This window comes from Drosophila montana, unplaced genomic scaffold (assembly GCF_035044405.1).
Source record: "Drosophila montana isolate Dmon_TW-CO22-7 unplaced genomic scaffold, ASM3504440v1 contig_1853_1, whole genome shotgun sequence".
In the NCBI taxonomy this organism is placed as follows: domain Eukaryota; kingdom Metazoa; phylum Arthropoda; class Insecta; order Diptera; family Drosophilidae; genus Drosophila; species Drosophila montana.
Window position 1 is genome coordinate 133,647 of NW_026996772.1, and position 519,709 is coordinate 653,355.

The 519,709-nt window shown below is 40.6% G+C and overlaps 42 protein-coding genes, 2 long non-coding RNA genes and 3 other non-coding genes across 72 annotated transcripts; 20 read left to right on the plus strand and 27 right to left on the minus strand.

Annotated features, from left to right (window-relative positions):
* The first annotated feature begins 15,456 nt into the window (after positions 1–15,456).
* On the plus strand, positions 15,457–129,978 carry sdk (sidekick cell adhesion molecule). Of its 5 annotated transcripts, none has more exons than XM_064700560.1 (16): positions 15,457–15,600; positions 16,408–16,837; positions 84,978–85,157; positions 98,704–98,880; positions 103,262–104,015; positions 104,558–104,694; positions 105,033–105,221; positions 116,653–116,772; positions 117,063–117,218; positions 120,010–120,438; positions 121,441–121,638; positions 122,504–125,743; positions 125,820–126,098; positions 126,740–127,060; positions 127,132–127,466; positions 127,530–129,978. In XM_064700560.1, the coding sequence occupies exons 2-16, from the start codon at positions 16,621–16,623 to the stop codon at positions 127,770–127,772; spliced, it is 6,975 nt and encodes a 2,324-aa protein (XP_064556630.1). In that variant the 5' UTR covers positions 15,457–15,600; positions 16,408–16,620; the 3' UTR covers positions 127,773–129,978. The 5 variants fall into 5 exon arrangements, with proteins under 5 accessions (XP_064556630.1, XP_064556626.1, XP_064556629.1 ...); XM_064700556.1 differs by lacking the exon at positions 105,033–105,221 and adding an exon at positions 126,269–126,292 and having other exon boundaries at positions 104,558–104,685; XM_064700559.1 differs by lacking the exon at positions 105,033–105,221 and adding an exon at positions 126,269–126,292 and having other exon boundaries at positions 104,558–104,685; positions 127,132–127,442.
* A 2,764-nt stretch (positions 129,979–132,742) lies between these two features.
* LOC135441108 (splicing factor, suppressor of white-apricot homolog) lies at positions 132,743–136,137 on the minus strand. Its single transcript, XM_064700581.1, has 3 exons — positions 136,090–136,137; positions 133,706–133,770; positions 132,743–133,643 (listed from the first exon to the last, which is right to left on the minus strand). Exons 1-3 carry the CDS (start codon positions 136,135–136,137, stop codon positions 132,743–132,745), a joined length of 1,014 nt encoding a protein of 337 aa, XP_064556651.1.
* Positions 136,138–136,996: 859 nt separating this feature from the next.
* LOC135441109 (uncharacterized) lies at positions 136,997–138,604 on the minus strand. The gene is made up of 2 exons (XM_064700582.1): positions 137,154–138,604; positions 136,997–137,090 (listed from the first exon to the last, which is right to left on the minus strand). The coding sequence occupies exons 1-2, from the start codon at positions 138,602–138,604 to the stop codon at positions 136,997–136,999; spliced, it is 1,545 nt and encodes a 514-aa protein (XP_064556652.1).
* A 3,947-nt stretch (positions 138,605–142,551) lies between these two features.
* On the plus strand, positions 142,552–146,185 carry LOC135441093 (mitochondrial 2-oxodicarboxylate carrier). The gene is made up of 3 exons (XM_064700561.1): positions 142,552–142,706; positions 142,837–143,068; positions 145,270–146,185. The coding sequence occupies exons 2-3, from the start codon at positions 142,883–142,885 to the stop codon at positions 146,020–146,022; spliced, it is 939 nt and encodes a 312-aa protein (XP_064556631.1). The 5' UTR covers positions 142,552–142,706; positions 142,837–142,882; the 3' UTR covers positions 146,023–146,185.
* Positions 146,186–148,467: 2,282 nt separating this feature from the next.
* Usp16-45 (ubiquitin specific protease 16/45) lies at positions 148,468–154,816 on the minus strand. 2 transcript variants are annotated; one of them, XM_064700563.1, is made up of 5 exons: positions 154,658–154,816; positions 152,732–153,132; positions 152,077–152,657; positions 150,885–152,008; positions 148,468–150,366 (listed from the first exon to the last, which is right to left on the minus strand). In XM_064700563.1, the coding sequence occupies exons 2-5, from the start codon at positions 153,062–153,064 to the stop codon at positions 149,165–149,167; spliced, it is 3,240 nt and encodes a 1,079-aa protein (XP_064556633.1). In that variant the 5' UTR covers positions 153,065–153,132; positions 154,658–154,816; the 3' UTR covers positions 148,468–149,164. The 2 variants fall into 2 exon arrangements, with proteins under 2 accessions (XP_064556633.1, XP_064556632.1); XM_064700562.1 differs by lacking the exon at positions 154,658–154,816 and having other exon boundaries at positions 152,732–153,426.
* A 14,443-nt stretch (positions 154,817–169,259) lies between these two features.
* Positions 169,260–190,297, plus strand: fz3 (frizzled 3). The gene is made up of 2 exons (XM_064700683.1): positions 169,260–169,863; positions 188,589–190,297. Exons 1-2 carry the CDS (start codon positions 169,651–169,653, stop codon positions 190,227–190,229), a joined length of 1,854 nt encoding a protein of 617 aa, XP_064556753.1. The 5' UTR covers positions 169,260–169,650; the 3' UTR covers positions 190,230–190,297.
* Positions 190,298–193,243: 2,946 nt separating this feature from the next.
* twisted (Protein O-mannosyl-transferase 2) lies at positions 193,244–197,315 on the plus strand. Its single transcript, XM_064700645.1, has 10 exons — positions 193,244–193,313; positions 193,372–193,456; positions 193,864–193,968; positions 194,032–194,140; positions 194,203–194,777; positions 194,828–195,034; positions 195,100–195,340; positions 195,455–195,603; positions 195,675–196,077; positions 197,049–197,315. The coding sequence occupies exons 1-10, from the start codon at positions 193,246–193,248 to the stop codon at positions 197,240–197,242; spliced, it is 2,136 nt and encodes a 711-aa protein (XP_064556715.1). The 5' UTR covers positions 193,244–193,245; the 3' UTR covers positions 197,243–197,315.
* A 64-nt stretch (positions 197,316–197,379) lies between these two features.
* LOC135441152 (uncharacterized) lies at positions 197,380–199,078 on the minus strand. Its single transcript, XM_064700644.1, has 3 exons — positions 198,334–199,078; positions 197,950–198,261; positions 197,380–197,884 (listed from the first exon to the last, which is right to left on the minus strand). Exons 1-3 carry the CDS (start codon positions 198,868–198,870, stop codon positions 197,474–197,476), a joined length of 1,260 nt encoding a protein of 419 aa, XP_064556714.1. The 5' UTR covers positions 198,871–199,078; the 3' UTR covers positions 197,380–197,473.
* Positions 199,079–205,002: 5,924 nt separating this feature from the next.
* On the minus strand, positions 205,003–205,715 carry LOC135441160 (uncharacterized). The gene is made up of 2 exons (XR_010438416.1): positions 205,415–205,715; positions 205,003–205,360 (listed from the first exon to the last, which is right to left on the minus strand). It is a non-coding gene; the product is annotated as an uncharacterized LOC135441160 (long non-coding RNA).
* Positions 205,716–206,669: 954 nt separating this feature from the next.
* On the plus strand, positions 206,670–256,294 carry prage. 4 transcript variants are annotated; one of them, XM_064700639.1, is made up of 4 exons: positions 240,553–240,709; positions 241,161–241,446; positions 241,573–241,962; positions 253,868–256,294. In XM_064700639.1, the coding sequence occupies exons 2-4, from the start codon at positions 241,398–241,400 to the stop codon at positions 256,045–256,047; spliced, it is 2,619 nt and encodes an 872-aa protein (XP_064556709.1). In that variant the 5' UTR covers positions 240,553–240,709; positions 241,161–241,397; the 3' UTR covers positions 256,048–256,294. The 4 variants fall into 4 exon arrangements, with proteins under 4 accessions (XP_064556710.1, XP_064556711.1, XP_064556708.1 ...); XM_064700640.1 differs by lacking the exons at positions 240,553–240,709; positions 241,161–241,446 and adding an exon at positions 206,670–206,688; XM_064700641.1 differs by lacking the exons at positions 240,553–240,709; positions 241,161–241,446 and adding an exon at positions 207,485–207,691.
* A 10,791-nt stretch (positions 256,295–267,085) lies between these two features.
* On the minus strand, positions 267,086–267,835 carry Lamtor5 (Late endosomal/lysosomal adaptor, MAPK and MTOR activator 5). Its single transcript, XM_064700622.1, has 4 exons — positions 267,694–267,835; positions 267,582–267,643; positions 267,393–267,510; positions 267,086–267,331 (listed from the first exon to the last, which is right to left on the minus strand). Exons 1-4 carry the CDS (start codon positions 267,726–267,728, stop codon positions 267,247–267,249), a joined length of 300 nt encoding a protein of 99 aa, XP_064556692.1. The 5' UTR covers positions 267,729–267,835; the 3' UTR covers positions 267,086–267,246.
* A 332-nt stretch (positions 267,836–268,167) lies between these two features.
* On the minus strand, positions 268,168–271,262 carry deltaCOP (coatomer subunit delta). The gene is made up of 8 exons (XM_064700672.1): positions 270,922–271,262; positions 270,785–270,824; positions 270,484–270,707; positions 269,951–270,372; positions 269,691–269,885; positions 269,323–269,636; positions 269,109–269,220; positions 268,168–269,049 (listed from the first exon to the last, which is right to left on the minus strand). The coding sequence occupies exons 1-8, from the start codon at positions 270,922–270,924 to the stop codon at positions 268,755–268,757; spliced, it is 1,605 nt and encodes a 534-aa protein (XP_064556742.1). The 5' UTR covers positions 270,925–271,262; the 3' UTR covers positions 268,168–268,754.
* A 184-nt stretch (positions 271,263–271,446) lies between these two features.
* Gcna (Germ cell nuclear acidic peptidase) lies at positions 271,447–274,922 on the minus strand. Its single transcript, XM_064700671.1, has 5 exons — positions 273,462–274,922; positions 273,121–273,405; positions 272,315–272,954; positions 272,002–272,259; positions 271,447–271,943 (listed from the first exon to the last, which is right to left on the minus strand). Exons 1-5 carry the CDS (start codon positions 274,777–274,779, stop codon positions 271,607–271,609), a joined length of 2,838 nt encoding a protein of 945 aa, XP_064556741.1. The 5' UTR covers positions 274,780–274,922; the 3' UTR covers positions 271,447–271,606.
* A 586-nt stretch (positions 274,923–275,508) lies between these two features.
* Positions 275,509–276,429, plus strand: LOC135441174 (uncharacterized). Its single transcript, XM_064700673.1, has one exon. It carries the CDS (start codon positions 275,604–275,606, stop codon positions 276,261–276,263), a length of 660 nt encoding a protein of 219 aa, XP_064556743.1. The 5' UTR covers positions 275,509–275,603; the 3' UTR covers positions 276,264–276,429.
* A 218-nt stretch (positions 276,430–276,647) lies between these two features.
* On the minus strand, positions 276,648–281,013 carry SMC3 (structural maintenance of chromosomes 3). The gene is made up of 5 exons (XM_064700674.1): positions 280,875–281,013; positions 280,698–280,812; positions 280,494–280,633; positions 277,311–280,430; positions 276,648–277,244 (listed from the first exon to the last, which is right to left on the minus strand). The coding sequence occupies exons 1-5, from the start codon at positions 280,887–280,889 to the stop codon at positions 277,032–277,034; spliced, it is 3,603 nt and encodes a 1,200-aa protein (XP_064556744.1). The 5' UTR covers positions 280,890–281,013; the 3' UTR covers positions 276,648–277,031.
* Positions 281,014–281,578: 565 nt separating this feature from the next.
* On the plus strand, positions 281,579–296,276 carry Fim (plastin-2 Fim). 2 transcript variants are annotated; one of them, XM_064700675.1, is made up of 6 exons: positions 289,974–290,120; positions 290,575–290,749; positions 292,993–294,103; positions 294,188–294,466; positions 294,728–294,981; positions 295,054–296,276. In XM_064700675.1, exons 2-6 carry the CDS (start codon positions 290,672–290,674, stop codon positions 295,252–295,254), a joined length of 1,923 nt encoding a protein of 640 aa, XP_064556745.1. In that variant the 5' UTR covers positions 289,974–290,120; positions 290,575–290,671; the 3' UTR covers positions 295,255–296,276. The 2 variants fall into 2 exon arrangements, with proteins under 2 accessions (XP_064556746.1, XP_064556745.1); XM_064700676.1 differs by lacking the exons at positions 289,974–290,120; positions 290,575–290,749 and adding an exon at positions 281,579–282,346.
* Positions 296,277–297,429: 1,153 nt separating this feature from the next.
* On the minus strand, positions 297,430–298,785 carry LOC135441168 (uncharacterized). Its single transcript, XM_064700664.1, has 2 exons — positions 298,496–298,785; positions 297,430–298,417 (listed from the first exon to the last, which is right to left on the minus strand). Exons 1-2 carry the CDS (start codon positions 298,704–298,706, stop codon positions 297,546–297,548), a joined length of 1,083 nt encoding a protein of 360 aa, XP_064556734.1. The 5' UTR covers positions 298,707–298,785; the 3' UTR covers positions 297,430–297,545.
* A 137-nt stretch (positions 298,786–298,922) lies between these two features.
* On the minus strand, positions 298,923–299,965 carry LOC135441167 (receptor-binding cancer antigen expressed on SiSo cells). Its single transcript, XM_064700663.1, has 3 exons — positions 299,559–299,965; positions 299,372–299,494; positions 298,923–299,309 (listed from the first exon to the last, which is right to left on the minus strand). Exons 1-3 carry the CDS (start codon positions 299,871–299,873, stop codon positions 299,127–299,129), a joined length of 621 nt encoding a protein of 206 aa, XP_064556733.1. The 5' UTR covers positions 299,874–299,965; the 3' UTR covers positions 298,923–299,126.
* A 509-nt stretch (positions 299,966–300,474) lies between these two features.
* LOC135441181 (monocarboxylate transporter 9) lies at positions 300,475–306,263 on the minus strand. The gene is made up of 5 exons (XM_064700682.1): positions 305,269–306,263; positions 304,113–305,201; positions 301,107–301,251; positions 300,914–301,034; positions 300,475–300,841 (listed from the first exon to the last, which is right to left on the minus strand). The coding sequence occupies exons 1-5, from the start codon at positions 305,428–305,430 to the stop codon at positions 300,589–300,591; spliced, it is 1,770 nt and encodes a 589-aa protein (XP_064556752.1). The 5' UTR covers positions 305,431–306,263; the 3' UTR covers positions 300,475–300,588.
* Positions 306,264–308,368: 2,105 nt separating this feature from the next.
* Positions 308,369–330,913, minus strand: LOC135441134 (uncharacterized). Its single transcript, XM_064700615.1, has 4 exons — positions 330,479–330,913; positions 309,756–311,202; positions 309,494–309,685; positions 308,369–309,423 (listed from the first exon to the last, which is right to left on the minus strand). The coding sequence occupies exons 1-4, from the start codon at positions 330,557–330,559 to the stop codon at positions 309,191–309,193; spliced, it is 1,953 nt and encodes a 650-aa protein (XP_064556685.1). The 5' UTR covers positions 330,560–330,913; the 3' UTR covers positions 308,369–309,190.
* Positions 330,914–338,928: 8,015 nt separating this feature from the next.
* On the minus strand, positions 338,929–339,001 carry TRNAM-CAU (transfer RNA methionine (anticodon CAU)). The gene has a single exon. It is a non-coding gene; the product is annotated as a tRNA-Met (tRNA).
* Positions 339,002–339,472: 471 nt separating this feature from the next.
* On the plus strand, positions 339,473–339,545 carry TRNAM-CAU (transfer RNA methionine (anticodon CAU)). The gene has a single exon. It is a non-coding gene; the product is annotated as a tRNA-Met (tRNA).
* Positions 339,546–340,440: 895 nt separating this feature from the next.
* Positions 340,441–341,602, plus strand: LOC135441189 (uncharacterized). The gene is made up of 3 exons (XR_010438419.1): positions 340,441–340,575; positions 340,638–340,717; positions 341,392–341,602. It is a non-coding gene; the product is annotated as an uncharacterized LOC135441189 (long non-coding RNA).
* On the plus strand, positions 341,439–341,511 carry TRNAM-CAU (transfer RNA methionine (anticodon CAU)). The gene has a single exon. It is a non-coding gene; the product is annotated as a tRNA-Met (tRNA).
* Positions 341,603–345,021: 3,419 nt separating the features above from the next.
* Positions 345,022–354,159, plus strand: LOC135441155 (uncharacterized). Of its 4 annotated transcripts, none has more exons than XM_064700650.1 (5): positions 345,022–345,104; positions 349,269–349,664; positions 349,750–349,876; positions 350,722–352,059; positions 352,160–354,159. In XM_064700650.1, the coding sequence occupies exons 2-5, from the start codon at positions 349,338–349,340 to the stop codon at positions 352,306–352,308; spliced, it is 1,941 nt and encodes a 646-aa protein (XP_064556720.1). In that variant the 5' UTR covers positions 345,022–345,104; positions 349,269–349,337; the 3' UTR covers positions 352,309–354,159. The 4 variants fall into 4 exon arrangements, with proteins under 4 accessions (XP_064556720.1, XP_064556721.1, XP_064556722.1 ...); XM_064700651.1 differs by lacking the exon at positions 345,022–345,104 and adding an exon at positions 345,126–345,199; XM_064700652.1 differs by lacking the exon at positions 345,022–345,104 and adding an exon at positions 347,506–347,620.
* Positions 354,160–357,071: 2,912 nt separating this feature from the next.
* Positions 357,072–367,550, plus strand: out (outsiders). Of its 2 annotated transcripts, none has more exons than XM_064700607.1 (5): positions 357,072–357,491; positions 364,998–365,225; positions 365,291–365,417; positions 365,499–367,040; positions 367,115–367,550. In XM_064700607.1, the coding sequence occupies exons 2-5, from the start codon at positions 365,061–365,063 to the stop codon at positions 367,252–367,254; spliced, it is 1,974 nt and encodes a 657-aa protein (XP_064556677.1). In that variant the 5' UTR covers positions 357,072–357,491; positions 364,998–365,060; the 3' UTR covers positions 367,255–367,550. The 2 variants fall into 2 exon arrangements, with proteins under 2 accessions (XP_064556677.1, XP_064556678.1); XM_064700608.1 differs by having other exon boundaries at positions 357,089–357,129.
* Positions 367,551–368,643: 1,093 nt separating this feature from the next.
* LOC135441131 (uncharacterized) lies at positions 368,644–372,867 on the plus strand. Of its 3 annotated transcripts, none has more exons than XM_064700610.1 (5): positions 368,644–368,782; positions 370,793–370,976; positions 371,033–371,303; positions 371,374–372,628; positions 372,687–372,867. In XM_064700610.1, exons 2-5 carry the CDS (start codon positions 370,812–370,814, stop codon positions 372,820–372,822), a joined length of 1,827 nt encoding a protein of 608 aa, XP_064556680.1. In that variant the 5' UTR covers positions 368,644–368,782; positions 370,793–370,811; the 3' UTR covers positions 372,823–372,867. The 3 variants fall into 3 exon arrangements, with proteins under 3 accessions (XP_064556680.1, XP_064556679.1, XP_064556681.1); XM_064700609.1 differs by having other exon boundaries at positions 368,696–368,933; XM_064700611.1 differs by having other exon boundaries at positions 368,701–368,933; positions 371,374–372,624.
* An 878-nt stretch (positions 372,868–373,745) lies between these two features.
* Positions 373,746–377,631, minus strand: LOC135441146 (mucin-2). Its single transcript, XM_064700635.1, has 3 exons — positions 375,039–377,631; positions 374,230–374,369; positions 373,746–374,042 (listed from the first exon to the last, which is right to left on the minus strand). The coding sequence occupies exons 1-3, from the start codon at positions 377,548–377,550 to the stop codon at positions 373,956–373,958; spliced, it is 2,739 nt and encodes a 912-aa protein (XP_064556705.1). The 5' UTR covers positions 377,551–377,631; the 3' UTR covers positions 373,746–373,955.
* An 18,626-nt stretch (positions 377,632–396,257) lies between these two features.
* Muc18B (Mucin 18B) lies at positions 396,258–397,316 on the minus strand. The gene has a single exon (XM_064700583.1). It carries the CDS (start codon positions 397,314–397,316, stop codon positions 396,258–396,260), a length of 1,059 nt encoding a protein of 352 aa, XP_064556653.1.
* A 216-nt stretch (positions 397,317–397,532) lies between these two features.
* Positions 397,533–399,084, minus strand: Mur18B (Mucin related 18B). Its single transcript, XM_064700636.1, has 2 exons — positions 398,920–399,084; positions 397,533–398,860 (listed from the first exon to the last, which is right to left on the minus strand). The coding sequence occupies exons 1-2, from the start codon at positions 399,043–399,045 to the stop codon at positions 397,697–397,699; spliced, it is 1,290 nt and encodes a 429-aa protein (XP_064556706.1). The 5' UTR covers positions 399,046–399,084; the 3' UTR covers positions 397,533–397,696.
* A 1,718-nt stretch (positions 399,085–400,802) lies between these two features.
* On the plus strand, positions 400,803–403,146 carry LOC135441180 (uncharacterized). Its single transcript, XM_064700681.1, has 5 exons — positions 400,803–401,087; positions 401,219–401,528; positions 401,591–402,297; positions 402,354–402,702; positions 402,771–403,146. Exons 1-5 carry the CDS (start codon positions 400,932–400,934, stop codon positions 403,076–403,078), a joined length of 1,830 nt encoding a protein of 609 aa, XP_064556751.1. The 5' UTR covers positions 400,803–400,931; the 3' UTR covers positions 403,079–403,146.
* Positions 403,147–403,461: 315 nt separating this feature from the next.
* On the plus strand, positions 403,462–408,270 carry Ulp1. The gene is made up of 7 exons (XM_064700619.1): positions 403,462–403,601; positions 403,983–404,691; positions 404,771–404,862; positions 405,488–406,346; positions 406,480–406,650; positions 406,829–407,027; positions 407,091–408,270. Exons 2-7 carry the CDS (start codon positions 404,573–404,575, stop codon positions 407,703–407,705), a joined length of 2,055 nt encoding a protein of 684 aa, XP_064556689.1. The 5' UTR covers positions 403,462–403,601; positions 403,983–404,572; the 3' UTR covers positions 407,706–408,270.
* Positions 408,271–410,006: 1,736 nt separating this feature from the next.
* Dsp1 (Dorsal switch protein 1) lies at positions 410,007–416,780 on the minus strand. 3 transcript variants are annotated; one of them, XM_064700546.1, is made up of 6 exons: positions 416,196–416,780; positions 413,369–413,842; positions 413,127–413,285; positions 412,838–413,001; positions 412,537–412,711; positions 410,007–412,472 (listed from the first exon to the last, which is right to left on the minus strand). In XM_064700546.1, the coding sequence occupies exons 1-6, from the start codon at positions 416,217–416,219 to the stop codon at positions 412,281–412,283; spliced, it is 1,188 nt and encodes a 395-aa protein (XP_064556616.1). In that variant the 5' UTR covers positions 416,220–416,780; the 3' UTR covers positions 410,007–412,280. The 3 variants fall into 3 exon arrangements, with proteins under 3 accessions (XP_064556616.1, XP_064556614.1, XP_064556615.1); XM_064700544.1 differs by having other exon boundaries at positions 413,369–413,866; XM_064700545.1 differs by having other exon boundaries at positions 413,369–413,845; positions 416,196–416,779.
* Positions 416,781–427,080: 10,300 nt separating this feature from the next.
* LOC135441088 (HIG1 domain family member 2A, mitochondrial) lies at positions 427,081–427,753 on the plus strand. 2 transcript variants are annotated; one of them, XM_064700550.1, is made up of 3 exons: positions 427,081–427,193; positions 427,257–427,426; positions 427,513–427,753. In XM_064700550.1, exons 2-3 carry the CDS (start codon positions 427,282–427,284, stop codon positions 427,674–427,676), a joined length of 309 nt encoding a protein of 102 aa, XP_064556620.1. In that variant the 5' UTR covers positions 427,081–427,193; positions 427,257–427,281; the 3' UTR covers positions 427,677–427,753. The 2 variants fall into 2 exon arrangements, with proteins under 2 accessions (XP_064556620.1, XP_064556619.1); XM_064700549.1 differs by lacking the exon at positions 427,081–427,193 and having other exon boundaries at positions 427,202–427,426.
* Positions 427,754–428,089: 336 nt separating this feature from the next.
* Positions 428,090–430,518, plus strand: LOC135441087 (uncharacterized). Of its 2 annotated transcripts, none has more exons than XM_064700548.1 (4): positions 428,090–428,165; positions 429,331–429,670; positions 429,753–430,065; positions 430,127–430,518. In XM_064700548.1, exons 2-4 carry the CDS (start codon positions 429,336–429,338, stop codon positions 430,448–430,450), a joined length of 972 nt encoding a protein of 323 aa, XP_064556618.1. In that variant the 5' UTR covers positions 428,090–428,165; positions 429,331–429,335; the 3' UTR covers positions 430,451–430,518. The 2 variants fall into 2 exon arrangements, with proteins under 2 accessions (XP_064556618.1, XP_064556617.1); XM_064700547.1 differs by lacking the exon at positions 428,090–428,165 and adding an exon at positions 428,670–428,724.
* A 591-nt stretch (positions 430,519–431,109) lies between these two features.
* On the minus strand, positions 431,110–433,418 carry CalpC (calpain-C). Its single transcript, XM_064700551.1, has 2 exons — positions 432,524–433,418; positions 431,110–432,465 (listed from the first exon to the last, which is right to left on the minus strand). Exons 1-2 carry the CDS (start codon positions 433,222–433,224, stop codon positions 431,166–431,168), a joined length of 2,001 nt encoding a protein of 666 aa, XP_064556621.1. The 5' UTR covers positions 433,225–433,418; the 3' UTR covers positions 431,110–431,165.
* Positions 433,419–433,583: 165 nt separating this feature from the next.
* LOC135441120 (XK-related protein 6) lies at positions 433,584–435,161 on the minus strand. Its single transcript, XM_064700593.1, has 5 exons — positions 434,695–435,161; positions 434,473–434,628; positions 434,274–434,404; positions 434,043–434,195; positions 433,584–433,988 (listed from the first exon to the last, which is right to left on the minus strand). Exons 1-5 carry the CDS (start codon positions 434,907–434,909, stop codon positions 433,600–433,602), a joined length of 1,044 nt encoding a protein of 347 aa, XP_064556663.1. The 5' UTR covers positions 434,910–435,161; the 3' UTR covers positions 433,584–433,599.
* A 145-nt stretch (positions 435,162–435,306) lies between these two features.
* Positions 435,307–437,005, minus strand: LOC135441122 (27 kDa hemolymph protein). 2 transcript variants are annotated; one of them, XM_064700595.1, is made up of 2 exons: positions 436,863–437,005; positions 435,307–436,794 (listed from the first exon to the last, which is right to left on the minus strand). In XM_064700595.1, exon 2 carries the CDS (start codon positions 436,686–436,688, stop codon positions 435,786–435,788), a length of 903 nt encoding a protein of 300 aa, XP_064556665.1. In that variant the 5' UTR covers positions 436,689–436,794; positions 436,863–437,005; the 3' UTR covers positions 435,307–435,785. The 2 variants fall into 2 exon arrangements, with proteins under 2 accessions (XP_064556665.1, XP_064556666.1); XM_064700596.1 differs by having other exon boundaries at positions 436,869–436,934.
* Positions 437,006–437,330: 325 nt separating this feature from the next.
* LOC135441119 (uncharacterized) lies at positions 437,331–439,751 on the plus strand. The gene is made up of 3 exons (XM_064700592.1): positions 437,331–437,550; positions 437,616–438,383; positions 438,445–439,751. Exons 1-3 carry the CDS (start codon positions 437,401–437,403, stop codon positions 439,477–439,479), a joined length of 1,953 nt encoding a protein of 650 aa, XP_064556662.1. The 5' UTR covers positions 437,331–437,400; the 3' UTR covers positions 439,480–439,751.
* On the minus strand, positions 439,730–441,149 carry Had1 (beta Hydroxy acid dehydrogenase 1). Its single transcript, XM_064700594.1, has 3 exons — positions 440,946–441,149; positions 440,509–440,887; positions 439,730–440,312 (listed from the first exon to the last, which is right to left on the minus strand). The coding sequence occupies exons 1-3, from the start codon at positions 440,987–440,989 to the stop codon at positions 439,779–439,781; spliced, it is 957 nt and encodes a 318-aa protein (XP_064556664.1). The 5' UTR covers positions 440,990–441,149; the 3' UTR covers positions 439,730–439,778.
* Positions 441,150–442,079: 930 nt separating this feature from the next.
* Positions 442,080–445,553, minus strand: LOC135441199 (IWS1-like protein). 2 transcript variants are annotated; one of them, XM_064700721.1, is made up of 7 exons: positions 445,374–445,553; positions 444,143–445,306; positions 443,897–444,065; positions 443,462–443,825; positions 442,942–443,346; positions 442,607–442,875; positions 442,080–442,546 (listed from the first exon to the last, which is right to left on the minus strand). In XM_064700721.1, exons 1-6 carry the CDS (start codon positions 445,393–445,395, stop codon positions 442,753–442,755), a joined length of 2,247 nt encoding a protein of 748 aa, XP_064556791.1. In that variant the 5' UTR covers positions 445,396–445,553; the 3' UTR covers positions 442,080–442,546; positions 442,607–442,752. The 2 variants fall into 2 exon arrangements, with proteins under 2 accessions (XP_064556791.1, XP_064556792.1); XM_064700722.1 differs by having other exon boundaries at positions 442,603–442,875.
* A 301-nt stretch (positions 445,554–445,854) lies between these two features.
* Positions 445,855–446,868, minus strand: SelG (Selenoprotein G). Its single transcript, XM_064700723.1, has 3 exons — positions 446,714–446,868; positions 446,566–446,650; positions 445,855–446,503 (listed from the first exon to the last, which is right to left on the minus strand). The coding sequence occupies exons 1-3, from the start codon at positions 446,730–446,732 to the stop codon at positions 446,284–446,286; spliced, it is 324 nt and encodes a 107-aa protein (XP_064556793.1). The 5' UTR covers positions 446,733–446,868; the 3' UTR covers positions 445,855–446,283.
* A 241-nt stretch (positions 446,869–447,109) lies between these two features.
* Positions 447,110–456,232, plus strand: LOC135441198 (anoctamin-1). Of its 4 annotated transcripts, none has more exons than XM_064700717.1 (9): positions 447,110–447,331; positions 449,967–450,493; positions 452,008–452,577; positions 452,653–452,708; positions 452,780–453,335; positions 453,404–454,028; positions 454,092–454,297; positions 454,362–454,643; positions 454,703–456,232. In XM_064700717.1, the coding sequence occupies exons 2-9, from the start codon at positions 450,002–450,004 to the stop codon at positions 454,967–454,969; spliced, it is 3,054 nt and encodes a 1,017-aa protein (XP_064556787.1). In that variant the 5' UTR covers positions 447,110–447,331; positions 449,967–450,001; the 3' UTR covers positions 454,970–456,232. The 4 variants fall into 4 exon arrangements, with proteins under 4 accessions (XP_064556787.1, XP_064556790.1, XP_064556786.1 ...); XM_064700716.1 differs by lacking the exon at positions 447,110–447,331 and adding an exon at positions 448,700–448,824; XM_064700719.1 differs by lacking the exon at positions 447,110–447,331 and adding an exon at positions 448,702–448,824 and having other exon boundaries at positions 449,967–450,406.
* A 510-nt stretch (positions 456,233–456,742) lies between these two features.
* Positions 456,743–458,699, plus strand: LOC135441166 (uncharacterized). The gene is made up of 6 exons (XM_064700662.1): positions 456,743–456,951; positions 457,065–457,146; positions 457,613–457,779; positions 457,841–457,975; positions 458,032–458,239; positions 458,297–458,699. Exons 1-6 carry the CDS (start codon positions 456,937–456,939, stop codon positions 458,611–458,613), a joined length of 924 nt encoding a protein of 307 aa, XP_064556732.1. The 5' UTR covers positions 456,743–456,936; the 3' UTR covers positions 458,614–458,699.
* LOC135441165 (glycerol-3-phosphate phosphatase) lies at positions 458,632–460,577 on the minus strand. Its single transcript, XM_064700661.1, has 3 exons — positions 460,365–460,577; positions 459,921–460,298; positions 458,632–459,860 (listed from the first exon to the last, which is right to left on the minus strand). Exons 1-3 carry the CDS (start codon positions 460,377–460,379, stop codon positions 459,318–459,320), a joined length of 936 nt encoding a protein of 311 aa, XP_064556731.1. The 5' UTR covers positions 460,380–460,577; the 3' UTR covers positions 458,632–459,317.
* Positions 460,578–462,009: 1,432 nt separating this feature from the next.
* On the minus strand, positions 462,010–466,443 carry crm (cramped chromatin regulator). Its single transcript, XM_064700656.1, has 7 exons — positions 466,305–466,443; positions 465,473–466,080; positions 465,205–465,408; positions 463,738–465,143; positions 463,285–463,666; positions 462,581–462,732; positions 462,010–462,511 (listed from the first exon to the last, which is right to left on the minus strand). The coding sequence occupies exons 2-7, from the start codon at positions 466,032–466,034 to the stop codon at positions 462,410–462,412; spliced, it is 2,808 nt and encodes a 935-aa protein (XP_064556726.1). The 5' UTR covers positions 466,035–466,080; positions 466,305–466,443; the 3' UTR covers positions 462,010–462,409.
* Positions 466,444–467,226: 783 nt separating this feature from the next.
* Syx4 (Syntaxin 4) lies at positions 467,227–471,673 on the minus strand. Of its 2 annotated transcripts, XM_064700678.1 has the most exons (7): positions 470,749–471,673; positions 469,552–469,761; positions 468,196–468,289; positions 467,872–468,114; positions 467,731–467,804; positions 467,423–467,671; positions 467,227–467,359 (listed from the first exon to the last, which is right to left on the minus strand). In XM_064700678.1, the coding sequence occupies exons 1-7, from the start codon at positions 470,779–470,781 to the stop codon at positions 467,288–467,290; spliced, it is 975 nt and encodes a 324-aa protein (XP_064556748.1). In that variant the 5' UTR covers positions 470,782–471,673; the 3' UTR covers positions 467,227–467,287. The 2 variants fall into 2 exon arrangements, with proteins under 2 accessions (XP_064556748.1, XP_064556750.1); XM_064700680.1 differs by lacking the exons at positions 469,552–469,761; positions 470,749–471,673 and having other exon boundaries at positions 468,192–468,289.
* Positions 471,674–519,709: the final 48,036 nt, after the last annotated feature.

The following is a 519,709-nucleotide window of genomic DNA, read 5'->3' on the forward strand; positions in this document are numbered from 1 at the left end:
GCCCAGAGCTCAGGGTCTGTTCAAGCGTTTGCTATGCAAACAATTGGTCTTTGATATACGCTTACTTAAATCTGGGGATTTGTGATTTGGTCAAAAAGCTGGCGTCCATACGGCCATAAGGCCATAAGGCCATCAGGCTGTTATCCGTTTGAATAGTCATGAATCATATCATATTTACGCATTTTCATAGCGACAGCGCGTTCTGTTTATTCAGCTGGAAATCACATTTTGTCTGCAGCCTTAGTGTAATATTAAATGCATTCATTTATATTATATTTATTCAATTTTTTATATAAAGCTGTGCTGAATACACAGATTTCATGACTATATTTTGATATTTTGAGACATGCTTTAGGGGAATGAAAGAAAGTGGGAACTCTTTAAGGCAGAAGCCAAAACTCATTTTCTTGCCATTTTATTTCTTTACATTGTCGCCTTTGCTCTCTTGTTCCCTGCTTTGTGCGACATTCGTAAACGTTTGGCTGGCTATTAAATCAGAGTAAAAGAAAATCCCTTTAAGAGAAAACATTACTTCCATATTTTCTTTTTGATTAATTATTATATTTAAAAAAATTTTTTGGATATATTTTTCAAAAATAATATTTTCTCGAAAGAAAATACGTTTTTATATTTTCAAAAAATATTTTTAGTAGAGTAAATTTAAAATTTTTTTTTGGTTCATTTTTCGAAAAATAATATTCTTGGTATTTTTTCGAAAAATATTGTTTTTGAAATTTTTCCTGAAAGTAATATATTTGGTATTTTTCAAATAATAATATTTTTGGTATTTTCGAAAAAAATTTGAAAAATTGTTTCTTAAAGTAGATAAAGATGATGCTTCAGCTAAAAATAATTTATTTATGTAATTATCATTTAATTATATTTCGCATGAAAGATAAATTTATACATAGTATATATTTTATATATAAAATTGATAAAGTAAAATAATATTCAGACATAAATTTCTGATGGAAGAGCATTAAGAAATCGATGAGTTTTGGACATGATACGTGAACATTTTACATATATAGCTTTTTTTGTTGGTATTACTGTATTCAAATTGGTTGCCAAGCAAAGATATGCAAACTCAAAGAAGAAGTCGTCTCCGCACTCGATGTACATTTTTGATGCCAACCAAGGCGGATTGGCACTGGGATTGGGATTGGGATTGGGGATGTTAATGGATGTGTAAGACTCCAGAGCCGAACACTTTGTGGTGCCTGGTCCTTCGATTCTGCTGAACGCCCGCCCGCCGGATTGCCGTTAGAGATGCAGAGAAAAAAGCGAAAGGAAAAATGGAAAATGTTAAGAAAAAGCAAGAAAGAAAACAAATATTAGTTCTTTGGTATGCATAAAAAAAAAGAATCTGCCAACAAAGCGTAAGAAAAATCGTTTAATGCACAATTTGTCATAGAGGGCAGCACTTAAACCAAAGCCTGCAGCCAGCCTCCACGCTCCTCCACACCTCCGAAGGTGCGTGCATTTAGCAAAAAAAAATAACAAAAGAGAACCCACAGTATAAGGCAATGTTTAACTAACGCCCAAGCGTCAACTCGAGCAGATTGCAAATGAAATCAAATGGCTGACTGGCCATATCCATCGCACTTAATGGCCAGCAAATTTTTTGGCAGCAACTGCACCAACTGATCCACGCTGTCTGCATCTCTCCCCCCCCCCCTCCACCCCCCACATTTGGCTGGTTATTGATACTTAGCGCCAGCAGGCAACTCATGCCAAGCCAATCATCCAATCACCCAATCAGCCCAGCTCCCAGTTCGCAGTTCCATAGTTCTATAGCTCGCAGTCCACTCAGCGACGACGTTCAAGTGAATGGCAAAAGTGGAAATGTTTGCAATTTATTGTTACTACACAATGATGCTGGACATGAACATGGACAAGGACTTGTGAGCTGGCCATCGCGTTGGCATACTGGCTTGGCCATGGAGCTGGGGCTGCCATTGTTTGGCTGCCGACTAGAGATGGACACGTCTTCAATATATTCAGCACGACTTATCGTCAGATAGATTTGACAAATGCATACAGCTTCAATCAAAATGGATGTAAAAGTCATGTCCGTCTGTCAAAGTTGAAGTATTGCTATGATATCTTTATCATTTTATAAAACATGTTTGACTTGTGTGTGTAAGGGGTCACACTCTTTTCTATTTAAATGCGTAAGGCCGTTTATCAAAATAATTTATATTAATGTTTTAATATATGCTTGGCTCATAAGCTTTTAATCTATGCATTTGCCTTCACTCGCACTCTCGCTCATGTTTTCTTTACCCTGCTTTCACACGAATAACGCCCTTCTCTGCGATTTTCACGCCGTCAAGTGAGGCCTTTTAGGCTTTGTCGTTTCTTTGCCAGCTGGCCTTCGCCCTTTTGTTTATTTATTATTATTATTTATCATATTTTCGTGTCACGTTAGAAATCACGAAGCACGCTCAGCACTAGCCTAGGTGGAGTCCATTGATTCTAATGTAGTGTGCAGCACTCATTGATTGCCAATTGATTGGCGAGTGTTTGTGGGGCGGTGCCTCGGGGTGGCTGCGCTTGTCCAACAACTGCTGTAGAAGTTTAACTAACTGTTTAACTTAAAGCTAAAGTCATCCTTAAGTTGTTCACAGCTTGCAACCAGTCGCAGAACTGCCCTGTCTAATGTGGCCGTAGTGGGGGGGAGGGTATAAAATTTAAGCAATTCCGCAGTTAACTTATGACTATTACCGAAGCTGCAACCGGGTGCAATCGTCTTCGACGTTGTCTACACACATATTACGTGTGGGTGGGAATTGACTGCCTGCTTGGGCGACAGTCAGCCAGAAGTCGGGCTTATGCAGACGAGAGCGGATGCCTGGCTAACCAAGTGGCTAGAGGAATGGGAATGGGAATGGGAACGGGCTTGGGATTGGGCATGGTCGACGCTACCAGGCGGTAGTCGTCAGACAAAAGCACGCAAAAACTTTGTTGCAAAACACTTAACATCCAACACAGACAGACACACGCACACACACACACACACACACACACAGACACCGACACGTGCCTTGGTCCAGGCTACAAAACTAACTAAATTGATTTCATTTTATGTGTCAGTTAGTGATGGATCAGTTGCTTGTGCTCTTGCTTTTTTAAATTGTGCAGTTTTCAGTCTCATTGACAAGCTGTTGGACAACCAAATTTAATAGTATCCTCAAGCCGAGAATATTTTTGCTGTGCTTTCAAAGCAGTTCCGTTTAAACGTTTCATAATAAAAAAAACTTAATGTTCGTTTATTTTATATTCAATTTTATATGATTTTAATACGCTGGTTAGTAATTCCCAGCCTTCCCACCCGATTTCCACCTGGTTCCGTGAAATAAGCTTAAAGCTGCTCGTATTAAATTGAAATTACCTCCCCATTATCAACCCAAGGCTGATTTTTAATCGCCGCACAAAGTGTCATCAAGTTGTCCATACCTTAACTAACATTGTTTGTGAAATTTTGGGTAGAGGTGGATTTTTCGAAAAGTGTGAAACGCGTCTGAAAGACAATTTACACAAAGATCTTTAAAAATTAGTTTGAAGTTGATGGAATAATAAGCCAATAAGCTGCAAGCAATAGTTTTTGCCAATGTTCAACAGAAAAGCAATCGATTGTTAATCATTTATGTACCATACCACAGTTTTCCGCCTATTTTCCACAGTTTTAGGTGGAACTGCTTACAAGCTAGCTAGACCAATAATTTACACAGAATAAGAATCGGATGGTAAACAAAAAAGTACCGTACATCGGTTATTCGCCCATTTTCAGCAGAATAAGAATCGAATCGTGAATGAATAAGTTTCTTACAACAGTTTTTCGCCTATTTTCCACAGTTACAAGCGAAATTAGCATGCGCCTTTGGTGCATAAGCCAAGTAGAGCACAATTTTCAGTTGTTTAGCTTATATGGTTTGGGCTGTGATCTGGTCATCAATCAGTCAGTCAATCAATCAGTCAGTCAATCAGTCAGTCAGTTGTATATAGAGATTGAAGCAGGTTCGTTTGCATAAAAGATGTGGACATTTTTGTCGCCAGTCTAGAATGTCGATTGAGCGCCGCAACGATTCGCACTGGCAGGCTGTGTGTGTGTGTGTGTGTATGTGTGTGTGTGTGTGTATGTGTGTGTGTGTGCGCGCGTGTTGTGCATTGTCTGGTTAGTCCTTTCCGCATATATTTGAAATAAAGTTACGACAAGTTGCACTCAATTTTCAGCATTTACTGTCAGCGCGCTGGCACGCCAAGGCAGTTCCAGCAAAGTCCTAAGGTGGTGGTGAGGGGGGGATGGCAGGGGCACAGCAGGGCCATGTTGTCGTGATGGCCACGAGGCGAGTGTTACATAGAAATAAACATGCATATAAATATATATTATACATACATATAGACGGGAGTATATGCATATGCATATGTGTGTGTGTGTGTAGGTGAGCAGGAGAATGGCCAACAAAAAACTGTGTCAGACCGTGCGGACATGTGAGAGGACGCAGTAAAAACAAAAGCGAGCAGCGCATAAAACGCTTGAAATGAATACGTGCAACTATTGTGTGCACCTCAATGCAGCAAGTGTATCCCCCTTCCGCAACGCCGCCGCCGCCGCCGCAGCCGCCTCCCGCCAAATGCAACCCCTTGCCCAGTTTGTGAATATCTCGGCGCGGCCATCTCCGGCTGCCGCAGCTTAGCCTCTCTGCGTTGAAGCGTCAGCTCGTCGTCGTCGGCTTGCCTTTTGATTTGCAAACATTTTCATTTTCATTGCAACTGCCACACACCTGTTCAGTATGAGTGTGTGTGCGTGTGTGTGGTTGCGCCATTGTTTGTGCCGTAGATAAGCTGCAGCAGTAGCCGGGGCACAGCTCCATTTGCATATGGAATTACATGCGTGTGAAATAGCCAGCCCATGTTCGCAATTCCACGCACAAGCCACACACAGCCCACACAGCCACCCACACGCACACACACACACACACACACACACTCGCACATCTGCCGCATATCCATTAAAAACATCACAACACAAGTTGCAGCAGCAGCAGCAGCAGCACGCATCAAGTTGTCGCATCTGCCACGTGGCAGGTGGCAGCAACAACAGCAACTTATTTAAGTTTCCAACAAATTAGGTTTTCTGAATTAGCTGCTCATAAATCTGTGGCCATCCAAACAGGCGTCGTTCCAATTGTTGCGAGAGATTCATATAATTAACTTACAGCTGCCACCCAACAGCAGCCCCACCAGCCCCGCCCCCAACTCCTATCAGCCGCTCCTCCTGCCGCCCGCATCTGTCACTGCATTGTACTGAATTCCATTTCCGGATGTTGATTACGTTGCCTTCAGATTTTAGTTGCGAAATTCGATTTGAATTGCAGATTCTGAATTCGCTGAAAATCTGAAAAACAAATTTATTCCAGCAGATCGAAAAGTTTTCATATTGCCAAGATATTTCGTAGGAAATTTTTAAAGATGAACATTTATTTATAACGAATCAATATTAGAAATAAATAAATAAATATACATATATAACTCTAAGGAAGGAAAAGTCCAAAAATAAGCATTTTCTTCGGGCTGCAAAATATGACAAGCCCTTCGAGCGATCTTTTCCATAGGTTCTATATAATTAAGCTGTTCGATAAGGCTAACATGAAGCTGTTGATTAGGATAATTTAAACAAGTAAGAGATTCTAGTCGGGAGCTCCCGACTAGGGGATACCCTGAACCCTCTTCTATATATACTGTTCTAGCAGCTAAATGTCAAGTTTGGTGACTCTAGCTCATATTATTTATCGATTTTTATCGATTACTTGGAAACGGGGCAAGTTATCGACTATCGGAAACAAACTCGATCTGCGCGGGGGGCTAGGAGAACCTACATCTAAAATTTCAAGTCTCTAGCTCTTATATGTTTTGAGATCCTTGCGTTCATACATACGGACGGACGGGCAGACAGATGGACATGTTTAGATCGACTCGGCTATTGATGCTGATCAAGAATATATATACTTTCTGGGGTCGGAGATGCTTCCTTCTGCCTGTTACATACATTTGCACAAATACATAAAACCCCTTTTACCCATTTTCAATGGGTTCAGGGTATAAAAATAAATAACCCAGTTACGTAGCGAAGACGACGTTTCCATTAAGCATACATATTCTTGATCGGCAGCACGATCTGCTGTTGTTCTGATCTAGCTATATAGACTTGGATATAGCCATATCTGTTCGTCTGCCTGTTTCTATGCAAACACGTCTTTCAGTTGTATACCGGATCGAAGCACTATATCATATAGCTGCCATAGGCTGGATCGGTCGAATATAAAGTTGTTGTATAAACATTTTTATTGTTTACTCTCACATATAAACCGCATCTTATCAACTTGGGAAGAAGAATTGGATTACGATTTTGTACGGGGAACTTTTCTGATTTCTGACAAGATCTTCTCAACAAACGCTCTCAATTCTTCTCGCTTATCTGGAAAAACCTGACATCACATTTCTACAAGTATGCAAACTTTGGTTGGCCGAAGCTTAACTCTTTCTTAAACTTGTCGAGGTTGTTTTAATTGAAATGTGAAATGTGTAGCGCATGGAAGAAAACATATCCGACCCCATAAAATCTATATATATTCTAGATCAGTATGAACAGCCGAGTTGATATACATATGTTCGTCCATCTCTCGGTGATTCTCACATATCCGCAAAGTGAAAGTCTGCAAGTGTATTAAATCTTCGACGAGCCTTAATTTTTTGGTTTAAATTTACTTTATTGTGGTTTATAATGAAATAGTTTGTTAAGCATTTAAAGAGGTCACAATTTGTTGTCAAGCTTATTGATAAATATCGAAAATCTTTCGCCCATTTGTTGGCTTGATTAAAGCTAAGCTCGAGTCTTAAACATTGCGAATTGGCTTAACTGGACGCAAAGCTCGTCCTGGTTAGCCTTGTGCATAATGAGGCAGCTGCAAGTTGTCATATTTGTTGGTTGTTTTTTTCTTCGAGTTGAACTTTGTTTTAAGACCTTTTTTGGGCGTAGGGAGGCGGGGGCACAAAAAAATTGACATTGTTACTGAGTGCGAATTCGACCAGAAGTGGATTTCTAGCACGAGATGGAGGATGGGGGATGGGGGGTGTGGGATAGGCGGGTGGAGGGTTTGGGCAGTGACTGGCGCCGGCTTAGCACTTGGTCCACGTGAAGCAAGAAGAGTTGGCCAAAAAAGAAGAACAATAAACAAGTTGTAAAGTGCAAAAGTGCAGCAGACTCGGCCCATGCGGCACAAGTTTTATGGGGAGGAGGGGGTGGGGAGGGGACGGGAATGGGAATGGGAATGGGGCTGTTGTTGTTGTCGTGCAATTCCCAAGCAGTTAAAATAATTGCAACAAATTTTCAAGTTGCCTCCATTTTATATACCCCTTTCTCTGCACACAATCCATGCACACAACAAGAGAGGCGGGAGGGGGGCTGCGCCCAGCGTAGGCGTGGCCGTAAGCAGCAGCCACATAAATGTTTTAAGCTGTTGTGAATTATGGTAATGAATGTCAGCGCAAACTTCCGGCCAGGCAAATGTCTGCCAGCTAGCCAGTCGGCTGCGGCCGGGGATGGGGGATGGGAATGGGGGATGGGCCCGGGTCCGACAGCCACAAAGCCCGACCCCAACCCCAACACCAAGGCAGCCCGACAGGCGACAGCTTATGCTTTTGTTTTGCGACGGCTTTGTTCTTCGGGCGCGTCGCGTCGCGTCGCCCAGCGGCATGGACGGAAATGCAACGTTTTAACTGCATGCGAAACATAATTGACAAACGGTTACAATGGGGCATACAATGCCCCAGCGTCGTGGAGCCGGGGTAACCGGGTAACATCTCTGCGGCGGCACTCCAGGGTATCCAGTTGCGTCTCCGGCCATGGGCCACTGTGATTTATGTTGCCGTGCATCGCCATTTTTACCTGTCCATAACAAATTGGACACCAGTTGATGGAGCGTGCGGCAGGCAACTTGTCGCAATGCAGCTGCTGCTCCTGCTGCTCCTGCTGCTGCTGCTGTTGCCCCTTCCGAAAGTCTTCACTTGTTGTGGTCAGCAGCTAGCCAGAGAGGAAGAGCGCAACAGCTTGGCTTATCCATGTCTGTCATCAAGCTTAGCCAAGTTCCAGCGTCTACTAAAACACATGTGTGCGCCCTAACAGGAGGTCCTGGCATTTTGTCAGCAGATATGCAGCACATTTAAGATGATGTAGCGTAGCAATAATACGCATATATCATTGTAAAGTAGATGCATGCATATATATAGCAAGATATTTGAGTCCAAATCGCACGCAAAGTGTCAACATAACCTCACATATGTTGGTATTTTAATATGGGGCAAGGTTTATAAACTGTTAGAATTAGTTATATAGTTATAAGTTGATGCTCATTTTTAACTATATACATTCATGTATTTAGCTATATATTCTAGTAAATTGTATCCAAATAATCAACATAACCTCAAATGCTGGTATTTTATTTCGGGGTTGTGTTTCTAAAATAATACTAATACTGATAATATGCTTATGCTCAATTTAATGCATATATATACATAAAATTACGTATGCATCCTGGTCTAAAATATTTCCAAATTAATCAACATAACCTCAAATGTTGGTATTTTATTTTGGGATTAGGCTCCAACTTAAGTACCCTGCGTATACTAATATTTATAACAAGTTTAGACTCATTACAAAGTGCAAATTTTAGCCAACAAATGAGCATAACCTCAAATGTTGGTACTTTATTTTGAGGTTAGGTTTTTAAGCTAATTCTTATACTTATAATAAGTTTTTGTTCATTATAAAGCATATACATATATGCATATATTCAGCGAGATATTTGAGTCTGAATTGCAGCCGATAAATTAACCTAACCTCAAATGTTGGTATTTTAATTTGGGGTTATGTTTGTTAACTAATACTAATACCTATAATATGTTTATGCCAATTATAAAGCATATAAATACACATATTTGGCATAATATCTGAGTCCAATTCGAAGCCAATAAGAAATCATAACCTCTAACGTTGGTATTTTGTTGTGAGGTTATGTTAATCACCTTCTACTTACACTTTTAATACATTTATGCCTACGTATATAAATGAAAGCAATTGTATTCTACGCACTTGATAATTCGTTGAATCCAAAGCAAAACATAACCTCAAAACGAAGCATCTTTCGCTAACCTCAAAAGTCTTTCATTGTTGTAATTACACAACATAACCGCAAATCCATAGAACTTTCTGTAAGCAGTTGGTAAAAAGCCTTTAAATACGCTCGGTTCGTGCAATTGTTTGCTTTTTATTAATTTCATAATTTCCACCCTTTTGTCTGAGTTTATTGAGTCCAAAAAAGCGCAACTTTACCAAAATGTTATGACCACCAATTAAAACAGGCTACAGCAGCATAACCTCAAAATTGTGAAATGTACATAAACATAACCTCAAAAGTTACACAGCTTTGAGGTTATGCTACTAAATTACAGTACAGTCTGAGAGACTTTTAAGGTTAGGTTGCTGAAACGAGACTGAAAAATGAAAGTTCGAGTTAAAACAAACTGTAACTCGGAAGACAAAATTAATGAAAAAACTAAAAGATACACTGATATAGATACTAATTAACAATGGAAGACAACTGTAAGTGCAAATTAAAAGTGCGAAAGTTGCAAGCTTAACTTGTTTGCAAGTTTAACTTGACTTGAATCAGAGCCCGTTGCATGCTTCAGTCAATTATAAATCAATATTGCGAGCATGTCAATCAATCCAACACATGAATTTCGCCCTAATCAATTGAATGTAATACAGCTAAGAAGGGCCAACCGCACTCTGGGGTCGTATTGGGGGCTAATAATTGCCGGTCTTGACAACTGCTGCAAAGCGATTTAATAGCTCGATAAGTGTCGTATCCAGCACAGGTGTTAATTGCCAGAGCTAGGCCGCCTTCTAATCTTCTCCTTCCATTGATGTGCGGTTTTCTAGCCAATCGACACCTACTCGCATATGCACGTGAGACCCAGGGACAGCTGGACAGCTGGACAGTTGGACACATGCCTCTTGTCGGGCTGAAGGGTTTGAAGGGTCGTGCAACAGGCTTCGGTTGCATATATGCGATTGTTATGGCCTGGTCAAATGTGAGCTGGGAAATTGCATTTGTGTGCTGCGCTTCATTTGGCTGCAGTTCATATTCGATTAGCCAAACGTGTCATGGTGCGTGTTTGCCCGTTTCCTGCAACAGATGGCGCCAGCTACACAAATCCAATGCGACGACGGGCTCAGCCAACTGAAGCCGAGTGCGAATGCATGCGAATTTCATGACTGCCAGTAAGGAGGCGGGGGTAGTGTGGCTGTGTGCGTGTGCTGAGATGTGTCCCAGCACTGGACAAACACACACACATAAGGCAGAGAAAAAGGGCGCCATGTCAATTGTATGAGCATGTCTAGCGACTATCGCGATGTCAAGCTGTCTGCACACTTGTTGCTCCTCAACTCAAGTGGCCAGAACACAGGACAAATGGCCAACTGGACAGTGGACAGTTCCACAGTTGCACAGTTGAACAGTCAGGCAGTTGCACAGTTGAACAGTTGCACAGTTGCACAGTTGAGGAGTTTGCGGAGTTTGCGGAGTCGAGCAGCGCACATGCTGCAATTGGATTTTCATGCGCAAATAAATTTGACAGCTGCCGCCTTTTCAATGAGCTCTGTTTTGCAATGTTTGCTTTCTCGCTCTCCCTCGCTCGCTCTCCCTCGCTCGCTCTCCCACTCTCGCTCTTTATATGCCCTACTCAATGGTTATTAGCAATTTGTCAGCTCGTTTAGAACGTTTTCCTATTGCTCAAACTGACACCTGAAGCTGTCCTTTGAAGTGCCGTCAGAAAGCTCGAAATCCCGGCAGCTCATAATTTTAGATTTTGGATGAGATTCCCCGAGAAACTAAATATATATTTACATGTGGGATAGTTTAGCTAAAGCTGAAGCTGAACTTAGAAAATATTGCGATTCTTTGATCTCGAGCCAGCTAATTAAATATCTGTGAAAAATATTTTTCAAAATGTTTTTTTTACAATATTTTCAACGATATTTAAATAACCAATTAAATGATATATTTTATGGCCTTCTTTTAACATTATTAGGTTCTTAAGTTTTAGTAAATAAATCAATGCTTTTTTCAAATAAATAAATAGGTATTTCTTTTTCGATTTTTCCTTGTGCATTTTTATTGAACTAATTATAAAATACAATATAGTCTATTAATAATATTTATAAATTGTTTTTACGATAAGAAAAATACATGCTTTATACTAAATATATTTAAACAACATTTATTTATGATTGATTTTATGATAAAAAAATTTTAAATGATAAAAGATTTATTTGTTTTCCTGTCTAATAATTTTGAAGGAACTTTTAATTAAACTTCTAAAAGATATATATATTAACAAACATTTTGTTAATATATATTAAGATAAATATTAATATATATTAAGATAAATATTAATATATATTTCGAAAAATATTTTTATATATTTAGAAAAATAAAAAAAAAGAAAACCCCTATTTATTTATTTTTCATATATTAACAAATTTTTTGTCTATATATTGTATTTATTGTTTTATCTTTTCGATATATTCCATCTGATAGATAAATTTGTACATAACTAATACATTTAAATATTTGTATCTATTTCATTATTGTTATTATTATCAATATTATTAGAATTAATTATTATTATTTTTATCACTCTTATAATTATTTTCTTTTATTTATATTATTATTATTCATGTTATAATTACTATTTTTTTTACAATTCTAATGCATTAGCTACATATAGAAGAGAAGCTCTATTATTGTTTTTAATTTTATTGCTATTAATAAATATTTCTTAAATTTGTACACCTAACTTGTATATATATTTATCTTATTGTACTTTATTAATATAAAGCAGAACAAAAGTTTTCCATAACTTGAAACGCCTTCCCAGTTGTTTGCTCTGAAAATCTGTTATTTAGAATTGGTGAAATTTGTTTTTTAAGTCTTTGGACACTCGGTTGCATATTGATTGGTCAAAAATTGGCAACCATTTAACGCAAATAGATTATATGAAATGGGGGTAAATGTATTAACGATTCGTTCTGCTGCTCAATCGGGATTTGTTTTGCTGTATTTTTGCTTTGGTTCTGTGATTTGTGTCAACAAACTAGTCAGCAACGAGTGTCGGATAACACCTTCAGTTCTGTGTGGCGTATCCACGGTCACGTACGGACACAAATAGATAACCCCGCCCCGATGCTCGATTGCCATGGAACGGCTGGGATGTCCGGGATACTAGGGCGTATCGATACTGTAGCCGTAGTTGTAGTTGCAGCAGCTGCTGTGCTGGAGCATAAGTTTTAAAGCACATTTCAAATCAATTCGACTGCCAAGTTATGTGTGACTGGGCAAGCAGTCGCCCATGTGGAAACGCATGGCCACAGGTCACCATAATGGGTGGCAACCACCTGAATGCATCCACCTAAGTCCGCCCAATCAACCGACCAACCAACCAATAGCCGAGCTCCTGTGACCCATGCCCATTGACGATGAACAGCACATTTTCATTAGTGTATTGTAGAAACTACCAGGCCAGCGCTTCCGAATTGCATCGGCCCGACGACTCTTGATCCGTCAGAGCCGACTCGTCTCCACTGTGGTTGCCGGCCACAGGTTGGGTATTATAGCTGCAGGTATTCAAGGTATCAATGCCCATTCGGCCAAATGAGCGGCTTAACATAAATGTTGCAAATCGGTTTTCAATAGAAATTTCACAGCACGCTCATATAGATTGTAATTCCGGTATAAATGGCGCTATCAAGTGCAGAGGAAACATCAAAATAGGATCAGAAATTCCATCTTTCGATACATATGGTAATATCACTCTATCCAGCCAGAATGTATCGCCTGAAAGAGACTTTTGCGATAGTAGCCAATATATTTAGTTAATGTTTGGGAAATAGTTTCGACTGAGTTGAATTGGTAAAGCTGGAAATAGAGTTGGTGTCGCCTGGAAGATACATTTGCGATATTAAGAAATTTGTTTAGTTCATGCTGGAAGGAAATAGGTGTCGCCTGGAAGATATATTTGCGATAGTTTTTGACTGATGATTAGAAAAAAGTTTCGATTTTTAAACATACTGCAATTTACGATCTGATCAATGTGAAAAGTTGAAGAAAAGAAAATCGTTTAAAAAGAATATTGAATAAATAATTATAATATTGTAACTCTCGCTTATTCAGGTAGTGCTATTAAAAAAAGTTTGATTAAGAATTTTTAAAATTTTAAAATTGATTGTAACAATAAAAATAAGATCATAATACTATATTAATATGACGATTTTAAGGTATTTGAGAGTCAGCTCTGCTGGTTTACTGTCTCGCCCAATTTTGCTGTATCTGATACCCAGTGTGCCGAGCCTGGTCAACAGAAGATAATCATTTCCTTTTTTTTTTTTTTTCGTTTTTGTTTTGTTTGTTTTTTTTGTTTTTTTTTGTTTGTTCGAGTTTCCTGTGCTTTGAAAGAGCCAATGCAATATAGTCTCGTTTATGCTTTGCGTGCACGTATGTATGCCCGTAACAGATTGCCGTCATTCAAACTCTTCGCTCAGACTCGAACTGTTTCTGTCTGTTTCTTCCAGAAATATAGATAAGACGACCGTTTCAGTGTGCGCTTTGAGCGAAACTCGTTAATTTTGCAACGCTCCCAAAGGTAGGCAACACTTTGTGCGCCAACTTTTCATGCCTGTATTTTTGATATTGCTCGTCTAAGCACACACGCACAAACACACACACACACACAGACACACACAGACGCTCTCGCTGCCAACTTGTTGCGCGAGGACAAAAAACGAACTCAAAACAAAAGCGATGCGTGGGAACCGTTAGGCGGCCGAGTGGTTGGTGTTGCTGTGTTGCCGTTTGCTATGCTCTGTTATGATTGGAGTGGGCCACGCATTGAGTGCGAACTCAAGCCGGATCCTAACGTATGTTTATGTGAATGCCAAATACATCAATGTTATCTACTTGCGCTTGTGCTTGTGTTGCTGCAAGTGTGAACGTATTTTTGACAGAAAATGCATTTTGTGATCAGCCCTAAAAAGTGTCACCAATTCTTTTTTGCACCAACACGTCGCCAGCTCGCTCTCTCTTACCCCCGTCGCCCTCTATCTTATTTGCAGTTGTTTTTTTTTTTAAGGCAGCGAGTGCGTGTGTGTGTGAGTAATTGTTGTTGTTAATTAACTGAAATCGCATTAATAAAGTTACTTGGAGCGCGCCACAAAATACACATCCATACACACACTCACACACAGGCACACGCACAGTTTTTTTTTATATGAATATGTGTGCGGTGTCTGTGTGTAGCCGCCGCAGCGCATAAAAAGTTTTAATTGGCAGGCGACGAAGTTGACCTGACCTCTAGCAAAAGCCGCGGGCACACACACACACACACACACATGTGACAGCAATTTTTAAGTGCATTTTGAAATGAATGCACACACACACACACGCGCTAACAAAGAGCTCATATTGTTGTATATGTTTTTACATACAGCAATTGCGATGAAAAATTTTGTAGAAGCATCCAAAAAATAAAAAAAAATAAAATATTAAAATGTCCTTTAATTTTAGAACTCGAAGAAAGCAATAAAACGGCAAATGCAAATGCAATTAATTAATACATACTTATTTAGTACCAGCTAATTGGCTCAAACATCGCATTGCAATCAAAAAATCCTATATTTTTTATTCATAAATGTGCCAGAAAGAGTTCCAAAACACGCAAATTTAATTTATTATTTGCGTTTAATTTCATTTTCGGTTTTACAAGCATTTCGCATTTGCACTTAGCACGCCTTTTGAATTTAACCGCGATTGACTTGAGCGCTTTCCGCGAGTTAAGTTGCTTTGAGTGGCATTTTGAGTTAAATGCACTACGCAGGCAGCATCTGTTGCGCGACAGTGGTGAGAGAATTGTTGTCTGTGATACGCTTAGCTTAACTTTGATTGTACAATATTTAAGTTCTCCTAAAAATATTCCCGAGAATTATGACAGAATTGAGGGTTAAGAGAGATTTATATGGTTTAGTTTATGCTCAATTAATTATAACTTTAAAATCTGTAATGTTTCAACAACTATGAGCATGTTCAATTGAGTAACTATTGCTATTATTTGCTATAAGATTGTGAGCCACTGTGCCTTTGCACGCTAACAGTGCCATTTTGAGTTAGCATTAACATTGAGTGCTGCCTGACAGAGACAGAGCAGTTAATTTGAGCATAAACATTGGGCAAGTGAAGTTAACATAGCAATCGTAACAGTTTTCTGTTAACGAACCCCACTCAACAGCTCTTGGCGTTGCTGCATTTGTTATGTTTCTGGCAGCGTTTTCAGTTTGTTTTGTGCGCGCGTTCCGGACGGTAGTGATTGCCGTGTGTGTCTCGTCGTCGTCGTCGCTGTTATAGCCGTCGCCGTCGTCGTCGTCGCTCGCGTAGTCGTAGTTCGTGAGAAAGCAGAGCCAAAGCGTAGCTGGTAAAAAACGTTGTATGTCTTATGTGTGTATCTTTGCTGCTGGCGCGTCGATCGGCAGCGCGCAATGATCTTTCAATATTTTTGTTGGTTTTTTTTCTGTTTCTCGAGTGTTTGTGTGTGCGTGCCTGAATATTTGTATGAAATGGAAATGCATGTGCAATAAACGCAATATAAAACGTGCCGATAAGAAAACAAATGTTTATAATTTTATTAACAACTGATATACATACAAACATATATTTACATTTAGATATGCATTTTGCATAAGTGTGCATAGTTGTTGTGTGTTTTAATGTGTGTGTGTGCCTGTGTGTGGGAGCGAGCAAGCTTGAAACGAAAGAATTGCATGTAAAAACGGGTTCTTGCAGCCAACCAGTCGACAGCCGAGCCAAAAGAAAAGGGTTCAACAAAAAGCCACAACACAACAGCAGTAGCAACATATAAAGAAGAAGAAGAAGAAGCAGAATTCCCATTAAACAAACGCTGACTGCGCTGCTGGCTTTGGCTTTGGCTTGGCGCGCTGATCGTGCCCTGGCCTCTCACATGCGCTCGCTCTCTTTTGCTCGCGTTTCTACCTGCGGCAGGTGTGCATGTGTGTAAGCGAGTGAGTGGATTTTGGTGCGAATGGACAGCACAAAGCGCAGTGGTAGATTAAAGTGACGTTAGCATTTGTTTTAGTTTGCGTTCTGTTGCTCATCATCTTCTACCGCTTCTGCTTGTGTGTGTGTGTGTGTGTGTGTGTGTGTGCGTGTGTTTGTGTGTAGTTGTGTGTGCCCGCCTCTTTAACTCACACGCCCTGCTTGCTGTTGTCTATTGTAGATACGAAAAAAATGTTAGCGAAAATGGTCAATAAATAGAAATTGAAACAATTGAAAAAGAGCAAAACTTTTGCATAGCTTAACGAAAAAAAGACGAAAAACAAACTGAATAAAAATTAAAATAAAAACACTGTTAATTGAACAAGCACAAGAAACGCCGCAGCTTAAAGTAAAAGACAGGCTACAAATACAACAACAACAACAACTGGCGCAAATGCAGCAACGATCGTTGGCGTCGTCGCTGCGGCGCGTCAACAAAAAACCAGCAGCAGCCGCAGCAAAAGGAAGAATCAAAAAACCAACAACAACGTCGGCAGCAGCTTGGCTCAAAATGCTGCCGCTATCGACGTCGCCGCCTCTGCTATTGCCGCTGCTGCTGCTACTGCTCGGCATAGCCGCATTTAGCTTGGACAGCTGCTCATGTTACGCGGGTAAGTTCTGTCTTCTGCACGTTGCCCCTACCCCGCCCCTTGCCCATTGCATGCATACATTTCTTCTTCCACTTATATTCTGCCTCTCTTGTTGTTGTTATATTTTATTTCATGTTTTTTTCTCATTCGTTTTTGGTATTTTGTGTGTGTCTCGAAAACATGTACAAAACAAACAGCCCGTGGGAATTTGTTGGTGGTTCAAAGCGTAGCAGGAAATTAGGCAAAACAGGGCGACATTCTGTAGGCGAAAGAGGAGCACAAATAGTAGCAGGAGTGGGAGTAGCGCGAGTTTTAGTAGTAGCTCAACGCATTTCGATCAGCAATACTGATTTCTCATTTTGGTCGTCTTGTTGTTGTTGATGTTGTTATCAAATTAAGTCAAAGTGACCCCAAAAACTCAAACCGCACTCAATTTGGATTTACAACTGTCCAAGTCAGCTTTAAATACAGTGAACTATCGATAAAGGAGTTAACTATATTGTATAGATCAATATTGAAGCTTGAAAGGGTAGAAAAGTATCAAACTCTTAAAAATTCAATAAATTGGTAGTAAATAGTTGTCTTTGATAGAAATGTGTAATATTTCCAGATAAGATCCATTAAGGAGAACATTCCTGTTATTGGGAATAATTTAGAAATAATGTTAAAGTGCCATAAAAACTTTTGGCAAAATTGATTTACACTATATTTCATTTGCTTCGAGTTAGACTCTCAATATAAGGTTCACTCCAGTCAGCATCCACTGTAGCACTCGGTGGCAAAGAGTTTGATGACAAAAATGTATATTTAACACCTTGTCGCTGATATTTTCACAGAATCCAGAAACAGAGAACGACAATTCAAAGTGTCTTTGTGTGTGTATGTGTGTGCATGAGCGTGTGTGTGTGTGTGTGTGTGTGTGTATTGACTGTGTAAATAACTGCAATGACAGCACAAAAGTTAGACGAGTCCACATCAAACATACGATTTTCCAAGATGAAATGCGCAACCGAATAAACAGCCAAACTGGCAAATGGAGCAGAATAAGAGGAAGAAGCTAAGAAGCAGAAGAATAGAATAAAGTTTAGCTTTCATTCAATTGTACTTAGATTACTCGGATAATGTTCAACAAAAATGAGCGAGTCCCCAAATATCGAAAAAAAAAAAAAGAAACGACGGAACATGCAAGTTTTTTCTTATTAGGGTTGATTGGAATTTCATTCTTTAAATAAAGTACAATTGAATTAAAATAAGAAATAAATAACTCAAAATTATGTATCGTATTTGAAACTTGAAAAAGTTCGGGATATATAAATTAAAACAGGGTTGTAAAGTCAAGAAAGTTGAACTAACTCCCTGCCTTAAAATTCGGATCGTGACGCTAGCTTTTCACGACTTTGCACCAAGTTTGAGGTTGAAACCTTCATTTTCGTCAGGTTCGGGTTTCAAGATTGTTTGCTTTCTTGACTCATGGCTTAAGGTTAAATATTTAGGAATTCCAGATTCGAATAGGTTAGGTTCAAAATCTGTCTTTAATTCTATAAAATCATTTAAGTTTAAGGCTAATCTGGATATTTACATACTAGTTAAATAATCCTGATCAGCAAAATCCATATAAGAACATACATATCAAGAAATGGGAGGAAGAAAGAAAGAGAACTTTGCTCTATTTATAACATTACTTCCAAGAGCTAGTTTGAACTTGAATATATGTATATCCTTTGCAGGATTTGGGATGTTTCCTTCACCCATTGTGCATGCTCGTTTATGCCTCATAGGCTTACAGGGTATACAAAGTAATTCTACTTGGAAATTCCTTTCGAATGTCTCATTACATATTATTGAGCTTTCTGTCAGCTGCTGAACAATAGTTGCATTTAAAATAAATGCCTAAACCGAGTGGAAATAAGTTTTGTGTGAGAACTTTTAATTAGTAACTTTTGAAATTGGGAATTGTTGAACAAGTTGCAGCTGTTCAATTACTTGCGGGCCTAACTGTAATTCTTGGGGCTTACGGCTGGCTAATTAAGTGCTGTCAACTGAGTTTTCCACTAATTTGTTTACTTCGATTATAGAATAATTAATCCCACGGGCTGTGTTGTTGGATTTAATCACACACACTTTTTTGCATTTCGTGCACAATACTAGAATAATTATTAATAATTGTCAATGATTAGTGTACAATAAATTGTTGGATTCATTTATTTTCATCGCAATGTATTTGTTGTTCCCGCTGAGCTATTTTCATTTTAAGTGTTAAGTCTCGAGTTAAATTTAATTACAAAAATTGTTTCACCTGATAAAGCAAACATTCCACATTCGTTTATTATTGTTGCAACTCGGAAGCACCGAATTGATAAACATGCATTAAACAATTTATCATGAATTAATCAAAGTTCACGTTGTCATTCGCTATTTTGTGTTCCATTTTATTAATTGACATATCATTGCATTTACTGTAATTTTCTTTTATTATTCTTCTTCGGTTCATTCCGTTTATTCCATGCACGGAATGCCAACTGAAAGAATTTTGTTGCGCATTTTAAACATATGCAAATAATTCTTTATTATTTCACGTCCGTTTTATTCCATGTCTTGCCTTGTCCTTTCTTTTCTCTCTTTGCTCCCTTCCGTTTGTTTCATTCCATGTCGTTTCAATCTATCTTATATCGTTTCACTTTATGGCTGTTGTTCCATTCAATCATTCACAAATTGACCGTTCCATTCCATGGTATTCCTTTTGTCTTCCAAAATGCTTTCTTCCATGTTAATAGGAATAATAATTTTATGCTCTTTATATATGTGCTCTATTCCACGGCATTCCACACTTTGCTTTAGAGTAGTTTACATTTTACCATTCACTAATTGGTAGTTCCATTCCATAGCATTCCTGTTCTATTCCAAAACGTTTCCTTCTATGTTAATAGCTATTATGCATTCAATACATAATGTGTTCTATTCCGCGATATTCCACTCTGTGTTTCATTCATTCCATAGCATTCCTGTTCTATTCCAAAACTTTTCCTTCCATGTTAAAAGCTTTTATGCATTCGATGTTCTATTCCACGATATTCCACTCTTTGTTTTAAAGTATTTTGCATTTTATATGCAATTGTCGTTCCATTCCATAGTTCTATTCCTGTTCTATTCCATAAAGTTTCCTTCCATATTAATAACTTTCATGCATTCAATATATAATGTGTTCTATTCCACGAGATTCCATGCTTTTGTTGTACAGTTTATATGTATTAACCCGTTTTATATTTTCCAGCGCAACCAATTGAAATGAAGCAGGTTCTCATTGCCAAAGTCTCGATTAATAGATTCCATCTTATTGTATTTTAATGTTCTATTCAATTTCATTGCAATTTCAAAGTGTTTGTGCTAATTGAACTACTTACGGCTTGAATATGTTTTAAATCATTTCTGATTCACTTGAAAGCCCGCCAAAGTGCCAAAAACATATAATTGCGAATAAATGGTCTGTAATTGCCTCATGTAATAATATAGTATAATCAGCAGTTAAATAACTGAATTTAGTCAGATTTCCATTGAAATATGAATATGTATGTGACACGGAGTTGGAGCAAATAACAAATACCGAAACATCAAATATTGCAAACAAGTTAATTAACAGGGCAAGTGTGTACATAATTTGAATATGAAATGCACACTCAACTGTCCACAAAATCTAACCGGGGGAATGCAAATATGTTCGCAACGTTCAACGGCCAAACAGAAGCTCTATAAAATTATTCTTGAAGCAAGTTGGTTGTATTTGAATGAATGAATAGTGCTCGACTAGGCGATGACCTGTAAGTGGCTCCACAGAAGCTCAAACTCCAACTTCTTAAATACTTGAAGCATCTATTGACTTCAATTCATTGCATTCCATTTAAATATAGACTTTCATGTATGTATGTACTTTAAATCAGTTTTAGGTAGAGTTCATTTTTGTGGACAAGTACTGTGCGTCGGCAGTGCGCTGGTTCAAACTCAGCAGCAATTGTCAGTTTGACTAGTTTTTAGATAACTTAAAACAAGTTTATTTCTATTGAATGAAGGTTGGATTGATAAGCGGCAGCTCGCTGGTTCAAACTCAGCACTACAATTTTCAATTCTTTTAGTTTTCAGATAAATGAAAACAGAAATGTTTTTCATTTGAGCAAGTGGAATGGGGCAATGAAAATGAAGGAACATTTTTATGAGCCTCATCAGGAATGTTGGACTGATAAACGGTAGTTCGCTGGTTCAAACTCAGCAATAATTGTCAATTTTAAAAGTTATTGTTAAATTTGTGTTTAGAAAATGTTTTTTTCTTTTAACCAATTGAGGAACATTTATGTTAGCTTCATCAGGTATGTTGGACTATAAGGCGGCTGTTCGCTGGTTCAAACTCAGCAGCAATTTTTTACATAAATTAATACAGAAGTGTTTTTCTTCTGATCAATTGAGGTGGGGAAATCAAAATGATGAAACATTTACATATACGAACATCATCAGGAATGTTAGGATTGAATGATTGAATGTCAGGAACACACCATGTGAATAGCCGGAATAAGATCTGAGTGGACCTGATGGTTTCTGAAGTTTTTATAGCTTCGGGCGGCAATTTTTATTTCTGTCTGAAGTTTTTTATTTGTCTGAAGTTTGCGCGAATTGCTCAAACAATTTTGAGACCACATCATTCATTTGACGCGGGCAAAGCCGGGTTATATTTGTTAAATTTATACATATGTAGATTTGTCTTATTATACCCTTATTTAGAGAGCTCGTTAGGTATTCAGTTTGTTTATACCTAAAGTTGATTTTATATTTATTTATTGTTTATATTAATATTTGTCACAATATGAATACCCTGTAATTGCGTTTAATATAGGCTCTGCGTATTAACACACAATATGAATACCCTGTAGTTGCATTTAATGTAGGCTTTGCATATTGTTAAAACAATATGAATACCCTGTAATTGCATTAGATGCTGGCTTTGAATATTATTAAAAGACATTATGAACACCCTGTAATTGCATTAAACGCTGTCTTTGCATATTATTAAAAGACAATATGAATACTCTGTAGTTGCATTTAATATAGGCTATGCATATTATTAAAATACCCTATAAATACCCTGTAATTGCATTTAATGCTGTCTTTGCATATTATTAAAAGACAATGTGAATACCCTGTAATTGCATTAAATGTAGGCTCTGCATTTTACACATATTTTTTTTCTTAACTTTTCGATCACCTTGAAAACTCGAAAAGTGCCAGAGAAGCCGACGCAGCGTCAACATTTCTAGTAAAATGTTTATTTTTATATTTAAAATATATATTTATTTTTTTTTCAACAGCCATGTGGTTGAATGCGAGTATGTGATTTATTTAAGAATTTCGCAATAATTATTTACATAGTGCAATTGACGCTTCGCTGGCCTTGCAATTGTTTTGTTTTCTTTTCTCGTTTTGAGCTCCATGAAAACTGCTGATGGGGCCGAGACAGGCCGAAAAGTCTCCCGTTTCCCCGTCTAGTCTGTAACACTAGTTGGCCGGAGTCGGCCCAAGTAGAGTTCTGCAAGGGCTGCGGGCCCCACCTGTTTGGGGACTCTCTTGGACTCTTGTTCCCCATTTTTGGTAACTGACCCGGCACAAAGCGCACAAAAGGCGCCACAGCGCAAATTTGTTTGTTGCCACTTTCTTTGCCATATTTTGTGTTTTCAGTTTTCTGTTCCCTTTTCTTGTTTTGATTTCTTATTGTTTTGTGTTTTGTGCTGCATGTGAATTTTTCTGTCGCAAAATGTCTTTTCTCTCACAGGTATTACCAACTTCTCAAATTACACAGAATACAGGGGGGGGGGGGGGGGGGTGGACATAAGCTAACGGCATAATTATTTTGCTCAAAATATTTTGCAAACCGTGCACAAATTCAACAACTTTATTTCGCGCTTTTCAAATTGAAAACAAAGTACTCCTGCCAGCGAAGACTCTTTGTGGGAAAACAATAGCAAGCGATTTACTCTCTTCATATACCCTGTAAATAAAATAAATTGGCTTTAAGGCAGCAAAGCAGAAAAGGTATAAGAACTAACAATAACTGTTTTTTGTTCAGAAAGTATACATATATGTATATTCTTGATCAGCATCAACAGCCGAGTCATATTGCCGTGTCCGTCTGTCTGTCGTCTGAACTAGTCTCTCAGAACTTTGCATAGGTCCGTCTCTGTACTCATATGTCGGAACGGACGGATCGGACCACTATATCATATAGCTGCCATAGGAACGATTGGTCGAAAAGTAGGTGCTTGTATGGATAACTTGTTTGCCTTTCAAGATATCCTGAGCACTTCGGCATTTATCAGTTAAACTACGCTGCTTGCATATAAGCCAAATCCGGTCGAAATCGCACTACTATATTATACAGCAATATAGTATGAAGAATTCGTTACAGAATGGCTTTTTGTATGGCAAAATATTGTGTTATCCAAGAGATTTGCGTCAAACTCAGCATTTATGAGCTTCGCTTTTCTCACATATCTGCAAAAGGGAAATGCTTACAAGGGTATTAAATCGGTTGTTGAAAATATAACAACTAAATTGTTTCAATTTATATTTATTTAAAATGTTTTCAAGCCTATCTTTCAATTGAAAGCGTGTTTCTTTAAAAAATAACTGCTCGTAATTCGAATTTCCTGAATTTAATTTGCGAGCGACCTGTATTTTCGATCATTATTTTTTATTATTATTTTAATAATAATATGCTTTTCATTTAAGCGTGAAGTATTTAGTATTTAGTAAATATTTTCTATGAAATTGTCAAAATTCAAAGTAAATGCTGTTTTTCTCAACTCTCCCAACGACAAACTTAAACTGAATGCAAAATGTTTTTGAATTTTGAAATCCCGTAAAACGCGTCTATCTCAGATTTGATTTCGTACAATTACATTTTCGAGCAAAATGCAAAATGCGAAAGTAAATTGAATCGTGCCTGGCTGCTTGTAAACTCCTGTAGTCCTCGGCAAAAAGTGAACAACCGGAATTGATCCATAGGAGTCGATGTGTGTGGCTCAACTAAAAATTTAATTATCTTTGCACCTTAATTGGTATAGCTTTTCAGCTCTGCTTTTTTGGGCATACCCTACTCTGCAACTTTTCAACTTTTGTGCACAATTTATTTAGTTATTTGTGTTCATTTTATAAAATTACGTGCAATTTATCTGTGGCCATATCTATTTAGTTTAGATCCGATACTCTCACTTCTTTCTGGGCAACCTTGGATATTGCATTAAATTTCAGCTTAAACCATTTGGGAATTATAAGAAAAACCTCTTTATCTTTCATTTTTAAGCCTCATTTGTATGTACACCATTCTTGCTTTCTTTTGATGTCAGCTTATTGTTAGCATTTTGTAGTGTATATACAGCTTCGGTCTATGCGATATCTGAATTTTGCCAGACTTGTGCGGCTGAGGTTCGGTGCATCAAGAGTTTGTGACATGATTTGAAAACTTTTCCTTGTCTTTTGACTGACAGACAATTCACAAAACATAGCCCCATTTTCCACCCACAACAACTGTGTGCGTGCGTGTGTGTGTGTGTGTGTGTGTGTGTGTGTGTGTGTGTGCCACAACATCTTTGTTCAAGTGGCTTTCAAACTGTGTCGCATTTGTTAGTTTTGAATGCATTGGCTTTTAAGCCCATAAGCGCATTTGTTGTGGCTTGCATATTCTGTGCTAAACTTGTGCAAATATTGCATTGGTTTATCGGGCGGCATGTTTATAAAGGGGCAGCTTGTCGTACTCCTAATGCTCACGGCACATGGCGTATGGCAAATGCATGTTTAACGCCCCAGTCGCGTTTGCTGCGCTTTCGTTTAGCGTTCGTCGTGTTGTTTGTTTATTTGGCTCATTAGATAAATCAAATTTCGGTTTCGGCCATTGTTGAGCGGATTGTTTTAATGCGCACCAAATTGATTGACCCACAAAATGCGACAACACAGTGTACGAAATTTGGCTGTGCAGCGAATGCAGTATACTGTTTTGGGTTATCGATTGCTGTTATCGATAAATTTGATTGATACAAACCTGACCGCAAATGGATCAGTCGATCAACCGCCGTGCTCAGTGCCAATCTACTATTGATTGCTGTTATCGACAAGTTTTTAGAATATAAAACTGTTTTCAGTACAAACTTATCGATTGCTGTTATCGATAAATTTGGTTGATATAAGCTGGCCTCAAATATGTTGTAAATTATTTCCTCATTGCCAAGCTATCGACTGCTGTTGTCGCCAAGTTCTTATAATAGAAAACTGATTTTAGTACAAACTTATCGATTCGTGCTATCGATAAATTTGATTGATGCATAATTGACCTCAAATATGTTGTTAAGTATTCTCTCAATCGCAGTGCTAATTGCCAAGCTATTGACTGCTGTTATCGCCAAGTTTTTAAGAGAGAAAACAGTTTATCGATTGCTACTATCTATAAATTTGATCAGTCGATCAACTGCCGTAAAAAGTATACAACTGGACGCAAACAAAACCCAGTTTCGAGTTCTGTTTAAGTCGATCGATTGCATCAATCGATATATCGATTATGGTTATCTATATATTGCTGCTCGCTAGCCGTCATTTATGTTGCATTATTCTAATGCGTTTCTATTGACAATATAATCGCATTGCACATTTCATGCAGCATCAGTAGCCTCATCAGCAGCAATAGCAGCAGCAGCAGCAGCGGCAGCAGCAGCAGCAACAGCGGGCAGCATAAATAACAACAATAACAATAACAGTAACAATTATACGATTTGATCCCCAGTTCCCCGATGTTCCGGGCCCCGAAAAATATGCAAAGTGCTTTCGCACAAAACAATGCGCCAATAGCCAAAAATCAGCAGGCGGTCAACAATTCGAATTACAGCGGGGCTTTTGTGGCGCTGTGTAAAATGTTGCGGCACGAGGCATGCAAATTGCCGGAGTGGCCATTGCTCATTTAAATGGCCTCGCATCAGAAAGTTGCTCAATAATATATGTTTTTTTTTTCCATGCGGATGATTTTTGTTCGAGCCGCAAACGTTATTCCGTCTCATTGCCACCGTCTCACGGTTTCATTTCCACATCGTTTCCCATGAAAAGCATGTTGGGAAAAATTAATCAACCGTGGCAACTCTATCAATATGCAATTGATACGATATCGGAGCACATATCCCAAGTTTACGCATATTTTATGATGGAATTGAACATCTTTTCATTGCCTAAATATTTGATTGATATAAACAGGATTTTAATGCATTTCTATAACAACAAAATTCATTCCCAGTCTCAAAATATTAAAAAAAAGCGTTTCATTCCACATGTTTCAGCTACCTAAACTGATATAAGATGCCAACATTTAATGAATCTATTATTGGTAACCACACGTCTTGCATATTTTTCATTCCAAGGTTCTGCATAACTAGAATAAATATAATTTTAGAATATACATATGTGTTTCATTCCAGATGTTTTAACCGTTAAATCATTATGCCTACTCTTCCTTTGAGATAAACATGTATTCAAAACAAATGTGTTTCATTCCACATGTTTCAGCTGCCTTAATTAGTGTTAGTTGCTAAATTGATTATCAACTCACATACAGTTGATTCACATGTTCCCTGCCAGAGGTTCGCATAATTGTGATGAAATGTATTTAAAAGAAATGTGTTTCACTCCACTTGTTTCAGCTGCCTAGAGTTAAATGTTGACAACCTCGTTACCAAGCTATTAACCAACCCAGACACATACTTGAAACATCTGTTCCAATTCGCTGTTCCGCAATTGCTAGCAAACTGTTAACTAACCCACACACCTATCGAAGCATATGGTTCATCGCTTAACAATTAGCGCTTATATACCTCATACTCACTCACACAAATGCATTACAAATTCTAATGTTCCATTCCGCTGTTCCGAAACTATTACCAAACTCTTGAACAACCCACACACTTATTGAGGAATATGTGCCATTCCGCTATTTCCGTTCAACTAAGCGCTAATATTACATGAATTCAAACAAATGCATTACAAATTCTAATGTTCCATTCCGCAGTTTAGCAACTGTTACCAAACTCTTGAACAACCAACACACATAATCAAAGCATATGTGCCATTCCGCTGTTCCCCACAACTATGCGCTCACATAACACAAACTCACTCACACAAATGCCCAACAAAAGTGTTGTGTGTTTCTTGCCAGTCGTTCCACACAATTAAGTTCAACTTTGGCTAAAACAGTCCACAAATCTTCCAGCTTAGTCGCCGCGAGACAAGGCTTAAAATATGCGAGAAATTAAAAGCACGAGGACGGCGGCTAATTCTCGCGAATAAGAAAGAATAAGAATAGAAGGGATATATAAACAATGGCAATGGGAACTAAATGAAAATATATTGTAGCATATGTCCAGGCGTCATAAAACACAATAACAAAACCAAGTGGGCGTAAGGCGCAGGGCGTAGGGCGTAGGGCGGGGCAACAGTTAAAATGCTGCCCGGACTAAAAAAAAGTGGCCACAATGATAGGCTACATGCCGCATGGGGCAGGCGGCAAGCGGCAGATGACGTTGCAGCCAAAGCAGCAAAACACGAGATGAGACAATGCCGTCAACGTTGCGCTTGTTGTTGTTGCCTTTGTTGTTGTTGTTGTTGTTGCTGTGGGTCTCTGGCGGCGACTCGAGCTGCAGTTGAAGCTCAAGTGATGGTCGCTGAGCACACGGCGACGGCATGTTGCCAGAAAGCCGCAAGACTTGCAACGTCTACGAAATGCAGGCAGGTGGGCGCGGGGCAGCCGTGGCAAGCGAGCTAGAGAGGGAGAAAGGAGAAGAGAGAGAGAGCGAGAGACAGAGAGAGAGAGAGAGAGAGAGAGCGCTGGCGAGACAGAATGGGTCAGAATGCGCACACAAAACGACTAAGTGAGCAACTTCAAATGCTAACTGGCTGCCCCAAGGTGTTGAAGAGGGGGCTGCAACACAGACTGGGCAGGTGAATGTGCACCTGTGTGTGTATGTGTGTGTGTGCGAAGGTGTGTGCGAGCTTGCAACGTGCACAAGCACTGAAACTGTCGTTGCTTTTGTTGCGCCTGTTGTTGTTTTTGTAAGGGGCTTATTTAATATTTAAAAGCATCAACTAAAATATGCAAGCCGCCCGAGTAGCTGCGGGTGAATTGCAACAAAATGAACAAAAAACAACAACAGCTTGTGTCTGTGTGTGTGTGTGTGTCTTTGTGCGCGCCTTCGGGTAATAGAAGGCGCGTACTCAGATTTCAGTCTATGTAAAGTTGATAAGGCGTGTAAAAGAATATTAAATATGTGCATAATAAAATTAGCCGTGCGCTGCAAATGATTGCCCAACTGGCCAGCCCCGAGCCAAGCTTACCCATCCACCAAGAAAGAGAAGCAAATACCCCCCCCCCCCCCCCCCCCTCCATTCCCATCCCCCCACTGCAGACACCTTGAAGGACTTTGCATTGACGCTGCAATCTAAATAACAGCAAAGGGCTGCCAGCCAGAAGGCGTGTCAATGGCCATAAATAAAGCCCATGTCGCCAGGCATAACAAACTGCAATATGGCAACGTTTCCAGATAACTCAATTTTAAGCTTTGCACTTACAAAAGGCATGACAAAAGCTGTGCTTTTGCCATGACAACTAGAAATTTTCCCTTACAATGTGCTGCTCACAGTATGCGCCAAGCACAAGAAAAAGATGCAGAAGAAGAAGATGAACAAACATCAATTTATTTTCATTTATTTATTTATTTTATTTTTTTCTTTTTAAAGAAATTTTAAATCAAATGTCAAACAAATTCTACAGGTATTTGTATCAAATATGCTTTGCAATCAAAATATTGAATATTTTCAGCAAAGAACGAAAAAACAAATAAGAGTGCGGAAGTGCCCGACTAGGGGATACCCTGAACCTTCCGCTGCCAACACCAAATGCAGCACGTGCTATAGCTAGAAAATGAAAGATACTTGAGCTGTATATATTTTTCTAGAAGCATGTCAAGTTTGGTGAGTCTAGCTCTTAAAACCTAAGATATTTGCTCAAGTAACAGAATTTCGATTTCGATTTGTATCGATTACTTGGGACAAGTTATCGATTATCGGAAAGAAACTCGTACTGCGCGGGCAAGGGGAGAACCTGCTTTCTATAGTTCTTATAGGCTCAGAGATCCTTGCGTTCATACTTACGGGCAGACAGACAGCTGATCATGAATATAATATATACTTTATAAGTTCGGAGATGCTTTCTTCTCATTCTCAATGGGTTGAGGGTATAAAAATGGTGTTACCTCAACTTTGCTAGATTTTGTTTCGGAAATAGTTTGGTTTTGTTGCAATTAAACATTGACTTGTTTTAATTTGGGCTGTCAGAAACTGATGCATACAAACTAACGAAGCTGCTGTTAAAATAACACGCAGTTTAACATGTCAAATTCAATTATGTACGCACTTTGTGTGGCAGTTAAACTGTCAAATGATTGTTCGATTTTTAACAGGCAGATTAAATTAAGTGTGGCCAAAGTGCAAGAGATTTGACACAGGGCTGCACATAACAATTGCATTTCCTGAGGCAGAGTTGAAAATAGTCACAAACAAAAAGTGCTGCCCATTTCTCTAAAAAATAGTGTTGCCGAGAAAATTGTTGGAGGTTCAGTTCGCTGCCTTCAAGCTCTTTCAGCAAGCTCTTTTCACAGGCCCGTTTCAAACTTTACTTTCAGGGCTTCGAAACCCCAACTTGGTGCTACAAAATTATCTAATGTGTTGAAATACTGTGCTTATTGGGCTTAGTCTTCCTTGAATGTTTCTGACATTGAGCTAGACTATGTTTGGAACTGGTTCGGTTGAGCATTAAACAACATTCTAGGCATCTATTGGCCAAACGATGTCTGGAATTAAGGCAATCTGTTTGCCAGTCAAAATTGAACTTGTTTTTTATCCCCACTGACAAGCACTTTGACAGGCACATGATAAGAAAAAAAAGGGAGGGGGGGGAACCTAATTGCGCGAATGCGAGTGCCAAACAGTTAGCCAAGTTGGCGCATTGCATGCTCGTTTATCTAACGAATATGACCATAACGCCACATGCAGCCGATAAAGCAGCAGCAGCAGCAGCAGCAGCAGAAGCATGGCCAGACGCAGACAAACAAAAGCAATGTGAGTGACCGAACGAGCGGCGGTCAGTTGTCAGTGGTCAGAGGTAACAGCAGAGCCATTCCGTTGAGGCAAGGTACGCTGTTTGGGGCACTCGACTGTGCCTATGTACCTGCAGGCAACAGAGTATTTGCCGCAGCCCGGAACAGAGCGGCAGAGCCAGAGGAGCAGAGCCAGAGGAGCAGAGCCAGAGGAGCAGCTGGCAGTTAGAATGGCAAATGCCGATAGGGCATGATGCGCCGCCCAGTTGCAGCGGCATGCATGCTAAGAGTACTGCCAAAAGCATGCCTTTGGCATGCATATGCAGAATTTTATGTTGCTTTTCTATTTAGCTATTAAACTAGCCATAATTGGTTAACTACTTAGCTTTTTATGGCCAGCTTGAGCTGGAATCGAATCATATTTAGGCGATATGTGCATTTCCGCCTTACCTAATGCTGCCCAAAGCAGCGCTTTATGGGAAAACAAGACTTTTGATTACGGTTTAATTGCTTAGCTGTTGATATTTTTTTTATTGGTTTCTTTTTTCATTTGGTTTTTGTTTTGGTTTTTTTTTGAAACGATTATGCAAAATCGAATGAAACGTGATTTTCAGCTAATAGCAATATTCTATGCATTTGTTTGGCAATCGCGTTTCCACTGGGCAGTCAATGGCCGGAAATGTCTAATGACCGTAGCTGCAGCGGAGGCCGTGGAAATGTCGCTGCACCAACACACACAAACACACGCACATACACACACAAACACACGCACATACAAACACACACACACACGTACCAACATGGCAGTTAGGGCTTGGACTCTGACTGCGTCAATTTGCACCTGGAATACGAAGCACACAATGTACACACACGCACAGCACACACACACACACACACACATATCATACACATACATAACACACACACACACACTCACACATGTGCACACACATGCACACAATATGCCTTGCTTTATACCCTGTAACATTTGGATATAGGTAAAAGAAGGCTTACAATTATGCTTCTACACCCCCCTTAAGTATATATGTATATATATTCTCGATCAGTATCTAAAGCTGGCTAAATCCATCTGTCTGCCTGTTTGTTTGTCTTCTTCTATATAAACTGACTGGCCTTTCAGTCTTGGAGCTCTTATTGTTGCAGGCAGCACATCTGTCGAAGTCGGCCGAATCGAATCACTATATTATATAGCTGACATAGGAATGATCGGTCGCAAATTGAATTCTTGTACAAACAACCGGCTTGTTCATCAAAATATCTCAAGCAAACTTTACTTTTACTATTTTCACTATGCTGCTTACAAATGAGCAATCGTACTTCTATATTATATAGCTGCCATAGGAACAATCGTTGGGCAGTTCAGTGCATGGAAGGTAAACAGCGAAGCTCAGGTACGCAGCTGTGACCAGCCAGTGCGAATGTGGCATGCCGCGGCGGCGTTTGCTGCATTCTTGTTTGGCCTTGATCGCTGCCAGTGGCCGTTGGTCAGCGGCTTGTAGCCAGTCAGTCAGTCAGCTAGTCAGTCAGCTAGTCAGTCACTCAGTCAGTCAGCCCGTCAGTCAGCCCGTCAATCAGTCCGTCACCCATTTAATCAGTTTGCTTGGCCATGCAGCAGCAGCAGCGACGACGACGGCGGCGCCGTCCGTGTCGAGTTGTGAGTCCGTCTTTCGAATATTAATTGCAACAGAAACAAAACTCTTGCCACAGCAGCGGCAAAAGCGCAGCACATAAATCTTTTACGTATTGTGAATGTACATACAAATGTTTAACAACAAATTTGTATTCTCTTAATCTTTATATACTCTGTTCACAAAGTGAAAATGGGTATATTGGTTTAGTGAGTTCACTTAAAAGTCAGTAAACAATTGCAGATAGTGTATACATACATGTATATACCCTGTAAGGTACATATATTATTGATCAGCAGCAACAGCCGAGTCGTTATAGACATGTCTGTCTGTTCTATGCACACGAGCCGCTCACTTTAAAGCTTATGTCAGGAAAGTTTGTATAGGTCAGGCAGTATGTATGTATGTTGGATCGGATTGCATCACTATATCATATAATTTACTTTACATGTCTAACATGTTACTCACATATCAGCTAAATCTTATCAACATCGGTCTAATATATCATTCAGCTTCATATATTGGAAGCATCGTGCAATGAGGTTTTTTTAAAAGGGTATTATACCCTACATTTGTGCAAATGTATGTTACACGCAGAAGGAAGCACCTCCGATCTTATAAAGTATATATATTATATAGAGATATATATATATATATATTCTATAGAGACTTGAAATTTGGCATATAGGTCCTCCTAGTGATCGTGCAGTACAAGCTAGTTTCCGATAATCGATAACTTGCCCCGTTTGCAAACAATCGATAAAAATCGATATCGAAATACTGTTTTTTGAGCAAATCTCTTAGGTTTTCAGAGCTAGACTCACCAAACTTGACATGCTTCTAGAAAACTATATGCATATCAAGTATCTTACATTTGATAGCAAGAAGGTTCGGAGTGTCCCCTAGTCGTGCACTCCCGACTAGTGAACCTTTTACTTGTTTGGCATGGAAATTGATTTGGATTCTTAAGTTATTTTGACCAAACTCAAACGAGCTAAACAATTCTGCAATTGTCTAGAAGGGTAGTTGAATTACAGCCGCTTATAGCCTCTCGTAGTGGTTTAATGTATATACATACATATATGTATGTATATTTATTTTTATTTGGCTTCATAGACAAATCCAAATAAAAGTGGTTAAGCTGCAATTTGTTGTTGCTGCTGTTGCTGTACGTGCCTCGGTGGAATGTGTTGTAAGCTCATTAGCTGCTTAATAAATGCTAAATACTAGCAACGAGCCATGCTTAAGCGCAGCAACAGAAATAAATATTGTACAAATATTTATATATATATATATATGTATATATATTTATGAGTGCTCAAAATGCAGCGCAGGCCACGCAGCGGCAGCAACAACTTTTGCTATTGTCTATAAAAATTGAGTTGATTGCATTTTTATTCGTGAGTTTCCATTTAATTGTTTTTTTCCCCTCTATTTTTTGTTGCTGGTTTTTTTTTTTTTTTTGTTGCAAGTGGCACAATGCTAATTGAAATGCGGCCCGAGTAAAAAAAACAAGAATTAAAAAAAAAAAATACTACAAAAAGCGAGGCATTCAAAAACTAACAAATTATTGAGTGTGCCATAGCAATGGGCCCTCTCTCTCTATCTCTCTCTCTCTCTCTCTCTCTGTGTGTCGCGATTTGCCACTGGAGAAATCCTGAGCACACTTTCGAGCCACACTTGGCCCCAGGTCAACCGTTAGTTGTACAAGAAATCCGTTTTCTAAAGCAATTTAATAGATATTTTTGGCATTGTTTTAAATCCTGTTGCATCAAATTGTTGCCCCTTGCTGCAGTTTGTTAGTATATTAACTTAATTATAAATAAATGTACAAAATATATAAATATAATATATAAATATTATTACTAAATATAAATATAAATGTTTTTTATATATATATTAAATATAAATCTAAATATTAAATAAAAATGTTAATATTACAAATATAATTAAAATTATGCAATATAATGCAAATTATGCAATTATTTAATTAATTTAATTCTGCTCAGCCAAGGCCAAGACTTTGATCAAGAAAACCAAAATTAAATTCACATTTTCTTTTCTTAATATTTTTTTTCTGCTTAACATTTTTCTATGAAAATAATTTTTTTTCGATTCTTAAGTTCCGGCTTTGCCATATTTATGACTCCAGGAATCGAAATTCATAAAAATGTGTAAAAAGTTGATAACAAATGTGGAAAACACTTTTAAAGTTTTATACAATAAACAAAATGCACTCACATTCATTCTCCGACCCCCCCCCGCCCCCGCCCCCCAATCAAGCGATGTGTTCCACTTTTTTGTTAAGCTCTTAGCAAACAAGCAGACAAACAAGAAAGAATAGCTAACCAAGGCACGCCGAACATTAAATACCCTTACAAGAGTTTCTTCTAACAAAAACATTATTTCTTATTGTTTATAGAGCCAAGTGATGGAGTAGAAGAGAAAAACTGAGTTTGAATATCTTGCTAAATTAATTGTTTGTCTTTAGCTAGACGATATAGTAGTCCGATATTGATCAGATTTTGCTTATATGAGCATATTTATATACCTCATATATATAGTACATAATGTCTTTCCCTTTGTATTACAAATTCGAATTACCTCTGCCAGGGTATAAACAAAAAATCGCGATTGCTAACAATTGCTGTTGCTGTTGTTGTAGTTGTTGTAGATTGTGGTATGTCGTTTGTTGCTTTGGTACTCAGGGTTTGTTGTCTCTGGTTTATTATTATTGCGATTAGTAGTCGGCGGTTGCTTTATCAGTTGGCCAGCGCCAGCGTTGGGCTCCACTCTGTGTCAAATACGCGCCCAAAGGCCGCCAATGCCAACCTGTTTGGCAGCCAAATCACACACACACACACACACACACACACACAAACTCGCGCGGAGCCATAATAATAGCCCAGGCACATGCATAATCATAATGGCCCAAACAGACAAAAATAACAAAAACAATTGCAGCTTATCGCTGGGCCAGCGACTTAGAACTCTTTGCATGAGGGGGAGCAGTGCCTTTTTTTTTTTTCGTATACCCTAGGTGTGAGAGGGTTATAAAAAGTGCTTGAAGTAGGTGGGATGAGGCCATAAATTATATAGATATATTCTTCATCAGCACAAAGAGCCAAGTACAGCTGGCAAATCTTGAGATTTAAAGCAACATCAACAAGAGGCAATCCATAAAACTAAAAGTTTTTAATGCTAAACCCGCAGTTGGTAGGCTTGAAACAACTTCAAGCTGATATGCATCGATAAAAACAGGAGTTGTTCAAGATATTGCGAACAGATTTTCTCTACTTTTGATAAATACTTTAGTTATCGATTATTCTCTGTAAATTTCATAGTTATCGGACTTTAAACACAAAAGTTATTAAAGAATTCCCTTTTCCAAAGTATTTCGTATACATACAAACATAGATGCACACATTATATAGGGTATATTGATAACATATATATTTATATATAAATCTGTGTTTTTTTTTTTGGGGGGGGAGAAGCTAATGAGCGTCATGTGCGAGCCAGTGTTGAGCATTGCTTTTGCTGCTGCTTATCGTTTATCGGCTATCAAAGGCTGTGCGCGTTGGCCTAGCCCCATCAACGGCTCTTCATACCGATTACCACCCCCCCCCCCCCCTCCCCCTCACCCCTTCTTCGACCAATTGGCAGTCAGGTGTCCAATGTGGTATCGATGATGGATGTTGCCCGGCGATTAGTTAATGAAAGGTGTTTCTGTGCCATTGTCGCTGTTGCGCTTTTGTCGTTGTCGTAGTCGTTGTCGTTGATGTTGTTGTTAGCCATAATGTGGGCCAGAACGAGCGGCCATTTGCTTTTGGGCCCTCTCAATGTTGGGCCATACCATTGGCATGAATCATGCATATTGATCTCTGGCCCCCACCTCAACTGACTCGACTCACTGACTCATTGGCTCGACTGTTGCCAAGTGCAAGCGTCGTTGCTTTAAGCCAGCTTTTGCTTTCGCTCCGTTGGCCGTAAACAAGAAACGGAAATGTAAACGAACAGCAGAGAGGACAAAAAAATCCCAAAAAAAAAAAAAAAAAAAAAAATCAGAAAACAAAAAACCAATTCGATTGGTTTTGGAATTATTAATGATTTGTTAGACGGTTGTCAACGGGTTCGTTCTCTGCCCATTTTCCAGCTAAATGCGCATCTTATTATGCAAAGCGACACCCGACTGTCCATAGCTGGCATATTAATCACATTAGTTTCATATTTATTAAAGGCATTTTGATCATTCAAGTATTTTGTCATAAACATATCGAATGGCATTCGATAACATTTGATTTAGACGTTGCGTGCTGCTTGTGTCTAAATTGATGCCATGCTTAGATATGTCAGCAAGGTCATTGGCCAATTACATTGGTTGCCAGTGTTTGTTAAGGGTTTTTATTGGGTTTTGTTAGTGCTGCAAAATTATCCATATTGCGGTCGTAACTATCGATATTTGTGCATATTTAACAAATTTGAACATTCAATTATTTCGTCATAAACATATCGAATGGCATTCGATTACATTTGATTTAGACGTTGCGTGCTGCTTGTGTCTAAATTGATGCCATGCTTAGATATGTCAGCAAGGTCATTGGCCAATTACATTAGTTGCCAGTGTTTGTTAAGGGTTTATATTTTGTTTTGGTTAGTGCTGAAAAACACAATATCAATCGTGTAAATTATCGATAATTATGCATGTTTTTCAAATTATCTCTAAATTCTGTTTGTAACTTGTTAAATTTTAATAATTTTGGTAAAAATTTTCAAAATTCCAATCTTTTAAATTCAATTCTCTCTCTTCAGTTCCGGCAGCTAGTAAAATGTATGCTTGCTTTACGATAAACCTGAATTTAAATTAAGAATTGAAGCTGAACTTTTGCAAAATGAAAATTCTTGAAAAAAAAAGTTTATTACGCCTAAAAGTTAATTGTTTTTACAATTGATTCGCACAGCTAATCTTTTTGGTTTGTTGCAAGTGTGTTCACAGCAAGTGTTTCAGCCTCTTGGTTATTTCCATTTGTCGCCCGGTTTTTGATATGAAATTGTGGCGCATGCAAAACAAGTTCTTTGCGAACGAACGGAAATACTCGGAAAAAAGGCTTACGCATATGGCACTGCGTCATATTTTCGCCAATAATAATTATTGTAAATAAACGCGACGGCAAGTTCGTAATTGAGTTGTCCAGAGTTTTGTTTTTGCATAAAATTCAATTTAATTTGATTAGAATCAAAAGCAATGGACTTTTCATAATTTTCACCATTGTAAATTTATGCACACACTATAGTATGTGGCATGTGACGAAAATTAATTGCAGCTCGGCTTCCATTTACTTAGTGCATATGTCAGAAAGCATTATGCCAAACGCCAAATGTAAAACAATAGACGTAATCAATGTACATATGTATATATATAAATACATATTTATTATATATATTTATATATATATATATATATAAGTACGTGTAGAAATATAATGTTTATGGTTATGGAAAATTGAAATGCAATTACACTTGTCGCATTCATTAATGCCACATCGTAAATTTTGGATTTTGCCAATTTTTGATATTTAATGGTACATGCTTGAAAATAGTGAAAACTCAGTGTGTTTGTGTCTAGTGTGGTTAATGTGCGGCCTTTATGGCACTGCTTGTTTAAGACACTTGACAACACTGGCTGCCTAATCCATTGGCTCTGTCTCTCTCTCTCAAGCTGCTGCTCTCGTTTACTTGCTGTCTAACTTTGTCTCTCTAAGATATCTCTCTATCTCACTCTGTCCTCTCTGGCTATCTTACTCTTTCTTTATCTCTCTCTCTCTCACTCTCTCTCTATCTATCTGTATTTCTCTCTCCCTCTCCCTCTAGTTACCTCTTTGTTTTCTTTAACTATCATACGCCCTCGCTACAAAGCTCTCTTTCGCTTTGTCAATATTTCTGTCTGTTTCACACTAACTATCTTTCTGTCTTGCTCTTTCTGGGGCTTCTCTAGCCACGAGCATTCCTTTAGGGGTGCTTGGCTGATCCTTGATAGGTTGTATAGTAGGGTGTATGTGTAGCTTGTGTGTGCCTTTTCGTGTGCTTCGGACAGCTGACAATTCAACTGCCCTCTCTTATGCTGGCATTTCCCAGTTTCCGATTAACTGACCCAAGCTGACAGCTATGACACACTGCATTTTGGGCTTGTTCCACAGCCTGACAAGCACCCACAGTGGCTATTTATCTCTCAGATCCTGCCTCTCCCTCTCTGTGACTCCCCACCTCCCCGTTAACCCGTTAACGCAATCTGTGCTGTTGGCGACCCTATCATTGTTGAGATATTTGTAGTTTGCGTGCGCCGCCGGAACGCTTGGCATTTGTGAGGAATGCACGTGGGCAACCCTTGCGCCGCAGCAATGCTTCGGCATGTTCCACATTTCTTAATCTTTCACATTTTTTGTTGGCTTGTTTCGGTTTCTGTTTCGTTCCATGCCTCGTTGCACTGCTGCATGTGTGCGACTTATGTCAATGTTCCTCTTCTTCTTCTTCCTTCTCTTCGTCTTCTTCTGCTTGTTATTTTCATTGTTCGACTGGCTGAGATTTTGCCTGAATTTTGGAGACGCAACTTTGCAGCGCCCCAACCCATCGCCGTCGTCCACGCTTATTACAAACTTTCGTTACACGAGGCTTTAATCTTTTGTTTGTGATTTTGTTCATACCCTTGCAGAGGGTATTAAACTTTTGTCATTCTGTGTGTAACAAATAGATGGGGAGATCTCCGGCTATCAGAACACTATATCATAAAGGAACAATTGCTCAAATTTTAGGTTGAATAATTTTTTTTTCGATTAAAAGTTTTATTATGCTGCTTACAGATGAGGACTGCTGCATAATATATTTATATATATACATATATAAACATATATATGTATAATATATGGAAATAGATATTTATATATAATATATAGAAAGAATTGGTCGAAAAATGAGTTTTTGTACACAGCTATTAAGAGCATTATTGTGCTCTTAACATATCTAGAAACTCTTATCAAATTGGTTTACTATCTCATATGGTCGATAGTTAAGGGTATTTCATATTCGGCCTGCAGTTATTTTTTATGTTGACTGCACTTACATAATTATTTAGCTAAGTATGTGATCGTATGCATGCGTATGTATGTGTGTGTGGTATAATTATTATGTTGTTCAACTCGTTTGTGACATTTTGTTTACGCACCGTTACAACAACAACAACAACAACAACAAGTAGAACAGCAGCTCCATATGACAAATGCTTTTCATGCTTTGTTCCACACACTCACACATGCAGACACACATGCAGACACACATGTAGACACACATGCAGACACACATGCAGAAACACATGTAGACACACATGCCAACACACACACACACATGCAGACACACAGTTAACTGCTAAATCGAAGTTTAAGTGCCCGCGTTCCTGTTGTTTCTTAACTTCTTCCTTCCTCTCTCTCTCCCCCAACAAACTATAAAAAGTTGTATTCCGTTGTGCTGTTTTCTGTGTATTGTATTCAAGTTTTGTCGTTTGTCTGTCTGCACATCTTCTTAATTAATTTGACATAAATTGCAAGCATGACACACTCCCCCCCGCACACACACACACACACGCACACTCTCCCAACACTCACTCACACACACAGCAAAAACAGTGGCATTCTTCTGACTTTTGTCCGCTTTGGCCAAAGACTTTGCCAATTTCTGTCTGGCACACAGTCAATGCTAAAAGTTTGCATACTGCCATTCACTGCATTTCTTGTGCATTGTGTGTGCATGTGTTTGTGCGTGTGTGTGCGTGTGTTCACAGTTACCTTTCAAGTTAGCAGCCGGGCAATTGCTTGAACTTTGAATCCGGGGGCAAGACAATGAAATGGATGCATGTTTGATGTGTCGCCATCTAGTGGGCAATTCACAAACTAAGCTATTACTTTTTTGCTATATATTCTGATTAGCATAATGAGATCTTATTTAATATATGTATATATTATTACGCTTGACGAGTACTTTTTAATAGTGAATAATTTTAATTAAATAAATATACCCAAGATAAATAAATACGAAAAGTTAACTGTTTCAATTTCGATCGTATCAGTATCTTTGAAGCAGGTTTTGAGTGGAAGAAAATTGGTAAAATTTTGTTATTGTTCAACAATGTTTAATTTAGACACTGTTCCAAATTGGATGCTAAACTTTGGCAAAATCTTTAAATATACATTTTTATTCGGTTTTAATTCAGTGAAGTTGTTCCGAAAATATTACTTGTTAGTTTATTTAACAACTTTATTTTTATAGCTGAGAAATAAATAAAAATATTATAACAAAACAAAAATTAATTTCAATATATTAAGTAACATGAACCGAACCTTAGACTGGACTCAAATCAAAAAAAAAATTAATAAATATATTCAACTGTGTTGTAATAATAAGAAAAAAAAAATAAATAAATAAATATATTTGAATATAATTTATTTAATTTATAATGTGACGAATCTATGTGCATACCGAAATCTACATTGACAAATGTGGAAAGTCGGGCAAACTAACGAAGTGATTTGATGGTCTTCAAGTGGCGATAGAATTCAAATAAAAATCTAATAAATATAATAGAAACTTTTTATGTAAAATTCCCCTTGTTAAAGGTCCATTAACTGCTCAAACGCACTGTAGTCTCATCAACTTTTATATGCCTGGTTGGCAGTCTTTTGTTTTGTTTTAGAAAGTCGGCAATGAGCATAAGGAAATTTTCAAACTTACAACACAATTTGCGCGTGTGTTTGTGTGTGTGTGCGTGTGGGTGTATGCGTATGCCAATAATTACCTGCCTAGAATGAAGCCGCCTCATTCTGCAACGCCCCACTGGTTGTGGCACTGTGGGAATTTGTGGCAGCTGCCGCAAGGGAACCAAACCAAACCGAAGCAAACCGAACCGAACAGAACGAAACCAAACCGGACGACAATTTGGCAGCGCTGCTTGGCTGCTTTGGCCCATGTCTGGGGCAGAGTCAACATTCTGCTGGTATATTAATTATTATGTGACCCGCCTTCAATTGTGTCTGGACTTTTGTCAATGCCGCTCGTTTTTACTCGCTTGCTGTGCACTGATATCGTTTTTACCCAATTTTTCGCTTGGTCCAAAAGGTGGCCTCTGCCATTGTCTGCCTTGTACACTTAAGCAGCCCCCGTGCATGTGGGCGTGTCAGCTCATCATCAACAACATTGTCATCATCATTATCATCATCAACATTATCAACGTTGATTTTGTTGTGTGAAAGCTTTCGGCAGCTTCTCAGGTATTGAAGTGGGCTCTCTTTTTTCTTTTCTACTTATTTTTTTTTTTTGCACTTTTTTTGAATGCGGCAATTTTTGTTTCGCTTTCTATTGGTCACAACCAAAAGCTGTTGGTTCATTTCTTTACCCATATAAATATTACTTAATGTTTATTTATATATGTATATATATTTTTTCGGTTTTCTCTGTTAATTGAACGGCAGCCAGGCGTACATCTCTGATAAGCGCAATTGTAAATATTTGCCTATTTAACTCAATTGAAAATTGCTTTATGTTGCCTCTATACATCCATGCCCCTCCTCCCCTCCCCTCCTCCCGCCCTTCTGTGGCATGCAGCGAAACGTCGACTGTTAATGAAATGTAACTAACGATTTACGAGTGCCCGAGTTGGGGGCGGTTTTGGCGGTTTAACTTGACTCTGAGCAGGTGAAAATTACGTAGTTACATAAGCATTTAACAGGCAGTTAAAAGGTATTTTATTTTATATATATATATTTTTTTTTATCGAGGCACATTTAAATTTTAATGGCATTTTGTTAATTGTGAGCTTTCTCAGTTGCAGCGAGTGCTGGGTGATTTCTTTATAATATCTTCAAGAAGACACGAGTCAAGTTTTGTAATACGTAAAAGTAAAATTCTTCTATAAAAAGTTTTTGTTGCCCAAAAATTCGCCATGATTTTTTAAAGATATTTTAAGAAGTTTTCAGTCAAATTTTGCAATACTTAAGGGCAGAGATTTTCTATAAAAAGTTTGTTTTTGTATTCCAAAAATTCGTCGTAATTTTTCATTTATAATTTCGAGAAGTCGCGATTTTTTTAATGATATTTTCGAGAAGTTTTCAACCGAATTTTGCAATTCTTCAAAGTAAAATTTGTTTATAGTTCGTTTTTGAATTCCAATTTCGTTTGCTTAGTTGATATAAAACCTAACTCAAAAACTTGAACCTAAAAGTTACATATGTTGACATATAGTATGTGTTTTGAAACTAGTTTCATTTTAAATAAGTAGCTCAGTCGAATCTTCTAAGTCTTAGTCTTAGCCTTAAAACCTAATCTTAAAATCAAACCTAGTAGCTTCAAAATCAAAGCTTACGTCAAAGTCAATCCTAACCTTAAAATAAAACCGAACCTCTAAATCAAAACTGATCCCAAAATAAACCTAACCTCAAAATCAAACCTAACCTAATCAAACCCAACTTCAAAATCAAACTTAACCTCACATTCAAACCTAACCTCAATATCTGGCATTTGTGTTTCAAATGATATTTAAAATGTTGACTGCAAATTAACACATATTCTGCTTGTGTCTTTCTGCTGTGTAGGGTATTTGATAGTCCACCTTTTTTACATTACAAGTCCTCCATTCTGTACTTCTTAGTTTCAGAGAGCTTTGTTTATGCAAAAGTTCTCTACAGGATATGCCGCACTTTTGGACACTCGCGCTGAATTCTGAAGTCTCGTCTAGAGTTTTCAAGTTTTTTCCTAGCTGTAACGGAAACTGCAGTTAGTTAAGTTTAGATTTGTCTTTAATTACTTCGGGCTCTTTTGAGTTTGTTGGAATAGAACCCTCGACGCCGAGCACCTGCATCTGAAATACACTTACAGTCCATTTCCCATTTCTGCCAAGCCCATTTGGCAAGAAAGTGTGTGTGGGCTAACTAAATGTGCGCCTTGGGTCGTTTATTATAATTGTTTGTTTGTTTTATTTTTTGTTGTTTTATTTGCCCAGGGTGTTCGCAATCTTCTCGTCAACTTGCTTTATATTTAATTTCAATTTATGTCTCTTATACCCTGTACACATAAGGAATGTGTGAAAGGCGGCATGATGGTTTTGTGCAGATGTCAAATTAAAATAGAAAGAAGCCTATAGGGTATTTATTGCTATTTTGCTAATAACGATAAATATCGATTTAAAACAAGTTTTTTAATGCAATTGCAATTATTTCCATAATATGGAATATTATATATTCTCGTGTATCTTACTCAATAAGAAAACAATTGTTATCCGTTAGTTTTTCCTGTTTTCTTAATATCGATAAATATCGATGATGACTTTAAAAGCTATTGACCCCATAAATCTTATGTGGGGTCTCTTCTAGTATACACATGTTTAAAATTGTGCACTTATTTCTTGGATCTCTTACTGTTCCCTTAAAAATTAAATCTTAAGAAAGATACGTAAGGGATATACCTTTGGATACCGCAGTTTAGTCCTATAAATATTATAAACGTGTTCTAGTATATATTTTATATATTGTGTGGCTTGGGTACAGGGTATTCGCCAGTCGGTTTACTTCTTGCTGGCTTACTTCCTCTTGTTGTATCTTTTTAGTATTTATTCAAAATTTGATTGCGTTTAATTATAATTTTTCATTTTTTTTTTTTTTTTTTTTTGTTATTCCATTTCCATTCCGCCAAAGTTAATTTTCTTCGAGTTGCCTTTTACCTAACGCATTTTATGTGCATTTGTATTTTTGCTCCATTGCGCAAATATTTGCTTCGCATAACGGTTGCCTTTTACAGCGCACACACACACACACACACACACTCTAACACACACTCACACTCACTCACACTCAGTCACTGCGACTTGTTTTTTGTTTGATTGCTCAAAGTTCTCCCGTTCTCTCGCTCTCCTCGCGACCATCTCAATGACCTTTATTCACAATCACAGTAACAACATTTCGTTTTTTTTTTTTTGTTTCCCGCTCAATTTTTATACACTCGCTAAAAAGCGAAATGCATATCAAGATGCTGCGAAAGCTTTACTTTTCTATATAAGTATAAAAAAAAAAAAAAAAAGCTGTACATTTGAAATGAATTCCTTTTCGCTATCGGCATTTGATCGAAATTGCTTTGAACTATGTTCAAATTGACCCTTCATTTGAAAGCTTCAAATTGTTTTGTATGGAATTCGCGGAAAGCGCTGACAAATGGAGATCATAAAATAATTGAGTTGTTAAATGAAATCAAAGTCAAATATAAATAAAAAAAGTAAACAAAATATTGCTGAGAGATATTTTGGTGGAATTCACAAACTCTATATACCCTATGGATTGTCCTCCATGTTCACTTTCTGAGCCTCTTCTAAGCTGGAAGCTCTTATTTCGCAACCAGAGGCCTTAAATAAATATGCTGAAATAATAATAATCCAAATACAAGTTTTTACATGTTTATAATCTTTTTGCAAAATATGTATTTTTTTAACAAAATACATATTAAAAAAAGAATTTAGTTCGATAAATCAATATATCCCTTTTTCTCCCCTTCCTGCCTCTGTATATATATTTTTTTAATTTTTATTTATTTATATGAAAGGAATGTCACCTCATATTTAGTTTATTTTCTATATATTTTTATTTTGTTTAATTTTTCAGCACTCTTATATTCCACTTCATTCTTTCAGTAGTTTTTAAGCTGATTATTTTAAAGTCTATCTATACCCGGCCACGCCCCGAACGTCAGTCGGTGGGCTTCGCTGCGGTCGCACACGCAAAATGCACATTGCTTTTGTAATTTTCTTAAAGCATATTTTTTTTTATTTTTTTTTGTAGGTTGGCATTACATTTTGCTGTTAAAGAAGCGAAGCAAAGTAAGAGCAACCGCCAACAAAGTTGTCGTTGCTGTTGCCTGCTCTTTGGCTGTTGCTTAATTGAGCATCAATTAAAAATGTCTCGGCTCATTTAATGCGCGCCTTAAAAAAAAAATATTCACTTGTTATAAAACATGCTGCACACATTTATCAGTCGCTTACATATTCAGCCAGTCCCTCAGTCAATTAGTGAATTAAAGTTTAAGTTTATGTTCTCGCTCGTTATAAACATGCTGCCTCTATTTATCAGTCGCCTACAGTCAGTCAATCAGTGAGTCTATCAGTCAATCAATCAGTCAGTCAGTCATTGAATTAATGTTTAGGTTATTATTCCTTATAAACATATAGCACCTATTTAATAGTCGCTTAGACAGTCAATCAGTCAGTCACTCACTCAGTCACTCAGTTAGTCGATCAATCAGCCAGTCAGTCACTCAGTCAATCAATCAATTAGTCAGTCAGTGAAATAAAGCTTAAGTTGTTATTCTCGCTCTTTAAAAGACAAGCTGCACACAGTTGACGGTCGCTACGCTTACGCAGCTATTCACTCATCAATCAGTCAGTCAATCAGTCTGTCAGTCAGTGAGTTAAAGCTTAAGTTGGTGCTATTTTCGCTTGTTATTAAAAACGCTGCATATGTTTATCAATCGGTTACGCCGTCACTCAGTCAATCAGTCACTCAGTCAATCAATCAGCCAACTAGTGAATTAAAGTTTATGTTGTTGTTATTCTCGCTCTTTAAGAAGCACGCTGCACACATTTATCAGTCGCTTAAACAGTCAGTCAGTCAGTCAGTCAGTCAGTCATTCAATCAGTCGCTCAGTCAATCAATCAGCCAACTAGTGAATTAATGTTAAAGTTGTTGTTATTCTCGCTATTTGAGAAGCACGCTGCACACATTTATCAGTCGCTTAAACAGTCAGTCATTCAGTCAGTCAGTCAGAGAGTCAGTGAGTAAATTAAAGTTTAAACTGTTGTTATTTTCTTTGCTGCTTCTCCTTTTTGTAGTTCTTGTTTACGTGCATATGAATCGCTCGTAATCGTTGCCCAGCCCATACAGCATATCAACGTACACCCCGAGCCATTACCATCTGTATTTGTATTTTGCATTTCCATGGCTTGACGCGCAAAACAAACCTCGTATCAGTTTACCAGTTTGCCAATCCAATGATACCATATTGTTGCTCTTTAATTGAGTTACACCCGAAGCAGCCAGCAACTGGACGGACTGGCTGGTCCGGATGACTCATTTGCATTGTGCGTGATGCATATGCGATTGATGGTGGGTGGTGCCAAGAAACCAAATAGCGAGAATCATTAACCCTGTTATTATTAAGCATGCATGTTAGTGGTAAACGTGTGTATTGTGCTTTACGCATTGTTTTCGAATGCATTTTACTTTACAGTGCACAACACGGTTTGTGCACTGTGTATTGTCTTTTGTGGAATAAGTCTGCAAAACCGAAGTTCGAATCGAAACGAATTGAACCCGAAATACCTTTTGCCACGAACAGAAACTTAAAGCAAACCGAATCTGGGCTCAAGTTTGTGTAAAGTTTGAGGCAGGCAGTTGGTTCGAACTGTGAATAGAACCAGCGACATTTTGTTGGTTTTTTTTTGGTTTTGCAGCCCTGGTAATGAGCCATATTTCACATACATATACGCATTGCGCTTTGCATATTGTGGACTCAATTTGTCGTTTGTAGTTCACATGCTTAAAGAGCATAAATTAAGTAATTGATTTTAATTAAGGCACGCACAACTCTGCCTGCCGCTCAAATTGAGTTTGACAACATGTTAAAGTGTTGGTTAAATTCTGACAGCAACCATCTGACTGGCATTTCAACTTTTCCAATTGTTAAGCTTAAGCCAGCTCTCCGTTTGTGTGACCAAATGACTTCACCTCCTGCCCAGACCCGAGGCGATCGCTGGGCTGATCTTTAACCCAACCCACTTACATAAATGGTGCATTCATATTGGGCCCAGACAGCGCGGCCTGCATCCATATATTTCACACCATGCGCGTTGTCAGGGGCCCGAGTCCAATGAAAATACGAGTAATTACAAGAGACATAACATAAATGCCAAGAGGCGCATATAAATCAGATTACGGCGCTCAAACCCCAACCCCCCTTTAAAAAAAAGAACTTGGTTCATAATTAAGAGTGCACACAGACGAGATAGTTGACTAAAGGAATGGGAATGGGTGCTAGGGTTGGCGGCTGGGACTGGGACTGAGACTGAGACTGGGAGTGGGACTGGGACAGGGACTGGGGCATATCACACATGTTTGACACACAAAATGCGACAAGAAGCAGAAGAAGCACATAAAACATCGGCTCGTAAAGAGATAGCAGACCAACTATATACATTTATAAACATATATATGTATATCAGCATATCAAAAGGCCAGGGCGGATGTTTGGCGGCAAGTATTAAGAAACTTTTATTCTACCAAACAAACATGTGTCACAGAGTCTGTCTCTGGCTGTGTGTGTTTGTGTGAGCATCTAACTTCAAAAGAAACTCGTGTACTTGTAGCTGGCCAAAGATATTCACAATTTGCACAGTCAAAAGGCGCATAAACAACACAACATCAACAGCCCAAAGTGAAATGCATTTAGTTATGTGCACAGCAGCAAAATAATGAACTCAAGTGAGGAACTGCAACTGGAACTGGCAAAATACAAATGCATAAACTTTTCTGCTTCTCTCTATTAAAATTTTGGCACGCCGAAGAGCAAATACCCTAGCTCAGGCTCCTAAAAGTGAGGTTGGGTCAGGCCAGCTTGAGACACATAAAGGCATTCCATAGTACAGCTACATTTATGACTGAGTCTTACTATAGAGCTATATGATATGGTTATCCGATGTGCGCAAAAGTTTACTCATAATCAAAAAGCATGATGAGAAATTTATCAGACAAGATCTAGCGATCTATATGATATAGTGCCTCGTTCCGGTTAAGTAAACGCAGCTATGCAACATTTTGTGAGAATAGAACTGAAAGACAAGTTTGCATAGAATCACAAAAAGGAACAGATATGGCTATATCTGAGTCTATATAGATAGATCTAAGCAACATCAGATTTTGTTGCTGATCAAGAATATATATGCTTAATGGAGACGTCTCATTCGATCTTAATCAACAGCTTCATGTTATCCATATCGAACTGCGTAATCATATAGAGCCTACAGAAAAGATCGGTCGAAAAGGCCAGATATATGCAAAAATGAAATGAGATATCATAGAAACCGACAGATGAACTGATCAACTTGTCTATATAATCATGTATACCCTTTGATAGGGCATACGAAACGCGTAGGTCAACCAAATGTCGATTGATGTTGCCACTGGTTGTGGCATCTGCCGCCTCCAGCTTTAATGCGTGTCTTCAGTGAGTCTGTGTGTGTGTTTTGTATTTGGTTCTTCTTCCTTTTTTTTTTTTAAAGCTCACCTAACCTCAAATGGTTGGCCACGGTTGCCTCCGAGGCTTCTCGACTTTTTCACTTACCCCGCGACGCTTGTGCCTCGACTTCGCTCCGGGATGTGTGTGCATTGTAGCGTACTTCCTGGTCGTTGGGAGGGGGAGTTACTGCACGCTCCTGTTTGTTAATGAAAAAAAGCAGCATACATATTTACACAAGCATCCATATACATATACAGATACATATAAACCTGCATATACTCTATATATGTACATTTATGAAAAGGGCGAGAAAAAAACAAGAGAAGAAAAAAAAGTGTAGTAGAACCCGACAAAAACGCAGCGAAAAACACGGAAGCGGCGCCCATCGCTCGTTCCCAGCGTCAACATTGAAACTGTTTGTTTGCTTAGATGGTTTTGGTCGGCGGCACGGACGGGACAGACGCGACTGTCAGACACATTGGCTGCCAGACAAACGAAGCTTGTTGCTGTTGTTGCTGTTGCTGTTGCTGTTGTTTTTGTTGCTGGGGACGCACAACTATTTGCTACATATTCGCGGCGCTTGTCGAAATTATTTTGCCATCGCGCATCGAAACGTGTTTTGCCCCATTTGTGGCAAGCAGTTACGTAGCGCTTCTTACGTGAATATGCCACATGACCATAATTGGCAACTGGCAACTGGTCAAGTCAAAGTCCACGTACAGAATGGCAGCCCGAAGTGGCCATAGATGGCACAACGAACCGCAGAACTCCGCTGCGTCGCGTCGAGTGACCACCGATGAACCGTGTGCCAGAAGAATATGCACAGGTTCTCTCAGTCGAGAAAATTGCAGCTAAACGTTCCCAACTATTTAGATAATCCGGAAAAAGGATCAGAGCTACGACTTTATAAATAATGCAAAAGTGGGAGACAGCAGGGAATGAAGAGAAGGAAAAGAGTGTTGTAAAGAAAAAGTAATATGCCTAGACTCGAAGTAACTAGGTTTAGCTATTCGAAATAACCCTTCGTAAGTCATAGAAAACAACTTAAAGCTTCAGTGAAATGAATTTGATTAAAGAATTGTCGATATGCTTCTGCTTAACACTGGACTACAACTATGCCATCGATAACGCCTATCGACTATGAATAGTTTTACAGCACTAAAATTTTGATGTCAATTCAATCAATCGATTTGTATTTCTTTATCGATATCAGCTATCGAAACTATCAATCGATGAAAAGTTTCGCAAAAATAAGATTTTGATGAACTTATAGTAGGTTTTAAAACTATCGATAATATCGTTGCTTACGCGTTGCTGTCGAGCTAATCAATCGATTTGTATTTAAATTTTCCTCTATCGATATCATTAGTTTCACAGCACTCAGATTTTGCTGAGCATATGATCATTGCATAAACTATCGGTAATATTGTTGCTTACGCGTATCGACTATCGAAAGTATGAATAGATGTGTATTAAAATAACAATTTTCCTCTATCGATAGCGACTATCGAGACTATGAAAGGTCTCACATAACTAAGTTTTTCAAAACAATCGACAGTACGATTGTCTTCGCTTATCAACTATCGAAACTGTCAATCGATACACATTTTAACAAGAATTTTCCTTAAGTGTAACTGCAATTAAGAGCTCCTTTTTAATGAGTAAATGCATGCAATAAGCGATACAAAAAGATCTTGAACTGTGGGCCATTTAATTGATATGATGAAGCCTGATTAAAATTCACTGGAAAATAGCCGCTGACCCTACGGCGAACGTCAATTGAATACAGCACAGCACAGCACAGAGTAAAAAATGGAAGAAAAAAAATAAACAAACGATTTCTTCTGTTTGCTGCCCAACTCATGTTGAAATGCAAACAGGAAGTTCATATTTAAAATAAGAACAGGCTGAAGCACGCACACCAAAATAAAAAAACCCACACACACACACGCGCGCACGCACACGCACACGCACAGTTGCTGCCTGCAACGGCAACGGGGCAGCGTGTTGCGGGGCAGGTAATATGAACGAAGACGAGCGCAGAGTTTACAACCAATTAGCATAAAGCCCTTTGACTTTCGGCCGCCAACGTTGACGATGACGTCGCTCTTGCTACTCATCAGTGGCTGTCTGTCCGCCCTATGCGCCACGCCCACAAGCTGGCCCTTTTGGGCAAATGTCTAGCGATTGATTGTTTTTGTGACTGAGCATTTCTATGCCCTAATGCCCATGCATGCGTAGAATAGCCTGCACTTGCCAAGTAACGAGCATATTTGTTTAAGCTACGAGCAAAGGTTCTCTATAATAGAATATGAATATGAAGAAAACTATGCTGACATATTTACTACTGAAGATCGTTAACTTGATCCCTAGAATTATGATAGTAAATTATAATGCGGATAGGAAAAGATTTGTCTATAAAACTCTGCTTTCATATACTCACTTAACTTTATCGATAACCTCAAAGTATCGCTCAGATGTGTTCAAAATCTGTGAAGGGTCTGTTAAAGATCTGTTAAGGATCTGTTAAAAAAATCAAGCAGATATGTTAAGTCTGAAAAAATGTTAAAAAATATTGTCTATATGTAAATATGCTTGACAAGATTTTAAGGTGGGAATAGGACTCTCTTCTTCTTCTCTTCTCTATACTTCTCTTCTGTATCGTGTGTTTATGCTCGTTGAAAAGGTAAAGAAGTCTATTGGGTTAGAGCAATCGGAGTTGGAGAAACTTGGGTTATATATGGGTCAGACTTAGCCCAAAGATTGTATGTCTATGACCACACTGGGCGTGGCACATGTCACAGGAAAACCCATATAGTTTTTTGTTTGGGAGCCAGAGCTCCTTTATAGATCTATTCAAAATTCTATCTACTTGTCGGGTATTCTGTCGTCGTTTGTACTCGATGGAAATATTCTTGCCCTCTCCATTTTGTTTTCCCCTTTTTCCATTCTGTTTTTCTTTGTTTAGTTCTTGTTGGTTGTTTGTCTTTTTTCTGTTTCCAGCTAGGCTCTGCAGTCGCTTAAATGCATTCAAAAGTCATTAGACGCAGGCCCTTGGGTGCAGTCGCAGCAGCTTCTTCGATCAGTTCGGGCCACGCCCTCCGTTGAGCGTGGCCAGCATACACTGTCGTTAATTGTCGCTTAGTTCGACTATGCTTTATATGCATGCACAAAAATACATACATATATAAATTGTGAACGCCCGTCCTTGGACTGTTAAATACCCTTTCGTTTTCTTTATCTCTTTGGTTCTGCATCGTTTCGTCTGGCATAATAATTATGTCCATTAGCGTTGCCCCCAGCTCGGTTGCTGGCTATGTGAATGAATTGTCTTAACACGTCTTTGGCACAACTTTATAATAAATAGGTTACCTGCACGCAACACACACACAGGCATGCACAATACACGTGAGCAATCAATAAGGGTAAAAAATAAATTGTTGAAATGAACATAAACAGCGCACAACAATTTTATTTTGTTTTTGTATAAGAACGACGCGCTGCGAACGGAAGAAGAATCAGCCAAATATATGCACATAATTTAATTTCACATAACATTTTTGCATATTTCACTTTGGATGCGGCCTATTTATATAGCCCAGTCGAGCGCCTGCCAGAAACACCCCGCTATCACCCCGCCCCGCCCGGATGGGGTTTGTAACACTCAACACGCAATACACACACACACACACACACACACACACAAACACAAACACCCACAGCTATTGGGCTAGACTTCAATCAAATGCCCATCGGTGTGTGAGTACTCCATAGTCTTGGGAGAGAGTTTGCCATTTCGGTGCCTTGCCAAAAGGCTCGGGCGAAACTTGAAAGCGACAACAGCAACAGCAAATATCCTTTAAAATTTTGATTTAAATTATGAATTTGGGTTAAAGTGCTCGCAAATAATTTGCAAAATTTGTTCAAATCCATGCATAATTGTCCTATCAATTATAAATCTAAAGTTTGTCTTAAACTATTTAACAGTTCGTGGCAGGGCGAACGCAGGAGTCACGACGAGAAGAAGAGATACTTATAGACAGAGATTTTACATAAAATATTTGGCCTTGGTCTATGGTTGTCTCATATTGTTAACTTCAATGCGATAGATCTAATATTAGACTTCAATTTTTGTAATGCCCAGACTTCTTTCACATAGCTTGTGGCAACTTTAGAATTATGAAGTGCACATCTCAGCCGCTTTAGGTTCTAATCTCGTAGATAATTCCTAGGAGCCAACCTTAAAGAATAATCAACAAACAGTGAGAGCTATAAACACTCAGAATGAGCATGCCATTCCATATTCCAAGAACAACATCACTTTATAAGCACAATTTGCTATAAGCACAATTTGCTATAAGCACAATGCAAATGCCTTAAGCCCCTTTTGAAACCTTAACTTGCTGAGAATTCTAAGCCGCATGCAATGAAAGAAGTCAAAGCAAGCTGGCCAGAGTCCATTTGCTCACACTCACAAAAAAGGAATAAAACCTGAGAAAAGCCAAACAAAACTTAATTAATATTCACATAAGCCCGATTGAGTCACAGCCACAGTCGCAGGGCTCCTTTAAGCTGTTTTTAATATGGACAACTATTTTCTCGGTGTTATTTTCCTTCTCAAAATAGCAAAAATAAAAAAATGTGCTTTGAAGTAGCCTTGCCAAATTAATTTAATTAATTTATGCATAGCACAAGTTGTTATATTAGTTTATTTTATTTTTAGAATTTCCCAGAAATATTTTCTCCTGCTTCTTCAATTGCCTGCGCTGCCACGTTGAAGCATCAAATTCGTGTGCCCCTTTGTGTGTCAATAAAGCTAAAGTAAATAAAAAAAAAAAAAAAAGAAAAAGAAAAAAGTAATGCTTTATTTATTTTCAACATTGATCGGCAAGCACAGAGCTAAAAGTCTTATGCGATGTGTCATGTGCACACACACAAACACACAAAACACACACACACACAATGGGAGGCACAACCCCTTCTAGGTGATGGACAGCATTCCCTCCCTACACACAACTGCGCCCCAATCGCAATCCCAGTCCCAATCAAATCGCAATCCACTTCGAAAGACATTGGCGCAGTCGCGTGTGCCGCTTGTCACAATTTATTTGATTTTTATTTTTATCTAAGGCAGCCGACTTATGGCGGGCAGGGCGACGCGATTTCCACATATTCAGACAATGCGCTCCTCTCTGTCTCTCACCCCTCTCTCCTTGCGTGTGCGTCCGTGTGTGTGTGTTAACTTTTGACAACCGTGATGCATAAAGAATAACAACAGAAGACAAGCAACACGGCGAACAATGAACCAATTTGTTGCGCAACGACTTCTTCAGCTCCTACTTCAAATATACATATGCAGCCTCACTATCTCCCTCCTTCTCTCTAACTGTACCGCTCTTTCTCTCCATACCTCTCTCTCTCTCTCTCTCTCTCTCTCTCTCGCTCTTTCTCTCTCTCTCTCTCTCTCTCTCTCTCTCTCTCTCTCTCTCTCTCTCTCTCTCTCTCTCTCTCTCTCTCTTTCTCTCTCGCTCTCCCTCTCTCTCTCTCTCTCTCGCTCTCTCTCTGTCTCTATCTTCCTTTCTCTTAATACCTCTCTCTTTCTCTCTATACCTCTCTGTGTCTCTTTTTCTCTGTCTATCTCTCTCTCAAAACCTCTATCTCTCTCTCAAAACCTCTATCTCTCTCTCAAAACCTCTATCTCTCGCTCACTCTCTCTCTCTCCCTTCCTCAATCTCTCTCTCTCTCTCCCTTCCTCAGTCTCTCTCTCTCTCTCTCTCTCTCTCTCTCTCTCTCTCTCTCTCCCCCTTCCTCAATCTCTCTCTCTCCCCCTTCCTCAATCTCTCTCTCTCTCTCCCCCCTTCCTCAATCTCTCTCTCTCTCTCTCTCCCCCTTCCTCAATCTCTCTCTCTCTCTCTCTCTCTCTCTCTCTCTCTCTCTCTCTCTCTCTCTCTCTCTCTCTCTCGCCTTCTCTCTGGCTCACTCCCCCTTTTTAAATTCCCTGCACACTTGAAATGCACAACATTTCATTGTTTATTTGTCAGACGAAAAATCTGTTTCGGTTGCCTCAGAGTTGATGGCCAATTTCAGGCGCTAAATGTTTGACAGCTTCCCTCCGACGTTTATATGTACATATATATATAAATGTGTGTGTTTTATCGCTGCCGCCGTTTGTAGGCGCATATTTTGTCGCATTTAATTAGCCAGATAGCACGCGACAGAACAACAACAACAACAACAATATCATATGGGGGAGTTCATCAACATAAACAATCAGGGTATTGTTATTGTTTATGATGACATGGCACAACAAAAAAGTCACAATACGGCAACAACAACAACAACTAGAACAACAGCCAAGAAATATAACACAACAATTGCCGCAGCCATAAATAAAAAGTATATCAAAATATTTTCTTTCTATTTTTATTTGTGCCTTAAATTTGGTATTAGATGGCTAGGGGTCAAGCGGCCATGTCTAGACAAACCCGGCACCTGACGACCGCACAATTGCGTTTTATCTTTCACAAATAAAGAACTTTTCCTTAACATGTATTTATGTTTTGGTTAGATAGACTTTAAATATTGCCAAATGCTGCTACTTTTCGTTGCCATCACACGCAAAATCCCATCTTGGTGCTTTGAGCCAAAATTTCAGCCTCCTAGACCAGCAATAAGTCGAATCCTATTATATTATTAGCTTAAAGTTATTCAATGATATTTAATATGAAAATTAATTTTAATGCTTTGTTTCTGATCTTCTCTTTTTAGGTAAGTGTTGCGATGTCTTGTCTACAAATGGACCAAGTCGTGAGAACAAAATCTGTTAGTAGGTATTACCTCAGGCTAAAACCAAACGGTTCGTACACGGTTTTGTGATATAAACCCAATCTTATAGACAATAAGTAAAGGTTATTTATGGCCTCGAAGGTGATTCCTTCTGCCTGTTAAATACATTTGCACGAAAACATTATGGGTCAAGCTTTGCTTCAAGAATTTGCAACAAACATATTCAATATGCAATAGTTCGATTCGTGAACCGAACCATTGGAATTTTGTTGTCTAGTTTCAGCTAAGCTACACCTACTTTTGATTTCTCTCAAAATTTCATTTACCTTATTCAATTTGTTGATATGCAAAACGTTTAATTTCAAATTAACTTTGCTTTTAGCATTTAGTTCCATGTCAAAAGAATGCCAATATAAATATTTCTCTAGAATATTGGAATACAATTTTGATTTGATTAAATTTAACTTCAATTATTTGCGCTGCTTCCTCCGCTGCCTGCTAACTGCTCATCTTGATTACAGCCGGACAAATTGCTTTATTATTAGCCAGCAGCAGCAGAGAGCCAAATACCTTCATTTTGCAGCGCATTTTGAAAATTATTATTGCCCAAGTGCGCCTGTGTTGATTATATACTTATTTTATAGTGCGCAAGTGTAATTGCGAAAGTCTATGCACTAGAAAATGGCAAATGCATATTTAAATAATGTATATATATATATGTGCTTAAACTTTACCTAGATCCTTATCCCAGGCTAGTTTATGGAGTTCGGCTGCTATTTAAATAGTTAATGTCAATGTAATCACCTGTGGAGTTTGACAAGTCAGTTCAACTCTTTGCCTGTGCTCAGATGCCAACTGCCAAGTTTTGTCACTTTGGAGAAATATTTTTCCTTTCATTTACAATTTTCCTTCCACTGCTGCACAGATTTTGAATTTGAGATCGTATGTTCTCTCTCTCTCTCTCTTTCACTCTCTCTCCTCTCTATAAGTGAAGACATTTCTTTTGCATTACCTTTTAATCTATTACTGGGCAACTGCTAGTCGAACACTCCCAAATGCGTGCAACTCTTTTAGTAGAACTTTCTTAGTTTCTTAGCTCTATTCAGGCCCCTCTTTTGTGTTCCATCTTTCACATTTTGCCATCGCAGACATTTTCGTCATAATTCATTGCAATTTCCTTTTGAGCTTTTGCATGCTGCCACAGCCATAATGCTTAATAAACCTTAATTTGCTTTGCGAGCTACCGTTCGGCTCGAGCCGGAGTAACCCATTCATATTTCCAATTAGGTAATTGATTGTCCTTTAAATGGCTTCACTTTTGCTGGAACGAGTTGCCCAAAGAAAAAAAAAAAAAACCGGATACGGCAAATCGATGAGACTTAATTAATTTGAGTTTCAGTTTTCGCCCGCTCCGAACAGCCCATCAAATTTTATGTATTTACGAACAGCAACAACAACGAAAACAACAACAATGTCCCTGTGTCTTGTTACACCTGTGCTCGACAACGCCAAAAAAAGAAGAAAATATTTATATATATGTATTAGGAAAAGATATATAGCAATATAGTGTATTTATACAGAATTTATGTTTGTGTTGCCAGCTAAGCCCCAAGTCAGAGTCAAAATGTCAGCTGTGGGTCGCGGAGCCGGGAATTCCATGAGGACTGGCGGCCCTTTGCTTTAACTGTCTATGTGTTTAATAATCAAAAATCTAACACACTCACAGACACACACACACACACACACACTCGATATAGAAAATGTGTAGCCTACTTTGCCGCGCTTGAAAGCCGTTTTTCAATGTCAATGCACAGTTAAGTTAAAGGCACGCTAATTGGCAACAGCGCTGCGCAATAATTCACAGCTCCAAAAAGAAATCACCTCTTGCCACAAAAATGCGACAACCGAGGAATTTGTGAATTATAATTATAATACTTTGAATTATTAGATTATCGTGCTGCTTATATGAATGGAAAAAATTTGAGAATTTTTTGTTTTTATTTCTTAATCTTAACCATTTACTTAATCGTGTGTGATTAAAAGAGACCTGGAACAGTTAAGAGTTCAGTTGGTATATATAGCAGAAAAATAAAATTAAAAAATACAGTAATCAAGTAATAAAAAAAAGTAATAATAAAATGGGATTCAATTCCAACCTGTCAGACCGCCAAGCAGCGTGTTTAGTGGCTTATAAATATTAAAACTAATAAAAAAAATGATAGAAATAACATTCACAATAAAAACAACAATAATATATGAAAGACTCAATCATAATCATAATAATGACAATGACAATGACGATGACAGTGGGAATGACAATGATAATGGCAATGATAATGGCAATGATAATGATAATAATAAGGACAATCACAATCACAATCACAATCATATTGATAATGATAATGATAATGATAATGATAATGACAATGATAATGATAATGATAATGATAATGACAATGACAATGACAATGACAATGACAATGACAATGACATTGACAATGACAATGACAATGACAATGACAATGACAATGATAATGATAATGACAATGACAATGACAATGACAATGACAATGACAATGACAATGACAATTACAATGACAATGACAATGACAATGACAATGACAATGACAATGACAATGACAATGACTATGATCATGATCATGATAATGATAATGATAATGATAATGATAATGATAATGATAATGATAATGATAATGATAATGATAATGATAATGATAATGATAATGATAATAACAATGATTATCATATTGATAATGATAATATTATATTTCAATTATAAATATTTAAATAAGACAAAGACAGCTTTCCTTGGGTAAAAATGAATAGTAAATTATTTCTTTTATTTTAAATTATTTTATAAATATATTTAAATAATATACAATATATAAAATAATATTTCTAAAATTCAACATGTCAACTCCAGCCTAATTTTGGCAGCTTATGCTAGTTGTGCAAGCGTCCTTAGGCCAAGTTAGCTTATCCTCAGGTTGGGCATCTTGATACAGTTTTTAATTACGCATCGTAGCAATAGCTTATTATAAATCACTGTTAACACGGGCGTAAATCACAGTTTTCGCTCAGGCATCGCCCGCGACCCTAATTAACAAAACCAATTTGTGAGCAGCGACCTGGGCGGATGAGTTGCTTCAGCGGTATTGCCTGCAGGGGGCGGGGGGCGGGGGTACTTTGGTGGGCAGGCGAAACTAATTTTCAAAGTCAATGTCGCGAAAACGCGAATGTTGGCATTTAGCGGGCGTCTGGCCCAAACCTCCCCTCACACAGGCAGCTGCCGCAGCCAACGCAGCCGTCTTTTTCCAGTGTTGGAGAAGCTGTTGAGTGTGTAAAGTTTTCATTATATATTCATGCCAGAAACACACACACGCACACGCACGCACATTAACACGCAAAAACCCCAATTTACATGCTTACACACACAGTCTGGTGAGGGGAGGGGGGTGTGGTAGAGAGAGGGCGGAAGATGGGTTCGAATTTGATGTTAGAAGCTCGTTGCAAACTTTTCGACTTTTCCGTGTGCACAATTCAATCAGCAACAACAACAACAACAAAAACAACAACAATCAGCTACACACGCCCACACACACACACACACACACACACACATGCATTTACTAAGCTGGTGTGTGGTTACACAGGCACACACACATTTGCACATATCGACGCGTAAGCCAACAAAAACGTGTTGATTTGGTTGAAATGTTTTTTGTTTTTCATTTTTCTCTCTTGTGTTTGTTTTGTATTGTTTGTTTTCCTGCTATGGAAATCATTTTCGTTTCCCTTTGCAGAGCTAAAAAAAAATAAAAATAAAATTGATGAATGAAATTTCCATTGGTAAGTTCTGCATGTGTGTGCCTATGTGTGTGTGTGTGTGTGTTCGTGTATAATTGATATGCATTCATCTTATTTGGAATTGATAAGCGGATCGTTGTTGTTGCCGAGGCTCTGTTTCTGTTGTCATTGCATTTAATTTGCAGCAACAGTCAATACAAAGTTTGCACAGCAGCCATCAATACGTTCTTTATTCAATACGTTCGTCTACCTAGCCTTCAATCAAATGGATTGAAGCCGAATGCCTAATGCTATTCATTAATTTTGATTTTCAAATAAATTAGCCGCCCTTTATGCTGATGTGTCGGTGGTGGGTGAGTGGAGATGCCCCAGCTCTAAAGCTTCAGTCCAAATTAGTTTACGTTAATTAATTATTTTATTTATTTAACTTTTATATTTATATTTTTTGGATTTTGTTCATTTTTTCTCTTTGTCAACTTTTTATTTCATACCTGGCAAACCCTGTAGCCTTTGCTGTGACTGTGGTGTTGATTGTGTGCTCATTATACCCTGAACCCATTAAAAATGGGAGCATCTCCGACCCCATAAAGTATATATATTCTTGATCTGCATCGACAGCCGAGTCGATCTAGTCATGTCCGTCCTTCCGTTTAGCCCGTATGTATGATCGCAAGGATCTCAGAACCTTTAAGAGCTAGAGACTTCAAATTTTAGCTGTAGGTCCTCCTAGTCCCCGCGCAGGTCGAGTTTGTTTCCGATATTCGATAACTTGCCCCGTTTCCAAGTAATCGATAAAAATCGATATCGAAATCCGGTTTTTTGAGCAATTTCGGCAAATAATATGAGCTAGAGCCACCAAACTTGACATGTAGCTTCCAGAATAGTATATGTATATCGCCTGTCGGAAGAAGAGGTTTCAGGGTATCCCTTAGTCGGGAGCTCCCGACTAGAACCTCTTACTTGTTGCCTTTGCATCTGTGTTTGACGTTCGCATATTATGTCTAAATTGTAATCTTCTCCTAAATCTTTGGTTTTTGTATAACACCTATTGAAAACCTATGCGAGCTGAAGGCTTTTAAGCTATTGCAACAGGTTTCTTCTTTATTATTATTTTGAAAATAGTTTAAACTTTGTTTATTTTTGTTTTGAAAAACCCGAGCTGAAAAAAAAAAGACGAGATGAGAATTTGTGCTTTCCAAAAGAAATGTCCTTTCTTCGCGTAAAAATGAAAGTCGCATTAAGACGTATTTAGAGTTGTTTGAGGTTTGTTTAGCCGCATGTATTTTATTTTGAATATAAGGTAAAATATGTTATATTTTATGATATTTCGCACAATTATAGACTCTTAATTGTTTTATAAATAAATGTACACAAAAGTAATTTTCTCGCTCGGCTTAGTTGCGAAAACCGACCTACAATTTTCTGTTGGCCAATAAAACTCTAAAAGAAATGCATTTTCTGTACATCAAAATTAAATTAAATTGACAAAATCTATATTTAATTAAATTGAATAAATCAATATTTAATTTAATTTAAATTTAATAAATATATATTTAATTTAATTTAAATTTAATAAATATATATTCAATTAAATTTTAATTGAATAAATGTATATTTAACTGAATTTCTCTCTCACTTGGGCTCCAAATATCTATTATGTCTATTTATGTATATTTTCTGTTTAATAATATTTATAGCTTGCATTTTAGGGGATTTTTGTACACTTTGCATTGAATAGTATTGGTAAACGGCAATAATAGTTGCCATCTGACTTAGTTCCGGATAATTGATGAATTCTTCTTTTAGATCCCTCTAATATCCGATCGCGTACTGTAGTAAAAAGTAATAATAACATATAATTGATTAATAATAAATAAAATAAACTACATATACATATTTTTCCCAGTCATTTAAATACTTTCAACGTTGCTTTTTTAATCGTTTGACAGGATAGTTAACAGTCTAGCAGCAGCTGCATTTGTGGCCAAGGATTTTTTTGCAACTTTTGCAACTACTCAAAATAAGTTTTCCGGCTATAAATACGAGCATAATTGGCGCATCATTTCAAATGCGGTCAAAAGCTTACTATGCGCTGGGCGGGGGGCGTGGTCAACGATGTATGCCTGTGTATGTGTGCCTGGCTGTGCACTTGTTTTTGTGCAATGATGAGTATTGCAAACGCTTTAAATTCGCATTTAAATAAATGTAGCAAAGCACTTCAAAGGGTTGTTGATCGCACACACAAGCATATATGTTAAACACACTCACACACACACACACACTCACACACACGTATCACTTGCAGCAGCTACTGCCTGCAGCATCATATTTTGTTGTGTGCCTGCAAAATAATTGATTGAAAAAAAAAAAAAAAACACATTACCGGCAATTCAAACGACAATGACAATGTTTAACAGCAATCAATTTTTTTTTTCTCATACTCTCTTTTTTTTTTTTTCGTTTTTGGCAACTGTTCAAAGGTAAACAGCATTCGCAATATCGAGCGCCCCTATATGTGGGCGTGGCTGTTGCATATGCTTGAGAAATTGCTGAAAATAATTGCTGCCAGGCATTCGAGAATGTAATGCAAAGCAATGTCCTTTGGCAGGACCCTCATGCTTCTTCTGCTTCAAAGCATGCGACTAGCTACAGGCACAGTCGGGCTTCCAGGTGGGACGTGTATGTGTGTGTGTGTGTCTGTCTGTGTGTGTGTGTGTGTGTGTGTGTGCGTGCAGCTTCCTTCACTTGCTTTGAGTTACCTGTGCAATGGGCAACTAATTTGCTAGCCTTGCATTTGATTGCAGCTGATCTGAGCCCTGGCAGTTGAATACCTTTAATAGGGCCACCTGAACTTGTTTAGCATATTTTCCCACGTACATGGTAAATATTGTGCATAATATGATTTTCTTTCTGTAGAACTTCTTCTTTGAAAATGGGAAAAACAATTTCTTGATTTAGCTGCTTGATGAACAATTTTCTTACTGATTTAAAAAACTGTATTTATACCTTTGCATACATAAATATAAATACGGGTTAATCTGGTGATCGCTATTGTTGCATATTATCTAAGTGGAGCGCGAACACAGACTTTATTGGGGTAAACAAAAAAAAAAAAAAGGAAAAAGAAAAGAAATGCTGAACAATCAGCTTTGTATAGTTTTGTTTCTTTAATCTTTGCAACAATATGAGGAACAGCCACGCAAATGATTCATTCATGAATGAACCTGAATCGTTGTGGTTGTTAAGTTTCAAAAGATTTTTTGCATTCATGTTTGCGGGCCTTGTTTTTTGCCCATTGAAAATGAAATATATATATATATAAAAAATGGAGGGTATTATGGTTTTGTGCACATGTATGTGACAGGCAAAAGGAGGTCGATCATATAAATTATGTAGGTATACTTTGACTCAGCCTCAACAGGCGAGTCCATCTAGCCAGTTTCGTCGCGTAGATAAAATTTACCTCATACTATCGATAACTCATACAATTTCTACTCAATCGATAATATATCGATGCCAACCAACTCTCCTTTTTGTTAAAGCTGAAACCTTTGCATAAACTTTCGTATCACATATCAAGAATATTTTATTCTTTGGATATCGTTATGCCACAAAAAAAATTAAAAACTTATCACTAAAGCTAAATCTTGCGTGTGTTTTATTTACTTATGGAAAGTAGCTCGAATCTGTGCACAGGGTAACTCCTAGTCGGGCAAGCCCATCTAGAGCTCTTCTACTTTTTTTTTTTTTGTTGGTCTTTTCAGCTCTCAACATTTTGTTGCCGCATTTGCCATTTTTGTTGCTTTCGCTGTCTGTTGTTGTTGGTATTGGAAAAACGAGTTAGTTTTTTTTTTTTTGTATATTTTCTAGACAACATTTTTGGTGCAATTGTTCTTTATCCCAAAAAAACACAAAAAAAAGGAAGCAGCACATTGTGAAGTCAAGTGTGAAAAAAATATGTAGACGCATATTTGTGTGGCAAGTCGAAGCACGTGATGCATGTTTCCCAGTGACTTTGTCTGGCTTTGTTTTTATAATTAGATAACGTGCCTCATAAATGTGGCACACCCTCCCACTACCACCGCTCTCCTCTGCCCGTGCCCGTGCCCTTGTGCTCTGGGGTCTGTGGCTGCTGCACTTGGATGCGTTAATTAAAATAAAAACGCAGCTGCTTATCGCCCAGACCCGAAGAGTTGCCGACATTGCTGCTGCACGAATTGTTGTTGGAGGGCAAATCTTGGTAGTAAGGTCTGGTCGATGATGATAGGAGGGTGTGCGGGGGTGGGGGGGGGGGGGGGGTGTGTGCTGGATGTATAACTTTTGGCTGCCAGCGATAACAACAAAAGTTGACTGCACTCACGATGTGCGCGGCAAGGGCCGGGGGCAACTTATTTTGGAATTATGCGCCAGGGCGCAAATTTTCAACAGCAACAACAACGAGAAGAACAAGAACAATCCAGCGTGCAACTTGTGCGAGTCCGTCTGCAAATTTCGACGTTGTTTTCAACAAATTGTGCTCCTGGCAAAGTTCTCGAGCGGCCCCCCCAAAAGCGCGTCGCCAAAAGACCACAAGTAAATCCCTGTATTCACACACATAACTGCATTCGGCTGTATATGTGCTACATATGTCTGATGCCCAGGAGAAACTAGAGATTTATACACACATATATATGCCCATTTCCAGATGCGTCTACATTATGCCAGCGATAGCGACAGCCAGACGCCGGGCGGTTGGTTTGTCGGTCGGTAGATGAGCCGGCCGCGGGTGAAGCTGCTGCACTTGCTGCCATTTTACCGTCTGTGTTGGCTGATTGAATTGCCTGATTGCTCTGATTGCCGCCGCCAGACGTCCACGTCCGTCGTCTGCATCATTATCAACATCATCGTTGAAATTAAATTAAGACACTTCTGTTGCCCGCCTAGCAGCGAGTCCTTTAAAAATGTGTTTTCAAAGCAGCAGCTAATAGACTTTAGAATGTATTGACAATTTGGTGCAAAAAATGTAGAATTAAGCTACGCTTAACGTTACATTCGTTAGACTATTTCGATTCGATATTTTATCTAGTGAACAGTTCACATGGCTTGATAAAACTACGTATATTTATATGCAACATACATTATGTTTTATTTAAAAATAATGTTATCGATCTATTTTTGCTACATGCAAATCAAATGCCTTGGCATACAACGAAATGTTATCGGTTTGTGTTCGATATGCTATCGATATTTTGTTTATGTCTTCTATTCGATAGGCAATTATCGATATTTGACCGATTAAAGATATTTTTACATACATATTTTCGATATATGTACATTGAAATGCTTTTAATCAAGCAACTGAGTAAACTAATTGAAGCACAATGTTCCACATTTATTCCGTTTTCGATATGTTATCGATATTTTCTGTATTTCGACAACTAACAGAAAATGCATTTAAGTGCTTGTAAATCAAGCAACTGAGTAAACTTAATGTAGCACAATATTCCACATTTATGCTAGACCCTTTGCATTCTGTATTTACGCAAATTTCGTGAATAAAGAAATACAAAATTATCGCCCAGACGTTGCTTCAGTAAGTGTATTTACGCTTGATTCTAATATAGATAATTTCATTACGTGCCACAGCAAGCCAAGGGCCACACTTTGCCGTGCTTGATTACATGCTTTCAATATTATTAGTAGTGATAGTTGCCCCAGTTTGCGGCGCAGCTGCGGGCGATAAATGTCTGAGACAGGCATTTTCACAGCACGGCAACGATTTATTTATGCACAAGTACTTAACGTGAACACACCAACAAGCGCACGTATATTTCAAATGTGCGCCATTAGAAAATTTCGATAGCAGCTCGATTAAATGGACGCATTTCGTCATAAATCGTGTGCGTCGATAACATTTGTCTTAGCATATCACTTGTCAATACGCGTTCCCGTCAGCTGTTTCAACAGACGTTCGTATGTATGTTAATCGAAATTGCTTTTATTTATTACATTTCGATAATTGAGTGCGCATAAGTCGATAAATGAGGCTTCAGTATTAGCTAAACAATATATAGAATATAAAAAATGTTACTGTTCAGAAGAATTGTTTCAATATATGTGCTCATATACAATACATATATACAGAAAGTGTACAAATGTTTGTGTAATATGTAAACAATTATTCACATCAGTTTCACCTTCTGTGTTCATATATTTTTATGTGGCCTTATCGATGTTTTTTTTTTCGACGTGCGTGCTGTTGATCTTAATCATTTATTATCATCAAATTATCAATCAATTTATGCGCGTATTTTTGATCGATATGTTGTTATCGATAACTCTGTTTTAAGTGTACATCTAGACCGATATATTATCGACAACACGATCCATACGTTTTTGTTGTACCGTGGAACACTCAACATCTATTAGCCATAGAATCTTACAAAATTAGGCATGGCCTGGGGTCGGCATAGAAAGCTCAGAAAAAAAATAATCCATTTATATGTGATGTTGATGTTGACGTGTTATCGATAACAACATCGATTTGTGCTTTTCGATAACACCTATTTTTGTGATCGATAACAGCCCGATATTTGTTTTTCGACAAATCATCTATAACGATATTTTAAGGCACATTTTCGATAAATTATCGATAACAGTATCTTTTTTGTTTATGGCAAATTGAATCAAAGTTCATTTAAAAAGAATCGCACAGACGGGAGTGGAAGGATGTGACTCAAGAGCTGTATCTGGTTTTCTCGTAGATTTTTAATGCACTCACAGCATAAATAATCTACTTCATGGATTTTTGGTAGTTTCTGCGTTTTCAGAATGAAACGGCTTTCAAATTTTAAGCTGCCCAAAAGCGCAATTGGTTTTTTTTTTTTTTTTTTTTGCCTTTTCAAATTAACAAAAATGAAACTGTCTCGAGATTTTATGGTGGTTGCTGTAAGCGAAATGTCAAGCGTTGCCAGAAACTATTGCGCTTGTCTAGCGGCAGCTAGCTTCCCCCTCCCCTCGCCATGACATTGTCTAGCTACTAAGCGACACATATTTCATGTGCTAACTGAAAATTGCAATGCAAAATGCAGCAACAGCAGCGGCAACAACAATAACAATTTGGGTTAAAATGATTGTGGCACAAAAAGCGACAGCAGCATCGTGGCAGCAACTGGAGGCAAGCAGCAGCGGCACAAAAGAAAAGTCCAAGCAGAGCTAGACAGAGAGAGAGAGAGAGAGAGGTGGCAACAAAAGAACAAGAGCAAAACAAAAAGGCGAATTGAACCAGATGCAATTGTGTGCGAGTGTGTGTGTGTGTGTGTGGCAGAAACATGGCTCATTTTTTTATTGTTTTACTTGTTTTTTTGTTTTTTTTTTTTTCTTTTTTGTTCTCTGTTGCGCTATCGACACTTGGCGCTTTGTTGCAGCAACAGCAGTCGGGTGGCAAGCGTCCAGCGATCGTTCACTTTGGCTTTGATTTTGTGCCACTTTTCAGCTTTGCTGCCTGCCCTGCCTGCCTGCCTGCCTGCCCCGCCTGGCATATGTTGAAACTGACCCTGGCCAGTGCGCCCCCGGGTGGTGAGCAGGGGGGGGGGGGGGGTGTGCGAGGGGGCTCGCATGCAAAAAGGCGGAAATAAGCCACTTGAGGCGACCTCAAAAAGGGGTGTGTGAGTATGTGTGCGCGCCACTTGCCACAAGCGGCCACAAAAGTCGCCGACGGTTGCAAGCAAAGGCTTGCAGAGCTTGCAGCTGCCACTGCCTGTGGTATGCATGTGCTCACTGCGCCGCTCACTCTGGCAGCTCAGGTAAAACAACGTCTGATTCTACTTGCCTGCACTTTTATTATATGAAATGAAATGTTTGAAATAATTCAGCAGCAGCAGCGGCAGCAGCAGCAGCGGCAGCAGCAGCAGTGGCAGGAAGGGAGCTGCAGCACACAAAGGTTAATACGTTGACGTTGACCAAAACCTGATTTACTTGTTCTGCTGCTTTGGCTCCTTTTGCTGCCTGCTGCCTGTTTGCTGCTGCTGCGGCTCTGATTGCCTTTGTTTAAGCTTGCCTCACTGGCTGACCTGCAACATAAATTTCAGCATTTATTTAAGCCTGACTGCCCCCAATGCCTGCCGCACATGTTGCGCACATGCACAAGACAAGTGCCTGTGTCTGTGTATTTGACTGGAGTGGGAGTGGATGTAGGGGGGGGGGGGGGTGAGAGAGAGAGAGAGAGAGAGAGAGAGAGAGAGAGAGAGAGAGGAGGCGTGCGTGCAATGGACTCCAAAGAACTTTGGCAGCTTCCTCAAAATAAACAATAAATATTTTTAGCCGGTTTCATTCTAATTAACAATAACAACAATCGCAGCAGCAACACATCGAACAGCAGCCGCCTCTCCTTCTCCTTCTCTCTCTCTGTCTCTCCCTCTCTCTCTCTCACACTCTTTCCTTCTCTCTGCCACAAGAATCTGCTTTGAGCACTCATTGCATTTCTGGACATTAGCTAATTTTTTTTTTGCTTTGTTTTCCCTTTGTATACAATATAAGAAGGGTATATTTGTGCAAATGTATGTAATGGGCAGAGGAAGACATAGTATATATAAGACAAACTATATATATGTATATTTCTGAAGAAGACAAAGTAGTAGATATATACTCTTGAAGAAGACAAACTATGTATAAATGTATATTCCACAAGACAAACTTTATATATGCATATTCCTGAAGAAGACAAACTATATATATAGTATATTCCTGAAAAAGACAATGTATCTATGTATATTTCCTTTGTCCGTCTGATATACATATATATTATAGATATATATTGTTTATAGAAAGTCTATCTAAACGCAGCTCAAGATTAGTTTTAGCTTTAGCACAAAACACCCAATCACACCCACATAAAGACTAGAGGGTATCTGCAAGTCGTGCCTTCTCAACTGGGGCACTTAAATCTGCTGTTGCTTCATTTTTCTTTTTCTCTTTTTGCGGCTGTTCAAATTGTTGCGTTTAATAATTAAAATTTGCAAATTGTTTATAAATCGGCACATTGGATTTTGAATATTTTTGGTTTTGCCTGCGGCATAACTTTTCATATTTCTGTCTGCGCAATAAATTGCCTGTTTTATTCATTTTTTAGGCATTAAATCTACAGCTGTCTACTAACTAAAATTGGGTTCTTTTTTTTCCATAATCAATTGAATTAGTTCGAGACTGAAGAGGAGATACCAGATGCTAAATAGTTATGTGTTGTATATATATATGTATATATATCTATTTATACATGAGTCCTAGCAGAATCTAATAACTAATTTTTCTGATCCAAACTTATGAAGTCGCTCTTTAAATTGTGTATGTATTATCTGACAGTCTCTGGTTTAGTTGATCCTATGATATATGCCAGGCAATCGAGTAAATAATACTACATTTTCTGACCTGACTTGAAGTTCAAGTGTTCTTAAGAACGTTCAAACTGATTAAGAGCGAAGTGCTCAACAACTTTCTCAGATTAATGCCAAATAACAAAGCCAAGGGGTTGGCAAACAAAAAGCTGCCCAAGATTTAAGATAGTTGACTTTTTAGCCATTCAACAGATTTTATCGACTTGCTGACAAATAATCGTGCGTAAGTTTACCAAGATTCGCCCAAAACTCCGACAGAGTATCACAAAAGTTGAATGGCTCAACGGATTGTGGCAGAAAGTTGGATATATAGTGCATGGCACATGTGTGCTTTGGGTTGATTCATTTGAAAACACACGCATTTCGAGCCAAAAACAACTTTAAACAGATTCTATTTTTGCACTTTTGTTTGTTTACTTACCAACCAAAAATCACGCCCAACTTCGTGGTTGTGCTGTTCGACAAAAACTTTTTGCTCTAAAAATTGGACACAACAAACAAACAAAAAAGAAACAAGTACAAAGTGCAAATGTGGGTTGGGTGCGACTAGACGATGCTCTAGAGGGATGTCTAGCTTTCTTCTATGGTTACATACACGAGTATATGCTTCGATTAGGAAGTGGCCTGGACAAATATTTGGCTTTCTTCTATACATAGATACTTGAGCTCATGCTTCTTCTTCGGATGTGCCCAACAAGGAGAAGTCTTAGCTTTCTTCTATGCATACATCCATCTACACGCTTCTACTTCGAGTGTGTCCGACTCGGCGATCTGCTAGAAAAGATTCTAGCTTTCTTCTATACACACATCCTTGAACTCAAGGGTTCTTCGTCGCTTTGGGAAATGCATTTTTAATACATTGTTTTATTAATTTAACAAATTGAATATGACATAGACAAGTTTCTAGGTATATAGCAAGGCGCAATGCTCTCTGTCTAGAGGAATGGGGAAAGGTCTCAAAAAAGTATGATAGTTTTTATATTTATATACTAAAGGAAAGCGTACGAATCAAGTCTGATACATTTAGCTCTTATAAGTTTTGGATTATGCTTAAAAAAAAAGAGCTATCGATAAGCTCTTGCTGCTTTCAAGTCTGTAACTCTCATAGCTCATTCCCAGATGCTAGCGGATACGGCTAGATGGACCCAGATTTTATGTGCTCTATGACGTCAGAGATGCCCATACATAAGTATGCCCTGTTTACTTTTTTTGCAATGCGAAAAGCAGCTTAACTTACGATATGTATGTACATATATGCATATATATAGCTGACCTTGGCCCTCTTCCCCTCCTCTCTGCAATATTCAATCAGAAATTGACATGCACTGCATGCTTATAAATATATACATAGACATTGGTTGCCCCACTAACTGCTTCAGTTGGCTGCCTCAACATATATTTTGCTTAAAACAATTTCTTAAATCAATATTGGCCAACATTTTGCGCTAACCAGTATTGGTTCAATAGGGCGGCTGCGGTTGCGGCTGCTGCTGCTGCTGCTGCTGATGCTGGTGGTGCCGTTGGGGGTGGATCGGCAGTTGTGGTGGTTTCTGCAGGAGGCCAGAGTCCAGCCAAGGAAAATAAATTGCTTTGCTCAATTAGCGGTTTTTTTTTTGTTTTTGCTGCATTTCACTTTGCGAACGGCCACTTTTAGCTGCGGGCCAAAAGCGATTCTGGCCAAGCTTGTGGGTGGGCAATGTTCCGGTCTTAGATTGGATTCGACAAGATGAATGTGGCGCTGCTTCTGCCGCTGCCTCTGCTGTTGCAACTAGGTTAGACTCGTGCCTCGTGCCTTTTGGCGCTACACTCGATTAGCATATGGCGGCAATTAATGTCACTGATGTTTGGTAATCTGAGTACCGCGTCAATTGTGACAGTTAATCGAGCTGTAAATTGCACTCAGCTGGAGGGCGACGGAGGGGGGGGGGGCGTGCGGGTTGCCAGCTGCTGAAACAGTGCGCGTGGTTCCGCTTCAGCGGCGGCAACAGAACTTAATTATAATACATAAGCAGAATATGACAGCGTATAAGTTTTACTTCAGGCAGCGAGTAGAGTGCAGCGTGGGGCGTGGGGAGTGTGGCGTGTGGCATGTGGAATGGTGGAGCAGCGAGGAATGGGGGGAAAAGGCGGGCAACTACAACAGCTGGTGGCACGTCTGGCTGCCTGCCCGGGACGGGCCGGGCCGGGCCGGGCCGGGCATTGTTTCAATGTCACGTCGCATCACCCGCCATTGCCAGCAGCAGCAACAGCAGCCGGAAATGCAGTTGCAAGTTGCATGTTGCAAGTTGCGCTCAAGTGCTGCCACTTTCGGGTGGGCGTCTCGCTGTGCAACGCTACTCAGACACGGACAAGCGACACGAACGCTGAAGTTGATGATGACGACGACGAATTTTGTTGCCGCCTGTCGCTGCGAAAATGCGCTAATTATGTTGCCAGCTGCCAGCTGGAAACTTCTGCTGCCTGTGCTGCGACCTTGTTCTGTGTGCAACAACAACAACAACAACAAAAGCAGCAGCGGCAACTGCAATTTGTTGAATTTCGAGTGCATGAAACAGGAAGAACTAGTACATTTATAAGTAGAATGCTTTTCTGCGCATCTGAGTATAAAAATTGAAGGAGTTTGCGTTTTCTTCTTTCTTTTATTTTTTTTTTTTTGTTAAAATAGGATATAGGACATGCATAAGCTAAAATTGTTCAACTGCTTGGAATCTTACGGTTTTAAAGCTTAATTCCACTCTGAACTGCGAATTGCACTTTAATGATTTGAAAAGTTGTCACTGACTAGCTTAATGGGTATATCCAAGCTTTAAGACAAATACGAACGATTTCTTATGCCCTGAATCCATTGAGAATGGGTAAAAAGGGTATAAAAACTATATATGTATATATTCTTGATCAGCATCAATAGCGGAGTCGATCAAGGCATGTCCGTCTGTCCGGCCGTCCGTCCGTCCGTCCGTCTGTATGTATGATCGCGTTGATCTCAGAACCTATAAGAGCTAGAGACTTAAATGCAGGCCCTCTTTCCGGTAATCGATAACTTGCCGCGTTTCCAAGCAATCGATAAAAATCGATATCGAAATTCTGGTTTTTTGCGCAAATCTTTAGCTAGACTCTCGGGCACTTTCGACTAGAGGAATCTTAGCTGTTTAATATTACAAATTATTCAAGCCTAGATCACAATTTAATATGCGGTCTAAACATAATTCTCTTTAATGTGCCGCATTCACAACTCTCTCATAAAGCTTGCACTCAGAATAATTATTGTGGGCGCTATTAGGTGAATCGCAATTTCTTTTCAATAACAAAAAGATTTTATTTTTAACAATCATTTGACTAGCCCTACAAATTAGGCTGAAAATTAATATTACGCCCTCATGGCTGGCAGATTCTTAGAAAATAACAACAGCAGCAGCTTCTTACATGAACAACAACAACCAACAACAACAACGAGTGAACTTCAAATGAGCAATAAAAGCCAAAACCCTATAAACTGGGCATGTTAACAATGGAAATGGCTGGGGCGAAGGGCCAGCGCCAAGAGCAGCAACAATGCCAGTAAAAAGCTGCAACAACAACAGCAACAACACGAGCTCATAAAATAAAAATTATGTATTTGTAGCATATAATTCTAAGAAGATTTAACACAACTTGTTCGAAACTAAGCAACTTCAACTACAAATACGAGAGAATAAAAAAAAAAATAGACGAAAAAGCAAAATAATAAGAGTGGAAACCCCAAAAGGGGAAACTCGCACCCGTTCGCAAGTAAATGCATGTTGCTCATATATGTACACATATTTGTTTGTGTGTCGCATAGAATAACAACAACAACAACAATAACAAGTAACATTGAAAGATTTCCGAGAAGAAAAAAACTACATAAATAAAATAAATGTGACAGCAAAGCAGAAAACATGGAAAACCATCGAATAGCCGGCGGGCAAACAGGCAGCGAACCAACCAACGAGCTAACCAACCAGCCAACCACGCAACAGACAATTGTTGAAAATCATATTAAAATAAAAGCACAATAAACAACATGAAAGGCAATGCATAATAAACCTATCCACCTGACCATACGCACACACACACGCACTACCCCGACTTGCAACATGTAGAGCATAGAATACATGCATATCTAAATGCCCTGCAGCCCATATAAAATTAATTGCTAAACATATTTGTATTTACTTACCATACGTACATATGTACATAAAAATACGCACACAACCACACGCCATTCTTTTAATGCCTCTCATTAAAGCAGAGTGGCAGTGTGTTAAATGCATTAATAGAGCCTTTCTATGCGATTTTCATGAATTCAAGTAATAACGGCTTAATTGTGTTTAATAACAGAGGCAGTGTGAGAGTGCGATTGGGAGATAGAAAGCGGGCCGAGGAGTGAGAGAGAGAGAGAGGCGGGTAAAAGGCGGAGGGAGAGAGAGAGAGAGAGAGATATAGAGAAGAAAAAGGAGAGCGATCTAGCTGGTGTAGAAAGAGAGAGAGAGAGAAAGCTGAGTACTGGGAAAGTCCAAGGCATATCAAGTACAACTAAGGCTACAAACTTAACATATTTGCAAACATTAAAAATAGTTGGCTAGTTCCCAAATATATACTAGCTGGTATAGCCCAAACTTGCGCGTATCAAATCTATCTTAAGCCCCACTTCTATTTGAATTAAAGTCCATCGAAGAAAGAACCATTAGTTGGAAGCTTGAAGCCAAAAAGTAAACTTCTGTTCATTAAATATTTTACCCGCATTTTCCATCCCAGACAAACTTTACCATTCGTTCAACTAAACCGTGTTCGACAAATGGTAAATAATAAATGTAAACTCCGCGCTTAAATCGGTTCATATAAGCACTTAGATTATATGAGCAAAACAGCTTTTTTGTTCGACTTGACAATAAGTAAATGCGATTTTTTTTTTTTTTTGGGATAAAATCAGCTTAACAACAGCTTGTCAAGTTTCGCCGCTTGTGCTCAGCAGCGTCACACAAAGTCTTTAAAAATTAGCTAATTCAGCTCGATTTAATAATAAGCTGGTCATTAAATTTGTCAGCTTTGTATATTTGGCAAACATAAAGCTTTCTTATGGCTAATACAAACAATCGGTTAATAAGATGTGAGTCCATAAAGATTTTCTATGCCGCATTATGGCGCCAAGAACTGGTCAGGTGCATGGGGTTTGCTTTGCTGCTGCTGCTGCTGCTGCTGCTGCCTCGCGTAATGAGCGTGAGAGTGAGAGCCGACTAATAAAAGCTCAGTACGCTGTTACCGCTGAGGCTGCTGATAATGAAGATGTTGCTTAGAGCGGCCATGGAAATAATTGCATGCAATTCCGTGCCACGGAGCAGCAGGAGCAACAGCTGCGTGTGAATTGCGTCTTGAGTTGGGAGGCTATAAGCCGGGTCACTGGCTGGCCAAAAACCGGTTGTCAGCTCCGGCTGCTCGCTGCTCGCTGCTCGATATGCATATTACTACTTATTGTGGTATTTGAGCTGCAAAAGACAGACAGCCAGACAGACAGACGGACGGTCAGAGATGCTGATGGTCTTCAAAGCCGCTCGAGACCACAAGCTGAGCGTCAGATTAAGTTTAAGAAACAGCTGCAGGCATGTTAGCAGAATTAACCAACGCCAAATACCAATAAAATTCAAAGAAATAAACAACAAATAATTTGAACAAAATTAAGAAAAAACAAAGAGAAACGAGAATGCAAAAGACTGGACGACATGGAGATACCCTAAGCCAGGCACAGGCATTCGATCTGCCATGTTATTAGCTGTAGTAGCCAATAGGTTCAATCGAGTCCTCTTACGTGGGCAAGTCAGAGGACGTCAACGATTGGCGCGGCTTTGCAACACCGGGGATCAAAAGAGTGGCCAATCGGGTTGGCGTCCAAATACCGGAGGATACCCATTGCCCATTGCTAAGCACGCGCTTCCTTTTATTTGACACACGTGTTTGCTTCACTCGACCTGTTACATACGTTTGCACAAAATTGATATACCTTTCTATACGCAATTTTCAATGGGTATCATTAAACAATTTACCTGATGGCCAAGGCCAAATGAGCAAGCGCCATTGTTGCCATCGCTGCCGCCTTCGTCAACAACGTGGTCGTTGGTTGTCGTTGGTCGTCGTCGTCGTCGCCTTCTTGACTTTTTAAAATTGTTTTTATTAATTCAATAAACATGAGTCAAGCGCAAAGCGTTTCTTGCCACATTGCGTAGCTGCCGCACAGCGCAGCCAAAGAAATGTGGCCAACGGCGTCCAGACGCGGCCAAAAGCGAGCAGCACAAATCGTTCATTTAGTCATACTTTTTGTTAACATTATATATATATATATATATCGTTTGTGCTGGAACTTAACGTGCTGCAGCTGCCGGCATTCACAAAAAAAAAAAAAAATTACTCTAAGAAATTACTCTACGAAAAAAAGAGATTACACGTGAAAATCAATACCCGACCGTTTTTTTAACTTTGTCGCAAAGTTTGTATACCCTGTACCCATTGCGAATGTGCATGAGAGAGCATAAAGGTTTCGTGCAAGTGTATGTAACAGGTAGCAGTAGATTTCCCCGACGCCTTAAGCTATATTTATCATATATTCCTGAAACCATAAAAGACCAGATCAAGCTATGTAATCGATAAGTATCGATTTTGGGAATTATATTCCGATTATCTTATCGAATACATATTAACTTGAATGGTTTTTGTAAAGCTTAAATAAATAAAATTCAACTGCTTAACACTTAAGTTTTACAAAAAGTTTTCAATTGTGTTTTGATATTGAAACAAGAAATAGATTTTATTAGTGTGTTTACAGAAAACTAATAAATAAAAAAAATTTTAAATTTAAGATCTTGAGAAACATATTTTCCTAATTGAGGAATAATATTTCCCTATATCATGAAATATATAGTATTTTCCCAATATGAAATACGATTTAATTCTCCAATGAAAATAAATCTTAAGTATACATATATATATATATATTTTGTTTTTTTTTTTTTTCATTTTCTTATCAAATCTTTGGCTTCAAAAACAATTGATTGAAATTAATAAATAATTGTTTGTATTTTTCGTTGCAATTATATTTAAGAGCATTTGTGATTCTTAGCTGCATTGCCAAAGTTTTTCTTGTTTTCGTCTTGCACATGAGCACAAGCAGCGGCGGGGGCAAAGGGTGTTTTTGTTGGGCGGAGTCTTGTTGGTGGAGGGAGGGGGGAGGGGGAGCACACTTTCAAGTGCATATGTGTAGCCTTTACGCCTTGAGTTGGCGCTGTGTCCGTGTCCTTTGCCAAGTCGCAAGAATTTCGAATGGCATTTTAATAGTTTTGCTTACTTTTACCAACCCTCAACCCATCCCCGCCCGCCCCCACTTGCCACCCGTCGATATATGTTGCAGCTGCCATTGTTGTTGCTGTTGTTGTTGTTGTGGCTGGTTTTTATTGTGCTTGTGTTTGAGGCCTGCACTGGCCGCCCTCTCCTGCCACCCCTCAGCCGCACAAGCCATGTCCTTGCTGTTCCGCTTCACTTCATTTGTCACAAAATATTTACATATGTAGCATGCACATGTGTGTGTGTGTGTGTGTGTGTGTGTGTGTGTGTGTGTGTGTGTGTGTGCATTGCTTGCCATTTAAGTACCCCTAGCACAGTATTACCCACCCCCGCCATTTGGCCGCAGTCCGTGCTCCCGTCTAGCGCTTCATTTTTGCTGCATTTTCTTTTAGCTGGCTTCACAAATTGAAATTCTGCGGCTATAAAGCAAATCTATTGGGACATTGTAAAGTCATCGATTTGCGCTTGATTTGATTTCTGGATTTGCTTTCGAATTTGTTTTGACTCTTTTTTAATTTGCCTTTGATATTCGCTTGATGGCAAAGGCGACTCGTTTCTTCAGTATATATACTACACATATGCATATTAATTTATTCAGCAAATCAGTTATTGCGCTTTAGTTATTTGCAGTTTTCATATTTCCCATATGCTTTGCTTATTTGTCTTTTCAATATGGTTATCAGATATTGCAATTCTTTCTGAAGGGTCAAAGCTCAGCTTAAATCGAAATACGCTTTCAAAATGTTGTTTCTTTTTAATATTTGATCAGATCATTAAGTTAATACAAATAACTTTAACTTATATTTCTAACTTATATTCGTACTATTCTGGCTAGCTTATTCCAATATCTTATTCCCTCTCTCTCTTTTTCTCTGTTCCTCTCTTTCCCTCTCTCTCTCTCTCTCTCTCTCATTCTGTTGCTCTGACTCTCTCTCTCTCACTTATTCTGTTACTCTGATCTCTCTTTCTCTCTCTCTCTCTCTCTCTCTTTCTTTGTTACCCTGTCTCACTCTCTCTCTAATTCTGTTACTCTTTATCTCACTGTTACTTTGTATCTTTCTCTCTCTCTCTCTCTCTCTCTCTCTCTCTCTCTCTCTCTCTCTCTTTGTTACTTTGTATCTTTCTCTCTCTTTGTTAGCCTGTCTCTCTTTCTCTCTCTCTCTCTCCCTCTCTCTCTCTCTCTCTCTCTCTCTCTCTCTCTCTCTCTCTCCCCCTCCCTCTCTCTCTCTCTGTTACCCTTTCTATCTCTCTTTCTCTCTCTCTCTCTCTCTATCTCTCTCTCTCTCTCTCTCTCTCTCTCTCTCTCTCTCTCTCTCTCTCTCTGTTTCTCTATCTCTCTCTTTCTCCCGCACGCTCTCCCCCCTCTCACTCTTTCTCTCTCTACCCTTCTCTCTCTCTCTCCCTCTAATCTACTTTGAAAAATTATTTGTCTGGTTAGTCGACGTTTAATTACCATTATGCGAAATCCTTGATGCACCCCACAGCCTCCTCCCCTCTAAGCGCTTCACTTCAACAATCAACAGTGAAAAGTGCGCAAAACTGAAATGTGAAAATGTGAAAATCTGGGACTAAGCCAAACCATATTAAGAGCCTTTCGGATGGCACGCGAGAAAAAAAAGAGAAAGGGCGAAACAAAAGTATAAAGAGGGGTCGGGAAACGGAAGGGGGTGAAGGAGGGATGGGGAGGGGGCTTTGAGATGTGATAAGTGCAATTTCTCACGTGGCACCAAAGAGCGCCAGGATTAAGCGACGGACGAGCGACAGCACAGAAATTTATGAGACGTGAGCAGCAGGAGCAGCACCAGCTAAAGAACGGAATTGAAAATGGGGTCGGGTATGGGGCTGGAATTGTGGATTGGCGGGTTGGCTGGCTATTAGGGGTAAGAAGGGGTATACGGAACGTGGTTTCGGTGTGCAGTTCGCCGTGACAAACGACAATGGTGACAGCGTCAGCTGTGCGGTGCGGGGCATGCGGTTCGAAATGGAAATGGGATCGCCGTGCGCCCTGCCTGGTAGGCAGTGGGATGGGGGAGGGGGGCTTAAAACTGCAGACGAGGGGATGCAATTGCCACTTGAGTGGAAGTTTCCAACGTCAGCAACTGCCCTACGGCTGCGCTGCTTTACATACTCCTGACACCCCCTCTGCTTTCTCTCGCTCTCTCTCTCTCTCTCTCTCGCTCTCACTCCCTCTGCCTTGCTTTCTCTGTATTGTTGCACCACAAATTGTGTTATTTTAAGGCGTCACATGTGGTTACTGTCGTTTGGTCGCACGTATAAATAATGCGCTTATTGAGTCTTGACTCTAATTATCCGAAACAAAAAAAATAATAATATCCTATAATATCATTGACTGGACGGAGGGGGGAGCAGCGAGGGTTGCTCAGCTCTGTTGCTATTTTTAAAGCGACTTTAATGAGCTCATTAAATATGTTAATGCCGGCTGCATAGGGGCGTGTCCCCCTTCTACCCCAAACACACACACTTCTAACACCCTCAACGCTGCATTCACTCACTACACTAAAAAAAAAATAATATTTTTTTTCTAAATTTTAGCAAATTGCCATTAAGTGAAGAAAATCGAATTAAATATATTTTTTTAATTTTTCTATTATCTATATTTTTTTTTTCTGAAAATGAAAAGGTAAAAATGGCGATTTTAGAAAATTTGAAATGCACTTTTTGTTTCTTTCTGCATGTGCCTTTCAAAAACTCAACTGTCTGTTAAACTGCAGCAATTCAATCAATCACACACACACACACACACAGACAAGAACTAATCAAATGCGCATTGTAATAGTAAAAAAAACTCTTTAAAAGGGTTTAGTTTTGGAGGGAGAGCAACAAGAAGAAGACTGAAGTGCAAGCAAACAAAATCAAATGATCCCCAAACCAGCAAAAAAACAAAACAAAAAAAGTCATATCTTGCTATGTGTGTGTATAAGTGTAGGTATATATAAATTTGATTGATGTGCCGCAAAACTGCTGGCAGGCACTGTGAAAATTTAGTTTGCCAGCTGTGTGATTGCTGCCACGGCGCTGGGCCGGTGGGTTGGTTGGCTGGTTGGTTGGTTGGTTGGTTGGTTGGCAGCCGCGACTGCGGTTTGCTCTTACCTTGACACCAGGAGTCAAAATGATTGACAGGCGTGAGCAAACGCTTGGCCGACATGCACAAACAAACAGAATCGAATCCATAAGATGATTATTAGATGAATAGATAAGTGGATTACTTATCGCTTCCGATCACTTCAAGTCCAATTGTTCGGCAGATGCTCATGAAGCAAAACAAATAACGACACTTAAAGCCAGGCATTTTGAGGTCTACATAATCGATTTGTGGTTCACTAACTAACATGTGAATGTTGCTCAAAAGGATGCAAATGTCGCATCAGCTGAATTGCTCGGCAAAATATGTTTCTTATATTTACAACCTTTTAAAAGTGTTCAAAAATGTAAAGTCTGCGGTCTCTACACAATTGGATGCCTTGAAAACCAGAAAGTACGTTTAACTTTGGCACCGAAGAATACATTAAATTGCTTTATTGCCGAACGATATTTTGTATAGAATATAGTCGTTCGAGAATATTAATGAATATTGAGAAGTCACATTGAGAAACTAAAACGTTTTCCATAATAAAGTTCATTTACGCCTGATTCTTATAAAGCTATATGATATAGTTGTCCGATATTCATAGTAACATATTCTAAGTAACTTTAAAAGAAGTTATTTTAACAAGATCTTTAAATTTGAACGATAATTCCTATGGCAACTATTTAATATAGTGGCTCGACCCGGCCGCTTCCGATATATGCAGCGTCTGCAAGAGAAACATAGATCGAAAGCTTTAAACTGATAGATATAAAGATACTTTATGGAATCGGAAGATATAAACATATAGACATACATACACTTTATGGAATCGAAAGCTATATGGAAGCCATAAGCATATAGACACATACACTTTATTGAATCGGAAGTTATAAACATTTAAGCATATATATATACTTTATCGGAATCGGAGACGTCTTTCATGTGTTACACACATTTCTTGACAAATTTCTAATATCCTGCTCAAGTGTATTTTGATAATGGTTAAAGCTGTTTGTGTGCTTAGCACAAAATCGCTGCACAGCTGTTTGATTTCAATAGTTCGAAAACTGCTTAAAAATTGTATGAACGCAGGGCTGGGCACTTCTGAGCACTGCTGCGACATAATGGGAATTAATTCTATATAAATATATGTACATATACGCACAGTGGGAACAGAACGTAAAGATAGAAAGCGAGACTAAACGATTGGATGTGGCAAAACTGTGCAACATGTGTGCCAGTGTATGTGTGTGTGTGTGGGAGAGATGACTTTCTTGCCACAAGACAGTCAACGGCAGCCGCAGCAGCAACTGTGACAAACTGTAGCCAACTGCAACGAAATGCATTTACGCCAAAACGTTCCCGTTGCCCATTTTGCTGTAGCCCGAAACCACTTTAAACTAACCCAAAAAATAAAGCAGAAAAAAGAAACAACAGGGAGATGAAGTAAAACGTATCGCATTTCATTGCAGCTGCCACACACATGTGTGTGTGTGTGCGGGTGTGTAAATGTTTTATCATTAACATCAGATGCCGACGAATGCCGCAAGGAAGTTGCAGTCTTGCCCCACTTGAGCCTGCGGCTTGAAATTTTGTGCCACTTGTAAGTGGCAATGCAGATGAGGCAGGCATCGTTTACATTAAACAAACGAATTTCAACAAAAGCTCAACGGCACGACAATCGAGTGTGTGTGTGTGTGTGTGAGTGTGCGGGCGGGTTGATAATGCCCGACACAGTTTCCTGTGGCAGGTCCTTGCTGCTGCGCCTCTTGTATGTGTGGCAAAGTGCTGTAAATTGAGCGCATCACCAAAAATAGCAACATTTTGCATACGGAGACTTGACAACCAGAACAAGCTACAAGCTATATAGATATATGTATATAAAGAGACATATATACATATATATATATATATATTAATATGTGTGCCTGTAGCATGCCACATATCGAATGTCTCTCAGGGCGAGAAGCCATTCAAAGTGTATGTGTGGCCGCTGCGCATGCGCAAAACCGCAAACTCAATGCAAGCCAGGTGGCCAAAGGGTGTGGGCTGGCCTTTGGGTTTGTTGCATGTGTGTGTGTGTGTGTGCGTGTGTGTATGTGTGTGCATGCCACAAGCCGTAGCGTTTGTGAAGAGCGTGCCGGACACATTGGCAATTTAACGCCTGCTTGTGCGTGTGTTAGGCAGGTGGCAAATTGTCCGCCCCTCACCCACAACAGCAACACTTAAGTCCTTGTCGTCATCATCATCATCATCAGCATGGCAACGGCAGTGAACAGCACTCTCTTGTCGGGCAAAGCAAGACCACAGACAGTTAAATTCTATATTGCCAATGGCAATTGGCAAAACAACAGGAGAGGTGCACTTTAATCGGGCCCCAGCTAATCGGCCATGCGTAAAGCCGCCTCCGCCTTTGACTGTTCCAATCGACCAAACATATGTTTGCCATATGTGTGCGTCTCTTTTATTTTTATTTTGCATTTTTTTCGCTGCCCCAATCCGATTTCTAGCACTACTAAATTGTTAATTGCCACAACATTGCACGCTGCAGTTGTTCTTTTGGGGCTTGCAACATGGCCATAAAAATATGTAAATAGCGTGAAATACAATTTTTAATACCCTGTGCCTTATTGAAAATGGTTTCAACAGAGGGTACAATGGGTTTGTGCAAATATTTGTATCAGGCAGAAAGGAGCAGCTCTTCGCCCTCTTGTTTGTCTGTCTTTCGTTCTTGAGCTCTTTTTGCAGATGCAATAATCAATATGAATCGATAACTTGTATTGATTGAAACCGATAACTAGTTTGGCTAAAAGCAGATAAATTATATCGTTAAATATCGATAAAAAACCAATACTCGTATTGATAAAAATCGAAAGCTTATGCCGATAAAAATCGATGGCTCATGTCGATGAAAATCGATAACATATCGAAAACCCGATAAGATCGACTAACATCGATTTTCTGCTTGGCTGGTTTGCTGGGTACAGGGTATCTTTAAGTCGAGCGCTCTTGTTTTCTGCTTGCCTCGCTTAGTCTATGTAAAAACTTAAAACGTTTCAAATCGTTTTAACTATTTATAGTTCATTTATGAACACGTGTATCATGTTTAAGTTTGAAATACATTTGAGGTGTAGTCGGAGCAAGTAATATTCTATAAAACTTTGTTTTGCAACAGGCAAATCTACAAGTTCCTCAGATACTTCTTGTAAATACATATTACCAATAGTCTTGTATCGCCCAGATAATAGATATTTTAGATAGATATTTATATAGATATAGATATATAGATGTTTTGAGTTTTTAAGGACAGGTACTTAACAGGTAATCCTGCATATCATTGTGACCACTTTTTAAAGCTAGATTACTTTTGAAACTCACAGATATCTTTAAGTTTTTGTTATATTACTTTTGTGGACACTTGTATCTCTGAGATGTCTGCACTACACAGCAGATACATTTGCATCTTGAAGATCTTTGCATTGTGCAAGCACTTTTGAATCCTATAGATATGTTTTTTGCAGCAGATACATTTGTATCTTGGAGATCTTCGCATCGTACAGAAAGATGTAGGTTGTATTTTTATTATTTTTACTTATGTGTGCAGCAGATACATGTGTATCTTGGAAATCCCTGCATTGTACAAATACTTTCGAATCCTACAGAGAGATATACATTTTATTTTACTCTTGTGTGCAGCAGATACATTTGTATCTTAGAGGTCTTTGCATTGCCCAAATACTTTTGAACCTAACTGACATCATTTGCTGTAAAATTATCAATTTTAAATTGTGGCGGGTTTTTGCTTGTTGCTTGTCATAATAAAAATATCGTTATCAAATTTGTGCCAAATCAGTTGCTAAAAATGAAATCCATTTTTTTTTCTAGTCATTTTAAGCCATTGCCAATATTTGGTATTTAAATTTTCAATGCATTTTGGAATTTGCCGCTGTGCTTTTTAGCATTTCAAAGGATATACTTTCTATGAATATGATACAACATTCTGTTGCTGTCGCTGTCTGTTGTTGTTGTTGTTGTTGTTGTTGTTGCTGCTCTTGTCGTCGCAGTTGTTTTTGTTGATAGAACGAAAAAATAAACAAATTACTTGCGTGGTTATCAATAACCTTGCGCTGTAGCGGGCGTTTGACTGTGTAGCGTTGTGTGTGTGCCCAAATGTGAAAAATATATTTGCATGTTTTGCGTTGAAAATGAATTTATAATCCCTACAAAATGGGTCAGCCCAACCAGCAAAAATATTTATAAAAGCAGCACAAACCGAAGCCAACCAGCACTTCGGTTAGACTTTTCTGTTTATTGTTGTTGCTGTTGTTGTTGTTGTTGTCGTCGTTGTCACTTGGATTTATTGGATTTATTACGGCACAGCGCAAGTTACTGCCCGGAGTTCTCCTCTTTTTTTTCGGGAGCTGGTGCTGTGAAGGTGATACGAGGGCGGGGACTTGATTCTGAATCCAATAAAATAAAATTGTGTGTGTTGTTTGTTGTTTTTTTGTTTTTTATTTAAGTTTGTCCTGCTGCATTGTTGCAATAAAAGAATATGCGAAGGTTTTTATCATTTATTAAAACGGCAATTTTATATTTCCATAGACATATTGCATTTCGAACAAGTCTCCTTTGTCTATTGGAATGCACAAAAACAACAGCAGAGTGAAACCACAATAGTAACAAATGCAACCAAAAACATGCACATTTCTTTACTCTGCATGTTCGAAATTTGTGTGTGCAAATGAAATTGAGATTGTTGTTTCAACTCACACACACACACACGCACGCACCAAAAAGTAGCAAATATGTAAAAACACTATCAATTTTTTTCTAGCTGTACAGCATTAATTATAATTCATTTTCTGCATATGTCAGTATATATTTAAAAATTCACAAAGATATTTATTTTTATTCCGAATTATGCTTGCTTTGGAATCAAATTATTTTTAATACGATAATCAAAATAATTGTCAAAGCTATCGCATTTGTTAAAAGCAGTTTGTCAAATGTCAAATTTTAGTTTTTCAAATTACCCTTAAAACAATTTTGACGGGACTCGGTATTGTGCTACAAATTTAATATAGTTTGTCACTCAGTTTCAGCCCGTGAAATGGAGAATTCTATCTTGAACTCCACTTTTATCAGGAAATATGTTTAAAATTCATCGATCCAATAACCAAGTTGGCATCAACGGCCTCCGCCCTTGTTCGTCTTGTGGTGAGCATCTGGAAGCCGAAAAATAAACTTCAGTTATTCAGTCAGTCAGTCAATCAGTCAGTCAGTCAGTCAGTCAGTCAATCAATCAGTCAGTCAGTCAATCAGTCAGTCAGTCAGTCAGTCAGTCAGTCAGTCAGTCAGTCAGTCAGTCAGTCAGTCAGTGAGTCATTCAGCCAGTCAGTCAGTCAGTCAGTCAGTCAGTCAGTCAGTCAGTCAGTCAGTCAGTCAGTCAATCAGTCAGTCAGTCAGTCAGTCAGTCAGTCAGTTAATCAGTCAGTCAGTCAGTTAGTCAGTCAATCAGTCAGTCAGTCAGTCAGTCAGTCAGTCAGTCAGTCAGTCAGTCAGTCAATCAGTCAGTCAGTCAGTCAGTCAGTCAGTCAGTCAGTCAGTCAGTCAGTCAGTCAATCAGTCAGTCAATCAGTCAGTCAATCAGTCAGTCAGTCAGTCAGTCAGTCAGTCAGTCAGTCAATCAGTCAGTCAATCAGTCAGTCAGTCAGTCAGTCAGTCAGTCAATCAGTCAGTCAATCAGTAAGTCAGTCAATCAGTCAGTCCGGACAATAAGTTTTATATATAGAGATATGTTAAAGTTCTTTCTTTCCCATCCCTTTAAAAAGTTATCTTTTACTAGCTTTTACGCTATATTTTCAATTGAATCTTGGAATATTTAAATAATAATTTAATATTTCAAAATCTAAGCTTTAAGAATATTCATCAACTCAACAATTTACCATTTGCGCTGAAGCCATCCTCTGAACCTTTTCATCTGTTTGCTGGTACGCTGAACTTCAGCCCATCATTGAAAACTTATAATGCCATTGTTTTTTCCCTTTTAAAGTTGACTTATTGTTTAACGTCTAGCAGATTGTAAATAAAATACTCAAAAAATAAATAACAATTTACAATTGACTTGCAGAGTTGAACAAAACCCGAGCCGAGAAAAATAAGTAAAACTGCTGGGTATTGAGGCGTATTTAAACATTTAATTGCTATTCGCACTTGGAAAAAGAAAAGAATCTCAATATGCACATTTATTTACTTTTGGGTGTGAATTTCAAATATATTTGAGTTTCTCTCAGCTTGCAGCAACAAATATATTCAAAGTGCGAATGACAAACACAAATAAATTGATGGCTAGTGCAATTTTCGGCATTAAATGCGCTTAAAATTCGCAAACGGTTCTGGCGTCAACCTTGCCTTGGCAAAAATATGCAATCAAGTCAGCTGCCTAATTGTTGCCTGGCCAATTTAGTAAAACTAACTCGTCTAATTAAAATGCACTTGCCAGGATCCTTGAACATGGCCAGGGTCGTGCGCGACACTAAATGCCCACGCTCTGGGAATTTGTTTACATTGAGAACTTGAACAAAATGCTCATCATCAACTATTCTCTTGCAGATGCCATTCCCCAACAACAACAACAACAACAACAACAGCAGCAGCAACTACAACAACTCGGAGCTCAAGCAGGACAATCGCACCAACAGCAACAGGCGCCGCGTTTTACAACGCATCCGTCGTCATCGGGATCCATTGTTAGCGAAGGACGCACGAAGATTTTACAGTGTCATGCGCTGGGTAAGTTGAAGCCAACAATAAGTTAGTTCGAAACTTAAGCCTCGGACATGGAGCCGACTCGGGCGTGGAGCGCGTCTAAACATTACACTTGTCCTTCAAAATGCCTGACAGTGTGCAGCTTAAGGATCTCGTGGGCGGGCGAATGGGCATAGCGGCAAGTGTCATGTAAAATAAAACCATAAACGAAAAGACATATTTTTTTTTTTCATTTTTTTCACCCAGCTTTTCCATTGTGTGTCTGGAGGGGGGGGGGGGGGGGGTTGTGTTTTGGATGAGCGGGCGCCTTTTGCTTTTGAAAGATAATGAAGTAGAAAAACAATAACTTTTATGAGGTTTCCAGCGTTTGGGAAGCCCCCGAGAGAGCGGCATAATCCTCTGAGCCGTTTTGCTAGCAAGGCAGGGGGCACTTAAGGGCGTGCACACGCCCACAACCACGCCCACCCACAGCCGCAACCATACACAACCACGCAGACACGCACGTGCACACACAGACACACACAGGTGTTGCTCGACTGTGGGTTAAACCTTCTGCGTCTGACATTTCCAAGTATCGGTTACATATTGTTTCGTCCCAAAAAATTTCGTCGAAATTTTGTTATGAGCCGGCTGCTGGCAGCTCGGACTTGGGACTCGGTTTCGGTCTCGTCCTTGTCATCAGCTTTTGCCGTTTGCTGTTTGTGTTCAGGCCGGAGTCCTGTAAGTGCCCTCAAGACAATTTCGAGCCCTGTTCCTGTGTGTGTGTGTGTGTGCTTGTGCATGAGTGTGATATTGGCTTTGTGCCGTATAGCCACACGATTCGCACAATTAGCCGTGAAATATTTAAAAATTAATGCATATTGGCTCATTGATGATCCAAAAGGCCTTTTGACCCGAACGCATACCTTTGCATCTGTCCGTGTGTGTCTCCCTTGGCAACTTTATTTGCCCAAAAATGCTCTGAAGGTAAACTCGAATTTCGGGCTGCTCACTCGGCCTGTAAGCCTTCGAAATTTTCAATCAAAGTGGAGCAGTTGGATATCCTTTTATTTAACGGCAACCGTTTTTAGCTCAAAGATATTTTTGTATATTAAAAGAATTTTTTGTTTTGTGGATACTTTTGTAGCTTAGTTGATAACATTCCGGATACTTTTGTGTCCTTGTTTTTGACGAATGCGTCTGTATCTCAAAGATACTTTCCTGCTTTTTCGCTTCCTTGATACTTTTGTGTCTTTCTAGATACAATTGTTGCCTTATAGTTCATCAATAACTTTTTATCTCAATATGCTTAGCTCCATTCTGCTTTCGTAGATACTTTTAAATCTTTGTTAATTACATACTAAATACAAATGTTGAATTGTAGTTCATCAATACCTTTGTATCTCAATATACTTAACTATATATTCTGCTTTGTGCTATTCTCTATGTACTTATACTTCAAGAAGACGTTTGTATCTCAAAGATACGTACGTTACTTAAAGATACTTTTGTATGATTTCTTCAGATATCGAATGTATCTACTGCAGCTGAACGATGTTTTCGTATCTCACACATGTAATAGATTCTTTTCGGATCTAAAAGAAACCGCGCTTAAATCTAATACAACGTTTTCAAGTAAAACATGTATTAAGCTGATTGGTTACTGTGTTTTTGACGTGTTGCATTGGGGTTCGTTTTAACGTAACATTCATTCAAAACATTCGAAACACGTCAATGCAAACGTTGATCCAACAATCTGGCGGGTTGCCTGTGGCCCTAAGTGATTGGCCTTTGATAGCCGGGCCATTTGAGCAGTTTCAGCTGTGTATCTGCATAGATAACTACACACACACACACACGCACACACACAGCACACATGCATACATGAATGTAGTCTAGAGGCTCGTTGTGTTTGGGTTGGTGAAGAGCGCTGCACTTTGCGCAAGCTGCAAAATGGCCAAAGGCAAAAATTTGGAAACCGAAAGCGAAAAAAAAAATAAGAAAAAATCGTCACGCCGAAGATTGAACACACTTGTAGAAGGCCAGAAGTTTGCCAGACATGTGGCCAAACTAGTGAAGGTTCCTTTATAGAGAGAGAGAGAGTTGCAGATACATAAACTATGGAGCTGTTTAATATTATGATACAACAGTCTGATATGTGACTCCTATGTGAGGACCTTGGTAGAGCTTGTTTCTTGTGCAAGAATATAAATTTTAAGCGATTGTGCCCAGGACCCAAAGTTATCCGATCCGGCCGATTCCGAACTATATATACAGCTTGGAAGAGAAAGACGAAAGTTTAAATGCATTTGCATAGAAACAGCTTGACTCGGTTATTGATGCTGATCCAGAATATATGTATATGCTCTATAGGGTACGGCGATATTTGCTTCGATGCGTCACAATCAAAATCAACAGATAAACAAAATGCAAAAACAAAGCATGCATATCTTTTTAGCTGCTCTTTGGTGTTGCTCTTGTTGTTGCTCTTGTTGCTCTTGTTGTTGCTGTTGTTGCTGCTGGTGTCACACATGCCGCGACAAGCATTGCCAATGGCTGTGGCGCTTCACGCACTCAGTCACTTTGGCGCTTTCAATTGTCAACACACAGATGCATGAACACACACGCGCCAGCATAGATACAGATACATAGATACTTGTGATACGAGCTTGCGGATGCGAATATGCACGCGTATACTAAGTATATGTGTGTGCGTGTGTGCATAGGCACACTGCAGCTTCTTCCCGCTTCTAAACTTGCTTCTCTCTTTTTTTTATTTTTTATTTTTACTTAACTTCTTTTTTGTATTTTTTACCAGCCAGCTTTTCATTTGGCGCTCTACGAAATGCAAGTTTTGTGGCTTTGTAACGTTTCTGCTCATGACAATAAAAACCAGAGAATACAAAAATAACAATGAACAAAACTAAAACAATGTAATGTGTGTGGCTTATGGCTGACTATGAGATACCCCCTTGCAATTGAATTCAGTTGAGGTTCTCTGAATATTTGCTTAGAAGCTTTTGTTGTTAATTCTCAATTTCAGGTAAGTTCGCAAATATAAAAGGGTTATTTTGGTTTTGCTAGCTTTGCAGGTTTTTCATTGCTTATAATTCTCAAGTGGTTCTATGGACAATCTATAATTTGTAGCAAGCTTTGCTGATGATAGAACAATTTGTCAATAGTTACAAAGTTGATACAATACTTCTGATACAATAGGCAACAGCGGAATTCAGAACTTGGCTGATAAAACATTTAAGTACATGATTGATAAAATGCCTTCTTGAACATCAGGGTTCAAATCCCTATGCTGTAGATGTGGCTATGTATGAGATGTTGATCAAATGAAGTAGTACTTTCTTGTAGAGTTTTTTTTTTTTTTTTTGGCTATATAATCTACAGCACAGCAGAGATTTGATCGCTAATTAGGCATGCTACTCGCCACAGACTCCAGGCCGTGGTCCTATCAAAATTGCAAAAGAAAGGCCTATCAGCTATATAAGAGCTCCTCTTTCCAACTCGACAAACTCTGCTAAAGCGCAATTGGGGAAATCGTAAACTGGAATATGCCGCCAAATGTGTAGCATACTCTCGGGCGCCGGCTTAAGCTGCCCCACAGAATGTTGATGCTGCGGAACTATTATCAAATGAATCCGAAGAGATTTAGAGGGCAGAAACAAGAGGCGATTGTTCTGCTGTTGTTCTAGTTGTTGTTGTTTTGTGGCGCCATCTGGCGGAATGGCGCGATAAACTGCGGTTAGCAGATTTGGTAAACAGGTAAAAACTGTTAATCACGATTATCTACGACAAGCTGAAAGGAGCAAGAGCATGGGGTAAAGAGGGGGGCATGTAACTAATATGCCAGCAAGCTACCAGGGAGCAGCAAGTGCTGCAAGTACTTCCCGGTGGCAGCACTCGTACCTTAGCTGTGTCATAAGCATAAAGCCTGGCAAAATGTGTGTTGAATTGTTTTCTAGCCAACAAAAATGAAGCCGAAAGAGACAGAGACGTGCACACGAGTGGGCCGCGTTGCCGAGCTGCGTTTTAAATGTGGCGCATTCACTTGCAACAAAGACTCTTTTATGGCTACAAAGTCGTTGCCGTTGCCGTTGCCGAGTGCCACTACCTAACGCTGAGAACTTCTAGCATGGCAGCAAATGGGCGGCTCGCTGGGCGTCTTCCAGCAGCCAGGCGTGAGACAAAAGAAGCAGAAGAAAAACACACACTCACACACACACACACACACATGAGCGTGTTGTGAACGTGCGTGGCTTACACCCACTTTTGGTGCTGGCGTTTTTGGGTCTTGAGTCTTGCGACCGCTTGCCCACATCCCTCTCATCTTAAGCGTCAACACGCAAAACTAACAACAACAAGAAAATATATAAATAACAAGAAAAACCAAAAAAAACGAAAGAAAAAAAAAACAAAGCAGCAAGAAGCATTACTAAGCGAAAAAAAATTGTATTGTTTTTGTGTGTTTTGCCGCTATTTGTTCCATAAGGTTTATTTTTTGTTTTTGTTTTTTTTTTCTTCTTAAGCTCACAATGCGGCTTCGCGTTTTTTGTGCCTGCTTTTATTGTTATTCCTGATGTTTTCGCGCTAGTACTATTTCCCGGCTGTTGATAAAGGCCTATATTGTTGCTGTCAAAATACAGGATAAACAAGAAGAAGAAAAAACAGTAGGAACGCATCGAGACGATTGGGCAAAACTCTGTTTAGGGCGTGAAACAAGCTGACGAAAAGTTAAAATCTTCTTTGATCTATCTGCAGAATAAGTACGCAATAACCTAAAAACTGAAGAAGAGTTCGCTTCTCGCGATTTGCCCGCCGTTTCCAAGTAGGCCCACTGCGTATAATTTATGTGACAAAGCATATATATTTATATATATATTATCTCTATATATAAAACTGTTTGTCCTGACTGACTGACTGATTGGTGATCAACGCACAGCCCAAACCGTAACAGCTAGGAAGCTAAAATTTTCACTGTAGTTACTTTATGTGGCGGGTTTTCGGGAAATTCCACCCGCAAGTGTGGAAAAATCGCGAAAAACGTTTGTATGTAACTTTTTTGTTTAACATACGATCGGCCTCGAACTCATTTTCAAAGATCTATGTTCGAATTCATTTGAGGGGTGTTTCTCACTTTTCGCAAAATCTAAACTCCTTCGGTGGAAAATGCATTTCCAAGATTTTTTTTTGGTAAATTTTAAGTTTTGTCCGATTTGCATAAAAGTTGTTTGATTCCCGTCCAATCAGTTTAAAAATCATTTTCAAAGCTTTTCGAAAACATTGATTTTATAGCAGACGTGCCACGGGCAAGGCCGGGTTATACCCGCTAGTATATATACATATATATCTATGCACGAGCTTATATCCGACCCTTGAGCCCTCTATTTTACACAGGCATAAGTAAAACCCATACACTCGCTGGCTAAACGAAAACCCCTATACCCGTTTTCCATCTTTTCAACAGAGCATTTAAAGTGAAAGAAAGTATTTTACACGAATATGTATGGGCAGCAATTGTAGTGGGTGGCTGTGAATCGTCGGACAGGTAATAGGCCAAAGAATATGCTTGCTTAATGGATTGTTACAATATTTATTTGTGTACTTGCTGAGAAAATGCATTTAACAAATCTTATTATAAATTGTCAATGAGTAATGATAATAATTAGAATATTACACAATCCTGAACCCATTGAAAATGGGCTTAAAGAGTATAATGTTTTTGTGCAGATTTATGTAACAGGCAGAAGGAAGTTTCTCCGATCCTATATAGTGTATATATATTCTTGATCAGCATTGAGAGCCGAGTCGATCTAGCCATGTCCGTCATTTCATAGTTCCGTTTGTTTTCGACAATCCATAACTTGTCCCGTTTCCAAGTAATCGATACAAATCGATATCGAAATCCTGTTTCTTCAGCAAATTTGTTAGGTCTCAAAAGCTAGACTGACCAAACTAGACAAGTAGCTTCTGGAATAGTAAATTCAGATCACGTATCTTTCATTTTATAGATATCGAATTTGTTACCGTTTTTTTTAATGGCTGTCGAGCAAAGGCGGTGGCAAATATTCTAATTGAGGAAACTTAATTAATTTGCAATCTATTCAGGGTATCCCCTAGTCGGAAACTTCCCGCCAGAGCATCTTACTTGCTTCCCCCGTAATTATAAATAACCAAACTCAAACGACGAATAACCCCGTAACCAGGCAGTATTAAAAGAAATCACTATTGTTTATAGTTCAGTTCATGGCTCAAAACAACTCCCTCTCTTTGGGTTTGGTACATAAAGCTGATTTTTCACATCCATGAACTTGGCTTTTAGCTCCCATCTTGATTTGCAATTTTTGAAGAAAAAAATGGATTTAGTTCCTTTTGCACTTTGGTTTGATTAGAGATTTTTTTCACAGTTAAAATGAAGACGTTCGCTGAGCCGTATTTTGGTTTACAGTACTGGGAAAAAGTACTCAACTGGTTCGATTCTTATATTCAACTTTTGTTCTTTGAAATTGTTTTTTATTTGTTTGTAATTTCTATTTAATATGTGTGGACCAAAACTTATTATGCAACAGCGTAGTAAGAGGCGAGAGAGAAAGAGAGAGAGGTTCTCTGCGAGAGAGCGAGAAGTGGATGGAAATTGTGCTGGATCGTGGCTCATTTTTAATTTCGCTTATCTACGAATCTGTGCTCCCCCCCCTTTTTTTTTTTTTTGATGTGACATGCAATTTTGTTGCTGTTTGCGCTTTTCTTTATGGCCCTTCTGCAGCAATCGCCACCCTGCCTCCGTCGCCCCTTCTTCCGCCACGTAAGCTGCAAAGTTGACACACTTACAGGTTTTTGCCAAATGGTACTGCCACTGGGCCTGCCCCTGTCTCTGCCCCCCACCTTCAGCAATTGCTGTCTCACGTGTGGCACGCCGTGATGAGGAGCTGCACAGATTTCTTGAGAGCTCTGCCTGCCTGACCAACTGTTGTGGTTAAAGCAGAGGCAAAGAGAGAATGATAGATAAGCGAATAAGAGCACAAAACGAAGATACACGAATGTGTAAACAATGGAAATGCATAAAAGTGAAATGTGCTGCCCGCCTGGCCGGCCCAAAAGTGAGAAAAAGAAAACAACTGCAACATGACGAGGCAAAGGAAAGCAAAGCCAAGCGAAGCGTCGCAAGCAGCACCAGATGAACGTGCTGTGAAAAGCCTTTTAGGCACTTTTTATACCCTGTGCCCATTGACTTAAAGGGGTATTCTAGTTTTGTGCAGCTGTATGCAACAGGCAGAGGCAAACAGCTCCTCCTTTAGCCCAGTTCTTAAGTCGCGTCCATCTCAGAGATTGAAAAAAACAGGAGACTTCATTTTCGATAAAAAGGTTTTTAGAGTTTATAAGAGCTCTCGTATCCTCGTAACTCCTATCAAATCGACAACTGCTTAGATACCTTTTCTAATTTGCCTCCAAATTGACAGCACAAGTAATTTTTAAAGCCATTAAGCCTTGCTTACTTGGGCGTCATATATAAGCCCTGTAAGTTTCATATAGATCGGACCTCAAAGACCGAAGTTATTTAAGAATTCATTTCGCATAGTCTGGGTCTGAGTAAAGAAGAGTATCTACCTAGTCAATCACTCTTGACTTGACTACTCTAGTTTTTTTTAAGTTTACGTAAATTCGAGTGCAAATGCAACAACAACAGCAATAACACACACACACACACACACACACACACTTACACTGACACCTATGTGTATATCTATGCAAACACTTGGCAGATGTCCCCTTGGCGGCTGCTTTTGCCTTTTGCTGCTGCTCCCTCAAAGAGCGACGTTGGCGTCGGCGCATTGCACTGTGCATAATTTAGCAAACATTTGCCACAGAGTTGCAGCAGCACACACAAACACACACACAGGCTAGACTCCTGCGACACTGAGGCCAAATAAAAAGGTGCTACACGAAAGTCCAGGCCCCAAAACCATAAAATAACAAATAAAAATGCTAGAAACAGTTTGTGCGATTCGCATATGCCCTGTAATACAAACGATGCGGTCTATGCAGAAATAATCAGGGCTGCACGACCAGCACATGCCCTGTACATGTGTCTATGATTATGATATAGATTGATAGGCCAAAATGTGGACATTCGGACAATTTGGACTTATTTAAAGGTATAATATTGCCAAAAAAATTTAGTCCGTATATTTAGTATGCATATATGTATATATATATATATTTTAGTAGAGTAAATATATATATATACTATAGTCTGTAGCAAAATTATCTTAATTTTTAGTTATTCTAAGCCTTCCTTCCTTCATTGGTTATGAAGGGAAAAAATAAGAAAGAGATTTCTTCATATAGAAAAGGCAACAGATGTATAAGATGTATAAACGTTAAGTCTTAGAGATATGTCCTGTTTTTGCATGTATTACATGAATTGCATAAATATGCATACTCGTGACTATTGGCTGGCTTTGCTCAGGTTAAGTTATTCGCTTCAAATTTTAAACTGCGCCCTATTCCGCCAATTTTCCACAATTGCACGTGGAATTTGCCAAAAAGCAATCAGTCAGTCAGTTAGAACAAAGATTAATGGAATGTGAGACTTAGATATCTCTGCTGTTTTTTTTTCCCAAATTTTCTTATACAACTTTTATGCATTTGCATAGTAATACAGGGTATTCCCAGATTTCCACGTCAATAAATCCCCAAGTTATAAGTAAGACACACAATAGCCAGAGATCGATGAGGACACATGAATAAAAACCAACAACATTTGCGACAACTCTAACCGCAACAACAACAACAACAACAGCAGCTGCAAGTACAGTAGTGCTTTCTATTGACAAACTGAGACATTAGAGGAAGATTATCGAGCTCGGCTGTATGTCATCAGGGCCCTTGACAATTTGTGACAAAACATTTGATGTCGCTCTGCCGAGGTTATGAATCCGCAGCATCAGCTCTCGTGGCAGAGAGTCGAGCATGTAGACGAGTTGCGAGCCATCATAAGACTGGAACTTGACAACTCTGGAGCTTTTCAAAAAGGCGGCCACAAATCAAACAATTTCCGACATTTGTGCGAGCCAAGTACTGAGTAATAGCAGCAACAGCGGAACAGAATGAGGTGCACACACACACGCACGCACACGCACACGTACACGTACATCATTACATACATTTATTACTACGCACACACACACACACGGAGCACATGCAGTAGATAGAAGCGAGCAAATGCAATTTGTTGCGTTGCGTCGCCAGTTTATTGAATTTATTTATATGCAGTCGCTTGCTTAGACATTGACTGATTGAACGATTGATTGATTGAGCGATTGAGTCACTGAGTGCGAAAACGAATTTCATTTACAGCCTTTGCCAGCCTTCGAGTGAGTGAGAGAGTCACCTAACTGCCCTGCCCCATCAAAACAGCGCTCAAAGTGTGCACAATACGCTTCAACGAATTACTGTGAAAGAGTTGAAATCTATCGTTGCAAGCTTTAATGCTAAAATTATCACGTGCCAGATTTTAAAGCAACGGACTTATATACTTGCATGCCTAGAAAACCATAAGCGCAGGTTCTTTCATTGTAGCCGACTAGTGGATACCTCGTATCCAAATTAAAAATAATCGTATATTTAACTGAGCACCTAATCTCTTATCCATTCCACTTTTAACTAAATAATTATGAAATAAAAAAAACAATATTAATCGATAATAGGCATATGACGCTATCGAAATCGATCGGTTTTCGAACAGTTATCGATTTACGAACAGTTATCGATTTTGAAGAGAGTTAACAAACGGAAATGTATATGGCTACAACGACAAGTATATTTTATCCAAACAATAAGCTCTAAGCTTCTTCTACTGCCCGTCAGCAAAATTTGAAACTAGATTTTTATGGAATGAAATAACCATGAATTATCCTGATAATCGCACGCATTAACGTATGTAGTTCAATTTCCCACTTCTCAAAGGTGCCTGAAAATGAAACGAGTTGCAATGCGTTTCAATCGTTGATTTTGCTCACACTCCGTACTTTGACTTGGGCATGGCTTAGGCTTAAAGGATTTGTCAGTTTAGTTATTAAAAACTCATTTGTGCCACACACACGCACACACACACACACACACACAGACAGACACACACTGGCACACTCCTGTCTGTTTGAGTGGACCCTGCAGCGACAAGGCTTTGATGGCAGCGATACGAACTGGGCTCCGAGGCCACTCACTGGGTGTGCGTGTGTGTGTGTGTGTGTGTGTGTGTGTGTTTGTGTGTGGGTTGGTCGGTTGGCTGCTCTGCTTATTGGGGCTTTCACTTCGATTTAACGCTGACACATATCGCTGGAGAATGCTATTTCTTTTTTTTTTTTGTTTTTTGTCTTTTTGTTTTTCTCAGTGCATTTACTTTTGCGTCTGAGTCCGGCTGCTGCTTCTTTTTCATTGAGCCTTCTGCTGCTCCTGCTGTTGACCAAAGCGAGCACTAAGTGCGCCTGTGTGCGTGCCTGTGTGTGTGTGTGTGTGTGTGCTGCATTTGTGCTGTGTGTATATTTGCCTTAGAATTCCCCAAATTGTAATTTTATAGCAGCGTCATTGCCCAAATGCCCAGCTCTTGCCGGCCAACTTTTTATGCCGGCCAACACTTGAAGGAACTTTTTCCCTTCTGCGTTTTACTTTTCCTTTATTATTATTTCTCGTTTTTTTTTTTTGGCACTGGCTCGACTCTTACGGACTACACTGTTTTTGGCTCTTTCGCGTCTAGCATTTCAGCTTTGGCTGTCTCTGCCCAATTCGATTTAGTCTGCTGCCTGCCAAAGTGCTGCCAAATAAATGCAATTGCATTGCCATTGGCCACGTTTTCTCTATATATCTCTATCGCTCTCGCTCTCTCTCCCTCTCTCTCTCTCTCTCTCTGCTGCTACTGCTTTTATAGTGTATACCCTGTAATATTGTCTTGTCTGAGTATATATTGATTTTTGTGCAATATTAACAGCTGCTTCAATAATTTGCAGACAACAAAAAGTTGACATGTTTGCAAATACTGAACTTGAGCATGCTCTGGGAAATTTTCAATTCTTAGCGAATTATAAAGTAAGTAAATAGCCGATTTGTGTCGCATTTCACGTGCCGATACATTCCTTAAGAAGTAACAATCTGATCCGCAATCGACCTGTCTGTGCCGATATTGCTAACGTGCTTCTGCCCAAAGTTGGGCAATAAAATTGTAAAAAATGCTTCGAGTTTTGTCGAACACTTCTTCACCGATGATCGTTCACCATCTACAAATTTATAAATAAAATAAATTCAGATCGCAAAGTTAGTGCCTTACTGAACAATTCATTCCGACCTTGAAGCAAGCACGCCTACATCCTTCTATAAAATAAGGAAGCATCCACATATCACTTTATCATGAACAAATGAGTCAAGGCCTTATAGTGAAATCTTAGCTTATCAATAAGATCGCTTTTGATTTCCCTTTCAAAAATAGATATCTATATAATATATATTGTATCCAGATGTATCGGAAAAATATAGATTAAAACAAAATTGTTTATTTGTTTTTAATAAACTAAATAAAGCTAAAAGAAAGATTTACAAAATGGAAAGGTCACTAAAATCAGCAATAAATATTTATATAATATATATTATATGTAGATTTCTATTTTTATATCTAGATTGTGAGTTTTTACTATGATCACAAGTAATTAAGAAGTTAAATTTTATTCAAATATATTGGATTATCTATAAATAAAATTTGATAAGACTAGCTGGTTCCTGAAGGAGAACATGTGTATATAAATTTATGTATAGCTGATGTGGAAACTTGCTTTCTTTTAATGTGGCTAAAAATGCATTTTATGATATTCCTTATTTATGCTCTAGTGGCAAAAGTCTATGAGATTGTAAATCTTATCAAATTTAAAATTAAATTGGAACATGAATGTGAAATGACTTTCAAAAATAGATGCTGAATCGAATTTGCCACGAATCAGCCAGCAATTTTGGCTAAAACCTGTCAGATAGGGTATATAGAGGCCTACTAATTATTTGAATTCAATATATATATATCAAGAGTTTGCCAACTTGAAGCGCCACTCGAAATATGCACAAGACAAAATGTTTGTATTTGTGGCCAGGCGAAGGTAAAAGTTGCCGTGGCAAACTTCTTAAAAATGCTTAAAAAGCGATTCAATAAACTGTCAATTTTTAAGAAAATCTTATTGTGAATATAATGATATATTAAAGAAAAGCAAGAAATCAGAGCCATAATTAAAACAACAATATATATGTATATACATATATATACTTTTGTGTGTGTGTGTATATATACATATATTCGAAATCTGTGTGAAATGTGTAGTTAAGCGCCAAATATGTTTGATAAAGTTGAAAAGTTGCTTGAAATGGTTTTTGTGTTGCACTAAGAGCTCAATTAAAAAGTTTTCAATTTATTTTTAATGCACACAGCACGCCTGTTTTGTTTAAAGGGCATTAGCAAGTCGTTGATCGGCGTGTTTTACATAATCTATGGGATTACTTGCTAAAGTTGTGTTCGCTTCGCGCTTGGCTCGCTAAAATGTGCTGCCCTGCGGCCTGTCCGTCTGATTTCGAATCGGAACTAAATGCAGAGGCTGCTGCACAGCCTAACGACTTTTGGCTGTTTTAAGCCGTTGCAGTTGCAGTTGCAGCTGGGAGAGCAACTGGACTCATCCTGTTGCATGCCGTGGGGCAGCCGACATTCTGCGTTTAGATATCAGCCGGGTTGGCTGTGGAATGAGCACATTATAGTTAGGTAAAGCGAATATTTTATTCAAAGCCTCATTTAGCCGGGCAACGGGCAACTGGCAACCGATGTTGGACCAACACACAGCCAACGGCCACATGCAATTTTTGTTTAGAAATTGCAATTGGAATTTCATTCCGTAGCGAGAGCAACAGGAACTGTGCAACACTTTGCCGCATATAAATCAACTTTAAATTAAATGCTTGTCGGCAAATCGGTATCAAAACTGTCGCTGCGACAATACAGTAAAAGTCGTTTATTTAGCTGCCGGCTCCGATCGCATTTGGCTAAATTGTGTGCCAAATCGAGTTGCTGCAAACTGTGCTCCCTACTGACATGTTCCAGCCAGTGGCCGTTGCTCGTTGCCCGTTGCTTGCAGCCTTGCAACATGCTGCGGGTCTCTCGATAGCCAACGGAAGCTCAAACAAATAGTCAACGAGCCGACACACACACACGCACACACACACGCACACACACTGAGCGAAAACTATAAGTAATATCCTCTTTTGCGCCGGGCGTGGCCAGCATAAGATTTAATCGCAAAAAAAGGAAAGAAGAAGCAGCAGCAGAAGTCGAAGAGATATGGGTTTGAAAAACATGTTCATTATGCAACAATACGAGCGCGAATTGCTGCTGTTGCCACATGGCCCCGCCCGCTTGCCGCTGTGGCAACTATCTATGTTGTAGCTGCTCCTGCAGCAGCACTTCTCCTTACACACACACACACACAAACACACACACACACACACATATGTACATGCACTTACATAGATTTACTTATGCGCTTTACTTGAACTTTATTCACAGGTTCGCCGCAGCCCACATATCGATGGCTCAAGGATGGCATACCCGTTGCCGATTATTCATCCAGTCAATTTTATCGCATTCACATCACCAAGCGCGAGGATGCCGGCAGCTATCAGTGCATTGCCAGGAACGAGGCTGGCTCGATTTTCAGTGAGAAAAGCGACGTTGTTGTTGCCTGTAAGTACACACACACACACACACACACACACACACACACACACACACACACACACACATATTTGTATTACATCAGTGGCCTCTTTGGGGCCATATTATGTAGCCAGTTATCGTATGGCTTGGTTTCCCAAATCAAGAGTCCCATCTTCGAAATGGGCGCTAAGCCATTTTAATTAGCCGGCTGGCCACTGTGTGTGTGAAAACTTTTGTAACTAACTGTCTCTGTATTATATATTGGCATATTTTGGACCTAATTCCCATAACAGGTACACCAACACACACACACACACACACAAATTGCGCATTATAAGCCGCTTGGCCAATGGCTTAGTCGCTTTTGATGCCGCCGCTGAATGGGCTCAAACGCGTCAAATGCCGTTCATTGAAAATCATCTTGCCCGCGGCTCAAGGCGTTCATTATATGCATTAATAATAGAACAATCAAATTGGCTGACCAACTGAAGGATACTTAACTTAAATGCGAAACTTCTCCCTTCTTTGCACACATTCACAGTCGCATGCACACTGTGTTTCGTGCTGATTCTTTACTCTGCTTTCACACTGTGATCGATGTTTATAGTCCGATCGTTATGACTACTTTCTGGGCTACAATCTGGCATCCAAATGTGTGTACAAGTTAAAACAATTTTTTTAGGAGGTGTATTATATTTGAATCTAAATTACAATAAAAACAAAATTTCTGAAATATGGGCAAGGAACCTTAACTAGAAACGGACTGAGCTATAGTTGATTTCAAAGACAGACCTTCGTCCCAACTTTCGGTCTCCAGCTATCATAGTCTCTGAGATATAAGGATATATGACAAGTTCAAGCGAATGTTTCATTCCAATGTTTCTTATTGGCTTTAAGATTTTCACGTTTGTTTTATTCCGGCATTTAATGAAGTCTTGATGAAAGTAAAAGTTAGGTAAAATCTCGTCCAAGTAATCTATACTATACTATACATTAACGCGTCTGATCCCAACGTTCTTTATTGGCTTAAACATGTTCATGCATGTTTTATCCCATCTATATATGTAAATGCTTGATGTGGTCTGATATGCCTGTTGCTGTGCAAAGCTCTAGTATCCTTTTTCATTCAATTTCAATGGCTACTGTCATAAAAAGGTCTTTGTGCAATAATTTATAGCTCGAATAAATACATTCATATATTTGTTTAGCTATTCTCTCTGCGAAAAAAAGAGGAGCAAAAACCCGACCTGTGCAGCATTAGGTAAATTAGTTAGATAAGCTGGCATTTAGCGGAGCTCTCATTTCGTTGCGTCCACAATTATGAAACTACACATAACCGCAGCTGAATCAATTGAATATTTATAAATAGCTACAGGCAACGGTTAGCTCAGCTCATAATTATATCATAACAGCTGCATTTGAATGGCATCCTTATACAAAAGGAAAACATCTACCCATTAATTATATGTTGTGGCAAAAAATTATGCCAGCGCGTGCCTGCTTATTAAAAATTTTGACATTTTCATAATTATATATGACAAGTGGGCGTCAAATGACAGACAAAAAAAAAATAACCAAAAATACACACGTTAATTAAGGGCATTCCTGCTTATGTGAGGGGCAAATTATAGCTCTGTCTAAATGATAAACTTTTAACGTATTTACCTAAAAAGCCAAAAGAAAAACTGTCAACTTTTGAGAGGCATCTAAACTGAAGACGAACTTTTCAAGACTTTAACAAAATTGCCAGCACACATTCTCCACACTTTTGAGGTGCACTCAAAATCCCAAGAAGACTAGAAACTTGTACACGAACTTGTGCCGTAGCCCACTTCAATTCTGTAAATATGATCCACATAACTAACCGATTAGTTTCAAAAGTTTTGTTCCACTGTTCCTTACTTACAGAACAGACATGCCAATGTGGCTAATAGGTGATTGGTTTAAGATTTTTACCTATGTTTCATTCCAGCGTATGATTAAGTCTGGACAAACGTTAAGATAATGCTAAGAATATGTTTAAATGTAGGTAATTAAAATTTTGTACTTTCAAGCTTTTGTTCAAGCGAATGTTTCATTCCAGTGTTCCTTAAATATTTTCACCTACATATGTTTCATTCCAGCGTATAATTAAGTCTGGAAAAGAGTTAAGATAAAGCTTAGTACATGTATAACTTTAAAGTTTTATTCAAGCGAATGTTTCATTCCAGTGTTCCCTATTGGCTTAAAGATTTTTACCCATGTTTTATACCAGGGTTCGATTAAGTCTTGATAAAAGTAAAAGTAAGGCCAAGAGCATGTTTAAAATTCTTGTTCAAGCGAATGTTTCATTTCAGTGTTCCTTATTGGTTTAAGGATTTTCACGTTTGTTTCAGTCCAGTTTTAAATGAAGGCAGCAATCGAAGAGCCTTTATTCACGCGAATGTTTCATTCCAGTGTTCCTTATTGGCCTAAGGATTTGCACATACGATGGAGTCCTGGAGCCAGAATCGGAACTGTTTACTTTAACGCTTCTTTTTAGTGAATGTTTCATTCCATTGTTCCTTACTGGTTAAAAGATTTTCACCTTTCAGTGTGCCTTAGTTTCGAAACGCACCTGTCTGGTCGAAGATAAAAACCAACATGATTTTGTACAAACGAAATAGAAACTCCGCGCCTAAAAATATGCTACAATTCTTTAAAGATAATCTGTGAGCTTTTAGCGATAATCGATTTGGGAATGTGCCCAAACAATAATTGTTGTTAAAAGCAACCGCAGCGGAACTATTATTGTAACAATTTATAGTTAATGAAACCTAATTGCTTATTAAGCGCCAACATCATTTAGAAGCTGTTAATTAATTTTAGATACATTTTTGCAATGGTAAAGCACTTAAGAGCAATCAGATTGCGCCGTAATCGGATCCAATCATGGACAAGGGGCAGCTTCAGGACCTTAGCTGACTCCAGTTGAAGAGTCCTCACGTGCAGCAGAAGTGTCAACTTTCAACTTGGGCGGATGGATGGTGAGGGATGGGGGGGGGGGGGGTGGCACTGGGACTTCAAGCTGGCAATTGGGGGCAGGTTTGCTAATCAAAAGCCTGTCACAGCGGCAACAACAATATCGACTCGGCTTGTGTACATATAGCTGCTAATTTTTCTTTAATGCGAACTTAATTACAACAACAGCAACAACAACAACAACAAGAGCCAGCATTGTGGCAATAGGGTCACAGAGCAAGTAACGTACAATTAGAGAGCAGTAAGTGTGACAAGCACACACACACACACGCAGAGAGAGACACGCACACCCAAAGTGGGAGACTGAGGAAGAGTCTGAGCGACACTTGAGCTGTGGCTCACATGTGAGTGTGTGCATGTATGTGTGTGTGTGTGTGTGTGTGTGCACATTACCCAACTGCTTGAACCTAATAAATCGAGCTCTTGACAAGCTGGTGACCTTCTTTTCGGGCACACCAACCAAGAAGCTGACGAGCTACTTGATAATCACGATGCCGTCGCCGTCGCTGATGATGATGATGATGATGATGATGGCGATGGCGATGGCGATGATGGCGACAACTCGTGTGCTCGAAAGGAGTGGCCCAAGACGGCGCTGACTTGACTTGTAGCGGCATCTTGAGCACTTAATTAATTGTAAGAGTGCGCTTAAACTGAACTAATAACCTTTAGAGCTCAGTGCTCGCTCGGCTCGCTCATAGCTGCTATATAGACGCTTTTTGGGGGTGGCACCACCAGCCCAGCTAAATAGAGTCCAGGAGAAGGGCGCCAGGCGGAGGGGAGGCGTGTGTTACTGTGCTGTGCTGTGCTGTGCCCCTTGATAAGAGGTTAAACAAAATTGCCAGCCCGCAGGCCAGGCTGGTTCGCTGCTTGATTCAATTAGCTTGCGTGACACAAGAGCCCATTGGTAAGGGGGGGGGGGGGGGTGGGTTCGGTAGAGGGGGGCTGCTCCGGAGTTGAAGAAGATCTCAGGTCACTGGCGGCTATTAAATTCTAATTGGGCCTGATAAACAAAAAAAAAAACAAGACAAAAAATAGGAATAAAAAGCATTCGAATTTTTTTACATGGTTTGAACCAGCTACCTGCGAATTGTTTACCTGTTTTTCCACACTAATGAACTCAGGTCATATTGAAATCTAAATATGGTTTGGTTCCGGTTTCAGTTCCGCTTTTTGTGGATCTGTTTTATCTTCGAGCTCAGATTCTGGGTCAAACCTTGGTTTCTCCAATACTCCAATAAATATATTATTTAGTTCGGGTTTCAGTTCCACTTTTTTTGTAGACATCTAATGTGGCACAAGGTACAACCAAACTAAAAACAAAAAAATCGGAATATTGAAGCCGAATTGGTTTCTTTTTTCTCGCATATTTCGATCTTCTTGCTCAGCTTTCTGCTATATTTTTCAGACATGGGCATCTTCGAGAACATAACCGAGGGTCGTTTAACGGTTGTCAGCGGTCACCCGGCCATATTTGATATGCCAGCGATTGATTCGGTGCCGAAGCCATCTGTCATTTGGCAAACGGAGGAGGGTCCACTTAACTATGAGATCAAATATGCCGTCACCCAGGCGAATCAGCTGATTGTGTTGAGCGCCGATGAGAGCGATCGGAAGGCGTATCGTGCACGTGCCATGAACACACAGCTGGGCAAGGAGGAGATGAGCGCGTTTGTCCATCTGAATGTCACTGGCGATCCCTATGTGGAGGTGGCGCCCGAGATAATCGTGCCGCCGCAGGATCTCAAACTGAAGCGCGGCGAGGGCGTGGCCGAGCTGCAATGCATCGCCAATGCACGACCACTGCACGAACTGGAAACCATTTGGCTGAAGGATGGCCTGCCCGTGGAGAATGCCGGCGTATCGCACACCCTGAACGATCCATGGAATCGCACCCTGGCCCTGCTGCAAGCCAATAGCTCGCATTCCGGCGAGTACAGCTGCCAGGTGCGTTTGCGCAGCGGTGGCTATCAAACGGTCACGGCTACCGCCCGTGTCCAGATCATAGAGCCGCCCATGTTCTTTACGGCCATGCGCGCCGAGACCTTTGGCGATTTCGGGGGTCAGGTGATGTTGCCCTGCGATGTGGTCGGAGATCCCACGCCCCAGGTTCAATGGTTTCGCAATGCCGAACGCATCGAGGCGCAGTTACAAACTGGCGGGTAAGTGGAAAACTACTCTTAATTAATATCATATTTAGTGGAGGAATGCTCAAGTGTTGTAAGTCGCCTGATCTGCTAATGTCTAGAAAAAAGAGGGTATACAAATCGAGTTATAACTGACATTCAATTGTCGAAAACTAATTGCAAATCTTTGTCAGAATGCGTTTGCTAACGCGCATTTTGAGTGAGAAAGGTGCGTAGCAACACTAAATGAAAGCGTTTTACAACACGCATCAAGTCGCTTTTAAGTGTTGTGCAGCACTGGCAAATGCAAGTCGACTGTTTGAATAATGGAACGATGAAAATTGTTCCTCACACTTTTATCAACTCCTTTCAGCTAGTGTAAATATATAGAAATTAAAATTGTTGAATAAAGTATATTAAATTAGATTTCCGAACAGCTCACAAGCACTTTAATTAACAGAGAAAAAACTGTGCCAATATGCCAGCACAGCTATTTCATAAGCATTTTAATCGTTGAGCTCGTAGTTTTATTTTTTATGTTTTGTACTTCCGACTAATTGATGTTAATCATATTGCAGATACACGCTGAAAGCTGATAATACGTTGATAATTAAAAAACTGACGCTGGAGGATGAGGGCATGTTCCAATGCCTGGCGAGCAATGAGGCCGGCGATAAATCTGCCTACACCTGGCTGCGTGTGAAAAGTAAGTCAAGTGCGTTACCACTCAACCACGTGGAATCGAGCAAATCATACAAATGATTCCGGTCCATATGCATACCAACTAATCGACCCCGCCCCCGCCCCCGCCCCGTTCCTCAACAGTTTTGGAGCGCGCCTAAACCATTTTGATGCTAAAACAGTGCCCTCCCTCTCTCTCTCTCTCTCTCTCTCTCTCTGTTACTCCCTATTCAACTGTCATATATTGTCTATGTCTCTGTCTATTCATACCACACCTAACATATATATATACATATATGTATATTCATATTCATAACTACATCGAACTAATACCAAAAACAACAAAAAAAGCAGCAACAACTGAAGCGGCAGCTTCGCTGCAGCCGCGCGTGAAGCGTTTGGCGCAGCCGCGCATATTGCGGGTGAGAGCTTCGCATGCTGGCATGGGATCGGGTCCGGGATCGGGAACGGGCTCGGGCTCGGGCTCCGGCATGAGCGCTAGAAATCCCAACAGGGGCATGGGCAACGGCACGGGCAATAAACGCAAGGAATTTCGCTTTGGTATGGGCATCAAGAATGCAAAAACAAAAAACAAAAAAAACGCACTGCATCAATTAAAATGCACCTAAAAACAAATTACATAAAATTCGTTTGAACATAAAGAAACACTTTCATTGCGTGTGATTCTTTATTTATTTGTTTTTTGTATTTTATTTATATTTTGTTTTTTGCATTTATCAAATACTGCACGCACACTGCACTTGACTTGCATGAGAGGCATTCAAATCGCACTCATATTTTATACTCGTTTAATAGTCGCACTCGTAGCACTCGCTTATTCATCAGACAAACGAGTGCCCCCGCACACCGCACCGCACCGCACCCCCCTTAGCTGGTTTAAGTGCAACATAACTGTGGCAATTTGTTTGGTGTTTATGGAGAATTTTTAATGCTTCATTATGCGCGCGTATTTATCAACATTATTATCAGCCACATTAATATGATTGTCTCAATTGTTGTTATAGTAGTTAATTTAATAGTTAGCTAGTTAGTTAGTTAGTTAGTTAGTTGCACACACACTTTCTCTAACTGGCAATTAAACAATTGACAGTTAATGTCTAGCTGACAATCTGCACTTACTATTTAGTATATTCCTAGCTATTAACTAATCTGGGACACAATCCAGAGACTATTTTGAATATTTTTATATGTATCCCTTGCAAATGTCATTTAATGTTTGTATATTTGACTGCTCAGGCCAGTTTACCATATTTACTTTGGTTGTTTTCGTTTCCTGACGCTTGTAATTCGCAACAAGTTTAAGATTTTCATAGGTGTGAACAATATGTAATGTGATTCTAGTGTAGTGTATCAGAGGTTTAGACATTTGCTGCTTCGAATCTTATCCGATTATCAAAGCTTCTTATTGGGCTTAAAACTTTTTATTGAACGTCTAACAATGTCTTGCTGTCACGCCTTTGAACTCCTCCAGAGCTAATCGGCAATTGTTTATAAGTAGTTCTTCCTTGCATCACATTGCACTATAATTATTTAAAGTACATTTGCTTTAAATATGAAATGCTCAGCTCAGCTCAGAATTACAGCTGTTTAAGCTTCTTCTACTCCATAAGGATGTTGATGCATCGGGCAATGAGCGTGTCTTAAGGACAATGTAAATATGCATTATTTATGTTTAATATTGGCACAGTTACTAATAATAATAATAACTATTATTATTATTAATATTGTGTGCATTAGTTGAAGGCCTGGCATATTCATGGAAATTCTTGAGAATTGTTTGCCTTCGCCTGTTGCGTTGAGGCACACAAGTACCGTTAAGTGCCAGCTCTTCATCAGCAGCTCGGGCAGCACTTCTATGCAACAGACTTGTGGCTAAATACAAACACACACAGACACACACACACACACACACACACAAGCAGACACACACACGCGCGCACACCTACTTCTTGGTATTTGTGTTTGTATTTGCTGCGGGACAATTTCGCATACTAATGAATTTAATATTGCGAAAATAAAGACAGCTAAAGGACACATGCTAAACGAATACACGCACACAAACACGGATATATACATATAAACATGTATGTGTGTGTATACAAATATGTGCAGTTCAGCAAAGCCCTGCAGGAAATTTTGTCATGTTAATAACTTTTGGCTCATAAGTCCCAAAGTATGGCAATAACTGAAATCGCTTTAGTTCTTTGCACATTACTTTTTCTGAGTTTGTAATACAAAGAATCAGCTGTCTGCGAAATGTTTGCAGCTTAATTCATGCATGCCTGCCTTTTAAACGGGAAATGAAATCCACTTTGGAGTAATGCTGATTAATTAATTATCTAAGTTATATCCATATAAATGCAACTAACTGATTTTTTGAGGACCAAGGCCAAGGCAAAAGCAAAAGCTGGGAAGCTGAACTTTTATACTGGCTGTACATTTTCGATCTGAATTCCACTCGCATGTGTGGAATTAATGAACGGAAAACGATTCAAAGACGGTTTCAAAGATGTGTGTACGAATATAATGCAACGGATTTCGAACTTTACCAAAAGTCCATAACTGCTGAGTGGAAAATGACGCACAAATATTATGTAGCAAATGCTCTAATAAGTGAAAAGCTTCAATTTTCGACCGACTTTACACTCATTTTCAAAGCTCTTTATTATGAAGAAATGAGTGCGTTTCTTTACAATTTTGGAAATCGCATTCCTTGGCCAAAATACTCTTTATTGTAAGAAAGACAATTCTTATTTGAACAATTTTGCCCTTATTTTATAAATTTACCTTTGCAAAATATTTAATCGAAATGTTATTTACGGAATGCAATAGGGACAAGTTGAGGTAGTACGCACAAATATTTTGCCACAGTCAGATGTCAAAAATATGAAGAATATGAAAAACTTGGCCCAAGCAAAGCTGAGAAATCTTCGCCTGCAATGCATATCTAGTTTTCATTCTGAGAATCTATTACGAATACATGGCGCCTATCACGCACAATATCATGCGCAATTCTTTCAGCTGGGTCGGCACCAAAAAAGCATGCTACATTATTTAGCTCAACTGCCACGCTGGCTGCCTGCCGCTGCTCAAGTTGCAAGTTTGCCAGTTGCCAGTGACTGCAGCTAAACAATTATGCATTAGAAAGTGCAACTTTTTCTGCCGTTTAAATATTTGACAAAGTGCAGTCGCTGCCGACGGCGACGTCAGCAGCAGCAGCAGCAGCAGCAGCGGCGGCAGCGGCGTTGTTTGCTTGCGCTCAACGCACACAGACACAGACAAACAGAGCGAAATGCTGTCTCTCAAAACATTTTGCGCATTTTGCGAGAGATGCGGGGCGGATTGCTGGATTGCTGGATTGTGCGGTAGAGTGAAAGGGAGAGCGGAAGCGGAAGCGGGACAGACACACTTCTTGTTCAAGTTGTTGTTTCAATTTGATGGCTCTTTAAAAACTTGAACAACTGTCATTCTGCTTGCGCTGCTACACTTTCTCTCCCTCTCTCTCTCTCTCTCTCTCTCTCGCTCTCGCTCTCTCTCTCTCTCGGTGTGTGCTGCCAAATTTGTAATATTTTTTTGGTATATTTTTTATAGACACTGCCAAGCTCCGTCGACCACTTGCCATGTAAATTGGTAAATTTCGATGCATATTTCGTCGTGTTGAGTTATTCTTCTCCAGGCTGCCCCGCCCCCTCCCCCTTCTCAACTGCCCGCCTCTGTCTGGCTTGTCAATGCCAGAGATTTGTCCTTGCCTAACCGCTGCTGCTGCTGCACTTCATCGAGTTACAACTAGTTAAAAGATTTTGTCCTGGCCACGGCGCGGCGTTGCTTTATTGAAAAACTTTTGCCTTGAGTTAGCTCGACTGACTTTATTTTATAGCCAGACCCAGCGATTCCCTCAACCAAGCTGCCACCCCCCCCCCCCCCCACCCCCCCTCTCGTCCAAACAGTTTAGTTCGTATCATTTCGTTTAATGTGCAGCTTACAATTTCAGTCAATTTGTTTATAATGCGCATATGCCACGCCCATCTGCTGCAAGTCTGTCTTAGGACTTCGAATTGTATAGTCAAACTTCTCCGATTGGGGCGTGGCATAACTGAGCCATAATCTGCTTAGACCCAACCAACCACTCCCCTCGCCCAATTTGGCTTATGTTGGTAATTAAGTAACATGTTCGAACTTGGCCAAAAGTCTTTGTTTGAGCCTCTCTCAGCGGCATCGACTGCCCAATATTAAAGCCAAATTGACTTTGATTTTGTCACTTAACATATAGCAATCACGTTTTATAGGACGATTTGTAAAGGTCTTTAATTTGTATCGTTTAAGGGTCTATTTGTTTGCTTTTAGTGTTCTGTCCAACATCTGTGAACTCAACTCTTCATATTCACACTCAACATATTCCAAACTCTAGACGAACAATGATGGCTTCTAGCATCGCATGAACGGTTTTTCATTAATCTAAATCAAGCTTTGAATTAGGAGCAGAGCGAAAATTATTTAAAACGAGAAAAACTTACCTAGAATAATTTTCGTTACAAACAATTAAAACCTTTGGCCATTCTCGTTTTCTTTCTTTTCAAATAAAAAACACCTTTAAAATTATAACACGGCCGAGTTTTTGGCCAAGTTTTCCAATGAAAATGAAACAAACTCTAAACTAGTCAATTTTGGCTCAACATTCTGAAATATTGCCCAATCTGTTTCTCATCCCATTTTAGGTGCGAATGTACAAAGTTGTAGAGTGAAGTTGTGGATATATATAACTTTGCCATATATCAGCCAGACTGCTAGATATTCAAAAACTGGTCGCCTAAAGATTTCCAAAAAAAATTTGTTCGTTCCATTTTTATACCAGTTATACAGAGAATATCATAATTTCTTTTTCTTTTATGTATACTTGTAATATATAAATGCGTAGCTCCTTAAAGAAACAGTACACATATTTATTATGTTGGAAAATCAATTTTTCCGTCTCGTCAAATTTAAATTCAATTGCCATTTTTCCATTTTCCATTAAAAATGTATATTTTATGCTAAACGAATATTGACTAGAAATACGTATTTTGTTTACATAACTAGCTGTCAGTCTCTCTCTCTCTCTCTCTCTCTCTCTCTCTCTCTCTCTTTATGTACACTTTCGTCGCATTTTCTCTCCATTAATCTATCTCGCTCTTAATACTTTTTGTTCCATTTTTGCCTATCTAATCTACAACATTTCCATATGTAAAAAGATTATTGCTCTTAAATTATTTTGAACTCATACTTTAAGATGTCGCTGCAGCCTTTCTCAGCGCTTCTCAGAAAATGCGCATAGTAGCTCAAGACATTTACGCGTTAACTCTTCGGTGCAGCAGCTTAAGAGAGTGTCTTAGAGAGCAAATTATCGATAACTTACCGAATCAAGAAATGTAACAATTGTCAAAAGAAAGTTGTGTTGCGTGTGGTGGCATCCCAGTGCTGTGTATAGGGTATCTGCAGGTCGGACAACCCCGAGTTAAGCATACTTGTTATTTATGCCGTTCTATTTATATATTTACCAATAAGTTGCTACCCCAAATGTGGCACTTGGCTACAGGGCAACAAGTGGCCAGCTAAGCCAAACGCCCACCACATAATGGGCGGGACACGCGGTCGTGAGATGGCGAGCAGTTGGCTTGAAATAATTTTGCAGGAAAGCGCGTCCTGGGTGAAGTCGACGGCGGCGGCCGGGTTCGGGTCGGGTTCGGGTTCATAAGTTGTTTGCATTTTAATTGCGCCCACCTCTGTTGGCAAAAGTTTTGCATATTTTTGCTCAGCAACGCTTTTTCAGCTTTGTTGTATTTGTTTTTGCTGGCGCTCTTGCTGTTGTTAGCTTGACTGGCATAAGTTTTTTGCTTTTGGATTGCACCTGGCGCAATTAAGCACATTACCTTTGGCCCTTAGCTGCCGTCGTTGCTGTTGTTGCTGTTGTTGCTGCGCATTTTCCGGCTGCTTGAGCTGCTCGAGTAACATAATTTTGTAATTTCCCGAAACGCAAAGTGATTTTAATCGCTGCTTCCTGGCATTTTGCAGACGCTTCACTGTTTGTCTATGCAGCTCCAAAGCTGCCGAATAACAGCAACAACAACAACAACAACGACAACAGCAACACACGTTTTAATGAAAAGGCGGCGGCACAGGCGCTAGGCGTGGCACATTTTCCGGCACTTGACAGGCCGTAACGCGGGCGCACACACACACACACACACACACACACACACGCGCGCACGCACACACACACACTGACTGACTGACTGACATTTCGATGCAGTCATGCAATCAGCTTAAATTTAATTCACACACACGCACACACACACACACACACACACGCAGCTGTAACAACAGAACAGAACACAACATAACACACGCAACGCTCAAAGTTGTTTGCTTACTTTGTGCTTGTTCTTCTTCGTGTTCTTCTATCGTCTGCTTATGCCAACAACAGGTGGCGCCACTTGGCGGGCCCAAGGCGTACGTAATTGTACATTATTTTGAGGTTACTTCAACTTTGATTGGCAGCTTAACATGAGCTTAACACCAACGAAAAACCAAATAAATAAGTAAAATGAAACCCCTCGGAATATGCTGAGCCAAAAACTATATGACATAAAAAGATAAACATTCATTTTCATTATTATTAATTTGTATTCATATTTTTATTAATATTAATATTATTATTATTATCATCATTATTATTGTTACTAATACTTACTAATACTAATATTATTATTAAAATTATTTTTATTATTATTATTATCATCATCATAATTATTATTATTATTAATATTATCATTATTATTGCTACTATTACAGTAATATATTATTAATGTCATTAATTATTGTTATTATTAATATTATTATACATATCATATGCCTTTAGCATTAAAAACTATCAACTATCGATAGTTGTATATTTAATACATGCTTAAATTTCTCTAATTAATACCCATTACGGCTTCTCTTTTTTACTTAACAATACTTGCAATTTGCATTCGCGCTAATTAATCTATCATTTGACCATATATTTGTATATGTTCTCATATATATTATGTATTGAAAGCATTTGACATACAGTCCATGACATGCTTGTTTGACATTCGCAGTTTCTGGACGGGCAAAGTTTAATTTTCAGCCAAGCATATGTTTTTATTTATCTTAGCTGCCTTTGACTTTTCATGCGAAATGCGCAATTTTCAATAAATGCCGTATATGGGAAAATGATTAACTTTCTTACTTTTTATACCCTGAACCCATTGAAAATGGGTTAACAGAGTATAATGTATTTGTGCAAACGTATGTAACAGGCAGAAGGAAGCATCTCCGACCCCATAAAGATAATATATTCTTGATCAGCATCAACAGCCGAGTCGATCTAGCCATGTCCGTCTGTCCGTCCGTCCGTCCGTCCGTCTGTCCGTAAGTATGAACGCAAGGATCTCAGAACCTAGAAGAGCTAGAGACTTGAAATTTTAGCTGTAGGTCTTCCTAGTGCCCGCGCTGATCGAGTTTGTTTCCGATATTCGATAACTTGCCCCGTTTCCAAGTAATCGATAAATCTATATCGAAGTCCTGTTTTTTGAGCAATTTTGGTAAATAATATGAGCTAGAGTCACCAAACTTGACATGTAGCTTCTAGAATAGTATATATATATCAAGTAGCTTTCATTCGATACCTATCGCCTGTTGGAAGAAGAGAGTTCAGGGTATCCCCTAGTCGGGAGTTCTCGACTAGAACCTCTTACTTTTTTTTTTTTGTAATATTTTCATATATTTATAAATAACTTATATATAATTAGGTTTGACTTATAGTCTTTAATAATCTTATAATCGTATATAATAGTTAAAAGAAAGCTACGTCTTTTCATCATCCGAGTCCTTGGGTACGATCCTTGGGTGCATCACTTGGATGCTTATTGCTGTTGGCTCCAGGCTGAGCTGCTTGTTCTTTAGTGCCATCCGTGGGTTGTGTAATGGCTGGCCCAATGGAACTTTCAGTTGGGATCTTGGCCGAATCCCTGTGCACTGTTGCAATGGTGATGGTGTTGCTTAGCTATTGTTGCTGCTGCTCCTCTCCGGTTGGGGCTGTTTTTCGGCGCTAGCGTTTTCTTGGGGGCGGACCTAAAAACGATCTGTTTCTGGCAGCACGGGACGCAGGCGCATTCGTTGAAGTCCGACTTTTTCTACGGACACGGAGTGTGCTTGTAGATGGCAAATCTATCAAAAAAGGCTAAATGGTCTTTAATATAAGCGATATGCTAAGACATTTAAAGCCGTAGCTCGACTTAGTTGCCATACAACAATTTTAAATGCCACTTACGGGGCATTTGCAACCCGGTTGGAGTTTCTATTCCTTGCAACCAAAAGATTTGCCACAGTTTATACAAAAGAGCGCAAAATAAAGCAAGTCGCAATTCCTATGCAAATGTTATGCATAACCACCGCAAACAACCCAACTGCCAACTGGCAACTGGCAACTGCCAAGAGCCAGCAGCTCTCCACCTAACCAAACCAAACCAAGCCCTCGCTCCCTCCTCCCGCCTCCCGCCCATTGTTGGGCCAGGCAGGAAGGCACTTTACAGGCAAGTAATGGCAATTATCGCCGGTGCACGTCATTCCCGGAGAGCGCTTTATTATTACGGCTTTAACTTGAGGCGGCCGCCTTAGTGGGTCAACTTGAAATTAATTACGAATGCCATGCACCAGCAGCAGCAGCAGCAGCAACAACAACGAAAACAACAACAACAATTATAATATCAAACAAGAACAAATTGTGTTGCGCCTTGCACGTGGCATGAATCGCGCTGAAGCATTGTCAAGTTTTGTGGCGCTTCCACATTAGTCGCAATCCGCAATTAGTCCTGCATGCATTTATGTTGCCATATGCAACAACAGATATAATTGGAGTGCGCACTCATCCAGGCCAGCCTCCCCTCTCTCCCCTCCCTCCCCTCTCACCTCACGTCGCCTTAAAGCCGACTCAAACTCGGTCTTCACTATTTCCGGCTTTCAGCAGTTGGTGGCTCCTCAAAAAAAAGTATGCTACAAATATGGTTTTTCTTTTCTACTTTTGCTTTCCTTTTATTGCACACGTTTCTTTAATATGCCCTTTGCGTGCACAGCCGCTGAGAGAGCCTTGTAGGGGAGGGGAGGGCAATGCCCTTTACTACATGCAGGCCCGCTTAAGCACTTTTAACACGTTAACGTGACCTCTATTCGGCTCTGAAACTGGCCAAAAGAATAACCGTATAAGCCACAGTTGCCGCTTTAAGCCAATAACTCAGTAATTTTTGTCAATCAATTAATTTGGCCACGAAATTAGCTCGACGTTTCGCGATTAACCAAGTTGTTGCAACTATTCGGTTGGCTGCCGCCTGCCCACCGCCAAATATTTCCATGGCACGGCATCATTATCATGCCCCTTCGCTATACATCAACATTTCAGGCCAGAAATTGCTCAACATTCTGGCTAACGAGTCTTTCGCACAACACTGACATTAGCCCGCCTTTAAGCTCTTTAAAGTCATTTTCTTTGCCATTTCTTTGCCCACAAGCTCTACGCAAATAAAGCACTTGGGCACTTTATGTACACACTCATATTTTATAGATTGGAATAAAAGCGTATATACGAAAACTTTCTGTTCAGTGTGACCGACTCACTCTGGCAGCCCAGTGTGACCGGCTATTGTCAGTCCTGCGTATTCACTGCAGTTCACCTCGATAGGTGATTCGAAATCACGCTTTTTCCACTTGCTCAACTACAGCGTTAATCTGTGCTTAATCACTGTGAGGTCGCATCTTATTAACTTTTGTATATTGAATACAAATCATTAACTTTTTATTAATAGTTCAAGCTCAATTTGTAGCTTAATTTGGAACTATCAACAACTATGCCACAAAGGCAAACCCAAATTGAGCTATTCAAAATCAGCTAAATAATTCGTAAAAACCAGATTATCGGATTTTGGACATGTCCTAGCTATAGATTTTCTTAGTATATTTATAAATCACATATAGTAGTATAATTATAATAATTACTCTATAAAAATCCACTAATGTGCCCACACACTGACCTATCCCCCCCACCCCCCCCCCCCCCACCACTTCTCCGCACTGCCCCTTCCTAAAAATTGGTTGGTTTCTCTGTTGTTTCACTTAATTATTTGATTGGCCTTCTATTTTTGGACTGGGTTTGCCTTAAAAAGAGCACTTAAGGTTAATTAAGCTGTCGGATATTCAATGCTGCACGTTAATTCCACTTAAAGCTTTGCGTTCCCCCCTCTCCCCTCACACTCTCTCCTCCCGCCCTGCCCTGATCTTTTTTTTCTTTGCTCTGTTTTACGCGTTTTTAAGTTTCGTGGAATAATGTCGCCGTCCTTGGGAAACTTTAAGTTTGAGTCAAGCACTGTGACATAAACTGAATATTGTAAATAATATGTTTCTATTTTTAATCAGCAGCACGGATCTGTCTATAGTCATATCTGTATAATCGTCTATATATTAACTTAGATAAATAGTTTTCTATATTCTACGATCACAAATCTATATATACACTTCTATACATAAACAATTGTTTTCATATATATTTATATAAATAATTTGATAATTTTTTAAATATTATCTTGCTGTATGCTCGTGTCCTTATAATTTAACAATTTTCCCAGTGAATCGCATGACTTCTCTACTTTTCGCCGCAAGCCATAAAATTTCATGTACACACACACACACACACCCGCATATACATACACACACAGAGCACTTAATATCTTAATGTAAAAAACACACAGAAATTTTTATTGTAATTTTATGCACTTATTTGCATAAGCGGAGTTAAAATGAATGCATCATATGAAATAATTACATTATTACTTTTGCTGCGATTCGAGCCGCTTAAGTGGCAACAACAACAATAACAACAACAGCGCAACAACAACAACTTGCAGCAAAAACAACAACTTGCAAGAACAACAACATCCGGCAACCTGACAATCGCCCTTTTCGCAATAAAAGAGTGAAAAAAATTGCCAAATGTGCGACTCAATAAATAATTGGTATTAACTGCTGGCGTTGCCAGAGTTTAAGTTTAATTGTTAGCCTGGCAACACCCACAAAAATCTCGCACTTGGCGAACTTGAAGGCAGCCTTATTTGAAGTTGAATTATTTTGGGATTGAAGTAAAGTGGAACCTTTCGGAATTGAAACGTTGTACTTCTTTCATCTAAGTCTAACAATAAGTTTCAATATTCACATATTCCTTGTGTTATTGAGTTAGTATCATGTTCCATTCCAAATTTGCCACTAAGAAGGCTAGCTTATCACAGCTCTTAAATGGCCTTAAATTCGTATTTTAAATATTTAAAATAGTATTCAATATCTTAGTTGAAATTAAATGTTTTTCATTGACAAACTGCAATCATAAATCAAGGCGCTAAACTTTCGCTTAAATCCCAAAAATGGAAACGTGTGGAATAGGAACAGAAGTTAATATGCGACTCATATGAACAGAATGTTGACTAACTAAGGAGCCAATGCGATTAAGTCGTTGCCAGATAGTTAATGGAATGGGAGCAAACGTTAATAATAGACTTATGTAAATTAACAGTATGTTATCTATGTAGCTAAAGAGCCAATCAGTTTATGGCGTTGCCAGATGATTGCATTGCTAATATTATTTTCCTGGGCGGCTCTAAGTAGATCAACACTTAATAATTTGCTATTTGTGGGCATAGAATCAAATATTGACACACTCATAGCCGCAAAGTAACACATTAACACCCCCACACACACACACACCCAACACACACACACACACACACATAAGCATGTTTGCATGACTGCCACGTATTTACCTTTGACTTGAACACACATACATATGCGGCATCACAAAATTACCCACACCTTTACGCATCGATTGCGGCTCAGTTTGCTAAATACTCAACATTCGATCATCCATCCACAGCCTCGGCCCCGGTTATGGAGCAGCCGCCACAGAATGTGACCGCACTGGATGGCAAGGATGCGACCATTTCATGTCGGGCTGTCGGCGCACCGAATCCGAACATAACCTGGATCTATAATGGTGAGTGCCACGAATTCTCCTACTGCACGCTTTAAATGTAGTTAATGCTACCTTCGTAAATGCTAATATCGATGTCTTTTTGTTCTTTTCGTATGCTAACCAACCAACCAACCAACCAACCAACCAATTAAATTGCTAACCGTAAATGCAACTCTGCAACTGCAACTGCAACTGCAACTGCAACTCTCCCTGCTTAAACTGCTTTGCTGGATGACCAAACAAATCCCGACTGCCCAAAAATAAAACAAAAACAAAAATCAAAAAAAAATTAAACAAACCAACAATAATAGAAACTCAACTGGTCGAGCTATCGAGCCGCGTTCAGATACTCGAATCTGGCGATTTACTCATCTCGAATATGCGCGCCTCCGATGCGGGCCTCTACATATGTGTGCGCGCCAACGAGGCGGGCACCGTGAAGGGCGAGGCTTATCTGGGTGTACTAGGTAAGTTATACGACAGACCCCAATCCGTCCACAGCCCGATTCCCACAATTCACGTTAATTGGTAACGCAAAGCCAGCAGCCAGTTTAATTGCTTGTCTGTATATAGTACGAACAGACTTTTGTGTTAGTTCAGCGAGTTGCTGCTGGTTACGGAGTGAACAGAATTGAATTTGGAACTAATGATTAACACAATAGAATTCATGCATTTTGGCATGCCTAACTCTATATAACTCTTTTCGATGTTCAACTGCACCCACCGACAAACGCATAGAATCTAACAAGAGAGAAGCGAAGCGAGAAGCAATGCGCAAATTGATTAAGGCGCATGTCGAAGGAACAACAACTGTTCAGCTTTGGGCCACGCGACTTTGCGAAAGGCGTTCGATTCCTAGATCACGCTCCTAAATATATAACTAGCTATGTGTTGCTTATCTCTTTTATTGCTAAACGCTTCTCTCGCTCCCCCAGTCGCACGCCATTAAAAATCTGTGAAAATACAGCTAACAAAATTAATAACACATTCTATGCTCGATTGCGTTGCGCAAATTGGGCGTATTTGTTTGCACAAACATATTGTGGAATAGAAAATTAATGATTTATATTACCAATACGTACTAACTATAAATTAGGCTAACTTCATTACAGTCTGCCTGATTAGAGGGTGAAATTCAACTGAATTCATTTAATAATGCTATGCCAAGTTATTGCCATCGAAATTAGATGCAAAACAAAAAAAAAACAAAAATAAACAATTAAACAAATAAACACACGCACACACACACATGCAATCAATGCAACGTAATCTACTTAAAACGGAAAAAAAAAAAAACAAAATATATTTATTATTTCATGCTTCAGTGATAAAAATATAGAAATGAACAATTCTAATTGTTCAGCATTGTTTTATATTACAAACAATATGTTTGGGCCTGAAATCTAATTTCTGTACTCTACTTTGAGGGCATTAGAAATTTGTCAGGAAGTGTGCAACGCATGGAAAATGTCTGTCCAAATGGTATATATGAAGATATATATTCCTGATAATCAAATAGTTATGTCCGTCTGTGGCTGGCGGTATATATGTGGGAATGAGCTGGATTTGCCGTACATTCAAGAAATTTTAGTACTAAATATAGCTGTTTTAATAATATTATTATAGGGTGAGTTAACTCTGGGTTACTCTGTCTGTTTTTTTTTTTTTTTAATATTCTTACTTATTTTATACTTATTTATAAAATAAAAGATTAATATCATTATTATGAAGTCGCCTGAAATTTAATTATTCTGAGATTAGTGTCGACTTTTAGAAACTTTGATCAAAGCTGATTAGTTTTTTTTTTTTAAATACCTGCGCCAACCTATTTAAGTTCTGCTATGCCTCAACCACACACACACACACACACACATATGGCTACTGACAATGACAACAACAATGAGAGCCTTAATACTGTTAATAGCGAGGAGCTGCCACAACTGCCGAGTTGTCAGCGTTGAAACATGCCACAGCGTGGCATGCAACGACCGCCGAGTGCCACATCAAATCAGCTAAAACGTATTGGTCCCATAATAACACATTATATATTGTCATCAAAGCCGCAGGCAGGAAAACAGCAACAACAACAACAACAACAACATTAATAATAATAATTGAGCTTTTTACGCTTTGTCTTATTTTTAATGCATTAAAGCTAGCCACAGACCTGGCTTCCAGCTGCAGCTTGGACGGCTCTCTTAAAGGCCGCATCAATGTCTGCTAATTGGCAAAGCGCTGCAGCTGGCCTGTATGTGTGTGTGTGTGTGTGTGTTGAACTGTACAAAAAATGAGACGAGTATATTGGCTTTGTGACATGTCAGGCTTGGATAGAACTTGGCATACAAATATGCGTATTGCTAGAGTTATACAATTCGGCTTGAAGACTGCCGATGAGTTGCTTGAAGGACAAATGCGAATATGTTTTGAGAGATTCTAGATTTGTCAATTTTAAAGTCGGCAACAAAGTCTTCAACCATGGGTTGAGAAGCACAAAGTCAAGACCGTTTAGGCACTAAAAAGAAAAAGAAAAAAAAAAGACAACAAAAGTGAGAAAAAAAACCTTTACCATATCGAACAAGTCAACAAATATGTTAGCTTGCAACCTTACCCCCAAAAAAGAGTGGCAAGATATGTAACCGATATTGGACTGTGAACGAGTATGACGCAGTCGGTTGCATTTGGACCGCATTATTCGGACTTGTTTTTGAAATTTTGTTTTGCATAAAACATGGCGCATGGGGACGGTAATCAAAAAAAAAAAAAAAAGAAAAAAAAATATTGTATGTGTGTGTGCACTATATGCAAACGAGGCAGCGGCATTCAACAACAACAACAACAACAGCAACAATAAAAGGTCGTCATAGCCAAAAGAAATGGCAGGCAGAAACAGGGCCAAAACCAGAGCCGAACCAGGCTAAAGTCTGGTCGAGCGCGTTGAACTTTTGATGCATGATGCGGCCAAGTGACTGAAAAGGCAGCGAAAATGTGCATATAAAAAAAACATACATGCATATATATATGTGCATATACATATGTATATGTGCATCTGTACATCTGAGAGGCTTTAAAACTTAATTTCCTACACGTCAGCCAACTGAGAGGCGGCACTGAGAGCTGTCCCTACGTTGTCTGGCTGCGAATGTGTTGCAGTTAATCTCTTTTACTATTTAATGTCAAACTCTTGCCCAGTTACTTATACTCCCCCATTCTCTCTCTCTCTCTCCCTCTCTCTCTGTTTCTCTCTGTCTGTCACTGTAGTGCGAACACAAATCATCCAACCGCCGGTGGACACAACCGTGCTGCTTGGCCTGACCGCAACGCTGCAATGCAAGGTGTCCAGTGACCCCAGTGTGCCGTACAATATCGACTGGTACCGGGAGGGACATCCGGCGCCCATAAGCAATTCGCAGCGCATTGGCGTTCAAGCAGATGGCCAGCTGGAGATACAGGCGGTGCGGGCCAGCGATGTGGGCAGCTATGCGTGTGTGGTTACCTCGCCCGGTGGCAATGAGACGCGCGCGGCACGTCTCAGCGTTATTGAGCTGCCATTCCCGCCCAGCAATGTGAAGGTGAAGCGCCTGGCCGAGCCGCGGCAGCGCAGCATCAATGTATCGTGGACGCCGGGCTTCGATGGCAACAGTCCAATATCCAAATTTATTATACAGCGTCGAGAGGTCTCCAAATTGGGTAAGTGTATGCCATATGCCAGCGTCAACATCAATCCACCCCACCCCACCCCACCCCACCCCACCGACCGTCCCCCCTACTATTCCGTCACACACTTTTTGTCCGGGCTGGCTTTACGTGGTCATGGCTATGGTTACGGTTACGGTTTTGCGGTATTGAAATTTGATTTATCGTACACACACACACACACACACCGCGCAGCTTCATGTTGGGCCCTGGGGTCTTGCGTGTAATTAGAAAACATGTAAATCACATCAGTTAAACAACAAGTCCAGCAACAACAACAACAAAAATAAGCCACAAAATATCAACAAAATTTCAATTAACCATTTGTGATTCTGTTTGCATTGGGTGACAATTATACGAGTCCCAACTGGAAACGGAATTATTTGTTTTAAAGATTTTATATTAGTATAGAGTAGATGAAAATCATTTTACACAGAAAAGTTCAATTTTAAATCGATGCATTTTCTAACGTTCTCTCTTTTTTCACCTTCTTCCAATCCGTGTACCGTAACAAACCTTTAATATTAATCCTAAACCTATATACAAATGTATATAATTTATATACACAAACATATTAAAATAATGTATATTACATATTATTTTTCATTTTGTGAACATTTTGTTAATTTACTTATTTTATATAATTGTTTTTATTTACTTATTTCGCACATTTATTCTTCAACACACGAACACCTCAAAAACACACACTGTAAATTGCACACCACACTAAACACACATTATTCACCATGCGCATTACTCACCATTTAACCATATGCGTCACTCACCACACTCCTCACTCACCACACTCAACACTCACCACACTCATCATTCACCTTGCTCATCACTTACCACTCGATCGCTCTCTTTTGCAATGCGCTCTCGCTCTCTTTCGTATCACACAACATACACAACACACACGCACACACTGCCGCTTGCTCGTTTGCTCTCTCGCGTTATCCTCTCGCAACTACGTTTTTCAACACATTAACATCATAGAAAAATCCGATGATCCAGTACCAGAATTGCTGCGCAATTGGATCACCGAATTGAGCAACGTTTCTGCCGATCAGCGTTGGATTCTCCTCGAGCACCTGAAGGCAGCCACCGTCTATCAGTTTCGCGTGAGTGCCGTTAATCGCGTCGGCGAGGGCTCACCATCCGAACCAAGTAACGTCGTCGAGCTGCCCCAAGAAGGTGAGTGCACTGTCGACTATCTACATCCAAATAAATTAAGCAGTAGCTTCTTGTGTTGAACAGCTTTTGTGTTCTTGATTTCTGCTTTTGGTTTACAAGAAATATTTTATGTTGTAAAATATCGTAAATTGACAAATAGTTTAAATACATTCGGAATTGCAATAGACTTTAAATAATTTCTATTTGCTTCAAATAGTAGAAGTATTTAAAAATAAAGTCAAGTAAAGTCATTCATTGGTACCGAATTCTGATTTGCAAAAGTTGCCAGGCACTTTATCTTCATTGTAAACATTTGACAAGCAACTAAAATTCGCAGCTTGAAATGCACTTTACATTAAAAACAAAATCATTTTCAAAAAATCAATCAGATGTTAAAGTTTCGATTGAAAATATGCCAAACATAGGCAGAGAGAAAATTCTCTACAAGTCGATGGAATATATCTAAACCCAATCTCATTAATATTCAGTAAGCTTTTAGTTGTGATTTGATTTGAAAATTATAAAATTATTTTCGTTTAATTTTGTTTATTTTTGGCGAGTGCATGTTGAGCACCTTTTTCTAGGGTTGCCAAGTGCATTCGTTGGTGTAACTTTTGCTTTGAGTAATATCGTAAAAGTATTTAGTGCATAGAACTAATGCTATATAACCATATGTATGTATTGTACTTTTAACTGCTATCGTTGTCGTCAAACCGCAACGTCGTGATCGCCCGCTTTTGATGAACAAATGCGCGTAGCGTTTCCATATTACCGAGGTACATAGCCCAGAGAATTAATCTCTGCATCTCATACACTTGCACAGACCACCTGATAAATTTACAAGGAGCTTCTAATAATATTGTTTACTCTCAAAAAACGTTCTCAGCACCATCGGGCCCGCCAGTTGGTTTTGTCGGTTCGGCCAGATCCATGTCGGAAATCATGACGCAATGGCAGCCGCCGCTGGAGGAGCATCGCAATGGCCATATACAGGGCTATATACTGCGCTATCGACTCTATGGCTACAACAATGTGCCCTGGACCTATCAGAACATTACGAACGAGGTGCAGCGCAGTTTTCTCATCAAAGAGCTGATTACCTGGAAGGATTATGTAGTACAGATCGCCGCCTACAATGAAATGGGTGTTGGCTTATACACTGAGGGCGCCAAGATCAAGACCAAGGAGGGCGTGCCCGAGGCGCCGCCGACAAATTTGCGTGTCGTGGCCCTGAACTCGACGGCCGCCAGGATCAGCTGGAAGCCACCGAATCCGCAACAGATAAATGGCATCAATCAGGGCTATAAGATCCAGGCGTGGCAGCAGCATCAGATCGACGGCGAGCCGCGTGACGTGGAGAAGCGCATGGTGACGGTGCCGCCCAGTCTAATCGATCCGCTGGCCGAGCAGACGGCCATAATCAATGGGTTGGACAAGTACGCCAGCTACAATATCAGCGTATTGTGCTTCACCGATCCCGGCGATGGCACCATCAGCCAAAAGGTGCCCGTCATGACCAAGGAGGATGTGCCCGATGAGATAACTGCCCTGCACTTTGATGATGTCTCCGATCGTGCTGTTACCGTCCTGTGGGCGCCACCGCGCCACGCCAATGGCCTGCTCACGGGCTATACGGTGCGCTATCAGGTGCGCGATCGTCCCGAGACCATGAAGTCCATTAATCTAACCGCCGAGGACACACAGCTGACGGTCAATCAGCTGCAGGCCACCACGCACTACTGGTTCGAGATCTGCGCCTGGACAAGAATTGGCAGCGGTGCACCCAAGACGGCAACCATACAGTCGGGCGTGGAGCCAGTGCTCCCTCATGCACCGACCAATCTGGCGCTGTCCAACATCGAGGCATTCTCCGTTGTGCTGCAGTTTACGCCCGGCTTCGATGGCAACTCGAGCATCACCAAATGGAAGGTGGAAGCGCAAACGGCACGCAACATGACCTGGTTCACCATCTGTGAGATCAGCGATCCCGATGCGGAGACACTTACCGTGACCGGTCTAACGCCCTTCACCCAGTACCGTCTGCGCCTGAGCGCCACCAATGTGGTCGGCAGCTCGCGCCCCTCGGACCCCACCAAGGACTTTCAGACCATACAGGCCCGTCCCATGCACGCTCCCTACAATGTCACCGTACGGGCAATGAGCGCACAGCAGCTACGCGTCCGCTGGATACCGCTGCAGCAGACGGAATGGTTTGGCAATCCCCGTGGCTACAACATCACCTACCGTCAAATGGAGAGTGTTGCGGGCGCCATTAGGCGAACGCCGCGCAGCGTACTCATCGAGGATCACACGGCCAATTCGCATGTGCTGGACGCTCTGGAGGAGTGGACCCTCTATGAGGTGCTAATCAATGCTTGCAACGATGTGGGCTGCTCCCGGGCCAGCAATTCAGATGAGGAGCGCACACGTGAGGCGACGCCAACATATGGGCCATTGGATGTCCAGGCGAATGCCACATCCTCGACAACTGTGGTGGTGCGCTGGGGTGAGGTGCCGCGCCAGCATCGCAATGGTCAAATCGAGGGCTACAAGGTCTTCTATGCGGCCCCAGAGCGCGTCAACATGGTGCCAGTGCTGCACAAGACCATAACGACCAACAGTACCTTTACCACAACCCTGACCGAGCTTAAAAAATATGTCGTCTATCATGTCCAGGTGCTTGCCTACACAAGATTGGGAGATGGTGCGCTAAGCACGCCACCGATGCGCGTCCAGACCTTTGAGGATACGCCCGGTGCACCGTCGAATGTTAGCTTTCCGGATGTGACCTTCTCGATGGCCCGCATTATCTGGGATGTGCCCGATGATCCGAATGGCGAGATACTCGCCTACCAAGTCACCTACACGCTCAACGGCAGCGCCAATCTCAACTATAGTCGCGAGTTCCCACCCTCGGATCGCACCTTCCGTGCCACCCAGCTGCTATCCGAACGCTATTACAGCTTTAGTGTGACCGCCCAGACGCGACTCGGCTGGGGCAAGACGGCCAGCGTGCTCGTGTACACCACCAACAACAGGGATCGGCCGCAGGCGCCGTCATTGCCGCAGATCTCGCGCAGCCAGATCCAGTCTAGTCAGATCACCTTCAGCTGGACACCGGGTCGGGATGGCTTCGCACCGCTGCGCTACTACACGGTCCAGATGCGCGAGAACGAGGGTCCATGGCAGCCGCTTCCGGAGCGCGTAGACCCGTTGCTTAGCTCGTACACAGCCCTGGGATTGAGACCGTATACCACCTACCAGTTTCGCATACAGGCCACCAACGATCTGGGCCCCTCGGCCTTCAGTCGCGAGAGCATTGTGGTGCGCACCCTGCCCGCCGCCCCAGCCATTGGTGTGGGCGGACTGAAGGTGGTGCCCATAACGACGACATCGGTGCGCGTGCACTGGAACGCACTGGAGACGGGCATGTGGAATGGGGATGCAGCAACCGGTGGCTATCGCATCTTGTATCAGCAGCTCTCCGACTTTCCCACGGCCCTGCAGTCGACGCCCAAAACGGATGTCATGGGCATCAATGTGAACAGTGTGGTGCTCTCCGATCTGACTCAGGATCGTAACTATGAAATTGTCGTGCTGCCATTTAATTCCCAGGGACCGGGTCCGGCAACCCCGCCAGCGGCTGTTTATGTCGGCGAGGCGGTGCCCACCGGAGAACCGCGCGCTGTCGATGCTGCGTCCATATCCAGCACCGAGGTGCGCCTACGCTGGAAGCCACCCAAGCAGAGCATGCAGAATGGCGACATTTTGGGCTACAAGATCTTCTACCTGGTCACGTCGTCACCGCAAGCGCTCGAGCCCGGCCGCAAGTGGGAGGAGGAAATCGAGGTCGTCTCCGCCACGGCCACATCGCACAGTCTCGTCTTTCTCGACAAGTACACCGAATATCGCATCCAGCTGCTAGCCTTCAATCCCGCCGGCGATGGACCACGTTCTGCACCCGTTACGGTCAAGACGCTCCAAGGCGTGCCAAGCGCTCCGCTCAATTTGCGCTTTTCGGACATCACAATGCAGAGCCTGGAGGTCGCTTGGGATCCGCCCAAGTTTCTCAATGGCGAAATTCTGGGCTATCTGGTGACCTACGAGACCACCGAGGAGAATGAGAGTAAGCCACAAACCATCCAATCGTGAAGTAATCCCTGTCTGTAACAAATCCTTTGCATCTTCCATTCGTTGCACAGAGTTCAGCAAGCAGGTGAAGCAGAAGGTATCCAATACTACGCTGCGCGTCCAGAATCTTGAGGAGGAGGTCACCTATACATTCACCGTGCGCGCCCAGACCATTGACTATGGACCCGCGCTTAGCGAGAATGTGACCACAGGCCCACAGGACGGCTCGCCCGTGGCACCGCGCGATTTAATACTCAGCAAGACGCTCTCCAGCGTCGAGATGCACTGGATTAATGGACCATCCGGTCGGGGACCCATTCTCGGTTACCTCATCGAGGCCAGGAAGCGCGGTAAGCAATCCGTCTAATACTTAATATTTACTGGTTCTGGTTCTCTTTCGCTTCACTCTAACTTTTGATTTCTATTTTGCAATAATCTTTGGTGAACTGTTTCGAAATTTCTGCAACTTTTCGAAAACCCAAAAAAAAACTAAACAACATTTTTCAATATGCTTGCCTAGAAAAAGGAGAGCCCTCGTTTATATGTAAGTATCGTAGTCGATAAATTCCAAATTCTCACAACAATGCTTCAAACTCTTTTATTTGGTTTTGGGCTTTAAGTTGAATTTCTCGAGCTTTAATTTAATTACTTGAAACTAAAGAAAATACTAAGAAAATGGTTGGATTTAAAAAAATATCTATAAAATATTATACCATAAATAAGAAGAGAGAGTGAAAAAAAACGATTTAATTAGTTTTGAAAACTTTAATTAAATCAAAACAAAAAGGTTTTTCAAAGAAACCCCTCTGCAAGGGTACATAGAATAATTATTCTTAGTGGGAAATTTAGAAAACTATTTCATGGAGTTTTATAACTAAACCTCAGTTCAGGATAAACTCGTGGATCATTCATTTTTAAGTACATTTAACTGCATATTCGCACCACTTGGCTTTGGGCCACTCGCTCATCTGTTATTTGACTCGATTCGCAGATGATTCGCGCTGGACAAAGATTGAGCAGACGAAGAAGGGCACCATGCAGGACTTTACCGTTAGCTACCATATATTGATGCCATCGACTGCGTATACATTCCGCGTGATTGCCTACAATCGTTATGGTATATCGTTTCCGGTATACTCCAAGGACTCCATATTGACCCCATCGAAGCTACATCTGGAATACGGATATTTGCAGCACAAGCCATTCTACAGGCAGACATGGTTCATGGTCTCGCTGGCGGCCACATCGATAGTCATCATTGTGATGGTCATTGCCGTGCTTTGCGTGAAGAGCAAGAGCTACAAGTATAAACGTGAGTGCAGCCTTTAAATTGATCCAATTTCAATGCCTAACTCCCAATTCGCCATCTTTGATGCGACGCAGAGGAGGCACAGAAAACGCTAGAGGAATCCATGGCCATGTCGATTGATGAACGCCAGGAGCTGGCACTGGAGCTGTATCGTTCGCGTCACGGCGTCGGCACAGGCACACTGAACAGCGTGGGCACACTGCGCAGCGGCACGCTTGGCACCCTGGGCCGCAAGTCGACCAATCGACCCCCGACAAGTATGCAGCTAGGCAAGAGTCCTCCAAGGCCGTCGCCCGCTTCGGTAGCCTACCACAGCGATGAGGAGAGTCTTAAGTGCTACGATGAGAATCCGGACGACAGCAGCGTTACAGAGAAGCCATCTGAGGTGAGCAGCTCCGAGGCCTCCCAGGTGAGTCCAAATGAGTTTGAATACATTCATTGAATACCATTCAAATTACATTCCACATTTTAGCACTCGGAGAGCGAGAACGAGAGCGTACGCAGCGATCCGCACTCATTTGTAAATCACTATGCCAATGTCAATGATTCACTGCGTCAATCGTGGAAGAAGACAAAGCCGGTGCGCAACTATTCCAGCTATACTGACTCCGAGCCGGAGGGCAGCGCAGTGATGAGCCTCAATGGTGGCCAGATTATTGTCAATAATATGGCCAGATCGAGGGCGCCACTGCCTGGCTTCTCCTCATTTGTCTGACAATCAACCGAATTCTAAGATCTGAGCAACAGTAGCAGCAGCAACGTCATCAGGGAGACATTCGTCTAAGCAGACGCAACAGGCGCAACAGGCACACATCAACGAATTTCACGCCGGTAAAAGGAAACACAAACCAACGATATCATCCAGTGGCATTCCCCCTTGCTGTGTGTGTGTGTGTGCGTGTGCGAGTGTGCGTGTGTATGTGTCTGGATGCCTGTGACATGTGTTTAGCTGCTGCCGCTGTGCTGCTATATGGACATTTCGTTATCTATATACGTATAATTTATAGTTTCTAGTACGAGAGATCTGAGATTTACAAGCATTTAGTTTTTAAAAAATGTTCCACTGACCCAGCCCCAATAATTATTTCTATAATTATTATTATTTTAATGTAATTTTTATAGATTTTACTTTTTTTTTTTTTTTGTATTTTAATTTGTTAGTTAACTTATTTGTTTGCTGTGCGTCCGTTGTCTGCCACGCCCACAACTAGTTCGTAACTGACATTTATCGAAAGCAAAAACTTGTGATAAGTAAATTTTTGCACGGTTTCGGTAGTGTTTTTTTTTTGTTTTTTTTTCGTATGTAAAATTTTCTGATGTGTTCAGTGGGTGAATGATGTGAATGTGATTGTGAATGATCAACTCTTTTAGCCCTGCGCAATCTCATTATTTTTTAATATTTAACTATTTTACATCTGAAGAAAACAACAAAACAAAAAATGATAAGAAACAAAAAAATGAAAAATGAAAAACGAAAAACTCGCAAAATGCGTAGAAGAAAAAGAAAAAATAATTAAATTATTGTTCATTTTGTTGTTGCCTCTGCCTGAACCGGAAAATACAGGGTATTCGGCAGGGGCAACCGCGACTGATGCAATCAGTTAGACAAATGCAAAAGTGAATAGAAAAATATACTTGAAGAGTAATCGAAAGAAATTGAAAAACAAATAGCATATCCAACAAGCGCAAGAAATGATGAAAAGATGAAATGATGAAATGATGAAAGGATGAAAGGATGAAATGACGATGACGATGATGATTTTTTTTTTTTTTTTTAAATGTGAAGACGCTTTACATGTATTTGAAATATCAGTAGGTATATATGTATGTGGGCACATCTACAAATACTTATAGGCCATATTAATGCGATTTGCAGCACATAAGCGACAAATGCAACAACACAATTGACAAAATGACGAAGTGACGACAAACATGACACGAAAACAAGAAGAATAACACATTTTCAAATATATATACATATGTATTACCCCAAATTTCCTCTCACAATCAACAAGATTGCAATTGCAAAGAGAAAGTCTAGCGCTAGACACCAGATAAATGTTTGCTTATATAAATGTATCTATGTATATTCCAAGCATATATATGTATCGTATGCATTTGTATACGGATGGGGGGTTTTGACAGGGACAACCGTCTCTGAATATCGGCCGAAAACAGGCATTATGTATGCGCGCGCAAAACTATGCATAGTTAATAAAATCTAGAATGTAACGTTTTTAATTGTTTAACTCGAAAGCAGAATTCAAATTGTATATGTCTAAGCAACAATTTATATATACTCTTTTTGTGTATTTGTATATGTATGTATATCTATAACTTAAATGACTGATTATATATTTTTCTCTTGATTATATTCTGCTACTTACATATATATCTTTATAGATATTTATAAAATAATATGTAAAAACAATATTTTTATCATTATTATTATTATTTTAATTTTATGATATAATGTAATCTGTAAATCCCTTTGTGAATGCGCATTGGATTTAATGCTAACAAATATGTTTATTAAGTAATATAAATGCCTGCTCTTTTTTTTTTATGAAATTTACATTTACTTCAAAGACTCGAAGCACAATTTCATCTAGATATGTATGTAATTCTAATTGTTAATTGGTCAGCAACTGAAAAAACATAAAAACAAAAAACAAAAAACAAAACAAAATGAAATGAAATGAAATGTTTAAGTACGAGTACTATATATGTATTAAGGCATAGGAACGATTCAAACAGATCGCATTTGGAACCGCAGTCAGTGCAGTGCGAGAGGCAAGAAGCAAAGGAAGGAAGTTAGTTGAAATCGCGCAGAAAGCGCTAAGTATTAGCCTATATTTATGTGTAAATGTAATTGACGAATCATTTGATCCAATAAAAAAACAAAACATAAGTGTATAAAACGCTAAGGTAGTCATATTTTACATTTAACCCTACCGAATCGATAGTCGTGATTTGTTCGTGATCGAAGCGATATATCGGTCCAAAAGGGGAAATTAACAAATTTTCCACGGATGGGAAATGGGTGGAAAACGCGGTTTAGATTTCTTAGACAATATACGCTAAGATCTTGGTATGTTCTTTTATATCAAACGCAGGTTAAGTTTACTTAACTTTTTTGTAATTATGTATGGATGTGCGTCTGTATGTGCTCATGTATCTATGTGAGTATGCATGTATGTATACATGCATATATATATATACGTTTGTACGTATGCGAGCTATTCTTCTATACCAACTGCAGACAAAATTAAGTTTTCCCTGTGCTGCAATTTAAATTTAACGTTCTTTCACTTAGTGCTCTCCTCCTCGATTCTCAAGAATTCAAGTAAGTCAGGCAGGTTTTCATGCCTTCAGTACAAGTGTTTAGTGCAAGTGTTAGTGTTTTGTGAAAATAAAGTGTGGTGGTACATACATACATACATGTGTCTATGTTTGTATGTATGCATGTGTGTATGCATGTATGCATATTCGCATGTATGCATGTAAGCATGTGTGTATATGCCTTTGCATATATATATATATATATGTTTGCATGTACATATGTATACATGGGTGTGTGCATATTTGTGTATATGTGTATGTATGCATGCATGCATGTATGCATGTAAGCATGCAAACATGTGTGCATGTACATATGTATGTATGTACGAACGCATGTAAGCATGCACGTCTACATGTGTGCGTATGTGTACATGCATGTATGCACGCATATGTACGCATGTATGTATGTATGCATGCATGTATGTAATCACCCATTTATGTACGTGCGTATTCACGCGAACATATACATATTTTTAAGATTTACATGTAAATAAAAAGTATGTTTCAATGGTACCCTATTATGCGATTCTTATGAATTCAGGTAAGGCTTTCCGGTTTGTATGCATTGATTAGTACTATATGAACAAGTTGTTCGCTATTTAACACACTTTACTCTCTGTCTATCTATTTCATTTATTGTGTTAGCGATGCATACATATATACAAGTCTGTCGGCCTCTCACTTATAGACGTACATATACGAATTTTTTGGGTGAGTACATATTTTCATATACATATATTAATTTGAATATATATATTAAATATAATAAGAATATAAATATATATTTGTATGTATATAAATTCTCTCAAAGATCTTTGAAAATGAGTTTGAAACCGATCAGACGGTAAGCCAATTTACCACTGTAGAGGGCGAAGTTTCCCAAATCGCTGAAAAACGTATTCATTAATTTCTTATCTACAGCTTTAATTATATGTTTGTAATGCATTGGACAAAAGCTTAGAACAAGAACAATGTTGCCAGATTTAGATGCCAAATTTGTCTAGAGGCCAAATCTCGTGAAAATCAGATGAGATCTGACCGAGTTAAGGGGGTGGGAAATATTGACCTAAGTCTATATAAGATTTTAGAGGCTTCCATTTTCACATGAATTTTGACCATAAATAATGTTGCCAGATTCAGATGCCAAATTGATCTAGCGGCCAAACCAAGAACAACGAGCCAAACCTAATGAAAATCGGATGAGATTTGACCGAGTTAAGGGAGTGGGAATTACTGACCTACATATGTCTATATAGGATACTAGCGGGTATAACCCGGCCTTGCCCGTGTCACGTATGTTATGAAATCAATGTTCTCAAACAAATTTGAAATGATTTGGAAACTGATCGGACGGTAAACAAAAAACTTTCATACAACCGTTTTCCGCCAATTTACCACTGTTGCGGGTGGAATTTCCCAAATCGCTGAAATACGTATATATTAAGTTCTTATGTAGAGCTTTGAAAATAAGTTTGAAGCAAATCGGACACAACTTAAAACTTCACCCAAAAAATCTTTAAATCGCATTCCCCCCGAAGAAGTTTGAATTCTGCGAAAAGTGTGAAACACGTCTCAAATGATTTTTCTTATAGATCTCTGCAAATGAATTTGAGCGCGAAACGTCACCCACCAAATCTTTGACCTCCATTTCCACCAAGGAGGAACGGATTTTTCGAAAAGTGTGAAACACCCCTCAAATGAATTTGAACAAAGATCTTTGAAAATAAGTTTTCGGATGGTAAACAAAAAAGTTACATACAAACGTTTTTCGCAATGTTTCCACACTTGCGGGTGGAATTTCCCTAAACCCCGTCTTAACGTGCACCTACATCACATAAAGTAGCTACAGTGAAAATTTCAGCTTCCTAGCTCTTACGGTTTGGGCTGTGCGTTGATCGCCAGTCAGTCAGTCAGTCAGTCAGTCAGTCAGTCAGGACAAACAGTTATATATATAGAGATTTGATTGTATAATTTTAACTTGAATTTTGCCAAATTGATTAAGAGGCCTAACCATTATCGAATAGCTAAACCTCGTGAATAATGGCTTTAATACACAGCTCACCAAGGTGAATAATTTGTTTTTAATAATTGATATGATTTTCATGGGCGAGTCGAATTTTTAAACTCCTCAATATCCTTTTGAATTGATTATAAAAAAAAAAAACGTTTGCATTTAAAAGCTTTGCAATTTATTTCGTGGTATTTTATTATGGGCAAAAAAAATAGGGCACATTAAGTTGGGGGAGGAAATGCCAAACTGTCGTTGGAACTGGTCTCCCAAGAGAGTTGCGCAAATCAGTCTAGGCGTTGTTAATACTATAATGGGCGGGACGGTGGGCGTGGCTAGACCAAACTGTTGGACTCAACGGCGGGCGTGGTATGCTGCGGCTCGAGGGCGACTTTAGTGGGAACGGCTACGGCAACATCAGCCTCGTCCGCCTCAGCGGACGCATCTGGCTCCTCCTGCTCCTCATCGTCCCCCTTCTCGAAGTCAGTTTCTGCGCTATCGATGTGGCGCGCCTGCAAAGCGACAATGTCGCGCTCCGCGGACGTAACATCTCCAGAGGCGCTGCTAATGGACACGCCAGCGGGTCGGTCTCGATCAGTGCTGGTGGCGCCGTTCAGTCCAAGCCCGGACAGACCCGACAGACCCGCCAGGCTGGGCATGCTGACGGGACACATGCAGGGCACGAACTGAATGCGCGCGCCGCCCTTCTCCGGCAGCGTGTTCTGCGGCTGATAGTTAAAGTAATCCGGATACGGATATTGCGGCCGCGCATTGTACAAATTGTTCACCCGACGATTGTACGTTGGATATTCCGCATTGTAGGCGGCGTAGCGCAGCGGGGCTGTTGTTTCCGTGCTGCTGCTGGTCGGCGGTGCACTGGTCGTACTGCTGGTCGTCGTTGTTGTTGTGGTTGTAGTTGTTGGCGCCGGGGTCGTTGTCGTGGTCGTCGTTGTGGTCGGCGCTGGCGTCGTGCTCGACACACTGCTGCTGCTGCTCGCCAGAGCAGGTGGCGTTACGTCCGGCTTGAAACCAGCCGCGGCCGCATCGTGGCGCCGGGCTGCCGCATAGCTGGTCACCGCATACGGATCATAGTGGCGGCCCGAGAGCAGCGGCGTCTGTGCCGCGCCAAAGCCAAAGAGCGGCACTCCAAATGCGCCGCCCGTCAGCGGCTGGTACGTGTAGGTGCGGAAGTAGGTGAGCGGAATCTGTTGCAGCACCTGACTGCGCGGCGTCTCGCTGTGGTTGGAGGGCGAAAGGATTAAATCAAGCTGCATTTACCAACACTCTGGCTGACTTACGTTGTCGTCTTGGGCCACCAGAAGCCGCTGCTGGGCAGAGGCAGAGCCGAAAAGCCGGCGATGAGCTGCAAACCGAGAAATTAAGTTTCAGAAAGTTCATTTTGCAGCTGTCCCATCTAGTTGGGTTCTTTCTTAAGTGCAACATTTAGGTATTTATACTGATTACATTAACTACTAACTACTACCAGGCTAGTACACGGTTGTGGTGTTATCTTAGTTAAAACCCGTGGTTGTCAGATATATTGATCATTTGTAACTATAGTCATATACCTACGAGAGCTCCAATTGTCTGTGGTTCGCTTTCTTGAGCCCAGGCTCAAAGCTTCACATATTTTTAAAATTAACAAACAAAAACAATTCCAATGTTAAGTTTAAGTTTATATTTGCCCGTTCTACTGAGAATATTGCGAGACGTAGATATTCTCATATATAAATTGCGGTCTGAATATGTTCTCTACTCAATAATTGGTATTTACCAAATATGCTTGGATAACGCCAATGTTATTTATGCTTTTGGGAATGAGTTTTTCAAGAAAGTTTATTTTGTTGAAAATAAACACTTTTTATAATTCAGCGCTCGTTTCGATTCATTGGAATCCCGGGTTTTTAAATTAGCGCGGTTCAAACCGTCTTAACATAATCTCTACCTATGTATATCCACCCTTTGCCATAATGTTTGGTTTAAATATTATTTGAGCCACGAAACGAGTTATTTTGGTTTTCGGTTGAATATTAAGAAAATATATCTGATACTGGACAATAAGATGTACAGTAATAAAGTCAATTGTATTTCGATTTTAAAATTAAATAAATTAATATCCAAAGTCCTCATAATAGCTCGAAACCAATTTGTGGCTCTACTTACAAAAAAAAATTAAAAAAATTATAAAACAAATATAAAACATATTAATGTTTTGTTTTATAAGAAATAGTCTTATTAATATTATTTGCTATATTATTTTTCGGTATATCTTCAACGTTATTGAATTACGAGCACATATATTTGTTGGAAATAAATAATATAGCATGTTTTCATTTTTTGAAGAATTGGATTTAAAGTTTTCAATAATCTGTGGTCATATGTTTTACTTATTTTATTTTGCATTAACTTGGTTTTTGATCTATGGAAACGCATCCTTCGACCACGTTTGTTGTTTCACATACCACTAAGTATTGCCACATTTTCGATAGGTTTTTAGTTCACTTGACTATCGAATATATGTATATATATAGATATATTTGTATCCTCGGCGTTAATCCTTGAATTGGTCCTTTACGATAACACAAAACACCATAAAAAAAAATAATTAAGTTAAGCGCGAGAGTCCGCACGCGTGCGCAGCTGCATTTGTTCTAAACCCAAAAACAGTTACAGGCCGAGCTTTTATATCGTCGATGCCACTAGCCGGGCCCAGAGGTCGGGGATCAATTGTGTGCGTCGGGTCGCGTCGCTAGCCGAGGTTCGGGCTTGGGTCTGGGTCTGGGTCTGGGTCTGGGCCTGGGCCTACGATTGGGAATCCATTTCCATCTGCCCCAGAGCCATGCGCGTTAGACATGAAAGACGGGCATGGCGTGCGTCTTCTTTCCAATTCCTTTTGTTTCATGGTGCGCTGTTACTGTGCCCTATTGGAGGGGGGTTGCGGCGGCTGCGTCGGCGGGGGGGACTTAGAATAGCGCGAGAAAATTAATTGCAGGCTTGGAAAAAACTGAAAAGTCGTAAGAGCGAAAAAATAAGTTGGGAAATCAATAATAATAATGAACGTGCGTTTAGAATAGAAAGCCACATCATTGACAAAATGATTGAATGAATGACGGCTGCACGGGGGCGGGGCCTATTGGTCCCCACATTTGTTGTTGTTGTTCTTCTTCTTTTTGTTGTTGTTGCTGTTGCTGTTTTGTCTGAAAGGGCCGCAAGCCATTGAATTAGCCATAAATATTTGTAGATGACTATTTCTCGGTTTTATTTGTATTTGGATTTTCTGTTCATTTCAGATTTGTTGTTTTTTTTTTTCGGTTTTTTATTTCTTTATTTTCCAGCTTTTCACACATCGAAATTTGATTTTCTTTTGATTCTGGAATTTGGGTCACACAACATTTTGTTTGCCGTCAAGAATCTTCAGTTTGGGCCACTCGTGATTGTTTTTGCACGCAGCCCCTCCAGCTGCTCCAGCTCCTCTAGGCCCCTCCAGCTCCCATCTCCCATGGCTTTCTTATGTAATGTCAAAGGCCAATATAGCCCAACAATTGGTTGCATCGCCTTCGATTGAGTTGTTCGATCATTAAAACTGCATTTTATGACAACTTTCTAGCCGAACCTTCGAGCAGAGAAGCCTCGTCTTTGTGTCTGCAGGAATTTATTGCCATTTTTTTTATGATTGGTAAACCTTTCCAATCGCATTCAGAGTATTATACGAAGACACTTCCATATGCATAGGTATAGGTATAGGTACGGGCCTATAGAGGTGTTAATGGAGCACAGTTTTAATGATAGTGCAGAGCCATTGGGAGGAGAGGTGTTTAGATGCGTATTTAATAGGTCATTCAGGTGATCATGAAATGATCTGTTAAGAGCAGTTCAGAACAATTTGGTAAAAGGTAATTGCGATGATCGTGTTATGATCTTCAATGAGTACAAAAAAAAGTGCAAGATCAAAAAGAGATCAGTGTCTAAATTTGTTAGAAGATCAAACGATCAAGGTATCATCGTTTATTTCCAATCAAAAAGGATCATCCCATAATCATATATTTTTTTGTATCTCTAAACAAATATTATTATAATTAAGATCATATTTGAAACAAGATCAGCCGATCAAGAAATGATCTTTTATATCTGATCAAAACAATTTTCAATGCAGTCAAAGATGAAGACTCTAATTATGAAGAATATTATTATTTCTTATCAAACACATTGCAAGATCGTTGAGTAAAGTTATTCGAAGATCAGTCGATCCTATCAAAAAAGAAAAGATGAAAGATCAATTAAAAAAGTTTAAAAATATAAAAATGTTCGAAATAAGATCAACAAATGATCATTTATATCTGATGGAACCAATTTGAAATGCAGTAAAAACCCGGTATTAGACTATTATGATCATTAACATCGAAATTTGATACGAGATCAGCCATTCATTTATTTCCTATAAAAAAAAACATGAAAGATCCATTATTATATTTATATTGTAATCATAGATCTCTTATAGCTAAAAAAAAAATATATTATCATATTGAAGATCACAATAGAGACGTTGCCCCAGCTCAGCCAAGAGACAGCAGGTCCAGCACAATGTCCTGCTACCGAGGAGCACGGCTCTGTACATACTTGGATGTATAATACTTGGTGTGTTCCTTGCTCCCCTTCTGGCCATTGCGATGTGGTCCCCTGTAGCTGCAAATGGAAGGGAAATATGTGACAAACGACTGAGTAGGTGAGCTTGTTCAGCGAGCTTACCGTGAATTCAAAATGAACCAAGTATTGTCACCGTGCTCCTTGGAACCGCCCGAGCAATCGATCTCTATGTCGCGTGCTCTGTGGCTTGCCTGGCCAGGCTTGGGACTCTGCAGCAGCTTACCCAGCGTGTAGACCGGAAAGGCGTAGTACTCACGCTTCAAGGCATAGCGAGAGCTCTGGCGCTGCAGCGGTGGAGCTTCTGTGGTGCTGGCGAGCGAATCGTAAGGTGCCTCCATGCTCTCGTCCACATAGATGATCTGAAAGGGAGAAGGAGAACTGCTACTGCTGCTGCTGCTTGTGGTCTGCTCGGGCTGTGCTGGCGGCTGCTGTTCCAGTTGCAGCTCCTGGCTGGGCTCCTCAATCTCAGCTTCTAGCTGCTCCAGCTGCTCCGGCAGTGCACTGTCCGTCCTGTCGGTGGTCGGCACCACGTAGTGGCGATGATTGTCGGGTGGGTCCAGTGCTGGCGAGCTACGCAGCGGCGGCTGCCACTGCACCACTTCCTGGGGCGAATGATAGGCGCTGTACTGCTTCGCCTTCTTGGCCTTCCGCTTGCGCTTGCTGCGCGGCAGCTGCGTTTCATAGAGCGTCGCCATGGGCGTGGTCAGTGCCAGTGGCTCAGCTGCCGTTGCAGTTGCTGGAGCAGTTGCTGGAGCGGTTGCCGGATCTGGAGCAGCATCTGCCATGTATGCTTCCGTTGTTGTCTCAAATGTCGGCCTAACGGTGATAGCCTCGTGGGCGTAGAAGGGAATCAACGTCAGATTGAGCAGCTCCCGCTGACCGGGCAATTTCAAGCGCTCCACAATGGGCTTGGGTCGGAACATGGGCGTCGAGGGCGGATAGAGCACTTGGCCGGGCACCGGCTCCTGCATAGGATAGCGCTGCCCGCTCAGCATCGTGTTGATCAGCAGCTCACCCCTGGTGCCGTTGTACACAAAGATCGGATAGCTGGCGGTGGGCAGCGCATTGTCTCCGGGTGCACTGTCAAAAATGGGCAGCGACTGCGGCTGGCGCCGGCGCTGCGCCAGCCTGGGAAGCTCGGACGGCGTCCCACCCAGCTGCTGGACGTAGTGGCTCGGTAGCTGCAAGCGATGCGGCAGATAAAAGCGTCGCTGTGTAAATGGTGCAGCCAGCGGTGGCGCCACCAGAGGCGCCTCATCGGCCTCCGAGTCCGGACGCACGCGTATTGTTATGGCTGTGGGCAGATGCTGTCGCTCCTGGCGCCTTCGGCGCAGGGTTGGGGCACGCGTGTTTGTGGCATAGTCCGCCTCCTGCCTGTCGGCACGCTGGCGCTTCATCAGCTCGTCCTCGAGTATCCACAGCGGTCTTTGGGCCGCGTTCAAATAGCTGTTGGCCAGCGGGTGCTCCGTGCGCGCTGGCGTCCATGTCCAGGACCAGGGCAGAGCGCTCAGCAGGCGCAACAGCGCCAAAGTCCAACCGCTTAGCGCCTCCATTCGCTCGCGTGCGCGTTGTCCAATTAAATGGCCAAAAAAGCGGCGCCAACGGGCCTCTTTATAAGCCAAATACTGACTGTCCCATTGTCTTGGGCTTGGGTCTTGCCTAACCAACTCGTACTTTCGTTTTTGACATGGCCCGCAAAAATATCGCCCAACTTGTTCTTAACGGGTCGGCACAGTTCAGTGGGCTGTGCCACTTAAAAGCCGTTGGCTCAAGTGGTTCTAGGTCATGTTTATGCCTCGCCCAACATTGTCGCTCGATTCGCCTCAAAGTTGTTAAGGTTTTGAAGGGACTCTCCAGATATAATACGTCTTAACCACGATCGAGTGACAAGCAACAAAGAATTAATTCATCAATTTTTCACCCATTTTCCACTCTTGTCGGTATTCGGAATTTCGCCACAAATCCGTAGGGATTAGTTCTTTGGCTCGATCACAAGCTCATGTTTATCCAGATAGTATAGATTGGTTAACAATTTCGAAGCTCATCTTCGGTTTTTTGTTTTTTTTTTTTTGTATTAGTTACCAATCATTGGCTCGATTCGATTGCTCAGCCGTCTGATCGCTGGCTGCTAATGGAGCCTCCATTGCGGCTATTCCTGGACCTGGCCCAGAGCTGGGGGACTTCACATGGACAGCTGTCAAAACTGACATTAATCAAAACACTCTAACTGATTTGCTTTCTTGTGGTTGCGGTGGCCACGGCGTGTTCTTGGGCCTCCAATTGATACTCCGACATGCTACAATATATTTTGGCTGCAACGCTTGAGTTGGACGATCAAAACATGGCAGATGCCAGATGAGGCAGGCGGCATGCGGCATGCGGCATGCGGCATGCGGCATGCGGCATGCGGCATCAGTTCTGATGGGAATTCTGTGGGCCCGTTGACGGCTGCGAGATGGCGTCCAACAGCTCCGAGCCGAAAAGCAAAGTGTCTGGCTCTTAGTTCTTGGTCTTTTGTTTCACATATGGCTCTGCGCTTCTACATTTTTAGTGCGCGCTGTTTGGAAAAACAATTTGGGCAACTTACAAGTATTTCCTAAGACTGAGAGAGAGAGAGAGAGAGAGAGAGCGAGAGTGAGAGAGTGAGAGGGTGGCCGAGAAAACTGACAAGGCAACATGACCACAGCGGAGTGGAACAAGTGGAACGGCCCCGCCAAAATGGGGTTAATAGCCTTTGACAGACAATTGGACGACCACGGGCGGTGCGGTCGTGAGTTCTCACTTTAGGGGGGGGAAAATGGGAAATGAGAATGGGAAAATGATTTATTAGACTCTGTATCTGCAGCTTTGATCGATCAATCGGCGCTATCTGCTGGTGCCAGCTCTTCTGCTCGTTGTTGTTGTTGCCTGTTCCGCTAGCTAATTACAAAAAACAAAATCATTTTCCTAGATTGCCTTTGCCCGCCGCCTCCGGTATTGACTGACTCAGTCCCGGACTCAAACTCGAGCTCGAACTCGGACGCCGACTCGAACTTTGGCTGTGCGATCCCCAACCCCAGCCAAGAGCAGAAATCGCTGCGTGAAAGAATTGAAAACGATTTTCAGAGCATTTCCATTCATTCATATCGATTATTGAGTGCTATCTTTAGGCGGCAATTTATAGCTACGATATTATTAGTACTATATCATTTAGATTGGGCTCCGTCTCCCCCCCCCACACCAGCCAGCTGCCTGCCTCACATGCGTGACTTTATAACATAATTAGATCAAATTGGAAGGTATGTCCCTTGGCTTTATGAGCTTTTAATGGTCTCTAATGCATTTTAAATTCGCCCAGAACATTGGAGATTATTGAGCTGAGAACCTATCTGAAATTCCACACAATCTTTCTATCTATCTATCTATCTATCTATCTATCTATCTATCTATCTATCTATCTATCTATCACTCACGCTAACTCGTGCCTATAATTAACAGCTCGAAATATTTGGACAGACATAAAACAAATGCACATGCACGCACACTCATAGAAGCATGAAAGGCATGTCATGTAAATCATAGAGCATCTATGAGAGCGGGGAGGAAGAGAGAGAGAGAGAGAGAGGGGGGAGGGGGATTCCAGTCAAGCGCATCGCATTTTTGACACCAACAGTTTGTTCTGTCAATTTGTTATAGAATGCATTTTATGCAAATGAAAGTTGTCCTCAATCTATCTCACAGATACTTCAGATGCCACAGACGGCATTCACTTAGCGACCTGAGCCACTCATATATACATATGTATATGCGTATGTATATGTGTGTGTATATGTATATCTTTCTGTTACCACTCATATGGCTCCGCTCTTCTTCTTGTTCTGCTTCATTGCATCAACTGATTGATGCGCCGCATACAGCGCACTATGAATAATAAACAATAAACAATAAACTAATCAAGAGCCAAAGCAAAGATCACCAGATGCATCTGTCAGATACACTTGCGACCTGACAGATACAGAGACAGATACAGATACAGATACAGATACACACATATACAAATGTCAAATGATTCGATTGTCTTGCTTTCTTGTATCGTAAATGCAGACACCTGTACGATACAGCCCCCCAGTTGACACGGGCACGACTTGTGGACTCCGCCTAATGACATTTGCCCTAGAGATAAGAGTTTCTAATGAATGCGTTAGGCGCATGTCTAAGTCAGGTGTGAAAACTCATGATGCTGCCGATCATTCAAAGGCCGAAGTAGCTCCAAGGAGCTAAACCTAGGCTGTGTAGGACAGAATAATGAGATCTGTTTTTGCTTCAAAGCTTGATTTTCACTTAGCTCTTTGGTATGATTAATATTATTAATATAGCAATTATTATTACTATTATTTTTATTATTATTTTTATTATTATTATTATTATTATTATTATTATTATTATTATTATTATTATTATTATTATTATTATTATTATTATTATTATTATTATTATTATTATTATTATTATTATTACTATTACTATTACTATTATTATTATTATTATTATTATTATTATTATTATTATTATTATTATTATTATTATTATTATTATTATTATTATTATTATTATTATTATTATTATAATTAGTATTATTATTATTATTATTATTATTATTATTACTATTATTATTATTATTAGTATTATTACTATTATTATTATTATTAGTATTATTACTATTATTATTATTACTATTAGTATTATTATTATTATTATAATTATCATTATTTTTATTTTTTCTTAACCTTTACTATTTATATTATTAATTTTATAATTTACCATTATTATTACGTGCGGTTATAATAAGTATAATCCCCTACGTTTACAGTATATCAACCATATATCACAGCTATATTCCCTCTGACGGCCCCACGAGGCTAGCATTACTTAAAAGATAATCGCATATATAGCTTTTTTTTATAGCAGTATGTGAGATAAAGGAAAGATAAGTTGGGCGTTAAGGGGGAGCGATAGAGAGGGGCGAACTGTATATACCAGACATATCTTATCAGTCTATAATCACTTTACGCACATACAAATAATTAACCTAGTCCCCCGCTCACTTTGGCACTTCGAGCAGCAGCTATGCAAACTTAGTCTTATTGGTGGTGGTTAATTACATAGCATTAGCATATATATTGCACACCCCCACGCATCTGGGATTGCAGCTGGAATCTCGCTCTCAGTGTGAGAGCAGCCACCACAGAGCAACAAAATATGTAAGTACAAAGCTTTTTTGAAAGCTTTTTGCGCGATCGGAGCGGGTGCATTGTGTGATACGGTAGTTATGGGCAGCAGCAGCTAGAAGCTCTTCCAGCACGTCGCCAGCTGCGTCATTGAAAGCTCGGCCACCTCCAACGGTTCGTTTCGCGTCTGCGTCCGACTGCGCCGACTGCCCCGACTCCAGCCCTGGGACTGGCCACTTTCGCCGCGGCGGCGTTCAGAATTCAATTTGCTCGCTCGGGTTCAGTGCGAATTGAGTTGTCGTGGCGCGCGGCGGCTAAATTTTGGGTCCATTGATTGCTCTCAAAATCAAATTTGTTGTTTGTTTATTGTTATTGTTCTTGTTGGCTGTTGTCTGTTCGAGAGCGTGGAACTAGTTGTCGTCTGTCGGAGCGATTATCTAGCGACAAAGTGAGCATTGCCTTAGACTTTTCGAATCAAAAATTTGTCGGTGTTGCTCTTGGTTGCCTTTTCTGAGCCAGCACGCATAGAAATTTTTGGCACATTTATGGATGTGTCTGATCATAAAGTTTGGGTTTAGTCTTGGCAGATTTACAAATTAAAAGCAAAACCAAAGAGGAAACAGAATGAGCATCCACGGCGAGGAGCGACCCAGCATATCGCCGGCGCGCAAAGCTGCCTTCCAGGTGATGGCCGGCGGCTCTGCCGGTTTCCTGGAGGTGTGCATCATGCAGCCGCTCGACGTGGTCAAGACACGCATGCAGATCCAGACACGGCCCGCAATTGCCGCCACCGCCTCCTCCACGGCCGAGGTAAGTTATCTGTTATCTGTTATCTTCATCGAGCTTGCCAATCAGCTGGCAGCTGCCAGCTTTCAGAGAGAATGTAAATAAAGGTGGAAGGCGAAAACTCTTAAGCCAACAGAACAGTGGGCGGGAGAGAGGGCGTTAGAGCGAGAGAGAGAGAGCGCTAAAGAGCGGTCGCTTAATGCGAATTGTTCGGCTCAAGTGGTTTGTGCATAACCTTCACAGGCAGATATCGAGAAAACAATGCATGTACTTACAAAATATAGTATGTGTGCATGCGTGTGTGTGAGTGCATGTGTGTGTGTGTATGGGCATAGCATAAACGAAGCAAAGGCACCGATAAGAACCAGACAGCTTTTATGACCAGACCAAAAGAGACCTCAACAACACGCACTAAGCGAACAGCCCGGCTGATAGGGTAGCTGTATTTGAAAAGGTCATGTCAAGGTCAACAAAAACGACAGTCAAATTAATATGGATACATATGTATGTAGATATCCATTGGACAACATGCCCAACAGCTCGCACAGCTGACAATACAATACAAAATGTACATACACATACACACATTTACACACACACACACACACACATGCACGCACACACGCGTACATAATTGGCTTGTCTTATCGACGGCGCGCTTTGTGAGAAATTTTGACTTATCTCTGCTGATTTTCTAGTGTTCGAACTCATTTTTTTTTGTAATCAGCAAAACGCGTGTCACATATTATTGCTATTCGTTTATTAAGTGAAAGTTGTTGTTTTTGTTTTTGTTTTTTGTTTTTAGCCGGTGTGTATTTATTTTGATTTCTATCTTATCTGTTTATGTTTTACAGTTTGTTAAGCTTCAGCTTTTCAGAATGCATTCTGAGAGAGTTCTACAAGCTGTTAGGCAACTTCATAGATAACAGAGCACATTATTCTACTATAATCATAATGAGTATAAAATTATTCCTTGTGCTGGTCGGCATTATAATACGTATACCTATGCAAGAACAAAGAGCACACAGTTCCATCATATATCATTTTTTTATTCTTGGGTAATACGCATAAGGAAACTGTGCTTGCTTCTCTTCACATGTACATATATCTACTATACAATATGTATGACTGACTGACTGACTGATATACTCAGTGACTAACATGGATATGTGGCGACTCTTTGTGTGGTAATAATTATTCAAATTATAAAAATATCAAATAAAAAAATGATAATATTTATTTTGTTTTGCTTTTGTCCATGTCAAAAGCTGGCACGAATTACACAAAAAGTTTCAGTGGCACTTGCGTGTTCAAAATAATTGATTTGACCCGGGCAATGCCGGGTAATGCCTTCTACTATATACGTGTGTATATAGGTTAAGATGCAACGTCTGCGCTTTGCTGTTGGAACGAGAACATTTAACTAATTTTCAGCACATTATTAAAATAGATGCAAAATGTAATTAAATGTACACACACACACACACACACGCACACACGCACGCACACACAAGCAGAGCATCAATGGGATAATTTAGCACAGTGTCCAAATTATTTAGCACATTTATGCATATTTGCATTAAACCGAACCAAAAAAATTCCAGTTTTTCGTGATATTTGTGTGCCATGAGCGATAAATAATGAAAATGCGAGCCAGCCAGTGCTGCCAATTTGGCCATTTTTGCGCCGTTTACCGCTAGAGTTGGCTATTTTTTACATTCAATCAATATTTGACTATGTGCATTATGGCTTCAGGATTTGGCAGTGCTTAGAAATGAAAACTTTGGTGAAAAGGAAAATACGCTATTTATGGAACTGCGGTTATATTATGGATAAAACTGATATTTGATTGTAGAGGATGATGTCTTCGAGAGCGATAAAACTGTAGAACATATTCTGGAGGAGTTCTCAGCTGTAAACCGGCTGAGACATTCACAGCTGTCTTTATACTAGAGGAATCGGGGCTTTAAGGCATTTTTGCAACTGACAGAATTGAACAGAATTGATAAATATTATTCTCCAGTAAAAGATTCAACAAAAGATCCAAGTGATTTTAAGAAATTAAGAAACTACGAGCACTTCGTCTTTTCAATGAACACAAATTGAGTTCGTTTTTGCATAGGATTTTTAGACAAGTTGGCAGCTTTGTGTTGGGGATTAATGTGGAACTGAATTTTAGCCCAATTTATTTAAATTCTCCTAACGACATTGAAAATCGTTCGCAGGTGCACTACAATGGCGTGTTTGACTGCTTTGCGAAGATGTATCGGCAGGAGGGGATCGCGTCGTATTGGAAGGGCCTGATGCCGCCAATTTTGGCCGAAACGCCGAAGAGGGCGATCAAGTTTCTGGTATTCGAGCAGACGAAATCGCTTTTTCAATTTGGATCGCCGACACCGACGCCGCTGACATTCTCGCTGGCTGGCTTGACGGCCGGCACACTGGAGGCAATAGCTGTGAATCCCTTTGAGGTGGTCAAGGTGGCACAGCAGGCGAATAGGCAGAAGAAGATGGTTAGCACCTTTGAGGTGGCACGCGACATTGTCCGGCGCGATGGCCTCGGGCTGCGGGGACTGAACAAGGGCCTGACGGCAACAATGGGTCGCAATGGCGTCTTCAACATGATCTACTTCGGTTTCTACCACAGCGTCAAGAACGTGGTGCCGGAGAGCAAGGATCACACCTGGGAGTTTATGCGCAAGGTGACCATCGGCTTTTTGGCCGGCACGCTAGCCTGCTTCGTCAACATACCCTTCGATGTGGCCAAGTCTCGCATCCAGGGACCGCAGCCAGTGCCCAATCAGATCAAGTATCGCGGCACCCTCAGCTCCATCGCGACCGTGTACCAGGAGGAGGGCTTCCGGGCGCTCTACAAGGGCCTGGTGCCGAAGATTATGCGCCTGGGTCCCGGCGGCGCCATCATGCTGCTCGTTTTCGACTACGCCTATGAATACTTGTTGATGAACCACTCGTCGTAGTCCATCATGAATTTAAATTTAAGAAATTGTTGGTTTTTTTTTTGTACGCAAGCCTGAAAGTCGTTTAGATCTTATGAAGCATACAAATAACTACATATTTTACAAATCATATGTACATTCTGCTTTGTATACATAAGAAAATAATTACTAAATTTTTTTTTTTAATCTTATTTGTGTCTCTTTTAGAACTTTGTATACCCTGAACCCATTGAAAATGGGTAAAGGGGGTAAATGTATGTAACGGGCAGAACGAAGCACTCCACATAGATATATATTCTTGATCAGCATCAATAGCCGAGTCGAAATAACCATGTCCGTCCGTCTTTCCGTCCGTCCGTCCGTCTGTCCGTTTGTATAAACGCGTCGAGCTAGTTTTAATTTAAAAACAAATCGAAATTGGCAAATGGCAAAGCTAGGCAGAAGAGCCCAGAAGTGCCTTTTCCGGACCCATAAAGTGTATTCTTCAGAGATTATAGGATATATAGATTAAAAATATATGTTACTGTTTGGATATCAAATATAACCTAGTTTATTGGTATTTAACACACATTTGACCTTCATATTTGGGCTCTGCTAAGTTGAAAAGCATCTGACTATAAAGACGAACTTTAGATCATATTACCCTTTTTTGATCCATTTTCAATTAATTTAATTGCTGTCAAACCTATCGGGGATCGGCTATCGGCGAATACTACAAGTGAGAAATTTAAATAAACATGCCTAAGCTTTCATTAAGATATATTAGCAAGCTGAACTTTCGCTTTAAAGAGCTTATATATATATATACACATATATATATATATATACATGGTATATAAAAATATATAGTTTCTCGTTGAGATAAAGAGAATCTCTAATAAAGGTCGAAATTTTACCTTGCAGGCAATTTTACCTAGCAAATTTGCATTATATTTCAGTACCTATTTAACAAGAACTCTATTTCGAACCGATTGCTCCTATAGAAACTATATGATAAAGCAGTCTGTTGTTAATAAGACAGATGTTATGTTTAAAGTAGAGTAAAGCGATAGAAAGCCAAATATAGTTAAGATATTTGTGCTAGATATATGCTAGAGTATTCCGATTCCGATATATGCTCTGCTGGCAGCAAAGAGGTGGACTTATATAAAGTTTCTTGATGATTGTCTGCATATATCTACTCGGCTGTTGATACGGATTGTGAATATATATACTCCATGGGGTGGAGTACCCCATGTCGAACGCGATTTCTTCTATGCGTTACACGTTTCATTGCAAATTATGCAAATCTCTGCAAAGGTATAAAAACCATTTAGGTAAAAAAGATTTGTACAGGATAGGTAAACTTGGTTTCTGTTTAATGAAACGCTTTTTTAGTTCTGTTCTCTTGCCCCAACATCGTACTCATACGCGCAAGCAATTCCGAAATTGTATTTCAAAGCTCCAAAAAGTATGCGACAAAATAAGAATATACTTGAACAGATGCCTATAAAGCATACTTCTCGACAACATGCGCTTAAATTAAATACTCGCGATATATGTACATATATATAGTGCATATATGTATGTGCCGATTGGAACAGAATTACTTAAAACACGAGGTCCGTGAACATGTTTTGTTTTATTATCATAATTAAATTGAATTTTATAACCTAATTCATAAGATAAGTGTGTATACATGTGGTTACCTATACTTTTTTGTATATTCGCTCGTTTCTTAGATGTATGTATATTTAGATGATTAGTTGTATAATGCTTGTTGCAATTTCCATTAACTGTTTCGGAACTGACAACAATTTTAGGCAACATTTATATCGAGTTATTGTACATATATATTTATAATGCATTCGTGTATATAGAACCATTTATTTAAATGTATAACTATATATATATACATATATATATATATAGATATATACTTATATTATAGTCAATTTTATTGGATTACAATTACATATATTGGCAGAAGCGAGCAATTGGTTGTTTTTTTTTGTTTTTGTTTTTTCATATTTATAATCCTCCATCATTGTCAGTTTTAATTAAAATAGTTTAATGTAATAATAATTATATAACTGAAACATTTTTTTTTGTTAGCTTTTTACAACACATTTTAGGTAAAAAAAAAAACGCATAATTATAATTATAAATATAATCAGTAAATTGCATTCACAGCAAAAAGTGTCTTCACTTTTTAGCAGCTGTTTTTTCTGTTGCTGTTTTTATGGTTTTTTTTTTTTTTTTTTGTTAAGTAACATTATATCGTCTTTTGAGGCATTGTTGTTAACTTTTTAATATTTTTTGGACCACAGACTAAAATTATATATATATATATGTATGTATGTGCAACTAACTTAAGACTACATAATAAAATGTACAAAAAAAGTGGTAATAATCAAGCGAAATCTCTTGTTGAACTCCTTTAATTGGCGCTATGCTATTGCATTTGTTTATTTAAAACATATTGAATTGCATAGTTTCGCATAGTTATATTAAGAAAATAAATATGATTTATTTTAATTAGTTGTATTTATATGTATGTATGTGTATTTAAGGTATCATATCAAAATAAGATTTGTTTGTTTCGTGGTTGGGCAACATTTTCAATTTTTACGACAAAATCCAAAGATCAAATAATAAAAACTTGCGTCATGTGAATTAATAAACTTATCAATTTTGCTGCATGTCTTTCTCTGTGTGTGTAAGCGTGTGTATTTGTGTCCATCTGTCTGTCTGTGTGTGTGTCTGTCTGCGTGTGTGTGTATATAACACACACTGCCCTGTGAATTTCCACCTCAAAATGCATACGATGTATCTGTGTGTGAGTGCATACATATATATATATATATATATATATGTATCTATCTATATATATAAATACATGTTTGTTTATATATGCATATATATATACATATATAAATATCGCCTGCTGCTCTATTCAATGCAGTCCTGCCACTCTTCAGTCGCAAGAGTCCTTTCTCTGTCATTTCAGTCCATCATCTTCGTTGTTGTTCGCACCGACGCGTTCAAAATGCAATTTAAGGATAATAACAAAAACAATCAGGAACAATATTAAAAAAAAAAAAATAATTAAATTTGAAAAATCTATTCTAATCTAATGGAACGATGGGACGGCCACTTCGCCCCGGTGCAACTGTTCCAGTTCTTAATAGATGCGCTCGTAGAACAGCAGATATGCCTGCGCCTTGAGGGCCGTCTTCTCGCTAACCTCCTGGACACGTGAATCTGACACGTAATACCATTTGCCGGGCGGCGCCTGCACATTGGCCGCCTCATCTTGTTCGCCGTTGGCCATGCCAGCCGGCTGATCGCCGGAGGTAGCAGCAGTTTGTTCGTCGTCGGCAAGGCCATTGTTTAGATCGGAGGAGGCCTCGTCTGAGGTGGATGCATTGCTGCTGGAGCTGGTGAAGTCGTCGCTGTCATCCATGGCGTTCATGCGCATCTCACGGGCCTTCTCCTTGACCAGCAGCTCTTCAAGCTTCTTCAGCTGCTCATCGTCCTGATCTAGTTCGGCCTTGCTGCCATGCGGCAGGAACTTCCAGCGCTTGTCATCAGGTGTCACCTTCGGACGTACCTTTACATAGGCGGTGTAGTGTCCGCCATATAAGCCGCCCGAGTGCTCGACTACGCCATAGAGCGCATAGAGCAGCTTCTTCTGTTTGCGATCAATGTTGGGCAAGTTCTTTACCTTGGAGCCGCAGAAGGCGGCTATGTCCAGCAGAACCGAGTAGCTGACCTGCTGCGTTAATTTACGAAAGATGCAGCGCGGCCCCAGCTGGAATCTCTTTAGATGCAAAATGAGCACTGCCGGCGGACTGGACACCAGCAGCTGCTTTGTCGCATTCGTGTTAACGGACTTGGCCTGCGGATCGGTGCCGTTGATGCGGCGCGTGCAGCTCTCGCAGCCGACCTTGTTCTGGCCAGTCATTAGCTCCACGGCGGTAAAGTTATTGAGGCACGACGGAACCGAGCATTCGCCCACCTCGCACTGATAGCGCGGCGCAATCGTGGTGCTCCAGTCCGAATAGCTTTGCGTGCGCACACGTTTCGAGCGGGCCACAATCTGGGCCTGCTCGCGCAGCTTTAGCTGTTCCATCTGCAGCTGCAGCTGCAGCTGCCCCGAAGAGAATTGGCGCATCTGCGAGGCGCCCTCCTCGCTCAGTCCGGCATTCACTAAGCTGGCAACTGTGCTGCCAACCGCCCCGCCAGCGTTCGTTTCTGCCACATTGCTGGCTCCATTATTATTATTATTATTGTTGTTGTTGTTGTTCTTGCTTTTGTTGCTGGTGGTGCTGGCAGTGCTGTTGGTGGTGGTGGTGGGTGCCGGACTTGTGGCTATGCCTGAGTCTGTAAAGAAAAACATAGGTAGAGTGAGAAGGAATGATAATATGCTGTCCCTTTCACTTGCGCATATCAAGAGCTGAACATATATGGTTCCATCAGAACCATTATCAAATACTAATATAAACCTTTTCCAGTTGTCTATTATAAAATTTTGATTTTACTCACATAAATTCCTCTTTTATACAAATTTGTTCTGTGGAAGTAGTTTCATGTTGTCTTGGAAAAGAAACAGTAACTCAATAGAAGTAGCTGATAATACCCATTGCAGCTCTATGAAATAGTGATACCTTCTGGTCAAATCATCATATTTGTGGACTACCCAAAGTCGGACTAGTTTGCATACAGACAAATGGACGGACATGGGCATTATTTTATGAATTACAAATTGTGTGACAGAAATCTAATATCTATATCCGTAGTGTATGGAAGCTAGACACATTAACAACTCCTGCAACATCGAGGAGGCTTTCTTTAAGTGCTACTAATGAGATTTCTTTTGCAGCTCTGTAACTGTAGCTCACCATTCTCGTCCTCCTCCAGCGAATCCTTGTCCATGTGTTCGGGCGTATCATCGCGTTTCTCGCTCAGCGGCTGCGCATTGCCATTGTTGTCCGTATAGAACTTGGCGCCGCTGCCGGTTGCCGTGTCTTCCACCAGATTGTCCTCCACATCAGCATCCGAATGCTCGGATGTTGTTGCGCTTAAGGATAGTGTATCTGCGCGCGGACCTTCACCCCAGGGCGCTGATCGTGTTTTCTCGCCATCGGTATCGGCAGACGTCGGCTGCACTTGCCCCTGGCCATCGCCACTGCCGGGTTGCTGATCAACATCGGCGTCACCATCACCACCACCACCACCACCGCCACCGCCGCCGTTAGACTCGTCGTTGATGTTCAGCTTGAGGTTAAGCTTTTGGGCTTGTTTGGTGCGCTGGTGTTTGGCAGCCCGTTTGGCCTTGCGCTCGCGCTCCTTCTCCTTCTTCACCTGTGCCTTAGAGGGCCCCAACGGTTCCTGCCCGTCAGCGTGTAGATAGAACGGAGGCGATGTCAAGCCCACATCCGTTTCGCCGTTGCTGAGCTTCGTGGAGGCAGGCGAGTTCTCGGGACTAGTTTTGCGGCGCTGTGGTGGCTGCGGCTTCTCGACTGCCACGGGCAGCGACATGTCAAGAAAGTACTCGTGACGCGAAGAGATGTTAAAGCAATCCTGACAGGTCAGCGTCGAGACAAGAAAACCGCGGAACACTTGTTCGGGGCGCAGTATGCGATCGGCTGCCTGATTGCCATAGATCTTGCACTTCTGGCGCAGCTCCTCGGACACGCTGTTAATATCCTGATCCTTATATCCTAGATTCTGCAAGATGACGCGCTGGTAGCGCTTCAAATCCTCGGAACGTACGCTTTCCAGCAGTTGACGCAGCAGCTCGTGCGCGTCGTGCTGATCGCCGCCAGTAAACTGTGGACATTTGGCGCACAGCTTGTCAAAGAGCTTGCTGGGCGTAAATACACCGCCGCCGGACTGCAGTTCCTCCAGTGCGTTGGCAAGGGCGGCGGTGAGATTGCCCCACGAAGAGAGCGTGCCCTTTATCATGGGCAATTCAATGTCGCCCTTATCCTTAAAGTTGAAAGTGCCGCCAGGCAGCACAAATCTAAAAAATGGCCATAGTAAATAAGAGTGTATGTGTGTGTGTGTGTGTGTTTGCGTGTATGCACTTACTGCTCTCCGGGCTCGGCCAGCTCCTTGAGAACGGCTAGCAGAAACGGTGTCTGCGCCAGACACTGCATGACGGCATTGAAGAAGCACGTGTTGCCCAAATTGGTGAGGCCACGCACGCGTGGCAAACGATCTAGCTCTGGACTGCCCAGCGATGGAGCAGCCTGCGTAGCCGCCGCCACCGACTGGTAAATGGCGCGCTTGTCCAGCACACGCTTGGCCATGCCCGGTACTGAGCCAATGCTGGCTGGCGGGGGCGGCGGTGGTGGCAGCGGTATGGCCCCATTGCCACCGTTGACGTTCGCTGGCAGTGAGATCTGTTTGCCGCCAGTCATGGGCACAATGGGGCTTAGGTGCTCCATACTTGACAATATTTTGTACTGAATGTTGTTAATTGTTGGCTGCGCCTCTGCTTTTGCATTGGCCACAGCTGTGGGCGGTTTCTGGGCCAGACGCTTCACCAGCTCGACGCACTCGAGCAGATTCTTGCGCGAATTGGCGGACACCTCGTTGTCACATTCGTAGCACCAGATCTTAAAAGAGCGTGTGTTCAATGCCAGTGCATGCGAGTCCGAGTGCGGTTTCTGAAAGTTGAAAGGGGGACGAAGGCGAAATTAGCACAGAGCTGAATCAGAATCAGAATTGCGGCTCCTCTTACCTTAAAGTGCTGAAGTGCGTGCTCGTTGCGCTGACGGCCGCACAGCTGTGTGCCGCACTTGAGGCAAAGCCAGAGACTGTTGTCGTATTCACAGTCAGTGGAATCGCCACCCGTGCCATTGGGGAGATTGAGTTTCTGACACTGCTGGCACTCGTAGAGCAGACCCGTGGATTTGAGCTGGCGTCGGAGGCGTGTCGTGTCGACAGCCTTCTTGATGTGCTGGCAAACTGTGGCGACGCTTCCAGGACCGGCATGTCCATTCATCAGCTCCTCCTCGCCGGAGTCTGTCGAGCTGGTGCCCTCTTGCGCGTCAGTTTGACGCTTCTTGACCATGTCGCCGCTGCAGCTGTTGCGGTTCCTCAACTGACCCAGCGGCCGTCTAGTCTCCCTGGTGACACGCACTGAAATTGAATAGGAGTAGACTGTAGCTAGGACACGAGCGACGAGCAGCACCACTGCTCGTATCGTTCGCTCCAAATAGTGGTATATGGAATAGGGGAATCTTGCTCTGGTGCTCTCGCTCTTCTCTATGATTTGGCTATTGTTGTTGTTGTTATTGCTATTATCGCTGGCAGTTGTATTGCTGTTGTTTTTGTTATAACAATTGCGTACTCGGTTCTCCATTGAGCACTTTTCAGAGCACAGCGATTCCCAGTTTATTTAAATGTTGTTTCTGTTTCTGCTTTGTCTACGTTTTACGTTTGCGATGACTGATTACAAATTCTGATATGGATTTTAAACTGATTTGACGTCGATTTGACATCGGCTAGCAATTGGCCCTCTTTGTTGTGTGCGACACCCTAACTCGGGTGCGCTATTATAGCTATAACGAACAGTTTGTAACGCCTGAGAGCTATGCATGTTTATATCAAGTTCATGTACTTATATTAGCTTCATTAGGCAGTGAATGTTTTGGATGTAAATAGAACGATGATACGGAAACACTTTCCAAATGCGAACTGAGTAAACAATTTTGGCTTTGTTTTAGATTAAACAACCGAACCGAACAGATAGACTAGTATTCTAATGAGAGCTAAATGTTATACTGGACCAGTGTTGATAAATGCTTGGCACAAATTTAAGGAGCATTGAAAAGGAGGTCTATACACTTAACTCAATTTTTGACCGACAGTTCGTATGGATAGTTAATATAGGCTACTTATGTTACTTTTATGCTCTTTAGTTCATTTCAATTTCGCGTCAAAGGCCTTTTATTCTCAAATCAACATTTGTTTAATTTGCAGCTGTGCTGCTAGGAGTGCTTCAGCTTAGCTTCAATTAGTTTAGTCTCATGGAAGGGTGTTAAAACTTCGGCAAGCCGAAAACTGTTATGCTTGTTGTGTGTTGTAGTTGTTTGTTTGTACGCGCGAAGGTGCTCTTAATTAGAGCTGACTTTCAGTCTGGCGTGTGAAGGGGGGCTCTAGTATATTATTATTTTTTATTTATTTTTTTTTTTTTATTAATTCTGGGGTCAAATCTTTGACGCACGTCCATTGGCACGCAGCGCCTCCGACAGCAGCTAGCGTTGCTGTTTGAGGTTAAGTTTAAGTTCATGCGCTGCCATATTGGGCAGCAGCAGCAGTCGCAGTTCCCGTCAGAGCATTGTTGTGTTTCGTGTTTGTCTTTGTGTTTGCGTTGTGTCGTGTGGGCCACGCAACAATGCAGCTGCTATAAAACAGCACACAGTGGAATCGCGGGGACACTCAACCGAATTTTTGACAATATATGCAACAAAAACACGCACGCACACGCATACAATCGTGCGCGCAAACGACACACACACACACACATATATACACATACACGCGCGCATGCAGTCGAGACAGGATAGGCAGAATGGTTGCGATTTTTGTTGCCCCCATGTCCAGTTGCCACAGATTTTTGCAAACTCATCGTCAGTCCGATGAGTCGTTGTTGTTGAATTACCTTGAGTTAGATTTTGCAATATGCGTTGAACATCAATTATTCTAGCGTTTTGGTAGATTTGCGCCTAACCACTTCGTAAACACCAGGCAAACAAAAAAAACGTGAGCTTGAACTGCGTTCGCATTCGCATTTAATAAGTAAAAGAAAACATCGGAACAATTAAATCGATTTTGCAACGAAATGCAACCATATACATACCGATGCTACTCACTGCGAAGAGCTGAGGCATCGATATGACGCGGTGACAGCTATGTCATCGACTGTGGAGGTCGGTCGAAAAAGTTCATCGATATCTACATGAGCGCGCATTTCAAAATGTTAAAATAACAAACCATCTGAAAAGCATGCGTGCACACATGATTTTTTGGAATAGACAAAAGTAAGTTTGGAAAAACAAATGTTTTGAAGTTTTTTTTTAAATAGTGTTTCAAAGAGCTTCAGGCAATCTTCGTTGATTTTTTTTCTGTCTTGCACTTTTAGTACACATTGGTATTAATAAATCATTCGAGACCAAATTAATAATTTCTCGTGGGTTGGGTACACTTAGCCAACTAAGTGAGTCAACCCAAAAACCTTGAGTCAGTCAACTTAATTCAGCAATCAAAGGCGAATATGCAACAGCCACAACAACAGCGAAGAACACTAAGAATATAAAAGAAACTTGATATTGAAAACCCTATCATAAAGAAAACTTCCAGACATAAACTCCCTATAATTACCAACACCCTGAATGTTGTAAATGCATCAAAATTGTTCCGCCCTTCAGGGCAATATTTCATGCGGCGGCCGCGACGAAGACCATAAAAACGCTCCCCAAAGCTGAAACAGGTATACGCAAAGCGAAAGAGATGAGAGATGGAGACAAAAAAAAAATAAAAAAAATTAAAAAAAAACGTGCATTCAATTTTGAGTTGGGTCTCGATGTTGCGGATCGGTCCCATTTCGTTCCAATCCCTTTGTCTTCCCGGCTGTCTGTCTGTCGGTCGGTCGGTCGGTCGGTCGGTCGGTCGGTCGGTCGGTCGGTCGGTCGGTCGGTCGGTCGCTCTGTCGGTCTCTGTCTGTCCGTCATTCTGTCCGTTCGCTTAATTTGCTTGAATTGAGTCGTCATCAGTATTATCATCATTATTATCATTATTATCATTGAGATCATTGCAACTGGTAGCTTTAGTTTTTCCTTTGGTGAAAATTCCTCGAGAGGTTTTCTGTCCCCGCGCTCGTAGTAATTGCCCAATAATGCTTTGTGTACAAATACTCCCCGAACACCTGTCCCAGTCCCGGCAACGGCACCTTCTGCCAACATACATCCACATACACACACACAGGCACACACACAAACGTAGCTCAAATTAAATGCCAGAAGACACAGGAACTGTGCACATTAAAGTCCCATAATGCATAATAACATCAAAGATAATTTCGCATAAAAAAGTTAAGAAAATGTTGCCCGCATTGGACACAGCAAGTCATGCCGGGCCAGAGACTGGCAGAGAAAGAGAGACAGAGAGACACAGAGATCGAGAGAGACAGAGAGAGAGGGAAAGAGTTTACATTCATCTTTGCTCTGGCAATCCCAAAGCCATTCCCAGTCCCCAGCTCGAAGCCCCATCCCTTCACGGTTCCCAGTACAAATTTGCTGTAATGAATATTTCGCAGAAGACGTAAATCGATTCCTGGACGGCGGCTGCCGTTTGGCTCTTCCTCCGCCCGTCCGTCCGTCCGGTCGCCCGCTCTCTTCTGGCCGCATCCTCAGCCGCATCATCATCTTCATTATGTGCATGCAATGTGCAGGTTAGTAGAAGTTTTTTCTTATACCCTGTACTAATATATATATTTACATATGCACGCATCTAAATATATGTATTTAAATATATGAATGCATGCGCATATATATAGATTCTTGATCAAGACCAATCATTCTTCGGTATATAGCAAAGGTATGGGATAATGAATGGATTCTTTTCTCTCTCTTTTCTGAACACGAGGTATCTTGCATTGCTTCTTCTTTTTATCGGGCAGCTGCTGAGTTGGCTGAGACTTATGTTTATGTTGTTTGCTTGGAGGCTAGCTCTGATATTTTTTATTAAACGTTCAAAATGTTGTGTCCAGTTGAATATGGTTTTAGTTTATATAAATGTCAAGTATATGTATGTGTTTGACCTATGTAAAGCATGGACCCGGTTTGAACCAACGTTTCGAAAGTTTGAATATAGCATGAACCGAACCTGTAATCGGGTTAGTTGGCATACATTTTTATTACAACACAGGGAGAAATATATGTCCCTAGGCTGAACGTGACTAGCTCTCCACATTTTCCTCAAATAGTTATAGGCAACTGAGCTAGAGGCCTCTCTGGACTGCCCGACTTATTAAACTGTTTTATAGCATTCCCCCCATTACCATTGCAATTAGGCCGTAGTTAGGTTTCCTCCGGCCTGATGTAAAAATTGATTGTCTAGTTAGCTGGCCAATTTGGTGGTTTACGGTTTTTTGTGACTCATTAGAATTTCTCAATTTTATTACTTAAGCACTCGCATGCGATAGCAGTAGAAGAAGCCGGGCCCGAGCCACAGTGCTGTTCATTTGTCTAGGTTCACCAATCGACCATCTGAAGGACCATGTGAGGTGAGTCAGATAATGCATTGGCAATGAGCCACAATCTAGTTCTTGATATCAATTAATGCTTGAGTTAAGTCATAAAGAAACTTATTTAAGGAGTTTGCATACTTGAATCAAGCATGAGGTTACATTTTAAAGCATTTAAGTCTTCTATTTAGCTATTGATATTGATAGCCGATTGATGAGGCCGACCCAATGCTAATGTCCGCTGCCGTATTTAACTGCCTTGAGGCAATGAAATATCTGTTGATCGTTTCGACAATTAAAACCCATTTTCAATTGGCAAAATTCTGTCTGGCCCGATGCTGCATGTATGCAATTTCTCTTCCTTTGTTGCCCTAACTGTGGTTATGTTAGCTATGCCATGAAATATCGTCGCCCAATCAAGTCGAAATCTTGATATTAGTAAGTACTCTCCCGATTTATGGGAAATTTTATAATTAATTGACATTTAAATTTTGTTTTCAATTAAATTAAATCGTAATTGCTGCCTGCTTTTGATTCGGTTCGTAAACCAGATTATTCACATTCCTTAGTTTGTTCAAAATCTAATTAAGTCGTATATTTAAAAAATTCAAATTATTTACTTATAATTGCCCGTTCTACTGAAAATATTGCTAGACCTAGATAATTTCATACAGAAGTTGCGGGCTAGATTTGATCTCTACTCAAAATTGGCACGGATAAAGCCAATGGTCGGGATCAAAATTATTTATGCTTTGGTGCGGAGACTTTCTTAAAAGATTTTTGAAAAACAATATGTTTCGGGTTGGGTTTTGTTTTGTAGAAGGACATAAATTGGCATTCCGGTTTCGAACCAGCACGGTTCAAACCCGACTTGGCTAAGACTTAGAACCGTTAGGATAGGTTGGGTTAGGTTTGGTTGGTTGGGTTAAGTAGGGTTAGGTTAGGTAGGGTTGGGCTTGGTTAGGTTAGGTTGGGTTGGGTTAAGTTGGGTTGGTTTAGGTTTGGTTAGGTTAGGTTAGGTTGGGTTGGGTTGGGTTAGATTGGGTTGGGTTGGGTTAGGTTAGGTAGGGTTGGGTTTGGTTAGGTTTGGTTAGGTTGGGTTGGGTTGGATTGGGTTGGGTTAGGTTGGTTTAGGTTAGGTTGGGTTAAGTTAGGTTAGGTTGGGTTAGGTCGGGTTGGGTTGGGTTGGTTTAGGTTGGGTTAAGTTAGGTAAGGTTAGGTTAGGTTGGGTTGGGTTGGTTTAGGTTAGGTTAGCTTAGCTTAGGTTGGGTTGCATCAATGCATTGCCATCCACATTGAGATGTTAAGTGAAAAGGCTTAAGGGTATTTAATTGTCGGGCTTTCGACGTTTTCTTTGGTCTGCTTTCTGGTTTATTGCTGCTCCGCTGTTGTTCTTGGCCAAATTGCGCAATAAATTACGCTGCATATGCAGCATGGGCTGGCCGGAGTTGTTGGCTGGGAGCCCGGTGTGGCGCCTCGAGGATTGCGTGTATTTAAATCATATTCCATTTACAGCTTCTGTTGGCCACATGCAACCGCTCGTCAGTTTGTTGCAGTTGTTTTCATTTTTCTTTTATTACAACTCGCTTTAGTGGCACCCACATTGGAGACGGCATCGTCTCAGCTCAGCTCAGCTCAGGCCTCAGCTTCAGTTGTGTGGCACACAATTCCTGGAAATGATGCAGCACAAGTTGCTTGCCACAGCGAGCCGAGTCTTCATCTGCAGTTTCATGGGCTCAAATGAATTTAAATTGGACTCGGCGCACAATTTCAATAAATTAGTGCAGCTCCGCGTCGCGTCTACGTCTACCTGTGCGCCGGGCGGCGGCTCAAAGGAGCGCGCCTATCGCTCCGTTTGTGCCACTCTCTTGGCCTTATCACTGTGCGGCAACAATTGCATTTACCGGCTTGTTGCCGCCGCCCGTTGTTATCATTTAATGAACGCCCCGCGAGCCCCGCGAGCCCCGCTCGCTGTCCAGCTGCAGCTCCGACTGCAGCTTAATCTTCAGCCACGTCGATTGCCATTTGATGCCTTCTGGCTGCAGCTGCCACGCTGCCCCGTTGCCCCGCTGCCCCGTTGCCCCGCTGCCACGCTGCCACACGTGCGTTATCTTAAGTAAATGGCCGACTTGCCCCAAGTTGCGGGCCAAGTTTTCTGATGCAGTGCATTGCAATGTTAATATAGCGATAATCATGGCTCCATCTACTAATTAATTGACTCTTTGTGTTCTCCTCTTGATCTGCTGACGCATCCGCCCCTCTCTCCCCTTCTCAGCCCCTCTATCTCCCTGTCGCTCTTGCGACTGCGCGGCGCTTTCGTTTCATTAAAAGCCAGTTTCAATTTTCTGCATTTTACTGCCTGATGCACTTTGGCATCTCGAGGTAAGGCGAGGCAGTCAGCCAGCCGTTCAGCGTTTGTTGTTATACCCTGTACACACAGCAAATGACTAGGCATGGGGTATAATGGGCTTGTGAACATGTATGTAACAGGCAGGCCCTATAAGGTATCTCGCTCAGCTGTGGCTGTCTGATAGTCTCACAAATACGATTGACATCAATTTTAAGTCTATCGACTTTGAAACATGCTTTTTTAGGTTATATAAGCATGAGACACCAAAATTGTCTATAGTATATAGAGTCTGCCGTACAGAGATCCAGAAAAGTCAGCTTTTCTTATAGCTCTCTGCATTGCTCTCAGCTCAAAATGAAAGAAATATATTTCCACTTGTGGTGGTCTAGTCCTAGGCCTTCGCATATACACATTTGTTGGTGCTTCAAGGCCTGAACATTTTCTAATGATCGGACAATAAACACCGAAGTTGTTCAAGAATGCATTTGCCAAAGTGAGGGGCTGGAGGGAGGAGAGCAGGAGAAGCACATCAGCAGCATATGTGCTCCTGTGTGTATCGAAAAGAAGTTCGAATCTATGCGACAACATTTCGGCGCCTAGCCCAGGGTATGCCCTAGTCGCGCACTCCCGACTGCCGCACACTTGTTGTTGTTGTTGTTGTTGACCGTCTGGACGTCTTTTTGCCTACACATATTTGCACTTTGGCTGCCCGCCGCTCATAAGGCTCAAAGCCGCCCATGCCAGTGCCAGCCACAGGCCCATCCTCGAGCCCAACCCCATCCCCAGAGCCCCACAGGCCCAGATAGGGACCCAAGCAGAGCCACATTGACGTTCACGTCCTCCTTTTAATGCGTTCAATTCATGTGTGTAGATAATTTTGACATTTAGTTTCTTATCTGAAGTTTATTTCTTTTGAAAATGCAAATCTTTAGCCAACCCATCGTCGCTGGGCGTCGCCGTCGCCGTTGCCGTCGCTGTCGACGTCGCTGCTTTGAGGGCTTGTGCGGGGGGTCGCTAAATTAGCACCTACACACATCGCTCCCGCAGACAAAAACAACAAAAGCACCAACAGCAACAACAATAGCAGCATTTGATGCGCTGCGCCTCTGCCCCGGCAACTTTATTAGCACCCGAGAACCTTTGATCTTTCGCCGAAGCCGCCGCTGATGATGGGTTACTTGTATACCCTTTACAGCGGGCATAGCCACTTTCTTGAGCAGCATATGCAACATGTTGCATATATATATACATATATATATAGTTTTTTATTTTAATTGTATATATATATATATATATGTTGTATGGTTAGTGGTAAGACCAGCAGATACATATATATAAGAGAGTTGAAGCTGCTTGACTGACTGACTGGCTGATTGACTGATTGACTGATTGATCGTCAACGCACAGCCTGAATGGCAAGAGCTAGAAAGCTATAATTTTCAGTTTAGCCAGCTTATGTGATAGAAAGGCAAGGGTTTTTGAGGATTTTGGAAAATTCTAAATGCTTGCTGGAAAATTGCTGGAAAAAGGTTGCCTGCCACCTTCTTGCTTACAAATTTCCTTGTGAAAATACATTTAAGACGTGTTTCTTGGAAAATTCAACCTGGCGGTTAGAAGTTTTCGGTTCAAAAGCATTTCGAAAGAATTCTTTGAAAGAATTTGAGATTTTTTTATCTTAAATATCTGATGCTAAGCGTGTATATTTTAAGTTTATTTTAGGCAATGTGTTAGGTTTTTGTACAAATCTTTGAACTTGATCTTTTTACTCATTTAAGCCGGGCTCAAGTCGAATACAAGAATCCGTCTTAATTATATTTAAAATTCCCAATTTTTTTCGATGCAACTAGCTTATAGTATATACTATATACTGTATATAAATGTATACTATTTTGATGTATTTGGATGATTTAGCTTTAAAAGCCATGTCAATAGAAGTCACATTTAGCCTTGCTTCTGATTAAAGCTTAAAATATCTCAACTTTGAATGCAATAATCAAATAATGCGATAATATGATATGATATGATATGATATGATGTGACAATGCATTGCAGTGCATTTGGTATTCGTTGCGGGCGTATTTAATCGCTTTTTATTTCATTTTTCTTTGAGTCTCTTAATTTTGTGCGCAGGATATGGCAAATTATTTTTGGCGCGCCAACCAAGACGCTTCTAGACAAATGTCCACGCATGCGATTATTTTTTTTACTTTATTTTCTTTTTTTTTGTGCTGTCATGAGTTTTTTGTTATTTGTGCTTTAGTTTTTTACAGTTTTTTTATTGTTCGAGTTGAGTGGCCTTCGTTGGCGTTGCTGTTGTTGTTGTTGCGCGCATATCCTGTGATATCCTGGCAAGCGCCAGGCTCCGTTACCTGCCTGTCCGTCCGTCCGTCCGTCCGTCCGTCTGGCGTATCAATTTCAATTGGCTCTATTATACGATCCCGGGACAATTGTGTGGCTAATCGCCTGCTAAATTCGTAGCGGAACTCGAGCTCTGAACAAAGGCCCAACTCACAGATTTGTTGAGCAGAGCGCAAACAAGGCAAGCTATTGTAGATATTGGTGCCAGACTGACTATACTTGTTCCGCATAACACTAAAAGACCCTCCTTTGTTAGCCCAATTTGCATTCGAATTGGATTATGCTCGATTGTATAGTATCTTGATCTCAAATTGGGTCGAGGGAGTAAAGAATCGTTATATGAACTAAAAATATCGCATAATCTTATTAAGCTGATCTCAATCTAGATAAATTTTGAAAAAATATATTTTGAAAAAAATGTATATATATATTCTTTGAGCCCTCGATTGTCTTGGGTAAATATCCTGGTTCATGCTAGTAGTTATTTTATTTTCTTATAACAATAACTCAAGTCTTGTTTTTTGTAGCCGAGTTCAGCCAGAACATGCGGCAGGCGTTTGTGTAACTGAAGTAGCAGGCCAGATCTCACATAGACAACTGCGTACAGTGCTCGGCAAAAGTGTTGACACAGTTGGTTTATGTTTTGTCGCAATTCATGATTATGAGACATTCAAATTTTGAAAACTTATCGATCAATAATCATTTGAATAAGTCGAGAAAAGCAGCTCACTAAAGGGTTTTCGTGACATGTAAAATAATAATCAGTAATTATATTTTCAGCTATTAAATTTATTAATACACGTTCACAAAGTAAAAGGGGAGAGTATATAGGTTTTATACAACATCTGTCCGTGTGAACGGAGTTTAAGACTTGGAATAGATATATTTGCATACTTTTGTGTGGCCAAACATGGCAAAGGGTTCAGATTATATGCCTGACAAATTACCAGATATTAACTATTGATACATTTTCTTTTTCAAAAATATTTTTATCATCGTTTTCTTTTATTAATATTTTATTGAGCTTTCCATTTTTTAAATATTTTTTTTTTGGCTGTCTCGAGGTACGGGTTATTGTATTTATTTTAGAGCTGAAAACAATTTTGTTATAAAATGTATTCCTTTTATTCTTATAAATACTTATTATCAATATTTTTATAATAATTTTTTACTCATTCTTATTATTACTTTTATTAATATTATCACTATTTTTGTTACTATTATTATTATTATTATTATAATTATTGTTATTATTATTTTTATTATTATTATTCTTATTATTATTATTATTATTATTATCATTATTATTATTATTATTGTTATTATTTTATTATTATTATTATTTTTGTAACTCTTCGATTTTATGCATTCTTTTGGATGGGTGTGCCAATACTTATGTGTTGTACTGTGTGTGCATATCTGATTGTCACACCGCCAGACACATTGGAATACAACACATTTGTTAAGTACGTGTGGCAACAACAACAACAACACAATGAAGACAACAACAACAACGAAGACACTTTCCATTCCGCTTTGTACTCTGTTCTAATCCCAATCCCTAGACCATGCCCAGTGCACGCAGCGTAACTTTAGATGCCCCAATGTCCATGCCGGGGGGCCAATGTCGTTGTTAATATTGTTGTCGTTGTCTTCGTTGTCGTTGTTGTTGTTGTTGTCGTTGTTGTCTGGCTGTTTGGCTTTGAGTTGCGGTAATTCACACGCTCAACGAACGCTCCTGAGTAGCTGCGAGCCTCGCCTTGGCCACTGTTTGGAATGATTCTTGCATTGTAATTATCGCATTAATTCTATGGCTTCGGCAAACACCCCCGCCAGTCCCCCCACTCCCCCCATTCCCCCCTGACGGCAGACACATATTAAATTGCAAGCGGGCGCCAGTTTGGGGGCAGCCGAGCGACCCGGCCATCCATCCATCCAGCTGTCCAATTGTGGGGTCCGGGATGAGCGAGCCGGAATCGATGCCAGTTGGGCTGTTCGGCGCGAGAGAGCGGAGAGTGGCGAGTGGAGAGTGGAGAGCGGAGAGCATAAGCAAACATCGTGACTTGCAGCGTCGGTAAAACATCAAGCATACTAAAATAAAGTACTCAAAGCATATTTAAAAGCACTAAACACAAGTACCACAGATTAATAAGCGCTTTTGAACTCAGCCGACCAGAAAACTAGTTAATGGCACAACAACAAAAACTGTGCAAAAAACAAAAATAAAAACGAAAAAGCAGCCAGCGGCAAGCGGCAAACGGCAAACGGCGCCGGCGACTACAGAAAGGGAGTGCTTCATCCATGGATTGTCAACATGATCAGACGCTTTATGGAACTGGCGACTGCGACTGGTGAAACGGTGTGGAAAATGCTGGTGGAAATCCATGCCGAATGGCAATTGGAAAAGCGCAAATATGGCCAAGCAAACAAATCAAGAGCTAAACTTGAGAAAATGCCAAAGACCTGCCACAAGCAAAGCATGTTGCGAACGGCTATAACCCAACTGCCCAATACGCGTTCACGGCTCAAGAAGGGGACGATCCACGGAGGAGCTCATCAGGGATTTGCATTCCCATTGGCCTCAATCTAGCTGCAAAGCTGTAGAGGATGTGGATATATGAGCGGGTCGATCTTTAGAGGAGTTTAGCAAAGTGTGGAATCCCTAGCTGTTAAGCTGTGGAAGAATTCGATTTGGAACGAGAGTTTATATTCCAAATCCACAAATCCGACTAGCGGATACCCTGAACCTTCTTCTACCAACACCAAATGTAGCTCTCTCTCTCTCTCTCTCTCTCTCTCTATTGAGAAGGGGAGGTAAGTTATAGAATGAAAGTTACTTACTACAAGTAAGTAAACAGGTTTTCGATATTGATTTGTATCGATTGCTTGGAATCGGGTCAATTTATCGATTATCGAAAAGGAATTCGTATTGCGCAGCAACTTGCAGGACAAGTCTCTTATAGACTCTGAGATCGACGTCTTCATACATACTGACAGACGGACGGACATGGTTGGATCGACTCGACTGACCAAGATTATATATACTTTATGGGATCGGAGCTGGTTACTTCTGCCCGTAACATACATTTGCACAAATACATTATACACTTTTTAGCCATAAACAAAAGGGTGACGGTATGAAAAGCCAAACCCAATCAACTCTTTTCACCATGTGAACGGGTATTAAAGACTTACACACACAAGACCCACAAGACGTTGATGAAGATGAAGATGAAGATGAAGACGAGGGCAAAGACGAGACGTGGACGCTGCCAAGATGCAAAGAGACGTCGCTGTTGACAGCAGCCGAGCAAACATTGTAGCAGTGCCCACTTGAGATTGAAATGTACCTGGATATGGCTTGGAGAGGGGAAGAGGGGCAGAGGGGTCACAGTCGAAGGCAGCCGCAGGGGCGGGGACAGAAGCAGCCTGCAAATGCAGTCGCTTGTTGTTTGTTGTTTGTGGTTTGGCATCTGGTGACAGTGCGGAACTCTTTGAAGATCCAAGCCGTGATTTAATAGTTGGCAACGCGTCTTTGTCACAGTTCTGATCACTGATCGCTGATCGCTGATCGCTGATCACTGATCACTGATCACAAGTAGATCGTGATCAAGTCACGACATATATGCGTCTGCTCTATACAAATACAACAATTACAGACTCATTTATATTGCTTGCGATATGCAAACTTGAAATTGTCCAAGTTCGCATTGATCTACGGCAATTGATCAATGTTATACTTATATATAAATACTTTTTTTGAATATTTATTTCATTTGCTCACAAATTCGAAGCATAATAAGCTAAATTCAGGTCACTTGCTTTTATTTTGGATTTATTATTTTATTACTATTTTTTTTATTATTATATTAAATATTTATTTGTATTATTTATATATCATTTATATATTTTATTTATTTATTTATATATTTTTATATATTTTTTTTTTAATTTTTTATATATATTTTTTTTCCATATTCATATTCATATTCACATACATATATTCATTATGTATGCTCAAAAATGCATCAAACATTTACATTCTCAATTAATAATTGCCCTTTCTACTGAAAATATTGTTAGACGTAGATATTTTCGTATAGAATTTACGGGCTAGATTTGATCTCTATCCAAAATTGGCAGCTAACGAATATGGTTAGTTATATCCAATTGTTGGGTCCAAATATATTCATACTTTGGGCTGGATCTCGCTCAAAAGTTAAGTTATTTTCCGTTTTGATTGCATTTGTGGTAAAATATGTATTGGAATTCCGGGTTTGAGCCAGAACGGGTGCAAAACTGGTTCAAAGTTTCATTAACAAGACTTTGTAAATGATTAAATTGATTTTCAAAAAATGATCAAGCAGATGAATTTGCATAGCATTTGATCCGGAGCTTCAAGATTTGAGTCATACAGAAATTTCAAAAATAAGTGCGACATGTAAACATAATAACTAAATATGCTCGAATTGGAGATACCCTATATGCTGAATTGATGTGAATCTGAAAATGATTATAGGTAGCCGAATTTAACGTAAAGACCTTCTAAAAACCAGTTGCAGAATTCTAGGGTACTTTTATAGTTGTAACTGCATGTAATACCCCTTTAAATGTGAAACACACATTTCGAGACATTACGAGAGAAACCGGTGTCGAGCCCCAGGCTCTGGATGCATAGATACGCAGCCGAAGACAATGCAAAGCGATCGCCCGAACTGAAATGCCTGGCAGCATTTATATAGGGTGCAGCACAGGCACTTAATGAAAAGAGTACAAGCACAGGCAACAGAGGAGAAGCAGAAGGAGATGGAGATAGAGCTAGACAGAGATGGCGAATGAGTTGTAAACAAAAGATGAAGCCGCGGAGGGCAAGTGTAAGTGCTTACATTAGCTATTATAGGGTAGCGCTTGCCGGCACGACCCCGGCCAGATTGATCCCCTTTGATGCCCGATGTTCAAACAGCCGGCAGATTTTTGAGCATCAACAAACAAACAATGGACGAGCCAACGGAGACCCGGAGACAAGAGTAGCTGAGTAGCCGTATTATTGCTGCCTCTTCTGTTAGGGGGGAGGGGGGCTTACATGGGCATTAGCCTTGATGACAATTGAAAGATCTTGCTGAAAGTGGTTTCGGGCTGCAGCTCAGCTCAGCTCAGTTCAGCTCGGCTCAGTTGGGCACTTGTAAGCGCTGCGGAAGTGCGCGCCGATTTGCTGCCAATTGAGCGTGGCAGCAACCAGCGCGGTGCTTGCCACAACAGGTGTTGCACGTTGCCATTGATCAGCGATGGCAGCTTTGCATTTTTTTGTGCAATCTATGCAGCTCTATGCCCGGCCAGACGGGCAGGCTACTCGACATTGGCATTGGCATTGGCATTGGCCGTGCCCCAACCCCCCCGCAGAACCGTTGCTGCCACCAATCGTTGCCAGCCATGTGCAACGCCTCCTTTTGCAGTTGCAGCGATAAAAATCTCGCAACGCTTCGCCCAACTGCGTTTGATGCGCCGTCCCGGGCGCAAAATTTGCTGCAATTCGTTTTGATTTGCGATTTTCTGCTTTGCTCACCGAAAACCCGCCACGCCACGCCCCGCCCCTACACCATAAAAACAAGGAGGTAGGGAAGGGGGGGGGGGGGAGGGGCAGCAACAATACGGTGCACGAGGCGGAGCGAAGAGGGGCAACGGGTAAGAAAAAAAATCTTATCTCGCTGCCGGAAATCAAAGCGCACATCAAAGATTGCCGACGCCGCCGACGTCGTCGTCGTGGCTGTTGCTGCTGCTGCTGCTGCTGCAAGCGGAGGTCGCGGTGCTCAATTGTAAGTGCCCCCCCCAACACCCCTTGGCCATGACGCTCCCACGCGACCAGCGGCATGGCAGACCGCCCTGCACCACCACCACCTTTTGCTGCAGGGGCCACCTTTCAGTTTTGTTTGATGTCGTTCCTGTTCTCCTTGTCGTCGTCGTCGTCGTCGTTGTCTTTGTTGTTGTTGTTGTTGTTGTGGTCGCTGCTCGTCGTGTGTGCGATCAAATTTCCCATTCCCCCCAAGAGCAAGGAGCCAATCAGGCTCACACACACACACTCGGATAAAAGATCCATGTGGCATGGCTCGAAGATCGAATCAAAGGCGCTTTGAGTGCCACGCAGCGCTGTTGCTCACCTGCCACTGTTGCCGCTAGCAGGTGGGTTAGCTTTCCAAAAAAAGCGATCTGTCGATCACTGATCATTGATCACTGATCACTGATCACTAATCAGTGATCTTCATTTGTAAGTGCAGCAAGAAATTGTTGCTCAATGGCTAACGGTGAATTTGTTTTTAAATTATATTTCATTGTCCAACACTAATTGAACAGATAACCGATCATCAACATTGGAAAATCTGAATGCTAATGGCATTATTAGTTAAATTGCCATCCAGTGAGATTAGTTAAAAAATTATAGAAATTATACATAAATTAAATATTTGATGTGTATTTGACGTATCTGAAATGACAATTTTTTCTGTGTCTATAATCATATAATATAATAAGTTGTACATATATTAAATATCTTGAAGAACATTTAATTTATTGGCAATCATTAAAATTTTAAAGTATTTATATGCTATAATTACTACATAAATAACATCATTTATTATTATATATACATTACATATATAACAAAATATGAAATTCAAATATTTATTACAGAGTGGTATATATTATTATCTGTCTATCTAAACGCACTTTTTTGTAACTTTGAAAATAGTAGTATTTATTAATTTGTATATTTATATATATATATATATTTAATATATTAAATGAATATATAAAATTAATATTAAAAAGTATACTTACTACTATTTTCCACTTACAAAATTAATCAATTAACTAAACATTTGTCTTTAATTTAATTAGGTATCTAGTTTTCAGCACCTCCAAGTTTGCGTATATTGTTTAAATCCTACTCATTCTCAATACATTTAAAGAAATGTGAACAAAATATTATGGCTATGCATTAACATTAACATTTTGTGTTCATTATTGTTGTTAATTACACACTTACATGCACATGTGTGTTTGTTACAGTGCAAATATTTAATACACCTGAAACGAAACAAATTCAAATTGTACAGCGCGCTTACTGCAGGCAGCTCTGCTCGTGAATTCACGCTCTCACTCTCTCTCTCTCTCTCTCTCTGTCTGTCTGTACATGCATGTTGTTTTAGTTGTGCGCGCTCAGTTCAGTCGCAGCTGTTCTCAGTCTGTTATGCGCCCGTGTTTGGCGCTCTCAGCCGCTCGCTCTGCTGCCCAACAGTAACAGTTCGTTTTGCGGCTCGTTCAGTCCACGCAAACACATCGAGGAGTGTGGACGCGTTGCAGTCGCACTTGAAATCGACAATTTGAGCGTGTTTTGTGCATTGACAATCGGCTAAAAATTCAAAGAAGATATTTATTAAATTATAATATCGTGTGTTAAATTCTTGATTTACTTTTTTTTCACGTGCTCTGCTGTTATTGACAACAGCAGCAATCGCGAGTGAGAGATTCGCATGTGAACTTTGTGGGCCGCAGAATGAGGCCAAACTGATTGTGAATCTGATCCAAATTCAGATCCAGATCCTGATCCTGATCCTGATCCTGATCCTGAGCACACGGCCCAAGGCATACGGCATAAGGCCTAAACGACTGCCATCATTGACTACGATTTTCAGCTTGATTCCCTCAAATGCTGGGAGCCAATCTTTTGCTGGCGCTGATCGCCGGCTTGACGCAGTGCAGCGGCCAGGCGCAGGCAGCGGGCAGCTCGGCCAACGGCGGCAGCTCCAATGGATTACAATGCCAACGCATCGCAGTGTCCGCCTGCCAGGGCCTCGGCTACAATATGACCGCACTGCCTAATCTGGCCGGTCACACCAATCAGCTGGAGGCTGAATTGCAGGTAAGCCCCCCCCTCCCTGACCATTTGTGCCCGATTCCCGCGTGACGATAAGCGTTACTTTTGTGTGGCCATAAAAACCATTCTTGACGCTTACGTGCGAAAACCAAAAATTGTTTAAAAGTCACAAACCATTGCGAAAGTCAACCGACTGCGACGATTGAAACGAAGACGGAGACTGAGATGGAGATGGAGAGGCGGACATAGACGGATCTGTAACTGTAGATATGGACATGACTGGAGCTGGAGCTCGCGAGCTGGAGCTGGAGCCGTAGTCGAAGCTGACGTTGTGTCAGTTGCTCTGACGTTGACGGGCCGACTGGCGGCAGCTCATCAAAGCGCCTCCACTTTTTTTTTGTGTAGCTCGTTCTTCTTCTTCTGCTTGGCATTTTATGTACACACATATAGTTTTTGTGGCTTTTCGTTTTGGCTTTGTCGTTTCGCGATGTACAAAAGATAAGGCAACAAAACCAACAACAACAACAACAACAACAAAACAAACACCAAACTATAAATTGAAATAAAAGACAACAGAGTCTCCGGACACCAAATCCAATAAGAATTCTATTAAAATCGAACTAAACTCTAATTAAGCTAAGCAACTCGGCAAATTTCTATTATAATAATGTTTTTAGTTATTGTAGGAACTGTAGCAAAATACCTTATAATAATACTTAACTAAAGCTTTTTGAGCATAAAGCTAAATGCAGTTGGGATCAGGTGATAAATATGAAGCATATATCATAAATCTCACATGGGTCCTTGGGTACATTTAGTTTACTCTACTGGGCTCTCGTAATTTGGAACTATCGAAAATAGGAATTATCTAAAAATTATTAAAAACAACAACATATTCCAACTTGAGGACTTGACGACTAAAAACTTATATTATATACATAATTCTATAAACAATTTAAGAATTGAATATTTTGATAAATTGAGTTATTAATTGGTCTACTTTATTAACACGCCCGTAATATATATATTTTGATTTGTATCTTTTGCAAAAATATAACACAATACGCTGGGTACTAATAGGAAACTTATGATATCATGAAAAGTATTAAAGCAATATAGAATTTAGAGCTCTATTGGTCGGTCAGACTAAGCCAAGTTCCATTAAAGCTCAGACTATCCAAATATTTGGCAACAGGCATCTATTCCCTTTCATGCTAGCCCAGGCTTAACCAATTAAAGGCCAAGTTGCGAGACTTCTTCTATCAGAAGTTACAATTTTCCACTGGAGCCCCACTCTGGGCTGACCCTGGTCAGTTACTCAAGGACTTCTGCTAAACCAATCTATACATATATGCAACATATGTATGCCTGGTCCCTTTCAAATGCTAAATGCTCAGGAGTTCCGGAATTTTGGACCCTACTATCTATGGGATGGCTGCCTGTCTGTTGCTTGGCGCGGCCCAACATTGGGGAACTGCTCTACTCTACGCATATCTAGGCAAGAGTGCAAACACACACACACACACGCACACACTCACAGGCACAGGCACAGGCACAGGCACAACAAAGTTATCAGTCAAAAGACTTTGGAGAAGCGACAGCCGCAAACATTTAATTGCTTTTCAATGTAAAATGCTGGCCGCTATCAGCGACGTCGCCGTCGACGTCGACGTCGCTGCCGCCTTTGCATGTTCCAGATAAAATGATAAAAAACAAAAAAATAAGAAGCGGAAAAAACAAGCACAAAAAAAAAAATGACGAAATAAGAAAAAAATTGTTAGCTGGAACCAAAGTTGAGCGTATTTTGTTTTTTTTTTTTTTGCTGTATTTCGGTGCATTTGAGGTCAGCGTCACTCTTGGCCATAATTTACCATGGAAATAGTCGAGGCGAGTGCGTGCCTAAAAAGCTAAAGAAGAAGCAGCAAAAGCAGAAGAAGAAGAAGAGTCTGAGCCGGATAATGCCGCTGGCAATGGGCAAAGCGTTTAGTGGAAATCTAGAGAGCTGTGACGAGGCAAAAGAAAGAAGAGGAGAGAGCAGAAAAGAAGAAGCGAAAGAATGAAGTGAGAAATGTGCGACGCGTAGACGTAGCCAAACGTTGCAGGGGTCGCCAGACGGTAGTCGGGTGTCGGGGTCATGGTCGTCGGGGCCTTTCTTTTGGCCAGAGTCCATTAACACCTTTTTGCCTGGTCTCGAGCGCCGAATGGGCATCGGCCGCTTTTCAGAATATCTTGCATTTCATGCCGCTGCCCCCGCCCCCCGCCCTCCGCCCCTGGCCCTGGCCATGCGCCGCTTCTCAATTTGGGCATTGGTCAATGGATGCTGCGGCGTTAAGTGCAGCGGCCTGGGCCAGGGACGGGGCCGGGGCTGATTGCAGCTGCTGCGACGCCAAAACCCATAAAAACGGTGCCCTATGCCTCGCACCGATGCTCTTTGCATTTGACTTTATCTGCGCGCCAGTTGCCTATGCCGACTGCGCCATACCCTGCAAAAGTACAAAATGTAATTGATAGAACTGACTATAGAGGGCATCTATACTTGGTTAAAAGCGTTAAGTTTGGTAAAAGTAGATCAAAGTATTTAATATATGTAGATAACATTCACAACTATTGAAATATATTTGTGATTAATCAATGTCCGTTTAAAGTCTGGCAATAGATATCTATATAATATATTTATAAGAAATTATTTATGTTCTCAACAAAATAGATAGATTAAAGCACTGTAAAGCATATAAATATTTATTCCAAAATATTTCATGCATTTGCAGGGTAATTGCTAGTCGCTAATTGCAATTGCTTGTCTCTCTTTTTGGAGGCGTTCGGTACCCGTTGCCGCCTACTTTGCCTTTCTTATCGCAGCCTGCGCCTGGCGCTGCTGTAAATGTTCATCTTGTGCCCTAAATGGATTTCTGTCTACCTCTCGCCCTGCCCTTCTCTCCCGCTCTCTCACACACACGCTCTCGCTCTCTCTCTCTCTCTGTCGTTCTCTCTTTGCCTGCTATGATCAACAAAATGTAAAATTTTGCAGCCACAGGGCCGGCTGCCTTTTATATGGTCTGTGTGTGTGTGTGTGCGTGTCTATGCATGCGTATGTGTGCGTGCGTGTGTGTTTAGACGAATCTCAAACAAAAGTCGAACATGTTTCAAGTGGGCAATAAAAACGAAAGCAGCAAGCGAAATAAAATGAAATTAAATCGGAAGCACATAAAGCAGATCAAAGAGTTTTCAAATGCAAACGGATAGAAATAACACAAAAGACATCGAAATCAAAAGAAAAGCCCAACTAAAAACCCACCACCACCACCACCACCACAGCCACAACAACAACAACAACAACAACAACAACAACAACAACAACAATAATAATAACAACAACAACAAGAAAAATCATCAAAAGCTTTGAGGCCAGATGCAAATGCATTTTACAAACTAACTTATCCCAAAACCAAAATATTCCAATTCTATTCCTTCAAAATATTCTAGTACAGAGCATAGCGAGGCACGTTGAATGAGTAAAATGAGTAGAATGAGTACTGATAGGTAATATGCTACCCATTTGAATTGACTCTAAAATGCTTACTCGCAATAAATATGAGTACTCGAATCTGAAAGGGCTCGAATATGGTATATATGTATGGATTAAATGCATATAAGGTATTCAATTTAATTGCTATAATAAATTTCAATTTCAAAGCATTATAGCTGCTTCTAAAAATTGATGTACTGATATTATAATATATTTGGATATCTAAATAGTTTATTTCAGGAATATTTCTTGGTACACCTAGGGGAATACATTGAATGCTAATTTACATTTATTGTATAACAGCAAAAACGTGCTTGGATTAAGATTAACTATTAATCTATGGTATATATTCTGCTATACTACATATTGCCCGATATTCTATGGTATTATATCACTTGGTCTATATTATCTAATATGGAATAATATAAACCATAGACTTCATTGTTGTGGCTGAAAATTAAGTTAAGTTTCTCACTCTCTCCCTCTCTCTCTCTCTCTCTGTCTCTCTCTCTCTCTCTTTGTCGCGTCTCCCTCGTTCTCCCCCCGCCCACTACATTTACCAGCCAGCCCTTTCTCATAGACCACTTCAACAAGTGTCCAACTTCTTCAATTAAATTTCCAGCGTTTCGATTGATGTTTATCTATGAGAGGTTCGCGCCCAAACTAAGGCTAAGGGTACCATAGTGGGGAGGGAGGGGAGACGGGGGGGGGGGCGGATTGTTGTTCGGTTTGTTGCAGCACACGTTGAATTAATTTGCTTGTAATTGTCCGTTGACGAGCACTTTGTCGGCACTTGGTCGTAACGCCCACTGGGTAAACAGGGGACAGAGACAGCAATACGCGTTATGAAAGGGAGCGAGAAATAAGCTGCAGGAATATTGGGGAAGTTTGTTAAAGGGACGGCAGCGGGCAGGGACTGGGGGACAGGGGCTGGCTAGCACTGGCATGCCATGTGGCGAGATCTGGCATTTATTTGACTTGACTTGTTTATGCCACAACGCAGCTACCCTGCCCACCCTCCCCACCTGACCACCTGCCCCCTGCCCCGAACTCCTGCTAGATTTTTATTTGTCCATTATCATTTCACGTGTCTACGGGGCCCAGGCGGCTGCAATGGGTAGGTGGGGCGAGCTGGGGGACAGCCTTACGTGCTGTCATGTTTGTCATATCGCCTCCGATAAAGAAAATAGAGAAAAAAAAAACAAAAAACAAAAAACATGGGCCCGCTCGCAGTCGGAGTCACAGTCGCCGTCACACTCGCAGTCGCAGTCGCAGTCGCAGTCGGATTTGTGCCTTAAATATGACAGATGAGTGCTCAAACAAGGGAGACTGTTTCCCCCCTGCCCCTGCCCCTGCCCCGGCTACGGCTCCCATCCGGGCCAAGCTGTTGCGCTTTTTAGCGTTTATGTAAAGTAATTGTAAATATTTGAACAGCGTTTTGGGCGCTGTGTTTGGACAAGGCATTAGCCCCTGACGCAACGAAGATCTGGGAGCCGAATTGCCGGCAATCCGCCCAAAACAGTTCCCCACTCGCACTCGCGTGGAATGCCAATGGTAACCCAAAGACGGCACAAGCACACATCACATAAGGCCGCAAAGTTTGCACCATAAAGACGAAGACGAAGACGACGACGACGACGACGTGGACGACGAAGGCGAAGGCGATGGCGACAATAAAATTGTTTGATTTTCAAAATCAGAGCCCATTAGGCAGATTGCTCGTTGGAGAGGAGGGTGCAGTGTGGCAATTAGGACCACGAGACAGGGGGAGGGGGAGAGGGGGGGGGGAGAGCTTGCTGCATTGAAAATTTGATAAACAAAAACAGCAACGTTTCAAGTAAGAGCAGAAACTTAGACCCCACGTTCCAAGTGCCATAAACATTTATGGCAATTATGCCGCTTATCATTTGCCCCAAAGACCGCCAGCCTGTATCAGATATACATATCTATATATATATATGTATATATAGCAATACAGCCGTAGCCATATCTGGGCATGATTGGCTCACAATTTGATTAAAGTAAGAGGCGCAAAAAGATTTACGCTTATTTGTTTTTGCGGCCAATATTCGAAATGCAGGCGCAAACGCAGATTATAGATTCGTAAACGTGCCCCAATCCAACCCCGCCCCCCCGCCCCTGCCCCCTGAGATAACAGCCATGCAAACCCAATCAAAGTTTCCACCATGTCGACGTCTGATTAAGGCGCAACGCCGTGATGTCATCAGAGTCCAAATACATAAATAAACAATTGAGCTAATGCAAAACAGGAACGAAATAATACTCCATGCGTATTCCAAATTCAGGCTTATGTCCATATTATCCATGCGCAAATATGTGATTCGCCTAACGGCAGCCTATCCCAATGCAGAATATTTTGAAGCAATTAAAAAGCGTGGACTTTGCTTGGATTATGTCCAAATCGAAGTCCATTGAAGGCAGCTCGGGCTGATAAATTATAGATTAAGTTTTACGCACTGTGAACTTCATAATGCAAACATTAATTTTTTTAATTTGAAGAATATTGATAACAAAAATGAATTATATAAATATTACTTATTATTATCAATTTTTAACATTATCGAAATTATTTAGAAAACAGCAAGGTTTAATTTATAAAATGCTGAGATCTACTTAAGAAAAGGCGATATTGTATATTTATTATTATTTATAATAAAAGCAATATCTGAAATATCCCTTTATTCCTGCACTCCCATCACCAAATCAAAATCTATATATACAGAATCTGGGTAAATTGGATGCGATCCAAAAAGAGCTTCAACCTATTATATTGCATTAATATTATTATTGTTCAATATAAATATCTCTTTATTTTAATGCTATTATTATCATTGATATTAATATACTTTATATTTATGTGTATATTATTAAAATATGTTTATTTTATTAATAAGTATTAATATAAAATGTATTAATATTTATGATAATAATATTAATATTATTATTACTCTTTATTTAGTATTAGTATTGCTATCATTAGCATTATCATTCTCATTATCAATATTATTATTAATGGTATGAGAACCTTTCCTTCAATTTTTAACAGCATAATTTTATTCTATTAGTATCATTATTATTACATTATTATTATGTCTTATCATTATCATTATTATTATTAGTATTCGTGTTACTTATATTGTAATATTTATTATTCTTATTATTTCCTTAAAATTTTCTACTGAATAACTGTCTCAATGCCCGCATTAGGCTTTGTTTTTGTTTTTGTTTTTTTTATTTATTTATTTAATTTTTTTTGTTTGATAAAAACTTAATGTGTTTGCATTGCTATCAGCTATCAGTTTTTTTTTGTTTTTTTTTTTTTCGTACAACAACAGTCAGTCCATAAAAAATGTTTTCAGCTCTGTTGTTGTTGTTGTTTCTTAGCAAAGAAAAACTCATCCAGAGTTAATCCGTGGCGGCGTTTTGATAAGAGCCGCTTATCAGACAGACGCTGAAATGCCAAGCGCCAAGTTGTTGTTGTTAGTAGAAGCTACCAGTTTACGTTTTCAGCTATACGCTATATGTATATACATATGTATATGTATATATGTATGTATGTATATATTTGTATTGTAATTATGTGGGCAACGTTCGTAGAAGAAGCAACAAAGACGCAGAGAATGTCAGGGCGGCATTTGAGGTGACTTAACAATGATAATGTCAAATGTTTGACTGCTGCCGACCAGCAACAACAGCAGCAGCAACAACAATTATGAGGGCCCTGGGCATAATGCATCAGTTACATATAGACAAATGACTTTGAAGTTTGGCGCAGACAGTTCAAATGCTGTGTGTGTGCGTGTGCGGTGTGTGTGTGTGCGATGGTTAACTATGGATCGTTTGTCATTCGATGGCCGGCATAACTCTGCCAACGACTTGATATAATGATGAAGCACAGCGCAATGTTGACGAAAACATTTTTGACAAAAGGTTGCCCCGATCCAGAGACGGAGCCAGAGCCAGTGGCAGATTCAGCACAACTGTTGCCATTGCCATTGCCACTGGCTGTGGCAAACGCAGTCGCAGTCGCTTTCAAGCGGGGCAACAACAATTAGTTGGCCCGGCTCGGACGACAACGACGACGACGACGACGACGACGACGACCCAAGGCACAAGCACGCAAAAAATGCAGCAACGTTTTTCAAATGCCGCACCAGGGAAAAAGGCAGGCAGGAATGTCAGAGTAACGATGCGATGCCGGTGAGCGAAAAAACAAAAAAACGAAACACAAAAATAACAAATATAACGCACAGGCAAACAGAATGCCGACTGACAGATGCCCTGTAAGGCGCTCAAATAAATATGTCGAAAGCTTCAGCAATATCAGATACATATATATTTCAATAGTGACCAAAATATTTATTCATCAGTTAAATAAGATGACAAAAATATCAATCAGAGATATCAGAGATATATTTTTAACTGATATGATCTACATAACCTCAACACAGCTATCAGCTTGTCTCCATGCCCGGCTGCCTTCTGGACTTGCCCAAGTGCAGGGTATGAAAACAATGCAGACAACGGCGACAACAAAAACCGCGTTGGCCTGAAACACAAAAAATAAAGCAAAAACAAAAAAAAAATGCAGGCAAAGTCGCAGCAGCAGCAGCAGCAGCCGTCGCAGCAGGTTTGTGTCTTAAGTCTTTTGTTTTGCAGCAGGATGCTGAATGCCGCCGCGGCAGAAGATGACGTTGAACTGTGCCAGAGTTGTTGTTGTTGTTGCTGTTGCTGTTGCTGTTGTTTATGCTGCGCGTAATTACATGGCAATTAAGTTAATTGAACTGCGCGCCTGCGCTCGCGTGAATTGCTCAGGCTAAAGATAAGTACCCCGCCCAACCCGCTCCCACCGCGCAACGGGGCATGTGGCAAGTGCGCGACACGCTGCCTAAAAACGAAAAACAGCTGCAATGCGCATGATCTTTATTGTTGTTTTACTGCTTTTTTTTTGGCAACATTTTGGCGGCTTATCCATGCGTCTGGAAGCTGACAAAATTGTCAGCCCCAAAACCGAGACAAGCTGCCTGCCAGCCAACGAGCCAGCCAGACGCAAGTGCAGCAGACTCGCATTGAATACATTAAGCAGAGCGCAAAGAGCCCGACCAGCGTACAGTTCTGTGTGTGTGTGTGTGTGTGTGTGTGTGTGGCTGGGTCAGGGCTGCTGCTGCCACTGCTGCGCCGCGTAACCCGTCTTGACAATGCCCGGAGACGTTCAATTGTAACTGTAGCGTGCGCGCAATTGCTTTCATGTACTGCCAGCGGCTGGCAGGCCGCACAGTTGAGGCCCCTTTGAGCTGTCTGTCGGTCGGCCTGGCAGCCGCTTTGGCAGATTTCTGCCAAAGATTAGCCGACGCTGTCGCTGACTGTTTGTCTAACTGCTGCCAATGCCAAGCAACTGCTGCTAAGCTCCGTAGCCAGCATCGAAGTACGAGCTGCAGTTGCTGCTGCTGCCGCCTGCTACACCAGCTGCTCATGTGCTTAGAAACGCTTTATATGTGCCAGACTTATATAGAAGCTTATATATGCACGATCCGCCCAAGCTACCATATATTGTCAAATCTAGTCTTTCAATGTAAGCTAAGGTTGGGGCGATTTGTTTAGCATAGCATGTTCCAATCCAATTCCAAATCCAATTTATATTTCACTTTAAGCCGAAGCAGTTTGCAGTAATGACAAATCAAGGTTTGAACCAGAATATGGGTTCAAAGCTGTAAAAGCCAGCTCTGGCTTAAACGATTATCTATCTATATATCTTCTATGGGAAGGAACGTACGTTTGCCAATTGAGATTTACTTGTATATAATTATAATTATGTGTTATTTAATTTATTTCAATTAAATTCAAGAATGAAAAGTTTTATTTAAGCATGTAAAAGGCGCAAACGAAGTTGTTACCTGAACAAAAATGTTTCGCATATTACAGGGTATTTATAGTGGCTAATATACCTGACTCGCAAATTGAGATTTACTTTTATATAACCATAATTCTGTGTTATTTAATTTATTTCAATTCAATTCAAGTTTTATTTAAGCATTTTAAAGGCCAAAACGAAGTTGTTCGCATATTACAGGGTATTTATTGTGGCTAACATACCTGACTTTGGTTTGAGTTTGTTGCTGCAGCAAGCGCATGTCAAGTGCTTCTATTTGTGTGGCCACACACTGTGCCCGATGCTGGTCGTCGATGAGATTTTGCCTGGCTCTAGCACTGGAGCTGCCATTAAGCCTTCTAGCCTTTTTTTTCTGCTGCGGCCGCAGCTTTGTGGCGGCATTCCAGCCAGTTGCTGGCTGCCTGGCAAGAGCTTAAGAAGAACGTTGGTTCATTTCAATTGGGCTTTGCCATGCTTTGCCTTTTGAATGACAATCGTCGCCAGTCAAAATGTCAATTAATTGTGAGAAGACATTCATATGTCGGCCGCAGCTGACAGTTGCATGCAGCCGCGAGCTGCAACTGCAGCCGCCAACTGCAACTGCAGCCGCGAGCTGCAACTGCAACTGCAACTGCTGCTGCTGCTGCTGCTCGGTCTATCGGCTGCTTAATTACGTATACAAAAGGCCAAGCTGATTGCTTTAGATCTATCAGTTTCGGGATCGCGATATGATGTCATCGCGGCCTTTTTGCCTTTTTAATTGTTTATTTTATTTTCATTCGCTGCGGCGACGGCGGCGGCTTCGATTTATCATCGCATCGTTGTCACGCGGCGGCGTCTTAATTATGCAAATTAACGCTGACGGGCAACACAAAGCTCCAAATTCACGTCTCACGTTGACCTGTTGCCGAAATACAGTCTCTCTCTCTCTCCCTCCCACTCTCTGTCTCACTCACTCTCCAGCAGCTGGCCGGACGCGCACTCGAGCCGTGTATTCATATTCATATTCGTACACTCAAAAAACTAAAATAAACCAATATTTTATATAAATAATAGTTGCGGCAATTTGTTGGAAGCTTTATTAATTATATTCAATTTTTGGGTTTTCTAAGAAGATGTATTATTTGGGCTGGTTTTATGTCCCGTATTTTTTGTGCTTTAATTAAATTAGAATTAATCTTTGTTTTTCCAATGAATCTCGATTATCCGCGAGAATAATTGTTTTTGTGATACGCAAAAGATTTATCATTTTAAACGATTTTCGGGTTTTGTTATATAATTTATTATTTGGACTTTGGTCTATTTTAAGTCCTGGTTTTTAATATAAATCATCTTTTTTTTTCAAAATTTTTTTCGATTCTCCCCAGAAATAATATCTGTTGGGATTTCTTTTAAATCTATATATATTTAAAATATTTTTGTGTTATAACATATTATACAATTTTTGGGCTCTGGCCGGTTTCAGGTCCTGGTTTTGATTGTGCTTAAAATAAAATATAACTTATCTATTTCGATTCTGCTGAAGACTTGAGACTAGAGAGAAAGACAGCATCTCCCTTTTCTTTCAAATTGGAGACACTTAACTTATTAGGAAAACTTTCAAATATGTGACTACATTTTAGTCTTATGTACAACACTTTTTTTTTTAGTGTATTCCATTTGTAGCTGTTCGCTAATTGCAAGCGCTTTCAAAGCAAATTAAATCAATTGGCGCACTTCAAAGCCGCCGATGCCGCCCCAAAGCGGCACCCAAGCGGCAGTTAAGCCCCACCAGCCGTCCGACCGCCCGACCGACCGACCGCCCGTCCGCTACAGCTCGCCTTTCACCCATTCCCCCCCTGGCTGTCGATCCGTGTGCCTGATTTTGACTGCGCACAGGCCGTCAGCTCGTATCAAATGCGAGCGGGCAGCTAAATCAAATAAAGCGCAAACCAAATAATGCACTGACAACAACAACAGCAACAACTACAACAACAACTACAACAACTGACAAGAAGATAAAACACTGCCGTCCTGCTCAAATGAACATCGTGAGCGACGCTTTTGTCGGCTGACCAAACTTGACTTTGAGCCGGCCAAGTTGCTGCCAAGCTTCAAGATTTAGTATCTAAGCCAGCTCTCGCCGTGTGTGTTGGTGCGCGCTTAGTTTGCGGTACTTCGCAACACTTGTCACTTGTGGCAGCTGAGCAATTTGTGGAGGCCACTGCCACAGGCCGCCGCCTAGATGCATCTCCAAGATACCGAAACAAAAAGATACACACACACGCACACACACACACTTGCACAACTCATTCATAGTTCGAGCTGTCGAGCTCATCATCGTAGCTGTATGTGAATGGCGGGCGCTGAAAGCTCAAGTAGCCGCCGAGCGGAGATATTAGAGATCACGCATCATTATAATGCTTATCATTATAATGATCATTAGCATAATTATTATGGAAATCAGTCAGGCAGGCAAACGATGGGAACGTAGCTCCGCCGACCTGTCAACCAAATATATGTTCATACCACAACATTTGGAATGTATATATATACACGAATAAGTGCAGAGCTCGAGTCCCGACTTGTCAGCGACGACCTTATAAAGTATATTTATATCTAGTTCTGATTAGCATAACCATCTGTCGGTCTATCTATAGATACTTTCTAAGAAACTTGGTCCAGATACTCGTCGAGAAGCGGCGCACAAAATAAGTTTTGTGATGTTTGCAAAAAGTTTGTTTGTTTACACAAATTACCCTAACCCACTCGGCAATAGCTGGCTTTATTATGCTTTCAGATCTGAGTACGTTGGCAAATGTATATTCATAATTGTATAGCTATCAAACTGCGGGCACATTGTTTACACAAAGATTTCCAACTAAATGGGCTACTTGTTTTTTATTTTTTGAGTATTTAATAGAAGATCAGTTTACTGAACACAGAAGCTAAGGGATCGAAAAATATATATTATATATCTATACCCTGAACCCATTGAAAATGGGTAAAAAGGGTATTATGTATTTGTGCAAATGTATGTAACAGGCAGAAGGAAGCATCTCTCACCGTCTGTCTGTCCGTGCGTCCGTCCATCCGTCCGTGCGTCCGTCCATCCGTCCGTCCATCCGTCCGTCTGTCCGTATGTATGAACGCAAGGATCTCAGAACCTATAAGAGCTAGAGGCTGTAGATCCTCCTAGTGCCCGCGCAGATCGAGTTTGTTTCCGATATTCGATAACTTGCCCCGTTTCCAAGTAATCAATAAAAATCGATATCGAAATCCTGTTTTTTGAGCAATTTCGGCAAATAATATGAGCTAGAGTCACCAAACTTGACATGTAGCTTCTAGAAAATTATATATATATCAAGTATCTTTCATTTTATACCTATCGCCTTTTGGAAAATAGGTTGATTTCTCGATGCTCAGGACTTTTCTTAAGGTTTTATATTGTTTTGCAGTGCAGCAACAGTTCCACATAGTGCAACATTTCTCCATAGAATTTCAACCTCCAATATCTGCATATTATACTTTGCTAAAGTACGCATCATTTGAGGATTTTTCACATTTGGGAAGGCGATCGCAGCGGTTCCCATTAAAGTGCATCCAACTAATCTCTTAACAAATTTCAGGTGCATAGGGCAGCAGCAGGGGCAGGGGCAGGGGCAGAAACAGAGCCGAGTGGCCAGCTTAAGAGGGCAGCAACTGGTGGCAAGCTTCAGTTTCCAGTCGCCAGTCGCCAGTTGCCAGTTGCCTGGCGCTTAAGCCTATAATTTGTATGCCGGGTTGCCGGGCTGCCAGCAGGTAGAAATGGAAACGCGGAGCGTAGAAAATTATAAATTAATCCATTACTTAAGAGCAGATTATGCAGATGTCTGGCCGCATTAAATGTCGCCGACGCGAGCGCGTAGGATCCTGGATAGTGGCATTAAGCGTTAATGAATGAACATGCCGCCAAGGTAGCCGCAGTTGCGGCAAGTTGCGGCTGTTGCGCTGGGGCAGACGCATAGCTACACAGATACGTTAAAGTAGATACATTTATATATATATGTCTTTATGTATAGCTACATGTGAATGTCGGCTGCTGCTGCTGTTGTTGTTCCTTTCAAATATTCAAAGCCAAAGTGCCGCAGCAACAACAACAGCAACAACAACAACAACAACTGCAACAACAACATGGCTCGATCGATGGGGCAACATTAATGCCTTTTGCCTTTTGGCTCGCTTTGCTTTCATTTGATTCGATTTCGTTGCGGCCAAATCATTAATCAAAATCGAGAAATCATTAAGTTTGCGTTTACGCTAGGTGTCAACTCTGCCTCTTGCTGCTTAATGTTGTTGTTGCTGTTGTAGCTGTTGTTGTTGTAGCTGTTCTTTGGCTTGTAATTGAATTGTGAACATGGCCGGGCAACAAGCCAGCGCCGAGACGGAGAGCTGAAACATTATCAAACTGAAACAAGATTAAATGTTATTTAGCTTTGCTCGCGACGTCGTAAAAGTCAAAAAAAAAAAAAACAAAACAAAAATCAGTAAAAAATGTGTGAAACAGGCTGCGTGTAAAAAAAAACTGAAGGAATGGCCGCGAGTCAAACAAAAAACGGCTAAAAAACAAGAAAGAACAGCTCCGTCAGACCGAAGTTTAAATGCCCTTGTTGCCGTAAAAGTGCTCTCATGCGAATTACAAGAGGTTGTTCCCATGAAAGGCCATTAAATATAACAATTCGACTTAATACATCTTTTGCAGAAATGTTAAAAATTTGTTTTTTTACCTATAGCTTTATGATATAGTAGCTCGATTCGGCCGCCTCCGATATATATTCTGCCTATAATTCAAAAGTAGACCTGTGCCAGGTTACGCGAAGCTGGCTTTAAAACTGAGAGATTGGTTGGCATAGAAAGAAGTGTCCGATCTTGATAGAAAACTCTTTCGTGATCTACTCGGTGTCTGTTGTCCGATCTTCCGTAAATTTGCAATCTTTAAATCTATAACTGATTTTTTTTTGATCATGGAAGTAGATATCATATTTATTAAAATACCCTGTACAAGGGTATAAAGTAAAAAAAAAAGAGTCCCAACCGAAACGAAGCGCAATTTGAAAGACAGAGCGATAGAGACAAAGAGCTCTACAGATGCCTAGAGTCGACAAAAAGTGTTAATTATAGCTGAAACCAAATTAAGCATAACTTTTTCATTTTACACACGCACACACACAAACACACACACATACGCACAGCCCGATGACACAAAAGTTAATTTCATGATCGATTTTTTTAAAATCGCGCCAAACCTAAAAGCCTTTTTTTTTAGATATTAAATTGGCGACAAAAGTTTTTATTTCATTTTGGATCTTGCATCTGATATAATATTGATATAAAATTATTTTTAAGAAATAAATTCCATGAAATTCTATGCCTTACCGTGTATAATATTTTTATTTTTATTATTATTCTTTACAATTAATAGTCATATTTTTGCAGACTCTTTAGGCAGAGCTTTGTACATAAGGTGTTGGGTTTCGTTTGGGCAGCCTCTTTCTACATTCTTCATTGTGGGCTATGGTCAAGCAAAACGAATTTGTTGACTTTTGTCGGGTGTGCGACGTTGTCGCGTCAGCGCGGCGCAGCGAATTGCGGCCTCTTTTTGCGGCGGCTGCGTGGCCAAAAAATGCTCGAAGCGTTGCAGATTGCATTCGATGCGCAGACGCGAACCTCCTCGTTTGAGAATTGGACGGTGGCTAGTGGCAGGAGCAGGGGCAGGCGATATGGCCAAGCCGAGTTGCCCTTTTGCATTTGGCAGCAACAGCACAAAGCGGCATTAATAACACATTTCAGACACTTACTTTTGGCCGGCCGTTTGTTTGTGGCCCAAAAGCGTTACCGACCAGCTTCAGTCGCTTCTTCCCTCTCCCTCTTTTTCTCTCTCTCTCTCTCCCTCTTGCTCGCTCACTGTGCGCCTCTCTCTCTCTTTGTGTGCTTGTCTCTTTCTATGGCTGTAAATGCGGTTGGCCTGTCTATTAGGTTGATTGCCTTTCAGTTTTTGGCCTGCCTTATGACGCTGACCATAACGATGATAGAGACGATGATGATGATAAAGACGATAATGATGATGATGATGAGGCCCAGACACTTGTTGCCATTGTTGAAGCCTGGCTGCAGCATCATTAAATTATTATTGCCTACGGTCATAATAGACAACCGCAGGAAAGAGAGGCAAAGAGAGTGAAAGAGAGTGAAAGAGAGAGGGAGGGAGAAGGAGATTGTAATGCAGGGAGTGCAAGCGAGATAGATACACTCGCTCTGACAATAGTTCACAGGCGGGTGCCTCAAAGGTAGCACACAAAATATGTATCCGACTTTGTAGTACCCCGCAATATACAAATTATTATAAAATAAGAAATATTAAGAAAAAGAATTTAGTTAAAAAATAAAATAAAAACTCGAACTATTAAAAATGCAAAATATAAATTTGTTGTATTCAATAAATTTTTATTTTGTGTCTTTCTTATATCTAATTATATTTGTATTTGTTAATTCATTTTAGTTTTATGTTTGAAATTACAAAATCAAATTCAAAATAAAATAGAAATTGGAATTATGAAAAATGCAAAACATAACATTTATTAAATATAACATAGCCTGTTTGTTATATTTAATACATTTATATTTACCATCCTTCATATTTTTAGCATAATTCTAATGTTAAAAAAATATATATATCTTAAAATTTGCTATATTATGAAAGGAGCTGTATATATATATATATACCTTAATTTTCCATATAGTGGATCAGGCATGTTTGAATCTTTTAAGTTTTTGAAGGGTATACAAATTGGAAATTGCGTGCCTAATTCGCTGTTCCACATGCCCAGCGGCGGTTGAGTGGTTGTGTGGCTCTTCTGTCTGTGTGGCTGTTGACTGCCCTAATGTACCTTAATTATACCTGCAACAACAACAACAACAACTACAAATACAACAACAGCAACAGCAAACACAATAGCAACAACTGAGCAAAGCCAAAGTTGTGGCAGCTGAGTACAAACCGAAGCTGAACTGAAACACGAAAAGTTGGTCGCCCAGTCGAGTCAGGAATCGGTGTCGGCGTCTGAGTCCAAGTCGGAGTTGGAGTTGGAGTCCAAGTCGGAGTTGGAGTCGGTCTTGGGACCGCATGTCAACCCATCAAATGCATGTCAAAGTGCCGCACTGGGAGTCGCAATGCGAGTCGCACACTGCGCGCCCGTTTGGAGGCTGTTTTAAGCCTTTTGGGCTCTTTCCAGAGAAAACGTCTCACTAATTTGATGCAGTCTTTTTTTTTTCGCTGCTGCTCCTTTTTTTTGGTCTCCTTTTTTTTGTTTGTGAGATACGCGCTTAAAACTGAACCGCGTCGGTGCCCAAATCCGAAACCCTTTTGGCCGTCTAGTCGGAAATTCCGCAAACTCATAAATGTTTTATGCCTCGGCCGGACTCAAGGTTCGTCATCGTCATCGTCATCATTTGACGGACATGTCTGGGGACCGTTTGCCTTTTATATTATTATGTATCATAATTTCTTTTCTCTTGGTTTTTTTTTTCGCCTTATTTGCGGATTATTTCGATTGAAGCTGATTCAGAGCCGGCAATTAATAGACGCTGCGGAAACTGTTTTTCCAACCAGTTTCCATTCGCAGCCAGTCGGATTGCATTGCGTGTAATTAGCCAACAATTGCACTCAACACTTGCGCGCCTGGGAATGCCAGACCATATCGATATTGACTCAGCTCCATGGCCAGCCTATCGCATGTGCGAAGTTTGTCGCTAATTTTCACACACAAGCCACACATTTGCCAGCTAATGGAAAATTAAACAATGCCGCCAAATAGTATATGCAGCAATAGCAGACTTCAAAATACCCTACGCTCAATACCCGACTACTGTCGCATAAGCAATATATTAACTCTGTCGTGTGCCTGTCAAAGCTCTTGTCAGCTTAATCTCAAGCTGAGCAGCAGTGTTGGAAAGTTGCTTAGAGATTGCAAATTTAACTGCTTGTCAAATACATTTGGGCAGCTGTTCGGTCTACTGTTCAATGTCAGACCCAGAACAGCAACTGTTAATGTTAATGCCTTCTTGTTTAACATAAAACGCAAATGTTATTCACACGATATCATTCAATGTAAATGATAGCTTAACTATTATCAATTTTGATGAAAGTGAAACACCTCTCTATACATTTCAATATACTATTTCTTTTAGAACAGTCTGCGGTTAAGATTTAGGCCCAAAATGGTAATGTTATGTTGTTTAACATAACACGAACATGTTAGTTATAGGATGTTATTATTGACTTTATTTTATTGTGAATTTATGTCGAAATGAAGCACATGAAAAGCCTGCTGTTAAGCTTTGGGCACAAGACTGCATCTGTTCATGTTAATGCAATGTTGATTAACATAACACGCTTTGTTAAGGTATCGATAAAACTACAAATAGGGTTAAGAAATATTGACAGAGCTAGTAATATCTAATAATGGATGAAAAGAAGATTTAAGAATGCAGCTTTGGTTGCGTTTTGAGACAGAATATGTCTCGCTGTTAGATCAACAGATTCATTCAATAGACTCTAAACAAATGCAATTAGATATTTTTGTTGATGTTGTTGTTGTCAATTTTCAATTGTTTAACAATCGTTGTTGTTGTTGTTGTTCTGACTAGTCGAGGCTGTCGGCAAAAGAACAAAGAGATAAACGCACAAAGCTCGACTACGTGCGACTACAATTTTATTGCATTTTTATTAGATAAAATTATAGACATCAATGAAGAACAACGACAACAACAACAACAATTGCAACAACAATAACAATTAACAAAGCCAACGGCGCCGCACCCCACCCCCCCCCCTCTTCCCCGCCCCCCCCTTCCCTGGCCAGGCTTGAGGTGTGAATGGGAACGCCGACAATTTTATTGTTTAAATTTTTCTGATTTTTTGTTTTTGTTTTCGCCTGCAAAATAGAACAGAGTATTTTGTGCTGTTTGCTGTTTAACTTTTGCACAAATATTTGCCGTCTGTTTGCTTGCTTTTCACGCAATTCGTCTGTTTTTTTTTTAATTTCTTTTTTTACTTATCAAACAGCGCATTTCGATCTAATTATTTGCCGGCAGGCTTTCAAGTTCGCTGCCCACTAAAATGCCATCAAATAAAATTTCTTTAATGAACACTTCCATTAGAATTCTTGTTGGATTTTCCAGCTGGACTTTCCAGTTGGATCTTGTCACATTGCTCGTCATCCACACTTAAAGCAATTATATTTATTTATTTAAGATATACAAACAATTACCTAATCTCGCCTCTCTCTCTCTCTCCCTCTCTCGATCGATCTCGTGTTTTGCACGTATCTCTTGCAGATAGCCAAACTTTTGCCGCTGATCGAGTCGGGCTGTTCGCGGCGAGCGCGTTTTCTGCTCTGCTCCGCGCTCTTTCCGCTCTGCAGTCCGGATGTGCCACGCCCAGTGACCGCCTGCAAGTCGCTATGCGAGACAGTAAAGGGCGAGTGTGCGACAAACGCGGCGCCGGAACTGATGCAGCTGTGGCCGCAGTTCCTCAGCTGCGATTCGCTGCCTCAGCCGGAGAATCACGAGCTCTGCATGCAAATACCGCAGGAGGCGGCGGCCAGCGAGGGCGTACAAGCCGCTGCCACGGACGGAGGTGGTGGCGTCGGCGTCGGCGGCGCAGAGCAATCGGCAGCGTCAGAGCCGCCGCCGCAGCAACAGCAAATGTACTGGTCCTGGATGGCGTGGAAGATGTCCTCGCAGCTGGGCAAGTCGACGGCAGGCAATGGCGTCCTGGGCGCCGCAGCGAGCCTGGGCGGCCTGTGTCCACAGAACTTCAGCCTGAGTCCGCTGAATGCCGAGGAGTGCCTGGCGCAGTGCCAGCGCGACGCGTTCCATACAACGCAGCAGAAGAAGCTGACTGAGAGCCTCATCCTGGGCCTGTCCGCGGTCTGCTTTGTGCTGACGCTCTTCGCGCTGGTCACCTTCTGGGCGGAGCCCACACGCTTTGGCTATCCGGAGCGTCCGGTGCTGTTCCTCTGCCTGTGCTACAATCTGTTCAGCGTGTGCTACCTGGAGCGCATCGTGTTCCATCAGGCGCGCAGCCTGGCCCTGCTGCAGCAGCAACAGGAGCCTGGTCGCGTAGGACGCGCACCCTGCGCCTTGACGCCGCCCTGCCTGGCCTCGTACATCAGCACCTCGTATTTGAGCCTGTGCGCGGCCAGCTGGTGGCTAATCTTTGCGCTCTGCTTCTATCTGTCGTCGCACAAGAAGTGGTCCAGCGAGGCGCTCGAGAAGCGCTCCGGCCTGTTCCATGTGCTCGCCTGGGTGCCACCATTGGCGCCGCCCATTGCCGCCCTGCTGCTCGAGCGTGTGCGTCCCAGCGAGCTGACCGGCATGTGCACAGCGCCCGGATTTGTGGAGTTGCCTGCCCTGGCCCTGCTGCTCCTGGGCCTGTATTTTACGCTGCGCGCCTCCCGCTCCCTGCACACGCTGCAGCAGCAGCTGCAGCCGACGCTGGCGCTGGCGCATCAGCGTTTCGCACAGATACGCAAACGTTTTGTGGTCTTCTCGCTGCTCTTCTTCCTGCCAACGGCGGCGGGGGTCGTGGCCGCCTTTTGTGAGCGTTACGTGGACGCGGTGCCCAGCTGCTCGACGCTGGAGGATTGCGCGACGCCGGCGCAACTGAGCGCCTGGCCAACGCTGGTGCGCATCTTCTTTCAGCTGGTGGGCGGCACGCTAACCGGCATGTGGGTGTGGTCGCGCAAGACATGCGAAAGCTATCGCAGCCGACTGGTGGCCGGCTCGCCCAGCTCCTCGCTGATGACGCCCAACAAGCTGCCGGCGGCGGCTGCCCTGCCCAAGAAGCATCTCTATGCCAGCGGCAAGTCGATGCTATCCGTTGCGCCCCACGCCGCCCACTCCGCGGCGCCGCTCTATGCGGGCATCAGCTTCCACAATGTGCCCGTCTATAATCCCAATCAGTCGCGCGTGTAGAGTAGAGGCTTGGCCGGATCTCAGCCTAGTGCCTAGCTCGGGCAGGGTATTCGCTGGCCTGCCTAACAAATACAAATACACCGGGCGGCTTTCAGCTTGGATCTAAATCTAGCCCGTAAGCCCGTAGGCCTAAATGAAATGTGTTAATAGCTTTAAATCCAATTTGAGTATTTTGTTAAGTGTAATTAGTTTTTTTTTATTATTATTATTATTAATTATTATTTCTATATTTTTAATATGTTCATAAGCATTAAATTAATTGAAAAAAAAAAGTACATTTAAAAGTGTTTCTAAGGAAAAATTAGAAAACTATTTCTCGTTATCTTACAAAAATTAATCCTTTCTTAACTGGAAGATAAATTTTTGAGTAATTGTTAAAATTTCTATACAAAAAATCGTTGCAAGTCATGAAAATTTGTGAGTTTTCACAAAGTTTTGTCACAAATTCTATTCATTATTTAAAATCAGATTTTTTTTCATCAGCTTTTGAAGGGAAAATCAATTTTGATATTTTAAAACATTAAATAAATTTGATTATTAAAATCTAAAAAAAATTTTAATAACAAATTAAAAATATTGTAAAATTTAAAAAAATGTAAATATTTAAAATAAAAAAATAATATATCATTAATTTTTGTAATATATACAACTCAATTGAAAAGGAATATATATATATACATACATACATATAGTTACAATAGAAGAGCTTAAATTATTATGAATTTAATTAAGGTTGAAATTTATTTATCTACATTCCGAAAGATAGACATTTTTATGAAAATATGCTGTGGTTCAAGTTAAGCTTCGGCTGAAGTTAAGCATCGGCTGTTTCTTGGCAAACAAAAACGTGGAAAACTTCAATTTGAGGCCGGTTTGCAGGCTTGGTCAAGAAAAGAGTTGAGGAAAGTGAGCGACAGCAAGAGACTTTGACACAAAATGGAAGCGGAGCTGACATTTAATTGCATTGAGAGCCGCCAGTGTCTGGGCAGATTTAATTGTGGCTACTGTTGCGGCGAGCGGAGCAGGGTTTAACGCCTTGCCAGTTGGCCAATTAGAAATAAGTTTAATGAGCGGCTCTCGAGTTGATGGCAACAATTGGTGGATGGCAACCCTTTGTCCAGCCACCCTGCGAGTGTCACAGGCAGAAACACACACAACGTCAGCAGACGGGGCAGCGTGCAATTAATTTGATTGAAGCTGCCACACGGCGTGCCTTGCAACGTTTCTATCTTACAAATTGCCGTTGCAAGCAGCAGAAGCAGCACGAAAGAAAACAACAACAGCCACTGTGCAGCAAGCGTGCAATTAACTTGTGTGCGCCAAGATCAAAGCGATTAAAGCCGCTGCCCCGACTAAAAACTGAGCCCACGTTCTGTGGCTGTGGCCCCTCTGGCTGCAGCAGACGCCGCTGCCGAACCGTAACCGAAACCGAAGCCCAGTCAAGTCAAGCCAAGATCGGCTGCAACAACAAAAGAACGTGCCCCCCCCCCTCTCCCCCAAAACGGCCACAAAGGCAACAGCACAGTCTGGCCAGGGGGGGGGACAGGGGGCAGGGGAGCTGGCTGGAGTTGGGCAGAAGCTGCCAGCCAGGCTGTCTGCCAGGCGTCCTTTAAGCGGCTCAAATGATTGTTGGCCATTTACAAGTGTTAAATGTGCATTAAAGCCTGGCCGACACTTTGGTTTCGAGTGCGGCAATTTTCATTATAAATGCGGCACATTTTGGCCAGCGGGGGCGATGCGGACTGTGCGGAGACAAATGACCGCACGATGCGTCCCACTTGGCTAATAACTCATTCAACATACTTACCAAAAGCCGCTGCAAAGCGTTTTCGTATACCCTGTAATCGTAACAAAACGCTGTACAGGCTGTACTGGTGAGTGTTAATCGACATCTCCGACTTTTAAGTCAAGTTCCGAATTGACTCAACCAAGTTCCATCTGGATGTCTGTCTGTCACTTTGGCTATAGCGGCAACTGCATATTTGAGCTTTGGATATACTGGGTATATTGGCTAGCTGCAAAACCTAGGTAAGTTACTGTAGAAAACCTCCAACAAGTTGTAATAAGTCGAATCTTTTATTTGCACTGTATAGGGTATCTCTTAGTCGATCACTCTTCTTGGTATCTTGGTCTCGTTTCGCTCTAGGTTTTATTTTGGTATATTTTGTTGAACTTAAATTACATACGCATATATACACATACATATATATTTTTATATATCTATACTTTTATATTGTTTAATTAGTTAGTTACATTTCATTGAGAATTTAGTATACATAGTTGATTTAATTACACAAGTGCTTTAATACAAGTAATATTCGGCCACAAAAGTATGCTACGCCTTTTAACAACACAATTTCCATATACATTTATGCGCGCCCAGAAGTATGCAACACCCTTTACAGCTAGCAGCACAGGGTGTTTCAGTACAGCTGAAACTTATGGAATGCTTCTTAACGTGCTTTGTGCTTGAAAAGCTTCGTTTTAAAGCCGAATTTCGTATCATTAAACAGTTGCTTAGTAATTATAAACTTGAAAAAAATAGTTGCTTTTTATTTAACAAACATCGATAACAGTCGGCCAAGACAGCCCTAAGCTTTGCAGAGCGTTGCAGAGCAGCTGTCTTAAGTTGGCCAAGACCGGTTTTAGCTCAATGGCCCGCAAGTGTTGTGATTGTGGGAGAATGAGGGAATGCCAGAAGAGAAAGCATTCTTGTTGCACGCCAGCCTTGCCTGTCTCTGTTGACGTGTGCAACAGCTAAAATGTAAAAGATCTCGCTGAAATTATACACACATTTATTAATATTTATTTGCATTTGGATATAAAAACATGGCCGCAAGTGTTGTTAAGGCGCCCAAGTGCACAAGGAAGCCAAGAGATTTGCCCAAAACAGAGCCTGCCCAGCTCAGCGATGACAATTGGTAAGCATGCGCTAAAACGAAAGACTGAAACAACGAACTTGATGTGTACAATTTGATTTTCTAACTGTTCGCAAATCAGGCGCTGGTGGGCATTCATGGGCGCAGTGCTACTCATTACCTTTGCCACACGCTTCTACAAGGTAACCGAACCGGATCATATCTGGTAAGTTCCATAGACCACAAAAGTCCCAGACTGTAACCAAGTGTATGCATGCTTTCAGTTGGGACGAGACGCACTTCGGCAAAATGGGCAGCTGGTACATAAACCGCACCTTCTTCTTCGATGTGCATCCGCCGCTGGGAAAAGTATGTATTCGAAAGATATATTTAACCATACACTCAAAGAAATGTTTACCCTTAACATTAACATATTTTATTTAATGAGAAAATATTCTCCTATTTTTGATGTTCTTGATGTCAGAAAGAATTTAATGGCGATTTTCTAAAATGAAGTGTAACAGTTTTTTTTCGAGTGTATAAAATAGCCTCGACAGCTAAAAATATTTAATTTCTGTTGATAAAATTCAAGCGCCGTCTTAAGCAAAGTCTCGCTAAAAATCTTTGGGAATTATAAACCTTTTTCGAAAAGTAAAGTAATTCCTATAGATTTAAAGTAGGAATGACCTTCCTCCCTTCTCTCTCTCCCTCTCCCTTTCTCTCTCTCTCTCTCTCTGTCTCCAACTCTCGCTAAAGCTCACTCGCACTCTTTGCAGATGCTGATTGGTCTTTCCGGCTATTTGACGGGCTACAACGGCACCTTTCCATTCGAGAAGCCGGGCGACAAGTACAACGAGACGCGCTATCAGGGCATGCGCTATGTGAGTATCGAATTGGAATAGTTTTTTGCCCCTTGGCCCCTTGGCTTATCTGTTGCCTTGCAGTTCTGCACAACTCTGGGCGCGCTCATCATGCCGATGGGCTTCGATACCGTCTACGATCTGACGCGCTCCCACGAGGCGGCGCTGCTGTCGGCCGCGTATCTGATCTTTGGCAAGTAGAACAGAGCACCACAGCAAATCAAAGCTTATTGAGTGCCTGCGCTCTTTTTGCAGATGTGGGCATGCTGACGCTCAATCAGTACATACTGCTGGATCCGATACTGTTGTTCTTCATGATGGGCTCGGTGTGGGGCATGGTCAAGGTATCGAAGTGCACCGCAGCGGGCGGCTCGTATACGGCGCGCTGGTGGCTCTGGCTGCTGCTCACTGGGACAATGCTCTCCTGCACGATAAGCGTTAAGTTTGTGGGCCTGTTTGTGGTGCTGCTGGTGGGCCTGCATACGGCCAGCGAGCTCTGGCTGATACTGGGCGATCTGCGCAAGCCCATTGCGGAGACGGTCAGGCAGATCGCGTGCCGCGCTGTGGCGCTCATTATCTGGCCCATTGTACTGTACACGTTCTTCTTCTACATACACCTGAGCGTGCTGAATCGCAGCGGCAACGGGGATGGCTTCTACAGCTCGGCGTTTCAGTCGCGGCTCATTGGCAACTCGCTGTACAATGCGAGCATGCCGCGCGACGTGGCCTACGGCTCGCTGGTGACCATCAAGAATCATAAGACTGGCGGCGGATATCTCCACTCGCACGCCCATCTCTATCCCAAGGGCAGCGGCGCTCGCCAGCAGCAGGTGAGCTACAACACAGACTAGCTGAGAGCCAAGATTTACTTCTCTTTTAGATCACCACCTATACGCACAAGGATGACAACAACATCTGGCTGATCAAGCCGTACAACAAGCCGGCCCTGCCCAAGGACGAGCTGCGTCTGCTGCGACACGGCGATCTGCTGCGCCTGGAGCATCTGGTGACCAAGCGCAATCTGCACTCGCACAGCGAGCCCGCGCCCATGACCAAGAAGCACCTCCAGGTCACCGGCTACGGCGAGGTAAGCAACTAACCCGATCTAACCTAATCTAATCTCTATCTGAAGTTCATCTCTTCTCTGGGCAGCTGGGCGTGGGCGATGCCAACGATGTGTGGCGCGTGCTCGTCGTGGGCGGCAAGCCCAATGAGACCATACACACGGTCACCTCGCGGCTCATGTTCGTCCATTATCTGCAGAACTGTGCGCTCACGTCCAGCGGCAAGCAGCTGCCCAAATGGGGCTTTGAGCAGCAGGAGGTCTCCTGCAATCTGAACGTGCGCGACAAGAACGCCCACTGGAACGTGGAGGACAATCAGCACAAGCTATGTAAGCAGACGCCTCTCTAACTAATCCACAGTGATCTCAATATCTCAATATCTCTCTCTCTCTCTCTCTCCCTCTCTCTCTCTCTCTCTCGCTCTCTCCCTGTTGGTATTGCAGTGCCCAGTGTCAGCTTTAGCATCTATGCGCCGGGATTTTTTGCACGCTTCCTTGAGTCGCATGCGGTCATGCTGCAGGGCAATGCTGGCCTCAAGCCCAAGGAGGGCGAGATCACAAGCCAGCCCTGGCAATGGCCCATTAACTATCGGGTACGTAACCTGAAGCTCCTTCAATCTAGTCCAGTTGAAATCCTTAATCCTTTCTGTTATCTTCATTCAAGGGTCAATTTTTCTCTGGCACCAGCTATCGCATCTATTTGCTTGGCAATCCCGTCATCTGGTGGAGCAATCTCATCTTTCTGCTGCTCTTCGTCGCCGCCTTCCTGTACAACGCCGTTCTCGAGCAGCGACGTGCCGGCCAAGCGGCTCTCCGGGCCACCGGCCAGCCCGAGGAGCTGGCTGCCACAACCGAACTGTGCAGCTGCCTTCCCGCGGACGGCGATTTGCAGAAATCAGCCGGGGACACAGCCACAACTGGACGGAGTGACTCGGCGATGTCCTTGCGGGCAGCTGCCTGGCTGTTCATCGGCTGGCTGCTCCACTATTTGCCCTTCTGGGCAATGGGTCGCGTTCTTTACTTTCATCATTATTTCCCGGCTTTAATTTTCAACTCTTTGCTCACGGGTAAGTGCCTGGCTATGGGGGCTACGCCTAAGCTGAATGGAATGAAGAAAATGTGCTTACGTCCTTTTAAGCCTCGGAGTGCAGGCTTTATCATGGATTGGGCAATGCGATAGGCTAAGTCCTTTTTTTAACCCAATTTCAGTTCTCGTCGACACAGGATTTTTTCGGTTGGCTTCAATCTTTCAGCTTTTTGTCAAGAGTCAAAATCCTTCTCCATTTTCCATATAAAAGGAACTTCGAGCCACAGGGTATCTGGCAGTCGGTCACTATCGATAAGAGCACTCTCCTGAGCTTTGCTCTTATACTAAACTTCAATTATTTCCCCGACGTCCCGTGTTCTCCTTTAGAAAACTCTTCAGACTTTGCTCTAATATTTCAACTCGAATACCCTAAGATCTCTTTTAGAAAACTCATCCTGATTCTTGCTCTTATACTATAACTCGAATGTCCCCTAAACTTTTGTAGAAAACTTTTATATGTAAACTCGAATGTCTGTGTTCTCTTTTAGAAAACTCTTCAGACTTTGCTCTTATACTTTAGCTCGAATGTCCCCTTAACTTTTGTAGAAAACTCTTCAGACTTTTCTCTTATATTCAAGCCCGAATGTCCTGTGTTCTCTTTTAGAAAACTCTTCAGACTTTGCTCTTATACTTTAGCTCGAATGTCCCCTTAACTTTTGTAGAAAACTCTTCAGACTTTTCTCTTATATTCAAGCCCGAATGTCCTGTGTTCTCTCTTAGATCACTCTTCAGACTTTGCTCTTATACTTTAGCTCGAATGTCCCCTTAACTTTTGTAGAAAACTCTTCAGACTTTTTTCTTATATTCAAGCCCGAATGTCCTGTGTTCTCTCTTAGATCACTCTTCAGACTTTGCTCTTATACTATAACTCGAATATCCTGGTTCTCTTTTGGAAAACTACCAGCCTTTACTCCTATATTTTAGCCCGTGTGTCCTGTGCTCTCTTTTCAGGCATTATGTTCAACTACATTTTAAGATCGCTGCCCAGGTGGCTGCAGCATGTGCTGCTGGGCACGTTGCTCTCGGCGCTTGTCTATAGCTTTGTGCTCTTCTCCCCGCTGGCCTATGGGATGAGCGGGCCGCTGGCGAATGAGCCCAACTCGACGATGCACAACCTCAAGTGGCTGGCGACGTGGGAGTTCTAGGCGAACCAATTGAAACATGCGGCTTGCATAGAAAGAAGCATTTTATATATATATATATATATATATATATATGGTATATAAAAATAGACAAATGCGCTTAAATTAAATACATAAAAAAAAAAAAATATTCTTTTTAAATAGAAAAAAAAAACGAACATATATCCTAGCCGTACGACAATAAAAAATATAGATAACCACATGCAAGTTATAAATATAAATTAATCATTCGCATCAGTCGAAGATGCCGAGCTCGTCGAACCGTCGGAGTGCATAGCGCAGGGTATCCGCGGTGCGTGGATTTGATGAGAACATCAGCTGCACCTTCTTCTTGGCGAAATCCTGATCGGTAAGTGCCTCAATGCTTATGTCAAAGGAGTCCTCCTTCCGCATGGTGACCATGGGCAGAAACGCGTACGACGAGAAGAACCCGTACAGCTCCCGTGCATGGATCTCGTGCTGCAAGTCCGCATAGCTGGGCACAAACTGTGAATGCATCCGCTCGAGGCTGTCGCGTAGCGAGGCATAGTATGTCTGTATGAGGAACTCGCGCCTGTGGACCAGCACGTCCAGCTGGACGCTGCTGTTGAGAAAGAAATTGATATCGCAGCCGGGACTGCCAAAGAAGCTGTTCTGAAAGTCCACCTGCAAGCAAACAGATTCTATTTATAAGACTCGCACTGGCCAATGCCAGCTGGCTGGACACTCACGAAGATGGCATCGATGGGCTTTGTGGGCAGCTCGTCGTGATATTTGTACATGAAATTGTTCACCCACAGATCGCCGTGATTGAGCACCGTGATTTCGCCGGGCGTCGGACGGCCCGTCAACACCAGATTCTCCTTGATATTGTCGCAATGGCGATGCAGCTTATCCGACAGCTGCTCGTACCCGGCCCACTTGGCCACCACATTGGCCAGCGTTCTCAGCTGGAGTGTCATAAAGTTGATGAACCGCTCGTTGGTTCGTATATAGTTCTCGTCGAGCATGCCGCTGGTGAAATGCTCCCGCACGCTGGGCTCCTGTCGTATGGGTCGCAAATGCCATCAATGTAGATAGTCAGAGATTGTTGGGGGGCTGTGTGGCGTACTTACCTTCTCGGCCAGCAGCATGGAGCTGGCATGAAATTTACCCAGTTTCCTGAGTATGACCACGCAGTGCTCCTCGTTGAGCCCGTTCTGGCGGCTGGCCAGCTTGTAGCCGTACTGTGTGAGGTCATCGAAGACAATCGTTTGGATGGGCTCACGCGTTGTGTATAAGCACTTGGCGCCAAACTTGGAGCCATCGCCGATGAGCACCTCCAGCTTGCCGAGCACATCGAAATAGAAGATTTTCTCGCGCAGATAAACGGCCAGCTCCTCGAGAAATTGTGTCGCCGGCGTAATGGCAATGCTCTTAACGATCAAAGCCAGCTCCTCGTCTAGCTGGCGTTTGCTGCTCCGATACAGAGCACGGGCTCGATAGATTTTGCTGCAATAGTTTTCGCCGCCGCCGCCGCTGGACTCGGAAAATATGATCTTCTTGATGTCGACACGCATTTCGCGCAGCCCATCCTCGAGGGCGGCCTTGAAGAATTCCTCGTTCAGATATTTGGGCGGCTCGCTGGCGCGCTTCTCGCCTTCCAGCTTCATGCTGCGCGCTCGCCAAATCCTAAATGCGTTTATGCCACGGCCTCAGACTTAAATCCTTAAAGCCTGTCGAGCCGTTGTCGCCTGTCAACGTTAACTGTGCTGTCTAGGGTATATCCTGTATATCCTGTATATCCGCTAAATAGTCGCTTGGTCGTTGAGCCTGCTGCCTTGTGCCTTGCCTGTGTCGCTTGGAAAACTGTGGCCGGGCCAGGCGACTTCTCTAAATATAAGTCTGATTATCGACTTTTTGACGCGGCGCTTATCAAAGTTGGCTCGACATCAACTTCGTGCCGACATCGGGAACGCGAATCGATACGCGCTAAGTCTAATGCACATGATATGGTCGGCCCTATACATATATACGTATACACCTAGGTACGTCTATGTATATACACATCTATATAGAATAGGTAATCGTACTTATGTAGAGATGTTCATGGTATATGATATGCAGTCGCACTGAACTGTTGCGTTACAATCATAATATTTGCGAATTAATCTATCAAATAAATCGTCGAGTGGTCGCGACGCCACGCACATAAGACCCCGTGCTCCTCGACCCGCATCCTCCCGCAGCCCTCAACTGAGATACCCAGAGTTAGGTTATACGAATGCATGCTTCTTATGTCCATTTCGTATTCGAATAACGTCGCACTATATAGCTATAGCTATAGCTGGATCCAATCAAATGATAAACATCTCAGACCTGTGTACCTCATCCTCAACATATACAAGTACATATGTATATAGACAATCGCGAAATTTCACGGGATGCTGTGCTGATGTATTTAATTTTTTATTTTTTGGCTATTGCACATGATTCCGATTGTATAAGTATATATATGTATATATATTTGTAGAAGTAAAGAAATATGTATTAGAAAAGGCAACTAGCCGGAACTCATCAAGACTTTGGCACATGCACGTTGAGACGAAACTAAATTTAAATATATGTATGGAAATACATATAAATAGATAGACATAGACTGATTTATATATATAGATATAGATATAGATATAGATATAAATAAATAGACATAGGCAGATTTATATATATAGATATAGATATAGATATAGATATAGATATAGATATAGATATAGATATAGACATAGATATAGATATAGATATAGATATAGATATAGATGTAGATATAGATATAGATATGGATATAGATATAGATATAGATATAGATATAGATATAGATATAGATATAGATATAGATATAGATATAGATATAGATATAGATATAGATATAGATATAGATATAGATATAGATATAGATATAGATATAGATATAGATATAGATATAGATATAGATATAGATATAGATATAGATATGGATATAGATATAGATATAGATATAGATATAGATATAGATATAGATATAGATATAGATATAGATATAGATATAGATATAGATATAGATATAGATATAGATATAGATATAGATATAGATATAGATATAGATATAGATATAGATATAGATATAGATATAGATATAGATATAGATATAGATATAGATATAGATATAGATATAGATATGGATATAGATATAGATATAGATATAGATATAGATATAGATATAGATATAGATATAGATATAGATATAGATATAGATATAGATATAGATATAGATATAGATATAGATATAGATATAGATATAGATATAGATATAGATATAGATATAGATATAGATATAGATATAGATATAGATATAGATATAGATATAGATATAGATATAGATATAGATATAGATATAGATATAGATATAGATATAGATATAGATATAGATATAGATATAGATATAGATATAGATATAGATATAGACGAAATTTGGACATTTCTATAAGATACTTTCAGTAGATCGGGCAGAAAGTTGTTCCGAAATATGGACTTCTAGATAGAGGTACTTGTATAGTTACAACTTTTGGTGGTGCACGTGTTTTTTTATGACTTCTTAGGGCTTATCAGCTGTTAGCTGAATGCCATTGGTAACTTTTGCAAATACCTTAAACCACACCTGGCCGATAGTTGACAATGTATTTCGAATTTCTTGGTTAGAAAATTGCACGTCGGAACGTGGACTCACACAATCTCAGCAGAGTATTAAAATGCAGTTCGGGATAAAAGTAAAACTATAATAAATTTGATTGCATATATAATAACTTCTTGATCTAAGAGAAAATCCATAAGGGTAAAAAGAAATAGCATTAACATCTGTTTGAAGGGGAAATGCATTTGAATCGATAATTATCGATTCGCATGAAATATTTGTTGATTTTGTTTCACCTTTCAACCGATGAATGCCTCGGGTAGCTGGTCTATAGATAATTAGTTCGATTTCCAGACTACAATTAATGCACTAAGTGCATGCCACGAGATCTAGAATAACCGAATAGCACATTATTTAAGACCCTGAAGCAGATAACCTGTGTCGTGTGTGTGCGTGTGTGCATGTGCATGTGAGATTGCGACATATACTGATGACCTTGATAGCTGCTCTTTTTCGGGGGCCGCACAACAACACAAGACCAGAGCCGCCGGGGAGGGTGGAAGAGGAGTATTTAAGGCGGCTATCGTACAAACGAATGCATGACATTTACAGTGAATTGCTTTGTTTTGATTGTTGTTGGTCTGTTAATTACTCAATGAAATTTCGCATTTCTTTAATGAAGAAATCAACAAATGGCAAATTACGTCATCTGTGGCCAGACAATGCAGCCAAAGTGCAATGGGAAACCAGTTCGTGCCGCTATGTTGATCAGTTATGCTGCGCCAAGCGAGTGGCGCCCTTCTCGGCGATTCTCATGCCAAGCAGCTACGTGCTTTAACAAAGCGCACTACAAACACACACATCCATCTTAATAGACAACATAAACCCAAAAAATAAAATGAGACCGACCGTTAGTCAATGAGTTTGAGACGGCATCGTATTATTATCTTTCCAGAGTCTGGCTACGGTCTAGTTTCATGGACTTTGGTGAGGCGTACGAGCTGCTAAACTACTATGAATATACACATCACAGATAAGCGCCCGTCTTCGGTCTCTGCACACCATGACGTACCCAATTTTAGTCAATTTTTTCATCATTTTTTTTTTGGCAAGCAGCGCATTGAACTACTGCTGACCCTGAGCCTGAAGCTTGAAGATTGCGCACTATAGTGGGAGCTGGGATCTGTCGCTGTTTCCGAGACGTTTTTGCTGATACAACACTTCGATCATTCAGGTAAGGTTATCAAAGTAGCCGACGCGTGGTCTAAACATGCGCCAAATCTTGATTATATGCGAAACGTGCAATCTTTTAACATTAGATAGTCAAAGGTCAACATCGATCGCATAGATATTGACGAATATTTGGTGTAAGCAAAACAAAGCAGCTTTTAAATATTATGTTATAGGGCAGATACTTTGTTGGAATTGCAATGATGATGAAATGGATATTATCGCCTTATCCAAAAAAAAGTTATAACACAAGAAGCTTAGCTTCAATAAAAATTTATATTCCAAAGAACTTATATAGCATAACATTTGTCGAGCATTCGATAATAATGCCTATGATAAAAAGGCGTAAATAAAAAAGTCGTACAGTCTTGCAGGCCTTTCCTTAGTTAACATAACATGCAACATAACCTGATAAATAAATATTTATAACAGCACGCCGCAGCTTACAATCACAGAGATTATTATTTATATTCATAAGCGCATTAGTAGAACACGGAAAAATCCTAATACTATTATTTTCTTATTCATCAATTAACAATAAATAAAAAGAAATTGTGAATATTGCACATAATTTATGCATGCAACAAGCAGCCAGCAGCTTGCCCCATAGCACGGCAGAGAGTGGCTGTTAAGTTAACAGAGCTTAAGCCTGTTAAAAGGCAGCTTTCAATAACAGCGCGCTACATCTTGCTAGGGCTAAGATACTTTTAAGCGGCATGCATAATACAGAAAGTATAATTATTACTCACTCTTTGCTTCTCGCTCCTATAAGATAATGTAAATTACTGCGGCGCAAAAAAAAGACATTAAAGAGTGCGCTGCTCGGCAGTGCACGACTCGTAGATACCCTGCACACCGCGCCGAGTTACCTTTACCAATATTTTAACTTCCTTCTACACATGCATACGCAGAAAAACATATTCACATACACAACCCGCCTGCTGCGCAGTATGTATGCTTGAATAGAATCGGTGCTTATAGTCCGATCTTTATTGAAATATAATCCAAATTTCTAGTTTCTAGGTCTTGCAGTTCAACGTGTTTGGCAGGCGGACTTGACTAGATCGACTCAGCCCTTCAGCCTGATGAAGAAAAGATATGTACCTTATGGTATTGGAGATGCTTTGCTCTGCACAAAAACATCATACCCTTTTTTAGACACATTCAATGGGTGGCTCAGCGTATGAGAACAATGCACAGGTAAAGTTTAGAAATGTGAATCAAAACTTTGTTGTTGTTTGTTTTTCGACTTTTCCAGACTCAGAGCAGCAAATAAAAAACAAGCGCTGGCCGCCGACTTGTTCATCCAACTATGTGCATAGTTATAGATAGATGTATAATATATATATATATATAAGTATATATACGTAAGTCATGTATGGTTGTAGCGACCAGCCTTCAGACACTTGAGGTGGGCCGTCTTGGCATAAATGCCAGTTAACTGGCAATCCAGAACTTGGCAAACATTGACAACAATGCGACTCTGATCAATTTATCAATTTCAGAACTTGATGGTTATGTATACAGAGCGTACAAGTGTAGATACATATATGTACATACATAAGAAATGTCGGAGCAGAAGTACTCGTACTACTCGTATACCTCAATAGATAATCGATAAGCACATTTGAGTGCCTCGACTTCCAGCACATTCGAAATGAATTCGAACTGTGTCACAATTCAAGTAGCATCGCCATATTTACTTTGTCTACACCAATTCACACTCTATAATATATATACTTCCATCTGCGTAGCTATTGAGCAGCGGCATGCCGCCAGATTGCAGATACGCCAAAGCAATACAGATACAAATATATATATATACATATATATATATATATATATATATATATGTAAGTACACTGTACTTATTATTTATGGCACTAACCAATTTGATTGCTGCGCAAAAAAATGCATTAAACTTGAACTAAATGCTGCGCATTATTTGAATGAAGTGGACGCAAACTTGAAAGGAGCCGAGCTGCCGCACCTTTTACGCAGCGGCTATGCTGCTTCTTCCTTTTGCAACACACTCCGGGAAATGCGTTCTGGCATAACTTCGAAATGCAGGCAGCTATTAACCAAGTAAAATATTCCCAAACTGTGTATGCTTGAGGAGAAACTGCATACCAAGTTTGGTGAAGATAGCTTTTATAATCCTCGAGCTATGTTTATAAAAATGCCTTAGAAATGGCAGAAGATACCGAAAAATGTGATAAGCTTGTTCTGCAAAGTCTCCAGCTCTTGTTGTTTCCGTCAATCCAGCTTTGTTCAAGAATATATAAGTATATATATATATATATACATATATATATATATGTATACCTTCTGGAGCCTCAGGTACTTTCTTCTGCCTGTCCCTTTCTGTAACAAGAATTTTCATTGTGCCGAGTAGTAGACTGCATGTTTTACTGAAACTTTTGCGTTTATTCAAACCAATGTGCGGCTTCACTTGAATATCTTATTTATTACAAAAAGGTCTTATTACAACTCAAGTGATTAAACCATTCTCAGGACTATCTCGAGAGAGTCGCTTCGTGAAACGAGGTCTGATGTAGTTTCGTACCTGTTCACGACTTAGCTCTGATTTATCGATTATAGATATTTTGTCACACTTACGATAATCTGATCTGATCAGAGTTTTGTTCACAGCTTCAGATCTAAAATATATTTATATATCTGCCTTTTGAAAACCCAAATGGAATTAAACAATGCCGAAGCTGGATTCTTTTATAAATGAAAAACAAGTGCGCAGAGTATTTCTTTCATTCGCTCTCACTCACATGAACTCTTTAACTCGCCGTCTCCCTCGTAATTATATCCCTTCTATGCGATTTTCATGAGCAACACAAGAGGACTAACAGGCTTTTTTATGTATGGTTATATGAAAGTCATTTCTATTCAAATATACTTTTATATTATATTTTTATTGAAAGCAGCAAAGGAAAGAATTTAAGAATTTGCTCTCTTTAAGGAGATATGTCAAGTATATCGATAACTGGAAATCTTGCATAGAGGGAGAATGGAAAAGTGGCGACAAAAGTTGTATTACTCTTTGGCGGTTTTTACTGCGACTGCAGCTTGTTATTATAGCTGAATGGCTCCCACTGAGCATGGACAAGATTGGGCTAAATAAAGCCATTCTAGCGCTTCTTTTTCTTTGGTCGCGATTAAAGTGGGCATTGGCATCCTGGCGATGCTGGAGCAGATGGGCGGCCAGCAGGACGCAGGGCACCCTCGCGCCGGTACAACCCCACCCGGCAAGGCTGCGGCAAAAGGGGCTCATCTAAGGAAAACGTAGCCCTACATTAAAACCGTACCAATCCACACAGCCGACCTTCTCCTCGATGACATTCAACGCTTGCAAATCATAAAAACTGCCAGCAGGAACGTTCCAGACAGCGCCGCCTTGGAAGCCCATGGTTGGCATTTGCTCCTCATCGCAGAAAAGTCTGCTTAGACTCTGGCTCTTGGACAGTTTCCATTAGGTAAGTCAACACATAAAACACCACAAATCTCATAATTTTCACTTGATTTATTTGAATGCTTTACACACAATCGAAAGGATTATAATTCTGAGAATTCCAGAAAATATATCTCAATATATAATTTAAATGAAAAGCTGACTTCGTATACTTTAGAGAAAAGAGATTATCGGCGCGCCAAACTGAGATTTTTTGGTAAATATTCGAAGCCAAAGTGCTGAACGAAACGTAGCCTCTCTTTCTATCACCCCCTCCCTCTCCCTCTCTATCTCTCTCTCTCTCGTTTTCTTTCTTTCTATCTTTCGCTCTCTCTCTCTCTCTCTCTTTTCCCATCTCTACCTCCCTTTCTAATTGTCTCTCCTACGCAAATATGAACCGCCTTTCTATGCGAATTTCATTATCTATACATAAATACTTAACAGAACTTGTCGCTTTCCCTTTTATTTAGCCAAATTGTTGGAGTTTATTTGAGAATTAGTTCTACCAATCATACATGGATATACACTACTCTCTTTGAGTTGGTTCGCGTTTAAATTTATCTTACAAAGGGTATTCACTTGGCCATGAGATGTCAGCTGATAGTTCAGGTTTATCCATTTTTAATGGGAGTTCTGTGCAGTCGAATATAATTTGAAAGCTGAATTTGTTTTAGAGCCGTTCATTGTTTATCATAGAATAACTGTCGCGAATATCAGCGAATAGTTGCCCAGAACTTGAGCTCTATTTTCGCTCGGATTAACGACCTGCCAAAAAGATAAACATTTAAATGATCCCAAGTGCTTGCCGCTTTGTGTACTCTCATACACATATGCATGCACATATTTCCTTATGCATTCGTGAGTATATTTTAATTTTCCATTTATTGTTATTATTATTTTGAGTTTTATTTTATATTTTATTTTTTTAAAGCTCACGTCGCCGCTTAGTTGATAAACGAACGCGCTTGCGAGCGGACCTGCCACAAAGCAACAACACGATTCCAATAAGCTTCGAGTCCGAGTGCGGTCATCAGATACATATGTATATGCAACCCAAAGCAATAACAATAAATGAGCTACAAAAGAAAAGAAGACGAAAACTATCGATTTGAAGAACTATATAAAAAATGGGTAAGTGCGTTATAAGATCTACTTATAAAAAAAAATTATAGTTGGTAAATTAAATTGCAAATTTATAAAAGCATTTATACCGAGATTTTCATTGTTATTATTAAGTACAAAACGGTTCGGAATTGATCAAATATCGTTACGTCATTTATTAACGTAATACTGTTACGCTAGTCAACATACTTATCAAGCGCTAATGCCGCTACGTTATTCAACATAAGCTCTTGTTTATCAACGTAAGCCCATTACGTTATTCAACAAAACCTGCTGTGTATCAACATAACCTCTCATTAATCAACGTAAGACCGTTACGTTATTCCACATAACCTGTTATGTATCAAAGTAATACCGTAATTTTATTCAACACAGCCTCTTATTCATTCACGTAATACCTTTACGTTATTCAATATATTTATCAATCTAATGCCGTTATCCATCCAAAGCCACACCGTTACGTTGTTCAGCATAACTTCTCATTTATCAACGTAAGACCGTTACGTTATTCTTATTAAACTCTTTTTTTTTTTAACAATGTAAAACCGTTACGTTATTCAACGTAAAGTTACCTGTTATTTGAAGTATTTTCCATTTACTTTCTCATTTTCATTTCTTCTCTCATTTTCATTTGTACTTGAATCAAGTCTTGATTTGGATGAATTTGGAACAGGTGTATATCCTATATTATTGGATTGACAATAATATCAAGGGCTTTAAGATATACTGGTGGAAAAACTCAATGGGAAAAGTTTATTTTTTGTTAAATTTTTGTAGTATATTTACAAACCTAAAAAAAAAAATAAAATTTTTACCTCTTGCAATTTTTAAGTTCTTCAGGTAACTTCCGGATATATTTCTTCAATTCCATTCAAAGTTCAAGTATAAAAGTTGAGAAACTTTATCAAAATTAAGTTTTTACTAATTTTGAGCAGCGACAGCGCAAAACCCGAATTTTTAGTAAACAAACTGACAAGAGAACCTCTGCGGATTTTAAAGGCAAAATACTTAGGTACGTATGTATATGGCATGTTCTCAGTTGCATAGGTCCATACGAATGCCTGCTTATATGTACATATATGTATATATATATATGTATATGTATACTATGTATATATTTGGGCAAGTTTGGAAGGCCTTTTCAAAGCTGTTGCTGTTCAGTTATTCGACTTGGGGGTGTTTTTTTTCTCTTAGCCGTAAAGTCATTAGCCGTATTTACGCCGGCCTCTTTGTTTATGTTGGCTTTTTGTTGTTGTTAGCCGTTTTATTTGCTTGACTTCCTTATGGTATTTGCATTTAGCTGAACATTTGTTTTGAGCGCCCGTCTCACAAAAAGCCAAACATGACACAGTGACACAATTTGCGGCATGTTCGCGCTGCAGTCCGCGAGCGTGTTGCCCCCAGCTCCATAGATCGCTCGTCGTTGATCTTCGCATACATGTGTGTACGTGTGTGTGTGTGTTGTATTTGCGTGTGCCCCAATTTGATGAAAGCCAGTCTACTCGTATTCGCACACACACACACACACACACACACACACAGACACACATGGGCACATATTTATAATGAGTATACGTCGCGGTGACTCACGGCACGGGCATGCATTTGGCTTGATCGTGATAAAGCCGCTGTCACAAATCTTGAAATTGAAACGCAATTGGCAATGGCATTGGCAAACAAGAGCGCGCCAAGCGGGTATGCCCGACTCGAAGATACCCGCAATACAGCTGCGAACTTTACTCTATGCACGACTGTGCAGCTGCTTCCCTTGGCTCGACACTCTGCCAAATGCATTCTTCAAGAACTTCGGTGTCTGTTGTCCGATCTTTTTGCAAATTTCCCTGCATAAATAAGCCATTCAAATGTGTTTAAATACCAAAAGCCAAGCACGGAAGAAGATATCCGAAAGGTAACATATTCGTGGAATTGCGTATGCCCCACAAAAACCTTCATCTAGCTCTTATAAGATCTGAGTTTTGGGTCTTCTTTGAAAATTGTTGCTTATCGATATCAGGTTGATCAGAAAGTTGATCTTATAGTCTGAATATATGAATATATGAATATATGTATATATATACTCTATGGGCTCTTGTCTGTAACACTTGCATTTGCAGCAAACTAGAATACCCTTTTAAGGCATAGTCAACGGGTATGCAAAGCGGGCAGCATTGTGGCCGTATCCAATGGATGCGCATGCAATTCATTTTTCTTTTTCTTTTTCTTCGTATCTTTGAAAGCGCGAAGAGGCGATGACGTTCGCGTCAAAGATCGTACGTGCCCGCAGCTGAATCGAGCGCGGCTCTGACTCCCGCAATCGCGGCACACGCGTGCACACGGCATGGGCAAATGGGAAAATAAAGCATGTGAAATATAACATATGTATGTATATTAAAGCAAAAGAAAACGCGTCGAATGCTGTTTAGAATTTCGAGCGCAAAGCAAAAGACCAACAAGGCAGCCAACTGCGCAGTCAGCGTCTTATCGGACGTCAAGTTTTAAGCACGCGCAGCCAAGTTTCAAATCAAAGCTCAAGCAAAGTTGCCTGCCATTAGAAAGCTTTGCGATCGCACAGTGTGCCACAGATAGTGTAATTTGTTTGAAAATTACATGCGGACTGCAGGTAGCAAAGAACAGAGACAAAAACCGAGACAAGCAGGCGCGTGTCGTGTCGCGTTATGGGATTACCTGGGCTGGATGGTTAACTACCTGTTGGCCAGTCGCTTATCAGCCGCAATGTGTTTTTAATCGGTTTCTAAGCATGGAAAGGACCTGCGTCGGCGTCTGCGCCTGCGCTTGACCTGACTGCTATAAAGCTGATCCTGCGCAGGCGTCTGTAAGCAGTTGACTTTCCGAGCTAATCCTGAAAGGTTATACTTTTGTTTGCAAATCAAATGTTAATAATCAATATTTATTATTGTGAGCACAAACCCTATTTACAACTTGGTAAGTTTTTCTTAAATGATAATTAAAATAGTTCAAGTATTGTTTTAAACAATCTCACGAACCTCAAACCTTAAGAAATAAATTCCATATTTAGAGCGTCTCAAATTCGCGAAAAATTAATGATGCTAAATAGATACATACTATATATTCAAAATAGAAATATTTTAAAGCTCAAATGCATTCAAAATTCGTTAACAAAATATTCGATTTCCAATAGAAGATATACGAGAGCACAGTGCAATAATTGCCAAAAGAAAATGATTTGCTCAAGTGCAAACAGAATAATATTAATAATATTATTGAAATAAATTAAATTTAACATTTCCTAGACACATGTTTTGCGCACACAAATGTCTAGCGCGGAAATAAAATAACCAAATCCAAAGTACAAGTACACACACACACACACACACACACAAAGTTGGACACACGGTGCAGCGGCTGGCGTGAAAGCTTTTGGCTCGCACTCAATTGCTGCAGCTTGAAAGCTTATTTGGCGCTGCTGCGGCTGCTGCTGCTGCTGCTCCATGACCACAACCAAAGTGACGACACTTGAATTGGGTTAGGCGCAATTGGAGACATGCGTCAGCAGCGGCTGGCAGCGGCTGAGACAGCGGCAGCGGCCGCGGCAGCGCTTGCCGTTTTTCTTTGTTTGCGAGCACCTCGATGCTAGCGTCGCCGTTACAATTACAGTTGCAGCAGCAGCAGCAGCGGCCGCGACAGCGACAGCGGCAGCCGCTGGCAAGTTCATTCGCTCACACATACACGCATGCAAGAGACGACTGTCGCTGTCGCTGGCGCAGCCGCAGGCGCGCTGCCGCCGCTCTGCCCATCCATTCTGCGCTTCAATCATACACGGCGGCCGCAGACTTTTATTTTGTTGTTGCTGGTCAACAAGTTAGGCAGCTGGGCGTGCAATTTCTTGCGCTAGTTTTCAATTCAGTTTACAAAACTCGTCTTCTTTGACTTTTTTTTGTGTGTGTGATAAATAAATACGAAACGGCATTTTTAGTGTGCATTATATTTAGGGCCCAAAAATTGAGACGTTTTTGTGTGGAAATAACGCGTTCTTCTCGCGCTCGACAATTTCTCAAGTGCTGCGTAAAACCAAATTTCGCGCGCCACACAATTTTTGACGTCATTTAAATCGCGCCAGATACATTTGTATCTTGACTTTTGGCAGCCTCGTTGTTGTTCATCAACTTTAAACCATGCGCGTGCTGTTCCTACAACAACAACAACAACAACAACAACTACTAAAAGCAAGGAGCCAAAAAACAGACACTGTAGACAGCAGCAGCAGCAGCAGCCATTCGTACACTGCGCGAAAATAAGCTAAAATGCAGCTCGTGTTGCCAGCCAGCGCGGATATATCCGCAAGCGCAGCCGCATCGAGCGCCCACAAGCGCAAGCCGGATCAGGAGCAGGAGCTGCGACGCAAGCAGCACAGAAGCAACTGCAGCGTATACAACAGCAACAACAACAGCTATATCAATTACAACAACAACAGCTACAACAATTGCTACAATCACAGGCAGCAGGCCAAAATGTATTACAATTCAAATGCGCGTCCGTTTTGGGCCAAATACCGTGCGCCAATATTGATGGCAACAACAACAACAACAATGCCAGCCACATTTCTCAATACCAGCAACAACAACAACGAGCAACAGTTAGCAGCAACAACAACAACAACGACAGCGACATGTGAGTCTCTTGTTATTGTTATTGCTTTGCGTTTTGCTTTTTGTCTCCTCCGCGCTTTACGCCGAGTCTCTTGCTTTTGTTATTCTTTTTGTTATTGTTATTGTTTTGCGCAGTCGAAGCACATAAACAGAGTCAACGTTATCGCGTTGCACGCTTTGCACTAGCAGCAGCAGCAGCAGCAGCAGCAGCAGCAACAAAACAGAGCAAACAGCTGCGCGCCTGCACTGAAAACAGCTGATTGCAGCGCTTGCGTACAGTGGAGCAAACATTGCATATATATGCGCACGAATAATCAACCTGTTTTGCATATACCGTTAACTGAACTAGAGTACAGTGGAACATATGATCGAAAACATGGCGAATTGATAGAGTTGATCACATTTTTATATGATCTTTAATGCTGTGATATGATTTATAAAGAACTAGTTCATTTAGGTTCATGCATAAATTGCCATCGCATTGAGATATCATTATAATCTTTAATGCTGTGATGTGCATAAAGAACTAATTCATTTAAGTTCATACACCAATTGTCATCTCATTTTGTTTCTTATTCAATTATGTGTATTTTTACCCTGACTGACTAACTAACTGATTGACTGACTGACTGATTGAGTGATCTCAGACCAAAACCTTAAGAGCTAGGAAGCTGAAATTTTCACTTTATATTATAATTATATGATGAAGATGCACTAATTCTGGGCTTTCGGAAATTCCACCCGCAATTGTGGAATAATCGCGAATAACTTTGGTTTACCATGCGATCGGCCACAAAACTCATTTTCTTTTCGCAAAATCCATTCCTCCTTGATGGAAATGGGGATCAACGATATGGTGGGTGTTGTTTCGGGTTGAAATTCATGGTATTCTTTAAGTAAGTGCTCGTAATAATTTTGTTAAGATTCACAAACATACTGGATTTGTTTATCAGCAAGTGCTTTTGTATAATGCAAAATTTTAAACGGAATTGTTTACGTGTTTAATTATATTTAAACACCGTAGAACATTTCTGGGGCAGCAAAATCCCATGAATCACTTGTGCCGAAGCGACAATTGTCGATTTTTTCTTCACACGCGCCTCGGACTATCTATTTGATGTGCCAAGCAATTATAAGTTTATTATTGTTAATCGCGCCGAGCTAAGCAAGACATTAACATGCGAATCCGGGCGCATTTACGAGATGCTGACACGCCGGAAACCGGCAATGATGCCGACCAGGGATAATAGCCGGGCGATACAAGTCCAAAATTTCTGCTGATATCTCTAAGCAATGCGCCATAAAAGATAATAATAACAATAACAATCATGAATGCAAGCGCACATCCAATGTGCCGGCACTTAAGCGAAAAAGAGAGCAAGATCGGCAACAAAAACAACAACTACAACTACAACAACAACAACAACAACAGAGAGGCAACGCACTCAAGAGGTTAAGGCACGGCAATGAACTTGAAAGCCAAAAGTTTGTTTTTCGAGGTTGAATTTGCCTCCCCAACGCCACTGTAGCAGGCCAGGGGGTTGGTGGGCCGAGCGCACTTGGAGGGGGGCGAGGCGAGGCGAGGCGGGGGACGGGTTGTTGGGCTATTAAGCATTTGGCATTGACATTGAGCATTTTGTCTGCCATTTGCCTCGTGCTTTCTGCTCTCCTTCACTCTCTTTGGCGCTCTCAAGTTATCAGCAGTTGCCGCCTAACGTCGCATATATCGAACAGACCCAAATGAATTGCCCAAAAATTAAATAAACAATAGGTTCAATGCACTAAACACGCAGTAGAATTCAATTTGGCAAAAACACAGACATTTCCACTCTCTCATTCTCCCTCTCTCTCCACACACACACACACACACACAGACGCACAGCTAACGGCGCAAGCTTTCAGAGGCTGCTGCCGTTGCTTGCGCAGAGCTTTTCACTTGCTCATCTGCCGCTGCTGCTGCTGCTGCTGCTGCGCTGTTCATTTGCAGCGCATTAATGTTAACCAGCTGTTACAGCGCCTATTTATGTTAATACACACACAACGCATAGCTTTGCATTTGTGCGTGTGCACTACCTCAACATTTGAACAAATTGCGTTCTGCAATCTCTTTCATCTTTTGTATTAATTTGAATTTTTTTATTCTTTTGTGCTTGCCGCCCATTCAACTCGTTGCCCAAAATAAATTTTATGTATTTCATAAATTTGTCATTCATTTTAATTTCACACTTATCGCTAAATTGACGCGATAAAGTCGCGCAGTTCTTATATTACGCATACGCCGCGTGCGCGTTCAACAAGAACAGCTTTTGATAAATGTTGCGTGTTTTATTTATATTTAAATGCAATGTCAATGGAACTTGCTGCAAGCACCTATTCTTATTTTACGTCTCAAAATATAGCTTATTAAAATATAATATTAACATTAAATAATTTGGTAGATAAATGAGAAATTATATCTGCAATATATATGGATTATATTTGGGCTAGTCAAACAAGATGATTGAGACAAACGACGGGGGATTTCGATCTGAGTCAAAACTATTTCATTGTAATTTTTTGTATCTATAAGATTTACCAAAGCAAAGCAGCCTAAAAAACCCTTTTATATAGGTAAAAGGCATTATTTACTGTGTAAAGAACTTAATAACTATGAAAAAGTGTCCTATATATATGTATTTATATATATTTACAGTACATGTAAAAAAGAAAGGCCTACAAGAAAAAGAACCAACACTTAAATATTTCGGGCATATATAGAAATATTACGCATACGCACCAATGACTGCGAAGGGTCTTTGAATAAAACCAAAACTCTACATATTTTGGTATTAAAATATATACAGAACAGTTAAAAAAAAACATAATGCAAAATACAAAAACCTAACACTTAAATATTTGTGGCACATGTACAAATATTACGCATACGCACCATTGACTGTAAAGGGTTTCTAAAGGATTTTAATATTTAGATATGATTGAAATGTTGTAATTTACTCATAAATGACTTTAACTTCGAGTAAATTACAACATTTTTATTGTATCTTAATTGTCTCATATTATATATACATATATGTTTAGATATTTAGATATATCGGGTTTAATAAGTTTTACATTTTAATTTTTAAGTAAGTATATAAGTATATACATTAACTTATCAAAAAATTAAAACATAAAACTAATTAAACCCGATTTAAAAACAGAGTGCAATCGACAAGTTTGGGCTTGACTGCAGTTAACAAATATAAGTAAATATATTTATTTATAAATAATTAAAGAAGAAAACAAAAAGGGAAATTAAAACGCATTTAATGTCGTTTTGAACACAACTTCCGTTGCGACAATCGGACAATTATCAGTCGAGCGCTTCCGGAACGGGCTAAGTCAAAGCTTAAGTAAAAATTGCACTTTGCCACGTGCCACAAATTTTGGCTAAACAGGTGCTATGCGGTGTTGGCTAGGGCACGGTGGCGCCACACTTTGTTTTCGCTCGTGTGTGCCTGTGTGCGTGCGCGTGTGTGTGCGTGTGCGTGTGTGTGACTTCCTGTGTGTAATCGGCAGATGAACAAAGAGTACGTAGACAGGAAACGGATCGAAATGAAAACAAGCAAAAAGTTTTGTATGTTTGTGTGTTGTTTTTTCTGTTCATGCCCGACCATGAGCCAAGAATGCAACGCAATGCAAATTGAGTGACAACAACAACAACAACAACAACAATATCAACTTATATATGTATGTGTACATGTGGATACACATTGTGCGCAGATACAATATGATGATAATTTACAATTTATTAATTATTTAGCGCATTGCTCTGCTCGAAATGTCGCCTACCCCAACAATTTGCGTCGTTGTCGCAAGGCAAGGACAGAGACGCGCCCGTGGCTAAGGTTGTCGCTGCCATGGCCCGGGCAGATACAGATACAGCTACATCTACAGATACAGCTATATGTACATATATGCAGTTACAGATACATATGCAGCAGCTGGCATACATATGTATGTGTGTGTTGGTTCAATAAACCTGGCCTGGCTGCGGCCAGTGCCTAATATTTTGAAATTGCGCCAGTTGAACGAACTGTTGTTGCCCAACGGCCTGGGGCACGCGCAACAGTTGTCGCTGCCGCTGTCGCTATCGCTGTCGCTGCTGCTGCTGCTGCTGCTGCTGCTGCTGTTGTCATCAAATTAACAGAACAGACGCTAATGTAATTGGCTGAAGAAAGTTCAAGCACCTGCAAATGACGTCGCTTAGCTTTTCTAAGTGCACACACTCACACACACAAACACACACACACACACCTAGACTGTTGTCTGGCTTGCGCTCTCTTCAATTGTTGCGCTCTCACGCCAAGTGATTGATGTTAGCGCGTTAGTGCAACAAGCACAACAACATTAACAGCAACAGCAACAGCAGCAAAAGCAAAAGCAATAACAGCAACGGTTCGTTTCATCGATAAGCTTTCATTTTCAAGGGTGTGAGTTTCTGCCTGACGAGCGAAAGTTCAAAGTTTTCGTTTTCAAATTGTTAACTGCACATTCGGCTGCCCCCCCGCCCTGCCCCCCTCGCCCATCAACCTACAAACGTATTAGTTTTATACGATTCTTCAGTTTAAGGCGAAGAGTGCGTCACATATGTAAAAGCATGAATGTTTCTCATTTACAAATACAAATATATGTACATACATTTGTATATATTTTTGTATTTATGTGGCTTTTTCTGATTTGAACTAAAATTGATTACTTAACTGTAATTAGTTATAATGCATCAGATATGTCCAAAACTGTTTAATATATCATAACGGCTGCCACAGATACGATCGGTATTGACAAATTGTTTTCGCTGTTGTTGTTGGGTAAAGCGTTTGCATTGAGCTTCCGGAAGCACATTTAACATATGCTCAGATAACAGAGTTGACTTGCAATTCTGTAAAGCCCAAGGCGGCCAAATAACATAGCAGAAAAAGAAGTTAGGCCTTCTTTATGTTAGCTTACTTAAGATTCTGCAAATATATTTTATAAGTATTATTAGTATGACTATTAATATTATTATTGTTATTTTTATTATTTATGCTCTTCTTTTTTAATGTCCCTCTTCTTTTTTCTTTTACTTTCAGGTGAGTAAGCAATTTGTTTTATATGCATCTAGCAATTCTTGGGTAAGTGCTACTGAATTAAATATCTTGCCACGCCCCAAAAACCAAAATAACACGTATTTAACAAAATGTCAAACAGAGCCCCAATAAAAGAATGGATAACAACAAATTTATGTGCAATTATAATGAACAATTATTTATAATGCCAAACGCGTTAGAAATTGCGCATTTGCAAAGACCCCAAAAAAACAGCAACAACAGCAACAGCAAAAGAAATAACAAAAGCCAATAACATATTATTAAATGTGAAACTTGTTGCATTTGGTATAAATTTCGAATAGCGCATAAATTTGAGTAAATTTATCAAATCCATAAAAACGATAAATATTAAAGATATAAATGTTGAAAACAGGAAACGTGGGTGTGGTGTATATAAAACTGTCCAAGGGTGGTGTGGTGTGGTGTGGTGTGGTGTGGTGTGGTGTGGTGTGGTGTGGTGTGGTGGGGGAGGAGAGGAGAGGGGGTTGTCAGTGAAATCCTTCGATGCGGTTCAACGACCAAAACTTGCCAAGCCAGCTGCGTGACTATTGAATTAACAACAACAACAACAACAACAAAAATAAGAGCAGCAGCTTTTGGGGGCCAACTGGAGACTGCAGCTTGCAGAAAGAGTGGGCGAGGGAGAGAACGAGAGCGAGAGCGAGAGAGCGAACGAGTTGAGGGTTGCAATTGCGCGTCTCGGCGTCGCGCCGCGCCGCGCCGAGTCATTAACATTTTGGCAGCGATGTTTCGTTGAACCTGAGCTCTCAACCAGATAGCAGCAGGAAGATTTATACACACACACACACATGCACAAGCACATGCACGCACGCACACGCTCCCACACACGCCAGCACATGTGCATACAGATATGCGAGCATGGTGACACATGTCTCTTAGCCTTGCGCCATCTGTTGGCCGCATGACGAAACTCGGTGCACGAAATTGCGCATTGTGCAAGGACATGTGCGAGAAGCTCGCGGTTGTTGCTCGATAAGATGCCCAGTTTTGGCAACGATCGAGGCTCATTGAAGACACACCTGTTCCAAAGTGAATACCTGTTTCGACACACGCACACATATGTATGTAGATAGATATGCACAATGTATTGTGACATATAGCGCATTGTCAATGCATTGCACAAATATAAGGCTTACGTCGAAAATTGATATGTGTACATATCGAAAGGCTATTCCGGTTCAATTCGATTTCTCCGGAAAAGATGTTACAATAATGATATGTTTTTCACTTTAATTTACGTTATAGGGAACTTTGAATTTTGTCTGAGAATCAGTTATTCTTTCATTTTGGACTTTATGGCATCTTAAAAATAACAATCTTTACTTGAATATTTTGCTTTAAGTTGTATTATTATAGTTTTTTATATTTTCTCTGAGAGTTCAAACTTAACACGTAACTTTTATATGAAAATAAATATATATTCGAATATATTCCAGAATTTGTTATTGAACATTTCAAACGGAATCAAATATTGCTAAAATATTGAAAATTAACGGGGAAAACAAGGTTCACGAATCAAAACCCAAATCCGTATTTGGGATTTATAGATATATATATATTATATATAATATATAAATATATAATGTCTAAAATTATTCTTTAACTTATTTCACAAATCTCTAAGAAAATAATTTCCCTTTCAAACTAATTTTCTTAGCACTTAAATAATATATATTTAGCATTAATCCCAGCCCAAATGCGTCAAAGTTAAATATAAAAACTAAAAATACTTTTACAGCCCCAAGTTAATTCCAAGGACCTAGCAATTATTTCTGGCATTTACTTTTAGGCTGACGTGGCTCAAGTCAAGGCCCCCGCTTAAATATAGATAATGAAACGTGTGCAGATATCTCTATACATATATATGCATATATATATATATATATATATATATATGTATATATGTTTATCTGTGTGTGCATTATTCTAATTGCCAAACCTGAATTGCTGACGTGGTCGGCGCAAAGTTTCCTAAGCCCGGAAACGGGGGCGAGCAACTGTTTTCAAAGTTTCAGTAACTAGGGCCAACGTGCCCCAATACGTCTCTGCCACAAATGCTGAGCTGGTTGTGCAACCGAGTGTCTGTGTGTCTGTGTCTCTGTGTGTGTGCGTGTGTGTGTGCGTGTGTGTGTGCCCTCGGCATGCACCCTTGTGGCAACAAGCACGGCAGGCACAATGCTTCAACAAAGGCGTACGTGTCCATTTGCCATCGGCTGGTTGGCAAAAAAAAAAATGAACACAATTAAGACTATTGCAGCCGGGTGTAGCCGACTGCCTGATACTCCCTAATAATAACAGCTCTTAAGCCTATGCGCCATTTTCTTAGTAAGAGATTTCATATACATATATTTTTGTTTTGAGCTTGAGAAATCATTCTTCATACCAAATCTTATTTTCCTAACTCTAAATATAATCCCAAATCTCTACGATATGCCCAACGACCTATTCGAAATTTCTTAACCAATATGCTTCTCGCACTTTGGCAGCGAGAAGCGTGTCCTTCGTTGCCCTTGGGCAACAACAAGGACCCGTGCACCCTTTATTTTTATACAGATCGATAACACTTCATGCAACCCTTTGTTGATCTCATTGCTTTGTCGTTGCCAGCCCTTCAAAAGAGCTTGTGCTCTTTGCAAAGAGCGTCCCTCAAGTGGGTTGCACGTGTGTGTGTGTGTGCGTGTGTGTGTGTGTGCGTGTGTGTGTGTGTGCCTGTGTGCGTGTGTGTGTTTGTTGATTGTTGCTAATTGGCGAATAAGTTCGTCTTGTGCTGCATGCAAAGTTTAATAACCAGCTTATCCAACTTGACTTCAATGTCAATTAATCCTGAGGATAAATATTTGACATGCATTTATCTATGTATGTACCCATGCGAAATTGTATGCATCGTTTCATAAGTTCATTTAGTTGGTCTCATATTAAGAACTTAATGCTTCAACTCATTCTCTATATTTACACACACACACACACACCCATTCATGCCGGTATATTACAGTCATATCTGCTTTAAACTGAGATCACATCAGATTTAGTTTATGATCTGTCCAATGTTGATGATTCAGATATATTCCATCAATTTTGGTTGTTGTTCAACAAGTTTTGCCAATTTTTGAAGCAGCTTGACTCACGTGCTATTTGGCATTTTGTTGTTACGATCAGAACCGCGTGCTATTTGGCTAAGAGAGCGAAGAGTGTTTAAGAGAGAGGGATAGTTTGGAAGAGTCAAGCAAAGTGAAGAGAGAGCACACTTATTGCTGCACAGTGGTGCACAGTGCAAAAGATCACAAGCTTTTCATATACATAGCTTTTCATTCATATACATATATCTGCTCGATATTAAAATGAAGTTGGGAAATTGTATACCGGAAATTTAAGCTACCAGAAATTCAAATTGGAAAATTCGTAGCATTATTTTGTGTATTTTCTGCCGCTGTTAAGCACGTTTATATATAGAACTCATGCATTCGCAATACGTAACTTGAGTAAATGTGTTTAATTGTGGGTCTACGGTGCGACGCGTTTTTTGTTGTCACATTTGACGCTGGATTTCCGCTCGCGTTTCTTTTCTTTTTTTAAGAGAATTGGCGAGAGCGTAACTTTAACATGATGTTGCGCTCACTTCGCGACTAGCAGTGCCATATTGAGTATAACATAACATGTGCTTGCGCTTACATGCACGCCGTATGGGCTGTGTTAAATTTAAGTTTCGTATTTCTCTTAACATGCGCAGCTTAGCATCAGGTCTGTTCGGCTGCAAGAAAGTCAATAAAATAAACATGTTAGCTTAACATAAGATGCAGAAGAAGCAGAAGCAAAAACAAAGCCGAACGAGACGGACGTGTAACGGTCGGCGCGGACAAGCATAATTTCGTGATTCTTAATTCCGTTTCGATTTTGTGTGTGCATTTCAATATAAATAAATTATAAATTACACGCCCTGCCGTCGCGAATTAAATACAACATTTTATTTAGTGCTGTTCGTTTCATTTCTATTTTTTCATTTCGTTTCTATTTGTTTGTTTGTTTCGCGCGCCCGTTCTGCAAATTTTCGTTTTGCGGCAAATGCAATTCTGGGCAGGCAACGCACCCAATTGGAAAACAGTTGGTGCAGAACAAGCACACGGCGGACGCTGTTACAGTTACTTAGCGGGCCCATGCAAATCAAAACATGGCGTTACAACACTCGCTGCCAAACACAACAGCAACAGCAACAACAACAACAGTAACAGCAACAGTAACAGCAACAGCAACAGCAACAACAACAATAAGCAGTCAACACTGGCACGTAAACAAGCCAAAGGATACGCAGCACACGATGCCACAGACAACAATTACAGCAAGTAGAATAGCGCGACACAAGTGAATGAATGAGCCCAAAAGCAGAACGAGAAAAACTCTTGAAAACAAAAAGAAAACAAAAAGAAAACAAATATAAAACAGAGTAACAGCAACAACAGCAAAACTCTTACGAAACGTGAATAGCGAAATTTGCCCAAGCGCGCAGTAAGAATCCAATTGGCTAGCATGCATTGGGAGTCCAATTGGAAAATCCAGCAGCAGCAGCGAACGAAAATTCTAATTAAATAATACAAATATTGGAAAAAAATAAAGCAGCGCGCGCGCCTGCGTCCAGCCACACACAACAACAACAACAACAACAAAATAGAGCGAAAATAATTTGTTAAATTATACAAAAAAAAAAAAAAAGAAAAGGAAATACAAATATTGAAAGTGAAAAAAAAAAACACACAATTGTTTGAAATTAGTTTCGCCAGCTTTTATTTTATTTTATTTTAATGTGCTAAGTGTTGTGCAGTGCCAGCCAATAAATAAAAATAATTCAAAGAAATTAAATAATAACAGCCAAAAAAAAAAAAATGGAGCAAATCACACACTACTTTGAGCACATGGATTACGTGTCCTTCGGGGTCATAGCTCTGCCCTGCGTTATCATCGCCGTCTACGGATTTCTGCAGGTGGCCAGCGGCCTGGCCAAAGGCAAAAGTAAGTCTCAAACACATACACACAAACAACATACATACATATGTATCGATAAAGATCTGCGTGTTGATAGTAAACTACTATGACTCAATAGTTTTATTGAATGGAACGTCTTATTTCTATACGCTGACGCACACAAAATGTGCTTAACTGGTTTGGGATACGCCAGAATCGGTTACACAGCGTGCAGAGTCATCGAATTTTAGAATGCAAATGTAAAAACAAAAACCAAAATGTAAATATAACTATGTGAATACAGTTTTCATCGACAAGCAATGAGTCAATGTCAGGCACTAGCTGGACGTTAACATCTGCAAGTTAACATCATGTTAAATTGTCTAACAAGAATATGCAAGAGTAGTTGCTAGCAGTAGCTGTGCAAATGCCTCAGAAGCTGTACGTTAACATACACAAGTTAACATCATGTTAAAGTGTCTAATAAGAATATGCAAGAGTAGTTGCTGTCAGTGCACAAATTTGGAATCTTAAAGAATTTCTTTAAATATTTATATATATATATTCTAATTTTAAAAAACTTTTCTGGTCGTTTATTCTCCCTTCAAACTCATAAATATAGACTTTCGAAAACCACAAGAAATTTATTAATAAAATCAATAACTTTTTAGTTGATCTTGCTCATAAGTTCTCTAGAAAGAAAGGATATCTTCCGCAAGCCGAAGATCTAATAGCCTTGTAGGCATTTCCCCTTTGCATATGTGTGAGAATAGCGAAGCTAGTTTGAGGAAAACGAAATATTTTTGCGTATAAGAACTTACTTCTTGCTGGATCTTTCCTATGGCAGCTATATGATATAGCGTCCGATGCGGCATATGTGCATGGCATGTTAACAGGACATGCATTATGTTAAGTTACATGTCCATGGCATGTTAACAGGACATGCATTATGTTAAGTTACATGTGCATGGCATGTTAAATGTATGTTATTTGTCTGTATTCTCTCCAATTGTAACACACACGCGATACTAGTTAGTCTTATTGTATTAGGCTGACTAGACAATTGACTAATGTGGATATTAAATTGTGACACATAATGCGAGCATTTGCTCAAGAAATACCCAAAAATGAAGCAGACCAAAGGCAGGCTTAATTCAGGCCTCAAGTTTTAACAGCTGCAACGAATTCGCAATGCAAATAAAAATCTATATATGAGTGTTCTTTTTTTTTTTTTGCTCTGGGTCTTTCCCATAGAATGTGACGCGTGCTGCTCTGTGGCAACCCCTCGGAAGCCCTCGCAGCCGCCCGTTCATATTGTTTATATTAATAGGCCCCAACTAAGAGTCGACTTGATGCAGAACGTGTTTAGCTGTCGAGAGCGCGGTACACAATTATTTAAAGTTAAATCCCGGCTAAACGGCAAAATGCGGTATCAGTGCGAGAGTATATTCAATCCGGCATAAATATACAATATAGCTACTTGTGTATGATATATACTATATGTATATGGCATGGCATGTGCCTGACCTATCCCTCGCATTTCGCGTTATTCAGCCCCGCATTTCGTGCTGTTCGCTGCCCTGTGTGCAGTATCTCGAATGATAACGACGTCGACCATTTGAAATAATCATATACATATATATATATGTATATATAGAGGAATCTTTCTGGTTTCTAATTGTGCAAATATCAATTTTTAATTAGACTCCAACAAGCGAACCAATCAGACAGACATTACCTTAACCATGTACTCCACAGTAAACACGTTTATAAATAGATGCACATTTTGTGTTATATTCTATCTCTTGCATTTCTGGAACATCTGCACTTGATAGGAAATGAAATTTTAGCGAATGGCAACAGAGATTAAGTCACGGAACTTGTGGAATATGGAATATGCTAATTTTAGCGCCAATTTCCAATTGGAAATACGCACAAATCACATATTTTTCACAACAAATCAAAATAGTTTTTGTATTTTATTTATATATTTTATTTACATTCAAATGTTTGTACTTTTCCTCTCCAAAAACCTTGGGCATTCGCTCAAGCGAGCTTTTACTGTATTTGCCTATTATTTCCACACGGTTTTTTACAGGGTATAAATACCCAAGCAGCCACAGTTGGGCAATAGTCAAGTCTGAGGCTAAAAATAAAACTTTAATTAAAACAGAAAAAAAAACGCGAAGAAAAAAAAAACTAAAATCAAGTTTGAAGTTACGAGCGAACGCGATGTTTACATAATGCGGGCAACTTTCATTCCCAATCAGACTAAAATCCAATTCGAAGTGTCGCCAAAAGGCACAACAAAAACTAAACGGAAATTAGCACAACATTTGGCGGCTGACTTACTTTCTTTTTCGTTGAGAAAGGTCTGTTATTTATTTATTTATTTACTTATTCTTATTTTTTTTTTGCTGCCTATCTTCCATGTGCCATAATTATGATGGAAGTGCGTGTGTGTGTGTGAGTGCGTGTGTGTGTGCGTGTGTGTGTGTGAATGCAAATAAGACTTGAGACTGCATAAACAGTCAAGTCAAACAAACACACACGCACACGCACACACACAGTTAACATTAGGCTGAAATTTTGCCTTAACTCATTTATTTATTTTAATTTTATTTTATTGCCGCTTATTTTTATTTCATTTATTTTACTAGCTATTTTTGTTGACTTTTGTCTAGCTCTTGTTGTTGTTTTCTTTCGGTTTGCAAATTGAGTTCATTTATTTTTAAGTGTGCCACGGCGCCCAAGTGTGGGCAGTAAATGTATTTCAATAAATGCGATAGAAAAGCGCATTGCACTCACAGTGCCTGCAAAAGTTAGCACACACTCAAGCCAACCTCGATAGCAATAAAGTGAACTCCGTCTCATTTACGTCTATCTTACTTTCTTCTCATTATCATCTGTTTTCCATGTTTTCGTGTTAGTTAACAGCCTGTTAGTTTATCGCACTTTTAACATATCGTTAAACTCTTAAGCAACAATGTAAAGAAAAACATGTTAAATATTATACAGCGTCGGTTAACTTAGGGCAAATGGGAATAAGAATTGCATCTCAGACAAACACTGATAACATTTGCATGCAAGTACAACAGGAAAAAATGCAACACCAGCAAGGTGCATTGCAAATTAACACTTACAATATTATTTAGCAACACTAACATTAAACACTTTACGATAAATTAGCAGAAAAGAAAACGTCATGTCAGTCATTGCCAACACTTATAATATTATTAACCAATACCAAAAGGTTGGTTAGCAGAAGAGACAACATCATGTCAAAGTAGCTGTTAACTTTGGAAGCTGCAACAAAAATTAGCACTTATAATATCATTTACCAACACTAGACGATTGGCTGGCTTCAAGGAAATCATCATGTCAAAGTAGCTGTTAACTTAGCAAGCTGCAACAAAAATTAACACTTACAATATCATTTACCAACACTAGACGATTGGCTGGCTTCAAGGAAATCATCATGACAAAGTAGCTGTTAACTTTGGAAGCTGCAACAAAAATTAACACTTATAATATCATTTACCAACACTAGATGATTAGCTGGCTTTAAGGAAATCATCATGTCAAAGTAGCTTTTAACTTAGCAAGCTGCAACACAAATTATCACGTAATAATATCATTTACCAACACTAGATGATTAGCTGGCTTTAAGGAAATCATCATGACAAAGTAGCTGTTAACTTTGCAAGCTGCAACACAAATTATCACGTAATAATATCATTTACCAACACTGCGATTAGTTGGTGGAAAAATCTAAACATAGGTTCCAGGCACTTCATATTTGTCAAATATACTTATTAATTTTAATTTGGTTTTCGTTTTTGTTTATTTTTGCGCTTTTTATTTATTGTTTGGTTGCGTTTTGTTTGTTTTTTTTTCTATTTCTAATTTGTTTCGCGCTGGTTGTTCAACACATTTGCAGTTGCCTTTGACATGTAGTTAGATGTTTTTTCTACTTTTTGTTGTTGTTGTTTTTTGCATCTTGTTAGTTGTATCTATGCGGCTCATTTGTTGCATGTTGAACGGCCGCTGTAACTATCCCTAATTACAGTTGTCGGCTTTAAGTGGAAGTTAAGCAGCCTGATGCGCAATACGTATACGACGCTTTAGCCCGACGCAGCGATAATTGCGGCGATTCCTCATGAGATAGACGCTGTTGATACGGGCCTTTAATAGGTATTCTATTTGGCTGTCTTAATCTATGTAGCTAGCTGTTTGGCTGCTCAACGTAATTATAGAACTACAAAAAAAAAAAATAGGAAAACAAACAAAAAACAGATGCGATAACAGACTAGCCAAAAACGTTGCAAATTACCTAATCGCATTATGCATACGCCCCGTTGATGCGCCACAGTTCCAATGTGCATGAACATACATATATATATATATATATATATATATGTATATGTATGCGATTTATGTATGTATGTATATTAATCATACGTACTGTCCGACAGTTAGCTGTGTTCTCTCGTGTTTAAGGTTAAGTAGTTCAGCTAACGGAGAGATTTATATTGACTTATGCACCTGTTGGCCATACACCCAGTTTAACGAGCACATATATTATACGATCAGTAATATATATATATATATATATATATATATCTAGCTATATATATTTATTACAGATACACTTTACAGCATCCTTTATAAAGCTACATTTAGGACGATATTAGAACTCACACAGTAAAATATCTATGACGCATGTCTAAAGGCTTCTCTCAAAAACGAATACAAACTAAGACTTTAGTCTAAGACTAACTACTTGCTAAATAGTTTAACAATAGATGAGAAGACTCTGAGCAGCTGTACGCTGTAATGCTTGTAATCAGCACTGAGGACCCGGAACGCTTCATAGTTAGTTGAACGCAATTGAAGCGATAAAGGCGTATAATTATATGCTAGTCGAGTAGGAACAGAGAAGTTGAATTGGCTAGTCAAGCCAGAAGAGTCGATTTCACCCGCAATTAGCTCGAGAATACAATATTAATAGTTCTACGATTAAAGCAGGCAGATTAATCAGAAGAAGTCTACTGGAATATTGCGGCCTTACAGAATATACTCCAACCTAACTTGTTCATTATCAAAGCACCCGCCGACACGTTAGGGCATATATGAACTCAACAGCATGATGTCTCTCCATGATATTCTACTCATAACTGAACTCTAAATTCTGGTAGGGTAGGTAAGTCGGGTAACTGTTGCCTTGGCTTGCTTGCAGACACCATCTGAGGCAATTACAAGAATGTTGTCTCTCTCTCTCTCTCTCTCTCTGTCTATTTCTTGCTGGTTCAAACTCAACAGTTACCAAAATGTTGTACTTCGACATTATATGCCACTTTTCTTCTGGTAGGGTATTCAAAGTCGGGTCATTGTTGCCTTGGCTTGCTTGCTGACACCATCTGAGGCAATTACAAAACTGTTCTCTCTCTCTCTCTCTATTTCTCTTTCTATTTTTTGCTGGTTCAAACTCAACAATTAAAAAAATGTTTTCTCTCTCTCCCTCGCTTTCTTATTCTTGCTGGTTCAAACTCAACAATTAGCAAAATGTTGTCTAAAGTTTTTCGACATGATTTGCCACTTAAAACGGAAATCTTTTGTTTTCTTGTAGGGTATTCAAAGTCGGTTTACCTTGCAGACTCCAACGACCTGTCTCACCTGCTTTGGCCTATCTGCCAAATTGTTGTTATACAATAGTTAATGCTGTTTGATCTGTTGAAATTGTGTCACAGTTTCTGTTTTTATTTCTTTTTTCATTTGCCGCATTTAGTTTTATTACACAATTTGCTGGGCGCAAATTTGCTCATCATATGATTTTGATTATTGATATCAGGAAACATGTTTTTGTTGTTATTGTTATTGTTAGTGTTATTGTTATTGTTATTGTTATTATTGTTTATGCTCGTTCATATTGCGCGTTTATTTATTTAATTTGTTTGAACTCTTATGCTAATTTGCTGGCATTTAGTCGCAATTTCTTGTTGCTATTAGAACAGAATTTGTATTGTGATTTACGCAAATATTATTCGAAATACCCATTAAATAAATTGATCAAAGCTGGGGTAGCTTGCGGTAAGTATAAGACATTCGTGTGCCGCATTAGGGATATTCCTTGGAGCACATTTCAAAATCGTTAGAATAAAGTTTACTAACGCTGATATTCTTATCCCTTATCTTATCTGATATCATTATTTGCCAAATTAATATTTTTTCTAAAAGTTCCAATAGTATTCCACCCATGTTCCACATTTCAAATCACTTGCAACGCATTGAAAGTGAAAATAAACTGTTTGCATTTACAGCCGAAAACCTTTAATCCATCTTGAACTTATTTTTCACATATTTTCCACGCTTGCTTGTGAAATTTTCTCTATTTGCGCTTTCACTTGCTTTTCGAAAGCAAAACTTGCTCGAAAGCTGTACAGAGTATCTGCTAGCTAGGCACTTTTCTCATTTGACAGATATTTTCTTTTGATTTCCCTTTCTTTTGACAGCAGCAAAATGTGCCCAAGTAATAATTCATGCACATCGTGTATTTATTTTTCCCATCAGCTGGCCTATTTAATCTTTAAATCACGCATCTGCCGTGGCCTTTACATGTTTCCACTTCTTCTCCGAGCAGCTGCCAACTGAAGATCGCAGATCTCTGTAAGGGAGGAGGGGCTGCCCCATGCCCCATGCCTCAAGCCGCCGCGTGCCTCGTGCCTCGTGTGTCGCACGTCGTGACATAATCGGCCATGCGCCAATAAATAAATTAGCATAAAAACAAATGCCAAGCGTTTTGGTCAAAAGTGAAAAGTCAAAGAAATTCCAAAATTTGCTAAAAATACAAAAAAATTTAAACAAACATATACGTGTGTGTGTGTGTGTAAACAACAGTTAATACGTGACATAAGAAAGGTCGTGGCCCATTGTCATGGCGCGGCCAAGATACCCGCTGAGCTGCAGAGATCCAGCTTTGGCCGACACACACACACACTTTACTTTTTTTTATTTCATTTTTGTTTTTTGTCAATTCGCTTTTTCTTGGTTTTCTTCTTGGCCAATGCCGATGGCCAAGTCCAAAGCCACAGCGAAAGTTTTGCTTCTTTACCTTTTTTTTTTTCTGATTTTATGTTATTTGTTTCTTTGCTTCTTATTTAACTTTGGCTTCGTTTTCACTTTGCCTTGCTGTTGCTGCTGTTGTTTGAACGTGCCGCAATCCAAAACCGCGCAACATGCTTCAAAATCAAATTCAACACACACACACACACACACACACACACGCACGCACACACGCACTCGCACATTTATATATATTTGAATATGTGGCCACATAAATCAAATAAATTATATCTTTTACTTTTTTTTTTTATGAATGATCTGCTCGCATAGCGCCAGCCGAGCGCGGGGGCGCGCGGGGCAGTTTATTTATTTATTCAGTCGAGAAAAAGAATGGGAATATTTTGTTGACTCATTTGATGAATACAGCAATTAGTTGAACCCAATATAAATAAATTACTCTCTTAAACTATTTATAATGAAACTGAATTCAGATTTGATGGATTTCATGTTAAATAGTTAAAAGCGCTTTGTGGTTCAGCTTTAAAGCCAAATAAGGATCAAATATTATTACCAATATTAATAATAATAAAATCATATAATTGTAATTTTTTCTTAAACCGATAAGATATCTTATCTATTATATTATAATTATACAGATTCTGACAGTTAAACATTTCATAGGCAATCGAGATATTCTTGATTATAAAGAAAAATAAGTAATTAAAAAAAACAATAAGCCTTCTAAGCCTTGATACCCCTCTCATACTCTATGTTTAAGGAGCTTAACTTATTAAAAAAAGAAGAAAAAAGCAATAAGAAATAAGCCTACATTTCGTACACCCCTCTTAAACTCTATGCCATTAAGCCCCTTTTAAACCTATGTCTGAAGAGCTTTGATTTAAAAAAAAAAAAAAAAACTGTCAAGTTGCAGCTTTAAATGAAATTTGTTGCCATCTACTTTGCTAGGCTTCGAACCTGGCACCTCTTCTCACGCTTAACATAAATGGCCGAGCACTAGCACACACGCACACGCACACACACAGACACACAGGCACAGAAAACTTAATGCAAGCTGCTGGCGCCAGAGCGAGATGGCAAAAAAGAGCGAGAAAGAGTTTTGGTTGAGTGAAATTATTTAGCAGCATTTCACATTTGGCTTTTGCGAATTTTTGTTTTGCTGACACGCACTTGGCGCAAACTTTGACTGACCGACCGACCGACTGACTGACTGACAGAGTGGCAACGCTGTCAGCGCTGCCACTTTCTTCAATCCAGGCAGCAATATGCGTATTTCATGATTTGGTGTTTTGCGACTTTCGCTTGGAAATGTGTGCGTGCCGCCGTTGGCAGACTGCTGCCAAGTGTTATACAAGTAGCAGCATGCCCCAAATTGAGTGTGACCAATTTGGCCAGCCAAAACGACAACAAACTGAGCACAGCACGCTGTCGTCGCTGTCGTCGCCGTCGTTAGGTAATATGCAAACCAAACAAGATTTGGAGACTGAAATTTGTCAAGGGTCAGTCAGCCAGACAAATATTCAATCAGCCAAGCAGCTTAATAGCCAAAACAGTCACAAGTCACAAGCCAGTTGGCCGGCCGGCTGGCTGGCTGGCCAAGTCCGAAGCGTAGCCGTTCCAAAAGCAATAACTCAAATGCTTTGCGCTGTGTTTTCAGTTGTTAACACGTTTTCACGCGCACATAATTGCAACACACACACTCGCACACACGGACAGAGCAGAGTGCTAAACATTTGTGTGTTGATTGTTATAGTTAGTGTAGAGTCACATTTTGCCAGTGTGAAAACCATAACCGAAATTGAGGCTAATTGAAGGCACTTTTACTCTCGCGCGCAACATGTTGCACAGCAACAAATGAGTGTCACAAACACACACACACACAAACACACATCTGTATATATGATAATATATATAGACATGTATTTCTGGAATTTAGTCACAACAGCAGCTAGGGCATTAACATAGATGAAATTGTATATAAATAGCTGCATAGAAAAAGACAAAATAAATTAATTAACTCTAACGCAAATTTACAGTGACAGTGTTAAAAAGAATTAAAATGTTCACATTGGATTCAATCTTATTGGCATTCGCATAGGAACAGTCTCAATGGGGAACAGCTGCTAAGCGTCGTTAACATTGGCGGCTTATGTTAAACCGCTGCAGTGCTTACATGTGTAAGCACTTAACAGCAAGTGATATGTTCTGTTCTGTTAGCAGCAGACGTTTAGGGCCAACTTTGACCATAACATCAGCTCTTCAAATGAACAAAAGCTTGGCTTAGTATTTAAAAACAAGCAACTTTGATTTTCAATCATTGCCATTGTTAAAAAATGAATAAAAGTGCATAATACATATATTATTGATTCGATATAAGAGATAGAACCCATCAAGCTAAATAATCTGCTTGTTATTCTAAAAATTACAAAACACAAAATCAGCATGCCGCAAACACACATACATACCTACGTACACATGTACATATGTGTATATGTATATACATGCTAGATTTAAACAAACAAAAAAAAAATGGAAGAAAAAAAAACTGCTTTCTGAGAACTAGGTTAACAGTCAGCTGTTAATAGCTCAATGTTATTGTGCGAGATTAACATATGCGCTGATTCGCTTTGACGCAATGGCTTTGGTACAAGTAAATATTAAGATATACATACTTTGGGGTAGACTCTTAAGTATTTCTATTTATAACAGACGCAACGGTAGATACGTTGATTTGATGCTTTCTTTCGCTCTAATTCGTTGCTTTGTTTGTTTTGATGTCCCATTTCTGATGACATTTCATTCAGTCGAATTGAAATAATTGTAGTGACAGGCCATAAACAGCAAATTTGCACACACACACACACGCATGTCCGCATGTGTGTGTGTGTGTGTGTGTGTGTGTATGCTGGCATGTAAGTGCTTATGTTGTTTTTGGTTTGTGCGCCAACTTGTTGATTTGCACACTCATCGCGCGTCGTGTGAAATGCGTTACAATAAATTACAAGTGTTGTAAATGTTTTGGTTTTTTTCTTCTCTCTTTCCTTCTTTCTTCACATTAATCAGGCCTTTAACAGCAGCTAATATTAGAATTAACATGAGGAATTCCGTGTTGGTTTTTTATGGCTTTTGCTTTTGTTACTTTAATCTCTCGCGAAGTCTTCTTCACTTTCCAGTTGACTTCCGCCAAGAAATGAAAGCAATTTAAATATACATGTAAATAAAAATATATATACATACATATGTACATATATATATATATATATAGATATTTGTACTTTTATATGTGTACATATTTGCAGCTTGAATCTTTTTATGCGCCTTATGGCAACTATTATTATAACTTTCCCACCGTGTAATTTATTTAATTTTGTATCTTTTTTTTCTGTATATATGTACATATGCGCTTCCGTTTGGGTTTTGGCCTTTCACTCAAACGCAAGTTCACTCTGCCCACCTCTCTCTCCCGCTCTCCCGCTCTCTCGCTTCGCTTCTCTTCCACCTTTTTTATGTATTTTCTTGCTATTTACCTATGTTTTTTACAAGTGCAATTGAGGTTACTTTCTATTTAAAATGAAATAAATATAAGTACGCATGCAAATAGCTACAAAGCCATGGCACAGCGTTTTTTTTTTATTATTCATGTTTTTTTATTTTTTTTTATTATTTATTTTATTTTTTAACTTATTGTTGTTGTTGTTGGTTTTATTTTTCACACAGCTGCCGGCATGCATCAAAATTTGCCATCATTTTTCTAGCTTTTGCCCTGGTTCTAAGCATTCACTTAGATCCCACGGCGACTTGTTTAACGGCTAGAAGATACAGCTGCACATACAGATACAGATACAGATACAGATACAGATACAGCTGCAGATACAGATACAGATACAGATACAGATACTTATTCTGTTTACTGGCCGCACTCTCTCCTTACCTCTGCCTACCCCTTCCCTCCCCCCCCTTCTCAATCTCCCACTCTAGCTGTCTTTTTGCTGTCTATTTGTTTGTTTTGTTTGTTGTTTATTTTTATACATTTTGCGCTCATTTGTATTACTTTGATTACTTTTTTGCCTTTTCGCCGTTTGTCGTTTGCCCGTTGTGCACAAATAAATCATTGCGGTTGCGGTTTCTGTTATATATATCCAAATATATACCGATATACATATATGTATATACATATATATGTTAACATGCATATATATTATGCTCGAAATATAGTTTACCCCCATGTTGTTGAAAACACACAGTTGAAGAGAAGTGCTCGACTAAAAGATACCCCAGCTAAAAGTTTAATTCATTTAACCTATTTTATGAAAATTTTCCAATATGTGGAATACTTAAGAACCGCAAATCCAATCAGAATTGATTCGGATAAGAAGCTTTTGCGACGTCTGCCAAGTCTAAAGTAATTAAACACATTTCAATAATATTAAATATCTAAATTATTTCATAAAAACTAGGCTCAATGCTTAGCTTCAGGTTAAATTTTGACTTCCGGTTTTCGTTTCAAATCAAATAACAGAATGTGGCATTACGGCTTGACGTACATTCGGTGTCTTATATTTATCAAAATAATTATATATGTATATACCCAAGTCTCTGAGCTGAGCCATTTGATGGGCGTTTTATTACAGGGTATCAAATTGACAAGCACGCAAAAAAAAACCGCGCACGTCAGCATTGGCATTAGCATTAGCAGCAGCATTTAATATCATCATTTATATATGCATGTTCTATAATTCTCATTGTGTTATAATAATAATTATTATATATTAAATATTCATATAAATCTATATATGTATACATATATTGTAAACACATACATACATACACCTTCTATATATGATAAAGAACTTTGCGTACATTTCGTATGAATGAATATGAAATTTTGGCACTGGCTGCCAAAATGCAAGAGACACACCAAAACAAAATACGCCGATAAACAAGAATACAAAAATATCAGAAAGAAAACAACACGATATTCATAATAAACTAAAGCATGAAATCATTTTGTCATGAGCCAAACAAATCAAAACAACAATTTCTTACGTCGCACTCGCACTCGCAGTCGCAGTCGCAGTCGCAACTCTCAGTGTGCCCGACGCCACCTGAGAAATGAACTCATTTGCCCGTGGGCGTTACAATTGAGCAACAGAAAACATAAACATATACATAAATGTGTACACACTTACATACATTATACATAATACTTTTTCTATGAAGGTCGCTTTAAGCTGTTGAAAACCATGTTACCAGGTCTTGAGCCACAGATTTGAGCCATGATCAAGCAGCTGTCCGTTGTCTTCTTCGTTTTTTATAGTTCATTTCCCTGCCACAATCAGAGCATCAGCAAAAATAACAACAACAACAACAACAATAACAACAATAACCCAGATACAAACATTTCCCAAAGTTATCATTAGAGGCTACGTTTGAGCGTTGCCAGTTCAGAGTTGTGCATCGTCCGATGCCAGTGTTGCATAGTTGTTAAGTACTCAAACACTTGTCAGCCGGCTTTTGATGAATTAACGAACTAGAGTTGCCAGACTTTTCGCTCTATTGAACTCCATTAAACTGTTTTCAGGCTCAGCCAAATTTCGATTTGACTTCATTACAGCCCAAATGCCAGATTAGAGAGTTGCCAGACTAGAAAGTTGCCAGAGTAAAGAGTTGCCAGACTAGAGAGTTGTCAGTCTAAAGAGTTGCCAGACTAATACGATTTGTTACATGTTATTTTCCAGACATCTAACAAAGCTTAAAGTTGGCAGAGAGTTTAAGTTTTTAAGTTTGCCAGCTTGCTCAAAGTCTACAGTTGTTCACGCTCAATGTTGCCAGACAACATTTATAGCTGTCTTGCTTGTGCCTAAGGTTGCCAGACTAGCATAGAGCATGCATAGGGTTGCCAGATTCTGGAGAAACTCCTTAACAACTGAACTTTTTATGCGCATACAGCCTGCCTAGTATTTGCACGCAGCTCTCACGCGTTTCTAAAATAGCTTCCCGTATCTTTTGTACTTTATGATCTGTTAATTATACTCGTAAATGCAGTTTTAACTGGAACTTGTTAGTTGTAGGGTTTATTATCTTGTGTTGACAACTGCACACACACATAAATCAGTATTTAAGCTGTTTTATTCAATTCTGTTGAATTCTGTCAGAATAGAGAAAAAGCGAAAAAAAACTGTCAACATTATAAAACCGTGACAGGCAGCACGCGGACGGCAATATTCATCCCAACTATTTTGCCGTTTAGCGCGAAAATATGCCGAAATTGTAGAAATATTTATTTCGATCTCGTACGTAGGCATATGTATGTATATACAATGCATATATGTACATAAGCATATATCTTTTAAATGCGATCAAATGCCAAAACAAAAACAAGCGTCTCTACAATTAGTCTTTCATATATGTACATATATACCCTGTGCATAAATTATAGCGGGTATATGCGTTAGAGTGATGTATGTGCATATACAAAATGTTAACAGGATATTTTATAAGCTTAACATTATGTTAATCAACAGTTAGTAAGCAGAACTCTTGAACTAATTACAGGGTATGCAGCTGTCGTGCACGCTCCAACAAAAGCACTTTTACTTTTACGCATTTGCTTAGTTGTGGTTTTCTTTTTCCTTCGGATTTGTGTAAACAGCGCATCCCATAATGTTTCAAATTAATAACAATTGTGAATGATATGCCAAATATTACCGCCCCTCCCCGCTGGCCTAAAGTGCCAACAGTTCTCGCCCAGAAGCCGGCCCACGTTCATATTGGCCAAATGACGCAGGCCATTCTCCCACAATTGGCCAATTTATCATAGTGTTCGTACCATTAATAATATTGACCCATTGCGGCCATTTATGCGATATTGATTTTCGTGCGGGCGGTTCATAAAAAGTAATTGAAAAATCAAAAACCGGGCACAGTTGAGCTTATCTTGGATTCTAAAAAGTTTTGCTTAAGAAAAAATAAAAGTCTAACCTTAACGAGGCTTTACTTTTTTGCTGATGAGCATGAGAACTAGAGTTTTGTATAAATTCAGTGTTCGATAAGATGAAACAGATAGAACATATATGTATATATTTAGTTTAGATTGTAATTGATATTGACAGCAGTTTTTTCTTCTTTTTATTATCTTTTGCTTTTCAAAATATTCGTGAATCATCTACACAGAAATTCGTACAGCTAGTAAAAACCCTCTAAATTCTGTCGAAATCGATTAAACCAAATTCTATAAATGATATGTGCTCATATTTGCTATGCCATAAAATATAACAACTTTTTCATTTCAGTTCTCAGTTGATTTCTCATCTAGCTGTAACAGTGTTGTAAAGTCGCGCCGACAGTAGTTAGATTGAAAGCAGCTATCAATTATATTTTGCCTGGGATTATGCATAGAGTTCTGCTGTCCAAACCATGTTCATTGCCAGCAATAACTCATGCCGTTATGTGTGCTCCTCTTCTTCTGCTTCTTTTAGACCATTAGTCGAACGGTTATCAACACTTGGACGCGCGATAAGCGGCAATTCCCACGCATGGCTACACTGGCCAACCTAGCACAACTTCCGCACTGATCCCGCTTTACACTGAGGAGGGGCAGCGGCCGGGCCAGGGGGCAAGTAGGTGTGGAGTGTGCGGGCTTAGTTTTTTGTTTTCTTCTTTTTTTTATTATTGTTTTTGTTGGCGCTATCGCGCGTTGCTCATACGCCATGTGCTCAATGTCGTCATCGGAAGTGATTTGTTTATCGATTTGCTGGCGGCAACAGCAACAGCAACAGCAGCAACAACAACTTATTCAAGTGCGCTTGATTGACGACTGCCATCCCCTCCCCCACGCCCCCACGCCCCCGCCGCCCCTTCCTGCTGCCCAACCCACACATAACAACGCCTTCTACACGATCCACGCTCTTGATTTTGTTTAATTGTAATCAGAATTCAGAATTCCGAATATGCATATGTGTATGTATGTATGTATTTTGTCGCTGTCTATGTTGGGGCTGTTTTGTTTTGTTTTTTGTAAACGCCTTTGGCTTTGGGGCGTGGCAGTCAGCGAAGCATTAAATCAAATAATTGACTAGCAACGAACGTCACAGCGCCAAGTTGCGTGAGCTTCTTCCTGCCAATAAGCTGATTAGCAGCTGCTTTGGCCCGCTTAATCACGTCAGCGCCAGCGCCAGCGCCAGAGCCCCAACCGCAACCCCAACCCCAACCCCAACCCCAAGACGCGCTCGAACACATTGCCAAGTCGCGTACTCAACCCCACGTACATGCTACGAAAAAAAAACAACAAACAACAAACTCTTCCTGTATTTTGGCTTACATGTGTCTCAATTGAAAAGACAAACCCCCCCCCCCCCCCGCTCTTCCACCCCCCGCACACAGTACTTCCCCGGTCTGCCGCCATCTGTTCGACTGGGCTTGACTTTGGGGCGGGGGGGAGGGCACGTAATTGAATGCGAATAGCTTAATTTTCAGTGGATTTATTTTTATGGCTCGGCTCACAATTATACAATACATTAAAGGGGCATTAAAATTTCCGGTTCTAATCCACGCAAAATCCACTCCGGCTATCGTTCAACCTATTACAATTATAATCTAATCGCATAGAACCAAACAAAACGGTTATTAAACGGGTAACCGGGTATCAATACTTTAAGATTTACAGAAAGAGTTTATCTCTAAAGTTAACTGAGAGTTAAATATTTGTCAGCTAGTTGGGATTCCAGGAAGTAACAGCTATTTTGCCATTTTAAGCATCGCATACTTTAAGATTTATAAAAAGAGTTTATCTCTAAAGTTAACTGAGAGTTAAATATTTGTCAGCTAGCTGGGATTCCAGGAAGTAACAGCTGAAGATTAGCTATGGCTTATCTTCAAAACATTATCTATAAGCCATGATTCTTCTTCTTCTTCTTTTATTATTAATATCATTATAATCATATAGCGTATACCACGTGTATTTGGGGGCGCTTGAACTTCGAAAACAAGTTTGAGTTAAGGCGGCATATTTCGAGGTTCAGCACCCCTAAAGAAAGAACGAAAAAAAAAAAACGATACGCACATAAGCTATTAAACTAATTTGTGTATGCGGTTGGAAACTTGTTTAGGGTCCATAAGCCATAAGCCGAAATACGCGAAAGAATCTTAAATACTTGGCACATCGCATAGGTTCGGAGTCCGAAACTTTAGGCAAGTCACTCTATTAAACTAATGAAGTTTAATGGAATATCTGCCATTTACTCACGTACATACATATAAACCATCTACAAGCGTAGCTGTTAAAGCAGATTTGCACATTGTGTTAACTAAATTAATAGTCGACTAACTTAATTATTACTGTCCGCATAAGCTGCTGCCTCTTCAGACATTTATTTGCTCTTTTACACTTTGTCCTTGTTCAATATAACGGCCTCCAAGCATTTATCTTGCTCTCTCTTTCGCTCGCTGCACATGTATGGCCCCTGCTGTACACATGTGCCTTTGTGTGAGTGTATATGTGCATGTGTGCCTCGAGGGGGGCTGGCTGGAGCGTGCGCCTGCGCTCATCATCATCGTCGTCGTCGTAGTTTAGCTTTTGTGTGTTGCCATGCGAAAAATTGTAATTTTTTTTAGTGCTATTATTTCTTTGGTTTTTTTTTTTTGCTCAATTTTCGCGTCTCCTTTTGTGGCTGTTCCCTTAATGATCTCTTTTGTTAGTTTCACTTCACTTCAGTTCAGTTCCGTTCGGTTCGGTTCAGCTCCCTTTTTTCTCAGTTGCCGTAATTCGAGCGGCTGGTTCGATGGCTTCGCGTCTGCCTCTGTCTCTGCCGCTGCCGCTGCCGCTGCCTCTGCGTCTGCCTTTGCGCCTTTGCCTCTTGTGCGCGCTTCCTCTTCGTGGAATTCATTCAACTTTATTCGCGCACACATGCAAGCGCTTACACATACATATGCATATACACAACCACACACACACACAGTTTATGGGAACTTATGAATGATGCCAATGATCATTACAGTCAGCGTAATGATCATGCCGATCATGATGTTGTGTTTTGTTGCCACAAATAGAAACACGCGCCGTTTGCATTGCAATGCATTTCCGTTTTGGCAACGTTGCCAAAGCTGCAACAGTGCCGCCAAATGGGCTAAAATGCTGCAAACCAGGGATGCCAAGGCCTGTGTGTGTTTGTGTGTGTGTGCATGAATTTGCATACGCGTGTATGTGTATGTGTTTGTATGTGAGGCAATTCAACGAACTCGCGCTGATATCACATTAAAAGTTATGACACATTTTAATGGCCGATTTTGCATTGATTTCGAATGCGAAATCTTTTTAACAGAGAGAGGAAGAGAGAGAGCGAAAGAGGGAGGCAGAGAAAGAACAAGAACCTGAGTCCTATAGAAAAGTCGTAGAGTTTGAGCCAAACAAAATGCACAAGTTTTTTCATACTGTAAAGTAAGTGTAGGCATAATTCTTATAATATAATTCACTTATTTTATTCTTTGTGGTATTCCGCATATGCTCGATATAAGCCAAAAGTAGGGTATTCCAATTCCAATGTGACCAGTCTCGTGCTTTTCTGTTTTGTCAATGCTGCTGTTGCTCTCGCTCCGTATTCGCTGCTGGCTTTACCCACTACGCAATTCCATTCAGGCACGATGCTAACCGATTCGATCCGATACGATCGGTCGTCGCCGTCTTTTCTTTCATAAATCAAAGCGCATAACTGCCGGCCGGGGCGTGCGGTGCCATCAAGAGCGGTTGTCAAAAGGGAGTGAGCGGGCGACTGCGTGTAGGGAGGGGGGGGGGGGGGGGGGGATGCTTTTGTTTTGGATTTGCATTTAAATATTGAATTTGCCAAAAAATTACGCTACAATTTCAAGTATCTTTCACTGAATTTGTTTTTGCAATGTCAAAAGCTAGGTAGGCGGGGGTAGGCGTGGTGGGTGGTTTATAAAGACACATTCGCGCGCGCGCACACACACACACACACACACACACACAGGCACAGTCACATGGAGCGGCGCTAGGCACAAGCTGGTACCTGTTTGTTGTAGTCGCTTTTGGCTCAGCTTTTTTCTTGTATTTATTTTAATTTTTAATTTTCGGTTATTTTGTTTTATTTGGTCAGTTTTTTGTTTTGAGGAATATGTATTTGTTTATTTTTGAATTTTTTTAGCTACTTTTTCGCCGTTTTTGTTTATTAAATGTGCGTTGTTTTTTGTTTTTTGACCATGTGCCGTTATATTCGCCTTTCTAAGCAGCCGAAATAGCAGAAATTCCATGACAGTGAAAGCAAAAGGAGGTGTGGCCCCAGACCGGGGGACTAACGATGAGCTCCAAATTTATATAGTCGCCAGAATTGTTGTTGCCTTTGTTAGCGTTAACAGGCGAGTGAATCGACAAATGAATTCAAATCCAAATACAAATCATTATGATTTTTGAATTTTTAACTAGAACTTCGAATCGAATGACTAGTTATTTTAATGCTTTTTCAACTGGCAGTACCATATATGAATAATACGTTCTGTAATCAGATCATATGTATATACTTTCTCAGAAAGTTGATTAACGCTGAAGTTTTTCAGTTCTGACTGTTCCTTGGAATTTTGAAAATACAGTATTTCTTTGTCCTTTCAATCTTTATAAAACCAAGAAAACATACATACTTCAGAGGTATTCTCCATAAAATGTAGTCCATGTCTATAGTAGTACGAATTAGTAAAGATTCAAAAGAAACAAGCTCTTCAAACTCAAGCTCAACATTTTATTATCGAGTACCATACCATGTATAGGACCTTCTTTCCATTTACCTTACGCGACTTTACTGACTCTTCGAAAAATCGAAGAGAAAAAAACACAAACACTTGGCTTAAAGCTTGATTTTGAAATATGCACAGAGCAGTAGCCCGATAGATGTCACTTACACACATACAAGTATGTATATATATAATATATATATTGTATATTTATAGCATTTTAAGTATTTGTCAATGTTGTATATAGTCGATATGTGTTCAACCGTTACTAGCTAGTAAATTTTCCGTACAAGCCGCACCGTTTTTATCATCATCAAAATTCTATTTTCCTTTCTTTCATTTTTTTTTTCTGTTTCTGTTCATAAAAATTTGTAATGTACTCGCACTAAGACAGACAACAAAAATAACCTACAACCTTGTGATCTATGCACCCACAAAAGCAACAACAAGAGAGAGCAAAACCCTGAAAACGACGGCACTGTAAGAAAGCCAACGAGTGGAAACTTCTCTCCCGCCAATTGTGCAGCTGGCTGCACTACGCGTGTGCGTGTGTGTGTCTGTGTGTCTGTGTGTGTGACGGCATCAACAGGCGTGTGCAGCACGTGCAAAAACCCAACAGCAACAACAATAACGGCAACTTTTCTAGTGGCTGCGGGGCGGGACGTGCGCTGGCTTTGGCCCAGGCCACTGGCTTTTCTGTTGGGGAACACTTATCAAGCACGTTGTCGTTGTTCTTGTTGCTGTTGTTCTTGTTGCTGTTGTTGCTGTCGTCACAGGCGTCGAATCACGCTCTGGTGTGATTCACTGTGTCGTCATCGATAGCAGCGCGCAATTCAACTTGATTTGAATCGTATTACTGGGTTTTTTGTTGTTGTTTTTTTGCATTTTGTTTTTGTTATTGTTTTTTTCCTTCCTCTCCCATTTCTTTTAGTGTTTATTTTACTGCCCCAGGTTCTTCTTATACATATTGTTTATATCGCGCTCGTCGCTAAACGCGCCGTTTAGTTTGATTTGAGCTGCAAGTGCAAGCGGGCGAGTCAAGCGTCAAGTATCGAGTATCGAGCGAGAACCGTGAATTAAGCGAAAGTTATTTGTTGAGCAACGATCACACATTTCCAAAACCAAACCGCCGATAGAAACTGTGCGCCTTTATGTATTCAACAGTGGCATGCATTTGTATCTCGAAGACTTATTGCAAATGCAGCTATACAAGATTTGTAAGTCACTCACACACACAACAGACACACTCACACACATACAGCGCAGAAACTCTCCACTGTTGAACTGTTAAACTGCATTGGCTAATGCTCATATTCTCTCTCTGTTCTCTTTCTTTCTCGCAGATGACAACATGCAACGTTATAACAACAACACCAATAACAACCAAAACAACAACAATCAAAACAACAACCAAAACAACACCAATAACGGCAACAACAGCAACAGCAAACGCTGCGCACAGAAATACGCCAATGGCAACTTAGCAACGGCTGCTGGCCATGGCCCAGCAGCAGCAGCAGCAGCAACAACAACTGCAAGCAATAATTACCAGCAGCAGCAGCAGCAGCAAAGCAACGGTAACAACAGCAAAGCGACACGCAAGTCGCGCTACAACAACAAGCGTCAGGATGTGCAAGGAGCCGCCGCCGCCGCCTACAACATGCAGAAGCGCACAAATGCCGCTGGCAACGATTCGTCCTGGCACCGTTTTGTCACTTCTTCATGCATCGAAGGTAAGTGCAACAATAGCAAGAATAACAGCAACAGCACACGAGCAACAACAACAACAGCAATCACACGCTGATTCATTAAAACATTCGTCGCGCTGCTGCTTATAAAATTCCGCACAAATCGCACGCCCATTCACAATGATTCATCAGTCACAGTCGCAACGTCATCGCCAGATTTCTCCAAGTATCTTAATCAGCTGTTAGCTGGCCTCCATAAATACCAACACACACACACATTCAATTGTATGCATGTATGTATACTACTTAGAGAGCACTCACTTTGATTAGAGGCATGCCAGCAGGCCGACTATCCGACTATCCGATTATCCGACTGTCCGACTATCCGACAATCTGCATGTCAGGCTTCCTTTTTGGGTCACGAGCTGGCTACAGTGGCCGCCATAATTATGCATACAGTTGAAAATGATTGAGTGCTAGCAAGTGGAACGACAACGACTCACGATTTAGAACAAATAAAAAACGAGCAAGTCAGGCTTAATTTAACACACCGAAAATTTAATACCCTTGTAGTTGAATTGCAGGGTTTGGTCCAGATAACTTAAAAATGCAAAAGTTCTTCATATAAATCCCATGTTTCGACCGATTCTTTCTCTACAGCATATTGATAGGATTTTGATTTGATGCTTTAACTTAGTTTTCAACCGATCTATATTATATACATATATACTTAATGAGTTTGAAGTTGGCTTCGCCAATGCCTAACATATTTCTTGACAAACATTTTAATGCACTCTATTGGGGTATAAAAGGCTTTCAAATACTTAACGTTTGTATCTGCATATCTATCAGATGTTATCTATCTTTCCGTTGTCTATATACCTATGTGATTATCTACCTGTCTATCAGCCAGAAAAGTTGCCTATTTGTCATTTGTAAACTTTAATTCTATGTATATACATATCTATATATATATTCCATAATTGAAGAGAACCATTCAAGCATATTTTAAGTAATTATCCTAAGGTTCTTGCCAGATTAACCTCAGCTTTATTCATAAGATATTTGCTTAAGCAAAACCATCTGCGGACAGTCTCACTCTGATAAGCTTTAAGCATATACCGTTCGTTCCCTTGAAGTCAGTCTATACTGCTATATACTAAATCGGGTGATTATCATTCATTTCAAATGACCATCAACAAAACTTGAACATAAAATGCGCAAGAGAAAAAAAAAAAAAACAAAAAAGAAATACATACGTAGAGGCTAGCCAAGCACTTCAGTGTCACCAGCTGGGAAAATCACAGCTGGAAAAACCACAAGACAATAAAAAATATATATGTATGTATATAAAATTATGGAAAGTTTAAAACGCAGTTTCTAAACTTAGCCAATCATAATGTTAGTATGCGCTTATCTATATCGGTTTAAACAAGCTGCGCTATCTGAGCAATAACATTTGATTTTATAAGGGGCCCTTAAGTCTTGCACCCGCCCACGCCCCCTCCGCCCCCCCGCCCCTTACTGTGCCCCCAACCATGCCCAAGTTGGGTGTCTATCTTTAGGGCATTTAATTAAAAATATATTTTAGAATTCCAAAGCGATAAGCATATGCTAGTTTATACTGCGGTTTAGTGGGTGGCAAATGTAAACAAACATATACCAAGACTTTATGCCAGCTAATAATCTTTAGGAAGTGGGATATATTTTTAGCGAAAGGCCTTCCTTTTCGCATGCAATTAGAATGTGGTGAGCATGTGCCTACACTCCCACACCCACACACACACACACACACAAACACACACACACACGCGCGCACGCGTGCACGCAAATTGAGGCTGGGGCATGCGGGTCTCTGATTCGCAAAACTATTTTCAGGCCTCGGTATTCCAATTTCAATTGAAATGTAGAATCATAAATAAGAAAATTGCAGGAAATCTTCGCTTAAGCTAACCGCAACAGCCTTAATGAAAATCGTTGCCAACTCGTGCACACACACACACACACACACACACAGGTGCCTGATTCTTCTCGTTTGACTTTCGCTTTTCAAAAAATAAATTATGTGTGAAGGTGGCAGACAAAATCAATTAAGATTCACACACTCAAAAAGAGGCAGAAGAATCGCGATACTAAAACAAAAACAATAACTTCATTAGCTAAACAAATAAACAAAAGCGTGATGAGAAAGCACGGCGATTAGCAATTAGTAAGAGCTTAAAAAGAAACCCCCAATAAAAAAGAATACAATAAATCTCAAGTCGAGCAGCGTGAAACCCATATTTATCGATAGCACGAGAAACCGATATATATCGATTATAGGCTTAAATTGGTCATTGAGCTATAAAATGCATAAATCAAATATAAATTTTGATTCGATTTTTCGATTTTGAAACCATGCAGATAGGTCCAAGTAACCCAAGCTTATCGAATATATTAATCGATATTTATCGATAGATATAAAAAACATGTCCAAACTGTAAAATTTAAATTGCAAAATATATTTGATCGATTTTGGGAAATATTGTCACAAATTTGATCAATAAATATATGAAATATATATATATATAATTTTATTCTGTTAACATATTTGCGATTACACGTAATCGAGAATAGGGGAAGAGATATGATAAGATTTTGATATTATTAGCCATGTGATATGAGCAGAAAAATTGCTTACAAATTTGTATGTTTATAGATCGCGTTGATGTAATTTTTGGCACAAACAGGATGTCCAAAATAGTTATATACATATATCATAAATAAGTAATAAAACAAAAAAAGCACTAAATCACTAAAAATAAACCAAGAACCACGTGTCATATATCATAAATAGCGCAAGCATTCAATACCACACGAATTCTCACATAGTTTTCCCCTCAGTTTATTTATTTTGTTAATTTATTTGATTTTTGTTTGTTGTTCTACCAAAAGTTTCCAGCGACGTGTTTTTTTTTTTGTTTTTGTTTTAGCTTTATTTTTTTGTATTTGTATTTGTTATTGCTTAAGTTGTTGTCAGTTGTAAGGCGCCGTTATGTCATTTATTTATAGCATTGCCAACAGGAGCCCAAGAACAACAATTTAATACGCAATACCCGTGGAATCGTCTGATTAGCAGTTCAGATCTCACGCCCGGCGCTGCTTGCTGGTGGTTCAGCTGTTCCCCTCTACCCCTCTACCCCCTTACCCCCTTACCCCCTTACCCCATTACCACCTTACCATCCACGTTTCCATTCATGTTGTGGTATCTGAAAACAAAAAACGAAAGAAGGAAAAAACCGCTTAAACGCCACGAACTGATAGCCCAAGTCCAACAATCAGTTTGATTTTTATTCGATTTGCCCCGCCCTGGGGCGTTGCATAAGTCGTTCGTTTTGTCATTGATTAGCACTTGGGGCAGCAGCAGCAGCAGCCGCTCTCGAATGTTGATTTTTTAATAATATAGAAAAGCGTTCTCTCAGTGCTTACACAATGCGAAAAACTTGATAAATACTAAATCTATCTAAATATCAGCTTCATAAAAAGATGCGCGATTCATTTCCTATTTGCTAAGTGGCAAAGGCGGCAACTCCTTAGCACTGAGGGGCTCTCCCAACTTATTTATCGGTCGGCGAGCACATGAAAAGCGTTGCCAGATGGGTTAACATTTCACAAAAAAATATAACTATCGTATCACTTGCTAAGGGGCGACAATTATGACATTTAGCAGAGAACTTAACTACACCTAATCAAGCAGAAACTACCTAAAAAGCGTTGCCAGATAGTTTTCATAATAGATGTTCATGACATTAAGCAAAAATCCTAAATACATGTTTATTCACATGAAAGGCCTTGCCAGATATATCCGCCAACTACCTGCTTATTTACTCAGCCACAATCTATATGAACAGCGTTGCCAGATAGATGCACTTTTGCATAAATAGTTTTCATTACTAGCTGCTCATTCCTGCAAGCACTGCATGCAAAGCGCTGCCAGATAGAGTTCATATTTCATAATTATTTTTCATATGCCATTAAGCAGAAAACCTTACAGCATGTATAATCTTTATTAAAAGCGTTGCCAGGCAGATAAACTGCGCCATAGAAAGATACTTGGAGGTGTGATCTGCCTTCATCTAGTATTCATATTCCAATAAGCAGACAATGTTGATGTTTGCCAGACAGGCTATAATTACTCTTGAACACAAGCTCGATGAACAGGGTTGCCAGATGGCTGCACAAATCTGAGAAGCGTTAGGTGGGGATGCCATCTGGCTGTCCATTAGCTCAGATTACATGCAAAGCGATGCTCGAAATTGATCTTCAGATGATTTCCCACTTGAAGCGCTGCCAGATGGTCGGCAATCTGAGAGCTACATATTTAATAGGGCCTATTGATTGGTCTAACTGGATTATGTTTCTTATTAGAGTAACTCATTTATTTCGTGATTCCTCTTCCGTAATTTGCAATTCACCTTGTTGGGATGGCCAAGAAATTATTGCAGCTGCTGCACATTCACGCCTCGTTGCCTTTCTCAAATGTTAATGTGGCGCTGGAGGCAGGGGTAGCTGGGGCGAAGGGGACGGAGGGGGGGCGGGGCGACTACGTAATCCGAAGATGGCGCAAAAACTTGAACTCATTTCTCGTTGCCTTTTTAAGTGGCAGCTCGCAGACTGCAGACAGATGTGTTATGTGGAGAGTGGAACGGCTAACGGTGCGGCACACTCACACACACACACACATACACCTGCACACACACAGACAGACGGCTACACAATGCAGTTGCGTTGAGATACTCGCATTATTAACCTATTAAATGCTCTGGCACACAAATCTTTTGCTATTAAACAGGGGCGCACATAAATTATTTTGCTTTCGCCAGGCCGATCAACCTAATTCCTTTCGATGCCACCAACCAAGTCCCTTTCCCTACCTGCCCCCTTCCACCCATCAACCTCAAAGATACTTGTCTCCCACTCGCAACGCTGTCAATGGCCAAGGTTAACACGTTTGCCTTTGAGCAATAGCTCAGAAGCTCTGCTTGATAATTATCATGTGTATCTAAGTATATCAATATCTAGATAACTACAAAACTGTAGATATGCCACAGTGCAGATGCACTTAGTTACTATTTGTATAGTTGCATCTGTATCTGTATCTGTGTCTGTATCTGTATCTGTATCTGTATCTGTATCTGTATCTGTATCTGTATCTGTATCTGTATCTGTACCTGTATCTGTATCTGTATCTGTAGCTGTGTCTGTATCTGTGTCTGTATCTTTATCTGTATCTGTATCTGTATCTGTATCTGTATCTGTATCTGTATCTGTATCTGTATCTGTATCTGTATCTGTATCTGTATCTGTATCTGTATCTGTATCTGTATCTGTATCTGTATCTGTATCTGTATCTGTATCTGTATCTGTATCTGTATCTGTATCTGTATCTGTATCTGTATCTGTATCTGTATCTGTATCTGTATCTGTATCTGTATCTGTATCTGTGATCTGTATCTGTATCTGTATCTGTATCTGTATCTGTATCTGTATCTGTATCTGTATCTGTATCTGTATCTGTATCTGTATCTGTATCTGTATCTGTATATAGCTATCTGTTAGTTTAAGTGAACATCAGTCTGCACCTGTACCTGCATCTACAGATACACTATCTGTATATGTATCTACAGATACACTCTCTGTATATGGATCTACATATACACTATCTGTATCTTCATTTGCACATGTATCTCGATCTGTACTTGTAACTTCATCTGAACATGTATCTTCATCTGCATATCTATCTGTAACTCTATCTACATCGGTTTCCGTATCTCTATCTGTATCTACATATGTACATATGTATTTGTATCTATTTGTATTGGCGTATGTATCTAACAAACGTATCTATATTCCATATGCCTTATCTCAATCTATAAATCAATTTACTTTATCTACAACGTTTGGAAAACCCTGATATCTGGGTATACTCCAGTCATATCAACATTAATGCAGTTTGATATTAATTTCGAGTAATTTAATTGAGTATGATTAGCTATAGATATATGGCAACATATGCTGCTACATCTGACAGGCCATTATTCATATTGAGATAATGGAGCACTGATCATCCCTTCTCTTTGGCGATCTCCAAAGGTTGCGTTGTTGAACCAAAAGGTAGGCAGTTAAGCCTCGCGACATAACTCCGTCTGTGGATTATGTTTTGCCTCAGATTATTCAAATGATATAGATGGTACTCGTATCTTTTCGCATTATGCATTTCCATCTTTTTACGGCTCACTTTTTAGCGAATTGGCTATTAAAAAGCGTCGTCTTTGTCTTTTGGTGCTTTGACCTCAATGGCCATTTCGCATGTTTAGTTTGTATACCCTGCATTTACGTATAATAAGAAGGGGTCACAAGATTTCCATGGAGATTGTTGTACACATGAGTTCATATCAGTTGGTTACCAACTTAACAGATATTCAAGTCAAGAGCCTGTGCGCGTTTACAGGGTGTCTGATGGTCGGGCATTCCCACGATTACAGCCTTGCAGCTTGTTCAGTTGTTGCATATTAGTTCAAATTGAAAACGAGCCCAAGTCTTACAAAAGTTCGCCATGGCTCCATCAACCCCCCAACAACTATATGCTTGGTACGACACTCTGCAACCCAAGATTTCCATGTGAGCTGGCAATTAAGTCTGCGAGTGTCGTTAGTCGGGCCGCATTTGAGGCCAGGTCTTCTGTGTGTTGGCCTAGGGACAGGAAACGGCGCGCCGTTTGGCAATGCGAACTGAACTTTGAAGGCCGCCAGCATGGAGGAGGCTTGAGAGAGAGTTCAGCTGGCTGTGCATGAATTTATCAGTGGCAGATATTGATAAAGCCCTTGGCCAGCAATTTGGGTCACATTGCTGCGTTATCTGCTTGTGCAAACAGACATCTCCAAGCGCTTCACAAATGCAACCCTTCTGCACTCGCCAGCTGAATTATCATAGCTGTGAGACGGGCACATTAACAGCGTGTCATAGCAGCGAGAGATTGTGTGTGTGTTGATTTACGATGCCTGCTCCTAAAACTCAGTTGTGAATTAAATTGATTTTCACTTTTTCCCATTTCGGGATAGCCGCAGCTCACGGCTGTCAGCTGATTAGGGGCATGGCAACGAGAGGTCTACTCGAACTTGACAACCGGCTAGACAATCGCTGCTTTTGCCGCATGGGCCAAACGAAATGCCATTGGCAACATCTTATCGGCCAACTGCCCGGCAACCAGCAAGCAATGCGTCCACCTGCCCTAAATAGAGACTTACCTGGTGGGACGTCTGAAAAGCCTCAAAACGTGCTGATAGCTAACCAACAAAGAAATCAATAGCCAATTATTTTGCAGCTCATGACTCGCATCACATTTGAAGCATCTTGGGGCTAAAGTTCAAATATCCAAATTTTAATCGCAATTAAGGCGGCGAATCGGTTTTTAAACCGTAGATTCGATTTTTCGTGAAATTTTGTGACATATAAAAATAAACCTTTAATCAAGCTCGTAATATAACATACATATTTATGTATATATGTATCTATATTTTATATTAAATATATTTGTTGGGCAAATGTGGCCCCCAAAACACATATAATATGAACCCCAACAATTGGCTTAATCTAAATTTTGGCCTGAGATCAAATTTAGCCCGCAACCTCTGAGGCTTGCAATATTCTCAGTAGAACGGGCAATTTTAGATACGTAAACAAATTTTGTTCATTTATTGATAAATAAAGGTTCAAAAGGGAACAAAAGGCAGGCAGTGGGTTTGAACCGTCAAGCGTATTGCCAGCCTTTTCTCTTTGGTTTTTGTCGCCCAGAATTGGGTATAAAAAACTACTACTAAAAAACGCAACAGTCGCGACACAGAATCAAGCTGCCTTCCCACTAGTTAATTTGCTAAACAAAAGCATTTTCTTTTTGTTTTTTTCAAAAATACAAACAAACACAAAATTAGATTACAATCATTGTCAAAATGATTTGCATGCACATTTTCATTTCATTTCACGCAACAGGGCACAGGGAAACCGCACAAAATCAAACAAAAACAAAATACAATATTCTATTATTCGATTTTTCGGCATATGTATGTATATAATGCGAGTTGCTGTTGTTGTGCGAACTTGCGGCTTTTTGGATGCCTCACATGGTTTTGTTGTAGTTGCTTTTGTTGTTGCTTTTTCACGCACTAAGAGCAACAACAAATGCCAAATTATATAGTGTGCACCAACCTGATGTATGATATACATATATACATATATATAGCTATATACTTAAATACTAGACACTATGTTAGAACATAGATTATCAAGCGGCCACAGTAGCCACATTTGTATTTCGCCTTGCAATCTTATCAGGGACTTTCAATAGTTGTTGCTGTTCTTGTTGTTGTTGTTGTTTCTTTGGGTGCTGTAACACTCGCCGGGTTATGCATAGAGCAAAACTATTGTAAGCTCATTTAAATGACTTTGGCCAGGGTTCTACGTCTAGTATGACATTAATCAGATCTTGAGAACTTGACTAAACGCATTCGCGCCTTCCACCAATGACATTCGACTCTACTCTTTTCTTTTTTTTTTGCATCTTTAATCTCTATTACTATATCGTTTTCACATGTTATTATTATTATTATTTCAATAGTTGTTGTTTTTTATTTTAAATCCATGCAAACGTGTTCTTAATATATTTACGTAAGATCTGAAGCGGCTTTCTATTGTTCTATTGTTATTAGGAAATGTTTTTTCCTAAATAGCTTTCGCAATTTATTTTATTTAAGCATTTTTTTTCTCCACTACTTATCTTAAAGCAATTATTTTACCTAACAGCTTTGCGGAACTGAGGTTTAATTTTTGCTTTAAATTAATTTTCAGCTTTGCTTGACAATATATTTTTTTTATTAATATGTGAGGCAACTTAAGCTTTCGTTTGATTATAAAATCAAAACATCAAATGTTAAGCGTCAACCAAAAATCAGAGAGGCCGCTAACAACCAGAATTAATTACTTTAACTTAAATTAAAGCTTGTCTAAATGTTTTCAATTCATTTTTCAGTCAATTAGCAGCTAAAACAATTAATTATGCTGAACTGAAGTTTTTTTTTTCAACTTTAACTCCAAGCATGTGTCATTACAGCATAATGACAAGTTTTTCTTCTTCTTCTTATGTCTAACAGACATGCTAGAACCTTCCATTGCGTGTGCGTGTAACAGAGATGGCAATAGGCGCACTCTCAAAGCTATGCATATGCATATGTGCGTCTCTGTCTTTTTTGAATGCTTGGAACGCACCTCGCATAATTATGTTATGTTTACGTTTTAATCACACATGTGACAAACACACACACACACACACGAACACAGGTACGCACACACACACACACAGGTACGCACGCACACATGAATATTTATATGATTTTCAAGGCTGCCGAAGATTTTGGCGCGTGTTTGTGTGCTCAGTGATAAAGCAGCACGGCGGCATGTGCGTGTGTGAGTGCGTATATATGTGTGTCTGTGTGTGTGTGTGTGTGTGTGTTCGGGAAGCTCGTTTATCTAATCGCCAAACAGTTTTCAATGCGTGTTTAAGTACGTGTTGCACATGTGTAAACAATAATTGGGGGGACTCTCAGCTTCAGCTGCTGCTGCTGCTGCTGCTGCTGCTTGGGTTGGGATGGCAACGCGGCGTATGCGTGATTTATGACTTCGTGCGGAGAAATTTGCTTGACATGCAAAGCCAGCAGCAGCAGCAGCAGCAGCAGCGGCGGCGATTGGCTGCTTATTATCGACCAATTGACGTTTCAGATCACGTGCCCGAGCAGCCAGCAGCTATGATGCCAAATAGAGCTCCACATACACACATCCGAAGTGTCCTTCACAGAGTCAACAAACTTGCGAGCACACATATGTATATGATAAATGTACATATATTGATATATACATATACATATACACATACATATATACTCGAGTGGGCCGAGTTGCGGCTGCACTTCTCACAGTCACAACTCATCGGGCGTTAAATTGCCTGAGCGCAAAACTTTACAAATTGGCCGTGCAAATAGGAAGCATGCAACTCAAACAGATAGCAAATTGTTGTGCATGCATCTACCAACGACTTGAGCTACACACACACACACACACACACATGCACATATTTGCCATATGGCTGCCAGTAAATATTTGCCCGAGTGCGTGTGTTAGCTAATTAAACATTTGCCTCAAACTTGTCTCTCGTTGAACTTGGGCTCTGGAACAGCTGGCCAGTTGATAAATACGAACAATGCCTAACTATAGTGCGGATCAGCATTTAAATCGGATCCATGACTTGCCACGTGTCTTGCACGAAACTGGTTAACAGCTTGGCCAGCTCTAGCCCAGCCCCACACCCGATCCGCCCCCCCCTGGCCCCCACTTCAAGCAGCGCTTGGCAACAACGACTGCCACGCCCCTCTGCCTGTTGATGAGCCCCAAATGCGGAAGTCACAAAATGTATTTATAATAATTATGCTGATAATGAGTAATACTCGGCTTTTGTGTAATACCAGCCAGCAGGCAGCAGGCAGCAGGCAACAGGCAACAGGCCAGCACACGCCCCTTGTGGGCGCAACAGCTTTATTGTCTTGTCGTGCGTACAAATATTTTCTGAATAACTTTGCACGCACTTTGGGGCCAACAGCACGACGTGCAGATACCCAGTGTGCCGACTGAAAATAATCACATTCGATCTGACTCCGAATATACACAGTATATAAGTTATATGCACTCAAAGAAATAGTTTTTTTTAAAAGAAGATAATTTTCTGAAATCAAAAACATTTTCTTAAAATTAAGTTGAACTGGTTTTGAACCCAAACGGAGCTGGGGAATATCAATATTTTCTTTACCATAAAACGAACCCTAAAACGAACTTAAGAACAGCTAAACCTAAAACTAAAACGAACCAGATGCTGGTTCAAAGCAATATCTTTTATTTATTTTGTATTCTAATGCATAAGTTTTAAGTTATTGACGGATTGCGAACAATAATTAATGTATTTGAATGTTAATGGGAAATATGAAAAGAAATTTGAACCGTGAAGGGTTTGCGGCTATAATAGACTCTGAAGCTGGGTATTTAAGAGCACAAACAAAATATTATAAATACGTACATTCTTAAAAATAAAAAAAAAAGCACGTGGCGAGCAACGATTGCGACCGGCTGATAAGGCCAGGCATCCATACACACACACACACACAACACACACACACACACGCGTTCTTATCAGCTCACAAATTAGCAACGTAAATTGACGTAAGCTAAATTTACTACACCTTGAAAAAGACGAAATAAATATTCAGATTTGGTTATTCACATGCGGAATCTCTGCACAGACAGTCTGGGATTGATTCACATCAAAAAGAACTAGTTCACGAGCGAAACAGAGCGCGTTAAATGAAAATCGTCTTAGATTTAGCTTCAATTAATTTATGGCATATGCTTATAGCTAAATCGAAATGAACTAGTTCATAAATTAAGTTAATCGATCGGGTATAATTTACGGCGAGCTCATGCGTGGCATTTGCTCACACACAAGTGATTGTTTAAGCTAAGAGAACTAGTTCATTGGACCACAAGAAATATACGGTATTTTCAATGAATTTATCTAGAGCCGGAGCTCACGAGTGAACTAGTAGATAAAAATGAACATATTTACATATTATTTGTAATGGCTTATAGAACTTGCTCATGAGTGTAGCACATTTAATTAGTTCAAATTGGAACTAGATCATGAGCGAACCACAGAGATTTGGGGGAAAGCATGGATCTAGGTGAATTTGATGTAGTTTGAGTTGCTTTTATTTTCGATTCCAGTTCCAGAACTAGTTTCATTATTTATATACATTTTAAAAAGAATCTAAAAAATCGTACTAATTTTAATATTATTTTCTTTTGTTCTTTTTAGAGAAATATCTGGGCCAACACAATCCCGGACATCGCAACAGCACCAGCAGCGAGGCGACCAGCGAGGACATCAACTCGAGCGACGAGCACCTGAACCTGAAGCCCAAATGCCGGCCGGCCAACAACAATGCCCATGTCAATGGCAATGGCAATGTCAATGTCAATGTCAATGGCAATGGCAATGGCAATGGCAATGGCAACAATGGTGCCGCCGGCTGCGGCAACAAGTCGCGCTCCAAGCGGCAGCAGAAGGCGCAGGCCATGAAGCAGGCATTGGCCAGACAGACGGGCCAGACGCAGACGCAGGCACAGGCGCAGGGGCAGGCCATGCCCATGATGGAGCAGTGCGGCAAAGCGAATGGCAAGTGCAAGCAAAGCAAGTGGCGCAACAACAACAACAACAGCAACAGCAGCAACAACAGCAGCGGCAGCAACAATTGCAATCAGAAGCGGGGCAGCAACAATGGCAAAGCCAAGCAAAGCAAATGCAACAACAAGCCGCACAATGGCCACAACAACAACAGCAACAACAACAACAACAGCAACGACAACAACAACAACAGCAACAGCAACAGCAATAGCAACAACAGCAACATTTTGAGCAAGACAAAGTGCGGCGGCAACAGCTCGAACTCCTCGTCGGCGCTCAGCTCGCCGGGCAGCTCGCCGAACGGCAGCAGCTGCAGCAGCATACGCAGCAGCAGCGGCAACAGCAGCGGCAGCGGCAGCAGCAGTGGCAGTGGCAGTGGCAGCGGATGTGGCAGTGGCAGCATCGGCAAACATGCCCCAAACTCTGTCGCCGGCTGGCAGCGCGAGGAGCGGCAGCTGCACAAGGCGCAGCGGCAGAATGTTAACTTTCTGGTGCCGCCGCTGCGGCAATACGAGCGCCTGGACATCGACGATGGGGCGCTGCTGCGCCAGCTGCGTCGCTACCTGATCGATCAGAATCTGTTGCGTGTCTATGGGTTTCCGGTGGCCAGCGTGGTGCACGATGGCGCCATCGAGATCTTCAAGTGCTTGCCGCACATGAGCTTTGCCGCCGCCCATGTGATGGCCGTCACGGAGACGGCTCTAACGGTAATCAATTGCCACGACGGCCTGACACTGAACACCGGCAATTTCGAGGAGCCCAACAACATTGAGGCCAACGAGCAGCCACCTGGCGACGGCAGCAGCAGCAGCAGCAGCGGCAGCGAGAGCAGCGAGAGTCCAACGGCAACATCAACAGATTCGGGCAACATATCGCCACGCTCGCTAGACTCGGAGTCGGGCGGGGAGTGGAGCGGCAGCGAATGCGAGTCGGCGCCAAGCGCCGAAAGCGGCTACGGCCTAGAGCTATATTGCAACTATGCGCTCGTCGAGCGCAGCCTGGCCAAGCAGTGCGTCCGCTGCAAGCGGGACTTCCTGGTCGACGAGCTGAGCGGCCAGTATTTGACGCGCGAGGAGTGCAGCTATCATTGGGGCAAGTATCATCGCTGCTACGATGGCAGCGCCTGGATCAGCCGCTGGACCTGCTGCAATGCCAGCGAGGAGTCGGCCCTCGGCTGCACACGACACGAGCTGCACGTGTGGACGGGCTCGGTGGTGGGCGTGAATGGACCCTATCATGATTTTGTCCATACACGACCGCGTGCCGCATTATCGGCGCGCAGCCGGGAACCGCCGGCCGTCTATGCGCTCGACTGCGAGATGAGCTATACGGGCCGCGGCCTGGATGTGACCAAGGTCTCGCTGGTGGCGCTCAACGGTCAGCTGGTGTATGAGCATTATGTGCGACCCGATGCCGATATTGTTGACTATAATACACGCTATTCGGGCGTTACCGCCAAGGATCTCAAGTCGAGCGGCGTCAAGACGCTCGCCGAGGTGCAGCGCGATCTGCTGGAGCTGATCGATGCCGATACCATACTGATCGGACACGGCCTGGACAATGATTTGCGCGCTCTGCGTCTCGTCCACAATACGCTGATCGATACATCTATCGCGTTCCCGCACACCAGCGGCTTCCCCTATCGCCGTGCCTTGCGACATCTGACCAAAACGCATCTCAATCGCGAGATCCAGTGCGGCGATGGCGCCACCGGGCACAGCAGCTTCGAGGATTCGCGCGCCTGCATGGAGCTAATGTTGTGGCGTGTCCGGCGCGAACTCAATGCGAATCCCACTAGCTGGGATGATTAGCGGGCGGCAACGGCGGTGGCGGTGGCGGCGGCGGCGACGGCGGCGGGTTCAACTCATTTAGCTCCTGCCAATATCCTATCATCAGAACTGTGGGCGGGGCCACCAAGTACTTTTTAGTCTGTAAGACGTTGCTAGTTATAGTTCATTTTTGGGGCGTACCCGCACTGGTCGCCTCTTGTATTTAATCTCAGCCTATGTTTGTTTTGTCCTCCTGCGGCCAGCGCTCTCACCCCTCACCGCGCACCCCTCCCTCATTCACACTATCCCTCCCAACCTCAGCCTCATCGAACCGCCAACAACAACAACAAATGACCATTTGGCCATGGCGTTGCAATCTGGCGATGTGTGTTTGTGTGTGTGTGTATGTGTATGTGTGTGTGCGTGTGTGTGCGTGTGAGTGTGTGCGTGCGGCAGCGGAGCGCAATACGAACTGAGAAAGAAACCCAAAACAACAAAAAAAAAAAAACAAAATAACTAAAAAAAAATTAACAAAAAAACAAACAAACAACAACAACAACAACAACAACAATATGACAAAATGTCGTTTATATAGAGCGAAGCCTATTTTTAGTTATACGATATATATAATTACATACATACAAATACACACATATATATGTATATGTATATGAATTATACATACACACATACATCCATACATATATATATATATATATATACACATATATCTTTGTATATATATGTATATATTTATATATACGCACAACTATAAATTGTAAGCATATATTTATAAAGAAATTATATACACATTTTGTTCTTTTTTTTTTTTTGTTTTTTTTCTTTCTAATTAATTAATTAATTTTGTTTTCGAAGTAACCACAAGAAAAATGTACTGAAGTTTTAGCTGTGATGTTTTTTTTCACTTTCTCACATATTTACAACAACAACAAAAACAAAAACAAAAAACAAAAGAAAACGAAAAACACAAAAAAATACACATAGGAAAATAATCAAATATATATACACATATGTATGTATATATGGAAATATACTGTTTACACTGCGCGAAAAACCTATTAAATTTAATTCGATAATTATTTGCTTGAAAAAAAAATCACTCCATTTCTATCTTCGATTTTTTTTTTTTTTTGTATCACGAATGAAGCATCTCAACATAAGTTTAAGTTTAGGTTTTCTATTGAGTAATTGTTTTTTTTTTTTTTGTCGCCTAGATTTTAGCACACGCCTATTTATTTGACGAATTCATGCCAATTAACTGTATAGAACTTAAGTTCTGTATTATTCAGATCAGATTATGCAAAAAGTTCATTGAAAATTTCTTCAAGTGTATAATTTTTACATTGAACAGCATCTCGCATTCGACACCAACAACAACAACAATAATATTAATAACAATTAGTGTAAACATTTAAAATTTAAGAAATTCTAATGTTTATAACTAGAATTATTACGAATATTGTAATATTACGTCTATATATATGTATATGTATATCAATATATATATATATATATGTTTTTTTTTTGGTAGTTTTTATGATTGTAATGATAGAACGATTGTTTCCATGGCAAATGCTGAGAGACGCGCTTCTCCTTTTGCACAGCAACAACAACAACAACAACACAAACAACAACAATAACAACAAACACGTAGAATTGATGTTCCTAGCAGCAACTAGCGCAAAGATACGGATGCAAATCGAGCAGCATGAGAAGAGGAAAGAAATAAAGCGAATGTATTTTTATATTGAAAATCAAAATGCAGCAAATGCAGTTGTTGATTGACACGAAAAAAAAAAACAAACAAAAAAACTATTTGAAAAAAAAAGAAACAATACAAATGAAATACGATGCGCAAAATAAAAGAAACATTCAATTGTTTTCAAACGATATAACATTTACAGTAAAAAAAACAATATTTTCTTTTTATTTTACGGGTGAGCGGGAATATCACATATATATGGATATACAGATGTATAGGCAACATAGTTATATAGATAGATGTATTTATATAGATATACATATATATTAATGGGCATATTACAGAGCAATTCCTGTTCAAAAGTAGTTGGGAATTATAGAACAGTTCGAAAGAATATGTTAATTTCGAATACACAATCATTTGCAATGGTCTTACATTTCTATGTATACCCTGTAATCAGCATAAAAAGGGGGCATATGCATATAAAACAGTAGGAGCTTTAAGAGCTTTACGATCTATTGTGAGCTCTGTCTTCGAAAAAATAAAACAAACTATTGCTCTCCTATGACGTTTTGCAGATTAAAGATATATCCGATGTTTATGTTCCAGGAATCGTAAATAATAGTTTTTATATATATTTGAAGCAAAGAAATTGTATACTCAGCTTAGCCGAAGAAGATAGGTAGATAGAAGAAAGCACGCATAATTTTACACACAATTACAACTAGCCCATATCTTTTTCAATTTAGAAAAATTTATAAAAACAATATAGATGTATTTAATAATAGCATATATTTTGAATGCTTCGCTAAAGCCCTCCATGATAAAAGTCGTACACAACTGATTTTACTTCATAAAGAGTATCTAGAAGTCGATCAATTGCAGCAAACAGGTTCGAAGCCTTTAAAAAAATGAAAGAAAATTATCAAGCGCTGCTTAACAAAGATTAGTTACACATGAAAATAATGCAAATTGAAGATTAATCCGAAAATCTTTTCATCAACTGCAGCTGTTACATGACCCTGATCATGTCACCTTCATATCCACACAATGCCCCCCCTCCGCTGGCCATCTGGGCCGCTCGTTTTGGGGTCAATGCAAGTTGAAAGTACACCAAAGCGAAGCACTTCCAAAAAATACAATAACAACAAAGCACACATTTGTTACCCTGTAATGCCAGTTGTGGGTATATGGCTTACATGGCTCTGGCAGCTGGTGCCTCGGATCTGACGCTGTGTGCACAGCTGAGGTTAATTATTTGCACAACTAAGTAAGCAGGATGTATTCAAGCATTTTCAGCAACTGTGATCTATGCTTCATCGATATTTGCCACACCGAAGCTGAGGTGCTCTTCTACATATATGCCATAGAAGCTTAAACGAATCCAACGTTTGTTTCTGTATAAATTGTTGCTGTTGGAATTGTTCCTGTTGGAGAAAGGAGCAACTGTCTTTTCCACACCGAAGATTACCACACCCTTCTATATGAATACCCTAGAAGTTTATACGAATCGACCGATACTTCCCACAGGAGCCTGAAGGTAGAGATCCTTTTTATATAATTAAATTTTATACTAAGTATAAATTGGCATTCAATTAAGTCAAAAATCGACGTTTTTGACGAATCACTATTAGTTAATGATGTCAAACTTATTTGATGATTTTTTTGGAATATCTCGGGTAAATATTGTCAGATTTTGAAATGTTATTCCTTTTTGAATTCCTACGGATCCCTACTATCATTATGGCATTCAAACATTTCCAAAATCGATGGGTTAAAAAAAGTGGTTGACCAAAAACCGATTCGCTTGTAAAGTAAACCTATTTTGATGTTTTTTTGGAATATCTCGGCCAAATAATGTCAGATTTGGGAATTTTATACCATTTTGGACCCGTAAGGATCTGTAAAACATGAAAATCTAAATTTTGACCAAAATCGTAAAAATGTCAAGTTTCATCACGTTTTTTCTAAAAATCGGGGTATGTTCGAAAATCAAAACTTTTTTGATGATTTATTTTTAATATCTCGGGTAAAAAATGTTCAGATTTTGAAATCTTATACCTTTTTGAATTCCTACGGATCCCTTCTATCAATTGGCATTCAAACATTTCAAAACTCGATGGGTTAAAAAAAGTGGTTGACCAAAAACCGATTCGTTTGTAAAGTCAACCAATTTTAATGTTTTTTTGGAATATCTCGGGCAAATAATGTCAGATTTGGGACTTTTATACCATTTAGGACTCGTAAGGATCAGTACTATCGATTGGCATCAAAAACATGAAAATCTAAATTTTGACCAAAATCGTCAAAATAGCAAGGGGTTACATCAGGTTTTTTCAAAAAATCGGGGTCGGTTCGAAAATCAAAACTATTTTGATGATTTTTTTGGAATATCTCGGGTAAATATTGTCAGATTTTGAAGTGTTCTCCCTTTTTGAATTCCTACGGATCCCTACTATCAATTGGCATTCAAACATTTCTAAAATAGATGGGTTAAAAAAAGTGGTTGACCAAAAACCGATTCGTTTGTAAAGTCAACCTATTTTGATGTTTTTTTGGAATATCTCGGGCAAATAATGTCAGATTTGGGAATTTTATACCATTTTGGACTCGTAAGGATCTGTACTATCGATTGGCATCAAAAACATGAAAATCTAAATTTTGACCAAAATCGTCAAAATAGCAAGGGGTTACATCACGTTTTTTCATAAAATCGGGGTCGGTTCGAAAATCAAAACTTTTTTGATGATTTTTTTGGAATATCTTTGGTAAATATCATCTGATTTTAAAATGTTATGCCTTTTTGAATTCGCACGAATCGCTACTACAAATTGGCATTCAATCGAATCAAAAATCGATATACCGAGCATCGCTCGTTTAGTTTACTGAAGATACCTAGAAGAATAAGAGCTTCCATACAAAAACACATTCGGCCCCTTCTTCCCATAGATCTATATGATATAGCAATCCAAAGTTGATAAAACTAGAAACTAGAGCTTGATTCCTATCTTAAAAAACAAAAAGTTACTCAAACAAGAACCTTATTGCTAACCGAATTTATCTGTGCTCCGAATTATGTCTCAACTGAGCGACTAGACGGATAGAAAGATATGGCTATAACGACTTAACTGTTGATACTGAACAAGAATATATATGTATAACTCATGGATTCGTAGACGTCTCCCACAAAATGATAATACCCTCTACAACTAGCAGCCAAAACTTTTTAAAAGTCATATGCATATACAAATATATGTACATACATACATGTAGAGTATGGGCATAGCAGAAATAAAAAACTAAAGAAAGAAATAAACTGATCTTGATTTCCAACATCTGGCAGAGGTTATCGCTGGAGATGTTTGTCTTTGTTCATGCCTGACGCTGCAATTTGGCTCTGAGCTGTGTGTGTGTGTGTATGTGTGTGTGTGTGCATTGCAGTGAAAGTAGAAAGTGATCCTCCAGATGACGAAATCCCAAAATTGGTTGCGCTTGCTCTTTCGCCGATGACTTCTGCCACTTGCAATTTGCTGTATCTTTGACCAGCAACAGCATGTCCAAACATTTGCTGTATTCTGCTTCAACTATACGTATTTCATTTAATTCAATTTTCTTATACACGCACACATATACACAATTGATTTTGTTGGCGTTAGAAACGTGCAGCTCGCTCTAAACCCCCTTTTAAAGACGGAAGCTTGTGGGTAAACGGGGCGGGGGCGCACTGCGTGCCGTTTGCACAGTGCTATCATTTGACGTATGAAGGCGATCGACTAAATATAAATTGAATGTTCGTGTTTGGCACATTTGCGCTAAAAATCGCATCGATTGTTTTTAATTGTACAATAGACATGTCCGAGATGTGTTTAGACGTCTAGCGATATACATACATATACACCGGACCAGACTAGTGAAAATTTCTAATACATAGTACATGTACATGGGATGCGCTACGCCCTCACTCGATTGCTCTACATACAAAATAAATAAATAAACATGTAAATAAACTATGATTAACATTGCATGCGCCTGTCTGTCTATCTCTGTGTATAATATACAATTTGAATCTCTTTAAAAATGCTGACAGATAAACTAGATAATAGATCAATAACAAATCTGGCTTTTGTTTATACAAGCTAACATCCAAGTTTGTTCAAATATCATTAGAAATACGCCAAATTCCGTTAAATACAAAACTTGTGACGCAATAAATGACATTTCGAGTTCAATTAGTCAGCAGACAAAAAAAAAACGTATATTTGCAATATTTCGCGCACTTATCGTGCTATCGATAAACAATTGCAATGCTAGATAAGAGATCGTTATCGTTAAGTGTTGGACAATGAGTGCAACTGCAGCAAGGTTAGGATATGTGGCGCGCATGTTGAAAACATGCAAACGCAAAGGCGTTAATCAAAATCAATCTGACACATGAATATTTCAACTTGAGGAAACTTTTTATGAAACATATGGCTAAAACCGAGCTTGTGATTCATAAGCAACTGTGCGTCTGTATTGTAAAAGAGTGTAAAATAAATACAAGAAATTTTCGAATTTACCAAATATGGAAAAGACGAGCTCGGCATGAATCATATGCGCAGGCATTTTTTGGCGTCGCAAATGTCGTAATAGAATCGAGTATGTATATTTATTAATATTTAAATTTGATAAATAACTAGTTCTGTGGGACAATTTAATTAAAAATTGTATTCATTGAATTTCATTTCAAATGTGATAACTCGAACGTGATTTGTCATGGAAGCGCAAAGCAACTGCAATTGCTGGCGCCCATGCTGTCCATTATACAACATTGAAACCAAACGAAATCAAATACAAAAAAGAATTGTAAACAATACCAAATACAACAAAATATGTACATAAATATGTATGCGTATTGACCAGTATGTACATATTTGAAACTAAAGCTGACGTTGCCGGCCAAATGTCGTCATTTCGGGTCTTTGGTGACGTGATTATTTGTAAAGCCAAAGCTTTCTGTGTGCGGCTAAGTTTGGCGTTTAGCGGGCCACATGACATAATTTTCCATACATGATATTCTGAATAATGCAATTTGCATTCAATCGAAATCGATTAATACGTCCAATATACATATAACCATATACCAAATGCGTCATTCCAAAGCTAGTCAACTTTTGGATAGCCAGACACATATTAGATGCGATTCATCAAGTTTGAAAAGTTGAAAAAGTTTCTAAACTTAGGTTAAAATTCGAAAAAAGGATTGAAAAGTATTTAGCAAAAGAGCTGCCAGTAAAACGTTTACGAACGCATCAAAAAGGAGCAAAGAAAATCAAAGTCACGTAGCTTGATCTTCAATGGATATGCTTATGCTTTTTATGGAGGTATGTTCAACGCACGCCGGGCCTTCGATCGTGGATGCTAATATACATAAAAAAAAAAATAAAAAAAACTGAAAGATTTATCATGTCGTTGAAAAATATTGCCATGAAAAAAATGTTTATGTTTGGCATAACTCAAGCGTAAGTCGTCTAGGGGCAAAAGTGGTCACATAATTCTTCAGTTTTTAACTATTGCTGCGTATATACATACATATATAGATATATAGACATTATATGCATATATATGTGCTTGATCTATAGCCAAGCGCGTATAAATCAGCCGCGCAATGCTGTGAAAATGAGCATGTGGTCAAGAGTCAGCAATTTCCAGCCACAAATCTAATGAAAACTATTTGAAAACTATGCTGCAAGACTCGAGCAACGATTTTTTTTGTTTTTCCATTTTTCTTGTTGTTATTTTTGGAAAACTCGCGACAATCCCCACACAGCTTTTATACACACTTACATATGTATGTATGTATACACACACGCTTGTGTGTGCAGCATATCGCAGTTGCCCCAGCTTGGGCCGCAGCCGAACCTTGGGCCGGCCGTCTTTCTCACTTTCGCTGTTAATTTTGTTTTGTTGTTGCTTTTACCAAAAGGGAAAGGCACTGAAACTCGATTGATTTCGATATGAAGCGGAGCTGTTGCTGCTTTTCTTCTCAACTTGAACTTATCTAATCGATGTGTTGGTTTCTTTCTACTGCTTAGCATTGGGAATGCCAGGCAGCTTCTTAATGGCGAAAGTGCAGCAAATTGTCGGCTATTAGCTGTTGTCTTTCGCTTCTATGCTTCTCAACTTTAACTTATCTAAACGATTTGTTACTTCTTTCGTCGGTTATGTTGGGGCAGCCCGGCAGCTTCTTGAGAGCGAAAGTGGTGCAACGAGTTTTCTTCGCTACTTCAACTTATCTAATCGACTCATTGGCTACTTTCTTGTGCATATTATTAGCCATGACAGGTAGCTTCTTTAAATTCTAATTGCTTCAACTTGTTAGTTATGCGAAGTGACCTGCTGGTTTTTCCCTCAACTTTAACTTATCTAATCAATTTGTTGGCTTCTTTGCAGTGCATATTATTGACAGTGTCAGGTAGCTTTTTAATAGCGAAAGTGTAGCAACTTGTGGGTTTCTCAACATTCTTTCCTTCTCAACTTTAACTTATGTAATCGACTCATTGGCTTCTTTCTTCTGTTATGGTTGGGTCAGGCAACTTCTTGAAAGCAAAAGTGTTGCAAATTTGTTAGTCGTTACATATATTTGATGTTGCCTGTTACAAGTTTTCTTCTCAACTTGAACTTATGTAATAAATTCGTTGGCTTCTTTTTTTCTGTTACGCTTCTTGCTAGCGAAAGTGGTGGAACTTGACAGCTATTAGCTAATCACTGTTGCCTGCTGCTGGTTTGCTACTCAACTATAACTTATCCAATCGATTCATTGGCTTCTTTCATCTGCATAATATCGCTGACGGCACGCAGCTTCTTGAAAACGAAAGTGCTGCAACTTGTTAGCTGTTAGCTGGTTTTTGTGGCCCAAGCTGGTTCAAGTCTGTCGGCGCCCGCGCGTCAACGTTTTCCTGAACTCGATTGAGCGCTTAGTCAAGTTGAAGGCTTTCGCGGTGGCTTTGGCCGGCTAAATAAACCCGCCTTGGCTGCCAATTTCATTTTGTTTATCAGCTTTGTTATTTTAATTCGAATATACAACGAGTTTTATAGACGGGTGCGTGTACGTGTGCATGTATTTGATGAGTTGTCCGCGTATTTACCTTTCACACCCACACACACACACGCACACACGCACACTCACACACACTGTCTCCGCTTCGGTTTCTGGGCCACAGACAAGTGGGCTGCCCCACACTGTAAAAAAAGAAACAAAAACAAAACAAATGCCCCTGGACAGTTGGTGAAAGTTCAAGGCTGCTGTCGCCGTGCCACAAGTAAGCCGCCGAAAAGCAAATATACACACACATACATACACATATACACATACACATATGCATATGCATATGCATATGCATGTGCAGCTACATAATTATGTACATAGGCGCGTGCAAATAAATTCGCACAAAGCTTGTTTAAACATTGCTTTTTGATAAAGAAAATTTGTATAGCTCATAGGTTATTCGCATTTGCACAAATATCGATTCAAGTCTGGCTATTTGTACAAATGAAGTATGAAGTATTTGCATACGTATTATATGCTGAAGCCCAACAAATATTGCCCCTATATTGTCCTTTGCTCAATAATTGCACCCATATATTAGGTATTTGCATATGTTTTACATACATATGTTTTTTTTGTTTTTTGGAACGTGAACTTGCGGCAATTCGACCGGCCGGAATAAACGATATTTACAAATTAAAATATTTTATTTCTTCCATTTAGAAACATGCTTCCAAATCATACTAAAATAATTTTTATTTTATTATTAGTTATACTTAGAACTACAATATAATGAAAAGTCATAGCTAGCATGTCTTTGCCGCTCTCTCTCTCTCTCTCTCTCTCTCTCTCTCTCTCTCTCTCTCTCTCTCTTGCTTTCTTTCAGTTTCTATACTGGTCTCCCACTCGCTCTCTCCCTCTATCTCTCCTTCCCTGCTCTCCTTCTCCCTTACTCTCTATTCCGTTTTCAACACAGTCTTAACTTACAAATCGCCTTTCTATACGATTTTCATGAATTCAAATGACTCTAACGCCGGCATTTTCTTCTATAGGTTTTTGTTTGAGCACCAGATAAAACATAGGTTTTATTTTCACGTCATAAAGTACGTACCAATTGACAGCGGCAATAAGAAACTTGTTTAGTTGCATACACCCTTGGGGCCGTGTGGTACCTGGCGCCAGGTAATCCAACAGCGCACTTAAGTGAACATTTAGCCAAAATCGGCAGTAAAACTTAATTTGTGCATCAGAGACCTGTGTTTCACGTTGGTGATGGGTGGTCATGTTGTCATACGACTTTCAAAATATAAACTTACAAACATAAAAAATGTATAAAAAATTGTAGAAAAAGTAAATTAAAAACTTGTGGGCTGGAATTAACGGCAATTTGTTTGGCGGCTCTGAAAGATTGTTGCATGTTGCATATTGCATGACGATAAAATATCATATATATTTTTTGATGTTGCTTAGCTTTATGACGTAGGTGGGCTGCATTTCCTCAATGTTGCTCAATCCGGAAAATTCAAAGAGGCTTGAGTGCAGCACGAACAGGCGCCGTTATGATTGAGTAATTACCAACATACATATAGATTCACACGTACTTTTATTATTATTATTATAAGCTAGGAACTTAGATGAATGACTACTTAAGCTATAAGACTCGCATATTGGATCATAGTTATGTGAAACGTTTGGTGTGCCTGCTTTTGGAAGTTTTGAAGAGTTTAGAGGCTGGCAAAAAAATTACTTTCTAATAAGACAACATAAATAGCAAGCAATATAAAGATCACATCTGACTATAAACACTTGATCAAAAATCCATTGCATCCATAACCATTCGGAAGAGTTGACCTTTGGATTTATAGTTTAAAGCTCATTAAACGTTTGTCGACGTCACGCAATGGTAATTGAATAATCTATTTTAATGGCAATGGGACTTATAAACTGCAATTATGTAACAAAGCTTTAACGGCATTAGGCAGCCCAATTGATGCGGCTGAAACAAGTTCAATGCCAACGGCAGTCAATTTAAACAATTTGTACAATGATTGTTTTCGGCGGTTACAATGTATTTGTATAATATGTATATATAAATGTGTGTATGTATGTGTAATTATGCTTTTTGATCACTTTTAAGCCTAATCGTACCAAATGTATATATACACATGCTACCTAAATGTTGAATTAAACTTTAGTTTAGAGCACATAATCGATTTGGCTTAACGCTATGCAACAGTAGAACCATAATACATTATAATTATTTAAGAAAAAAAAAAATAGAAATTAAACAAGCCAATAAACGCCATTTAAAACAAATCAACAAAAACTGCAGCTCAAGTTAACAATCGCTGTGGCTGTGTGTGTGTGTGTGTGTTGCTAAGGCTGTGTGTGTGTCGCTTTATGGCTATCCCAGCTATTGCTGCAATACTCGAGCGCATTTGGAAGAAATTTGTCTCAATTTGGCCCAAGACACGAGGAACTCGACAGCATGCTAATTGCCGGTTGATGTCGATGCTGTTGTTGTTTGCTTATAAATGATTCCCGTTATTTCCCCATCCTTTTGTATAAGACAGCGCCTGTAAGTTTAATCATTTTAATGGAGATTGTTTACTTATCAGTTAGTTAGCTAGTACTTACTTATTGCCGCTGTACAGACAAACTGTGGCTGGCACAGTGCTAGTCGGCTCCAGCTTGGCCACCTGCTCGGATATGGCCGTACCAATTCCAGATACATGGGGATTGATATTGCCTTTGGCTGGGCCGCATTACAAAAGCAAATAATAACGGATTACACACATGTATGCACTTCTTTTTTATTGTACTCACCGCCCAAGCAGAGCCCTTGCCGATTCGCCAGTAACGCACCCACGGTGTCTTGTTGTGTTACGCTGCATAAGAGGCAAGTTAGTAATGGTAGTAATGGTTATGCAATACGTACATTTCACTCAACACTTTTTCTAGCTGCTGCTCCATTTGTCCAATTGCAAATTGACCAACAATTGTAAAACTGAAAACAAAGAAAAACCAAAACAATGCTAGTTCAGAACTTGACTATCGATAACACTGGCTATCGCAAAATGGGGCTGTCAACTGTTACCGGCAGTGCTGCATAGTGCGATAAACCAAACACAGCACCTTGCAGCACTTGTCCAATTTGAATAACATTTGAAATTAGAAACCGCCAATTAAGATCGGTTCGCAACGAACAAAAGTGATTATATTAAGTTGATAAAAATGTATGTAAATTCGATTGTGCGATTTTTTGCTCAAATACATATCCATATTCGTTACAATCAAAATCTTGCTAGAGCGATGTCGATAACTTATCAGACTCCAATTGGGAAAGTTCCAATCAACAATTATTATTGTTGTTCCGGAATCAACAATATTTTAAGTATAAATAAAATGCAAATTTTAACAGGATCGGCGATTGCAAATTTATTGATATTTTAGTCGCTTCCTCAAATCTGGATTTCTGCAAATTTTGTTTTAAAAAATATTTTAAGAAAAACTAAGCAGTTTTTTTTTTGTTTATAGCATTTAACATAAAAAAATACGCAAATTATTGGCATATTTTCTTGCAATTTGCTTGCCTGCGAGCGCAGTAAACAAAATTCGGTATTACAATGCCAACTATAATTAACAATTTGTTTTTAAACTCAAATTATATGCTGCATTCCGCGCAGTTAATAAAAATATTTATGTATTTTATATTGTGTTATATATGTATATACTCTATGATGATTGCTGTGGAGCACATGCCATTTGGAATTATTGTTGGCCGTATTGCGACTTCACAAGTGCATCGCGGCTTGATGCGTACATTTATGTGGAAATATATATATGTATGTAAACATAGTTTTAACATTTCTATAATCGTACATAAATTGTTTCGATTCTAGGTATACTACGTCTGCTGATAGTGTAACTCTGTGTGTGTGTGTGTGTGTGTTTGTTTGCGTGTGTATCTGCCCTTCATTGCGTGTGTGTGTATATAGTTTAAACAATTTCATATTTTTCCACAAACAGAATCGTTTCGCTTGAATACTTGACCGATTCATTATTATCCACCTGTACGACATCTAGGGCGCTTATGGCCGCATACGGCGTCTTTGAGACGAATGTCACTTGCAACGGAAAGAAGTCGCCTGGAATGGAGGCACTGCAGCTGAACTCCATCGAGCCGGACTTGTTGGCCGCATCAATGATGGGAATATTCCACAGCAAAACATGTTTGCGAGCATCATACTTGTAGGTGCCATCGTATTCGGCTACCGAAGGCTGGATATTTAAGCTGCAATATAGGGAAGATCAATAAGATAATCTAAAGGATACCAAAATATAATTACTTACGGCAATGGTATAACTATGGCAACATCCTGCAGCTCCAGATGCTGTGCCTCCAGTTCGTATTCAATGTTCACATCGCAGCCGCCTTCTCCATTGTCCGAAGGCCAACAGTTAACTATGCAATGGAAAGAAGAAAGACAGACAGATAAGAACAGAGACAGAAATATTAGTATGGAAAGTAAAGCACACATCTCTTCTATAGGCAAATGTCACTTACTGGTCAGAGGTATAGCCGATTCGTCCTGCGTAATGAAGCGCCACTTGAGTACGCCTACGTCGGTATTGAGAGGGAACGGCTTGCCTGGGTTCTTGAGTCCGATCATGGCGCGCGATTTGAATAGTTCCTTGTCAACATTTGGATGGGTCTGCAGCTGTATACCCTGTGTATCATTATTGGCCAGCAACACCCTGATCCGTGCTCTACTTTCATCGGTAATGCGCAGCGTCAGCAAGCCGCTGAGCTCGAACTGTTGCACGCCACCGTCACGTCCCAGGCGCACCACCAGCTTATCCTCCATTTTGAGATGTACACTGCAAAAATGGATCCTCGATAATTTGAGCAGTTTAGTGAATTTGAGGATTTACTTTTCTGTATGAATGTCCGCAGAGATTTTGGCTTTTGCCGCTGCACTGGCACTGGCCGCTGCGCCGGAGCTGCCCGCAGCAACTGCTGGTGCCAGATTGGCAATCTTCTCGCCCTCGCTCTTCAGCTGATCAACAAAACTATCCACGTCCTTGGACTTGCCACCCAATTTGAGCGCATTGCGTGATGCCGGCTTTCTGCAATAGACGACGGGATATTTAAATATTGATTGACACAAGATTTTCGAATTAATTCAACTGACTGTGGTGCCTTGCTGGACACATGCTTGGCTTCCATCTCGATGGATGGTGCACCGCCGCTGCCACCGCTGCCGCCGCTGGCACTGCTGATGCCGCTGCTGCCGAAGCTGTCGGAGCTGAAGCCGCCGCTGCGTCCGCCCATGCCACCCATTGAGGGGCCGCCACGTTTGGTGGCCTCCATGCGCTGACGCTGCAGCTCCTTGGCCTTCTCGCGCATCTTTTGGCGCGCTTCACGCTCCTGTGTCTGACGAACAGCCTGGTAGACTTTCTCCTCGTGCGAGTCCATTTCAACAAAAGTCTTGATTTGCGCCAGATTTACGCTCTCCCTGTAGCCAAGTGCAACAATCTCATCAAAGGCAAATATCAAGTTGAATGCATTCTCCACAATCTCCTTCTCGTCCAGCGAATGACTGTACTCTGGAATCTATATGGACATGGGAGTTTGAGTTTATCGGTAAATTCAGTAGGAAAATACAAAATGGCAAAAAGTGGTAGATCTCGAGGGAATAAAAATTGTGTAAACAAATGCACGCACCACTTTCGAGAAGAGGCGAAGAGTTTCCAAATCCTCCAGTATGTTGCTGGCCTTTGTGGTTATCAGGAGCATGTAGAGCTTCTCCATCGGCTGGTAGACATAGCGTACCGAGTCCGTTTCCACATAAGTGTGCTGCTTGCCGGCGGTCATCAGCTTGGGGAATGCAGCCAGCAGTCCCTCGATGCGCGCCTTCGTCATTTCCACGAACTGACGTGACAATATGACTGCGTGCGTGTGTGTGTGTGAGTGTAAGGTTAGACGTTAACACATTAAAAATATATCGTTTAAGTTATTCACTTACCTTTGCCATTTTTTGTGCAGACTGCCGCGGCAATGAGTACCTAGGATTAAAGTAAACGTAAATGAGATAAGCAAAATAGCCGACGTAGACGCGTGTGCGTGTGTGCATGTATGTTTGTGTGTTGTGTGTGTGCTTACCATTTTGATGCAGCGGTAATTGAATCAACTAACGAATACTTGGAAATACTTTGCTGTTATGTGTAGTTCGAGCAGTAAATTAACTGATTTGGAATGATCAAAACAAATTGTTTGTCAATCAACCCGCATCCGCGTAGCTGACGTGTTCGGTTCTGCAACAAAATGTTTACGATTGCGTGCGTATGTGTGTAAGTGATGACAGCGCACAGCGCACTGACAATCTATTGTTGATGTCACAATTGCTTGCGTTGCCTATGCGGCAAACAAGATAAAATCGAGAAATACAGTGTTTACTTGCCACATACAGCTTTAATACATGCACCACACTCAATGATAATTTAATTTTCGTGTTTTTAATTCAAAAACTAACCAGAGTCCTTAAAACTTAAGCTAATTGTGACGTCACAGATGCCAGTCTTTCACAAATCGTCAATGCTCAGCGATATCGATAACATTAAGGTTAACAATCGTTATGCCGATTAATTGCACAGCACTGAAAACTGATAACAAATCAAATGCCAACTGTTAATCTAGAGTGGGTGTGTTTTAATTGAAAGCAATGCTTTAAATGGTAATTTACATTAAACCAACGTCAAATATAAAATATATAGGTATAAAAATACATAAAACTGTAAAACCATATATCGAAATACAAAATCTCGTACTACTTTTAGCTGTACGTAGCTTAGTGATCTTCATCGCTGTCTAATGTCAAGGTTTCCACTCGATCAACTATAAAGGCCTGCGCGGCCGCTTCGTCCGTCTTTGTTAGCTGACCTTTGCCCTTCTCCTTGGCATATTCGGCACCCAGAATGCGCATCACCTGCGCCGCTGTGAGATTGTCACGTTTATGCTTTTGAAAGTTATCCTTAACGAATTTGGCGAATCCTGTCGCCTCGCGCACCGGCGTCGGCACAATATTACCCGACTTGTCCTTCTTATTCAGGAGCAGCATAATGGGTCCACGGCAAATGCGGCAACGTAAGTTCTCCACCTTGCGCGAACGCGAATGGGCATGAGAGCTGAACATGGAATGGCCATTAAATAAAGTAATTATTTGATTGCATCTTGTGGACTCACGATGTATTGCATTTTATACACTTATACGTGTATTTGAACTCAATGTTGTAGTTGTGGCAAACCCGAATCGGTGGGAGATCTGGAAACTTCTCATTGGCACGCTGTGCCCAGCGCTTCCAAACGAGACCGTGTCCGCCCTCGCCGTTGAATACCCAGGCCGCGGCATGGCACAGCTCGTGGATTAGCGTGCACCGCAATCGATCTGCACTTGTCAGCACCTTAATACTCAGCTCCACCACGCTGCTGCGTTCCAGCAGTCTGCAAGGGAGAACATGGTAATCTGTGTTTATATTTACATAAAAGTATCGCTCACTTCTTTTTATTTTTGCATCTGCCCGCCGTGTTGCGCAACAGCTTCGACCAGGTGATGGGCACCTTCAGCTCATTATTGAAGATCTGTTCGTTGAACATGTCGTAGAGTCGTGCCGCCAGCTGCTCTTTGTTGCGGCTGAAGTTCTCGCGATAGAAGAACGCCTCATTGTCGCAGCGATCTCGACTGATCTGTGGCTCCAGCGACTTGATAAAGCTACATTTGCTGGCAATATTTTTTGGCGTGCTCAGCCCATTTAGCACCTTCTTGGCGCGCTCCCCTGACTTGGCTGGCGGCGCCGTTTGCGGCGTGGGCAGCTTAAAGATGGGCTTCGCTTTTGGCGACTCAACCGCAATGCCCAGCTGCTTTTTGACCTCCTGCACACGCTTGTGCACCGTTGAGCCCGGCAAATAGACGTTCTCCAGCTGATCCAAACTGTCCAAGTCGAGTGCTTGATCCACAATCCGTTTGGCTGAGCTAATGTCCTCATAGCCCGTATTTGGCGTAAATAGCTGCCTTCGTGTCGGGTTTGACAACGCCGGCGTCGACGGCGACGTTGGCTTGGGCGTGGCAGGCAATTTAGGCTTATCGCTGGCGCGGCAGGTCCGTAAAATATCGTCAAGCCGTTTGGGAAATTTGGGCGCTGTAAAAATTGGAATAATATGCATGTAAGGGCAGATGTTATCCAAGATATATCGTGGAAGAGATTCATAATGTATTCATATTCGTGATCACCATCAACAGCCATGTCGAGTTGTCCGTTCCTCTGTCTCTCTCTCTCTCTCTCTCTTCCACCCTCTTATACTCACATTCGATTTGCTCATCGGGATCGCTGACCACCTCCACCTCGGTCTTGGTAAGGTCCAAGTAGGTGACATGCCCGTCAGGGGCATCATCAGGCTCACTGCTGCCCGTTGCATCCGCATCGTCGTCATCAGAGGCATCCGTTCCACTGTCCGTATCGACGAGGGCGCGCCAGCGTTCCTCATGCACATGGTTGGTGCGTGCGCGCTGTCCATTCGGTCGCTTCTCACTGCAGGCAGATTCTGGGAAGTGGGTCGAATTCAACTTGGTGGAGTGCAACGCGCGCTTGACTAAAAAATCATTGAATATACATAATCCGAATGGGCATAGTTCAATATGTACATACATATGCTAAAGTCGCCCAGTGCGCTCTCGTTGGGCGCTGCCTTCTTGGCTGTGGTCGCTGCCTTCTTGGCTGTGGTCGCTGCCTTCTTGGCTGTGGTCGCTGCGGCGCGTTGGGCTTTGGGCTGCCGCCTGATCTCGGTGAGCGGAGTGCGGCCTATCGCAGGTGGAGCTTTGCCGCCGCTGCCGCTGGAGCGTTTGAGCGTGCGTATGACATCCGGCGTTTGCCAGGACTTGCCGTACAATTGATTCAACAGCTTTTCAGCTTGTGTCAGAAATTGCTCATCCTCTGAAGCGTCGCCGCTTAGCACGGACCGTTCTTGTTCCTGTTCGCATTCTTGCTGCAGCTGCTGCTGCTCCACTCGTTCCTGTTGTTGTGGCTCTGCGCGTGCCTCTGCTGATGGCACGGCTTGTACATAGCTTTGCTCCGAATGGTCGGACTCGGCTGAGCTCGAGTCCATGTTGGGTATGTGTATTTTAATGTTGATCTTTGCCGATATATTAATACTGCTCACTTGTATGGCAGGCATGCTCGCCACCTCCTCAGCCGATGAGGATGAGCTGGGCCTTAGCGGCGACGGCTCCACCTCGCTGCTGGTCTCCGGTATGGTCTCATCCAGATGCACCTCGTTTAGCGTGGACTGTTGAGCGGACAGCTCGGACAGCGGCTCCTCTGGGTCGGGCGTGTTGACCTCTGTCTCATTCGACGCCAGCCGTTTGCTGTTGTCTAGTTCGAAACGTTCCTCGGAGCACAACGTGTTTATCTCCGTGTCATTATCCGCCAAGCGTTTGCTGCTGTCCAGTTGCGCTTTCGGCGTGGAAGTGGGAGTGTTTGGGCGAGACGGCAGTTGTGTTAGATCGACGTCTAATTGGCTCATCGATTCCGTGTCCGCACTGGCCAGGCGCGTGTGCTCGGCTGACACATCTGATTGTCCTCGCCGAATTCTCTCGCGGCGCTCAAAGGATACGTCGCGCAGAAAAGCCTCAATGAGCTTCACTTTGTCATTGGACAGCGGATCCGGAAGCAGCTGCTCTGCTGCTGCTGTTGGTGCCAGCTGCCCGCTCACTGTCATGCTTGTCTCCTGAGCCGGTGGCTGCTTCGCCTGCTCCTGCTGCTCACTGTCACTGGAATCTGATATGGTGATGCAGGATTCGTCGTCGCCCTCTTCGGTTGTTGATGATATGCAAATGGACACCTCCTGCGGCAGCTTTTTTTCCGGCTGCATTGTCAAGTTGGACACCTGCGTGGATAAAGCCTCCACGTCCAGGACGAGTGAACGTTGTTGTGTGCAGCCGTCACCGCTCAGCTGCAATGCTTCCATATAGTCGGAGACATCGGGCTTGAGCTCCCATCCTGCAGTGCCTGGGGCGTGTGCTCCTGTCCCATGGCGTTGGACGATGAGGAGTCGCTGCGCAAAAGTGGATGCTCGTAGGATTTGGCAGTCGTTTGCTTATCGAGATCATTTAGCTCGGCCAACAGTTGGCGGCTCACGTTGTGGCTTTTAAGGGCCTCCGCTTCCGATTGAGACTTCGGTTCCTGTTCCTTTTTTGCTAGCTGCTTTTTCTTGCTTGAGGAGAGCGTCAGTTTAGCGAATTTTTCTTTGATCGGTACATTGACTGTCGTCGGATCAACTGTTCTGAACAGTTTAAATCCATTCGGATTCGCCATTTTGCTGGCGTTTTTCGAAACTAACTGTACAAATTCGGCAAAAGAGCAGCAACGCGAAATGTACCAAAAACAAAAATACAAATCTCTCGCGGGCGTCCAAAAACAAATTGAGCATCCGTTTCGCTTAGTGATGGTAGTTCACGAACTAATGCTCGTAGGTGTACCAAAGATCTTGAAAAATAATTAATATTTGAAAACTGCTACACTTATGGCTTTTGTATTAAGATAATAATTGAATTACATAAATTGGCCTTAGATTGCAGCGAAAGTGTATTTACAATTATTATTATTTGCCCAACGATCGCTAAGCAAGTGTAGCTTAAAAGTATTAACCAACACTAAAATGTCCGTTTTATGTTTATCGATTAATTTGAAAAATGACGATATGTATATCGCCGCGGCAGCTCGATTGACAACAATAACAATAGCAATTTTGGTTTAGTTTAGTTTGTTTGCTTGTTTTGACCATCTGTCTTTATGGCTCTCAGTGCCATTAGTTCGCTATCTTCCAAGCTATCCTTGGGCCTGCTTAATTTTATATTGGCCGTCAGTTCCGGATGGGCACTCAAACACTACAGCATTGGCCGTCATGCTCTGGTCGCCTATGGACTATTCTTTGCACATAGCGTCTTCTGTATTCTGCGCTACACGCATCCCAATCCCGGCCAGGTGCAGCGGCGAATTTGCGACCAATCTCTACGCTATGCGCCGGTCATCTTCGTCACACTGATCGTCGGTCAGCTGCAAAGCATTTCGGATGCCAATCAGCCAAGTGCTGGCAGCAGCAGTTGGCGCTACGTAGTCCTCATCCTGTACGCCAGCATCTTGACACTGGCCAGCGTGCGCAGCTGCCTCAGCGAGAGGTCGACGCTGGCCACGGTTCTGGTCAAATTGGAACGCTTCAATCTCACGGTGTGCGTGCTCTGGAATGTCTATTGCCTTTGGCGCATTGCCATATTCGATGAGTACTGGTGGTCCTTGGGCTTGGCCCTGTTGGTTCTGCTCAACAACTTTGTGCTCTGGCGCTTAACACTGCGCTACAATATCACAGCCCTGGAGGTGGAAACTGTTGGCATGTGTTTCTCTGTCATTTTCGCCATCAATGCCACGCAGGAGCTGCTCGACGGCAGCAGATGATGGCCGAGGACGTGACGAGGCATTGTTAACCTTATAATTGATGCTGCATTTAGCACAACAAATTCGAGACATATTTATATTAAGAGTTGATTTTTATACCTTGTTAATTCGCGAGATTCATTCAAATGGATTTATAGTCAATAAACGAATGTTTTTTATATCCATAGCCCATGGAATATCAATAGCTTATACTTCTAGATGTGGCTGACCATTATGGAAGAATTCATTGGAGACGTGTTCCGCACATTTCGGAAAATCCACCACTTCCGGGTGGAAAAGGGGAACTTATTCTAAAAACCTTCAATAAAATAAAATGATGGATACGTGTTTCCCGTTTTAGGAAAGCGCAATCCATGTGTAAAATAATCGTGTAGTGTATATATATTTATAAGTATATATGTATATCTCACTTTGCCTTTTATTACAAGTACATACATATACTGTGTACTTGATGGAAGCAAGCCTCTTCACAAATCAGATACATATATTAATAAAAATGTTGGGAGACTTTGCTTAGCCAGGTCAAGTGTATATAGCAAGGACAATTACAATACAAACAGACTTAAGGCTTTAAAAATGTAGTTTTAAGGAAAATCAAATTGAAAAATATAAAAAAAAATTATGATAATTATAAGAATTATGAAAAACCAATTAAGCCTAATCACTAAGAAATGCTTGAATGTGTGTGGGGAGGGGTTGTGAGGAGGCAGGGGTTGGGGTAGGGGGTAGGGGGTAAAGAATTGTTTGGCAGTGTGTTGCGTTACGTGTCTAAGCGTGTGTATTATCATCCTCGACAAAGTCCTTGGCCTGCTCGCGGGTAACACAATCAATGTGGCTGACCTTATTGCGAAAGCGTACGCCATAGAACTTGTGCGCATTCTCCAGTAATTCGGGCCGGAACGTGGTGGTAATAAACTGTGCCGTGTCGCTTAGCTCGTGTATCATATCGGCCACCGCCTTGCGATGCATTGCGTCCAGTGCCTGTTTGAAGGGAGAAGGTGCTCAGTTAATGTAGCTCAAACAATTAGTAGGAAGTAGGAAGCTTACCTGATCGATCTCGTCGAATAGATAGAAGGGCGCCGGATCGCACTTCTGTATGGAGAAGATGAGGGCGAGGGCAACTAGAGATTTCTGGCCACCGGATAGCTGATTCATTTCGCGCATCTCAGCATCGATGCCGGTAAAGGAGACGCGTATGCCAATGCCCGTGAAGGCATCCGAATTGGCCACCTCCTTTTCCATTTCCTCGCCCTCGTTGTCCTTGGTCTTCAGTATCAAGTATCCGGCGCCCTGTGGCACCAGTTTCTTGAAGACCTTGGTGAAGTTCTGGGCGACCTGCCTGAATGTAAACTGTATGGCCTCGACCTTTTGCATCTCCAGCGAATGGATGAGCATGTGTATCTTCTGATCGCCCACATCAAGCTCCTCCTTGCGCCTGTAGAGCTTCTCCTTTTGCTCGGAGAAGCTCAAGAACTGATCGAGCGCCTTCTTGTTCACGTGATTGTATTTCTTCAGATGCTGATTGGCCTTCTCCAGCTCCTTAAAGATGTTCTTCAGCGAAATGCGTGTGTAGGCGGCATCCACTTGGGGCAGTGCGCCCAAGCTGGCAATTTTCTCGGTGCACTCGTCGATTTTCTGATTCAGCATATTCTCTTTGGTGGTCCATTTCTCCAGTTGTTTGCTATCCTTGTTGATGTTCTCCTCGGCCTCCTTCTCCTTGCGCACATGCGACTCCAGCTCCTGCTGCAGCTCCTTCTGCAACTGGACAGCCTCATTGACACGCTTCTCAATTTCCTCCAGATCCGCATTGACCTTCTTGATACGCTTCTCCGTCGAAACGAGCTCCGTTTTGCAATTGTTCAGCTTACGCTTGCGATCCTCCACAGAGATCTCCTGCAGCGCCTGTATCAGCTCATCGCGTCGCCTGAACAGATTGTTAATCAGCAGATTGTCCAGCTTATTTTTGCGCACTTCCAGCTGCATACGCTGCGTGAAGGCCTCCTTATTCTCCTGGTTGAGACGCCGTATATCTTCGTTGAGCTGATCGATTTCGCCCTGATCCTGCTTGGATAGCGTTGACATGAGCTCCTGCTTTAGCTCCGCCTCCAGGCTGGCCTTGGTGCTGTTCATCGCCTCCAGCGAGGCCTTGCATTGCGCCAAGGAACGCTCTTTGGGCGCACGATATTTCTCGATGCGCACCAGCTCCTCCTTCATCAAACGTATCTCGCCCTGCACCTTCTCGAACACATCCTTCGACTTGCCCTGCTTGGTCTCCGTCTTCTGCATATCGGACACTATCGAATTGATACTGTTCTCGGTTGACTTGAGCTCATTGCGCAGCTTGCTCAGCTGCTTCTCGAACTCGGTTATCTGTTGCGTGTACTCGGTGCGCTTCTTTTGCATTTCGAGACGGGAACGCGATGTATTGAAATAGCCGCCGGTGAGGGAGCCCTTCGAGGACACCTGATCGCCATCGAGCGTAACGCAATCCAGGCCCGTGCTCTTGGCCAGCTCCGTGGCACGCTCCAGATTACGACAGATCAGCGTCTTGCCAAAGATATAGCGCAACGCCTTGTCGTGCTGTTCATCGTACTTGAGCTTCGATATCATTGGTATCGAGTCCGGATCATCGGGATAGTCGTGTATCTTCACTTGGAGCCGATTCAGCGGCATGAACGTCACCTCGCCGGGCAGCTTCAGTTTGTTCATCTCCTTGAGGATCTGTGTGCCCTCGTATTCCGATTCCACAATGTGATGGAACAGCCGATTCGCAGCGGTCACCTCGACAGCCGTATAGATTGTCTTGTCGCAGCTAAAGTTCTCAATAACCGGGCCATAATAGGCGCGTGCTATTGCCGCCGATTGGCCGCCGCGCTCCACAAAGCTATCGAGCACCTTGCGCACCGAATCGCAGCCATTGAGTATGGGCTTGCCGGCCATGCTGCGCAGCGCCTGATCCGCACGCGACAGCTCCTTCTTTTGGGTCTGCAGCTGTTGGGTCATTTGTGTCTCCTTGCGCCACAGCTCGTTGCGCATGGACTGGTGTTGGTCCTTTGTTTTCTTCAGTTCGTAGTACTTTTTGTTGTGCTCGTCGATTTGGAGGCGCAGCTGTTCCAGCTCGGAGGAGTGCTCCTCGATTTTGGTGCCCAGATCTTTCTCGGAGGTTGCATCCTTTTTCAGATCCTCGACCAATTTGGCGTGATGATTGATTTTGTCCTTGGTCTGTTTGCTAATCGATTTCAGCTCATTGTGTATCCATTTGTCGCGATCCTCGCGTGACGAGAACTGCGAGCCACGCCCCTGTTTGGCATAAAGCTCCTTGCGCTTTTGCTCCTTGAGCTGCAGCTCGCGCGAACAATCCTCTTCTTTGCGCTTCATCGACTCGTATTTGGGCTTGACATCGTCCAGTTCGTTTTCGCGCTCCGCTATGGTCACCTTGAGATTCTTGAGCTCTTGGTCGGCGCGTTCCTTTGACTTGTTATCACCCTGCACCTCGTCATTCAGATCGACGATGGTCAGGTCTAGTTTGGTCTTTTCGCGCAGCAATTGCTGCTGTTCTGTCATTAGGACTGAGCGTTCCTCCTTGGTGCTGAGCACCTTTTTCTTGGCCTCCTTTAGGTTCTTCTGCACCTCCTTGATCTTCTCCTGTGCCTTTTGTATCTCGATGTTATAGTTCTTCTTCTTGTCCGAGGAAGATTTGCGCTGCAATAGCAGCTCCTCGAGCGCGCGCCGCGTATCCTTCAGCTCGGTCTCGTACCGTATGTACTCCAGGGTGCGTCTTGTTTTGTCCCATTTCTGATACTCCTTCAGCTCCTCCTTCTCCTCTTCGAGCGTCTGCAGCCTATCCTCAATGGTCTTTAGATATTCGCTAATCTTCTCCACCTTGCCATCGGTTTCCCTCAACAGATTCAACGATTCCTCCTTGCGCTCATCATAGACACGCGTGCCCGCCACCTCGCGCAGCAGCTTCAACCGATACGAGTCCGCGGCGGTGGCCATTTGATTGATTTTACCCTGCTTGACAATGTAGTAGGGATTGGAGCTGGAGAAACCGGCCGATTCGAGCAGATTGACCACCTCATTGCGTGGCACCACCTTTTTGTTCAAAAAATACTGATCCTTTTTGGCGCCAATAACGCGCCTCAAGTAAATCTCCTCCTTGTCGATCTGCAAGAAATTTAACCAGCTAAATTATCAACATATCCCATATAAATGCAGCTGCCCACTTACCGGCACACGATTGTCCGAGTTGTCGAATATTATCTCCACATAGGCCGATATGACGCGGGCGCCCGTGCCCTCGTGGAGCAGGGCTTGACGCTGTTCCGGACGGAGATGCGTGAACTCATCGCTCAGCACGAATTGTATAGCTATATTAAGATAAATATAAATCATTCAATGGTAAGCACAATTCAATAAACAGAGTAAGCTTACCGTAGAAGAAATTACTTTTGCCAGAGCCATTGCGTCCGACGACGACGTTGTGACGCTTATCGAATGGCTCCACCACCGTCTGGTCCTTGTAACTTTTAAAGCCTTGTATTATAATCTGCAAATGTTCGATAATAAGCGGGAGACAATCGAGCAGTTGGCGTCGTGCTGTTTACCCACCTGTTTAATGTGCATTTTATTTTGACACAAAACACATAAATAAACAGCTACACCACAATATTTTTATTTGCGCCAGCACAGGGTTGCCAGCTAGTTTTGATTTGGCGTTGGCCTTTAACAGCTCTGTGTAATTTTTGTATGGTGATTTAACAGCTTGACTCATATTTGCGTTAACAGCATTGTGTTGACTCTAATTTGCGTCTTGAATCTGTTCTCATGTTTAGTTTTAAATTGTGGCTTGCGAAATATTCGTTTAAAATACTTTAACAGCTTTTTACCCGTAGTCAATAGGTATTTTTTTTTTTAAATACAACCTTATTCGCTTATTAAAATTTTGCACTAGCCGGATTGCAATTTTATTCCTGATGCTAAGCAACGCCGCTAATATGTCTCCTACGCTATATTAGCTTTTCATTGCTCTTAAGCTTTTCATTGCTCTTATGTAAAATATAAAATATTTATATGGTTAGGAAAAATCGTTTTTTACCCCCCCCCCCCCCTCAACTACTTTTCGACCATTTTTGTTTTAAAATGATTAATAATGTTAATTGCACACAATTAAAAAAAAAAAGTATTTTTTGGGCATATTTTGAAAATATATAAAGATAATGTTAGTATTTTATGTAGATATTTTCGTATGCCACTAGCTGTCACACTGTTTATCGCCATATCAGTTTTAATTCAGACTTTCTTGCGCATGGTTCGTGTGCCCTGCCAGCAATCCATAAGTTGTCGAGTTATTGTTATTGATTATCAAATAACAAAGTGTACGCAAACAGAAGCCGGCAAAAACCGCCGAAGTCGAAAAAGAAGCATATAAGCTGAGCTTAGAGCAACGTGTAAATACAAGTGGAGAGTGAGACCAGATTTTGTAGGTTCATATTTTGTTAAGTGCAAAAATCGTGCATCGTGTGCCAAAACATACATAGAAAGAAAGAGGCGAAAAGCAAGCAATAACAAAATTGAGAAAATAGCTAAATAGCAATTATCCAGCGCAGTAGCGTAAAAGAATTAACAACAATAACAGCCATAAATAAAAGCCGCAGCCGCCGCCAACGCCACCCAAAAGAAAGTGTCACTGTTGGCCCCCCTCCCACCCAAGCCCAGCTCCAACAAGCAAACAAACCCACCACCAACACAGCATAACAGACGGCAGCGACGCGACACAACGCGACGCGACGCAGCAAGCGCAGTTTTTCGCACAACAAAAACAATAAGAGAGCGGCAAAACGGCGACAGCGACGGAGGCAGCGACTGTAGCAATAAAGTGAAATTAACGTTATAATTTATTTAAATAATAGCCAATATAACAATTAAGAAAACACAACAGCAACAAGAACAACAGCAACCAGCAGCACCACCAACAACAACAACAACACAAGAGCAATAATAACAAAATGGCAACACTAAACAAATTTACAAAAACTTTATCCAATGATGAAAAGGCCGAGATAAAAGAGAAATTCACAGAGGTAAGTTAAGAATCTAAATGACGCTTAGCATAACAAAATTCACATACTAACATATACACACGGGTCTGTATGTATAAACATATATTCAAATGTTAAATCGATATGTGCAACTGTAATCTTTTTTTTGGCGACACTGTAAAGGGTTGGGTGGGGGAGGAGGAGCTTGAATCCCAAATGCATGAGTCATAAAGTAGCGCGGTGCGCTGCGTCGCAATACCGTTAACCGGTGCATGTGGGCGTCGGCGTCAACGTTGACTTCGGCAGCGACAGTGGCCTTCAACAACCCCCCATGAAGAGAGCGACATCAACAACAGCTAACGGTAATGCTCCAGCCAGCATGCATGTGTACATATGTACATAAGTATAAATATATGCGTGTGTATGTGTGCGTGGGGGAGCGCGACGCAGTGCATGGGGGAAAACAAGTTCCCTTGGGTGGTGGCCACGCCATGTCTTGCTGTGCATGCAGACGAGCCAGTGCAAAATCAAAGCCGCAGCAGCAGCAGCGCATGCGCCTTGCCCCTGCTGACGCACAAGTTCAATGTCTGCCTACCCGCCATTCCCCCTTCCAAACCCCCTCCTTCTACAACATGACTAATCCGCGTCAAACTAGGTAGCGGCAAGACAACGCATGCTTCTTTCACTTTACTTGGAATTTCATATGAATTTCGCGAAAATAACATTTGAATAATATATATGTATGTACATACCCATACATTCAAATATATGTGGGTATGCATGGACGTAAGTATTTTCATAGTATGACAACACGACAGAGCCAAGAAGGCAAACAGAAACCAGTTTCAGCTTAAAATAAAAACACAAACACATACAGAGACACTTGCAAAGATGGGAGAGCGTGAAAAACTACGACTCAGCAGCCGCCAGCAGCCCGTTAGCCGGAGACGAAGAGCAAATACAGTGAAAGCCATTTTGGGCGGACATCCGGGATTTGCATTCCGTTTTTTGTCCTGCTAGGGAATATACCGCTTTAAAAATATGTAGAGTTAGATAGTTAATAGTGTCTGCGTCCAGTTAAAGTAGCCTCCATGCCGGAGTGTAGTTGTTTTGGAAAAATAATGAAAAAAACGTTGGGCGGCAAAATAAGATGTCTGTCCAAGGGAGCGTCCACTGTACATCATCAGCGGCGATGTTATTTGGCCCCGCTGTCTGGTTCAAGGGGCAGCTGTAATTGTGTACAATTTCTTTATAGTACTTATACACATACATGGACACAATCGCGCTCACACGTTTAATAGTTTTCAGGTGTAGCTTTTCGATTTGCCAACTGTAATTGCTTCTACTTCGTCTTCGTCCGCCCACTCGTCGCTTAATGCATTTGCGTTTATTAACAGTTAAGCGAGAGGCGCGGGAGCGCACGCGCGTAGCGTTAATCCAAACACAATGTGGCATTGTTACGAGCGCGCGCGCGCACTCATAAAAATTCGTCGTGGCAAGCGAAACGATAAAAAGGATAACTAACTAAGAGAGAAACGCGCTGCTTCAAAATAACAATAAGTGCAGCGTAGGCGGGACGGACATTGTGCGGGGGTGTCGCACGCTAAATAATACTGGCACTCGCACTGATTGACACTTGAAAGTGGATTTTTGTTGTTGTTGATTTTATTAATCAGAGCTTTTGCTGCTGCGATGACTAATGCAGCCAGTCCAGTTGATGAGTATGTAAAAGAGAGAGGGAAAGAAACAGAGACCGAGCTCGACTTGTTCCGCATTTAAGTGGCCGCTCGCTGCCTTCAACTATGCTGACTTTGCTTTTGTTTATGTCAATCAGAAACAGAGTTGCCAGACAGTCGCACAAAGCATTGCTGTTGTTTGTCTTTTCGGCCTGTGCGTGGGAGTGTCAGCAGTAATTGCCGCAAAGTCTTGCATTTTGAGTGTCTGTCTTGTATGTACATATGTATGTATCTATTTATATGTATGTATATGTAAATACATGTGCACACATATTTTTATGGCTTATCAGCCCGCTTGCCGCTTGCCACTTGCATGTCTTAAGTTGGATGAAAGAAGTGGGTAGGCAGGCACATAATTCATTGGGTTGCGTTTATTAGGTCTGCAGTCGTCGTTGTTGTTGTTGTTTTAGTTGTTTCTGTGCCCATTCACACACAGCAACAACAATTGCGTTTGTTGTTTTTGTTATTTTTCGTGGCTGCGCTTGGTTTTTATCAAGTGCACTTTAAGTGCACGGAGTACGAAGGGCAATGGCAAGGGGAATGGAGGAGGCTACTTATGCATCCACTTAAACATTCTTTACACTTAGACAAAGCCCATATGACGTTCCGTTTATTAATGCATATGCCAAACAATTTACAGTGTCACTCAAAAGTCGTGCAGCACGACGCGTACAGTGGTTCGTGAGGCATTGGAAATGACAGTTGATTTCGCATTTATATTTGTATGTGAATACCACATACAATGACATCAGTGCATTTGGAATGTTAAATGCAGCAAATGATGAAAAATGAAGATACATATTTACTTACCACACGTACAGTGTGCACAATACGTGATAAGTATTATGAAATCAATTAATGATAATGTATACATGCATAAATGTTGATTTATTATTCAATTATAAAGTACATTTTTTGTCGAAAAGATATCAAAAAATGCAATTTTTTTTTTTTATATAAAGACTGAAATAATATCTGACTCAGCTTCAGTTGAGAAACGAAATTGCCGGCCTTGATACCACTGTGCACAAATGCAGCGAAAGTGATTTTTAATGCGTTTATTGCGTTATTGCGTCGCATGCAAGTGCCACAGTTGTATGGCAACTTTGTCTCTTGTTTTTCTCTTTTTTATTTTTATTATTTTGGCGCTCCCACTTGTCGTTTGTCCTTATGCAAAAGTCTTTAAGCTTTCTTCGGTTTGGTTTTTTGCGTGCAGAGTTTCATGAACTCAGATTAACAGTTACTTTATTGCGCCGATAACAACGTTTATGTAGTACTATATGTTAATGCACTCCCCAAGTTTATTTTGATCGGTTTATTTGCTAGCTTTTCTGTGCAGGTTTTCACTTTGCCCCCGAACCAAGTGCGTACGCCCCGGTGCATCTGTCCGCGGAGACAGACAGACAGAGAGTGAGAGAGAGAGAGAGAGAGACGCGAGACATGTGCAAATAGAGACACCGAACGATTTACTGCCTCATTACCAATATTTACCGGGGTGGCAGCGCCACAGCTAACTGCTAATTTGTCATATGGCCAGAGTTTACGCTAATTAACACGCCTTTAAGGTGTGTTGTCCCAATCCCAAGCGTCAGCTACATATATGACTTTGTCTGTTGAGCTGCGCGTAGTTCCCAGCGGCTGCTGACTCACCCCGTGTAACGAGTATATGTATCATTTATCCTTATGACTAATATTCGTATTATGTTTCATACAAAATTGCAATCGCTCTGCCACGGCCACGCCCACGCCCAACACAACATACACAAAATGTTGACTTGTGGCAGCGGCTGGGGCAGGGGCAGGGGCAAGTGGTCATTGGGTTCGTCTATGCGGCGGAAATGTGTCACAACTGATTATACAATTCACTTGGCTTTCTGAGTAAGTATGCGTGCTGTGTATGCTCAGCGTACTTGTGTGTGTGTGTGTGTCTGTGTGTGTGGTAATGCTCGACTCTTTATCTTGTTGCGGCCGCATTGCCAATTTCTACATAAAAAATTTATTACATGCAAGCTCGGCTCGTACAGACAACGCGCAGAGTCAAATTTGTTGTACGTGTTACAAATTTCAATTGAATGCACGATAACAACAACACTAACGACGACGAAGACGACGAAAACAACAACAACAACGAAGTTGATGAAGACGACAACACAAATTGACAACACACTGGACTCTACAGGTGACAAAATTGTCGTTAGCCAAATGAAAAATCAAACGATTAGAGCAAGTAAAAAAGTGTTTTTTCTTTTCGAGAATATGTAAATGGAGCTAGTGTGAAATTATTAGAAATTATAGTTATTATTATAAATATAGGATATGTTCATAAAATATCAGGATAACTTTTTAGCACTTGCTACAATGGCCTTTAGCTACATTTAACCACAAACCAGATACTGGAACCCGGCTACTTGTTTTTCGGAAGACTGAATGACTTGGGACAAGTCATCTACCGAACACTGATGTGCATTGAAACAAAATATAAGTAAAATTTACATATTGTTTACTTGGGATCTCATTGGAATTCCTCAGGGAGTTGAACAAAAAATGTATGCACAGTCAATGCTTGACTTTGATTGAACTATATCACGCTTAAGGTTAGGTTTAGGCTTTTTGAAAGACCAACATTTTCAGAACTTTTCAAAAAATGTTGTTAAATTTATTATATTATTTATTTACTTAAAACACTTGCAAATTATGCAATTGGATGTACCATTTATAATATCTAGAAGTCTACAGCATGAAATCGAATATTTGTAGTTTTGTCGGGTGGCAACTACTTTAGACTTTTTTTTTACAGTTGGTCCCTGCCCCTGCATTTAAAGATATTTCTTGGATGACAGCAACAACTGTAAAGACATTGGCATATACATAATCATGGGTTGGCTGGCTCATTATTAGTTTTTGTTCAATTGATTTCCTTTGACTATTTATGATCGGTTGCTTTATCGATGTGCCATGTACTCGGCCTCAATGTGAGGGAAGAGTGACAAAGTGTGCATAGATATGTATGTAGATACTACACTCACTCAGACCGCTACGAACAGTGTTGATTAACATGTTTCCAATGTTGTTGACTTACTCACCGATGCCGATGTCGATGCCGATGTCGATTCAATCAACGTCAAGCGCTAAAGTTGCGCTGATGTAATGCCGCCTTTGTTGTCGAGGTCGGGCTCCAGCTGCAGCTCCGGCTTGGGCTACGCTGGCTGCATGCAGGCATTTTGGGCAAACATTGGAATAGTCTCCAGCGAATGCTCCATTTCCAGTTAGTTGCGGGCAAACAAAGTTTCGTGCCTGGCATGGGCAATTGGAATTTGACTACTGAACTGGTTCCAGGCCACAAAACCGGTTCAACGAAAGCGAAAGACAACAACAAACCACAACACAGTAAATGTAATATATACATATAAATGCACATACATATATATATATATATGTATTTATATATATATGTTTTCTAGTTGGTGACACATTGTTGTGTTTTCTTAACTGCGCCTTGGGTGACATTTTGTGGGTGGGGGAGGGGGGAAATTAAGCTGCTTACGTCAGAGAGCATTAGAGATGTGTCGGGAAACATTACACGACCGGCCGCGATTAAGTATCGGCAGCAAAGCAGATGACCAAAGAGAGGAAAGAAGCATAGAATGAAAGAAACAAGCAACTAAACACCGTTTAGCATCTTTCGGCCCGCTAATGAACTTCATTTGCTGTAAATTGACTTCAAATGACAATCACAACAAAGTTCATTAACAAAACTCTCGCGCGCTGCTTGTCATAATCATAATTACGGTTTGTGTATGTTGCCGTTTGTTTCTGACCTTTTTTCTTGGCCAACCTGCTTACCTTTTCTTGTTTTGCATTTTTTTTCGGCTCAAGCACCAAAACGATTCTTTACAATGCCAGTGGAAAGGCCAAGAAACGAACTTGAACTTGTTAACACTCAAGGTAACTTAACGTACAATGCGTATGTGTATTATAATATGCATATTAAGTTGTACTTTTGATTAGTATTAGTCACAGTTGAAACGGTTAAAAGATGTAATTGATTACTGTTCGAGATAACAAAGTTACTGCGAAGGTCAAATGTTATCAATTTGATTAACCAGATTAACCAAAGGGAGGAGTATTTTTAGAACTCATATGTTATTCATATTTAATTATGTCCAAAAACAATTCGTATCACATACGACCATCCCGAACTTTCTAGTCATTAAATACATATTCAGGCACTTGTTTTGGCCTTGTTAACACAGCACAAACTAACTGTTGAATGTGGCAAAAGAAAGTTATCGATATAATCGATAGCTCCCCGGCTCAAGTAAATACATCACGAATAAGCGATTGACAGCTTTGCACTCAAACCGAAAGCTGTATAAATACAACTGTATGCAAATTGAAAGCTAACCCTGCTGTCAGCTGGATACGAAATTAGCCAAAGGGGCCAGTTTCATTCAGTTCTGAACAATGGACAATAAATCGCAACAATGCGAAATGAAAAACATGCAGTAGCTCATCAAAACCAACGGCTCGAACCAGCTGACAAAAATAAAAACCACCTCATCATGTAACGATGCGGCTTGAAGAGCCTTGCCTTGAACAATGCTCGGCCATTGTATCGACTGGGATTAGTCATCCTGAAGACGTGGACGCTTCAGCGTAATGTGAATGATGATTGCGGGGCTGAGATATTGGGCCATGGCTAGGCTAGCTTTGGGGCCAATTTGTCGAATGTGCTCAATTATAACGCTTGAGCTTAATAAATAACTAACTTGCGTTTCTTATCGTAACATTTTCTTATCTTTGACAAAATAGTATTAAATTTATGTTTAACAAGACATCAGTTGGCAAAAAGCAATTGGCACATAATTCCCTGGCTGATACAATGGCTATTAAAAAACCAATTACGTTTAAGTGACATGTTTCTCTCTCGCGCTCGCGCTCTCACTTCTCTCTCTCTCTCTCTCTCTCTTTTGCTCTCTTTAAACGTAACTCAGGGGAGAACAATTTATAAGTTCTTACCAATTACATACAGGAAATACACATACTTACGTAAGTTTGTATGGTATTTAAAAGAAGAAAAAAGTACAATTTCGATGCGTAAGCAGTTTGTTAAAGGTTTTTGGCACTTGAAAAAGAGTTGCCACATTTGCCAAAAAAAGAAAGAAACCTTGAAATTTGCATGACTTTTGAAAATGTTGCAGCAAAATTAATAAACTATTGAAAGTTAGTCAATGTATGCCAAGATGATTCTTTAAGATAATTTAGATAAAACAGAAATGAGCCAAAACTGTTTTAACTCAACTGATCGATGTTATGACAACCCTATTACAGCACACGATTATTAAACGTAATCTGATATTCTTAATCGATATCGCCACAAATTGGTTGACTGACTGACCGATTGACTGGCTGACGGGCTGAATTCAATGTGGAGCAAGGTGTCGCTCGCTTGTTGTTGTTGTTGTTGTTGTTCGCTTGGCTGATTGGCTGTTTGGCAGGTTGGTTGACTGGTTAGGGTGTCTCTTATCAGAGCGAATGACCAAAATACCCAAATAAACGTATGTACATACATACGTGCATATATAGAGCCCAATTGCTGGCTCATATGACTTTTTTAATGAACTCAAGTGGCATGCAAATTGAATTAAAATAGAATATAATTGAGATACATATGTAAATTGAAATGTGCAGTCGATGCATGACTAACTTGTCAATAGGCTAAGAACTTTTGATTGCTGAGTTTCATTTGTTTAGAAAAAACGATGTGACTAACCAAATAGAATAACAAAAAGAAGAAGAACAAGAAAAACAGAGTACCGCAAGGCAACACATATGATTCAGGGCATAAAAACAGACGCTCTTCAATATGGTTTGGTCTCCATCGATCGATCGATCGATCGAGCACCGCCTTATCATAAACTCTGCTGCTCGCTCGATTTGCTGGAGAGGTGCACGAGCATGAGAGCATGGGTGTTCTGCTTCTGATAAAAGAAAAGGCATAAATAGTGCGCACTTCGCCAGGCGCTCAATTAGTAGTACAGCTCGTCCAGTGGCGCTAACAGCAAACGCCCGCAAGCAGAGTAATTTCGCCAACCCATTGCCAACCCACTCGCGCGCGTTAACTCAGTATTTGCCAAATCCTTTGCTCTCTCTCTCTCTCTCTCTCTCTCGCTTGCTTAATATTCACTCAATCGAAGTTCTCGCGACGTGTGCTCATTCGTCAAGTTTTGTTCTCGCGCAATTACTGTTCGCTCTCTCACTCTCTCGAAGTTAACCACATAACGGTGATTTTGTGCAGCCGCTTTCAATCGCCTGTCGTTCAGCACTCGTGCCGCGCACTCAAAACGATCGCGTGTCCGCGCGCAGTTGACCGACCCCCCCTTCGGCACTCTTCATATAGCTTCATTTGTGGCTTCTCCTTCGTTTTCGTTTTTTTGTTTTTGTTTTCGTTTCGTGCGTGTGCGTGTGTTTGTCTTAAATCAATTTACTTAATTCACGCATAATTTTTGTTTTGTTTTTGTTTATTTTGCTCAGCAATTAAGTGGCTAAGCAAGAGGCAAAGAAAACATTCAAATTGAATAAATACCAAAGTGCCCCTAAAAACGAAAACCCATCGAATAATATATCAAAAATGTCTGATATTATCAACGTTGATCATCATGAAAGCGTCGAGGAGTTCAAGCAGAATCTGGAGGAAATGCTGCCCGATGTATGTACATATATATACATATATATATGTATACATATATATAGATAGGATCGTTGGCATGTAGATGGCGCCACAGTGCTTAACGCTTTTTAATTTATTTTCAATATTTTTTTATTATTTCATACATATTTGTTTTTATTACTCACAATTCACGTAATCAGAAGTGTTTGCTCTCGTTGCCGCCATTGTCGGCACACTTTATGGTGGTTTTTTCTTCTATTTTTTAATCGATAACACACAGACAAGCGCACCAAAAAATACTTCTATGGGCTGCTCTTTATTTTATGTATGTATATAGACAGTTACAGTGAACACCTTTGATAAAGTTCACGCGCCTCGCAATCGCAATCAACTGACCACAAACTTCCGTTTATTGTCACTCATTCCCCGTTTGACCATTCCCACCTGTGCGGGTCTTATCGCATAGGTATTTTGCCTAGGCCCAGGCAAACGAAACACCCTTGAAGGGAGGTCCGACAACAACAAGCGTCATCGGTCGGTCGCCCAGTTACCACTCACAATATATATATATATATATATATATATTCGCTCGTAATCATTACCATATACGTAAACTGGTGCTATTTTCGATTTTGTTGCCATTTTGCCACAAAACTTTATCTTATCGGGAAACGCGAAGCAAACGAAACAGCCAACAGCCAACATCATCATCATCGAGCCGAACGACACAAATTCCATACAATATACCCATCTCTAGACCCCTGCTCCAGCCATATACAAAAGCATACGAGCCATATACACATATATATATATATATATATATATATGTGTGTGTGTGTGTGTGTGTATAACTATATCTGGCCATGATGAGAATTTCACACCAAAGTCGTAAACGCCTGCGATTCCCCCTTGGCGAAATGTTTGCGCTTGTCAATGGGGGCTTGGGGATTGCAAATGATTTCTACACAAACAACCGACTCGACATATGCATACTTCCATTTGGGCTTGGCTTAACTATTTGCCGGGAACGTCTATTGTTTGCCGGCTAAATCATGTATTTGTCATGTTTTCCAACCTTTGTTTAAAGACTTCAAGTTTTTTACAAATTTCAATTATCATTTAGAATTTTTCTTAATTTTTTAGGTTTTATGTACAAAGGTTTTTCTATGCGTTTCCTTAACTGAAAGACTATAGTAGTATTTAAACATGGAAACGTTTTTTCTATATATGTACATACTCAGATATTTATATGTACATATATTCAATTGATTGTGCTTGTTTAAACCCAAATATCTAGAAATTTACAATTTTCACTGCAGTTGTCTTTTATGACACAAGAGTTTTGAACAATTTTCAGCTATTAGAGCGGATAATGGGTGGAAAGTAACAGTTCAAAGCATAACAAAATCGATAAATGTTTGATCGGCTTTTGAAAGATTCACCACTAATTGCGGAAAATTGGTGAAATGCTGAGTATTTCTTATAAATGTACAAGGTCGTGAATATCGTTTAAAAAATGCAAGATATTTTTCTTAAAGATAACACAATTACGAACTTAATTTCATTGTCGATGATCGCACGATTCAGGCACTTCGATTTCGATATCGATAACGATAACGATGACGATTGCGTGCGACTAACGATAGCTGTCGCAATGACAGCCCGACTGCACACACACACATAGATATAGACGGCTGCGTCAGTTGCATTGACGATAATAAATTAGCTCGCCTATGAAATGATATGCAAGAGGAAAGCCTTGGCAAAATATTTACCACTGATCTAATTGCTGTGACAGAGCTGTGAGCTGTGAGCTGTGAGGGGGGCAATGACAGAGGGGATGGGGGAGGGGGAGTTAATTAATCAGCAAAGACTGCGCAGCTGATAAGGCAGCGGCAGGAACCTGATGGAAGAATAACCGAGAATGTCTATAGATAGATAGAAGCCATTGAAAGATGGGGGAGGGTGGGCATGGGAGGGCAGAAATGAGAATGTGATTGGCAGAACTTTTTACATATGCAGGTGAGGTAATGGCTCAAATAAAACATGTGCGCCTCCCCATCACATCAATCGAAATGGTTGAAAATTGTTGGAGCAACTGCCGCTGGAACGCTGGAATGTGCGCCGGCACGTCGTCTGCTTAGCATTTCGGGAGGGCAACAAATTCAAATCGCTGAGTCAGCGAATAAAACTAGAAAATTTGCCTAAATAAATGGGCAATGAGTAAGAGTATTCGAGCATTAGTCATCGAAGATTCTTAAGTATGCTTCTGTCTTTTGCAGCTGGACGCGAACAAGGATGGTTTCATTGATCTGCACGAGCTGAAGGATGCACTCAACCAGGTGGGCTTCAAGCTGGCCGGCTACCAGGTGCGCGAAATGATTGACGAGTTCAAAAGCAAACAGCGCACAGCGCATCAGGGCAAGCTGAACCTGGATGAGTTTGAGACACTGTGCCTGGACCTGAAGTCCAAGGATGTGGCCAGCACATTCAAGACGGTCGTATCGAAGAAGGAGAACCTGGAGACATTAGGCGGCATGTCCAGCATATCGTCGGAGGGCACCACGCATTCGGTGCGGCTCGAGGAGCAGCTGGCCTTCTCCGACTGGATCAATTCGAATCTGGGCCACGACAAGGACCTGCAGCATCTGCTGCCCATTGATGCCGAGGGCAAGCGTCTATATCAATCGATCAAGGACGGCATCTTGCTGTGCAAGATCATCAATCACTCCTGCCCCGATACCATCGATGAGCGCGCCATCAACAAGAAGAGCCTGACCGTCTATCGCGAATTCGAGAATCTGACGCTGGCGCTCGTCTCCTCGCAGGCGATTGGCTGCAACATTGTCAACATTGATGCCCACGATCTGGCCAAGGGCAAGCCGCATTTGGTGCTCGGCCTGCTCTGGCAGATCATTCGCATCGGCCTGTTCAGTCACATTACCCTGGACAGCTGTCCCGGCCTGGCTGGCCTGCTCTTTGACAACGAGCGGCTGGAGGATCTGATGAAAATGTCACCGGAGGCCATATTGTTGCGCTGGGTTAACCATCATCTGGAACGTGCCGGCATCTCGAGACGCTGCACCAACTTCCAGTCGGACATTGTCGACTCGGAGATCTACTCGCATCTGCTTAAGCAAATAGCCGGCAACGAGGCCGACGTCAATCTGGATGCACTGCGCGAATCCGATCTGCAGCAGCGCGCCGAAATTATGCTGCAGCAGGCGGCCAAGTTGAATTGCCGCAGTTTCCTCACGCCACAGGACGTCGTCAACGGTGTCTACAAGCTGAACTTGGCCTTTGTGGCCAATCTGTTCAACAACCATCCCGGCCTGGACAAGCCCGAACAGATCGAGGGTCTCGAGTCCATCGAGGAAACGCGCGAGGAGAAGAGTAAGTCCAAGTTCATCGGGCCCAGCGCACCAGCACCAGCAGCTCATTCTAACTTTCCTCTTCTTCTCATCTTGTTCTCAACAGCCTATCGCAACTGGATGAACTCCATGGGCGTGGCGCCGCACGTCAATTGGCTGTACTCGGATTTGGCCGATGGCTTGGTCATCTTTCAGCTGTTCGATGTCATCAAGCCGGGCATTGTGAACTGGAGTCGCGTCCACAAACGCTTCACGCCGCTGCGCAAGTTCATGGAGAAGCTGGAGAATTGCAATTATGCCGTTGATCTGGGCAAGCAATTGAAGTTCTCGCTGGTCGGCATTGCTGGCCAGGATCTGAACGATGGCAATGCCACGCTCACACTCGGTACGATTTGATTTGATTTGATTTGAATTCGAATCTCAGGCAGCGCTGCAAACAAGCCGCTTTGGCTTTCTTCTTTACCAAATAGATACTCCGCTTAACTCTCTTCTGTAATTCCTCTTTGTGTCGCATTCGTAAACGTTGAACAGGCAGCGCTGTCTAACGATTATTCGATTCTCCTTTTTTCCTCATTCGTAAAAGTTTATCTGTCTAGCCCGTGTTGAACTATTTAAACTGACATTTGCTTGTCTCGCCTTAACACAGCTCTGATCTGGCAACTGATGCGCGCCTACACATTGTCCATATTGTCCCGGCTGGCCAACTCGGGCAATCCGATCATTGAGAAGGAGATTGTCCAGTGGGTGAACACACGCCTCTCCGATGCCGGCAAGCAGTCGCATTTGAGGAACTTTAACGATCCGGCGATTGCCGATGGCAAGATCGTAATTGATCTGATCGATGCCATCAAGGAGGGCAGCATCAACTACGAGCTGGTCCGCACCAGCGGCACACAGGAGGTAAAAATAAAATAAAATAAATAAATATATATAATTGAGCTAGTTTTGTTAATGCCTTCTACCTTTGCGCAGGACAACCTGGCCAATGCCAAGTATGCCATCTCCATGGCGCGCAAGATTGGCGCCCGTGTCTATGCCCTGCCCGAGGACATAACCGAGGTCAAGCCCAAGATGGTGATGACCGTCTTTGCCTGCATGATGGCCCTCGACTATGTACCCAACATGGACAGTGTCGACCAGAACAATCACAACAACACAAACAACAGCAATTGAAGTGCAGCAGCAACGACGACGACGACAGCAACTACTCAATTATACTTAAACAAAAGGAGTAACAATTATATAAAAACAACAACAACAACAAAATATTGTATACAATACGTACGCCCATGCATACACGTGCATGTGTATTTGCTAATTAACTGCAACTAACTTTTAAATACGTGGCGCAACACAACGACAACAAACAACAAACAACAACAACAAACAACAGCTGCGCCCCGCAAATTGTTCTTGTAAACGTTCTTTTAGAATTTTTTTTTTTATTATTATTGTATTATTTTTTGCTATTGTAATTAAGCGTAAAAAAGTTAAAAACAAAACACAAAAAAAAAACCACACACACAACACCTTTTGTGTTGCCTGTGCTCATTATAACCAATTTTTTTTTTTTGTAAACAAAAATTTATTGTTTAATTATATAAAGTGAAAACCTTATTTTATAAATAAAGGTTTGGCCCTTTTCTGCTTTAGTTGTATCTGTTTTTAGCCGAGAGTTGAACGTGCAAGAAATTTTGTAACAAATTTAATAACAGAAACTAAATACTTTGTAATATATATTTATAAACAATATATGCGTCAATATACACATAAAACAATACTATATACAAAAGGAATATATATATATACATATATATATAAATCTAAATATATTATCTATTTTTGCATAAAGAGTTGCCTGATAAAGAAAAGGGACAAAGATGTAAGCGAATGCGGCAACCTTTTTTTTCTAATTGTAAGCAAACTTTTTAAAAGCCCATTTTGTTTACGTTTTATTTTTTTAATTTAAATATTTTCTTTTGTGTGTGTGTGTGTGTGTGTGTGTTTCGTATTAGAGCGGGATAGCGACACAGGCATGGCTTAGAAAGAGCTAGCAAATAATATGCCTGTTGTTTTTCTTAGTGCAATGCAATGAGGCGACTTGTATGAAATTGGACATAAATAAAAGTAATATCATGCGCATTACGAAACTAAAGTAATAAAGTATATAATAAAAACAACAACAAAACAAGAAACCAATATCAACTGGCATTTATTTACACTCAGCGCAACACATCCGCAAAGCAATTATATTTAATTGCTTTTCAGCAATATTTTAAAATGGCATAAATCCCATTTTTATGTTGCTGGAAACTTATCGAAAACGAACAACTTTAGCACCACAATCCACCTGTATACTATTTTGATAGGCCATTATCTTGAAAATTATTTGGCTTTTTCTTTGGACTTATAATCTCGAGCTTCATAAAGCACTTCTGGGCGCAAATCCGTTCTGAAGCGGCTGCACCCCAATACATACATATATATATATATATATATATATATATATAGAGCTATATAAGCCCAAGCAGTATTCGAAATCAGTTTTAGTTCCCAATCGCTTTTGCCCATGTTGATAAGCCCGTTCACGTGGGCCAAAAGCTTATCTAATATGATCTTAATTATTTCGTGAACAGAAAAACGAAACCAAGCGCAATTTCAGGGCAATAAGAGAACTTGAGCACCTCGCATACATATATCTTATATTATATATATACATATATAAAAATCGGTTCAGTTTCAGCAAGGTTGAGGAACTGAAAATCTGGCAAGAGAGTCAATATGGATATTGTTGAGACAGGGAATGCTATAATTTATATAGAAGAAAACACCGCCGACACAATAAAGTATATATATTCTTGATCGTATCAGCAGTCGAGTCGATGTAACATAGCAAGTATTTTGTTTTACAAAAAGTCTTACTCAAGCTTGGCTTTTACGAGTATCACCAGATCCCTATATGTGGGCATAACCCTATTCAAATCTGACCAATCTTATTATATATAGCTGCCATAGGAAGGATAGGTCCAAAGTCAAGTTCTTTTATGAAACAACTATTTGTTTTTTCAAGAGAATCTGATCCTAGTGAAGAGCAAAAGTCCTATCCACATCGGATTACTCTATTATATAGCTATATTAGTTATCTGAACAACTTTTGATTTTTCAAGATATTTTCACTTAGCTGAGCCATTTGGACTAACATATTATGTTGGCTTCTGCTTCTGTAGGAACAATCTGTCTGAAATAAAGTTTACTTTTAAATAATATTTCACAATATTTCGAATCACAAGATATATACTATATAACAAAATGTAAAATATATTTGTTTCTATAAATTCATTTATTTGGGCTCCTTTTATAGTTGCTCCTTGGCATAAAAGCGTGTGTGCATATTGTTTATAAAATGATTAAAAAAAATATATATTTAAAAAAAAAAGAAGAGATAATTGTTTATGGAAGTCGCACTAGACGGCTGCAATTGGGATTGCGACACGCCTACGCAATACCTTGGTTAGCCGGCGGGCAGGTGGCAACGAGGACGACGACGACGACGACGGCATTCGGGTATCATTGCTAGCTGGTGTTGGGTGCGTGGTGGTCATCCTGTCGTCCGGGCTGCTGCCCTGCGCATAGCTGTAGCTGATGGTGCGCTTGTAGAGGCGCTGCTCCTGCTCCGACTGCTGCGATTGGCCGCCGTGTGGCTGGCCCGGCTTGGCGCGGCTCTTGATCTGCTTGTTCAATGCCGCATCGTAGCAGCGTCGCATGTGCTGGCCGCCGCTGTCCTTGCACTCGTAGCAGACACTGTTGCCCACCATGCGGCGCTCGCAGAGACTGCTGTCGCCGGCGGGCTGCACGATTGAGGTGTGGCGTCCGGTGCGCCGTTGTCGCACTATGGCGTCCTGCTCCTCGCTCTGCTCGTCGGAGGAGGAGGGTGCGTCCCGGTAGCGCTTGTACTGCGAGCCACTGTCGTAGGCATAGTGCTCCGGCTGTGCCTCGTGCGAGTAGCTGCACGTCTCGATGATCTCGTTGTTGCGCGCCTCGCGACATATTTTGCACAGCTGCCCATTGCGCTGGACACGACGGCAGCGATGCTGTTGCACATGACTGCTGGCCCCCGCCTGCGACTCGACGCTGTCATCCAGCTGCGCCTGATGCTCGTCCACATCGTCAGCCGCGTCGTCATCCGCATTGTCTGGTATGCGATCAAAGTATTGCCGCACAAACTGCTCATAATTGCGCTCGTAATCCTCGCCAGAATGTCCCTCGGCACTGTCACTATCCAGCTCCAGCTGCTCCACGTCATGATCATGATCGATGGCCTCGGAATCCGCATCCGCATCGGAATCCGCATCCGCATCGGCATCAGCATCCGTTTCCATTACCGTTTCCATTTCCGTTTCCGTTTGCGCTTCTATTTCGTCATCATCGTCCGCATCCTCATCAAGCTTGGCCTGTGCGCTGGGCCGCTGTTGCTCCGTGAATGCATTGACCTGGCCGTGCTGCACATCCGTTGCAGTGAGCGCATCCAAACGCTGCAGCAGCTTGCCTGGCGCAAAGGCCTCCCAATAGTTGACACTCTGATCGTAGCCAACGACCGCGCCGACCATCAGCAGCAGCAGCAACATTTCGATTTAAGACGCTGCGCCAGCCGGCGCTTGCCTATTTATGCCGCCAGTTTGTCCAGCGATGCGTGTCCAAATTCAGATTGGAGTTTGATTGGGCAATGGAGCAGCAATGGCAACCGCAGCACGTCAGGAAATGGAAGCCGCAGTCGCCGCAGCCGCCGCCGCTTGCTGCAATCCCCGACGACAGCTGAAGGAAGTGCGAGTGAAAGGCATAGATTCGTTCGTGGCTGGCGCTTTATTGTGGCCAACCAGGGCGAACAGCTTAAGATGGGGGTCATTAAACTAAGGCCAATTGTTAACTAGAAGATTGTGAGTGTGTGTGTGTTTACGTGTGTGTGTGTGTGTGCAGACTTTTCAATAACATTACAAGTGGACCATGGAATGGATCATATAGCAGGGGACGATTTGTGGCCATCAGGACTACGCAATGCGCTGCACATCGCTAATCCGCTGAGCGCCGATGCTCGGCTGCGGCGCCTTAGCCGGCGGCTGGCGCTGATGGCGCATCTCGCGACGTTTCTCCCTTATCATTTGCTTGGTCTGTGACGTGTCCAGCTCCTCCCAGCCGCCAGAGTTGTCATCCACCCAGTCTTCGAGATCAGCCTGCAATTGCAATTTACTGTAGTATATTACCACCTCTGGGTGTGCAGCTCTCCTTGACTTACATTGACACTGATGGGCACCATGTCGTGGGCCTTCAGTCTGGAGAAGTCTGTTGGCGCTGGCGTCGGCGCCGCCGCATCGTCCAGATAATATTTAGGCTGCGGCTTGATGTCCGGCGTCAGTTCCTGCAAGCAAATGGAAGCCAATTGGCAGCTGCCTTTTTGGGACAAGGAGCTGGCAAACACTTACGCTGAAGAAGTCCGGTTCGGGCTCCTCTTTGGGCGGCGTTGGCGGCTGTGCCATGCGCTGGCGATACTGCTCGATGTGCTCCTCCACGGTGCGCGGACTGTCATCCCATGAGTTCCAGTCGCGATCTTTGCCGCCACCGGACGTTGTTGTTGTTGCCGCCGGCTTTGTTGTTGCTGGAAAGTCGCCAATTGTGATCGCTTGCAGCTGGTCGCTGCCGCCGTGGCTGAGCTTGCGGCGTCGCGAGAAGCAGCAGAGTGCACGCCGGCAGAGCGTTATGATGCCCAGTAGGAGCATTTTGATCTGTTGCAGCACCATTTGTCCACAGCTTAATTGAAGTCTCTATTTTATTTTTATGTGGGGAATGGGGTCCAGCAAAAGTAAGTGGGACACAAAATGGAAACAAGCAAAACAAATATGAGATGTCGGATGAGTGTGACCATGCATGATTCAGCTGTCAGCTGTTGGCCGACAAACAAAAAGCTAAAAGCTATGACACTGCAGTGTTTGTAAATGCCGATAAATCAAATATGCACTCTAATACAAAACGAACAACATCTAATTGGACTCCGAAGATTCTAAGATTCATTGATAATTGTGGGTAAATGGCATATATGTTTTTGATGCCAAACGCAAAGATTAATGCTATGACAATCAATCGATAAATAAATTATTTTTCTCATAAAAATATAACAAAGCTTTGTTTATATTTACTAGAGCTCATATATGCAATATAGCACAAAATTAATGAACAAATAAATATATTATATTCGCTTTAACTGGGTAAGGTGCATACTGTTATGCATTTACATACGATAGTTATCGCTATCGCATTAATGCTTTCCATTAACAGTTAAAAGCGCGCAAATACGAAGAATAATATTTCTAAACATAACGTATTCACGCAAAATGCACAAGATTAGTAACTGTTTTTGCTGCTATCAGCATATCTTTAATACAATAATACCTACAAAACGTACATGAATATACATTTGCTATTGTATATTAATTAAAATAGAATAACAAAGTGCTTTTAATGCACCGTGTTGTTGTTGCCATTACCGTGCTCGCAGACATTATTGCGTTCAATTTTGTTGCGCCGGCGAAATTTGACGATCAGCACCTCAATGATCCAGGGCACGGCGCACAGGGCCATGAATACGTTCAATATATGGAAAACCAACAAATAATCCTGCGTGCAGTCTCGTATATAGCCAACGATCGGCCCAATGATAAACATTGCATTACCCTGTGTAAACATGAACAAGCCATAGCCGCTAGCAAAGCTGGGGAAGAAATAAACAAACAGATCATGTAAATCCACGCGGAGAAGTGATTTTGATTACACGACGACGCACCGTTCCTTTGGCAAGTAATCGGCAAATACCAAGGGCAGCGGTACATGTATCCAAGTGCGTAAAAAGCCGAGCACAGCCGTGATGCAGGCCATGCCCACAAAATCGGTGATGCCATTGAGAGCTGCAACAATACATATATGTATATATAAATTGATAAATATATTCTTGATTTGCCATTGCTATCCATACACACCAAATCGAGCGAAAATAGTGAACAGCGCGCCGGCCAAATAAATGTAACGAGCGGGAACTTGAATGAAAATCGCGGTAAATGCCAGAAAAATTCGCGATAGCAAATCCGCAGCGGCTCCGATAGCTATAACATTTGCCGTATCGGCCTGAAAAAGAACAAAACAAAACAAATTAATAATATAAATGTAATATAACAAGTGAAACGCAACTCTAACGGCATCTATTTAAACTGTCGCATTCCTCATAAAGCACGCACACAATCACACGTCTGCGCGCCTGTAGCTGGCTTTTTTTGCAGCTTGAGTCTGTTGCGTCTGCGTGCGAGTGAGACAGAAAGAGAGGTTGTCTGTGCAAAGCGTGAAGCTCCTTCAAAATAACCGACGGATTCCGATTTTTGGCTAGGTAACCGAGGTTTCTTCACGACCAGACAAGACAATTGCCTTCAGTTGCTCTTTGGACAGCGTCTAGGAGTCTAGGCTTTCAAGTGTTTTTTTTCTGGTGCTTTTTTTTTTTTTAGTGAAGTGTCCCATAATGGAAAGAAAACTGGCGATGAGTAAGTACATATGTATGTATATAAAAATACATATATTTAAATATGTACGTGCGTACATGCATATGTGTGCGCACTTATATATATACTTAAGTTAATATAAAATCTTGTTTTAGATAGAACATTTTGCGTAATTGAGATTTCGAATTTGCATTTCATTTATTTCTTATTAAACAACAATAAAGTTCGCAGATTTATGCATGCACACACACACACACACACACATGTGTACTTAAAGGGCATGCGCAAAGTCAAATTTTAGCAGCCACGTGCGCCCAGACAGATCTCAACTGCAAATATGTACATATACATGTACATATACATGCACACATACATGCACTCATACATGCACTCATACATGCATTCATACATGCACTCTTGGTTTCAAGAACAAGGATACTGTTTAAGTATATAAGAATGTTCTCGAGAGACATGCGCATGCATAAGTGTATAAAGAGCGTGCGCAAAAGCATATTGCAAAGCTAAGGGCTGCGCATGAGTGTGAAAGAGAATGCGCAGCTTCGTGGAGTCAGACAAATTCAAAATGGCGGAGCGCAAGCGCGTGTGTCAGTGCATACACACACACACATGCATGCATACGTTAATGAGAATGGAAGCTACATGTATGTATGTATATGTGTATATACGTGCATGCATATAGGGGAACTTTTCTTGTGTCAGGATAAGTGAAGTTGGTGACAAAAGAGAATTGAAGAAATTGGTTTTGATTCAAAATGGCGGACAGCAAGCAACAAATTTGCGTCAGGGTTCTATTGCTGCAGCACATGAACAGCTTTGAATACACAAAGTATATTTTACAAAATTGTTTGAAATAACTTTGCTGAATATGTAGATATGTACATATATATATGTATGTATATATAAATAAATGCTTAGTAAAAAATCTTTTTAGAAAATAAGTTTTCAGTTTTAAGTATGTATATAAGAACATTCTCGGTGTGTATGTATGTATGTATGGGTATGCAGTGCAATGGCGGTCAGCAAACACGTGTAAAAGTTGTTTGAAATTGAAGGAAATATTTTGAAACTGTGAAATAAAGTGAATTAAATCTAATTAAAGGTTAATTAAGCTACATACACAAATGCACGAGAACATTCTTGACTGTGTAAGGATAATTGAAGTTTCTGAGAAATGGAATTAGCTTTGATCCAAGATGGCGGCAGGCGAGCACAAAATGTGCCTCGTGGAGAACATAATAAAGTTAACAAAGAAAAAACATAATGAAACAAGTGACTTACGTTTAAGCGGATTTTGCGAAGAAAAACCTATTTAATAAGAAGTTTCAGTTAAAGTATATAAGAAAATGCTCGATGTGTGTGCATGTTTGTATTTGCATTTATCAAAATGGCGGCCGACAGGCTAAAAAATGCATCCAAAAATGCAAAGTTGTTTTAAAAGAAAAAATAATGTGAAGTAAACTGAGGTAAATAAATGTAGTTTTTGCTTAATAAAAAAAGGAGTGAAGGAAATATGTGAGCTTAGGCAAAGTACAAAGTGTAGGAAAGGTTTAAAGAAGTTTTTGATCACAAATTGTGGACAACAATAAAAAAATCAAGGTTTTTGAAGCACGAAAACAAATAGAAGCGGTTTTTGTCTGTGGAAAACAGAGTTCTTAGCTAAAAAACTATATTTAGTAGAGAAAAAAATTAGAGGTGAATTCTATACAAACAAATTGTCGATGTATGTAAAGAATAATTGAAGATGGAGACAAAAGAGAGTTTAGAGAAGTTTAAAGAGAAATCCGAAATGGCGGACACCGCATGAAACTTTTAAACATAAAAAGTGGTCTATTAAAAGGAATAAAGAAAGAATAAAAACTATTAAAAATAAAGTGAAACTAAAACTGAGTTTAATTGCAACAACTTTTTGTTGATGAATAAATGACAATATCAGATGAGTGAAAATAGGGTTCTTATTATAATAAAGATTTCGCGATGTGTATAAATTGATAAAGCCGTTGATTAAAGGGTGTGTTTATAAAGAAGAATGAAAGAAAGAAGAAAGAATAAGTTTTGATTCGAAAAAAAGATAAGTTAAGCTGGCAAACAAATACCATGTGCTTTTGTTTAGCAAAGCAAATCTTTAAAATCTTTAAAAAACCAGCCCAATAAAGGAACACGAAAAGAGAGAATACAAGAGTTTACGATCTGTACGGATTAGTAAATCTTCTTTGCAAAGCGTGTAGCCATATGACTAAGAAGTGCTTCTATAAACTACTTTTCTGATACGCTTTCGCAGATATGTTGAGGGAATAAAGATGCTCGCAATTAGCAAGTTTGGTCAAGATACCGCGAACTAAACAAAAACAAAATATTCATAGAACAACTTTAACATATTGAATATAATGTTAATTTTCTAATGTGCACTTTTTAAACTTTTAACTGGATTATTAATATTTTAAATGCATTCTTCTTTTTTTTTTACAGAAGACTCACCTTGCTGTAGCCCAGTTCGAAGAGATATGAGGGCTGCATGGTGAAGAACGAGATGTCCGAATATAAAGCGAATGTGATGCCGAGCACAATGTTCACGTAGATGGGTTTCTTGAGAAGCGTCAGGTCGAGGAAATCGACAATGGTGCCGCAGCAGGTGCGCGTCTCGCCAGGTACGTCCAGGTCTTCGTCCTCGTTGGCTGCGGATGCGGATCGGCAGGGTGAAGCGCCACTTATAACCGATTGGCGGCGTGACGCCTGGAGGCTGTGCATCATTTGGGGCGAGGCATCGCTGACCACCATCGGGCCAGACCAGTTGCCCAGGCTGGTAATGCTGGAGGCGCGACTGGAGATGATACGCAGCGTGTGGTCGTCAGCGTGCGATACGCGACGCGAGCCCAAATTCGATACGGGCATGGAGGCAACATTTGCTGCTGGTCCAAAGTCGAGTTCTGGTATGGGCTTCAGTGGCGTCTCCGGTTGGATATGCACAACGACAGTCGGCTGTACGGGCTGCAGTTGCTCGGCTTCCTCTTCCTCCTCCTCCTTCTGCTCCTCCTCGAGGGGCACGCGTCGCATATGCCACTCAACGGGATGCATGAGCAGCATGCCCAGCACCGCGTTCGCATTGATGGCCGTGAGCACCAGGAGGCAGCCACGAAAGCCATACCACTGCAGGAGTTTCTGCATCAGAATGGGATACACCATCGAGCCGAGGCCAATTAGCGTCTGGGCGAAGCTCATCCACATGACGCGATTCTTGACAAAGTAATTGTTAAACGACGTATAGCAGGTGGGCACAATCAAACCGAATCCTGTGCCCTGGAACAAACTGAAGGCCAGCGTCAGCTGCAGCGTGGAATTGGCAAAATACTGCATGCCCGTGCCCAGAAAATAGAGTATGCCGCCGACCAGACCCACCGGACGCATGCCGAAGCGGCGAAACAGCGAGCCGGAGAACAGGCCGGCAAAGCTCATGGAGCAGAAGAAGGTGCTGGTGATGATGGCGATCGCGCTCGTCTCGGCGCCGATGCCTTTGAGGAAGTCGCCAAAGATCAGGCCAAACGAGGGCAGCGCCGCCAAGGCGCTAATCTGTGTAAGTAATGCAATGGATATGCTCTATAGATATTTGTCTTTAGTCATATTATTTCTCACTTACAAACGGCAAGGCCATGCCAATGCAGACCAGGATGCCCCAGCCGCCGTCGGGCGCCTCCAAACGATAGGCTTTGGCTCTGGGCCGAGTTGCTGCCGCGGTTGCCACCGTCATCTTTGCTGCTCGATAGTTGTGCGGTAAGTGAAGTGCATGATGCTCTGGCATGGGTTAGCAGCATCTTCAGCCTAATCAACATCATCATCATCATCATCATCAAGAGCCTGGCCATTATTCATCAGTATCTTGCCGCTGACAGTAGCAATTCGGTTTTATTGTGATCCCTAAGAACACGCCCGATTAGATAAATGAACAAATTAAATAACTCTATGCATCATCTCCGTGTTGTTGGCTTGCGTCCAAAGTGGCTGCAAACTTCCGTGCCAAGCCCCAATTTGCATTGGCGTTCGGCTTCCCGCCTTTGTGTTTATTATCAGTTCCATGGTTTTTATTGTCCAATTGCAAAGCGCGTCTATTGCAGACCCCCAATTGTCAACAACCAGTCGACAGCTTGTTATTTGGACTTGTTTTTTTTTTTGTTTTTGGTTTTATCAGGCTCCGGCTCTGAGATAAGAGCCCATCTCTGAAATCCCCGTGAGATTTATTGCAAGCGCGCCTCGGTTCTGTCCTCTAGCGTTTGCCTAGAAACTGTCGTCGCTCGCCGCATAATTTATACCAATTTAAATTTATTCTTCACGCATTATTCAACATTTATTTGTTTATTTTCCTCGCCAATTTTATGAGCACAGCCAAGATCTTCGTGTAAGCACAATTACACATCTGGCAAACGACTATGTAACAATCATTATCATCATCATTATCATCACTGCGATATAGAAAGAGACAGCTATTGCTCGCAGTCAAGTTGGTTTCTCGGAAATACTCAAAGTTCTTATCGGGAACTATGTGTTTTCACATATGGCCTCAAAAATGCAGTAGGCTGCGTTTTAGGCTTTGTTAATGTGTCTGATAGAAGGCACAAGGCAGATTTCATGTTTTGAATATGTTTACTTGAATATTTTGACTTGAATTACGTTTGAAATCTATCAAGTTTTCTTTTTCACATGTCACATGTCGGTATTTTAATCTCTGAATGTTGATCATTGAGACGTGTTTCATACTTTTTCAGGATCCAAGCTTCCTCGGTGGAAAATGCGATTCAAATCATTTTTATGTTTTGTGCATACATACATACACATATACATATACATTCCATATACATATACATACATACACATGTATACATGCATGTATGTATGTATGCATTTTTGCATGCATAAATATACGCATGCATACATACATATATCTGTGTGCATGTCTGAATATAAATGTATGCATGTTAGTATATACATATATGTATGCATGTTTATTTGTATATATGTATAGAAACATGCATACAAACATACATAAATAAATACATACATACATACATCAATAAATATATACATACATGCATAAATACATACATGCATCCCTACATACATGCATACCTACATACATACATACATACATAAGTACATACGTACATACATACGCACATACATGCATACATACCTACATACATACATACATTCGAACATACATACACTCGTACATACATATCAATGTACATATATACACACAAAAATACAAGAACAAAAAACAACAAAAAAACACTACACTTCTAGCTAAGCATAAAAACTGCAGAGCCTACTTGAATTCTTGAGAATCGAGGAGAAGAGCACTTGATAGAAATTCGTTTTATTTAAATTTGCAGCAAAGCGACAAATAAGCTTGGTCTGCGTTTGGTATTAGAAAACATATATTCATAAATGCATACATGCATGCATACACTAACACACACACGCCCACACATCCATACACACACATTATTTTTGGTTAAAATTCAAGTAAATATGGTACGCTCAAATATCCTATAGAGACATAGAGACATAACTTGGTCAAATCACATCCGATTATCACGAGGTTTGGCCTCTTTGTTCATGGTTTGGCCTCTAAAGCTGGCAACATTATTCTTGTATATTTATATATGAATATACATGTACATCTGTGTTCCTTATCATGAGAAAACAATAATAACAACCCCAAGGGTAGGGTATTATGAATCAACTCTAGCTTCCATATAACTGGGCTTAAAGCTAACACATTTTGCAACGGTCAAAATATATAATTTGCCGGCAATACATATACTTTTTTATATCACTTTATTTCAAATTAATAATATATCATATATATGTATAAGGCTACAATATCGTCAATGCATATCCAAAAGATAACATTGTTTGCGTCTAAATATAATTATATAACTACACATTAGTATATAGTAGTATGTATATATATCATATATCATATATCATATATCTTATATATATATATATATATATATATATATTAAAAAAAACACTCAGGTTTTATATTTTCCTCTTGCACAGTTAAGTACATACTGTATGCGTATTTCTTAAAGATTTTGTCATCGAAGTCTTACGACTAATTCTGTCTGTGTGGGTGTCCGTGTGTGTGTGTGTGTGGTAGTGTGTGTGGGAGTGTGTTGCATGCAATACAGTAGCCATTCTTTCAGCCCCACTCTTAACAGTATGCTACAAGATTTTGCTTTTTGGTCCTGGCATCTATGTGAATACCCAGCAAATGTTATTGCTTTTCGCTTTTGTCAATTTTTGCATTTACATATCTTACAATAAGGCATTTATTTTCCCCCCGAATCCAGAAAAGCTCTCGCAAATATTAAAAAAAAAAACGTGCTCAAATCTAACGAGCTGCTTATAGGCATATAGTTGTATACATATATATATGTATATGTATATATTTATATATATATATAGTTAAATTTGTTTGTAAGTAATCTGGCATTTTATTGGCTCTCTATTGAATGCATATCTCTGGGGTTGATATTTTGTTGCTCGCTTCTGGTGGGTTGATTTTGTTCATTCTCTATATATATATCGCCATCTCTGTCTCTATCGCGCGCTCTCTCCGTCCCTCTCTTGCCATCGTTTTGTCTCTGTTTCTTGGCTTTTACAAATATAAGTTATATATTTATAGGCTTTTGAGCTGTGCCTTATTTGCGACAAATCTGTCTATATATATATATATGTAATACCTTTTTGAACATAACTTTATTTAAGTTAACTAAGTTCACTTAACTTGGCTTCAGCTATATATATATATATTTTTATGGTCATATAATAGGCATATAAACTTGTTAAACTGATAAATCAATTCCACTTTAGTTACATATATAGTTAGTTGGTGTTGGGTTCTTGTTTTATGCTCGTTGCTTAACTTCGCTTTAAAGTAACATATATCAATTTTAAAGCCATTTTTGTTATTTGTTGCTTTTATGCCTTTTTGTTCATTATAAGTTTACATATTAACTTTTGTAAATTTTCTTGTTAAGAACTAACTTATAGACTATCTTTGAACTATCACATACAAGTTCATACAATAATACAAAAAAAAAAAATGATGAAAACAAAAGGAAAATAATATTAAGCATAAATCATATGAAACGTTACGTTAATAGATCTTAGCTAGAGCATACTACATACATATATATTGGACTGGCAAATGAGAGTTAAATACAATTAGAGGAGAAGGTTACACTACGCAACGGCTTTATATTATATAATTTTGTGGGCTATTCACGAATGAAAGTTATGGAGAATATGCTTCCTTTTCAAAACTGAAACTATTTGCTGGGCAGATCTTAACTCGTGCCGCAAATAACCCACATACGTATATATATATTATATATATATATATAAATATATAAATATATATATATGTGTGTGTGTGTGTATATATCTATTCATATAACTAATTAAGTATTAAGTAGTATGCATTTAGTTTCAGTGTATGAGTTTAAATTAATGCATCTCTATTAATTCTCTCTTGATCTTTGGCCTTCATATTACAGCTTGACATCCTGAGCGGCTGGCGCTGTTGTTGTTGTGGCTTCTGTTGCGGCTGCGGCTCCTGTTGCGCCCTCCTGTGTGGGCAGCTGTGCCGCATCGGCGGTTCGACGACGCGATTGAATAAACTCGACCAGATACTCAATGCCCCAGGCCAGGGCGCATATCAGGATGCAAACGCTCTGCGTGTGTATGCAAATGGGATAGCTGTCGGTCAAATCGCGAATAAGACCTAGAAAAAGCAAATTGGCGAATTAGAGAGAGAGAGCGAGTTCGAAATCTAACCAAATCTTAGCACTTACCAATCAAGGGTCCAAAGCTGATGACGAACAGCGCCTTGCCCACCAGATGCCAGCCAAAGGCCGAGGGCAGCTTCTCCAGCGAACAGTACTCGGAGACGGTCAGCGTAAAGTTGCTCAAAGCTGAGCCGCGGAAGAAGCCGCATATGGATAGCCACACCATCAGCTGAGTCCATTCCGTCTGCTCGGCCATGACTGCAAAGATCATTGACATACATTTAGATATATAGAGAGAGAGAGAGAGAGAGATGAATCCACGACTTACTGGAACGCGTGAGTGCCACAAAGATGATGGAGACCAGGAATATGGTGCGCTTCTTGATCGTCGTCCTGTCAAAGAGCGGAGGCAGCACAATGCGCGCCGCAATATCCGTAATCGCTGTTATCGATAGACAATAGGCGACGTCCGCCTTGGAGTAGCCCAGGTTGGCAAAGAAGAAGGGCGTCACCATCTTGAAGTTCATCTCGGCCACGTAGAAAATGGACAGACCGAACAGGAGATTGAGAAACATTTTGTCCTTGAGCATGGCAATGTCGAGCAGATCGGCAAATCGACGCCAGAAGCCGGGCTTCTTTACATTCTTCTTGGCCTCCTCATCCAGCTCCGTTTGTTGTTTCTCCAGCTCGGTGGGCTTCATTTTGATGAAGCTATCCCGATGGCCGCCCAAAATGCTGCCCGTGGCGGTGCCCACGCGTCGCAGCTCACGATCGTTTTGCTCGAACTCATCGTCGCCGGTGTTCAGATGGACTTGGAGTATGGAGCCGGTGAAATCCATGTAGGACAGATTCGAGGTGACCGACGCCTTGCGGCAGCGCAACTGCGTTGTATTCACCTCGGCCTGTGAGGGATAACCACCGCTGCCGCTGCCCACATCCGCGGACTGGACACCCGCCAGGGACATGATGCGCGGAAACGTTGGCCGCTTGGTCAGACCCAGCCTGGAGCCGTTCATAGTGTTCATTGCCATTTCGGAGTAGTTTTTGCGTATGGACGGATGATTGTGCTGGTGGTGATGCTTGTTGAACAGAAGCGTATTCAGCTCCGGCAGCGCATCCTCCTCATTGCCATCCTCTTTGATCACGTTGAACGTGGGCGCCGGATTCGCTGCTGCGCCAGTGCCGCCTGCCGTCAGCTGCGGCTGCGGCGTTGGCAGCGCCGATATACACATAAGTTCCTCGTCATCGAACTCCTCCTTCATGTGCCATTTGATCGGCTGCAACAGCACCGAGCCGACGGTCGCATTCAGCGCAACGCCGGACAGCAACAGGACAGCGCCCCGAAAGCCATAACCCTCCAGCAGGATGCGCACCAGCTGCGGCATTATCAGCATGCCCATCGCTGTGCCCGCCATGGACAGGCCCACCGCCTGGCCGCGCTTGTGCTTGAAATAATGATTCAGGGCCACAAACGCCGCCGACGTCGACAGCCCGACGCCAATGCCATTGATCACACTGTACGTGCTGAGTATGTGCGCCATGGTGGTGGCCGGCGAGGTTAGCGCCAGGCCCAGTCCACAGAGCAGCGAGCCGGCAATGGCCACCTTGCGGTAGGAGAACTCCTTCAGCAGCGGACCCACAAACAAGCCCGAGAAGTTCATGCACACGTCCATCGTGCTGATGATAATCGCCGCCCCGGTGGTGCCCACATCCAGATCCCGCAACGTGTCCCCGAACAGCAGCCCAAACGATGGCTCAATCGAGCGGGTGGCCAGCTGCAAATGGCAATAACAAGGTAAGCATCACATTAAATTTCGATAAAATTATCTATACAATTAGCTAATTGGGAGATTACACGGCTTTACAGCTAAGTAGCGCTATGTAAAACCTTTCAACTGATTCTAATGCATTAGGCTCTTATATAATAATAATAATAATAACGATAATAACAATAATAATAATAACGGAAGGCAGCACTTGATTCTCAAATGCGAAAATTCTTATCTACACAGTTTGTCGATGGATCCCGACTTTGATTAATTATTGAACAATAAAATCTGACTGACTGACTAACTGACTGATTGACTGACTGACTGATTGATTGAATGACCGATTGATGATCTACGCACAACCCAAACCGTAAAAGCTAGACAAGATTAACTGTAGTACCTTATGTGATGGAAGTTGCGCTAAAACGGGGTCTTTAGGAATTTCACCCGGATATGTGGAAAAAACGCGAGATTATGTCGTTTCAAGGCGACATTCTATATTTGAGGTAATTCAAAACATTTTCAAATATCTATGTAGAATAGATCTTTAGGCATGGAGGTTAGTATAGATTTAAATATTCCACGGGTTGATGCCTTTTCGAAAATTCCATCCGTAAGTGTGAGCAGTTTTGTGAAACTTCTTTGTTAACCTTTCAATAAGCCTTAAGCGCATTTCGAAAGTTTTTTGTGACTTTCATTTCAGACGGATGGAAAATGGTTGGAAAAGTAATCGGAGCCTGGCAAAGCCGGGCAATACACACTATATATACATATATATTCGAGCACTTTGTTATCCCATGAGGCTAAAATCACACTTAACCTGAGGTAAATATAATCTCTAATCTATAATTGTCTGTCATTCTAACTTCTAATAATTGTCTCTTGTATTTCAGAATTCGGGAACGCAAGCTCAACTGTTTGTAGGACAATAATAATGTTGTTTATCGCAAAAACAACAAAAAAAAAAATGTATATATATATATATATATGAAATCGTTATCTGTGTGTTACAGTGCGCTAATAACTAACTTACTTTATGGAGGTGGACTGGAACAGGAAGCTATACCCGCTCGACGCGATCCTATAATTTATGACCTTAGCCCGGTTTTTATATTGACCAATTTGTTGAAGCTAATCGGATGTTCGACGGCCGCGTGATTTATCGGCCAAACAGCAAAACAACAAAACAACAAGCCAAACAAATCATAATCAGCAAAAAAAAAAACACCACAAAAATGGGCGGGCAACGTCATCATATTCCAACTTATTATCGTCAGCAGAGGCGATAAAGCCGGGTAAGTAGACAGCCCCTACTTATGTACATATATATATATATATATCTGTAATATAGATATGTATATATATTGGTAGTCTAGTATGAATGCACTTGAAGTTGTGACAGTTCGTCAATCCCTCAATTCGTTGGCCTTCATTATATCATGCAACAGGCTGCTGATTTGCCTGTCCCCAAATAAAAGTGTGGGCTCGAGGGCAACGTTGTCTCTGCGAGACCGAGACCTTCTTGCCCCGCGCAGCTAATTCATTTGTATTCCGAGCTTTATAAAGTTAACATTGAAGCTCTCAACTATTTTGAATAGTTAAATACAATTTGTGAAAATAAATAAATGCATATAAATAAGTAGTTAGGTAGATATTGCATATAGATGTAGATATATAAATAAATAGAATAGGATTGGACTATCTAACAATATTTAACTGTTCCCTACTTTAACTTAGATCAAGTATAAATATAGTATTAATCTTTTAACTAACAGCTTTTGGCACTTGCCCTCGTTCTTAGCTATGTAGAATTGTCATAAACAGCACACATTAAATCAATTTCCACTCTTATTTCACTTGCGCTTTCACCTTTCTATGCGATCTAATGCATTTTCTATGTGAACTAAGCTCCCGATCGTTTTCTGTACTCTGCCCGTTGTGTTGCCCTGTAAACTGATTAATTTAATGGTTCTTCGTGTTTCTCCCATTCTGATTGTCGTTTTTAACCTTAAACAGGTACTCGAATGGTTAGGTTTTTTTTTCGTGTTTATTGATGATGATTCGTGAAGTGCTTTATTTGTGCCTTTGCAACGATTATTATTGATTGTGCTGTTATTGATTTTCGTGTACGCGTGTGTATCGCTTTTCATTTCACTCAAGCAAGAACCTACCTTCCCCCCTCCGCCCCGCAACCCAACGTCTTGCCAGGAAAGAGTTGGTGCTAGATGGTTTATGGGCGTTTCATTCAAAACGTTAATTGCTTGATAATTGAATTATCACCAATCATAATTGAAACTAGCAAAGCAACACGCGCTCAGCTAATGCCACAAAAACAGAACACGCTCCTTAAATGGCGCTCGACGGAACTCTAGACTAGTTTTTTGTTGCCTAGGCATCGATCGTAAGTTTTTTAGGGCTGGTGTTGCTATAATTATAATTGGGCGCACTTTGATTTTGTCAACTCGCATGTGATCGAGACATGGCACCAGCTTATTCGCACGCACTGTTGCTTATCTCGGCGCACATACTAGATACATAATGTGTACATATAGAGGACATGCAACATTTGTGATGTAACAATTTGTTTGTGCAAATGTATGTAATAGGCAGAAGGAAGCATCACCGATCCCATATAGTATATATATTCTTGATCAGCATCAACAGCCGAGTCGATTTAGCCATGTCCGTCTGTCTGTTCGTCCGTCCGTATGAACGCAAGGATCTCAGAACCTATTAGAGCTAGAGAATTGCAATTTTAGCTGTCGGTCCTCCTAGTCCATGCGCAGACCGAGTTTGTTTCCGATATTCGATAACTTGCCCCGTTTCCAAGTAATCGATAAAAATCGATATCGAAAACCTGTTTTTTGAGCAATTTTGGTAAATAATAAGAGCTAGAGTCACCAAACTTGACATGTAGCTTCTAGAATAGTAAATATATATGTATCTGTCGGAAGAAGAGAGTTCAGGGTATCCCCTAGTCGGGAGCTCCCGTTTAGAACCTCTTACTTGCTAGTTAATATCTTATTTATTCTGCCACACATCTTTTACATAATTGTTGCATTATCCTAATCAGCTGATTTATTTGTATAGATTTACGTTCCATTCGTGTTGCCGATCGTTTTTCCATTCTATTTGCACATTGTAATTTTCCAGCCCGCCTCCTCCTTCCTCCTCCCGGCCCGCCCCATTGTAATGTGCAAATCTAAATTTTGGTTAGGCGAAATTTGGTTTTATTTGCTTTTAGCATTTGCCAATGCGGATTTTTAGCGCAAAACAGCAAAAGTCAAACAAAAACATGAGAAACCAACTCGTCGTTAATCGGTGTGTTTGACAGTGAATGCGACCGAGTTATTGGCGCCCCCCCCCCTCCCCCCTCCCCCCTACCACCAACCACCAACCACCTGCCCCTTTGCAGCCGTAAACGTATCGAGAAATCGTGAGCCGCAAATGCTTTAAATCAGCTTTTGATTTATATTTATTGGCCCCTGTTTGCGCTGCTTATTTGCCCAACACACGGGCCAAAGCTAGGTGTCGAAAGGGTTGCCACTCTGTGTGTGTGTGTGTGTGTGTGTGTGTGTGTGTGTGTGTGTGTGTGTGTGTGTGTATCTGTGTGTGTGTGCGAGTTTTGCACTAGACATTTTATTATTTGTAAACATTTGTGCAATATTTTCCAATCTAATTAACAAGTAGTCGCTGTGACGACCACTTGCGTGAAATTAACGTGATGTTCGGATGTTCGCAAACGTTAGTTCAAATCGAGAACCTATATACATATATATATAGCCATTACCTATATACTATATATATATATATATATATATATATACACATATGTATATAATTGCATGGGGGCAATATAAGTTGACGTTTGATGTGGGTGAATTGATGTTGGCCCCATTTCAACTTAATTATAGTATATAAACAAGGAAACACGCCGAATATTAAATGCTCTTGCACAAAAGCAAATGCTATAGGGGACCATATAGAAGAAGCATGTGATATAGAGTAGAAGCTTCCATATTTGCGACGCGGTTGTCCGCTTATCGGAATGCATTTTGCATGCAATAAAAACTTATGAAAAGCTTACGAAATTTGTAGGCAGCCCCTTATGGGAGATTACACTGTATTTACACGAATTGCCCGGTTTGTTAAATATCTTGAAATACATTTTTCTATCACATTATATATTACTCCCGATATTGATAAGATTTATAAAGATGACATTTGTATCTAGAATAAAGTTCTACGAACATTTGGTATGAATATTTGTATAGGGTAACTGCTAGTCAATCATATTCTTGCTTGTATTTCGTTTAGTATTAGCCAAACTACACCTTTTGTTGGCTAATCGACTTTCGGGTGATTCCGTTAAAATATTCCCTGAAATTGCTTAGTTTTTTTTTGCAATAATATATAATATAATATTATTACTGTGTTTTTTTTTTTAGCGCTCATCGCAGCAGCTGTAATTGAAATAGTCTACAGCTAAACATGTGTCTTCATTGCGAGTATTTGGCAAATTGGCAATTAATTAGGGGCCATTAATTAGACTAGTCAGCGAAGAGAGCTGGCGAATACATTGATCTTAAGTGGAAATCGCTCTCGATCGATAACAAATCAGCTGTTCCCAACAGCAGCTGGTCTCACTGGTCAAAGCAAAGAAAGCAAACCTTCAAAAAAATAGAACAGCTGCTAGGCTGCATTCTTAAGGAACAGTTACAGTAATAGTTACAGCTAAGATTTTTTTCTGATAGCCCTAAAAGTATTTCGTAGAATTCCTAGATGTTATGCATATTGAAGCTGAATTAGCTGAATTTGGCTTGAAATAAGATGCACTTGTTAACTTGGAAAGGTTTTCCTTTTTATACCTTTTTGTCACGAGACGTGTAACGCACTGAAGGAGTCATCTCCTATACCATAAAGTGTACATATATATTCTAGATCAGCATCCGAGTTGATATGTCCGTCTTTCTCTTTCTATGGGAACTAGTCGCTCAGGTTTTAAGCTATTAGGTTCTGGTATCTTACTCCAACGCGGCATTAAAAGGTCTCACTGTGCTCCCCACATATGTATATGCAAAATCTTATCAACATCGGACCACTATATCATATAGTTGCCATAGGAAAGATCGATCGAAAAGAAGCTTCTTGGCTGGCATTAATGAGCTCTTTCATTCTTATATATGTACATATGTATGTATTATGTATGCGAGGGCATTTCTTTCTCATTTTTATCAATGTTTTTCAATTAAATTTCATTTGTCTTGTCATTTTTTGCAGTTTTGCCACCTTGCGTTAATTTAGCCTCCGTTCCATCCAGAGATACGAAAAACACAAGCAATCTCTATTAAAGACATGTCTGCCCTGCCTCTTCTGATTGTGATAGAGCCATTTGATGTGTCCGGCAGGGTCAGTTTGCCCGGAGTTCGGCTAGAGCACACGGGTACGCAACGTGCTCGTCGGGAATTTTGATATTTTTTCTAATTAGTGGGTCGCCTCTACGGCTGTGTCTATACGTACATACGTACGGTATATCTGCTCAAGATATGGGCATTAAGTCTGTACTTGGCAGACACTTTGATAATTGCGTGACAATGGTCGTTATCAAATATTATGTTTTTGTTTTGGCTTGATGACGTCGTCAGTCACTCGAGTCGCGGCCCCGTCGATGACGTCGCGTACGGCCCCATAGGGCCCTGCGGCTTTTTGGGTGCCGCTTGGCGAGGTGTCATCGTTTTGTGTTGACCGTAAATCAAGCTCCAGTGAACAAAACTTATTCCCGCTCGTGTCCTCGACGTTTTGTTGGCGTCATTATTTTGTTCTATTGATTTCCCATTAACTTTTGCGTGGCATTTATTTTTTTTTATATGCTTTTTAACTTGTGTTGTTTTGCGTTTTTATATATGTATGTATTCTTTTCAATGGGCTTGGGCCCGCAGAGTTAAGCCCGGGCTAGCCTCTTTGTCCTTCGAAATGTGGAATTTAATTTTCTGTCGCATCATCGCTCAAAACTGTGGCACAGACAGCGCGATAAAAAAGGGGGCAGAGTGGGCGTGGGCGTTGTTTAACTTAGTTAAGATGGTTAAGATGGCACGTCCATTTCGTGCTAGTCGAGGGTCGATACTTATACGAGTATCGATACTTTCCGACGACCCAATGAGCTAAATTACATATTGCCTTTGAGTTATTTATCAAATAGAAGAGCTAAATCAATTACACAATTTGTTTATGTTGAAGAATTGAAAAGTTTATGAATATGTTGTGCGTTGATTTCCTATTTCACGAATTGTATGACTATGATAATTTCGTGTTTTTTTAATTTGCATTTGTTGCACACATATGTACATATACACATATACATGATTGTTCTATGCCATCTATAATATATACATATATAGTATAGTATTCTTATCAGAATTGATGACTTAATATTCAGTTCGTTTGGATTCTTCTTTGTTTTCTTCGAGTTAATTCCGATTGCAATATTTTTGATTTATATATATGGCATTATTGTTTCACTTACATCCAATTACATAATCATAGACAGAGGCTATTAACCTTTGGTGAAACAGGTGCTATTGGGGGTATTCCCTCGTCCAGACGTACATATCTCTATCTAATTACAAATGTGTATTTCCTTAGCACTTTGAGCAGCTGAGCAGCGCGTACAACGTTCGGTTCAATGGCTTTTTTGTTGTTGCGGTTCAATATTTGATGTTTCGGCGACTTGTTCATAATTAAAAGCAAATTTACACATTGTGTACTTTTACGAGTCTGTTAATAATACGCTTTAAATATAATGTATATTATTTTCTGTTGTTTTTTTTCTTTCTTTCTTTTTGTATTCATTTGCGTTAATTGAAAAATGCGTTTTGCTTAATGGGCAATGGGTTAACAGCTGGAAAGCCTATGGGCCGGGGCGGGCAGAGCGGGCCGGCTGTCTCAAAGATCGATGTTAAATAAATTTGAATTGAATTTGTTGTGTGTGTGTGTGTATGTGTGTGTGTGTTTGCTGGCAATTGAAGCAATTAACTGTAAAGTACATTTCACTATGTGGCTCCAATGACTGTGAATGCGACTTGTGACTGGGTCTGCGGCTTGTTGCGGCGGCTGCTGTCAAACATTTCAATTAAAATGTCGACCATAAAAAAACGAGAGACATACACAAAACCGAACTGAACTCTCTCGAGCTAAATTGAACGCTCGAGCGGAGGGGGAGCGGGAGGGGGGGGGAGGAGCGGTACGAGGCGGCTGCGGCTCACTCGCGCTCCGCATGATCGCAATCATGTGATTTATCCATATACAAATATATGTAGATATGTATACAACTTGGTTGGGTATAATTGTAAGTGATCGTCGGTCGTTTAGCTTTGGACTGCAAACGAGTTTTGGAGCAGCAGCAGGAAACGCAGTGTAAACAAAACAAACAAAAAAAAGAAAAAAGAATGTTGCAATCGGGTGCAACCAACTGCTTAATAACGCCTTTGCTTGGGTCGTTCTTACCGAGAAGGTCATCAGATGACCTAGCTACAGAATTTTGTTGACTTTAAAAGTGGGCCTAAAAATACCTATGGATATTAATGTTGCTTACTTTTATTTATAACTAATAAATAATAAATGAATAAACCAAATCAAATGAGCAACTTTCATGTTCCATCATCATCAGACTTTACAATCGAGTTTAGCATTGGCATCTTGACAGCTTGAACTTGTTGAGAATTTTAAGCGTCAAGCAGCGAATAAGCAGCAAAGCAAGACACGAACCACCTGCCCGTCCGTTCCATCATCAACTGACATTTCAATCGACTTTATGATCGGCAAGCACCTTATGCACCTTGTGCAGCTTGAACTTATTGAGGATTGCAAGCGTCAAAGAATGACAAAAACAGCAAAGTTCGCCCGTTCCAGCACCAGCAGGCTTTTCATTCGACTCTAGGATTGTCCAAAGCCTTCTTAATTTAATTCAAGGCCTTAACTTGTTGTGAATTGTAAACGTCCAGTGGGGAATTAACGGCAAAGTGAGAACTAGAACCTGCCCGTCCGTTCCACTATAAGCATACTTTACATTTGACTCTGGGATTGGTAAAAAACATTCTGCTCAATTCAAGGCCTTAACTAGTTGGGAATTGTAAGCGTCAACAAAGCAAATCCCAACAGCTTTGACACAAAGCCAATATACTCTCTTTTGACATGCTGAGCAGAGCATCAAAACACACAAGTTGCAACAAAGTCACGTGATCAAACGGCATCAGCTGCTGCCCGATATTGTTAAAGCACGTTTGTTGTTGCCAGTTGCCAGTTGCCAGTTGTTGTTGTTGTTGTTGTTGTGGCTATGACTAAAAAATAAAACCAGATTGGCAACAGTCTCCACGGCCAGCAAGCGCTGTTGTCGCTGTCGTCGTCGTCGTCGTCGTCACTTGTGTGTGCATTGACTATTGACATTGATTCAAACTCATTGCAGTTGGCAACAGCTTGTCTGAGCATTACGCGTGGCGGCAGAGAGAGAGAGATAGAGAGGGGGGGGGAAAGACATAGTGTGGCTGGTTTCATGTACAAACAATTTCCTATGCACGTGCTGCCCCCCAGATTCGAGAGCAATTGGCCAGAGCTGAGCAGCTGCTGGCAACTGTCGAGCAAGACACTGACCCGCTCGCTGCTGGCCAAATGGCTGTGGCCATATAAATAGATGTCTGGCTCGTGAGTTTGGCATTAGAATCAATTTCGCATCAATTTCCTATCAAATGGCCAAAACAAATTGTTTTCAGTTGTTTATCCTTTTTAGCGGCTCTGGCATTTCCATAGATTGGCAATTAACAACATTTTGTTAGGCCCACAGAGCCAGAGCCAGAGCCAGGCTACATCAGCTTCGACTCTGACACGCATTCGGCTCTTCAATTAATTTTCACATTTACCTGCGAATGCCTGTTGCCCGCTTTATTTGTTTAACAACATTTTAAGCAATTTTTGCTCGTTTCACTGACTTATTTTGGCCAACTACTCATAAGCTGGTCCATAAAATACAGAGCATAATGAAGTTATTCTAAAATTATTTAACAAACACTTCGGATATCTCTGCATTTATCTTCAATATACAAGTATATTCTTATATAAACAATTTTTCAAGATTTCCAGTCCTTACTATAAACTCAATTTGCTAATATTTTCAAGACAATAAATTAACTACAGGGTATCATCTAGCTGGCCACCTAATTTCTCTTGCTTCGCTCATTTTTTATATTTATGCCAAAAGTTTATGGCGCCCGGCAAAAATTATCATATCAATTAACTGTTCGATATATGTAATATATTTAGAATTCTATGGAATTCTAGTATTTATTGAAACTTTGTTTGTTTCCAGCTTGATTAGAGAAAATTTCCAAAAAAAAAAACCAAGTCGAGCATCCAAAGGTCGCAACTAATTTGGCTTGCCCATAATTTATAGGGTTTAGCAATTGGATAGTTTTTACAATTACATTTCGACTCATTTACAGAAACTAATTGCTGCACAATCTTTGGCCCAGATGTAAAGACTTGAATTCTTGAATGTAATTATGGCTGCGAAATAGTTTAATTGCGGAAGTCAACTGATTGCTGAAGGTGTATTTGTTGCAAAGTATGCGCATACTTAAATACCCTTTCTTGTTGTGCTTGTCACGTGGCAATTTCTGGCATGCCAGTCCAATCAATGAACCGCAAGCGTTGCCAGATTATTTTCGATTTAGATATACTCGATTGTCGCATAAAGTTTTAATATTGTGAAATTTCGTGCTTTGCCAGTGCTGCTAAGGGTTTTCGGACGACGCCAGTGTTGCAAAGTTTTGTTTTCTATGATGTCAGCTAAGCTACAAGCGTTGCCAGACCATCTAATATTGGGCCTTATTCCTAATCTTATTTCTATTCTTTCTAAAGCTCCAGTGTTGGCAAATTTAACTTAAAGAACTCTTGTTCAACATATGTAATCAATTTTTCTAACGAAAATCCTTAAGCAATTAATGTGGAGGATTAATAAATGTATATTATTTGCCTCGCTTGGCTCCGTATAATAATTTCGCCTTTTTATGGATACTCAAGAATTATTATCTTGAGCAAATTCTGAAAACGACAAAGTTCTAAGAAAAACCGTTTTTGCTTTCTTCGTTTTTTCTTTTTTCTTTTTTCGTCTGACTTCATCGAGAGGTGGGAACCTGCTTGGGCAAAAGGCTATAAATAAAGTATTGGTATCTATTCCAAACGCCAAGATGCGCCAATATTGATTTAATTGGCGTTCGTTTCAATATTTTTGTTTGCCCCTCCCCAAATTTGGGTCTTGGATATTCCCAGTGGACTTCTGAGAGCTTTGCGACAACGTGCCGAGGTGTTAATCGCCCCACTGCTGATAAGAAAAAGAAAAGCAAAAAAAAATAATAAGAACTGAAAGCAAAAGCAAATCAATGACGATATTTGTTATTTTGCTTGGATTTCGCGCAAATTGGCGCAACGACATAAAACCGGGCACGGGCACGGGCACGGGTCGTCGTGGAGAACGGAGCGGAAGAATCGAGAACGGAATTCGTCAAATATTAGAAAACAGACGGCAACAAATTGTCAAAGACAAACGGCTGAGAACTTGAGTATTTTCAGTATTGACACTGAATCTACACATCGGGCGAAATATAATAAAAATGGACAGCCAAACAATCACAATCACAGAGATATAGTATATGGGTAAACATAGGGGGTGGGTCGAGAGGGGGCGGCGGCGGGGGGAGGAGGTGTAGGTGCAAAAACGGCCGACAGCAAAAGTCTGTACAAAGTCCGATCTGTGAGTGGCCAGAGAAACTCTTCAATTTAGTTTCGTTATTTTGTTCTTGTTTTGCTTTTCAATTTGTTTTACAAACAATATATTGCCAGCAAGCCCCCCCCACTCCCACTCCCCGCCGCACCCAAAAGCCCCAACCTATATGTGCATACATTCATATATTATTACAACTTCGACGGACAAAATGTTTTGTTCAGCACAAAATATCATGTGTGGGACACGAGAGACTATAGAAAAAAAAGCAGAACATGCCTTTGAATAAATTGAAATATTTGTATAGTACATATGTAAAAGTTAAATATTTGACGTACACGTAAATATTTATGAACTGCTCTTTGGGCTATATATCTTTGACGTAACGAGAAACTAAGCAAGCGATTGGGAAACTTTTTTGAGCTTAAAGCTAATCTATAATGGTCAATATGCCGATAGGGCTGAAAGAAAATCGACGCGACCCGCTTCGGTTCCGGCTGAATGCGGCAATTATACGATGAGCTCACAAAACAATTATACATCGCTTCTCTATATTATAATATGCACAATTAAACTTATATGTATATTTGATGTAGATATACATATACATATATGTATATGCATATATATCATTTAGATCTGGGCAACACTCTCTGTACCGCATGCAAAAATGATGCAATGCGATTTTCAATTTGCCCGCCAGCCAAAACTTAACCAAACTAAACCAAAGCAAACCAATCCAAATCCAACAATTGCGGAACGTGTTTAGAAGTTTATCGGCCTCGCTATCTGCTTCTCAAAAACTCGCATTAGCTGTGTGTTTTCTCTGCCTTTATATCAGGCTATGGCTATTATTTATTGATTAATTAATGCTAAAGACATTCATCGAAACATTTTCGACTCTACAAAGTTGTACATATTATTTTCTTGAATATGAATTCTTATTGGATATCTCTTATCTTATTCTCATTCTTTTTCCATATATCTCTTTCTCCTATAATCGATTTCTTTAACATATTTTAGATCTGGTTGAATCGTATTAATACTATATCATATATGTATCTTATATGAACAAAAGGATTCTTCGACATACTTAAGTACTCATGCATATGTTTAAATCAGATTAATACTACTTATAATATATTATATATATAATTGAAGCTTGTTGTCGGTTTCCCCATCTCGTCTCCTGTTTCTGCTGCATGCTCAGATGTTGTTGAAGATGATCAGCAAGGGTATTCGATATTCGGTAGCTGGCAGTTGGACCGTGCTGGTTTTGTGTAGTCTATGCAAATATTACTTTTTAATATTTAATGACAAAGATATCTTTGGCAAAGCACACGTGATAAAACGGCAGCCTCTCGATAAGATCTTTAAACAAATGGCGCACAAATAAGATTCACATATTTGTGGCAATATCTTATTATATAACATGATTAAGTTTTGTGTTTTTACTAATCTTTGCACAAATATCTTATAAACTTATCAGAAATAAGGCTGCTGGATACCAATAAGTATTTCCTATATCTAGTTTCTTTTTAACGCTTTCCATATGTACTATATATGTATATATATTTCGGCATGTGCTATGGGGCTGGGTGACATTTATTGGGAACATTAGACCTGATTGCTTTGCGCATTGTATAAGATTCAATGGCTAATTTGGCTCGTAAATGATTTAAAGGCGATTAAAAGTGTTTGCTAACGATAACGAAAAGCAATGCGATTAGCGAACACTGGACTTGGTCATATAATCGACTGATTTGCACTATAACAGCGATGATAATGATCACCATGATGGCGATGATGATGATGATGATAATGGTAATGTTTTGGTTTGTTTATTTTCGTTCTTATTATTTATTTTTATTTTATTTTATTTTGTTATATATATTATGCTACGCCCATAAAAATGCACATTGATTGGGAACCCTTCGAAATTGATTGATGGGGTATTATGAGCTTGTGCAAAGGTATGTAACAGGCAGTAGGAGACTTTTCGGAGCCAAGTCGATCTAGCCATGCCGTTCTATCTGTCCCGAGAATTACGAACTTGACAATTTAAACGAACTTGCACGAAAGATTAAGTATATTTAAAATGATCGATAACTCGCCTCGTTGCCAAGAAATCGATAATACCCAAAATCGACGAGCAAATAAGCAAATAAGCGTTTAAGAGCTATAAATGCCAAATTTTGTATGTGGGATATCTTAAGCGTATACATAGATTCAGAAAATGTATCTTTTTAGATATTTCCCTTGTAATCTTGGGTTTTGGCATTGATACACATCTGCGCTGTACACAGTTGGTTGCTAGATTAAAGCTCCGAAAATTTCATTAAGATCGGACTATATAGACCGAAGTATGTATAGAGGATGTATGTTTAGAGGATGTATGTATAGAAGGTGTATGTTTAGAGGATGTGTGTATAGAGGATATATAAATAGATGTATGTATGTATAGATGTATGTATAGGGAATGTATGTATAGATGAAGCTATAATGCTAGCTCCTCGCTGGCTTTAGGGTATCGGCAAGTCGGCACTCTTATTTGTTTAGAAAAAATGTACAAACAGGGGTAGAATTTGACATCAATTAAGTTTTATGAGCGTTTTAAATTTTAATTTGCGCATGAAAATGTCGATGCGCAAAAATGTTCGAGTATGTGCGTGTAATCTCTTTCCAAATGTCGTGCGACCAAGCATTCTGCCATTGTTAGCCTGAACAGATGATTAATCTTATCAAAGTATTTGGTTACCAAGCAATTATAGAAATCGATATCTCATACGCATAGCTGGATGATCCATATAAATAATTGATTTTAGTTGTGTGGAGTCTCGCTGAGCATAATCTACATAGTATAGGTTATAGTAGCTCAATTTTAATTGGGTAAGCCTCACAGGGCTTATGCTATTGTTTCTTTGAAATGAAAAGTTACGAGATCTGATGTGCACAATCTTTTGGGGCTCAGCCCTTGGATATTCTTATATTAGTATACAATATTGTTAATGATCAGCAATTGCTGTACTTATCAGAAATAGTTCTTAAGCTTAAATTGATTTAAGCAAGTTACTTTCTCTTAAGCTTAGTTTAAGTTGATTTAAGCAAGATACTTTCTTAAGCTTAGTTTGAGTTGATTTAAGCAAGTTAATTTCTTAAGCTAAGTTTGAGTTGATTTAAGCAAGTTAATTTCTTAAGCTTAGTTTGAGTTGATTTCAGCAAGTTACTTTCTCTTAAGCTTAGTTTAAGTTGATTTAAGCAAGATACTTTCTTAAGCTAAGTTTGAGTTGATTTAAGCAAGTTAATTTCTTAAGCTTAGTTTGAGTTGATTTAAGCAAGTTACTTTCTCTTAAGCTTGGTTTGAGTTGATTTAACTAAGTTTTTTTTCTCTTAAGCTTAGTTTAAGATGATTTAAACAAGTTACTTTCTTAAACTTAGTTTAAGTTGATTTAAGCAAGTTAGTTTCTTAAGCTTAGTTTGAGTTGATTTAAGCAAGTTAATTTCTCTTAAGCTTAGTTTGAGTTGATTTGAGCAAGTTAGTTTCTCTTAAGCTTAGTTTGAGTTGACTTAAGCAAGTTAGTTTCCTAAGCTTAGTTTAAGTTGATTTAAGCAAGTAACATTCTCTTAAGCTAAGTTTAAGTTGATTTAAGCAAGTTACTTTCTTAACTTTGTTTAAGTTGATTTAAGCAAGTTACTTTCTTGAGTTTAGTTTGAGTTGATTTAACTAAGTTACTTTCTTAAACTTAGTTTAAGTTGATTTAAGCAAGTTAGTTTCTCTTAAGCTTAGTTTGAGTTGATTTAAGCAAGTTAGTTTTAAGCTTCGTTCTAGTTGATTTAACTAAGTTGCTTTCTATCAAGCTTAGTTTAAGTTAATTTAAGCAAGTTCGTTTCTTAAGCTAAGTTTGAGTTGATTTAAGCAAGATACTTTCTTAAGCTTAGTTTGAGTTGATTTAAGCAAGTTAATTTCTTAAGCTTAGTTTGAGTTGATTTAAGCAATTTACTTTCTCTTAAGCTTGGTTTGAGTTGATTTAACTAAGTTTTTTTCTCTTAAGCTTAGTTTTAGTTGATTTGAGTAAGATACTTTCTTAACTTAGTTTGAGTTGATTTAAGCAAGTTACTTTCTTGAGTTTAGTTTGAGTTGATTTAACTAAGTGACTTTCTTAATCTGTGTTTAAGTTGATTTAACTAAGTTACATTCTATTAAGCTTAGTTTGAGTTGATTTAAGCAAGTTAGTTTTTCTTAAGCTTAGTTTGAGTTGACTTAAGCAAGTTAGTTTCCTAAGCTTAGTTTAAGTTGATTTAAGCAAGTTACTTTCTTAACTTTGTTTGAGTTGATTTAAGCAAGTTACTTTCTTGAGTTTAGTTTGAGTTGATTTAACTAAGTTACTTTCTTAAACTTAGTTTAAGTTGATTTAAGCAAGATACTTTCTTAAACTTAGTTTAAGTTGATTTAAGCAAGTTAGTTTCTTAAGCTTAGTTTGAGTTGATTTAAGCAAGATACTTTCTTAAGCTTAGTTTGAGTTGATTTAAGCAAGTTAGTTTTAAGCTTCGTTTGAGTTGATTTAACTAAGTTGCTTTCTATCAAGCTTAGTTCAAGTTAATTTAAGCAAGTTCGTTTCTTAAGCTAAGTTTGAGTTGATTTAAGCAAGATACTTTCTCAAGCTTAGTTTGAGTTGATTTAAGCAAGTTAGTTTCTCTTAAGCTTAGTTTAAGTAGATTTAAGCAAGTTACATTCTCTTAAGATTAGTTTAAGTTGATTTAAGCAAGATACTTTCTTAACTTAGTTTGAGTTGATTTAAGCAAGTTACTTTCTTGAGTTTAGTTTGAGTTGATTTAAGCAAGTTACTTTCTTGAGTTTAGTTTGAGTTGATTTAAGCAAGATACTGTCATAAGCTTAGTTTGAGTTGATTTAAGCAAATTATTTTCTCTAAAGCTTAGTTTAAGTTAATTTAAGCAAGTTATTTTCTCTTAAACTTAGTTTGAGTCATATGGGCTTGGCATCGTGGTCTTTATAATGTGTTTTGTTTTCGAGAATCTTTTAAAGCACCGCGCGCGCACAATTCATGAGACTTAGTCTAAAAACTTGAATAGTTCTCAATATTGACATAAGTCTTTAATTGTAATTTCTTGAGCATGCCCAATTTCTTATTTCTCTGTTAGAATTATTGCTAGTTTTTTAAGTTTTGGTCGAGTCTTATGGGTTTAGGATTGTGGCCTTTCAACGTTTTTGTTTTTTTTCCATTAATAAACATTGTCTGCGCCACAATTCTAACCTCATTGGGCTCCGTTTCAGCGACTGTGTTTAACTCTATATTTAACATCATTTTGTGTCTTTACCAAGTATAATATCATAAAAAGTAATCTGGATTTTTATAGAATTACCAAAACTTGATAATATTTATAGAAATAATAATATCTATATGATGGTGTAGTATTTAAATGTTTTGTTTTCCAGATATGGATGGGAAAATATCTGAGTTCTTAAATGTACTTTGTTAGAAACATTATAATTAAGCTCAGTTTCAGAGTTTGATGGGACTACACTATATTTTGATGCCTATTCCTGACAAAATACTTAAAGATAAGAACTATATCTACGTGAATCGTACAGTTATTCAAATTGAGTTTAGTTTTTACCATGATTTGAGTCATATGAAATTTGCACAGTGGTCTTTTATGACGAGTTTTTGATATTATCGTTAAAAGAGCCGCCGCGCAAATCTCATGTGGCTTCGGCCCAACATTTGTTCGTGTTATAAATAAATATTTATATATAGGCAATATAATGCAACAAGTAGTTTATTTTTTATGTGCATATACATATATGCACAACTATCTGAAGAATAGTTTTTTAGTTCGAGTTTCTACAAGTTGCATTTTTTTCGAGTCATGTGGGCTTTGCACTTCGCTTTTTATACAACGTGTTTTTTTTATCGAATCGTGTATAAAAACGAAGTGTTCAACTCATGGGACTAAGTTACAGCGCTTGGAATTTTCTTTAAGTCTAATACGAGTTTCCAAATCTTACTTCATAGTTTTCTTATGCATAGTTTTAATTAATATTCTGAATAGCTTTATGTCCTACAAATTTAGCATAAAAATACATATAACCCATGGCTAAGAAACTTTATAGAGTTATAGTATTGTATTTCCTTGTAATATCATTTATTTTCTTCGTAAGTGGAGTTTTTAATTAACTCTGGCCAAGTCATTTGAGTTAAGCACAGTAGTTCTCCTAAACCGTTTTTTGTTTTATGCTCGGTTAAGAGATCTACTATGCTAACTCAAGGGACTCAGTTTCAACGTGTGAATTTCCTTTTAATTAAGTTCTTCTTAATACCAGGCTATTTGCCATAGATATATAGATTGGACAAACATTTGCATATTTACTATAAGTTACTATAAATGTATAATATGCGCCCAAATTGTTCTATTCTATTCTATTTCTGCAAATTGCTTGAAATAGACGATTTTAAAAACTGGTCATTGGAACGGTTGGATAAGGGCATAGTTGGACTACGTGGAGTCGATAACGCCTAAGATTAATTTAAGAATCAATACTTCGATAATACTTCAATCCACTTGGTACAAAAAAACAAGAATTGTTTCTGAGCCAAACTCAAGAACAGAATGGACAACATATGTGGACAGGATCTTTTGTCATGTACTGATCGTTAAACTCCTTGAAGCCCATATTGCCCATGCCCATCGTAAAAAGCGAGTTGAATTTAAGTTTTTGATAAAGAATGACAACCAAAATCATTCATTTTGTTGACAAGTTCGAGTGGTAAAAGCGACTTTGGTTCACTTCCATAAGCTCAGCCAGATAGAGTTTTATGGATTTTGCACACCGGGTCTTCGTATACGTGATTTAGCAAACCGTTGGAAGATCCGCTATGTAAAATTTATGGATCTCGCGGAACAACCAGCTTTTTGGGCTTCCTTGGACGCAATGCCGCGTACAAGCTGAGGTGAACACGTAATATATAACTGTTTATGATATGTTAAATATTGCTTGTTTACCCAGGCTGCATGCGGAACAGTTACCGAGATTGACATCAACTGTTGCAAATGCTAAACGAATCTGAACTGGCTGTTAAATGCGCTTGTCAAGTGTCGAAGTGTCAAGGTCAAGAAACGAGTGCATATCGTCGAATTCGTTATACTCTTACGGAGGGTATTATAACAATGTGACTGATTGGCAGAGTTATATAGAGTATATTAACTTGGATGCGAATGCTAGAATGTGCATTGATATATATATATGTATATATATATATGTGTGTGTGTGAGGGTATTCAATCTTCGGCTGCACGAACATAACAATTGCTCTGCTTGTTTTTGTTACATTTCGTTTCGTCGATTTGTTTTTATCTTTTGATATGCACATATACTCTATATATTTATATATATTTTGTTGCTCAGTGTCAAGCGCAATTGCTTGCATCTCGATGCTCTGCTTAAATGTGTCAGGTGCCATCGAGTGGTGCCTAGACAGACGTGAGGAGTGTACCTGAGCTTGTTTGGCCTTCAATTGAGAACTAAGCCCAAAAGGCAGTTAATGGCACAAAATATGCGCCAATTATCATAATGCATTTTGATTTATTGATTCGGAAAAGACTTGACTGATCGCGCCAAATTACTGTGAACAATATTATGTATCGAACTGGCGGATCGAAGTTTATGGCAAGATATTGCATCAGTTAGCAAATGAAGCACTCATTTCGAAAATTTGAGTGTTTCATTTGTTACTTGTTGAATCAATTGCCCCAGCTGCAATAAAAGTGTTACGTGTTTTTTTTTTTTTTTAGGGAGAACTGTTTTCCCAGCAGTTATTCCTTAAATAGAACACACAATTTAAAGGTTAATTAAAAAAGAAAAAAAGAAAAGAAAATGACAATGCTTTTACTTCCTCTTACTGCGAATCACGAATATTAATTGAATATACATATGTATGTAGATTATGGTGTAACGTCTGTGACATGCTTAGTCGACGCAAATATAGTTCTCGATATATCTATATTAAAATTGGCTGAGACAGTTACAGGCATTGCCAAATCAGCTGATCTATGTGATCCGATGCTCCAGTAAGAAAAGAAAAAAAAACAGTATTTAATAGAATATTTCGAGTTGCCATTTTGAACTATTGGATAATGTCTATTGCGCACATGTTCAACAACACGAGGAGTATATGATCTCTGCTGATCAAGTGAGCTATAAACGTTGCCCGATCGTTCGGTTTATATGAATCCGATATTGAGATAACACTAAAAACATAAGCCTCATCATTCTACGAAAACACAAAATCTTATCGTAAACAAGTTCGCGTATAGCGCGAATTTGCGGCCAGAACTAACCTAGCCTAACTTGAAATCAAAATCATGGAAAATAACTACATACATATAACCGAATCGGATAAACGCATTAATTATTTTCTAATGTTATTATTAGCATTAGTTGATTTCGATGGGGTGTGTTGCAAATCAGGGAATGGCAAGAATCAAAACTTACGTTGACCAAACTGACGCCAAAGCAGGCGACCCAACCCCAGCCGCCATCGGGTGCTACTTTTCTTGGTTGTTTCGTTGTCATTGTTGCTGTTGTTGCTGTTCTTGCTGTTCTTGCTGTTGTTGCTGTACTTGGTTTCTTGGCTGATTTCTTGTTTGTTGTTTTTGTTCTTTCGTTCTCTTCTTTTAATTTTTTGTTGTTGCTGCTTTTCCGGGCGCTTCTGCTTGGTGTCAGGTGCGCAGATGTATTGCTGTCGCTCTGTAGTGCATCGACGTATCTAGAATTATGGATATTCAGTGCGCCGCCTTCTCTTTGGTCGCCGTTATTTTTGTGTGTTTGTTTTGATTTATTTTTCTCGTGCGTTGCGTTGTTCGTTTTCTTGTCTTATTCAATCGTTGGGATTTTTTTGGAGCGCGTTGGGTGCTGTTTTTTTTTTTGTTTTTTTTTATTATTTTTATTTTTTTTTTTTTGGGTATGATTTTGTATTTGTCGCACAATCAAAAAAAATAAAAAAATAAAAAATAGAACTTGGAAAAAAAACACAAACTTGCCGCGCTGTGAAAAATGTTTTTTTTGTCAAAGTTCTAAGCAACGTTTCTTTTTTTGTTTCTTCTTACTTTTGTTGTTTTTGTTTCTTTCGGTTTTCTAACTTAGTGCCAAGGTTATTTTGTTGCTTCTCGGCGATGTAGTTGCTAATTTATTTTTATTTACTTGGCTGTTGTATTTGTGTGTTCTGTTATGTTAATGATGTCAAATCTGTAGCATTGTTGTTGCCATTACCTTGTTTTTTTTTAGTTTTCTGTTTTTTGTTCCCTCTTTAGTTGTTCATGTAACTTGTTCGTGTATTGTTTGTGTTTCATTTGTTGTTGTTGTGTTTTTTTTTTATATTTTTATTTTCTTTGTATTTATCAAATTTCTCGCATTTTGCTTGGTTCCGTTCAGTTATTTGTTAACGAATTTCTTATCTTGGCGTCGAGCGATGTTTTTTTTTCCATTCGTTATTTATAATTTCAATAATGTTTTATTTAAACTTAACACTGCGACATTTTACAATATATTAACTTACAAGGCACGTTTTTGCGAAATCAAAATAACGAAAACAAAAAAAAGAGCATTCAGACGAACTCGCGAAAAATTTATAAAAATTGAGTTTTGAACAGAAAAAAAAAAAACGAAAATATTTATTTTCTCTTTTAGGCCTGTCGTTTTCAAGTTTTGCCTTATTTTCCAGCTGTTCTAACTGACTGTTTTTGTTGTTTCTTTTAATTTTATTTTTTTTATTTTTTGTGTTCTATTGCCTCTCTCGCGTTGCTGTTGTGCCGCCTCCGTCGTTCTCAGCGTATTCTTGCCGTTTGCTAGCGTGGTCGCTTCGTGCAACGCTATTTATTACAAACGGGGGTGTGGGGGCCTGACTGGGCTCTCCGCATCGGTTCGATGTGTTACGCGCGACTGTTCAATCGATACTGACTGCCCGTCGACGTCGCCAACTGACTGCCTGCCTGCCTGCCTGCCTGGCTGGCCGCAACAGTGAGAGCAAGCGGCGGGAGAGCGCGTGAAGTGGACTCGCTTGGAGAGAACGAGTGGGGACAGCTGCGACGCTGAGTCAGTGTGTGTCAAGATCGCGCTCTAATGCTCGAGAGTAATGCCTGCTGCCTGCTGCTCCTCCGGTCATTTAATGTGCGCTGCAGTTGCCAAAAGCGCAACCCCAAAACGAAGCCAACAACAACAACGACAACAAGAAGAAGAAGAGCAACGTTGAATTTTTTTTTTGCTGGCCGACTAATTACGCGTCTGCTAACTTTCCAGCTCCTCGGCATTGTTCTTTGTTGGGATTTAGACACACGCATACTGCATACGTATACCTACGCATATTTGTATACAAACATATCCGCACATCATATACGCACGCAACCATGCATGTTCTTTGTCTTGGCCATGGCTGGAGTAACATTTGTGCTGGCCTCTTGTTGCAATATGCGTTTTTGCCTGCTTCTTGTATTCAACACATTGTTCACTTATCCATATCCACTGACTCAGTTGCGCAAACGCTCTCCCATTTCTGCACCTCTCGCTCTCTCGCTTGCTCCCTCTCAGACAGACATATATCTCTCACTAGCGCTGTTTTGTTACTTGTTGCTTTGCAGATCTTTTATGTGTGTGTGTGTGCGTGAGTCTTCGGTGAGTTTTAGGTGCTGCCAAATATCGGCCTGTTTTAAGGATTTGGATAGAACGGAACATTTCGAAAGTTTTGTTTTTTTTTTTTATCGGGCAATCTTATTAGGCGCACACCCCTCTTGCGCTGATATTTTCTCTTAAATCATTTTTTTTTTGTATAATTCGGAACAGCTTAACCTCTCTTCGACGGAATTCATTTTAACCTCTCTTCGACGAAATTCATTGTAACGCGAAAATTAATTAGGAAAAACAATATTCGGAATAAACGATAATAATGATAGGGATAGTGAACCTGTGTACATTCATTTATATGCAGGCTCTTGTGTGTACTTATAAGGGGACGATGTTCCGTTTGTTAAAGTCATGATATATATTAAGAAACGAAAAATTGTCTCCTGATACGAACACACGTACACTATCAAATATATATTAAAACTTAATATATATTTAAACATTTTGTCTACACTGTGGATATCCCTTACATAGTCATGACATCAATCCTTAAGTCCGACGATCGCTGTCCGCCCACGAGAGTGTTCACTGTAGTATATATACAGACCGTTGAATGTAATAGAAAATACCTGTGGACCGCAGTGGACCCTTCCCAGCAATGGATATATATTTTGTTCTCTTCAAAATATAGATATGTGCAGCTCGTTATTTCCATCAGGTTGCCGTTTTGCCAGCGCGTGGACTGAAAATATTCTTTTTAAATTAAAAAAAATTTAGTTGCAGTTTTTTAGTTTAAATTTTTTTTTTTTTTTCTGTTTTCTCTTTGTTTTTTGCACACTAGAAATATTTGTTGAATTCACACCTTGACTTCTTACAATTTGATGCAAGTGCACTGTCTTTACTTGAAAAAAAATGTTAAAAAAATAATATAATATTATTTTGCGCTAACACGATGCTGACACTGGGAGACCAAAATGGAAATGAACATTGAAGATTCGAAAACTAAAAACGAAAGCTCGGCTCACAGCTCGTTCCCTCGAGCGCCCAGTCTGAGCTCCTGCCCGGTCCACTGGCAAAGCTGCAATTGCGCAAATTGCACACCCGGAGTCACAGGTTTTGGACACGTGCATCTGCAGGATTGTTACGGGGCGTATGTGATATGTGCGTAAGCAGAGTCCTTCGAGGCCCAGTCCCAGTGTACACTGGGGGATAGTGTCAGGCCCAGGCGCCCAGCGTGTGTTCTGCCAAAAACAGAAAAAGATGACAGCTCCATGATAAAGAATCGATAATGTGAACAAAAAATGCAAACAAACCTTTTGGATTTACATGTCGCCGGCGGATTGTACGCTTCGTTTCCTTCCTGATGTGTTACATATACTTGTTGCGCCTCCCAAGTGACGTCATATGTTGACGCATATGCGCATACATACGCATGTGTGTGTGTGTGTGTGTTGACTTACATAAATAATCTCTGGGAGAGGCACAGCAACTTGAGGGTGGTTAGTTTCTGTTCAAGCTTCCGCTTAGATACTCTGTAAAAGAACAGCAATTTATACACACAGACATATGCACACACACATGTACAGACGTACGCATATGTATGTATGCGTATGTACATTTACATTTCAAACAAGAACCTGATGAAATTCATGCTTATTAGTATGTATATTTCATATATGTACATATATATATATATATGTGGGAGTGTATACAGCTATCGGTGTGACTAAATAAGCTGTTGTGCTCGCTTCTCATACCCTGGATCCATTTAAATGGCTAAAAATAATATGTTTTATACTAATGCGCAGTAACAGACATATTATATGTTATTCAACGGAAACCAAGTCGATCTAGCCAGGTCCGCCTGCAGGAACGCGCGTCAGACGAGAAGGGACGAATGGAAGGGATGAATATGAAATTTAAATTAGCGTATATTAAACACAGAACATGTTTATCAATTCCTGATATCTGCCCCATTTCTATAATATCGTTAAAAACCGATTGGGAGACTTTTGAGTGCCATGTTCAGGCCCTGAAAATTCAATGAAGATCGGACTACAAACTCCGAAGTTATTTCAGCAATGCTCGAAACGGCAGCTCGGCTGGGTGCAGAGCACCTGCTAGTCGGAAAATCTCGACTAAAACTCTCTAGTATGTTTTGGTATAGCTAAACTTTCTAATTATTTAGCATAACTATTCGGCTTATACGAATAGTTGAGTGCGCTGGAATCGTAGTGGAAAAGTCTATAGATTTGCATAAATCCTATTTGAAAAATTTGTAGATACTTTTAGTTGTGTTTGTTGTTCAGTAAAGTACTTGTATTATTCATAGTTGTTCTTAGTTTATTATATTGCCTTGTTCCATATACCCACATATATGTATGTATGTGTATTGTTGATAGACGTATCTATTGTTGTTGTTGTTATTGTTGTTGTTGTTGTTGTTTTTAGTGATTCCGAGCGATTTGTGTGGATGCCACACGCATCAACAGATTGCCCCCATGAATGGCAATGTATGGCAATGGGCGAAAAAGGAAATTAACTGACTGACTGACTGACAATGTGATTGATTGACAGACTGATGACGTACGCTTAAGTTCCGTTGACTGAAGCGGCATCGCAACAAAACAACGGCGACAAATTTGGTTTAAGTATGGGGTTCAGGAGTCCGACGGGTTCAGACTGGACAATATTTCCGGGCTCGCGTGTCCTATATGGAGCATAGGCATCCACATCCCCACATATGTATATCCATGACACATTCGATTTGTTTATGGACATTTTTCGGGGACAAGGGCAAAAGAACATATGTATGTATCTTAAAAATGTATTCGGTTGAGCTCTGACGTCATGCACATGTTCCCATAGAGTCGAGCTGCAAGTATATACATATACCCAAAATACTTGTACTCTCTCCCTCTAGAATTAACGCATGGAGTACATCACTCAGCTGTTCGACAGCTGAGCCGAAGGCGAAACTGGTTTCAGACATAGCACTCAGTTGTACTTGCACTCAGTTGATAACCCTTTGGCATATTAGATGCTACCCATTGCCAGCTGATCTGAAAAAGTACAAGTACATGTCAATTTCTAAAAGTAATGCCAGCCGGAACGTGTTAGCTTCTGAATAGAGCACATATATACACATATTTGTATTATCAAGTATCAATAATTTTTTATATAAATTGATTAATTCGCGTGACGCGTATATATTTATGTACATATTCAAATGGCTTATGAATTTCTCGTGATATTCACGTGCTCTCTAAACGATGCTCAGCTCTAGTCACAAGTTCTGGAGGCAACAATCAATGATTTTTATTCAATTATTGTTGCTGATCAACACAATTGACGAATCATTAAGCAGACACATTAAAATTACTTTGGGTTTTTTCAACATTGTAGAGGGTATACAAATTCCGCAAATTTTCCACTGTTGCGGGTGAAATTTCCAAAATCGCTGAAACACGTCTTCATTAAGTTCTTAATCGGACAGAGCTTAAAACTAAGCTGAGAAAGCTTAAATTCTGCGAGAAGTGCGTTTTCATCAGGATCCTTGGAAATGAATTTGAGCCCGAAACTTCACTCACCAAATCTTTGAAACCTATTTCCACCGAGAAGGGATGAAGGAATCGAAAAGTGTAAAACACCTGGTAAATGAATTTGAACACAGATATTTGAAAATGACTTTGAGATGTTTCGGATGGCAAACAAAAAAGTTTCACACAAACGCTTTTCGCGATTATTCCACACTTGCGAGTGAAATTCCCCAAAACCCCGTCTTAGGATGCAGCTTCATAAGATACGGTGCCTATAGTAAAATGATCACCAATCAGTCAATCAATCCCTAAGTAAGTCAATCGCCTGATTGTCTAGTCGGACAAATAGTTATATGTATACAGATGGAGATACAAAGAGTACAAAAGCCTAACATATTGATATCGTCCCCTTATCCCCCAAGCGATAGCAATAGCAGGGCGTTCCTTTAACATATGCAAGAAAGGGCGTTTGTTTCTGCGGTTCGAAATAGCGTCAAAAGTTATCTTCCAGTCGACACTATTTCTTACCCCATTGACGAAACACTTTTAATCTCACCGTGGGCAATTCTTCCCCATCTGCCCGAAAGGGAAATCCGCATATTCCAGGGAAGTGTTGATCAAATATGGAATAGAGTGCATTTAATAATACTGCCATGATTTACAATTGCTAATATAATAATAAGCGAACAAATGGCGAAATAGTTGACATTCGAGTCACGAAAAGTACGAAAAGTTGCTCAGTTTTTATTGAGGCTTTGCAATCGAAGAGTAGTTTTGATATGCTCTTGGCTTGTAAAGTGTCAACATGAAAGGAGCGTAGTTTCCAGCCTCAAGAAACAAATGTGCCAATGTGTTAAAGATATTCATCCAAGGCGAAAAGTATGCAGAGAAAACATGTCCAATAATAAGGCGACGAAGCATGCAACACTTTTCCACATTCCAATTGGAACGGACAACAAAGACATTAAAAGCCACGACATCCTAGAAGCCGATAATACGGAGGTAATATTATATATAAAACATACATTTAATCATTTTCTTGTTTATATTATGCTCAATCTCATTATCTTATCAATTTAGCTAAGAAGCCTACACGAAGGACTTTAGAATTGTTAGGATATTTATGAGAGCGTTCAGCTTGCCCTGGCACTTTCTAATCAAAGAGATGATATTTATTCAATCTTTGATTGTAAAGGGCTATAGCGGGAGGAACGCAAATTGCATCAGTTACTTGGCATTGTGGGATGAATATTGCTGGAACAGCGAAATGTGTGCAGACCAATCAACTTAACAGCTTATTCTCAAAGATCTTTGAGAGAATTTATTTTAAACGTGCCACGGGTAAGGCCTGCAACATTATTCTTGGTCAAAATTAATGTGAAAATGCATACATACACACACACACATACATACATACACACACATACATACATACACAAACATACATACATACACACACATACATACATACACACACATACATACACACACATACATAGACACACACACATACATACATACATACACACACACACACATACATAGACACACACACATACATACACACACACACATACATACACACACATACATACGTACTTACATGCGTACATGCACATATACCTAAATACATGCCTACATACATACCTAAATACCTACATACATATCTACATACATACATACCTACATACATACCTACATACATACATACCTACATACATACCTACGCCTCCTGCTCCGCCCCCTTGGTTCTCCTCCGACTCCTCAGCTTCCATCGTTGAAGCCTAATTCATAGGTGAAACTTGCAAGCCTTGCTTACATTTTTGAGAATCGAGGAGGAGGGCAGCTTTGATAAATACGTTTTCTTATTTGAATTTGTCGCGCAACAAGACAATTTGGTCTGCTATTGGTATTTTATAAGACAATTTACATGCATACATACATACATACATATATATACGCACATACATACATACAAAGACATACACAGACATACACTCACATACATACTTACATACATACATATATTCATTCTCTTATCATTCATTCATTTATTCATTCATTCGTTCATACATACATACATGTATATATATACACATGCATACATTCATACATACAAACACACATATGTATATGCATACATACATATATACAAAATCAATTTGGCATCTAATTCTGACAATATTATTCTTAGTCAAAATTCGTGTAAATATGGTACCCTCAAATATCCTATATAGACATAGGTCAACATTTTCCAACCCCATAACTTGGTCAAATCTCATCAGATTTGCACGAGGCTTGGCTCTTTGTTCATGGTTCGGCCCCTTGATCAATTTGGCATCTAAAGCTGGTAAAATTATTCTTGTATTTATATAAGTATTTATCCTTATTCTATACTCTTATTTGCATCTGGTAATAGACATATGAGATAAGATATTTTTATATGGATACTTAGACATATAATATTATACTTTTATATGCATCTTGCTCTTGTTTATTGATACTTATACTATATAGAAGATGCATATACAAGTATACGTTAGGATAGAAGCTTAGTTAAAGACATGACATAGATAGATACTTATCTCATGTGTCCATTTATAAGTCGAGATCCAAATTTTAACTATTAAATGCATCTTGCTCTTCTATATCGAATAAGTATCTATAAGTATATGCACATATAATATGTCCATAAGTCTTACCAAGTTTCTATTCCTAAACCGAAAAATAAAGTTATGTATTTATTTTTTAAATTTAATATGCTTGTTTGTCTTCAAAAAAACTACCTGCCCCGGGTGAGGCTCGAACTCACGACCTTAAGATTATGAGACTTACGCGCTGCCAACTGCGCCACCGAGGCCTTGAAGATAGCGAGAATTAGATAAAGATAAAGATATAAATATATATATGTAAATTTATATATACATGCATCTTGCTCTTCCTTAGTTAGGCCTTTTGCAAAATTCAACATATTTATTTAGTATAGAGTATTAAGTGTCGATGTTTATGTGTTTGCCAATATTGTTAAAGGGTATTAACAAAGGCGTTCAGTTTGCACTGGCACTTTCTAGTCAAATAGTGTTTTGTATATACTCTTTGATTGCAAAGGGCTAAAGCCAAAGGAGCGCATTTACGTCGATTTCAACAATTAATTTGTATTTCCAAATAAACTACATATATAAGTATATATGTATGTACGCATTTATGCATCTCGATTATTGCACTTTCCACTTTCAATTTCTTTATTTTAGATAATTCGTTTTGGCAACTGCCTCCAAAATACTTTAACAAGACCTTCAAATTGCGAAAAAGATTCGTCCCTTACAACAGGGCCTCGGTGGCGCAGTTGGCAGCGCGTAAGTCTCATAATCTTAAGGTCGTGAGTTCGAGCCTCACCCGGGGCAGGTAACTTTTTTATTGCTTTTAACAAATATTAAGAACAACTTCAAATGTGCAAGGATACAAGAACAAGTTGAATTTAATTGATAGGGTTTATAGTCAATGTACATACATATATACAATATTAGGGATAAGAACTTAGCCAAGCTTCGATGTGTTTATATATGTATATTGAGACATTGCCAATTAAAGATCAAATCACTTACCCCCTTTTCTTTTTTTTTTTGGTTGACAATCTTCTTGAAGGGTATTCACAGCGGCGTTCAGCTTGCACTGGTACTCCGTACTCAAAGAGCGAATTCTGCATACTCTTTGCGTGCAGAGGGCTAGATCGGGCGGAACGCAAATGCATCAATTTGGGCCTTTTCTTCAGAGAAAATAACATTTAAAATATATGTTATTATTTATTAGTCATGGCTGACAAAATCCCCAACTGAACCCTCTCCGAGGGTGTCGACCAGGCAACGGATCTCCAGTTTCCTTTACCAGGGGACGGATCCGGCTAAGTTTGCCCCGTGACTTGCTTGTGTTACACGGTGCGGCACTGTGGAGCACGCGGAGAACATGGTTGGTGGTCGGGCAGGGGTGAAGTCCGTAGGTCATGGCGCCATCTCACCCCCAATAAGCCAGGGTGTCATGCGACCCGGGTGTCATCCACCCAGAGGTAGAACGCTGGCAACGCTTGGAGGAGCGCAGCAGACTCGGCAGCTGCTCCAGCTCCCATCTCGGCTGCACCAAAGGAGGAGCAACGGAGAAGAGCCGCAAGAGGAAGACGCGGCCAGAACGGATGGGGATGCCAACAGCTGCATCGACTGTACAACCATAGCTCAAGTTGAGACTCCTAAGGTGCATACAAACGCCTTGCAGCCTTGCACAGTTGGAGCGGACGAGGAGCTGTCGCTCAGTGATGGGTTGTCGGAGACATTGTGCACCAGCATCACACAAATCAGCCTGCAGAAAGCGAGGGCAGCTTCAGCAGGTTGGTTGCCAGGCTAGAACTGGGGCTGAGCCACGCAGTGGAAGGGCAGCCTGCAGGTAATCCGTGGGACTACATTTAGAGCTATTATCTTAATACAAAATAATATTGAATATCTCAGACGCGAGCAAAATGGGAAAGAGGCATCAAGACATAAACCCTAAAGGACTTGGGCAACAGGAAGGCCAACCCACATAGAAGGTGGGCATATGCTTAATTATAATGTAGATAGAGGTTTAAGGATTCTCAACATGGGTTCAGAGCCCAACCTGAGAGATTTTCTGTGTGATGAGACTGTGGAGACTGAAGAGTCTCTTTTAAAGCATCACAGTCGGATCGTGGGATTGTACTATTCTATTCTAGTTTATACTAAACTTTATACTAACAGTAGGCAGAGTTTACTCTTCATTAGACAGTTGGTTAACCCAGAGGTTCAGACTTTTGTAGCCTATCCAACATTCTACATACTGCATAATTGTAGCAATTGCTAGCTGAAGCGCGCATATATTTCAGTATTCCTCTTTGGTTACAGGGTATTAACGACGTACAGCTTGCACTGGCGCTTTATAATCAAAGAGTGACTTTAATATGCTCCTTGATTGTAAAGGACCATAGCGGGAGGAACGCAATTGCATCAATTACATAAATCAATCTCTTGACACTTGTGACTGGCATATTCCTGGAACAGCTGAAAGTATGCAGAATTATTTTTATAATACGTGCGCCCTAAAATAGGCAATGTTTTTTATATATATAGATAACATATCAATTGAATGAATGTTACCTTGATACGAATTGGTATTTATATAAATATATTTTTTTATATAAGTAACTCAATGTTAACAACTTTTCCATCTGATTTTCCATTATCCTAGACAAGCGCTCAACTCAAGCTAGAACATTGTTTGCAGCGCGTCATGCGGCCTCGGTGGCGCAGTTGGCAGCGCGTAAGTCTCATAATCTTAAGGTCGTGAGTTCGAGCCTCACCCGGGGCAGCTACTTTTTTTTTTGCCTGCCATTATTTTTGTGTGTTTTTAATTTTTTGCCTGACAACTAGGCAACGGCACCCAGTGCAGAGTTCCGAATGTTTGAGTAAGTAACATATATAAGTATAAATATTTTTGTTTTTGATAGAATGTGTTCTTTCAGTTTTGACCGATTTAATGCTGGCGGCATTCCCTTTGACAATTTGTCTTCAATTTTATCGCCACACACTATCAGCTTATCGCTAATGTGCGACTGAGTCAAGTTCGCACTCGGTTCCTTGGACTTTGGGCTGGCTGCCTTAACATCATTCGTACGTGTTCTGCCTAGATATAGGAATTGGAAATTTGACTTCAACAGCTGTTTGACATTACTGAAACTCTAGCCCTAGCTATGATGAACTGAAGGACTTGTTGCACTCAACATTATGTACTCAATATATATTCATTTGGGCCAGTCCGTTGCCATGAAACAAAAGACCTAAAGTGTCCGCCTGCCGATTGATATATACATATGTTTGTTGTTTCTGGAAAGAAGTACGTAGAAGTATAGTTCGTAAGTACAAGCTGTTTTGTTGATGATTGTTTTTTGGTCAAGTGTGGTTCTACTGTGGCATTCATTCATTTTGGGGGCAGGTCTTTATTGCCATAAGTGTGTGTATATGTGTGTATGTTTTTTTATATTTATTTCGTATAGCGTGTTTTTGTTTTATTGCTTCGCTGGGCATATTGGCACAGGCCCCGCTTGGGGCAGAGGGGCGGCAGGAGACACACCCACTTTGGTCTTTGCACCGCGACCCAAACAGGCGTACACGGCAATTATTAGAATTCAGCTTATCAATAAGAGAATTGTGATAAATGCAAACCATTTTTATGAACGACATGTACAAAGGTCCCAAGCAAGTGGAATGTTTTTCTGTTATCCACCGAAGCCGCCGCCTAATTGCCAGTTAACCAATTGTTAAGGCCATCTCAGAAGGCCATTCTACAAAGCTACAAAAAGGGAAGAAAACGAATATTCAGCTCACAGATTGCATTCACACACTTACATATGTATGTATACATATTCATATAGAGGATATGGCGGCCAGATAATTGTGAAAATGGAAAAGTTTTCATCGAGGCAGCATCATTATCTTCCTCACAACGCATTAATCTAAGGGAAAAATAAAGTGAAATTCTACGAATTTATGTTTTGCAAACCCAACAAAAATGTTTTGGGCTGCGATTCACAATTCGAGCTAATTCCAATAAAATTCCATTTTAATAATCCCAATAAGAACCAGCTTTTGAAAAGAGCTTTGTTCGGTTCAGAGGTTCTGCCAAGTCAAAAAGCAGCACAAACCATTTATAAAAAGGATGATCTGTTCAGTTTAAATATTATTATGGGAATTGAAAGTCAAGAACTTGGAAAGTCGAGAACTTGGAAAGTCGAGAACTTGGAAAGTCGAAAACTTGGAAAGTCGAAAACTTGGAAAGTCGAAAACTTGGAAAGTCGAATACTTGGAAGGTCAAGAACTTGGAAAGTCGAGAACTTGAAAAGTCGAGAACTTGGATAGTCAAGTATAACAAGTTATAAAATTTGTTTTGGCATAATAAAAGATATCCTATTGTTGAATCTAGTGTATTCCAAACTTGAATAAAACCAATTAATTATAATTATAAATATTTGCCAAATATTTATATGATGATTATTATTAGTTAATTAGGATAGCCAAGCTACAATAAAAGCACTTCAATTTGTGCTCCAACACTTCAATTGATGTAAATAACAATGTCTGAGGCATTGATAGATTTGTTTGCTCGACCAAAGCATTGAAGCAGGCCATACAGACCAGTTCCAAAGAGAGAGAGAGAGAGAGGGGAAAGAGAGCTCTTACCAATCAGAAATGTAGTGCGTATTTCCATAGCCATAGGCCAATATGGCACGCCATCGGGGCCTAAAGATCTAACATACATATGTGATATTCAATTTGGCTAAAAGCACTAGCCTTGGCAATGGAATGGATACGGCCGCTGGGAAAATGCCCGACCATTCGACTAGGCACTTTAAGAAACGCACAGTGGTCCAAGCACAATTTGCACAAGAAAACAAAAGAGATATTTTCCCAACTATAAAAGCCTTACATAAAATTTTTTTTTCTTTTTACTTTCACCAAGATCTTAATATTACAAAATATTTCTCCTTTCAAGTTAAAAACTATCAATAAATATTCGATTTATTTTATTTTTTTGTTTCGTTTTTATTCTCATTTTGCGAGTACTCGTGACACTGTGCGCCATGGCCAAATCAAATTGTAATCGCTCTTCCTATCGTAATGTATTTATGAATATGTGTTTAGCTGTGTAACTGTGTGTATTAGTGAATGCATTTATGTTTTTATCTGCATTAGTATGCGTGTGTGCGCCTGAGTGTGTGTGTGTGTGCGTGTGTTGTGAGTGCTGATAATTGTCCCGCTCCGACGCCCAGCAATAACAATACAAACGGCAAATAAAAACAGTAAAGGCGCAAAAATTCTTATCAGAAACGAAAAATATGTACAATTTCTTTTCGATTTTATGCACTAGCAAGAGGGTATACCGATTTTGTCACAGCATATGTGACACCATGAACTAAATATCTACGATCCTATAACGCATATATATTAGACATATTTACGTTAAAAATTTGATCAGCACGATCTGGACGAGTTCTTTTATGATATAGAACTTAATTATAATGTGCTTATATAATTTTCTAATTATGTATAGAATATATACAAAAATACATATGTAGTAAATATATATATATATATATATATATATATATAGATAGTGTAATGTTCGAAAGGAAAGTTTTAGACTGTGTTTTCAAGACCTTAAATATACTTTGAAAAATGTTAACTTTTTAATGACCATAAAGTCTGTTCAAAAGCATTATATAGAGATATATATATATGGACAAAAGATTTGTTCAAGTAATGCTAGGATCATAAGAGTTTCTAATATGAATTGATAAAAAATTGATATTTGTAATATACACTAACTGATTTAATCGAATAGAGCTTAACGAAAGCTTTTTAAGTAGAGTTAGGATCAGAAGAATCTCTACCGCAAATCGAATAAAATCTCTGTTAGGGCAGTCAATCTTCGGCGTGCTGCAAATGTTTTTTTTTCTATCTCTCGTTTTTTTTTTATTTTGAAACAGTCAAAGCTCGAATACAAAATATCGAAAATAAAAACGAATGGAAACAAAAACAGCCATAGACAAAACAAAAAAAAAATACGCACACGCGGACATCCCGTTCGAGCGAAAGTAAATGTGAAAAAAGCCGCTCCGCATGTGAAATGATATAGTAGACACGCACACACGCACACATACACGCACACAGACACAGCAGTGACGGTCACACACACAGACAGTCACAGACACAGTCACACACACGTGCGCCCACACGCACAAACAGAGAGAAGCGCTGTATTCATGTGTAAATGAGAGCGCATTTTGGTGTGCTTGTATTTGTGGTCGGCTGCGACCGTTTAATACTATAATTTACAAATTTGTTCGGTTCAGTTCGCGCTGGAGTACGTTACGGCAAAGTTGTCCCCCGTTTTGTTTTAATTGTGTGCGTGTATTATTTTTTTTTTGTGCTTTTTGTTACAAGGCGCGAGACGCACTAAGCAACAAAAACAACAACAACAACAACAACAAGCACAAAACGTATGCCGGCTTTTAATGTGTGTGTGTGTGTGTGTGTGTGTGTGTTTGTTGTAAAGCTTAGCATTAATTACAATGATTATTAGCTAACCATTTGCCGTTAGCTACACTCAAAGAAAAACGCACGTGCGTCTGTCACACACTGAACTTTGTCACGTGCAACGGCATGGCAATTATGGGTATTATCGGTGCATACCTCAGGTGCCGCTGAGTCCTTTATCAGTTAATACTCGATTTTGAGCGGGCATCAATCAAAGTCGACATCAATCACAGATTGGCTCATTGCGTCGGCGCACGCGGCTTAACACCTTGTTGCCGCCTTGGCCCCAACCCAGCCCAGTCCAGTCCAGCCCAGTCCAGCCCAGCCCCATTCGCTAATTACTGGAAAGTTGATTTGAACGGTGGCTAACATAAGGCAAACAGCGCCCGTCTCGCTTATTATACACTCACAAAGGGTATTATGATTCTGTCATGCAGCGTGACACGCAAAGTTCTAAAGTCTGCTTAGGTCTGTCTTTCTATTTTATATATGTAGATGTCATAGGACTGATCGGTCAATATTAAAGTTATCGTATGAAAAACATATTTCCAAGATATCCTCATTGAAAACGACATTTATGAGTTTTGTCAAGTTTCTCATAAACGAGCAAAATCAAAAAAAAATCGGTCGGAGAACGAGTTTTAGGAAATACTCTTCTTTTCAAACTACAAACCGTAACAAATCAGACTGTTATATATATATATATATATTTATATATATATATATCGGAACAATCGATCGCGAGTAAATCTTTGGTCTAGATGCATTTTGAAGGGTATTAAAACTTCGTTGTTCGACAAGTTGTCGTTTTTCTTGCTATTAGCATAATTCGAGTCGTCTCGTCTTTTTATTGTGCAAATATAGTTTTATTTTATTGAGTGTCGCGCGCTGAGAGCCAGCCCCGTCGTATATTTCATTCAGTTTGAGCTCTAATTGCACAAATGTTTGCTCTTAGCTTAGTCGCTATAAAGTTAATATTGCACCTGCCGCTGGCGTCTACTGTGCCAGATCATAAACACTTACGTGTACCCAGCTGGATGTTGGCTTAGAGTAGGATGTTTAGTTAGTGTTACTAAAATTTATAATCACCAAATTTACGACCGCAAAACGATGATTCGCATTTAGCTGATAATGATTGTCTGCAAGTAAACTAACTATATTTCCTATATACATATATATATATATATGTTTGAGTATATACAGCCATATATTTTATATAGTTTGCTTTTACTTTCCAATCAGATTGTGGAGACATGTGAGGATAGCATCAGGAAATAATGGAATTATTTAGTCATGACATGCATATGTGAATATCTATCTATATAGAAGTCTTGTCATATGCATATCAAGAGCTTTAGCTTTTGGTTGCCGCGACGAACAGTGCCTGCTGTCAGTCTACGCCAAGCCCGGCACATGCTTTTTGATTGATTACTTTGGCAAGGTTTCAGTTTCAGTTCCAGTTTCAGTTTCAGTTGCAGTGTCTTATCAACGGTTAAATCCCCAACAGGAACTGGCTTAGTTGTCATATTATTGGGATATTGGCACACATTTTGATTGTTCAAATAAAACTATGACATATGTATGTATGCTGGCGGTCGAATACCGAGCATGAGTATGTCTGAATAAGAGGCCAGCATATCCAAAATATTCCATAAATATTGCATTTGTTTACCACAGCCCCCCCCCCCCCCCCCCCCCCCCCTCTCCGCCGTCCTTCCGCCCGTTCACGCCATCAATTGAATAGAATTCTGGGTAAGGTGATTCAAGTCTGCGATGATTTTAGCTGAAACATGATTTATTTGTATTACATTTGATATAATTTGCGCAATCAATTCGTTATGGATAATGAATCAAATTAAATGACGCTTAACACTTTAACTTCGATCTATAAACAGACTTAGGGGAAAACTAACAACGATTCGGTTCCGATTCTCGCTAGATATCACAAGGATAACGGATCCGGTCTGGCTTTTTAGTCCCAGTTATCAGTTTAAGAGTTCATTATTAAATTCGCAATTTAAAGACGTCAATTGTTGGAGATTTTGCTCGTACTATTTTTAAATTGTTATTTGAATAGCAAACTAACAATTACAAAGTCTGTAAAAACGTATTTCTGGCGACCTTCCGCACAACATTCTATGTAACTATTATTATTATTATTATTATGAGTCGATAATAGTCGGTTCCAAAGCTCGGTTCGCGGCCAGCCGACTCGGGAGCTCGGGAACTCGGGAACTCGCGTTGTTTAATTTATCTATCTGGACAAAATGCCAGTCAGTTGAGCTGTTGCTTTACAGCTGTCAACAGCAGCTTAGCCCGCGACATTCACACGCAAAGACCCCGTTCCGGGCGACCGTGTCCAGTGTCCAGGCAACCAAGCCAAGGTAGGTGGACCGTGCTCTTATCGCCTTGGAAGTGGAAGCAGTTACGTGGAGGCGGCGCAGCCGAACAATTTAAAAGTGGAACTGCTTGGCTGGCTTATCGCCGCGTGCCAATTTCAATGTTCGACGTTTGTCAGTTCTCGGCATTCGGCACTCGATTCTCGGCTCTCGGCACTCGGCTTTTGGTTGTGGCTTGTCGTCATTTCATAACGAAATGCCGAAGATATCTTTGACACGATATCGCCGTCATTGGCGTTTATGGGCTCCGAGAGCCTGGTCAATGCCATATTCGGCTGGTATATGGCCCTAAATGAGGGCCACTCGAGCGCGCTCTCAAAGTGCGATCGCTAAAACTCGATACAAATTCCAAAAAAAAAAACAAAATCGCAGCGATAACAACAAGAACAACAGCAATTAATGAGGTTTCATTTTGGGGCTATTTATATAATGGGTGTTACTTCTGCGGGCTTAATTAAGTGAAAAGAGAGCTAACGAAATATAATTTTTGGTCAGTGCGATCAGCGGCAACGTTCCGTTCGGGTCGATCATTCCGCTGGCTCTGATAGTTCCGATAGTTCTCAAAATTTGCATAATTGTAATTGTTGCTTAAGTTCGTAAGAAAATAGAATGTGAAATAATATATGGCGATTAATTAACACGACTGTTCGCCAAATGAATTGAATAAACATCTCTGTTCCAAATGAGAGCTATAATAATAGCATGTTCCGAATGCTTGAAATGGCATCTAATCTAATCTCTGCGGCTGTGTTTCGGTTTCTGTTTCTGTTACTTTGGAAATTAACCGAAGATCGCAAAGAAAGCTTTTAATTAATAACGTGTTGATGATCTTATCTTGGCCCATTCAAGTGTTTCCACTTTCCACTTTCCACTTGCTGCTGTAACTAAACCCTCCCCTCCCCTCCCCTCCCCTCCACCACCTAAGCTATTCCATTTTGGCCCATTTGTGCGCCCTTCTCTTGTCAGCAACTCGCTGATAAAACTTACACATACATATATGCACATATAAATAAATAATATATACTTCTAATCAGTTTGCTGAAAAGCGGAAAGTTAACAAATAGTTCTGCTTTCTACACATGTTATTTAGTATCAAGTACATTAAGTTCTAGCTCAGAAAGATATAACCTTTTTATATGATAAAAGTAAATCCATCTCTAAGAATATCTGTATTGCGACTTACCATTGTTTCCATGTCGTTGTGGAAGGCTGATGAGCCTTAGGCGAATATTCCGAGTCAATTTCCAAACAAGACAGTCACAATGATTTGCATATTTTGACGACGTGCATCAGACATCAGTTCGACCTGTTGGCGTCGTCTCTGATCTGACCTGTTCTGATCTGTGGGGGCAGCGATAGCGACTCTTAGTCCGGGTAGAATTAACAACGCGAAGCTCCCGATTCCATCTTCAGCAGACTATGATTGCAAGCACCCTGTGTCCTTTTCGAAGCTTTAACAAGTTGAGAATTACAAGGCAATAACAAAAGGCAAAGCCTTAACTCTGGGTCAATAAATATGCATTTTGAATAAGTGATTTCTGGTGGTAGCCCTAAAAGTCGAGCTCCATTTAAAGAGCAGCTAGTTCTACTTTTTCCCAGAACTCATCGAGCTGCGACCATTGAACTTTTGCAGGCATCTTGTGACCAGCCAATGATCAGTGTGACCACCCAGTGATGCAACAGTAGGACCAGCCTTTCAACGATGACTGATTACAAAAATGGCAGCAGCCCGGCCAGCATTAACAACAATATTAACAACAACAACAACAGCAACAACAGCAGCAACAGCGGCGCGCTTAGACTAATATTGCCCAAGGAGCAGGCCGAGACGCCGCAACAAACAAAGTATGAGGAACAGCCACCCAAGCAGACAACAACAACAACAGCAACAACAGGAGCAGCCGCGGCGCATCCAGATAATCATCCCACAAAGAAGAAGCGGCGGGACAAGAGCGACCTGGGCGATGACTTTGTGGCGCCCGACGGCGGCTGGGGCTGGTTGGTGGCCGTCGCCAGCGGCATCAACATTGTAAGTAGCCGACACTAATCCCAATCCTTATCGAATCACATAGCACATGAGCACATAAATATATGAACATTCCGAACCCTTTCAGCTGGTCACTTTTGCATTGGCGCAACAGTTTGGCATCATCTTTCGCGCCCGGTTCGCCAACCTGGGCATCAGCAACTCGGAGTTGACGACCATCATCAACACTCAGATAGCCGTCTCCGCCTTCACAGGTGAGTTCCCGAAACTTAACGAAACGAATCTTCAATCTTCACAAAGAAAGGTTTGACTAAGTTCGTCCATGTTGAAAGTGGAACCAAAGTTCTCATTACTTATACTCTGCTTTCCACTTGGACAAAGTTACGTCTAGTAAAAGTAGCATGAATTCCCTTAAAGATATATACATATACTCCACAAGCTAACCAAGTCAAATAACTAGATTCGAGCCAGAATCCGCACGGTTCATAGAGAAAATAAAATATAATGCCAAGTTGAACCACTTAAACGGTTCAAACCCCTAGTTTCTCGCAATCCGCGCGGTTCTTAGAGAAAATAAAATATAATGCCAAGTTGAACCACTGAAACGGTTCAAACCCCTAGTTTCTCGCAATCCGCGCGGTTCTTAGAGAAAATAAAATATAATGCCAAGTTGAACCACTTAAACGGTTCAAACCCCTAGTTTCTCGCAATCCGCGCGGTTCATTGAGAAAATAAAATATAATGCCAAGTTGAACCACTTAAACGGTTCAAACCCCTAGTTTCTCTTAATCCGCGCGGTTCATAGAGAAAATAATAAATTAAAATGCCAAGTTGAACCACTTAAACGGTTCAAATCCCTAGTTTCTCGCAATCCGCGCGGTTCTTAGAGAAAATAAAATATAATGCCAAGTTGAACTACTTAAACGGTTCAAACCCCTAGTTTCTCGCAATCCATGCGGTTCATAGAGTGATAATAAATTAAAATGCCAAGTTGAACCACTTAAACAGTTCAAACTTCTTGTTTTGGTTAGGGTCAGATCGTTTTTGTTCTTTGGAATTTCTTTGTGCATCTAAATGTATTTTGATGTATATTTGCCAGGTCTGCTGAACGGTCCATTGTTCCGTCGGTATACGTACCGGGTGGTGGCCCTGGTCGGCTCGGTGCTGACCTTTGTGGGCCTGTTCTGGATGGTGTTTGCGGATACGTTCACATTGTATCTGCTGAGCTTCTCGATTATTTACGGCTTCGGACGCGGCCTGACAGTGTCCGCCTCCTCGCTGGCGGTCAACACGTACTTCAAGTCGAAGCGGCGGACGGCGACCGCGTATCAGTTCGGCGTCGCCGGGCTGGGCCCCATAGTGTGCCCCTACTTTGCCACGTTCATGCTGCAGGAGTTCGGGGTCCAGGGCACGACGATGCTCTTTGCCGGCGCCTCGCTGCACACGATCGCCTGTTCGCTGATCTATCAGCCGGTCAAGTGGCATGTGGTGAAGCGGGACAAGGACGCGGAGGCGCTGCAGCCGCCCAAGTCGCAGGCGCTGGTCGACGACGAGGACGAGGACATCATCAAGCATGTGGTCGAGCCCGAAACGCCAGTCCTGCCGCGTGCCAACGACGGCTGGTTCGGTTCGCGTGCATCCCTCAACAGCAGCGGGACACGGAATCGGCTCAACAGCTGGGACAAGCAACAGGGCGGCGAGCGCGGCCACCTGGAGCTGAGGCGACTCAGCAGCCGTGACTCTGGTGGCGGCCGGCAGCATCGCAGCATCTCCGTCAGCCACAGCATCAAGGAGGAGACGCACGACCAGGACGTGGCCGACTATGATTATGAGAATCGCGACCAAACGCAGCCGCTCAAGCCGCAGACGCAGCCGCAGCTGCTGACGGCCAAGCAGCTGCAGCAGCTGGAGGACGAGCAGGAGCAGGAGCGCCGCAAGAAGCTACCGTTCTACAAGAAGATTGTCATCTTCTTCGATCTGGATCTGCTGCGCGACATCACCTACGTCAATCTGGCCGTGGGCATCACATTGATTAACTTTGTGGAAATCAATTTCGCTATCCTGACGCCGTTCATCCTCAGCGATCTGGGCTTCAACAGCAGCCAGATAGCGTTCGCCATGTCGCTGCTGGGCTTCTTCGATCTGGTCATACGCTTCCTCATCCCGCTCATCACGGCCAAGTTCAGCTGGAGCAATCGCACCTTCTTTGTCGTGGGCATACTGGGCATGTGCCTGGGCCGTGCTCTGCTCTCGCTGACCACCAATTTCTATGCGATGGTGGCGATCTTTCTGTGGCTCGGCCTCAACAAGGCCTTCCGCACCGTCTTCTGGTCCCTGATCATACCCAGCTATGTGCCGCTGAAACGTTTGCCGGCCGCCGCCGGCCTCCAGCTGCTGATGTCGGGCACATTCTCGATGGCATTTGGACCTGTGATCGGTGAGTAGAATCCCATCCCTTCCCTTTCCACATACATACATTCTGTACGTGACTGTGCATATTCTGTTGTGTTTACTAACCGGACTCGTCCGTGCCGCAGGTCTGATACGGGACAATACCAGCTATGCGTTCACCCTCAACTGTCTCAATGCGCTCTGCGTGATGGCCATTGCCCTCTGGTATTTGGAGGATTGCATTCGTGCCCGCCGTCGCAAATCGCCGCCGGTCACCGATGCTGACTTTAAGTGAGCTGCCGCACGACCTGGACGCATGCCGCCCGCCTGCCTGCCTGCCCACCAACACCTACACTTTCATCCATCTACTTTCACCCATCCATCCGCATAACGTCTAGTTTAGCCAAGTTTTTTGATTGTTGTCCTTTGTTTTTTTTTTTTGTATGATTATTTTAAAAATATTGTTGTTTTTTTTTTCCATATGTTTAAAGTGTACATTTTGTATATAATTAAATGTAGCAAATTATTTTTATGAATTATATTAACTGTTAATAATATGCGTAAGCTGTCCCATTCGAAATGCCATTTGATTTTGTTTTGTATTTAGAGTTCTATTTCGATTCGAATGCGTGCGCCAATCAATTTCCAATTGATTTATTCACTTACCGCACATTTGTCGTATTCAGCGGCATTTCAATTGATGCTGCACCCTGCAATGCGCCGGGCATTTGCGACTGCTTGACACATTTGGTGACACTTCGAATCCCAGATAAGCTGCTCCAGCTGGCCTGAAGAGGCTTTAGTAAATATATATTTGAACTGGTTTGCCAGTTATTGGATTACTATTAAAGTTTAAAATATCTTTCAAAATGTTTTCGAGTTAGTTAAAATTTGAAATGTTATTTAAAAACAGTTTTGTAAATGCTTTTGAAAGCACTTTAAAGTCATATAACCTATAAGATCTAATCGATTTACCATATATCGACTATATATATATATAGTGTAAAGCATATTTGCAGTGTTGAAAAACGAGTTAAGAACCGACATAGCTATTAGCTATAAGATCTTTAAGTTTTGTAGAAAGATATAAACAAATTAGAATTAGCCTAGTCATGACTATTTTTTTGGGTACTATGTAAAATTAGTTTCTTGAGCCTATCGTGATTGAGAACTGTGCAGATATCATAAATATTGTTAAGTATGCAAGCATATCTAATCTTCGGCTTGATTTTTTTCTAATTCTTCTTCTAATTTTTTTTTTGGTTTTTTTTTTTTTGCCAGAAGCGGCAAGTCATGCCGGCAGCTCATCATCGAGCGATGTGTCATGCAATTGCCGGTAATTGGATAGCGTGCCGGGGCAGTGCGGCAAGTATCTGGCAATGTTGTGAAATAGCTATATATATATATACATATATATATATATATATGTGTGTGTGTAGGGTGTGAGCCCCAGTGGAACCGAGCAAACTGCCCTTTGGCTGCACAAATTTGACTGATTAATGAAAAGCTTTGCTTTGCTTTGCCCAGCTGGGTCGCTGATCTCTGAAAGGCGACTTGGCTTTGGATCATAAACCGGTTGCCATTTGCCATTTGCCGGTTGCCAGTTGCCAGTTGCCGGTTGCCGGTTGTCAGTTGCTGCCTGAACTCGGTCAATAAACTAACCGCAAAAATGTGCATCCCGACGGCTAAGAGCTGGCAGTTAAATTAAGGAACATTGAAATGCAAACTGAGGATCGCATATTTTGAGCTGGGCCTAGTAGCTAGGCAGCCAACAAACTCAAGATCGTGGCAGGTGTTAACAAAAGTGCCATATATTAAGGCCCAAGTGGATCGTAGTTAGATATATATATATATACATATACTTATATATGTATGCATTTGCACAAGTCACGTCCATTGATCAATGCCTTTTCGACAATCAATTCTTTTATATCAACACCTCATAAATTGGCCAATAACTGAAGTTGTTTTTATCGAATCATGACAGACCACTAAAACTCACGATATGATAATCAAACCAGGCAAACTGTGAGTCAAGTGCGCAGTGCAAAGTGGAAAGTCAAAATTTAGGTGCTCCCCCAGACACACACCCAAATTCAAATCCAAATCCAAATCTAATTAAATGAGAGCTCCCGAAAAAAAAAAAGAGTGAATAAAGAAAAACCTTGTGCTGCTCGGGTTGGCTAAATATTTGCAGAAAAATGTCTAGGTAGTATATTTTTAAGGCCTATATCTTTATGGCTGGCTTAGCAGTCGTCAGAATCTCATTTTATGGGTTGGTTTTAAATAGTGTGCAAATATTGTTTGGGCTAATAAAAATACTTCATATATGAAAATTCCGTATGTTGATGTGCATTTCAACTTGGATTGAAATCGTTTGCGGTTATCAAATGTACATATACATACATATATATACATATATACTACATATATAATAAATATATGATTGTGAAGTTTCTATAAAGAGAAATAACCTATGAATGACCTATCAGGAAAGTAAAAAAACGATTTTAACTACAACAACTAAATGCTTAAGTTTGTAAAAGCGCCTACTCTTACAATTCGCAACGAGTTCAAGCTCCGAACGCCTGACAAGACGTGCCGAAGGCAAAGTCTGTTATTGATAGAAATTGAAGGTTTTTTGTAATAGTACATAGTTCTGGCATATGCTGATATTTGTATAAAACTAGGTATTATACTTTTACTAACACATTTAACTAGTTTAGTAATTTGTATTTTTGAGTAGCAATTATACAACTTCCTTGTGAAAAATGATAAGGAATTCAAACACTTTTAGAGATAACCAAAATATATATATATATATATACATATATAAGAGTGTCTAAATTATGTTTGGGCCCTGATTGCTTAGAATGCGTAGAAATTTATGTAATCTGTTGATGTTAAATGTTTTCCAAACTAATCAAATGCAAAAGCAAAAAGATTTAAATTGAGAATCTAAAATTAGCTAGCAAAGATTGAAGATGGAAAGTTATATTATGGCGAAAGTGTCAAAAAAGGAATTATTATAATTATTTTAAATATATATAATTGTTATAATGTTATAATTTACAAAATGTATTATAATATCAAAATAGGAAAATGATACCATAATAATTATGATAATGAAAATGATCAATAAAATATAGTTTTATATATCATGCTTATTATAATGGATATTTTTACACGTAGTCCGCCATCTACCAGTGGAATTATACAAATTCTCTAACTGCATATTTTTGAGATCCGCCCTCGATCTGCAAACAAACAGAGCAACTTATTGTTTGTTGAGTAAAACGTGCAGTGACAAGCGCGAATCAGTTTCGTATTGTTTAGTGTGTGCTTTTTTTTCTTTTCGTATTTTTTTTTACTTATTATCTAATATTATGAATTCTCATGGTGAATTATAATATATTAGTGTTAGTCGTCAGTCACATATGCACAGACACACACAGTTTTATTTTAATCGCTCACTATTTCCGTATATATACTATGTGCAGATCTGTAGACACACACAGCCACATTCACAAGCACATATACATATATATAATTATCTATTTTGTTCTTTTTTGCCTGTGTATTGTAATTGACTTTATGAGGCGTCACAAAGCACCTGCTTAGATGGTAGATGGCGCTAGCGAGTGAATGAGCATGAGAATTGGAAAGGGAGAGCGAAAGGGAGAGCGAAAGAGCGAGCTATGACGATGCGACGTCATCAATCAAGCCATGCTCACAGCCAGTCGAAAATGTTTAATGGGAGATTGAGTAGAACGGAAAGCAGAGATTTTTAGAATACTACAGACGCTATAATATACATATGTATAAGCATATGCGTATTCGTTATAGGCTTAAATTTGCGTCACTTGTAAATTATTATATTAGCTAGCTATGAATAAATCAACAATTGATTAGAGCGCTAGGAATTTTTAAAAGTAATAAATAAGTTAAGCCCCAACATACACACACATACATTGGACATGCGTATATACATACGTACATACATATGACATATGTTCTTATGCATGTTTGTACATGTAATTTCGGCATAGATAAAATAAAAGAATTGCTAGTTATTCTTTAAAAGTTAATTATCCATCAATCTACACGCCTATCCGCCTATCTACCTGATTTTTATCTCTTTTTTTAAATTGTGTGTGGCCGTCGCCGGCAGCAGCTGGTCAAAGTTCTAATGCTAAAGATTTCGACAGCCGGTCAGCATTTAAATCAAAGTGCCGCTCGTCTCAGCTCCTCTCTCGGTCCCATCGATCGGCACACTAGCATTGATAATCACATCGTCAGAGTGACAATGTTAGCTGGCGCTGCTGCTGCGCTGCTTTAGATGTGCGAATCGCTGCAGCATAAGAGAATAGTGGTGGGACATGGCGTGAGGGGGGAAAGTGGTCAAGTGCATGGTCTTTGCTGTATGCTAAGCCCGGTTTGTCTGTCGCCAGCCCACGCATTTGGTAAACAGTTAACGCTTAGCCGTCGCGCCAATTGCTCTGCTCTCTCTTCTCTGCTCTGCTCTGCTGAATTAAATGTGTGTGTGTGCGCCTAGCGATAGCTAACGAGCATGTTAAACTCGAACTATTTCTACCCTGTACCAATATACATATGTTCATACTCATACAAAAAAATATTTATGAATAATATAAATAAACTTAATAACTTTTTAAATAAAAATAATGAATATACGAAGAAAAAAGTTAACTTAAGTTACCTTTCCTGAGATATAATCTGTGAAATCAAAATTGAATTTTATATAGCAACTTTATTGTATTGTAAAAATCATAAAATTCAGCCGTTTTTCCAACCATTTAATATACGATACGTATATCAAGGAATAACTTATTTTTAATATAATACGAGTAGCAAAAATCAATTAATTGAATTAATCTTTTGAGGCTTAATTTCCATGATATCTACACTATTTTGATCAGTGTCTTCCACTCAGTGACATGTGCCTTAGCAAAACTGAGCATACCCACCTAATAGCAGCATATCGAAATGTAGGGTATATAGCTATAAAGCAGGCAGCAGTATTTGCTGTCAGGCAAGTCGAGTGCTGGACGCGTAGCAGTTAACAACGGCGACACGGCCGACTGAGCCAAAGCAGCGTGTGTGTTTACATTCAATTACATTTGTATTAACATTAACGCTAACGTTAACATTAACAATAACATCTACCTTTACATTTGTATTAATCAAGCCCCGTTTTCACTGTAACTATCAGAACCGTAATTGTGTTTGTGCGTTGTTCTGTGCAAAACTCGAACCGTGAATTTGAAAAACAACAATTAGCCAATTTTTATTTTTTTTTTGCTGTGCATATATGTGTGTGTGTAGATGTGTTTATCAGTCCACGATTTTATTTATATAAAACAAACACAAATACAAGTGAAAAACTTGCGCTAAATTTATAGCATACGAGTCAAAGAGAAGCAAAAGCAAAAGTTCGCATAAAAACGAACTAACTGACGCGTAAGTTAACTAACAGCAACTGCAACAAGTGTTGAAATAAAGTTAAAACCAAACAACAACAAAAATACAGTTAGTCGGGCTGGGGCATGCGCCCTTTAGCTGGCAGCCCCAACGGGGGTTCCCGAAAGCCCTGACCAAATTGAGTTTGTCAAAAGCAGCGCAAAAACAGAGTGTCAAATCGAATTACCAGGGCTTTTTCCACATTTCTTTTTTTTGTGTTTTTTTGCGTTTTTGTTTTTTGCATTTTAAAAATATTTTTGCCTTGGGGCCATATGGAGCACCCTGTAGAAAGTTTTTTTCCCCCCCAAATAGTCGTAGCCATTAGCGAGACGAACAATTTGCTGCATGTTGCAAGTCATTCTGGAAACCAGTTGTCTCAGGTTACAAGCCAACGATTAGCAGTAGAGGAAATAGAAGTCTGGGGAGCATACAAATCGTATTACTCAAGCAGTCAAATTATTTAACTGGCACATATTCCACTTAGTTTCGCAGCCTGCAATTATCGACTGTAATTGAATTAATTTTTTATCAGCCAGCAATTTTACTGGTCCTTGGGCAAATCGTCATTACCTCAAACGCACAACTGTTATTTGTCTCAGCCAAACTAAGCCATAAAACATATGTTATCATGTCTTAAGATTGGGTTAGGGTTTTTTGTCGGGCCACAAGATCAGCTTCGCCTTGGGGCCTCTTGGTGGGTGGGAATGGCAAAGGAAGAGAAGAAGAGAAGAGAATGGGAAAAGAAGAGAGTCTGATTCTTCCGTCTGGATATATCTTGAGTTTCTGGCTTATATATATATATATCATATATGTCCTTAATCCTAAGACACTAGATAGTTTGGGAAACCTATATAGTGTATGGGATGGGAAAAGAAGAGTGTCTGATCTGAATATAGAATATATCTTGTCTTATATTTATCATATATATCTTTAATGGTAAGAAACAACCCGATGCTAAAGAGATTATAAATGTTTTGGGTATCTACTCAAACGGAAAGTTATCATTTAACTATCTTAATAGCAGCTTAAAATCCTGATTCCCCATGGCTATGAATATACTTAGTAATATTTTCTATGCCATCAATATACATACATCTATATTTTTGCAGTATATTTACCTATTTTTTATTGAATAATAACAATTAATCAGTTTGTTATCTGCATGAGAACTTTGCTGGGACCGACAGAAGTTTAGTAAAGTATGCTAACTTTACTATTATATAACTGAATTGATATAGATTTCCCTCAGTGTAGATACTTATTTATTTCGCCGGCAGGCGGATGTGAATGCAGATTATCAGCCGAACCCTGATATACACATACTTAGTACTTAAATTTCGAACGGTGCGAATGGAATATGGAATATCATGAGTGAGTGAGGCCCCAGTTATCGCTCGGACTGGAATCCCAATCGATAAGTCCTTGGCTTAAATATGTGCAAACGCGATAAATTTAGATCGTTGCAGTCAAATAGATTGCTGTTGGATTGTTGAAACTTCTCCGGTTTATCTGTCAGTTGGGGTCCGCTCGTCATGTTTGACAGCGCACATCCAAGTGGAATTAGCATCGGGCGATGGGGCTGGGCTGCGTTTGGGTTAGCTCCTCCTCAAGTGGCTTTGGCTGCAGCTCGGATTGAATTTCAGTCGCATTCCCTTCACAGAAACACTTAGGGCACACACTTTAGTCGAGTCAAATTGAAGTACGTGAGTTTATTTGTTGCTTCTTGGCCGCAACACGACAACCAAATTCAAAACTCTGCCCACCAAAATGACTTGAAATGCGCATTAAATGCGTAAACAAGCGACACGCCGCTCGCATTGGGCCCAACAGCGAAACCTAACCAAAAAAAAGAAAAAAACCGAAAAACCGAAAAACCGAAAAACCAAAACCCAAAACCTAATTCCCAACACCAGGTCGGTGCGGAACGGGACAAAAGGGGCGCGACACATGTGAGAATGCGCCGGGTATTGGGATTATTCTGCGGCCACCAGGCCAGCCCGGGCCCAGGCCCGGTCCCAGGCCTGGCAACCTTTGCGCGCGGCTGTACTCAGCCGCAACTGCAACTGCAACTGCAACTGCACAAATCGAACACGCAAGGCAATAACAATAATCGAAACGCAGCTAAATCTAAATATAGCTCTAAATACCAACAACAACAACAACTCAAATAGCGCCTAGAACACGTCTGCCATAATCAATGACACGAAATGTTGAATGCGCCTTGCGGTGACATCTTAGCTGGTGGGCGGCACACCTAATCCACATCATAGTCCACAAGCCCCAATAGCCAGACATGCGGACGCGAATTCGTAATGGCACATCTCAGGAACAGACACCGAAAAAGGCTGTCAAAAGAAATTATTTATCGCTAATTGCAGCTAATTTGACATGAGGATAGATTTCTAAACGGGGCTGCAAGCTCAAGTGGTTCGGTTCACGGCTCGAACTGGTTCGAACTGCCTTTTGAACCAGATTTTGCACATGCATGAGCTCGGGTTTTGGTTGAAGTCTCTGCTTTTCTTATATTTTGATCATTTTATGTGAAACTATTCCACTTTGTTTTTGTTTTTCAATAGTATTCATTTTAACTTTTTGCCAAATAGATGATTCGGATGGAGGGGGCAACTAGAACCGGTTCGGTTCGGTTCTAAAACTGGTTCGCAGTCATGGATGGGAAAATGCTTATCACAATATCAATATTTATAGTAAATTATTCTCAAAATAAGAGGTCTACAGGGATAGGAAAAGACTCAAATATGGCAACGAATGCTTGCGATTGTGATATTTAAGTTGTCATAAGGATAAAAACTTGACGAATTTTTCAAAAATAGACGGTAGAAGAGATTACTTGGAGAAGCCTTGGTTAAGATTGTGTTAAAAAGTGAGCTCAACCGATCGCAGTTAGAGTATGGAAATTGCACAAGCCGCGATTGTCACAGAGCACAGTTCGAATCATTTAGTTTTCGATTAATATTCTATTCTAAAAGCGTTACTTCTGTTGCATTTGTTTAGCACTTTACTGTTAGATGAGCACTAGATAAGTGTTCTGTCGTTGTATTTGTTCATTTGCTAAATAGTTGATTTTGTTTTTGTTTTTGTTTCTTACACAATTTGTTGGCACCTCGACTGATCTATTGATTGCACTCATTTCGTTCTCTTTGAACCGCTGAGTAGGTAGCTAGCTATATGTATGTGATTGTTGGGTAATTCCCAGGTCTCCGCCGAAAACCCATTAGAGTGCCATCCATAACGATCCGTAACTGTGCTTGTGCTCGAACGCGTATCGATGGGCTTTAATCAACACTCATTGACACAATTTAATTGTGTTGCATTCAAAGTGAACGAAGCTCAACGATGAGCGGAATTGTCCCGCCCATTGACTTGACTCGTACACTGAGCGAAAATCGTTCGAATAAAATTAGAATTAACAATTAACTGATCGACAAAGTTAGCATAGATTTTCGATCAATTTTTCCATAGATTTCAGTCTTCAGATCGTTCTGCACACACATTTTCTGTCAGTGTACGCATATGTATTGGAACGTATGCGAGTATAATTGAAAAATTGCGTCGTTCGATTAATCTCAATTAAATTGCGAACAAGCTGCCAATTGGCTAGCGAAAAAGGGAACACGAAACACGAAGCCTCAACTTCCGCTTTAAGCGCCAGACACAAGATACATACACACGCACGCACGCACGCACACACGCACACAGATAGCATATGAATGTATCTTCAAGATGCGTTCCTATACATCATTAGCTACACCTGTGGCTACACCTTGTTGTCGCGTTCGACCTGTACTGTGTTCGCTTAAGTATACAAATATGTGAACTTGAGGAACAAGTGTTTTGTTGTTTGTCTTCTGGCTCCGCGCCTGTTACTGATAACAGCAACACAATGCAGCGCGAAAGGGTCAGAGTGAGTGAGAGAGAGGGAGAGGAAGAGAGTGAGAGGGAGGGCTAGCTACAACGAGCTAATCAATAGCGCCGCCATCCGCGATGCCAATATCGATGTCGATGTCGATGTCGATGTCGTTGTCTATGTCTATGTCTATGTTTTATCTAGGAATGAGTCAACAGCGGAGACCAATTACCTTCTGGACAGAGAGCACGATAAGCCTCATCGGGCATTCGGTAGTACGGTATGGCGGTATCTTGGGCGCTTCGGGTTTTGATTTCAATTTTCTCTTCACCTTTTGGTGCTACTTATCAAACATGTTATAAAACATGGGATTTTTGTTTTTCATACTTATTTGCCAATATTGAAGAGCTTGCACTTTATATTTTTGTACATATGTTTGTAGATATTCAGCTTGATGAATATGCTGAATCATTTTGACTTAAGCGTAGAAGCTTGATTAATTGCAGTTATAAAAGTCACGCAACTTATTCAATGCCGACTCATCTTTATATTCAAATATATATATTACTGAATAAACAAATACGAATAGAGTGAGAATTTGAACCGCCGTTTTCCCATTTGTGTATTATAAAAGGAACCCATAAAATAAACTGAAACTTCTTCAGCTACTGAGGTAGCTCCACAAACAGCATGTTGACACAAATTACCTAATAAAGGTATCGTGAAATCAATTAATATATTAATATAAATGCTTTTGTTTAGCAATTGTTAGGCCTTAATGTGTTCCATTCATAATAATCGCATGGGGAATCACAGAGACGAAGACTATTCAGAGCTTGTTCCCATTGAGTACCCGTTCGAACATGTTGCCGCTGTTTGCATAACTTGTGAGGTTCATGAATGAACGACTGCCACGCCCTGTTCGGCGTTCGAGCCGTAGGCCGTCGCTCTCCCCGGACTCCTCCGCGGGAAGAGTACATCAATATTACGCTCAATCATCGCAGTGACGCGCGTGCGTGCGTGTGTGTGTGTGTGTGTGTGCGAGCTAATCACGATCAGATGTACGGCGAATGAGAGGCATTGCTTGTGCCGATGACGACGCCTTTGCGTTTGTCATGTTAATAGCATGTACTTATTATTGTCCACGCTGCATGACTTGCGCAAAGCCGAAGCCGTGGAACGATCGCAACGATCGCGACGACAAATCACAGCAAGCTGGAAACCGGTAACCACATTGATGACGCTTCTCAAGAGTGCTCGCTCTCTCGGCCCGGCCCGGCCCGGCCCGGTCTAGTCCGAGTATTTTGGCTCGCTGGATGGGCCAAGCGAAAGTTTGCGCCAGCCACTGATCGATGGTGTTGCGTGTGAGGCCGTTAAGTGCTGCTCCCCTTTTCCTGGACTTGATCTTGGTCATGGTCTTGATCGCTGTCTGGCCGCGCCCCCAGCCGCCCTCTTCTTTAACAGGCGCTTTCATTCACTCCGCCTCTGACACTGACACCGACACTGACACCGACACTGAGGCTGAGACTGAGACTGAGACTGTCTGTGTCGCAGATCTCTGACAGCGGGCGTCAATTTATGGCACGCTTCGATGGAGTTCAATGGCAAACAAGACGGATGCCACGACTCACTATCTGCAACTGCAATAAAGACATCCAACTGCCAACTGCCAAGTGCCAAGTGCCAAGTGCCTGCATCCACCAGCTGCACCAGTTGCTCGTCTCCGAATTATCGCTGCATAAATAGATGCCATGCGATGAGGGCGACATAAAATGCCAAACAAACTGCATATTCCCGACTAGCCAGCTCCCTATCCACACATCCACATTCACATTCACATTGCAGACTCTTCATTATTTTTACAACCGAACTATTTTTACACCCTGTCCCTGTGGGTCTTATGGCTTTGTCAACAAGTACGCAACGCATGGCTGACACCGTTATATATACATATATATGTACATATATATAGTATATTCCCGATCAGCAGCGAGCTGATATTGACAAGTCATGAGAGATTGCTTATCAATCGAACAACTATATCATATAGCTGGCAACTTCTCTGAACAACTTGAACTGTAAACGTCTTTATATTTAGTTAAATCTGCAAAATCCCATCAAATCGAACTACTTTATTATACGGCTTCTATTGTGGGTCGCTTACAGAAGGGTATTTCAAGTTCGAGGTGCGGCAGACTGACGTTCTATCTTGATTTTGTTTTTATAGTTTTTTAGTTTTTATGAAGGACCCAATGCCGGCGACAGTCTGCCTGTGCCCCTGTGCCCCTGCCCCCGGCAGTTCCTGTTGGGGGGACTGGCCTGTGCCTGGAATTCTGGTTCGGTTTACGACTGGGTTTGCCTCCCATCTGGCTAGATCGTCGGCCATTAAGTCAGCTTCTACAGGCATTGCATTGATCTCTCTGAACCTGGCACACCCGCTAAGTGATTTCCTGGCGGAGGCGGAGGAGGAGCTGCGATTGGTACTTCTTCTGGCGCGGCCAAAGCAACTGTCGTGTTTTGCATATAAAATCGCTAGAAAGATCGGCGCGTTTTTAGTCACGTCGCGCCCTTATGACAAAATCAACAATAGTTGTACATATATAGAAAGCACATCAAAGATGGGCCCGCCCCCAAAAACAACGTGTGTAGAGGGCGGGCCGTCGGGCCCGTGTCTGCCGACATCGTTGTCGTGGCGGCAATGCCAATTAGCAATTAGAGCATTATCTAGCATTAGGCAATAATAATAATAGTAATAATTGCGATGAGGTGCGCCGCGCCAGAAGGAGTCGCACTCTAATAGTCGATACTCGATATGCCGCAATTATCCGCCCTGGAAAATGGCGACATATTTGAATAGCTAATTGCCCGACTCCAAGAGAAATGTACGTGGTCTTCCCGTGGCCCCGACCACAAACAATTGAAATCAGCGCTAACTTTGCTATGGCTCAGATTTAATCGCTTTTCGAGAATGTCTTTGATTTTCTGCCAACAATTAGCATCGGTTTGTACAGCTCATAAACTCTTTGGGTAACCGGAATCTGTTATCGGAATATGGTTTTTCCCTCTTTTTTCACTTTTGTTTCCAAGGACTAGGTCAATGTCGCCCAGCACAGCACAGCACAGTTTGGGTTATCTTGCGGTTATCTTATCGGGTCGAAGATTCAGCTAATAATAACATATCGGATTGGTAAAAGACAGAAAGAGAGAGATGGAGAAAAAGAGAGAAATGTGATGAAGAGAACGAACTTTGTTCCCAATATTTATCCTTGTTACTTTTGAACCCTCCCGAAAGGCATGCTGATTAAAGTTCTTCTTTCTTTATGGGGTTTGGTTTTAATGTTGTCGAATTAACGCATTATATAGGGAATATCTTGGGGAAACCTAAAACAAAGTTGAACTTGTATACTCACTATATCAAATGGAATCTAGTGCAGAACGAGGATTTGTCGAAGACAAACGCCGTAGTTCAAAAAGTTCGGCTAGGTTATGCCATACTTATAAAGATAATAGATATAGTAGAACCCCAATGAAATGCTCTGTCAAAAGCTGAACAAACTATTTATATACAATATACAATATTATTATATTTTTATGATATTTTTTTCTTTTGCTTTCATGGACTCTCTCCTTGGCCATATCAGCAATTAACTTGGGCTATTGAAAACAGAAAGTAAGGCATTTTGTGCCCATCTTCAACCGGGATTATGGACAAATCGACGCTGACGCAGAAGAATTACGCTAGTGTCTACAATGAGACGACGAAGCCAAAGAAACCGAAGCGCCGCGACAAAAGCGATTTGGGACCCGATTTTGTGGCGCCCGATGGCGGCTGGGGCTGGGTCATCTGCCTGGCAGCGGGCCTGAACAATGTGAGTGGGCGCATTAATGACGCATCCAAGTTGAGCGCACACACTAATCCTTTGGCAATCCGCAGTTCTTTATGTTTCCGGCGCTGCAGCAGTACGGACTGATCTACAGGGGGCGCATGTCTACCCTGGGATTCGATGCGAAGGAAACGACGATCATTGTCAACGTGGTGATGACCCTGTCCTCGATAGTGGGTAAGTGCGCGACGGGGGAGTAGCTATTAGTGTCGCGTCTTGTTGTTGTTCTCAACAATTCTATTCTATTGTATTTGGCAGGCATCTTCAATGGGGCCATGTTCCGGCGTTTCACCTTCCGGCAAGTGGCGTTGGCGGGCACAGCTCTGGGCTTTCTGGGCATCTTCGGATCGGCCTTCTGCACCACCGTCTGGCAGTATATTGTGTGCCTCTCGCTGATTTATGGTGTGGGCCTGGGCCTGGCCATGGCAGCCGTGTCGCTGGCCGTGAACACATACTTCAAGCAGAGCCGGCGACGCGCCACTGGCTTCTCGTGGACCATTACCGGCCTTGGGCCGATCATCTTTCCCTATGTGTCCACCTTTCTGCTGGACTACTATGGCGCCCAGGGCACCATTCTGATCTATGCCGGCATCGCGCTGAATGCGATGCTCTGCGCCCTCACGCTGCAGCCGGTGATGCGACATGTGCGCAAGCCGGAGAAGCCAGACGCCGATGTCGATGCCGTCGATGCCGTCGACGAAAAGGATCACCCCGAGCTGACCGAGGCCAATGGCAATTTGCTGGTGCCGAACAGCGATCAGTGGTGCGATTACGAGTGCAAGTACTGCCAGTACCAGAGGCGCACCAAGCGCGGCATCTTCTCCTCGCAGTACCTCTTCAATGACGACGATCCCGAGCATCCCGGCTACGAGATCACAGATCCGGGCACACCCATGCTCGCCCGGGCGAACGATGGCTGGTTCGGCTCCAGGCTGTCGCTCGCCTCCGAGCGCCGCCAGGTGCTGTTGCGCCAGGCCTCCGTCACGGTGACAGCGGCTGCCGCAACCAAGGCCAGCCGCGAGAATCTCGACAAGCTGGAGGAGGGCAGCGAGTTGGATCCGCAGCAGCAGCCAGAATCGGGCGCCGGTCTCTACAAGCCGAACTACTTTAATCGCGAACGTGAGGATCTGGAACGCTATGCGAGCAAGACGAGCGTCTACTCCAGGCCGGGCGGGGAGGAGCTGCTGCGCTGCACTTGCGCCGAGGACAAGGTGCTGCTCCAAAAGTCCGCCGAGGCACTGCGTCTACAGACGCTGCAGGCCCTGCAGGCCGCCGAGGCTGACGAGGAGGAGGCCAAGCGCAAGATGACTTTCCGGCAAAAGGTTAGCAAATTCTTCGATCTGGATCTGCTGCGCAACTTCACGTTCGTCAATCTGGTCATCGGCATGAGCATCATGATGTTCGGCGAGATGAACTTCTCGGTGCTGACGCCCTTCATCCTGAACAGCTATGGCTACACCGACAAGCAGAGCTCAATGGTAATGTCGCTGCTGGCCTGCATGGACATCTCGGTGCGCTTCCTGGCGCCGCTCTGCCTGGAGAAGGTCAAGCTGGACAATCGGGTGCTCTTCGCGTTTGGCATTGTCTGCATTGCTGTCGGTCGCGTCATTGTCACAATGACCTCCTCCTACGATGTGGTCGTGGCCGTCTTTCTGCTAATTGGCTTCGGCAAGGGCTTTCGCACCATATTCTCGCCCCTGATCATACCCAGCTATGTGCCGCTGCGTCGCCTGCCCGCCGCCTCTGGCCTGCAGCTGATCTTCAATACCATCTTCTCCTTCGCCATGGGCCCCCTCCTGGGTGAGTATTACTTACAGCACACTCTCTCCGCACTCTGCTAAACTTTCATTCCCCTCGCTCATGTCGTCGTGCAGGCGTCGTCACGGAGGCCTACGGCTACAGCGCCACCATCCACACGATCAACATACTCACGGCTATGGCACTGCTCATGTGGATCTCAGAGTCGGCGATTCGACGTGTTCTCGGCAAGCCGTACAGTGCACCGGAACAATAGTGGGCGGCACAAGCGTCCTGACAGCTGAGGGAACTGAGCTACTTATGCGGGCCACCACTGTAGAATTGCAAGTGAGCCACTTATGCGGGCCAACACTGTAGAATTGGATGTGTGCTACTTATGCGGGCCACCACTGTAGAATTGGATGCAGCATCGATCTGCAATACCTTGTGCAAAGTATTACCTTAAGCAATTTTCACTACCTTAAGCTTCTCCCGTAAGCGCTTAATTTAAGAATTTTAACTCGTGCTATCGACGATTGGGCATGATTACTTTTTTTGCCATAAGTACTTTTAGGTTATAATGTTGTTTTTTATCAAATGTGTTTTTTTTTTTTTCTACTACGGTACTGTACTTTTTGGAACATTGAGAATTTCACTTGGTCACATTCGGTGATTCGGATTGTGAACTGAACTGAATTAACATTTATTTGATGTTCAACGAGCCAAATTCAACCAAATTTTATTTGATTTAATATTGTTTATAATGATAATAAACATATTTAATATATATATAAGTATGATATTTTTAATGTCCAGCACAAGAAGCAGGCAGAAGTGTATAGGAGATATGATAAACATTTTTTTTCAAGTAGAAATGTAGAAATATATCTTAATCGAACTCACAAATTGCACAAATATGTTGCTTATCGCTGCACTTAATTAGAAAGCAAAACTAGCTATAAATTTAATCCCAATAACGATTTTTGAAAGGGCAGAAAACTTCAACTGAAACTCTTCTCGAATGCCCGATAAACATTGAGAATATAATACATATAACTTGTAGTGAAATGCTCGTAATAGAAATTTTTCGCTTTCGATTGTTTTTTTTATTGATATCTCGAGTATGCAAAGTGTGATTATCAAGTGTAATACCTTTTTGGACTCGTATCGATCACATTTATCGATTGGCATTCAAAAATTTAAAGGGGTAACATCATAATTGTTTTTGTGATTTCTTGATATTTAAGGTAAATAAAGTCAGATTATGGAGCGATGAACGATATATGTTTTTAGACTGTTAAGGATCACTGGCATCACAAAAATCTTATTGTAAATTTTGTCAAAAATAGCAAAGACAGATCTAGTTATAATTTAGTATTGGTATATTATCATAATTTGAAATATAATAAACAAGTTTAACTTTAACCTGCAAGGATCTCTTTCAAATGTTAGGAATAGGATGGGTGAAGTTCTCTTTGTTAATTGGATAACAAATATATTTTTTATATACAGTTGACAATAAGTTTCGAAATTACATACTGTCAAATAGTTAGCGAGCATGCCTCGCAACGAGCACCTGCTAACAGAAGAACCCTAATACGAACAGCGAGTGCTGCTGTCAATTAACAGAGCCCTAACAGCACTGTTGAGCAGAACTGCATATACGCTTGTGGGGCTCTCAATTCTTTTCGCGTTTCGCTGATTCGCCGCCAGCATCGATGTCGAGCGGTCATCGCTTTTCAGTTTGTTTGAGCAGCTAAAAGCGTCGAGACCGAGACTGAGACCGAGACCGGGACCGAGAAACGGTAACCGAGAACCGAGAACCGAGCCGCGAGCCGTTGCCCATTTGCCGTTAGAAAGGGTCACTTATTAGCAACGTGCCAATTGGACAATTCCAATTGGGATTCGAACATCTTAGTCTCGCTAACGGATCGCGCTCGCGACCGCCAATGACAAGTGAGCTAAAAACGCGCCGACCAGCCGCATCCCAATCCCAATCCCAAACCCAAACCCAAGTGCGTGGCGACTTTGAACTTGATGAGGTGCCAAAGTCAAAGCCACTAAATCATGTAAACTGTAATAGTGGTAGTGCGCGTGTGTGTGTGTGTGTGTGTAAAAATAAACTGCAAAGGCAAGGGAAAAAGCAAAGGCAACTTTTTAAATAGGCGCATCAGCTGCCAAATTTCGCATTTGCCAAGCAGAATGTGGTCAACCAATTTAAGATTCATACATTATCAAACACACACACACACCCACACACATACACACACATGCATACACGTGCATATATCTGACTTATTGTGATTACATGACATGGTTAAATAGCGTCTGTAACAATTTCTTATCACGAATGCTCATGAGTTGAGCGCCAAGCGATAATCACACCTGGCATTATCGATGGGCGGCATTTTCTCGCTATACAATATGCGTATCTATATAGCAGGCGCTTGTCAATAAAATGGGCGTGGCAGGCCTTAATGGGCAAACAGTTGTCATGCAGCTGGCAGCATTGGGGATCGTGATTGAAGATAGATTTGTGGATTTGTGCCAAAAGGACCAACGACTAGCTAACACAATTTTCAAGCCCTAACGCAATCTTATCAATTATCAATCTTATCAGTTGGTGATCAATAGTTTTTACACACACACAAACACACACACACACACACACAAGGAAACGTCGTTATCTCCATCTGTATCTATTTGTGCGGCCAGTCAAGTGTGGCCCCTGAGTTATTTATATGGCGCATATTTACTGTAATCGTTGTATTTACTTTTATGGAGCGCACCTACGTATGTACATGGCCCACAGATAAAGATTGGATCAATAAATGGCTGTTTAGCTATTGATTTTAAAATACAATTAAAGTACATACATATATAGGGCTTAACGGGAAAATGCCTGATTAAAAGCCCATTCAATATATAACTAAGCAATTGGTTCGAACCAGCTAACTGGTTCGATTGGTGAATAATTAACCCATGTTTTGGATTAGCTCAAATCATGCTTTTACAATTTTTTCGGTTCGGGTTGCGGTTCGACTTGGTTAAAGATTTCATGTTAAAGAATTGAAAGCGAACCGGTTCGAACCACAATTGTCTATAGCCGCATTCCTGTTGCAAATAAAACGAACGCTTTGATCGATTCACAGACCTGAACCATGGTCATTGTTTCGTTGATCAGCAACAGCTGATAGTTGGCAGCCTAACGATTTCGTATTGTCCTCCCTGCTTGTCTTCCACATAATATTTATATATACATATATATATATACTATAAGGTATATGTGTGTGTGTGTGTGTGTGCACTGTTGAAATGATTCACACGCGAAAATCGACAAACAATTTGCGCGCTAAGTTTATGGATCGGAGTCTGAGTCTGTCGTATAGTCATATGACGATGCTGATAAGCTCTCCAAAGATTTCAGCTACGTTTACCAAAAAATGCCCCAGCCATGAACCCGGCTCTCGCAGCAGAGCATCAACAGCAGCAACAGCAACAGCAGCTTCTACCTTTGCTGGCGTGCCCAGCGCCTCGTGTTCCTCCTCGTGTTCCTCCTCGTGCTCCTCCTCGTGCGATGCAGCTGGCTATTGCGATGTGTGCGTGTCCGTGTCTCGTTGGCTAGTTAATTGTGACAAGTGATCGTTAAAGCTCTATTGCAGCCAAGTACCCGTTATTGGCAATGGGTCTTAAATCATTTACAGGCTGACATCGGCACGGCTTGGAATATTGCGATCATAATTTCCATTTGGCGTCGGTTAACAAATTCGATTGCCCCAATTGACGTTCGAAAGAAAACTTGTCGATCTTTGCAGGGTCGGCGCAGTCGTTGATATGGTGCCAGAGGAAAAGAAGGTTTATGGGGATACGACACAGCCGCTGGCGAGGCGTCGCCAGGGCTACTATAACCGCAAGGACAAGAGCGATCTGGGCGAGCATTTTGTGGCGCCCGATGGCGGCTGGGCGTGGCTGGTGTGCGTAGCCGCCGGCGTATCGAATGTAGGTAAAGCCAAGCAATTAATCCCGAGCAATTGATATGCAAAATTCCCTTCCAGCTGTCATTGTATCCGTGCCTGCAGCAGTTCGGCTTCATGTTTCGCGAGCGTCTCATCGATCTGGGCATGTCCAGCTCACAGGTGACAGCCATAATCAATACGAATCCAGCGGTATCCGCCTGCACGGGCCTACTAAATGGCCCCATGTTCCGGCGGTTCACATTTCGCCAGGTGGCCATGGCGGGCGCCCTGCTCTGCTTCAGCGGCATTGCCCTGACCGCCTTCTGCGAGACCTTCGTCGGCTACATATTCGCCTATGCATTGCTCTATGGTAAGCGGATGGCCCAATGCATAGCTAACTCGTCACACTAATTGCCTAATTGCCTAATCTCGCTTGGCAGGCTTTGGCATGGGCATCAGCGTGTCGGCCTCCTCGCTGGCCATCAACACATACTTTCAGCAGAAGCGACGACGCGCCGCTGGCTTCTCGTGGACCATCACCGGCCTGGGGCCGATCTTTCTGCCGTATCTGGTCACGTTCCTGCTGGGCGTCTACGATGTGCAGGGCACGGTGCTGCTCTTTGCGGCCATCTCGCTGCACGCCTTTGTCAGTGCGCTCATCTATCAGCCGGTGCGGTATCACCTGGCGCCGGGCAGCCCGGCCAGAGCAGCGGCGGAAGCGTCTCTCATGCAGCCGGAGCAGCAGCCGGAGATACTGTGCGCCCATTGTGCGCTGCAGCGCAAGCGAGAGCCGGGCGGCATCTTCTCCAGCCAGTACCTGTACCAGGATGACGATGCTCAGAGGCCGGGCTACGAGATCATTGAGCCGGGCACGCCCATGTTGTCGCGTGCCAATGATGGCTGGTATGGCTCCAAGTTGTCGCTGAGCTCTGGACGGATGCGCTTTCGCACAGTGTCCAGCTCCAAGGATCTGGAGCACATGCAGCGCCTGCATCGGCCCATCAATGAGGAGCATCAGCAGCAGGAAGAGGACTTCCTGCGACCCAATAACTTTAGGCGGGAGCGCGAAGAGTCCATCCTGGACTCGAAGCTTTGCTGCAGCTGTGCCGAGCAGCGGGCGCTCTTCGCTTCCCTCCAAACGGAGCCGCCGGAGCACAACAACAACAACGAAGCGGAGAACCTGAATCCGGACAAGATGAGCTTTGTCCAAAAGCTGGTTACCTTCTTCGATTTGGATCTGCTGCGCGATATAACATTTGTGAACCTGGTCGCCGGACTGACGGTCATCAACTTTGGGGAGCTCAACTTTTCCATTCTAACGCCGTTTATACTGACGGACTTTGGATTTGATACCTCACAGATCACAGTGGCCATGTCGCTGATGGCCGGTATGGACATAACCATGAGATTTCTGGTGCCGTTCATCACTGAGAAGATGTCCTGGGATAATCGCGTCTTCTTTCTTATTGGCGTCGTGGGCATCGCCATTGGACGCAGCGTCGTCGCCTGCACCAGATCCTATGTGGTTATACTGGCCTGCTTTGTGTGGATTGGCCTGTGCAAGGGCGTGCGCACCATATTCTGGCCACTGATCATACCCGGCTATGTGCCATTAAATCGCCTGCCAGGCGCCTCTGGACTCCAGCTGCTCATCTCGGGCCTGTTCACGCTCTTCTGCGGCCCCTTTGTGGGTAGGTATATACAGCACAGCTCTACCAATAACTCTATCTATACATCCATCTGTTAAATGCAGGACTTGTGCGGGATCGTTACAACTACTCCGTGACGCTGCACTGCCTCGACGCCTTGTCGTTTGCTGCTGCTGCCGCCTGGGCCCTGGAGGCGCTGCTGCGACGACACAGACGCAAGACGCTCAGTTGATCAAGTGACCCACTCAGATATACATACATATATCATTAGACTTTGATATCTAATTTTTTTGTTTTTTTTTTTTTTGTAGTTCTAAGCTATATCGTATACAACTGTACTTATAATTAAACGGACATACACCTACTATATACACGCATATAGCCATGAAGTAAAATTGCATGTGGGCATGCCATGTATTTAACTAAAATTGGTTGTGTTCAAAAAGTTTTGGGATATCGAAAGCAAAGCAAACATTTGCTATCGCAATATGCGACTCAATAGAATGTTAAATGTAGCATACTTTTGCGCGCACCGCATGAACTAATACTGCTGTGCATTTGTAAGATTATGTGGCATACTTCTAGGAACTGCTTTTAAAAGTCCCAAGCTCCATTGTATATACTTAGCTGTTATTTTTTTAACTGAAGCAGATGGTGTTTGCAAAATCTGCTTAAAATATTATCGGCTCCCTCAATGCCAACATTTATGTAGCATACTTTGGTGCGCCAAGCAGAAATTACCGCTGCATCAAATTTGTACTTTTCTATTGCATACTTTTAGGCAGCACGCCTATTAAATACCAACCTAATCGAAAAATTTCTAAATTCAAGTTAAAATATTGTTTTTATTTAGTTAATAATTAGAAAAATTGCAAAAATTTCTCGACTTAAATACATAAAAGTGACTTTGATTGGTATTGTTTTGCTTATTGTTGCATTTCAATAATTTGTTTTTATTGCTTAATTAATTACAAACAAACGCAGCTACACACTTTTCACATTGCTCTGCCGCCCACACACCTGTAAATGGGAGGGCGTGGCCAAACTAGACTTTCCATATTGCTACATACATACATATGTGTATACATATTTAATATTAGAGGACGCATCATCGCAGGAAAAAAAAATAAAAAAAAAATTCAAGCACATTACCAATACATATAAAACTAAAACTGTACGTGTAAAGCTACCAAATGCAAGAATACTCTAAAATTGGTTTAGGCTTAAAAAATAAATTCGCAACACAATAAATCAATGTATCCATCCAATCGGCCTGGGGAAATATATTACAATAGATGCGCCGGTTGCTGGTCACCTTGAATCTGCTTGAATCTTCTCGGATCTGCTGTGTCGGCTGCGTCCCGGGATTAGCTCTATCTGGGCCTGGGCGATATCGTGGACTTTGGTGTTGGTCGCTGTAGCGCAGCCGCAGCTGGCGCCGATGTCACAATCGTGATAACCTGCGAGTGTGTGCATTTGTGTGTGATCGGATGCGGATGCGGATGTGGGTGCAGTGCAGTGTTGCATAATGCGGTCATAAATGAAGAGTGTGTAGTTATGTGGTTGTGTGTGTGTGAGAGTGTGTTCGAGACAAAGCAAAAATACGGATTACATATCTAGGCGAGCGGCAACTGCATTGCGATTTACTTTGGAATTGCCATCAATGATCTCCACAGGCTCCGCTGGCACATACGCGGACAGACCCATCAGACCAAATATGTCCGGCGTATAGTTGCGCAGCTGTTCCGTTGAGGGCGTGGGCGTGGCAGCCATCAGATCGCTACTAACTGCGATAAGAGATACAAATCCAATATTAGTTTCAATAATGAAGAAGCCGGTAAGCATTAAAAATGTTTTTTTAGAAGAATCCATCCGCAACTGTGGAAAATGGGGGGAAAACAGATGTATCCTTGGGAACGATTCGAGCGTATTTTCCATGTGTACGTATCTACACACCAAAAAGTCGGAAAATGCGCGGAAAAATTGTATAGCAAACCATTTAGGTTTTCATTCGATTTGGTTGAAAGTCATTTTTAAGGAGCTAATTATGTAAGAACTTATAAACAATGTGCTTTCAAAAAATTCACCTCTCTGGGTGGAAATGGAGGACAAAGTAAGTAAGATAAAGCAAGTAAAATGCCTAAGAAACAGCCAGAAGAAAGTGTCTGCAACCCCACAAAGTATATACTATATATTCTTGATCGGGAAAACGGGCTAAGCTAATCTACCCATGTCCGCCGTCCCGTCCGTCTGTCTATACACCTGATACCCTCGTATACCCTACGCCCTTCTTTGATAGCTCCTTCCTTTTCCACAATCGATAAATATCGATTTTAAGTCATGTTTTTTTTTAAGCATAACTCGAACATTATAAGAGCTGGACACAACAAACAAGTAATCACAGATTAGGCATATATTTCACTTTTTGAATACCTCCCCCCACCGCTCGGACTCACCTGTCGCCGTGCCTGGCGTGGGTCTCACACGCGGAAATCTGGGCGCTGGCGTTTGGTAGACCGGTGCAGGCACCGATGCGGATGCGGAAAGCTCGCCGTGCTGCTGCTCCTGCTGGGGCTGATGGCGCGGTTGTGGGGTGACCACATATACCTTCTCATTGGTGTCGGGCAGAATGGCCACCTTGGCCTGCTTCCACAGCTCGATGGGTGCCGGCGTGGGGGCCGTGCTGCGCACATAAAGCGGCGTAACCGTATTCCGTGTGGGCTCTGCCGACGATGTGGGCGTTATTGTACTGGTGGGCGTGGCCGTTGGCATAGGTGTCGTGCTGCGTAGGGTTTGGCTGTGCCGATGCAGCGCCTCGTAATAATCGGGCAGCAGGCGATTGTCATCGATGGGCGGGAAACGCCTTAGCTGCAGCTGCTCCAAGTTGTTAATGGACGTGGACAGATCCCCGCCATTGGCCACGCTGGCTGTGGCTCTGCCGCCCAGCTCGAAGCCGCCCCCGCCGCCGCCGGCGCCGCCGCCGCGCGTCGTCTTCGACTGGCGCATGGTGGTTGAGGTGGCCGTCGGTGTCGCCGGCGTCGTTGTGGTCAGGTACTCAGTGGGTATGTGCTTGGAGCGGCCGCGTATCGTTGGGGTGCTGGGGCGATGCGACAACGAATTGTACTCCTGCTCCGTCCAGCCGTCAATGTTGTGCTGCAGCTTGGAGATGTCCACGCCGAAATGGGCGGGACGCTGTCGCTTTGTCTCGCGCTCCCGTTTGAGCAGCTCGCGCAAATTGGAGGCAAGTATTTTGGTCAGATATTTGGTGGTGCGTCGCGTATTTGGTGGCGGCGCCGCTGTCGCCGAGCTCACCAGCTTCGATTCCTGCTGCTCGTGCAGCTCGTGCAGCTCGTGCACGTCGTTCTCCTGCGCCGGAGCGGGTCGCAGCCGCCAGCCGGGCGTCCAGTTCGATGGCTCGAAAGGGCGCGGCTTCTGCTTCGTCGTATAGGGTATAATTACCTGCTGTGGCCCCGGCGGCGACATGCCCGCATACTGGCCGCTGGCATCGATGGCGCCATACGTGGACGTCGGCGTGGGCGCATGCGTCGGCTGGCTCAGCCGGAAGTTCAGCTCGGCGGGATCACGCGTAAATGGGCGTGGCGGCGGTGCGCCAACCTGGGCATGATTGATGGGCGAGTCGAGTAGCCGTTTGGGCGTCTCCCGTTGCCGTCCGTCGCGCACATGCGGCGACACCAAATGATTGTTCAGCTCCACAGCTGCCGGAGTCGGCGGCTCTGTGGTGTACATGAGCTGCTCGTATAGCGGCGTCACCGTGCTCGTCTCGGCCAGCTCCTGGTATTGTTCGGCATAGTACAGATGCTGCTGTTCCTGCTCCTGCTCATGCTCCTGCTCGTGCTCCTGCTGCTGTTGCTGCTGCGAGGAAGCCGCCGGATAGTTATCCGCCGGCGGGATCAAAGTTGTCTGCGTCTCAGCGTTCGACGCTGTAAAGTGACCCAGTTCCGTTAGCAGCTGCGAGGCGGGCAAATGCTGATGCACTGCTCCGCTGCTCAGATCCTCCAGCTGATATCGCACAGTGCTTATGTCCAGCGGCTCCTCCTGCTGCTGCAGCTGCTGCAGTGGCCTGTGATTTGCGGGCAACGGTGTGACGGAAGTTGCCGTCGCCGTCTGTCCCAGATCAATGGCATGCGACTGCACATAGGTGGCCGGGTACTCCACGGAGGTGATGAAATCGGTGAGCTGATGGCTTTGAACGATCTCAAAGCTGCTGCTCGACTGCTTTGCCGCGGATCGAGGCGTTGTTGACGGCACCAAGGGCACAGGTCGCAGCTCCGAGTGTGCTCCAAAATTCTCTAGCGGATACCGCTGCTGCGGCTGTGGCTGTTGCTGTGGCAGCGGCCGGAATGGTTGGGCATTGTAAACTGGCGGCATTGCCACATGACTCAGCCCCGGCACCGGCACCGAGATGGGCAGAAAGACGCTCTGCGGCGGCGCATGGAACTGCACGGCGCGCTGCCTTTGCTGCGATGCCTGCGCCAGAGGCTGCTGTTGCCAGGCCGAGATCTGCTGCTGATGCGGCAGCTGCTGTTGCTGTTGCAGGAGCAGCGGCGGCTGATGCGACTGCTGATGCGGCAGCTGCTGCAGCTGCTGCTGTTGTATGTGCGGCGGCTGCTGCTGACCAAACATGGGCACCCAGGGATACTTGTTGCACAGGCCGCATGGCTTGCCAGCGGCATCAAAGTTCTGTGTCGGCTTTGGATACGCATAGCTCAGCGAGCTGGCGCTCAGCTGCTGATCCCGGGCGGCTGTTCCAGATCCGCCCAAGCCAAACCACCGGGCAACGCGTGTCATGAAGCCAGCCTCCTGCGCCGGTTCCGAGTAGCCCGCATGTGTCAGCCGTTGCGCTACGGGCAGCGCTGCTGCTGCTGCTGGTGCTGTTGGTGCAGGTGGCGCCGGCGGCGGCACCAAATGATCAGCTGGCTGCGGCGGCGACAGCGAGGCAGCTGTCATTAGCAGCGTTGTCAGCGCAAGGCCCAAAGTTGTCAACTGGCTGCGAGTTGCCTGCAACAAGACCAAAAGCGATGAGAGTGAGAGTGAGAGTACACTGACAAAAAAGCCGAGTAGATTCCACATATAACACATATTTATATAAACTGTTTTCCTTATACACTGTTTATACTACAAAACGCATTTCTGTTAAAACATGGCACAGACACAAGCTTACAAAATATTAATTGAGTACTTGATGGCATGAGAATCGCATAGAAAGGCAATTAGTAAGCTTTAAGAAATCGAACTACCTGATATATAATTATATTTAAAGCGTTTTTCGCTCACTGCAGGCCACTGGGCTATTGATTGCAATCGCCATAAATTTCACATTTCACTTTTCGGTTCATAAATTGAACGGCTCAGACGCTGGCAACCATTCATTTTCGGCCAAACTGGAGCGGGCCGTAAATGTTTGGCATTATTGGTCCGGTTACGAGACAAGACCCATTAAACAGCGCTCAGTAGAGCCGGTTATGCGACTACGTTTCACGGCCAAGGTCTGGCCAGAGCCTGAGGCGCCCACCTCACGCATTTGACAAGGGGAACAGGTTAACTGGGGACAAGCGGCACTTGTTCCAGCGCGAATCTGTTGGTCAGCCCCGAAGAAAACTGAGAAATACTCGCGAAAATATAATTTATAATATAGATCATGAAGGCAAAGGCATATTAATGTGACATTATATGCTTGGCCTACTCAAGAGGAAATTTGTTTACTTTCTGCCAACTGTTTCGTCTTTTATCTCAGATCCTGCAAACTGTTTCACCACATTTTCATTCATAGCACAAAATATTGCCGAGGTTTGTTTTTATATTAAGTATTTACGCATAGTATTGATAGCAGAATTTTTAATTGTGCCGATAAAACGACTGAAAATGAAAAAGAAAACAAATAGAACGGACCTTACCGATACTGATTATCAGATTCTCGGACATTTGCTATGATAATGCGTTATTTCAATTGAAAAATGACACAAAACTGATTACAACGTCGGCAAATAAATAAACTGGACTAAAGAAACAATCCCAATGAATGTTCTAACATTCAATTGCTGAATCAATATTAAATCAAAAGAAAGTTAGTCGCACCAAATAATCTCTTATTAGGCTAACATTAAAACAATGCGACAAGTGTATGACTAAGATACAAATAAAAAAGGCTCTACCCGAGTGTGTGACAATCTCTCGGCACCTCGAGCACTTGAGGCTACCAGCAAGCATACGAGACAGCGTCGTCCTCACTTGGACTTTGAAGAGGCTTCTTTAGATTAAAAGCTAATTAACGTCAAAGTCACATCCACACATCCAAATAACAATAATGTCAGGGAGATAGGCACAGATAACACTCAGACTGGCCACCTCCACTAAAATATGTGAACGTGTGTGTGCCCAAAGTAAATCAATTAAATATTCGCGCCAATGCACAGTGGGACTTGAGGCTCGAAAAGCGTTGAAAAATTAAAATTGCGCTAATGTAAAAAATAAATAGAACTAGAGATATTCTAAAAATTGAAGCAAGAGAAATTAAATTTGCTTACTTTGAAGTTGACTTAAGCCAAAAAAAAAAAAAGGGAAACATATTTAATTTTTAAAAGTGCTTTGCTCATAATCAAAGCAAGTATAATTTGGGACCCAATAATTGTATTTACAGCGAACCACATTTGGTCGATGACAATTTTGGGTGGGAAACAAATATAGCCCGCAGCTTGTATATGAAAATACTTACGTCTTGCAGTATTTTCAGTACAACGGGCAATAGTAAAAATTTTAAAAAAAGTTTGAACCAAAGTGCACAACAGGTTCCACTGTGCAGCGATACGAATATGATCTAAAATATGTCTATTTAAGTGTGTAACTGCGGGTATGTCGAATCGATTTAGGCTTGCTGTTGTTGTTGTTGCTTTCTCTGCACTTGGGGGGCGGGGCGGGGTCGTGTCCCAAATTGTTAATTGAGCCCAGCCAATGGGTCAGCTACCGGCCGCCAGGTGGCGTCATCATGATCATGATCAACAAGCAACAGCAACAGCAAATAAGTTTTTGCTGCTTCGTCTGTTTGCTGCATTTACATTTGCTTTCCATGCAACTGAGCTGACCACAAAAAAGTTGCATGCAACACACACACAGCGTACCCACAAAAATGTTGAACTTCCTTTCATGTGCGTCTAAATGTCAATTTGCCATTATTTATGGCTGCTTTTGGCATTCGCCTCGCTCATTGACATCCATGCCTACATGCCATGCCACGTCTCTCTGTGCCTTGTGGTTGGCTTTTTACTTATTATTATCATAATGCAAGCTATCAGCCTACAAGTTTTTTTTTAAAAAACACCACTGACTACCATGTGCTTTGGCTAAGACAACAGTCTATCCCTTGAAATCCGGACTACAAATCTGTCTACTCAGTTCCCTCATCTAAATAGAACTGAGCAAACATTTATATGAATGAACTCTACTGGTTTGGAGATTGTCAACTAATCTTTAAGCTTGACAAACCATTTACTTGTATCGATTATATACACGAAAGCTTGTAAATTTGGCAATGATTAAATTATAATGTGCCTGGCTAGTCTGTAAAACATAAGAGTTTTTTATTGCATTTATACTTGGATCCACAGCCAAGCTGCAAACTCATCATGATGCACAATTAAGCCTAATGGCCTAATTTTCATAATACATATTTATAACCCGGACTGGGAGTCAGCTTTGAGTCAACTTTGACCCAGAGTCAGTTTATGGAGCTGCCAAGCTGCTGAGCTAATTATGTGAAAACGAGCCGCACAATTCGCTCAATATCAATGGCAATGGGTAAGCAGCCGAAAAAAAAAAGTGAACTCAACAACAATGGGCGTTGACTTTCTCATAATTATTGTGGGTGGCATGGCGGGAGCGGGAGGGGGGAGCGGGGAGGAGGGGTAGCACATCTTTCTCCATGTGGGGGGGGCAGAAAGGCACAACGTAATTCAATTAGAGGCGCTGCGACAAGATATGAAGAAACAAAAGCAGCGTCCAAATCCGCGGGGGCTGTGAGGCTTATGGCCAAGTTATCGTTGTTGTTGTTGTTGTTGTCATTGGTAATAAATCGGGGTCAGCGCAATTTCGAAAGAAAGTGAAATTCTGCAACAGTTGGCAGCTTCAGCTACAGCTGATAGATGGAAACAAGCCTGGCTCTACTTCGCTCGCTCTCTCTCTCTCTCTGTCTTTATCTCGCTCTCTCTGTCTCCGTCTGTGGGTAAACCCGTTTCGTGTCGATAATAGAGGCAACTGCTGCTGGCAGAAACTCAGCTCCTTCGCATGCAACCTTGGCTTTGCACTTGAAAACGCCATAAGGTTTGACAAACGACCCCAGGCGGTCGGGCGGGCGGTCGGGCGGTCTGGTCGACGGGCGGACAGACAATATCCAATCCGCGACGGGCAACCAAATGTTGCACGCGATCCAACAATGCGCCTGGGAATCTTTCAATGCGGCCGGAGGAGATGTTGCAGCTGCCGCAACCGCAATTGTTGTCGACCCTATATGCATGTATGTATGTATGTATAGGTGCATGTGTGTCCATATGTCTAACAATCTTGAGCTTTGGGTCTTCCTCGAGTCTGTGGCGGCAACGTGAAAAGTGAAATTGTCGATCAAAAATGTGAAAAGAGGAGACAAAAACGGTCACAAGCATGAAAAGCGCAATACACACATATGTATAAAGTAGTTAGGTATGAATGTAAATCTATGTATGTACCTATGTATGTATGTATGGGCATGTACATTGGGTTTTCCGTGCAGCAGCAACAACAACAACAACAGCAACAATTGCAACAGCAACATTCGCAATAATTCACATTAGGCGTCGCGCATATTTCTTTTGCTGCGACTCAAAGAAATTAATTATGAAAATATTCATCGCATGGGGCCGTAAATATTGTTAGAAAAAAAAAGGCAAGCTACGCCCAGACGTTCAAAATTGCATTGCAACAGCAACAGCAACAATAACAACAACAACGACAACAACAATGATAGAAATGACTTTTTCTGGTCATATGGAAGTGCAAATGATTATTAAGTTGGAAAACATGACCCATAAAAAGTAGCATTACAATTTATTAGGTTTCTGAACCAATGAAAAAAGTAAAAACGCAAAACAATATGATACAAATTGAAAAAAAAAATATATATAAACATGCATGAGGCTTGTATATGAATGATGTATAGGGAAATTATAGTCGGTTGGTGGGGCATCTCAAGGGGAGGGCTCAGCAGGTTTTGTTAAATTTGTTATTAAATGTATGCATTATGATGATTCCCTACCCCGTGCCTTAATTAGATTCAGTTCTTGAGGAACTTTTAAAGGGATTCGAATCACTTAAAGAATAATTTACAATGACCAAAATCAACAGCTTTTATATATGTACATATATGTACATATATATATGGAATATTCAAAATATTCAGAGATTTATATTTAAATATATATGATAGATATACGCTTTGATAAGAAACTAAATATGACCTTCGTCTAAGATATTCATAGCGAAGCCGGATCCACATAACTGGGTCACAGCCTGGACCTGGGCCAACTGAAGAAAAGAACAGATTGAATATTCATATTAGATATTTAACGTTTTAATTATTAAAAAAAAATCTATTCTCTGCTTCAGAACTTACTTCAAGCAAGCTGAAGAACCATTTTAATACATACATACATACATACCTACATACCTACATACATACATACGTACATACGTACATACGTACATACATACATACGTACATACGTACATACGTACATACCTACATACCTACATACCTACATACCTACATACGTACATACATACATACCTACATACCTACTTGCCTACTTGCCTACATACCTACATACCTACGCCTCCTGCTCTTCCGGCTCCTCAGCTTCCAGCGATGAGGCCGCCTGCGACTAATTCATAGGTGAAACCTGCAAGCCCTACTTAAATTTTTGAGAATCGAGGAGGAGGGCAGCTTTTATAAATTCGTTTTCTTATTTAAATTTGCCGCGCAATAAGACAAATTGGTCTGCTATTGGTATTTTACAAGACAATTTACATGCATACATACATACATACTTATATACGCACATACATACATACACACACGCACACACATACACACACATTCACACAGACATGCATACATAAACACATACCCTCATTTATACATTTATTCACTCATTCATGCATACATGCATGCATACATTCATGCATACAAACATACATATATGCATACATACATATATACAAAATCAATTTGGCATCTAAAGCTAGCAACATTATTCTTAGTCAAAATTCAAGACATAGGTAGAAATTTCCCAATCCCATAACTTGGTCAAATCTCATCAGATTTTCACGAGGTTTGGCTCTTTGTTCATGGCTCGGCTTCTTGACCAAATTGGCATCTAAAGCTGGCAACATTATTCGTGTACTATAAATGTATTTTGAACAGTTATCAATATATTCGACATATATAATAAGCCAGTTATTTTTGTATTTAAATTCAGATAAAAAACTTAAAAAAATATGAACTCTGATTGGACTACAATGGACACCCTTTCGTGCCGCACTTTCATTTGATTTCCGAATGTTATGTAGCATATATTTGGCTTTAAAGTGTTTGCAAGTAGTACGGAAACTTTTCTGTACTCACGGGAAGCGTCTGGGCGGATATTTCTGTTGTCTTAATGCTGCATATCATTTTGCAACCTGACGCTGGACAACTTTTCCAAATGACTTGGCAAAAAAAAGAGGCACACACAAAAATAAGAAAGAAAAAAAAACGCGCCAAAGACCTGAAATTATGCACCGGAATCTGGGCCACTGGCAAAGATCACGTGACATAGCCTCTGGCGAAATTCCCAATAAAAATATATGCCCAGATAATACATAATAATAATGCTCGGCCTCTGCTCTTATCTGCCAGCTATTCCAGATACTATGCGCGATAGGCCCCAAACAATGGACAGTGACTGCCAGCCCAATGCCTGATGACCATTGGGCATTGGGCATTGGGCATTGGATACCGCAATCAGCAGTTGTTGACGCATAATTAAAACCTGTGCTACGAGCAGCTGCCAACTTGCAGATATTTATGCGTATTTCCGTACAAATACGTATCAAAAATGCCCTGATAACAGCACAAATACTATCATTATGATCATGATAAACAATGCAGGAATGTTGACTCGCTGCGTATGAGTTTTCGTGCGGGTTATTATAGAGTATCTATGCTATAAATATATACTCTATCATATAATAACATAACAAGGGATAAGACTTTATTATTATAGAGTATAAATATATACTCTATCATATGGTAACATAGCAAGGGATAACACTTTATTACCTTTCGCTTAAAGTAAGGTAAGCTTAAGCTAAGAAAACGACTATAAATTTATATATTTTTATTAAGTATTCTTTTATTATTATTCTTTATATAATAATCATATATAGCATATATAAGCCATGTAGACAAATGTCTACAAAAGCTTTATCGCTGACCTATTGTTCCTATTAAAGTCATATAACATATTTAGTAGTCCGATTTTATACATATGCATAAGAAGAAAGCTCGCAATTGCTGACTTTGCTCAAGATATCTGAATGAACAGAAAATTTTTCGAAACAAAAACTCATTTTTCGACAGATGCTTCCAAAGGAATTATATGATAGATTAACTGATAGATCGGATGTACCATGGAAACAGCTAGAAATATAAAGTCTTTAAAGAAGAAGAACTGAAATTTTTGACACATCACTTCCATAGTAGCTATATGATATAGTGATCAGAATCGGCCGATTGCAAAGAGCAAAGTTCTATGTCATACGATAGCTTTAAAGGACAAGGGCTATATTGATGCGACTGTTGATATGGATTAAGAATCTACATATATAGCTTCAGTCAGATGTCTTCTTCTTCTCTTTGCTACACATTTGATGACAAAATTGTAATACCCTCTACTCACCCCTATAGAGGTAAAGCTTAAGGTCTCAACAAAGCGGCGTAGTTTCATAATTGAGAACTGAGTTCTATAAAGAAATATTTATGCAATAGACTAAACCTAAATTGAAGAAAAGTGCCAATAAGTTTAAATACTAATCAAATTGTAAAAACAAACAAAAAGTCGCTGGTTCGAATCGTCAGATGTGTATATATTTTTATTGGGTAGACAGATAGAGGCTATTCGAGGCGTTGCTGAAGACTCGCCTATCTCTCATGCGGTTTCATCTTCATAAATTCCACATATGATTATTTCATGTGGAGTTATAGCGTGATTTAGCCTGAAACTTGAAAAATAGACGCAGCCTCGAGTCGAGTCGAGTCGAGTTTGGCCTTGCCACAGGCAGCCAACCCAAGCAATCACTCGGATGTGGCAAATTTATAAAGCTGCTTAATTTGATTAGTTGCGCTTGTCTCTGCTTTTTGTCGGGCGCCTTTCTGGCCTCCAAAAAGCAGAAGAAGAAGAAGTAGAAAAAAGCAGAAGACATTTTGCGCAATTTCTTTCATGCAATCAGACAGGGGGTAATTTGTGAGCAATGCGAAAATGTTGTACATAGTTGCCCGGCAATGCGGAATCATACCAATGGCAGAGCACCTATGAAGACAGACAGGTCTGCATGCCAGAGAAAGAGAGAGAGAGAGAGACAAGGAGAGGGCGAGGGGGAAACAGAAGTAGAGTCAACAATTGTGACAGCACGCGAGTAATTAGCTAGTTTTTCTGTGATTTGTCGCGCAATCGCATTATAAACAAATTATGAACAATCCAAGCGTTATGTTCCAACGATCGATCAGTTAGCGAACCATCAAAAAGGTGGCGCCATCGCCGGAGCTGTCGATGTAACCAGCGCGATTCGCGATCCGCATTGTCTCTTTGCATAATCGCATCAATCGATGCTATTGTCATGCCAGCAGCCAGTATTCAGCACTCCCGGAAGACCGCAATCTGACGCAGCACTTAACACTGTGTGCTGTTGTGGTATTTGTTTGGCTATCGATTTCAATCCGATAGATACGCGTATGTCCCACGGTTATAGGTTAGACGAGGAAGATAAAATGCACAGCCCAGCCGAGGTCCTCGCATAACCCACATACAACTTTGATCGATATATTAGATTAAGACCATTTATCGATTATGATTTATGTGAATCAGTTGGTGTATAAATGGATAAACAAATTTGAATTTAGTGCTCGATTTGAACCGGCGACTTCTCGTTTGTTAGTCTAAGACAATACTATTTACAAACTCTAGCAAGAGATTCAAGCTCGGATCACTAAATGACTAGGTCACTTGGGCAATTCTTCCCTCTACAAACTATATTACTATATCATATGATATTTTAATATTATAATTAACTCGGCCCACGCACTCCATCAATTTAAAGTAGGTATACCTAGTGTCTGCATGAAAAAACAAACTTCATGCCCATTAGTTGATACTAAGGGATAACCAATTAATTAGACACACATCGAAATGATGAGAAAGATTGAGAAAGAGCGCTGATCAAGACAATGCATTACAATTGGGCCTTGCAGCGCACAATAAGCCGACAATAATCTGCATAGGTAGCGAATATCATGTGGCCGAGACCCCAGGAGCTCCAGCTGCCGTGATAGAGTGCGGCTCCCACATGATTTCGATGCGAACAAAACGAAATACCGCTAAAATAATAATATAATAATAATAGCAGCGCTCAAGATTGGTAACATAATCGGCGCATTGTGGATTTTTATTGTTATACCCATTGTCGCATGGCGCTCCAGTCACCCACAACCCACAAGCCGAACCGAGCCGGGCCGGGCCCTGATGAGCAGCTAACTAGCCAAGCGGCCACAGCGGCACAGCTCCATCGCCAGCTGTGACTCCAGCCGCACAGCTCCAGCTCCACCTCCGCCGGCACCTCCTCCGGCAATTGCTGTGAGTCAGTGTCGCAGCCAACAGCGACAACAACAACAAAATAGTTAAGAAAAAAAAGCGAAAAATTAAAATAACTACAACCGGCACGTCAGGCCGCGACCGGCGAAGGCGAAGGCGAAGGCGATGCCAAAGACGCCGCCGCCGCTCAGGAAAAACAACAACATCAACAACAACAACAACTACAAAAAAAAAGTGAAAATTTGTCCGCGTCCAAAAATTATGCGCTTTTCACACGCGCAGCCTCAGATTCAGTCGCATCAGCAGCACTTGCCCGTGTTATTGCCGCTATTGCTGCCACGGTGGGGGAGGGGGGCGGTGGGGAGGGGGGTACGTCGGGGTAGCGTGGTGTGCCGTCTTCAAGACGTGTGTCAACGTGCCCCGCGACTCAGCTTGGAAAACTTTTTTCACGTAGAACCGGTCGCCCGTTTCGTGCATCTCTCAGGTTTTTGCTTTAGTTTCGAGCGTGGCGCATGCGCAAAAATTCACGTACCCGGCCGAGCAGGGAGCCCCGTTTGGCGGGGTGGGGAGGGGGGAATTGGCTAAGGGAGTGGAGGCGGCCGGAAAACTGCTTAAAAGCAGCTGGCCCGAAAGCAGCTGCTGCGATGCGGCACATTGAAGCGAAGTACAAATCAAGTAGATAAATTCAAAGAAAGCAATTGCATTTAAAGTAATTATATGAAAAAGATATGCAAACTTAAAGATAGCTGAAACAATTTATGGTTAATATATAATTTTATTAACAATAAATTTTATTTTTGCTTTGTCACTTGCCAAAAAGAGCGAAACCCGAACCGAACCATTTGACTTTTCAAAAATGGCTTGCTTCAAACAGCTTAATTATATTTAATAAATATTTTTATATTTTGTTATTGTTATTATTATTATTAAGATTAATATCATCATTATTTTTGATATACTTTAAGATTATTATGATTTGTTATGATTATCATTTTTTTTTTACTTTTTTTAATTATTTCTTCTTTGCATCTTTTTTTCTATTATCATGATTATTATTTCTATTATTATTATTTTATTTAAATTTTATATATTTTTCAAATACTTTTTGTTATTATTATCAAATTCATTATTATTAGCTCTTTTTAATTTTTTTATTATAATCATTATTATTTATTTTTAATAATGTTGTGTATTTTCACAAGTTGCTCTCTCAGGAAGCTGAGCTACCAATTCTGGTATCAAAATGTGGCTTATCGAGTTTATAACTGAAACTGGAAGTTGGTTTAAAGATGCGTTTTTGGCCACACTGTGCAGGCGACACATTGTGAACTTGAGTGTTGAAAATGTAAATTAAAACAAAAGTAAAAGTTGTTGTTGTTGTTGCTCGTTGTTTCTAAGCATTTTCTATTGTTGTTGAACTTTTTTGGTTTTCTTTTGTGGCCATTTCTTTTTGGGGTCAAATGCGAACACCGGGGTGTGTGTGCGTGTGTGCACGTGTGTGTGTGGCATAGACGCACCCGCCCTTTGGTAATTAAGATCTTGGTGCCCGGCCTAAGTGACGCCAATTAAGATATATTTTAATGGGCCGCTGGGCAGAGATACGAGGCTCCTCCAACTGACCTATCGGATTTATGTGAGTAGAGTATATTTATTATTTAGCAGATATTGCTTTGTGGCGGCTGCAGCGAACCACAAATTGAGTTATGCAAGTTCTGCAAGTTAGCTAAAGGAAATGCCGAAAATAGTTGCTTGCTGGTTTTTCATTTAGTTTGGGTCTGTGGGAAAACTTTGGGCTTGGACAGACGGGCCGCAATTATGAAGCCGGACGAGTCGAGTCGAGTCAAGACGAGTCACATAAATAACTGACACTCTTTGCAAGTCGTTAAAATTGAAGTGAAATTGCAACTGATTATTTGAATTGTTTTTTTTTATTTTTCGTTTTTCATTTTCGTTTTTTCCTCTCTGCCTGGGGCCATAAAAACGGGCATAATGAGAAAAGTCAAAGAGCCGCAAAGTCGCATAATAATATTTGAGTTATAATTAAATGGCGCGACGCTAGAGCGCTTATTAATAATATAAACCAGATTATGGCATTGTTATAGTATTGTTTATTGTTTCCATTCGCATTCGCATTCGCATTCGCATCTTCATCTGCATTTGCTCTCTGTCGTTAATTTCAAGATATCTACTTGAGCACCATCTTAATTGGCCGCGTCTCGAATCAAAAGCGTGTCAACTGAACGCATTAATAATCTCATATAAGTATCTCCCTCTCACTCTCGCCCTCTCTCTCTCTCTCTCTCTCTCTCTTTCTCTTCACACAAGTGAACAGGAATATGTAACACGCTGCGTATGCGTAATTTGCGCTTCTGCTTTACATAAAACTACACACAACTACATTGATTATCTAATCCAACGGCGACAATTTGCGCACAATAATTCATTTGGAGATTCGAGACATTGGCAAATGAGTGCAAGAAATCTGGCTGACTTATCGCTGGGATATGCAAATGATGGTAGCAAAAAGGTCAAATGGCTTTCTCAATTGGTTTCCCAATTAGAAGCTGTATGGAAATTAGTTTGATATCCAAAAGGGAAGTTGGCAACTAAACGGAAATGATATTGTACTTATCAAGCTTAAAGCAAGCCCACAAAAGTTTCACTCTTACGATTCCAGTTGCGAAAACGTACACTTAATGCAGAAGTGAGTACTTTGCATGTTCCTTGCAAAGTAAACATGCAGTTTGAAATAAATTTTACAATTAATTGAAATGTCGTGCTAAAATTGACATGATGTTGATACATTTCGCATGAGCTTTAGCAAGCGCGAGCTTGGTATTGACTGTTAATTATAAGTTCTCAATTAATTAATACGCTCCAACAGCAAAATGTATCCTCAATGGAGACTGTGGCCATTTTCCTGCATATAGCATGTTCCTTGCAAATTTGACATGCACTTTAAAAAAAAGGCAGCTTGCTACTTCCTGTTTCATGTAAGTTTTACAACTAATCGATACGTATCAGCAGAACAATATATCCTCAATCGGGACAATGGCAATTTTTTTGCATATAGCGTATTTCTGGTAAATTTAACATGCAGCTTGAAAACAAAGGCAGCCTGCTGTTGTTAAATATAAGAGCCTTCAACTACAACATTGCTTACATACAATCCATCAATCATTCGAAAGTGCACCTAATTGATATATTGTTGGGTCGGCAGATCAATCAATGAATGAATGGGTCAACTGTTGACTCTTCGGGGGCCAATGAAAGTTGCTAGAGGGCAATGTCAATTGGCAATAAGCTCTAATATCGCCTCTAATAGCGATTCCCATGAAGCTCTTTAGCCTTATCAGCAATCGGGCGATCTGCCAATGTGCATGCCAATTACGCATTTTTGCTTTGGGTTTACGCTTTTGATTTTATTTTAGCTTAAGAGAGAGAGAGAAAGAGAAAGAGAAACAGAGACAGACAGGCCGTCAGTCGGCTAGAGAAATGAAAGATCGATTCAGCTTTTTGGCATGCGAAAAGCGCAACCAACGCGTCTGGTGGTTACATAAAAGCCGAACAGCAATGCCCAAAAATTATGTGTTTAAATATATTACATTGGTATTGGCCATTGTAAAAGTTAATGTTATTGTTTTTGGCCCGGTTGCGGTTCGATGGCGCCCACCAGGTGTGATCGGTGCGGTGCGGTGCGGTGCGGTGCGGTTAGGTTCAGTATTGTTCGGTTACCTTTGCGTGCGTAACAGGTGCGCCGGCCAGTGCATTTCAATTGAAAAGTGAAACACAAATTTTGGAAGAGCACCAAGCCGAGTGCTACATGTGTATAGCACTATTTTTGGGGGAGCGCGAGTACGCGACACGCATAGCATATGCCATATTATATAGCACTTCCAAATAATGGATAATACGTCTCTATATGACACGTAATTGTAGCACTCGAAATGGCGGAAGGGTAGGGGGGGGGTAACAATTGTGCAATTGTTGCATTGCATTTCATTAATCTAAATGGGTTTTCGGGGATGACCGATGGCCAAACACATCGGATTGCCGCTAGAAGCGAGTGTCATTGACTGCTTAATGCGACCAAAGATCCGCACGGGCCACAATTATATAATCGCCTGATGATGGCACTTTAATTGACTGACGCTCGCTGTCTCGACTGTCAGCTGGAACGTCATTGCCATGGGTTTTCCATCTGGCTTAACTACCTCAGAGACAGGAATACGCAGACCAGCCAAATGAAAGACACACAGCGAGCAAGACAGAGAGAGAGAGAGAGACAGGGAGAGAGAGAGAGAGAGAGGGGAGAGAGTGCTGGCCCGACGACGCATAAACGTGTTGATGTGATAATTCATTTAATTGCTAAATTCATGGCAAATGCATTGGATAGTGGAAAGTGGTTGCATTTTTAGCCAACTGGCTAACCCTTTAATTAGCCGTGCATTGTCATGATCACAAAACGATCCCAACTGCAAATTATGGTTGCCGCGTAAAATGCTACAAATAGCCCACTGTCAGGCAACCTGTTACCCAAGTTAACAAGCCAGCTAACAGGCGCGCTTAAATTGAGCTGCCAACAAAGTTGAACTCAATATAAACAATTTGAGAATCCTTAGCCAAGCCAGAGAAGCCTACAAAGTGGCTGTAAAGATATAAGAGCCTTACAGATATAGAACTAATTATGTGGAGGACACATAAGTCGAATAGGGAAGATATAGTTAGGCGAAAATATATGTAAATATTTTGAAGTTCCTTCCTACTTATATCCTGTACTTTTAATAATAGGAATAATAATGAAAATGATAACATTTATAATTATAATAAATATAATAATGAATCTATAATCCCCAATTGGTAACAGCTAGACAAAAAGATGTAGATCTTTGCAGAAAAAAAACGCTCAAGAATTCTAGAATGTGCTGTGTCTCAACGAAGTAAAAACCTAAGAACATTTTATGAAATCAGTTTAGACATTTTCTGTATCCTTCATTATAAAAATCGAGATGCGACGTTCATATCGAAGCTTTGGCTTTTACTGAACTGAATTCCTCCCTTAAAAAGATATATTATATTTTATAATATGATATGCATATATGCTCAGTAGAGCCAGAAAAGTGGAAAGTGATCGGGTTTGAGCTCCACTTTGGCATGGGCATTAGCAAGCCCTTGACATTCTACGGAGTCATCGCGAGCACTGAAAACCTGACCTAACCCTAGTCGAGAGTCGTAAACTTGCCAGCCATGTGAAAATTCTCGGTAAATGGGCTGCCCAATGCGTCATTTGTTTTTATTTGCTTTTGCTTTGCTTTGGTTTTGTCGGGCTGGCTGGTACTACCATTTCCACACTTACCATTTTCAGTGTGTGTGCCGTAAAGGCATACAAATTTCCCAGGAAAAGTGTTGAAGTGTTGTTCGCCGCCTTCGAGAAATGCTGCGTTATCCAGTCGAAGGGTCTGTCAGTTTATTTGATTGATCCTGCGCGGCCGACAGGTACAAATTGACGGCTTTACGTGGGAATAACACTCGTTTTTTCTTTTATATTTTTAGGTATATATGTATGTGCTGATCACTTCGATGTACAAAAAAAATATATTTATTTTAAAAAATTATCTATAAAAGATTGCACGTTAGTAAAATATAAAAAAAAATCGAAAAAAAAATATGCATAAATAATTGGATTTTCAGTAAATTGTCGCACTTGATTTTGTTATCACTTTTGTTTTCGACATACGGCACGAATTGATGCTCGATTATGTACACCCACGTCTGTGTAGCTCGGGATCTCAAATCTCAAATAACGGATCTAGCACTCGTAGCACTCGACTGTATCTCGTTAACCGTTAGCCAAGCCAAGCGATCGAAGCCAAAGACCAAAACAAACTGCACATGCGCGCAGGCGCCCACAAACTGAGCCGCGCGCATAGAAAATGCGGCAGGTAAAGCGGCAAACGCGACGTCGCACCGTGAGACTGTCGCGAGCAGCAGTCAGACAGAGAAAGAGCGGCACCGGGAGAGCGAGAGCGAGACGGAAACGGAGCCAAGTTGTGGATGTCGCTTGTCTCTAGCGCTACGTGACTACTCGCGGGCGGTTTTTGCTCAAAGGCAACATGCAAAATGTTGCAAATATCTGTGACAACAGCAGCTGCAGCTGGAACTGGAACGGGTACTGGAACGGGAACGGGAACGGGACCGGGAACTAGAACTCAAACTGAGGCATCCTTGCAACACTGCGTGAACTGCTCTAAGCAAATTCAGAGTTGCATAGAAATTAAAATTGCAACAGCAATAATAAAAAAACTAAATCAAGTAATTTATCATTTACCCGGCTTATTAATTTTCTTACTTGATATTAATTATTAGAAATGGTCGACAAATCGAGTGTGTGAGCAGAAGTAGAGAATACGTTAATAGAGAACACCAAATAAATAGCATTGAAAAAAAAAATAGTATTTTAAAATTGTTATAAGTACTAGACGAATGCTGCAGAGATTAAAATGTGGTGAATCTCGTAATTGCCAAAGTAACATTAAAACTTAGAAACTGCCAAGTTTGACCAACATGTATTAAGAAAAAAAAAACAACAGATACTAGTTATAGTAATACGATCAGTTAAATGATTCTGTGCCAAGTTTGTGTATGCCTGTTTGTACTCACATGTATGCATGTTTGTTATGTTTGCATGTATGAATACATGTCCGAATACCTACAAACATGCACACATAAATACAAACAAACATACCCTTATATACATGTATGTATATATGCATGCATACATGTTATTTTGAGTGCATGTCTGCATATGTGTGTATGTTTGTAAAAATATATATGCATGTTTGTTTGTATATATGCAAACATGCACGCATGCAAACATGCGCGCATGCGTACATGCATACATACATACAGACAGACATACATACATACACACATACAAACCTACATACATACATACATACATACATACATACATACATACATACATACATACCTACATACATACCTACCTACATACATACATACCTACATACCTACATATGTACATACATACCTACATACATACGCCTCCTGCTCCTCCGCCGAGCTCCTCCGGCTCCTCAGCTTCCAGCGATGAGGCCGCCTGCGCCTTATTCATAGGTGAAACCTGCAAGCCTTACTTTAATTCTTGAGAATCGAGGAGGAAGGCATCTTTAATAAATGCGTTTTCTTATTTAAATTTGCCGCGCAACAAGACAATTTGGTCTGCTATTGGTATTTTATAAGACAATTTACATGCATACATACATACATACTTATATACGCACATACATACATACACACACACACACACATACACAAACATACAGACACATACAAAAGCTCGTTCTGCGTTTGGTCTTAAAAGGCGAACATGCATGCATACATAAATGCATACACTAACACACACACGCCCACACACATACATGCACACACACATATATGTATATAATATTAATATGCCTTCGTACAAGATATTTGTACATAATATAGCATTTTACTGTATAAAATTGACAGCCGCCTATCTATAAATTTTATTTGGTTTTAGCTGCTGCCAGCCGATCTGAACTGCTCTGGGTTGGAGTTCTGGGGTATTACCCAGTCGCCCGCCAGGTAATGGGGCAAAAATTTCTTTTTAACAAACAGCAGCAATTGTTGTCTGCCTCATCTGCATAATGTGGATCGCATAATTGTACAACATTTAAATGCCGATCTTGGCTGGCATATTTTTTTGCTCTCTCAAATAATTTGATGTTTGGGCAACAATATAACCCCGGCGACAAGATGAAAACAACGTGTAAATGCGCAAATTACATAACAAGTGCGAGCATGAGCAACATTCAAATAAAGATACAATTGTATCTGGCCATTTATCTCAGCTGCCCCCCCTCTACATTTTGGGTCAGCAGTGGGCGCAGTTTGTGCGCCCAACAAAAATGATGATAATAATAAAAGAAAGGTTCGCACGAAATGTTTGTGATTTGTTTACTGTTGACTTGTTTGCTGGGTCAGCTGCGCAACACCTGCCCAAAGAAAGCGAGGAACAAAACATCATCACTGTTAGCTACATAGTACAGCCAGCAGCTAATGTCTAAAGATACATTTAGGGCCAAATGGCACACACACACTCTCCAGTCCAGTCCAGTCTCCGAGTGTGTTGCACGTAGCTCGTCTCGTTTTATTTTTTTTGCGCTGCTCCAACTCTTATCACATCATCATCAGCACTAAGTGACGGAGGAGGGGGGCCGATACGTGCCTGGACTGAGTCCAAAATCCGGCGTGATTTTGCATTTGAAGCCGTCTGCCTGGGCTGCGACTGCGGCTGGAGCTGGAGCTGGAGCTGGGAGTGAAGCTCGGCCTGCTTTAATTGTCGCCAGCGTTGAAATCATTTTAACGAGTTACGCGCATGCGCAATTGTCCAACCAAGCGACGGTTCCCGCTTCGTCTATGCCAGCTCAAACAGACCGCCCCGCCCCGCCCCGCCCCGTCGTCTGCCTACCAGCCCCCCGGTGCTGCTGCCTTATGCAATCGTCGGCGCCGCCAACTTTCACTCATTTGAGAATTCATCGAGTTGCGGCCGCCGTGCGATTTGCTTGCATATTTATTGCGTTCATTGCAGATTTCTATGCATTCCATATGGCACCTGCCACTCCCCCCTCCCTTTCTAATGGCTTTCTAAATGCTTCCTCTTATTCAATACGCCCATTGCTTATTTATAAATATTCTTATTAATATGAATATGAAGCGGCAACAGGAAGAATATCGAATACTCTTAGATTTGCTTTTATATAAAAGCCTTATTCACAACCGATCGTTCCTAGCGAGCTGTATAATAAAGTATTCAGATTTCGATCCGATTTTCCTCACATTTACTTATTTTAGATAACTTCATATATATATTCCAACTCATCTGTTGATACTGATCAACATTTTGGGGTAATTTTACAAAGTGCTTGACAAAACTCTAATACCCTCCGCAAGGGTATACATATTTAATGAAAAGATTCCCCCTGCAACACCGATTCGCATATGTTGCGATTATTTTTTATAAGGCATTGCCCAGATAAGATTAGGTTTGTTTTAAATTATTTAGGGTTATCTCAAATAAGCCTAGATAAATATCTTTTTACTGCGAAAAATGATTACTAAACGCGTTTAGGGTACATTTCCTATCGTAAATACGCGGCAATTACGAACTCTGATTCACAACTTTCCTGATCATATTTATTGTAATTTCGAAACTGTCATTTTTCGAATAATAATAGTTTTTCTTAGCAATAAGTTAATAATATGCCCAATCAAATTGGATTGCCTATAATTGGCCAGCTCAGGTCCACAGATCCACAGATATCCCTGAAAGCGCTACGTTCGAATCTGGGCTCGAATCTGATTCGAGTAGCTCGTAATTAAGGCTGAATGGGAGCCATTCGATGTTTAATTGGGCAGTTAAATATTGGAAGAACTTCAAGTGCCATTGATAAGATATGAGGGAAAGGCGGTATCGAAAATTAAATTGCCTCCTTATCGATGTCACAAATATTTCCCATTGTAACCGAATTGATTTTTAGCCCCGTTCAGGTACAATGCGTGATATGCTTTTGCAATCAATTAACGTCAATTAAACTAAAATTTATTTATATGGAAGAAAAACAAACAAAAAAAAAAAATATTCCATAAGTATAGAACAAAAAATTTTGGTATAGTTATGCATTGCTTAATAGTACACAGTGGGATATTTATTTCATCTCTAAAATTCTTCACTTATTCTCACTGTTCCGAGGTTGTTGGATTGGTGCAATCGTAGCCCAACTCGCAGCAGCTCTCATCGGGATTGAACTGCATCCCTACTGGGCAGTCTTGGGTCAAGGCAATTAAATCCCCCTCATCGTCCTCATAGCATATTATATATTGATCACAGTTTCCATTCTTGGGCAGAAAGCCTGTTGTTGCGCAAACTTCCCTTACTGTGGTGCTCGTTCCAGGTTGTTCGGTGGTGGGATTTGGATTTGGACTTGGTGACCCGGGCGCATCAGTTGTTCCTGGCTCGTTTGTGGAACCGGGCGCATCAGTTGACTCAGGTTCCTTAGTGGAACCGGGCGCATCAGTTGTTCCTGGCTCGTTTGTGGAACCGGGCGCATCAGTTGGCTCAGGTTCCTTGGTGGAACCGGGCGCATCAGTTGTTCCTGGCTCCTTAGTGGAACTGGGCGCATCAGTTGGCTCTGGCTCCTTAGTGGAACCGGGCGTATCAGTTGTTCCTGGCTCCTTGGTGGAACCGGGCGCATCAGTTGGCTCTGGCTCCTTGGTGGAACCGGGCGCATCAGTTGGCTCTGGCTCCTTAGTGGAACCGGGCGCATCAGTTGGCTCTGGCTCCTTAGTGGAACCGGGCGCATCAGTTGGCTCTGGCTCCTTGGTGGAACCGGGCGCATCAGTTGGCTCTGGCTCCTTGGTGGAACCGGGCGCATCAGTTGGTTCAGGCTCCTTGGTGGAACTGGGCGCATTAGTTGGATCAGGGTCCTCAGTGGAATCCTCAAAATTGCCTGGCGGTATTGTGGGATTCTCAATGTCGCTGCCATCAGCTGCGACTGCGTCCCGCGCCCGCTCCACACATTTGGCCAGCTCCGAGTTGAAGCTCATATTGTCCTGGCACCGCAAACGTCTCATTGAGTAACCAGCATTCGGTGTTGGTTCGCAGGCAAAGTACTCCTGCGCATTATCCACGAGCGCAACGAATCCAGTGCGACTGCAGGGATGGGGACTGTCTCCGGCCTGGGCGGCTCCGCACAGCGCCAGGCACACGGCGGCCAGTGCCACGTGAATGTTCAACATATTCGTAGCTTACGGCAAAATGTCGTCCTTTTTTTTTTTGGCAATATCTTTAGCGACTCGTTACTTGTTTCGACAGACTAACTGGACTGGGCTCTAGGCTCGCTTCTTTTATAGTCGACCACAAACAACTTAATAACAATTTTCGGAGATTGCCTCCGATTAGCTGATAAAACGAGCCGCCGCTGCGACTGGCCACAAGCCCATATAGAGTGTGAATATTAAAGAATTTTAGTCTTTATTCATGCAATACGGAAAGAAAAAAAAATATGATAGAATTAAAGTACCATAACCAAATGAGACTACGCTATATACACCAGCATAGATTGTGAGTGCGTGAGGAATTTGGGGATTGGATTGGATTGGATTGGATTAGATTGGACTTAGAACTCGAAGCTGGGCTGCTCTGGGGACTCGGCGCTCTCGACGGACAGGGGTTTGTTGGCCTTGGCGTCCTTCTTGGCCTGTTCCTTGGCCGCCTTCTTGGCCAGTTTCTCCTCCAGTTTCTGCTGCTTGCGGGCCAATTTCTCTTGATTCTTCTGGGCCTTCAGGCGCAGCTTTTCCTCCGCCTTCAATTCCTTTTGTTCACGCTTGATGGCCGCCAAGTCGCTAGCTTCCAGCGCCTGTCCGGGCAACAATAGCGACCAATCGTAACGCCAGCAGCGGCCTATCAAAGGCTCAAAGCGCTGACCAACGGAGCAGCGCACGATGTACTTGTGGAAACCTCCGCGCAGGCTCGGCACACAGTTATAGTAGTGGGTCTCATCGCTGCCGGCAAAGCGTCCGGGCCTCGGGCAAACGAACGCATCGCTGTCGCATTCCGCCAAATCGCGCACGCAGCGGCCGTAGCTGGGCGAGAAGGCCAGCAGTGGCGGGCATACCATATCATAGGACTTCAGCTCACCCGTCAGCAGATTCAGCAGACAGTTGTGGAAGCGCTGACAGTCGCCACTGATGTCTGGGAATAGACCCACGGTCGGGCACTCGAATACGGGCGGTGCCGGTGGCGTTGGTGCAATCGTGGTTATAATTGGCTCTGCTTCCGTTGTGGTGGGCAGCTCCTCGCTGGGTGTGGTGGTCGGTGGCTCCTCGCTGGGGCCTGAAGAGGACTGCTCCTCGCCGGGGCCTGCAGTGGTCGACTGCTCCCCGCCGGGGCTAGAAGTGGACGGCTGCTCGCTGGGGCTTGAGGAAGACTGCTCCTCGCCGGGGCCTGCAGTGGTTGACTGTTCCTCGCCGGGGCCCGCAGTGGACGGTTCCTCAGTGGGCGCAGCTGTAGTCTCCGGCTCGGGCTCGTTGGGATTGAGCGTGGTGGGCGCAGTAGTCTCTACGCCTCCTTCCGTTGGTATATCCGCCCCAATTGTTGTTGTATCCTGCTCCTCTATGGGCTCTGTTGTTGGTGCCTCTGGCTGATCTGTGCTCCCAATTGTTACCTCCCAGCCGCTGCCTTCGCTGACTGTTGTTGTCTCGCTCCAGGCGTCTGCCTGACCTGGCAACTGGGCATTGCCATCGCCACTGAGGGCCAGAATGCCGCAGGACTTGGTCATTAGCTGCAAGTGACTAACCGTTAGATATCCATATCCTGAGCACACGGCCAAATGAGACTCACCAGGGCTGCGCAGAGCAGCAGCACCGAGGATGCTGTCGAGAACTTTCCGCGCCTCGCTGTCATCGTTGTTGTTCCGGTTGTTTTGGTTGTTCTGGTTGCTTTGGTTGTCGTCGTCGTCGTCGTCATCGTGTTGCCGGTGGCTAACTTCGGTCGATCGTTGTATGAGCTACTGCCGTTACCCACACCCTATTATATAGCAGAATCTTGTCGGCGGATGCTGCGGCTTATCAACCCTAGCGGCTAATTGCCAACCTGGCCCTATCTCCGTCTCCAGTCTGACTTAGTATATAGCGCAAATAAAACCGTTGCTTTAACGTCATCAACCATAACAAAATACAGTTGTAAAGCCATAAAATCAGCTGTTGCCACGCCCAGTACAGCTCTCTGTCCACGGATGTGAAACGGAAGTGTGTAAAGATATACTCGGTCTTGATAAGCGCCATGATAGGAGGTCAAGCGACAGACGTGCTCATATTATAATATATCTGGGGGGGGAAATCTGCAACTGGATGAGCCCCGATCGGACGGGCGGGTACTTTTTGCCTATCTCCCCCGGCCGCTCAGCATTATTTATAACCATGAACCTTGCCTGTTTGAGTGATAAAAGTTAAAAAAATGTTAAAAAAAAAACAAAACAAGAAAACAAATGATTCATCATTAAGATTGCATATTTTTTGTTTTTTACTTTTACTTTCAATTTAACACGTGTCCTTTCGAGATGTCGAACTTACTTCTCTATGATATATATCGTGAGTGGGAAATATGGTTAACAAGCAGGAGCTGAAATACGAAAATCGGCTTGGACTGTTAGCCGAGACATCAACCATTTGTTTGCAGTTGGCAGTTCGATTTCCAGTTATATATTATAAAACTATTTTCCTCTCACCCAGAATTTCCCTCGCATATATCTAAATATTTTTTTAGAATTTTGATTTTCCAAGACCTTTTTTTTTCTTTTATTTGTTCTTAAGTACTCTTAAAAAAATATTTTTTTGAAGATCAAGATCGATTTAAAACAAAATAAACCAGACAAACATATATATTCAAGTTATGATATAATTCATAAATAACTTTTGGACTTTAAATACATTTAAAAAATTAGAAAAAATACTTTTTAATTCACAGTCCTCAGCAGTAGAGCCAAACGAGAGGTTCGAATCGCAGTTTGCTGTAGCCAATGCAGGTTAGGTTTGTACTTAAGAGCTTTATCCTATATACACAGAAATAATGAAAATAATAACTGTTAACTCAATCAAATTTGCGTGTTAAGTTAGCTGCGGTTAAGAGTTTTTACGGTTGTTTCTCATGAATTGTGCACTCTTTTCTGATTTAGATGCAATAATAATAATCAAATCACATTTTGTAATCTTAATATTTGCTTTACTTGTAAGAGATTGTATTTGGTCAAAGTTGTTTTTTTGTTTTTCCGAGTCCAAATAAATATATATATATATGTGTGTATGTATATTATTGTGTTGCGCAATTGGGAGAAACGGTGCACTCAATAGATTAACTTGGTTCACTCGAATTGGGCCCATATAGTATAATAGTATTACCGGATCGTATGCTGCACGTTATCAGGGTGTCTGATGTCTGATCAGCTGGCGTCTGGTCATAAACATAATCCTCTGCTGCTGCTGCTGCGTTGCAGGAAAGCCAACAGCGTCAACGCTGAAGACAAACTTTTTACATATGTATCTGACGTTAATCTCTGACTGACTGCACACACACACACACACACACACACACACACACACACTTTGTGGGGTTGGGTGGGTGTTTGTATGTAGATATCTTCAATGTGATAAGCGCGATTATTATCACAGTTGCTTTTTTTTTTTTGTTTTTTGCCATTATCTAAACGGGTTTCGGTTTGGTAAATGATGAATGCTAACGGCCAGACGACGCGCCTCGCACAGTACCCGCACACAAAAATTCCACACACGAGAAGCAAACGGATCCGGATCATCCCCAGTGTGGTCGCATTTCTCAATTGCCGCAGCTAGCCAGGAATGACGACAATGCCAATGGCAACAGTGGCAGCGGTTCCAGTGGCTGCTACAGCCGTACGGCGCACCGCTGCCCGCGCCACCGCCGGTGTCCAGCGGCGCCGGGTGGTCAAGAAGCACATACAACAGAAGTACATGCTCTGCGGCTTTGCCATACACGTAAATAGCAAATCTCTCCCTCTCTCTCTCTCTCTCTCTCTCTCTGTGTGTCTCTCTGTCTCTCTTTCGTCTACATATGGAAGAGCTCTCTCTGTATTAACTCGGCATCTTGATCTCGCTCGTTTCTCCAGGCCTTTCTGGCAACACCCGCGTATTTGTATGGCAATATTGTGGAATCGGACAAGGATCTGGTGCTGCGCATTTGGCCAGCGATTGTCTACCAGGCCACCGGCGAGCTTTGCCGCTCCATTATGGAGCATCTGGACACAGAGTATAGCGGTCGTGCCCGGGAAACGACACAATATAGGCGCATCTTTCTGCTGGCCACATTGATTGCCTGCCTATCGCTGATGATCAGCGGCATATTCTTCTCGTCCGCCTGGGTGGTGGTCACCACCACCACGCAAACGGTGGCCATTGTCTTCTACGGCTGCTTTGCGGGTAAGCGAAACATTGGCGCCAGCTGCCAGCCAAATCGATTGAAAGTCCCAGTGGCCTTTTAGGTATTGGCTCCAGCCTGTATTTGTGGAAAACCCATGTTATACTGGAGGCAGTGCGTCCGCGCGAGGACAAATACGTGCGCAAAACAATTCATCTGTGCGGCGAGGCCTTCTGCCAGCTGTTCCTCTCGTTCGTCTTCACCAGCCTGCGCACTCTGTACGGCACAGCACAGTCGATTGTGCTGATGTCGGCAATGCTGGTGAATCTCATACCACTGAGCCTGATCATCACCAAGCATCGGGAGGATGCATTTACCACCAAGCGAATATCAGTGATCAAGGCTGAAACGGGATTCGGCGCATTGCCGTTGCGTGCCGCGCTAGCGGCTAACTTTGTGGCTGATCAGCTGGACGGGCTGGATACGGCAATGTCATGGCGTAATCCGGGTACAGAGATGAACAGCACAGCGCCAGCGGCAGCTGTGGCCGCCGCCGTCGTGGATACGCACAGCAACTATATGCTCGCCACGGATGAGGCATATGTCACCTATGTTAATCCCAATGGCGTTGAGATTATGGAGATAATACCCGAAGAGGATGAAACGGTGTCCATAATGCGTTCCAGCAATGCCACCATCGATAATTACAGCATGTCGCAATCGCAAGTGCTGCACAAGTCCCATTCAAATGGTCGACTCCATGCGCAGAGTCCGCTGAATCCCACTGGCACGGGCAGCTCATCTCCGCTGCCGGAGGCATACGTGAATCTGGTAAGCAAGCGTAGAAAACTGTGCATCTCCGATACTCATATTTTCCTTGTTGCCAGCATCGCATACGACGCATGTCACGCGCGGTCACCTCGCATCTGTGGTGGAATCTGCTGGACAAGATTGCCATGCCGCTGCAGCATGCGCTGATGGTGCCGCAGCTGTATGCCAGCACGTTGCTGCTCTCGGCGGACATCTTCAGTTATGTGATGTGCCTGACTGTGCTGCCGGGATTGGCTGTTAGCCATCATGCGCTCAAGAATGCCGAAATTCCATTTCTCTTCTCGCTGCTCGCCTTTCCATGGATGTGCTTTTCGCTGATGACGCCGCGTTTTGGTTCCAGCCTTTACAAACGCAAGCTACAGTGGTACACATTGGGCAGCATCTGCAAGTGCCTGGCGCTTATTTGTAAGCATTGTAGCCTTAAAATCCCATTACGTACAACTTGTTGTTTATTGTCACACACCATCCCATAGTTATTAGCTTCTCCACATCCAAGCTGCTGCTGAGCGTTTCGGCTGTGCTGTTGGGCTTCGGCCAGGTGGTCACCGCCTTTCTACAGGAGATGGTCTTCCAGTTGGGCATGACGCGTGCCAATTGGACAGCCATACGCCGGCCGGTGCACTTTACCAATGGTCTGCTGATACTCATCTGGGGCGCTCTTGCCCATTGGGTCGTTGTGAACTACTCGTTTCAGGCAACGGTGGGCCTGGCGGGCGCTTTGTATGGATCAACGACATTGCTGTGGAATTTTTTGTTTTTCTGCTGCCAGAACAAGGATTAACACTATCTCTAGCCATTAGAAAATTCATATAATAAATACATTTGCGGCTATGTCGGCCGTAGCATGAATTCATTTAAATAAACAAAATGGCGACACATTTCAGTTTTAGGCGGAAAATATGTGTTAAAATATCGCACAATCGAGTTTCGATAGTTTTCGTACAACTATCTAGTGCTGCAAAATACATTTTGCGCAACAAAGTTTTGCCAAAACTTTGAATATTTTTTTTTAATAATGAGTGCAACAGTATTCAAAAATACTTAAGGTAAATAAAATAAAGTTCGTAGAATTAAAATTCCTCTATAACAATTGTTCAAAACGACATTCAAAGTGTTTCTAGTTGTATACAGTATTTTTTCTTAGTATTTTTTTTGGCATTTTCGTTTTTATGTTGATGTGGTTGCTTTGTCGATATGTCAGCTTGTCCGTCAGCACGCTAAATTTCAGGCGATCAAACTTTTGATTGTAGAAAATTTAAAATATTCTATATATTTTCCGTACATTCATACAAACAAAAGAACTGGTAAGTATAAACGGCCGTAACAACGCAATTTTGAGCGCCTATAAACATAACAAGCACTCGCGACACAAGTTCTGAACGCGGCGTCGAAATGGCATCAGCCGGCATTAAATTCACTCTACTTACAAATTATTCGCATTTGTATAAAAAGTGCGCGTTGCAAATATACTCTTGTTGCTGCCTTTCCACCGTAAACATTGCGTTTGCCCTGCGTCTGTACATTGCGTGCGTTACTTTTTCGTTGTTGTGCTAATATGTGGCTGTTCCAAAAGCGGCGCGCAAATTTTACAGATGAACCTGGCCCCAGACGCAGACGTCTTCGCATGGCGGCCATGTTCAGGTGACAGATAAGAACTGACTTGCTACTATTATTATTGTTTTTAGTGTACCCCGCATTGCACACTGTAGGCAGTGTGCGCGAAACATCCAATATACTGCCCAGTCAAGTAAGTGTGGCGGCCAGCGGTGCCAACTGGAATCCAGAGCACGCATTTGCATTGAACGGAGTTGGGCTGCCGCTCGATTGGGATACTGCATCCGTGACAAATGGCGCTGGCCTCTCACCCACATATGAGCCCATAAACGATTTTGATTTTGATCCAGCAACGCAGCAGCAGCAACAGGCCAACGATTTTGAAACAGCATCGGAACAGTACGATTTTTCTTTTACATCATCTGCAACTGAGGGAGATTCGGAGCCGGAGTCGGATCCGCGCTTGGCAGCTGTACAACGCACCTTGGACTTCATCGGCGACATCTGCAGCAATCGGCAATTGGACGGTCTGTGGGGCGTTCTGCTGCTGCAGCGTAAACTAAGCGATGTCCGCGAGTATCTGTTAAGGATCTCGATTACATCTGAAGCAGCCATTGCATTCGAGACGACTGCATTGCTGAACGAGATCGATTATAAAATAAGCGCTTTATCGTCGAAAATCGAGAGTGCAACGCGCACACAGAGCTCACATCACGATCCGATGGGCTTTGATCTTTTTAATTGGATACGTCACTGGTTTCTGTTGGGCGGTCGCAACAACAACAACAAGGAGCCACCCAATACTGGAAACGAGGACAGCGAACACAATCGCAAACGCAGGTGAAGCATCCCATCCAAAACAATCCCTCGCAATGTATTATTATATTTAGCTAACATTTAATTCTTCACTCGATTTCAGCTATCAGAACGTGGCCACCGAGGCCACAGCTCCACGTCCGATCAAATATCGCCGTGTGGATAACACATTTCCCAAATTTATGCCGAATGACGGTGAGTATTCAAAAATGATCGGGTTTGTCACATCTCAGCGTCAAATACAAACCAGTCATGTTCGTTCATTCAGCATTGTTACTCCTCAGTCGGGAATAGGCGAAACTGTTTGCGTGGTCAATAAACACGTGAGCCCTCTGTGGATATTGCAGCTTTGGGGGCCTGGCTATAGTAATTTGATCTCCGTCTCATCTTTCTTTTCCTCGAGCATTTCATTGTAGAAAGAGACATCAGCAAGAAAAAGAAAAAGTCAAGAGATTGAAGCTTATATCTCGTATAGAGGAAGGCAGACACCATGCCTAATGTTTTGAGTAACACTTCATTTGTTTGTCTAACAGTTGGGGGCTATGGAAAGCACGCTTCAATAATTTATGTTTATGGGAAATACATATATTTGTTTGTTACAAATAAAGTTAGTTAGTATATGTATAGCTGTAAGATATTAATCCAGTTTGACGACTATGACCTTGGTTTTTCCACACACTGTCAGTTTTCCCCAACTAGGAGGTCGAATTTTTCAAAAATTCCATCGCAGTATCTTTTGACACCAAATGAAGTTTTAGTAAAAATTGTAGCATGAAAATATAGTTAGATAATAATAGATTGCCACTTTTTATTTTTGCAGCTGATGATTACAGCCACATGGCAACCGCGAGCCAGCGCAAGGAGCAGGAAAACAACAGCAATCACAATGCCTACCAGACACACAAGCGTCTTTCCATGTTCTGTACACCGCAGACGCGGCAAGTGCGTGTACGCAACACCCAAGCCACTATTTCGGTTGATCTGTCCGACTCTGAGGAGCCGCAGCATAATGAGAGCAATATGTATCAAGCATTTGCCGATCGTCTTGTCTCAAGCGCGCAGCCCCCGCCTCGTCAAGATGAATTTGGAAGCAACTCATCGGCAGCGAGAAGACCAAATTTGCTGTACTCCGATGCTGTGCGTTTCGGCACAAATGGCTTTGTCACCGATCTAAACTATCAACAACGTCCTGCTAGTAGCCTCTCCTCATCCGAGGCACGTTTGAACGGGCATGTCAGCAATTTGTATGACTCGGGCGTCAGCAGGGACAATATAATGGTGTTGGAGGAGCAACGCAACGAACATAATCAGTACGTCAATCTGATCAATAATCTGACTCTGCATGAGCGCGAGTGTGCTCGCCGTTCCGGGGCTGCTCGTGAGAATGAGAAGCCACCGCCTCCGCCGCCACTGCAGCCTATTAGCCTTAATAGCAGCGACTGGCTGCGGGGTCTAATCAAAAGCAAGCCCGAGTCCCGTGCGCCCCTCCGTTCCGAGTACGCCAAGCTGCTGGATTACAATTCGAAGCCACAACAGCAACAGTCATTCTCACTGGCCAAGAAGCCGCCGCCACCTCTCATGCAATGCTACGGACTGGGCGGCAGCTCCTCCAACATAAAGCCGGACAAGGCCGAGGTCACTGAAATCATTGATGATGATCACGGAATGCAAGCGAATAAGTGAGTGCCCCTTAACAGCTGCCCGTTTAAATTCATTTTTAATATTATTAAAAATTCCTTGTCAGTTTATAAAAATTACTTTAAATTTTTTTTAAGCTTTCGATATCATAATTAAGATTTTATACTTTTATAGAACACAAATGATGCCGCCACCACCCGGGCTGTCGATGTCCCGGACTAAGGCGCTGCAGCTGCGCCACAGTAAATCCATCTATTTTGCTGATAACTATACAGATCTCTTTAATGAGAAATGTGCGCGTATGCAACAGGAGGTGAATCATGCAAAGAAACTGGTTATTCAAGAGTAAGTTTAGTGTATTTCAGACGAATGCCCAAATCAGTTTATAAACCCTGTAAACATACTTAGGTGCGGGTAACATTTAATATCATAATGGGTGGAAATGTTATTTGGCTTATTATCCAATTGCATTCGGTCTCATGCTTTCAAAAATTTGTAGGCTTAATGATTAAATATTCCACAGAGCTGAAAGAACAACAGAAGAGCGTCGTGCTTTTGAACAGGGTTTGCGCGAGAGCTTATCCAAACGACGTTTCATTTCCCAAACATTGTTTGTGTTGGAGAAGTATCCATTAGAGGAGGATAGCGAACCAGAATTTATTCCATTCACCGAAGCCCATCAGCAGCGCTATAATGAGCTAGTCTATGGCAGGGCCGACCAGGTAAACTCATTTGTTTTCATTTTATTATATCACATACGCATCACTTATTCATTTTATCTCTAGGTACTTATTTCCAAATTCAGCCTGAGTATTACTCGCAATGATATTCGCACACTGGCTGGAAGTTCCTGGCTGAACGACGAGGTTATTAATTTCTATATGAACCTCTTAACCGATCGCTCGCAACGCAAGGAGGGAAAACTGCCAAGTGTTTATGCTATGAATACATTCTTTGTGCCCCGGCTGCTGCAAGGCGGTTATAGCAATGTGAAACGCTGGACTCGCAAAGTTGATATATTCAGCAAAGATATAATTCCGGTGCCAGTGCATGTGAGCAACGTCCACTGGTGCATGGCCATTATCCACATGAAGAACAAAACAATTCGCTATTATGATTCAATGGGCAAGCCAAATTCGGAGGTGTTGAACGCCCTAGAGAATTACTTGCACGAGGAGTCGTTGGACAAACGCAAGAAGCCGTTCGACACCAGCGACTTCTCAATTGAGAATGTCCAGAATGTGCCCCATCAGACCAATGGCAGTGACTGCGGTGTGTTTAGCTGCATGTTTGCAGAGTATATAACACGGAATAAGCCGCTCAACTTCTCCCAGGAGCACATGGAGTACTTCCGCAAGAAGATGGCCCTTGAGATTTGTGGCGGCGAGCTCTGGATGTAAACTGATGGCCGCCCAACAAAAACAAAAAAAAAGTGTACCAACATTATCATTAACTAAGCTAGGTCCCTTTTCTTTTTTTTATATAATTTATTTATTATTGATAATAATGCGTGTAGGACAAATGGGCCGACGCATCTTAATTTTGATCTTAGAATTAAATGTTTCATTTTCGTTTTCAATCTCATGACTCTGCGCTCACACGAAACACACGCACACATACACATACACACACACACACACACATACACACACACACACACACACACACACACACACACACACCCACACACACATCCACACACACACACACACACAATATCAGATATACACAACACAACGCAAGAACAGAACCCGTCTACCCCTTAATCGGAATTTAAAGAGAAATCCATCTTAACTATTTCAGTTTGCGTTTTACGTCTTAGAGACTGTGGTATACAGAGTTTTAGCATTTAAGTCGTGAAACAAGACACACCTAGCAGGCGATCCAAAACACTACACTACAAAAAAAAAAAAAAGATTAAAACAAGAAAAATACTACTATTGTAACACATGAAAGCAAAATCAACTCGTGTAATAAATAAAGAAACTAAACCGCGATCTTTTAAAAGTATTTTTAGTATTGGGTTGACCAACAAAATGAATATTGAAAAGCACATTCTTAAATAAACTAATGTTAATGGAGGTACTATTAGGGCCGCAAGCCGGTTCTAAGCCAAACCGTTTCGAGCCCAGAATTCCCAATAATATACTACTTAACTAAATCTTCAGCCAAACCAATTGCACGATTAGCAGACGAACTGAACCATTTAAAATAAAATAAGTTAAGAGCTCAAATAACTTGGGGTCGAACCATTGGATTTATCTAACCATATTGGATAGATGCCAATTTTGGGTAGGTATCGTAAATTTAGCCGGCGATTTCTATATGAAAATATATACGGTTTGCAATATTTTCAGTAGAATGGGCAACTATAATTTTAAAATTGGATTGCCTCATGAAAATTTGCAAAATATATGACAAGGTTTAAACCAAAGCCTGGGCTTGCTAAATGCTAAATAAACATTAAAAAAATACTTACCAACACTTTCCATGTTGAACAGTTTTATTTTACCATTTGCATGTGTTGAGTAATGATGTAAGAACTGGGCGACAGGTTTTTGCAAGGTCAAATCAGCAGCTTAAAGCTAGTGCCATCTGTTGTTTAATATGGCAACTAAGCATACGTTGACTGAAGTGTAAGAAGGATGCCAGACTTGAGAGGAAAGCTGTTTGAAATTCGCGCTCAGTTGGAATCAACCAAATCGGATATAGTTGCCATATAAGCAACTGATCGAATATTAAATTGTTCTATGCATAACCTTTTACTTGCACACATCCCGCGTTCAATGTCAACAATCGCGTGCTTTTTTTTGTAATCTGTCATTCAAATAATAATGTATGCATGCCTTTCACACTTTAACGGTGCCAGCAAACGTGTGTCTAGCTTGAGGCAAGCATATTTGATACGAGTTGCGATTAAAATGATCTATTATCGCAATAACATAAACGTGTGCGAAATCTGAACCAAAGACTCCTATATATACATATATAACATGACATTATTCAAAAAGTTCTAATCCCAAAACTTGTTAACAAAGTTTCATTTATAGAGATCCCTGAGCAATATTTTCGACCAGCCTCAACCGCGTATTACATGGAGACCGCGCAGTTCGCATATCTGCCTCTCGCTCTAATCGATTGTTTCATTGTTTTTATAACCTGATCGAATTGTTTTTTCTCGTTGGTTTTTGTTGCCTGACAAGAAACAAGATCAGCAATAATAAATGCAATAATTAATTGTTCAATATGCTAACATTAATATAAGAAAATAATAAAATTGTTTTGCTTCTGAAACTGCATAGAAAACGGACGTAAATCAAACATAACGAAATCTCTCAAATTTGCCTTCATAAGCGTATATCTAGCTAAATTATATTTATTTTCAACTATTTTTACAGGATTGTGTAAATTCATAGAAAAAAAATTAAATAAAAAAAATACCTTAGTATCTAATGTAATTCACCCTTACACATATACATACGTAATCCATAAAAGTGTTAATTATTTTATTATATTTTTTTTTCGTTTTTTGTTTTTTATTTTTTGTTTGTTTTGTTTTTCAAATATTACGTTGTGGAATATATTTTAAATTTGGAGAGCTTATAAAAACAAAACAAAATAATGTTTATATACAGAACCGATCTTGGAGCTTGGGCCACAATCGGAACGTACACATCCGAGAATACACTAAAAACAAAGTATCACTTTTCTAAAAGTTTATTTGTATTAGTTTACTTTCTTATAACAAGCACGGGGAACTGGAATTGTCATAGTAAATAATGTAAGGAGTTACTGTTTAATCGAAAATTAAAATATATCTATGTAAATATTCTCTACACTTCTACGAATATCATCTCGGTGGCGAGTTGTTCTCTGGCAAAACAAAAAAAAAAAGAAAATAATAACTGTACATACATTTGAGGTATACATATAACGTGACCATCATATCAGGTGTACGGTATTCTTAATAAAGCGGTAACATATTATAATGCTACGAATATGCATGCATATGCGGTTCTTGTGTTCTCTCGTATGTGAATCGATTTGTCACGCCATATTCTATCTAATATGTATCCATACTAGTCCTAATAATGTGTACGATTCTTGTTGGTTTGCTTAGGAAGTCTCTCGATAATTTCGGATTTCAACATATTTCGTATCGTATCTTATATATATATATATATATATATATATGTGTGTGTTTTTTCCCAGATCTCGCTCGTTATATATATTTATTTATTTATATTTTATTAATTTATTGATACATCATGCCACATATCGAAGTATGCCCCACATCAAGAGATTTTGCACGGTTTGCAGGCTTGTGCAAACGTACGATATCAAAAAAGCATAATTTACTCTATCGTATATACATATATATATACATATACATACATATATGTGTGTGTGTGTCAGTGTATACGTGTGTGTGTGTGTGTAGGTGTGTGTGTAGGTGTGTGGGTGTGTGTGTGTGTATATATATAACTGAGTTAATTGGCCCGCATAAAAGGATCATAATGCATACAGGTTGCTCCTCTTAAGCATTGGCAATACTTTCCTAGTGTACATGTTCTTCTTGTTCTTGTTGTTGTTGTTGTTGTTGTTAAAACTATATACTCTTTCAGAATCAATCTGCTTAGTATAAAGCCAATGGTTTAAATAATACTTCAATATGTATGTACATGGCCAAGACAACAGGCGTGCCGTCAGTGTCCGTTATTTTTTTTGTTTTGTTTTGTTTTGTTTTGTTTCGTTTTTTGTTATTTGTTATTTGTTTTTCTTACTTTCTTTCATATAATGCGTACAAGTACTCGTATATGTTTAACAGCCTAAAACATACAATTTTATTCATAATACATCTGGATTCAATTAATTCATACCGGCGACTATCGGAAATCTAGCATCCAATTATGTTTATGTATTTACACAGAAAAACAACTCCAGCTCTGCCCATTTGCCAGAGCAACTTAATTAATATATGGAGGAAATTTCTTATCCAAATTGGACAAAAAAATATTAAAAAAAAAAAAAAAAAAAATTAATTTGCTTTTTGGGAATGTTGACACATTCGCGAAATTTGAATATTGGGTATAATGTCCGATTAACCCGTTGAAAATATAATTGTAATGCCTTTATCTCGATTCTTTTATGATATTGATAAAAGTTTTCTTCATTTTTAAATGCTGACAATATATTCATTGTGATAATTTAGTAGTATTTTCTTCTTTTTTTTCATTTTTCTTTTTTTTTTGTATTCTGAAATTGTATGATAATACATATTTAGTTATATATAAATATATGTATTTATATATATGCATATATACACATAAATATGTAGAGAGATATCACCCGCCACTGAGTTAAGTATTTCAAATTATCACGTTTCATTGAGTAGTTGCAACTGCAATGAGTAAACGCATCATTATTTTGTTGTTGTTTGTTTGTTTAGTTTCATTATTGGTGAATCATCTAAATTTAATAAATGGGGAAATATGTACCAATATACGTAATATGTATATACATATGTTTTGTATGTTTAGCGGTAACGATTGCTGAGAATGACATGGATGAATTTCTTCTTCAAGTTATAAAATAATTCGTTCTTAGTGTTTTAGGAGAAACTTATCATTGAAGCACAAAAATAAGATTTGCAGACAGATGAATGTCATTTTAATCTAACCATATACTTATATATTATATTCTTAAAATAAAACTTATAAAAGGTTTCTTTGTGATTTTCTCCTTCAGTAATTCATGGAAATTTGATTACTTATTATTAAAAAAAAAAAATTAATTTTATATTATATATATATATATATATATTTATATATATATTATATCAATATATACTTGTGTATATATATGCAACACACATTAGTTAACCTGGTTAGGGATTAACTAACGTTCTTTCCTTGTTCGCGATGACCAACGATAGTGTATAAATAGTGAAGAGTATTTGTATTTTACTGCTAGACCTATTGATTCTCGTCATCATCACCGTCGCCATCATCGTCGTCATGCTGCTCATCCAGCTGCTGGTGCTGTTGCTGGGCAGCTGCCGCAAGTAACGCGGCTTTCTGTACTGCTTGTGCCTGCGCCTGGATCGACGCTTGCATCGAAGGTGCTGACATGGCAATTTTCCCGCTTGTCTTGTACTCGGTCATTTCCTAGAAATTGCAAAATATTATTTAAATATTTGACCCAATTCGTATGAAGGCAATGCGCACATACCCGTTCATATCGTGCCTTGTCCCTTTCTGCCATCGATTCGTACTTTTGCTTAACTTCAGGATCGACGTCAGACCATTTGCGGCCAAGCTCTTTGGCAATGTCACCCACACCGTATTCCGGATTAAGAGCCTTTACCTTATTTCTCTCATCGTTGCAGAACCAAAAGAACGCAGACCTAATCAAATCGCACCAAAAATAAATCGAATTAAATTAAATTAATCGTTATGTTTCTTACACACATGAGTACAACAAATATGAATATTAGTAAATATTAGTATAATCAATTTTGCTACGAACTCACAATGAACGTTTTGGCGCATTCGGGTCCTTGATTTGTTTTCTTTTCTTGCCACGTCCCACAACAGCACCCTTGGGCGGCACATAGTTTTGCATCTCTGTCTCATAACGTTGTTTGTCTTTTTCAGCCATTTCATGGAAGCGCTTCTTCTCCTTATCGACCATCGTCTAATTGGAGAGTAAACCAAATGGTAGATTCTTCCATGTTTTGTTTATTTGGGTTCGATTGATTGATATTGTCCAAAATCGAACATGTCATATCGTTCAATTCGATAGCCCAGGACAATAATTACCTTCCAACGCTCGGCGCACTTCCGTGAGAATTCAGCGAAAATCACTGTCTCATCGGGATGCTTCTTTTTGTGCTCCTCCCTGCAAGTTTGTACAAAGTATGCGTAAGCAGTCATTCGACCTCTGGGTTTCGCATCAGCTTTTCCTCTGATCATTGGGCTCTACAAGAAAAACATCGGTTGATTAATGAAATGTTCCTTTTTCAATTACAATATTTGTATTTCATTGATGATCAATAATTTACCCCGGCCGAATTGATGACATTTTGTTGCTGCTGTTGTTGCTGCATCTGTTGTTGTTGCTGTTGTTGCTGCTGTTGCTGTTGTTGTTGCTGCTGTTGTTGCTGCTGTTGCTGCTGCTGTTGCTGCTGCAACTGGGCAGCTGTGTTAGCATCCACCTGGCCCTGATTGGCAGCCGAATACCACCACTGGGAGCCGGGCACCGCTGCGGCGGCAGCGGCCTGAGCCATATTTAGGCGGTAATCATAGCCGGTAGTTGCCGCATTCGAGGTGGCAACAACTTGTGCCATTGTCGTGGCTGGATTGGGGAAACTACTGGCCATTTTGTATGTAAATAGCTGCTGGGTGCCAACGCCGGATGTGGTGTTGGAGCTATTCTGATGTGCCTGCTGTTGGTTCTGCTGGACAACCACTTGGTGTTGTTGCAACTGTTGCTGTTGTACTGCAGCCGCTTGTTGTTGTTGCTGCGCAGCCAGTTGCTGCTGATAGTGTTGAATTGTTTGCTAATCAATAGTTTGTTGTTGTGGTTGTTGTTTTTGTTATGAATGTGTTTATGTGTGGGTGTGCATGTAAATGTTGTGCATAAGTGCGAGGCCAATACGAACAAGTCTTATTGCCAAAAATATGCAAAATTTAAGTAACTATCGAGCTGGCATCGCACTTATCACCGATTTAAATATATACATAAGTTAAACAAATACATTAATAATTTACATAAGGATAGTTGATCAAATATATCGAACTTGTAATTTTTATTATTGAATCTACATTCTCCATTCGAATTCTCATTAAAATCGATATATTACCAACATCCATATATAAATTATATCGAGATTATGAAATGCATATGTAACTGACCTAGGACCTATATATGTAAGTATGTACGCATGTATGTATGTATAAATGTACTGTATTTGCTTGAACTATTCATTAAGCTTTCGCAATTGATATTGTTATAAAAATAATTCATTCTATGTAACTTGTTAAAATGGGAACAAATAATAGAAAACAAAAGAAAATAGAAGACCTGAAAGAGCGAGCAAGTCGTAGATCTTGCTAAGCTACGGTTGGCATTTGGCGCCAAAAACGATCTCTCGCTGCCGCTGGCGGGTTTCACGCTCAGCAGCACACCCATGCACACTTGTGCAAGTATACGGTGAAAAGGCGCATGAGCATGAGGAGTTCCAAATGGTTGGAGCAGCAACATCTGCGGCGTTGCATGTTCCAATTCTCAATGATTCCATTCAATTCTGTACATAACACTCCATGCTGCGCTTCTTATTAGCAATGGAGGCGTCAAAAATGTAAACAAATTGTTACGCATATTTATGTATGCATACGTATGAAAGCGTGTACGTACACACAGGCCAACATGTGTGTTCATACAAATGGGCATGAGTGCGAAAGTATAAACAAATTTTGTTAAAAAAATCAGCTGTTCACGATTTCCTTTGTGTCGAAAAAAGAGTCGCCGTAGTGCAACAACTGAGAATGGGTTTTGAGAAAGGCACGTTTTTTATAAAGAGCAGGTTCATTCGGTTCATGAACCAATTTATCGGCTGTTCTTTTATTCTCTCAATGCCAGGGGTGTCTTAACTACTCATGCAAAAAAAACGGCAACACTGGCAAAACATACAAACACATGTACATATTTGATGTATAAATGTATGAGTGAGCGCCTCGGTGAGAAAATAAAATAAAATGCTCTTTACAATGTAAATATGTTTCTGCGCTCATACAGACATACATATGTGCGTACAGAGAACTGACAAAGCATTTCGAGTTTTTATATATATACACACACACAAACGTACATACATACATACAAGCATATTAGTTGTAGTTGTCTTCTCACAGCAAGAGACACTATACAAAGAAAAGAATTCACATGGGGAGCACCACGCATACATATGTATGTATATATGTACATACACATACATATGGTATGTACATGCAGCCAATTTCAGATTACGCAAGCTTCGATGTTGTGTGCATACATACATATTTCAAGTTTTCATTTGTATGTTTGTATATGTATACATTTATAGCTTAACTATGCATACACAAATGTATATATGTATGTATGTATAACACACGCACACACAGCTGTGTTTGTGTCTGCTCAGCGTTTGAAAAATCGAGGCACATGTCATTTCCAATTTTATAATTTTATATACATATATGTATATCTGTATGCATTACATTTATACATATGCCTGTAAATACATACGCATGAACTATGCAATTAAGCTGTTCTAAATTAGCAACATGCATAAGTAAACGCCGAACGAGCAACAAAATAAAATAAAATAAAAAATGGCGGCCATAGATGCGCACGCAAAATAAAAATGTTGCTTGTATGTATGAATATATGTACGCATAGCGTCGTTCGTATGTATGTATATACGCAGCTACATATGTATGCCTGTGTGTAGTTCACATATTTGGTTTCTTTCCAAATGTATACATACATATGTGTTCGTGATGTACAAATGTATGTACGTACACGAAAAAACTTGGTAAAATGTATGTACCAATGTTAATACACATGTATGCATTGAGATTCCAACTCGGCCATTGTAAAATTTCCATACTCTCTCATGCGTCTCATATTATATGTATGTATGTATGCTCCAATGTATATACATATGTATATAAATTGAAGTGCGTGTTTGCCAATTAAATTTGTTGTTGGCGGGAAAAAAATCTTTAACTAAATGCTGTGTGACGCTGTGGAGCAAAATAGACTATAAACGCCAGAATAGTTCGTGCAAATATACATACAGACATGTACATGAGTGTGTGCGTGCGTGTATGTGCACTTAAGCTTACCTGTATTTGATGAAAATGTTCCATGATTTAAGACAATCCTGTGCGAATGATTCGTACTGGGGGTTACGGGGAAAAGTTCAAGTTTTTTTATAGCTTAATATGTATATGTATTTTTGCAGGTATGCGTTCTTCTTCTTTAAATTTTTGCACTGCACTCAACACAAACTCAATGGCCAAAATAAGTTGAAAGCCAGTTGCAACTCGCATTCGTTTATTCTATGTACGTATGTACGTTTTATTGATTATTATACATACATATATATATATGTATTTATGACGCAGGAACTAGCAGACGCCACACGGTAATTTGAAAATTTTGTTACCGATTCTTACGGCGAATCAGCGTAACAGCGAACGGAACGATAAACGTAACGTAACGCGAGTTTGGAGTTTGGTGCTTCTTGTGTTGTTATTGTTTGTTTTTAGTTAGTAAAAAATAAACAAACGACGCCACAAACGCAGCTTTATTGCAGTAAATGTGTTTTTGTTGGTATCAATGCGGAAAAGATGAGGTTCGCGCGCCGCTCGCTTGATTGAAAACACACACAGAGAGAGTACCAACAACGAATGCAAAGGCTATTGAATTGAATAGCCGTCTCTGCCTTACTGTGCTTCATAGCCCAGCCTGGCTAGCGCCAGACTTCTGTATGCGTTGAATGCGCAAGTGTGTGAGTTTGTGTGAGTAACTCTGTGTCTGTGTGTGAGAACGGGAGAGAGAGAAAGAGCAGGAGAGAGAGCAAGCAGCCAGCGGCGTGCTCTGAGTACAGTTTACTGAGCACACTTTCTCTCCTGCTGCCCAATGAGTGTTAAGTGTGTGTATGTGTGTGTGTATACACGTGGTGGAGGGAAACAGGCCTTATAACATTTTTGGCTTGTTACTTTTTCATGCAAACATATGTACATACATACACTGTAAGTAAACGTCTTCAAACATATGTACACACACGCAAACATCATACACATGTACCTTAGTTTTAAATGTACATACATATATACAAACAAACCCATGTATGCACTTAAACATACATATATAAATGGTCAGACATGTACATACATATGTATGTATGTATGTATGAATAGGGTAAGTCTTCGATAAATTACTACTTCAATAATTTTACATTTATCTACAAACTATCCATACATCATTAAAACGCACTTAAAAACCAGCCAGATAAGTATGTACATATGTACATTTGGTATACATGTTTGTAAGTAATTATGTAGGTGTCTGTGAATGTACATACGTACATATGTATTTACCTATGCACGTACGTTCAAATGTACATACTTATGCATATGTATGTATATATGTATGCATCCCCATCCCATTTCAATAATACATTCACATTTATTTGAATGTGTGCGTTTGTTTTTCGCCTCAACACAAACACAAAAATGCATGTACATATATTATTGGACATACACTCACAATGATATTCTCGCTACATACACATGTTTCATTTTGCGTTCCTCGTCTGACTGTACTTCAAAACTCTCTCATTTTAAAAAGAGAGAAACATGGTTGGAATAATGCAGCTGTGTGTGAACGTGTTAGTGAGGTCAGAAATACCCAACACACAAATTTTCTTCGATTTTATTTGATCATCACAGGGGTGTTTTTAAATATATGTATGTACATACATATAAACATACATATGTTTTAATTCATGTGCCTGCTGTTTAATGACACACAAAACGTGCTTTAAAATAATAAAAAGTTCAAATATTTACTTCAAGTATTGTAAAAAAAAATTAAAGGTATTTATAAAATATAAATATATTTCATTTATTAATTATAATAAGTCATGTGTACGTAATATAAAAAAAGATTTAAAAAAAATTAAATGGATAGTCCCATTCGATAAACGATTTCGAAATCTGCGATTCGTTGTGAATTCAATGTGCGTCAAATTAGCGGCGGTGAGTTAGCGTCGATTTTTGGTACTTGGTATCGGAAAAGGAATCGGTCACTTTTAAATGCATTTATTTATGTTTTTAAGCACAAAACCAAATAAATTTAAATGCAGAATTGCAATAAATTAAATTATTTACTACCTACATTCATTTATTTTTGAATTTTAATTTATAATATGGGTAAACCAAGGGGTTAAAATATTAGGTTTTCACCATTCCATAAATATCTAAATTTAGGGATGATGGCCCCGAAAACCGCATATACACGATTAAAGCCTATAGTTTCTCCTAGCCAACTGTGAAAATTTGATTAAAATCGTCGGTACCATTTTTAAGATATTTGGAAAAGAGTGCAACAACCCCCAAGTCAGCCCCATATAAAATGACCGCAAAAAATCAACCTTGTTTTCGAGCCCTTATTTCTTAACTCAGAGACAATGGCCCTCAATGCACGGTATACCCTCTTGTAGATACATATTTTAGGAAGCTATAGGCACTAATTTTAAGTAAATGGACGGTACAGATTTTGAGAAAATTAATTAATTGTAAACCAACATCATATAGTTCATTAAAAAGTCTATCGAACTGCTAGTTCCTACGTGAACTGAATCACTGCCTGGCATCAGTGCTGAACAATTTTGTGCAGAACTGAGCGGGAACCAATTCAATTTGAATTATATGTAATCATGAAAAAATGGAAAGGACTCATAGTAAATTAAATTAATAAGTCAAAGCAAATTATATGAGAAGTATTAAGTCATACTTAATAGAGCAGTTTATGGAAAAATTGCATTTTTCCATTTTTTTCTTTACATCCTATGTTAATGCAAAAAAACATGCTGGCAATATTAGATATCATACTGTTAAATGGCAGCCATATTTTAAACTTTATTATTTAATTTCTCCGAAAACGGCCTCAAATGCACGGTAGTTGTGCATATAGAGCACGATTTATCAATCATTTTGCTATTTATTTCATTAAAATCATCGGTACAGATTTTGAGAAATTCTCATTTTTCTATTTCTCTCATAACATCCTATGTTAATGCAAAAAAACATGCTGGCAATATTAGATATCATACTGTTAAATGGCAGCCATATTTTAAACTTTATTATTTAATTTCTCCGAAAACGGCCTCAAATGCACGGTAGTTGTGCATATAGAGCACGATTTATCAATCATTTTGCTATTTATTTCATTAAAATCATCGGTACAGATTTTGAGAAATTCTCATTTTTCTATTTCTCTCATAACATCCTATGTTAATGCAAAAAAACATGCTGGCAATATTAGATATCATACTGTTAAATGGCAGCCATATTTTAAACTTTATTATTTAATTTCTCCGAAAACGGCCTCAAATGCACGGTAGTTGTGCATATAGAGCACGATTTATCAATCATTTTGCTATTTATTTCATTAAAATCATCGGTACAGATTTTGAGAAATTCTCATTTTTCTATTTCTCTCATAACATCCTATGTTAATGCAAAAAAACATGCTGGCAATATTAGATATCATACTGTTAAATGGCAGCCATATTTTAAACTTTATTATTTAATTTCTCCGAAAACGGCCTCAAATGCACGGTAGTTGTGCATATAGAGCACGATTTATCAATCATTTTGCTATTTATTTCATTAAAATCATCGGTACAGATTTTGAGAAATTCTCATTTTTCTATTTCTCTCATAACATCCTATGTTAATGCAAAAAAACATGCTGGCAATATTAGATATCATACTGTTAAATGGCAGCCATATTTTAAACTTTATTATTTAATTTCTCCGAAAACGGCCTCAAATGCACGGTAGTTGTGCATATAGAGCACGATTTATCAATCATTTTGCTATTTATTTCATTAAAATCATCGGTACAGATTTTGAGAAATTCTCATTTTTCTATTTCTCTCATAACATCCTATGTTAATGCAAAAAAACATGCTGGCAATATTAGATATCATACTGTTAAATGGCAGCCATATTTTAAACTTTATTATTTAATTTCTCCGAAAACGGCCTCAAATGCACGGTAGTTGTGCATATAGAGCACGATTTATCAATCATTTTGCTATTTATTTCATTAAAATCATCGGTACAGATTTTGAGAAATTCTCATTTTTCTATTTCTCTCATAACATCCTATGTTAATGCAAAAAAACATGCTGGCAATATTAGATATCATACTGTTAAATGGCAGCCATATTTTAAACTTTATTATTTAATTTCTCCGAAAACGGCCTCAAATGCACGGTAGTTGTGCATATAGAGCACGATTTATCAATCATTTTGCTATTTATTTCATTAAAATCATCGGTACAGATTTTGAGAAATTCTCATTTTTCTATTTCTCTCATAACATCCTATGTTAATGCAAAAAAACATGCTGGCAATATTAGATATCATACTGTTAAATGGCAGCCATATTTTAAACTTTATTATTTAATTTCTCCGAAAACGGCCTCAAATGCACGGTAGTTGTGCATATAGAGCACGATTTATCAATCATTTTGCTATTTATTTCATTAAAATCATCGGTACAGATTTTGAGAAATTCTCATTTTTCTATTTCTCTCATAACATCCTATGTTAATGCAAAAAAACATGCTGGCAATATTAGATATCATACTGTTAAATGGCAGCCATATTTTAAACTTTATTATTTAATTTCTCCGAAAACGGCCTCAAATGCACGGTAGTTGTGCATATAGAGCACGATTTATCAATCATTTTGCTATTTATTTCATTAAAATCATCGGTACAGATTTTGAGAAATTCTCATTTTTCTATTTCTCTCATAACATCCTATGTTAATGCAAAAAAACATGCTGGCAATATTAGATATCATACTGTTAAATGGCAGCCATATTTTAAACTTTATTATTTAATTTCTCCGAAAACGGCCTCAAATGCACGGTAGTTGTGCATATAGAGCACGATTTATCAATCATATATGGCTGCCATTTAACAGTATGATATCTAATATTGCCAGCATGTTTTTTTGCATTAACATAGGATGTTATGAGAGAAATAGAAAAATGAGAATTTCTCAAAATCTGTACCGATGATTTTAATGAAATAAATAGCAAAATGATTGATAAATCGTGCTCTATATGCACAACTACCGTGCATTTGAGGCCGTTTTCGGAGAAATTAAATAATAAAGTTTAAAATATGGCTGCCATTTAACAGTATGATATCTAATATTGCCAGCATGTTTTTTTGCATTAACATAGGATGTTATGAGAGAAATAGAAAAATGAGAATTTCTCAAAATCTGTACCGATGATTTTAATGAAATAAATAGCAAAATGATTGATAAATCGTGCTCTATATGCACAACTACCGTGCATTTGAGGCCGTTTTCGGAGAAATTAAATAATAAAGTTTAAAATATGGCTGCCATTTAACAGTATGATATCTAATATTGCCAGCATGTTTTTTTGCATTAACATAGGATGTTATGAGAGAAATAGAAAAATGAGAATTTCTCAAAATCTGTACCGATGATTTTAATGAAATAAATAGCAAAATGATTGATAAATCGTGCTCTATATGCACAACTACCGTGCATTTGAGGCCGTTTTCGGAGAAATTAAATAATAAAGTTTAAAATATGGCTGCCATTTAACAGTATGATATCTAATATTGCCAGCATGTTTTTTTGCATTAACATAGGATGTTATGAGAGAAATAGAAAAATGAGAATTTCTCAAAATCTGTACCGATGATTTTAATGAAATAAATAGCAAAATGATTGATAAATCGTGCTCTATATGCACAACTACCGTGCATTTGAGGCCGTTTTCGGAGAAATTAAATAATAAAGTTTAAAATATGGCTGCCATTTAACAGTATGATATCTAATATTGCCAGCATGTTTTTTTGCATTAACATAGGATGTTATGAGAGAAATAGAAAAATGAGAATTTCTCAAAATCTGTACCGATGATTTTAATGAAATAAATAGCAAAATGATTGATAAATCGTGCTCTATATGCACAACTACCGTGCATTTGAGGCCGTTTTCGGAGAAATTAAATAATAAAGTTTAAAATATGGCTGCCATTTAACAGTATGATATCTAATATTGCCAGCATGTTTTTTTGCATTAACATAGGATGTTATGAGAGAAATAGAAAAATGAGAATTTCTCAAAATCTGTACCGATGATTTTAATGAAATAAATAGCAAAATGATTGATAAATCGTGCTCTATATGCACAACTACCGTGCATTTGAGGCCGTTTTCGGAGAAATTAAATAATAAAGTTTAAAATATGGCTGCCATTTAACAGTATGATATCTAATATTGCCAGCATGTTTTTTTGCATTAACATAGGATGTTATGAGAGAAATAGAAAAATGAGAATTTCTCAAAATCTGTACCGATGATTTTAATGAAATAAATAGCAAAATGATTGATAAATCGTGCTCTATATGCACAACTACCGTGCATTTGAGGCCGTTTTCGGAGAAATTAAATAATAAAGTTTAAAATATGGCTGCCATTTAACAGTATGATATCTAATATTGCCAGCATGTTTTTTTGCATTAACATAGGATGTTATGAGAGAAATAGAAAAATGAGAATTTCTCAAAATCTGTACCGATGATTTTAATGAAATAAATAGCAAAATGATTGATAAATCGTGCTCTATATGCACAACTACCGTGCATTTGAGGCCGTTTTTGGAGAAATTAAATAATAAAGTTTAAAATATGGCTGCCATTTAACAGTATGATATCTAATATTGCCAGCATGTTTTTTTGCATTAACATAGGATGTTATGAGAGAAATAGAAAAATGAGAATTTCTCAAAATCTGTACCGATGATTTTAATGAAATAAATAGCAAAATGATTGATAAATCGTGCTCTATATGCACAACTACCGTGCATTTGAGGCCGTTTTCGGAGAAATTAAATAATAAAGTTTAAAATATGGCTGCCATTTAACAGTATGATATCTAATATTGCCAGCATGTTTTTTTGCATTAACATAGGATGTTATGAGAGAAATAGAAAAATGAGAATTTCTCAAAATCTGTACCGATGATTTTAATGAAATAAATAGCAAAATGATTGATAAATCGTGCTCTATATGCACAACTACCGTGCATTTGAGGCCGTTTTCGGAGAAATTAAATAATAAAGTTTAAAATATGGCTGCCATTTAACAGTATGATATCTAATATTGCCAGCATGTTTTTTTGCATTAACATAGGATGTTATGAGAGAAATAGAAAAATGAGAATTTCTCAAAATCTGTACCGATGATTTTAATGAAATAAATAGCAAAATGATTGATAAATCGTGCTCTATATGCACAACTACCGTGCATTTGAGGCCGTTTTCGGAGAAATTAAATAATAAAGTTTAAAATATGGCTGCCATTTAACAGTATGATATCTAATATTGCCAGCATGTTTTTTTGCATTAACATAGGATGTTATGAGAGAAATAGAAAAATGAGAATTTCTCAAAATCTGTACCGATGATTTTAATGAAATAAATAGCAAAATGATTGATAAATCGTGCTCTATATGCACAACTACCGTGCATTTGAGGCCGTTTTCGGAGAAATTAAATAATAAAGTTTAAAATATGGCTGCCATTTAACAGTATGATATCTAATATTGCCAGCATGTTTTTTTGCATTAACATAGGATGTTATGAGAGAAATAGAAAAATGAGAATTTCTCAAAATCTGTACCGATGATTTTAATGAAATAAATAGCAAAATGATTGATAAATCGTGCTCTATATGCACAACTACCGTGCATTTGAGGCCGTTTTCGGAGAAATTAAATAATAAAGTTTAAAATATGGCTGCCATTTAACAGTATGATATCTAATATTGCCAGCATGTTTTTTTGCATTAACATAGGATGTTATGAGAGAAATAGAAAAATGAGAATTTCTCAAAATCTGTACCGATGATTTTAATGAAATAAATAGCAAAATGATTGATAAATCGTGCTCTATATGCACAACTACCGTGCATTTGAGGCCGTTTTCGGAGAAATTAAATAATAAAGTTTAAAATATGGCTGCCATTTAACAGTATGATATCTAATATTGCCAGCATGTTTTTTTGCATTAACATAGGATGTTATGAGAGAAATAGAAAAATGAGAATTTCTCAAAATCTGTACCGATGATTTTAATGAAATAAATAGCAAAATGATTGATAAATCGTGCTCTATATGCACAACTACCGTGCATTTGAGGCCGTTTTCGGAGAAATTAAATAATAAAGTTTAAAATATGGCTGCCATTTAACAGTATGATATCTAATATTGCCAGCATGTTTTTTTGCATTAACATAGGATGTTATGAGAGAAATAGAAAAATGAGAATTTCTCAAAATCTGTACCGATGATTTTAATGAAATAAATAGCAAAATGATTGATAAATCGTGCTCTATATGCACAACTACCGTGCATTTGAGGCCGTTTTCGGAGAAATTAAATAATAAAGTTTAAAATATGGCTGCCATTTAACAGTATGATATCTAATATTGCCAGCATGTTTTTTTGCATTAACATAGGATGTTATGAGAGAAATAGAAAAATGAGAATTTCTCAAAATCTGTACCGATGATTTTAATGAAATAAATAGCAAAATGATTGATAAATCGTGCTCTATATGCACAACTACCGTGCATTTGAGGCCGTTTTCGGAGAAATTAAATAATAAAGTTTAAAATATGGCTGCCATTTAACAGTATGATATCTAATATTGCCAGCATGTTTTTTTGCATTAACATAGGATGTTATGAGAGAAATAGAAAAATGAGAATTTCTCAAAATCTGTACCGATGATTTTAATGAAATAAATAGCAAAATGATTGATAAATCGTGCTCTATATGCACAACTACCGTGCATTTGAGGCCGTTTTCGGAGAAATTAAATAATAAAGTTTAAAATATGGCTGCCATTTAACAGTATGATATCTAATATTGCCAGCATGTTTTTTTGCATTAACATAGGATGTTATGAGAGAAATAGAAAAATGAGAATTTCTCAAAATCTGTACCGATGATTTTAATGAAATAAATAGCAAAATGATTGATAAATCGTGCTCTATATGCACAACTACCGTGCATTTGAGGCCGTTTTCGGAGAAATTAAATAATAAAGTTTAAAATATGGCTGCCATTTAACAGTATGATATCTAATATTGCCAGCATGTTTTTTTGCATTAACATAGGATGTTATGAGAGAAATAGAAAAATGAGAATTTCTCAAAATCTGTACCGATGATTTTAATGAAATAAATAGCAAAATGATTGATAAATCGTGCTCTATATGCACAACTACCGTGCATTTGAGGCCGTTTTCGGAGAAATTAAATAATAAAGTTTAAAATATGGCTGCCATTTAACAGTATGATATCTAATATTGCCAGCATGTTTTTTTGCATTAACATAGGATGTTATGAGAGAAATAGAAAAATGAGAATTTCTCAAAATCTGTACCGATGATTTTAATGAAATAAATAGCAAAATGATTGATAAATCGTGCTCTATATGCACAACTACCGTGCATTTGAGGCCGTTTTCGGAGAAATTAAATAATAAAGTTTAAAATATGGCTGCCATTTAACAGTATGATATCTAATATTGCCAGCATGTTTTTTTGCATTAACATAGGATGTTATGAGAGAAATAGAAAAATGAGAATTTCTCAAAATCTGTACCGATGATTTTAATGAAATAAATAGCAAAATGATTGATAAATCGTGCTCTATATGCACAACTACCGTGCATTTGAGGCCGTTTTCGGAGAAATTAAATAATAAAGTTTAAAATATGGCTGCCATTTAACAGTATGATATCTAATATTGCCAGCATGTTTTTTTGCATTAACATAGGATGTAAAGAAAAAAATGGAAAAATGCAATTTTTCCATAAACTGCTCTATTAAGTATGACTTAATACTTCTCATATAATTTGCTTTGACTTATTAATTTAATTTACTATGAGTCCTTTCCATTTTTTCATGATTACATATAATTCAAATTGAATTGGTTCCCGCTCAGTTCTGCACAAAATTGTTCAGCACTGATGCCAGGCAGTGATTCAGTTCACGTAGGAACTAGCAGTTCGATAGACTTTTTAATGAACTATATGATGTTGGTTTACAATTAATTAATTTTCTCAAAATCTGTACCGTCCATTTACTTAAAATTAGTGCCTATAGCTTCCTAAAATATGTATCTACAAGAGGGTATACCGTGCATTGAGGGCCATTGTCTCTGAGTTAAGAAATAAGGGCTCGAAAACAAGGTTGATTTTTTGCGGTCATTTTATATGGGGCTGACTTGGGGGTTGTTGCACTCTTTTCCAAATATCTTAAAAATGGTACCGACGATTTTAATCAAATTTTCACAGTTGGCTAGGAGAAACTATAGGCTTTAATCGTGTATATGCGGTTTTCGGGGCCATCATCCCTAAATTTAGATATTTATGGAATGGTGAAAACCTAATATTTTAACCCCTTGGTTTACCCATATTATAAATTAAAATTCAAAAATAAATGAATGTAGGTAGTAAATAATTTAATTTATTGCAATTCTGCATTTAAATTTATTTGGTTTTGTGCTTAAAAACATAAATAAATGCATTTAAAAGTGACCGATTCCTTTTCCGATACCAAGTACCAAAAATCGACGCTAACTCACCGCCGCTAATTTGACGCACATGTGAATTCAAACCGGTTACCAATGCTAGGGAACAGATTTTGAGACGATGGAAAACGAATAGAACTAATTGAACTTCAAGTTCAAGTTCGTACTTTATGGAACCAAATGGGCATTTATGTAAGGATTGCCAAACACAAAATATTAAAATATAATATATCTTTAGAAAAAAAAGTGAATAAATAAAATGACGAATTGTTTGAAAATTGAATTGACATATTTGAAAAAACCATCAAAATATTTAAAGTCAGATAAGAAATGTTAGTTCAGCAAATATTCTCTTCTCGTATTTAGCGCATACACATCCCTGTTCCATTGCAACGTTCCGCACTGTGACTGTCATCTGTGCGCACGTCTGTAATCATCTGTTTATTTGGATGTGTGTTCCATTCAGTTAATATGAATTGTCGGAATTGCATTTGACATATTGTTTAAATTGCAGAAAAGCTTGTTCAATCTATTGAAAGATGCCCAACAAATCGGAAATACCGTTACCAGCGGAAGACTTGGACTGGATACAGTTACGTCAGGATCTGGGGCCAGTTGTCGAAATTGAAACGACCAAGGAAAGACTTGTACGCAAAATAAAGGAGAACCCTTTGGTGCCAATTGGTAAGCGATATACTAGAATTGTATTAATTTCGTTATGTAAACGTTGCCAATTATCGTTGAAATTTGTTTCTGTTCATTGTACACAGGATGCCTGGCCACAACCGCAGCCCTAACAGCTGGTCTATACAATTTTCGCACCGGCAACCGCAGAATGTCCCAATTTATGATGCGCACCCGCATTGCAGCACAAGGATTCACAGTGCTGGCATTGATCGTTGGCGTCGTTATGACATATGGGGAGAAAAAATAGTATAATTGTGATCAAATATTTACTCATATATTGCAAGTGTATGCAGCATAAATTAAAGGGTTATCACAGAGTTTATACATTTTGCTATTTCCCACACTTTTTTTTTTTGTTTTTGCTTGTTTTCCCAACACTTGTTATTAGCGAGCTGTATGACTCGCCTATTCCCAATTAATGTAATATATTTTAACAAAAATGCGTTATATGTAGTTAATGTTAGATTCGTTACAATCTATGTTTATTAAGTGCCTGTTCTACATAATGAACAGTTGTTTGATACTCAGGGTCAATGTTTCAATAAAAGCGTCTAATATGACTGATTTCTGACAGTCTGATTTCATCACTGATGCCAATAGTATTGATATGAGTATCGAATATTAGCCAAGTTAATTTTTTGGTCTTCGCCCAGGCTAAGGCTTATTCCCCCTTTGGTAACTAGCCATGCGAATCTCTTCAGTGTTTGGATTCGGCTTAAGTTAAGCTTTCTCTAATGTAAGTATTTCCCCAGTCATGCATTCAGGTTTCATTTAACTATTACGTAACGTTATTTGTTAATATTTATTGCCTGTCATTATCAATTATTTTAATGCTTTATCATTTGTTTTTTTCTTTTCGGCTTAGGCTTGGGATCAGAACCCTTAAGCCTGGGATTAGAACCCGCAACTTTGTTGTCCACAATTCATCGCAGTCATGATAACACTTTATTTTAGTTTCACAACCGATTTTACCTTTTTAAAATGTTCGATTTTTCAACAATTTTTCGAACTAACGTAAATTATATTAATAAGCAAAGGAACATGAAATGGTCGCAAAAAAAAAAAAAATGCAAGAAATTTCGTTACATGTCAAATAATGTTGGGGGACAATTTGAATAATCCGAGTATGTGTATTGGCTGGGTGTGGCTTAGCCAGCAGGGGTTACTTCTCTTACCCACATCGAATGGAGATGCGCGCGCATGGGCGCTCTTCGAGTTGGGAATATATGGCAATTGTTTTTACTACTCAGTTCAAGGTAAGATTTCATCGGTACAGGACACGTTATTGGATTAAGGTTTGTCAATGTTTAGAAAGTTGTTTTCTTTTTTTTTATTGCTTGATATTATCAGTTGCATATCCATATATATACATATATATCAGATATATATTCGAGTGTCGAGTGCTCGAAGATTTGCTGCTGCAACGCGCAGTAGAAGTATTTGGGTCGAGCTAAGGGTACACAAAATAGACAAACAAAACATTTTCATAATTAACCATAGATATGTATGTGCATATAATAAAGCTAATAGAACAAGTCTTTTGGCTAATGAAAACAACTTCATTAGTTTGTTTTTTTTTTTAAAGTTTCCTGATAAGCCCGACTAAAATATACCCATTCAAGCTCTTTTCCACACACACACACACACACACAACTGAGCACTCACGCTGCGCAGTTTACGCATTGGTTGTGCTTCTTCTGCCCCCCAGACCCACTTTATAAGAAATGTTTTCTTGAAGAACTCCCGTGTTCATTGCCTGATCTTTGTGAAACTTTCACGACGCTGATATGGCAGCCGTATGTGTTTAAATACAAATGTCCAAGACTATAGCTACAAAAATATATGTATATAATTATACTCATGATGGAAATTTGTCTATGTCTGTTCTCTGTTTCTTTTAGGCAAAATGAATTTCTTACTTGGAAATTGTGTGGGCAGTTGTGACCAGTTGGCTGGTCCGCCGCCAGATTTTATACTCTCCATGCCGCCGCCGCCGCTGCCATCGTTCCTGATATCGAAACCGAAGAGCATTGATATATTGCTGCCATCGAATGAGTCTCAGCCGTGCTTTGCGGCCTTCATGTGTGGCCAAAACCAGCACAATGATAGCGGCAACGAGCTAATGGAGCTGGTGCGCAGCGATGCCAAGAGCTTGGAGAATGTTTGGTTTTTCGTCTCGTCGTGCATTGGCATATTTGTGCTGGCCTGTTTCCTGGCATTGATTGTCATCAGATGCAAAGAGTATGTATTTTAGAGATAGCCTGCAAAACTGATTTCATCATTATTGAATTTCATCATCAATTGCTTTTCAATTTATGCTTAGCACCTTTTTCTCGTATCATGATGCAAATATCAAGCAAACCGCAATCAATGCGCTGGGCGAAGCGACCAAATCGAATGCCTTCACCTCGGGCGGAATACTCTATCCGTGCGCCACAGCCAACAGTCGGGATCTGTTGCAGAGTCAGCTGGTGAATGATAGTCGCCTGCTGTGGGCCACATTAACGCCACACGGCACCCGGCACTTTATAATTGAGAACTCTCAGGATGGGCACTACGAGTCCGTTGATTATCGCGGCAAGGCGCACAATCAGGTGTTCCGCGGCTATGCCAAGCAGTCCCAATCTTTTGTCAAGGTATTCGACAAAATTTGTATTGTAATTTTGTTGGTGTCTAATGCATTTTGGAATATTGCAGTCCTTCGATAACAGTGGCTTTGTTGATTACGACTATGAGGATCCCACACCCCTAATGGACTCCTACCACGATGATATGGACTCGGGCTATCAAGAGCCCCATGAAGTGACCGGCTCGCTGCGGCGCTCCCCATTGCGAGCAGTCGCATCGTCACCCACAGCGCATGATATATCAAATATAATAACAACAACAAATCATAATCCCAACCAACTGGGGCCGAGCATCCATTCTAATCAGGCTGCCAATACGCTCTCCATCAGCCGTAAGACAACGCTGTCGCGGCGCATTAGTGATGCCTCCTCCCACAATGGAACCTCGATGTAATGTTTGGTGTCCGGAGTCGCCTCGCTTAGTGTTACGCGCAATCAAGTTTTTTGTAAATTAAACATGGATTAATTAATAACAGGAACAATTTGTGAGCAGGAGAAAGCTGTAAGATGCGTCGAAATGCCTGTCGTCCATAAATCAACTAATTAAAACTAATTCATACAGTATTTATATACAGAAATGTATGTCGGCCTAGTTTAAGCATCGTACTTAGTAATAAAAACTCGACACGTTCTATAAGCTGCTAAACACAATTATTGAATCGCTAAATAGTTAATAAATATCGAAATATCGCCAGCTGCAACATAATATTATATATTGTATACTTTACAGACGAGTACACACACAACTATCCTATCAAAATACACTTATATATATATATATTAATATTTAATGAATTTAAGTATATAAATATACATATTTTAAACTAATATACGTACAACATTAAGTGAAAATCATGGTTGTTGTTTCCGAATCATTTCTCGTCCTTCAATTTTATTTTACAATGCGCTTTCAACAACTTATGTATGTGCACATACATATTTATATGTATATATACATATATACATATATATATATGCAATTTGTTTGTCCCATTAAAAATAAATAATTATAACGAACAGCATATAAAATTAAAATTTACTTTTTTTTTCGCGAAAAAAAAAAAAAAAAACAATTTATTACACAACGTTACGGTCGAAAATTGCATAGTTCAGCAACTTAATATACTCTTGATCCAATCGTGCAGGTGGACCTCAATGACATTCACCTGATTGTAGTTCTTCATGTGGAACTGGTTGAAGGCCGTCGTCAGTTGCATTACGGCCGAGACAAAGTCGCTGAGGCGCAGTGTGCCATCTTTCCGTATATATCGCTGGATTAGACAGTTCATGATGTCGGTGCTCAGTTGGAATCCGATATCGTAGAGTGCATCACGTAGGCGCTCGGCACGTAAAATGCCGGCTTTCTCTTTTGTATACATTTTGAAAACACCTTGCCATGATTTCAGATTAACCATAAATGTTTTGAACTGTTGGAACGTGATGCGGCCGTTGCCGGTTTTGTCTTGCAGTGCGATCACCTGTCGGCATATATCAATGTTGGCGCATCCTTTGATATAGTCATTTGGTAGGCATGCCTCCAACAATTCATGCAGCTCAAAGCAATTAATTGTCTTATTTTCATCGGCCAACTGCATATAAACGGGTTCATATTGACAAACGCTCTTGATTTTCTGCACATTATCGTCGCTCTTTAGCGATGGGAATGGATCCAGCAATATCATTGTCTGCGTCTCGAGGCATGACAGCCGAAATGCCGACGTGCCCAGTATTCGAACGGTGAACTGTGCCTCCTCGGCGGGCTCATAGGTGGTGGGCATCAACACATAGTGGCCGATATCAAGCTGTGTGTGATAGCTGACATGCCTGGTGTTGCCATAGTCAGAGTTAAGGAAGCTCACTTGATTCTTGAAGAAGTCCTTTTGTAAACATTCGTTTAGGCTATAATCGCGATTCCACATGTACATGGTGAAGCCGATAACTTTCGGCTCGACAGCGGTATGTTGATTTAGGGCTATAACAATATCCTGTTTCTCCTGTATGGATACCAATAATTGTGGATTTATGTGAAAGGATTCATGGTTACGGCAACCGCCGGCAGTTACACCTCGTTTCCACTGTCCTTGATACATTTTCATTTTCCAGTGCAGCGGCCGTCCCTTAAGCATTTGCTCTCCATTCGCCGTATCCGAGTCCAAATAAACGATCTCCAGTGCTGTGAAAGTGTGCACAAAATCATAAAACGAGATCCAAAACTCGCCCAATTCCAATTGGGCCAATAGACGTCCACGTTCCGTCGATGATACACGCTCCCATGTCTTCGATGTGGGCGACCAATCGCCAATAAAATTGGTTTTATCGCCAAAAGGCTTCGACGAGAATGTGTCCTTAATGCGAACCAGCTGCACGGAATCGCCAATAACGGTCTCGACTTTATCCAAACACGAAAGCCTTTAAGTAAATTTCAATAATTATATTTCAGTTTGAAATCGTTTTAGCGCAGACATACCTGTAATTGGCATTCACTAAAATGCCGTTCGGTAGCCTTTCCGTTGTGTTCTTTTTCTGTACTGCCGCATTCTTAACCGCAATGCAGGTGACAATGCACGTTGTGGCCAGATGATCCTTCAGCGTTTGCGGCCTTATGCTGTCCGATATTATGGGCATGCACTTGACAACACCGCCGAGCAGATCGGTTAATCCATCGGAGCGTGTGCCATACTTGAGCGCCTCATAGGAGCCATGCAATTTGGCAATCGCCTTCTCCAATAGCGATGCCCAGAAGCAGTTGGATGACTGCGGCTGCATGAATGCGAGTCGGCCATTGATGGTCGGTAGGCGATCGTCGACAAGCACTTCCACCCATTCGCCACACCACCACAGGCGAAAGCGATAGATGCCCATCGATTTTTCCAGACTCTGATCGGCGGGCACAACGCGATAAAATAGATTTCGCAACGAATATAAAACGCCCAAACATGAAACGAGCCAACGATCACCCATTTTACCAGGTATCACATCGAATTCAGCATTTTCATTTAGAAACGATGCCTGTGGATTATTTAGTTCGGCAATGCGTTTCCATTGGAATGTGAACGGGGGCGTTTGATAATAAAATACGGATGATTGTATCGCTGGGAAATCAGCATCTTCCCATAATATATTTCTTGACCTACAATCACTGATAATGCGCTCATATTTTGATGCCATATTTATTATATATTGTCCATATGTAATTGGTGTTTACATCACAACGATCGGTTGTACGATTAAATTCTGTTTGATAGTCCTATGAAACTTTTTGGTTTTGAAGTGAAAGTTAATTTGTTGCTGATGGCTTGCTTGGTAAGTCACTGCCACCTAGTCTAAGCCATTTCTTTAAGTGTGACCAGCTCTTCATAACGCAAAAACTGCAAATCAAAGCTAACTTTAATCGTCGGCTCAAGCCACGCTTGCGCGCATGCGCTCTCTAAGAGCGAGCGAGAAGGCAACACAATATAGATTATAAAAGAATAAATTATATATATGTAAATAAAAAAAAATACCAATTTGAATTTTATTTTGCACTGTATGCTACATTAATTATTAAAATATAGCAGACGTAATTCCTGGATGGCATTGCAAATAATAGTAAATCATAAGAGCAATGCCCAATATAAAAAACCCATTAATTAATATGGCCAAATAAAAGGGAATCCAAATTATACAAGCAAATAGATTTTGTAAAAAGCACAACGATAAATAAATGATATACTTATACTTTGTTGGTCCATCTGAAACAGGTGTAAATATGAATAGATATACCACTCCAAATGTAAGGCACAATATGTAATTCAATAACTGAGATCTTCCAAACGTCGGGGAGTCCACTACGAAGACTACAGTGCCGCACAGAAATATATGTAGAATGCAAGCCGCAAAAGTTTCCATAGGAAATATACTGGCCATGTATGCAATACAAATGGTGCGGGAAGCTAAATAATAATGTTTGATATAAAATTATTTCATGCAGAATCAGTTCAACTTACCCGTGAAACTGAGTAGAAAACAGAACTGTACGACAAGTCCTTTTGTTTCTATGTCGTATTTGTCTAGCTGAACCAAGCGATTCGATCGGTTATAGGCCAATAAACACCAAGCGATACTTATGAAATATATTAAAAAGGTCACGGCACGTAGATCTGAAAATAAATTGCCTCTGCATTATGAACGTACTAAACATATTTAAATATAAACTCATAGTGCATTATACTTATTACACGTCAAACTTTTGATATATCGCAATACAATAGCAAGCTGCAATACTTTTTGGGGAGCAGATTCTAAAAATGAATCGAAGAGTCGTATGAAACCCACGTTACATTCTTCCTTTAAATATCTGTGATAACATCTAGAGATATATATAAATGGAAACAAATCAAATATAGATTTGTCGACATTCTTTCGTCTTCTTCTTACTCAATCTCAGCAATCTTGTCGCCGCGCTTTTTAGCCTCATTATACTTCAATGCCCAATTCAAGGTAGTTGCTTCTCGAAACAAATACGTGAGTACAAGTTTCCAAAATAGGTCCGCACAGATGACGTTCTTTTTACCTAGGTTAGTAACGATTAGTCTGCAAATTAAAATGGATATACGATAAAACAAAAAGGATAACATATAAAAACAAACATTTGCTTACACATTTGAATAGATTAGCGTCGTTAAAATCATGGGTAATAATATTGATGCAATTGTCCAGTGGCAATAGGTATACGATTCCATTTTCCAATACTCATATGCCAGATACCAGTTCATCAAGATCGTAATGAATCGCATAAATGCCGAAATTGCAGTCATTACAATGCTAAACTTAGTTATCTGGTCAGATAATGCTGCAGTCTCAATATTCTCCATAGTTTGGCAGTAGACGTAGACTGTTTCAATAGCTGAATCTATATATAAGATAACAGTTTCCTATATACTTTTAACACTTCATTTAATAATCATATTTAACACTTTAGAATGTTGTTTATAGTTTGAGCCTAAGCTGAGGCTTGTGCACATACATATGTATGTGGAAGGCAAGCCAGCTGCGCATTAGAGATGGGAGACCTGAGCTAACACGAGCTATTGGAATATCCAACTCGCGCTTACAAAATGGTGCTAATTCTTGCTTAAATAAATACTGACTGCTGTCTAAAATAACGGATTAGGGAAAACGCTGCACATTTATTTTGCATAAATTAGATAAAACTGCTTTCAGCTCTTACTTACACTTTTACTATACTGAAAAAAGAAAAGATTAAAAAAATTAATTGCTACTGTCTTATTTTGATTTATTTATTTTCACATTTTGATACTTTCACGTTTCCGTTGACATTCCATATTTTGATAAACTTTAAACCTGTGCCCTCTATATAAAAGGTTTTCTATATGTATGAGATTTACTTGATTTACATATATAGTAATAGAGAGATGTCTACATTTATATGATATAGGAGATTACAATAAAACACTGTTGTGTAGAGAAAATAACTTATAAGCTGAGAACCGAGAACAAAGATACATAAAGCACGCAAATAATACATATGTATGTATGAACAATGTCCTCAAGTTCATTTGTTCGTTTTCTTTGCTGTAACATTTGCACCTTATCTGATTAGGCAGATTGTAAAAAAAAAATATTCGTGTCTCACAATTAACGCACCCACTTTTTGGCAAGCGATTTCCGCGAAGAATACAAACTTGAACACGGCAAGTTCAATGTTTCGAATCCAAGAACAAAAAAAATTACTTAAAGCAATATATCTTACTAAGTATAAATATCAATAGAGCACACAAGAGGATGCCATTTGTGTGAGTGTTGGTCAGCGCATTTGCGCTTCCAGTTAAGGCCAATTGCTGGTAATTGCGGCACAGAGTTTCGTTTCTTATAAAATTGAACATGGACTCTATTAGATTGGCCGGCGTTATTTTTGAACAGTGCTCCAGGTGACGTACAATGCATATTTCCAAAGTTTTTATATCACTGCACTGTTTCTGGCCCACAACCAATTTGGGTATTGCCTTGATTTTATTACTATCGTGCATATCTGCCTCGTTAAAGTACGTAGAAAAGGTGCTGTTAACGCACTGTTGAATATTGTCCCTTTGTGATTCAAGGCACTCGGGACCTTCTTCCGCAATAAATAAGGCTATTTGGTCACCATCTTTATGGCACACAAAGTTCAACAAACTTTGGATAATACGTTTAATTACGTCCTGGCTTTCCTGCTCCTCCTTGTCCAAGCATGGCAGCAGCTTATTCGTGAACACATCAAAACAGTCTATGGCATTCGTTCGTTTAGCACAATACTTGTTGAACACGACATCCAGTTCTCCTTCGGGACTTGCCTCTTGTATCTCCCGCTGCAGTGTTGTATAATTGACAAGACTATTTACGCATTCGCTAAGCGTTAAAGCACCGGCCTCAATATCATTATATGCCCGGTCGCCAGCTTCTTCGCCGGACACCTCTATGCATTTTTTGCGGAATACTTCTTTGACTTGGCTGTAGCTAAAGTTGGATTTTAACAACTCATCTGGAATTTGGCTTGGCAGATCAAGTTTATCCAAATTTAATTGCGCCTGCGCTTCAAAAATTCCGCATATTATAAGGATTGACCATATCCAGGAAACGGCTGCCAACTTCATTCTGCTATATGATTATTAATTGGGCTTACTCAAACTTAAGTATTTCAAATAAAAAATGTGGTCAAACTATTTTGTTATGATGATCCAAGCAGCATTACCGTAACCCCTTTGAAAAAAGTATTGTTTTAGTAATTAGTTGTAAATTGACATCAATTACATATGTATAATATGTACTTGTACTTTGAAATCCGAACCGTATGTGTGGATTTTTATAATTAATTAGTCATTGTGTTTATGTTACCAGGCCCATCTATGCTTAAGACCGTTTATCGTATATCGGAAATGATGGAATAGAACAAAAAATCTGTTTCTGTTGTTACGATAGCAAAAGAACGTTCAAATGAGCCAATTGGTTGCTTGGCAACCATTTTGTAGAGAAAATTACCTTCGGCATTACCACTTATTTAGCTAAAGGATGGTTGAAGCGTATATGTGTATAATTTTTTGTTTTTTTTTATCATAGCTTATATTTTATAATGGCATCAAATAATATATCCTGAGAATTTAGCATTTAACATGTGCTCACGTACCGGCTTGTGCCACAAAGGCTGTACTCTTTCAGATGTTCGATAAGCATTGCGAGTATCGAATCATTATTTTGTACATATGTACATATGGTTGCACAATTACCATCACTAGAACGAACTAGAAGCGGGAAACTCTGCATTGTTTTAAAAGGCTTCCGCCAGTTTCATTGTAATTGTCTAATAAAATGTGTGATGTTGGAAATCTTATTGATTTAACAGGTTGGGATGAGCCTGTCAAAGATGAAACAGTCATTGAAAATGTTCAAACTGAATCGAATCATTTTAAGGGACCCTATGATCCTTTTGATTCGATGGAAAAAGAAGCCTGCATCAAGGTCTGTTCGCACACACACATAGGCAACACATGAACCCTTTGTTTTAATGACTTACCTCTACACAGGGCGAAAATTTTAAAAATGATATGGAAAGAACACAAACTGCGGTAGACATCAATTTGCATGAAAACGAAGATCATGACCTAATCAATGAGACACCACCCGTTGCCATGGAGTTTACACAGAAAAATGGAGATGCGAACAAAAATGCATCGACTAGCAGCGAGTCGCGGCATCGAACTCTACAACAGCTGGCCAAGCTGAATGCCACAAGGCTATCCAGTCTTAAGACGCCAACGCACAGTCAATTGGCAAATTTTTCTTCAAATGTAATTGGCTCCTGTTTTGAGAGCTCGTTTCTCAGCGAGAATCTGCAAATGCTTGCGGCAGAATCGCCCGTTAAGCTGATAGAAGATGAGCCAAATCCAATCCCAGACACTAGTCCAGTTACCCCGCTGAGTGACGATGCCTGCTCCAACACAGAATTCGAGGCACGCTTAAAGATGATGCGAATTGCTATATTGGACTCCCCAGCTAAATCCGATCCACCTGCAGCTGTTCTTAGCGAACAGAATCCAATGACAATGACTACACCAACAACTAGTGTGGCCACAAATGCGGCAGACGTGGGGAAGCTCTTGCAAGACTTGAAGTGTTTAATTTGTGAGCACGTTGACATATCCAAAAGGGAGCAATTCGATAAGCTCCTTGAATCGATCAGTGCCGCTGTCCACTGCAGTACCCCAACTGCAGAGGATACTAGTCGGATGGGAAAGGAGTCACCGCACGTGTACACACGCCAAGCAACATTCGATCTGGACCTTGAGCTACAGGTTAGTTTCAACTGCGCACAATCCAAAAGAAATAAGTATATATATTTGATCTTTTTTGTAGAAAGGGAAAGCAGAGTCTGCAGATATTGTTAAGGCGTTTAACGGAAACATACAGGAATTTCCAGATGCAATGACATGCTCTTCGGCTACATATGATGCTGAATCACTTGACAAGCCAGCAAGTCCGTCTACAGAAAGTGAATATCAAAAATTAACTCCCGACATAACGCATAAAAAGCCAGATTCGTATGTGACTGAGGTTGTTAACGATAATTTAGCACTACAAATAAACGAACTTTTGGAGCGGCACAACCTAACCAAGCTGCAGAACAATGATAGCGACCAACATCAACGCGAATCGGAGCACAGCCAAACTGTAATATTGGTTGTAAACTCAGCGGGCGTTAATCAATTACCCAACTGCATAGTGCATCCAAGCACAACCAGAGCAGTACAATCAATTGCAACTAATAACCAGGAGAATACGTTGCGACGACGATCATCATCCCTGTCAATTCACGATAAGTCCAAGCAAGATCGGCCGAAATCACTAGTGAAACAATCTTCGGGTGACAGCCACAGTCCCTACGTGCCTTTGAAGGAGCTGTCAAACGTGGGTGAGAAAATGAATGCAATGGCATCCCTCAGACAACGTCGCAATTCGTTTTCCATTGGTTCGACAGCTGGTAAAACGAGCGCATCTGCTGCAGCATTGTCTGCTGCCGCCCAGGGCAGAACCCATTTGGCTGGAGGCCGCACAAAAGTCACAGCCATAAATGAATCACAGATTAAACCCTGTGCATCGACTAAAGCAAATATACCCATCAAACGTGTAGTGCCCATGGTGAAGCCATCGTTAGCGTCCACAGAGGTCACATATTTGAATTCAACGACGGCACGTTGCAACGGACAAGACACGCCCATTACGGCAAAAGGCAAGATGGCCAGCAAATTGTTTTGTACAAGCACACCCATGCCGCAGATGCGTTCATTTCAGCGCAGATCCCTGAAGCCAGTGAGCAGCTATTCCAACTCCTCGTGCGCGTCCACGCCCAGCTTGCGACCTGCAAGTTACACCAAGAAAGCTGCACAATGAATGCCAGCCAATATGTGATGTTTCCAATTAAAATAATTAAAATTCGCTTGGAAGTACTTAAAAATTAAATATAAGAAGCCGTCCGCGTTTGATTCTTTGACGTCCCCTGTAAGCTTAAGTGAACTGATACCGAGAAGAAAAAAAAAACATTAAGTTTTCCAGTTTAAGCCTTGTACTTAATTCTCTAAATTTACAAAACAACTTTCCTGCATATTTATAAGCCGACCTAATAAAGAATTCACATAAATGCTTGTCTGTTGCTGTAAACTGAATTGAACAGCTTTAATTTGTGATAATATTTATTTGTTATTGAGCTTATTCTTCAACAAGCTCAGGTGAGTCAGACAGTTGTCACGGTACGTTCGGCGTTCCACCAGCTTGTCCAGCGGCACCATTTCATTCAGCTGCTCGGCAATATCCTCGGCAGTGGGTCCTTCCATTTTGGGTGTAGGGCCCATGGTCTCGCTGACCGCATAGATAGTTTTCGAGTAGCGCTCAAAGTAGTTGGCCATGCCCTCGGCATTCAGATGCGCCGTCTCCAGTGGCCCCAGGAAGGCATAACGCATGCCCAGGCCGTCGCTCATAACGCTATCAATGTCCTTGACGTTGAGTATGCCCGCCTCGACCAGACGCCAGGTTTCGTTCAGAATGGCATATTGAATGCGATTGAGGGCAAAGCCCTCAATCTCACGCGACAGCGTAACGGGTTTCTGACCAATTTCGTCCATTAGGGCGCGCGTCTTCTGCACGACCTCTGGCTTCGTCCAGGGCGCTGGCACTATTTCCACCAGCGGCACATAGTAGGGCGGATTAACGGGATGGGAGACAACAGTCTAAAAGCGCAAAAGGTCATAAATCAATCTTGGTGCTAAGTACAAGATTAGATGCTAATAGCACTGGGACAAATGACAGGTCCAGATAATGTCGCTCGACATGCTGATATGTATATGCACACACACACTCACACACACACATACATACAAAGAATTTTATAAATTTTCCATGGCCCCAAAAGTGTTCGAAACTCACGTTATGTTTGTGCATTAGGTTCGCGGTAAAGAGGGAGGGCAGGAACGTGCTCGTGGAACTTGAAAGGATGGTGTTGCTATCGACAACATCGTCGAGTTTCTTGAACAGCTCCTGCTTCCACTCCAGCTTCTCTGGTATGCACTCCTGTATAAAGATGGCACCCTTGGCCAGTTGCTTGATATCGTTGGTGCCCGAAATGCAGCTAAATTGTTGCGCCGCATTCAGTTTGCCGCGCAGCAAGCCCTTGCCCTCCAGTTCGACCAATTCCTTCTGCGTTGCCTTCAATGCGCCCTGCACCTGCTCGGGCAGGATGTCGTAGAGCACCACCTGGTAGCCAACCGAGGCGAACAGCATGGACCAAGAGCGTCCGATGAGACCGCTGTCAATGCACATGTAATGTAATTATGTATGCATGCATGGATCTGGGCATATCCTACCTGCCGACAATGCCGATTTTAGCGTTTTTTTTCAATTCAGACATGTTTCGTTTTGATTTGATTGCGTCTTTTTTTTACTACAATGCGAACCGAAAGAACTCGACTACCACATTAGGCGGAGCACTTGATGCGTTTGAACACTTATATGTAGAGCGCAACCGGTTTAATACTTATTAAGCGATAACAACAAAAGGTGAACGCGACCTACATATGTACACAAAGTGTGATGTATGCGGGGTGTTGCTGATTTCAGTACAGATAATGGCTACCAACAATTCAGCTAGTTTTTATTGCCGCAGCAGCAGCGAGGAGTAAATCAAAGCGGAGAGCCCGCTGGAAAATTTACCGCAACAAAATCCTAAAAATAGAATGCCAAAAACAATATTTAACATGAATATACATACATATACATAGAAAAACCAACCGGTCTCAATTTGAATGTAGTGGAATAACAGTTATTTACATATGCATGTGCATAATCGTGAATCTCGTTCTCATCTAATTCGCAACTGGGGGCTTTTATTTTAATTCTTATTTTTGTCAAAATGCCCTTAATTTGACATTTAATATTAATTCTCTTTTCAAATTGTTTACCAACTGGAAGTATCTATGCGATTCGCTATTCACACACATTTATAGCAAGTGTATAACTACCGTCAGAGATAAAAATGAGTGTTTGAATTATCAAATGAAGACCTACATACATATGTACATACATATAGACAAATCCATATTTACTTAGCATATGGACAATATATTTGCAGAGCACTAGATATTACCTACCTTAGTTAAATGTATCCAGCAATAATAAGTAGACATTTCATAACTATATTTAAGATTTGTCGTATAAGGCACACGAAGGGCAAGGTAGACGGAAGCATTTCCTATCCCATAAACTATATATATATATATTCCTGACCAGGACGACGAGCTGATACGATTAAGCTATGTCCATCTGTAGCAACTCGTCGAGCTCGGAAACAAAACGAGCTAGAGGCTTGGAAGTTGAGATATATATTATATATACGCAGAATAGGTTTATAAATTTTTGATTTTTTTTTTTTAATGTTCTCAATATCTATATGTGGTTCCTTGTTAAGAGATATTCATGAAAGAAAGGAAAATAGCGTTAAATTGCAAATGATAAAGAGGAGTATGAGATGGCAGTTCTCAATTATCGTATTTATTAACTCGGGTTCTAATAAGCATCTTAATTGTATATATCAATTGCGTCGGATCAGTTATTTTGGAACAATATATTGCTTATTATGCCCTATCTTCATTCTCCTCGGCTTGATGGATGATATCTCGCATTTCGGGCCGCCACTCTTAAGCGCGTTGGCATCTAAAACATTTTAACTCAATTTTATTCAAGTTAACACTATGAGGTCTACGCCGAAGAGTTTGTAGAATATATATATATATATATATATAAGTTTGTATGTCGTAAGTAGATTAAACTTGCATGTGACATTGAAAAAGCGTATCACAGGACATCGGCGACTTAAGTATTGTGTGCGGAGAGCATTTCCATTTGCATCTGTGGTGCTTGAGGAACTCAATTATTTACTTAAGCCGGCCAGCAATTGTCGAATATAAGTCTGAAAGATACAAATGACTTGAGTTTATGTTCACTTTAAGATGCCTTTATACATACATACATCTACAGAAAGGCGATAAGTATTATATATGGATGCATATATATATATAATACTATACTATATATATATACTATATATATATTTCGTTTTGTTCAGTTGATTTGAATGCTGTATATAAAATGTATGTAGCTAGTGGTATCCTATCCTTAAAGCGCCATTTTGCGACCCTCTATAGATATTTCGACGGCACGACGGCTCTCCTTCGAGCGCTTCGAATCCAAGAAGCGTTTCATATGCTTTTCATAGCGGTTGGGCTTTCGCTTTGAGGACTACACGATTTTAAAAGGGTAAAATATTAATCGATGGATATGGGAAATAGTATGTCAGCGTCTTACCGAAACTTCGCCTTCTACGGTTGACTTTGGGCGAATAACATAATCTTTATTGGAAGGCATTGGTACACGGGCGCGGGCCACCCAGCCGGGATCTCCAGGACGAAGCAATTTATCCTCACTCGAGAATGTTTGATTTAACGATGGTGGATTGCTGCTTGATGCGGGCTCTGGATCTGGGCTCTTATGGCGATTGCGGGACATTTGCGCTAGATCACGCTCTTGACGTTCCTCTTTGCTCATGGCTGAGAAATCACAGCTTAAATTAAATATGGGCCGTGCCCACTCGGATATCAAGCGTCCCGCACGATCGCGATTTGTCTTTGTCTCTTGTGGATGCTTGTACAAGTACATAACAGCTTTTCCGATTCCAGACTGCTTTAAATAGGACTTATCTATGGTCGGGAACTACCGAAGGAATAAGAGAGAGACAACAACAAAAAGAGTTAGAGGGATAGTGAACGGAAGGGAAAGAAATAGTTATATAAATCTGTCGGCAAGCTTTGTTAATGGCTATATTTACATCGGATAGCAGCCTTAGAATGCTCTCCCGTATTTGTAGACAAGGCAGGCTTTTATTTGGCAATGGGGCTAACCAATCTGTAAGTACGTTGAGTATATTGTGCTCCAAAAAGGCCAATTGTAGATCCTTTTTAATCAGCTGCGACATCACTTGTTTGAGCATTGAAATTTTCTTTGTTGCCGGCTTGCCAACCAGATTCAGCTGCCGATCATCGTCGGATGCATTCTTCATATTTATAATCAATTGATCGATTAGATCGTCATTGTCATTTATCATATCGATATCTCTCTTGCGGCGACGCACGCGTTTCTCTTCCTTCTTACGCAGCAGCATTGCATCGAAGTCAGATATAAAGTTGCTGTTCCTAAAGAAATTATAAGAACATTATATACAAAAATAACTGTGTAATTGCTAATGGTAATTATGGCCACTTACTCTGGTTCGTTTGAAATGGGCGTGTTTTCATCATCTGAACTTTCGACAATTTTTTCCTTTGCTTTTTCCGCATCGTCGCCTTCGGCGGCCGGCTTATCCGTATTCTCTTCATCCTCGTTATCTGTGTCTGTGATTTTAACACGTTTTTTCTGTAGCTTTGGTGTGTCATCTACGGTGGGGGAAACAAAATATATATATATGTGTGTATATATTCCTGAGATATATATATATATATATATAACTTACCTTCCGAGTCACTCGCTGCAGCTCGTTTGCGATTCAGTGCATCTTGTGAGGTAACAGACTCGGCAATACTGTTTGAGCGCGATCGGGACTTCTTTTTCGATTTACCAGGACTGTGTGTGGAGCCAGCGCTGTTGGAGCGGCTGCGAGAGTGCACTGAGGCGGCACGGGAGGCCCTGGAGCCACTACGTGATCGTCTAGAACCACTACGAGAACGCGATCCACTTCGTGAGCGTCTAGAGCCAGAACCGCTACGAGAACGCCTTGACCCGCTACGGGAGCGTCTTGAACCACTGCGCGAGCGTCTTGATCCACTACGGGAACGACCTCCTGATCCGCTCCGTGATCGTCTGGACCCAGATCCACTGCGTGATCGTCTGGACCCAGATCCACTACGTGATCGCCTGGATCCACTTCGGGAACGCCTGGAGCCGCTGCGCGAGCGTTTGGATCCAGATCCACTACGAGAGCGTCTAGATCCACTTCGGGAACGTCCGCCCGATCCACTACGCGAGCGCCTAGAGCCACTTCGAGAGCGCCTCGATCCACTACGTGAACGCCTAGATCCACTACGTGAGCGCACAGATCCACTTCGCGAGCGCTTAGATCCAGATCCACTACGGGAGCGTCTGGATCCGCTACGAGAACGTTTGGATCCGCTACGGGAACGTCTTGAACCACTGCGTGAGCGTCTGGATCCACTACGAGAGCGGGAGCGTCCACCTGATCCGCTACGAGATCGTTTTGATCCACTTCGTGAACGTCTAGAGCCACTGCGGGAGCGTGTGCCACTTCGCGAACGTGCAGATCCACTGCGCGAACGCCTGGATCCAGACCCACTGCGGGAGCGTCGGGACCCACTTCGTGAACGTTGGCCAGATCCACTACGCGACCGTCTGGACCCAGAACGACTACGAGAGCGTCGCGAGCTATCAACAACACTGCCGCTACGGCTACGCGATTTTCGTGTTGCGCTAGGCGAACGACTGCTTGTGCGCGGAGATCTAGGTTTTTCTTCTACTGGTTCGCTAGGAGGCACGATGGCCGATTCCTCCACAATGCATGTTGAATCAACTTCATTGTCTTGAATAGTTTTCGAATCTGGCTCCGAGGTCGGCACCGCGTCCATTATTTTGTCACCATCCGGTTCCTTGTTGAACGCTTCGCCTAGAAAACAAAATGTGAGCGCATAAGCACGCTAACGCTAAGGAATTTTTCCGTTTTTGTGTAATACCTTTTTCAGCCTCCATATCCATATTTTGAGCAGTTAGAAAGCTCGGCTCATGTGATATTTAACAATTTGGCTCGTTTTTGTTAAACGCTGTTGCTGAGGTCCGAAAATATTACTAAGAACGCTTTTTAATTCTCCAAAAAATTACGAGCATACACACGCACTCGTATGTATGTATGTTGTACAATACGATTGACTCGCTGTAGCAGATAACTAACGAAACAAATGAAAATGAAACGTCAAATGTTCGATATATTTTAATTTACACATGTGGCTGGAACTAGAAAACAGTTCGATTTTTTTTAGCTGAACTAGTTCTGGTTCATAAATTCTATATTTATTTGAAAGTATTAAATTTACTTTTAATAAAGATTCTGTTGGACTGTTGTTGTATTGTATTCAACAGAATGCAAATTTTTTTTGCACAAACATCTGTATTCTAGTTGCAGATTTTTTATAAATAATGAAAGAGAAAACAATAATATTAATTATCGAACACCTTATTAAAAATATAAAATGTATTATTTTTGGATACATTTACAATTTTAATTACATTTCAGTTAGTGTTAATGTAATGTAAAGTATATTATGTAGCCCAATAAATTCCAGAGAATTTAATGTTGCGTTGAATATTAGAGAACGGTTTTGTAAGAAAAAAATTACTTAATGCTAAAATCGAGCTAATTTATATTCGTATTATTTGTAAAACGTAGCCAAAAGAGAACAAGCTTCAAATCAGCATAAACCCATTCAGCAACATTCCACTCAGCTTTGAGTTTATGAATGCTGCGTCATATGCGCAAAAAATCTTGCGAGATCTAATACCGATATGGAGTATTTATGAATGTTTTTTGACTACGCTGTAGTTCAGCGACGACCGAGCGTTTTAGACTCGTGGACGCCGCTGCTATCCTCATCCACCGCCCATGGAGCATGAACTACAATTAATAGTTGGTTGTATGCGTCCAATGCGTCGGTTGGGCCTTAGACCTCCGTTACCTCCACCTCCGGAGCCGCCGCCCCCACCACCACCGCCTCCTCCTCCACCGCCACCACCCCAACCAGTGCTACGACGTTCGTTGCTGCGGTTATTTCCATTACCACCGTTAAAAGGTGCCAATAGGGTCTGGAAGCTATAAGAAAATAAAAATATATTAATATAAAAAGGTTTCTTAATATCAACAATTATACTTACAATTGCAGTATCAGATACCAAAGTCCTATAAATATCTCGACAACACGTTGGAAGTCCCAAGGACGCTTCTCCCAGACGCGACCACCTAATAAAAAGCAATTGCTTCAATAATAATCCAAAGCAACTGTCTGGTTTCGGGAATACTCACTGCGGTCAATATAAACCATGTTGCGATCGTGTACACATGCAAAAGTGTGTGTTTGGCAGTTTATTTATTATATATACAACTAACAATTTTGTTGACCATGACGTGTCTATAGATTGTGATGAAGTCACGATAGCATCGTATTCCCTATATATGATATATCGATATTCATCTAATCAACATTAACGGCACTCCCCCGAGTATGTGTGGAATGTTTAAGGGATATAATATTTGATATATTTGTTCGAATATTTTGTACCTCTTTGGACAATAATTTATAGTACGAAAAATATATTATTATCATACATAGGTTGTATGGTTAAGGGAACACCCCTGGCCCTGAGCCATATGTTGTCATAATGCGATAAGTCGATATTGCTATTAAGATATCGATATATCGATAGTTTGCCAGTTTTAGTCAAGTGCAAAGGAAAACAAGCTGCAATTTAGCCATAACAAAACATAGCAAAGACGCTTACGCTGGCGTCTTTTGCTGCACGATTATCACAACGATCGCACAATATATATACAATAACGATACATCATACAAGAAACCAATAACAATTCAATCGTGGAGCTGACACAGGCTATAACCACGGTCAGCTGCTACCTGAGGCCGAGGTGAGTTCGAGTGGACTGCAAATTCCAGCACCAGCTACTAATGCGTGTATCTAACCAAGTTTACAGCCTGCGCCCATCACTGACTAACAACGTCGTCATTTGGCCTTAGAGCCATTTTCAAGAATCAAATCAAAATTCTTAGAACTAAAATCTGTGGTAGCCGTTGCATTAACGTTGCCCTCCCACGCAGCTTGTTATACTCCAGCGAAGGGTATTTTCATTTTGTCACAGAATGTGTTACAGTTTGTATAGAAGGTTGTTGGATATATACAGTCTTGATTTGAGTTTGATCTACCGAGTCGAAATAGCTGTGCATCCCCCTTTTGTAGATTAGTCTTCTATATAATATAACTGTCACGAAATGCCGGTTAAAAACAGAGTTATTTATATGATAAACTTTTTGCTAAGCAATTTTGAGTTTCACTTTGTTCCTAACAACATCGGACAACTATATCCAATATGGCTTTTAGAAAAAAGACGTCATAAATTAAATAAATAAACCGCATATCTGCTATATGGTCGCAAGAGTATTTAATTTTCGGCATGCGAAATATAAATAAATAAATATACATATATATATATTTATATATGCATATATTTAATTTGTGACATAGTTTGACCGACACTTTTCATTGGCGGTCCAAACAGTCGGCATTAGACTCGCCAACATTTATTTACATACGCCGAGTACATAAGTATGTATTTGTTTAAAAAAAAACGGGTTGGGCATCTTTCTAATTTCGCACTTTGATTTAGGTTACAAATCATTTACACTTCAACTTGACCTTTGGGGCCAAGCAAATATTTATATAAACACGTCTATGTTTATGTACATGGGCATGTGCATGTGTATTCTATTTAATTCGGGAATGCGTGTGTGCGTGTATTCCATATCTGTATCGGTTACAGCTCGTTGCACGCTGTCGTTGCCTTTTTGGCAATCAACACTTGTTGTTGTTGTTATTATTATTGTTGTTCTGGCTGCTGCTCTGCGTACGGCGCATTGCCTGAGTTTGGTCAGTAATCGGCAAACAACGCGCGCGTACGCATTTTTCTAGCTCGATTCGTTTTTGCTTTTATTATTCTTTTCTTTTTATTAGCTGACATCATTTGGCCGCAGGTCAATCTCTCTGCGCGTGTGTGTGTGTGTGTGTGTGTGTGCGGGCGTGAAATTTGTTTATAAAAGCTGCTGCTAAAAAACGGTTATTCTGTTCTCGCCTTTTGTTCTTCTTCTTTTTTTGCCGTCAGTCAGTCTACCGTTATGCCTGGCACGTCCTCAAAAGCTGCTGTTGCACAAACGATCGCGCGCTTAGCGTGAACTGGAAACGAGTACGTGTAACGAGTAAAGAGTACCAAGTACAATACTCGATACTTTAAGCTGCCGCCTGGCTGGCTCTGCTCTTCAACTTCCTTTTCTTGTCGCTCTCTCTCCCTCTCTCTCTCTACTTCTCTTACTGCTGTCTTTCACTGTGCCTCAACAATGTATTCAGCGGGTAAATAAATGACAATACACAAATACATACAAACATATGTCATACGTATGCATCCTTTAATAAATAACAAAAACAAACATGATCGATATGCTCTCGCTCAGTTCCAATTCGCATTCACATTCACATTCATTCATATGCAAATTAACGTACATAATTTGATTTGATATTTTTAGACGTTTTTTCTTTTAGTGTGTGTGTTTATATCGGTTTGTCGAGGGTTTGATGTTTGCTTAACTATTGAGATCCAAGATCATTTCTGTTTTTACATTTGTTCAAATACGTGTGTGCTGTCTACGCAGGTGTATACATCTACATTACATCTGCTCAATAGCTTTAATTTGTTTATAGATGCACCCCCCGCAAAAACACACATGATCATACACTTTAGCATCACATCTGCATGAAGTCATCGTCAAATCGTAATATGACAGCCGCACATTGGTCACTTTGCACTGTTCTCAGCCGGAAATGGATGATCATCCATTTGGTGGCTCTCTTACTCCCATATCAAGCAATTACATAATTGGCCGCATTTCAATGACCCCCATTTTACCAAATATAAGTACCCGCATTGGGTGCCGTCACCTACTGATAACTTCCATTTCGCCTTTAAATTAGCTCGCGCACAGTGGGGCGATTGTCATTAAACTGCAAACACGTTTTAACCTAAATATATTTTCAATGCAGTTTATCTTAAATTATTGCTCTTCAGAATTATTTATTTTTTAAATATTTATGTTGCAGCGTTTAAGCTAAACCACTTGCAATTTTTCGTACAACATTTTGGATTTAATATACATATTTAGAAAACTATTATGAAAAGAATCAGGTGGAATTCTTGTTGCAGGAATTATTTTTTTTTGTGTATGTATGACCCACTGTGCCAATTTTAATTGATTAGTGGCCGCGGCATTTTATTTTTATCATTCGATTAGCCCAAAGCTTTTATGCAGAATGTGCCCACTATCAGCATATTGCAACCTTCATAGCATAACATACCATGCCAACTCATACCGTGCTTTGCTGTGACACACAATACAAACACACATATCTATGTGCATATACATAAATACACATTTACATGCGTGTACAACTGACGCATTTTGCATAAGCAGGCGACTAATCTGTAATACTGTTTGCAGTGCGCACCCACGACTACGATTATCCCGAATCGGAAATGGACGAGCGTGAGAGTCTCTACTTTGATACGATCTCGCTGGCCGATTCGGAGGCGGCAGCGGCGCATCGCAAGTCGCTATCGCAGTCACGAAACACAATTTACCACTCGGCGGTGGATCTGGCCGGAGATGAGACGCGCAACAGTATGCGACTGGGCGCGGAGCACAGGCTGCCCTGGCAGCCGGGCTATCGACAGTCAACGGCGCTGGAGCATCTAAATGGTGCCGGTTATAGTGGTGGTGATCATACGGATGCTGCCATTGCGGCTCAGGTGCTAGCATTACAAAATGGACGCACACATCTGCCCACCGGCATTGGCGTTGGCGGCGGCGGAGGCGGCCCTGGCGGTGGCTATAGTTATGGCCGATCTGGTGCTGGTGGCGGCGGCAGCGGCGATGATGAGGTCTCTAGACGTCTTTTAAGACAAAGTAGCACAGTTTCTAATAAAGATAAGAAATTGCCAATTACATACTCCCAGTGGAAATTGAGGGTAAACAATTAACGATCAACGATCAACAAAAAAAAAAACAAATAAGCAAAACAAAAAAAAAAAATACAAGAAGCACAACGCAATGCCAAATGTCTCAATATGCCAATTATTATAAGCAGCTACTCAATGGCACACACACTCTCTCTCTCTCTCTCTCTCTCTCTCCCTCTCTCTCTGTCTGTCTCTCTATGCATATCTTATGTTACGCTGCAGTCGCCTATTTTTCTCACTCATCTCTCATCTCAGTCGCACGAGCTTACCATTACGATCATGTTTCATTTGCAGCGTTCCAATTACAACACCGCATAGAAAACTCACCCAATCTCATTTGTCTCTTGTTAGTTGGCTTTAAATGCATCTACTCGATAGAGTGTATTTTATTTAAAAAACTGAACGGTTGCATTTTGCATACATATTTTTAATTTTCTTAAATTTGATTTTCGGTAAAACATATCACGCCCACGCATTTTGTTAACTTGCTGGCTACGTTTCTCACCGTTTTCTTTCTCTTTTTTCTCTCTTTTTCAATAGTTTGCTTGCGGGAATGGGTAATGGCAATTTTTTAGCATTTGTACATGTGTACAGCATACATACATAGCTTGAACATTAATTAATTTTAAGTACATACATATGTATATTGAACACACTCATAAGCGTGGAAAATAAGGGGAAACTATTCAAATTCAAAGCTGTTACCAAGTATCCACTGAGCGCGACAATTCAAACTGCATAACTGAAATGCTGCATTTTATATAGAATATTTTAGAAAACAACGTTTTTCGCATTCTTCGAGCGACAGCTCCTAATCAGATAGCTACTCGGGTGTTGAACACGATTATATATGTATATTCTCTATGGTGTCTGATTTGTGTGAAAATCATAATAACCTCTGCAAGGTCACAAAAAATTCGTCGCTTAAATATTTGTTTATATTGTATCCCATCAAGACTTTGAAATGAAGATAAATTTTATGATATGCACACAGCTGTGCGTCCTGATAAGGGCTTAACAGTTGCTGTTTGCTTTAGTTAAACATAACTGATTAATATGCAAAAAAAAACCTCTCTGGAATTCTGTGCGTATTTATTATATTTATAATCAATACGAACAGACGTCGTATTTCAAAGAATTGAACCCGATTAAGCCCGACTGGCTCTGAGTCGCGATAGTTGGAGTTGGAACAAGAATTCTTACTCCATAAGGGGTCCCTCACTTCATATAAGATCTTGCCGGACAGCCGGAGAGCCTGCAGTTTCATTTGTATGGTGCAGCAAATCGATTAAGTCGCAGCATGTTCTGCCAATTAATTTCCAAGACTTTGCGCTCGACCTTACGTTCAGAGAGGGAAGCGACTAAAGATAGTGTGAGATATTATTTAGATGCTGGTTTTGATTTTTGTGGTGGTTAAACGTGGCACACGCACCTACACGCGCTTTCCACACACAATCGATCTATATATACATATATATTTACCGACATATTCATCAAATGCTTGTTTCCATCTTTTATCGCAGACGTACCGACGTTTCAACGATGGCAGACGCAGCGTGGACTTTGTGCTGGCCTACAAGGGCGAGGATGTGGACGAAGTGGCGGCTGGCAAACGTCGGATCTTCGAGGCGAATCTGATGAACGAAGGCATACAGCTAGAGTACTATAAGGAGCAATGGGTGCACTTTGTCAAGCTGCATGCGCCCGTCGAGGTGCTCTATCGGTATGCCGAGATTTTGAAGATCAAGATGCCATTGAAGATCATACCAGGTCAGGAGCAAATAATCGCTGATACCACGCCCGACTTTAGGACAGTCAATCGCATTTGCCGCAGCCTCTTCAGTTCCGTGCAGCTGAACACCGAACTGTTTCCGGATCGGAAGCCGCGCATTCATCTGGAATTCGCCCGCAAATATCTGGAATTATTTGACGAGGAGCATCCGAACTATTTTGATGAGAGCACACGCTATTCCATTATCAATTTCATAATGCAGCGCCAGCAATTCGAAGGCGGCGAAGAGAAGGCTGATAATCTGGGCATCGAGAAGCTCATCGCGGATGGCGTCTATCTCTGCGCATATACCCTGCACGATGTAAGCTGGCTTAAATCAACTAACTATATATATGTATATATTACATATATATGAACAACAAATTGTGTATTGCAGAAGGACACGCGCGGCAAACTGCTAAAGGAGTGGGCGAACATTGGCAAATGGAAGAAGTGGGTGATATTTATCCCTGTTCTCTCACAATTTATTAATTAGTTAATTCATTTTGTTATCTTCTTGACAGCCTGCAGCCGTTGGATCACATCAAGGACTATTTTGGGCCGAAGGTGGCGCTATATTTTGCCTGGCTGGGATTCTATACGCAAATGCTGATACCGGTTAGCGTTCTGGGCATACTCTTCTTTGTGTACGGCTTTCTAACGTGGAACAGCGATCCGATTAGCTTTGACATTTGCAATGACAACGACACGATCATGTGTCCCCAGTGCGATCGTGGCTGTAAATTTTGGCGTCTCAATGAGACGTGCACCTCGTCCAGGTTTAACTATTTGATAGACAACGAAATGACGATGGTGTTTGCCTTTGTGATGGCCATTTGGGCTGTTGTCTATTTGGAGCTGTGGAAGCGATATTCGGCGGGACTGGTTCATCGTTGGGGTCTGACCGGTTTCAATCATCATGTGGAGCATCCACGGCCACAATATCTCGCCAAAATATCCAATTCGAAGCGGTTTAGCGATAAGCTGAACGACCCAAAGACCACCTTCGATCCTGATGTGCCCTTTTGGAGCACTAAGTTTCTGCCCAACTTTACAAGTTATAGCATCATGGTGTTGTTTGTAAGTGAATCAAATCCACTCGCTGTCCTCTTCGTATTTATAAATTTGTTATCGCATTTACCTTCTAGATCTGCATATCATTGATCGCCGTGGCGGCGATCATCATCTATCGCATGGCGCAGCGGGCATCCCATACTATTCTTGCGAACGAGAACACGATGACGTACAGAATAATGGTATTGCCCATAACGGCGGGTTTCCTGGACTTAATTGTTATCTCCATATTGGACATGGTCTACAGCCATTTGGCGGTTCGGCTGACCAATTACGAATACTGTCGCACCCAGACGGAGTACGATGAGAGCCTCACAATCAAGAACTATGTGTTCCAATTTGTCAACTATTATTCATCGCTATTCTATATAGCATTCCTAAAGGGCAAATTCGTTGGTTATCCCTCCAAATACAATCGCATATTTAGCTTTCGCCAGGAGGAGTGCAATCCGGGTGGCTGCCTCATGGAGCTCTGCGTCCAGCTGGTCATTATTATGGTGGGCAAGCAGGCGGTTAATGCCATCGTCGAGATGCTGATACCCTTTCTAAAGCGCACCGCCAAGGAATTCAGCCAGCGTTATGACTGGTATAGGCGGCACAGTGAACAGAAGCTGGTGCCCTCTACCAATCAGTTTACCGAAGATTTCAATCTGCTGCCCACCGAAAAAAGTTCACTTTACGAGGAATATTTGGAAATGGGTATGATTGAACTTTATAATACAAATCTGACTTACCTATTGTTATGTTTCCTCTTCATTTTAGTGGTGCAATACGGTTTCATAACCTTGTTTAGCTTGGCATTTCCACTGGCTCCTCTTTTGGCGCTGATCAATAACGTGATAGAGGTCCGCCTCGATGCCATCAAGATGCTGCGTTTTATGCGACGTCCCGTGGGCATGCGTGCCCGAAATATTGGTGTCTGGCAAAGCATAATGACTGTCGTTACGCACATTGCGGTCGCTTCTAGCGTAAGTTAATTCCTATTTGTTGTCATCATATGGAAATCAATATAGTTTTTTTGATTCTATGCAGGCCATGATAATTGCATTTAGCAGCAACTTTATACCGAAACTAGTCTACAAAGCCACCCATGATGATCCAGAGCTAAATGGTTATCTAAACTTTACACTGGCTACCTTTTATACCAAGGACTATGGGACGCAATCGCTTTTGGATGTTAGCGCCCAGGCGAATGTAACGGAGTGCCATTACATAGAGTTCCGCAACGATCCCTGGGAGAACCCACCCTATAAACGACCCATGATTTATTGGAAGATCTTGACCGCCCGTCTCGCCTTCATTGTCATCTATCAAGTGAGCTGCATTGATTGATTCCATTTTCAAATGCTTGTCCTAACGAATTGATTTTACAGAATATAATAACCATGCTGCAGGGCATACTGCGCTGGGCTGTGCCCGACGTCTCTGGCCGTCTGCTTAAGCGCATCAAACGCGAAAACTTTCTACTCCGGGAGCATATCATTGAGTATGAGAAAAGGCAGGCACAGGAAGTTACCCAGTCACAGACACATCCAACGGTCGGTGCAGCAGTTACACAGACGGAGCCGGAGGACTTTTTGCGCAAGCGTCAAAATGGAAGTGATGCAGCTGCTGGCGACAATGCCACAACCTATGTCTAAGACTATAATACCTGAATCACGCACACTCACAAGCCTCCCGACTCCATGTTCTTTGCCAGTGGTAATCGAAAGTGCATTTTAGTTATAGGCCTCAAACGTAAATTTGTTAGGGCGTGAATTATGTATATTTAAAAAATATATATAGCTTATATACTTTTGTATATATAACGTAATATACATTTAGTTTAAGAGCATATTTTGTTCGCCTTAATTGTTTATATTGTGCTTTGTCATTGTACTGTACTTAACAATTGAAATGTTTTTTATATTGTTTTTGCAAATTGTATGTGAAATGCTCAAGAGGCAAAATGCATTCTTTTGTATCTGCATAAATCCTGTTAGAAATTGCAAAATTTTTACAAAAAATCCAATAATTAATTGCCAAATTGTAAAGTGTTCGTAGAAACTGCGACTGATGCAACCAGGCACTCGAAACTAGATACATCAAAATGTGTAAAAATGCATAAATGCAATATAAAGAATCAAAGCTGATCAAATACAAGTGCACACATGCACATTCATATGATAGATCCCTAGCTACAATTATTATTTGCACCGAATTGTTAAGAGTAATATATAATGAAATAAGAAAGCAAGTGTTTAACTGCTTTCGATTCACGTCCAAAGTGCACACCAACTGCAATTATCTAATCATACGCGTTATTTTCAATCCTAAGATATCGTTTGTACCTACAGAAAAACCAAACTTATCAGATTGCGTGTGCCTAGCATATGTACATTTATACAACAACAACAACAACAACAACTACAACGACAACTAAATAAACATATAACTATGCAACACTAAAAACAATCCAATGTACCTTATACAATATATATATATATATATATATATATATATATACAAAACATAAATGCCTATACTATATGTTAATTCTGCTCGTTACAATCGGTTTGTGTCTTGCATCCGTATCTCTATCTGTATCCGTATCTGTATCTGTATCTGTATCTGTATCTGTTGTTACCTTTGCCCCGCACCACCAGCACACACTGCATAGATGTTTTATACAACAAGAAATGCAATTAAAATTACGATACGAAATAGTATATATTTTATTATTTTGATAAACATATTTATATACATACAAGAGATGTGCTGCGATGTACAGAATGTTCTAATGTACATGTACACATAGCATTGTTAACAATTTACAAAACTGAAATGGAAAGAGATTAAAAAACATGAATTAAGAATTGTAAAAAAACAAAAAAACCGAAATAAATTAAAGATCATAAATGGAAGTTTTTGTGTTTCAATATTTAGAAAGCGAATCTCTCGCTCTGTAAAATGGTTATGAAATGGTTTTTAGATCTCTCTGATAAAATGATTAATGGCCTGAAAGGAAATGGATAAATCCAAAATGGCAAATGGATAATGTTGATCTTGCGTAACGTTTACCTTGGTGCTACAGGTCAGTGAGCCGGAGCAGAGCCGGAAGCTACAGCTACAGATAATATGAAGCTCGATATTGATTAGTAATATGGTGTCAAATCAATTGGAACAGAATGCAAGGCAATTGACGGCGACACCCGCTGAAATGTGGATATAAACAATTGAGGCATAGCAAGCGGACTGGCACAGAGAGCACTTGACTCCAGCTTGAGGCGGGCCAGTTTAGATGCTAAGATCAGCTAGCGTCTGGTGCTAATCAAATCGCTTGCAACTCAATTGAAATGGATGCCGTGGCCAAAGCCAACCGCCTCCCCAGCTCGCAGCTCGCAGCTCGCTCTGTCGCTCTGTCAATTGTCTTTGGCCAGTCGAGCTTTACAGTTGGACACACATCGGGGCTCAGCTTCCAGTCTGTCGGCGTAACGCTTCAATGGAATTTGCATAAGCCGCATTTGGCATAAAAAAAAAAAACAACTAAAAATAAACCCAACCTAATCGAACAAATCTGACAACTTTGAACCGCATTTGGATCGATCCGATCGCTTTCGACTATAAAATGAGCCTCAGTTCTGTGAGTAGACAAGATGCTGTGCGTCCGGCTAAGCCAAATTGCTATCGCGTGGATAATTAACAGTAGCAGCTAATCCTATTTTCCATTTATTTTTCCCAACTTTTCATTATCAGCCGAAAGTCATCAAGCAACTGAGCGCAGCGGAACGTGAAGAGTTTTTCAATTCCTTCGATGTCGTCTTCTGTGATTGCGATGGTTTGTTCTTTATGCTTAAGTACGATATAGTATATAGACACAGTTGTCTGGGTCTGTTCCGAATTTCACATTTGATGAGGGACGGTTTTACGCTAGATTTAACGATTCAAATAAATGGGGACTTAGATAAACTAGATGTCCGTTTAAAGACGTAAAAACCTAATAGATTCAAATTTCAACGTGCTTCAAACAGCATTTTTCTAAATTTGAAAAACTGGACGTTAACCGTTAATAAGTCTCAGTTTTTTGAGAGTGCTGTACCAAAGACTTTGCATAGAAAACAGAAAAGAAAACTCAATTACTCGCTGCATTCTTTGGCCTGAAGATTAAGTTCGATTTTCAGTAACAAAATTCAAATGCCAATTGCTACGTTTTTCAACACTGGATTCGAACCGTTATAAGTTTCAGTTAAGTGCTTAGAAGAGAAAAACGAGTTCTCATTTTGGCCATTGCCCCTCTTTGGCAGGTGTTGTCTGGTACACGCTGCGCGATTTTATACCCGGCTCGGCCCAGGCCATCGGGGAGCTGCAGCGTCGTGGCAAGCAGCTCACCTTTGTGACCAATAACAGCATCAGCTCCGTGGAGGAGCATATGCAGAAGTTCGTCAAGCAAGCGGCATTGCATATAGACCAGGTGAGTTCCAGGTGATCAGCTAGTTGGCTGCGATTTGGTTTCCAATCCCTCCTCCAAGCAGCAACAGATTGTGCATCCGGCACAGACCATTTGCGATCATCTCAAGTCCATTGGTTTCGAGGGGCTCATCTACTGCCTGGCCACGCCGCCCTTCAGGCAGCTGCTGCGTGACGCGGGCTTTCGTCTAACCGAGGAGGTGAGTTGCTTTGCTGGCGTTGATAGATACTTGGCTCAAACGGTTTTGCCTGCCAGCGCGAGGGTTTTATCATCAAGAGCCTGGGAGAGCTGCACGAGGCCATCTTTGGCGGGGAGCCCGTGCAGGCTGTCATTATTGATGTGGACTTTAATCTGACAGCGACCAAGCTGATGCACGCCCAGTTCCAGCTAAAGAATCCCAACTGCTTGTTCCTGGCCGGCGCTGCCGATGCGCTAATACCCTTCGGCGCCGGCGACATCATTGGTAGGAATTTATTTTCCTTCCATTCCATTTGACATATATAACTGCGTTTGCTTCAAGGACCCGGCGCCTTTATTGACGTTGTCGCCCAGTCCACTGGCCGCCAGCCCATGGTGCTGGGCAAGCCGGGCGAGGCACTGCGTCAGCTGTTGCGCCAGCACCACGCCCACGTGCCAGCCAACCGAGTGCTCTTCATCGGCGACAGTCTAGCCAGTGACATTGGATTTGCGCGCGCCAGCGGCTACCAGACGCTGCTGGTCCTCACTGGCGGCAGCAGCAGTGCGGATGTGGCCAGCCTGCCGCCTAGCCACGCCCATATGCCCGACTACGTAGGCGACTGCCTGGGCGATATTTGCGGCACGAATATAATGGAATAAACAACAACGAATTCCAAATAGGCATCAATATATACTGTATTGTCTTAAACATAGATAGCTCGAGTAGATCCGTTGAAGCCAATAAAGTGCATATTGCTTATATACATATATATATATATATATATAGAAATCGTTCTTATAAGATAAACATTTATTCGCGTATGCGTGAAAAAAACGTTACTTGTCTATAAACAAAAAAGCAATTCATTTTCCAGAATCCTCAATTTGCCAATTTGTTAATCAATAACAAATAATGTAAATAATAAACAAATGAATTGTAGGTAAACAGCGATTGGAGGGAGGAGCAAACATTCAACGATTTTACTTAGCTATAACAAATAATTTCTATAAAGCAAGACTCAATCCAATCCAATATTTTGTTTGCGGTGAACCGCAATCAAAATTGGTTCGGTTCGCGACAATTTCTTGCTCAATCTTGGAGTATTATTGCAGTTATTTTTAGTTGGAATTACTCTTACGATATTTTCATTTCTCAATTTTAAACAGAATTCTTATTGGTACGACTCACAGACTGGTCTCAGGACTAGAATGCAATAGTTACATAGACCACAATGGTGGTTACGTTCCGAGTCTACCTACTTATACATATAGATTTTTGATGTGTAGCACACATTAACCCTTAACCGTTTACAGATACGAATACGTGCCCCAAACCCGAATGCTTATGGTTAGTGTAGTGGGCGTTAGACATGCGCCTTGGGCGCAATGTCGGCAAGCAATTGAATAAAGTCGGCCACGCTGTCGGCATAGTAGTCGGGCAGATGATCGGGACAGGTCTCCGCCTGAAGCTGGTCAAGCGTACAGCCGCCGGTGAGAACGAGCAGCGTTTGGAATCCGCACATACGACCAAAACGCACATCCTGGGCAAGCATATCGCCGATCATGAGCACACGACTAGGCACGGTAACATTGTGCTGCTGGATCAGCATATCGCCCAGTGCGCGGCCCGGTTTGCCCAGAACCGTTGCCTGCTTGCCGCTGGCCTCAATCAGAATGGAGGCAAAGGCGCCGGGTCCAATGATATTGACACCCTTTGCCACGGGCAACAAACGGTCTGTGGCCCCGCCGAGCAGCAGGCAATCGGGATGACGCAAATAGAGATGGGCGCGCAACATTTTGGGCGAGGTCAAATTGAAGTCCACATCGATGACGACAGCGCGCACCGGCTGCTTGTCAAAAATATTGCGTGCCAAATCCTCATAGGTGTCGTCAATGAACTGGTTGGGCTAAACACTTGAGAATTTAGAATGGTTCCCTTAAAGATTGTCGAAACAGTTGCTACTTACGCCATCGATAAGCTGGTAGCCCGCCTCGCGCAGCACCTTCTTGAACGGAGGCGAGGCCATGATGTAGATAAGACCCTCGAATTTGATGCTTTGCAAATAGTAGACCATTGTCTGAGCCGGATGCCAGATCTGCTGCGGTTCCACCTGCATGTTGGCCTTGGCAAAACGCTTAACAGTTTGGTTAACAGTGCGTACGCTGTTATTTGTCACAAATGTTAGCTGCTTGCCAGCGCGCTCCAGGGCCGCGTAGGCCTGGTCGGCATTGGGCACATTCACTTCCAGGGTATAGATAACGCCGTCTATGTCACTGTACACCCGATCAAAGGAGTCAACAAAGCGGCGTCGCTGCTCAGCGCTGAGCTTCAAAATGTGCTGCGGCTGCACAAATAGAAAACCATTTGATTAGATTAATCCCAATAGCTGGGAGCGTAGCTAACGACTTACGCTTTTGTTTGCCATGTTGCTGCCTCTTCTTATTCTGCTTCTGCTGCTGCTGCTTGTGCTTGTGCTGCTCGAGGCTGTCGCTGGAACGTCCGGCACTCAACTAATGTGACGAACTCGACTAACGCATCATAAAACTAAAAACTGCAAAATACAAAATGATTAACACTTTGCAGGGGTAAACGAAGACACAGACGCCGACGTTGCCACCGCTCAATATCAAAACAAAACCAATAACGAATAACGAAAAATATTGCTTGTTGTTGCTATTGTTTTAAGCTGTGGCAAACTGTGCCTTTGCTTATCGCAGTCACTTACTACACGCGCCAGCTCTCTCCCTCTCTCTCTCTCTATCTCTCTCTCTCTGTCTCGCACTCTCGCTTTCTTTGCTTACTCTCGCTTCTTGCACCCACAACATTGTGTGTATCGAATAAACACGTAGATACAGATACACATACACATACACATGCATATGTACCGTTAGAACGGCAACTGAGCAAGCCTTTTGGCTGGAAATGGAATTAGCTAGAAATGTAAGTGATACATGTGGGTGCATTATTTATATATATGTATTGTACATAAAAAGCTAGCTGAATAATGGATGGGAAATGAATAACAGGGTTATAAATCCAACTGTATATCCCGTCTAAACAATCATTCATACATTCATATGTACATACATATATTCATACATACATATGCACGTGTAGCAATCAGATACGTGTTAGAAGATAAGTTATGACCATGGTTGCCACATTCACTGAAAATGTACCAAATAACTTTGTTTATTACTCGATTTTTTTGTTACAAAATGGTGTAGTTTTCGTCAATGAGTTTAAGTTAAATGTTGTGATAATATTTTTGTATATTTTTGAATTTTTAATAGCCCTGGAGTATTTTCAACTTTCTTAAGCTGCCCAAGACTTTAAATGTACAAGCTACTTAAGAAATATCTAAAAGAAAAAAAATGTATATACAAATATGCGTTCAAATAATTTACATTTAAGCAAGTTATTCTTACATGTAATCAACAATTTTGTACTTGTTCTTGTAATAGCCGGTAAAACCTATTTTTTCAAGTGGCAGCCCTATTAACCGTTATGAAACCGATTCGCACTGGCAGCCTAAAAGTGATACGAGTCTTTATTCGTAATATGCTATGGAGCATAATAATAAGGATTAAAATAATTTCATAGATTTCAGATAAACATAAATACTGATACTTTCAAAATTCGATTTCCTTTCCTTCCCTTATCATAAATAACTTATTAGTAGTTTGCTGGCAAGTTTTAAAATACTAAATATAAGTAAAATATTCTCTTAAAATTCTCTACTATTTGATAAATATAAACATAATTGTATTTATAACAGTTGAAGACATAATACATTTTATGCCGTTTGTTACAAATGAAATACATTTTCTCTTGGGATATATACAGAATAAACTGTTATTTATTATATTTATATGCATATTTCGTATTAAACTACAATACAACTTATACGCGTGTTAATTATCTAGTAATTATCCTGACCTATTAACTACAACCAAAAAAAAAAAAAAAACAAATAAAGAAAACGAAAAAAAAAAAGCGGGAATAAAGAAACTATACTCCTTTATCGAGGCAACTAGAACATAAAACAATGTGAGTAGATTCTGTAATACTTAGCGTACATATATATATATATTAAATAAATATCGAGCATGTGTATGCTTAAAAGTAAAATGTAAATAGTAAAAGAACAAATTCAACATCACAAGGCCTAGTGCAGCGGTAAGAAGGTTAAGGTTGGTTAAACATATAAAACTTTAAATGTTTAATTTAACATTAATAATATCCGTATTAAAATGGGTGAGTAATATTTTCGTTTCTTTCTCATTTTTTGTTTTGGAATTGAATATTGTGTGTTGCACCACGTTTAAATATAAAATGATAAATAATAATAAGAATACTCTGCAAATCGAATTTAAGAGCGACAACATTGTGTGGATTTAGTGGTCCGCAAGGAGGCTCGCACAGGGTTCTCGGGTTGACAGCAAAACACATATGTTAATCCTTCTCCTGCTGCTGCAGCAGGGCCGAAATTTCCTGAAACTTGTGACGATAATCGACGCTGCTCTCGCTGATCACCGACATGCTCGATGAAGGATCCTGTATTAAGACGACGATTGTTTCGCTTTTGGATTGTTTTATGACCAGCCAAATAAACATTCCACTCACCAGTATATCGCGTGTGGCATCAAAGTCATCCAGATGTCCCAGCAGGCTGGTCAGCGAGAAGTCATTGATGTTCTCCTCCAGCCAGCGTGAATTCGATGTGGAGTCGCGCAACAAATGCATCGGACTGACGCTGCCATTGAAAAAGTTTTGCGCTGCACAACAAAGGATAATCATTATTTCGATATTTGTCGTTGGAAGCATATGTAAATGAAATAGTGCATATGTAGATAAATACCATTATACAAAGAGCTGGAAGCTTTTCTAACTAATGTGTGCTTCTGTTCAATAGTATTTAATATGTCTTAACACCATAGAATGAAAAGAGACGGACTATGCAGAGGCAAAGTCAATTGAAAGACTTGTAGGAAGCATCTAGACAGAGCTTGTCTCCCCAGTTCAGAATATGGCTTCTTCAGCTAGAGTACTGCTCCCCGTCTTAAGGGAGGTCGAGCACACTAGATCGTCTCTCTCTCTCTACTTTCTTTTCCTTAGTATAAACGTTTACAATTGTGACATAAAGGGGAAAATTGACGAGACCAATGAGCTCATGAGAGGGATTAAGTCAATTTACATTGTTCGGATCTTAAATCAAAGTCCAACTGTGAACGTTGACGAACGGAACACAATGGGCAAAACTGAAGAGACTAGTCGATGGATATGAGGTACAATATACTTATAATGTATGTTTAATTTGCTCAGCTTACTGGTGCTCTCATCTTGGGCGTCCTCTGGCAGCGTGGTGCTTGTGGCTGGCAGCGTTGTCGCATCCACAGAAAATTCCAAATCGGGCATATCCGGGCCTGTGAGGGGAGCGCCGCTGCTGTCGCTGGTATTGCAGTTGTTATTGTTACTGCTGCTGTGATCTTCGACTCCGGGCTGCTGCTGACGCTGACTGACGCCGCTATTGGACCCAAGTTTGGACAATAGAGTACTTATTCCACTGCTGCTGCTGACGCGTTCGATGGGCTCAAAGAGACCGTTTTGCAGATTGCGCAGGCTGAGCAGATCGTATGGTTGGGCTACTGAAGATGGCGGCAAGAGGCAACGCTGCACCAGAACCTGACGTGACATCTTCTGGCGAGTGAGCTGAAATATAAAATGCAAATTCGATTTTTATAGAGAATAGTTATTAATATGGTTGGTTGCATTTTGCGAACCTTGGTCAATTGGCGCACTGGATCAATAACATTGACCATGGGCCTGCGTATTGGCAGCATGGGCGTGCGAAAGATGACCTCATTGCCATCCGTTGATGTTGCAGTCGCTGATGAGGGTCCAGCGCCAGTTGCCGTACCGGCGCTCGCCAGATTGCTAAGCCATTGCGCCTTGGTGATTAAATCGCGTTTGCGATCGCAACTGTGGCCACAATTGCATTGACGTTTGCGCACACGCTCGCTGAGATTGGCAACCAGGAGCAGGTGCTTCAGCTTATTGCTAACCGTGGCCGTTGTGATCGCCTTAACGCGTTCCACGCTATCACAGTCATTGGTATTGTAGGGCAGCGATGTTGATGATGAGGAGGAGGAGGAGGACGACGACGACGACGCTGTGCTCGTTGTATTGGCGGCTGTGGCGCCGCTCGGCGCAATCTGCTCCAGTTCACACCAATAATACTCTAGCTCCAGCTTGGAGTCCTGACCCAGCACCACATACAAATCGCCAATGGTTATATCCGCTGAATTCGATATCGTCCAGCCCTTGCGTATGCGCTTGATCACATCATCGCTGAGCAGCGGCTTAAAGTTGCGAGCTGCAGCAGCCTTGGCGCCTTTTCCACCCCCCGCACCGAAGCCGTCGCTTCGTTTGGCACGTGTTGGGGCTGGAGCTGGAGCTGGTGCGGATGCTGGGGCCGGTGCGGGCGGCGGTGGAGCAGCGCTTGTTGTGGGATTGCTGCTGGCGCTGCTTGTGCTGGCAGTTTGCTCGAGTGTCTCGCCCTCGGTTTTCAGACTGAGCAGCTCATTGATCTCCTCGCTAATCTCGTCGCCGCTGTTGCTCTCCACCTTTACATTATTGCTGGCCTCTGTCAGTTCATCCAAAGGCTTCTCCTGAGCCGAACTGGTTAGAGGCTTGAGTTTTTTGGCTTCGGGCGAACGCTTCTCTGAGCCGCTCTCCGTTCGCGCACGCTTGGCGCTGGCAGCGGCCGCGGCTGCTGCGCTGTTCAGCGTCTCGCTGTGCACCTTGACGCCCAGACGCTCCTCGTAGGCGGTCAGGCATATGTTAACGCTGCTCAAATACGCCGTAATGCTGAGCAGCGGACGATGTATGGGCACGCCGGGCTTGGGTAAAAAGCAAACCAACGGCTCCGTTAAGGGCTCGGGCGGGTCTGTGCTGCCGGCGGCAGTGCCACTGGGCGGCAGCAGCTGCTCCTCCGCAAGCCTAGCGTCAGCGCTGCGCCATTTGTACTGAAACGTTTTAATAAAGCTGATGAGCTTCTTGTGCAGCGGTACAATGACGCGACTGCGTGGGTTCTGTGCCAGCGCCTGAACGCGACCGAACGCCTCGATGTTCGCCGGATTCACGAGCACCTCAATTTTACTGGGCAAGCGTATGTCCTCCAACGTATCTAGGTGGTTGCCCGCAGTAATTAGCATGGAGTTTGTGTTAATTCGTTTAAGTGGACTCACCATCCAGCTGATTGAGACGACGCAGCGCCTTGCAGGAGGGCGTCTTGATGCGTATATTCTTGCCCTTGCAGCGCACGGTGATGTGACCCTGATAAATGAGCTGCTTCAGTTTCATGAAATGCTTCTCAGAGAGAAACTGCAGCTTGCGCCTCATTTCACCATAGTTAATTAGCGTGTACAGCTCCTGGGCAAGCTTCTTAAGCTCTGGAGCAAGGCATAATTGGAAATGGAGTTAGGTAGGGCGCATCAAATGCCTGGACATGCTTACCATCCGTGAAGCGAACATATTTGCCAATCTTGTGATATGTTTGATAGTAATGCTGGCGCACTTGGTCCTTTGTCTTGAAGCTGTAATCGGTGCTTGTGTTGCGTCGCTTCAGCTTGGCATTGATGCAGTTGGCCACTGCCTCGAAATCCTTGCCAAATTCGTTGAGCGCATCAAAGAAACAATTGCGTTCCAGATTTGTCCAAGTCGTTTTGTTGGCGGCGCGCATCTGAGACGGCGTCTTCTGGGTGATCTTTTCCTCCTTCTTGGCGTGCTCACGCTCCGCCGGTGGCGGCGTCATCGGACGCGTCAGATCTAGTTTCATCTTTTGTATGACACGCGCGCTCGCCCGGGTGCCCGGGCAATTCTGTGTGGTAACCGAACCGAGCAGCTCCTCGGGCTCAGCGGCGCTGGCAACTGGCGCCAGCTTGCATTGCACACCCTTGCCACTGTTTGTGGATGCATTCGTTGCGGATGCCACTGCGACTGCGGTTGCTTCGGTGACGACAACAACAGGCTCGGCCGCAAGCTTGACATTCTTACACATGTTGGCGTTGTCTTCCATTTTATGCCACTGGCACTGGCTGCCCCCACCACGGCTAACCGACAGGCTGCAAGTAATTATCAATTATGTGACAATTGTTTGTCCACAAATAGCGTAGGCAAATTCCTAGATATTAGCGCTTAAATAGCTAACTTTGCACGACGCCAGCGAAAAAATGGCGCTCGCCAATGGGTCAAAAAGTTGATTGGTGTAGCGTTGTTTGTTTGAGTTTTTCGTATTTGTTTGTTGTTATTTGGCCACTAGTTAAATGACACTCTATTGCGCACTTACCCAAAATGCAGAAATTATTTATTTTGCGTGTGTTTTGCTGTCGTTTTGGGTCTTATTTATCTTCATTGTTTTGCATTTAGAGGAGCGTATTATGTTATGTTAAGTCGCGGTTATGCTTATTTTGGCCTTTAACATATGCATAACATAGCTATGTTAAGTTCAAGATTACGTTACTCAGTTTGCGCTTACGTTTGTGATTTTGCGTGTGCTCTGCTTATTTTGCGTTTAAATTACTTTAGTTTTGTAAATTTTCATCAAATGACTTGTTTTTGAGCTTAATAATTCTTCATATTCTCAATATGATTGCGCAATGTCAGGTAAAAACTTTGGATGCATTTTATTTTTCTTCTTTGCTCACTAGACATAGTAACATTACACAGCGTAGGAAGATTCACATTACGTGAATCTAACAGCCAGTTTTTTTTTTTCAATTGGCCATATATAATTTTTCACTCACACCAAACATATAATAATAAAAATAAAAAAAAACTGAGTAACATAATTGCATTTCTTGTGTAAAAATAAAGAATAAGAATGCAGTGTTAGTCTCGTACTAACCGTACAGTCCTATTTACAAATCATTTGACTAATTTGCCTGTCAAATGTATTAAAAACTGTAACAGCACGAACGATTGCGTTTAGCAGCAATTAACAATACAAACTGAACTACAAATTATCAGAAAACTGGTATTTGTTATTGCGGAAAGTAAGTTACATTTGCGCCAACACATTCAAAAGGCAACAGTTATTTTGTGTAAACAACTAACAGCTGACGGCAATATGCAGCATTACATCGACAGCACCGTAAAATTGATAGCCTAACTAAATGCAACCCTGTATGAGCGCCAAGTCATGGTGTGGTGAGTAAAGCATTTGAAAACGCCCGGCCAGTTTAAATGCAAATCGCTTAACAAAATTATTTTATTTGGCTTAAAAGCAATTAAAAAAAAAAAGAAAAAAAAATAGTTTTGCGCTTATGTGCATCACAAATAAATACCGATGATTATTAAAACTAACACAACTGCAACGAGTATAGCAATGAGCATTATTTTTTTCTGCAAAAAATCGATTTGTAAAGAAATTCCAATAACTGTATCCGACGATTAAAATAAACGCACCTTTCGCGCTTTCTCCCGGTACTCATGGGCCTTGTCCAGCTCATTGCCGCCCTTTTCGGTGTAAAGGGTGGCCTGATTTGCATGGAACTCCACCCGCTGTATCGTTTCGCTCTGCTCCATGACAAGTGTTTGAATACGCATAAAGAGTGCATGAACATCTTCAATAGATTTCTCCAGTTTTCGGAGCTCATTGAAACGATCCATGAGATCGCGCAGCGTCTGCCGTTCCTTATCTGTCTCTTGCAGTATCTAAATCAACTTTTAAAAATCAGCTTAGATAATGATTAACGCCGCATGCAACGACTCACATTGTCCACAAAGAGTTTTGTTGTTTTGTTTTCGATCAGCAATTCGATCTCTTGTTCACTGGCCTCCGCATTAACTGTACAAATAGGAATTCTGATATTAATTTCAATTTCATTATTTACATTTCCCTTTTATTTACTCACTAATCTTGGAATGCATGCGCAGGTTCTTCTTCACCTTCGTCTCGTAGTTCTGCAAAAATAGTTCGTTCTTCTGCCACAGATTGATATAGGTCTGGTAAAGGCCATAGAATAGGGTACGCTTCATGCGGGCCTCCAGACTGTAGTCAGTTTCTGGCGGCAGATTCGCTTTGAACTCCCTAAACCGGTTCATTAGCTGATTGCCCAGCCGCAGGTTCCTGTTGTGCAGCTCATCCATTTCGTTCTCTGCACGAAATGTTAAAAATGTATTAATTGGGCGCTTCGAATGTATCTGTAAATATGTATATGTATGTTAGCTGTACCTACCACTAAAGGTGCGTAAATGGATTGTCTGGGACATACGGTCCATAGCCTCCAGATTGTTAGCTATTTGCGAGAGCTGATGGCGTATTTCTGAATACTGTAAATGAGTGTTGGAAAATTAATAAAATTCAAGATGTAGTGTTAAATAAAATCATCAAATGCACTTTGGATTAGATAAAATAAAGAAAGGACCGTTGTTATTACCTAATATATTTATCTATATATGTTATAAAGCACATTATTATCATCTGATCTTAGCTATACAACACTCATTTCTAAAACTATGACAAATTAGTTATCAAACGAAGTTGATCAGACCACAAAACCGCTATGAGACCAAGTCGAGCATCAATCGTCGATTTATATATTAATCAACTTAATTAAATCAAGCAGTGAAGAACGTTTCTTAGTCAATATGTAGGCGAAAGTGGGAGTGCTACAGTTTGTGTTCCTGCGGTCAAGATGTCTGTCTAAAATATTTGATTAGTGTTGTAAAGTGTTTCAAACTTAATCAGACACGGTTGGACAGAGCAACGGACATTTCTCGCGTTTCAGAACAGGCTATCAAAGATTGTGGTGCATGCTTATTAGCTGGTTCATTCAACTTTTGGAGTTTGCTATACTTTATGGGTGCTCCAAGCAGTTGCTGACTGTAATCTTTTGATTTGGACTCTCTGCTAGAGATTTTTGTTTTTTTTTTTCGGCGCAGCATTGTGTGTGGGAGTATGGGGGCGGGGTGTTAAGTCCCAGTTTAATGGCATACAGATATAATTAGATATGAAGATAAATTTGTCTGTATGTATTTAATTAATTAGAAGCTGCTGTAAGCCATTTCGCTTATCACGGGTTCGACGATTGAGTAATGCGCCGCGCTATTGCTATTGACGACGTCGCTGATTCATGCGGCCGTCAAAAACGTATGATAAACATTTGGAATCAAAGCAGTTGGTTTCTTTGATGTCCACAATAGAGATGGGCTCGTGTCAGATTTAGTCAACACGGCACGAGCCACAAATCGGGGGGAAGAAGCACGCAGCACGCACGACAATTTGGCATTTATTAAACAGTTATAATTAAAGGAACAGTTTTGTTTGCTGTTCCCACTAGAGATGGGAGCGTGCGCCAACACGCACGACTCTTTGGAATTTTTTGTTTATTTGTTAATTTTACATCATTTTGAATTTATACTTTTATTACTTGTTTACATTTTTTTATTTGTATTTGCATTTGTATTTCAATTAGATTTATTAACACATATAGCTCGTGTTGTTCGTGTCACGTAATAAATATAAGAAACACAAGACACGCTCAACTCTTGCCCACATACACACACACACACACACACATGCAAAGACTTACCGGATTCAGTATGGCATCCACATTGGTACCCTGTTGCGCCATTTTGCTGCGATCCTTGCTGTTGTCGCTGCTGCTGTTGTTGCTATTGTTGCTATTGTTGCTGTTGTTGTTGTTGTTGTTGCTGCTGAGCGTTTCGGTGGTCGCGTTGTAAACGTTGAGCAACAATGAACCGTTCGAGGACGAAGACGTCGAGTTGGCGCTGAGCGAGCGCTGCAAAACAGTTAACAAAATGCTTAAACTGTTAACGGTCCGAGCTCGAACAAAAAATTGTTTTCGAGCATCGCTGCTGCAGCGACGCCGACGTAACTCTAACTAAAACTTCGTGCTTCTATTTGGCGCTGTTTTCTTTTTTCGTTTTTTTTTTTTATTTGTTTTTCGCCTGCGATCTGCTCTCTCACAAGCTGTGTTGTTGGGGGCGGGCGCGGGTGCGAAATGCACAATCTGGTAGTGTAATGAATAATAAAAGCTGGCCAACAAATGTGAATTGAACGACCGTGCGGGCTTGGGGATAGCCCCTCATGGGCTACTTTATCGCTCTTATCTGTCGGCAATCTAGGTGCACGCTGATAAGCGCCCAAAACCAACAAAAACAACACGTCTCTCACGTCCCCCCACCACTCGCTACCAAAATGGCGAGCCAGTGTTAGGGCCGGACGCGGAATGTCGCGTAGTGTTTGTAAATGCCGGCGAAAGAATGCGTGTAACAAAATGGAGCCACACTGCTAGCGGCCTACTGAGGAAAAATTTGTTGAGCCGGAAATCGAAGTGCATTTGTTCAACGCGATGCAAATGTATCATATGCGATTCCTTTGTAGGCTGAGGGTATTTACAGCGCAATATATTTGACTGGAATTTCTCCTTTCTCAGAGCAACACAATTGCAAGAAAGTAACAAGCCTAGACATGTAATAAAGCTTTAATACTGCATATTAAATATGTAAATAGCCATACCCGCTTTCAACTTTTCTCTAAAGCACCGCCACAAAGTCTGGCTGACGAACGATTGACAATGCCTGGGGAATTCTATTAATTAAATTCTAGCAGGACTTTTGCAATACTTTTTTCGCTCATCTTTCTTTTCTTTAAGCATTTTGCCACACTGTATAAGCTACACTCTCGCTTCCACAGAAACTATCGAAGCCACTTTAAAACGTTCGCTCATTGGAAAAATATAGAAGCAATTTACACTTAAACTTACCTGCAAAAGCTCTGGCAGCCTATCTCTAGCCATTGTGATTCTCTCTGTGTTGTGTAGTGCTAAAGTTGATAGTGTTGTAAGATTGTTCTCTTTGTTGTTGTCCCAGTTTAGCGTTGATTTTGTAAGCAGCGACGCGATACGTTTGCTTTAGTATTTACATATATAGTTGTTATTGTTTTAGAGCACTTGCTTTAATTGCTTCTCACATGCACTAGGATAAATACGAATTCATTTATAAACGACAGTTGTTGTTGCTTTGCATAATCGACAATGCTAGAGTGCACTAGGCTGCGTTGTTGTTGCTGCTGCTGCTGCTGCTGCTGCAGCTGCGTTCAGATGCTTCTTCTTCGTTCGGGACACTTGCACGACGGCAACAGCTGTGCTTTAACTGTGCGTATGCTTTTGCTGCCAGCAGCACAGTTACGCGTGAGAGTGACGCGCACGAGTGAGAGAGCGAGCGGGAGCGTGAGCAAAGGCGAGCGCCGCAAGCTTCAACGATATCAAAGCTGATAAGCAGCGTTGCTTATCGGCATTATATTTGCGGTGCCCTTGTGTAGAGTATGTGGGTGTGTATAGGTACGTTCTGCGTGTGTGTGTGTATGTAATTAAGTGTTGCCTTATCGCGCTTTAAGCACTATATTTGCAATTGTATTTGTAATACTATTTGTATTTGTATTTGTATTTGCATTTGTATTTGTATTTGTCGCTGTGCTTGTATTTGTGTTTGCGTATGCAGTGGCTTTTTGTTGGCTGCACTTTATTTTTGTATCGACTGTTGCACGTTTCACGACGTCCATTCAATTACAATACAACAAAACAACAAACTGAATGGATCGAAAGAGAGCGCGAGAGCGAAAGAGAGCGGAAGCGACAACGATATTGATACATTTCATTTATTGCAACAAGCTTTTGATAATATTTATTTTTATTTTTTTTTGTATTGAGTTCTCTTCACGCCGCACGTCGCCTGTAAACTAAAAGCGCCGGTCGCGAAATAAATTCCATATAGCAGCTCCTCTGCGTCAGAAGCTGCCACTGAGATTTCTTTCAATTTAAAGATTAGCACAGGCACACATACATATGTACATGTATGTATGTGCATATATATGTACACACACACACACACACACACACACACACACACACGCACAGATACAGTTATGTATTATGTGTAAGTTAGTTGTCTGTCCCTCTGCACTTTTCGGGGGCTGTTCTAGAAATTGAACCGGTTGCGACGCTCTATGAAAAATGTGTTAATTGCCACTTTTTTTTTTTTTACAAGTACAACATTTAGCTGTTCAGCAAGCACAACAACAAAAGCAACCAAAAAAACAACACCGACGACGCCGTTCAATTGAAGGTAGCGACGTCGCCGTCAACGTCAACGACAACGTCGACGTCGACGGCAACGGAACGACGAACGGTTCCAAAAGTCACTTGCGCTAATTAGTTGAACTTTTTCGTATTGTTGTTTTTGCTGTTCTTGCGGTTGCAAAACGTCATAAGCTCGACGTCGACAGCGTCGGCAGCGTCGTCGGCGTCGCTGCAAATTTATATTTCTCATTCTCGTTCTCGAATTGCCAGCAAAAAGCACACAACGTGGGTCACAATTCACATTTCAATGCATTCCAATTACGACAATGGGACAGTGTGAGGAGCAAATTGATATCGAACGATAATACATGCATACATTGCGTATGTGTGTGCTTCTGTTTGCCAATGTATGTGTGCCTTATAAATGAAAGTCATTGTTGCTTAACGGATGAGAAAGATTAATATGCATATATGTACATACTATGTGTATATTTAAACATAAATATTTAATTCAATAAAAAGAATTATGCATACGCTAACTTTTAGCTCGAGCTGGGACTGCCTAGTTACTGCTGCGGCAATTCGCGAAACCACAGGAATGCAATTGTTCATAAATATACTATCTAGCCGACTAGCATACCCTGTCTTTTTTTTTTAAGTGCAAACACACAAGTCTATACAGTTTGCAACGTGTGTGCATTAGGTGTTAAGGCAGCTTAGTCTTGATAAAAGGGCATATATTTTTATGAAGCCATATCCAATGTTAAAGCTTTTTGCATTATTATTATTGTTATTCACATGCTACAGGGCATCCGATGGTCGTGCCTACCCTTGACTGCCAATCGAACAGCAGCGCCGCCTTGTCCAATTCGCGCAATGTGAACTTTGATTAATCAGCGCTAAGCCGCAGCGACGTTGAACTCCGCTGAGCATTGATTCAAAGAAAATCGGGCTCGATATGCGGGTATATACTATATATATACTCACTTTATATATAGACATGACTCAGGGAGTATAAACAAGCAGAAAAAAAACCCTCGTAAAGCCGTTCGTGATACAAGCGAAGTGAAAGCTGACTTGCGAGATCGCCAAAAGCCTTCAGAAGAATCTGAAGGCGAGAGTGCGATTGAGAGAGTGAGAGAAAGAAAAGATATATATAACTTAACATTTTGATTATATTCTTACAGTTTTTAGACGAATTTATAAATTTTCAAATACGATAAAGAATAATGAGAATTCTTATTTCATCTGGAGATAAAACTCTAGTTAGAAATTCGGATTTAAAAAAAAACTTAAACAATATACATATATCTTAACTCGAAAAATGGTTTTCCTTTTCGATATTTTTCGATTATGTGAGCAGCGGAGATCTTTAGTTTATGTAATTGCTAAGCTAAAATGGGGAATGGGTTATGTCAGCTAAGGACGCAAACAGGGTTTAAACCGAACCGGTTCGAACCCGAAATTTTAGACCTTAATATGAAACAAAACATTTAAGACAGCCCACAAAAATAGCTGAACCTTCACCCAGAACGAACCGTATTTTGTTTCAAAAACTTTTCCTGAGGCCGTAAAGAGAGTTTAAACTAAACTGGTTCATATTACTTGACGGAAATATGAACGATATGCAATAATTATGGCAGGCAATTATTAATGAATAATTGAATTATTTTATAAAAATATCATATGACAAAGCAAGGCATGAGCCACAAAACGGGCGAAAAGAGAGGTCTACAAACCCCGAATCACAGGGCAGAAAATCGATTCGATAATTAAATCGAACCATCGACCATGTTTTGCAAGGGGGGGCCAAACCAGCCTAAACATACGTGGCAGGCATCAATTTGATGCGGACTTGTATGTTTAATGTCTCCATAATATTATTTATAAACTATATCACGCGCTAAAATGTTGCAGCCATCTAACTTGGGCTGATTGAGTACTTTTTATAGCGTGAATGATGGAAATCGGCAACAGTTTCGGCTGCAGCATCAGGTTCAGCTGCGACATCAGTTTTATCATCACATTTTAGCTTCATCGGCTTTGTACGCACGGCAACATTTCAAAAAATATTTTCATACGCCCCGTGTGCAGGCCTTTGTTTTTATGTTTGTTATTCACGCTGCTGTTGTTGTTGTTGCTGTTGTTGTTGCTGTTGTTGTTGCTGTTGTTGTTGTCGGCTCATGCTTTAGCGCAGCTTTGTTTACAATTTATTTTGTCATGTGTCGAAAATTGCAAATTTATGAGTTTTTGATGAGTCTTTTTGTGCTCGTCGCTCGCAACGCTCGCAGTTATTTGCTGGTGTTTGCTTTTATGTGGGTCAGCACACACACGCACACACGCACACGCGCACACACACATAGGCACACGCACCCAGCATGTCCTGGCGCATCCTGTTGTGTATCGTATGCTTTTGACTTTTGATTAAATTCGCACGCGCAAAACTATAAATGCCACACGGGCAAAAATATCACAAGATGACAACAACAACAAAAATGAAAAGAAAAACATAAAAAAATATAAAAGGAAAAATAAATAAACGACAAATTCTATAAAGGCGCTCGAAAATATGTGCCTTCGCTTTGCCAGGTTTTGGCATGTGCCACGAAAAATGCATACAAATTGCTTTTAAAGCCTTTAAGGCAACTGCCTCTATGACTGTGTGTGTGTGAGTGTGTGTGTGTGGGTCTTGAACGGGCTAGGAAAGGCACGATTGGCTGCGCCGGATATAGCCTAGGCGCCAATTTTAATACGCTCCCAAAATTCTACAGCATTTTTTTGTTGGCACCTCATAAGCAATTTGCATAAAAGTCGCTGGCGTCGCCGACGTTGAATGCTGGCAATTGCAAAAACTAATGGCAAACCACACACACGCAGACAGAGACACACACACATGCACACCTGCTCATTCTAGTCGTCGCCCACACAGGTCATGCACATCATAATGATGTGAATTATTCATTGTTTATGCTTCAGTTGATGTTTTAATTAAACAGCAGACCTCAAAGGTAGCAGCCAAACAGGCGACAATAGCGTTTTTGCAGTGGCTTGCCGAATGCTGGGGCCGGCCTTGGGAGGGAGGGGGGGGGGGCATGTTGTGGTTGCTGTTGTTGAAGGTGTTGTCGTGACCAAGTTCATACATATCAAATTGACAGAAGTGGACAATTTAATCACTTGTTCTCTCACTCCAAGCTGAGCCCACTGGGCGTATGAGCAATGTGCAGTTCCTTACAGTAATTAAGTAGAAACATGATATCATTTAGAGAGAGAGAGAAAGATAGCGAGCGTTCTAACTGAAAATATCATTTATATGCATATAAATAACAAATAGCAAGAAAACAATGTAAAGAAGCGACGGGTAGTCTTCTCACTAGTTCACTTCGCCTTCTAAATATCACCTTTCTATACGAGTTTCATTGATTCAACATATGCCACATCTGAAGAGGTCAAAACAGGGGGATAAAATCAACCACAAGCTATCTTAGATTATTTTTGCGAAATTAATATATTTCATGGCATAGAAACGGATAACTGTATAAACAATAGGTACGGGCTTACATATTTTTGTTTAAAATTGAAAAAAAGATGACATTTTTTAATTGTTTATGTGACCTTTTTATGACGGGAATTTAGATGTTGCGTAATGAGCCCGATCCCAAAACAACACGGAGAAACGAGGTTCAGCTGATTCAAAATGTTTAGGTCATGAGAATCGCATAGAAGGGCGTTATTTTAAACGCTTGTACGAGATTATTTAAAATTTTTTAAAATCGGTAAAAAAAATAGATGGCCAACCAATTGGTGAATATATATTTCAAATGTGAAGGCAAATCCAAATGAAGTGAACGCAGAATCAGTGTCGCATAAACCGATAAGCAACTTGCCTCATCCGCTGGTTGCACCTTTAAAGTGCACTCGGATGCGCTGCGTTGCGGCGTGGCTTAAAGCGAAACGCTCCGCGATGCCAACCATCCGAAAGGCATAAAAAACAGTGGCAGAGGCTGAGACAGAGGCAGAGGCAGAGGCAGAAGCGGAGGCAGAGGCAGGGGCAGCCGCAGCGATGGCAACGCCAATTGCCAAGCCGCATTATTTATCGCATTCGCGTTATTTGGAGGCGGGTGGCTGGGTGGCTGGGTGGCAAAACAAAATGGCGCCAGTGCCATAATGGCGGTCGTCGTTGGTGTCCTTGTCGCTGGCGCAGCGGATGCTTGGCATTTATTGCAAGCGACAATATTTCGCTGGCTGCATCAGCAATGGAGCAGCAGGCCGCGTCCTGCGGGTGGCGTGCGTCCTGCCTGTGCGCATCCGTTGCCTGCCGCAAGCCTGGCGCATAGAACGCGCCTCCTTTTCGCCATAATGGCGAGCGTGTCATTGTCAGTGCGATCAGGGGGCGGGACGTTGCCAGGGTACGTGCAACTGCTTGTGGTGCGATGCATTGCAGCGCATCTCAGCTATTTGTTTATAATAAAGCGAGCGAATTTTTCACAACACATCGCCACAATGGTGGCAACGAGCGAGCGGGCGCTGCGGAATGTGGCTGGCGGCGGCGGCATCTTCTCAATTCAATTGGAAGACACTCAGGCGGACAGCTCGGCAGGCAGGCAGGCAGGCAGGCAGCCCGACAGACTGGCTGTTCCATTTTGCCAGCCATCTACTTATTTATTTATGCAAACACATAATTCGTTATTTTGTTATTTCGTTCGAGCGCCTGGCAATCAGTGAGCGATGATGTCCTTGCTGTCCTTTTGCCTGTCCCTTTGCCTGTCCTCAGCTGTCTTCTTGCCAGCTAGAGCTGATTGTATAAAGCAAACTAAGCTCGCAGCTCGCTCTCTAAACGGCTTAGTTTGTAATCAGCCAAGGACACGCACACTAGCATATCCTTGGCCGTTGCAAACAAAACATAAAGAGCACCAAAAACATATATGTAACATCTGCTCCTGCCCCCTGCCTAATACCCCGACGATTTAAGGCACACCTGAGCTCCGAGCTGGCCACGTGTGTGGCAACTGCAGCTGCACTCAAATCGCTCAACTCGCTGCAAATCTCTCGGCGAATTGCTCTCATCCGGCTTAAGAATTATTTACTATATACAGTTTCATGTCGAGAAATGCTTCTAGTTTACCACATTATTTGATGTTATTTCGATTTGGTTTGATCTCGGAATGTCTAAGATTTTAGAATAAATATCTGTGGCCCAAATGATGCATTTTTCTAGTGCTAACAATTTATGAATAACATTTTGTACTAGCGATTTTTGGTGCAGTGTACGTTCAGCAATAGTGCAATATGGAAACCAAATTAATTGAATATTGGCTTAAAATATTTATAGATATAATTATGGATTAATTATTAACCAGCCTTTATTCTGTTTAGGTAAGCAGGAAAGAGATTTAGGGGCAAGTTAAATATTTGAACAACTAAAAAATTCAATTATATTCAAAACTCAGTTTTTCTAAGTGCTCTCAACAGTTATTAACGAGAAAGTACGGATATCTTCGGTGGCTGAGTTTGTTGAAAATATGTTTGAAAACAGAATATTTTGCCAAATAATATCCTACTATTCCACCAATATTCCCCTATAGCTGCTATATGGTAAAGTGGATCATAATGGAACTAATAAATCCCGAGATCGGTCAAGTTTACTTAATACAAAAAAAGATTTCCATAGCAGCTAAATGATAAAGTGGTCCGATGTTGAAAAGATTTTGCAAATATTTGGGGAGCTAAGTGAAACTTATAAATGCAAGAACCGGCTTTTGGAACGATCGTTCCTATGACAGCTATATGATATAGTGGCCCGATCCGGTCGTTTCAAAACGAAAGAGACTAGTTCGCATAGAAACTGACGGAAATTCCCCTCAAAAATATCCTGCTAGAAGATTTCCGTGAATACATGTTACTTATTTTGTATATCTTATTTTTCTGCTCGTTTCTCTATTAGTCTATAACATATCGTATAATTGAGATTGTTTCGATTTAGAGAAACCGTCTATTGCCCTGGCAAATCAATAGAACACATTCGGCCTTTTCACTTTTTAACTAACTAACTAAGTCCTTGTTCTATCGTTACACCCAAATTGCATTCCTTCCACGTATCCTTGACATTCAGAAACGATCGGAGTTTTCTTAAAGTATTTTGTCTCTGAGTACCGTACAAAAAAACAATGCGATATATTCGACTTCTACCAAAGTAATAGTCAAATTTTGGCACACACCGCGAGCACTTGCAGCTGACGCTCATAGATCTAATTATAATATGAATGCGCCATCCTCGCTGGTAAACAGGGTCCCAATCAATGATATTCCCATTTCTATTCATAATATTGTTTTATTTATTTATGTACAGAAAGCCGCTGGAAGCAGTTAAGCGTGCCCCGTGGGGAAGGCGGTGAAAGGGGGGCAGCAACTCAATAGAAATAGGCTTAAATAACGAGCATGCATAAAGCATAGCCTACTTTTTGGGGCTGCGTGTGGTAAATCGTTTTCAACTGGCAGCCGTGGACGCTAACTGGAAAATGACTTAATAACCAATAGACTTTGTTTTATTTATGTGTAAATAAAACGTTAATCAGCATAATAAGCGCCAGTGGCGGCCTTCTAACAGTAACGGAAGGGTGGCTTGGGGGGCGGGGGCGATTAACGCCCCGGCGGCTACTTAGCGGTAATTGAAGTTTTTGAATAGTAAATAACAAACTGCGTAGCAGGCATTGCGACCGGGCAAAAGATTTTGTGGTCTGTGGCCAATCCCTTGGCCCCCCCTCCGTTACGCTGCCCACGCACAAACCGATTATTGTTGGCCAAAGCCAGTAATATATCAGCTCCACGGCGGGCAACATTGTGCAACAGTGCCATGGCAACACAATAACAGAAATAGAAATAAAAATATTTGCACAAAACGTTTGGAGCCAAGCTCTCGGCGAGATCCTGTCGCTTATTGTGTGCGGCTCACGTACTCGAACCCCAATAAATATTGATGAGCACACAAACAGAACATTAAAACGCTGTGCGTAAAAGAGACCCGCATAGTTGCCCGCTAGCCAAAGACCATACTCCGTATCCCAGCTAGAATACTCCGCTAGCCCCCCCTACACTAATTTGTCTTCCAAGCAACAGTTATGGGCAGTAAAATTTAATAACAATAATAACATCGCTGCCCTGTAACAAGGGCAGCTTTATTTGTATGCCAGTCGTGTGTGTGTTTGTGTGTGTGTGGAGCCAGGGCAGGCTTTCGAAATGATCAGGCAAATGCATTAAATATTTACAGCCAAAAATATATACATATGCCTTAAATAACATGGTCCAGATGAAGGCAACGAGGTGCGAGCCAGGAATATGCAGCCCCAACGAATCCTTTTGAATAAATACGAAAGTAAATTGATTCAACTGTTCATAATTCACAAATGTAACCCTTTGTTTAGCACAGTTAAGCAAATAAACACAAATCGAAAATACAGGTTTTTGAATTGGCGCCCGAGCAGGGACTCGCCTTGAAAGTTGCTTTGGTTCAGACCACACATATGTATTAATAATATAATGTATTATATAATTTAAATTAAAACAAATTTATCGAATTTATTATAAGCAAGTGGAGTAACATGCTCTAAGGCTAGGTTATTAGAAAAAAATTGAACAGCACACGTTTAGTTTAAGGAAAGGAAATAAGACCTAGGCGCCCGAGCAGGAACCTAGCTAAAATGATGTAAGCCAAGAATCCAGATGGAATCCAGTATAAACGAAATGTTGAATAACAGACTTTTAGTTTAAAGACAGGATATAATCCTTGGCGCCCGAGCAGGGACTTAGCTAGAAGTATCTAACCCAAGAATTCAGATGTAATCCAGTATAGGCAAATATTAAATAATAAAATCTTTGGTTTAAAGGTCGGAAATATGTCCTTGGCGCCCGAGCTGGTACACAGCCATAATTATGTAACCCCAAAATTGAGTTGCAATCCAGTTTTAACTAATATTATATAACATACTTTTAGTTTAAAGACAAGAAATAAATGCCTGGGAGGACTATCCAGTATGATGTAAGCCAAGAAATCAAATGGAGTTCAGTAAACTCGAATATTGACACACTTTTAATTTAAAGACAGCAAATAATTTGGCTTCTGGCAAAATTCAATCCAGGCGCATTATTAGAAGAGAAAAGGAAAAACTCCAGTTAAAGGCAATGCGGAATGTTTTTTATGAATCAATTCGTGTGGCAACCCTCGCGCGTGTCGCATGGCGAGCGTTAGTAATTGAATTGACCTGCAGATTGGCCGTTCGGCCAGGTTCGTTGGCTTCGGTTCATTTCTTTGGTAATTTCTCTAATAGGTTAACACTCAATCTGCGCCCCCTTCCGCACATAAAACGCCCACTCAATGCGCGTGTGTGTGTGTGTGTGTGTGTGTGGGCGCGTGCTTAATGAAAAATGCAAGAAGACATTTTCACAATTTACGTCTGAAGTATTTGTATAAAATATTTTCGCATCAAGCAAACAATTAGTCAAATGCCTGACGATAATCACAGAGCAGCTGTGATTAAAATTAGAGGCAACGCTTTGGGGCGTGTGCGGGGGGGGGGGGGGGCGTGGTGCGACATGTTAATTGCTTGGTGTGCATGGCAAATCAGTGCCACGTTGACAGTGTCGCCTGCAGCGACGTACAAATAATTTTAGTAATTGGCCGCGTTGACAAAATGGAATTCACAAACGCACAAACGCCCCCCCCCCCCCCCCCCATACATATAAATGGAGTGTCCCGTAACAATGCAACAGGATAAGCCTAATTATGCTTATGCTGACAAAACGCATGCGAGTCCTGTGTGTGGGGTTGTCAGCTCGGTGGTTGCAGTGGTTCAATGCAATTTGAGATGATTTTGCTGATGCTGCAATTGCAACAAGGTGCTCGGTTTCGGTTGCAGCTTGCGGTTGCGGTGGAATCCAGAATGCAGAAAGTGAACTCAAGTTAAACATATGTATATGCTTATGTGCTTATATGCTTATAGTGGTTACTAGAGCCGGGATATCGCGTTGCACGGCCCATCAATGCGGGCAAAATAATAGCTAAGGTTTGCGTTGAAAACCTTTCAAATGCGGATCGGAGAAGACTAGCACATTCGTTTCGTATACTCGTCGTTAATAAACGTTTTAGGGAGTAATTCTAAGGGCTGCGAAGCAATAATAAGCGGCTAGGAATCGCACACTCGTTTGATTACTCGCTCGCATAACTGCTACTATATGTCACAAATCGCTATACCTGGTTGCGGGTATGTGCTCCCGTTACTCGTTACTGTTACGGTTAAACGTTTTCGCTGCTCACTGCTCCTGGCTGCTGTTATATGATTCTGTTACTCGCTGCTGCTGCTACTCGTTGCTGCTACTACTCGTTACTACTTGCTGTTGATGTCACTCGGTGCTGCTCTTATTTGATACTGCATCTAGCTTCTGCCCATCTCTGCTACTACTCGCAGCTGCTCATCGCAGCTACTATTCGTTCCTGAGACAATACGTTCCCGTTACTCGTTGCTCCGGTAATGTGTTCCCGTTACTCGCAGCTGCTCTTACTTAATGCTGCATCTTGCTGCTGCTTTTCTCTGCTGCTACTCGCAACTACTACTCGTTGTAGCTTCTCGCTGCTACTACTCGTTCTGATACTCGCTGCTGCTCTTATTTGATACTGCATCTAGCTGCTGCTTTTCTCTGCTGCTACTCGCAGCTAATATTCGCCATTCGCCACAGCTTTCGCTGCTACTACGCGTAGAAGCTTCTCGCTGCTACTACTCGCTTCTGCTACACGCTTCTGCTGTTTTTTTTCTAGCTGCTGATTTTCTATACTGCTACTTGCTTCTGTTATTTGCGGTTTCTGGCTGTTACACCGTTTCGTTGTTCATTGTTGCTACTCGTTGTTGCTACCCGCGCAAAGTTTGTGGCCAGTTGATATACATTATTTCGACATCGCTTGGTTGCATCTTGAACAAATGTTAAGCATTCAACGCTAATCGGCGCCGTTGCACCTGAGGCATGCAGCGGTTAGCAGGCATCAAAGTGTCAGGGCGGCGGGCTCGGCATGCTAATTGAACGCAAATCGCCATGTTAGGCACTTGAGCACCCATCTGCTCGACAAATTGATTTGGACGGTTGGTGAAGAAGCCGCAACCAGCGCCAGGCCGATGGCTCAGATGCGCATTACAGCTAATTAATTCATTAGCGCCAAGTGTTGAGCGGGCTGGTCATTGCCTGTCCTGCGCAACACTAGCTAATTAAAATGCGTTGCATTTTGGCCACAAATGTCTTAATCATCTCGACGTTCCCGTAACTGTGCCCGTGCCCGAACTTTTGCCCACACCTGCTCGCATTGCCCTAGCCTTCACCGTGACCGTGCTCATAATTCAATTAACAGGCGGCAATGCAATTTGTCAAAAGAGTTGGCCGCTTTGTTCATTTGCAGCCACTGGCGATAAATCGCAAACGCAACGTAGCGCATGAGTTATGCACCTGACGCACCTGACGCACACAGACAGAGACAGAGACAGAGGCACGCACACACATAAACCAGCACCTGGGCGCTGCCTCTTGCCGGTCTCAGTCTTTTCAACTTGCAAGTGGCGTCTGATGAGCGGCCGTGTTGGCTATTTTTCATGCATTTAACAATAGAGGCGACGATGCCAGCGACATTGCCTTGTCCTGGCCACATCCATTCACTCAGTCAGCCATGCATCCATTCATCTATGCCTTGTTAGAACCCCACTGCGGGTACTGTGACTTTATGGTAACTAAGAGCTGCAACAGTGGGCATTCATGCGGGGTCAGGTTTTTTCTTACATCTTTCTTCCTTCTAGTTTTCATATCAAGCTTTGCGAATTAAAGACTTTTGATAAGAGTTCTTCGAAAAATAGTAGAGGAAAATTAATATTTTGGCTAAATTTCTAATTGGATAATCTTGCAATGCAACGGTTAAACGTTTACGAATGGCGCTTAAAAAAGAATTGACAATTGCTGCCGGGACTGTATGTAAAACTTAATTAAGTTAACTAGCACAATCTTAACTGGCTTTCAAACTTGACTTAAAACTTAATTTCATAGTTTACTAACTCGGCCCCAGTTCTTAGTAGTTTTCCAGTCATTTACTTAGTATAATCTTTTGTTTTTATTACTTGTTCGTTTCATGCAAACTCTAACTGAAAAACCAATATGTATTAAGGCAGCCCTCAATTAAATATAGGGCATATGAGCTTCGTTTTACACAGCATTACATAACAGACTTCGGTTATTGTTTTTTCTTTTGTGTGTCTGTTGTTTTTTTTTTTCTTTATTGCACTATGGCTTCTTGGAATTTGCAATTCCAATGGCGGCTGCATTGGCATTTGCCTGTTGTTATTTATGTGTTGCCTTGGCACAGTCGAAAACTGTCGGAGAGCGGAGGAGACAAAATAGAAGAGAAAAAATAAAACAGTTATAGCTTAATTTAGTTTGCAGCACTAATTGAAACTTGGCTTAGGCCCATGATAAAGCCTCTGCTGGGGCGTGCGGTGCGGAACAATGCAGGGCATTTTATTTTCACACATGTGACCTTTGTCTGCTGTTAGCATTGCTTTTCTATTTTTTTCTGTTTTACCCTGTAATTGGTATAAGCGGCCATTTACAATTTTGATCAGTTCGTGTAATCCGTGTAATCTGATCTAATCAATGTTATTTTCGCAGGAGTTACATTTAATATACAAATAGATTCAAATATAGCTTTGTAACTTCCAGAAGGAGTTGCATATTATATAGATCTTCACTATAGCTGCCTTTCCCTAGATAATTATCTATATTATAGATAATATATTATATGGGAGGTGCAGACATGACCAGAGGGTATCAACAAGTCGACTACTCGACTTCTCACTCGTTTTGTTGTTCTTGTGATATTGCTGCGTATTGTCATATTGTATTGTGTATAGCTTGCTACAAGGACTACAAAGTTTTAGATGCCAGTGACTATGCCTGTGTCCGAACAGCTCCATTTATTTTTCTCTGTCTCCATTGCAGCGGATCTATCTCCCTCTCTCTCTCTCTTTCTCCGTCTCTCTTTGTGTCATGACGCATACAGCTAGCTGTCCGGGCTTGTCTCTGGCTTTTTGATTTCAACAAATGCTTTTCTAATCTGAACTGCTGCTGCTGCTGGCGTCCCTTTCGTGTCGCCATCCTCCACCCCCGCAACGGGATGCCTGCATATTTCTCATTTCGTTTTGTCGCCTATTTGTCATTGCATTGCCGTTGGCCGCAGGCGACTTCTACGCACACATGTCAACAACAGTAGCAAACAGCAGCAGCAGCAGCAGCAGCAGCAGCAGCAGCAGAGGCAGCGGCAGCGGTAGCAACGTATGGCGCTGCGGGGCAGGGAAGAGGAAAGTGTGGCAAGAGTCCTTTTCAAAGGAGGGACAGGACGATATGGCATAAGCTGCATGCTTGCAGGCATTCTGCAACGGCTTTGCTTTTGCTTTGGCAGCAGCTAAGACGCATTTAATGGCTTGGCCGTGGCCAGATTTAGTTTGAAGCATTAAGTGTTGCCCAGTTTTGTGGACAGCATATGGCACGGAGCACAATTGGAGAGCACACTGCAAAACCATTCATACATCAACTTCGGGTTGCCCCCTTCGCCCGATAAGTGTTTCCTACTTCAGCGGGCATTCAGTATATACAATGACAGTTATAACATCAAGGTATATAATACCTATACACATCTTAATATGAAGCTGCGAAGCTAAGAATGCGAATATTCTTCATGTCCGATAACAACAACAGATAGCCCGTCCTTAGGTCTGGATTGCTTAAACACAAATGCCTGCTACTATATAAGTATACTATATATATATATACTAGCGGGTATAACCCGGCCTTGCCCGTGGCACGTATGTTATAAAATCAATGTTCTCAAACAAATTTGAAATGATTTTGAAACTGATCGGACGGTAAACAAATAACTTTCATACAAACATTTTCCGCCAATTGACCACTGATGCGAGTGGAATTTCCCAAATCGCTGAAATACGTATTTATTAAGTTCTTATGTAGAGCTTTGAAAATAAGTTTGAAGCAAATCGGACACAACTTTAAGCTTCGCCTAAAAAATCTTTAAATCGCATTCCCCCCGAAGAAGTTTGAATTCTGCGAAAAGTGTAAAACACGTCTCAAATGATTTTTCTTATAGATCTTTGGAAACGAATTTGAGCGCGAAACGTCACCCACCAAATCTTGGACCTCCATTTCCACCAAGGAGGAGCGGATTTTTCAAAAGTGTGAAACACCCCTCAAATGAATTTGAACAAAGATCTTTGAAAATGAGTTTGGGGCCGATCGGATGGTAAACAAAAAACTTTCATACAACCGTTTTCCGCCAATTTACACTGTTGCGGGTGGAATTTTCCAAATCGCTGAAATACGTATTTATTAAGTTCTTATGTAGAGCTTTGAAAATAAGTTTAAAGCAAATCGGACACGACTTAAAACTTCGCCCGAAAAATCTTTAAATCGCATTCCTCCCGAAGAAGTTTGAATTCTGCGAAAAGTGTGAAACACGTATCAAATGATTTTTCTTATAGATCTCTGGAAATGAATTTGAGCGCGAAACGTCACCCACCAAATCTTTGACCTCCATTTCCACCAAGGAGGAACAGATTTTCCTAAAAGTGTGAAACACCCCTCAAATGAATTTAAACAAAGATCTTTGAAAATAAGTTTGAGGCCGATCGGATGGTAAACAAAAAAGTTACATACAAACGTTTTTCGCGATTTTTCCACACTTGCGGGTGGAATTTCCCGAAACCCCGTCTTAACGTGCACCTACATCACATAAGGTAGCTACAGTGAAAATTTCAGCTTCCTAGCTCTTACGGTTTGGGCTGTGCGTTGATCACCAATCAGTCAGTCAGTCAGTCAGTCAGTCAGTCAGTCAGTCAGTCAGTCAGTCAGGACAAACAGTTTTATATAAAGAGATATATAAATGTATTGTATATATAAATATACTATACTGTATATATATAATATATGTATATAGTAGCGGGAATTTCCCGACTTTAAGGAGAACGGGTGCGGGTGAAATTTCCCAAAACCCCTTACGGTTTGCGCTGTGCGTTGATAACCAGCCAGGACAAAGAGTCTTACTTATATAGAGATATATATGTATATATTTGTAATTACGTACTCACCTGTTATTTCACACGCATGATTATTTTATCGTCATCTCTTAGTAGGCGGGAGACGAATTTCTATATATGTAAACGCATCACTGAAAAACAGAAAAGCAGAGACAATGTTTATTAGATTAGAGCCACAGCTTGTTTGCTAAACCTTACTTGAATTAATGAGAATCGCATAGTAGAGCAATATTTATATACAGGTTTTTTTTGCTCTTTTTCAGCTCAGCTCAACATGCACACATTTAAATACATACATTCATACGATCGTAATAGTTACTTTTATTTTAAATATAATTAGACATAATTATGTTTATAATAGGTACCAGATTTTTCCGTGGCCACATTTAAAACTGATACCGCCTCCTCCGCCAAAGCCATAGCCATTGTCTGCTCGATAATTGAATCCGCCTCCTCCTATGCCCAAGCCGCCGTCTCCTCCTTTGCCCAAGCCGCCGTCTCCTCAAATATTAAAGCCTCCTCTGTAGTTGAAGCCGTCGTCTCCTCCATCATTAAATTTGCCGCCTTCGCCATAGCTAAGGCCGCCTCCTCCTTTGCTGAATTTGCCGTCCAATATTGAAGCTGACGTCTCCTCTTTAGTTTAGGCAACTTCCACTAGAGTTGAAGACGCCGTCTCCTCCTTTGCTCAAGCCACCGATTCCTCCTCCCATATATGAGACTTACTTTAATTCATGAAAATTGCGTAGCAGGGCATTGGTTAGGAATACGTTATTTTTTGAGCGTTACTTGCATACACAAATGCATACATACATGCAAACACAAATGCATACATGCATACATACATACATACATACATACATACATACATACATACATACTTACATACATACGCACACACACACACATACATACATATATACATACATACATACATACATACATACATACATACATACATACATACATACATACATACATACATACATACATACATACATACATACATACATACATACATACATACATACATACATACATACATACATACATACATACATACATACATACATACATACATACATACATACATACATACCTACATACCTACATACATACATATGTACATATGTACATACATACATACATACATACATACATACAGATAGACATATATACATACATACATACATACATACATACATACATACGTACATACATACATACAGACAGACATACATACATACATAGATACATACCTTTATACACACAGCCAACACAACTTATCACTAAAAAAAAACAGAAAAAGCATGGAAATTTGCTTGGCCTACTTGAATTTATGAGAATCGAGGAGGAGGACTACATTTAAAGGTCCGTTTTATTTAAATTGCAGCGCAGCGAATAGTAAACCATGTCTGCGTTTGGTTTAAAAGATCATATATATACGCATATATATGTGCAAGCACGCACACACACACACAAGCACACACACACACATACCTACATACATACATACATACACACAACATTCGTTAAATGGGGCTTTAAATAACCTTTTGCATATGTTTGAAATTAATATTGAAGTCTTTCGTCTAATGCATTTATAAGTGAACATTTAATGTAAACATGTATGCGAGCATACATATGTAAGCATGCATTAACAGAGCACTGTTAAGTGGACGAGGCATATGTTAAAAAACGCTGCCTTATGTATTTTATTTAATCTATGATTAGGCATAAAACTAAGTATTAACAAGTTTTTATGTCAAATGTAGTTTTTTACCTGAGTGCCAAAAGATCAAAAAGTTGCCTCGGGCTGAGCTAAGTGGCAAAAATGTTGACTATGCGTATCCGGCTATCCTTTTCCTTTGTGCAATAAAAAAGTGTCAGTCAAATGTGTTAAGAGGTTTGACTTTCTTTCTTTCCGAAAACTGTTAGCAGGGACGCGACGCTTTGGCTCCACAAGGGACAAGGCAGCTAAGCCAAACCACTCGACCATGTGCTCAGTCCCCAGAGCAGCCGTAGCTGCTGAGTGAAAGTAACGAGTGCTTCCACCCGCTCCGATTCGATTTGGTTGTTTTTGGAAAGGTCACGCGACCGCACAGACAGCCGCAAAATATTACCAGACAGAGGCCGGACCCAAAGGCGGCCTGGGTAAAGGTGGCCAGCTGGTTATATTGGTAACTGGTCCAGTGTGGGCACTGTGGTCAGCGGGACTGCGGCGCGAATCAGAACAAAAGTTATGGGCGAAGGGCAACATGCACGTATTTTATTTGGTTTTATTGATTTTATAAAAAGGATGTGTCTACGGCTGTGGATCTGGCCTAAACCATTTGAACTCGACTTCGAGCATTTGGCTTTTAATTTCAATTTGACAAGCACTTGGCACTGTTGTCGTTGCCGTTGTCCTTGTCTTTGTCCTGTGTGTCTCACTTTGTGTGTGTCTCTGTGTGTGTGTGTGTGTGTGTTAGGCTGCGACGTGCCACCCAAAAAAAAAAAAATAGAACACGAACTGTTGGAAACGTAACTTGAATTTTACAATAATTCACGGCATTTGATGACGACTTTTGGTTTTTCCTGTATCTCTACAAGTCTATGTGGATCTGTGGTCTGACTCTCTTTTGTGTGTATGTGTGTGTGTGTGTGTGTGTATGTGTGTGTTTGCCTTGCCAGGAAGCAACATCATGTACGTGCGCTTAAATCTTCGATAACTTTCGTGTTTGTACGTGACTAAAATGCAATGCACCCACAGGGTAGGGAAATGGTAGCTGAATTTACTGTAGAGAAGCAAATAGAATAAGACCAAAATGCCAAAACGAAAAAAAAAAAGCCAGGAAGGAACTTTGCGCCGAAGATTAAATACACTTGTAGATATGTGGCTTCAATATGTCTTCATACGCAAGTCCCATTGTCGACTGATTGTTCCTACACAACATATGTTAAGTAGTCCGATTTGATACTTTATTGCAGACAGCTTAGCAGAATTTAGTCAAGATAACACTTGTATTCAATGCATGAAAACCTGTAAGGCTTACTTGAGTTCATGAGAATTGCGTAGAAGGGCGATATTAAAAAAATGCAGCGGAAAGTAGACATGGTCTGTGTTTGGCATTTAAGAATATACAAATATACATACACTACTAACACATATACATACTAACATGCATGTATACACATACATACACACATATCTTGAAACGCAAACAAACAACAACTCTTAATTTTTAACCGATTATGCCCATATGAAAATTTAAAGAGCATAGCAAAACTAATAAATGGTTAGTTTGATCAAGATATAGATATAGATGTATATATGTGTGAACACACTCAATGGGTTCGGAGACGTCTCGAATTATGCGTTACATATGTCGTGACAAAATTATAATGCCCTCGACAAGAGCACAATAAAGGAGCAGCAATGCGACTGTAGAGGCGACACCGCCTCCTCCTCTTCCCTGGCATCCAGTTTTCGATCCAGTCTCCGGCCGCAGTGTCAGTCAGTCTGGCCAGAAACCGCCTGAGGCTTTATTAAAGTTCAATAGCCAACCAACCAGGCAGCTGATGTCGATGTTGGCGCCTTCAATCGCTTTAAATTAAGTGCAAAATGGTGGAACAGTCATCAAACATTGATTTTTAGTGCATCTGGCATCCGGCTTAGGTTCGGCTTACAGTTTAATACATTTTAAGAGTGTCATTCGAAAGGCAATCAATGAATGAAATTGTTGTCGTGGTTACATATTCTGCATTCATTTTGTGTTAAAGCTTACTCACATCTTACAGCTTGAGGCAAGCTTAAATGTGTCGATTGCACATTCAATTGATCTCACTTAAAGCTTAATGGTCTAGCTTTTGGTTCCCAGAGTTATTTTAATGTGCTGCTCATTGATTATGGATGCATTTTAAGATGAGCAGTTCAAGATAGTTCAAGTAGATTTAAATATTCCACGCCAGGGAAATATGTAGAATATTGATGTCGTAAATATCAGCTGGCATTGGATATATGTACGCTTAAATAATATTTTTCATATTCATATAATGTTATATTATAATATTCAACGTAGGCTGCAATAAAATCAGACTATTGCAGAACTGAATCAAAATTTCGAGAGCTTTAATACTTCATTGTTTTAAACAAGTATAAATAATTGAATTTAATTCTTGAAACTTATCTTCAACATTTACATATATATTATGTTGTAAAAGCCGAATAAGTTATAAATTAATGCTTTAAGTGAGCTTTAATGTTGTGCTTCAGTTGAAACTCAAAGCGAGAGTTAATATTGTGCAAGTTAACAACAAATAAATTCACACAGTCCCAATAAGAAGCATTGCAACACCTCATAAGAAGTGCAGCAAAATGCTGACTTAGTGTCTGTGCCATTTCCTCCACGCGCCGACCGGCAACCGCCGAAAATTCCAAGAAGAATTGCCCAACGGGCCAACAACATCAGCAGCGACGCCGCTGCCAACGCCGCTGCCGCTAAGCCACAGGTTACTAGGGCTAGAATTGATTTAAGTTTATTCAGTTGCAAATTACCATCAAATAAAGGAAGTCTTGCTTCCCTAAAAATTATATTTTTTTCATCGTTTAATAAACTTTGGAATTAACTGGCGCCCGAGCAGGGACCGGCTCGTGTTACAAAAGAACAAAACGCTTCTACGTACGCGTTAGTCGGTTATACGCGAAAATAAAACCAAGTGCAACTCGCGGTGATTAAATTCAACGGTTGGTGAAATTCGCGAAAGGCAATTGGAACTTAATTGTTCAATTTGGCCCATCGGTGGACAACGCATCTTGTAAGGCCCGCCCGCAGGATACTCTCAACGAAGACTGGTCGCAGGATCCCCAGTAGATACCCAAAGGCTTCAAAAAGGATGAAATCCGGACCGGCAGGGGAGGTTGCCACATCAGGAATAGTACTGTAAGTTAGAAATTAAGTGAAACACAAAAAAGAAAACAAACGAACAACTAACACAAAAGTGAAATAGAATTATAAGAATAAAAAATACCAAATATTGTAGAACAATAAGCAAGATAAAAAAGTGTAAAACGATAAACAAATATAAAGACTACGAACGTAGTATAAATTATTTCCAACTTTGCGACTCCCAAGGGACCCTCCAAAGTAAAAGGAAGAAACCAGCCACTGGTTTTAAAAAGAAAACAAAAACGATCAAAAATTCAATCAAAATATAGAGTAAAAAATTAACACTAGATTTAAATATACTTCGAAAATATCTTAAAATATACAAAATAAGTAATATATCTCGTTTATGGCTAATGAAAACAATTTAGTTAGGCCCCCAATAGTATCAGATCAACCACAGGTAGGCGGACATAACTTGAACAGACAGCAACAACGACATATCGACAGACAAAACGAACATTTACAAAATAGAGTCATGGCGAATAACGCAGAGCAGATGATAGCAGCCACGGTTAGCCAGATTTTGGCACAACAACTGCCGACATTAGTAAAGCAGTTAGTCAACCCCTCTAGGGAGTTTAGTGACGTCGACGACCAAACAATAACTGCCAACCACAATTTGAATGACTTAGACAGAGTTCCGGACATAGTAAAAAGCCTCAGAGAATTCTCCGGTAATCCAGCGGAATTTAGCTCATGGAAGAAGAGTGTAGATCGTATACTCTCAGCCTATGCAGCTGAGGCAGGTTCGCCAAAATACTTTGGCATATTGCATACAGTGAGAAACAAAATCACTGGCAATGCCGACACGGCCCTCGAGTCGTATAATGTTCCCCTAAATTGGAGCGCCATCTCCAAATGTCTCACGCTGCACTACGCAGACAAAAGAGATCTGGGAACATTAGAATATCAGATGACAATGTTAGTGCAAGGTAACAACCAAACAGTAGAAGAATTCTACCAGGTTGTTTACAACCACTTGTCGCTGATACTAAATAAAGTAGGCTGCATGGATTTAAATAGGGAATCCGAAACCCTTATGACAAAAATATACCGAGATAAAGCATTAGATACCTTCATTAGAGGTTTGAAGGGAGATTTACCCCGGATCCTTGGAATAAAGGAGCCAGCAGATCTACCTTCAGCCCTTCACTATTGTTTAAAACTAGAGAATCAAAGCTATCGCACTAACATGGCTTTGAATAGAAATCAACAGACACATGCCAGAAACCCAAATAGGAATATACCACCACCTACACTGCCACCACGAACAGCTCAGCTTCCCTTCGCCCAAACCTTTAGGCCACCACCTATCAGCTTCAGGCCCCAACTCCCGATCCATACACCTTGGCCAACCAATACAAACCATGGACCACCGACTTACAACAATAATGGACCGATTCCACAATACCCCAACCAACGAACCTACCAGACACAACCACAACAGGTATACGTACCCAATAGACCTTCTGCACCAAAACCCCAACCACGTCCTGAGCCAATGGACGTGGACCAAAGCATCCGCACGAGGATGATAAATTACATGAACAGACCCAATTTTGAAGTAGGGAAAAGACCTCCACCACCAACAAACGCCACGGACAAAAAACAAAGAAATTTCAACATACAAACAGGAGAAGAACAGACCGAGACAGAAAACACTGACAACTATGTGACCATGGAAGAATACGTACAATCAATGCTAAACTACGAACAGCAGACTGAATACGAACAGCCATTAAACGAATACGCCCAACAAATTGAAGAAGCAGATGACGGACAAAATACCCAATACGAACACTCAGACATTAATTTTTTAGGATAAAGAGCTCCTCTCTTCCTTACATAGAATGTAAGATGGGGAGCGGAAAATTACTCAAAATACTAATAGATACAGGATCAAACCGCAATTACGTCCAACCGAAATATGTGTCCGAACCTATTGCAAACGAAAAACCCTTCGAAGCCGTCACAGTCGGCGGAAGCATTAAAATTACCCACCACAAGTTCGCTAATCTTTTCAATAGAAACGATATAAAAATAAAATTCTTTCTCTTACCCACCTTAAAATCATTCGACGCCATATTAGGTAACGATAGTCTAAAGGAACTAGATGCTGTGATACAAAGCAGCAAGAATCTACTAATAATCAAGAACAATATTTGCATACCAATTAAACAGAAAAAAATAGAGGCGGTCAACACGGTAATACCACGGACAGAACATATGACAAACGAACAAAAAAATAGCCTTAACCAACTAGTTAAAATGCACCCACACCTATTCGCCAATCCGGACGAAAAACTGACATACACAACCAACGTCAGAGCAGAGATTCGAACAAAAACCGATTCCCCCATATATTCAAAATTTTACCAATTTCCAATGTCTTTAAAAGACGAAGTACACAACCAAATCAAAGAACTTTTAGAGGACGGAATCATCCGACCCTCCCGATCCCCATACAATTCACCTGTGTGGATTGTTCCGAAAAAATTAGATGCCTCCGGGCAAAAGAAATATCGCATGGTTATAGACTACAGGAAACTAAATAAAGAAACTACCGCTGACAAATACCCTATACACGAAATCAATGAGGTACTAGCACAGCTAGGCAATAACAAAGTTTTCTCTGTCTTAGATTTGAAAAGTGGCTTTCATCAAATACCCCTTTAGGAGTCAGACATAGAAAAAACTGCCTTCTCCGTTAACAACGGAAAATACGAGTTTACACGACTCCCATTCGGTCTCAAGAATGCGCCCTCAATTTTCCAGAGAGCTCTTGACGACATCCTTCGTGAGCATATTGGAAAAATATGCTTCATTTATATTGACGATATCATCATCTTTAGCAAAGATGATGAATCGCATGCGCAGCACCTTGCCGCCATATTCAGAACTCTACAAGAGGCCAACATGAAATGTCAGTTGGACAAATGCGAGTTCTTTAAAAGCAGAGTAGAATTCCTGGGATTTGTCAACTCAGACAAGGGTATAGAAACTAATCCAAGCAAAATTGAGATAATAAGGAAGTACCCACTTCCAAAAACACTCCAACATTTAAGATCGTTTATTGGCCTCGCCAGCTATTATAGGAGGTTTATAAAAGACTTCGCTAAGCTGGCAAAGCCCCTTACCTCTCTTTTAAGAGGGGAAGATGGACGAGTGTCCAAAAATCAATCAGCTAAAAAGCTCATTAATCTCAACGAAGAAGCGATCGAAGCATTCAATAAAATAAAAAATTCCCTAGTTTCAAACGAGGTAATACTTCATTACCCGGACTTCAGCAAAGAATTTCATCTGACAACAGATGCATCCAACTTTGCTATTGGGGCTGTTCTATCCCAGAACAAGCGACCCATTTGTTTCCTCTCTAGAACTCTCTCTAAAACAGAGGAGAACTACGCCACCAATGAAAGGGAAATGTTGGCAATAATTTGGGCCTTAAAAGCCCTCAAGAATTACCTCTACGGTAAAGCGAGTGTAAAAATACACACCGACCATCAACCCTTAACACACTCTCTTAGCAGTTGGAACGGCAACGCTAGGATAAAGAGGTGGAAAGCTTACCTAGAAGAATTCGATTATGAACTTCTCTATAAGCCAGGTAGGGATAACATTGTAGCCGATGCGCTATCACGTATCCCTGTGATCAACAATATTGGATCAGTAGCCTCCACCCAACACAGTGCAGACAGTTCAAGCCACAACTTAATTCCGAGCATAGAAGCTCCAATTAACGTATTCAAAAACCAGATATTTCTCAGTAGAGCCAACGAAACAAATTACGAATTCCATATCCCATTCCCAACATTCCACAGGCATACGATTACTCGACCACATTTCTCAGAACACGACCTTACGCAAATACTGAAAGCTCATCTAAACCCATCCGTAATCAACGGAATAATAACCTCAGAAGAAATAATGAACAAAATTCAGCAGATATATCCCCAACATTTTAGTAACTTCAAGATTAGATTCACACAGTTTCAAGTAAAAGATTTAACAAATGAAACAGAACAAGATGAGAAGATATTGGCTACACACAACAGAGCCCACCGCAACGCACTAGAAAACAAAATGCAATTGTCCGAAAGATTCTATTTCCCAAAAATGAAGCAACGAATAACAGAATTAGTCAAACAGTGTCAGGTTTGTAAAGAAGAAAAATACGATAGGCATCCCACTAACCCAAAACTCAAAGAAACACCAATCCCCGAATACCCAGGACATACAATCCACATCGACATATACACGACAGAAAAAAACTTAGTACTAACGGCAGTAGACAAATTTTCGAAATTAGCTCAAGGACGAATAATCAAATCTAGGGCAATAGAAGACATTAAAAAACCACTTCATGAAATCCTTTTTTATTTTGGCGTACCTAAAGCCGTTGTAATAGATAACGAAAAATCCCTTAATTCAGCCTCAATCACTTTTATGATGCAGGACCAATTAAATATAGAAGATTATAAAACACCACCCTACAAAAGCGCAGTGAATGGTCAGGTAGAGAGATTTCATTCAACACTATCAGATATTATGAGATGCAACAAAAGAAAACAGGAACACAGAACATTCGAAGAACTACTTAACAAATCAATATACGACTACAACTACACTATACACTCGACAACTAACAAGAGACCATTAGACATATTTTTCGGCAGAAACGTGACTACAGACCCAGACCAATACGAAAAAGCTAGGAAGGAGAACATTGACAGACTCAAACAGAAACAATCGACCGACATGCAGAATCATAACAAAAAACGTAACGACATACGAACTTATATACCAGGTCAAGAAATATTCGTCAAAGTCAATACCAGATTAGGTACCAAACTGTCACCCAGATACAAAAAGGAAATAGTTAAAGAAAATAGAAACACAACCGTACTAACAACAACTGACAAAATAATACATAAAAGCAATATAAAAAATACATAAAAGTTACAGATTCCTACTTGGCGAAAAAGAAATAGAGATAGTAAACGATAATTTTAATAAAAGTAACATGCCACCTTTAAATATTGAAGAAATGCTAGAATTCGCAGATGTATCCATTTTGCATAATGGAACCACTCTGTTTTATATTGTAAAAATTCCAAATTTAGAAGAAATAGAATGCAAAAATACTTTAATAAAGCCAGTAGTGAAAAACAACAATATAATAAATTTAGAATTTAACGAACTCTTTCATTGTAATAAAACAATCTATGGCATAAACAACAATTGTAAAAGATACAATAATATTAAAATTTGTAACAAATCAAAAATTGTAAACTTGAACACTAATAACTGTATACCTAAGTTAGTTAGTGGAGAGCAAGCGCTCTGTGGCTTTAGCAAGGCAGATCATATCCCGGAGATCGAGGAAATCGACGATGGACTTATACTAGTGAACGACTTCAACGGCACTATTAGATGGCAAGAAGAGAAGAAACGCGTGAGAGGCACCTACATGATTAACTTCTGGAACGAAACCTTATTCATCAACAAACAAGAGTTCAGCAACCTAGAGGTCACCTTCATGACCCCAGGAAATCCCACAATACAAATAACCCCAATAGAAAACGAAAGAATTAAGATTCTTTCTCTGGAAGCATTAGAAGAATTGCACATCAACAACATAAAAAACATGCAAAAACTTCAGACGCACTCTATAGCAAATAGAGTCGGTTTCATAACTCTGTTCACAGTTGCCATCCTTCTTACCTGTGTATTACACGTAATGAAGAAAAATAAGAAAAATATAATACTGCAACTGAACAAAGAACAAGAGAGACCCAAAAAAGAACCAGCACATATCCAAATACAAAATACAGATGCCAATAACCTCAGGTTCAACAACATACCTTTCTTCTGATGATCGCTTGAGGACAAGCTTAAATCAAAGGGGGAAGAGTTAACAACAAATAAATTCACACAGTCCCAATAAGAAGCATTGCAACACCTCATAAGAAGTGCAGCAAAATGCTGACTTGGTGTCTGTGCCATTTCCTCCACGCGCCGACCGGCAACCGCCGAAAATTCCAAGAAGAATTGCCCAACGGGCCAACAACATCAGCAGCGACGCCGCTGCCAACGCCGCTGCCGCTAAGCCACAGGTTACTAGGGCTAGAATTGATTTAAGTTTATTCAGTTGCAAATTACCATCAAATAAAGGAAGTCTTGCTTCCCTAAAAATTATATTTTTTTCATCGTTTAATAAACTTTGGAATTAACTTGCACAAACTGGCAAGCTGAAAGCTCGCTCACGTTTTTGAAAGCTTTAATGCCTTTACCTTTTGTAAGCTGCAACTCAACTCTTCAAACGCAACTGTCTGTCGACTTTTCAACAAGCTCTGATTCAATTGCTATTGAAACATTTTGCAAAAGCTAAAAAAGTTGCACAAAGTAAAACTTTTCGAATGCTTTAAGTGAGCTTTAATTTTGTTCTTGCTAAAATTGAAAAGTTTAAAGCAGAGTGCCGTGCAGCGCCAGTTTCAGCTAGTCTCAATGGCATTTAATCGATAATGAGACACAGATATTCATATTTATATGGGTTGAGTGCCATTTGAATTTTTGCCAATGCGCAAATCGCCGTGCTTTGCAATTATTCATGCAGCTAAAGGGGGCAAGGGGCAAAGCATTCGAATGGGCTTGAAGTGTGTGTGTGTGTCTGTGTGTGTGTGTGTGTGTGTGTGTGTGTGTGTGTGTGTGGGTGCAATTAAACACAATTGTCCGGGCGGACTTTTTGCTACGCATCTCTCAGTTTTGCCGAGTTTGCAGTTATTCATATTTTCCGGCAGGAAGATACTTAGTATAAGTGCTATCGCTCAGCTCGTTGGCAGGCGTTTGGCCTTTAATCATTTATTTCGATACGCAGACCCATGGCTCAGCAGGCTGACAAAATGTTTGGGCCCAATCGAACGCAACTCAATCAACGGCAAAGCCAGCGCCGTGGCCCCCAGTGGCTGTGCTCCATGCCTGTCCTTCTCTGGAATATATATATATATATATATATATATATGTGTATATGTATATGTATATTTATGTATGTGTGTGTGTGTGCAGCATACTAGTTTGGCAGAACTTTGAATTGTTCGGGGAATTCGCTGGAACGTTTTGTGCCATTAGGAACTTGAAGCGAGAAGCATTCACAACTCCTCAGCGACTCCCCATATGACGCACAATCGACATGACGCGGGCAAACCGAGAGGGCGAGGGTGTTACGGGTCGAGGGGTGAGGGGGAGCAGGTGTGGAGCAGAAGTGGCAGACGAGCTCTGCCGCTGGGGGCCAAAGGAGCCGCGTGTTAATGTTAATGTTGTTAATGTTAACTTTGGGCTTGTAATGTATGTTTGATAAGTTAATTTTCGCTCTTAGCACCTAACACTTGCCCGAAACGAAACGGTAAACGGTAAGCGGGCACGAAACGCAATGAGATTATCATCAGCGGGCGAAAAACCCTCCGCCCCACCGCCCCGCCGCCCCGTCGCCCAATGCCATGCACGAGCTGAAAAGCATTCCCAGGACAACAAAGCCATTAAACGCCAGTTGGCAAAAGCAGTTTCAGGAACTTTGAATTTCAGCTCGGGATTGCTTCTCCCTCTCTCGCGCCCTCTCTCTCTCGCCTCTCCCTTTCTCTCTCTCTCTCTCTAGTTAAACGCTCATCATTGGCATAGTCATTGACTGCCCAGCAAGTGGCTAAAATCAGCATCGAATTGCGTGGGGAAATTATTTATAAGTAGTTTTAGGACTCAATTGTTGTGAGACTAGAGCGAGGTTCAAGGCTAAGCTATTTGATTGCCAGCTTGAAAATGAGCGCTGGCTCAAATCTTGTGTATTTCAGTATTATGTAAAAGATTCTTTGATTATTCATAGTTATTGTTATAACAGTAAAAATTTAAGCTTAATTATCACTTCGACTAAGACTACTACAGCCGCACGCAAGTCGAGGACTCGAACCAGCATTCTGCTTATACTGGCTCAATTGACAAGAGGTTTTTAAAGCACAAAATGTTCGTATGGGAATTACTAATTTAAAGTTAAGGTCTTGTGGATCTATTGGCATGGGGAAACGTATTCTTCGTTAAACTAAATAGATTTTTTTGTGGAGTTTTTTTTTGTTGCCATTTTGGATTTGTCTCGAGATTGATTTGGCATTTGAATTTTCGTGATTTGAAAAAGCAAAATTTTTGTTTCTCTATTTCTTTTCATTTCATAAATCTTTTGAAAATTATTAAGCCAACTTTTAGCCAAATGCTGTGCCCCCAAATAAGCTGAAAACGCTTTGTAAAAACTTTATGCTACAAATTTCAGTGAATATAATAACTGCCTATTGTTAATTCGATCAGCTGTAGTTATTGTGGAGTTGTGGAAATTGTATTTAATGAAATATTGCTTTATTATTATTTGATTCACTTTTTGAAATCGAACACTTTACGTACTTTGATTGGCGATGCTGTTTGCTCTTGTTAGTGCTACTCATTTAAGTAGAATGGACAGCATTCGTGGGAAGGGGGGGGGGCTGGGTTGGAGCATGGCAGCCGCAAGTCGCATGACTTTGGTTTGAGGCTGCCAATGCCAGCATATCCCAAGTGGTTGGCTGCTGGCTCCGCAGCTTGTTATCCTTTACTGGAAGGGGGACGAGGGACGAAAGCGAGCGCGAGCGCGAGCGCGAGCTCTCTGTTGTAATCAATGAAATTACTTTTTAGTTCAAGGCAGCCAATAGTGCTGCGAAATTAAATTATTGTTGGCCAAGGCAGCAGCAGCAAACAGCGAACAGCGAACAGCCAACAGGCAAGGGCCAAGAGCAAATAGTACAGCTACAGCGCTTGGTCGATGGTTTTGCTCTTAACGTTTGCTAATGAAGTGTTGCCAAGACGTAGATGGGATTCGAATTGGGGTTTGGTGTGTTTCGTTTTGGCCCTGTCTCTGACATTTTTCACTTGTTTTGGCAGCTTTTGGCCGCGGCTGCTAACGGAGGGACGGCAAAGGGGATGTTGGCCGAAGTGTTGCATACATTTGCGCTTAATGGCTTTGGGGAATTCCATTGACGCTTATAACCAGCGCCAAAGTCAGCATCAGCATCAGTTTCAGCAGTGTGTAGCACTTGTCGCGGCGCATCCTCGGGGAAATTTGCTTTTGAAACTTGGCTGCTTTTGCTCTGGCTGTCTCAATGGCGGCCAAAGACACTTTAAGTGAATTGCATAAGCCAGCGACGCCCCCCCGCCTCCCCGAAAACAAAAAAGGATAACATTTCCGGCTGGACAATAACTCGTCGATAGTCAATGTTTTAATGATTGATATTGCCCGGCTTGAGCTAACGCAATGCCGAAATTGATACCCTTCTGGAAAAATGCTACTGAAAAATCTTCAGGCAAATCCTTTAACTTATCTTCCATAGAATCCTTACTATATAATTGCTATATAAAATAGTCAAGCTGAAAGCGGGCTGTTCAATAAATAACTTTTCATTATATGGCTTTTCAATTCAAGCATTTATTTATATGCCAGCAAGTGTATTTGAGCTTTGGCTTTGTTTTTACCTCCAGTTTTCAATTTACTTTTCTTATTGTGAATTGGGATTTTTTATTTTTTCTTTTCTGACACACAATATCAAATATTTATAGAGCTTTAATTAATTGAAGCGCACTTTAGTTGTTTTGGAATTGAGAGCGAAAAGAGTCATAAATAAACTGGTACTCAATCGGATAATCTTTTGTTTTCTTATTTTTTGCTGTTTCTACTTAACCTCAGATAAACTCAAGTTGGCAGCACTCACGCAGTTAGCTGGACTGTTATTTACGTGACTTGACAGCACTTTTCTAAAGTTCTGTACATAAGAAACTCTTCGTCCTGACTGACTGCTGAATTGATTATATGACTGACTGTTAGCTTCATTTACAATTAAAGGCAACGAAAAAACAACGAGCAAAAGTTAAATAAATGTGTGCATAAGTAAATAATGATAAAGTCAATTGGATCAAGAAGGTCTTTGTTTGCAAACAAATTAGCTGCTCTTTTGGCAGTTACTGCAACGATACAGTTAACCAACTGTTTTCGATTGCCAATCGAACGTGTTTTTATTTTCAATTGCGGAATTGCATTTAACAATTTAACATGAACCGAAGTTGGCAGCACTTGTCGCCCAGTTACAGCGATAGATAGTTGCACGAACTGGCAGCACTTTTTGCGTCTGTGCGCTGCCATTAAATCAAATTAACTTAATTTGCCGCACGGCGCACACAATAATGTCATCAGTGGCCCCGGAGTACAGAGTCCGTAGTCCACAGTCCGGAGCCCGAAACCAGATCCACCGGAGTGTCTGCATGTCTGAGTACTGCTAATAAACGTCATCGATGCATTGATGCATGCCAATTAGCATTGCGCAGTGCGAGGCCAGCGACTGGCGGGCTGTCGGGTTGGACGGGCTGCCTACAATGCGATCTTTGCTGTGCAAGTGCAGCAAAAACTGCACGCCGCATTAATTGCAACTGTCACTTGTGCCGTGCGCCAGACGGCTGTGCAGTAAGTACAGCAAAATGTGGCGCGCTCATTGCTAGGTTATTCATGCCACATCAGTGCCTGGAGGCACCCAGTCAATCATCCTGATGGCAAATGATGGCAACTGCCAATGCGGATAGGCAGCTGCAACAACAACAATAACTGCTGCAAGGCCAACAATGTCACATTTACGGCCAATGTGCTGAGCTCAGCGGCAGCAGCAGCAGCAACAGCAGCAGCAGCAACAGCAGTTAATCAGCAGCTAACTGCCAATATAAATTCAGCATGAATTTTCATTATTTCTTGATTTTTCTTTTTACTGATGAGGCCACATTTACCGTTGATTCAAATGAAAAGAGAAATGAGACAAAATATCTATTCTAATACATATATGAATTTAAGCATGGCCAGCAAGAGCTCACCCAGCTATATGCCCAGGGATTCTTTAAGGGAAAACATAAACACATTAAATTATTTAAATTTACTAAGAGCTCTTGTATTATTTGAAGTTATGACTAGCTTTTTTTTATTCAATCTGATCCTGGTCTTTATATGACGTAAATAAGAACGTTATGCTCTCATTAATAACAGAAAAAATTTATTTATATTTTTTCTTATTGTTTCTTTGTTTTTTCCCCCAATCTGTTCTTATTGTTAATTATATCCTGAACTCATTGAAAATGGGTCAAAAAGGGTATTATGTATTTGTGCAAATGTATGTAACAGGTAGAAGGAAGCATCTCTGAACCCATAAAGTATATGCCATGTCCGTCTGTCTGTCCGTCCGTATGTATGAACGCATGGAAATTTGGAATGTAGCTCCGTCTGGAGACCGAGCAGTACGAGTTTGCTTCCGATAATCGATAACTTGCCCCGTTTCAAGCTATCGATAAAAATCGATACCGAAAAAATGTTTTTCAAGCAAATCTCGTAAGTTATAAGAGCTAAAGTCAGAAAACTTGATATGTAGCTTTCTGAATAGTATATATTATACTAGCGGGTATACCCCGGCCTTGCCCGTGGCTCGTCTAAAATAAATTCTCTCAAAGATCTTTGAAAAACAGTTTGAAACCGATCGGATGCTAAACCAACAACTTTCATGCAACCGTTGCCGCCAACTAGCCACTGCTGCGGGCGGAACTTCCCAAATCGCTGAAACATGTATTCATAAAGTTCCTATGAGCTTTAAAAATAATTTTGAAGCAAATCGAACAAAACCTAACAACAAAAATAATATTCCAAAATTAAGATGCTAAATTGGTCTATAGGCCAAACCATGAACAAAGACCAAAAGCTCGTGAAAATTGGATGGGATATGACCTAGTTATGGGGGTGAATAATTTTGACCTATGCTTATATAGAATATTTTGTCCACAAATAATGTTGCCATATTTTGATGCCAAATTGATTAAGAGGCCAAGAAACAGAAAAGTTATTAAACAACGAGAAAGAAGGGCTATCTTTGGCACGCCGAAGATTTCATGCCCATGCAGACCCAACCATAATCATAATGCTTTGCCCGTATCTTAGAAGCACTGGGAAAATAGTTATAGATATATGCATAAATATAGGGAGCATAGTGAAACTTATAAAAGCCGCATTTGGTCAAGATATCTCGAAAAACAAAAAAGGTTTTTCATCGAACAACTTAATACTCGACTGATCGTTCCTATGGCAGCTATATGATATGGTGGTCCGCGCTTCTAGTCCGAGCTACATTTGGTTTTGGTAGAAGAGGGCTCAGGGTATCCTCAGGTCGGGAACTCCTGATTAGAGCATCTTACTTGTTTTTTTTTTGTAAATAATAACAAATTAAAAAGCAACAATACAACTTAAAAATATTTGCTGGCTTTGAACCGGTGATCACTCGTTTGCTAGTCCGACGCTCGGAAATAAAAGGCATGCATCCACATCTTGCGCCTGCACGCTCGCAAAACGCATTCATACATTAAATAAAAACATACGCATATATACCACATCTAAACGTGTGTCGAGTTTATGAAACATATAAAATATGCGAGCAGCTGCTTTAACTTGCCGCATTCACTCGTTGTGGGGTAGCATATAAATTTCGAGTGCGACATTAATATCAGGACTTGATCAAAATAAGTGGCCGTAAACGAGAATCTTAGCTTTTGGTGCTCAAGTGTGTGTCAAGACTTGTTAGAAATGAGTGTAATTTTTTTTCCGGGTAAACGCATATTTGATTAGTTTGGCAGGCGGACAGAATACTTACAATGTTTTTCAAGCGTTGCCTTTTTCCCCGACGGGGGCATTTTTTTCTTTCTTTTTGTGTGTGTGTGAGTTCTGGGAGAGTTGTGTTTGCATATTCTAAGAATATGCCGTGTTGCAGACGTGGGGGGGCGCGTTGATTTTGCGTCGTCATCAGGTCGAGTGGCAGCATTTAATGAGGTGCAAATGAGCCTGTCCTGGCTAGAAACAAGAGAGCGCGCAAAGAGTCGCAACACTTTAAAAGGAAATTAGCCTGCCAGGAGTAGGCCAAGTGGCAGTCGCCCAAGATGCGGCAAGGGGGGAAGGGAACCGGAGAAGTGTGGCAAACGTTTGTCAGTTGCTAATTTCTTCAGTTGTTTTGCTTATTCACTCTCTGTCTGCTTGTCCGTTTGTAAATTTTACATATTTTCTATGAAAATTACCATAGACAGGCCAGGACAACGCGCCCACAAGACGCAGTCAGATGGCGAGGCACGTAGACGTCTGTGTGTGTGTGTGCGTGTGTGTATGTGTGGGTGCAGCCACTTAACATGATAAGCGACAAGACACCTAACATGTTCAACACGACACCTTCACGACAGCGTCACATGTGGCGGGGGCAAGCTAACGGGCGGCAATGCCACTGCACGAGTGCCACACAGCAGAACGCCTGCAGCAGCAGCAGCGGCAGCGGCAGCAGCGGCAGCAGCAGAGGCAACATCCTCGTGCGTTGCGGCATCTTCCCCTGCTGCTGACTTGTGGCTGTGTCTCGGGCACAAGGATGAGTTTTGCTTGCCATCAAAATTGTGTGCCCCCATCCCCCCTCCCTCTCCAGCATGCGTGTTGTCGCGCTCCATGTCTCTGTCGTTTTTGGTTTTGCGGCTCCGGTTGCCAGCATATCTTGCCGTGATATTAAGCAAGTGCGTATACGTGTGTGGCATAAGTTGCCGCGACATTTACACTCAATTTCGACAGACCACCATGCCCACCGCCGCCTTTAGTCAGAGCCAGTTGGCATCAGCAACGATTTAACCACTCAAGCGTTGCCTGCCTCACAAGACACACACACACCCACACACACACATAATTGTATTTAATATTTGAGCTCTGTGGCTAGCAATTTTCTATTGAAAAATCAAATGGCGAACATAATTGAGCAAATATTCTACACTAATTAGTCGGCAGAATGTTTGCTCGACCTTTGATTTATTTTTGGCTTTCTTTCTCCGACTCTTTTTTGGTTTGCATAAAATGTTGCAATATGTTTGACAAAAAGCTGGCATAAGCTTCTTAAATCATTTGAGACACAAACAATATGCAGCATGGCCATAATATCTACACTCGCATCCACAAAGTATTTCAATAAAAATACATATAAATAAGTGAAAACAATTTCCATGGCATACAAAATTTATTGATTTTATACAGTTTCAATAACTAAAAGAAAAGCAAAAGAAAAAACATGGTTTTAATAGATGCAAAGTATTTTCCACGACATAAAGAAATTTTCACTATTGAAATAAATATTTTTTTTTTATTTTGTTTATGCTCATGAGCAGCTCAAAATTTCGTTAGTATTTAAATTTTACGATTTCTTGAGATTTTTTTTTTAAGCTTTTTTTTTTTGTGGATTTACAGGTTTTTTTTTTTTTTTTTAAAAAATTGAGTAAAATTAATTTTATACCAAATTGCTGCAATCGAAACACGTTTAAAATTCGTTAAAAAATGTGCTATCAGAATGTTAACAATATTTACATGTAAAGGAGAGTTTGACTGAATGATTGGGAATCAATGCACAGCTCAAAGCACAAGAGCTGCAATGCTGAGATTTTTACCGAATCTTATTTTTAGGCTGACAAGAATCAAGATGTTTAAATCGAGAAAAGCATTGGAAATGCGACCTTATGAACCCAATAAGTGGAAAGTCGCTGGTTCAATTCAATTGAATTAGAAAATCAGCCTTAAGTTTGATATAAGTTCTAGATGATGTTGTTTTATTTTATATGCTCTTTCCCATTTAAAGATTGCAGCTCATATTAAACAAATTCAGGCGTGCTTAAAATCTTCTATTAGAAGAGCAAAGTTTTTTGCCAAGTGTATTTATGTATATATGTATGTGGATATGTCTATGTGAATATATTGGTAGTTTAAATTTATAGCTGAAATTTATATTTGCTGGGCTTAGCATTGGCCGAGATTGTAAGGTAGTTTATCAATATTGTTATTTATTTGCTTTAATTTTGCATCTGCCGCATACTGCAATATTTAATTGAAATGTTGCCCAGTTATTGTTAAGTTGGAAATTATATCGTAAAGTCTTGCAATATTTTATGAAAACGCATTTTCACTGTTTCTCAGTAGACTTTTGCTTGCCTCTCCACGCATATTCGATTTCTATTTATTAAATTATATCAATGAATGTCTTAGTTTAGTGCAAAGCATTTCCATTTACGTATCTTTACCAGCTTTGTTCTTGGCTGCGCACAAATTTCCACATATCAAACGTATTTATTTGTATTTTCATGTTGCGAAATAAAATACAACTTAGCACAAATGTTTCTAATATCCTGTGTCTCTGAACATGGACAACAAGGTCGATAAATGTATGCAATATTTATTTACAATTAATAACATAGTTATGTCAAATCTTTGCCATCGATAGTCTCATGAATGTAAACAGGGAAGCGTAACGATGAGGCCAAAGCTATTTAAAGATAGAAGATAATTTCACTTCAACAACGTTTGCCAACACTTAAAATGCATAGTATTGTAAACACACGCTAAGAGTTTCGTAAATATCAAAAAACAAATACAAAACTTTGTGCATAACTTATTCAATTTGAATATATGAAAGATTCTAAGCACTTTTGATCTGCGTACAGGGTATCTGTTCGTAGAGAGTTCTCGTTTCATGGACTTGGAAAAGTCGTTGCGTTTCATCACATCAAACAAATTGCCTGCGCTTAAGCCACTTATCTTGTGTCCATGGAGACAATCAGTTTTAAATAAATATATATTATTCATGATCGACATATTTCTTATATGGAATTTCTATTATCTTCACTGATTGAAATGCTGACTCGCTCAATGGCTCGCACTAAACGGCATTTGCATTGCTCGCATTGAATTCAATATACATATGTATTTTTATTTGTGGATGCGCACATATGTATGTGCACATATGAGCACATATGAGTGCACATGTGTGCTAACAGCACAAAGCTTGATTAGATTTTCAATGTGGACTAATGGCTGGACAATAAATAAAGCCCTAGACAAATGGCTAGCTGGCAAACAATTGCTATGGAAGACAATTTTTTTTAATTGTTTTTCAAAGTAAACGCTTTCCGGCGTTTACTTATTTTCTGATTGCTCTTCAGCTGTTCGGGGACCATATAAATCCAACAACCTCAATATGAGGCATGTGGTTGACCAACCGCAAAACGTTTGCATGCAACAAACCCGCAACTGTTGCCATGTTTCCAATATTCTTTATTATTTTTTATTTTCGTACACCATTTTAGCAGGCAGATATAAAAAAATATTAATAAAAAAAAAGGGCAAGAGGAGAAAGCGCTCCAGTGAAATGTGATACCCTGTCACAATAGCATCAACTGAAGGGGTGTTTGAGAAATTAGTCAACACTTAAATAAACACCTGTTTACGATTACTGAACACAAGCTTATCACACATAACTGCATGATAAGTTTTTTAATAATAATTATTATTATTTCATTACTAATACTATTATTATTATTGCAATTCTTATATATGCTTGTAATTAATCATAATGAAGAGTTGTTAATTTAAGATATTGTAAGTGTTAACAGCGATAGAAATAGTTTTGTTTAATCTGTATAATAGAACCTTAATCGGATTATTATGAAACTCTTTGATTCTTAAATGTAGGCCATGAAAATGTAATCAATTTATGCAACTATATGCAAACTTCTCTCCCTCTCCCTCTACATCCCTTCCTCTCTCTATGTGCCTTTTATTTCAATTGTTTACGCACACTGTGCATTCAACAAGCCTGAATAGAGCTTTGAATGTGGTTTAAGTGCGCATTAAAGTATTGAGTTAGTGTAATTAATTCGACTTAAGTCTGAAAGCTTGAGTAATTTGAAGTGCTTATCCTCATCTTGCCTCTGGCCCAAGGTGTTTTTAATACCAACTACACAATGTAAATGTATAACAAAAGGTAGGTAGGTTAGGTGTAAATGTATGCAACAGGCAGAAGGAGCCATCTACGAAGCCATTTAATATACATATACATATGTATATATGATCGGGCCAACGAGCTAACTCGATGCAGTCGGTTTGTGTCTGCATCTCGAGAACCAAAAGAGTAAGAGACTTGAAATTTGGGATGCCTAGACTAGATATTCTAAATAATTATCTAATGCTGAGTTCATAATGTTTGGAGTGCAAAAAATAGACTTATGCAAAAATGCATTTTCCATAATTATGTGCTAAGTGCATGTTTTTGGCCATATATATGTATAGAAGGAAGTTCGTATGTTTTTACGGGCAACTTGGCCTTGGGTACAGGGTATTCGCCAGTTTGGTGCACATGATACTTGCTTTTAAAGGCCTCGCCCTCATCCCTAACACAAGCAACGGATACTCTTTCTCTGAAAGAACAATGAAATTTGAATGAACGAAAGTATTGTGTTTACATTCGTGGGTCAATTTTGGTAGTATTTGGTGTCGCCTTCAATATTTGGAAATTCCATTCGAGCAGCATTGTGTGCGGTCGCACGAGATAGAAGTGCGTGAGTGGATGCGAGTGTGTGCGAGCCGTTTGGGCAATGACACGGAATGAACACCTTTAAGCCGCTTTGAAAATTGCAATGGCCAAAATCATTGGCAGTAGAGCAACTGCAACTGCAACTGCAACTGCAACTGCATCTATGCAACTATGCAACTGTGAGCCATGTCACGTTGTGCTCGTTCTGTAGTCTTTTTCAAATTTTGTGCAAAGGATTTCTAAATCAATTTGATTTGCTGGCCAGACCAGGAGCAGGAGTTGTGGCAGGGTCTTGTTTTTGGCGGGGGCAGCCGGCTGAGGCGTGAGTTTGCACCCGGATTGCAGTCCGTTCGCAATCAATATGCAATGACAATGCTGTTGCCCATTGTCTATCTAGCTTTTGATTCGTTTCGCTTTTGTCAATTTCCACGGCCCGCTCTTTTAGCCCCCCTCGTCGCCCCTTGCCACCCACTTACCAGTGGCCATGGGGACGGACCGCCATGCCGCCCTTTGGCTGCTGTTGTTTGATTTGATTGCTTGGTTTGTTTGTTTGCTTGTCCGTCCGTCCGTCCATCCGTCCAGCTGGTTGGCTGCTTCGCTGGCTGCCCGCAGCAGCGGCTAAATCACATTTGACTTGGCATTTTAATGACGTTGACAAACAGGATTTGAATTGTCGATGCCAGTAAGTCGAGCCTTAGCTCACCAAAAGGCTAAATGAACACTTTTCCGCAGCATTGCAATTTCTCTTTATTTTGGGGTTTAATCTCATAAGTTTTTGGTTGAATCTGACGATCAATACTGACGACGCTCGGTTGTTACGAGCTGCTTTCTGGAATTCTTATATATTGTAACTTTGATTGTTTTCGGTTTTATTGTTGTCGAGGTATGCTTGAAATCGAACAGATTATGGGCATTCCTTAAGTCAACGCACACAGATATTCCCGATGTCAACACGGTAATAACAACAACAAAAACTAGATACACATTAGAGGTATTCCTGAGCCCAATCAGTTTTAAGGCATTCGTTAAGTGAAAGGCATTAGAGCTATTTTTGAACTCAATCAGATTATGGACATTTCTAAAGTAAACACACATTTAAGGTATTCCTGATATCATTAAGTGAAACACATTGAAAGTATTCCTGAAGTCATTGAGCTTAATACATTCGAGATATTCCCTAAAGGGGTGTTATGTTTATGACATTTGAGACTTTAATTTAAAGGGTATCACATGTTGTTGATGCTCTTTAAATTGTCTGGCTGTTGGCTTGCAACGAAATTGATCGAAATCAAAGCTGCAATTAGGCAATTAAGCAATTAGGCTTAAAAACCTTAAAGAAAACTTGGGTTTCCAGGCCAACACATTTGAGGTATTCACTAAATGCATTGAATCACACTTATTCAACGTACAGTCGACTTATATATTAAATTAAAGATTAAAAATAAAATATATATAATTGGAAAACATATAAATTAAGTCATTTTCCAAGTTTCGCTTCCTTTGCTCCTAGTAAGTAGTAAATATTCTTAATAATCGAGCAGCTCAAATTTTAGAAATAAATATTTTCTTATTCGCATTGCTCTCATTTTGTTGAAAGACAAAATCCTTTGCCCTTTTTGTGCAAATTATTTTGTAATAGAAAATCAAATTGCAACAAATTCGCACACAATTGCAACAAAATGAGCAAAAACCAAATAAAGTAAATGCCATCAGCAAACGGCAATGCGCTGGTTCGATTTACACCCGATCCCCCCCACCCCTCCCCCTTGTTTTCTAACCCCCCTTCGTTGTGCACCCCCGCCAGACGCTTTGCACCGGCAAACTACGCCCGTTGCACCGCAACGACTCTCGACAGCTGTTGCAGCAATTGAGCTTTTGGGGCGCCCCTCGACGAGCAGCTAGCTACAATGTTGTCGCATTTGTAACTGTCTTGCAGTCGACCAGGTTCTAGAAACAATGCTTGCAGCAACAACAACAACAACAACAGCAACAGCAACAACAACACGACGAACAACTCGTAAGACAAAGGCCGCAAGTGTGCAAAGGGACACAGGGCAGGGTTGGAAAGCCAGGCTGGCTAGCGGGGTTAGGGGCAGTCGGCACTTTGTGGCACATGCAGCGAGTTAAAGAATTCCAATCAGCAGAGCTATTGTTCTTGAGACATTTGCTGAAAATTGAAGATAATTGAAGTGTAAAGCGTAGAGCGGAAGTGCAGCAGTCAGCAGCAGCAGCAGCAGCAGCAGCAGCAGCAGCAGCAGCAGCAGGGCTCCTGCCAACATCCGGTCTATTCGATAACCCTCTTGGCCGTGTTCGTCTCGGCTTCTGCTGTTGCCTGCTGTCCGAGACATAAGTATTATGCAATACAATTTTGGCTGCTTGGCTTTGTCTACTTTGTGGGTCACGTCGCCTTGTCATGTGGCAGGAACTATTTCCTTTCGACCTCCCCTTGCCGTATACCGTATACCCTGTCGCCATCAAATGGCTAAACAGTTCTTAAATAAAGTTTATGCCCGTAAGCAGCTTCTGCTAAATAGGTATTTGTTTGCAAGTGTTGAGCAGCAAGAGATATATATTTTCGACAATATTTGTCGGCGCGTCGAACCAGCAGGCGAGATGTCGCTGTTTCAAATTTTTTATGTTTGCTTATTTAATCTAATGTTATTCCCTGTTTGATAAAGGAGTTATCAATAAATATGCTGAATCTTATGCTGATTCGATTCACGTCTGGAACTAATATCTAGTCGTAAAGTTCGGTGTGTGAACTTGGGTTATATGGTTCGGTTCGGGTTTCGGCTTGCCGGATCTTAAGTGAGCTTCCATGTTCGAACCGGTTCGGTTTGTTGATAATGATATATCCCCATAATATCCTTTAGCTAAAGCAATATGACTTGTTTCTATTCCGCACAGAAATGATTCACACTTGAGCATAAAAGTAGGCATTTGCTGAGGGGGTGCCGATGTTTGGGGCACATTCCAAAGTCAAGGGGGCTAACTGTTTACCGCTTCAACAATAACGGACAAGAAAATTGTCGCATGCAGATATATTACAGAGTGTCTTCAAGGAGCCAAGCCATTATCTTGGCAGGACACTGCATGGCGAAAACCAAAAGACACACAACAACAACAACAACAACAGCGATGCTCATAGGCCCGGATTGGCCAAGTTAATACCAAGTATCTTGCATTTGTCTTGCGGTCGCCTGCGGCACTCAGACCAATACGTTGGCCTTTCAAGAACAAAACATATTCCACAAAGCTGAATAGCCGGCGGCCCCTCTGGCGAAAATTGGCAGAGTGTTCTTCAATTTCGTTGAGTTCAATGCAGGACAAAAGTTTATTGTTGTCCACTAAATGAGCCCGTAAGTTGGCATGAATAGCATTTAGTTATTTTGGGGATTTATTTATATATTAGTTATTATTCTATAAGAACCTTTCGGTTCCGTCAACAGCAGATTGTGCTATAGACTTCAGGTTTGTAAACACCGTGTCTTTTTTTTTAAAAGCTTTAACTTGTTGAGAATTTTAAGCCTCAAGCTACGAAAAAACAGCCAAGCGAGAATTGCCAAAGCTTATTTACTGTGTGTCTTACCTTTGGGCAAAGTTGAATCAAACAAATGGAATATTCTTAACCTATATACCAAATATTGTTGGTTCTTAAAGCTACACTTAACGATATATAATGAAAATGAATAAAATGGTGTAGAAAATCGATAGTAATCGATGTTGGAAAAACGGAAGGGTTATCGAATAAGCAAAATGTAGCTGTTGTACCTATGTCATGCGAGTACATGTCTTCTCAGCTCTTGATAACTCTGAGGTAAGTGTTTCCACAGACGGAAGCTAATCAAGAATGTATATATGCTTAACAGGCTTTACAAGCACAACTCGAACATACCCTTTGATTTACATCCGATTTTTATTTGCAAATTTGACAATTTGCAGTTGTTCGACGAGAATTTTGTACACCAGCAAAATTTCAGGGACTGTCGAGCGTATTTTATTTATCTGGAAACTGTTCCCGAACCAAACTTGTGACTTTTCCAGCGAGATGCCGATTGTGCGCCCATCTTTAACTTAAACATGGCCGTTATGAGGGGAGTTTGGCGCAAATGAATGTTATGTTATTTGCTGCTACTTGACGCAGCTCGAAGCAAACGGAAGAGAAATGAAAAAAACGCGAAAAACTCAACCAAAATGAAAACGAAAATGAAAATAAAAATGAGAACAAATCAAATGCACGGCGACGAAGCATAAAAAATTGCTATGCCACTGTGATTGAAGTGCCCGCCGGCAATTTCAGTTGGCAGCAGCAGGCGGCGGCGGCGGCGGCAATGGAGCAGGTGAGGGCGGAGCCAGGGTACGGCCGCTGTTGCTGCTGTAGCTGTGGCTGTGGCTGGGCTTTGGGCGAACATGTCATTGGCAATAGAATGGCGGCCCGAATGCCGAAGCTGGCAGCGACGCCGACAGATTGGCAACAGTTGTAAAAACGATTCGAATGTTTGCTTGGTAATACGCGAAGCATGTGGCACATTCCCGCTGCCGTCGCTGCTCAAGCTGCTGCACCCACGCCCAAATTGCCGACGGGCAGCAGCAGCAGCAGCGGCAGCGGCAGCTCAGGTAGCGGCAGCGAAAATCAAACGGAACGAAAACACAGCCCACAGGGGCTAACGAAAAACGAATAAATGAAATTCCGCTGCGAAATAACAGCAGCATCAACTCATGCACAACAACGTCACACACACACACACAGACACACAGAGGAGTGTGCAACAATGTATACAAGTGAAATTGCATTTGTGCATGCAGATGAGCAGCAGAGTTAGGGGCCATAGTTGGAGCTAGGGGTTCGGGGGCTTAGCCAGTTGCCCCCGCCCTTGCGAACCTGCGCCCAATGATTGCATAAAAAATGTAGATGCATTTTCATGGCTGGCCCGCACAGCAGCAGCAGGGAGCAGGCGGCCATTTCAGTTAGCCATGGCCAACACACTTATGCCAGCTCATGCCGCGTTTGGCTGCGGCACTTGCCGCCGCGGCGCGTCAGAAATTTAGACTATCAATAACGCAACACTGTTTCCGAATGGCTTTTCAAACGGATCTTATGCAAATGTAAGCTATGGATTCGAGTGTTTTTTATACGCTAACTGATTTTGAGGGAGAAGAACAAATGCAGTGGTCCGATTGAAACTTTCAAAGATGAAAGATGCATGCATTTGGTTATTATTTGTTAAAATCAATGCATAAACAACCAAGTTGGAGACTTTCCAGCTAATATGCCACAAGTCAATTAATTGGCTTAACCATAGAATATCGATTATTAAAATCAATTAGCTTTGCTTTAAAGTATCGATCATGAAGTTTAAAGAAAAGATAAATTTCGAAACTTAAAATTTATTTTGCCTGTTTACCAAGATGTTGCCCTCAATGCTGGTTTTTGCCATCTTTCCATTTTCCCATAAATATTTGTTTTAAACAAAAAGAAACACAGTTTTGTTTCAATTTCCTCTTGTAAAGTATGATCCGATATTCTAAAACCTTCCATTGAGAAGCAATGCAATGATAAAGAAACGATGAATCTATAAACGATAATTTTGAGCCTCGAAAAGAAAGAAAACATCTCTAGTAAATTATGAAGCCTTTCCACTTAAAAAAAAAAAAAGCTGTTAAGGAGCTAAAGCTTTTCTTTGGTTTTCATTGTTTTTCTTCCATGTGCCCATGTACAGTTAGCTGTTAGTGTAGTTGGTTAAATTGAAAATGATTTTTCTTTTTTTAAGGCGAAGACCTCAGCTTTTGAGCCCGTTTTTGGGAGACGCTTGCGGCAGGCCCCTGAAAAGTTGGCCAGCCATGTTGACATGCGTACCGCTAGCAGCAGCGACTAAAGCATGTACAAGGTTTTAGTTAGTCGCGGTTAACTAAAACAAACGCAATATGCGAATGCTTCGCATCTCTCGGCGGATGCTCTTGCGATGTTAACAAGTGCGATTAGTTCAAATTGGTTTCATGCTTGTCTGCTCGGCTCACGGAGCTGACTGTGATCAGTACTCAGAGTACATATATTACGAATATATGTAATATATATGTGTGTGTGTGAGTGTGTGTGCGTCTGTGTCTGGCGGTTATCCTCGCTTGGTTTTCACTGGCTGTCCGTTTAAAATCAGCTCTGCGCTGTTGCACGGATGCGGAAAAGGACCTGAAGCTGTCAGCGCAGCTAGTCAGCTCAGGGCGGTAACTGCAAACGACCATAACCGGAGTGACAGCTCACAAATGTGCAACCACACACACACACACACGAGCACACACACGGGCGCGCATAGACACCACGCGTTGCACCTTTTTGGCTAGCGGATGTTTTGCTGACTGGCGGCAGCCAGTTTTGTTCAAAGGAAATGTGCGCACAGTTTTCACTTTTTTTGCTTGCATTGTTAACTGACGCGCACACACACACGCACACATGTACACACACACACACACACACACACTCGCGCACACATGTTTTTGTTTTAGTTTTATCAGCTTTGGCGTTTGTTTGCGGCAAAACGGAAATGCGATTTAAATTATTTGATTTCCGCTTTTGAGAAGCAGCCGCAACAACGCTCTGTCGCGCTGCAGCACTTGCTACCTCTCCCTCTCCCTCCTTCTCCCTCTCCCATTCTCCCTCTCTCTCTCTCTCTCAATCTTTCTCTCGCACTGATTCTCTAGCCGTGTTTTGCTGCTGAAAGCTAAGGACATTTTGCGCTGTTCTTGTTGCTGTTGCTGCTGCTGCGTTTCTTTTTTGCTATTGCGGCCATTTGCTTTGCCTCTTAATGATGGCCACTTCAGTGTTTCCGCTTGTTGGCAGCGCGTTGGGCGTGGCCAGCTAGCTGGCTGGCTGACTGGCTGGCTGGCTTGTCTTGGCATGAATGTAGCTCGTAAATTTGTTAGTTTATTAGCGCAATTTCCGTTGCTAATTAATTGCTAGGCCACACACACACACACAAACACACACACACAAACACAGAGCAGAGAGACAGTCGCTGGCTCTCAATCTATCTGCTCATCTGTAGCTCGCCCCCCATACCCCTGCCCCGTCCCCGTCCCGCTGCTGTGAGATATTAGTGACATGCAGCTGCAATTTTAAAAATGCCGGATATTTTTGTTGCTTCTAGCTCTTTAGCTATGGCAAAATTGTTGGCTTCTCCTGCGGTTTGAGCCTGCCTGCCGCTACCTCTACTTCAGCTGCTGCTACTGCTACTGCTACTGCTACTGCTACTGCTGCCTCTGGCTGCCACTCAGCTGCCTGTCCTGGCTGGATTATCCAAGCCAATTTGCTCTGCTGCATATTTCTAATTAATTAAGCTGCCTCTTGCAATGCACGTCTTATCAATGTATGTGTATACTTAGGCATGCTCTGCTCTGCCTGCCCATCGCTCTCTCTATCTCTACCTCTATCTCACTCTGTCGCCCTCTCTCTCACTTTTTCTATATTCATTTTCAATTTCCGGCTCATAAAAGAACATTAGCAAGAAGAACAACCACAAAAAAAATGTAAAAGCTTAAGATACTGTACCCACGGCTTCCGTGCCCCTGCTGAGCTGGCTGTACTTTGTACGTATGCATACACGCAAGTTAAATATACATACACATATACTTACTGACATACATACATATAAATCTACATACAGAAATGATATCTGTTAACCAAACCCTGGAATAGCATACGCTAAGTTGTTTATTATTTGCAATTATGATATGTAACAAATATTTGTTAGAATTTATTTCAAGCATTAAAAATCAACCTTTGAAAATGGGAAAATTTGAATGTATATATACTTATCCTTATACATTCGTTAATAACAACAGACTGGAGCCAGCTGCCAATCACGTCAGTCAATGTAAATAAAAAGCTGTACAGCCATCTTTTGGACTTTGAGTTTTTGTTAACTATATCAGGGCGAACATTAATGGACTTTTTGACTATAACCAAAGTATTGCATTCTCAGGTAGCTCTTTTAGTTGCGCTCTCTCACTCACGCTAGACAAGTCTTGCACATTTGAGAATCTCCTAGAAAGGCGCATATACCAACTGCAGCTAATGTTGTGTGTTCTTCTCGAGTCTCATCTGTCTAAAGCATCGCTCCTCACTAGCTCTCCCACTCACGCTCCCACCGACGCTGAACAAGTCTTGCACACTTGAGAATCTCATAGAAAGGCGCATTTAGCAACTGCAGCTATGACATTTGTTCTTCCCGAGTCTCATCTGTCTAAAGCATCGCTCTAAGTTAACTTCGTTAAAGCTCGCTGATGACTAAATTGGCGGCTGCCAAGTTACAACTTGACGAGTTAACCTGTACAGCAGACACAGAACGAGTTAAAGCTGCTAAAGTCGGGTAAAACCTCAACGACGGCACCGACAGCGACCGTCGACAAGCTATAAATTATAATTTACAAGACATGACTGCCAAACAAATGGCAGTCGTTGAGCCACTGCTGCTCCTATGAGTGTGTGTGTGTGTGTGTGTGTGTGTGAGTGACTTTGACAAGTTTTTGATGGTGTGTGCCCAGCGTGCTGCAGCGCACAGTGGAGCCAGCTCAATTGCGGGCGAGCTACAAGCAAGCCAATTAAGTTGGCGCTCAATAAAAGCTATATGAATCCTATATATTTACAGTTTTTCTTTGAAAATCAAATGATTTATGAAAATAATTGGAAATCGTTATTCCAGCTGCGGTTCCACTGTGCAGCGGCGGACGACGGCGACGTTGGCTCCTCATGTAGCCAACATTTTTCAATTAACAAACGAACGAAAAATGTATGACATGCCACATAAACACACATCCGCTCGCCCGCCCCCATACACACACACGCACACAGCTGCTCGATATGAAGAATGAGTTCACACACACACAAACACACACATACTAACACACATATCATTTTTCATAGGCGCCCATTTTTGGGGCAGCGAATCAAAGCACCAAAACGGCGCTGTCAAAGAGGAGCGCCAATGCTGTCCGTTGGGGTTACCAAAAATGGGGCTAGGCGGGGGTCGTTGGCTGGTGGTTGGGTTGGGGTTGGGCGTATGGGGGGGGGGCTATCATAGGTGTAGTTGGGGCTGGTTAGTGCTTGGCAACTAACTAACAACAATAAGTTTGGCCAGGACGAAAGCATGTGATGTACTTGTGTCATTCGTTTCCTGGCAAAATGACAAGCGAAATGTTTGCCACAAAATTTCATTTAGAAAAAGGGGTTATTAATAATATCAAATTTGACGCCAGGCGGACATTACGAAAGGGACTTCGCTCTCTCTGGGTCTGTGTGTGTGTATGAGTGTGTGTGTTTGTTGTTGTATGTATATGTCTTGCCTGTCCTCGTGGACGTTCTGTAGAACGCTAAACACCTGCTATTTTATGATTTTATTAGACACTCAACACGCCACAGTCAGACAGCCACACACATGACCCAGCTGACGAGTGTAGCTTTAGGTGAGTGTATCTTTGTGTGTGTGTGGATTTGTTTATATGAGCTACTTGCATGGAAGTGAATGTGTAACGAAGCACAGGCAGCTAGTTGGGACATAAGCCATGCACTCAAAAGAAACTAGAGAGAACAGCTATGTATGGCACGGCGAAGATTGAATACCCTTAAAAATATTGGGCAGACGGGCTTGCATATACAGAATACTGACATGGCTCACAATTGCTAAATTTTGGTGGAAATATCTTCAAAAACTGAAAAAATTTCCATACAAAATAAAAAAATTTTGAGCGATTCATATAAAGCTTTATGATATAGAAGTGCGATCTTGGCAAGACTTGGCACATTTATAAGGAGCATACTTTAAATAGTAATTGCTGGGGTTGAGCAAGATATCTTAATAAACAAACAAGTTTTTCACACAAAAACTTAACTTTCAACCGATTGTTCCTATAGCAGCTATATGATTTAGTAGTCCGATTTGGATTAGATTTTGATCATATGCAAGGAGGATAGCGAAGCTAATAAATGTCGAGTTTTGTCAAGAAATCTTGACAAATAAAATAGTTTTTCATACAAAAACTTAACTTTCAACCGATCGCTCCTCTAACAGCTCTATGATATAGAAGTCCGATATAAACAATATTTATTTAATAGGTGAACAGCATAGTATAACTCATAAAAGTCGTGTTGAGTCAAGTTATCTTGATAAGCAAAAAAGTTATTCAAACAAGAGCCCTATTTTCGACGGATCATTCTTATGGGAACTATATAATATAGTTGTTCAATCCGAGTGGATCCGACAAATACACAGCGTGCAACAGAAAGATGGACCCATGCAAAGTTTTATGATATTGATTTGTTGAAATTTATTTCTTTTCCAGCTCTAATTTTATCTTTTTGAGTGTTCGAACCTTAAACTGCACAATATGCTGATTTTTATACGAATTCTTATCAAGGAAAGATATTTTCACAAAATTACTCAAACTACTCAATTTAATGTTCCCATTAAGTGTATAATAAAATACATGCAAGCACATGCACATATAAGCTCAAGATAATTTGATGGGTTGGAGAATTCAACTTAACATAAAATCTTTACCTGTTGAACGCTTTGTCTTTTGCTTTGTAAATTATAGTAATAAGTAGAAGTTAAAGCCAACAAAACAAAAAACATATTAAGAAATAAGCAGCAAATGGGAGATGGCATCCATTTCTGCAAGTGCGTCAACTTATATGATATGGAATTAAGGCCGTAAACTCTGTCATGCCCATTAATCCCCTTTCAGTCAGGCATTTCACTTAACTTAAGACTACTTAAAAGACAAACAACAACAACAACAACAGCAGCAGTAAGCAGAACTTTCAGAACTGTAGCTCATAGAGGATGCCCACAGGCAAAATACGCACAACGCAAATGAGTATATAAAATATGCATACGAACTGAGGACCACAGACACACGCAGACGCCCATCCACGTTTATTTTAATTGATCCAGCTCACACACCAACACACACACACCCACACCCACACACTCACAAAGAATGGTGTGTGCAAGGCAAAATATTTTTAAAGGCGAAACTATTTAAATTAAATGAAAATTGAGGCAATAACAAAAACAACATGGCAAATAGCATTTGCTTGTGTCCGGTCATTTCGTGGTCAGACACCTACACACACACACGAACA

What these genes read in the sequence shown, in the direction of transcription:
- sdk (XM_064700560.1), top strand. Translation starts at nt 16,621, where the DNA reads ATGCAGCAACGATCGTTGGCGTCGTCGCTGCGGCGCGTCAACAAAAAA. An exon ending in CGTCGAGCTGCCCCAAGAAG is followed by an intron (nt 121,639 to 122,503) that starts GTGAGTGCACTG and finishes AAACGTTCTCAG; the next exon opens with CACCATCGGGCCCGCCAGTT. An exon ending in GCAGCTCCGAGGCCTCCCAG is followed by an intron (nt 127,467 to 127,529) that starts GTGAGTCCAAAT and finishes TCCACATTTTAG; the next exon opens with CACTCGGAGAGCGAGAACGA.
- LOC135441108 (XM_064700581.1), bottom strand. Translation starts at nt 136,137, where the DNA reads ATGCATATGGAAGTGTCTTCGTATAATACTCTGAATGCGATTGGAAAG. An exon ending in CTCTGAATGCGATTGGAAAG is followed by an intron (nt 133,771 to 136,089) that starts GTTTACCAATCA and finishes CTCGGTTTGCAG; the next exon opens with CTCATCGCCGGCTTTTCGGC. An exon ending in TGGTGGCCCAAGACGACAAC is followed by an intron (nt 133,644 to 133,705) that starts GTAAGTCAGCCA and finishes CTCCAACCACAG; the next exon opens with CGAGACGCCGCGCAGTCAGG.
- LOC135441109 (XM_064700582.1), bottom strand. Translation starts at nt 138,604, where the DNA reads ATGGAGGCGCTAAGCGGTTGGACTTTGGCGCTGTTGCGCCTGCTGAGC. An exon ending in TGGTTCATTTTGAATTCACG is followed by an intron (nt 137,091 to 137,153) that starts GTAAGCTCGCTG and finishes TTCCATTTGCAG; the next exon opens with CTACAGGGGACCACATCGCA.
- LOC135441093 (XM_064700561.1), top strand. Translation starts at nt 142,883, where the DNA reads ATGAGCATCCACGGCGAGGAGCGACCCAGCATATCGCCGGCGCGCAAA. An exon ending in CCGCCTCCTCCACGGCCGAG is followed by an intron (nt 143,069 to 145,269) that starts GTAAGTTATCTG and finishes AATCGTTCGCAG; the next exon opens with GTGCACTACAATGGCGTGTT.
- Usp16-45 (XM_064700562.1), bottom strand. Translation starts at nt 153,355, where the DNA reads ATGGAGAACCGAGTACGCAATTGTTATAACAAAAACAACAGCAATACA. An exon ending in ACGCACTTCAGCACTTTAAG is followed by an intron (nt 152,658 to 152,731) that starts GTAAGAGGAGCC and finishes TTCAACTTTCAG; the next exon opens with AAACCGCACTCGGACTCGCA. An exon ending in GCTGGAGGAGGACGAGAATG is followed by an intron (nt 150,367 to 150,884) that starts GTGAGCTACAGT and finishes TTTTCTTTACAG; the next exon opens with ACTCAGGCATAGCCACAAGT.
- fz3 (XM_064700683.1), top strand. Translation starts at nt 169,651, where the DNA reads ATGCTGGGAGCCAATCTTTTGCTGGCGCTGATCGCCGGCTTGACGCAG. An exon ending in AGCTGGAGGCTGAATTGCAG is followed by an intron (nt 169,864 to 188,588) that starts GTAAGCCCCCCC and finishes TATCTCTTGCAG; the next exon opens with ATAGCCAAACTTTTGCCGCT.
- twisted (XM_064700645.1), top strand. Translation starts at nt 193,246, where the DNA reads ATGGGCGCAGTGCTACTCATTACCTTTGCCACACGCTTCTACAAGGTA. An exon ending in GGACAATCAGCACAAGCTAT is followed by an intron (nt 195,341 to 195,454) that starts GTAAGCAGACGC and finishes TTGGTATTGCAG; the next exon opens with TGCCCAGTGTCAGCTTTAGC. An exon ending in AATGGCCCATTAACTATCGG is followed by an intron (nt 195,604 to 195,674) that starts GTACGTAACCTG and finishes TCTTCATTCAAG; the next exon opens with GGTCAATTTTTCTCTGGCAC.
- LOC135441152 (XM_064700644.1), bottom strand. Translation starts at nt 198,870, where the DNA reads ATGAAGCTGGAAGGCGAGAAGCGCGCCAGCGAGCCGCCCAAATATCTG. An exon ending in CCATGCTGCTGGCCGAGAAG is followed by an intron (nt 198,262 to 198,333) that starts GTAAGTACGCCA and finishes CCCATACGACAG; the next exon opens with GAGCCCAGCGTGCGGGAGCA. An exon ending in AGCCCATCGATGCCATCTTC is followed by an intron (nt 197,885 to 197,949) that starts GTGAGTGTCCAG and finishes GTTTGCTTGCAG; the next exon opens with GTGGACTTTCAGAACAGCTT.
- prage (XM_064700638.1), top strand. Translation starts at nt 221,332, where the DNA reads ATGGAGCAAATCACACACTACTTTGAGCACATGGATTACGTGTCCTTC. An exon ending in CGGCCTGGCCAAAGGCAAAA is followed by an intron (nt 221,459 to 241,572) that starts GTAAGTCTCAAA and finishes TCTTTCTCGCAG; the next exon opens with ATGACAACATGCAACGTTAT. An exon ending in CACTTCTTCATGCATCGAAG is followed by an intron (nt 241,963 to 253,867) that starts GTAAGTGCAACA and finishes TGTTCTTTTTAG; the next exon opens with AGAAATATCTGGGCCAACAC.
- Lamtor5 (XM_064700622.1), bottom strand. Translation starts at nt 267,728, where the DNA reads ATGGAGCAGCAGCTAGAAAAAGTGTTGAGTGAAAT. An exon ending in GAAAAAGTGTTGAGTGAAAT is followed by an intron (nt 267,644 to 267,693) that starts GTACGTATTGCA and finishes CCTCTTATGCAG; the next exon opens with CGTAACACAACAAGACACCG. An exon ending in GCAAGGGCTCTGCTTGGGCG is followed by an intron (nt 267,511 to 267,581) that starts GTGAGTACAATA and finishes AATGCGGCCCAG; the next exon opens with CCAAAGGCAATATCAATCCC.
- deltaCOP (XM_064700672.1), bottom strand. An exon ending in GCGGACATTCATACAGAAAA is followed by an intron (nt 269,637 to 269,690) that starts GTAAATCCTCAA and finishes CCATTTTTGCAG; the next exon opens with TGTACATCTCAAAATGGAGG. An exon ending in GCCATAGTTATACCATTGCC is followed by an intron (nt 269,050 to 269,108) that starts GTAAGTAATTAT and finishes CCTATATTGCAG; the next exon opens with CTTAAATATCCAGCCTTCGG.
- Gcna (XM_064700671.1), bottom strand. Translation starts at nt 274,779, where the DNA reads ATGGAAGCATTGCAGCTGAGCGGTGACGGCTGCACACAACAACGTTCA. An exon ending in TCCCGATGAGCAAATCGAAT is followed by an intron (nt 272,955 to 273,120) that starts GTGAGTATAAGA and finishes CAATTTTTACAG; the next exon opens with CGCCCAAATTTCCCAAACGG. An exon ending in AGATGCAAAAATAAAAAGAA is followed by an intron (nt 272,260 to 272,314) that starts GTGAGCGATACT and finishes TCTCCCTTGCAG; the next exon opens with ACTGCTGGAACGCAGCAGCG.
- LOC135441174 (XM_064700673.1), top strand. Translation starts at nt 275,604, where the DNA reads ATGGCTCTCAGTGCCATTAGTTCGCTATCTTCCAAGCTATCCTTGGGC.
- SMC3 (XM_064700674.1), bottom strand. An exon ending in ACTCGGACAATCGTGTGCCG is followed by an intron (nt 280,431 to 280,493) that starts GTAAGTGGGCAG and finishes AATTTCTTGCAG; the next exon opens with ATCGACAAGGAGGAGATTTA. An exon ending in TATTCGACGAGATCGATCAG is followed by an intron (nt 277,245 to 277,310) that starts GTAAGCTTCCTA and finishes CCCTTCAAACAG; the next exon opens with GCACTGGACGCAATGCATCG.
- Fim (XM_064700675.1), top strand. Translation starts at nt 290,672, where the DNA reads ATGTCTGATATTATCAACGTTGATCATCATGAAAGCGTCGAGGAGTTC. An exon ending in TGGAGGAAATGCTGCCCGAT is followed by an intron (nt 290,750 to 292,992) that starts GTATGTACATAT and finishes TGTCTTTTGCAG; the next exon opens with CTGGACGCGAACAAGGATGG. An exon ending in CAATGCCACGCTCACACTCG is followed by an intron (nt 294,467 to 294,727) that starts GTACGATTTGAT and finishes GCCTTAACACAG; the next exon opens with CTCTGATCTGGCAACTGATG.
- LOC135441168 (XM_064700664.1), bottom strand. Translation starts at nt 298,706, where the DNA reads ATGTTGCTGCTGCTGCTGATGGTCGGCGCGGTCGTTGGCTACGATCAG. An exon ending in TGCGGACGATGATGACGAAA is followed by an intron (nt 298,418 to 298,495) that starts TAGAAGCGCAAA and finishes CGGATTCCGATG; the next exon opens with CGGATGCGGATTCCGAGGCC.
- LOC135441167 (XM_064700663.1), bottom strand. Translation starts at nt 299,873, where the DNA reads ATGGTGCTGCAACAGATCAAAATGCTCCTACTGGGCATCATAACGCTC. An exon ending in CCGAACCGGACTTCTTCAGC is followed by an intron (nt 299,495 to 299,558) that starts GTAAGTGTTTGC and finishes ATTTGCTTGCAG; the next exon opens with GAACTGACGCCGGACATCAA. An exon ending in TGGTGCCCATCAGTGTCAAT is followed by an intron (nt 299,310 to 299,371) that starts GTAAGTCAAGGA and finishes TTGCAATTGCAG; the next exon opens with GCTGATCTCGAAGACTGGGT.
- LOC135441181 (XM_064700682.1), bottom strand. Translation starts at nt 305,430, where the DNA reads ATGCCAGAGCATCATGCACTTCACTTACCGCACAACTATCGAGCAGCA. An exon ending in TCGAACTGGGCTACAGCAAG is followed by an intron (nt 301,252 to 304,112) that starts GTGAGTCTTCTG and finishes GTTCTTTTTCAG; the next exon opens with GCCGATACGGCAAATGTTAT. An exon ending in GATTACTTGCCAAAGGAACG is followed by an intron (nt 300,842 to 300,913) that starts GTGCGTCGTCGT and finishes TTTCTTCCCCAG; the next exon opens with CTTTGCTAGCGGCTATGGCT.
- LOC135441134 (XM_064700615.1), bottom strand. Translation starts at nt 330,559, where the DNA reads ATGACAACGAAACAACCAAGAAAAGTAGCACCCGATGGCGGCTGGGGT. An exon ending in TGTGGCACTCACGCGTTCCA is followed by an intron (nt 309,686 to 309,755) that starts GTAAGTCGTGGA and finishes TGATCTTTGCAG; the next exon opens with TCATGGCCGAGCAGACGGAA. An exon ending in CAGCTTTGGACCCTTGATTG is followed by an intron (nt 309,424 to 309,493) that starts GTAAGTGCTAAG and finishes TGCTTTTTCTAG; the next exon opens with GTCTTATTCGCGATTTGACC.
- LOC135441155 (XM_064700650.1), top strand. Translation starts at nt 349,338, where the DNA reads ATGACTGATTACAAAAATGGCAGCAGCCCGGCCAGCATTAACAACAAT. An exon ending in TCGCCAGCGGCATCAACATT is followed by an intron (nt 349,665 to 349,749) that starts GTAAGTAGCCGA and finishes GAACCCTTTCAG; the next exon opens with CTGGTCACTTTTGCATTGGC. An exon ending in AGCCGTCTCCGCCTTCACAG is followed by an intron (nt 349,877 to 350,721) that starts GTGAGTTCCCGA and finishes TATATTTGCCAG; the next exon opens with GTCTGCTGAACGGTCCATTG.
- out (XM_064700607.1), top strand. Translation starts at nt 365,061, where the DNA reads ATGGACAAATCGACGCTGACGCAGAAGAATTACGCTAGTGTCTACAAT. An exon ending in GACCCTGTCCTCGATAGTGG is followed by an intron (nt 365,418 to 365,498) that starts GTAAGTGCGCGA and finishes TGTATTTGGCAG; the next exon opens with GCATCTTCAATGGGGCCATG. An exon ending in CGCCATGGGCCCCCTCCTGG is followed by an intron (nt 367,041 to 367,114) that starts GTGAGTATTACT and finishes GTCGTCGTGCAG; the next exon opens with GCGTCGTCACGGAGGCCTAC.
- LOC135441131 (XM_064700610.1), top strand. Translation starts at nt 370,812, where the DNA reads ATGGTGCCAGAGGAAAAGAAGGTTTATGGGGATACGACACAGCCGCTG. An exon ending in TAGCCGCCGGCGTATCGAAT is followed by an intron (nt 370,977 to 371,032) that starts GTAGGTAAAGCC and finishes ATTCCCTTCCAG; the next exon opens with CTGTCATTGTATCCGTGCCT. An exon ending in TGCGGCCCCTTTGTGGGTAG is followed by an intron (nt 372,629 to 372,686) that starts GTATATACAGCA and finishes TGTTAAATGCAG; the next exon opens with GACTTGTGCGGGATCGTTAC.
- LOC135441146 (XM_064700635.1), bottom strand. Translation starts at nt 377,550, where the DNA reads ATGACAGCTGCCTCGCTGTCGCCGCCGCAGCCAGCTGATCATTTGGTG. An exon ending in CACGCCAGGCACGGCGACAG is followed by an intron (nt 374,370 to 375,038) that starts GTGAGTCCGAGC and finishes CTCTTATCGCAG; the next exon opens with TTAGTAGCGATCTGATGGCT. An exon ending in TCATTGATGGCAATTCCAAA is followed by an intron (nt 374,043 to 374,229) that starts GTAAATCGCAAT and finishes ACACACTCGCAG; the next exon opens with GTTATCACGATTGTGACATC.
- Muc18B (XM_064700583.1), bottom strand. Translation starts at nt 397,316, where the DNA reads ATGTTGAACATTCACGTGGCACTGGCCGCCGTGTGCCTGGCGCTGTGC.
- Mur18B (XM_064700636.1), bottom strand. Translation starts at nt 399,045, where the DNA reads ATGACGACGACGACGACGACAACCAAAGCAACCAGAACAACCAAAACA. An exon ending in TGCTGCTCTGCGCAGCCCTG is followed by an intron (nt 398,861 to 398,919) that starts GTGAGTCTCATT and finishes AGTCACTTGCAG; the next exon opens with CTAATGACCAAGTCCTGCGG.
- LOC135441180 (XM_064700681.1), top strand. Translation starts at nt 400,932, where the DNA reads ATGACGACAATGCCAATGGCAACAGTGGCAGCGGTTCCAGTGGCTGCT. An exon ending in CGGAGGCATACGTGAATCTG is followed by an intron (nt 402,298 to 402,353) that starts GTAAGCAAGCGT and finishes CCTTGTTGCCAG; the next exon opens with CATCGCATACGACGCATGTC. An exon ending in CAAGTGCCTGGCGCTTATTT is followed by an intron (nt 402,703 to 402,770) that starts GTAAGCATTGTA and finishes ACCATCCCATAG; the next exon opens with TTATTAGCTTCTCCACATCC.
- Ulp1 (XM_064700619.1), top strand. Translation starts at nt 404,573, where the DNA reads ATGGGCTTTGATCTTTTTAATTGGATACGTCACTGGTTTCTGTTGGGC. An exon ending in GAACACAATCGCAAACGCAG is followed by an intron (nt 404,692 to 404,770) that starts GTGAAGCATCCC and finishes ACTCGATTTCAG; the next exon opens with CTATCAGAACGTGGCCACCG. An exon ending in AAGAAACTGGTTATTCAAGA is followed by an intron (nt 406,651 to 406,828) that starts GTAAGTTTAGTG and finishes AATATTCCACAG; the next exon opens with AGCTGAAAGAACAACAGAAG.
- Dsp1 (XM_064700544.1), bottom strand. Translation starts at nt 416,219, where the DNA reads ATGGAACATTTTCATCAAATACAG. An exon ending in AGTGCGCCGAGCGTTGGAAG is followed by an intron (nt 413,002 to 413,126) that starts GTAATTATTGTC and finishes CTCTCCAATTAG; the next exon opens with ACGATGGTCGATAAGGAGAA. An exon ending in AATGCGCCAAAACGTTCATT is followed by an intron (nt 412,712 to 412,837) that starts GTGAGTTCGTAG and finishes CGATTTGATTAG; the next exon opens with GTCTGCGTTCTTTTGGTTCT.
- LOC135441088 (XM_064700550.1), top strand. Translation starts at nt 427,282, where the DNA reads ATGCCCAACAAATCGGAAATACCGTTACCAGCGGAAGACTTGGACTGG. An exon ending in GAACCCTTTGGTGCCAATTG is followed by an intron (nt 427,427 to 427,512) that starts GTAAGCGATATA and finishes CATTGTACACAG; the next exon opens with GATGCCTGGCCACAACCGCA.
- LOC135441087 (XM_064700548.1), top strand. Translation starts at nt 429,336, where the DNA reads ATGAATTTCTTACTTGGAAATTGTGTGGGCAGTTGTGACCAGTTGGCT. An exon ending in ATTGTCATCAGATGCAAAGA is followed by an intron (nt 429,671 to 429,752) that starts GTATGTATTTTA and finishes ATTTATGCTTAG; the next exon opens with CACCTTTTTCTCGTATCATG. An exon ending in AGTCCCAATCTTTTGTCAAG is followed by an intron (nt 430,066 to 430,126) that starts GTATTCGACAAA and finishes GGAATATTGCAG; the next exon opens with TCCTTCGATAACAGTGGCTT.
- CalpC (XM_064700551.1), bottom strand. Translation starts at nt 433,224, where the DNA reads ATGGCATCAAAATATGAGCGCATTATCAGTGATTGTAGGTCAAGAAAT. An exon ending in TTAGTGAATGCCAATTACAG is followed by an intron (nt 432,466 to 432,523) that starts GTATGTCTGCGC and finishes ATTTACTTAAAG; the next exon opens with GCTTTCGTGTTTGGATAAAG.
- LOC135441120 (XM_064700593.1), bottom strand. Translation starts at nt 434,909, where the DNA reads ATGGAGAATATTGAGACTGCAGCATTATCTGACCAGATAACTAAGTTT. An exon ending in ATATATCAAAAGTTTGACGT is followed by an intron (nt 434,196 to 434,273) that starts GTAATAAGTATA and finishes ATTTATTTTCAG; the next exon opens with ATCTACGTGCCGTGACCTTT. An exon ending in TTTTCTACTCAGTTTCACGG is followed by an intron (nt 433,989 to 434,042) that starts GTAAGTTGAACT and finishes ATTATTATTTAG; the next exon opens with CTTCCCGCACCATTTGTATT.
- LOC135441122 (XM_064700595.1), bottom strand. Translation starts at nt 436,688, where the DNA reads ATGAAGTTGGCAGCCGTTTCCTGGATATGGTCAATCCTTATAATATGC.
- LOC135441119 (XM_064700592.1), top strand. Translation starts at nt 437,401, where the DNA reads ATGTGTGATGTTGGAAATCTTATTGATTTAACAGGTTGGGATGAGCCT. An exon ending in AAAAAGAAGCCTGCATCAAG is followed by an intron (nt 437,551 to 437,615) that starts GTCTGTTCGCAC and finishes ACCTCTACACAG; the next exon opens with GGCGAAAATTTTAAAAATGA. An exon ending in ATCTGGACCTTGAGCTACAG is followed by an intron (nt 438,384 to 438,444) that starts GTTAGTTTCAAC and finishes TCTTTTTTGTAG; the next exon opens with AAAGGGAAAGCAGAGTCTGC.
- Had1 (XM_064700594.1), bottom strand. Translation starts at nt 440,989, where the DNA reads ATGTCTGAATTGAAAAAAAACGCTAAAATCGGCATTGTCGGCAG. An exon ending in AAAATCGGCATTGTCGGCAG is followed by an intron (nt 440,888 to 440,945) that starts GTAGGATATGCC and finishes GTGCATTGACAG; the next exon opens with CGGTCTCATCGGACGCTCTT. An exon ending in ACCTAATGCACAAACATAAC is followed by an intron (nt 440,313 to 440,508) that starts GTGAGTTTCGAA and finishes TTGCGCTTTTAG; the next exon opens with ACTGTTGTCTCCCATCCCGT.
- LOC135441199 (XM_064700721.1), bottom strand. Translation starts at nt 445,395, where the DNA reads ATGGATATGGAGGCTGAAAAAG. An exon ending in GGATATGGAGGCTGAAAAAG is followed by an intron (nt 445,307 to 445,373) that starts GTATTACACAAA and finishes TTTGTTTTCTAG; the next exon opens with GCGAAGCGTTCAACAAGGAA. An exon ending in CCCATTTCAAACGAACCAGA is followed by an intron (nt 443,826 to 443,896) that starts GTAAGTGGCCAT and finishes TAATTTCTTTAG; the next exon opens with GAACAGCAACTTTATATCTG.
- SelG (XM_064700723.1), bottom strand. An exon ending in TGGTATCTGATACTGCAATT is followed by an intron (nt 446,504 to 446,565) that starts GTAAGTATAATT and finishes ATTTTCTTATAG; the next exon opens with CTTCCAGACCCTATTGGCAC.
- LOC135441198 (XM_064700716.1), top strand. An exon ending in AACATTGGCAAATGGAAGAA is followed by an intron (nt 452,709 to 452,779) that starts GTGGGTGATATT and finishes TCTTCTTGACAG; the next exon opens with CCTGCAGCCGTTGGATCACA. An exon ending in CCTTCATTGTCATCTATCAA is followed by an intron (nt 454,644 to 454,702) that starts GTGAGCTGCATT and finishes TTGATTTTACAG; the next exon opens with AATATAATAACCATGCTGCA.
- LOC135441166 (XM_064700662.1), top strand. An exon ending in CGGCATTGCATATAGACCAG is followed by an intron (nt 457,780 to 457,840) that starts GTGAGTTCCAGG and finishes TCCTCCAAGCAG; the next exon opens with CAACAGATTGTGCATCCGGC. An exon ending in GCTTTCGTCTAACCGAGGAG is followed by an intron (nt 457,976 to 458,031) that starts GTGAGTTGCTTT and finishes TTTGCCTGCCAG; the next exon opens with CGCGAGGGTTTTATCATCAA.
- LOC135441165 (XM_064700661.1), bottom strand. An exon ending in GCTACCAGCTTATCGATGGC is followed by an intron (nt 459,861 to 459,920) that starts GTAAGTAGCAAC and finishes TCAAGTGTTTAG; the next exon opens with CCCAACCAGTTCATTGACGA.
- crm (XM_064700656.1), bottom strand. Translation starts at nt 466,034, where the DNA reads ATGGAAGACAACGCCAACATGTGTAAGAATGTCAAGCTTGCGGCCGAG. An exon ending in CGCCCAAGATGAGAGCACCA is followed by an intron (nt 462,733 to 463,284) that starts GTAAGCTGAGCA and finishes TTTGTTGTGCAG; the next exon opens with CGCAAAACTTTTTCAATGGC. An exon ending in ATGCCACACGCGATATACTG is followed by an intron (nt 462,512 to 462,580) that starts GTGAGTGGAATG and finishes GTCTTAATACAG; the next exon opens with GATCCTTCATCGAGCATGTC.
- Syx4 (XM_064700678.1), bottom strand. Translation starts at nt 470,781, where the DNA reads ATGGCTAGAGATAGGCTGCCAGAGCTTTTGCAG. An exon ending in CCATTTACGCACCTTTAGTG is followed by an intron (nt 468,115 to 468,195) that starts GTAGGTACAGCT and finishes CATTTCGTGCAG; the next exon opens with AGAACGAAATGGATGAGCTG. An exon ending in GCGCATGCATTCCAAGATTA is followed by an intron (nt 467,805 to 467,871) that starts GTGAGTAAATAA and finishes CTATTTGTACAG; the next exon opens with TTAATGCGGAGGCCAGTGAA.